General features: G+C 45.9%; 2 protein-coding genes and 1 non-coding gene across 3 annotated transcripts; all 3 read left to right on the top strand.

Moving 5' to 3' along the window:
• The first annotated feature begins 80,596 nt into the window (after positions 1-80,596).
• COL27A1 (collagen type XXVII alpha 1 chain) lies at positions 80,597-430,251 on the top strand. Its single transcript, XM_056860156.1, has 60 exons — positions 80,597-80,692; positions 96,043-96,113; positions 109,203-110,698; positions 130,862-130,915; positions 137,285-137,338; positions 150,547-150,600; positions 151,861-151,914; positions 162,317-162,361; positions 165,509-165,562; positions 170,341-170,385; positions 180,134-180,187; positions 183,721-183,765; positions 217,388-217,441; positions 228,184-228,228; positions 232,938-232,991; positions 239,014-239,058; positions 249,710-249,763; positions 250,169-250,222; positions 250,814-250,867; positions 258,560-258,613; positions 258,953-259,006; positions 260,348-260,392; positions 262,763-262,816; positions 265,379-265,423; positions 278,146-278,199; positions 281,091-281,144; positions 282,237-282,290; positions 285,390-285,443; positions 311,427-311,462; positions 312,731-312,784; positions 315,647-315,691; positions 325,450-325,503; positions 332,376-332,429; positions 336,976-337,029; positions 339,238-339,291; positions 342,745-342,852; positions 360,730-360,783; positions 361,995-362,102; positions 365,383-365,436; positions 366,326-366,379; positions 378,189-378,245; positions 381,336-381,389; positions 386,493-386,546; positions 389,638-389,691; positions 390,992-391,045; positions 392,204-392,311; positions 393,178-393,285; positions 398,669-398,776; positions 404,764-404,817; positions 407,812-407,874; positions 411,465-411,518; positions 412,761-412,796; positions 416,262-416,279; positions 417,951-417,986; positions 420,891-420,917; positions 422,680-422,745; positions 423,550-423,718; positions 426,878-426,987; positions 428,649-428,855; positions 429,989-430,251. Exons 1-60 carry the CDS (start codon positions 80,637-80,639, stop codon positions 430,133-430,135), a joined length of 5,223 nt encoding a protein of 1,740 aa, XP_056716134.1. The 5' UTR covers positions 80,597-80,636; the 3' UTR covers positions 430,136-430,251.
• TRNAI-GAU (transfer RNA isoleucine (anticodon GAU)) lies at positions 179,464-179,535 on the top strand. The gene has a single exon. It is a non-coding gene; the product is annotated as a tRNA-Ile (tRNA).
• A 30,544-nt stretch (positions 430,252-460,795) lies between the features above and the next one.
• Positions 460,796-559,965, top strand: MEGF9 (multiple EGF like domains 9). The gene is made up of 6 exons (XM_056860155.1): positions 460,796-461,246; positions 534,165-534,366; positions 551,310-551,449; positions 556,552-556,695; positions 557,297-557,569; positions 559,511-559,965. Exons 1-6 carry the CDS (start codon positions 460,796-460,798, stop codon positions 559,963-559,965), a joined length of 1,665 nt encoding a protein of 554 aa, XP_056716133.1.
• Positions 559,966-560,253: the final 288 nt, after the last annotated feature.

The raw sequence follows: 560,253 nt of genomic DNA, 5'->3' as shown, positions 1-560,253 counted from the left end.
GGGAATGCCCTGTGGATGAATGCCTGGGAAATACCAGTGGCTGTGATGGTTCCGTAGCCGCTCGTATCTTGGGAGACTCTCCTAGCACAGAGCGGCTTCTACTCTCGGGAACTCTGCCTTTACTGGATTTGTCCGCTGCTGCTAGGGATTGGCTGCATGCTCGAGTTCAGATCTGAACTGGTGATGTGACATCTTGTACCCTTTGCCGCCCCCCCCCCCCCCCCCGAGAGTCACTCTGCCTTTGGCAGCACCTCCTTTTCTACCGTTTGTGGCCTGAGAGTATTCAGAATACAGAAATCAATGCAAAGGTTTAACTTGTCTTCGTAATTGTAACCCGGATGTATGAAGAGTGAATTGTAACAAATGATAAACCCTGGATGGTAGGCAGCAGTTTGCTAATAAAAGTTTATTAAAGATGGTTTGCATTCTGAGCGTTGTCTGTGGGCTGCTGGGCTGGGTGTCTGTAGGCCCAGTTCTCTCCACACACACACACAAATACACACACACTTACTGAAATGTTAACTCTAAAGCAGCGGCTCCCAAACTGCACTTTTCAGGAGAGGAATTCGTCACGGAGCACTTATTTTCGCCTAGCACCTGTATACTAAACCAAACGACAGTAGTATTTTTCTTTCCAATGTCTTCACGGAGCACTAGGAGATATTTCGCAGAGCACCAACTGCTCCGTGGAGCACAGTTTGGGAACCGCTGCTCTAAAGTGCTGAGGGTATAGTAAGCAAAAGAGTTTGCGGGTGGTCAAACCCTCTTAAATGTGGACGCCTTGCAGCGACGGGCTCTTGTTGCTGCTGTGACCCCTTCATCCAGTCGAGATGTGTAAATCCCTAACCTGAAGCCCAGCCAACAGCTCTTTGGCTGCCATTCTAGCACTGAAATGGAACTCTTTGAGGAATTCTTGCCGGGGAAGCGAAAAATGTTTCCCAGCCTCTTTCCCATCCAATTTTCTTTTAAACAGTGTCTCTAACCCTATCTCAATTGGGGGTGGGGGGAGTAGGGGATCAAGTTGGTCAATCCAACATTTTAAAAGTTGTAATTTTCCCAAGGCCGCTATCACTAGACCGTGAAACATTTTCCCAGCTTATGTTGCTGTCACATTCCTATTCTGAAGTGCATGTTTGTGTTTTTATCTTACACACTAATAGTGTTTGCAGGGGCTTGAGCGTGCTCTTTATGGCAATAGCCCCTTGCAGCAGTCCTCTTCCAAGAGATTCAGGAATGGGGTAAGACCAAGCAGACACCAAGTAGCAAGCAGTTCCACATTCTCTGGCCAGACCAGCCTATGCAATTCAGGCTGCAATGTGTTGCAAATACTAGTACTTCCTTCAGTAAGAAGCTTGAGATCACTCAAGTAAGCGTGCCCAGGTATAGAGAGCGAAAAGAAGTATTATAAAAGAGCGGATCTGGGATATAGAATTCCAAAATGATATTAACCAAACTGCCAATACTTCTAAAATGTAGTTCAAGAGCTCCCTCTACTGTTGGAAGAATTTCCTGCATTCCAGGAAAACTATCACTGCTCATCCATGAGACCAAATAAAGGATCAAGCTTTGGGACGATGCAGAAGAAGAAGAGTTGGTTTTTATATGCTGACTTTCTCTACCACTTAAGGAAGAACCAAATTGGCTTATAATCACCTTCCCTTCCCCTTCCCACAATAGACACCCTGTGAAGTAGGTGGGGCTGAGAGAGTGTGACTAGCCCAAAGTCACCCAGCTGGCTTCATGTGTAGGAATGGGGAAACATATCCAGTTCACCAGAGTAGCCTCCGCCACTCATGTGGAGGAGTGGGGAATCAAGCCTGGTTCTCCAGATCAGAGTACACCGCTCCAAACCACTGCTCTTAACCACTACACCATGCTGGTCCATGCATGAAAGAGAATTAGGTGCTAGAATGGATTGTGCCACTTCAGACTGCAGGTGGACGGCCACATGTTGGAATGCTCCCCTATGTTCAATAATCCTTGGAAAGTGGTACAGCCAGCAAGAGAGAGGAGATAACATAGATTGCTTTATGAGGGCCTTTAATAAATAATTACATTGCTAAATGAGAATCAACTCCTTATCAATATTATTTATGATATGGGGGTGAAGGGTGTTTATCCCAGATATGGAGTAGATCATACTTTGGCTGGCTCTCATTTCTTATTGTATTGCTTTTATTCCTTTTTTAAAAACTAAGCACAAACTGCCCTCGGCATCTTTTCCAGCATGGAAGGGCAGTATATAAATATTCTTAGCACTTAGAGAGGGTAGGTGGGAGAGAGAAACAGAAGCCTCTCCTGTCTTACATCTGTATGGCTGTTCACCAAAAGTTCCCGCTCTGAATGAGCAGAGAGCAGTGCTCGGAAGGGGTGGGTTCAGCTTCCCTTTAAATGTTAATGTTATCCCTGGGGTGGAATTCTTGCTCAAGAATTCTTACTCAAGAGTTCCACCCCAGCCAATGATATGAAGCCCCAACCAATGATCTGAGGCCAACATTATCAATTTTCTGTAATCCAGACAAATAGAATGTGCCTCAAGAGCTAGAAATATTTGCAGAGCCAATAACTCACTAGTTGATTGATTAGTATGTGTGTGTATGTATATTGGCGCACTGCCAAAAAACCAAATCAGTGGGTTATAGATCAAATCAAGCCAGAACTGACCCTAAAAGCTAAAATGACTAAACTAAGGCTATCGTATTTTGGTCACATTATGAGAAGGCAAGAGTCACTAGAAAAGACAATCATGCTAGGAAAAGCTGAAGGCAGCAGGAAAAGATGGACCCAACAAGAGATGGATTGACTCTATAAAGGAATCCAAAGCCTTCAATTTGCAAGACCTGAGCAAGGCTGTTCAGGATAGGACATTTTGGAGGACACTGATTCCTAGGGTCGCCATGAGTCGGAAGCGACTTGACGGCACTTAACACACACACATGTATTGGTAACGTGATTAAAAATAATCCGAGCTCTCGTTTTCTAAATCTATTTTCATTATCCAAGGATTAGGTAGTAGGTGATGTGACAGGACCTTCACCTGAGACCCTGGAGAGCCGATGCCAGGCAGAGAAGACTGTACTGACCTTGATGGGCTAAGGGCCTGATTCAGTATAAGGCAGCTTCATGCGTTGAAAGTGAAAGATCAGGAGGGTGGTAGAGTAGGTAACACGTAGCTGGCTCTTATCACCTGCCACATTTTTTATCCTGCCTTTTAAAAGGACCACACAGCAGTGTATATTGTTCTCCCCTTCCACCATTTTATTCTCTCAACAACCAGTTTAGGCTGAGAGTGATTAACTGGCCCCAAGGTTGCCCAATGCACTTCTTGTTTGTGTGAGAAATACAGTCTGGACTCTTCTCAGTCTAGGGTTGCCAGGTCCCTCTTCGCCACTGGTGGGAGGTTTTTGGGGAGGAGCCTGAGGAGGGTGGGGTTTGTTGGAGGGGAGGGACTTCAATGCCATAGAGCCCAATGGCCAAAGTGGCCATTTTCTCCAGGTGGACTGATCTCTATCTGCTGGAGATCAGTTGTAATAGCGGGAGATCTCCAGCTAGTACCTGCAGGTTGGCAATCCTATCTCAGTCCTAGCCCAAGACTAACCACTATACTACACTATACTACATTAAAATGAGGATCCGAGGCCTCACGGACACTTAATATCCAATGCCTCTTGCAGCACACTCCAGTTTATCAAGTACAGTCCCTGTTTTCTGGATCCTGTTCCTGGTAAATCACTGTCCCTATTTGGTCTTTATTCGTGCCCTTTCTGGACGCTGTGCTAAATATATTGCTCGGGTGAGTGGCTCATGTGTTTGTTGTCCAGCTCTCTCCTAGGGGTCCTCTGGAAGTGAAATCTCTGAGTAGAAATAGTTGCATCTTGTCGCTAGCGCATGAACATCTGTCGAGAGTATGAACCCTAAGGGTGCTCCACTGTGCGCAGACTGCTGTTTCACACCCTGCAATTGTTGAGACATAATGTCAAGTATAAATAACAGTTTGTAAATCAGTCATGTTTTTATAATAGATCTTCAACTTAAACACCTTTTAACTTAATTTTTTTTTTATTAATCTCTGCAGGCTCAGCAGAGATTAATAAATCTAAGTAAGTGCATGCCAGAAGCTTTTACTGAGAATTTATTTCTGGTTTGTAGATTACCTAGAGAACCCAGATTTCCACACTGCAAAGCCATCTAAATATTTTTTTATTGATCTCCAACCATTTTAGAACTTCATTATTAAGGTGAATACTTTTTTTATATTTTCTGCTTTCATGGTTATTATTGGATATACCTGTTTTGGTTAATTATTCATACTTTGTTTATTGAAGAGCCAAAAGCAATGTAAAAAATACAAAAGCTAATACAAAGACTGTACAGAATTTAAAAGTACAAAACCCAAACAAGCCCTGAACCATAAAACTTTATGATAAAAGAACACTAACATTTGAATTTCCTTTCCAGAAAATGAGTTAAACCACAACAATGATTGCTCAGAATGGAATAACTAACTTTTTTACCATTGTTATTTGAACTTCTGCCTTCAGAGTTGTTTTGCGGTGTTGTTTTAAAATGAAGGCCATATTCACACAGGGATTTTCCCCACTTGGGCAATGGAAATCCCCTGGAGTAAAAGGCCTTTTATGCATGGGTTGGATCTCCCTGGTTGGACCTGGGTTCATTGCACATTAATGTAACCGATTTGGGGGAAACTGTATGCATTGCCTTGAATGATCAGGGACGAAACTGTGTGCTAATCAAGCCATGAATACAGAAAAGCAGTCTCCCAAGTTCAAGTCCCACCCCTTTAAATGCTGCACTGTAATTGGCTTACTTTGCAGTGCTCACTGAGAGAAGATTTCCTCCCCCCCAAACCCAACTGCCACATAAAAAAGCATTTTAAGAACAAAAAACGAAAAACTGAGCAATCTGAAAGAACGGGGGGGGGGGAGGGGAATCCAAGCCTTGTTTTCAAAAAGCCTTTCTTTTGCCCAGAAAGAGCTCCAAGGTAGCAGGAAGCAGGAATCACTTGAATCCCTGCCTCTTTACACCCTGCTTCATGATTGGCTGTGAGAGAAGCCAATCATCTGTGTCTCCCCCTGATTAGTCATCTGCACGCTGCTTTGAGCCAGGCTGAAATCAGGGGAGAGGGAAAAGACGGATTAACAGAGGAACAGGAAGACCCGGGTTGGTTTTGCATTGAAACAGCGTCGAGCCACCCAGGAATGGGATATTGTGCATACTGAAAAGTTAGATCCTGGCTGAAACGGGGAATAAAGGAGGTTACAGCGACCATGCATAAATGGCCAAAGGGAGCTTTTCGGGAAACGTCCTGCCCCATGCGGGCGTGATTTGTCTGGCTCCTGTTTTCTTTCATCTTTGAGACGGAGAAAATACAAACCTATTTTTTTCCTACTTAAAGGAGAAACTGTGGGGTGCCTGTGGGCAGAACCTACAGCCACTAAGCTCTGCTTTCAAAATGGCACAGGGCAGCTTGCTGTGACGCTCCTGTTCCCCCGCCCCCAGCCCTTCAAAGGGCCTTTCCCTTTCCCCGCTGAACCATAAGAACATAAGAAAAGCCCTGCTGGATCAGACCAAGGCCCATCAAGTCCATCAGTCTGTTCACACAGTGGCCAACCAGGTGGTTCTAGGAAGCCCACAAGGAAGACGACTGCAGCAGCATTATCCTGTCTGTGTTTCGCAGCTCCTAATATAACAGGCATGATCCTCTGATCCTGGGGAGAATACATATACATCATAACTAGTATTCATTTTCACTAGTAGCCATGGATAACCCTCTTCTCCATAAACATGTCCACTCCCCTCTTAAGGCCTTCCATGTTGGCAGCCATCACCACATCCTGGGGCAGTGAGTTCCACAATTTAAGAAGAAGAGTTGGCTTTTATATGCTGACTTTCTCTACCACTTAAGGAAGACTCAAACCGGCTTACAATCACCTTCCCTTCCCCTCCCCACAACAGAGGTAGGTGGGGCTGAGAGAGCTCTAAGAGAGCTGTGACTAGCCCAAGGACACCCAGCAGGCTTTGAGTGGAGGAGGGGAGAAACCAACCCAGTTCACCAAATTATTGTCCGCCGCTCATGTGTGGGAGTAGGGAATCAAACCCGGTTCTCCAGATTAGAGTCCACTGCTCTAAACCACTGCTCTTAACCACTACACCATCCTGGCTCTCTATGTGTTGTGTGAAGAAATAGTTCCTTTTATCTATTACAATGCTGTCTATCCTTATAGTATGGCTCATTAGGGAGACAGTGAGAAAAAAGGGGGACTGTTCTGGGCTGGGGGGTGGGGTGGCTCCTACTGAAAATGCCCCTACACCTGTGCTTTCATGCAAATAGGGTTGCCACTCTCCAGGCGGAGCCTGGCGAGCTTCTGGAATTATGACTGATTTCCAGACTACAGAGATCAGTTCCCCTGGAAAAAATGGCTGCTTGGGAGGCTGGACTCTATGGCATTTGGTTGTAAACCGTGTAAGTGTGGCCTTAGAGAACGTTAGCCCTATCTCAATCAGTGAAGACTCTGGAATATATATATTTTTGCAGAAGGTTCCTTATATCTGTTCCTTATACTCTCGCGAGATTACCTCCTCTCCCCAGATCTTGACTTCTCCAGGCTCTGCCCCCAAATCTCCTGGAATTTTCCATCCAGGAGTTGGACACTAGTGCATGTTGTGCACTAGTACATGTTGTGGGTTTTGCAGAATGGCATGAGAACAGGGCTGTCATAAGCATATCCCGATTTCCTTTAGGGGAATGTCAGAAGGTTTGAGAGGGCATCGCCCTGCCCCAGGCTAGCCTGATCTCGTCAGATCTCAGAAGCTAAGCAGGGTCAGCCGTGGCTAGTATTTGGATGGGAGACTTCCAAGGAATGCCAGGGTTGTGACGCAGAAGCAGGCAATGGCTTATGGCAAACCACCTCTGATAGTCTCTCTCCTTAACCCTACAGGGTCACCATAAGTCAGCTGTGACTTAACGGCAAAAGAGAGAGAGAGGAGGCATTGATATGCTTGGTCCAGAAGAGGGAGTCCCTTGCACAGATATGAGCTGCCGCAACGGTCCCTTTCACAAGCAAGATGGGACTGCAATGGGTTGTTAACTTGAGCAAAGAGGGAAAGATTGCCTAAGGGAATTGCTGCATTGCCATCTTTATGAGCTCAGAAATTAGGAGCTGATCCTATAAAACAAGACAATCCTGGCAGCGGCTGAGCTTGGCTGGGACTGTATCCTCACGCTTTGCGACTCCCTCTCCGGGGAACTGTCCACTTGTAGAAAGACAGTCCACGAACCTTACACCTGGAGAAAATGGCAGCATGTTTCATCCAGTTCTTGCGTATAATTTCCGCCCTTCCTCCAAAGATTACAGGGTGGCAAACAAAGATGGAAGGGCGCGCAGAGAGCTTCGTGACCTGAACAGTGATTCAAACTCGGGTCCCCCTGGTACCAGGCCAACTCACTGTTTCTCAGTAGGGTTGCCAGGTCCCTCTGGGCCACCGGCGGGAGGTTTTTGGGGCGGAGCCTGAGGAAGGGAGGGGAAGGACTTCAATGGCATAGAGTCCAATAGCCAAAGCGGCCATTTTCTCCAGGTGAACTGATCTCTATCGGCTGGAGGTCAGTTGAAATAGCAGGAGATCTCCAGCTAGTACCTGGAGGTTGGCAACCCTGTTGCTCAGGGACTGCTGTGATAGCAAAGTTTCTGCTTTGAATTTGGTACAAGTCTCTGATCTCAGCCAGTGTGGCAAAACAGCATGGGCAGGAAAAGCAAGATGGCCAGAGGTGCTTTGTGGGAGAAAAGACCTGAAGGTGTCAGCCTGCTTGTGCCCTATTGGCGCCATGAGGATGGGGTGTGGAATTCCCTGGAACGTGGGAAGCAGTCGCAGAGTGTGTGGTGGACTTGAACCCAATCGAAGAAAGAAACTCTGTTGGGTATAATAATGAGGCTAGGGAACCTTAAAGACAACCTTACTCAAATCAAGTCAGCGCAGGCCCATATACTTCCGCCTAAATTAAGGGCACCTACCCTTTCTGCTAAAGTTGAGCACCAACCAAATTCCAAACACATGGTTGATATAACTCCTTACTTAGTAAAGAAGCTGACTCAAGGCTCTGCCTTACCTCAATCCCTCTGGAACCAACTATAATAGTGCTTCCCCCTGCAGCAAATTCTAACTTGCTTATGGAGACGACTCCTACAGCTCTTCCTGAAACTCTGCAGTGGTTAAGAGCGGTGGTTTGGAGCAGTGTGCTCTGAACTGGAAAACAGGGTTTGATTTCCCACTCCTCCACGTGAGTGGTGGTGGAGGCTAATCTGGTGAACTGGATTTGTTTCCCCACTCCTCCACGTGAAGCCAGCTGGGTGACCTTGGGCTAGTCACACTTTCTCAGCCCCAGCTACCTCACAGGGTGTCTGTTGTGGGGAGGGTAAGAGAAGGTGATTGTAAGCCGGTTTGATTCTTCCTTAAGTGGTGGATAAGGTTGCCAGGTCCCTGTTTGCCATCGGCGGGAGGTTTTTGGGGTGGAGCCTAAGGAGGGCGGGGTTTGGGGAGGGACTTCAATGCTGTAGAATCCAATTGCCAAAGTGGCCATTTTCTCCAGGTGAACAGATCTCTATTGGCTGGAGATCAGTTGTAATAGCAGGAGATCTCCAGCTAGTACCTGGAGGTTGGCAACCCTAGTGGGGGTATAAAAACCAACTCTTATGATGATGATGACGATTTATAACAACGAGGACTAGAAACTTGTTTTAAACCCCCACATCTAAGCCTCTTTGGGTACCCGCCTTTGGAGTCTGATACTAGATACGGTGCAATTCTGAGCACGCCAGAATCACAGAAGGTGATCTGTTTCACCGGTTACTTTCCTGCTAGTATGGAGCAGCTTGTGTGCAAATATTTGGCTCCGAGGAGCATAGATTTCCCTTAGGTGAACTTCTTATGAAAGGACTTCAGTGTGCTTAAAATTGGGGGGCAGGGAAAAGAGTGGCAGGCACTGAAATTTGGCCAAAGCGCGAAGGTCCCACCTAAGAGACTGGAGGGGGGCAACAGACAGACCTCAGTGGAAGCAAAAGCACACAGAGGCCAGCGCTGTGCTTCTGAATAGCAGGCTGTGTACGTTTACCAACCCTGCAAGGAAGCTCCAGCAGAGTCTTACGGTGGCCACAAGCGACGCCTGAGCGCAGAACGCCAGTTGCTGATGCCTGTGCGACCTTGGTTGTGCGTCTAACTCCAGATCGTATGGAGAGCCAGCATGGTGTAGTGGTTAAGAGCGGTGGTTTGGAGCGGCGGACTCTGATCTGGAGAACCGGGTTTGATTCCCCATTCCTCCAGATGAGCGTTGGACTCTAATCTGGAGAACCGGGTTGGTTTCCCCGCTCCTACACACGAAGCCGGCTGGGTGACCTCGGGCTAGTCACAGCTCTCTTAGAGCTCTCTCGGCCCCACCTACCTCACAGGGTGTCTGTTGTGGGGAGGGGAAGGGAAGGAGGTTTGTAAGCTGGTTTGATTCTTCCTTAAGTGGTAGAGAAAGTCGGCATATAAAAACCAACTTCTTCTTCTTTGGGGGGGAGCAAAGATCTAGAACGGTCACAACCTAAGGGACATTGTTTAACCACCGAGGGAGTTGTGTTGTAAGAACAGCATAACAGAACAACATCATTTTTAAGCTGAGCTAGGAACTGCTCATTTAAGTGTTGGGAAGAACCAGGGCAAAATTTAGAGTAGTGCAACCAAATAACCAAAAAGTGTTTATCTCAGCTGTGCCTTTGGGCTGAACTCATTTCCTATATCCGTGAGATGATTGAAGCAGCTCTGGGTTGGCTAATTCCTCAGCGCAATTTGTTTCTTGTATCATTCTATAAAACTGCTGTTAAGCCACCATAAAGCACATTTCCGGAAAATGCTCCCTCTGAGAGCCAGCGTGGTGTAGTGGTTAAGAGCGGAGGACTCTAATCTGGAGAACCAGGTTGGTTTCCCCACTCCTTCACATTGAGTGGTGGGCCCTAATGCGGTGAACCAGGTTGGTTTCCCCATTCCTATACATGAAGCCCGCTGGGCAACCTTGGGCTAATCACAGTTCTCTCTGAACTCTCTCAGCCTCATCTACCTCACAAGGTGTCTGTTGTGGGAAGAGGACGGGAAGGCGATTGTAAGCTGGTTTGATTCTCCTTTTAAAAAGGTAGAGAAAATTGGGGTATAAAAACTGAGATAGTACAGGAATTACCTGGCTACTCTTAATGAATTCAAGTCTCCAGGTCCGGACGAACTGCATCCGAGGGTGTTAAAAGAACCGGCTGAAGTGATTTCAGAACCACTGGCAATAATCTTTGAGAATTCATGGAGAACAATAGAAGTTCCAGCAGACTGGAGGAGGGCAAATGGGGTCCCCATCTTTAAAAGGGGGGGGGGGAGAAATCCCAAACAATTATCGCCCAGTCAGCCTGACATCAATACCAGGTAAAATACTAGAGCAGATAATTAAACAGACGGTCTGTAAGCACTTAGAAAGAAATGCCGTGCTCACTGACAGTCAACATGGGTTTCTCAAAAACAGGTCATGCCAAACTAATCTCATATCTTTTTTTGAAAGAGTGACAAGTGTGGTAGATGAAGGGAATGCTGTAGATGTAGTGTACCTTGATTTCAGTAAAGCCTTTGATAAAGTCCCCCATGATCTTCTTGAAACAAAGCTAGTAAAATGTGGGCTGGACACTGCTACTGTTAGGTGGATTGGTAATCGGTTGACCAACCAAACCCAAAGGATGATCATTAATGGCACAACTTCATCCTGGAGAGGAGTGACCAGTGGGGTTCCACAGGGGTCTGTCTTGGGACCAGTACTATCTGATATTTTTAATTCACAGTGGGTAGCCGTGTTAGTCTGTTTGCAGTAGTCAAAAAGGGCAAGAGTCCAGTAGCACCTTAAAGACTAACAAAAATATTTTCTGGTAGGGTATGAGCTTTCGTGAGCCACAGCTCACTTCTTCAGAAAGCTCATACCCTACCAGAAAATATTTTTGTTAGTCTTTAAGGTGCTACTGGACCCTTGCCCTTTTTGACTAATATTTTTAAAAATGACTTGGATGATGGAATAGAGAGCATGCTAATCAAATTTGCAGATGACACCAAGTTAGGAGCTGTAGTTAATACCCCGGAGGGTAGGGTCAGAGTTCAGAATGACCTCGATAGACTGGAGAGCTGGGCCATAAGCAATAAAATGGATTTCAATAGGGAGAAGTGTAAAGTAATATAGGGAGAAGTGTAAAGTACTAGGCAGAAACAACATAAGGCACAGGTACAGGATGGGAGATAGTTGGCTTGACAACAGTACATGTGAAAGAGATCTGGGAGTCTTAGTGGACCACACGAGTCAACAGTGTGATATGGCGACTAAGAAGGCCAATGCAATTCTGGGCTGCATCAATAGGAGTATTGTGTCTAGATCAAGGGAAGTAATACTACCACTGTATTCTGCATTGGTCAGACCTCACTTGGAATACTGGGTCCAGTTTTGGGCTACACAATTAAAGAAGGATGTTGACAAGTTGGAGCATATCCAGAGGAGGGTGACCAGAATGATCAGAGGTCTGGAATCCATGCCTTATGAGGAGAGACTTAAGGAGTTGGGTTTGTTTAGTTTGGAGAAGAGAAGGTTGAGAGGAGACATGATAGCCATGTTTAAATATTTGAAGGGATGTCATGTTGATGAGGGAACTAGCTTGTTCTCTGTTGCTCCAGAGACTAGGACACGGAGTAATGGATTTAAACTAATAGAAAAGCGATTCCACCTAAACATTAGGAAGAACTTTCTGACAGTGAGGGCTGTTCGACGGTGGAATGTGCTGCCTCGGAGGGTGGTGGAGTCCCCGTCTTTGGAGGTCTTTAAGCAGAGGCTAGATGGCCATCTGTCGGGAGTGCTTTGATTGTGGGATCCTGCATGGCGGAGGGAGGGTTGGGGTCACTGGGGATGTGGGGGTAGGTAGTTGTTAATTTCCTGCATTGTGCAGGGGGTTGGACTAGATGACTCTGGTGGTCCCTTCCAACTCTATGATTCTATGATTCTAACCAACTCTTCCTCTTCTTGTCTATGACTGTTTGTGGCAGGGCCAGCCCTTTGCATAGCCAGGAGCCCACTGGAACTGGAGAACAGGGGCAGGTGGAGGCAGGTGGAGAGAAGAAGGGGATCGGCCATAGTGAGATTCTGGCCATGCACTGAGCATCTCTGGTGCAGGTGGCTTGCCTTGGGAGTACCCCCAGGTGTGGTAGAAAACAACCTTGGCTGAAGGGCATGGCTTCAGTGGGGAGCAGGAGCAGTGGAGGTGTGTACAAGGGACCCAAGTATGACTGTGTGAGACCTAAAAAGGGTCAGTCATCATGAGCTAGGGCAGGGTGTGTGAGGCAGATTCCTCAGGGTGTGGGCCTAAGGGAGTGGGGCAACTCTAGGGTTGTCAGGTCCCTCTTTGCCCCCAGCGGGAGGTTTTTGGGGTGGAGCCTGAGGAGGGCGGGGTTTGGGGAGGGGGGACTTCACTGCCATAGAGTCCAATTGCCAAAGAGGCCATTTTCTGCAGGGGACCTGATCTCTATTGGCTGGAGATGAGCTGTAATAGCAGGAGCTCTCCAGCCAGTACCTGGAGGTTGGCAACCCTTGGCAACTTCCTTGGGGCGCAGGTTTAAGGGCTACATTGTGTATGTCCTGACCCGGATGGCCCAGGCTAGCCCAATCTCGTCAGATGTCGGAAATTAAGCAGGATCAGCCCTCATTACATCTTGAATGGGAGACCAACAAGGTATTCCAGGGTTGCTACGCAGAGGCAGCCAATGGCAAACCACCTCTGATTGCTTCTTGCCTTGAAAACCCTATGGGGGTCACCATAAATTGGCTGCGACTTGACGGCACTTTCTGCCATATTAGGTTTCTGGTCCTGAGCACCAGCAGGGAACTCCAGGGCCCCTTCTGTTAACAAGCTCTGCACCTCATCCACATTTATGCCAGTCCTTGACTTCTAAGTCCCGCATCCCTGCCTGTTCCATCTACATTAGCTAATAATCTGAGCAAAAACCCAGCAAGTTTGGCATTCTGTACTTAGCTTATGGCAACATCATTCACGGGCCATACAGAATTATCAACTTAAAAATTAGCCGACCGAGCCCCAAGCAGGCAGCTGCCCCAGATGCCCCCCCCCCCGGGTGGGCAAGCAGGCAGGCATCCAACCAGTGGCACACTCGCCCACCTGGTGGCACAGGGTTGCACCAGCCAGCCGTAGCAGTCCAGCCTAGGGTTGCCAGGTGCCTGCTGGTGGCGGGCAAACCCCCGGTAAAGTGTCCCTCTGCCCGCCGACCACCTGAGGGTTGGTGGGCAATCGTGCACGCGCATGGCCCGCTCACCAGCCAGGAAGCCTCTATTCTCCCTCCCTCCCCGGGGCGAGCGGGTCGCTGCTGTAGCCGCGTGCACCAGCAGGAACCTCCCCTTGCCCTCCCCGGGGCGAGCGGCTGCCTGCTGCCGCCATGTGCGGCAGCCAGGAACCTCCCCTCACCCTCCCCAGGGCAAGCGGGCAGCCAGTTGCAGCAGCCGCACGCGGCAGCCAGGAACCTTCCCTCTCCCTCCCTGGGGCGAGCGGGCAGCCAGCTGCAGCCACGCGTGCCAGGCGACCCGGTTTACAACCGGAAGTGGTGTGCCTCCCCCCGGAACCTCCCGCCGAAGGTAAGAGGGGACCTGGCAACCCTAGTCCAACCACATGCTGGAGTTGCTCCTGCTCTGCATGGTCAGGGCCAGATTCTACAGCCAGCTCCTGCTACCTCCGCCTGCAGGGTTGAAATGAGGACACACTGGCTAAGAACTACTCCCCCCCCCCGCATATTCTGGCCCTGCCTCCTTATAGTACAGAGGGAATACGTTTCTCCATGGCCCAGGTGAAAAAGGGTTAACACAGTTTCTTGGGCAGTCTTAGCAGCTCCATAGCTAATGACCCTTCTGCAAGTGGGGGAAAAGGTTCCTTTTCTTGGCAAAACAAACTCACATCTGCCATGAATATAGTCTATTCCTGTCTGCGGGAGGGGGCGGATCACCAGTTTTAGATCCTTCTGAGCTAGAGATCTGCTAGGACCCACGAAGGGCCAGACCAAATGATTTCACGGGCTTTAAACGGCCCCCGGGCCTGATGTTCCCCACTCCAGGCTTATGGGATCCACCACCGGATGTGGTGATAGCCACTATTTTTGATTAAACAAATTCATGGAGGCTAAGTCCACCAATGGCCATTAGCCATGATGGCTAAATATTATCTTCAAGCTCAGTGGCTGTCAGCCTCTGAATACCAATATTGGGGGCAATAATAGGAGAGGCCTTGGCCAACATGTCTTGCTTGTAGACTTTCCAGGGCCTCTGGTTGACCTTTGTGTAGACTAGCATGCTGGACTAACTGGACCATTGGTTTGATCCAGCAGGGCTGCTTTTAGGATCTTAAGGACTCCCTTGACATCCATTTTGCGCAACCTAGCTTTTTATTTTTTACTGGAATCCCTAGGATACAGACCAATGTGTGTTAAATTTACAAAGCCAAAGTGTGTCCCCTCCAACATTTCAGAGCCACAAACAGGGACACCCTTGCGTAACATCTGAATTCTCAGCTTCAGACAGTAACTTCTGGTTAGCACCAATAATTTTGTCCCTTTATAAATTTTGCTTTCCCCCAGTCTATACCTCAGACATTAACAGCACTGCTAGGATAACATTTCTGTTTGTGAATAAAATAATCTAGTGACCTAATTTCCTTTCAATTTCACCCTTCCTCTGGATCACATTATTTATTAGCTGTGACATCAATCTCTGCAGTGCTAGAAGAAAGGGGCTTCATGCTTTTGAATTGCTACTATTTTTGTTTCTGGAAGATCCAGATTTCTGGCGCTATTAATCACCCTGCAGATGGTTTAAAGCCACCAGTGTCTTTAAAAATGGAAATAAACAAAGCATTGCATGAACAAATTATAATGTCCTAGTGAGCTGATGACAAGAGACACAATTCATCACACTTGCCCACATGAGTCCCTTAACAACAGTGTGACAATCAATTCAAGTTCCAGGAACATCAATGCTTTTTCTTGGCAACCTCTGCTCTTACCATAGTCTTTTAAGTTGTACATAAGAGATGCATCCCATTCACATAGATTCCCTTCCCCCTCCTCCAGTGTGCCAGTTCAGTTTCCAAAATGTATGTAAGCTCTTCAGAATGTTGTGCGAGTTATTTAAAAGTTATCTTTTTTCAATTATAGAAAAGGTTTTCTTCCTAATGTGAACGAGGCGGAACATTTTCGGACCAAGCAAGAAGTCGAAGGGCCAAGATATGTGATTTGCCAGATGGCGTCCCCACATAATCTTGGTACCTAACCAAGGCTGTGCCCCGACCTGGATGGCCCAGGCTACCCTGATCTCGTCAGTTTTTGGAAGCTAAGCTGGGGCGGTCCCCTAATATTTGATAGGATTTCAAGGAGACAGCAGCCGCAGTAGCGCGTTGAGATTTTTTGAAAGAGTTCTGAAGTATTGGCAGATGAAGCCACCTTTGTGGTGGAAGCGTGATTATTAATCCGGAGAACGTTCCATATTATCATGCCTTATTTGATGAAGATAAGGTTTGCCATTATGATTTGATTCATGAAGAAACCTGTGAAAAGAATAGAAACAAAGAGCTGACATAAGTTTAAGAAATTATTGAAATATCTGCTGAAATGAACTTACCTAGACTTAGCTCTGAATAAATTTTTGTTTGTTTGTATGTTTCACTTCATTGTTGTTGAACATTGTTGTTTTTGTGGTTCCCATACAGTGTTGGTTCATTGTCAAATGACATGAATGCCACTAAACAAGAATGTAAATAGTAAATCACTTTGTTACATTTTCACTTATACTGTTTGAATTGCTCCTTACATTATACCTGAGCCTAATACTGGTATTTTTGTTGGCGTACTGTACAGTACTGGTAAATTTCTTTTGATTGAACCTCCAGGTACTAGCTGGAGATCTCCTGCTATTACAACAACTGATCTTCAGCCAATAGAGATCAGTTCTCCTGAATGTCACCAAGAATTTTTGCCAGTCATATTAAAAACAATCCTGACTTTGATAAACCCATGAGTTTTACTGCTTCATGTGTTCTTTGTGGAATAAAATGAGGCAGGGGAGTGAGAGTGTAGTTTGTCACGTGGCCATTAGGTTGCCAACCTCCAAGTGGTAGCTGGAGATCTCCCACTATTACAACTGATCTCCAGGCGACAGAGATCAGTTCACCTGGAGAAAATGGCCACTTTGGCAATTGAACTCTACGACATTGAAGTCCTCACCTCTCTAAATCCCCCCCAAATATCCAGGTATTTCCCAACCCGAGTTGGCAACCCTACCTGGCCAGCTGTTTCCATGAGCTTCTTTAGCAAAGCACACAGAGAGGGAGCATTGCTCTAGTCTTAAGTCATTTATGCACGGTTGCTTCAACCTCCTTTATTCCCAGTTTCAGCCAGGATCAAAGTAACCCGGGTTGGGGGAAACTATGCATTGGCTGGAATGATCAGGGGTGAAACTGTGTGCTAATGGAGGAATGAATACAGAAAAGCAGTCTCCCAAGTTCAAATCAAGTCCCACCCCTTTAAATGCTGCTCTGTAATTGGCTGACTTGTAGTACTCACCCTGAGAGAAGATTTCCTTCCCCCAGACCCAACTGCCGCATAAAAAAGCATTTTAAGAACAAAAAACAAAACAACGGAGCAATCTGAAAGAAGGTGGGGGGGATCCAAGCCTCGATTTTAAAAGCCTTTCTTTTGCTCAGAAAGAGGTCCGAGGTAGCAGGAAGGAAGCACTTGAATCCCTGCCTCTTTACACACTGCTTCGTGATTGGCTGTGAGAGAAGCCAATCTTCTGTGCTTCCCCTGTTTGGCTATCTACATGCTGCCTTGAAGAGGGGTTTGGAAAAGGGTGGGGGGAAGCTCAACCCGAGAACAGAGTATGCACGCTCTGTGACTCCGGAGTGAGCCTGGATGAACGGTTTAATTCGGACCAGAAGAGGAATGGGAAAAGCCGGGTTCGTTTTGCTTTGAAACAGCGTTGAGCTTCCAAGGAATGAGGTAATGTGCATACTGAAAAATTAGATCCTGGCTGAAACAGGGAATAAAGGAGGGTAAAGTGACCATGCATAAATGACTAAGGAGGTAGGCTGTTGCATGAGAAGAGATAAGTGTTCAGAAATAGAAGCCCACCCCTTCCTTCTTCAAGCTTACTGTCCTCCCAGTGGGGGACATGCTTCCAACCAAAGTATAGATAATATGAACCTTGACAGAACAGAGGATGCACTCTGAATAAGGCTGCTTCAGCATGGTTGCTGTATATAGTTAACACCCTCTGGGTGGCAGCTGGAGATCTCCCAGAATTACAGCTCTAAACTACAGAGATCAGCTCCCCCGGAGAAAATGGCTGCTTTGGAGGGAGGATTTTTTGGCATATCCCTGCTGAGGAGGTAGCCAGGTCCCTCTTCACCATCAGCGGGAGGTTTTGGGGGTGGAATCTGAGGAGGGAGGGGTTTAGAGAGGGGAGGGACTATCGTGGAGTACAGCGGGTTTATCAGTGGGTCCAAAACACTCCACCAGACTTCAGCTACTATTAAAGTGCTTAGTTTATTTACAGTGTATAAAATATCCAGCATACACTTCCATTCAGTATATTCTCCAGCATAGCCTCTGGCTTAGTTCTCAGCATAACACCCCAACACTGAGCCCTAGAGGCTACTTATTTTAAATATATATCTACATCCAGATATCTATCAGGCCACCTGCTGTTACACCCACAGCGTTACATCATGCTTCTGGCCATAACTGGTTTATCCCAGTTTACACTGCTGCTTCCAGGCTATTGCCACCTGTTGCATCAGCTCAGATCCTACTGATCTGACAGGTCCTTGACAGCTCTTACTGACCAGCTGTCTGTCACAATATTATGACATGCTTGTATTTCTGACAGGGACTTCAACACAAAGTGGCCATTTTCTCCAGGTGAACTGATCTCTATCCCCACTCCTCCACATGAAGCCTGCTGGGTGACCTTGGGCTAGTCTAGGGTTGCCAGGTCCCTCTTTGCCACCAGCAGGACGTTTTTGGGGCAGAGCCTGAGGAGGGCAGGGGTTTGGGAAGGGGAGGGACTTCATTGCCATAGAGTTCAATTGCCAAAGGGGCCATTTTCTCCAGGTGAACTGGAGATCAGTTGTAATAGCAGGAGATCTCCAGCTATTACCTGGAGGTTGGCAACCCTAGCTGAGGTCCCTCCCCAAACTTCATCCTCTCCATGCTGCATCCCCAAATCTTCTGGAATGTCCCAACTAGGAGTTGGCACCCCTATAAAATTCCATGTGATACTTTTGCAAAGTGAGAAGGGAGGTATTGCATATGGCAGCCAGTTTGGCTTTGGTTCTGCCTCCTGTTCCAGCTGTTTCGGAGTGGTGCTCACCGCCCCTGGTCAAAATTCCAGAGGTGCCCACAGGCTCAAAAAGTTTGGGGGACTCCTAAATCATCAATCCAAAGTGTGGTTTCTTAGGGTCACATGGATGCATGAATGTTTTCTCCTGCCTCCACAGCAAGCAGTCTGTTCGACTGAGGACTGTTTTCCATTCTCACTTGGAAGGACTGGCTGACTATTCTTCATAAATCCAATCTGGAGTAAATCAGCAAGTGCTAAATCCATGAAAATACCACACGCTATGGGGTATTTTTTTTTTTAACTATGGGACTAGGGCCTCCTCACAGGCCCAGTTGGGATGGTTGTTCGCAGGACCATTTTCCATTCCAGCTGCCCCTACTCCCCCAGGTCTGCCAGATGAGATTCCAAAAAGTTCATCTCAGGAACAGAAAAATAAACCTCCAGTCTCAAATATATGGCAATGGTGGGGTTTCCTGAACCTCTGAAGCATATGGAAATAAATTCTCCTTCCCAAAAGCCTTTTTTCCCTTCCAGACAGCCTCATAGCATCGCCTTAAAAAAAAATCATATTTTCACACACTCGCCTGGCCTCAAGGGAGAATAAAAAAGCAACTGGTCTGCTTCAGATGGCTGGCTGTCTTTACCTAGACTGGAACCAATCCTGAACGTAGACAATTAGCACTCTTGCTAACCTCAAAACTCCAGACGGAGCAGATCATGACCCTGCAGGTAAATAAGCGTGCAGGAGGCGCTATTAATTGCGTCCACATGGCCGAGAGAGCCGCAGAGGAGCACCGTTCTGCTCCTCAAAGGCTTGCAAGCCAAAGGGCTACATGTCATGGCAAATTTCTCTGCAATGACGGGGGAGTGGGTGGGAACACTTTAAATACTGCTGGAGCGTTTCTGAGAAAGAAACAAAGCACCCAAGAGAACTATTAGACTCCTTTCGAGTAGGGTTGCCAACCTCCAGGTACTAGCTGGCGATCTCCCGTTATTACAACTGATCTCCAGCCGATAGAGATCGTTTCACCTGGAGAAAATGGCCGTCTTGGCCATTGGACTCTATGGCATTGAACCCCTCCCCTCCCCAAGCCCCACCCTCCTCAGGCTCCGCCTCAAAACCTTCCGCTGGTGGTGAAGAGGGACCTGGCAACCCTGCTTTTGAGGGGGAGGACACAGACGTTTGCTCATCTGTCTGAAGGTCTATGTTGGAATCAGTGGCCATGTACCTTTCCTTGTATCAAAATTAATTAGCTTTGTAATACCTCAAAGATCGAAGCTTTACACTTTATCCCCTCCCCAAATCACTACTATCCATTGCTGAAGATCCTTCCTGTCTGCTGCTTGCTTCTTTTTATTAGCATGTCATGCGTGGCCTTCCGAAGCCAGGACTTTCTGTCTGAATAGCCAGTTATGAAAGATAGAGGAGGAGACACGTTGCACTGGAGTTGTGTCCTCTGCTGAAGTTCAAGTATATTCAAGTTTAGTAGCACATAGGTCACACACTATATATAATTAAAAATCACAGTAAAGCAGATGTTTGCCATGTCAACCATGTAGAAGCTGCTCAGAAGTAATCTTAATTTTTTAATATCTGCGGTGGCTGAGTACTTGAGTAGCCGTTTTCTGAGAAATCTCTCTAGCAGTTGCATGCTTTGGGCAGTGTGGCTCAAATGTCACAAACAAGCCAGAGTTGGTTGGGGGTGGGGAGGGCTTCTTCCTCTGTAAGGAGCTGGGATTGGAAACTTCTCAAAGCAAGAAGACTTGAATCTAACTGCAATTTGTTACGACGTCCAAATGTGTCTTAACAAACTGGAGTTTGTTTCTCTCCCAGTTTGTTAAGACGCTTTTGGATGTCGTAACAAATTGCAGTTAGATTCAAGTCTTCTTGCTTTGAGAAGTTTCCAGTCCCAGGTTTAAACTGTAGCTTAGAACCCCAGTTTACTGGGAAGGACTGCCCCCCCCCCCATCAGGTTTCAGTTCTTGCATTTTCCTGCATTCATTTATTTGCTTTATTTAGTGACTTTATTTATTTAAATTTATACCCTGCTTTTCTCCCCGATAGGGACCTAAAGTGGTTTACATCGTTCTCCTCTCCTCCATTTTGTCCTCACCACAACCCTGTGAGGTAGGTAAGGATATGAGTGTGTAACTGGTCCAAGATCACCGAGCAAGATTCCATGGCAGAGTGGGGGGTTCCTAGTCCAGATCCTAGTCCAACACTCTAACCACTAAATCACACTGGCTGTAATTAAACACAGTTTTAATGCTGGTCTTTTGATAATGCTGGCCTTTACAGGTTGTATTATAACGTTGTAACCTGCCCATTTTGTGGCAGAAGGGTGGGATATAAACAGTACCTCAATAAACATGCATGTCCCATTGAACTTGAGAGGTAAAGCCCTATATTCTCAAGCAGCTCAGGGGTGGGGCTTTTTTGGGGGAAATGGTAGGGGGGGAAGCCCTTCTTTCCACCCCATGCCATGTCCAGTCTTTGAACAAGCAGCCCTAGAGGATGTATTTGGAAAAGAAAATGATTTTTACAAACAATCTTGAGACTATATCTGTAGTGTCACCCTGAATGTTACAAAAAGGGGTGTTTGCAAAACAAGCATCTTATACAGTACTACTAGTTAAAATGAATACTAGTCATGATGCATGCCTATTCTCTACAGTGTCCAAGGAGCAGGCCTATTATATTAGGTGCGGTGGAACACAGGCAGGAGGAGGATGCTGCAGTTGTCTTGCTTATGGGCTTCCTAGAGGCACCTGGTCAGCCACTGTGTGAACAGACTGCTAGGCTTGATGGACCTTGGTCTGATCCAGCAGGGCTTTCCTTATGTTCTTATGGAGGATGGGGCTATCCATGGCTACTAGTTAAAATGGATACTGGTCATGATGCAGACCTGTTCTCTCCAGGATCAGAGGAGCATGCCGAATATATCAGGTGCTGGGGAACACAGGCAGGATGGTGCTGCTGCAGTCGTCTTGTTTGTGGCCTTCCTAGAGGCACCTGGTTGGCCACTGTGTGAACAGACTGCTGGACCTGATGGGCCTTGGTCTGATCCAGCAGGGCCTTTCTTATGTTCTTATCAGGGAGCCAAGACTGGCTGTCCCTCCCTTTTGAGTCTACACTCAATAATAAACTCAGGTTTGTTGCTGAGAGCCAGTATGGTGTAGTAGTTAAGAGCAGTGGACCCTAATCTGGAGAACCAGGTTGGTTCCCCCACTCCTCCTCATTAAGCCTGCTGGGTGACCTTGGGCTAGTCACAGTTCTCTCTGAATTCTCTCAGCCCCACCTACTTCACAGGGTGTCTGTTGTGGGGAGAAGAAGGCAATTGTAAGCTGCTTTGGGACTCCTTAAAAGTAGAGAAAAGTGGGGTATAAAGGCCAACTCTTCTTCTTCTTAGTGAATGCAACGGCCCTGAGTCAGAGCTCACCTGGCCTTAGTTATGAAACCTGATTGGTAATCTTGTGAGATTACAGGAGAAAGGGGGGGGAGTTGCTTTTATTTATTTATTTACAACATGTATTCCCCACCTTACTGCCCTAATCTGGGCTACCAAGGCGGCCAACAGATAAAAAACATACATAATAAAAACACATCATTAATAAACCAAGTCAAGTTACTCATACACAAACATAAAAACAACAATTAAAACTTGGGGCAAGAAGGAGAGATAACTGAGGGCCAAACTTAGGGTTGCCAGCTCCAGGTTGGGAAATACCTGGAGATTTTGGGGGTGGAGCCTGAGGAGCGTGAGGTTTGGAGCGGGGAAGAACTTCAATGCCATAGAGTCCAATAGCCAAAGCGGCCATTTTCTCCAGGGGAACCGATTTCTATCACTTGGAAATAGTTGTAATAGCGGGAGATCTCCAGCCACCACCTGGAGGTTGGCAACCCTAGCCAAACTAAATGTGGCAGCATCCATGGATAGGACATGTGGCTATGCAGGAAAACATGCTGGCAATTCACAAATTGGATGCTATGCCAGACCCGTGAAATCCTGACCCTGAGCCTGTTGTTAATTAATTATTCATGATTAAGTTAGGATATTTTATGTTCTGCCTTTCTATTGTGTCCACAGCAATTAGGAAGTTTTTACATCCAATAAAATCAACCAATAAGGAAAAAATAATCACAATACCACATTATAGCAATGAAATAATAACCAGCAGCTTGGAAGTATTAAAATAGCTATAAACAGCACAATACTTAAAAGAGACTCAATTAACCCAAAAGGATTACCCATCCCCAAAGTCATCTGAAATTAAAAAAAAAACATCTTAAGTCTATGAAATGAGAGAAGTGAAGGAGTCCAGATGGACCTCTTGGGTTGGTGTGCAAGGAAGAGGAACTCACAGTTTGAGTACAATGACTGAGAAGACCTTGTGCCACCCCCTGCCGAAAGTCCTAGGGTCAAACCCTGGCATCTTTGATGAAAGGCTCTTGAGTAGCAGGTGGTGGGAAAGACCTTGCTTTGCTTGGGATCTTGGAGAGCTGCTGCCAATCAAAGATAATCCTCAGCTAAGGGCCAAACTAGATGCTACTGTATCCAGCGGTCAGACCAATGAACACCACTGTCATTTTAGAGAAGAATTTGGCCATTTAATCAGGCCCACGGCAGGACCAGGCCATTTTGTCCCCCTCCCCAACGCGCCTTTTCAAGTCCCGAAAATCTAATCAGGATCAGGCCCTCATGTAGGGTTGCCAGCTCCATGTTGGGAAATACCTGGAGATTTTGGGGGTGGAGCCTGAGGAGGGCAGGGTTTGGAGAGGGGAAGGACTTCAGTGCCATAGAATCCAGTTGCCAAAGGGGCCATTTTCTCCATGATCCCTGTCACCTGGAGATTAGTGGAAGATTTCCAGCCACCACCTGGAGGTTGGCAACCCTACCCTCATGCCATTTTTAAATGGCAAAGTTCTTCTCTAAAATGGCATGTAGTTATGTCTAGTTTGGCCCTGCGATGAATCATGGTCTGGCATGGTAGTGCTTCATATTTTCACAATGTCAGGTAAGTCTTTGGACCCATCTTACAGTCCCTTTGTATAAATTGGTGGAAATCCTCACTGCGTGGTCCTAAGCCGTCTAGTGGGATGGCTTTCCAGAATTTATTAGGAAGACATTCATTCCATTAACATGTTGAAAACTGTGCTTAACAGAGTTGTTTAAGGTTTTATGGATGGTAGGTCCACCTGATTTGGATACTGTTGATTGCTGGTTTAATGGATATAGATGAGTTGTTTTTAGATATGTCCTGCCCTCTACATGTATACAGCCATGATTCAAGCCCATGGACAAAAGGGAATCTTTTAGTCTGTTGTATACTCATTCAGTTTGGCACAATATATCTCAATTAAAGTAAAGATGGAAGGCAGACAAGCACTTAACAAGCACATAGTTAGTGACTATGTTAACTCCAACTAAGATACAGACTATAAAATGAGGAATCAGTATAGAAAAACAAAAGAGCAAACAGTTATATCACAAAAAACACACAATAACAATATATCACTTTGCACAAACCTAATGTGTAGCTGTGAAACGTTGAGTAGGATACCTAATTCAATTTATCCTTACTCCAAATTATTCCCCTCCCACTTAGGTAGTCCAGAGCAAATCAATTTAGAGAAAAGGAATGGGTGATGGGTTGCCCAAACTGGAACAAAAAGTTGTGGTAGAATATATGGAAATGGAACTTAGGGCAGAAGGGAGGGAGTTCCCAACCAGGATACAAAATGGAAGGTCTAGCTGACAGTAAGGAAATCCAGTCGTGGACGGGGAATGGAGAAGTTGAGGTAAATGGGTAAAGGGTTAATCTCAGGAAGGGAAAGAGAATAGGAATGAAGAAATTGTACTATCTTGAAGAAGAGAGGTCCAGTGATTTTGTGCCCATGATGATGGACGATGGTTCTGGACGGGAGCCAACTACAAAAAATGAACACTTGAGATGCCCTTCTTATGCATCTGAATTTACTTGGGTGCCGGTGGAGAAGATCTGCTGTTGGCCTATTTTGGTGCAGAACTAGGATTCATGTTGGTATTAGACCAAAACGTTGAAACTTAGCTGCCCAGTGGTGAACTTTGAGTTGTGCTCTGATGGGTGCATCTTTGGACCTGTGACCCGATTGGTGCAAATTCAGGATGTGAGTTGTGATAGATTATTGTACTCCTTCTATAACATAAGGGGCACTTGAATATTTATAGGAAATAGGGTTGTGTCAGCAAGGGCTTCCATTCGGGCCCCGGATAAGCAAGCTCTGTTCTCTTCCCCCTTCCCCCCACATGCTCATTCTTTCTCTCGCTTGGCATTAGCGTTTCAATAGACAACCGCTGTGAGCTAGCAGGAGCCACAGGACTATGCCTGGGAGCCCATGAGATCGCCCGGTCGTTTACTAGTCATTTTCACCAGTATGTCTCGTAATGGGTAATCACTGGCAAATACTTCCTTATTGTAAACTTGTATCCTTTCCCATTCTGGACAGCTCTGCTGCATCTCATCCTTTTGTGTTCCGCCATTACGTGTAATCAATTCTATTGTATGTTCCCTATAAAGATGACCAGTATTTCCCCCATCTGTATTCTGACCTTAAGTTTGTATGGACTTACTGAACTCGTTTTGCTTTCTTAATAAAACTTTTAACTCGCTGCACCGTCTGGAGTGAAGTTTACTGTTACTGATATGCAACGAGGTACTGAAGCCCTGACAGGTTGCCAGGTCCCTCTTCGCCACCGGCAGGCGGTTTTTCGGGTGGAGCCTGAGGAGGGCAGGGTTTGGGGAGGGATAGGGTTGCCAGGTCCCTCTTCGCCACTGTTGGGAGATTTTTGGGGCAGAGCCTGAAGAAGGTGGGGTTTGGGGTGGGAGGGGCTTCAATGCCATAGAGTCCAATTGCCATAGAGTCCAATTTTCTCCAGCCGAACTGATCTCTATCGGCTGGAGATCAGTTGTAATAGCAGGAGAGCTTCTGCTATTACCTGGAGGTTGGGCACACACAAATTACAAGCTGTAAGTTAGCAAGGCCATTCTGGTGTTCTTATTTTAGAAATTAAGTACTGGGCCACCTCTCCAAGGTCAACAGCATTCACAAGCTGCCATCCAAAAAAATGCCATTTCTTCTGCCCAGGCAAATCTGAAAATAGGAGACAAGGCTCGATGCTTAGCAAAGCTATGTATCCAAATGTGTTTCAGCTTTTAGAGGGGTATTTATTCTGCTCGCATTCCAAACCATCGACTCTTTTATTGTATCCTTGGCTGTAAAGACCTAACCTTTTTGGGTCTTTAGGACTTCTCTAAACTGGGCTCTTTTATACTTCTTTGGGACACAGGCCTCCTGCTTAAAAAGAATGTCCGGGGAGTTGTAATCAGTCATGAAATCTGGATAGACAAAGCAAAACTTTGTGATGCCATAGAGTCTGAAGCCATTTCCTCCAGGGGAAGAGATCTCTGTAGATCAGTTGTAATTCTAGGAGGTGGAATAAGACCAGTTGCAATTACAGGAGAACTCCATGTTCCACCTGGAGGTTGGTAACCCTAGCTTCAGAGTAAAGGAAACTTAAGCCAAAGTCCTCTTAGTGAGGGTTTTTATCTGTGGGAATTGGTGGCTTTCTCTTCTTCGAAGTCCTCTTTTCACCCCTCTCTGGAAACCAACCCTCTCCCCTTTCATTACCAGATCAAAGTTCGGCTTCTATAGCGCATGCCAAGTGATCGTTCCACTAAGCCTAGGGGAAGGTGACAGAGACGCCCTGTTTGCTCGAGAGATGTAGCAGACCTGTGTAAATCCTGCCTAGGACTTCTGCTGTGTCACACAGGCGTTGTGTGGACAAATAAAAGAAGGATTTATTTCCACTGCCAAATAACATCAATGGGTGGCTAGGCCTTGGGAGTCCCACACCCCAAGCAAATGGGGAGGGTCGCCTCTCTCCAAGCTAGGATTTTTTTTCAGAACACAAAATGGCCTTTCACAGTCCTTCAACCTTTTGCTGCTTTAGTTGACTTGTATATGAAGAAACTTCCCTCTCCTGGAAAAAATAAGCACTGCTGATAAGGGATAGCCTTATCGCTGCTTTTCCCCACAGGAACTGGGATTGTGTGTGTGTGTGAATGTGTGTGAGAGGAGATCCAGGCCTAAGTTCTGAAAAATGCACTACAGAAACTACAGACAAATGCCCTACAGAAATTTAGTCAGTACTGTTATTCAGTGCCATCCTAAGTAGAGTCACACACCATTGCAAGCGGGTTTAGAAGGAAGTACTTGCTTCGGACTGTGCTGTTAATTATGCTCCAACTGTTCCTGTTTTCCAGGCTGTGTCCCTGGCAAACTGTTGCAAATGTAAAATGGAAGAAAAGTGATGTGCGGCATCAAAAGGCAGAGGGGAAAATGGAAGAGGAGGTCCCCTTAACAGCTGCTAAGGAATTAGTACGTATATTCTGTTAATCTTAATTCATTGGGGCGTGTAGCGCGCTTCGGGGGCAGCTGTCAACATGAAAGTTGAAGCAAGAATTCAGAAACACAAACTTAAAAACGGTATACCTTTAAAATATAAGTATTTGGTACCATGCTTGTACATAATGTAATACCGCTAAATAAATCTCTAACATTAATCCTAAGTAGTGTTTAGAGCAAGGGTGTTGAACTCAATTGTTGCAAGGGCCGGATATGACATATATGTCACGTGGCCGGGCCATGCCTTGGCAGCCCAGGTCGAGATAAGGGGTGGGGTGGCTGCCTCAGCTGGTTCGCAGGCCAGATAAGAGTTCTCAAGGGGCCGGATCCAGCCCATGGGTCATATATTTGACACCTCTGGTTTAGAGTGTCAGGCTAGGATCTGGGGAACCCAGGTTTGAATCCCAACTCTCCCATGGAAGATCTCTGGGTGATCTTGGGCTAGACACACATGCTTAAGCTAGCCTCCCTCACAGAATTGTTGTGAGGATAAAATGAAGGAGAGGAAAACAACGTAAGCTGCTTTGGGTGCCCTTTGAGGAGAAAGGCAGAGTACAAATGAAGTAAATAAATACAATTCATTACTTTTGTCCTCACCTCGTATTGTTGGTGCCCCAGAACCTCTTGAAAAATGTTGAAATAGTTATGAACTCTGATCCATTTGCCAGCTACGTGTGCATGTATGTACAGTGCCATCAAGTGGCAGCTGGCTTATGGTGACCACAGCAAGGGTCTTTCAAGGTAAGTGAGAACAAAGGTGGTTTTGCCATTGCCTTCTTCTGCAGAGTCTTCCTTGGTGGTCTTCCTTCCATGTACAGACCCGGCTTAGCTTCCGAGATCTGACAAAATTGGGCAATATACCATGCTGCTTTTCCTCCCATCAACTACTTAGAATGGGGAATATATGGGATGCAAATCCTGAAGCATGCAGAAAAGAAGAAGAAGAAGAAGAAGAAGAAGAAGAAGAAGAAGAAGAAGAAGAAGAAGAAGAAGAAGAAGAGGAGGCGTTGGTTTTTATATGCCTACTTTCTCTACCACTTAAGGGAGACTCAAACCGGCTTAACAATCACCTTCCCTTCCCCTTCCCACAACAGATGCCCTGTGAGGTGGGTGAGGCTGAGAGAGTGTGACTAGCCCAAGGTCACCCAGCTGGCTTCATGTGGAGGAGTGGGGGAACTAATCCAGCTCACCAGATTAGCCTCCGCCACTCATGTGGAGGAGTGGGGAATCAAACCCGGCTCTCCAGATCAGAGTCCACCGCTCCAAACCACCGCTCTTAACCACTACACCACTCTGGTACAAATGCACCCTCTGAAAAACCATGTTAACTTCTGTTATCTTTGAAAATTTAAGAGCCAATTTCCTGTGGACCCGACTTCTCCCTATAAAATAGGTTCAGGGGGCTTCAGCACGTTCCACTGCTCAGATCATCTGAGCTTTTGTAGCTCAGTTGGTAGAGCAGATGCTTTGCGAAAGGTCCTAGGTTCAGTCCTCGGCATCTCCAACTAAAAGGTTCTCAAGAATCGAATCTCTCCTTGAGACCTTGGACCGCCAGTGCCAGCCAGAATAGACAACATTCGTTCAGGTGAACGAGGCAAGCTTCGTGAAAATGGAAACCACGTAAAACTGACAAGACGCTTCAGATCCCTGACCTCTCTGAGTGAGAATCTTGGAGCTATGCATCCCATCCCTTTTTCTCTCGCTCTGTCTTCTTCCAACTCTTTTCCTCTTTGATGAATGGAGGACTTCATCCATCTGAAGGCCAAAAAGGCAACGCTGTCTCTCACACACAACCACCGCCACAAGGCCCTCGGTGACATTTTTGCTGTTTTGGGGAGGGTAGTGGGAGGGGGAGGAGGAGTAAATATGCTTTTCTGTGTGGAGAATCTGTTTGGATTTGGACAGGAAGCTGTGGAGAGAAGGCGTATAGGTAGAAATATTAATGAAGGGTTCCCCCCCCCCACTTTCCTTTTATAAAGGGTTCTATTCAAAAGATTTCAAAGGAGAAAATATGACTCTTCAGGGACCCAGAGTTTATCTGCCAAGTCTAAAAATCTGGTATGAATTTTGACTATATATTTAAAGGGTCTGTACTAGAAAATGAGATGGCAGAGATTTTGAACTGAAATCTGAAACTGGAGGATGCTGAGCTGAATAGTATTTTTTAAAAATATTTTTTTTAAAGCAAGGCTGTTGGCTGCGATGGGTATGTGAATGAAATGGTTTCTCCTAGGCCTTACAAGACTTAAGATATAGGCCTTTAGAAGCCTGTTTGGAACTAGGGTTGCCAGCCTCCAGGTAGCAGCTGGAAATCTCCTGCTATTACAACTCCGCTTCATGCCACTGGTCTTACACTTGGAGTGCATCCAGACCCTGGACAATTGCACACATTTTATCCAAGAGTTAATTTAAGGATTTCATCTCTATATTTCACATCTGACTGAGAGCCTCTGGCTATATGAACTAGCCCATGATCAAAGGTTGTCTTCTGATGCCTTGTTCTGCATGCCCACCTGCAGTGGCCCTTGGTGGGTCCTGGAAGAGAATGCTTTTTTAGTTGTTGTATACTAGGGTTGCCAACCTCCATGTACTAGGTGGAGATCTCCTGCTATTACAACTGATCTCCAGGCGATAGAGATCAGAACACCTGGAGAAAATGGCCACTTTGGCAATTGGAGTCTATGGCATTGAAGTCCCTCCCCTCCCCAAACCCTGCCTTCCTCAGGCTCTGCCCAAAAAATCTCCAGGTACTTCCCAACCCGGAGCTGCAACCCTATTTGGAAGTGTCCATGGGTACAGAATGCTGTGACCAGGCAGGTTACTGATCAGCTTAAGTCAGAAGGAATACATCTTGTTATTTTTAACAGAACTGTGCAGGCTGCCCTGGTTCTTACCTTTAAAGTCCTAAATTGTCTTGGAACAAGGTGCCGAAAGGACTTGAACCTTTCTTTGGCTGGTTTGCCATTTCTAAAGAGAGCAGATCTGACCATGGCTAAATGTCTTGGTAACATCCAGGGTAGACCACTGTAATGCTTTCTATGAGGGGCTAACTCTGAAAAACATCTAAAAACAACCATTGGCACAGATTGTGGCACTGAGGAAGTCGAGAGAAGGAAGTCGAGAGAAGGAGGAGGTCTGGCTTGAGAATGCAACAGGCCTTAGAAGGGAAGAATGGAAGGGAAGGGTCTGAGAAGGATCAGCACCGGTGGTATTGAGACTGGGCCCTCGATCAGGTGTGGTTGAGCACAGCTCAGGTGCACATACTGATTGGAAACAGTGCTTGAAGTCACCCTGCTTCCTTTAATAAGAATGTACTGTCAAGTCACAACAACCAAAATATTCTGAAATACAGAAAGATCCCAAATAGGGGCCACTTCTGGTCCCAAGCGTTCCAGATATGGGATACTCAACCTGTAGTGAAAAAGGGAGGAGGGGTACATTTTGACCACCCCAAAAGACTATGTTGGGATCTGCACATAGACAAAAACCATGTGGGGCAGGGGCTACGGTAAAGAGGGTAGATGGGCAAGACTGAGTGAAAAGGCTGGGTGGATCCAACTCCTTAGTACATTCTTGGCAGGTAGTAGAAACCAGCAGCTGGATGAGTGTAGGGGATCCAGCAAAGAGTGGCTAGAGAGAACAGTAATACCAGGAAAAAGGATCACCTGGACATGGTCTTGCAGTACCATGGATAGCTCCAAAGCAGACAAGTTGCTCCGACAACAGCCAGGGCTGAGCAAGCTCTTGTCTACTGGTACTGTCTTTGATGTCTGAACCAAACGTTTAGGAACTACAGTGCTAAAAAATAGCCAAGTAGCAAATGAACAAAAGAAAATTTACAAAGGCTGTTTGGGCATGGGGACGGCTTACTATTGTGCACTTGTTGTCACTGCCATGGCGGAGGCCACAACCAAGCTTCTACATGAGTGGGGGAGTCTCCCTACAAGTGTACCTCGGGGGTATTGTGGGTTCGGTTCCAAACCACAGCAATAAAGCAAATACCACAATAAAGCTAGTCACACAATTTTTTTGGTTTCCTGGTGCATATAAAAGTTACGTTTACACGATGTGTGCAATAGCATTATGTGTAAAATAGCATTATGTCTTAAAATGTACTATAATAATAATGAAAACGTTTGAGATATTGTGAGAATTAACAAAATGTGACAGAGACACGAAGTGAGCACATGCTGTTGGAAAATGGCGTCATTAGAGTTGCTCGAAAACACAATATCTGCGAAACAAAGCAAAGCGAAGTGCAATAAAATAAGGTATGCCTGTATTTCCCTTAGTATCCTCTCATGCCTGCCAGTCCTCCACCCATGCTTCCAGAGGGCTTTGGGCTGGCTTTAATTTTTTTTAAGGTCTATAGTTAAAACACTATGATGATATGTCTGACTACATTATGTGCCATCAAATTGTTTCCAACTAATGGCAACCTCCAGAATGTCCTATCATTAACAGCCTTGCTCAGGTCTTGCAAACTGAAAGCCGTGGCTTCCTTGATGTTAGTCAATCCGTTTCACATGGGGCCTTCCTCTTTTTCTGCTGCCTTTAACTTTTCCTAGCATGATCGGCTTTTCCAGTGACTCTTGTCTTCTCATAATGTAACCAAAGTACAACAGCCTCAGTTTAATCGTTTTAGCTTCTAGGGTTCAGGCTTGATTTGATCTAGAACCCACTTATTGGTCTTTTTGGTGGTCCATGGCTACCACCCATAAAAAAGCCAGCACAAAGCCTGCCAGTGGCCAGAGGTGTGGGTAATGGGGGTGGGGACCAAGGGGATACAGAGGGGAAATTGCTCTGATGTGGGCAGGGAGGTCCAAAAATCCACATGGCGATGAAGCCCACTTTGAGTATGATCTTCCTGGAAAGATCATACCCAAGCAGGTTTGGGGAAGAACTCAGCAAGGCAGGGGAAAACCCCCAAAGGGAAATGATTGTACAATGTTGTGTGGAAACTTGTGTGGGGGGGACTCTACAGTTTGGGAGGCAAGGTGGAGTTAAATGTTCACGTAGAACCAGCCAAATTGTGCTCAAGTGAGGTTAAGTCGTTGCTTGGCACCATCCCCCATATTGTGCAATATCTGCATTCATTAATGGTTAACGTATATTAAATTTACTGTAAGATTGTATATAGGGTTACCTTTATACATAAATAAATAACTGCATCCTTCCAGAGCTAGAATTCTGAAGCTGCTTTGGAGGAAGCCATGACAGTTTACAGAGTTTCCATTTAAACAGATGTACATTTGTCCTTAAATTAGCGTGGCCTGGAATTTTGAGTCAGATGCTGGCCACCCTCGGCACACAGTTATTTTTTCCCTTCACTATATCTTTGTTCATTAGGTTGGGGGAAGGATTTGACACCAAACTGCTATGTGCAGAAGGAAAATAACATAAAGGGAAGCTGGATCCTGGTGCTGGCTTTTCCAAGCTGACCCAAAGGATTTGTGCAAAATGCCGGCTGAAAATATCCAATAAAACAAGCAATGGGACAGTTTGTTCTTGAGAGTGAGTTTTAAAAAGACATCTCGGAGAGTTGATTTTGGGAACAGCTAAGATTTCTTTTTGCAGGCTGAAGAGTGGTATATGAAAATGGCCACCCTGTCAAGGGTTTTTTTTTTTTTTTTTTTTTGCTGACTCTGGGATTTGACACACCCAAGAGGAGGTGATTGTTTTGGCCCGTGGAACAAGTGCTTCTTAACATGACTGGCAACTTTTGACACCCTCCTTGAATAAACCTGGAGTTACTCATCCAGCTTTGAATGGAAAGGCTCCCACCAAGCTAGGCAAATACTTTCAATACTAGATTAATGGAAGGGAAGGGTCAGATGGGGACAAACAAGGGATGTGTCACAAGTATAGAGAAACAGGGGCCTTGTCTTGCTAAAGGAAAGATTTCCAGACTGAAGAGGAAGGCAACTCAAAACCAAGCCTTCGGGCAACCAAGCATTTAAAAATAAGTCATTTTGGCATAATTCAGGTCAAGAGTGGGCTGGCCAGGCATGGATGCTCTGCTTTAAAAACAACAGCAACAAACATGGCCAATTAATGGTGTTTTTGCATTGGCAAAGCCAGAGCACCCTAAGCCACTTAGGATCTTGAGACTTTGGGCTAAAGCATAATAAATCTCACCTAACTTATTCAATATATAGCTTCTTGTTTCAGGATGCAGGAGTTTTAGAAATAAGCGAATCCGGGGTTCTTTGTAAGAATCTCTAAAGTGGTCCACCAGAAACTGACCAGTGGTCAAGCAATGAACCCTAGCTGACCTTTTTGCCCATCCCTGATCTAGCCTTTGCCATCTGAGTAACTTATGCTATGAAACGTTAGTCTATTTAAGGAGAAAAGTGTGGGTTAGAGAGAATCAAGGAAATTTCTTTAATGAGGGTAAAGTAATTACAGGAGAATTACTCAATGTTAAGGTTGACAATGAGGAAACTGAAATTATTCAAGACTTTTTATTGCTTGGCTCCATCGTCAACCAAAAGAGATACTGCAGCCAAGAAATCAGAAGGAGGTTGAGACTGGGAAGGGCAGCCATGAAGGAGCTAGAAAAGATTCTTAAGGGTAAGGATGTGTCACTGGCAACCAAGATCAAGTTAATTCATGCCATCATATTCCTAATTACTATGTATGGGTGTGAAAGCTGGACAGTGAAGAAAGCTGATAGGAAGAAAGTAGATTCCTTTGAAATGTGGTGTTGGAGGAGAGGGTTACGGATACCGTGGACTGCCAAAAACAACAACAACAAATCAGTGGGTTCTAGATCAAATCAAGCCTGAACTGACCCTAGAAGCTAAAATGGTTAAACTGAGGCTGTCGTACTTTGGTCACATTATGAGAAGACCACTGGAAAAGACAATCATGCTAGGAAAAGTTGAAGGCAGCAGGAAAAGAGGAAGACCCAACAAGAGATGGATTGATTCTATAAAGGAAGCCACAGCCCTCAGTTTGCAAGACCTGAGCAAGGCTGTTAAGGTTAGGACATTTTGGAGGACATTGATTCACAAGGTCACCATGAGTCGGAAGCGACTTGACAGCACTTAACACACACACACACACAAAGTGGAGTTATTCAGTTAGTCAAATTGGTTTGTTCACTGTGGGTGGGTTGGATCCTACCCCTCCATTCCATTAACAGTGGAGCTTTCAACTGGCATAAGGAAACTTCCACTGGTGAAAGAGCCTCTTCTGTAAATGCAAGGTCCTTGCTTCTCTCTTGGTGGAACAAAGCTGTAGGATCCAACCCCATACATTTGAGGCCCAGAGTGTACAACAGTGCTGCAGCAGGCCGATCATGAGTTGCTATTCTGATTCTGGCAATCCTTACGTTCACCTTTAAAATGAGAAGAAAATATTTAGTTCTAGGGACTGTGATTATCTGACTGAGAAATGCAATAGTAATGTACCTTTCCTTCCATTATCCCAGAGGAACAAAACTTTGGTTTCATTTATTTATACAATGTGCAGATTTTATATTATAATTATCAATTTTTTGTACAATGCTTCATATGTACTAATATTGCAACTGACCTGTAAGGTAAGCCATCACTACTATCCCCATATTGCAGAGGGGCGCTGATACTCAAAGAGAATAACTTGCTTACCAACACCTAGCAAGCTTGTGGCAGAGGCGGGGTTTGAACAGGCAGCTCATTTTCTAAGCCACGATTCTGCACCTGTACCCAAAGTGTTATATATCCTGGCTTCCCTTCTTGAGTAAACCAGTGAGAATACAGGAATCCATGAAACGATTCAGTTGAAACAGTAGTAAAACACAGTAAGCAGCAAATCCCAACCAAGAGTACAGAAATGCAGCGGCTATGGCTTAATGGTGGAGCATCTGCTTGGCATGCAGAAAGTCCCAGTTTAAGCTCTCCAGCTCAAAGGATCAGGTAACAGACAGAGGTCTTTCATATCCCCTAATACCCTGGAAAGTCCTTGCCACTCCCAGGAAACAATACTGACCTTGCGAGACCAAGGGTTTACCTTGGTGTAAGGCAGCTTCCTGGGTTCAACAGGAACAATCTGGCCCAAGGAAACAAATAAAGACCGGTGCAAATAAAGACTGGAGTGTTTGTTTTGCACGAGGGAGAAGCAAAAATGAAGCCAGGAGTTTTAAGTTGAAATGACGAGGCTGTGAAGTTGGGGAGCATCTGAGAAAGAGTGAGAATTTTAGGTGTGCTTTGGAGAGGTTGTGTGTGTGTTAAGTGCCATCAAGTTGCTTCCAACTCATGGCAACCCTATGAATCAATATCCTCCAAAATGTTCTATTGTTAACAGCCTTGCTTAGTTCTTGCAAACTGAGGGCTGTGGCTTCCTTTATAGAGTCAATCCATCTCATGTTGGGCCTTCTTCTTTTACTGCCGCCTTCAACTTTTCCTAGAGAGAGCCAGCGTGGTGTAGTGGTTAAGAGCGGTGGACCGGGTTTGATTCCCCACTCCTCCACATGAGCAGCAGACTCTAATATGGTGAACTGGGTTTGTTTCCCCACTCCTCTGCATGAAACCTGCTGGGTGATCTTGGGCTAGTCACAGTTCTTTCCAAACTCTCTCGGCCCCACCTACCTCACAAGGTGTCTGTTGTGGGGAGAGGAAGGGAAGGTGATTGTAAGCGGGTTTGATTCTTTTTAAAAAGTAGAGAAAAGTGGGGTATAAAAACCAAGTCTTCTTCTTCTAGCATGATTGTCTTTTGGAGAGCGTAACATGCTGCTTTTCATATTATAGGGAGAATGGAAAAGAGCATACAAAAAAAGAAAAGAAAAGACGAACAAGTTTGGGTATAGAGAAGGGAGATTTTTATTTAAAAAGAACACTTCAAAAGTGCTCTGAATTGCACATTGTTTAAAAGTGTTTCAGCTGTGATCCCAGCAGCTTTTCTCTCCTCTTTTTTCTGGAACAAAGGCCTAATGTATGAGATGGGGAAAAACAGTTTCCAAAGAGCATCAAGTTGGCATACAGATGTGTTCAAGGCAGCTCTGTTGGTAGCCCAAGTTCTTTGGTGGACAACCTGTGTCTGGATTGTTACTGCATTAGATTGCAGGTGGGGGTTCACATCACTTGAATGTTCTTCTGTGGAAAAAGAAGAAGAAGAAACATGCAGGCAGCAAACTAACTGTTAAGGAGAAAACTACTGTCAGAATTAGAGGCCTTCTCGCTGACACACTGATTGAAAATCTATGTAAAGGCCAAAGTGCACCCCAAAAACTGTGGAAGAAGAAGAGTTGCTTTTTATATGCTGATTTTCTCTACCTTTTAAGGAGAATCAAACCAGCTTACAGTCTCTTTGCCTTCCTCTCCCCACAACAGACACCCTGTGAGGTAGGTGAGGCTGAGAGAGCTCTAAGAGAACTGTGACTTGCCCAAGGTCACCCAGCAGACTTCATGTATAGGAGCGGGGAAACCAACCTGGTTCTCCAGATTAGAGTCCACCATTCTTAACCACTACACCACGCTGGAAGAGGGGAGGCATTTGGACTGGGGCTGCAGTACTGGAGAAAGGGGGGTTAATGCTTCCCCTTCTCCTGTGCCATTTCTTCAACAGAACCCCCTACCCAGGAGCTGTTAGCCTCATGAGGGGAAATGACAGGTACAAATACAGGTTCCTGTCTTTTTTCCTCTATTGCCATTTATTCCACTGAGAAACAGCACCAAGGAAAAGGGGAAGGGCTATGGCTCAGAGGTAGAGTATCTGCTTAGCATGCAGAAGATCCCAGGTTCAATCACTGGCATCTCCCATTAAAAGGATTGGGTAGCAGGTAATGGGGAAGACTGGTGCCTGAGACCTTGGGTAGCTGCTTCCAGTCACAGTAGACAATACCAAATTTGATGGACCAGTAGTCGGATTCAGTATAAGGCAGCTTCATGTGTACTCCCTCCCCTCTTCAATGCCATGTTTCCATTCCATTCCCACACACAAATAGACACCTGTGGCTGTTTATAAGGCTAAAAAAGGAGAATAGAAGATCTGATCATGGATCTCCCTCTTAATATGTGGTGAATCCTATCTATCTGTCTATAGTCACACACACATCTAGGGCTGTGGCTCAGTGGTAGAGCATATACTTGATATGCAGAAGGCCCCGGTTCAATCCCTAGCATCTCCAGTTAAAGGAACCAAGCAAGTAGGCGATGTGAAAGACCTCTACCTGAGACCCTGGAGAGCCGCTGCCAGTCTGAGTAGACAATATTGACTTTGATGGACCAAAGGTCTGATTCAGTATAAGGCAGCTTCATGTGTTCATGTGACAATGCTATAATGCTACTCCTTGATCCTGCTCTTGACTAGTAGTCCTCTTTTTGTCTTGCAAGCTGTGTACAGAGAGTCTCGGATCCAGTTTTGCAAAGGCCACATAGAGACTCATTCCTTAGAAACCCATTCCTTTCTGACCTACTTTCATCAGCTTGGAGAGAACAATTCCCTAAATGTATCCATTTTGAATCCCCCCCCCCCAAGACGGTTCAGGGGTAGACCACAGCTGGAAAATTAACATGAATTGAAAAGGTGGATGTTTGGACTCCAGATCCATTTGTGCATCTAGACCAAAATTTCTAATCCTCCTGCAGTTCTCTTTCAGACTGTTACGATCCCACTAACTTAGTGGCTCAGGGCCAAGTCAAACTTCTGGGCTTAGCCTGGTTCATTCTCACTGCCGTGCCTTTAAAGAGTCTTGTTTTTTCCCCTGGGCTCTCGCTGGTTTAATGTGTTAATTTGGCACATCAGAGCCAGTGGCCATGATATCCTGTTCCTCAGGAAGGGGACGCCAAGCCGACACACTGTAGACTTACTGTTCCAACCTTGCTCTGACTTTCTTTAATTAAAAAGCTCACTTGTTGAGACCTCCGATTAATTAGGTGAAGCTACACCTATTGAAAGAGAGTGAAAGGATCTACTGTGATGGAGGGAAGGGGAAGGGGAGGGGGTGGATAGCAAAGGATAAAAGAAGAGAGATAATACATGTTCTAGCACCATACTGATGCTGCGGTTCCCATGTGTGAGTCTTATTTTTTTTTTAAGTTTGACATGTGAATAGTTCCTTCCCGATCAGAAATCTGAAGCCTAAGATCTGGTTGATGTTTTTGAATCTATCAAAAATTCAGTCATTTGGGGGTCTAACTTTAAGTGGGTTAGAATCCTGATGTTGGAGTATGTAGTTTTTTTTGGGGGGGGGGTGTTAAAGGGATTTGGACCAGAGAAGGTGTTTTGTGTGTCGGTTCCTACTTTGATTAACCCTTTCCCACCTGCTGAGTCTCTGTTCCAAATCACTACTTGAGTTTTTTCCCCCTTGCAAGCTTCAAAGCACAAACAATTTGAATCTTGTGGTTAAAGAGGAGAGCTGGTCAAGTGGGGGCAACTTGAAACAGAGTGTGTGTGGGGGTGTGTGCTTATCCCATTTCTACCTCTAGCTTCTCTGCTCCAAATCCCCCCTCCAAATTATTTCTCTACCTACAAGCTTCAAACCACAAACATTTTGAATCGTGTGGGAAAATGGGGAGCAGGAGAGCCAGCATGTTGTAGTGGTTAGACTGTTGGACTAGGATCTGGTAGACGCAGGTTTGAATCCCTAATATGGCATAGAAACACACTGGATTACGCACTGGAGAGACACTGTCCTTCAGTGTTATTCCTCTGAAGATGCCGGCCACAGCTGCTGGCGAAACGTCAGGAAAGAAAATACCAAGACCACGGTCACACAGCCCAGATAACCTACAAGAACCAATGCACTGGATTACCTTGACAATGCCCCCCCCCCCCGCCTAACCTACTTCACAGGGATGCTATTAAGATGAAAGCAGGCAGGATGGCTTACAAAAAGAGAATATCAAATAAATGAAAACAATGAACAAAAGAAGGATAAAAATAAGCAAACAACAATAAAATAGCAGGAGTTCAAAACTCACCCAATGGCCCATCCAAATCTTTCTTTAAAACCTGGAACGATTAGAAGCAGCCATACTAACAAATAACAGCATTCATCTACTAAGAAAAAGAGATTATAAAATTTGGCATGTTGCTGAAACTGAAAAATGAATTTTGACAATGATGAGATTACAGAGTTTATGACTACCCAGACATTATGTTTATCTATTACAGACTCTCCGTCATGCATCCCTGCCTGGTATACTATAGCTGGTTAGCATGTAGAACAGGGACTTCTCGGTGGAACAGACTTCCGCTCTGCACTCTCACCGGCCAGCGGCAGGTGAAGACCTTTCTCAAAAACCCCAGCAAGCTTTTAAATAGGAGAACCTCCCATCTGTGATTGTCTCTCCTCCCAGTGCTGATAACTCACAGCTTTCTGGGTTATTTTTTCCCTCCCTGTTTTTATTGTTTGGTTGCTACCGTAATTAGTTGGAGATTGGTTTTGGAGTGGATTTTGGAGATTTGGGGATGGAGCCAATGGAGGGCAGAGGTTGGGGAGGGACCTCAGTGGAGTATGATGCCATAGAGTCCACCCTACAAAGCAGCCATTTTCTTCAGGGAAACTGATCTCTGTAGTCTGGAGATCAGTTGTAATTCCAGATCTCCAGGCCCTACCTGGTGGTTGAATCAATATAAAGTTAGCCTGTTGTTGTGTAGGTGGTAGATATGGAACAACAGAATGGCCAAACAACAAGTAATATGCAAGGGTGAGCGTTGTTATAAATATATCAAGAGAGTACAGCAAAGTGCAAAAACATGTAACAAGACACAGCTTGTATACAAAATACTGTCATATACAAAATACAAAAGTACAAAAATACAAAATGTCCAAGAAATATGGTCCTTTTAATTCACAGTGTGAACCTGGTAAAGGTGCCTTCAAGGCTGTTTGCTGTATAGCATGAGTTCTTGGACATAAAGAGCTGCTGTAGAGTTCCCTTGACCTGTATCAAGAGTGTAGGAATACAGGGATCCGGTAATCTTCCTGTTTCAATGATTAATCTTCCTCAGAATTGGACGTGGACTGCTCAGTGGCTAGTTCACACGTCAGAATGAGAGAAGTTTTTGCACTTTGCTGCACTTTCTTGATATATTTATGACAACGCTCACCCTTGCATATTACTTGTTGTTTGGCCATTCTATGGTTTTTTATCTACTACCTACCTGGAGGTTGGCAGCCCTATCTGTATACAATAGGGTTGCCAGGTCCCTCTTTGCCACCGGCAAGAGGTTTTTGGGGCAGAGCCTGAGGAGGGCGGGGTTTGGGGCAGGACTTCAACGCCATAGACTGCAATTGACAAAGTGGCCATTTTCTCCAGGTAAACTGATCTTTATCGGCTGAAGATCAGTTGTAATAGCAGAAGATCTCCACCTAGTGCATGGAGGTTGGCAACCCTAGTATACAACAACTAAAAAAATCTTTCTCTTCCAGTACCCACCCAGGGCCACTGCAGGTGGGCATGCAGAACAAGGCATCAGAAGACAATCCTATATCATGGGCTAGTTGATATAGCCAGAGGTTCTCCGTCAGATGTGAAATATAGAGGTGAAATCCTTAAATTAACTGTTGGATAAAATGTGTGCAATTGTCCAGAGTCTGGATGTACTCCAAGTATAAGACCAGTGGCATGAAGCGGAGTTGAGGCCAGACCAAGGGTCAGAAGTAGTCCCAAGTGTAAGGGTAAATGGTCAAAGCTCAAAGTCAGTCCAAATTGAAGGGAATCCAGGACAGGCAAAGACAGGTTCCAGGAAGATGGACTGAGCTGGGCAAAGAGAAGCTCTAGGCTTAGTCTGGGACAAGACCTCACAAGTTGACCAGACTGAGGAATCAGCTTGCAGGACCAGGCTTTATAAGGCCTGGGATCATGTGACCGGCTCCTTGGATCATGTGTTAGGATCTCACCAGCTGATCCCACACCTGGAGAGTAATTGTGTTAGGACCTCACCAGCTGATCCCACACCTGGAGGTGCTGTAGTTACACAAGTGGCTGTGGCTCTATAGTGAAACCTGTAAGGCTGTGGGAAAGGTGTTCCAGAGCCAAGGCACCACCACTGAGAAGGTCCTGCTTCTAATGACCATATACCTCATCTCCAAAGATGGAGTATCCAAAGCAGGATCTCTGCTCATGGTTTTAACTGCAGGTGCTAATTCTTGTCCAAGAGCCTGAATAGCATGGTGTAGTAGTTAGAGCTTTGAACTAGAATTCAGGAGACCTGGGTTCAAGTTCTCACTCTGTCATGGGGCTTGCTCGGTGATACCAGGCTGGTGATTCTCTTAGCTAGGCCTCCCTCATTGGGTTGTTTAGGGAGAATTGGGGAGAATGGTACTCTACTGTTAATTCTGTGGCAAAAGGGCAGGATTAAGATGTAATAATTAATCGGTAGACGAGCAGTATTTTACGAATAATTCAAAAGAACTGAAAAATTATTGGAAAATCAAAAGACGAAATATATTACGTGCGCTTACAAATTATGAGTAGTGATAATAAATTACACTCACTTTGCTGATCCTAGATAGCTACAAAATACAGTGTTCTGTTGTGAGTCCCTTCATGGTTTGCATGGTTAATGATGGAACAAATTCTTTGTGTGGTGTACGTGGCTTACTGTACACAACGTTCTGTGGCAACGCCACTGGCAAATGTTGGCTGTTGAGAACTGAGCTAGATTCTGTGATTCGTGAAAGTATCTTTCATTAGGAGCCAGGGTTGGGTGACTGGTTGACACCAAAAGAGACCTGGGGTTAGGTTAGCTCCACCTGAGGTTCTCTTTTAACATATGGAACTTGTTTCTCTCAAGCCAACAGTGTCCATGAGGAGGTTGTTCCTGGATTTTATTTGAGTGAATAAAATTATAGGGTAACCGGTTTACTTTGCCTCTGTCCCTTCCCAAGTTTGGTTTTTTAGCCCTGCATAATTTAGGAAGTGATGCTAAGACCATCAAGGAATTCCAACCTAATTTTTGAAGTATATGTAGATATGCAACTGCTGTTCCGTGCTAGGCCCTAGAAATGTGTCTATTATATTTGAATCACCTGGTAGATGAGCATTTTTAGGTTACTGTGGAAGAGTTCACTCCACATGGAAACATGAAGCCATATATTGAGTCAGACCCTGGGTCTATCAATGTCAATATCATCTACTCTGACTGGCAGCAGCTCTCCAGGTTACTCAGGCAGAGAGGTCTTTTACATCACCTACTACCTGGTCCTTTTAACAAGAGATGCCAGGGATTTAACCCAGGACCTTCTGTTTTGTTTGTTTTTCTTTTCTTTTTTAAAAAATGTATACGTTTAAAACAGTTTTCACAACAACATGTACCACATATCGGAGATAAATCTGGGCTTAATACAAATGACATTGGTCTTTTATGCATGGCTGTTTCCCTTGCCGTCACCCCTCTGATGACTTCAGGTCTTTGTTTTGATTATGTGTGTGATTTCAGACTGACAGAGGTTGCCTCGCTCTCCCCCTGCATTTCCCTGCATTTTTCCACATTTTAAAATTTGAGATAAAATAGGTTCCTGAAAACGTGGGAAAATGCGGGAAAGGCAGAGGGAGAGCGAGGCGACCTCTGATGGTTGGAAATGGCATGCATAATCAAAACAAAGACCGGAAGTTGTCGTCAGAGTGACAGCGAGGGAATCAGCCATGCATAAAAGACCATACTTTTCCTAATAATCTACAGATACCTTTAATAACTTCATATGGATAATTAATTAGGCTAAAATGCACTATAATATTTATATTAATAATATTCAGGAACGGTATCCTTAGTTACATCACAAAATACGTTATGTACCAAAGAAACAAGACTTGCAAGTAGATGTATTAAACATAACTAATTTTCAGCAGTTCTACTCTTAATAGCCTTCCCCTTTTTGGGGGGGATGGAGGTGGGGCGTGGGAGGAGGGAAGTGAGGAAAGGAAAGTAGTACCCCAATCTTCAAAAAGATAAAAGCAGAATCAGTATATCATATACACCGAAGTCTGTATTATAAAGGCTATAAACAGAAAAGGAAGAGGCACTAGAGATCATATTGCAAATATACGCTGGTTACTGGAGCATACGAGAGAGTTTCAGAAGAAAATCAGCTTGTGTTTCATAGATTACAGTAAAGCTTTTGACTGTGTGGATCATGAAAAGCTGTGGCTGGTTTTAAAGGAAATGGGTGTGCCACTACATCTGATCATTTTGATGCGCAACCTGTACTCTGGACAAGAGGCTACAGTTAGAACAGAATATGGAGAAACGGAATGGTTTCCAATTGGCAAAGGTGTCAGACAAGGATGTATTTTATCTCCCTATCTCTTCAATCTACATGCAGAACATATAATTAGGAAAGATGGATTAGATTTAGATGAAGGTGGAGTGAAAATTGGAGGGAGGAACATTAATAATTTGAGATATGCTGATGACACTACATTATTGGCAGAAAATAGTGAAGATTTGAAACGACTACTGCTGAAAGTAAAAAGAGAAAGTGCCAAAGCAGGACTACAGCTGAACATCAAGAAAACAAAAGTAATGACTACAGGAGAATCACACAACTTTAAGGTTGACAATGAGGAAATTGAAATTGTTCAAGACTTTCTATTCCTTGGCTTCACCATCAACTAAAAGGGAGACTGCAGCCAGGAAATCAGAAGGAGATTGAGACTGGGAAGGGCAGCCATGAAGGAGCTAGAAAATATTTTGAAGTGTAAGGATGTGTCACTGGCCACCAAGACTAGATTAATTCATGCCATCGTATTCCCTATTACTTTGTATGGGTGTGAAAGCTGGACAGTGAAGAAAGCTGATAGGAAGAAAATAGATTCCTTTGAAATGTGGTGTTGGAGGAGAGTGTTACGGATTCCGTGGACTGCCAAAAAAACAAATCAGTGGGTTCTAGATCAAATCAAGCCTGAACTGACCCTAGAAGCTAAAATGACTAAACTGAGGCTATCGTACTTTGGTCATGTCATGAGACGACAAGAGTCACTGGAAAAGAGAGTCATGCTAGGAAAAGTTGAGGGCAGCAGGAAAATAGGAAGAGCCAACAAGAGATGGATTGACTCAATAAAGGAAGGCACAGCCTTCAATTTGCAAGATCTGAGCAAGGCTGTCAAAGATAGGACATTTTGGAGGACTTTCATTCATAGGGTCGCCATGAGTCGGAAGCGACTTGATGGCACTTAACACACACACACACATAAACATTGGCTGCGCACACTGAGAAGCTGCATCCCTGCACTTTCACACTGCACTAAAGTAATCACATGATTTGCATTGCCTATCTCTTGGTCCACTCTCTGGCTCTCCTAACCCAGGACCTTCTGCACGCAGATGCTGTACCTATGATCCATGGCCCCTTCCCCTTTATGTAAAAAAAAAACAGGTCTGGGTCTAAGGAAGAATTCTACTGTGTTGTGGGAACAGCAGACAACTTCATTGATAACTAGGATTGTCAGCTTTGGGTTGGAAAATTCCTGGAGATTTGGGGATGGAGCCAATGGAGGGCAGAGTCTGGGGAGTGGGGGGACCTCAGGAGCATATAGTGCTGTACAGTCTATCCTCCAAGGCAGCCATTTTCTTCAGGGCAGTTGATCTCTGACATCTGGAGATTAGTTGTATTTCTAGGAGATCTCCAGGCTCCACCTGAAAATTGTCAACTCTGTAACTGATAACCTTTTTGTGTTTCATTAGCCAGATTGATTTCGAGAAGATTAGGTGGGATAGAAATATTTTAAACAAACAACTTAAATTAGGAATGATTTATTTACAAGAACGATTTGAAAGTTCCAGGGTAAAACTTGGGCTGGTACAACCACCAAGAAAACACTACTGTTTTTTGGGACTAGCTGATTCCTGAATGAAAGCATGGGCATACCGCTGCAAAATACAACATATTAATAAAACAACTTCCCAGTGAGTGTCAGTTGACGAAAGGGATCTTAGTAGAACTGCCCACTCTCTGCCCTTCTTTTTGTACTGTACCTGAAGCCTATAGCCATAGGCTGAGAAACTGTGCAGGTCTCGGAGGTCTTAAAGGTCAAACATGCAAATCAGATTTTTTGAAGCTATGCCAAGGCAATTTAGCTCAGTATTGTCTAACTTGAGGCTCTGCAAGGTCTCAGTCTGAGTAAGGTCTTTCCAAGAGCTGCTACCTGACATACTTTAAGTGAAGATGGCCAAGACAGAACCTGGGACATTCTGCGTGCTATACAAACATACAAATACAAAAGCAGAGAGAGTCCAACTAAATTGCCACTACCTCCTTTTATTTTTGAGAGATACTTTAATTCTACAATATTTATGGAGTTGCATTATGTAGAATGTATGATATCTACTTTTATCAAGACTTGCTACCACACTGACTTACTTTTCCATATGCACTATCAAAATGCATCACGGTTTAAATTATTGCAGTGAGGAATATATTTTAGAAGATCTCTCAAGGCAGAATTTCCAGTTAAAGGGGATTACGGTACAAATGTTGCAAGAAATAATCCTAGATGATGGTCAAAGCATATGATGTCAATTATATATAAAATATTACTCAGGCATCAGTACAAATTAACTCATGTGTGATATAGAAAGTTCCATCTCATAAGAGCATAAGAACATAAGAAAGGCCATGCTAGATCAGACCAAGGTCCATCAAGTCCAGTAGTCTGTTCACACATTGGCCAACCAGGTATCATTTGATATATCTCATTTGATATATATGGTAGTATATCTAGAAAAAAATACCAGAAAACTGCCAGGACCTTTTTATTGTGTCCAAATTGTAGACAATTGCAAAATGATGACATAGTGGTTTGCAGTGCATAAAATAACAAGAATCTAAGTGGGAACCTGCAATGCATTGTGGGTGTGGTTGTGACAACTGGGATATTTTACCCCTCAATTCCCCAACTCCACTATTCTCTAAACTCTAGGGAGGCATGTCTTGAATAGGATTATCCCCTCCCTTTTCTTGGAATGGACACACTGTGCCAGTCTCAACATCCCATCCCTTTCAAGGCATATTTAGTCCTCAATATTCCATTTTTTTTGTTATTCTGTTTATGAAGGTACCTGTACCTTCTGTGTACCTTTTGTGTGGCTGGACAGTTTACTGTTAGAAATAGTGATATGGTTCAGGATGTTAGAAGTAGCAAGTAGAGAAGCTGGCACATTTCCCCATATGCGTCCATCATGCCTAGATGCAGCTCCAGCTGGCATCTGGCTTCTGACTGAAACCATGGGCCCCCCAGCTCCACTGGAGTGTCTTTTCCCCAGTGACTATAATTTGTATTGGACTTTAGTTGTAATTTCAGTTAGAGGTCAATCCCTGGGAGCCCTTTTTGGCTGAAACATAGGATAACAATATAATAAATAACCTTTTAAGCTGCAGTGGCTAATAGCCATTGATGCACCTCTCCCTCCATTAATTTTTCTAGGCCTTTTAAGAAAGCTATATAAGTTGTATGTTGTAGTAATTAACTCTGTGAGTATATTGGGCTCTTTTGCCATTGCCCATTGGGAACATATGGTCAGAGGGGCCCTCACTGACCAAACGTTCATCCCGTTGTGCTGGATAGATAGGCAGAAGGCTCAGAATCAGCTCAGCTCTTGGTGTGTGTGGCCTACAAGTGAAGATACATCGCTATCTCATTCAGTGGGGGAAGGCCATTTATTTGCTTATTTTATTTAGAAAAAAATTACGCTGCCTCTTCAGGAACCTGCCCAAGACAGCTTACAAAATAAAAATAATAAAAACCAAAAAAATTAAAAGGTATTAATTAAAATCCACCAAAAACAGCTCAGCACAAAATCATAGACCATAAAAACAGACACACCCCTTTAAAAGGCACACAGAAAGTGCTGTTCGCTTTTTCCTTAAAGCAGTGTTTGGTGGTGGTGGTAGTAATGGTAGTGAGTTTCTGATTGGGGAAACTGTGGGAGGAATGGTAACTCCCCTCCTTCCCTGGTGGTACAGCCCCAGTCTGTGTCAAGACATCCCGTGGCTCCAGCATGGTGTAGTGGTTAAGAGTGGTGGTTAGGAGCGGTGGACTCTAATCTGGAGAACCGGATTCCCCGCTCCACATGAGCTGCAGGCTCTAATCTGGTGAACTGGGTTCGTTTCCCCACTCCTACACATGAAGCCAGCTGGGTGACGTTGGGCTAGTCACAGTTCTCTTAGAGCTCTCTCAGCCCCACCTACCTCACAGGATGTCTGTTGTGGGGAGGGGAAGGGAAGGTGATTGTAACCCAGTTTGATTCTTCCTTAAGTGGTAGAGAGAGTTGGCATATAAAAACCAACTCTTCTTCTTCTTCTTTGACCAAAAAGAATATCATATGAACATCTGAAGCTGCTTTATATGGAGTCAGATCCTTAAACTATCAAGGTCAGTGTTGTCTACTTTGACCTGCAGTGGCTCTCCAGAGTGTCAGACTTTTCATATCACCAGCTACCTAATCCCTGCAACTGGAGATGATGGGGATTGAACCCAGGATCTTCTACATGCCAAGCAGATGCTCTTCCACTGAGCCACAGCCCCATCTTGTGTTTAGTGTTCCAATCACAAAACGTTAGCATTATGTTTAATACAGCCCTTTGCACTAGACCTAAGATAGAGAAAGCCTGTCACTCATCTCTCGAATTTCATCTCTGCTCAATATTTCCAACTTCTTTATTCCCAGCTGGTCCCAAGAATAAAAAGAATTTGGTTTTCGGTAGCAGCAAAAGTGGCTGTTTTAATAACAAGCTCTGACTTCTGTCCTAGAAATAGCACACTGTGATTAATCTATTCCTGGCTTTGTTCTTTTCATGACAAGGAGAGTTTGTCTCTGGAGCTATTTGTTTCCTGCTTTGGAAGAAGCTACTGCAGCCAGGAAAACAAAAGCCGCACAAAGAGCTCCAAGGATGGCGAAATGGACCCCGGTTGAGTGTCTTGCCTAATTGATATGCAAAGAGCACTCGGTTCCAAGGATGTGTGCTGAGCGCCTTCCGCCCTGCTCCAAAACACCTGAGCCAAACGTTTGCAAAAAGCTTTGTCTTCATTCCCTGTCCTGTCACAGATCTGCTTCATTTAGCAGAGAACGAAAGAGTTGATGCAAGAGTGGAGATCACAGGCTTTGTTTGCTCCCTTCCCCTCCTGTTTACATGATCAAACGGGATTGACTCCAGTTGAGGTGGTTGGTCATGGCACTGGCCACATTGCATTGCACAGTTGCCTACGGTTGGCTGAACATAGGGTTGCCAGGTCCCTCTTTGCCACAGGTGGGAAGTTTTTGAGGCAGAGCCTGAGGAGGGTGGGGTTTGGGGAGGGGAGGGACTTCAATGCCATAGAGTCCAATTGCCAAAGCAGCCATTTTCTCCAGGGGAATTGATCTTTATTGGCTGGAGATCAGTTGTAATAGCAGGAGATCTCCAGCTAGTACCTGGAGGTTGGCAACTGTGAGTGGACAGGTCTGCTGGCAGTAGATCCAGAACTGACAAAAGGAAGCCCTTCTTCTCAGTGTAGGCCTGATCCAGTCTTCCTGTGGCATGCGTGGAGTAGAGATGTGGCCGAGAAAAAAAAACTGGAAATTGGGGGGGGGAGCCCTCTGTTTTTTTCTGAGGACTTTTAAAAACTTTTCCGACAGAAAAATTGGAAATTTTGAGAAGTACTCAAAAAAGCTCCTATGAAATATTTTCTCTTTTTAAATGAGTTAAATGCGTTTAAGGACAATGCTGTAGATATATACAGCTCTTAAATCCGAGATGCATTTCTGCACCTAGAAGGATATTCAGACTTCATCAGGGGAACATGCAAGGCTTTCATTGCTTCTCAACAGTTGCATGCCTTCTGTTGTCCTTTTGACCTGATGTAGACCTCTCCCTCAAACCACTGTGACACATTTATCCACAGACTGGGTAAAAAGGAGCTTATTGCCCTACCTTGCAGAGGGGAGAAAAAAGATCAGAAGGAGATAGGGCTGAAACTGCACAAAAGCCTCAGAGGAAAACTGAAATGTTCATAAAGAACGTAGCTCTCTCTAACCAGATAGCAAAAAGTAAGATAGTGTAGGGCGCATCAGTTTGCAGTTTTCTCTCAAATATTGGGTATATTTGTAATTTTGCTTGTACAAAACTAAGGCATTTATAACTTTCTCGAAAACATTCGGGTCCAATAAACCCGAATCCGAAAAATACCAGAAAAAAAATATGGTGCACACCCCTACTCTTCATAGTTTACTGAAACTTTCTGTTGTCTTAAACCAGGGGTGGGGAACCTTTTTCCTGCCAAGGGCCATTTGCACATTTATGACATCATTCAGGGGCCATACCAGGTATAGATCTCCTGGTGGGGGGAGAGGCTAGGGTTGCCAGGTCTCCAGCCACCACCTGGAGGTTGGCAACCCCAGGGGAGGCCACACAGAGACATCCTGCAGGGCGCCCCAGCTCCCCCCTTCCAGGTGGGAGGGCAGCCAGTGGTGGGCCCAAGCAAACGAGGCGCCAGGGGGGTGCAGCCCACAGACGATCGGCAAGGGAGGAATGGAGGAAGGAAAACAGAGAAAGAGGAAAAGGGAGGGAGGGAGAAAGAGGGAGGGAGGGAGAAAGAAATAGAGAGGGGGGAGAAAGAAAATGATGGAGGGAAAGAAAGAAAAGGACGGAGGGAGACAAAGAAAGAGACAGAAAAAGAGGGAGAGAAAGAAGAAAGAGGAAGAAAAGAGAGAAAAGCCTTCCCCACACACACACACACCCGCCGGCCCCGGGTGACCAGGCCCCAGCCTCCACCCCCCCCATACACAGCAGCGCACGGAACCCCGTGCGACCGGGCCCCAGTCTCCCTACCCTCTCCCCCCAGAGTCCACAAAAGCCCCCCCGAAGCCCAATCGGTTCCCACATGCATGCTCTGCCGCCAGGAGCCGCCGGCCTCTTTCTCCCCCCCTCGCTGCTCAACAGCCGACAGAGCCGACAGGCAGCGAGAGGGGCTTACAATGTGCCGCAGCGTTCCTGCATGCCGCAGCTGTAGGGGGCAACCTTGGGGGAAGCATCCCTCCCCTCTCCTCTCGCCGACCAACAGCCGACAGTCAGCGAGAGGAGGTCCAAAGGGTGCCGCAGCACCCCTGTAAGCCACAACCCCAGGAACACCCTTGGGGAGGGCTGCCCTGCGCCCCGCCTCTGCGGCAGGGCCCCGGAGCTCCCGAGGGCCACAAAAAATGTCCTCGGGGGCCACATATGGCCCCCGGGCCTGAGGTTCCCCATCCCTGACTTAAACAATTGCAAAAGAGAGAGAGAGAAATAAGCAACGTGTAAAAGTTGCAATTTAGAACAGCAAATCCATCGTGTGCATGGGGTGGTGTACCGGTAATAGGATCCTGATGCTCTTAATAATTAAACAATATCCTTGTCAATTGTCATTTGATCTCTCGGAACCCAACATCTGGTCTTCTCTCTTCACTCTGATAAGAAATACATTGGTCTTGAAGTTAATGAAGGAATAAATTATTTCCATTTGGAGTGGTAGGCTGGTCTGGGCTGAAATCAAGGTGATTTTATTCTCTCTCTCTCTCTCTCTTTCTCTCTCTGTATGTACTGTAAGGTCAAACTCGTTTTCTTAAAAGCAGCGTTAAAAGCCAGGTCTGCAAAGAGACGGCTGCTTGTCTCTCCTGTGCATCGTGCCGTGGGCGGGCTGGGAGGAGCTTCCCGCCCCGATATTTAATGAGCAGCTCCTCCTTCGGGCTTGTTTAATGTGGGGGTTTGTTTCGCCACCTTTGCTTTGCGTGGTTATTTCTGGCAGGAGTGAGACTAAACCTTCCATGAGTGTTTGGCATGTCAATTACTATAATCAAGCTTTCTGTGGTTCCTTGGAAGTTTGGCAAGGTATAATTTTCAGCCAGCTTCCCCCCTCCCACCTTTGCCACTCCCCAAGGCCTAGAGGGTGGCCAGGTTGCAAAAAATCGATTTATAGATGGAAAGTAACTTAAAGCGATCAGACAGAATAGTGATGGGTGTGGTCTGCTCTGGGTGACACGGGGTGTCCAAGTCACCCAGCTGCATCGTTGAACACTGAAATGGGTTGTTTTCTCCCTTCCTCCCCTGGTGACTTTCCGTTATTAAAGAAGTCAGGCTGAAGCCATGAGAGGGCGCCTAGAGGGTGGCAAGAAGAAGACGAGGAAGAGGAGTTGGTTTTTATTTGCCGACTTTCTCTACCACTTAAGGAAGAATCAACCTGGCTTACAATCACCTTCCTTTCCCCTCCCCACAACAGACACCCTGGGAGGTAGGGCTGAGAGAGTTTGGAGAGAACTGTGACCAGCCCAAGGTCACCCAGCAGGCTTCATGTGGAGGAGTGGGGAAACCACCCCGGTTCACCAGATTTGCGTCTGCCGCTCATGTGGAGGAGTGGGGAATCAAACCCGGTTTTCCAGATTAGAGTCCACTGCTCCAAACCACCGCTCTTAACCGCTGCACCACGCTGGCTGGCATTTATAGATGGAAAGCAACTTAAAGAAAGCGATCAGACAGAATAGTGATGGATATAAAGGGTTATGAATTGATCTAATTCAAAATGTTAAGAGTAATTAAATTACCATAGTTATAAAAATTATTGTAGGTTTGATAGATTTGGTTTGTTATAATGAATTAGAACTGAATACAAGGAGAGGAACATGGATATTAAATGGACTGAGGAGGGGAGAGGGGAAGTTAAATATATATACTTGTTTAGAGATAAGTTAGAAATCTTTTATATTATGTTTTTTGTGAATTGAAAAATAATTAAGATTGTAAACTGATTTGAAAAATAATAAAAAATTCTTTTTTAAAAAAAGACAGAATAGTGACGGGAGTGGTCTGCTCTGAGCGACACGCGGTGTCCAAGTCACACCGCTGCAAAGTTAAACGCTGAAATGGGCTGTTTTCTCCCTTCCTCCCCCTGGTGACTTTCCGTCATTAAAGAAGTCGGGCTGAAGCCATGAGAGGGAGGCCTAGACAAGCAGCGTGTTATTTTCTTCAGAGGTTCTCTACACAAGCACAATATCTGGGATGGGCTTGTTGGTATTTGCATTCCACATGGTGGAGCGTTTTTACAGCACACATAACCACCCTTGGAAATTTACAGAGACTGGTGGGTGCTTAGAAGAAAAAAAGAGCTAGGCGTTTGGGGACAGCAAGGCATGACCCATCCCACCAACCCCCTAAAACAATCCCTGTTTCAAATCCCTGGAAGATGAGAAGTTTCCATAAAGATGAGAGTCTCATTAAGCATCCGTGGTAGGGCTACCAGGTCCCTCTTCACCACCTGCAGGTTTTGGGGCAGAGCCGGAGCAGGGCAGGGTTTGGGGAGGGGAGGGACTTCAATGCCATAGAGTCCAATTGCCGAGTGCCCATTTTCTCCATGTGAACTGATCTCTATCAGTTGGAGATCAGTTGTAATAGCAGGAGATCTCCAGGTAGCACCTGGAGGTTGGCAACCCTATTGATGTACCATCAAGTATCTCAATTACTGTTTATTTTTTTTAAAACCCTCAAAAGCCCCCTGGTGGTGCAGGAGTCTGTGGCCACTGTCAGGACTGGGGTAGGGGGAAATTGTGCCGTGTGGACAGGACCTGGAAACTCTGGACTGTCACACCCACATGGGAGCCATCCCAGCTTTGCTGCGACCTTTCCAAAAAACGTTGCAAAGCAGGGTTGGGAAAGGGGAGTGGCTGTGACTCAGTAGAAGAGCCTCTGCTTGGCATGCGGAAGGTCCCAGGTTCAGTCCCCGGCATCTCCAGTTAAAGGGACCAGGCAAGTAGGTGATGTGAAAGACCCCCTGCCTGAGACCCTGGAGAGACACTGCCAATCTGAATAGACAATGCAATATAAGGCAGTTTCATGTCTGTGTTCATGTGAAAAGTCGCAGGAAAGATGGGGGGAACCCAGAACATAAGAATATAAGAAAAGCCATGCTGGATCAGACCAAGTCCAGCAGTCTGTTCACACCGTGGCCAACCAGGTGCCTCTAGGAAGCCCACAAACAAGACGACTGCGGCAGCATTGTCCTGCCTGTCTTCCACAGCACCTAATATAACAGGCATGCTCCTCTGATCCTGGAGAGGATAGGTGTGCATCATGACTAGTATCCATTTTTACTAGTAGCCATGAATACCCCTCTCTTCCATGAACATGTCCACTCCCCTCTTACAGCCTTCCAAGTTGGCAGCCATCACCATGTCCTGGGGCAGGGAGTTCCACACTTGAACTATGCATTGCGAGAAGAAATACCCCCTTTTATTTGTTTTGAATCTCTCACCAGGAGGTGCACGAAAGCACCATGACGGTATGGGGAAGCAGGAGAAAAGGCTTTCCTTCCTAGTAGCATCCATGCTGGGGCAAAGAAACTCTGGGCCAGTGATCTGGTCCCAGCTCCACTTGAGAACCCCCTTCTTCCATCTTCTGTCTGCTGTTGATAAGGCTGCCGGAGGGGAAGCAAGAAGCAGTGAGACATCCCCATGGGAGCCAGAGCCTCAAATCTCCTGGCCTGGCCCTTCCCCAGTGGAGAAAAATAACTGTACAGTTCTATTGAGGGGTGAGTTGAAGTAAACCGTACATCTTTTAGCCCAAGCAAATAAACAACTAAGGAAAGAATGACAATGAAGCAGTGTAAGAAACCAAAACATTTTCCTGGATGAATTTAAAGCAGGGATGGGGAACCTCAGGCCCGGGGGCCGCATACATTTTTTGTGGCCCTCGGGAGCTCCAGGGCGCGGCACAGGGCGGCCCTCCCTGAGGGTGTTCTTTGTCTCCCTCCGTCCTTTTCTTTCTCCCCCTCTTTCCATTTCTTTCTCCCTCTCTCACTTTTCCTCTTTCTCTGTTTTCCTTCCTTCCACCCTTGCTGATCGACCTGCGGGCTGCATCCCCCTGGCGCCTTGTTTGCTTGGGCCCACCGCTGGCTGCCCTCCCGCCTTCTGGAGTGGGGGCGCCCTCCAGGTCTTCTCTGTGTGGCCTCCCCTGGGGTTGCCAACCTCCAGGTGGTGGCCGGAGACCTGGCAGCCCTAGCCTCTCCCCCCACACCGGGAGATCTACACCTGGTTATGGCCCCCGAATGATGTTATAAATGTGCAAATGGCCCTTGGCAGGAAAAAGGTTCCCCACCCTTGATTTAAAGCCACAGTTCACAAGCAACACCTGCCCCTATTTAGAAGTTTCTGGTCGCTGTTCCTGAAAAATCTCTCTTCCTGTTGACTGTTTGGAGATGCCTTAAGCATCACTGTGAGTTGCTAGCTCCCTCCTCATATTCTCAAGCCATTAATTTGTGTTGGGGGTGGATGCATATTGACCCTGGTGCACATGTGCCTATTAAGGTTGCCAACCTCCAGGTACGAAGCAAAAATACAGCACAGATACCAACAGCAAACTGTGGAGAAACAAAGGTATCAAGCTCACAATAGTAAAGCAAAAAGTGCTCTGTTATTTACAAGTGCAAAGCGTCAAAAATATCATGAACATATACAAACATAACACAATGTCATTTGTTTCTCCACAACCTCCAGGTACTAGCTGAATATCTCCTGCTATTACAACTGATCGCCAGCCAATAGTGATCTGTTCCCTTGGAGAAAATGGCCACTTTGGCCATTGGACTCTAAGTCCCTCCCCTCCCCAAACCCCACCCTCCTCAGGCTCTGCCCCCAAAATCTCCCGCTGGTGGCGAAGAGGGACCTGGCAACCCTAGCCTTGGTTAGTATGTGGATGGGAGACCATCAAGGAATTCCAGGGTGCCGTCGCAGAGGCAGGCAATGGCAAATCACCTCTGAACACCTCTTGCCTTGAAAACCTTATGGGGTCTCCATACGTTTGCTGCAACTTGACGGCACTTTCCCACCACGTTAGGTTTCTGATCCTTCCTGTGGGGGGGAAGCTCGATTTGCCCCCATTCGATTTAAGTGGCATTTTGCATTGCAGTGAGTGCCCCGATGCTTTCCCTGCAAGAACTTTCAACAATTCTAGCTCCATTACCCTAACTCCAAAATATTCTGACAATGCTTCGTTCACAAAGAAGATGCTGTTGCCTCACTATGACTGGTTCTTTCTCTTAAGCCAGTACAGCGAAACCGTTTCTTACCCCGGAGAGCTATAAATGCTTGTTCATTCATGGCACCTCTAGCTGTGAGGTCACTTCCTCAACTATGACTGTGCGGCTATATTATTACGTTGAGGGTCCGCGTTTTATATATATAGTTTCTTTAATGTCTCCTTCAATCGGTTTTTATTTTTATTTCAGTTTCCTCCTGGGAGAAACAGTTTCCTTCTCTGTTGCATATCCAAATATTGACTTAACGTTTGCCATTAAAGGAACAGTGAGAGAGAGAGAAAACCCTTCCCAGCCTCTTGTTTCCAGTGCAGACCTCAATGAACGTGCTTCCCACCCCGATACCTTTAAGGGCAGTGGTGGCCCTGATTCAAATCTTGACGCAGAAATGTCACACACTCCCCACTTCCCTGAGCATGGCAAAGGTCCAGAGATGAAGCTGCCTTTAAATCTGGCAAGTCGCTCTCCAGGGTCACAGGCAGGGAAAGGTCTTTCTCCTCACTTGCTGCTGGAGGTTATTTTGAGCAAAGGCATCAGGAGGGATGGTGCTGCTGCAGTCGTCTTGTTTGTGGCTTCCTAGAGGTCCCCCCCCCCCCCGGTGCCACCCTGGACACGGACTGCTTTAAACTTTGGCCAGGATAGTATATTTGACTGCAAGGGAAATGCAATCTCCTGCGCATAGGGTTGCCAACCTCCAGGTGGTGGCTGGAGATTTCCTGCTATTACAACTGATCTCCAGGCAATAGGAATCAGTTCCCCTGGAGAAAATGGCCGCTTTGGCAATTGGACTCTATGCCATTGAAGTCCCTCCCCTCCCCAAACCCTGCTCTCCTCAGACTTCACCCTAGGGTTGCCAGGTCCCTCTTCACCACCGGTGGGAGGTTTTTGGGTGGAGCCTGAGGAGGGCGGGGTTTGGGGAGGGGAGGGACTTCAATGCCATAGAGCCCAATTGCCAAAGCGACCATTTTCTCCAGGTGAACTGATCTCTATCAGCTGGAGAACAGTTGTAATAGCAGGCGATCTCCAGCTATTACCTGAGGTTGGCAACCCTACTCCACCCCCAAAATTTCCAGGTATTTCCCAGCCCAGAGCTGGCAACCCTACCTGTGCATAATGTGTCCCTGGGAGGGCAAGATGCCCTCCTCCATGATAGCCTAGCCTACTGTGCTGCATCCCAGTTTGAAGCCAGCTGGTGCCTCTGCCCAAAAAGCAACAGGAGATGGCCATGCCCATCATGTCCCACTTGGCAGCTCCCAGAAACCTCTTGGCCAACTGCCTGGGGAAGGCAGGATGTAGGACTCAATGGGCCTTTCTACATGAAATCCTCCTTGCTGCTTCAGTTGGCAACGATCCTGTTACAGATGCCGGCTGGCCTCCCTTTCAGTCGGGTACTGGCTGGCAGCAGCTAATAGTCTGGGGTGATTAGCTGACGTTTCATCAGTGGGAGCTCCGGACAGATGATAGCTCCATCTCTAGTGTTTGGAGTGAGATCTCCTTTGGAAGTCGAAGAAAGATGACACTCTCCCCAGCTGAGTTCGTAGAAAGCTGCAGGCTATAGTGAAACACACACACAGAGGGCTGGTTTAGATGGCTTTTAAAGGGAGCTGAGTCTCTTAATGCCGGAGAGGTCCAACAATAACTTTCAGCCTGGAGGGCTAAAATGGAGCCTTCTTCTAGGTAGGGTTGCCAGGTCCCTCTTTGCCACCAGCAGGAGGTTTGGGGGGCAGAACCTGAGGAGGGCAGGGTTTGGGGAGGGGAGGGACTTCAATGCCATAGAGTCCAATGGCCAAAGCGGCCATATTCTCCAGGGGCACAGATCTCTATTGGCTGGAGATTAGTTGTAATAGAAAGAGATTTCCAGCTAGTACCTGGAGGTTGTGCAAAGGGATAGTAACAAGCTCTTGCAATATATGCAAAATAGTGATGTTATTCAAAAAGTGCAAAAACATTCAAAGTTACAATGATATGACGAACTCACACTTATATACATAAATCTTCCAAAAGGAAGTCAATCTTGATAGGCACAAGCTTTACAAGGTAAGTACAAAAACTTATTTCTCTTAACATTTGTTCTTTTTGCAGGTAGAAATGTTGAAGCGCTGTGGAGGCTGAAACGGACCGGGAGCATCCTTCCGGATGAAATCAACGCTTTCGCTGTTACACGACAGCTTCTTCAGCCAAGAGCCTCACTCATACACTTGTCTTCATCCAGCAGTAATTTTTCACAGCTTATTCAGTCCCAGGCTGTAATATTTCACAGCTTATCCAGTCTCATTCTCCTCTGCGCCCAGTAGGCTGCTTGAGAACGTCTAGGATTGCCAGCCTCCAGGTGGGGCCTGGCGATCTCCTGCTATCATAACTGATCTCCAGACAATAGAGGCCAGTTCCCTCGGACAAAATGGCTGGTTTGGAGGGTGGAGTCTATGGCATCATATCCCTGCCGAGGTACCTCCCCAAACTCCGTCCTCCCCAGACTCCACCTCTAAAATCTCTGGGTATAGCTTAACCCAGAGTTGGCAACTCTATCTAAGACCTTCTGGCCTGCCCTTTGCATATCTGCATCGAGGTGAGGCTGGTTTTTTTCAGCCATGACTCCTAGGCTTTGGAATCTCTTGGCCCAGGAGCTCTGATCAGCTCCCCTTTCTGGTTTTCTGGAGGTTTGTGAAGACATGTGCTTTCCCCCAAAGGCCTTTTGACGGGACTGAACCCAGCGGCTGTCCGTCTGAATGCCAGGCCTTCTAGCCGTGGCGCTGCCTTGAGCCTTGGCTCCTTCATGTCATCTAATTTTGGCTCAGAGTCCTTTCATTTGTTTGGTTTTTACCGCTGTGTTAGATTTTACGAGGCTGGGGTTTAGATTCTTAATCCTGCTGCTAATGTAAAAATGTATTTTTATTATGTCGAAGGGGTTGACTCCGCGTTAAATTTATTTATTTATTTGAGAAATTTATACCTTGCTTTTCTTCCCAATCAAGACCAAAAGCAGCTTATCACATTCTTCTTCTTTCCTTTATTTTGCTCTCACAATTACAACCCTGTGAGGTAGGTTAGGATGTGAGAGAACGGCCGGCCCACGGTCACTCAGTGAACTTCCATGGCAGAGTGGGGTGGCAAACCAGGTACCTCCTCTGGCTACGCCCCAAAAACCTCCCGCCAGTGGCCAAGAGGGGCCTGGCAACCCTACTCTTCTATGTCTATTTATTTCCAGAGTGAAAAGATATGCAGCAGGGGCAACACATGAACACATGAAGCTGCCTTCTACTGAATCAGACCCTTGGTCCATCAAAGTCAGTATTGTCTACTCAGACCGGCAGTGGCTCTCCAGGGTCTTAACCTGAGGTCTTTCCCCTCACCTACTTGCCTAGTCCCTTTAACTGATTGAACCTGGAACCTTCTGCATGCCAAACAGATGCTCTACCACTGAGCCATGGCCCCTCCCCAAACCTCTGGTACCAAACTCCCATTGCATTAACCCTTCTGACATCATGAGCCTTTGCACAGTGCTTTCTAGAGATGTTCTTGCCCCCTAGAAAGAATGACTTGAGGCTGTTGTTCCTGGGCAATTGATCTCTGTCACAGGACTCTCTTCAATGCCTGCTCCCCATTCATAAGCAGTTGGGCCAACACCAACCACAAGTAGCTTTTGGTTAGAACAGGACACACAACAGCTCTGCAGGACCTATTCAACAGGTAGAGCCATCAAACGCTCTAAAAGCACTTACCTTCTTCAGCTCCTGACCAGCCCCAGATGGTTCCTGGTTCCCCAAATAGGTCTCGGAGAGCCGAACTGCCTCCGCGCTGCTGCTCGGCTCCTCGGCTCTCAACAATTAATCTGGGCTTTTCCGAGGCTAAGAAGGGGGGAGTCCTTGCTAGATCCATCTGCCGCTCAATGTCCCTCACCCTTTGTTTCATCATTTTCTTTGTCGGAAAAGAATTCGGCCACGCTGAAGAGGCCGTAGACCGCCCAGTAGGTCAGCCACGTGGCGTCGTCATCCTTGGGGGAACCCTCGATGGCTTTGATGGAAGCGTACTCTGGATAGACAAAGCCAATGAGATTGCAGTGAAGCCCCGTATCCAAACATCAAGTAGAGCCCCACAAAAGCAAAAGAGCCTGTGGCCAGGTAATAACGTTTCACACCGCTTTTGGCTTCCAGGTAGGGTTGCTAATCTCCAGGTACTAGCTGGAGATCTCGTGCTATTACAACTGATCTCCAGCCGATGAAGATTAGTTCACCTGGAGAACATGGCCGCTTTGGCAGTTGGGCTCTATGGCATTGTAGTCCCTCCCCAAATCCCGCCCTCCTCAAGCTCCGCCCCCAAAAACCTCCCACCGGTGGCAAAGAGGGACCTGGCAACCCTACTTCTAGGTGAGTCAGGAGATCGCCCAGCAAGCCTGGCCGGTTGAGAAACTCCTCGAAGCGCTGCTGCGTGGTGACCATCGTGGCTCCTGCGGTCACCAAAACTCCATTTTCTTAGTCTGATCAGCCCCCAAATCCAGTAGCAAATAGGGAGAAAAACCCATCTGTTCCAGCCTACCTCTAACTGCTCCACTACCAAACCATACTGCAATTGCTCGGCACAGAAGACCAGGCTTGGGAGTAGGAGCGGCCCCGTGTGCAGAAACAGCCATAGGCTGTCTCAAAGGAGGTAAAAACTCTTGACATTTCAACCCCAAGACTCCTTGTGGTGGCGAAATCTACCTAACTGGACCTCAGCTCTCATTGAGGAGAGGGGAGGTTGCAGTTTTATCTGCGATTGCCTGAAGGTAGCCCGCACCCAGATCTGGGGCTTGCATCCTAAATAAAACCAAGATGCTGCTGATGACATCAGCAGGGAGCTGTTTTGTACACAGTGTTTTCCAGCCGGCCGCCAGACACCACGGTCCTGGCTTGCTATTACAGAATAAAATAAAACTTATATCAGCAAAATCTTGGGTTCATGCTAAATTAAGCAATCGCCTTTTATGGCTTCTGGTATCTTAATGCTACCCTTGCCAACAACATGAATCAAAACAGTGACAGTTTCATTGCCTCCACTTTGGGCTTTTAGTGGAGTGTAAAGCTCCAGATTGGGAAGATTTATTGAGCTCATTGTTTTCAAGTACTTTTGGAATCTATGTAAAAAAAGAGGGGGGGGGAGCCGTTTAATTCCAAAATGAAATGTGAACTAAAGGAAGTGGCACCCATGTTTCCCACCTGTTCATATCTCATATCTGAGGCTTTGAGAACCAGAACCTCAAAATTGATCTATATGTCACTCTGCAAAATGAGCTAACGAATGGAACCGAGTTCTTTCTGTGTTCTGCCTTGAGGTCTAGAAACCTGGAACCATGTTACACCTTCAAAATGAGCTAACGGACAGAACCAAGCTCACCATGCCTGTATTCCAGAGATCATAACCGATCGGGGACCTGTTCTAGCATTCGTGAGTGTCTGTAATGGTTCCCTTAACTCTTTCTTGTTGCCGGCTCTGCTCACGTGGCTAGAGGCTGCTTCCAGGTGGCTACAGAACTATTTCTTCACCTTCCCATCCCCACCGACACAGCAACTGAGAAGCAAGAAAGCAAGCAATGGTACCACCCCTCCAACTGGGCCAAATTCCATCCATCTGACCTACATAGCTCTGCCCACCCAAGATTCCCCAGATTCAGGATGGATTTTTCAAGGTTGTACCCTGAGGGAGGGAGAACCCTTTTGCTACTGTGCCAGTGTGATATAGTCTTTGAACATGGAGTCAGGAGGCCTGAATTCAAACCATGCTCTTTCATGGAAGATTGCCGATTGGCCTTGGGCCAGTCACGAACTGTCAGCCTTACCTACCTCACTGTTGGAAGGATAACATGGAGGAAGGAAGAATGATGTTGTAAAGCTGCTTTGAGTCCCCAATGGGGTGGAAAATGGGGTAAAAATATTATTTATGTAGATAGAAGTACTACTAAAACTTCTTTTTTGTAATGGCATTCCCCTTTCATTCTCACACTGGAAGGGATGCCTCTTCTTGGACTTTGCTTGCGTTGATATGCATGCACCATCTGAAAACATTGAGCTTTTCCCCTTTTAAGTTATTGCTTATTCATAAGTGAATTTATACAGACTTAACTGGTTGCTGAAGTGCATTTGAGAATCTAGCTACTTTGCTGAGAGATCATTGATCAGAGCTCCCCTGCATTTTATAAAGTCCAGTTGCAGCCCTGTGGGAGGGGGATTTTTAACCCTTCTTCCTCTGTGCAACCAATCCAGCTCCCTCCCTGGCTGTTATTAGTCCCGGGAAGGAAAAAGACAGGCACCCTCTCTTTACGTGTCTCTCCCCACCCCTTTCTAGGGCTAATAATGAGTGGGTCTGTTTTGATTCGTGAAAACGCAGGAGGGTTCCTACACCATAGCCCTTAAATCAGTCCATCAACAGCCAAGGTTGCTAACCTCCAGGCGGGGCCTGGGGATCTCCTAGAATTACAATTGATCTCCAGACAATAGAGATCAGTTCCCCTGGAGAAAATGGCTGTTTTGGAGGGTGAACTCTATGGCCATTTATGCAGGGCTGTTTCCCTCCTCGCGGTCACCCTGCCGACTGCTTCGGGGCTTCCTTTTGATTATGCATGTCTTTCCTGACCGTCAGAGGTTGCCTGGCTCTCCCTGCGCATTTTGCCCATGCTTTCTGGATGCTGTTTTAGCCAGAACCCGGAAAATGCAGGCAAAATGCATGGAGATGCACAGGTGACCTCTGACGGTCGGGATAGCCATGCATAATCAAAAGGAAGCCCGGAAGCAGTCGGCAGGGGTGACCGCGGGGAAACAGCCTTGCATAAATGGCCTATTGCATTACATCCTTGCAGAAGTTTCTCTCCCCTCCCCAAGCCCCGCCCTCCCCAGGTTCTACCCTTAACTCCAGGGATTTCCTATCCCAGGGTAAGGAACCCTACCCACAGCTGTTCCTTGAAAACCGCAGAGATGTGGTTTGGGGGAGGGGCCGTGGCTCAGTGGTAAAGCCTCTGCTTGGCATGCAGAAGGGCCCAGGTTCAATGCCCGGCATCTCCAGTTAAAGGGACTAGGCAAGTAGGTGATGTGAAAGACCCCTGCCTGAGACCCTGGAGAGCCGCTGCCGGTCTGAGTAGACAATACTGACTTTGATGGACCGAGGGTCTGATTCAGTATAAGGCAGCTTCATGTGTTCACATGAGATGATCCAATGTAATTTTAGGCCCTAAGACGCCTTTAACCAATAGTCCTACTTCTAGGATTGTTATTAGCAACATTATTAAGAGGCGGAGGTCCAGATTAATAATTAACTGTGCCTCTAGATTCCTCAGACAAGGCATGCGCTCCATGCGGATGGCATGGAAGCATCGGCACAGGAGTCTGTCGGCAAACCTGCCTTTGCCAGCCGTGGCGCCTCCTGCAGAGGTGGTCAAGGAACAATGATCCCCACTGTTCCGGCAAAAGAATGTGAAACATTTGACATCAGACGGTGGCAAGAGTTCAAACATGTCACCGCTGGGAAAGCTGAAAATGGGGTGTAATTTGTCAAAAGCCTGTTGAAAGTTTTGAGGGCTGGGGACAGAGGCAGGGGGTTGGAAGCGCTGGAGAAGCCAATGCCGGTTAGCTCCCTGATCCATCCTTGCGTGTTTCTTTTTTCCCTTTTCTGTCCACTCTCTGTGTACTTTGCCATACAGATTTGTATACTTGGAAGATGTGAACTCTGCAGAAATCTGGGGAGCTTCCAGTTTCAAATGCAGCTTTGAGCAGGAATTACAAGTTGTGTGTGTATATTTATAAAAGTATGCCCAGGCAGAAAGGCATCCAAGGCAGTTTTACGACTCATGGAAAACCAGGCATTTCGGGGGGAGGTGGTGCCCTCGAAGGTGCCGAGTCCCCCGGGGCCATGGCACCCGGAAGCAATTGGCCCCCTGATTGGCTGGGAGCCATGCATGGAAACTCTTCCAGGTCAGGCTTCCATGTCAGGCTTGACCCCATTCCAGAACATTCTTCGGTCTTTTATGTGTGGCTGTTTCACTCGCCATCACCCAACAACTTCATGTCTTTGTGTGGATTATGCATGCCGTTTCCCACCGTCAGGGGGTGCCTCACTCTCCCCTGCCTTTCCCCGCGTTTTGCATTCATTTTCAAATTTGAGATAAAACAGGTCTCTGAAAACCCGGGCAAAACTTGGGGAAAGGCAGGGGGAGAGCGAGGTGACCTCTGACGGTCAGAAACGGCATTCATAATCAACACAAAGACCCGAAGTCGTCGGAGGGGTGACCGCGAGGGAAACAGCCGTGCATAAAAGACCTATGAGTTCTCCAACAATCCACATAGGAAAATACAGCCACCAAAGGCTGGACATATAGGGTTGCCAGGTCCCTCTTTGCCACCAGAGGGAGGTTTTTGGGGTGGAGCCTGAGGAGGGCAGAGTTTGGAGAGGGGAGGGACTTCAATGCCATAGAGTCCAATTGCCAAAGCAGCCATTTTCTCCAGGTGAACTGATCTCTATTGGCTGGAGATCAGTTGTAATAGCAGGACGTCTCCAGCTAGTACCTGGAGGTTACAACCAAAGAACAACTCAATTTACACTGTTAAATAGTACTGGCAAGAAGAAAACAGTGCAGGCAATTATATCACAAGTGCGAAAAAAAAGTGCAAAACAAAAAAAAAGTGCAAAACATCAAAAAAGTGCAAAACATCAAATAACAACAACAGTGCTTATACAAAAAGATGATCACAGAAATACAACTATATACAAGGCCATTCACAATGTGAAAAGCAATATTTCAATGAAGCCCACTGGCTATCTTCCAATGTGACAAGTCCCAAAAACAAGTCCAAAATCAAAATTCAAGAGTCAATGACTGCTGGAACACCTCTTGCTGCTCCAAAAAAGGTGACAGAGGGAACGCTATCCCGGATATTTGTAGCGCTTTCACCAATTATTTGGCTTCGTCAGCCTGAAATGTTATTATAAAAATGTGTTACGTATTACCATGCCGACTTAACTCGCAAAAAACAGGATACAAGATACACAGTAAGTTTCTATAGCTAGTCATTCTTACCTCAGCAATAAGGTTTAAGCCCACTAGTATATATTCCTTATAGGAGATTGTTCAGGTTGAATTCAACAGTCCTTCCACTTATTCCATTTTTATTTTTATTGTTATATTTTCTTGTTGGCTCCCAACGAAATGGGCTGCTAATGTTTAAGGGCTACTTCATGGAAGTATATGTGCTTAACGCCATGAAGTAGCCCTTAAACATTAGCAGCCCATTTCGTTGGGAGCCAACAAGAAAATATAACAATAAAAATGGAATAAGTTGAAGAACTGTTGAATTCAACCTGAACAATCTCCTATAAGGAATATATACTTATTGCTGAGGTAAGAATGACTAGCTATAGAAACTAGCTCATTGACTCTTGAATTTTGATTTTGGACTTGTTTTTGGGACTTGTCACGTTGGAAGATAGCCACTGGGCTTTATTGAAATATTGCTTTTCACATTGTGAATGGCCTTGTATATAGTTGTATTTCTGTGATCATCTTTTTGTATAAGCACTGTTGTTGTTATTTGATGTTTTGCACTTTTTCATTAATATATGTTTTCTGATATAATTGCCTGCACTGTTTTCTTCTTGCCAGTACCTGGAGGTTGGCAACCCTATTGCAGGTACAGGTGCAATTTACCTTCTACAGGCTGATCCGTGATCTTGCCTGCTCCCCAAATGACAAGGACTTGCATATGGCCCTTGACACCTAAGAGGTTCATTTCCCTGGGCGGGATTTGGAATGAATCCATAGGGTTGGCAACCCTATGGACATTGGGGAGATAAATTTACTCACAAGTAGCTCGAGGTGCCAGCACGAGCACCTACTTCTTGGCCTTTTTCGGGCCTGGGTGGGATAAAAGGCAGAATAAATAAGCTTTGACCTTTAAAAAAAACCTGAATCCTATGAATTGGTCCTCAGAAAGGCAGGAGAAAGCATGAGCAGAGGGTTCTGTAACCGAGAGGTAATGCTGGGCTGAGCTGTTGGGCGTTGGGTCAATCTCTGTGCTAGAGGGTGTTTGTTGATTCCCCCACCCCCTCCGGTGCACTTTTATATAAGGCCACCAGAGCCCTGAAAACAAGGCAACAGCTGAAGTCTTTGATTGACGTGGGCTGGTTTTGAAGCCTCACCCAAGAGGCCATGAAAGGTTCCTTCAGAGCATCCTGCCTCCTTCTGTGGTCACAGCTCAGGCCACAGGCTTTTCCTGAGCCGCAGGTTTCAAGGCTGCCTGTTCCTTGAGTTGCAGTTCAAAATATGAATGGAACACTTATCCCAATTAGAGCAAACTGTGTCCATGATCACCCTTCTCTCTCTTTTTGGCGCAGTGAAAGGGAGCCGTTGAGCAAACAGCTGGCTTGGGTCATCTTCCACATCTTGTTCTCGGGATGACTGGGGTTTTCTTAAGACCAATCCAAAGCAGGGCAGGGCAGGCTTAGATTCTCACATCTTGATTTTGCCTTGTGCCACTGAGACTGGCATGTGAATACGTCAGAGGAAGGAAACGTCTTCTCCTTTTCTTCTGGCATCTCTTGCCACTTCTTCTGAGAGAATCAAGTGAGGGCACCATTCTTTCTCAGCTCCCTTCCATGCTAGCTAACATCCTGAGCAGGTAAGTCCTTTTCCTATCATGTATCATGAAATGTCATTAGATTTGGATGGCCTAGACCATCCTGATCGTGTTAGATCTCAGAAGCTAAGAAGGGTTGGCCCTGGTCAGTATTTGGATGGAAGTCCAGGGTTCTTATTCAGAGACAGGCAATGGCAAACCATTTCTGTTTGTCTCTTGCCTTGAAAACTCTATGGGGTTGCCATAAGTCAGCTGTGACTTGGTGACACTTTCCACCACCAGATCTGCATACCCAACCTTGGGCTTGCTTCATTTTCTCAAGGAATGCTGTCAAGCTGAGCACCCTGTTTGTTTTGCTCGGTGCGGAAGAAGGACCTTGCAAGAATAATCTTGCAGTCTTTTTGCCAAAGATCTTTTGCAAGAAGGATCTTGCAGGAAAATTAAAATTTTTATTTCCTTAAGGAGCAAAGCACAAACTAGTCTGGAGTTGTCCGCCACCACCCAATGGGCCAACCATTGTTGGGAATCTGGAACTATCCCATGAAGAGGGGAGGGACCATAGCTCAGCGGTAAAGCATTTGCCCCTAGTTCAATCTTTGGCATGTCCAGTTAACAGGGACTGCATGATGTGAAAGACCCGAAACCCTGGAGAGCCACTGCCAATCAGAAAGCAGAATATAGATCTTGATAGACCAAGGGTCTGATTCAGTATCAGGCAGCTTCATGTGTTCATCAGCAACATCCTGGGAACTGTCACATGCTTGCCTTTAGCACTAAATTTGAGCAGAATGTATTCTGCAGAAAGCTTTATATTCTTTGAACAGTTAATGGACGACAGAAGTCTCTTACAAAAGACAGCTATTTTTTTAAAACCCAGTCCATAGTTTTGGATCAGTTAAAAACAACAACAACCTTGCAGCCTATTGTAGTAGAAGAAGAAGAGTTGGTTTTTATATGCTGACTTTCTCTACCTTTTAAGGACAATCAAGCCGGTTTACAGTCTTCTTCCCTTCCTCTCCCCACAACGGACACCTTGTGAGGTTGGTGGGGCTGAGAGTGCTCGAGGAGAACTGTGACTAGCCCAAGGTCACCCAGCTGGCTGGATGTGGAGGAGCAGGGAAACCAGCCCAGCTCACCAGATTAGAGTCCGCCGCTCATGTGGAGGAGTGGGGAATCAAACCTGGTTCTCCAGATTACAGTCCACTGCTCTTTACCACTATACCACGTTCTGCTCACATCTATTGCAGAGATATGCCAGCACCATGGCTCCAGGTCAGCACCCTTAGAGACCTGAGAAATCCCAGAGGGGTAGCTGTGTTAGCCCAAAGATGAAAACATTAATTCCGGCATCACTTTTTGTGAGCCCGAATGTACTTTGCCAGATGCGTGGAGTGTTTGTTCCCTTGGGTCAACAGGCAGATAGAAAAGCTGTGCGCATTGGATGCGTTCACCTGCAGTTCTCCAGCCCCTTTGGTGGAAATCATGACGGTGAAACTTGTTTCAAGACAGTTTAAATTTGGAGGGCAGATTAGACAATATCGCCTTTTCAAAGAGTTCTGAGCTATCTCTTCCTGCTTCTTGCTCTTGTGAGTAGTGAGCTGTTTGGATTGGGTGATCTGATTTTAAAATGTGGACTAGGTATCTGTAAGAACACAATCCTGGGTGAATCCTGGCTGAAACAGGGAATAAAGGAGGCTAAAGCGACCATGTGTTTTCGCCCTTAAAGCTGCCGTAAGATGCCAAGAACAAACCTCTGTTTCTTTGCGACAGGCATGAACACGGCTTGTTGTTCTGCGTGAGCTCCTTTTGCACAGAGCAGGATGTTTTGGGATGCCTTGGATCAAACTCCAGTTTACTGTGATCACAGATGATGAGGGGCCGTGGCTCAGTGGTAGAGCATCTGCTTGGCATGCAGAAGGACCCAGGTTCAATCCCCGGCATCTTCAGTTAAAGGGATTAGACAAGATGTGAAAGACCTCTTCCTGAGACCCTGGAGAGCCAGTCTGAGTGGACAATACTGACTTTGATGGACCAAGGGTCTGATTCAGTATAAGGCAGCTTCATGTGTGTTCATGATTCACTAAGACCCTATGTTACATCAGCCCACAGGGTTGGATATCTCATAGCCATCACTAATATTGTGGCAGTATTGAAAAAAGAGGGTGAAAGGAACATTTTTTTTTGGGGGGGGGAGTTGGAAATACTTGTGAGTTTTACAAGATAAGAACACAAGAAAGGCCCTGCTGGATCAGACCAAGGCCCATCAAGTCCAGCAGTCTGTTCAGACAGTGGCCAGCCAGGTGCCTCTAGGAAGCCACAAATAAGACGACTTCAGCAGCACCATCCTGCCTGTGTTCCACAGCACCCAAAATAATAGGCATGCTCCTCTGATACTAGAGAGAATAGGTATGCAGCATGACTAGTATCCATTCTAACTAATAGCCATGAATACCCCTCTCCTCCATGAATATATCCACTCCCCTCTTAAAGCCTTCCAAGTTGGCAGCCATCACCACATCCCGGGGCAGGGAGTTCCACAATTTAACTATGCATTGATTGTGTGAAAAAATACTTCATCTGTTTTGAATCTCTCACCCTCCAGCTTTAGCAGATGACCCCGTGTTCTAGTATTATGGGAGAGGGAGAAAAACTTCTCCCTGTCCACTCTCTCCAAACCATGCATAATTTTATAGACCTCTATCATGTCTCTCCTTAGCTGCCTTCTTTCCAAGCTAAACAGCCCTAAATGTATTAACTGCTCCCTATAGGACAGTTGCTCTAGTCCCCTAATCATTTTGGTTGCTCTTTTCTGCACCTGAGGGACAACAGCCCAGGGAGGAGGGAGAGGTAGTCATGGACACTTAAGCAGGTTTAAAAGGGGGGGGGAGGAGCCCAGATGATAACAGACAAGGAGCAAAGGAGGATAACTGCTAGGATAAACAGATTGCAAAATATATCTTCAGATGGGCAACAAAATGAGGAATCCAAAACTGCCTTGCAGGAGTCGAACAAAGGTCCATCTAGACCAGCATTCTGTCTCCAGCCTTTGGCCAGCCAATCGGGACCAAGTTTCCTGGGGAAAAGGTGGTGTTTATAAATGCTTTTAAATAAAGAAATGCTCCTGGGGCGCTCATAAGCAAGACATTGTGAAGATAGCCATTCCATGGCACTAGTCCTCACAGAGCCGGTTCCAAGCAGGCTTGTCATACCCCCACTGGGAGAAGGGAGCACCCATCCCCAACAGTAGGGTTGCCAACCTCCAGGTGGTGGCTGGAGATCTCCTGCTATTATAACTGATCTCCAGCCGATAGAGATCAGTTCACCTGGAGAAAATGGCTGCTTTGGCAATTGGACTCTATGGCATTGAAGTCCCTCCCCTCTCTGAACCCTACCCTCCTCAGGCTCCGCCCCAAAAATCTCCAGGTATTTCCCAATCCAGAGCTGGCAATCCTACCCAGCAGGCACTTTCTACAACTACTCAATTGGCCAGCAGGGGGAGAAGTGACAGCAAAAGGGGGAATGCTAGCAGCACTCGGAAGTGATGTCGGCGTGTTGCTGGGCATGCGCTGGCATTCGGGCAAAACTCTATGGTTAAACCATAGAGTTCTGCCGAAATGCCAGAGTGCCCCTGGCATCACCCAGACCATGCTGATGACGCTTCTAGGTGCACAGGGAGTGATGTCCTGGAGATGTAATTATGTTGTCAGCAAGGCCCTCCTGCCACCAGTGAACCCACAGCTGGTTGCCATGCCCTGCAACCCTAGCAGGTTTTGGGGAACCCCAAACGTAATGCCTGGGCTAGGGTTGCTAAATTCCAAGTGGAGTCTGGAGATCTCCAAGAATTACAACTGATCTCCTGGTTACAGAGATCAGTGCCCCTGGAGAAAATGGGTGCTTCGGAGAGGGGGGGCTGTATGGCATTATATCCTGCTAAAGGCCCTTCCCTTCCCAAACCCTGCCCTCCCCAGGCTCCATCCCTCAGATCTCCAAGAATTTCCCAACCAGGTGTTGGTAATCCTAGCCGTGGCCCTATCCCCCACATGTGCATCCTTTCTCATTTGCTTGCTTGCTGGCAAGACCTCCCATTGCCTGTGCTCCCAGCCACACTGCACCACACACACACACACACACACACACCCTTCCCATAGGGTTGCCAACCTCCAGGTGGTGGCTGGAGATCTCCTGCCATTACAACTGATCTCCAGCTGATAGAGATCAGTTCCCTTGGAGGTCATGGCCGCTTTGGCTATTGGGCTCTATGGCATTGAAGTCCCTCCCCGAACCCGCCCTCCTTAGGCTCCACCCCAAAAACCTCCCGCCAGTGGCGAAAAGGGACCTGGCAACCCTACCTTCCCTTAGCACAGGAGTACAGGTGGTAGGAGAGCTCATGTGAGAGCCAGCGTGGTGTAGTGGTTAAGAGCGGTGGTTTGGAGCAGTGGACTCTAATCTGGAGAACCGGGTTTGATTCCCCACTCCTCCACATGAGTGGTGGGCACTAATCTGGTGAGCCGGGTTGGTTTCCCCACTCCTACACATAAAGCCAGCTGGGTGACCTTGGGCCAGTCACAGCTCTCTTAGAGCTCTCTCAGCCTCACCTACCTCACAAAGTGTCAGTTGTGGGGAGGGGAAAGGAAGGTGATTGTAAGCCCGTTTGATTCTTCCTTAAGCAATAGAGAAAGTCGGCATAGAAAAACCAACTCTTCTTCATATGTGGGCAAATGGCAGGGGGGTGCAGGAGATTGTAGCAGGGGTCCCCGCCAGAAGCCCTGGGAGCTTTCAGTAGGTTGTCAGTCCTGAGTTGTCAGCCTCTTGGATTAAGACATGCCTCCTCTGAACATGAAGGTTGAATTGAGCTGTCAGGACTTGTACATATCACTTTGATCTATCTAGTACATATCGCTTTGATCTATTGACTATGAATTTAGTCTGTCTGCTCTAAATGTTGGAGAAGGGGCCGTGGCTCAGCTTTGCATGCAGAAGGTTTGATATTCAGTTCTGGGCATTTCTTAGGGTTGCCAACCTCCAGGTACTACCTGGAGATCTCCTGCTATTACAACTATCTCCAGCCGATCAAAATCAGTTCGCGTGGAGAAAATGGCCGCTTTGGCAATTGGACTCTATGGCATTGAAGTCCCTCCCCTCCCCAGGCTCTGCCCCGAAAACCTCCTGCCGGTAGTGAAGAGGGACCTGGCAACCCTAGCATCTCCCATTAAAAGATTGCAGGTTCCTCCCGAGATTCTGCGACTATTGAATCTGTGGCTAAATTTTTTGATGAAATTGTTAAGAGGCGGAGGTTAAATGATATTTAGAGGGTTGGTTTTATTTGATTGACTGCTTGATGGTATGCCATCAATTGAAATTGAAAAAGATTGCAGGCAACGATCTGCTGGGGTACCCCTGCAGGGCTGCTACCAGTGCAAACAAACAAAACAGAAGTAGGTAGGATCAGTGGTATGAAGTAGTTTCACATGTTCAGTGTGTTTCTTTCTAATCTTTTTTCAAGATTTTTTCTTAAAGAGAAGCCATTTAAGGGCCAATTCATACATTATCCCCAAGCGGTGTTGCTGCTAGGGAGCTGCATCATATTGATGTCCAATATCAAGGGCAGCAGTCTTGCAGGAAGAGCAGTCCACGTGATTAGGGTTGCCAAGCTCCACGTACTAGCCGAAGATCTCCTGCTAGTACAACTGATCTCCTGCCGATAGAGATCAATTCACCTGGAGAAAATGGCCGCTTTGGCAATTGGACTCTATGACATTGAAGTCACTCCCCTCCACAAACCCCTCCACAAAAACTTCCTGCCAGTGGCAACGAGGGACCTGGCATTGGCAATCCTATTGACAGTAACCGTACCAGGAACCTTGACAATAGTGCACAGTTTGGCATGGTTGCTGTTTAGGGTTGCCAGGTCCCTGTTCACTACCATTGGGAGGTTTTGGTGACGGAGCCTGAGGAAGGTGGGGTTTGGAGAGGGGAGGGACTTCAATGCCATAGAGTCCAATTGCCAAAGTGGCCATTTTCTCCAGGTGAACTGATCTCTATCGGCTGGAGATCAGTAGTAATAGTGGGCGATCTCCAGCCAGTACCTGGGGGTTGGCAACCCTATTGCTGTTAGATTGAACCATATGGTTGGCCCTCTATACAGACTGCTTCAGTGATGGATCTCCAGTGTGGCTTGGCCCTTACAGTGGAAGTTTATCTGACAATTTCCAAAGGTACCAGTTGAGCAGATGGGAAACAAGCATCTAAACAAGCATCTAATCTACTACTGCAATGCAGGCAGTAGTAGATCCATAGGCACAATCCAGCAGCCTGATACTATAAAAGCTGCTTCTCTTCGATAGAACCCTTTCGTTAAGCAACCTTTTCCACCAAGCTCCAAACTTAAATTGAGTAGTTTTCTTCTTTTGGTGTCTGAGCCACCCCACCCACTCACCCACCTACCCAGGGAGGAAGGGTGGACCCAAATTCCAGTGGCTTGGAGCAGCCACAAGTCATCAAAGGCCATTGATCAGGGCCCTGTTTTGCCCCGCCAACTCCTGGCCATGCAAATTCTAGACAGAGAAGGCCATTTTGAATAATCTGTGCTTAGCTCCCCACGTAGATGGTTATTACAAATGAAAGATGGGCAGGGGACATGTTGCTAGAAATGCTCCAGTCGTTCTTTCGATGGGAGAAAACTAATCCATATCTAGATTCTGGTTCACGCCATCCAGTCTTTGCATTAAGTGCTGTTCTAAGTTCATGCTCCATATGCCCAGCTGGAATAGATTTCCCTGAGGATAACCACAGTGAGATTTCATGGATGGGGCTGCATGGATGCTCGACAGCAAGGCGCTCACTTTCATGTGGAAAGGGCTGTCTTTATCCCCTGGCATCTCCACAGATAAGGACAGGGCTGGCCTCAGTGGTGGGCACTGTTGGGCAGTTGCTGAGTCCCTCCCTGAGAGCCAGCGTGGTGTAGTGGTTAAGAGCAGTGGTTTGGAACGGTGGACTGTGATCTGGAGAACAGGGTTTGATTCCCCACTCCTTCCTCCACATGAGCGGCGGATGCTAATCTGGTGAACTGGATTGGTTTCCCCCCTCCTCCACATGAAGCCAGCTGGATGACCTTGGGCTAGTCACAGCTCTCTCAGCCCTCCCCAAACCCCGCCCTCCTCGGGCTCCGCCCCCCAAATCTCCTGCCAATGGCAAAGGGGGTCCTGGCAACCCTACTGCAAGGCCCCATAATGCCATTCCCATCGGGCTCAATCTCCTACGCATCTTCCAATGTGATATATGCCGCAATCTGTTAACAGTGCCCTTCTGAGGTCTTCAAAAGACTAACAGGCCATTCTCGGAACAAAGGAATCAATGGATGCAAACTTAACATAAAAGATGGCACCATTCAGAAACCAGAGTGAAAATATTTCAATATACTGGTAGCTGCTGCCTAAAAGTCACCATGCCTCCAAAAAGGAAACTCCAACAAGAAATGGCTGACTGACAATTTGTCCATGGTCGTTTATGCATGGGTACTTTCACTCACGTTTGCCCCGGTCTGTCTTGGTTGTTTGTTGGAGTTATGCATGAGTTTTCCCTCCATTAGAGATGACTTCACTGCCAGCCCTCACAAATCCCAGAACTTCCTGTCACTCTATTAGCCCGAATCTTCCCTCTCCCCTGAGCTTAGCCTGGGTGAAATCCCCATGCATAAGGCAAAGCGCAAGACACAGAAGTTTGGTTTCTCTCACAGCCAGTTACAAAGCCACATGTAAATAGGCGGGGATTCAAATGCTTCCTGCTTCCCCAGAACACTTTCTGAGCAGAAGAAATGCTTTTTAAAACCGAGGCTTGGATTTCTCCCCCACCCTTTCAGATTGCTCCGTTTTTTGTTTCTAAAATGTTTTTTTATGCAGCAATAGGGTTTGGGGGGATTTTCTCTCACAGTAAGCTCTACAAAGTAAGCCAATTACAAAGCAGCATTTAAAGGGGAGGGACTTGATTTGAGAATGCTGGTGCATAGATTCCCAACAGGAAAGTGTGGGTCCAGTGAGCAACAAATCTCAGGTAAAACTCCCATGCATAAACAACTCATATATTTAATTGTATCAGCCGGGAGGTAATCAGAGTAGACAACTTTCTTAACCACAACCGGTGCTAAAACTGCTGAGCCAAACTTACCCCCATTACAGTGGTTGCGAATGGTTACTGTGCTTCCCTCGCACGCTTTTAGATTTTGCATAGGAACATCATGATGACACGTCTTGCATTTCATGCCCCTTTAATCCATTTGTCTAGATTCCCCCTCCCCTTACTCTGCGTACCCAGCCTGCTGATGGAGATTCACTTCATGTATCCGGCAGTTCATACCATAGTATTCCCCATGGCTATGTATGGGTGTGAAAGTTGTGCAGTGAGGAAAGCTGACAGGAAGAAAGTTGATTCATTTGAAACGTAGTGTTGGAGGAGAGTTTTATGGATACTGTGGACTGCCCAAAAGACAAACAAATGAGTTCTAGATCAAATCAAGCCTGAACTCCCCCCTAAAAGCTAAAACGACCAAACTGAGGCCACAGTATTTTGGTCACATTGACCAGATGCAAGATGGCGCCATGGTAGTGAACTCCTAGATACTTCTAATTTTTTGGCCGCTGAGCTCACCTGGAGAAAATGGCCGCTTTGGCAACTGGACTCTATGGCATTGAAATCCCTCCCCTCCCCAAACCCCACCCTCCTCAGGCTCTGCCCCAAAAACCTCCCGCTGGTGAAGAGGGACTTGGCAAGGCGGTTACCAGGAGACCAAAATAAGTTCCCCTGGAGAAAATGGCAGCTTGGCAATTGGAGTCTATGGCATTGAAGTCCCTCCCCTCCCCAAACCCCGTCCTCCTCAAGCTCCACCCCAAAACCTCCCGCTAGTGGCAAAGAGGGACCTGGCAACCCTACCAGGAGACCAAGATCAGTTCCCCTGGTGAAAATGGCTGCTTTGACAATTGGACTCTACGGCATTGAAGTCCCTCCCCTCCCCAAACCCCACCCTCCTCAGGCTCCGCCCCCAAAACCTCCTGCTGGTGATGAAGAGGGACCTGGGAACCCTAAGTGTCCTGTGCTGCTTGCCCTACCTCATCAGTTGTGGGGCATCCTGGCCAGGGGTTTTCTAGGGCTGGGGGCTGTGATTGGGCACTGGGGACGGGGCTTGTCTTCCACAGGAGAGGAGGCAATTGGTTGTGCCAATAGTTGCAGTCCTAAACTACACTCTGGCCCTTATGGCCATGACAGTGGGGAGGGGGCACTTGATTTTTTCATATAACTGGTGCCTATGGGCTGCGCTGTGTTTTTTCTTGGCGTAACTTTGCACCTCTGGTGGGACATTCCTAGGCTGAAAGGGCTTAGGGAGCTGACTAACTCCGGCCAAGACCCCAGAATCACCCATAACCACATATGCCTCAGGTGCGCCGACAGCCAGTCCTTATAACAGTGTATCTGAGAGATATGCTGGTGTAAAGGTCACTCAGTTTCCTGAGTCCATTCCCCGCCCTAGGATGGCACTGTGAATCAGCTGCTTCCTTGTTAAAAAAAGGTACCCTGTGCAAGCACCGGGTCATTCCTGACCCATGGGGTGACGTCACATCCCGACGTTTCCTAGGCAGACTTTGTTTGCGGGGTGGTTTGCCAGTGCCTTCCCCAGTCATCTTCCCTTTACCCCCAACCCGCTGGGTACTCATTTCACCGACCTCGGAAGGATGGAAGGCTGAGTCAACCTTGAGCCGGCTATCTGAAACCGGCTTCCGTCGGGATCGAACTCAGGTCGTGAGCACAGCTTGGACTGCAGTACTGCAGCTTAACACTCTGCGCCACGGGGCTCTTACTTCCTTGTTAACCATGGTGAAACGTAAAATCTGGCCACCTTGAAGATGGTCTCATTAGAACAATCCACGGGGGGGGGGGGGGAAATATAAAATTCATCAGGTCTGCCTAGAACATACGAACATAAGAAAAGCCTTGCTGGATCAGACCAAGGCCCATCAAGTCCAGCAGTGTGTTCACACAGTGGCCAACCAGGGGCCTGTAGGAAGCCCACAAACACGGTGACTGCAGCAGCGTTATCCTGCCTATGTTCCACAGCACCCAATATAATAGGCATGCTCATAAGAACATAAGAAAAGCCCTGCTGGATCAGACCCAGGCCCATCAAGTCCAGCAGTCTTTTCCCACAATGGCCAACCAGGGGCCTCTAGGAAGCCCACAAACACGATGACTGCAGCAGCGTTATCCTGCCTGGGTTCAACAGCACCTAATATCATAGGCATGCTCATAAGAACAGACCAAGGCCCATCAAGTCCAGCAGTCTGTTCAAACAGAGGCCAACCAGGTGCCTCTAGGAAGCCCACAGACAAGACGACTGCAGCAGCATTGTCCTGCTTGTGTTCCACAGCACCTAATATAATAGGCATGCTCCTGTGATCCTGGAGAGTATAGGTATGCATCATGACTAGTATCCATCTTTACTGGTAGCCATGAATATGTCCATGAATATGTCCATGCCCCTCTTAAAGCCTTCCAAGTTGGCAGCCATCACCACATCCTGGGGCAGGGAGTTCCACAATTTAACTATGCACCGTGCGAAGAAATACTTCCTTTCATCTGTTTTGAATTTGGGATAAGGGTAGAGATATGTATACAGACTGAATAGAAGGGCAGTACAGTAACACATGGTCAGCTGTTTCAACCGTATCCATTTGGCAGGAGCAAACATGTTGAGGATGAAGGGAGACATGCAAATCTCCCTTCCAAAAGAGCTGGTGGTAAAGCATTGAAGCAGGCCAAGGTGTCCTGGCTTTCCTACATCCCCGTATTCCTTCTCTGCCTCTGGAGCCTCTGCTCTGCCCTCTTCTTTTGCTGCAGAGGGGGAAGGTTGGCAGAACTCAAGGCGAGGAGAAGTCCCCTGCCTTCTTTCCAGTGGTTGTCCGGCTAATTTACTAGCTCCTTGGTCATTCTCCGGCGCTGGCTGCGGACCCTACCCTCTGGAGGCCATACCCCTCGCTCCCATTAGCTAAATGCTTGCTGAAACCGGACACCTGCCTCACCGGAGCCAAAAAGCAAAGCCCTGGCAGCTATTTAAAGGGACAAGGACCGCCTTGTCAGGGACACCTCTCTGCAGCATCCGTTCCTGCCCCCCCCCACCTCACTCTCCATACCCTTGCAAGCATCCCCATCTCCTAATCCATTCTCCCCTCTGGACTGACCCGCTGGGGCAATATTGAAGCCTCAGGCGCCACCTGCACAGATCTAGGGAACAAGGACTATCCTGGGATGGCGGGAAAGATGCCAGTGCCACCGCTGTGAGAGGAGATGTGGGATTTCTCGGCCTTCCGCGGCTCAGGGGTTTAATTGTCAGTGTGGAAAAGAAACAGCCTTACCATCACCAGAGATCCTATTGTTTTGAAAGCACCTCTTGGGATGTTTTCACCTGGCTGCGGAGTAAGTGACTGACTGCTACCAAAATGGAGGGGTAGGGGTTGGGAGGGGTGGGTGTGCATGTATATTTGGTTACTGCAAACTGGACTTTGATCGATGGAGTGCAAAGCAGAACCCAAATGTCTTTTCAATGGCTGAAATTCCCTTGAAACTGCAGAGAGGTGGGTTTTTAAATCTAACTACTTGAGTGTGTGGGGGGTGGGATTCCCCTTGGGCAGTTCCTGCATTTCTATTGTGCTCCTTCCCAAAGCATCTCTGCTTTTGTGAGTGCCTTGTGCTGAAAGGAGTTTAACAGGTGTGGTCACCTGGGGGGAGAGAAATTTTTAGCAGCAAGTGAGTTCTTTCCATATTCCTCTCTGCAGGATTGTAATCTCAATAAGAACCCACTCAAGTAGTCTCACCTAGCTGCTTGGGGTTGACTCTCAAGTAAACGGGCAGAGGATTGCAGGCTTTTCCAGCGATCAGTGGATTATCCTGTTCTGCTACACGGATGAATTGCAAATGCCTTCTCCAGTTTCATCTGTGAGTGGCAAAAGATCAAGCAATCTACAGAAGTCACCCAGGCTTTTCTCCAGATGGCTGGTGGAGAATTCCTTTACTGTTCTTCACCTGTTCTGGACGTTGCATGTACTGGGAAAGAAAGACAAAAGAGGACAGACTGATCATGGGGGGTGGGGGGAGAGAACTCTGCATTCTCCTTCCTCTTTCCCCTTTTCCCTAACTGCATCCTTACACAATGCAAAGTGTTTCTTCAAAGGTTGAAGGAAAGTCCAGCTTTTCTCTCCACCCTGATAATTACCTGTAGGAATCCCATCAGGAAGCCTGTACCTTCCGCAAGCTGTTTCCCCAAACTGCTCCTCTAAATCCATTTATAAAACAATAGAAAAGCCCTAACAAAACAATAACTGCAGAGCAAAAATTAAAGTAACTATTTCCACTGATATTTCAGCAGTAGAAAAGAGCAAGAGTCCAGTAGCACCTTAAAGACTAACAAAACTTCTGGCAGGGTGTGAGCTTTTGTGAGCCACAGCAAAAATTAAAGTAACTATTTCCACTGATATATGAGCAGTAGAAAAGAGCAAGAGTCCAGTAGCACCTTAAAGACTAACAAAATTTCTGGCAGGGTGTGAGCTTTTGTGAGCCACAGCTCACGAAAGCTCATACCCTGCCAGAAATTTTGTTAATCTTTAAGGTGCTACTGGACTCTTGCTCTTTTCTGTTACATGTGGCAGACTAACAAGGGTACCCATTGTGATCTATCTCCACTGATATATGGTTAATGTTGACCATTTCAGATAGGTAGCCACATTCACCTGAAACAGTAAATGAAAAGGTGAGTCCAGTGACACCTTAAAGACTGTGAGTGTTAAGTGTCGTCAAGTCGCTTCCGACTCATGGCGACCCTATGAAAGTCCTCCAAAATGTCCTGTCTTTGACAGCCTTGCTCAGATCTTGCAAACTGAGGGCTGTGGCTTCCTTTATTGAGTCCTTTATTTTACCTTGAACACATGAACACATGAAGCTGCCTTATACCAAATCAGATCCTTGGTCTATCAAAGTCAGTATTGTCTACTCAGACTGGCAGCGGCTCTCCAGGGTCTCAGACTGAGGTCTTTCACATCACCTACTTGCCTAGTCCTTTTAACTGGAGATGCCAGGGATTGAACCCAGGACCTGCATGCCAAGCTGATGCTCTACCACCGAGCCATGATCCCTCCCCACCTTAAAGACTAGCAACACTTATTCAGTTTAATTTATATTGGAATAATGGCTGTTAGATTTTAAAGGGCTGCTGGACCATCCTTAATGTTAATTCTTTGCGTTCTGGGGGCAGGGCAATTCCAACCCCCCCTTTTTTAAACTGCAGTTTTACAACAGAGCTAGCCCTAAAACAAAATGAACACATTGGTTCTTGTAGGTTATCCGGGCTGTGTGACCGTGGTCTTGGTATTTTCTTTCCTGACTTTCGCCAGCAGCTGTGGCCGGCGTCTTCAGAGGAGTAACACTGAAGGACAGTGTCTCTCAGTGTCAAGTGTGTAGGAAGAGTAATATATAGTCGGAAAGGGGTTGGGTTTGAGCTGAATCATTGTCCTGCAAAAAGTATCAAAGGTAATGTGCTAATCATTTGATACTTTTTGCAGGACAATGATTCAGCTCAAACCCAACCCCTTTCTGACTATATTCATTTCATTTCATTAACCTTTATTGGCATACCAAAAGACAGAGATAAAAAACAACAACAATATACCTCCAAAGGGCAATACATATAAGTTACAAGTCAGGTTAATAAAACTTTTCTTGTTCTTTAAGAACTCCTGTAAGAAATTCAGCCACGGTAGCCGTAATTTTAGGATCATGATCACTTAAAAGAAATTTGCATGTCACTTCATTACTCCTGTAACTCTTGTACTGGAGCAAAGTAAATAGCAGTTTATCCCGCAAAGCTTTCTGACTATATATGACTCTTCCTACACACTTGACGCTGAGAGACACTGTCCTTCAGTGTTACTCCTCTGAAGATGCCTGCCACAGCTGCTGGCGAAACGTCAGGAAAGAAAAAACCAAGACCACGGTCACACAGCCCGGATAACCTACAAGAACCAATGAAACTGTATGAATTTATTCAAACCAAAAAATAACAATAATTTTTTTTCTTTTCTTCTTTTTTTATTTAGACGGTATGAAAATGAAGGAGAGGACAAAGTATAACATGTTAAAAAAAACGTTGACTATTTGAATCCTGTTAAGGGGGTAAAAATAGGCATTTTCTTTTTGTTAATAATTTCCCTTACCCTTTTTCCTCCCTGTATCCCCATTTAATATCAGAAATATATATCTATATATCTATATCTATCTACCTATCTATCTATCTCTATCTATCTACCTATCTATCTATCTATCTATCTATCTATCTATCTATCTATCTATCTATCTATCTATCTATCTATCTATCTATCTATATCTATATCTATATCTATATCTATATAAAACCAATGAACTCTGACCGTGAAAGCCTTCGACAATATTTTAAAATGAACACAACCCCCCTTATCTCCCCCCACCCCCATTCCTTGATTCTTGTCTTCTTTTTCAACCAGGCGCTTCGCCCCTATTGAACAGGAGGGGGCGGCCAAGAGCAACAGCCAGCAGCCCCTTGACTTTTGCTGCTTCTTTTTTCTAACTTTCCAAATCTTCCTTTTTTCCCCCCTCTTTCAAAGTCCAGAGCGGAGTTTCTGGGGAAGAACAAGCATCTGTATTTGCGAACAGGGGACTCTTTTTGCAAAAAGTCGGGCTCTCCGCTCCGATGCAATGCTAGGAAAGGAACTGCCTTCGGATTGAAGGGGGGGGGGGGGACCAGATCCTGCCTTTTCTGCTGCTTTAAACATCGCTGACCGTCTATTCCATTTGCAAGCGGACGGGCTTTTGGGGAGGGGGTGGCTGGGGGTCGCGATCCGAGCAGCAGCCCCCGCGACCATGCGGGAGCGCCGCTTCCCAACGCGCTCTTTCTCTCCCCCCCCTTCCTCTCCCCCCCAAGGCATTCGCCAGCTGAGACTTAAATGGGATTAAAGAGCCCTCCTGGCCAGCGGGGGGAAAGGGGTCTCCGGAGCCCCTGACGCCCACCGGGGGTGGGTGGGGACGAGGTCGCACGGGAAGGATGCCCCCCCGGGCCTGCCGCCCGCCTCCGGCTTTCTGATGGACCCCGGCGAAACCATGCAGTGAACGTGATGAAGCCGGAATTGGGACCGCTCCCCAGACTCAACGCGGTGGTCTCCAGCAGAGGGTGAGTGCGGGGGTCCCTTGGGGGGGGGTTCGTGCAAAGGGGGGTGGGGGATCTGAGCTGGGAGCAAGAGGAGGCGCAGGACCCGGAGGTGGGGAGGGTTTCTGGAAGGAGGCTGGGGAGGCTTGGCTTGGCTTGGGCACAAGGGGACTTTTCAGGTAGGGCTGGAGGAGAGGGGGGGGGGCTTGGGTTTGCCACTCTCTCAATGCCCATTGCCCCCAGCCAGATTCTCAGAGCTCAAAAAGAAGCCCCCGGAGTTTTGAGAATGCAGATGGGGGAAATGTGCATCTGGAGCAGCGGTTCCCAACCTTTTCCCCCCAGTTGCATACCCCTTGGCAGCTCATTTCTATAAATTGTACCCTCCTCAATACCAAAATGTTTGTAATGGATATAGTTGCTGTGATTTCAAATTTAGATTTCCGCCATATTATTTTTTTCCTGCCTACCCCTGGTTCGTACCCCTGGGGGTACATGTGCCCCAGGTTGGGAATCACTGATCTAGAGAGTGGCAGACCCAAGGCAAAACCTCCCGTGCGTTTTCTTGTGTGTGTGTGGGAGGGGGGAGCAGAGCTCATATGGGGGGAGGTACTTTTTAAAACTGGGGAAATCTGGATTTGGGATGTGGAAATCTTCCTCCGGGGACAAGAGAGGAAGGAAGGAATCCTGTCCGGTTTCCAGAGATGACTCTCTGTGTGGATGTGAGGAATTGAGCCCCCCCCCCAGTTTATATGGGGGGGTAGAGTTGGAAAAGTTTTTCTCCCTCTCTCCAGGATGTTAAAAAAAAAAAAATCAGCGTGGAAACAGTTCTGAATGCATTTCAGAAACGCTCTTGGTTCTATTTTATTTTTTAAAAGCAGGCACACAGACTCTTTTGCTACATGTAAAGTTTCCTTCCCGCTCACCCTCTCCCTCCTTAGGAAAAAGGCAGCAAAGGGTTGACCCGGCTGGCTGAGTTATTGGCGATGACAGTGATTTGTGGAGGCTCCCTTGATTGACACCCGGTTTGGGGATTCATTTTGGTGGGGGGGGGAAGCCTCAGGCACCGAGGCTGCTGTCCTAAGCATGCGTCCGGCTGAGTCAACGTGGTCGGGGCCGGCCTGCAAAGTCTGCTGTGTCTTCAGGGAAGAGCCCTGCTGGAGGAGAAGGAGATGGATCAAGCGTGCAGAAAGACTACTGCCCAAACTAGCCGTCTGGAGCATCCCCCGGTGGCAGGGCACATGCCAGCTACGGCTATTCTCTGTGTAGCCAGTACAGTACCCTCATCTCTGATGGTAGCTCAGTGGTAGAGCGCACGTTTCCTTACGCAGAAGCTCCCAGATCTGGGCCGAGAGGGGCTGACCGTGCTGAGCACCCACAGTAGATGGCAGCTCCGTACGTTCAATATTTTGCCCCCGTGGCTTCATCGCTCCGCTTTGAACTGCTTTTTTTTGCAAAAAGAACCACTTGCTGCGGCTCCCCTCTGCAGAAAGGTACCCGTGTGTGAGACCCTGTTACCCCCCCCCCTGCAAGTGTGGAAACATTTCAGTTTTGCCCAGACTTGGCTTCAACCTGTCTAGAAGCCTCGATAATGATGGACGCACCTTCTGCCTGGGCCTTCCTTCTTGAGCAGGGTGTTGCCTTGGCAAGGGAAACACCTGCCCGGCTTGAACGGCAGCTGTCAGAAAGAGAGGTGGGAGGAGATTGAGAACAGGAAAGGGCCTCCAAGATCTAGGGAAGTGGGGGGGGGAGAGAACAGACAGCCACTGTCCTTCTCTGTTTATTATCTGAGCTTTCCCCCTTTGCTCATTTAACCCATGAACGCATGGATCTGCCTTATACTGAACAAGACCCTTAGTCCATCAAGGTCAGTATCATCTGGCAGCGGCTCTCCAGGGTCTCAGGCAGAGGTCTTTCACATCACCTACTTGCCTAGTCCCTTTAACTGGAGATGCCGGGGATTGAATCTGGGACCTTCTGCATGCCAACCCGATACTCTACCACTGAGCCACAGCCCCTCCCTTAAGCTCTCCAGGGTCTCAGGTTGAGGTCTTTCACATCACCTGCTGCCTGATTCTTTTAACTGGAGATGCTGGGGATTGAACCTGGGACCTTCTGCATGCCAAGCAGATGCTCTACCACTGAGCCACGCCCCCTCCCCAAATATCAAATATCCCCAGTAAGGTTTCCCTGCATCGTAACACAGCTTCTTTGATCCTACTACCTGATCCTGTTAGTTGGAGGTTCCAGGGATTGAACCTGGGTCCTTCTGACTATGGGACAGGTCCTCCTTGGGTGGGGAGCACCTTTTCAGGCCAGACTCCAGGATCCTGAAGGAGGTTCTGCCTTCCTCCCTTGCCAGCCCAAGACCTGGGTGGGATGAAAGCCCGTGGCCGAAGGACCTGGTTGATCCCCCATGGATTGGGTGAGGTGGGATCACCCATGCTCCCTGGCCACCCCAATGTGGTTTTGTATCCTTGAAAGAGAGCTGCTTTGTTCTTGCAATGTTCTTTTCTGCACGGTTTTAGAAAGGAACTGGAGAGAACCTATGCAACTCCCCTGCTCGCTCCATTTCTGAGATTGTGGCCCTGATCTGCACATTATTGCTCACAGCGGTTGCAAGTGCATGACTGCATCCAAGGTTCATCTGTGGAACGGATGATATGCAGGACTGGGGAATGCCAAAAGGTAGTGTGAGTTTAGCGGGGAAGGACAGAGGAGCCAAGTGGAGGGAGATTTAGAAACCCAGATCAGAAAGAGGCCGGCAAAACTCCCGCCTTTAATAAATGCGCGAAACAATTTTGAGCAGATGGAGCTGGGAGGAGGCTGTGGTCGAAATTCCCACAGCTGTTTGGGGGCTGTGCTAGCCCCCTTTGCTTCCACGTGCTCAAAGTCCTTTTAAGGATGATAGAGAAATGGCTGTGTACAAGTTCCTTGAAATGTCACAAGTGCTGTCATTATGGCTTCTCCTGAAGTATTTCCTTACTGTGGATTACTGTAAGTTAAATATGAGCAGGCAGTGTGATGCAGCAACAAAAAAAGCTAATGCAATCTTGGGGTGCACCAACAGAGGCATAACATCCAAATCGCAAGATGTCATAGCTCCGCTGTACACTGCATTGGTCAGGCCGCACCTGGAGTACTGTGTGCAGTTCTGGAGGCCTCACTTCAAAAAGGATGTGGACAGAATGGAGTGGGTGCAGAGGAGAGCGACAAGGATGATCCGGGGCCTGGAGACCAAGCTTTACGTGGAAAGGTTGAGGGAGCTGGGAATGTTTAGTCTGGAGAAGAGGAGGTTGAGGGGGGACATGATTGCTCTGTTTAAGTATCTAAAGGGCTGTCACTTATGGGAGGGCAGGGAGCTGTTCCTGTTGGCAACAGAGGACAGGACTCACAATAATGGGTTTAAATTGTGGGAGGAAAGCTGGATATTAGGGGAAAATTTTACAGTAAGAGTTGTTTGACAGTGGAATCGGCTACCTAGGGAGGTGGTGAGCTCCCCCTCACTTGCAGTCTTTAAGCAGAGGCTGGACAAGCACTTACCAGGGATGCTCTGGGCTGATCCTGCATTGATCAGGGGGTTGGACTAGATGGCCTGCATGGCCCCTTCCAACTCTATGATTCCCCTTCCTTGCTTGGGAGGGTCTACAGATGGGTGGTGGAGTACCTGCTTCACAGGCAGAGGGTCCCGGGCATCTCCACTGAAGGGGTCTCAGGGTTTAGGGAAGGCTTCTCTTTCTTAAGCCCTGCCTAACTGCAGCGAGGTCAGAGTAGACCAAGGGAAGGCAGCTTTTCTTTTTGGCCGAAGTGCCTTTTTGGCCCAAGTGCCTGCGCAGATGAGGGTGTGCCAGCAAACCGAATGGCAGATGGGAAGAGAGGAGGGTTGTGCTTGGCCAGACATGCTCAGAGCGAGCCAGGTCACACGTGAGAACACATGTAGCTGCCTTATACAGAATCAGACCATCGGTCCATCAAAGACAGTATTGTCTAATCAGACCAGCTCTCCATGGTCTCAGGTAGAGGTCTTTCACATCACCTACTTGCCTAGTCCCTTTAACTGGAGATGCCGGGGATTGAACCTTGGACCTTTTGCATGCCAAGCAGATACTCTACCACTAAGCCACAGCCCCTCCCCTCCCAGCAGTGCTTCCAGCATCTTGGGGACTCGCCTTGGATTCGGATAGTGGCTGCGTGGGGCTGGGAGATGATGGCGGGCACGTTCCAGGTTTGTTGCCTTTGCCCACACTACTGACTCCAGCAGTGCTGCCAGTGCGTCGTGTTGCTTGGGTGGAGATTTGGCCCTGGGTGCCAAGCAAAACAGTCCAATGTGCTGCTGTCGGTTCATGTGCTGGGGGCTCCCTGCCCCTGGAGTAGACAGTACAGAGCTAGACAGACTAGGGTTGCCAGCTCCGGGTTGGGAAATGCCAGGAGATTTGGAGGTGGAGCCTGAGGAGGGCGGGGTTTGGAGTGGGGAGGGACTTCAATGCCATAGAGTCTGATCCATTTCCTCCAGGGGAACAGATCTCTGTCGCCTGGAGGTCAGTTGTAATAGTGGGAGAGCTACAGCCACCACCTGGAGGTTGGCAACCTTAAGATGGACCCATGGTTTGCTCCAGTAATTCAGCCTGAAACGGTGCTTCTTGCCCAAGGAGAGCCTGCCCCCCAGTCAGAGAGCCAAGCCGTACTATGTGGCCATCTAAGGAAGGGAAGGAGGGGGGTTGACAACCTTCCATCATGCCTTAATTCAGCTCCCAGTTACCATTAATGGGACCACCTGAAGTAGAAAGCAGTCACCTGAACACATGAAGCTGCCTTATACTGAATCAAACCCTCGGTCCATCGAAGTCAGTATTGGCTACTCAGACCGGCAGCAGCTCTCCAGGGTCTCAGGCAGGGGTCTTTCACATCACCTACTTGCCTAGTCCCTTTAACTGGAGATGCCGGGGATTGAACCTGGGACCTTCTGCATGCTAAGCAGATGCTCTACCACTGAGCCACGGCCCCTTCCCAAATATCAAATATCCCCCGTCAGGTTTCCCTGCATTGTAACACTGCTTCTTTGATTGGAAAGGGGCGACAGCTCAGTGGTAGAGTGCTGGTTTCACACGCTGAAGCTCCCAGCTTCCCCAGTTAAAGGGTCCCAGGTAACAGGTCTTTCCTCGGAAAGCAGTTTCTCTGCCTGAGTCCCTGAAGAAACATGGCTCGAGTGAAGCCACAGAGAGAAGTCCCACATCCAGACTTCCCACATCCAGAAGTCCCACCCCATGGCCCACTTTCACTGATGTCTAAAAGACAATCCCTTGCTCTGGTCTTCGCACCCTTTTTTATTTTTGTTTTGTTTTAAAGTGGGTGGGCCTTTTTACTAGTCCAAAAAGATGCGTGGTTCATCGACCAGTCATAAATTGGTCAAGTTTTTTTTAAAAAAAACATTCACTTTATTACAATTGGAGGAAGGATTATTTTAATTTGTAGGTTTGATATTTCTGCTAATTGCAAAAGTAAATCGTTAACTGTCGTGCAACAATGAAATGAACCTTTTAGAAAATTGTAATGTAGCATTTAACAATGGTAGGTAAGGATTTCTGTAAAGGTAAAGGTCGTCCCCTGTGCAGGCACCGAGTTATTACTGATGCATGGGGTGACATCACATCCCGACGTTTACTACAGAGACTATGTTTATGGGGTGGTTTGCCATTGCCTTCCCCAGTCGTCTACTAGATGACATTAAGTAAGTTTTTTTGTTTGTTTGTTTGTTTGTTTGGCTTTTATCCTGGTCAGTCTACAGTTACAAAACGTTTTAAAAAATGAGATTAAAAACAGAAATACAGCAAAGTAACGGGAACTGTTCAAACACCAAAGTAGCAATTCTCCCAGGCAGTTCTACTAGGTTGGAAGTAGGTGAACTAGAACTGCCCCAGAGTAGGGGGCAAGTAGCCCTCCCTCGTGTTCCTGTGAACAGATCTCTTAGTTCAGCACATTTTCATCCTGTCCTTCCTCCACAGAGCTCACATCAGTCTCCCTTCCTCCATTTTAGCCGCACAACGACCCTGCGAGGTAGGTTAAGCTGAGAGAGAATGACTTGGCCAAGGTCACCTAGCAAGCTTCTTGGGAGAGTAGGAATTTGAACCTGGGCCTTCCAGATTCTATTCGGATACTTTAACCGCTACATGGGTCACAAATGACGCTGGAGTAGGGAAACTACCGCCTGCATAGTGGCATTCTTGGATCCAGGGAATATGTGGCAATATTTTATGGTGGTCAGTTGGGCAGTTGATATGGTGGCCAGCTCTGGGTTGGGAAATACCTGGAGATTTTTGAGGCAGAGCCTGAGGAGGCCGGGGCTCAGGGAGGGACTTCAATGCCATAGAGTCCAGTTGCCCAAGTGACCATTTTCTCCCGGTGAACTGATCTCTATCGGCTGGAGATCAGTTGTATTAGCAGGAGCTAGTACCTGGAGGTTGGCAACCCTAGCAGTTGACAATATTTGATGGCTCATATGGCTGCCATGTCAACTTTATCTGTCCTTGCTACTGATCAGCAACGTTTTTATCCCACCCTTACTTCAAGAACGTCAGAGAGGTATAGGTGGTTACACCTGCATTTTAGACTAATAACCATGTGAGGTACAGAAGGCTGAGAGAAATAACTGGCCCAAGGTCCCCCCTTGATAACTGGCCCAAGGTCCCCCCTTGAGCTTCATAGCTGAAGGGGGGGATCTGAAACCCAGGTGTCCTTGCTTCTGCCCTCTCATCTAGGCCATCCAGGAAATGGGAGACACCCCAGAGCTTCCTTCAGTGTCTAAAACCTCACAGGATTCTTAGAGAAGAATAAGAAGAAGAGTTGGTTTTTATACCCCGATTTTCTCTCCCGAAAGGAGTCTCAAACCGGCTTACAATCACCTTCCCTTCCTCTTCCCCCAACAGACACCTTATGATGTAGGTGGGGCTGAGAGAGTTCAGAGAGAACTGTGACTAGCACAAAGTCACTCCGCAGGCTGCATGTATAGGAGTGGGGAAACCAAGCCGGTTCACCAGATTAGAGTCCGCTGCTCATGCGGAAGAGTGGGGAATCAAACCCGGCTCTCCAGATTATAGTCCACTGCCCATAGCCACTACACCAGTGGTTCCCAAACTTTTCGGGCCACCGCCCCCTTGGTTCCACAAACTCCACCCCATAGCCCCCTACCCTATCCAATTTGAAGGGGCCCACCTCTAGCACCCCCCACTGCCCTCTTTTCTCTTAGTCCCCCCCTAGGTAATCCCACCGCTCCCCGGGGGGTGGTACTGCCCACTTTGGGAACCACTGCACTGCACCATGCTGGTGATTGGCCTTGCCAAAATGGGGACTTCAGGCTCCTTTAAGGACTATGTACCACCACACACATGCTTGACCCCTGCTGTTTCTGGGCAGTTTTGAAATGAAGGGGGCAAATAAGCAGGTTACCGGGAGATCTGGCTGGGGCTAGCCCCCAAGCGGTTGGATTTAGGAGCCCGGGGCTAGCCGGCTGTCCGTTTGACAAACCAGAAGCAGCTGGTGCCGTCCAGGGCAGGCAAGGGTCCCATGCCGTGAGCCTCAACCGAAGATCAGGAGCGAGCAACATGGGCCAAAACGGCCAGGAGGTCGAGTTCCAGAAGCAGCAGCTGAAACGATAAAGGGCCAGAAGCAAAAAGAGCGATCTGGGGGCTGGCCATTTATGCCGGATTCGTCAGTGGACATTTTGTGCACGAGAACGGATGGTTGGGAGATGGTCTCCTGACCGATGGTGGACCCTCTCTGGGCTTTTGAGTCAGATGACCATCACTCGAGGGAGACAGCAAAACCCACCACATAAGGGGAGAGCAGGTAGGGTGCATGCGCGAGAGAGGGAGGAAGAGTGAACCCTCCTTGCTGGCCTTCTTGTCTGCTTAGGGTTGCTGGCTCCAGGTTGAGAAATACCTGGAGATTTTTGGGGTGGAGCCTGAGGAGGGCGGGGTTTGGGGAGGGGAGGGGACTTCAGTGCCATAGAACCCAATTGCCCAAGCGGTCATTTTCTCCAGGGGAACTGATCTCTATCTGTTGAGTTCTGGAACTGACTCGTTCATCTGCTACCGATTTCAGAGGGATAGGATCGTTGGTTATGGCTTATTGGAAGTAAGGATGAGTCACGCACACACACAAAAGAGACAAAGGGCGAAAACGCATGGTCGCTTTATCCCCCTTTAATCCCTGTTTCAGCCAGGATTCAGCCAGGATCGAACACATGGGTTTCACTTAATGTGCGTTCGATCCTGGCTAAAACAGGAATTAAAGGAGGATAAAGCGACCATGCGTTTTCGCCCAAAGTCGTAGTACGTGACTAACAATCACGATTCCAATGGTTACTCTGCTGACCATTTGCTAATTAACACATTACACCATTTCCTTGAACTGGTCAGCATCTATACATTCAATCCTTGACTGTCTGACATGTAACAAAGCTCGCCACTTAATGTCCAACACTATTGGCTGGAGATTAGTTGTAATAGCAGGAGATCTCTAGCCACCATCTAATTATTAGGGCTGCCAGCTCTGGCTTGGGAAATACCTGGAGATTTTGGGGGCGGGGCCTGAGTGGTTTTCTCACTTACATGGGAAAAAGACCCTGAGGTGTATATGTAGTTTTGCTCAGCAACAGCTTGTGAGAAAGAAAAGGCCAAACACTCTCCTCCACTGCTCCTCGGATCAAATTCAGAATCTCCCCATCCCATGATTTTATGAATGGAGCCGCTATGTAGGCAGTAGGGTTGCCCGCTCTGGGTTGGGAAACACCTGGAGATTTTGGGGGTGGAGTAGGGTTGCCCGCTCTGGGTTGGGAAACCCCTGGAGATTTTGGGGGTGGAGTAGGGTTGCCCGCTCTGGGTTGGGAAACCCCTGGAGATTTTGGGGGTGGAGTAGGGTTGCCCGCTCTGGGTTGGGAAACCCCTGGAGATTTTGGGGGTGAAGTAGGGTTGCCCGCTCTGGGTTGGGAAACACCTGGAGATTTTGGGGGTGGAGTAGGGTTGCCCACTCTGGGTTGGGAAACACCTGGAGATTTTGGGGGTGGAGTAGGGTTGCCTGCTCTGGGTTGGGAAACACCTGGAGATTTTGGGGGTGGAGCCTGAGGAGGGTGGGGTTTGGAGAGGGGAGGGACTTCAATGCCATAGAGTCCGATTGACAAGGTGGCCATTTTCTCCAGGGGAACTGATCTCTGTCGCCTGGAGATCAGTTGTAATAGTGGGAAGTCTCCATTCACCATCTGGAGGCTGGCAACCCTACTTGGCAGGAAGCAGCAAGACGTCTCTCCATCATGCCTGGCGCCAGCACCAGGTGACAATCCTCCGCCCTCCAGCGGGGCTACGAGCGAGAGGGCAGGAAGTAGCGAGGCCTTCCTCTATCACGCCTGTTATCCAGCTCAGCTGAGGTTCTACTCCCCGAGGAACATTTTTGTATTGAGTTTTAATTCCCGTTTGTATTGTCTCTCGGTTCACTTTGGGAGGCAATTTTTGGCTTAAAAGCAGAACACAAGTACAATCAAGCGCCAAATATTAAAACAAAACCAAATACCGTCCGGAGATTACGCCTTACGTTCCCCCCATCTTGCATGTCCTTTGGCCGTCCGACAGGGCGACTGCTGAAACTCACGGTGTAGCAGCTCTGATTGCGTGGAGAGCTGGACAGCCTCCAGCCACATGGCGTAGAGCATGAAATTACTCAGAGTTGTAACTGGAAGGAAGCATGGGAGGGGGGAGAGAGAGAAACCGTGCAATTCTTAGAAAGATTAAAAAAAAAAAAAACGCGCACACAACATTAACCATTCGCCTCTGTCGGCTGTAGATCTGATATTTGGAAGTGGTGTTTGCTTTTTTCCATGAAAATAGTATATTTTTTGCCGGTCTGTGTTCGTTCTCCTTTTTCCCTTCTTCTAAAGTTTTGGCTTGGATCCCTGTTTGAGCCTTGTACAGTATTGGCTGTCTACAAAAGTGAAACCTGGTGCCAGTTGGAACCCGTTCTGCATCTCCCGTTCTAACTGCCTGATTCATTTCTGCAGAAAGTTCCCCGAAGTTCTGTTGGCTAGAAAGGAATTTGGGAAGCAGGCCATTCTGAGTCATTGTCGCCCCCAGCCCGTTGCACTGACACACACACACACACACACACATTTTGTATCGGCTGTGGCTTAGTTCATTGTGGGAAATCTGGATAGGGGTTGTGATATAGCTTTGTAGACCACATGGAATCACGGGTTGAGCACTCTTGTGGACCAGCGTGCATAACAGGGCACAAAAAGCCATGCTCAGTCAGCAAGGCCCATGTTATCTTCAACAGGGAAGTACGTCACTTTAGGGCTGGCGAATGGTCTTGGAGCCCCTGAAGACGTGGGCCGTTTAGATCTTTGGATTGGAGACAGCTGGAAGCTCCTTGGTAGGTAGTGGTGGGGGACGCTGCCCCATCGTTTGCCTTGATTTCATGTTCAGTTGTGAGGTGAGCTTTTCTTGTGAGTGCTTGCAAAGAAAGCTAGCAAAAATTGCATGCACGTCATGACCCCGACCCCTTGTGGCCCACTCTTTTCCTTCTCCCCTTCTTACCTGGTGGCAGGGGAGGGTCAGCAGTGACGGCCGAGTCTCCCCAATAATAGTCCCTTTTACCTGTAGGTCAGGATTAGGGTACTCAAGCTCCTGCTCTCAGGTTCATACAGCAGAGCCAAGTGTGCTCAAAATAATACACATTTACAGGTAGAGTATCCCTTATCCGGACACCCCATATCAGAAAACCGGACCCTTCAAGCTGGCGTGCAGACAGATCCGTGCTGCCTGCTTTCAATGTTTCCTCTCACCTAAAAAAATAAAAGACAGTGTACAATGCAACATAGGTGGAGACTGAAGGCCTGCCATTCTTTGTGGTTTGTTGTTGCTCTTGTTTAACAGCTGATACAGGTATTCTGGCGAGGCGGTTACCCCTTTGCTTTCTGATGGTTCAGTGTACTCAAAATTATTAAAAATATTGTTTAAAATTACATTCAGGCTATGTGGATAAAGTGTGTATGAAACATAAATGAATTGGGGTCCCATCCCCAAGATAGCTCATTATGTATATGCAAAAATTCCAAAATATACCAATATATGGAAAGATTTGAAATACGGGCCATTTCTGGTCCCAAGCAGTCTGGATAAGGGATACTCAACCTGTATTAACAAGGAGACACAAGGATATGAGCAAATGGTTTCAAGACCAAAGGAACTCATGCATTCTGTACATCTGTCCAACAAACAAAACTAACTAAGCAGGGACTCCACTCCATGACACAAAAACCAACTCGCACAAATCTCAGGGGGGAAGGGGACTGCTTCACTGTAATGTATAGAGTAAATTTACCAGCATAGTGTAGTGGTTAGAGTGACAGATTAGGATCTGGGAGAACCAGGTTCGAATCCCCAGTCTGCCATGGAAGCTCGCTGGTTGACCTTGGGTCAGTCACACACTCAGCCTAATGTTCCTCACTGGGTTGTGGGGATAAAATGGAGAGACGAGAATTGTGTAAGCCACCTTGGGCCCCCATTGGGGAGAAAGATGGAGTATAAACAGAGCAGCTTTTCAGGGTCTCAGGGAGAGACCGGTCTTTCCCAAGATCCTTTGAGTGGAAATGCCAGGGATTGAACCTGGGAACTTCTGTTTGCAAAGCTTGTGATGCACCACTGAATATGGCTCCTTTTTCCATGGCTCACCAGTGTGTATCCATATGCATGCAGATAGTTTGCAGTTAGCACCAGTGTGCATTTTGCATAGTTGATCATGGGGTCAAAACTTAGACCAGGGAATGTCAGTCGTGGGTTGGCAACCAGGATGATCTCAAGTTGCTTCTGTTTGCTCTTTCGAGTCAAAAATCCCCATCTTGTGCAATAAAACCCGTGAGTCTTTATTGCTGTCCTTTTTTGCGTGTTTCCTTGCACAGAATTCTCCCCATGCAAGCTGTACCATTTTAAAAGCTATTTTTTGCACCAGCTGCCTATAAATGGCATTAAAATAGAGTAAAAATGGTGTTACGGTCACTTCATCAGAGAACAGCCGCAACAAAAATGGGTGAAATGGAAAGGGTCACACATACAAAATACAACAATTGGTGAAAATGGGCACACTTGCACATCCATAGTATTTTGGGCTTGGCTCTGATGTATTTACAACTAACGTAATAAAACATATTCACACAGTGCATTAAAAGAACAAGCCAGGGCATAAAAACAGGGGAGGGGCTGTGGCTCAGTGGTAGAGCATCTGCTTGGCATGCAGAAGGTCCCAGGTTCAATCCCCAGCATCTCCAGTTAAAGGGCCTAGGCAAGCAGTTGATGTGAAATACCCCTGCCTGAGACCCTGGAGAGCTGCTGCTGGTCTGAGTAGACAATACTGACTTTGATGGACCAAGGGTCTGGTTCAGAATAAGGCAGCTTCATGTGTTTATAATGCATGAAAAATATCATACAAACATACAGAAGTTAGGCATACTTGGAGTTAGTTGTTTGGAGTCAATTCGGCTTAAAGTGCTGATTCGCACACATCACACCCATGTTTGTTTATTAAATTACATCTGCTGAATGTGACATCTGCCTTCATTGGGGGGGGGGAAAGCATTGTGGTTGAGCTGATATCGAAGCTCTGACTGATATATGGTGCAAGTCATCATTTGCTGTTGTAGTCACTGATGAACATACACAACACTGTTTGGTCTTGGTTTATGCAGTAAAATAGACTGATAGATTGCGCAGAGCTTGTGTGCAATTTCCTGCAAAGGAGTCAGCTGAGTTCATATACACTGACTCAGATCATTTGCCCTGCAAGCTTGGTAACATTTACTGGCAACAGCTCTTATAGCATTTAGGCAGATGTCCCAGCTTTGCTCGTTCCTGAGAATTCGTTTATTACCTGGAGATAGTGATGCCAACCTCCAGGTGGGGCCTGGGGAATCCCCCGGAATTACAGCTCATCTTCAGGCTTCAGAGATCAGTTTCCCTGGAGTACATGGATGCTTTGGAGGGTGGACTCTGAGGCATTGTACCCCACTGAAGTCCCCTGTCCTCCCCAGGCTCCATCCCTAAATCTTCAGGAATTCCCCAACCTGGATCTGGCAACCCTCCCCTCCCATATCCCACTGGTGGCAAGGGGGGACCTGGCAACCCTACCTGGAGATGCTAGAGTTCCTTGTGCAAAACATGTGTTCTGTCACAAAGCTATGGCCCCACTCTGAAACCCCTGAAATAAGAGCCCTATTCACAAGTTACAGTGAAAGGACATACATCCTGCAACTGTATGCTTACATCAGTTTGTAAGAAAGAGCTAATGCCATTCACTGGATGTATACATGCCTGAACGTATGCAGAGTTTAAATCACATGTTCAGTTGTACATGCCTTGAATGTCCCATGAGAATTACTGAATGCATGTGTAAAGAAAAATCTAGTGTACGCTATTCATATGATTGTACATGCGTTCACTGTAACTTTTGGGACTACAGGGCTAGGGTGAAGATGAAAACCTATCCTGTGTACTAGGGGTGCCAGGTCCCTCTTCGCCACCAGTGGGAGGTTTTTGGGGCAGAGCTTGAGGAGGGCGGGGTTTGGGAAGGTGAGGGACTTCAATGCCATAGAGTCCAATTGCCAAAGCGGCCATTTTCTCCATTGGCTGGAGAGCAGTTATAATAGCAGGAGATCTCCAAATAGTACCTGGAGGTTGGAAACCCTGCTGTGTAGTCTTTGCTAGTCCACAATAGCCATGCAGATTAGCTTTGGATTTCACACATTAACAGATCACTTCAGGATACAATGGTTCCATATTAACATACCACACCCTATTAGCACATTATCTTGATACTTACAGGACAATGATTAGCATATTACCTTTGATACTTTTTGCAGGACAATGATTCAGCTCAAACCCAACCCCTTTCTGACTATATATTACTCTTCCTACACACTTGACACATAGGGCGAAAATGCATGGTCGCTTTATCCTCCTTTAATCCCTGCTTTAGCCAGGATCGAACGCACATTAGGCAAAACGCATGCTTTCGATCCAGGCTGAATCCTGGCTGAAACAGGGATTAAAGGAGGATAAAGCGACCATGCGTTTTCGCTCTGAGAGACACTGTCCTTCAGTGTTACTCCTCTGAAGACGCCTGCCACAGCTACTGGCGAAGCATCAGGAAAGAAAATACCAAGACCACGGTCACACAGCCCGGATAACCTACAAGAACCAATGAACTCTGACCGTGAAAGCCTTCGACAATATTTCGGATGGGTTTGTTTCGTATAGGACCTCCCTGCATACTCTGGCGGCAAAGAAAATAAGGTCCAATATGGTTGCTAAGAGAGCTGATCCTTCAAGTTGATTTTAATGGTTGCTTTTAATGGTTGCTAGGTCTCATTGGCCGATTGGGACTCCGATGCAACGTTTAGTCATTATTGCTCTGTGTGCATCAATTTAGCCTCGTTTTATTATGTATATTTATTATTAATATATCATTTTATTAGCCTAGTATTTTTCCTTTTATTATATATTTGTGGCATTGTTGATATGTTTGTAATGGCCAGGCTGTATGCAAATAAACCATTCATTCAGTAAAAAAAAAGAAAAGAAAACCAACGGGACAAAATAGGAGAAATGATTTACCAGGGGCTGTCGGAGCAAACGGGGAAATCACAGGTGGGATGTGTGCATGCCGCTCCTCTCTCCACTCTCCCTCACTTATGCGGTACTTTAAACCCCTGCACTGTGACACATTTTTAGGGATTTGGCAGCAGACTCTTGATTCTGAACACTAAGCCTCCATGTAGAGCATGGTCTGCCATTTCCATCCTTTGCAGCTGGGGAGGTTGATTTGGATCCACCAGTAATGTAATATAAGATGACTGTTTCTCCTCGTATATATATTTAACCCAAAGAACAGACACCTTTTGGGCTTTTAATTCGCTGCCAGAAAGGCTATTCTGAAGTAACTGAGTACAGCCAAGCAGCAACGAGCCTTGAACAATCTGTAAGGGTGTAGAGGGTTGGACTTGCCTTCATGAGTGATCCTTCATATGGGATTTCCCTCCCACCCCCAAGTATGTTCCTATTTCCATCTGTGAAATGTTGGAGGGTGTGTCGTTTATAATAAACATGGGCTCAGGTTCTTCATGCCTTGTTTCTGAGCCTGGAGTCTGAACTCAGTGCAAAGCACAGTGAGGCTACAAACCTTTCATTTCTCCGCTAGCAAGCTGGGGAATGACTTAATGTGGTGTGGCAACGAATCTTTCATCAAGATCATTGCAGTGGTCTGTCCTCACATATTTCTGTTGCATGCAGATCCTTCCAAACCGAATGCACTAATTTTATTTTTTTTCTCCCTCTTTTTAGGGTGCCCCCTTTTCTCTGGTCTGTTTTCTATTTTACCTGTTTCTTAGGCTTCACCCAGGCAAGTTCAGAAGGTAAATTTCATTTATCTGTTTTTCACCCCTTTTGGTTGGTGGTGGCGGGGGTCACTGGGGGATGCCTGTAACTGTCTGCCATTTCTTTGTCGAAACCTGTCGATTGCCTTTCTGCTGAGGCGACGGGCAAATGTTTAAAATGAGCTGCACACTAAAAGAAGCAGTTCCATACCAACCAGAAAGCAACAACGCTGATTAAAGGCGAATTATTTTTAAAAATTAGAACAGCTAGATTTGAATCTAGCGGCATCTTAGAGACCAACCAGATTTGGGGGAAAATCTGAGGTGTTACCGGGCTCAAATCTAGCTGTTCTACTGCGGAACAACACAACCACCCTCTGAAACTATTTTAAAATGTTTTACTCTGCATCTGAATCGATGGTAGATGTTTTGGTGTGCCTCCCAGGGAAGTTGATTTCGAAGATTACACAACCACTAAGGGGAAAGGCCCACCATGGTTTCATTTTTGTCGAGGAGGAACAGAGCGAGGCCTCTCCAATGGATCTCAAAGAATGGGGAGATTCATATGGGATGGAGACCTTGCCGCAGAAACACGTGGGTGATGAAGTAAATAACTAACCGGTTACAACCTTGAACCAGGCAAGGTTGGCATGAGGGGTCAGCATCACCTGGCAGCTACCAAGAGACTTGAGATGCTCAGAAAGGACCACTCTTGACCTCTGACATGCTGAGGCGTAGTAGCAGCAACCGATGTTGCCCGGTCTTTCGAGCAGTGTGGCAGGGGTAGCAGGATCTTGTCCCTTCCAAGGTTGCTTGGGAGAATGACAGGAGCCATGAGGAGAAATTGTAGCTGCTGCCACTTGCTTGGGGGCTCCTGCTGTCTGTGTGGTGGTGGTGGCTAATGCCCCTAGGAGCTGCTGCCACTTGCTTGCAGGTCAAACCAGAGGCAATAGTGGCAACAAGTTCTGAATTGCCAGAAGCAGGGAGGATGTCAAGTTCCAAAGGAACTAGTGTTCGTGAAGAGTGTTGATGTTTTGCTTGGCAGGGGTCCTCTTCCAGGAAGACCTTAACTTTTGAGTTTTGTTTGGCCGGGGTCCTCTTCCAGGAAGACCTTAACTTTTGAGTTTTGTAGGACCTAGTAAAGTTGCGTTGGACATTGGGGTCATCTGACTGAATGCTCAATAGAGTTGCCAGGTCCATCCTGGCAACTGGCGAAAAGGCTTAGGGAGGCAGGTTCAGGAGTGGCGATCGGCATCACCTACGCGATGATGTCACTTTCAGTTTATGCAGAAGTAAGTGCTGGCATCCCACCTTGGGACACTCTAGGACTCGTGAAAAAAAACTCTATGGTTTCCATAGTTTTTGGGGAGAGTGCTAGAGCTCTTCTCCCCATGCGATGCTGGCACTTCCGCATAAACCAGAAGTGACATCATCACGCAGGGGCACCAATTACTCTCCCTTCCCCCAGCCTGCTTCCACCTGTCGACCAGCTGAGTGTTGGCGGGCAGAAGAACCAATTGGCGGGGGACTGGCTGCCATTACCGGGCAATTGGAAACCCAAATGACCAGTCGGGTGGTAGGGCTGGTTCTGCAGCCATGGTGGTACCCTTGAGGACCGTTGGTAAGGCTTGGTGCAGAAACTTGAATGCAGGAAATAATGTACCACAGCCTGGCTGCTGAGATGTCTAGCTTGAACCTCTGCCTGGCGCCTTAACAGTTAGCTAGTTCTCATCCTCATTGAGGTGGTTTCATCATTCAGCAAACCCATTCCATATGGCACAACCCTACAGAAACATGCTCTGTACCATGTTCTTCTGTGCACCTGCTGCGTGGATGCTTGCTGGCCTATGCTTCCTTTATGATGATGGCATACTCAGCTTTCCACTTGGCCCACAGCCCAGCAATACTATAATGGATTTCGTATGTTGCTGGCATTTCCCTCAGGGGCTTTTTTGCTGGAGAATAGTTGGCTCTGCTGTCTCTCAAAAGGTCATTCATGGGCCTAGTTTAAAAACAACAAAACACTACATTGACACCACTTTTATTGGCTCTTATGTATTCTTCTCTCTCCCACCCCAGTATCTGGAAAAAAACTATCAAAGAGTGTTGGAGGATGTGGGACTTGGACTGGGGCCGTCTGCTGCCCAAGCCTGAGAGCCAGACCAACTCAAGAATGGCAGCCATTCAGAGCCCTCCTGAGATAATGCCATAGAGTCCAATTCCCAAAGCAGCCATTTTCTCCAGGTGAACTGATCTCTATCGGCTGGAGATCAGTTATAATAGCAGGAGATCTCCAGCTATTACCTGGAAGTTGAGCAAAACAAAAACAAGGGCACCTCCGTGCCTATACCTTCAAGGTTTGGAAATTAGCACGGGTAAATGGTACACAAATGCACAGAGCCAAGTTATAACAAACAAGTATATAATAAGTAATGAAGCCAAAGGACAAACAATGTGTAGCAAGTAAACCTAACCATTGTGTGACTAATATTTACATTAAAGCACAAAGGATCACAATGTAATTTCACAGGCAAAAAAGTCCTCTTCTTAATGTTTCAAAGATGATCAATTCCATAGGATATCCATTAGGTATAAATCCAAAAGATGGGGGACGGCCGTTTCACCTTGGTTTCTTCAGCCCCACATTATATCATCTATTCCATAGTAATTCCAAAATATAACAAAGTCAACTAGGGTTCAATATTAATCCACAGCAATGTCAACAAGTTCCCTTGCTACACATTGTTTGTCCTTTGGCTTCATTACTTATTATATACTTGTTTGTTATAACTTGGCTCTGTGCATTTGTGTACCATTTACCCGTGCTAATTTTCAGTACCTGGAAGTTGGCAACCCGATATGCAAGGACATGGACGTGTAGAAAATTGTGAGCCTGTTTAAAACACTCCATTTTTTAAAAAGCCCATCTTCTATTCACACCTCCCAGTTATGATCCAAGCTGTGGAGGTTTGCCCAATGACTGTCACCAATTGAACTACATGAATGCGCACATTACTCGGATTACTCAGGCTCACAGCTGAATGAGTGATGAAAGATTTGACCATGGTACTGAGCCCATGATGGCTCCTTCGCAAGTGTGAAGCAGTGCTTTATGTTGTCGTGTGAGCAGCGTGCCTATGTGAAATCTGTGGGCTGTTCCAGACCGCTGCGATGTTTTCTTTTGGGAGCCCCAATGTTGCTGCAGCTGCCAATGTGGTGCAATGCCAACGGGGCTTCCAGATGGTGGGTTTTCCTGCATTTTCTCTCCTGTAGTCCCCATGGCAGCCATTCTCCTCCCACCACCAGCTGTCTGCTTTTTTGAGGATTTAAGAAACCACAATTGGTAACTGGCGTAGCAGTATGCCACTGGAGTGGTACATTGTTATGTCCATTTCCAATGTGGGGGGAAAAAACTACAGAAAGTCAGATCATTGGCCCTTCTAGCCCGGCAAAGTTTCCTGGCAACAGCTCTTGTAGAATTTAGGCAGATGTCCCAGCTTTGCTTCGTGCCTGAGAATCCTTTTACTACTTGGAGATAGGGATGCCAACCTCCAGGTGGGACCTGGGGATCCCCCGGAATTACAGCTCATCTTCAGACTGCAGAGGTCAGTTCCCCTGGAGAAAGTGAATGCTCTGGAGGGCGGGCTGTACATGATTGAACCTCACTGAGGTCCCCCTCCTCCTCAGTCTCTACTCTAGGGTTGCCAGGTCCCTCTTCGCTACCGGTGGGAGGTTTTGGGGGCAGAGCCTGAGGAGGGCAGGGTTTGGGGAGGGAAGTAGGGTTGCCAGGTGCCCGGTGGTGGCAGGCAAACCCCTGGCAATTTGCCCCTCTGCCTGCCGACCACCTGAGGTCCACTTTACCACTCAAACTAAAAGGAAAAGGCCCCTCTCGAGGCAGGACTTCTGGTTGTAAACCGGAAGTGCCGTGCAATTGCACCCACCGCCCCATAGCCTCCCACTGGAGCAGAGGAGGGACCTGGTAAGCCTAGAGGGGAGGGACTTCAGTGCCATAGAGTCCAATTGCCAAAGGGGCCATTTTCTCCAGGTGAACTGATCTCTATCGGCTGGAGATCGGTTGTAATAGCAGGAGATCTCCAGCTAGTACCTGGAAGTTGGCAACCCTACTCTACCCCCAAATCCCAACCTGGAGCTGGGAACCCTACCCCCCCCCCCAGCCCCTATCAGTGGCCATGGAGGACCTAGAAACCCTACCCAGTGGCTGGTGGGGGAAAATGACCACCTCAGGAACTGAGGCTGGGGAAATGGCTGCTGTGTGAGTGGGCCCACCCACATGGCACCCATCCATGCATTGCTGCTATCTTTCCCAAAATTTGGCAGCAAAGCTGGGGGAAACCTAGAATACACTACGGTGGGCAAATCGGGGGGGGGGGGGGAAACGCGTCCCGACAGTACTCATCTAGGGACAAATAACCAGTGAGGAAAAGATTTATAATAATGGATCATGTAGCTCTGATGCCTCAACTCCCATGGGTAGCTACGGGCCTTTCAGCAGCTCTCGAGAGGTTTCCTGTTTAAGGAGGACAAAAAGGAATGTCTCTGCGGCCACAACTGCATGCAAGGAACGAAACATCTGTTTGTTGGCCAGCCACCTCTTCGTTCCTAAAATAGCAAAACTTCCTTCCCTGGATTTACTCAGGGTCCTGACTAGATTTGAATAACTTCCCCCTGATCAGCAAGCAACGAGAGTTTTTAGATTCTTGTGCTTTAGGCCGCTTATGTCTCCGAAAGAGTCCTGGGCGATGTAAGGCATGCAGTCTGGTTCTGGTCCCCCGGCTCTTTGTGTCCCCTGGGGAAAGTTATGAATGTCCATCCCTTTTCTTCTTCTTTGAGGGAATGGCTAAGGCCTGCCAAAGCCCATTAAAAGTGGAGCTGAGGATGCCTGAGTTAGTACATCTGCACTCCTCTCTTCTTTCTGGCTTCAGAGTCTCGTGATGGAGTTGGCACCGCTTCCTCTAGCCGCTTGCAGCCAGCCAACCACCCTACGGAGCTTACTTGTATCTGAGATGCACTTCTGTGTATGAAGAAGTGCTGGTAGAGTGAAAGCCTTTGTGTGCTTTGCCAAACGCAGGAGGAGTAGAAGAAATAAATGGTAAAGGATGATGTTGGAGGAAACTGTTTGTGAACGTGTGGGGAGACTGAGGGCAGAAAAAGGACGAACTGATAGTTGTTCAAAGAAAAGCCTTCAGGATGGGGAAAGAGAAAAAGGGGGTGAGATGGGGTTGGAGAAGGAATTTTTATGATGCGGAGGAGAGAGAGTACAAAATGAGGCATAGAGGAAAAGGGGGTGGCAGATGTAGAAGAAGTTGAGGTAGTACTAGGTAGGGTTGTCAGGTCCCTCTTCGTCACCGTCAGGAGGTTTTAGGAACGGAGCCTGAGGAAGGCAGGGTTTGGGAAGGGGAGGGACTTCAGTGCCATAGACTCCAATTGCCAAAGTGGCTATTTTCTCCAGGTGAACTGATCTCTATCGGCTGGGGATCAGAAGATCTCCAGCTAGTACCTGAAGGTGGGCAACCCTAGGTAGTACACATGGGATATTGCTGGATGCAGAGTAAAAAAGAGGAGGTAATGAATCTGTTACCTATGGGAATAGATCTGAGGGTGGGAAAATGAAAAGAAACCCCAGAGAGGTAAAGAAGGAGAATGCAGCCCTGTGGTGGTGTAGTGAGAGAAGAATATGTGTTTGAGGAGCAGATAACAGAAGCAGAAGAGGTTACTTAATGAGAGGGGTTGATAGAGAACGATAGTGGCACAGAGAGAGAGAGAGAGAGAGATGACTTCGGTGTGCACAAGGAAAGGGGGGTTAATGGACAGTGCTGTTTAGCGTGATGCTTTTAAAGTTAATAACAATAAAAAATGGCCTACAGAATGACTGGCATTGTGTCCTGCTACTCAAAATAAAAATATGAAAAAGTGAGGGGACAGGATGGGACACACTGAAAGTGAGAGCTTCTTGGAGCAGATCCTGCAAATCAGTCTTTGAAGCACATCAATAAAAAGAAAAGAGAATACTAGAATCCATGCCATTAGCAAAAAATTTAAAAAATGTCGTTTTCCTTCCCCTACCTTGTTCAATGTATTACTTCCTCACATAAGAGTGAACATCTGGTGGAATCACTTAAGCAAACATTTTTCAATCTGATTATATGTTAACTTTGTGGGGGGAAAGGACAAATATTTAGCTTGCTTTTGGCAATGAAAATGTTAAATGTGGAGTCATTTTCATTTTCCCAGTGGAGCCAGAAGAACTGTTTAAACGTTTGGCCACTTGAAGCAGATGCTGCACAGTGAATGCTCTAACCATCCATCGTCCCATGAATTAAAAAAATAAGCGTAGAGTGTTTCTGTTGGTATATTATTCACTTTTTGCCTTGTCTTCACAAATAGAATAATATTCAGAGCTTGTTGCTGCAGGATTAAGGGAAGGATCTGAACCCTTTGCAGGGTTTGATTTTTGATAACTGAGCAGGAGGGCTGGTGGTATTACCCATGCAAAGTGACAGGTTGAGGTGTCTGGTTGAGGGATGAGAAAGGATCGTAGGCCCTGGTTGTTTCTGTGAAAGTAGGGTTGCCAACCTCCAGGTACTGTTACAAGTAAAGACAAAACCTGTGCCAGAATTAAGTAACTTAAGAGAATGGCGGCACGGGGGCTCATAAATAATAAAGCATGACTTGCAAAATGGATTTGTTAGACATTCATTTCATGCTAACATGTGTCAGCATGAAATGAATGTCTAACAAATCCATTTTGCAAGTCATGCTTTATTATTTATGAGCCCCTGTGCCGCCAACCTCCAAGTACTAGCTGGAGATCTCCTGCTATTACAACTGGTCTCCAGCCGATAGAGATGAGTTCACCTGGAGAAAATGGCCACTTTGGCAATAAGACTCTATGGCAGGGGTGTCAAACATAAGGCCAGTGGGCCGGATTTGGCCCCTTGAGAGCTCTTATGCAGGCCACAAACCAGCCGAGGCAGCCCCCCACCACACATACTCTCAATCTGGGCTGGCAAGGCATGGCCCAGCCTGATCAAGTGACATTGACCTCATATCCGGCACTCATACCAATTGAGTTCGACATCCCTGCTCTATGGCATTGAAGTCCCTCCCCTCCCCAAACTTCCCAAAATCTCCAGGTATTTCTCAACCTGGAGCCAGCAACCCTATGTGAAAGCAGTCCAGTTGGTCCACATGCATACCCTCCAACAACAGTTTCCAGCCATTAGCCATTAGTTTGACATTTTGTTGTTTAAGCCCTGCGAGGCAAACTGTGTGAATTTTGAACACATTATCAGTAGAGTATTGAGTATTTTGTTTTGGGTAAACCTATAAATAACCACTGGACTCGATATAATTTTGTCTCATTTTATTGAGCCACGCGCTGACACTTTCCATAGTTTCTACTATATTCAGCGCAGGTTGCATATTTCCTGAATTAGCTGGCACCCGGCAGGAGTTGGGGTGAGGAAAAGGGGAGGTGCCATTGGTGCAATAGTCTTATGTTTCTTCCGTGGAAAACCTGGAAGTGAAGCCAGTCCACTTTAGGAATTGGCACAAACTCTGTGGTTTTCCCTGGAAGTAGTATAACCATGGTGTCAATGGTGATTTCTATTTTTTCCCTTCCTGCTGGCTGCCAGAGCAGTAAACAGGGACAGTTGGAGCATACATGGGACTCATGTAGTGTTGCCAACCTCCGGGTACTGTTGGAGAAGGCAGCACGTGGCTCAATAGTAAAAATAAAGTAAACCCAATTTGGGTTTACTTTAGTTTTCCTATTGAGCCACGTGCTGCCTTCTCCAACAACCTCCAGGTACTGACAAAAAAATCACCAATGCTGTATAGTATGCGTTAGAAGAAAATACCAGCACTAGACTCAATATTCACAATCACAACTACTAGTAGAAATTCATACAGTTTATCAATATAGAATGAAACATACATAAAACATACAAGAATACAAATTTACAGAATATAATAAACAATAAATATTCAATAGAAGATGTGATTGGGAACTGCAGAAAACTAGTGTTCATCTGAATGGATCCTATGTATGTATAATTTATACCTGTGCAAGGTCAGAGAGGGCTAAATGCATGCCAGCGGGTCTAACGTTCTATTCACATACCCCATACAATAGAGTTGCCAACCTCCAGGTGGTCGTCAAAATTCGGCTGCCAGTGCTACTCGGGAGTTTAGAATTCAAGGTGCAAGCACCAGCAAAAGTAAACCTAAAATAAGGTAACTACAATACAAAATTGCTCTTTACACAAAGATAAATATAGGCAAAAGTGCTCAATGCTTGAATTTTGCAATCTACATGCATGGACTTGAAATTATGATATGCATTGAGCACTTTTGCCTATATTTATCTTTGTGTAAAGCTTGTATGCTGTTATATTGAATTCACTTTGAACCTTTTGTAAATTTCCTGTTTGCTCAACCAAGATTGTGCCTGTTAGTAATGACCTTTAATATACATTTTAAGAGCAATTTTGTATTGTAGTTATCTTATTTTAGGTTTACTTTTGCTGGTGCTTGCACCTTGAATTCTAACCTCCAGGTGGTGGCTGGAGATCTCCCACTATTACAACTGACCTCGGGCGACAGAGATCCATTCGCCTGGAGAAAACGGTAGCTTTGGAAGGTGGGCTTTATGGCATTATACCCCCCACTGAAGTCCCTCCCTCCTCGAACCCCGCCCTCCTCAGGCTCTACCCCCCCCCAAATCTCCAGGTGTTCCGCAACCCAGCGCTGGCAACCCTACCATACAAAGATACATACAGGGCTAAACCAGAGGTATTTCAGTACAAAGGCAGAGGCCCAATTTTCACTCTCTTGCCATAGCAACGTGGAAGCTGCTTCCTGCTATGCTGTAATATCAAGAGCTAGAGGAGGACCCACATCATTTGACTATGGAGGGATGGACCAAGGCGAATAGCTGGTAGAGGAGGACCCACATCATTTGACTATGGAGGGATAGACCAAGGCGAATAGCTGGTGGAGGAGGACCCACATCATTTGACTATGGAGGGATGGACCAAGGCGAATAGCTGGTGGAAGTGTTTGAAGGGGGCATCTTTTTTCAAATAAAAGACCCATGGCTGAGGGAACCCCAGCCAGCATCTCAAGAAAACCCCTGGTTCCAGGCCTTCTGAGGCTGGCAGTCCCGACTAGAAGAAAAGATTCTGTGACGGAAAATGTAACTTCCAGGTCAACCTGGGGTAGGGTTGCCAGGCGGCCGCTGGCGGCGGGCAAACCCCCGGCAATCGACCCCTCTGCCCGCCGACCACCTGAGGGTCGGCGGGCAAACGTGCACGGGAGCGTGCATACCGCGCGCAACGCTTCCGGTTTAGAACTGGATGTTCCGCCTCGCGAGGGGCCTTATACCTCTTAGTTTGGGCGAAAACGCATGGTTGCTTTATCCTCCTTTAATCCCTGTTTCAGCCAGAATTCAGCCAGGATCGAACGCATGCTCGGCGAAAATGCGTGCGTTCGATCCTGGCTGAATCCTGGCTGAATCCTGGCTGAAACAGGGAATAAAGGAGGCTAAAGCGACCATGGGTGAAAACGCATGGTCACTTTATCCTCTTTTAATCCCTGTTTCAGCCAGGATTCAGCCAGGATCGAACGCATGCGTTTCACCTAATGTGCGTTCGATCCTGGCTAAAACAGGGATTAAAGGAGGATAAAGCGACCGTGCGTTTTCGCCCTTTGAGTGGTAAAGGTTCTAAACCGGAGGTGATGCGTGTGCGTCGGCGGGCGCATGCGCACACACGCTTACACACGCTTATACACAAAAGCCTCCGCCGGAGGAGAAGAGGAACCTGGCAACCCTAACCTGGGGCCTCAGAATCTCTTCTTTCTAGAAATCAGGCACAGATTTGACTCAAAACTGGCATGTGCGAAGGTTTTTTTTGCTTTTGTTCTGTTTTTTTGTTTTCCACATGATACACAATTGGTCTGTGGACCTCAGAACTATGTGAAGTTATGACATGATTAAAAAAAAATAGGTCTGGTTCATCATACTCTCCAATTGTCCCCGTTTTCAAGAGGCAGTTTCTATTTGGGTCCTTGGGTCTTTGGATGCCCAGGAGAATGAAGAGTATTTAACTATTTTAAATAAATACTTTCTGATGCACTTTCTGGAAAAAAACATGTTCCTGTTTGACCTTTCACAGAGAAGTTGGCAGATGTCTCTCTCTCTCTTTTTTTAATTGCTAGTGAGTTAAGCCCTGACCAGGATGGCCCAGGCTAGCCCCATCTTGTCAGATCTCGGAAGTTAAGCAGGATCGGCCCTGGTTAGTACTTGGATGGCAGACTACCAAGAAACTCCAGGGTTGCTATGCAGAGGCAGGCAATGGCAAACCACCTCTGTTCGTCTTTGCCTTTGGAAACCCTATGGCAGTGGTTCCCAACTTTTGTTCCCTAGCGTTCCCCTTGGCAGCCCATTTCTATCAATTGTACCCCTTATATTACAAAAATGTTTGATATTAATATAGTTGCTGTTATTTCAAATGCCCTTCCCTACCATTATTCATTTGAGGACATTAGTAATTAAGGGGAATTTTGAATAATGCAACCCCTTACAATCCAAAGTGGCACATTCCATTCTACCACCTCAGGACTCTGCTACCTCAGTGCTTCCTCATTCGGCTGCATAGGTAGACCAGGCCCTTCTCACAGAAGTTAACTGTGGCTTGATGCCTTCATTGCAAATCTTCCTCTAACAATCCGTGCAATGCTATCCTATTGCTGTGAAGTTGAAGAGGACATTTTAATGCAAGTGTTCATAGCATTAAAGCCTAACCCTACAACTACCAGATGCTGGGGATATAAGAAGATATGAATATCGCTGTCATGATATTCTGGTGGGAGCTTTACAGAGGCAGGTACAGAGGGCGGTGCCCTACGTCCCTGTGCGATGTGCTAGGGGGGCGCAGTAGCACTTGCCCCTACAAAAACTCAGTGGTTGACATAGAGTTTTTGGGGAAGTGCTAGAGCGTCCCTCTGGTGTGATGCTGGTGCTTCCGCATAGCGCTGGAAATAATGTCATTGCGCAGGGGACAAGGGTTGCTGCCCCCTCTTTCCGCCAGCCTGCTTCCACCTGCCAGCAGCTGAGAGTCGGTGGGCAGCTGCAGGAATTGGCAGGCGATTGCCCACCATCAGCGGGCAGTTGTTAACCCTACTGTCATAGGATCTACAATGTACCTCCCTGGGGCATATTCCCTGGCTGCTGTCTGTAGGCAAGTGACTGAGCAGGTGGACCTTGGGTATGATCCAGCACAGTTGCTGTTATGCACTTTTTGATTCTACTCAAGTCGACAAAATCTTAAAGAGTTCTAAGTAAGAAGAAGTTCTCAAGTGGAGGCTCGTTTTGTCTAGGAGCAAGCCCAAGTATTAATAAATCGTGTAGGCGGTAGCCATCTATCATATCCTCTTCAGCAGAGAAGTAATGGAGTGAACATTTCCTTGCTTCTTCCACTTGACCCCGAAATGTATCTGCAGGTTTTTTTTGCTGTGGAGTCTGTATTTTTGCTGGAAGGAATGCAAACACCAACTGTTCCTCTTTTGAGGTCAGGATGGCGGTGGGGAGGGGGGCAATATCCAACTCGTTTGATTGCCTTTCAGGGATTTAAAATTAAAATGGGGAGGATTTGCCAAAACTGAAGAATGATGCTGGTTCCCCCCTTATTTTCCTGGCCTGATGAAAAGCTGACCATCAGCCTGCCTGAAGCTGGCACCTATTCCAGTCTGTCCTTGCAGATAGCTTTGCCAGCTCCAGAAATATGGAGGACTGACTGGAATAAAAGAGAAAAGGGGTTGGATGTTACAAATCATCTTGGATGATGTCCAGTCTTTCAATAGCAGTTAGCTACAACGGCCAGAAATAAAAAATCTATCTTGAGAGAATGCAGCAGCAGTATACCTTGGAGTAGCTGTGCCTGGGGATAATCTCCATCATGCTCTGCTTGCGGCCTTTCCAGGGACAACTGTCTGGATGCTATTCAAGATGTAATGCTATTTTGTCTGATTCAGCAAAGCAACTCTTCTCGTCCACTGTTGCGGTGGACATTTAGTTGTTTTACGCATGGGGTGTGGGTGGGTATTTAGGTGTACTGTATGTTAAAGTGATTTGTTCACATGAATTAAATGTTAGTGATCTCACCTTATACTGAATGAAACCATTCGTCCATCTAGTCCTGCATTGTGTACTCTGATTGGCAGGGCTTCTCTAGGGTCTTAGGTCTGAGATCTTCCCTCGTGTTTCTTTTGGAGACTTTTTAAACTGGGGATCTTCTTCATGCAGAGCATATGCTCTCCTACAAAGATGCACTCACCATAACCCCTGGGCAGTTGTTGTCCAGGATATGAATCTGGAACCGCCCTGAGCCTGGCCTGGCTGGGGATAGAGAGAGGGGTAGAAATAGGATTGGCAGCTCTGGGTTGGGAAATACCTGGAGAATTTTGGGGCGGAGCCTGATGAGGGCAGGGTTTGGGGAGGGGAGGGACTTCAATGCCATGGAGTCCAATTGCCAGTGGCCATTTTCTCCAGGTGAACTGATCTCTATCAGTTGGAGATCAGTTGTAATAGTGGGAAATCTCCAGCTACTACCAGGAGGTTGGCAACCCTAGGCAGAAAGCAAATAATAAACAAACCAACAAACCACTCACACAGTAGGCAAGAATTCACCCTAATACTGAAAAGCTAGTCTTGTTTTAAGCCTAAAGTGATGGCACAGGAAAGAAACCAGAATGAATATTTGCATTTTGTTGTGTAAAGAAGGAACTGATGACTATAGTAAAAGTGGTGTTGTGTAGCAGTTACTGTGTTAGACAAGCAACTAGAAGATCCAGGTTCAAATCCCCACACTGTCATGAAGCTTCATGGGTGTCCTTGGGTCAATCACTGTCCCTCAGCCTGACCTGCCACACATGATGGTTGTGAGGATAAAACGGGAAGGGAGAACTGTGTATGCCATCCTGAATGGAAGAATAAAAATGTACCAAATAAGTTATATGTAGGACTTGACCCACTCTGGTCTGCCCCAGTGATTGAGCAAACTCCCTAAGTTGCCTGATTGAACACATTTTTCTTGTATCTGTTTTCAGATGTGGACGTTCTTCAAAGATTGGGCCTGGTGGGGCCAAAGCCATTGGGTGCGGGGTCATCTTCTCGCCCTGTTCCTCAGGGTGTCATCCCATTCAAGTCGGGGGTCATCTTCACCCAAAGAGCACGTATCGAAGTGCCTGTTGGCAGAATTATTCCTGCCACCTTTGGTACGGACTTGGCTCTAGTGTTGAGTTTGTGCTCTCATCGAGTCAACAGCGCTTTTTTGTTCACCATCAAGAGCAGAAAGAAGAAATTACAGCTGGGTGTGCAGTTCATTCCAGGGAAGATCATAGTTTATGTAGGCCACAAGCACTCCGTATATTTTGATTACAATGTTCATGATGGTCAATGGCACAATCTGGCCATCGACATCCGAGGCCAGGTGGTCACTCTGTTTACCTCTTGTGGGAAGCAAAGAGTACATGCGGATTTGCATCTTAAAAAAGATGAGTTGTTGGACCCGGAAGGGTCTTTCCTTTTAGGCAAACTGAATCAACACTCAGTACAGTTTGAAGGTGCCCTTTGCCAGTTTGATATTTATCCTTCCGCCAAGGCAGCTCATAATTACTGTAAGTTTCTGAAAAAACAATGCAGGCAAGCGGATACTTACCGGCCGATTCTTCCACCTCTTGTCCCACTTCTGCCCAAAGACCTAAGAACTTCTGAAAGGACCCCACCACAATCAGACCTTTCCCTTCTGGGCTTGAAGAATCTGACCACTGTGATTCCCCCATTATCACTCTTCAAGGCCACCACTCCTCAGAGGAACAGCAGATTGGTTGCAGCATCCACCACCATTGTACCATCTAAACCACCAGCTCTGCCACCAACCAGCAAAGCTGCAAAGAGCATTGTGGCCTCACCTCCCGTCCTGCCAAACACTGAAGTTCAGCTGCCTGCCCAAACTCTCCATCGGACTACCACAGTAGGCCTTCAGGCTTTCACAGTAGCTCATCGGACTGCCACCGTAGCTCTTGGAGCATCTCGCTCTACTTCCAGTGCAAGCTTGGAGAAGCCTCGTCTGCCCACCACCAAAAATGTTCCTTCTGCCTTCCCCAGCTCAACCACAAGTTCCACTGCGGTCATTGACAAGAAGGAGTTGGAGAAAAAGACCAAAAAGATGATCAACCAAAGCCAAACTATCAAGCCTTTCCAAATGGCTAGCACCGCAAAGCCTGTGATGAAAAAGGCTGAAAACACATCCAGGAGTCTTCCAGTGACCATAAAACACAAGCTGGAGAACACAACCAAGGATCCTATACCAAAGAAGTTATTATCTTTGCCAGCACTGAAAAAAGCAGATTCTACCATAATTGCTGTTCCATATATCAAGCCAACTCTTGGAGCTTATCCTGTCATCAGAATGAATGTGCAAAGCATCAACTTAACAACTCCGGCTGCTACTGACGGGTATCAGCTGTTTGATCCCATTGGGCCTACTCTCTTTCCATTCGTTATGGGGCTTCCTGGACCTAAAGGTGACCGAGGTCCTCCGGTAAGTCAATGTTTTCATCATGATTTCAGCTTAGGGAATGGGTATGGTGCAACTGTGTTGCTACTGGCCCTTTGGTCATTTCCATCTTCTAAATGGGTATATTTTAGAGTTTGGGTTGTCCTGCATAAACATCATGTGATAAAACTGTGGTTGGACTATTGGTAGGGTTGCCACGTGCCCCTCGTTATTGGCTGGAGTTTCGTTGTGGTGGGGCTGGGGGGAGGGTGATCCACGTGCGTGCCGCGATACAGGGATGCTCTAGCACGTTTCTCAAAAACACTCTATGGAAACCATGGAGTTTTTGGAGGAATGTGCTAGAGCATCCCCATCACTTCTGCGGTAAACCCAGAAGTGATGTTATCACGACATCCCCATCACTTCCACGGTAAACCTGGAAGTGACGTTATTGCCCCCCCCGAGCACACAGATTGCCCCCCCATCAGCTGGCCTGTTTCTGCCCGCCGGCTAGCTCAGGAGTAACGGGCAGCCCCGTTAACTGGTGGGCAATTGCCTGCCATTACCGGGCATCTGGGAACCCAAACTATTGGAAAAGAAATACCTGCTCATAGAAAATGAACATATCAGGAAGGAGGGTATGAGGCGAAGCTAGACCTTTCCCCCCAGATTGGCTGGATGATAAGAAGACGACTCCCTCCTCTACATGTGCTGGGGAACAAGGGAATGCTTATCTACTATAACCTTGCCCAAGTGTGTGGATGCTGCCTCTGCGACCAACATTTGCATAGATAGTTACAGATATTGGGATCAATTCTTAAAAAAAATATTGGGGTGGGGGGGAATTGACCATGCCATCTGTAGGTTCGCGTGTTGGATTCAGCAATTAACAGTTCATTCCTAAGGAGAGTTACTCCACTGTAAACCCATTCATTTCAATGGGCTTAGTCTGGAGTAACTCTCTTTAGGAATGCACTGTAAATCTCCCTATGGATGTTTGGAGGCTGGGCAGTAGTCCTAAACAGGAGGGTGAGTAAGTGCTTACTACACATAGAAGAATGGGCTGTTGTTGTTTTTTAATCCTCTTTGTGTAGAGAGATGTTTCATATGGGGAACATTCAAACATGCATCTCCCTATCTCCAGCTACAGTTTGAGGTTGAATGGCCCAGGACCAGTTTTGCCACTTGACCTGCTGTTTTTGTAGCCTTTTGACATGTGCATCCCAAACAGTGTTATGTATTTTGAGGCTTTGGTCTTTTGAGGAACACCTGAGCTGCAGAACTGAATTGTAAACTTCCTTGTATTCATATTACATCCATAACCTGCTATTACGCAGCTTACCCCAATATGATTGCGGTCATTGTCTTAATAGTCTGTTTAGATTATAAAGTAGGAACAGAATAGTAAACAAACAATATTCTTTTTTATCTGGTTGTCCTCTGAATGTCCAGATTATCCAAATGTCACAGAAGGGGATTGACTTAAAAACCACTGTTCCAACTGGTTAATAGGTTACAATCAGCTTGGTTGTTCACTGTATTCCAGCTAGCTGTGAAATGAATTTACAGCTGTGACCGTAAATCTTGCAGTTTTGGAGAGTTTCCCTCTGCAGATTTAAATATTTGCTGTTGACATTTTCATTTTGATTCTCTGTCTAGCCCAGAGCTCTTTCTTTTCATACTTCTCTTTGAGGTATCTCCTCAGTCTTCCCTTAAGTCTGTTTCCACTTCTGCTCATCTTTCGCCTTGAAAACCCAATGGGGGGGGGTCACCATAAGTCAGATACAATTTGATGGCACTTAATTATTATTTCAACACTAACTGAAGTGAGAAGTAAAAGACTATCATGTGATTTCTACAGTGAACGATACGGCAGAGAGATGGGTCAGTGGGTAGGGCATATGCTTTGCATGCAGAAGGTCCCAAGTTCAGCCAGTCATCTTCCCCTGTAAAGGGATCTTTGGTAGAAGAAGAAGAAAAGTTGGTTTTTATATGCCGACTTTCTCTATCACTTAAGGAAGAATCAAACCAGCTTACAATCACCTTCCTCTCCCCAGAACAGACACCCTGTGAGGTAGGTAGGGCTGAGAGTGCTCTAAGAGAGCTGTGACTAGCCCAAGGTCACCCAGCAGGCTTCGTGTGTAGGAGTGGGGAATCAACCCAGTTCACCAGATTAGCGTCCACTGCTCACCTGGAGGAGTGGGGAATCAAACCTGGTTCTCCAGATTACAGTCCACAACTCCAAACCACCGCTTTTAACCACTACACCACGCTGATAGAAAGAATGGGAAAAGCTGTACACTCTGCTCAGTGCAAGGGACACATGTTTCAAGAAACGAGATAAAGGTCTATTTTGTGGCAACACAATATTACACCTTTCTATTACACACAGTAAGTAAGGTAAAGGTCTCCTGTGCAAGCACCAGATCATTCCTGACCCATGGGGTGACGTCCAATCCCGACGTTTACTAGGCAGACTTTATTTATGGGGTGGTTTGCCAGTGCCTTCCCCAGTCATCTTCCCTTTACTCCCAGCAAGATGGGTCCTCATTTTACCAACCTCGGAAGGATAGAAGGCTGAGTCAACCTTGAGCCGGCTACCTGAGACCAACTTCTGTTGGGATCGAAATCAGGTCGAGGGCAGAGCTTGGACTGTAGTACTGCAGCTTACCACACTGCACCTCAGGGCTCCTATTAAACACAATATCTATGGGATATTGCTGCCATGGCTAGCTAGGGAAAACAACAGCCCCCCCCCCACCAAGGCCCTTCTGTCTGGAAACTCTTGCCCAGGAGTATTTATTATGCTCTGTCACGTTTGTGTTATACTCCAGTGCACACTGGCCAACTGGTCCCCATTTAATGACGTGAGTTCACCTGTCCCTAAAGCGTCATGTACATAAAACGTGTTCTGTAAACGGTTAATCTTCCTTTTGCCAGAGAGCGATCTCAGAGATCACCGTGCCTTCACACCGCATTATTTCATCTTCCACAGAAATGCATTTCCCATGTGTTCTGTTTTGGGCTTAGCTAAATGAATCATGCTTCTGTTTCACTGTCTGACAACTTATAAAATCCTCCTTAAAACAACTGAGTTCTGGGGGAGTTTCGTGGCATCCCCAGCTGTACTGCAGCCGAATGAATTGCTTAGCCAAGACTTTCCCTTGTCTGTTGCACCGCCAGTACTGAGATTCCATCAAGGAGAGGCTGCAGTATCAATGGGATGGAATGAGTACAGTCAGATGCCGCAGTCAAACCTGACTTCCCCCAAAGAAAGAGGATCTTATCCCTATAGCTGGGGGAGGAGGAGGAGAACCCTGGATGTTGCCCTGGGCTCCGTGGAGGGAGCGTGGGACTACAAAAGGAATAACAGATTCTTAAGAGCACAGATAACAGGCAGGTGTGTGGGCAGGGTGGCTAGAATAATGAGGAGGGCTCAGGGATGGTTTTAGGGGTTGGTCCCCTAGGGCCCACTACTCCTGGGGAAATCCCTCTTCGTCCCTGATTGCTTCTCAGAGGGCCCGCTGCAGGGTTGCCGGCTCTGGGTTGGGAAATACCTGGAGATTTTGGGGGTGGAGCCTGGGGAGGACAGAGTTTGGGGAGGAGAAGGACCTCGGCAGGGTACAACGCCATAGCATCCACCCTTTAAAGCAGCCCCTTTCCCCAGAGGAACTGATCTCTGTAGTCTGGAGATCAGTTGTAATAGTGGGAGATCTCCAGGGCCCACCTGGAGGTTGGCAGCCTTACGGCCCAGTAGATGAGTGCCTGGCAAGGCCATTAAGTGAGCTTTGTACATTAGCCACAATTAGCCCTTAAACACTATAAATAGGGTCTAGAAATATTTAATAAGAATGTTTCTGGCTGCTACAGCAAACAACGCTGAACTGTATTAAGTAAATGTATTTGTATCTCGGAAGCTAAGCAGGGTTAGTACTTAGATGGGAGACCGCCAAGGAAGGCTTTCCAGTGGAAGGCATTGGCAAACCACCTCTGCTTCTCACTTGCGTTAAAAGCCTTGTCCCGGGGTTGCCATAATTCTGTCGCAACTTGACCGCATGTACATAAAGTTTTTGTCTAATGACAGAGCATAAATCTTGGCATAAATACATCGATCTAACCCAGTGTAGTGTACTCAGACTCATAGTGTAATTCAGTGCTTGCTGACTTGCTGCTGGAAGTGTGCTGTGGATCTGCTAATAATCCGGTACAGGACAGTACTGTTTCTTGAGTATATCTTTAATCCAAAGGGCTGTTACTTCAATGTAGGACAGGCTATTCCAGGCTAAATGAATATAGCTTGGAAGTGAAGAGCATTCAGCAATGTGTAGTAGCCAAAGAGGTGTGTGCCTCTTGCAGCGGTGAGTGATACTTCTCATGGGAACAGGTGTTTTCTAAGGATATCCCTTTTTTATGTTCGGAAATTCAGAGGGGAAACAAAGGAGATCCAGGGAGCATGTGCAAAAAACTTTGAAGCCCCCCACCTCATTTCTGCTGACTCCATTGATGATCCTGCTGTGTTCCAGTGAATTATGGGTAGTAGTGATGATGTGCTATATCAGTTCTGAACCTGTTGGCATCATCTCATGACACCGTGTAGAGCACTGGTTCCCAACCGGGGGTCCGTGGACCCCCAGGGGTCCGTGAGAACTAAATTAAGGTCCGCGAAACGAAGTTATAAACCCATAATAAATCAATATTTTCAATTAAAAGTTCACTATTATAAAAATATATTCAAATATTATTCTAAGTTTAATGTTTAACTAACAGTTATGATTAAAGTTTATTTTCAAATTGTCAGAATTTTTAGTTTGAACCTTGGGGTCCCTGCACCGAACAAAAAAGTCCTAGTGGTTCCTGGTCAAAAAAAGGTTGGGAACCACTGGTGTAGAGGCTGGGTGATAAAGTCATGTAATGCTATGTAAGAGCCACTGAACCTTTCCAAAATGATATTACTAACACTAAGCTTTTATATCATACCTAGGGTTGCCAACCTCCAGGTGGTGGCTGGAGATTCCCCACTATTACAACTGATCTCCAGGTGGCAGAGATCAGTTCACTTGGAGAAAATGGCCACTTTGGCAATTGGACTCTATGGCATTGAAGTCCCTCCCCTCACCAAACCCCACAGGCTCCGCCCCAAAATCTCCAGGTATTTTCCAAGTTGGAGCTGGCAAACCTAATCATACCTTCCATCATTTCCACTAGGAAAAATAGGGGTATCCTAGTATACTTAGAATGCTCTTATATTTCGTATGAAGGAGCACCGCGCAAGATCCTACTCTGTACATGATTAGACATGGCTGAAGGCAATAGGATCAAGGCGTGTGTCAGAATGAGGTGGTAGAACCCTGAGGTGGAACAAATGGATTCACCACTTTATTTATTTTATTTATGTTGGGAATTTATGTGTCGCCCCTCCAGAATCCTACCCGTGGAGGCTCACAGGTGAAAACATTATTGTAAAATCCCAAACACATAATAAATTCTCAACATAAAAACAAAGCAAGCCATTGAAACTTGCCAGGGGCATAGGGTTGCCAGGTCCCTCTTCACCACCGGTGGGAGATTTTTGGTGTGGACCCTAAGGAGGGCGGGGTTTGGGGAGGGGAGGGACTTCAATGCCATAGAGTCCAATTGTCAAAGCAGCCATTCTCTCCAGGTGAACTGATCTCTATCGGCTGGAGATCAGTTGTAATAGCAGGAGATCTCCAGCTAGTACCTGGGGATTAGAAAAACAGTACAGGAAACTGTATATACACAAAGTGCAAATATTTATAAGCTACTGAGGTGAAACATAGACCATATACGTGACATATATACAACACAATTATATACAATATGTACAGTTCACACAAAAAATGTAGAGAAATTTCCAAAGGTCTCAGCTGAGTACCACAAATATATAGAGGAAGTTCCAAAGGTCTCAACTGAGTACCAAATGAATGCTAATATTGTAATCCTTGTGTAAAGTTCATATAGAGCCACAATCATCGATGGATACGGCCGTTTCAGATCCACAGCAGTGGAAATCTTTCTTCAGTCCTTCTAAAAATTAATATATTACCATCAGTATATAAATATATAAAGATTATGACTATTAAAAATTGAGTCAATACAATATACTTACAATACAAAAGTGCTGTTACATAGTCATCATTCCTTCCCACACAGGGTAAGTATGAGCAATCAGAAGTCAGTAAAGTACATCACATAGTGCAGCTAATAAACTAGAACAGAGTCTTAATCAGATACATAGGAAAACCCAGGTGTTGCTGATGATGCATCCCCGAAGTGGGTTAGAATTCTTTAAAGTGACAATGTATATTTTAGCAGCATTTTAACATCAGCTTTACCCTATAGGAAGTAAGAAATCTCCAGGCCCCACCTGGAGCTTGGCAACCTTAGAACTGACAGTCCTAGTATAATACCATATAGTCCACCATTTAAGGGTAAAGAGTAATGCTTCAGGTCACAAACTGGCAACCCCAATAATGCAATTTGTGGTGGGTAGTTGGTTGGAATTCTTAAAGTGACAGTGTATATTTTAGCAGCATTTTAACATTGGCTTTACCCTATAGAAAGCAAGAAAAATCATTATCCAGGTTTAATCCATTTGGAGACATCGTGTTCAAAAGGTGAATGAAGAAAGCCTCCTTCTGCCTTAACAATCTTTCGTTGTCACCTATATTGAAACGTTTCCTCTGCAGTCGCCAGATTACAAAGTAGCGAAGCTCATTTTCATTATGGTGCATCTCGAGAAAATGTTCTACAACCGGGGCAGATACTATCTTGGCCCGTATCCTGGATTTATGCTCCAATATGCGCATTTTAATTGGTCTAATTGATGAGCCTATGTAAAATTTGCCACACGGGCAGCGCAAACAGTAAACACAGAAACGTGTGTCACAGTTGGTAAAGGACTGCAATTTGAATACAAAATCACTATCAGTTCTCCTAAATTCTTTGACTTCAAGACATAGATCACATGCCATGCATTTATGGCACTTATAGTGTCCCACAATAGATTTGCCTGAAACATCCCTGTATATATCTGAATGCACTATCTTATCTTTGATAGACTGCGTTTTGCGGAAGCCTATACGGGGCGGAGCCCCGCATCCTGGAATCTCCCTCAAAAGGTGCCAATGTTTTTTCACGATGCTTGCAATATGTCCAGATAAGTGGGTGTATTGAAAAGCAAAAGTAATTGGCTGTACTTCGTTCCTGATTCTTGGTTCCCTATACAATAAATCTTGCCTATCTACTCCATTAATCCTGGATTGGGCATTGTTAATAACTTTAGGAGGGTAACCCCTACTGGCCAAAGCTTTTGATAAATCCCCCACTGTCTGTAAATAATCCCTAGTTTCAGTGGTGTTTCTTTTAGCTCTTACAAATTGCCCATAAGGCAAATTATGTCTAAGATGTTTCGGGTGATGGGAGGAGAAATGCAATAATGCATTCCTGTCAGTGGGTTTACGATATAGTTGGACGGCCAATTTGCCCTCACTACCATGATAGACCAAAGTGTCCAAATAGGGAATTCTCTGGGAATGTATGCTCCCTGTAAATTTGATGGAAGAGCAGGAATTGAGCCATTCCATAAACATATCAAAATTGATCTCAGGGGAAAAAATGAAAAACAAATCATCAATGTACCTCTTAAAGCCCAGTATACAGTTATTAAAAGGGTGGTTGTGATGGAGAAATTGACGTTCAAAATTTACCATAAATATATTGGCAATGGTAGGAGCCACGGCAGAGCCCATTGCTATTCCATTAACTTGCAAGTATAGTTGGTCATTAAAACGAAAAAAGTTGTTCCTGAAAACCAGCTCCACCAGTTTGATCAAGAACGTGGAAGAGGGAACAGGATCTATTCTGGACTCAAGCAAGGTTTGTATCACTGTTAAAGTATGATCTAATGGCACATTAGTATACAGTGATACTACGTCTACTGCAGCCAGCAAGCAATCGTGGGGCACCTCTACATTTTCAATATATCGGATAAAGTCCCCAGTATCCAACAAGAAAGATTCTGTGTCTACCGCAAATTGGCGCAGATGAAAATCCAAATACTTAGAAATTGGCTCCAACAAGCTCTGTGTGGCAGAGACTATGGGTCTCCCTGGGGGAATCACCCCCGGTTTATGTATTTTGGGCAAGGTGTATAGCACAGGAATACGGGGAAATTTATTCACAAGGAATTCAGCTGTATCTCCATTAATGTCACCACTGGCATATGCCTCTGAAATGATAGTATTAACTAGCCTGGCTATTCTGTCAGTAGGATCCTTGGATAATTTCAAGTAGTGTTCTGGACAGTTGAGCTGACGTTCAATTTCTGCTATGTAATCATTTTTATTCTGAAGGACAATCGCCCCTCCTTTATCAGCTGCATGAATAATTAATTGAGGGTCCGAAGCTAAATTCTCCAGTGCTATTCTTTCTTCTTTGGTCATGTTGGATTGTTTAGCAATCCTAGAGTTCTCAATCAGTTTCACATCTCTATTCACTGCATTCTGAAATGCTAATATCATAGGATTAAGGCTGGATGGGTTAAACTTGGATTTGGGACGGAAAGGATTACCCGGAGCAGTTGGTGTCTTAAAGTGATCCTTCAATTTAATCAGACGATATAGTTTAAATAAGTCTACACGAGTTTGAAAGGATGAGTACATAGGGGTGGGGACAAAACCAAGACCCAAGTTCAACACTTTTTCTTCAATCGGGCTTAAAGTTCTAGAGGATAAGTTAACCACTAGGTTTTGTTCCTCCGATTGTATGGGCGTTTCTCGGAAAAAGGTTTTCTCTGTTCCCGAGGGCGGAGTCCGTAGCTTCTATTGGGAACCAAGAATCAGTATAGGGAACCAAGAATCAGGAACGAAGTACAGCCAATTACTTTTGCTTTTCAATACACCCACTTATCTGGACATATTGCAAGCATCGTGAAAAAACATTGGCACCTTTTGAGGGAGATTCCAGGATGCGGGGCTCCGCCCTGTATAGGCTTCCGCAAAACGCAGTCTATCAAAGATAAGATAGTGCATTCAGATATATACAGGGATGTTTCAGGCAAATCTATTGTGGGACACTATAAGTGCCATAAATGCATGGCATGTGATCTATGTCTTGAAGTCAAAGAATTTAGGAGAACTGATAGTGATTTTGTATTCAAATTGCAGTCCTTTACCAACTGTGACACACGTTTCTGTGTTTACTGTTTGCGCTGCCCGTGTGGCAAATTTTACATAGGCTCATCAATTAGACCAATTAAAATGCGCATATTGGAGCATAAATCCAGGATACGGGCCAAGATAGTATCTGCCCCGGTTGTAGAACATTTTCTCGAGATGCACCATAATGAAAATGAGCTTCGCTACTTTGTAATCTGGCGACTGCAGAGGAAACGTTTCAATATAGGTGACAACGAAAGATTGTTAAGGCAGAAGGAGGCTTTCTTCATTCACCTTTTGAACACGATGTCTCCAAATGGATTAAACCTGGATAATGATTTTTCTTGCTTTCTATAGGGTAAAGCCAATGTTAAAATGCTGCTAAAATATACACTGTCACTTTAAGAATTCCAACCAACTACCCACCACAAATTGCATTATTGGGGTTGCCAGTTTGTGACCTGAAGCATTACTCTTTACCCTTAAATGGTGGACTATATGGTATTATACTAGGACTGTCAGTTCTAAGGTTGCCAAGCTCCAGGTGGGGCCTGGAGATTTCTTACTTCCTATAGGGTAAAGCTGATGTTAAAATGCTGCTAAAATATACATTGTCACTTTAAAGAATTCTAACCCACTTCGGGGATGCATCATCAGCAACACCTGGGTTTTCCTATGTATCTGATTAAGACTCTGTTCTAGTTTATTAGCTGCACTATGTGATGTACTTTACTGACTTCTGATTGCTCATACTTACCCTGTGTGGGAAGGAATGATGACTATGTAACAGCACTTTTGTATTGTAAGTATATTGTATTGACTCAATTTTTAATAGTCATAATCTTTATATATTTATATACTGATGGTAATATATTAATTTTTAGAAGGACTGAAGAAAGATTTCCACTGCTGTGGATCTGAAACGGCCGTATCCATCGATGATTGTGGCTCTATATGAACTTTACACAAGGATTACAATATTAGCATTCATTTGGTACTCAGTTGAGACCTTTGGAACTTCCTCTATATATTTGTGGTACTCAGCTGAGACCTTTGGAAATTTCTCTACATTTTTTGTGTGAACTGTACATATTGTATATAATTGTGTTGTATATATGTCACGTATATGGTCTATGTTTCACCTCAGTAGCTTATAAATATTTGCACTTTGTGTATATACAGTTTCCTGTACTGTTTTTCTAAACCTTTTGGTACAAGTACAGAGGTGCCGTTTTTCTCCCCAGTACCTGGGGATTGGCAACCCTACCTGGAACCCTAAAAGGGCATAAAAAACAGCATAAAACAACCACTGAGCACTTTAAAGCGTCCGTAAAGAAGACAGACCAGAAGCAGAGCATGTTTTGTGATGTAGAATGGTAGGTGCCAGGCAACTCTCAAGGGAAATGACATTGAAAAGGCGAGATGCCACCACTGAAAATGCCCTGTCTCGCTTAAGCCATTGTGGCCATAAACATTTCACTCAATCAGCTTCGCCCGTCTTCAATCACATGCCTCCTCATTTTGTAGATTATTGTTGTAAGCTTGATTTAAATGTCACAATACTGTTTCACTTAAAAGATGTTTGCTCTACCTTTCCACTGTATAAGGTTTTCAAGGTATCTGTAAGAACAGCAGACAGTAAATTACTTTTTATTTTAAAAAAGCGCTCTGGCAGCCAGAACATGTCAGTTCCTGGCAGCGAAGGCAGGCCATTTTCCAACATGAACCATCTCTGATAAGTGTAGGGAGTTCTAGTGCTTGGCCCGCAGTTAATGAGATCTAAGTAAGATGGGCAGGCTGAGATAAGAGACAGGGGGTCCAGAGGACTGATCTCATCTGAAATGCCTGCCCGCTTGTGTGGGGGCGATGCCGGAGCAGTTACTCAACCCACGTGCCCTTTATTATCTGTATTCTGGGGGAAAAAAGGCGTTTGTGCAGCTGCCTAAATGTTAAAAAGTTAAATTTCTCAAGATGGTCATTCTAGCTCTCCGTTCTGGACACTTCCAACATAGTACTAAAGACAATGCGATCCCGCAGAATGAGTCACTGCAGAGGAAAACCAGCTCAAACAGAGTTCTCTCCTTTCCCTCTCCTTTGTGCTCAGTTTATAGCTAGGAAATCAGAGAGGTCGAAGCTAAGTGGGGCTTTCTGCATTGATTCTCTTTGCCCAAGATCCAGGGCGTGAACTTTTCTCAAATCTCCATCATACATTCCCCAAATCCCATATAAATGAGTCATAGGCCAAGGGTCATTTTTTTCACAGTCGCCTATTCACTCCTTGAGCAGGCTCAGGTGCTCCTAAATTCATCTCTTTGTCTGAAATTCCTGATTGCAGCAGTAACCAGAAGCAGTTTTCTCCCAAGGGGGAAGGCGGTCCAAAATAGGCTACTATTTACGGTGCATTTGTCTTAGACTCCCCCAAACCACCACTGAGTTTTGGAAAATGTTTTGCAGTTTTCTGCTGCACTGCAGGACTGAGCCACAAAGCAAGAAGTCCCCAGTTCAGATGTCTCCTCTGATGTGAACTTACTTGGTTGTAGGGTTGCCAACTGCCAGGTAGTAGCAGGAAATCTCCTGCTAATTCAACTGATCTCCAGCTGATAGAGATCAGATCACCTGGAGAAAAATGGCATTGAACTCTATGGCATTGAAGTCCCTCCCCAAACCCCGCCCTCTTCAGGCTCTGCCCCCAAAATCCGCCAGTTGAGAAGAGGGACCTGGCAATCCTACTTGGTGGCCTTAGGCAAGATCCTGTGTCTGGGATTGGGGAATAATAATGCTTCCCTCCCTTGCATCGTTGTTGTAAGGATTATAGTAAGATAACACATATAAACCCACTTTGAACACTAAAGCACTATGTCACAGAACTTCCAGTTGTCCCTGTTTTCTTGTATTTGTCCAGTTGCCTTTAGTGGAGATGCTGGGTTTTGTTTTTGATTCAGCAAGGCACTTCTGATCTCTGCCAGTTAATGGACATTAACTCTAAACTGCTGCTCTAGGCTGTTGGCTCTTCAGGCGAGCCTTGTAGGGTTTGATGTCCTTTCCCATCAAATTGCTTGGCGGTACCTTTTCTCACACAATTATATAACAGCCTCTGCATTAAAAAAAAATAAAACCAATTATGTGACTATTTGTGCTGTTTTATAATCGCATTATGTGCAGGGTTGTGGCTTAACATAATGGCAGGTTAAACTAATGGGTGTATTTTTCTTAGGCAGTGAGCACCAGCTGTTCCACTCAGGGGTTGTATATAAAGGTAGAAGCAATGCTGTTTTTTGCTGAATAACAAGCAGTTCTCCTTTTAGAGGGTCCCCCTGTTATACTTGGGTGACCTTGGGCTAGTCACAGTTCTCTTCGAGGTCTCTCAGCCCTACCTATCTCACAGGATGTCTGTTGTGGGGAGAGGAAGGGAAGGAGATTGTAAGGTGGTTTGATTCTCCTTAAAAGGTAGAGAAAATCAGCATATAAAAACCAACTCTTCTACTACTTCATCATTTGCCCACATGCCAAAGCTGACTGTCAGGTGTCTACTGATTAGGCAGCGAACTGTAGGGTTGCCAGCTCCAGGTTGGGAAATACTGAGGGTGAGATGAATGGCTTCCTGCTTTCCTAGCCCTGAATCTTACCAGTCAGTCCTATAGGTTAATTGCTTGTCATCAAAAAGATCCTTGTCTAATGGTCTCATGCTATTGTGCTATGCTGGGGGAGAGAATTAAGGAAAGCTGGCCATCACTCAATGGTAGAGTATCTGCTTAGCGTGCAGAAGGCCCTGGGTTCAGTCCCTGGCATCTCCAGTAAAAAGAATCAAGTAATAGGAGACATGATAGACCTTCACTGGAGAACACAGAGAGCTATTTACCCCTCTGTATAGACAGTACTGACCGTGATGGACTGAGGGTCTGATTTAATATAAGGCAGTTTCATGTGTTCAGTTGAGTTTTTCCCCTCCCCTTCCCCAGCTCTTCTTTCCGAGCTGTTCACTTGTGGCTATCTAGTCTTTTGTTCAAATGAAAGAATTAATAATGGAGGTTTGATCATAGTTTCATTAAAAAAAGGAATTCATAAAATGCAGATTTATACTTCCAGCCTCAAAAAAGCATTTAGAGCATAATGTACTAAAATTCAAAACAACCAACAGATCTTTGCTGATAGAGAATAGGATTGTTTCCTGTACATGATGAGTCCTTTGCAATTAGGAATGCTTTCTGGGATGTATCAGAGCACCTAATGGGTAGTGTCTGTGATGTCATTCTTGGTGGATGACATCTGGGCTTAGCATGCAAAAAGAGGAACTTTCCCAAGGGGTGCAACTGAACAGTCAAAGAAGAAAGTATACAGAAGGGCCCGTATTAGTGTTGCCCTTTTCTGTCCTTCCCCCTTTACAGTCACCAGACTTTACTTCGAGCTAGTTTCAACTCCTCAGTGAGTCCCCTCTTTTACACTGAAGCATTCAGCCTTTTTTTAAAAAAAACTATGTGTGTATAAAGTATTATCAAGTCACAGCTGACTTATTGATCTGCTAGGGTTTTCAAGGCAAGAAACTTACAGAGGGGGTTTGCCATTACCTTCCTCTGCATAGTGACCCTGGAATTCCTCGGTGGTCTCCCATCCAAGTACTAGCCAGGGCCGACTCTGCTTAGTTTCCTCCCACCCCCAAAACCTCCCACCGGTGGCAACCCTTTTCTAGCTCTCATGGTTATGGAAATATTTTTTAATGATGCAGGCAGCATTTACAAAAAAATATTATGGCTGTTTTTCTTGGATTGTATCTAATGTAGCCAGTAGTAAGAGGCTACGCTGTGTGGCTGGCACTTCCTACGTCTTCTGCTACTCTAGATCAAGCCTGTAATGATAGGCTCTAAGGCTGCCAACAGGCATGAAGAAAAATGTCCTTTAAAAGAGGTTAAATGTGTGAAAATGAAGCTTTTCATGGCATGGAGGTAAATAATACCACCTGGCAAATAACATCTCTTTTTAAAAGGAGGGGACAGTTTTTCTCCAGGCAACCCTGCTCTTCGCTGATTGTGGGATTCCAGTTAAAGAAGTGGAGTCTCTGTGTTTTCTAATTCAGTTGGTGGAGCTCACCAGTATGTCTCAGGCACATCTTACATTGGGACCACTGGATCCCATACTGGGTTCAGTGACAGGAAAAAATCTTCACCCTGTACTGTGACCAATATGGGTGGCATAAAACACTTGGCTGAGACAGCCATGGGTTCAGCCATAACAGTAATTTCTATATGTTGCTTCACGAGTGTCACTTAAGTAGCTGCCTCTATGTTAGCGGATGGCCAGGATCCATACACATTTGCCCGTATGGGGAACTCTTAGGTTTGGATGACTAAACTGGCCCAATGGTACTGATTATCCTGAAGTCTGATCCCACCCATTTAATATGAATCGGGTTGTTTTTAAAGAAAGCTCTTCCGGTGTCCCTGTACAGTTCTGGAAATAAGAAAGCAAGAAGAATGATTTGTGTAGATCTTTGGGTTGTGCCGGAAGCATCAAACGGCCAGCAAGTGGGATGCTTTCTTTGAGGCCATTTATTCATGGAAGGTTTTGCATTGGATTCGCCACTCTATAGATGCATATTTTCCCCATCCGAATTTTCAAGACTCTGCATGGGGGCTTATTGTTGAGTTTTGAGAATATGGATAGGGAGAAAGTGCATCTAAAGAGTGGCAAATCCAAGGCAAAACCTCCCATGCATAAATGGCACCAGTTTCTTCCCCCCCCTGCTCAGATGTTACCACTGAGTGGCCTTTTGAGGAGGGAACCTCCAAGGTTTACCTCTGTTCTAAACAGTGCACTTGGGTTTACATTCCAATGATCTGCACTAGGAATGTTTAAGCTCTACAGTTTGTTCTTAAGCACGTTGTTACTATAAAGATCAGCAGTATATACTCTGGATGCTGCTTCTTGCCATACCATCTCCATGGAAGAGCTGATTTTTCGACTTCAACCGAGTTTGCATGGTTAGGAAATGGGGCAGTGGGGACACTAGAAACGAAGGGGCAAACTGGCGCTCTTGTGCTTTATTGTGGGTGGTGCATAGCATGGTTATGAACATAGGAATAATACCCATTGGTTCACTTAGCCCACTGCCAATGTAGCATATGTTGTACTGGTGTCTACTTCGACTGGCAACAGCTCTACGGAGTTGCAGGCAGAGGAAGGTATTTCCCAACATTTCATGACTAAAATCCTTCAACTGAAGATGCCAGGTTTTCAGCCTGGGGCCTACCACATGCAAAGCAGGTGCTCAGCCACCAGTCCGCAGTCAGTTTTAAACCCGAACAAAGGTGTAAATCCTTCCATCCTCTGCCTCACTGGTAGGGTTCCCAAATGCCTGGTGGTGGCGGGCAAATACCTGCCAACTCACTGGATTGCCTGCTGCCCCTCAGCTGGCCAGAGGGCGGAAATAGGCCAGCTGGGGGTGGTGGGGGTGACAATCCGCGCCGTCATTTCCAGGTTTATCCCGGAGGTGCCGGTGACACTCTAGCACTTCCCCAAAACTCTATGGTTTCCATAGTTTTTAGAGGAATGCACTAGAGCGTCCCACATCATGCCGGTGCTTCCCGGGTAAACCTAGAAGTTACATCATTGTGCTGCACATGGATCTTCACCCCCCAGTCCTAACCCAATAAAGCTCCCGCCGGTGGGCTCAGGTGACCTCCTGCCGGTGGTATCAGGTGACCTGGCAACCCTACTCACTGGATTTCTAGCTTCCTGACCCTTTTGTTGCAGAACCTAATGCATTGCAGAGGATTCTGTGGTGTGTTTTAATGCAGACGAATTCTGGGCAGACAGAAATAAATCCTTTGCGCAGTACACAGATAATGGCATTTGTGGCCTATAAGGCATGATGACCTTTGGTTTTAGGTGGTTTGAGAAGAGGATTAGATAAATTCACAGAGGCTAATGACTATTAGCCACGACAATTAAGTGGAATCTGAATTCTTCAAGGTAGTATATACCTGCATAGCTAGTGGGCTGAAGGCGGGGATATGGTATGGTTTAAAAACACACCCAGATGTGATCTATGTAGCTCTAGGAATCTCTGGGAGCACTATGGTAAAACCATAGAGTTTCCAGTGATTCCTAGAAGTACCTTATATAATTTCTTTCTCTCTCTTTTTTTAAACTGCAAGTAACATGATGCTATAGCCAGCACTGCAGGGGTTTTAAATTTTTTCTCCTGTCACTGCTCTGAGCAGCAGCAGGCAATGGGAGCAGGGGTTTCCCCACCATGACCGAGGACTTGGCAGCCCTATGCATACCTGTTCCTTGAGAATCACCAGTTATTTGGGTCTGCCCAGTGAGCTTGATGGACAGTTGATTTGGGACAAAAGGAAAATACTTCTTCCCACAAATCTTAATTAACTTGTGGATGGATGCAGTTGCCTCTGTTAATTTGCCAATAATAGTTCCTGTGGAAAAGTAGATATCCAGACTGTAGTTAGAGCTGATTGCCCATCAACTGGTTGAAAAATCGTTGAGTTTAATTGGAAATCAGTAGGAACATGCCGCCACCCAGCACTGATGGTGAGACAGCTGGTGTGGGGTTTAGCCCATGGAAATAGTTTTCAATGCAGGGGAGGTGAGGGAGTGTGGGAGCTGGAGGCAAGGGTCGAAGAGGTCTTGCTGTGTTCGATATAAACCAGAGGGATGAAAAATGCAGAAAGCGCAAGCTGTATTTGGAAGTCAGAGTTGCTTCACACGATTTGTTTAAGGTAAACTGCGGGAAAAATATAATGTGCAAACTCAACAAGAGCCAGTGATGTATAGTGGTTAAAGTGTCGGACTAGGATCTAGTAGATCCAAGTTTGAATCCACACTCTGGCATGGATGCCATGGGCCAGCCTTACATGTTCAGCCTAACTTATCTCACAGGGTTGTTGTGACGATAAAATGGAGGAGAGGAGAACAAAAAAAGCCTCTGTGGATCCTCATTGTGGAGAAGGGGAGGGTATAAATAAAGTAAATTAATAAATGTGTTTGCAAATACATATATTATTAGTGTACTTGCATTAGAGGCAGCCTTGTATGGAGCATCTTGATGTGTGTGCTTGATAGGGTTGCCAGGTCCCTCTTTGCAACCGGCGGGAGGTTTTTGGAGCAGAGCCTGAGGAGGGCGGGGTTTGGGGAGGGGAGGGACTTCAATTCCATAGAGTCCAATTGCCAAAGAGGCCATTTTCTCCAGGTGAGCTGATCTCTATCAGCTGGAGATCAGTTGTAATAGCAGGAGAACTCCAGCTAGTACCAGGTGGTATGCAACCCTAATGCTGGATAGCTCAGGCTAGCCTGATCTCGTGAGATCTCAGAAGGTAAGCAGGGTCAGCCCTGGTTAGTATTTGGATGGGAGACCACCAAGGAATACCAGGGTTGCTGTGCAGAGGAAGGCACTGGCAAACCACCTCTGTTAGTCTCTTGCCATGAAAACCCCAAAAAGGGGTTGCCATAAGTTGGCTGCGACTTGACGGCACTTTACACACACACACAAGCAGGGTTGGCCCTGGCTGGTATTTGGATGGGAGACCTCAAAGGAATACCAGGTCATGACACAGAGGCAATGGCAAGCCACCTGTGAAAGTCTGTTGCCTAGAAAATCCTACAGGTTGCCATAAGTCAGCTATGACTTGACGGCTCTTTACACACATGCTTGATGGCAAACTCATGTAATGTAAAAATCAGTCTTAAGACCCATTCATTTCATTGGTGCTTGCTTCTGAATTTGTTTACATACACTCCAACTGTCCCTATTTTACCAGAGGGAGTCATGTTTCTGGCACCTGTCCCTGTTTTACTTTTGGGTAAGATGTTGCAGATCCCCTTCCGACAGGGTTGCCAGCTCCGGGTTGGGAAATACCTGGAGATTTTGGGGGTGGAGTCTGAGGAGGGTGGAGTTTGGAGAGGGAAGGGACTTCAATACCGTAGAGTCCAATTGCCAAAGCGCCTATGATCTCCAGGGGAACTGATTTATATCGCCTGGAGATCAGTTGTCATAGCGGGAGATCTCCAGCCGCCACCTGGAGGTTGCCAACCCTACCCCCTGAAAATGTTAGTATGCGCACTTTTTTCGGATTTCTCCCTCCTCCCTCCGTCTCTAGAAGCTGAATCCCTTAAAAAAGGGGGGGGTGCATCTTGATTGCAGCACCCATGCAGGTGCACTCAAAATGTTCAGTTTATTGCTTCCAGATGCTAATACAGTATATGCTAATTCAGAGCAAAAGGAGAGATGAGCCTTCAGTTACATGTAGGGTTGCCAGGTCCCTCTTCACCACTGGTGGGAGGTTTTTGGGGGCAGAGCCTGAAGAGGGCGGGGTTTGGGGAGGGGAGGGACTTTAATGCCATAGAGTCCAATTGCTACCTGGAGGTTGGCAACCTTAGTTATATGAAAAAGTGGTGGCAGCAGTTTCCCCTGTTTTCCTATACGGTGCATGGTGTAAGCACAGAGTGTGTGTTCTTGACGGGCTGCTGGGTTTGATCTGAGACATTCCTACCCCACAGCCATCAGTGGTTAGTCAGCTTCTGTGGGTTGATCACATGGAAACAGTCCTTAGTGTGGGGAAAGGTCAGGGAGGACGAGAGCCGTAGGCAAGGGTCAAATAGATCTTGGCAATCGGGAGAGAGCATCTAGAGTTGCAGTTAGTGTGTGGCCAGATGAATGTTGGGGAGTTTCCTAGAGGCAGGGAGTCTATGTAGGGCTCCCAGTCAATCAGCAGCCAAGAATAGGAGCTAATCAAGGCCTATGGGGAATAGGTGCCTGAGGCCTGGTGCAGAGATTCCCCATTCACTCTATGATGGATGAGTAACAAATGTTTCCACCCCAGGAACTGAAGAACCCAAGTTTTTGTCCCATGAGAGAATGAGCTTTCTTTTCCCGGGAAGAAAATGGCAATAGCTACTTGGAAGCTGAATTATGGGATGCTTGGCGATCTACCCAACTATGCCCTGCTGTTAATTTTGGCCCTGTCTGCACCTGCTGTCTTACAGTGGCTGCAACTCCTTTGAGCATTGAGGTCTACTTTTGGTAAAAGCTGTACTGTCTCCAGAGCTCTTGAGAAGTTAGGGCCGGCTTCCAAGCATTCTTGAGTCTTCTGGCCTCTCTCTTTCTCTGTCTCTCTCATCCCCCCTCTTCTCATACAAAGGAAAAAATCCATCATTCATAACAAGCTACTTGAACATAAATCCTGAAGAAGACACCTTGCTTTATTCATAGCGTTGATGCTGCCAAAAGAGAGAGAAAAATGCAAGGATAATTAAGAGCTCCAGCAGTGTTCTGGGGATTTGGGATTCTTTGGTCCAGCTGGAATGCTAGAGAGTAAATAATTTAACAGTTTTATCTTCAGCACCCTTCAGCCCTTGCAAGTGTAAATTTTAAAGCTACCATTGACTGTCCAAAACCATCAAATAGGGGGAAGATCATTTGTTTTTGACACAGATTGATCTCTGACAATACAGCCCACAAAGAGTCAGTTCTGTCATTGCTTTTTCCTGTTTGCTCATTGTGTTTGTGGACTTGGAGACATGACCCTTAATAATGTTAAGACTAATCACTAGGGTTGCCAGCTCCGAGTTGGGAAATACCTAGAGAGTTTGGAGGTGGAGCCTGAGGAAGGCAGGGTTTGGGAAGGGGAGGGGCTTCAAAGGGCTATAATGCCATAACCTTCCATTTTCTCCAGGTGAACTGATCTCTGTTGGCTGGAGATCAGTTGTGATCCCGGGAGATCTCCAGCCACCACTAGGAAGTTGGCAACCCTAATGATCACCCATGAGAGTAATGCATGCATTTGGAGAACACCAGTTTTGTGTATTGGAATTGAACCTTTCTCTTGTACCAAGGGAGAGACATGGCCACTTACATGCTCTGTGATGCTTATATAAGGATAAGCGCTGCGTTTAGATGTAATTATACTTGGTTTGTTGTTCACTACCAGGTTTGCATCCATCTTGCCTAAGCATCTAGAGGGCTTCTGCTTGCTGCTGTATTTAACTACTAACTGAATATTCATTCATTTTCTCTTCGTAGGGCCCTGCAGGTCTGCCTGGGTTACCTGGACCACCTGGCAAGAGAGGCCCACGGGTAAGTAAAGGGTCTATGGGAGGGTGGGATAATTCTCCAAGACCAAGGGACTCTGAATATTGTAGCAGTGCAATTGAACTTCCACTGATAAATATTATACAGAGTCAGAAAAGGGCAGGGGAGATTTTGGAAGATAGGGGATTCTGCTCTCCTTTCCCGCAGTATGGCTCTAATTCACACTGCCGTTCCCCCCGCCCCATCCCTGGCAGCTGCTCTTTAATATTAAAAAACATGTCTGGAGATCTGATCATGAATATCACATGCAATGCGTTGCTTGACTCTGAGGAAAGTGGAGCCAATCCTATCCTGATAGTCCTATCCTACCTATCTGATAGACTTTATTCACAGTCATAGACCATCAAGTCTCCAAACAAATAAAAGTTAGATACATACATACATAATTAGGGAATAATTATCCTAGCGCTCCTTTTGTCAGATACAGTACCAAATTTATCTGTTAGTATGGCCAGATTTGCCTGGCTGGCAACTAAAATAAGACCAAACGTGCTTAAGGCTCTGGAATAATCAGTCTGTGGTTAGAATCTGTACTGTTTTATGTGTATTTTGGAGGATTTTATTCAGATAGTCAAGGTTCAGAGGCTGGGTGGAGATCCCCACTCTGTTCTCACGACGTAACCACCCTGGTGTGCAAGATCAAGGTGCACATGGATGGTGACATTGTATACTTGGGTTGGATTCAGGTGTGCAAAAGACACATGTAGTTGTGTGGGGACTGCTTTACACATCTGCATACTATTTTCACTTGTAAAATACTCTGAAATGTGGGCACACTCAAATCCCCGTCTGTGCTTGTGTGTCTTTTAAAGGGAAAAAGCTCTGGGTTCAATGTTTGGTTTTGAGAGAGAAGCTTTGGAGATGCCCACTTCTCTCCCCCCCCCCCCACAAATATCCCACCTTTGGGTTGAGAAGCTGCGGTATGCAGACTGAAGCCTGCTGCATGACATCAGCCATCTCCTGCATGCAAACTGGGAAGGCCCTTGTAGGGGAGGGGAAGAAAAAAGAAAAGTGTTTAAAGCAACAGTTCTGTTTGGCTTGCCTTCAAATATGTTGCTCCTTCTTCAGTAAGCCAAAGGTCAGGGTGGAATCCATAGGTCAGGAGGAGAAAAGCTGCTATTCTTTCCCATCTCTCCCCCCCAACCCCACCGCCTAGCCCTCAAATCCCCAAACATGAGTTGTAAATAAGCATCTGGACCTATCTTGACAGACTGGGAGAGGGATAAAAAACACACGCTCTTCTTGTTGGTGTACGAAGCCTTTGAACCAGTAGACTACTAGAAAAGAAGATGCTTCTAAGGAAGGGTTCCTGTTGCTACTAGTGTTGGGAAGATTTGCTGGCTGGCGTTCTCTCTCAGTTTCCCAAAGAGATGGCTTTTTTCCTACTTCTTCACGTGAATGACATTCCATCCAGATTATGAGCCCCGCCACCTTTTGGGAATTGTCCTCCTGACCCCTTTTTTAGAGAACACATTGAAGGATTGTTCGAGGAGTCTTTTCCCCTCTTCTGCTGTTGGCCTACTGGTGGCTCTTGAAGAAAAGAGTGACTTACAATAAAACCTCCTGTGAATTTTGTGTTTCCGGTGCTGAGGTTGAGGGACCTTCAGTGTGAAGCTGTACTCTGGCTTGGTTTGTTTCGGTTAGGCAATTCAGACATATGCAAGATCACGCCCTGATATTCTTCCCCAGGAGAGCCAGCCTGATATTCTTCCCCAGGAGAGCCAGCGTAGCGTAATGGTTAAGAGCAGTGGTTTGGAGCAGTGGACTCTAATCTGGAGACCTGGGTTTGATTCTCCGCTCCTCCACATGAGTGGCGGAGGCTAATCTGGTGAACTGGATTTGTTTTCCCACTCCTACACACAAAGCCAGCTGGGTGACCTTGGGCAAGTCACAGCTCTGTCAGAGCTCTCTCAGCCCCACCTGCCTCAAAGGGTGTTTGTTGTGGGGAGGGGAAGGGAAGGTGATTGTAAGCTGGTTTGAGTCTCCCTTAAGTGGTAGAGAAAGTCGGCATATAAAAACCAGCTCTTCTTCTTCCTCCACATTCATTACTCTTAAATAACTCCTGTCTATGCTCAGGGGAAGTATGCCTCTGAATACCAGTTGCTGGGGGAGGCGTGGGGCATACTGCTGTTTTCCTGCTCTGCTTGTGGGCTTCCTGGGGCATTTGGTGGGCCACCATGGGTAACAGTTTAATAGACTAGATGGGTCTTTGATCTGATCCTGAAAGCAATCCTGATGTAGTATAAAAGCATTGCCCTGACCTGGATGGCCCAGGCTAGCCTGATCTCGTCAGATCTCAGAAGCTAAGCAGGGTCAGCCCTGGTTAGTATTTGGATGGGAGGCCACCAAGGAAGTCCAGGGTTGCTATACAGAGGAAGGCACTGGCAAACCACCTCTGTTAGTCTTTTGCCTTGAAAACCCCATAAGGGGTCACCATAAGTTGGCTGCGACTTGACAGCACTTTACACACACACATAAAAGCATTAGATAAACTTGTGGTCTGTCTACAGTTCTTAACCATGATTGCTAGGAATGAAACTTCCATGGTCAGATGCAATGTATTCTTGAATATCCAATGCTGGGGAACCAACAGCAGGGAAAGGCTTCCCAGAAACATCTGGCCGGCCATTGCTAGACTAGGTGTACTCTGGGGCTGACATGGCAGGTAAGGTTGCCAGTTCTGGCTCGGAAAATTCCTGGAGATTTGGAAGCGGTACCTGGGGAACAACAACTGTTTCTCCTAGTTCGTATGGAATACTGTAGAATATATGGAATTCTGACACAGTATAATGGGAGTAGCTACAAAATAGTTGCCACAGGAAGTGGAGCCAGCCACAAAGTGGTGCCGTAGCTTACCTTGAGTCACACAGTTATGATCCTTGTGCTGTGGTGGCAGATGCTGCTAAAGCACATTCTTAAAATTCTGCACAGCCAACCAAGTCTCCAGTGGCCAATCAGAAGCCTTGCTCAACAAATGCCCACCTGGCTCAACCCACTTTCTAAAAATATTTGGTGGGCACCAGGAAAGGTATCAGCAGGCACCATGGCGGCCATAGGCACAATGCTGGGGACCCCTGTATAGAGTCTGCCCTCCTAAGCTGCTATTTTATCCAAGGAGGAAGAAGGAGAAGAGTTGGTTTTTATATGCTGACTTTCTCTACCACTTAAGGAAGAATCAAACCAGCTTACAATCACCTTCCCTTCCTCTCCTCACCACAGACACCCTGTGAGGGAGGTGGGGCTGAGAGAACCTAAGAGAGCTGTGACTAGCCCAAGGTCACCCAGCTGGCTTTCTGTGGAGGAGGGGGGAAACCAACCCAGTTCACCAGATTAGCGTCCGCCACTCATGTGGAGGAGCGGGGAACCAAACCCGGTTCTCCAGATCAGAGTCCACCACTCCAAACCACTGCTCTTAACCACTCCAAACCACGCTGGAAAATGACCTCTTTTGTCTGGAGATCAGTTGTAATTCTAGGAGAACTCAAGGCCCAACCTGGAGGTTGGCACCCAACCAGCGTGGCTTGTCTTAGGCCCCACCTTCCCATGTTGGGTACGATTACCAATGCGGATTAGACTTTCCGCTTGCCCTGCCCCCCCACATCTCTGCATGGCACATTGAGAAAACCACACTTGACCCATTCTGACCACAAGTACAACAGGGTGCTAAGGGAAAATGGAAATACCTTTAAATCAGCGGTGAGCCAGTGTCAATCTCGCATGGCCTACTTACCCCAATCCCCATGCAGGTATGTGTTAAATTTACAAAGCCAGAATGGAAATTTGGGATATCTGAACAGGTAACTAATCTGTGTTAGGTCATCATGAATGCGTTCTGGCTCAGCATTCCTTGCAAGAATCCCTGCCACTATTAGGCACAGAAACTTGCCAATGGTCCACTAGTACAGTGACTGTCGCGCCTGGATCCAGCTCCAGCTGAGGGACCCCCTTCCTCCAGCTGCCATTGCTGAGACTGTCAGAGAGGAAGCCGCAAGGTCTATCCAGTTTTTACCTTTTAAAAATGTAAACCACTTTTAAACATATTTGAAGCGAAAAGCAGGCGCAGAGCTAAAATAAACAAACAGTGTCTGTCTTCTCTTCATCCCTTCATTAAAGTGGTTTTGTGTATTTTTGTGAAGAGACATGAATAATGTGTGCTTGTGTCTAGACCTCCTTTGGGGATTAGTTAAAAGCCTGCGTGGCAATTTAGACAGAGTGTTTAGCTTTGAAGTGGGAGATTCATCCCAAATCCCACCCAGGGAAAGGGACCTCTTAGGTGTCAAGGGCCATATACAAGACCTTGTCATTTGGGACGCAGGCAGGATCATGGATCAGGCGGTAGAAGGTAAATTGCACCTGCACTAGGATTGCCAACCTCCAGGTACTGGCAAAAAAATGACACCTCTGTGTATAAAACGCAGTTACACAAAGTCTTAACACAGAAAGGCCCCCCAATCAATACAACTACACAAAAATTCTATATTAGCAACTTGTACAAAACATGTGCATCAAGAATGACTATTGGTATGTACAGTCATGACAAAAAGAATCCAATTCCAATGAAGTTTTGCTCTAGATACATTGTCTATAGAGTAATCTTCTTATTCTTAACCCCAGGTAAGGATTACAGGTAAGTAGGCTTATCCATAGGTTTACCAGGTCCCTCTTCTCCTTCGGCGGGAGGTTTTTGGAGTGGAGGTGGGGGGTTCGCGCATGCCCAGAAGTGCTGCATCACTTCCAGTTTACACCTGGAAGTGCTGCATTGCAGGGGGCCTTTATCACTCAAACTGAATTTGAGTGGTAAAGGCCCCTTGCGATGCAGCACTCTCAGGTGCGTGCGAAACCCCCCCCACCTCCACTCCAAAAACCTCCACTCCAAAAACCCCACTCCAAAGAGTTTGAGTGGTAAAGGCCCCTCGTGATGCAACACCTCCGGGTGTAAACCGGAAGTGATGTGTTGCTGAGGGCAGGCGCGCATGCACACGTTGCCCTCCGACCCTCAGCTGGTCAGCGGGCAGCTAGGTGGATTGGCGGGGGTTTGCCTGCCACCACCTGGCACTTGGCAACCCTACTTATCCAGATGTAGGAAGATCAAATGGTTGCTTTGGCAATTGGACTGTATGGCATTGAAGTCCCTCCCCAAACCCCGCCCTCCTCTGGCTCCACCCCAAAAATCTCCAGGTATTTCCCAACCTGGAGCTGGCAATCCTAGCCTGCACTTTGTATCAGGGCCACTTGGCAGGAAAGCTGATCTCTGGGGCTAGATGAGGGTTAATCCTAAATGCAGCAGTCTCATGCTATAGCAGACTGGTCCTCTAGCAGGAGTGGACTGGGAGGTGCAAATAGCCCTGGGGCTGGCCAAACTGAGCAGCCCCAGTGGCATCACAAGCCAGTGCTTCAAGGGCCACTTGGCTGAGGAGCACCAAAAATGGGCATTAGTGCTTCTTCCTCAAAATGGCAGCAGTGTGGGTAGGTGGCAATTTCTGAACTGCTTCCAACAGCCATTGTTGATTAAAAGTCTAAGCCAAGTGGCCCCTGAGGTACCACTTGCTCTGCTTGTTCCAGGCCACCAGTGGTCCCCTAACAAAGAGGGCCACTGGGACGTTTACCTATAAGTTAAATAGACAGCCTGCTTTCTAGTGCTGGTTAAGAACATAAGAAAGGCCATGCTGGATCAGACCAAGGCCCATCAAGTCCAGCAGTCTGTTCACACAGTGGCCAACCAGGTTCTTCTAGGAAGCCCACAAGCAAGACAACTGCATTAGCATTATCCTGCCTGTGTTCCACAGCACCTAATATAATAGGCATGCTCCTCTGATCCTGGAGAGGATAGATATGCACCATGACTAGTATCCATTTTTATTAGTAGCCATGAATAGCCCTCTCCTCCATGAACATGTCCACTCCTCTCTTAAAGCCTTCCAAGTTGGCAGCCGTCACCACATCCTGGGGCAGGGAGTTCCACAATTTAACTATACATTGTGTGAAGAAACACTTCCTTTTATCTGTGTTGAATCTCTCACCCTCCATCTTCAGCAGATGGTTGCAGAAAGACACTCGCTTGTCCTTGAACTTGAGTGGCATGGATGTAGATCTCCAAAGTGCTCTTGCAGGGGGAAAGTATGTGTTTAACTTGGGACACTATTACAGTAATCTAGGTTTAGCTCAGCATTTTTTGAATGATCAGGTGTTTGGTGGGTAGCACTGTGGAATTGTGGGTGTCCAAATCCCAATAAAGGTCACAAACTGGAAAGAAAAAAGGCAGCTGCCCAGGTAAAGAAGGGTCAACAGGGGAAAGGGTACAGGGCAAATTTTTAATCATTCAGATTTTAGTCTTGCTTTCCTTCTTTTTTTCAGGGACCTCCTGGCCCTCATGGGAATCCTGGCCGGCCTGGTCCACCTGGCCTTAAGGTAAGTGAAATTCGGGGGTTAGGCCTACGGGTGTTGACATTAGAGCTGCCAGGTCTCCTGCCCAGAAGATTTCATTCTTGACCTCTGCTTAGTATGGTGGTGGGAGAAAACTGGTGTCACTTCGACACCGCAATGTCACTCCTCATTTGAACCCAGAACTGATGCTGTCACATTGGAGTGACACTCTAGGATTCCATCAACAGTCTATGGTAAAACCATAGTGTTTCAGGAAATACAACAACAGTTCCCTGACGTGATGATGTCACTTCCGGGTTTGTGCCGGAAGTGATGTTGCGGCATCGGAGTGATGCCAATTTATATGTCCCTGCCCCCCAAAAGCTCCTGCCGGTTGCCCTCACTGGGCTGGCAACCCTAGCTGATATTAGAAAAGCAGCCTCCAGAGATCTGATGCTGGGAATTAACAGCCAGGGAGGAATATTGGCCTTGTCTTCCTGGCTGCCACCAGAAAATAGGTTTTGTTAGGTGGACCGCTGACCTTAGGCTGAAATCGCATGTGCATCCTAAAGCTCCAGGAAGATTGCAATATGATCATAAATGCACCTTCTTTGAGCGGCTGTCGGATAGCTCAGGAAATGCAGACCAACCACATTCAAAACGGCTTTCTGTTCACACGTGCAGACCAACCACGGAAGAACTGAAAAGCACTTTAAAGGGCAATATTGAACAGAATTTTAGCCAGCGTTGCAATTGTGTTCATTCTTAGGTTTAGGCTGCTTCTTGCATGTGCAAGATTAGGGAAGGTGTTTATAAAAGGATATCTCTGGGTCGAAAACAGTAGATTTAGAAGTTCATGGCCAGTTCAAGGAAAACTCATTTCTTTTTCTTTTTCCTTCCTTGTTCTCCCCCCCCCCTTTCCTCCCTTCGTCAGCTAGTGTGCTCTAATACACTCTTGATGATCTGGAAAAAGATTTCCACTAAACTGGCCAGTTGCCTCTGTCTGATTGAGAATTAGGCACTGGAGATGTGTTGGCGGGCAGCAGCTGTTCTGAATTTAAAGGCCCTGTTATATAGTCAGAAAAAGGGAGGCTGTTAAAAAAAGAACAAAAACCTACTACATTGTAGCCTGTCTTATTTATGGTTCTTCTCAATTACTTCCAGATCATACTACTTAGTGTAATTGAAAAAATAAAAATAAAAATCCTATTTTATAAGTCAGAATGAACAGCTATCATCTTTGCTGCTGGCTGTGCAAAGCCAAGCAGAGATCTACCCCAGACAAGGTGTTCTTGTGTGCTACCTTCTCAGTTTCCAGCATTTAGGGGCTTAGCATCATACTACTTAGTGTAATCATGCTACTTAGTGTAATTTTAAGAACAAATCCTATTTTATAAGTCAGAATCAAAAGCTATCATCTTTGCTGCTGACTGTGCAAAGCCAAGCAATCTCCCCCAGTCAAGGTGTTCTTGTGTGCTACCTGCTCAATTTCCAACATTATGGGGCTTAGCGTGAAAAATCTTCCTCTCTTCTAAGAATGGTATCGTAATTTTTGCAGCCGCAGCGGTGACTGGGTGCTGGACCAGTAACTGAGACCACACTATGACTGGGTTGGATTGGATTAGAGCAATGAATGGATCCATGGCACTGAGCAACCTTCCTGCCTCCCGATGGACAAAACCCATCCCAGTCTGCCCACTGAAGGAAAAACACCTGGGATGGCAGCTATATTGGAACACTTGGCCGCAGGCCCCCATGTGATCCCCCTGCCACCTGGGGGCGAGGAGATGCCAGCAGCCCACAAGCTGGGCATGCCTCGTTAAACAATGCCCCCAAGACCCCTTAATGGGGACCCCAACTGGGATGATGGGCACACAAGCCCAATCTTCACCCCAAAGGATCCAGCCCAATGCTAAAACCACCTAGCTAGTGCTGACAGTAGCAAAAAAGGAACAGAACAATTAACAGCCACAGCATAAACCACAGACCCTCTCAAATGAGAACCGGTAAAATGCAGGTAACTGAGGCAGCCACCTGATTGGCCGGCTGGCAGGGAATGCTGCAGGGGCTCGTGCAAGTTGCAAGGGGCCTGAAAACGCTGGCCAAGATGGTGCCTGGTCCCCGCAAGCCGACAACCCCCGCAGGGTGCAAATGGGGTCCCTGATAAGTCTGATCTGGAGAACCGGGTTTGATTCCCCGCTCCTCCACATGAGTGGAGGACGCTAATCTGGTGAACTGGATTTGTTTCCCCACTCCTCCACATGAAGCCAGCTGGGTGACCTTAGGCTAGTCACAGTTCTCTTAGAGCTCTCTCAGCCCCACCTACCTCACAGGGTGTCTGTTGGAGGGGAAGGGAAGGTGATTGTAAGCTGGTTTGATTCTTCCTTAAGTGGTAGAGAAAGTCGGCATATAAAAACCAACTCTAGGTATGTTGGCTAAATGGATCCTCCCATGTTCAGAGGCAATATACCTATAAATATTGGTTACTGTGGGGCAAAAGTAGATGAGAACCACTGCTTTCATTCTGCTATTCAGAGCTTCTTGGAAGCATCTGCTTGGCTATCACTGAAAAGAGGATGCGGGACTACTTGGATTTTATGATATAAAATACATTTGGAGTGTAAGAGTAAAATGCAATCCTCCATTGAAAATGCCTTCCCAAACCTGTTTGCTTGGAAAAGGAAGTATGCTGTGTAAACTCGTTTTTTCACTTTTGTGGGTGGATGGGCAGGTGAAGAGAAATTTGACTATAATCTGGTGAATTAACAAGGTTTTGATGTAGCAGGATGCTTCGTTGCATAGATGAAAATTTGTGCTTAATTAGTTTGGACAGATAGCGAAAGGGGTGCGGCTGCTGCCTGTTTCCTTCCAAGTAAAAATTCTCCCTAACGCGAAGTATCAGTTAGGATTGTGCTTTAACACAGTGCATTTTCTGGCTGCACCCTTACATGCGTCAAAAGAAATGCTTACAGCTTACTTGTGTGGCAGTGGTCTATATTTTGGTCTCATTTTCCCGATTAAAAAAAAATCAGACTCTTTACAAGGACAGAGAAGTTGACCATCCGTTTTGGCTCAGCTGCCAGGTTGTCAGTGTCTCCACCGCTGCCTTACTGCTCGGCGTCTCCTTTGTTCCTGACAGCAGCCGCGGGTGACTTTGTGTGTTTAGTTGGTGAAGCTTCTGATAGTGTCAGAGAATCTCTGGTTTGACAGGAACATCTGTTAGCGCTGGAGATGAGCTTCCTGCCTCATTAGCTGGCGAGGAAAAGGGAAAGCGCTGCTTCCTGATGACCCGGTGGAGCACTCAAGGGGCATTCTGGGGCTGGCTTGGGTGGGTGGCTGGAGGGCTTTCAGATGCTTTTGGAAGAAGCCGTTGCAGGAGTAACACTTACAGCTCTCCTGTGAGCTGACATGCTTGAATGTTTCCTGCAGTTCGGGGTTGGCCTGCTTTTCCCATAATGATAGAGCGAGGCTGTGCTTCCGTTGGGAGCGTGGCCTTGGCAGCTGGGAGCTTTGATGTATTAAACATTGCTTGCAGTTGGGAGTACGAGGAGATCTGTTTCTAATTGCAGAGGTTATAAGTTTTGCAGGTTTTCATGTGGGCAAGAGGCAAGTGCAGTATGTTGTAGAGCAGAGTCGCTCAATTCACTTTTGGGACTGGCCAGACTTCCACTTGACCTGCTCCCCCAGGGGCCAACACTCAGGTATTGTCAATCTACGGCTACTGTGGCTACTGGCACATCAGCCTCCATTGCCGTGTTTCCTTTGGATATCATATCCCCACCCCATTCTATATAGCGGTGTGTGTTGGGGGAGTGGCTTTTGAAGAATGATTTTTTGCAGGAAAATTGCAGGAGTGGAAAAGGAAGTCCCTCCAACTGTACCAGTTTGCCACTGCAGATTATGATCTGTGTGTGTGTGTGTGTGTGTGTGTGTGTGTGTGTGTGTGTGTAAAGGGCCGTCAAGTCGCACCCGACTCATGGCGACCCCTTATGGGGTTTTCATGGCAAGAGACTATCAGAGGTGGTTTGCCAGTGCCTTCCTCTGCACAGCAATCTGGACTTCCTTGGTGGTCTCCCATCCAAATACTAACCAGGGCTGACCTTGCTTAGCTTCTGAGATCTGACGAGATCAGGCTAGCCTGGGCCATCCAGGTCAGGGCTATGATCTCTACACTTAATAAAATATGACACTGGAGGGGGAAAATCACATGTAACTTGTGCATTGACCATTGCTTGGCTCTCATTGTGCTAGGCTTGGGCAGTATAAAAGTTAGTGCCTCCATACAGAAGTACTAACCTTTCTGCAGATGGCATAGACAAATGGCTCCCAATGTCACTGTCTCGTTCATTGACCTGCGTCTTTTCTATAAGCATTGAAGAAATATTTATTTGAATATTTATTTTATTTGCCTCATTTTTAGCCCGCCCTTCTCAGTGGGACTCAAGGCAGATTACTTACAAAATGTAATATAATTAACATAGCCACATGTCTACCACAGATAGGGAGGGGTGGGGAAAGTCCTAATCTTGCAAAACCTCTTCTGCTTGGCTGTGTCACAAATCTCCCCACCCCCCTGCGCCTTTTGCACGTCTTTGAAGTTAGTGCTGTATGTACGGGTCATGAGTGGGACTGTTCATATTCAGCATTGTATTTAAAATAAAGTGCACCATTACAAGAAAGGGAAGAAGGAGGGACACATGAAGCTGCCTTCTACTGAATCAGACCCTTGGTCCATCAAAGTCAGTATTGTCAGACCTGCAGCGGCTCTCCAGGGTCTCAGGCAGAAGTCTTTCACATCACCTACTTGCCTGGTCCCTTTAACTGGAGATTCTGGGGATTGAACCTGGGACCGTCTGCATGCCAAGCAGATGCTCTGCCACTGAGCCACAGCCCCTCCCAATGAGGAAAATGCAAACTACCTTGATGACAAAGGATAAATGCAACCCCTTTAAGGTGTGCATCAAGTTCCAGGCTTCTCCAAACGATGGGTGTTGTAATGGGCACTGGAACTGTGCCAGTCCCTTTGCTGTGATGGATGGTGGTCTAAATGAGCTGGCAGACCCTACAGAGGTGGCATAGCACATTTGGTACAAAACAAACAACGATAGCACCAAACTGTGGTGCTAGGTTAGACTACTGCAACATGTTGCATGTAGGGCTGCTCTTGAAGACTATTTGGATGCTTCAGCTTTTTCAGAATACAGCAGCCAGGACTTGCTAGTCTGAAAATATTTTGCCAATATTCAAAGATGCCACTGAGGATGCTTCCAAATTTCAAAGCTCTGCTGTTTTTACTAAAATAAATAAATATTTGTTTTGCTTTTCCCTTGTATGAATCAAACTCTGTTCCCTTATATTGAATTTTCCCCATTGCGCTTTTTTGCATCAGTATTATGTGAGTGTGTGTATGTGTGTGTATAAGGAACACAAGCAACAAAAATCGATGAAATTAAAAGATTCTCAGTAAGAACAGCCAAAAGCAAAAAGAAATGAAAAGGGCCATTTTCATACATCCCTAATCTAAGAGCCTCTGCTTTGCATGCAGAAGATCCCAAGTTCAATACCTGGCATCTCCAGAGGGAAAGATCAGGTAGTAGGTGATGTGAAAGACCTTTGCCTGAGACCCTGGACAGCCACTGCTAGACTGAGTAGACAATACTGACCTCAAATAATTAAATGATGGACTATGCTAAACTACACTTGACCAATGGTCTGGCTCAATATAAGACAGCTTATGAAAGAACAGCACCTGAGACTCCGGAGAGCTGCTGCAAGTCTTGAGTAGACAATACTGACTTTGATGGACAGATTTTCTGATTCAGTGTAAGGCAGCTTCACATGTGTGTTCATGTGTGTGGATTCCATTTAGGTTTCAGGCACAATTAATAATGGAGGGTTGAATATATGAACACATGAAGCTGCCTTAAACTGAGTCAGACCCTTGGTCTGTCAAAGTCAATATTATCCACTCAGGTAGGCAGCAGGTCTCCACGGTCCCAGACAGAGCCTTTCATATTGCCTAATACTTAATCCTTTCTTGTGGAGGCGCTGGGATTTGAACCTGGGACTTTTGGCATGCAAAGGAGATGAGCTGTCACTGAGCCCCAGCAGCTCCCCATGATTCGATCTGTGAAACTCTAAACAGTTTGGGGACCAAGGTGTCTGCTCTTATTGTGCTTTGGAGGTCCGGCTCCAGGTACCTTAGGTGGGTGATGACTTCAGGTATGGCCTTCTCTCAGGTGATGCCAGTTTACCACCTTCTCCCTGGGAGAAATTTAGCTGGGTGCTAACTCTATTGTCCCTTGAGCAATAAGTCAAGACAGTTTTATCCTCCCGTGAATTTGGGGGACTGACAGCTCGCTGTAGCTTTTTCTTTCTATTTTAGTTTCAGTTCGTTTTGTTTTGATATTGTGGTGGCTACTATAATGTTTGGGAAGGCAGCATGGTATAGCCCAAACTCGTCGGCTCTTGGAAGCTAAGCAGGGTCAGTACTTGTAAGGGAGACCACCAGGGAAGTCTCTGTAGGGGACGGCAATGGCAAACCACCTCTGCTTCTCACTTACTTTGAAAGCTTCTTGCTGGGGGTTGCCCTAACTCGGCTATGACTTGACAGCACTTTACACACAGTCACTCAATCACTCAATCAATCAATCAATCAATCAATCAGGGTTTTTTCAATGAGATGATTCCTCCCAACTTCCTTTTCAGGTTTCCTTTTCTGAGGAAAAAGTCCTAGGCTCCAGATGTCTCTATTTTCCAGGAACTGTTTCTATTTTCTGGTCCCTGGTATATCAGGGTCCCAGATTTGCCCTTATTTTTGTGTTTGCTGGATGTGTTGTGACAATGCTGGTAGTGTGGGTTTCTTGTGTTTTTGTTCTTAGCAGTGCAGGACTTTCCCATGCTCTCCATGTGTTTATTTAGTAAATTTACATACTACCTTTTTTGCTTCAAAAGAAGCACCCAAGACAGCCAACCGTCAATGAAAACAACACCATATAAATAGTTTCAGATGGGGAGCCAGGTTGATCTGCCGTAGAAGAGCCAGATTCAAGTCCAGTGGCACCTTAAAGACCAACAAGTTCTCCAAAGCATACACCTTGGAGAGTCAAAGCTCCCTTTATTAGACACATGTAGGAATTGAATAGAATCATAGAGATGGAAGGGGCCGTACAGGCCATCTAGTCCACCCCTCTGCTCAATGCAGGATCAACCTAAAGCATCCTTGACAAGTATAGAAGAGATCCCTGAGTCTCTTATATAATACACCCCTCCTAGGTTCTGACTGAGATATAAAAGTTCAGGATATCCTTGTATCTGATGAAGGGAACTTTGACTCTCAAAAGCTTATACTCTGGAAATCTGTTTTGGTCTTCAAGGGGCTACTGAACTCGAATCCAGCCCCATATAAACACAGAAATATCTGTGAAATAATTGACAGCATTAAGTTCTCAAGGCTGTTACTGATTTCATTCAAAGTCCTGTGTGAATAGAAACTTTTTCAAGTTTTCCTTGAAGTTTATGCGGATTGTTCCATAAGTTCTACATATTAGGGACAGCAAGCAAAGAGTCCTCCTATGTGAGTCTACCAATCAAGTCTCAGGTAACATGGCTGTCACCTGGCTTCAGTGGCTGACCGTGAAACCTGGGCAATTTCTTATGGGTGGAGAAATTGGCGAGTGGATGCACTTTTACTCTGGTGTAGGGTTGCCAACCTCCAGGTACTAGCTGGTGATCTCCTGTTATAACAACTGATCTCCAGCCGATAGAGATCAGTTCACCTGGAGAAAACGGCCTCTTTGGCAATTGGACTCTATGGCATTGAAGTCCCTCCCTTCCGCTAATCCCACCCTCCTCAGGTTCCTGCCCCAAAAACTTCTTGCCGGGGGCAAAGAGGGACCTGGCAACCCTACGGGAACTTAGTGTTCATGTGTATATATTTATGAGCACACATACCAATGTGTGCTCATAAATATATACACATGAACACTAAGGTCCCGTGCGGTGTATAGCCTGCCATATCATCTTCTTCAATGGGGAGGTTGATTTTCGTTTGCCAGTGATGTAATATAGGATGATTCTGTTTCTTAAATATATTTCTTTACCCCAAACAACAAACCTCCTCCTCATGGGCTTTTAATCCAGTGCAGGGCAAGTGAATGAATTCAGCCAGGCAGTCTTTTATAATGTGTAACCGGAAGGAGTTGAACTTGCTGAAACGAATGAGACCTCATTTGCAAATAGGCTCCCCCCACCCCATGTGTCCCTATTTCCATCTGTGAAATGCTAGAAGTTCTGGAAACAGCTGCCTGTAAGTGTTTTAGTGTTACTTGTGAATGCAGCTGTAATCTTTGGGAAACGTTTTCTGATCCTTTGATTTTTGGGTGCAACACAGAGTGACAAATGTTCCCGGTCTTTAAATAAATGTTGTAAAAGGGAAAGAGAAATTAATGGATACATATACGAGCTGCTTACGCAAGATAAGGATTTTCCCTCTCCCTCTTCTCCCCCCCCCCCACACACTTTGAGGACGTTTCCTTGCCACTCCCTATACGAGCAAAGCCCACAATTTGCTCCAAGGCCTGTATTGAGGATGCTACAGAAAAGGAACTCCAGCTATGATAACAGCTGCATGCAAAGTGGAATTATCTGCATGACTTCATTTACCGCTTGGCAAAGCTGTAGGTCTTCATTCAGAATTTGGGCAGCTACATCTGTACTGAATCAGCAGTGCTCTCTGCAGTCTGTTTTTCAAAAAAGTCCCCCAATAATATATCTCCACTTGGATCGGTTTGTGGTGTATTTTGTGTGTGTTAGGGTGGGGGTGGGGAGGCACTGAGAAACAAGTGGATGATTTGCGGGAATTGGAAGGAAGTGTGAGACCAGGCTGATGCTGCCCAGAGATGATTAGGAATCCCTTCTCATCCAGCTGTTTTTCCATGACTGGGAAAATATTGGTAAATATTTTTTTTTTTGGTAACATGAAAACCCTTTTTACAAAATTTATACAATAGCGATTTTCTGATGAGAATCTCCAAAGCACTTTGCAACCATTTTAATTTCCCGACATGATTAGGCAGTTAAGGATAAAATTTCCACTTTACAGACGGGCCAGAGGTGAAGTTGAGTAACACCAAATGCTCTAGACAATTCAATATTGTGGAAAAACTGAGGGCTGCCAAGCATTTCTAAGCGTGCTTAGTTGATTCAAGCAGTAATTTTGATCCCAGGGCATGGGCTGCGGACCATGGCAAAAAATATACTAACCTAAAACCCTGCTTCATAAAACCATCCACAAGATTACAAATGGCCACATAATAGAAGGCAAGATTTCAGTACCCACAAGATCATCCTGGGCATTCGGTGGCTGGAGCTCCCAAATAATTTTATTTTGCCAATAGAAGCTGTGCGGAAGTCCGATTCAGATCGGGACTGTGGTATAGGGGCAGGTAGCTTTAATCATGCACTTCCCTGCACCATCTTCCTCACTGAAACAACTATGGGGCAAAGATACAGGTAGTCCTATGGGGCAAAGAGCAGCTCTACAGGTCCAGATCAGATGGTGGTGGAAAGTGCCATGAAGTCACAGCTGACATATGGCGACCCTGTAGGGTTTTCAAGGCAAGAGAGGCTCGGAGGTGGTTTGCCATTGCCTGCCTCTGAGAGGACTGTGACTGGTCCATGGTCACCCAGCAGGCTTCATGTGGAGGAGTGGGGAATTGAACCCAGTTCTCCAGATTAGAGTCCGCTGCACTTAACCACTACACCACGTTGGCTTTCTCCATATTAGGTAGGGAAAACGATATAGGAAAAAGGAAGGCGTTAACTACCCCCTCTCTGGGCACTGTGGACCCAGTCTGCAGAGGGCCCCTGTGTGGTTTCTTTGTACAGTGGAGAAATGTTTAGGATCTCTGATCGTGGAACTCCTAGCATACGCGCACACAAAATCAAATAGATCTGAAAATCATGTAACCCTCAATATATTTGGGAATCCAAAACATGCACATGTGTAGGGTTGCCAACCTCCAGGTGGTAGCTGGAGAGCTGCAACTTGGCAATTGGACTCTGTGGCATCCAAACCCTGCCTTCCTTAGGCTCTGCTCCCAAAAATCTCCAGGTATTTCCCAACCTGGAGCTGAAAACCCTGCACATGTACTTAGCCATAAGCCACAAGTGCCAATGGGCAAGTAGCAGGGCAAGTAGCACTCCCTGAGGCCGTACCAGAAAATTGTGTGTGTGTGTGGGAAGGCTTAACCCACCCCCCCCGTACCCCGTGGTCCCGATCTGAATCTTCCTGCACATGCTTGGGAATGTTGTTCTGTGCAAAAAACATTCAACACATGCATCTGATCGCCAGGATGCAGGGAAAACGTAGTAAGTAGTTAGGCCCTTAATGAACCATTGACCGGGAGCTAGGGTTGCCAGCTCCGGGTTGGGAAACACCTGGAGATTTTTGGGGCGGAGCCTGGGGAGGGCAGGGTTTGGGAAGGGGAGGGACTTCAATGCCATAGAGTCCAATTGCCGAAGCTGCCATTTTCTCCAGGTGGACTGATCTCTCTTGGCTGGAGATCAGTTTTAATAGCAGGAGATCTCCAGCTACTACTTGGAGGCTGGCAACCCTACTGGGAGCTTGAATTTGAGGAAGACCAGAGGCAGCCCACAGGAATGCCACTGCATCTGCAAGGAGGTGCTTAGGCCAGTAGTTTACTCACTTGCTGAGCATAGCATGAAAACACTGACTTTGGTAGGGACTAACCATGCATTCCTGAGAGGAATGCCTGCACCGGGTTTAGGAGGCAACACAGCGGCACTGCCTCCTAAGGAGGTTTTGGCCCTGCCAAAATCCGTGTAACCCTAAAAGGTGGCGTATCTTGGCTCCCCAAAAAGGGGGCGTTCCTGAGCCGTGATGGCTTAGGAGGCCACCTAACGATGGCCCTGCTCCCAGGCCGGTGCCGTGACATCCCGGGAACGCCTCCTGGGATGCCGGGACACCCCGGGAACGCCTCCCGGGACGCCGCGGCGGCCTTTGCCAGCGACTGGTGTCCGGGCCGTCATGCCAGCGTTGGAGCTACAAACGCCGGTGTATGCTGCCTGGACACCAGTGCTGGGGGCCCTTGCGCCGGTGCAGGCCTTCGCCGGCCTCCAGAGGACTTTCGTCCTGGCTCAGGAATGCACGGTTAATATTGCAAATTGCCATTTTTTCCAGCTATAACTCAGATCATGAAAGGGAGCAGGAAATCATGCATAAATTTGCAGACCCGTCTTTATGCATCACACAAGAGTTGGCTGCTTGTGTGAGAAGTTACCTGTGGAGACGGCAGCCGACTTGTTCATTGGAAATTACTCACAGGATAATAGGTTAAATTACAGATACATCTTCCTATATAAAAGCCTTTCAGTATTGTGGAAATGTCAGCAAAACTTTGACGCTTAACAGATTGATTGTGGCAGAAGAGTCTGTACCTTTAGGTAAATGATATTGTATATATTAACATTTTCCTTGATATTGTATATATTAACATTCATTATGCTTTCAGTGAGGCAGTGCATTTTTAAAAATCTTTTATTTCCACTGTATGGTAGGTTAATATTTATTCCCAATTTGTAAAAGAGAAACTGAGGCACCCAACTGAAGGAAGGTTGCATTAGGAAAGGACAGCTTCGTACAGTTTTTTTCCAGACATGGGGAAGGGAGGAATTATTCGAACCCTAAGTAAGTACTCCCTGGCAGTAGGAGGAGCTGCAGAGAGGAATTTGGAATTAGGTCCCAGTACGCAGCGAGACCATTCCCGCTCTGTGTACTTGAATAGCCAGTGATCTGTAAAGCTTTGGGCCCATAAAATATGATTTACAGCTACAGATGTTCTAAAACCCAATCTTAGCAGCCAGCCCCTTCGGAGAAATTCAGATGTGCATTTGGTAACAGTGGCCTCTTCGTTGTGTGGACTGGTTCCAAAGTACAGGGGGACAATTCCCCCCTTCCCCAGTCTTTTATATTCACTAATTCCCTTCGAGTCCCCCATCTGGGCAGGGGAAGCTGTACGTCATTTCTGTGCTTTAAGGCTACAAGCTGTTTGGTGGAATGGATGTCAGGGCTTACCCGAGGTGATGAGCTCATAGCGTACTCTTCCCATGGCTTAGCGTTTCCAGATAACATGGTGGCTAGTTCTTACGGGCCCACCTTTTTCAAATGGCTGGAAGATGGTGAACCATCTGGCTAGGGTTACCAACTGCAAGCTAGCGTGAGTTGGGCTTGCAAATCCACCCTTTGCAAGCAAATCCACCCTTGGCAAGCCCAATTGCCAAAGAGGCCATTTTCTCCAGGTGAACTGATCTCTATCGGCTGGAGATCAGTTGTAATAGCAGGAGATCTCCACCTAGTACCTGGAGGTTGACAACCCTAGTCTAGTTTGGTCCTGAATCACTATACTCCACAGGCTAGCCTAGATTTATATTGGTGGTCTAGAACAGGGTCCCAGGCAACCAGTACCGTGGGAGCTACTTTTAAATTTTTACTGTATGTATCTCCTTTCTCTTTCTCTCTCTCTGTCTACCCTGCTGCTACTTTTACCTTTTCTTCCCATCTCTGTTTGTTTCTAGAAAAACAGCAATCTCTAAATAAAAAAAAAATGGTATTCATGCTATTTTTGTCAGCAGTAACAAGAAGGGACAGCACCAAAAGCGGAAGATGGTACTCAGGTGTATGTGTGGGAATGTTTCTGCATACTTAGTATGCAGGAAAATATAGCTTGGCTTTAGTCCGTGTATCTTGTTTTATCTGGCCAAGGGCTGCAAATAAACTTTATCTATCTGTCTGTCTATCTGTCCAAATTAACCAAAGACCCTCCTCCCTTCCCCCACAAAGACTCTGACCAGGTGTGGACCGAGTATGCACCATGAGGTAAAGCAGCTGAGAGTTGGTTAAAAGAAAAAGCAGCGGAGAAACCGTCCTGCTAAATCCTCTAATAATTTATGGAGGAGTGCTTGAATTCCCAACCCCCCACCATCTTACCGTATGATTCCTCCCACGCTCCCATTTTGTATTTGTATTACATATTACAATAAATTACCCATTGGAACATCAGTTGATGTTTTGCCTGTATGTTTTAACTTTAGGATGGGGCATGACCCATGTGGGTTTCTACGCACCACCTGAAAATCGGTGTTGTAGAGAATTTCTCTTTTTGGGTTTGTGTCTGTGCTGGAAACCACGAGAGTCCTTCTGAGATTGTGTTAAGCTTTACTCTGTCTTTCAGGGCCAGAAAGGAGATCCTGGATGGTCCCCTGGAAAAGCGCGGAATGGTCCAAAGGTAAACCTTCATTCATTAAAGCAATCAGGGATGATGGATGGCTTGGCTTTGCAATTTGAGTTGAACTTTGTATGTAGAAATTGTCACTTGATACTACGGCCATCACATTTTCAAATTTATTTTCCCTACCAAGTTTTTTTTTTTTTTAAGGAGACCCTGGCTAAGGCTGCTTTCAGACTCCGGTGCAAAAATGTGCCCCTGCCACATCAGCAGCAGCAGCAAGTGATCCAGGAGCATCTGGGAATGGCATCCACCCCCACCCCATTTATACCCCATTGCTGCTCCCACCACCCCCACTCCTCCCCCTTTCCCCTGGTTGTGACTTTGTGAAAGCACAGATGCTACAGCAATTGTGCCAGGCCATACTGGGACCTGGGAACCCTTCACCCCCACCTTCCCTTTGTTTTGTCTTTCCCTGCTGAGCCATTCTGTAATCTTGCAAGGGAGCCAGGGAATGGAAAACAGGCCTCTGACAGTGCATTCCTAAGGAGAGTTACTCCAGTCTAAGCCCATTCATTTCAATGGGCTTAGACTGGAGTAACTCCTCTTAGGAATGCACTGTAAAGGGCTAAAAGGGGAGGGAGTGGCGCACGGTAGCAACCTGCCCTGTGCCATTTTGTAAGTGGAGCTTAGCTCCCCCCCCCATGGCAGCTATGTATGGGATGTCCAGATAAGATGTTCCATGAGCAGTCACTACCTTGAAGTTCCTCCTTTAAACCAGAGAAAATCCAGTTTTGCTTTTTACCAGATTAAAGGGAGGAATGCCTTAAAAGGAGGAATGTCCCCGGAATGCCTTGAGTCATGCTCAGAACAAGCACAACATCATGCGGATGTTCCCCTTAAATCTGGGTTCTTCCTGTGTTCTGTGTGGTGAAAAATCCCCTTCTGGAGGCACCCTTAGGTCTTTTATGCATGGCTGTTTCACTCGCGGTAACCCCTCCGGCGACTTCGGGGCTTTGTGTTGATTATGCATGCCGTTTCCGACCATCAGAGGTAGCCTCACTCTCCCCCTGCTTTCCCCCGCGTGTTGCCCACGTTTTCAGAGAGCTGTTTTATCTCGAATTTGAAAATGCAAAACATGGGGAAAGGCAGGGGGAGAGCGAGGCAACCTCTGACGGTTGGAAACGGCATGTATAATCAACACAAAGCCCCGAAGTCGTCGGAGGGATGACAGCGAGTGAAACAGCCATGCATAAAAGACCTAAAACTTCTGAGGCCAGACCAAACAAACAAACAACCCACCTATATATCTGTTTGCAGGGAGATGTTGGATTAGCTGGATTGACTGGTCTTCCTGGACCACCTGGTAGAAAGGTAAGAGCGCTTTATGTTTGACACAATCCATTGGGCGGTGGAGCCTCTGAATTCTGCAGGGGGGAAGGTGTTTTTTGGTTGTATGTGTGCATGATTTGGAATGGATAAATGCCTGAGCGTGGGTGGGATAAGAACCCCTTCCCTTTCAGTTCCCTGCTCCAAAGCACCTCCTCTCCTAAGTGGCTTTTCCTGTTGTTGTTTTAAGAAGGGCTGTTGAGCTACTGGTACACTGTTTGTGTGTATCATGTAGTTTGGCTGAAACTCCTGGATTCTTGTCAGGCAGGACAAGTGTTTCCAGCAGAAGAACAGCCTGTATTGTGCACACTCCCCCCCCCCCACACACCTTAAAAGTCAGACCCCAGAATTTAGGCAAAAGTCAGTGCAGGGATTTAAAAAGGAGTATGTGTGTGTTACCTGGCAGATGCTTTTAATGGAGGCTATATTTTATTAGCCTCCTAAATTAAAAAAAATAGAGCGAAGGCTGTTGGAAAAATATTGGGAAGAAGAAATAACGCTCTAGATCCTCTGTTGGCATAGCCCCATTGCAAACACCTTGGGCTGCAGACAAGCAATGTTGTTCGCCTGCACACTTTCAGGAATGCTGCCAATATCCTGGAAGCTGGCGCAAATGAAATAAAAGAAGCAAATAAGGTTCTTTTGTAAAAGGGGAAAGGATGAACGGCCCATAGAGAAGGTTGGAGATCATTGGTACGAGGTAGAAATGTGCAGAAAAGTGTAATTTCACTCTTGATGGCTGGCTTGGCCATGCTGCTGGCTGTTCTTGCTGTTCTGGCAAAGCAGTCCTGCCAAAGGCCCTTAGGATGAACAGTGGATGAGCAGGAAGGGGGAGCTCGTGTGCGGGTGTCATTTGCTTGGGGATTGGATATTTGAGTTGCCCCAGTGAACAATGCAACTCCAGCATCTTAACTGCCTACCACTTGCTTTGCATCTGCTCCCAAAAGCTGCCTGAAGAATTTGGGGAAAGATCAGAGAAAGCATCTTTCGATCTGGCCATTTTGCTGAGGCCAGGTTATGCCTGTGCTTTCTTCTCAAAGCTTGTTCTGCAGAGAGATAGTGAATGTGTTAAGTCATAACAGTGTCAGTCTTTATTACGACCCACAAATCATACTGAAGCAGAAAAAATACCTTCGTTGAGTTCGATCCCAAGGGAAGTCGGTTTCAGGTAGCTGGCTCAAGGTTGACTCCACCTTCCATCCTTCCGAGGTCAGTAAAATGAATACCCAGCTTGCTGGGGGTAAAGTGTAGAAGACTGGTGAAGGCAATGGCAAACCGCCCTGTAAACATAGTCTGCTTAGTAAACGTTGTGATGTGACTTCACTCCATGGGTCAGTAATGACCTGGTACTTGCACCTTTACCTTTTCACCTATAAAACCTCTACATACTTCACTCAAGCTAGCATATTTAACAGTTTAAGGGGTTAGAATCTGAGTCTATTATACACAGGATGTTATTTTGGCCCATATTTTCCTTTCAGAAAACAGAAACTTAGCTACCGATACAGTAGTTCTTTGGTTGCCAGTAAAATTTCAAAAGTCTTCAGAAAACAGTTTTTTTAAATCAACCAATACAGGTTCCAATAAATCCAAGTATGCCTGCACATAAAATTTGCAAGGTCATAGCTGTGGCTTCCTTCATTGGCTAGAGCAATAGAAGGTAGGAGTAAGTTTGTTTCTTACCAAATGATTGGGTAGAATACTCCCAGCATGTTTTGCCTTATATCTCAGGGCCTACAAGGGTGACAGGCTTGCTTTGGTTTGAAATGGGAGCCAGTCTAGCTTAGGGGCTAAGAGAGTGAGCTGTGATTTGGGCAGTCACCTGTTTGAATCTCATCACTTCAAGTTCTCTAGAGAACCTTTATGCATGGGTATTTTCACTCACGTTCGCCCCCGGTCTGAATCGGTTGTTCTTTGGAGTTATGCATGAGTTTTCTGTCCATTAGAGATGACCTCATGCTCAGCCCTCGCAATGTCCGGGTCTTCCCATTCCTCTGTTAACCCGACTCTTCCATCTTCCCTGCGCAAAGCCCTGGTGAAATCCCCATGCAGAAGGCAAAGTGCGGGACACGCAAGCTTGGTTTCTCTCACTGCCAATTACAAAGCAGCATGTCCAGAGGCAGGGATTCGAATAATTCCTGCTTCCTCGGAGCTCTACCTGAGCAGAAGAAAAACCTTTTAAAATTGAGGCTTGGCTTTCTCCCCCCCCCCTTCCTTTCAGATTGGGTTTGGGGGGGATTTTTTCCTCACATTAAGCACTACAATTACAAAGCCAATTACAAAGCAGCATTTAAAGGGGCGGGAACTTGATTGGAGCTTGGAGACTGCTGGTGCAGAGATTCCCAACACACAAACGACCTAGGTGGCCCTAGGCAAGTCATTCTTTCTCAGCCTTCACTCCCTCATCTTGCAGTAGGGTGGTGAGCGTACTGACCTACCTTACAGTGCAGTTGAAAGGATTGAGTGTGTAGCCCTTAAAGCGGTGGGGGTGGTAAGGATTCAAGCTGGGAATCTGAGTCAGCGAACGGCAAAAAATGGGCACCAGATGGCCAAATTCAGTCACAACTGACAACTTGACCATAAGCTCTCTGGCAAAGGGAGCTCTGGAAAGCTTATACCCCCCCAAAATCGTGTTGGTTTCTAAGGTGCTACTGGACTCGAATCTAGTGGGACCATATGGCAACCCTAGTTGGGTGGCACCGTGAGGTAAGTGTATTTCCAGAAAACCAGTGGCGTAGGAGCATTTGTGCAGAAGGCATCCAGCCTGCGTAAGCCCTTCATAGCATTGCATTCTTCTGGCTTGTCCTTTCACCGCAAAGACATTTTTTCCTTTTGTGAATAGAGTGTATCTGGATCCGCTCTTCTTTTTTCCAAATCCAAGTCACTTTTTCTGTGCCATAGTTCACACCAAAAAAAATGGCATGCCTGCCCTTTCAGGGCAGCCGTTCCAGTGGCGGTTTGGCTGTTCCCACTCTGGGTTACCCACAGTGCTCCTGTTCAGTTACGAGGTATATGAAACAGCTGACCAAACACGCAGGAGACGTTTTTGGCTGGGGAGGAAGGGCTGCTTTTTCTGAATAGCACTTCTTGATAGGGTGGCACATGTGGTTTTTTCCATAACGTTCTTCCCTTGTGGTGTTATTAGCCCATAAATTTGGTGTTATTATTTTTTTTATTGGCTCCTTATTCAGCGTACGAATATCCTGGGAACGTTTTGAAGGGAAGGAGTGCGGCCGTTTCTTCTGATCCAGATTGTACTGCTACTGTTGGCACTTCAGCAGGTTGCTTGTTCGGGGCAGCGTGGTGCAGCTGGCACTTGCCATTGGCACTGGATCAGGGCTTAGCAGTAGTTGTTTCTGTGTGACTGACTCGAGGACTAAAAAGCAGCCAGGTTTCCAGATTCTTTTGCTGGCATCTATTGAGCAAATGTGGATATTTGCATATACATACACAGGTTGGTTTCTTACAAAAAACAACCGTATATGGTTCTTCCATTTGATTTCTTTTTTTTTCCTTTATGGGGAAGATCTTTATGCAAATTTTATTGAAATTTCATTGTAAAGACTTTTTTTTGGATGGACTACAAAAGGTTTTTTTGGGAGGGGGAAAGAGAAATCAGATGACTATTTTTATTACAAGTGAATTAACCCGATCTGGCATTCCGCCTGCAAGGTTGACCTAGATCCACAATCTGTCCTTTGCATTTTCTTATTTCTCTAATTTGATAGGTTTTTTTCTACTGATGTCACCTAAACGAAAATGTTAGCTGGGTGGGGAAGCCTGGCTGTGTGATCTTTTAACCATTTTCATTAGATTTCTAACATAAGACTGTAAGAGCATCCATGCTGAATCAGACTAAAGGGCAATTGGGAAGCCTACCTTTGAGTGATCTGATATCAGTTCTGATACAAATGTCTGTTAAAAAAGCTTTGCGTTCCACCACAACCATCACCAAATTTTATCCTTTGGGGCCTTTGCTTTCTCAGTTAGAGATCATCTAATCCACCAGGGTTTATTCTGAGTTTTCCCTCACATTACGCAAACCATCTGGGTAGCATCTCTTCCCCCCATCCTTGAGCACACACAACACCAAATTTTCTAAACATCTTCTGGCAATGGAGTAGGGGTCACTGGGTGTGTGTAGGGGAGGTAGTTGTGAATTTCCTGCATTGTGCAGGGGGTTGGATTAGATTACCCTGGTGGTCCCTTCCAACTCTATGATTCTATGATTCTATTCTGTGATTCCAAAAGATGCAAAAAAGAAGTGAAAATGATACAGGAAAGAAAAATGGTTGAACGGGTATGGAAGGGCAAATGTCAGAGAAAAAAAGCATATTTATTTTCTATTTCTTACCCCCCCATCTTATTCATTTTAAGAGGCAGTCTCCCTGTGCCCAACTGCAGAAAATGTTAATTCCCATTGCACAGTGTTATCACAAAATGTGTCTAATTGCACGTTATAATAAACCCTACAGCATATGGCAAAAGCTTGACATAATATTAATGTTATTGCAATTATAATGCACATTTCACAAATACACAGTTACTTCAAATATCATAGGGAGTCTTACAGTAGCCCTGTAAGGAAGGCCAGAATTATAATATAGTTAGACAGGACACTGAGGTTGATCAATAGTGATTTACTCAAAGCATAAGACCATAAGAAGGGTCCCTCTGGACTGGACCAAAGGCCTATCTAGTTCAGCATCCTGTTTCCAACAGTGGCTAGCCAGATGTTTTTAGGAATCCCTAAAAGCGGGGCAAGAAGGCAAGAGCCCTCCCCTGTTATTTTCTTTTGTGAACTGGCATTCATGCGTTACCATTTTTTATTTTTATTACAACTAGGTCCCTCAAAAGCTGAAAGTGGGCTGGGCCTCTCTCGATCTTGGAGAAAGCCTGCTCCTAAGTGATGTTCTTAACCCTTGCATTTGGTGGTGGAGACTTGCTAAATGTCTGAATATGGTATAGGGCAGTGACATTCACTCAGTGGCTTGGGAGTCTTGTGTGGCTCTTTGACATGCCACTTGTGGCTATTTTGAGCACTGTTCCCCAATGTAGTACCCGCCCTGTGTTTCATAAAGGTTGGCAAGACCCTTGTCTTGCAGGGCATGTGGCAGGTTGTTTCCACCTTGAAATAGCTGCTGCTGGAGGAATGGGTAAGCTTGTGAGTCTCACTGAGATGCAGGCCCCGTGCCAGGGGTGGCAGTAAATGTGACTATTTTGGCTGATAGATAATTGTGAATGTAGCTCTCCATGAGGAACGGAATCAGTACCACTGATCCAGGGTCATCAGCTGAGCTGCGGTCAGTTCAGGTTGAACTTCCTTGATCTTCACAGCAGTTAAGGCCGATCAATGCGGAGAGGACTGAGAAAGGCATGGCTTTTGGGCTCCATAAAGTTTATGGAAGGCACAATGTTGGCAAACCAGAAATAACTTTGAAGGGACGGTCAAAGAGAGATGGTTCCTGGATGACAGAATGTTTCAAGCTACTAGCCCTGAAATCTGAGGTCCCTCTGAATATTAGATGACCAAACGGAACCTCCATGTCCAGAGGCAATATACCTCTGAGTGCCAGCTCTTGGGGAGCAGCAACAGGGGGAGGCTTGGGTATCTTTTCTTGTCCTGGGACATCTGGTTGGCTACTCTGGAAATAGTATGCTGGACTGGTTAGACCAGGGATGTCGAACTCAATTGTTATGAGGACCGGATATGATATAAATAGGGTTTCCAGGTCCCTCTTCGCCACCGGCGGGAGGTTTTGTGGGCCGAGCCTGAAGAGGGCGGGGTTTAGGAAGGGGAGGGACTTCGATGCCATAGAGTCCAACTGCCAAAGTGGCCATTTTCTCCAGGTGAACTGATCTCTATTGGCTGGAGATCAGTTGTAATAGCAGGAGATCTCCAGCTAGTATCTGGTGGATGGCAACCTTAGACATAAATGACATAAATGTCACTTGGTTGGGCTATACCTTCGCCAGCCCAGATTGAGAGAGAGAGTGTGTGTGTAGAGAGGTGGTGGTGGCTGCCTTGGCTGGCTCACGGGCCAGATAAGAGCTCTCAAGGGGCCAGATATGGCCCTCGGGCCTTATGTTTGACACCCCAGGATGGACTATGGATTGATCCAGAAGGGCTGTTCTTAATTGAAGAACTCAGCTTGGTTTCTTAGGGTTGCTGATACCTGATATTCCCTTCCATAGCATAGGGCTTTTTTCGGGACTTAGCCAGTAATCCCTATGTGTTGTCAGAAACGTAAAGTACTTTTTTGGATGTCGAACAGCAGCTGGAAGGTTTTCAGCTCCCCATTAAACAAGCAGTGCATCGGGTAGCGTCTTCTGTGCTCTGCTGGTAAACAGAATTCACCGCCTCTGCTTTCAGTGTCTTCCCCATCCGTTGGCGTTTTACCCTGCAGGCAAAGCCAACCTGTCACGTTGGCTCTTTTGGGATGGATTGGGAATGTTGCTGTGGATGAGGGAGCCTTCCTATCAAGAGCCACAAGGTTTCCTCTTCCAACTGTGGCCCCATTGTGATGGATTGCTCCAAATTAATCCGGAAGCATCTGGATAGGAGAGCAAACACAGACACGACTTTTCCTCCTGTCATTCCAGTTCTGTTTGAAGAGGCTCACAGCAGGGGGACACTTGCAAAGATCTTCTGGCCTCCGTCAAGGCCTCTTTCTCTCCTCCCCATCTCTGAAAGCAGCAGCAGTAATTGCTGGTTAATATGAAATATTGCCTGAAGGTACATGATGCAGCAAAGCTAAGTAGCGCTGGATCTAATTGGTGGTTTTATGGATGACGCTCAGAGAACCTTATGTGTACCGCCTTGAGCTTGCGGAAGGAAGGGAAGGCTATAACTCTAGTGAATTGTGCATTGGAAAATCCGGCAGATCATACAGCCAATATGCAGAAAGTCATGGGGAGAAATAAAGACACTTTGTAAATAAAGGTGATTAAGTTCTAAGAGTTATTACTGTTTTCCACTCAAGAGCATTCGGGGGAAAGGGGGTTCTTAGGGTTACCATATGCCTGCTGGAAACAGGCTCTTCCCATGGCTGGTCAGCCGGGAGTAGGTTTGCCAACCTCCAGGTACTAGCTGGAGATTTGCTATTACAATCTATTTCCAGCTGATAGAGATCAGTTCACCCGGAGAAAATGGCTATTTTGGCAATTGGACTGTATGGCATTGAAGTCCCCTCCCCAAACCCCACCCTCCTCAGGCTCCGTCCCAAAAATCTCCCACTGGTGGCAAAGGGGACCTGGGAACCCTATCCAGGAGATGGGAGAAAATTGGGGGGGGATAGCAAGTGACAGCATCCTAACGTACTGACATCACTTCTAGCACAACTAGATGTGACATCAGCGGGTTTCCAGTGATGCTCTAGCGAATGTCAGCTACGTCATTACATTACATTACAGGCCCCACTTCGGGAGGTGAGCCTGCCACTGGTTACCAGCCTTATGCTGGTAGCCCTAGGGGTTCTGCTAAGGTAAAATCATACTATACATTTGGAGGCAGGGTTAGCAGATTCCACATTGCTTGAATATGTCCCAGGAAGTGTGTTCTGAGGTCCTACAGTGAGGGGAAAAAAGTATTTGATCCCCTGCTAAATTTGGCCGTTTGCCCTCTGACGAAGAAAGGACCAGTCCATAATTTTAATGGCAGGTTTATTGTAGCTGTGAGAGACAGAATAACAACAGGAAAACCCCCAGAAACCCAGAAGACAAAAGTCAGAGATTGATGTGCATTATAATGAGTGAAATAAGTATTTTATCCCCTATCAACCAGCCAGATTAGGGTTAGGGTTAGGGTTCTGCTGTCAACAGAAGCAATCAATCCATCAGATTCCAAACTAGCCACCATGACCAAGACCAAAGAGCTGTCCAAGGATGTCAGGGACAAGATTGTAGACCTGCACAAGACTGGACTGGGCTACAAGACTATTGCCAAGCAGCTTGGTGAGAAGGTGACAACCCTAACCCTAACTGTCAACCTCCCTCGGTCTGGGGCTCCATGCAAGATCTCATCTCGTGGAGTTGCAATGATCATGAGAACAGTGATGAAGCAGCCCAGAACTACACGGGGGGAACTTGTCACTGACCTCAGGGCAGCTGGGACCATAGTCACCATGAAAACAGTTGGTAACACACTATGCCGTGAAGGACTGAGATCTTGCAGAGCCCGCAAGGTCCCCTTGCTCAAGACAGCACATGTACAGGCCCTTCTGCAGTTTGCCAATGCACATCTGAATGACCCAGAGGAGAACTGGGTGAAAGTGTTGTGGTCAGATGAGACCAAAATCGAGCTCTTTGGCCTCAACTCAACTCGCCGTGTTTGGAGGAGGAGGAATGCTGCCTACGACCCCAAGAACACCATCCCCACTATCAAACATGGAGGGGGACATACTATGCTTTGGGGGTGTTTTTCTGCTAAGGGGACAGGACACCTTCACCGCATCGAAGGGACGATGGACGGGACCATGTATCGTCAAATCTTGGGTGAGCACCTCCTTCCCTCAGCCAGGGCATTGAAAATGGGTCGAGGATGGGTATTCCAGCATGACAATGACCCAAAACACATGGCCAAGGCCACAAAGGAGTGTCTCAAGAAGCAGCACATTAAGGTCCTGGAGTGGCCTAGCCAGTCTCCAGACCTTAATCCCATCGAAAATCTGTGGAGGGAGCTGAAGGTTCGAGTAGCTACACATCAGCCTCGAAATCTTACTGACTTGGAGAAGATCTGCAAAGAGGAGTGGGACAAAATACCTCCTGAGATGTGTGCAAACCTGGTTCCACCTACAAGAAACGTCTGACCTCTGTAATTGCCAACAAGGGTTTTGCCACCAAGTACTAAGTCATCTTTTGCAAAGGGATCAAATACTTATTTCACTCATTATAATGCACATCAGTCTCTGACTTTTGTTTCTGGGTTTCTGGGGGTTTTCCTGTTGTTATTCTGTCTCTCACAGCTACAATAAACCTACCATTAAAATTATGGACTGGTCATTTCTTCATCAGAGGACAAAGGGGCAAATTCAGCAGGGGATCAAATACTTTTCCCCCTCACTGTATATGATATACTGATTCTACTCTTTGCTTTTATCTTTTTGAAGATTGGGTTACTACTTTCCTCTCCCCATTTCCCTTTTCCCGCCCCCCACCTCCACCCCCCAAAAGGTAAATGCTATTAAGAGCAGAACTTTGTAGCTGTAAATTAGTTACGTTTAATATGCTTACTTTCAAGTCTTGTTTCTTTGGTATAAAGGTAATAGTAGTCTCCTGTGCACATCCTGACGTTTACTAGGCAGACTATGTTTATGGGGTGGTTTGCCATTGCCTTCCCCAGTCATCTACACTTTACGCCAGCAATCTGGGTACTCATTTTACCAACCCCGGAAGGATGGAAGGCTGAGTCAACCTTGAGCCGGCTACCTGAAACCGACTTCCGTTGGGATCGAACTCAGGTCGTGAGCAGAGCTTTCAACTACAGTACTGCCGCTTACCACTCTGCAGCACGGGACTCCTTTGGTATACTAAAATGCATTTTGTGATGTAACTAAGGATACTGTTTCTGAAGTCCAAATATTATAGTGCATTTCTGCTTAATTCATTATCTGTATGAAGGTACGTATTTGGATGGGAGACTACCAAGGAATACCAGGGTTGCTATGCCAAGGAAGGCAATGGTAAATAACCTTTGTCAGTCTCTTGCCTTGAAAATCCTACTGGGTTGCCATAAGTTGGCTGCAACTTGATGGCACTTTACACACACACACACACACACACACAGGTTTTGATGGCTATTGCTTCAGATTCTACTTGTAGCACAAAATAGGAAAGGCCATGGTATATAACAGGTTTGTATATCTCAATAGTCAAAGCTGGCCAGGTAAGGAGGGAAGCAGAAAGTAGAAGGTTGTTGTGACATCCTGAAGTCTTGCCCATTTATTATGACACAACTTTCCATGAACCAGAGCCCATTATGCCATCCTGCTGTTGAGTGCAACAGGCTGTTGGTTCCTCTCCCCCTCCCCCCCCCCTGCCCCGGTTGGCTGGTTCTGCAGCTGGATTGATACACTCTGCCTATGGTGGCCCGAGACTGTTCTCTTGATTCAGGTCAAAATCTGCTGTTGAGCAGTGGCCTACTTGGGACTAAAGCTAAGAGAGCCACAGAACTGTTGTAGCTGGGGAGCCTCATATACAGGGGAGAGGAAGGAGCTCCAGAACGATCTATGGTCAGAGAGGGAGCCAGGAGAAGGAACTAAGTGACAGCGGTCCTCTTTCCTCTGGCTGGGGCAAACAGAGTTTAGGTCATCCCAACTCCCTTCCTTGTGCATGATAACTCTGTTAACATTGGTTAAAAAGCACATCTATGTTCATTCTTTTTGCGCAGGGACAGAAAGGCTACCCAGGCCCACCAGGTCATCCTGGAGACCAGGTGAGTGAATTTTAATCTGCTTTTTCACCTTAAAATTTAAGGCTAATTCTAACAGTCTCATCCTTGCAAAATCCTTTTGCCTCTCCCTAGTGTTAAATGAATCTGACTTTATTTTCACTCATTTTTCCTGTGTCCTCATATTAGATTTTCTCATGAATGTATATACGTTTGCCAGTTGAAAAATCAGCGTAGTATAGAAATCATACAACATGGGTATACAATGCAAACAATAAAAAATAAAAAATAAAATAAGTAGATACAAAACCAACAAAAACGGTTGACAAAAATAAAAATAAATATAAAAAGAAGCAAAGTCAGCCCCACTCCGTTTTGGCCTTGTAGAAACTTGTGAAGTTCGTTTTATCCTTAACTACATTTGTATTTTTATTTCAGTGTCAGCCTAAGCAGAGTTGCACCTTTCTTAAACCCATTAACTTCAATGGACTTCGAACAGTGTAGCCCTTCTCATTATTCAGCCTCTTCTGGAATTGCCTATTCGGCTTCAGCTTTCTCCCCAGGTTTGTGCATTCGGTAAACCTGAACTGGAAATTTACCAAAATGGCTAATTTCGGGTTTATTTTCGGTTCGGGTTTATCGATATGTACACACCTAGGTGGAACCTGGGGAGGGGCAGGGTTTGGGGGGAGAAGGGACCTCAGCAGTGTATATTACCATAGGATCTACCCTCCAAAGATGCCATTTTCTCCAGGGGAACTAAACTAAATGTGGTTGTCTGGAGATCACTCGTAATGGCTGGAGATAGCCAGGAAGTTGGCAACCCTACTGGTTTAGGATTTCAGAATGATTTAACTAAAATTCATGTTGTAAACTGCCTCCCTGCCATTTCTTTGGCAGGGTAGAATTCTTTTAAACAACTCAGTAATTTGAAACATTGGCACCTCCAATCCAGCATTTTGCACTAGTAGCCCCAGTATGTACAGTTTTTGCTTACAGTTTATACTGTGATGAATTCTGTCTTTACGGTGTCAATACACTCCTCTTTTATTGTACTGTGTGCAAGAAAACTCCTTGTCCCTCAGCAGAGAAGGGCCCCTCAGTGCCAAAGCAGCTGTGACACAAAGATCTGTGATGAGGATCTTCTTTGGTTTTTTTAAAAGCTAATTAGAAGCTGGAGGGGAGGCTGCTTTGAAGATTAGGGAAGAGAGGCTGGGTGAATGGGTGTTTAACCCTTTCATCTCATGGGTGTCCCATGAACACCCCTCTGAAGCTGCAATTAACATTGCCTGTGGGGATAGACGGGTCCCCCCCAGCACTCAGCACCCGTGCTAGGGGAATTGCAGCTTAGGAGAGATTTTTTTTTACATCATGAAGGAAGCGTGGGAAGAAAAGGGTTAAGCGACCGCTTCCCCCCAGGAGCTCTTCCCTGATCTTCAGAGCAGCTGCCTAGGGTTGCCAGTTAGCTTTTCAGAACCCCCTGATGATCCTAATCACAGAGATCTTTTGTGTCAGGAATGTTTTTGGCCCTTAGCAAGTGAATCTCTTTGTGCATTTTAAGCTGCCCACTGCCCTGACCTGGATAGCCCCAGGCTAGCCTGATCTCATCAGATCTCAGAAGCTAAGCAGGGTCGGCCCTGGCTAGTACTTGGATGGGAGACCTCCAAGGAAGTCCAGGGTTGCTCTACAGAGGCAAGCAATGGCAAACCACCTCTATTAGTCTCTTGCGTTGAAAACCCTACCGGGTAGCCATAAGTTGATTGCAGCTTGACGGCACTTTACACACACACACACACGGTTGAATTGGTTGCAGAAGTTGTGTTATGTGTTATGTGAATTGGAGTGTACTTGAAGCTCTGGATCTGGACACAGTTCATGCAATCAATATGCTCTTTCAGGCTTTGGCTGGCTTCTGACTTTGTTTATACTATGCTAATTTAGTCTCATGTGGCTGCTGATCCACCATAGGTGAAAGGGAGGGGGGACAACTTGAGTTCAGCTTCTAAACATTTTAAATTTTATGTTAAGGAAATATTTGTGTGTTTATATTAACTTCTGCATTCCAACAGCGCATTAATATCTCAGCTGGGATTGCACTGAATCGGTTCTTCAGGAGTCAGGCTGTAATATAATTTTCTCCTGTACTCACCTCACCCCTTTTCTGTTTGGATTTTTAAAAAAGCCCCAATGAATGGCAGACCCTGTTAAGAAGACCAGTGGAAAGAATATTATGCATTTAATTCATTCAGGGTGAAATCTACTGAGCGCTAATACAGGGAAATCGAATGGCATTGAGCGTTTGAAGTTCCTTTATATCAGAGTCAGGCCGCTGCTCCATTTCTGCTCTGACTGGCAGCAACTCTTCAGGGTCTCGGGCAGAGAAGGGCCCTTTCCCAAAGCCTCCTGCCTTGATGCTGGGGAATTGAACCTGAGATGCTGGTAGGGTTGCCAACCTCCAGGTACTAGCAGGAGATCTGCTATTACAACTGATCTCCAGTCGACAGAGATCAGTTTCCTTGGAGAAAATGGCTGCTTTGGCCATTGGACTCTAGGGCCTTGAAATCCCTCCTCTCCACAAGCCCCTTCTCAGGCTCCACCCCAAAAAGCCCCAGGTATTTCCCACCCTGGAGCTGGCATCCTTAGATGCTGGGGATTGAACCTGAGATCTTCTGCATGCCAAGCAGGTCTTCTGTCACTGAGCCACAACCCCTTTCTGAAAAAGACTCCAGTGGGACATATGAAGCTACTGGCTCTCCCAGTCTTCCATCCCTATCACCATGGCAACTACCATCCCATCATTTCAAGAAAGACAATAGACAGTATTATTAAAAATGGACATCGTGAAACTGAATGTAATTCTTTCTTTCTTTCTTTCTTTCTTTCTTTCTTTCTTTCTTTCTTTCTTTCTTTCTTTCTTTCTTTCTTTCTTTCTTTCTTTCTTTCTTTCTCTCTCTCTCTCTCTCTCTCTCTCTCTCTCTCTCTCTCTCTCTTTCTTTTTCTTTCTTTCTTTCTTTCTTTCTTTCTTTCTTTCTTTCTTTCTTTCTTTCTCTCTCTCTCTCTCTCTCTCTCTCTCTCTCTCTTTCTCTTTCTTTCTTTCTTTCTTTCTTTCTTTCTTTCTTTCTTTCTTTCTTTCTTTCTTTCTTTCTTTCTTTCTTTCTTTCTTTCTTTCTTTCTTTCTTTCTTTTTTCACAGGGTGAACGAGGACCCGATGGGAACCCAGGTGCCAAAGGTTATCCTGGCAGGCAGGTGCAGTAAATCTTACCGTGCTGTGCACAGCATAGGGCTTGGGGGGATTTAGGTAGATAGAGAACAGTGTCTCACCATTAGCACAAGATTCAGATCTGGTCCCAGTGGGGTTGTGCCAGGATCCTTTGGCCCTCCTCTTGGTTTTCCCTGTGTCTGTACTGTACCATTTCAGACTCCGGAGGGTGGGGGCTCACATGACTTGAATCCTCCTTCATACAGCAAAAGTTCTCTGCAGGTAGGAAACTAGCACACCAGGGAGAAGGCTAGGCTAGTTTTCTGTCTGCAGTGACTCTTCTGGAAAGGGGTTGAAAGACTCTTGTCATATGAACCCCCACCAGGAGTGCAGCAATGCCCAGACAGTTTTCCCACTTAAGTGAGAACATAGACAGATATTCTGAGTTCTCTTATGGGCAGAGGAGTTCTGGAATGTGCAAGCAAAGCTCTTCTGCCCGGCCCTTTCGTTTCAACGGAGGAGGCCGATTTGCCTATGGGCTTCTTTGCATGCATGGTCGCTTTATTCCAGGGAGTGTGGCAGTCCATAGGTGTACTGGAGTGCATGCAGCAGTCTGGACTTTGGACCCTGTTTGCATTTTCGCACCATATGTAGCACTTAACTGCTGGGTACAATATATTAGGCTGGCTGGGTTATGTATGGGGCAATTATTTGCTTTTACCGAAAGGAGACTTTATGCAGAAATATTTTTCCTTCCCACAAGAATAGGAGAAGCTGCAAATCTCAGAGTTCTCCCTGGGAGGCAACAGTGACAAGGGGCACAAGAGGTTGGCCCTGTGTTGGATACCAGCAGCATGCTGGCCTGTGTGGCCCAAAAGAATATCCAAGCTTTTATGTTGCCCAACCTATGCTTTATCACAAAGCATGGAAAGAAGATCTTGAGCTGATGCAAAGACATATTTTTTGGCATGATGAAGTTTCTCAAAGTCGACTCCTTGGGTGTGGAGTTTGGCACATGGAAGCATCTTGCTGATGCTCCAGGGGATCCCAAGATGGCAGCTCATCTCCTCCGGACTCAACCTACTTTTTCAAACACTTTCCCAGGGCACAAAATTCTCTTTCTACCCCCTGCTTTTGGCCACAACTACAAATACAAAAAATAACATTTTCAAATGGTAGACACCATTAATCAGAACCAAGAGGAACAGATGTCAAATCTAACAAAACAGGAACAAAAGGCAATCTAAAATGCTTTATACCGCTGCTGGGAACTCAGATGAAGAATTGCCAAATATCTGCTGAAAGGGTCTTTACTATATATCTAAACACCAAGAATGGGGGGGGGGGGAGGGAAACAAATTGGCCACCTTAGCCAGGGATTTCTGGAGTCTCAGTGCTGCCACTGAAAGTGTCCTGTCCAGTGGACTCCCCACCCCCACCTTGTACTTCTGATAGTGGGCAGACACAAAGCAGGAGATTCACAAAAGTGTGAGGTTAATACTGTATCAGTGTCTTCTCCGTGGTGGCTCCAGTGTTGGCATGACCTCCCCTGTGAAGTTTGCTCGAGTTCCATCTATTCAGGTGTTCTGGAGTGGTTCATGTTTGAAAAACATTCCCACTTATGTCGGCCTCCTTATATTTATTGGTTTGGTTTCTTGCCCTGCTCTGATGTTCTGAAGCTTGTCCCCCCCCCCCCAAATTATTATTTTTTAAAGTGGGGTCATGTTTTAATTATTTATTAATGTTTATGGTGTTCTTTTTTTAAAAAAGATGTGCTTTTTTGAAAGGCAATGGTATAAGTAAATAAAAACATAGACGAAGGCAGCCCTTGAGATGCAATCTTGGCATAACAGAGCCACTTGCAAGGTGCCTTTCCTCTTGGCAAACACCTGCCTTGGTTGCTGCCTTTCTGATTTGGTTCCGTGTAACTCAAAGGCTTGTGTCCTTTTTCATAAGCAGAAATTGATTCAGGGAAAGGGGGGATGATTTCTGTTTCTCTTCTCCTTTGGGACCAATAATTGCACAGCTCTCTATACCAAACGTCTTCAGTCTTGGGTATGTTTGCTTTCATGGCTTTTTTTTTTTTTTTACTATGTGTAACTTCTCTTGGCTGGTGTTGGCTTTGCAGCGCTATGGAAAAGGAGGAGGTGTTAACTTCTCTTCAGTTCACGCATTGTGGGCAAACTTGTTAACTTTGGCCTGATGAGGGCAGAAAAAGAAGAAGGGAAAATAACTTTGGACAATGATGCTTGATGTTAGAACTTGGTGTTGGGCTCCTCAGTTGCTTTTGCAAAACTTCCAGAAGGAAGCAAACAAACAAACCATTCCATTTAATTTCTAAAGCCAACAAATCCTATCTGGCAAGGAAGAAATAAACACAGAAGTCTACTATGTGTTTTTTTTTAATAAGGAAGGATAACTTAAAGGCTGCCAAATTCATAGCCAGCCTCTGAGCCTCATTCATCTTTTCAGTTGCTTTTCATTCGTCCCAAACAAATCTGGATAAAAAGTGGCTGAGATCCTCATACGTCTCTAGTCCTTATGGGTTTTGCCAGTGGTAAATTGTTAAATTGATGCTTGAGCCTGTCTGGATTCCCTTAAACTTACACCTTCAGTAGAAGTTGGTTTTGAGGAAAGGTTCTCCGTGTGATTTGAGACATACTTTTCTACTTTCTCTGACGTCCACCACATATTCCAGCACTTCCCACATCATATCTTGGTACCATTATCTCAAAATTTATTTATCCTCCTCCTGCCAAGCCTTCAGGGACAACTTGCAAATAAAATCCAAATAAAACTGCACGTTGAAATAGTTCTATGAGTTAAACAGTTATTAAAAAAACAATAAGACATCCAATGTGCTCAATATCCAGGAACAAAGCCAAAATAGAAGCACAGAGAAAAATTATCCAAAAAAACTGAGTGAACAGAAAAGTCTTAGTTTGGTGCCAAACAATGGGAAAACTCCCAGACAGGTGAATATGCTCGGGGAGGGAGTTCCATAGTTGGTAGGCTTGCCATACAATTTAAAATTCAAAAAGACAAAACAGTCAAGAGTAAAATTTTCTCAGGTCATTGATCGTCTTCTCAGGAGTTGACATTATGAGCTCCCTGGCTTGGATCACTTGTCTTCTCTATAAGGCTACAGGCCTTGACGTCACTTCAGGGATTTGCAGGAGGGCCTGCCTCAGCTGGTTTCTCTTAGGTCCCTAGTGGTCTCTTTAGGTTCTGGTGGCATCAGCTCCTTGACCTGCCTTCAACTCACGGCACCAGTGTAACAGATTTAGAATGCCTGTGGACCAGGAGCATACCCTGAAAGAGCAGGAGCAGCAGTCCAGCCTCTTTGAGCACTGCCCAGTCACAACTTGGAGATCTCTCCCACAGTCCCCACCTTTGCATTCCTAGCTGATTAGGGTACAGAGGCAGCTGTGGCTTCTCCCGCCAACTGCCTGCACCCACCTAGGGTTTCCAACCTCTGGGTGGTATCTGGAGATCTCCAACTGATCTGCAGGTGACAGAGATCAGGTCACCTGGAGAAAATGGCTGCTTTGGAAGGTGGACTCTGGCATTATACACCACTGAAGTCCTTCTCCTTCCCAAACCCTGCCTTCCTCAGGCTCCACCCCCAAAATTTCCAGGTATTTCCCAGCTCGGAGCCGGCAACCCTATACCCACCGCAGTCCATCAGCATCTCTAATATTGGGGAGATCTGAATCCAGATCTCCATTAATTGTTGGATGATCTTGGACCAGCCACATTCTCTTGGCCTAACCTCCCTCACAACATTGCTGTGAGGATAAAACGGAGGAGGGGACAGCCATGTTCTTGAGCTCCTTGGAGGAAGGGAGGGAACAAAGATGAAAATATATAGAGGAAGGCAACAGCTCTCTCTTTTGTTTGCCTCCCCAGTAGGGTTGCCAACTTCTAGGTACAACTGATCAGTACAACTGATCTCCAGCCAATAGTAATCAGTTCCTCTGGAGAAAATGGCCACTTTGGCAATTGGACTCTTTGGCATTGAAGTCCCTCCCCAAACTCCACCCTCCTCAGGTTCCGCCCCCAAAACCTCCCACCCATGGCAAAGAGGGACCTGGCAACCCTACTTCCCAGACCCCGGCAGCTAGTATTTAGAGATATACTACATTCCCACCCGGATGTTCAGTGGAGCTCTGGTAGCTAATACTCACAGATAGCTCTGAACTTCGTTAATTGCCATTTGGCCGGGTGTCAGATGTGAGTGACTCAGCATATTCTTGAATAGTCTGTGCAGGCTCCACGAAGGAGGGTTCAGGGGTACAGTTGCTACCTGCCTCTCATCCCTGTCAGCAGGGGATCCCTCTAATTGAAATCAGGGGGCCTTTCCCATCAGCCCAGGCATGGGGTGCACCTAATGTAAGTATAGCTTCCAGTTACCTGGCGATAAGTGCAACCATTGTCCTCTCATCAATAAGAGCCAAGGGTTTAAAATGTAATGTATGTGTGAGTGGCTTATTTTGCTATCTGATGTTGGCATTCCTTCTGCCTTTTCATATCCAACATGATCCGCGGTTGTAGTTCGGCTGCTTTGGAATGAAACTGGAATGAACGCCTGGGTCTATTTAAATATGATTTCTGCAGAGTCATCTCCCTGTAACAATTGGGTTATTTGTTTTCATGCGGGTGATGATGATTTTTTTTTAAAAATTCCTTTGTAGCTATCTCTTGGATTAGCTCCCAAATCACAGAGGAGCCTCTTATCTGGCACTGTTTGTCAGAGTTAAAAGTTGTAACATCTCCACATTTATCTGTCTTTGTTTTTGTTTTTCCCCCCTCTCTTGTGTTTCAGGGTTTACCTGGACCTATAGGGGAGCCTGGTCCAAAAGGCAGCCGGGTAAGTAAGAGACAACTCTTTCTACATCTGCATTCCACTGGCCACGAAGACCAAACTGCACATTACACCCAAAGGCGTGGAGTCCTGATGGCCATTGTTTGTTTGCTTTTTAAGTTGAAAAAGAGTTTTGGAAGGGATGGGGCAGATTGAGCAGGGGCATGGGGAGGGTGGGAGGGGAAAGGTGTCTAACCCTTGCCCAACCAGCCATTTAGTATCTGGAACCCAGCAAGGGGGAATGCAGCTGGTGTGGGTGTCCACTTGGAGCAAAGAAGCAACTAGCCGTGAAAGCCCTTTGAATTCCCTCCCCTCTGCTTTGTTTCATGTATTTGCACATAACATGTAGTTTGCCCTTTAGTCCTAGGGTTGTCAGGTCCCTCTTCTCAATCAGTGGGAGATTTTGGGGGTGGAGCCTGAAAAGGGAGGGATTTGGGGAGGGACTTCAATGCCATAGAGTCCAATTGCCAAAGCGGCCATTTTCTCCAGGTGAACTGATCTCTATCGGCTGGAGATCAGTTTTAATAGCAGGAGATCTCTAGCTAGTACCTGGAGGTTGGCCACCCTTTTTAGTCCTCTTATGCTTATTAGAATGTCTGAATATGTAATACGGAGCTGTTAGAAGACACTGCTGTATGCAGTAGGATGCACCAGTCAAATATTAGGGCTCGTTCTGGAGTTCAAAGGATATGTGAGAATCCCAGCTTTCATATGAAAAGAAGAGCAAGTTGCCAGTTCTCATGGTGGCAGAGATAAATGTTAACAGGCTGCCCTTCCTCAATGGGTGTGGCCTGCTTTCTTCTTTTGCTTTCAATTCTTGGTGGGCTTGTTTGCCTTGGGGCATCTGGAACCCATTCTGCATTAGAGTTGGTGTCTCACCAGACCTGCTAGCCTTTCAGGACTTCTCTTCCCATCTTCCCTGCTTCTGCAAATGCCACTAGAATGGCTGGTGGGGCTTGGAGAGGACACAGTGTACCAGTGACTCCCATGGGAGGTGTAGGAAGGAGAGTTGTTGCAGCCTCTTCCCCTCTTCTTCCTAAAGGACTCCTCTGTGGCAAAGCAGACATTTCTTTCTTCCCTAGGCAAACTGACCTTCAGATTTCACTGAAGAATAATTTGCAAAGCAACTAGGGCTGCTACCTCTTGGAAGAAAAGTTGGCCAATCATAGTTGCGAGCAATTAAAGACAACCATTAACTCTGCATACATTTGCAGATATATTTACTTCATTTAGAGTCCACATTTCTCCCTGAGACTCTAGGGCCATTATGCATGGCTGTTTCCTCATGGTCATCCTGCCAACTACTTTGGGGCTTTGCTTTGATTATGCATGCAGTTTCCGACCGTCAGGAGGTCACCTTGCTCTCCCTCTGCGTTTCCCCGCGTTTTCTGGATTTGTGTTTAACCAGCATCCAGAAAACGCTGGCAAAATGCAAGGAAACGGGGGAGAGCGAGGCAACCTCTGAGCCGTATTCTGCTCTGAATGCAGAGGCAGAAAGGCAGTATATAAATGTATCCAATAAATAACGTGCTTCCAATCATGAGGGCTGCCAACTTGTTCTTTGGCCCCCTAAAACCGGCATTCTCATGCGTCTGGTGACGAACGATTGGCTTTTTGGACAACAAAGTCCAGTGGCACCTTAAAGGCTACCAACATTTATTTCTCTGTGAGCTTTTGTAACTTATGAAAGCTGATGTCGAAATAAATGTTGGTAGGCTTTAAGGTGCCACTGGACTTTTGTTTGGTTTTGCTACAATAGACTTCTATGGCTACCCCTTTGCAATGACTGTGAATGCCTGGCCCATGATGGTTGTGGGCTGAGGGGTTTATGTAGCATATCTCCAGTGTCTCTCCAGATCTGGCTGGACATGAATGCAGTTGGGGAAAGGTCTTTCTTTCTGGCTCCTGGCTTCATGGCCTGGCTATCCTACCGGGCCACTGTTATTGTTTGCTTGGGCAGGGCATGCATATCTAGGAAGGAGTGGAAGGCTTTTGCGGAGACAATGCTTACAGGTGAATACTAGGGGGCAGAGGATTGAGTGCATTTATATAGCTCTACAGAGCCCCGTAGCTCAGAGTGGTAAACTGCAGTACTGCAGGCAAAGCTCTGCTCACGATCTGAGTTCGATCCCAACAGAAGTTGGAATCAGGTAGCCGGCTCAAGGTTGACTCAGCCTTCCATCCTTCTGAGGTCGGTAGAATGGGTACCCAGATTGCTGGGGGTTAAGTGTAGACGACTGGGGAAGGCAATGGCAAACCACCCCATTAAACATAGTCTGCTTAGTAAACGTCAGGATGTGACTTCACCCCATGGGTCAGTAATGACCCAGTGCTTGCACAGCTACCTTTACTTTTACAGACCCCTCACCTTCTCCATGACTCAGGGAGATGAACACATGAAGCTGCCTTATACTGAAGCAGACCCTTGGTCCATCAAAGTCAGTATTTACTCAGACCGGCAGTGGCTCTTCAGGGTCTCAGGCGGAGGTCTTTCACATCACCTACCTGCCTTGTCCCTTTAAGTGGAGATGCTAGGATTGAACCTCCCCACCTTTCTCCTTGACCTGTCCTCCCCCTGCCTAAGGCAGTGGAAGAACAGGGGATTGAACAGGGGATTGTGTGATATCTTTAAAACACCGATCAATTTTATGGTGGGGGGATCCATACTGAGAGAGGTTGGGACCAACAGATGTTCCTGCTAGGAAAATTTGTGGCAGGTGGGTGGGTAGTGGGAACAGTGAAATTTAGTACCATGGGAGTGGGTGGTAGTGGAACAGGGATTATGGTTTGGGAGCTACACTCTGTAGTTATCCTGAAACATAAAGTAGTGGTTCTCCAGAACAGCTGAATCTGCTAAGTCAGTGTCACAGGGTCTCCAAGATTTGTTCCAGGATCCCTGCTGGGACCCTGCTAACTAGGTTTGGGCTCTGGCCTCAGAGCCCTCTGCAGGTACAGGAAGGAACTAGGAGTGTACAGTGTTGCCCCCTGTAATTGGTAGGTAGTAGGAGCCTTTTCCTGACCTGGATGGCCCAGGCTAGCCTGATCTCGTCAGATCTCAGAAGCTAAGCAGGGTCAGTCCTGGTTAGTATTTGGATGGGAGACCACCAAGGAATACCAGGGTTGCTGTGCAGAGGAAGGCATTGGCAAACCACCTCTGTTAGTCTCTTGCCATGAAAACCCCCAAAGGGGTCGCCATAAGTCGACTGCGACTTGACGGCACTTCACACACACAGGAAGCCTTTTGGATTGGCCAGGCCCATCTGCAAGGGACTCTGTGGGCATCACTCTTGCTTGGAAGGATGGCTTTGTATTTGCAAGTCATATTTGCTCTGCAGGCTGCATCCCCTCCATCCCGCACAGCATGGCTTTTTATGCAGGGACGTTTCCCGGTGGTCACCCCTGCCGTTTGCTTCGGGGCTTCCTTTTGATTATGCATGCCTTTTCTGCCCGTCAGAGGTCGCCTCGCTCCCCCCACGCGTTTTGCCCGTGTTTTCCAGATTCTGGCTAAAACAGCATCTGGAAACCACGGGCAAAAGGCGCGGGGAGAGCGAGGTGACCTCTGATGGGTGGAAAAGGCATGCATAATCAAAAGGAAGCCCCAAAGCAGTTGGCAGGGGTGACCGTGGGGAAACGTCCCTGCATAAAGGGCCCATGTACCTACTGTAAGGAATTTGATGTGGTGATGGGTTAGATGACTTTAAAAGGGATTTATATCGACAGCTATTAGACATGCTTGCCCCTGGGTTTGGAGGCAATTTGCCTTTGAATCTGAGTTGCCTGCAGGGCACTGTGGGCAAGCATTGTTGCTTCTGTGTCCCACTCGTGGACTTCTTGGAAGCATTTGTCCAGCCACTGCTGGAAATAGATTACTGTGGCAGAGCAGCCTTTGGTTTTACCATGCACGGCAAGATATAAAAGATTAGATAAGTCTGTGCTCTGTCTGTTGCTCTTAACCATGATAGCTAAGAATGGAACCTCTATATCCAGAGGCAGTCTACCACTGAATACCAATATGAACAACAAGGGAAGGCAGTGTCCCCCACTTGGGGCCTTCTCAAAAGCATCTGGCTGGCCAATGTTGGAAACAGGATGCTGAACCAGCGGGACCTTGACTCTGATCCAGCAAGGCTTTTCTTCTGTCCATAGGACAGTCCTGATGAACTTTCAGAACTGATTTTTACATTCCTGTTTGAGGCGACAAACCAACATCTAGCATCCACATGCAAAAGAAACTATTTGGCTCTTGCCTAGCTGATGCTGAGGTTTTCCATTGAGAAGCAAGGCTCCTCCCCCCCTTTGAAAGACGTAGATCTCCGGTTAACCACCTCCTGCTCTCCAGTTGCAACTATAAATCATTACGGTACTCTGCACCCATGAAGACGCCTCCCTCTCTGTCATGTGCTTCTCTCCCGATGAGCAGTAAATGCTACCAGCTGGCTCCCTTCACCAGGAAAATTGCAAGCGATAAACAAAAGTTGACCCCGTAGGCCATTTTCATTCTTTTCGGGAGGGAAGGAGGTGGGGGGAAGGGGCTGATCAGCCGTTTGATATCCTGTAATGATGAGCCGCTCTGGAATGAGCCTGCTTCTGCCTCGCATGGAGAAACTAAGCACGTTTCAGCACATAATGACTGGGGAGAAGTGGTTGTTTCCGAGGTAAATTTCTAAAATGAGACGTGCCGGCGCTGGACTCCAGCGCTGGAGGACTTGCCGGGACAGAAGCTGAGATGCGTGTCCTGACCCTTAATCCCTGAAGCTAGGGGGGAAACGACGATCACTCAGTAGTGACTGAAGGGCACTCTGTATATTCTCAGAAGCACTCGTGCCTTTTTCATTTTGCAACTTCTGGAGCCTAGCCCTGGCTGTGAAAAGAGCTTTCAGGTTGGAATCCTTGGCTCATATGGTGTCAAGCTCCAAAGGAAGCTATTGGAATTTTCCCTGGAGTGTGGAGATTCTGAATGGTTTACCTGAAGGTGGTATGAGTCAGAGGTCAGGTTAAAGGGATGCTCAAAAGAAATCCACTGCATTGCTTGCAAATCTGGAGGAAAACAAATTCCCTGTCTAGTGACAATCTGTTACCCAGTGTCGTGAGCAGCAGGGATCTAGATACTGAACAGACACAGATCCCGGCTGAGTTGGTAACAGAGGCAGAGGCGGGGGCCTCTGTCTCCTCTGAAGTTGGCAGTTTGCCTCCGTCGGAGTCAGAAGTTCCCACTCCTCTCATGATTAACGATGAGGAGAGTCAGCCGGCAAGGATAGAAGATTCACCCCCTCGGATAGATAGGCTTCGGGAAAGATTACGCAAAGACTTAGCTACCCGTCACAAGCAGGCACGGGAGTATAGACGGACACAAAGCCCTGAATACTGAGAGGAGCCAGGCTAGGTAATTGATGGGGCTAATGAGCGCACTACCGGAGGGTCATATAATCCCAGGCTGTTGAAAGGTTTCTCCGTGGAAGCAACGATTCAGTTTCCGGCTGCTTCGCATCCACTTCGGCTCCTGACCCTCTCTCTGACCGGCTTGAATTCCTGGCACTCTGACCCTCGGCTTGATTGATGACTCTTCTTCTGGACGCATTTGGACTCCTGTTTTGATCTCCACTAACTCGACCTTGGACTACCCAGCCTCCTAGCCCTGCCCGGGACCTGACAGATTGCTTCCACCACCTACAACTCCCACTCTCCTTCCTTATTGCAACCGGCTGACTGCAAAGATTGGAAGCTGCAGCCGGGCCCACGATGTCTGACCTGCTGCAACAGGTGCAGCAACTGACCCAGGCCGTCGCTCATCTGCAGCAATAACAACTGCACCAACAAGCTGCAGCCGTTCCTCAGCCCAGATGCCCGGTGAGTCCCCCAGAAAAATTTGGAGGCAATGTAGAGGAATTTGCTGCTTTCTTGGCTCAGTGCAAGCTCTATATTGAGTTACGGGCACAGGATTTCCCCTCAGATAAAACCAAGGTTTGCTTTATCATCAGTCTCTTAAAGGGGCAGGCGGCCAAATGGGCAACTCCGTTATTGGTTGGCTCTTCTCCTTTACTCACCAAATTCCAGGGGTTTCTAGACTATTTTTCTGCTGCTTTTGCAAACCCCCAACAAGCAGCCTCAGCCAACCGGAAGATAAGAGCTCTGAAACAAGGGAAGGAGGCAGTGGCTCCCTACACCACAGAGTTTTGGCTCTTAGCTCAATATTTGAACTGGAATGAAGTGGCCTTGATGGATCAATATGTGGAAGGGTTGGCCGATGAAGTACTCGATGAATTGGCCCGGGTAGACCGCCTCTCCATCCTACAAGACCTTATCGCCTTATGCCTCCGTATTGATGGCCGGTTGCAAGGCCGTCGCCAAGCCCGTGCTGGCCGTAGACCTCCAGGAGCATCCCGAGTTACAGCATTCCTGCCGTGCTCAGCGCCGGCTAGCAGCAGAGGAGACGAAGTGGAACCAATGAAGCTGGGAGCAACACGGCCCCGGCTCACCCCCGAGGAAAAAGCGTGACGCCGGGCTCTGAACCTCTGCTTGTACTGTGGTCAGGCCGGGCATTTCTCGTCTACGTGCCTGGTCAAACGCCCCAGTCCAAGGGCCACAGGGGCCCTGGTCTCAACACCTCCGCCAAAAGCCTCGCCCCAAGTCTGAGTGGGGCTCCTGACTTGGGGCTTGCTCCTGATTCCCCTGAGCCCTTCACTCTGAACCAAGGTCCGTTCCTGATCCCCGTCAAGCTCCACCTGCTGGATGGACGCTGGCTCTGTGTACATGCCATGCTGGACTCTGGAGCAGCTCGGTGTTTCATCGATGCTGACTTTACCAAGCAGCACCAAATCCCCCTTCAAACTAAAGAAACTCTAGTTCTGGTGGAAGCCATTGACGGACGGCTCCTACGGTCAGGACCTGTAACCCAAGAAACCTGTGCAGTCACTCTTCAGGTGCATCAGCACACGGAGAAAATCCGGTTTGATGTGGCTCACATGCCAAGGTTCCCCCTAGTGCTGGGACTCTCCTGGCTCAATACTCACAACCCCCTCATAAACTGGAAGGAACAAGAGCTCCAATTTCAGAAGCCTTGCCCGCACCACATATCTCCGTTACTCCTGTCAGCTACCACCTCCACCATGACACCACTGCTGCCGTCCAAGTATGTCGACTATGCTGATGTTTTCGAGGAGAAAGGAGCGGATAAACTGCCCCCGCACCGGCCCTATGATTGCGTCATAGTCCTAATTCCAGGAGCCCCCCTACCAGTTGGGCGCTTGTATCCGATGTCTGAACCTGAATTGGAAGCACTACGGGGCTTTCTCTCCAAAAATCAAACCTGAGGCTTCATTCGGTCCTCAACCTCTCCACTTTCGGCACCAATCCTTTTCGTAAAAAAGAAGGGAGGGGAACTGCGGCCCTGTAATGATTATCGAGCTCTGAACAAAATCACCGTACGGGATACGGTACCCCCTCCCACTGATTCCTGAGCTGTTAAACCGGCTAAAGGGAGCCCAGGTATACACCAAGCTAGATCTTCAGGGTGCCTACATCCTGGTTAGGATTCGCGAAGGTGATGAGTGGAAGACCGCATTTGGCACCCGGTACGGGCAGTACGAATACCTGGTGATGCCGTTTGGGTTGACTAACACCCCCCCCGCAGTCTTTCAGAGACTGATGAATGACGTCTTCCGAGACTTATTGGACCGTTGCGTCATCATTTACTTAGATGATATACCGGTCTATTCTCAGAAACCTACCACCTCGAAGGGGCACAGCACCCAGTTCAGATGCTGACCGATCACTGTAATTTGGAACACCTCCAGACTACTCGGTGTTTGAACCAGTGTCAGATCCGGTGGTCTCTATTCTTTTCCCGTTTTGACTTCCGAATCTCATACATCCCTCACCACCAAAACAGTAAAGCAGACGCGTTGTCTCGAAAACCAGAATACACTCCATCACCCACTCAAGATCGGCCTATCGGTACCATTCTGCCACCGTCGGTCTTCGCTGCTACAGATCACCTCGACTTGAAAGAAAATATTCGGACCCACCAGGCCAATGATCCATGGGCTCAACAACGCCTTTGGGAGCTCCAAGAGAAACCCTTCCCAGACTTCACCACTCAGGCAGGACTGCTACTACACCAGGGGCGCCTCTACATACCAGCTGGGCCCCTACAAATCCAGGTCCTTCGACTATCCCACGACGCTTGCCCCGCAGGACATTTTGGGCAACATAAAACCCGGCACCTGTTAACCCGTGAATTCTGGTGGCCCCGGGTTCGTGCGGACGTAGCCCTAGCCCGTTACATCAGCTCTTGTGATACGTGTCGGCTGGCTAAACATATTCCGGGGAAACCCACCGGGCTGCTGCAGCCCCTACCAGTACCTGCTGGTCCATGGGACACCATCTCCATGGACTTTATTACCGAATTACCCCGATCTCTGGGATATACCTGTACAATGGTGGTCGTGGATCTCCTCACCAAGATGGCCCATTTCATTCCTTGTCTAAAGCTTCCATCAGCCCAGCAAACGGCTCACCTATATATCCAGCACATTTTCCGGTTACATGGGCTCCCAGCACTGGCACTCTGACCCTCGGCTTGATTGATGACTCTTCTTCTGGACGTGTTTGGTCTTCTGTTTTGATCTCCACTAACTCGACCTTGGACTGCACGACTATCCAACCTCCAACCCCCTCCCAGGACCTGACACCCAGTAGGATTGTAAATAAGATAGCTTACTGAAAGGGTCACAGGCAGGGCGGTGTAAAAATTGAGCCTGTAGTAGGGGGCAAGGGAAGGGGGAGGAATCGGGGATAGGGCGAAAGGGTCTGTAGATTCTCAGGGTTTTCTGTGCGTTTGTAAATGACGATGTCTTAGGGAGTGATAAAACAATGCATGGCGCAGAGAAAGTAGAAGAAAAGATTTTCTGATGACCATTGATTGAGAGGGCCTTGAAGGAGGTTCAGGTGAATTCTGCAAGTTTTGGTGGGGAAAAATAAGGGCGGGCTGCTGCTTTCATGCCCTGCTGGAAGTATCTGGCTGGTTGGTGTGGGAAACAGGATGGCAAATAGATGGACCATTTCACAGACCTGGTGGAGGCTGGAGGGGCTGTGGCTCAGTGGTAGAGCATCTGCTCGATATGCAGAAGGTCCCAGGTTCAATCCCTGGCATCTCCAGTTAAAGGAACCAGGCAAATAGGTGATGTGAAAGACCTCTGCCTGAGATTCTGGAGAGCTGCTGCCGGTCTGAGTAGACAACACTGACTTTGATGGGCCGAGGGTCTGATTCAGTATAAGACAGCTTCATGTGTGTGTACTTATGTGGGATAAGCACTCCCCTCTGCAGGGCTGAAAGGGCCTGGCTTCAGACCCCAGAGCCACTTGTCCTTGGCTCCTAAAGCCCTTAGAGATGGATACCACGGATGTGTTTGTCAGTGATGCCCGCCTAACTTTACCTTTGCTAACCTGGATCCTAGCTCCGTTTCTCTCAGGTGCACTCGGGAACCAGCCCAGGGGAGGCCCCTTCTGGCTGGCGACTTCCTTCCCCGGAGTCCTCATGATCCCTGGTGTGAGGGTATGTGCCCTTGGACTACATCGTGGAAGCCAGCACCATGCAGTCCATGGGCATATACACTTGCCTCAAGGTTTATTTCATCACGGCTGCCCTGGACCCCAGCGCTGGAGGACGTGCCGCTTATTTCCAAGGGACGGGACTCGGCCCCTTCAGAGGGGAGGAAATGCCTTTAACTGCTTGTTTCCCTTTCCCCCCCTACAGGGGTACATTGGTCCACCAGGATTGTTTGGGTTGCCAGGTGCTGATGGAGAACGAGTGAGTATTTCTGTAGGGGAAAGTTTTGTGGTGTCCCCCTTCATGCCGAAAAGCACCATGTGTTCTCACCACCGCCATCCTTGGGGTCTTGTTTGTCCTCTCATGTGGTGTTCTCCCGGCTTTCCTCTCTCGGTGGAGTCAAGTTCTTCCTCTCTTTAATGTTCCTGCTGTTTTTTGACATCGTCTTTGCTTGTGGTCCTCTGAACACCCGGTCCGCTACGCTCCTTTTCTTGTGTATCTCATCCTCTATTTTCTCTGCTATGAAAAGAGCAGGCCTTTTCCAAATTTTTTCTGAATACAGCGTCACATACTCTCACTCTCCCCTCGTTTTGGATCCTTCATCTTTTCAGATGCTAAGAGAACAAGCAAGAGAGCTGTGCATTCCGTGAAGAATTGCTCCAATTTGCTAGATTCTAGTAGAGTCCAGTAGCACCTTAGAGGCCAACAAGATTTTTGTGGTATAAGCTTTCAAGAGTCCAATTCAGGCACAGTGGAGGAGGAGGAGAAGAGTTTGTTTTTATATGCTGACTTTCTCTACCACTAAAGGAAGAATCAAACTGGCTTACAATCACCTTTCCTTCCCCTCCCCACAAATGACACCCTGTGAGGTAGGTGGGGCTGAGAGAGCTCTAGAGCTGTGACTAGCCCAAGGTCACCCAGCTGGCTTCATGTGTAGGAGTGGGGAAGCCAATCTGGTTCACCAGATTAGCGTCCATCACTCATGTGGAGGAGTGGGGAATCAAACCCAGCTCTCCAGATTAGAGAAGAGTTGGTTTTTATACCCCGCTTTCCTCTACCTTTAAGGAGTCTCAAAGCGGCTTACAATCACCTTCCCTTCCCCTCCCCACAACAGACACCTTGTGAGGTAGGTGGGGCTGAGAGAGTTCGGAGAGAACTGGGACAAGCCCAAGGTCACCCTGCAGGCTTCATGTGGAGGAGCGGGGAATCAAGCCCGGTTCTCCAGATTGGAGTCCGCTGCTCTTAACCACGACACCACGCTGGCGCATATGGTATCTGATGAAGGGAGCTTTGACTCTCAGAAGCTTATACCCCCCCCCCCAACCACCAAATCTTGGTCTCTAAGGTGTTACTGGGTTTGAATCTGACTGTTCTACTGCAGACCAATGCAGCCACCCTCTGAAACAGCATCTGATTTGTTCCCCTTTTTGATTTGTTTAATTTCATCTTACGCCAGTTTTCATGTTTGTGCTCTCTCCTGTGGTCTCATTAGATTCTTAAATGCTGTTAATATCAATGGGATTGAAGGGTCCTTGACAGGCAATATCTTGTGGGTTTCTAGCCTGATCTCATCAGATCTCAGAACCTAAGCAGGGTCAGCCCTGGTTAGTATTTGGATGGGAGACCACCAAGGAATACCAGGGTTGCTGTGCAGAGGAAGGCACTGGCAAACCACCTCTGTTAGTCTCTTGCCATGAAAACCCCAAAAAGGGGTCGCCATAAGTTGGCTGCGATTTGAGGGCACTTTACACCCACAAAGTGAGAGGCAGCTGAAAGCTCTCATGTCCCTACATGTTTACTGTTCAGCCCACAAACACGTCGCAAAGAACTGTGATTGCCTCAGCTCCCCACAGCATTTTTCATCATGATCCTGTGATGAAAAGGACACACGTAGCCCCTTTACGCATGGTAGCCACAATGTGTACACTGCGAAAGCACATGGTAAGCGCATGGTGGGCTTGTGTGAAGCCACACCCCGTAGGCACGCTGAGCTTCTTGCTGTATTTCATGTTGTATCTCTTCCCCTGTCAGGGAGCTGGAACATTTTAAAAGCTCAGGTTATGTCTGCCTCTGAACATCGGTTCCTGGAGAACGAGCAGCAGGGAAAGGCCTTCGCTACTGGCTGTTTAGCTTCCAGGAGGCCTCTGGCTGGTCACTGTTGGATACAGAATGCTGGACCAACTGGTCCTTTGGTCAAAGGGTGTTGTTATGTTCTAGAAAGTTTGACATAAGTGATACAGAACACGTCAGGGTGTAATGACTTAGGTCATCTTTGCACATGACACTGAAATCATGTCTTGTGATTTCCAAGTCTATAAAATTGAAGGAGAACGCATCGGCCAGAATGTGCATTTGTTCTAAAAATACATATATTACTCTTTCCATTTCCTGTTCTGTGTAGTGAGCATTACAGAAGCGACCCGGTTCAAACCAAAAGGCATGTTTATCATCTTTTGGGGAGATGCTCTTTACTGAAGTTGTGCCTGACAAGAATTGGTGAAGTCAAAAAGGGCAAGAGTCCAGTAGCACCTTAAAGACTAACAAAAATATTTTCTGGTAGGGTATGAGCTTTCGTGTGGCTCACGAAAGCTCATACCCTACCAGAAAATATTTTTGTTCGTCTTTAAGGTGCTACTGGACTCTTGCCCTTTTTGACTACTGCAAACAGACTAACACGTCTACCCACTAAGAATTGGTGAAGTTAGGGTCAAAACTGATGAGGTGCCAGAAGATCCCGGATTGGATCTTTCTAGTGATTTGGTAAATAGCACTTTCAACCGTGTAAGGCCTTCATTTGGGTCAGGGCTACAGGACAGGGGCAGAAGAGGTTTAACAGTTCTATCCCCACATGGTGTGTCACCAGTCAAAACCAATTCTCCACACTGTTGGCTGCTTGAAGAGGAAAAAGATGGGCCCTCCTCTTTTGCCTGTCTTTTTAAATGATACGCAGTGATGGACTATCACGCAGTGTGAGTAAAATAAGCAAAAAAGGATTAAGCCTTGGTCCTCAAAAGGTTATGACCTGACTTGGGGCTGAAAGCAACTGCAGTTGACTTTTTTAAAGCACTGAGAAGATCCAGTCATGAATTTCCCAATGTCTCGTTGGACCCTGAGCAAATGGTGCACTTGATAGTTGAATTCTCAATGAACTAGTGAAGAGAGATGGGACTGAAACGTAAGCTCTCAGCTGAGAATCTTGGCTGTGTCTCAACAAGAGGCGACCAGAGGGCAGGCAAAGATCAGCACGGCAGAGAAATGGGACGGGTGAGAGGTCCTCGGGGCAATTTGCCTCGAGGACAAGGTCCTTCTGTGTGAAATCTGTTCCCCTCAGTGTCACTGACAAACAAGAGACCTCAGCAAGAAGTCGGGTCTCTGGGGACGGGAGGAATTGGCTAGTCCTTCGGAGCTGCTGCTTTAATGCTTGAGTCACCAAATAAGAAACACAAACAGAGGTTCTCTAGCAAGCGCCTGAGCTTGGCCTTGGTTTGGTTCCAGACCAGTAGCTTAATTATTCCTTCTGCAAAGCTCGGTCTCCACGTTTGGCCCTGGGTGGGTACAGGCTGCGCACTCCAGCCGAGGGATCATGACCCCTCATGGGCGAAACTTAGCTCTTTCTTTCCCCTTCCACTTGTTCTTGCAGCTGGAGTATTTGACATTTTGGCCCGTAACAATCTTGCCATAATTAGATGCTTAAAAAAAAAAAAACTTCCTTTGTTTTGGTTTAGATTTTGTTGTTTCTTTCCAGCCTCCATCAGACTTTTAACGATTTTTCCCTCTGTCTCTTTGATTTACAGGGGATCCCCGGAGTTCCTGGGAAGAGGGGCAAGATGGGTAGGCCGGTAAAGTTTTTCTTCGTCTATTATGTAGACTAAAGATGGTACTTGGGGTGGAGGGTGGGGACTTGTAGAGGGGGATTTTAAATCGTGTGTAGTTCTTTTTGTGTGGATGTGTTTTTTCCCCCTTTTTGTTCCTTGTTGGTGATATTTGGTTTAGCATCCAGGCCAAGAACTATGTTTCCGTAAAAGGGTACATCCGGACTAAAGATCTAAACCATTAAGGCTCTTAAGAATTCTCAGCGAGCTTATGAAACCAACGCTGTCATAGTTTTTTGGGGGAGGCTATGGTGGTCAAATGGGTTCTGAAGAAGCCGACTGTTTTAAGTGCAGACATCACCAAAGTGAGCAAAACTGGGCATCCGAGTTCCTCAAAAATCCGTCAGTTCATCCCAAAAGTGTACTTTTGTGGGTGATTTTTGACATGAGCAGCCCTCTAAATTCCCCAAATTGGCATGTCCTGGTTCAACCCCACTTCTGGCAGGCTTTTGGAGACTGAGAGGTCTGTTATCCAGCATGGTATGGTTGCTGTTGGGGCCCAAGCATAACCTCTGTGGGCTTAATCCAAAATTGTGACACTGCAGGTATATTGATTGTTTCCCACACATGCAGTCTTGAGAGTTGTGGGGAAAACATGTCTTATTAAATAAATAGACCATGGTGTGGGATTAGGGTTTGCAGCCCCGAGGGCAGTCTACCCACCCTTCTGATCCCTATTTGGTCTCTGGTTAATGTTTCCCTTTGCATAGATTTCACACCACTAGGATCCCATGTGAATTCTAGAATCACACTAGCTGCAGGCCCAAAATAAATAAAGGGAGAGGGAACATTTTTAAAATCCCTTCCCCCAAATCTCCCGCATTAGGACGCTAAGCTCCCAGTGGCATCAGCAGATCAATTCCCCCATCTCACATTTTCTCTCTTTAACGGTTTCTCAGCTCCTTTCAGTATAGAATGTCTCCGGGAGAACAAATTTGGTCCTCAGGATGCTGGACTTTTGTGGGGAGGGTGGGGTTAATTTACAAAGTTGTATTTGTGTGCGTGTGTACCCTGGGTTGGATCCTTCCATTAGCTCCAACAGGAAGGCTTTGGACACCCAAAGGGGTCATGCCAGTGATTGGGAGGTCTGAATGGGCAAAAAAGCCACGTGGGACAGGACAGTGATGGGAATTCTTTGAGATCACCTGTCCTCGCTTTTGTGCCAGAGGAAAAGATGGCAGGATGCAGGGGCAGGCTGGGAAGTGAAAGCGGCCTAGAGCAAGCCAAGCTGAGTGGCCCCTGTGGCGCTACAAGCCAGTGCGTCGCCAGCATACCCGGAAGCAATGGCGATAGCTCTAGGATTTGCTGGAAACTCTATGGTAAAACTGGTGATTCCTAGAGCTACTGCCATCACTTCCAGATATTCTTGGGAAGTGATAGCATTGCATGGGGTGATCCTGGTGAGTTTGAATTTTTTTTTAAATCTTTTATTTATTTAAAAGTTTTCCCACCATTTGATGGTGGGGAACAGGAATTTGGGGCAGGGGATGCACCACCCCATTCGGGGGCTTGGCAGCCCTAAATGCTGCACTGTCCCTATTGATGTCTTTATCATTGATGTTTTTATCGTAGGGGGAAAATCTGTTTGTGTTGCCTGAGCCTCTGTCTTCCTTCCCAACACGTATACCTATTTGTGGCTTTCTGAAGCTCAGGAAGCTTCTTGTCTTACAAAACGCCCACACATCGAAAAATGCACCCCTTCTTCCCTGTCTGTTCACCCCCACCCCCGGCCCATGCACACACTGTAGCCCTGTGCTCAGATACGTGCCTTCTTGCATCCCTATGCCAATTTTCTTTTGATCTCTCTCACAATAAATGACACATGAGCGCAACTGCCAATTCCCCATGTGCTTAATATTCTATAAAATAAATGAAAGGCTGGAAGGAGAGGCAGGAGAATGACCACATTGGCCAGGGTTACTGTCCACTGGTTACATCACAGGCATCCAGAGCATATTACTGTAAAGAGTCTGCAGAAACTGTCTGCCTCGAGTAAGCTAAACAAGGCAACAGTTGTTAGGTATGGGGTCTGGTTAGGGTTTCTGATGCGGTTTGCATATAGTGGGCCTGTACGCTCAATGTTTTCCAGCTGTTCTTTTGGCTTTTGCAATCTTCCATTCAGAAACCTCTTTCTTTTCCCCTCCTTTCTTTTTTTCCTGCCTTAGAATAGCAATCATTTTTGTTTATACCAATAGACCGTTTTCTCTGGGGAGTTGTGGGATTCTCTCCCGCAAATAAATCTTCCTGCCAGGGCCGGCTGTATGTTGGACCCCTCTACTGCAGTTCCCTTCTTCCCCAATCCCGATCATGGCTGCAAGCCCCACCCCCAGTTGTGGCCCTGTGTCTCCCCCCTCCCCACACCAATCGCAGGCCCGGCCCCTTGCAATATGACTATGCTGGAGGGACTCTATCACACTCTTTTTGGCTACGTCAGAGCTGGCATGTCTAAGAGTCCCTGACATGCTGCAGAAGCCTCTAGGCTGATTAGAAGACCTAGAGGAGGAGGCAGAAGGCAGTTCTCTTGCTCTGAAGCCCCCTTCACTGCCTCCAAGCACATCTGCCACTGGGGAACTGGAAGACTGAGCCGGCATTTTCAGTTGGGGGAGGAGATTTCTGCAAAGCTGTGGGCAACGGCAGGTGCCTAAACATGCCAGTCTCTGATGCCAACCCTACTTCCGAATCTAGGATTTATTAACCGTTTTTTTAAAAAAAATCCTTTTATAAAAGTAGCATTTTACATTAATCTCAAGTTTGCGTAATCTTCAGACTTCCAACACCCTACCTAGTCTGCAAACGATTTATAGTCAACCATGATGGGCCAAGCATTTTTGTTGTTTGCTTGGACTGGGAGGAGGGAGGCTCAGGTTCAAATTCCCATTCAGGCTTTAAGCTCCTAGGGGACTTTGGGCTAGTTGTACACTCTCAGCCCAGCCTACCTCACAGGGTTGTTTTGAGTATAACAGAGGATGGAAGAATTATGTGGGCTTCTTGGACAAAGGGCAGGACAAAAACTTTATAAACTAAGATTCATGGAGTCATACATTTATTCTAACCCTTTATGGGTTTAAATTTATTTTGGCACCCTAAAAATTATTTTGCTCAGCAGTCATATGTAATGTTTAGAGTTCTTTGTACTTATGGTTTTATTGCTGATCACTGTGTTAGAAAAAGCAGTCTATAAATGTTTAAATAAGTAAACTCTTGCACACTGTCTTGCTGTAATCCTTCTAACAATCTTGTAAGTTAGGCTAATATTGTTATCCTCATACTACAGATGGGGAGAGAGAACAGCTTGACAAAGGCTATCCAGCAAAATCATGGCAAGATTTGAACTGACATCCTCCCAGATCACAGTTCAGTCTTTTAGCCCCTGCACTACAGAGCAGGAATAAATTAATGTACTGAACAACTGCTTTTGTTGCATATTAAAATAAGAATTCAAAAGACGAGCTAAAATGTCAGGGTTTACTAGTAAGTATCTACTTGGCTTCAGTGTAGACTAGGTTTATTTCCATGTTGGAAGGAAATCTTCAGGATTAGCAAGGCCTGTTGTGGCTTTGATTTGGTATGAGAACTTAAACAAAGGAAAATCTCTGTGTGTAAGAAGGAGGGATTTAGAACCTGGAAAAGGTGCTTTCTCTTTTTATCTGCTTTGAGAATCTCAGCTGTTTCCATTACCGTGAGATTCCACATCTTCTATGGAGACAATACTCCCAATGCAGTTGAAAGATTTAGGTTTGAGATTAGTCAGATTTTTCTAACTGGAAAGGGTGGTGAGCCTTAGAACTGGTGAAGGGCCTTTTCCTTGGGCTCCCAGCCCTATTGGGTCAATCTTAGACTTCGTTGTGGCAGCCATTTTGCCATTCTGTACAAGGAGAAGCCCCATGTATGAGGAGAGCCCCGTGGCGCAGAGTGGTAAGCAGCAGTACTGCAGTCCAAGCTCTGCTCACGACCTGAGTTTGATCCCGACGGAAGTTGGTTTCAGGTAGCCGGCTCAAGGTTGACTCAGCCTTCCATCCTTCTGAGGTTGGTGAAATGAGTATCCAGCTTGCTGGAGGTAAAGGGAAGATGACTGGGGAAGGCACTGGCAAACCATCCCACAAACAAAGTCTGCCTAGGAAATGCCGGGATGTGACATCACCCCATGGGTCAGGAATGACCCGGTGCTTGCACAGGGGACCTTTACCTTTTTCCTTTTTACAAGGAGAAGCAGAGACCCTTACCCTCAGCTTTCCTGGCTCAGCCCACATTTAGTCTTTCCTCTCTCTGACACTGTCAGTGCCTTAGCAGAAAAAGAGGGGGGAGTACATTTGGTTTGCCTGGCCTAACTGTCCTGGAGCCTCATGGCGCAGAGTGGTAAGCTGCAGTACTGCAGTCAAAAGCTCTTCTCACGACCTCAGTTCGATCCCGACGGAAGTCAGTTTCAAGGTCGACTCAGCCTTCCATCCTTCTGAGGTCAGTAAAATGAGGACCCAGCTTGCTGGGGAGTCAGTTGTAGACAATTGGGGAAGGCAGTGGCAAACCACTCCGTAAATGTAGTCTGCCTAGTAAACGTCGGGATGTGACGTCACCCCATGGGTCAGTAATGACCTGGTGCTTGCACAGGGATCTACCTTTATCTTTAACTGTCCTAGGACCTCTCTGCCTTGGTCTCCATTTTGCTTGGCCCAACTTCCTCTCACTTCTCCCTCTGTGGCTGGCCTCTTTGCAGAAGAGGGACAGGAAGATAAGCCTTGTTCACAAGTTACAGTGAACGCACATCCAACCCGTGTATCATGTACACTTGATAGTTCTTTGTATGCACGATGAGTGATCCTCATGTTACAGTCAACCCTTGTACAATGTGTGATACAAGCCCCATATTTAACCAGGTTTTATTTGCTAAGTAAGTCAACAGGTGAATACATGTGCAGGCAGGTTGTATGTGCATTCATGGCAACGTGTGAACAGGGCTGTAGTGAGGCCCTTCCATTGGCTTGCTTTGCACCCCTTTGTGTTTGTTTTGTGTTGGATGTCTTGCGTTTCTCTGTTTTAAAGCAGTTTTCTTTATCAATATCGAAAATAAGAAGGCGCTCCAGGGGGATGCCGAGACGGTCTGTTGCAGCCAAAACAATGCGTCTCATGACTCTGTAGAGCTGTAACAAATTTGTTGTGCCTTTTGGGGACGTGAGCCTGCTTTGTCAAACACATAAAGAGGTATCCTCTGTTGGCAGATGTATGTATGCAAACCGGAGGAGAGCGGGGATGCTATTATCAAGTGAGGCCAGAAACAATGCTTGAGAGAGGTGCGTTCCATGACTGCCCAGAGCACAAATTAAAATGAGATCCAGGCAAAAGAATAAATCATCCAGTCCAAACAGGCCAGTGGCAGCTGGCAGTCAATTAGTATATATAAATCTCTAATAAGGGGCAATTGTGTTCTGTACTGAGCCAGCCATTCTCAGTCTTTACTGAGCCCAAGTGATAGTGTTGAATCTGCTCAAGAATTCCAGCTTGGCCCCTTCATTCATAAAAAGGATGCTGTGGAAGATTCATCCTGGAGGCCTTGAATCTCAAGTATATTCGGACCCAGATTAGATTTATTTATTTAATTTGTATGCCCTCCTTCTACCCAATTAGGGCCATCAAAAGGGGAAAAACTATTATCATATAATCAGGTCCTCTTTACTTCGTATCTGGATGAGATATAAACATATTTTGGAACCAGAAACACCGATGTGGATATCGCCTCAAGAAATGCTAACTTTGCGCCCACTTAGACCAGACAAATTTATTACTTATCAAGATCTAATTAACTGGGAAGGAAAGAAATGCTCACTAAAAGACTTTCAACTTCTTAAGGATGATTTACAATGGCTCCAATACTACCAAATCAAATCAGTTTTTATACAAGATGCAAAAAAAGGTTTCTCTAAAGAAAAATCTCCTTTTCAAAGGATTTTACTAGATAATAATACAAAACTGATTTCTAAAATGTATAATCTCCTTTTAACAATATATTGTGAGCAGGATACGATTAAACCAACTATGATCGATTGGGCTCAAAATCTGGGACATGATATTGTTTTAAATAAATGGGAAAGATTATGGTCCAAAGATCTAAAAGGAATAAAAGCACAGTCAGTGCGAGAAAACATTTATAAAATGATGTATAGATGGTATTTAACACCCAAGAAAATTGCAAAGATTTATAAAACGATGTCCCCTACTTGTTGGAAATGTAACAAAGAAATTGGTTCCTTTTATCACATGTGGTGGACCTGTGACAAAGCCAAAGACTTCTGGGACATGATCTATAATGAATTGAGATTAATACTACAAAAGAATATACCCAAAACACCAGAAATGATGCTACTGAGTATGATTCCAGACGACTTAGCAATACAAAGAACTTTTTTGATTTATGCCACAACAGCTGCGAGACTGCTTTATGCAGCGAAATGGAAAGGGCTAGAAACTCCTGAGAAAAAAGACTGGATTGTTAAAATGTTTGAAGTTGCAGAAATGGCAAAACTCACAGCTATTCTAAATGAAGAAAATGACGTTCGGTTTTTGGGGGAATGGGGGGCGTGGATGCATTATTGTGAATATGAGTTAAAAATGGGAAGAATGGAAGAATATTTTCTAATCTGATCCAGAGGATTATTTCTGATCTTTTTTATAATGATTAAGTATAAGTATATTTACTAACAGACTATGATTTTTTTTTCTATATATGGTATTGATAGTTTATTAAGATTAGATTACCTACGACGGTAATTTTATTTTTTTATTAAGAGGCAGATAGAGGTGAAGGGGAAGTCAAAATTTTTTTTCCCATTTTTCTTTTTTCTTTTTTTTTTATTATAAGATATGGAACTATAACAACTCTAAGTTAGAATTGAAATTTGATATTGTTATAGATGTTGTTCAATGTAATGGAAAACTTCTAGTATAAAACCTAATAAAATTTATATAAAAAAAAGGGGAAAAACTATTCAAAAATATTAAAACAAACTTTTAAAAAGAGTACATGTATAAAACTGACAATTTAAAATGAACGAGATGGAGGGTCAGTAAGGGTGTGCCGGACGAAACAGAAAAGTCTTCATTCTCTAGCAGAAGTCTTGGTCTAGGGGGTCTGCCATTGCCTTCCTCTGCATAGCATCCTGAACTTGCTTGGTAGCTCCCATCCAACCACTGATTGGGGTGGACCCTGCTTAGCTTCCAAGATCTGATGAAAGTGAGCTAGCCTAGGCTAGCCCCCCAAAAAGGTTTCGATAGCTGAACTTCAGCACCATCAGATGAAGGGTCCCCATGGACAGCTCCCTGCTTGCCTCTCTCCCCATGGCATAGCCATGCTGGTCTAAGATCCCAAGTAGTCACTACTGAAAAATATTCCTGTGGTTTTATACATTTTCTGAGGAAAGCCACACCCTTTCCGGTAGAGGTAAGCCCAACCTCTTCCTGTGGAGGAAAACCCAGCTACTTCCTGTCCTGGGGAAGGCAGTACCTCACTTTTCCTTCGAGGCCCTGCTGTTCTGTTCCTGCAGAGCTCTTTTTTTTTTTTTTTTTACAGGCAAAACTCTTCCCCCGATTCCATTTTTTACATGTATGCCTTGCCGGAAAACCCTTGGTGATTGCTGGTATCCTAGATGTGGCTGCAGCTGCTCCAGATGGAAAGTTTTCTGATGGAGCTTCTGATCATACTTTCCCCTTGGGATTCGCACCCACCCCCCGCCGTTTTGTATGTCCTCAGCCACACTGAGGAAATGATAGGATTTTGAAGTGTAATTCACATGTGGAGGAGGAGGATTTTAGGATGATTCCTTGATTGTAGCCTCAGATGTTTTTGGATCATTTGCTCTGCCCTAATTTAAATTGTTTGAGGGCCAAACTAGGTGATATGACATGAGTTAGGTCAGAGGTGGTCAGCCTGACTGGCAGTTACGCCTAGCATGGGATAAATAATGTGTCCCAAGCACTCCAAGACCCATTTCAGCCCAGGAGTGCGGCACAGGGGTAGAGGGGGTTCAGCCTTCCCTTTTGCACCATTTCTCCAAGTTGAAACAGCCATGGGTGCTGCAGTCAGTACTCATGGATCCCTACAGTGGGGGCAAACAGGCCATCTGAAGCTGTTTCCGCTTGGGGAAATGGCATGGGAGGGAAGGGTGAAGCCCATCCTCTTCCTGCTCCTAAGTTGAATTGATCTCTAGAGTGCTTGGGGATGTTAGTTCCCTGATATTATGAGTGGGGTCCAAGATCCAATCCATGTCCTGAGTATCATCTAGTTTGGCCCTGAATCACTAGTTCAGAGTGACAGTTAATCAGTGGAGGAACAGGGGCATGGTTCAGTGGTAGAGCATCTGCTTTGTGAGGTGAAGATTCCAGGTTCGATCCCTAGCCTAAGAACATAAGAAAGGCCCTGCTAGATCAGACCAAGGCCCATCAAGTCCAGCAGTCTGTTCACACAGTGGCCAACCAGGTGCCTCTAGGGAGCCACAAACAAGACGACTGCAGCAGCATTATCCTGCCTGTGTTCCACCCCCCCAAAATAATAGGCATGCTCCTCTGATACTAGAGAGAATAGGTATGCAGCATGACTAGTATCCATCCTGACTAGTAGCCATGAATACCCCTCTCCTCCATGAATATGTCTATTCCCCTCTTAAAGCCCTCCAAGCTGGCAGCCATCACCACATCCTGGTGATGCATGTCCTGGTGATGCATGTCCACATCCTGGTGAAAGCATGTCCAGCTAAGAGGTCCATGTAGGATGTGATGTATAAGAACTGAGACCCTGGCAGTCACTCAGAGTAAACACTGCTTCCTATGGAAAGATCTGACTCAGTGTAAGACAAATAGCTTTGTTTTAGGGCTTGGTGGTATGCTTTCTGTTTTGCATTGAAACTAACCCAGATTAATTCCATAGCATCTTCTGCTAAAATAATTTAGTATATGATATGAACCCTGACCTGGCTACCTGAAGCTAGCCAGATATCGTCAGATCGCAGAAGCTAAGCAGGGTCAGTCCTGGTTAGTATTTGGATGGGAGACCACCAAAGATACCAGGGTTGCTACACAGAGGCAGGCAATGGCAAACCACCTCTGAATGTTTGTTGCCTTGAAAACCCTCTGGGGTCACCCTAAGCTGACTGTGACTTGACAGCAAAAAAAAAAAAAGGGATTTGAAAGATATCGGCTTGAAACTTTGGGGAGCTCCTGCCAGTCAAAGTAGACAGTTCTGATCTTGATAGACCAATGAACTGAGTCAGTGTAAGGCTGCTTGGTGTATGCGTTCAATCCATTGCTTCTTTTATGACTATGAATGTCAGTTTAGGACGCTAGCCACAGAACATAGTAATTTACCATACACAGAAAGAAATACATAGCACAAGTGAACACAAACGGCAAACTAGAATAGAATACATATAGAATGCCCACACATAACTCAAAATGATTGAGCATTCATCATTTATTTAATTTTCCTCTCACTCCTCCTCCTCCCTCCCTTGTTGTTTATTTGTTACGGCCAATGGCCAGCATAAAATAAAATAGAAGTCCTCCTCCCTACCTTCCACCCTACAAGACTGTTGCAAGGATTACAAAATAATGTGTAGAAAGTGCTTTGAATACAGAAAGGGCTGTATAAATGCTCGCTATGATTGTTATATAGATTGGGCAATGTGAGGTCCAAACACGAGGCCTTCCCTGGCCTGAACATTACGCTCTTCTGAAGCCGCTGCTTCTGTTCCTTTTTCTTCCTCCCCAGCCGTCTCCCCCTCTCTATAAATGGAACAATGTATACACAAGCAACAGGGAAGGCTCTGAAGACAGATGTTTATATACCCCTGCGCTTGATTGCTGTAAAGCCTCAATAGACGGAGCAGTTGGGAATCTTTGTTTGCTGCGTTGTGTGGGCCTCCTGGAATGATGTAAGAATGTGAAAGATTAAAATAGACGTGCTGGACATGAGTCAGAAGTTGGAAACCTTTCCCGGGGAGTTCAGCTCAGCAGGGATTTGAGAGGAACATGATGACTCTGACTTGGAAAACAGGCTTTTGACGAGGCTCCCCCCACCCCACCCCCCCCGGTTCCGCTCCGCTCTCTTTCCCAATGCAACAGAAATGTAGGAGATAGAAAAACTGTGTGGGCACAAGAACATTCCCGGCAACAGCAGTAGCATTTCAATGGGAATATTGTTTTGCTTGCCCTTTGAGCTGTGGGAAATCCTGGTCATCTGTGCCGTTTCCTTTGGAAGATGGCATTAGACTCTTGCATGCATGTGAATGCAGGGGGTTGTACAATAGTGATGGTTGAAAAATACACACATCCTACTGTTTACAAGCTGATCATGCAGCTTAGGGGCTAAGAGACAAAGCTGTGATCCAGGAGGTTCCCTGGTTCAAATCTCACATCTGCCACAAACTTACTAGGTGGCCCTAGACCATCTCCACTCTCTCACTCGTCATCTTGGTTTCCTTCTCCCCTATCTGTAATATAGGGATAACACTGGCCTACCTTATAGGGGTGTTTTATGTGATGATAATATATGCTTTTGATATTTCTATAAAATCAATTTGCTTGTTCATATAAAATCAACAAAAATTGAATACAACCTGTAATCGACTAAAAAATGAATCAGCCTTTCTAGAATACAAGGAAAACGTCCAGAGGGAAGTTGTTCCATAGCCTCAGGTCCATGACTCTAAAGATCCTGCTTCTAGCAGCAGAACTTCATATTTCAAGTAGGAAGAGTAACTGAAGTAGGACCTGATTTGGTGCATGGAGACAAGAGGATGGGTGCCGGGAAACAACGTTCATATGTAATGAAGAAACCGTAACTTGTTCAAGCCGGGGGTACCCAAAGTTCATACATATGTTCCCCCCATCATGTATGGCTGCCAGGACAGCTAAATCAGAGTAAATGACAAATTGTGGTTCTGTTGTCTGCAAATGAGAATTGATTGTGGTTTGAAATGCTGGATTGTAGACATAAAAACAAACCACAGTTTGTGGTTTTACCAGTTTTTGACATCTTGACAAACTGTAGTTTCTTTTGAAACTGTCAGTATCTGAGCTGCACACAGGCCGAAGGTCTTCAGAGGTCTGGTCTCATCTGAAGGCTCCCAGAGAGAACATACATATAAATAATATATTTGGTTATTAAGGGTTAGTTCAACAGCCAGAAATTGAGAGTCAGATGGTCAGATGTTGCATTGTGAGCCTGGGGTGAGAGGGATTTGTTTATGCCCCTCGACCTCCCCCTTTTCGCTCTGCTATCCTTTCAGTGAGTCATGTCCAGCTGGGCAGAATACCACTTCTATTTATACAAGGGTCTCATGGACACTGATGCCCGTTTGTGGACTGAAAGTGGTGTACATCTGTTTTCACAGTTTCAGTGATGCATGTGTATCTGTGAAAGCAAGGAAAGTGAAAAGAATGTACATGGTATATTCCTGACTTGCACAGGCATGCTGGAGGGTGGTCACTCACACTCTACTGCACCTTGAGGATTTCTATGTCAACAAATCTATGAACTAGCCATTAGCGAGGGCAGTACTAGCATTTGCAGTTGGGTCAGATTACCGCATTGGTGGAAACTGGTGATGATATCCAAGTGATTAAACAAGCAAATTAGCTGCAAAAAGTGAATGAAGAGAAAAACCTTTTCTCTTCACCATCCTTGTACTGTGGACAGACTAGGGGGCTCAAACTGCAGCAACAAACTAAACTGAGTTCCACAGTTAAAAGCCTGAGTTGAGTTGTGGCCTGGAGCGAAAGGAAATTAAAGTGGTCACCAGGAAAGTGTCCGGTGAGGGCTCTCTAGAGGCAAAGGGCTACCCCTGAAAAAGCTCTAACTCTGATTGCCTCCCACCACACCTCTGCAGGCCAGGGCGCAGCAGGACTTGAGAAGAGGATCTCAACTGGCATGCTGGTTGGCATGGGAGGCGGCAGTTGCTACAGATAAATTGTAGCTGTCCAGCAGTGTCCTGCTTAGCTTGCAGGCTAACAGTATCAGTGTTGCTTGCTCCTCTTTCCCTCCTGAGCAACAGCCTTTTAAAGCAAACTTGTGTGGGGTTGGTGCGTATGAATCGATATTGTGCATGACTTGAGACAAGACTCACTGAAAAAGACAGTAATGCTAGGAAAAGTTGAAGGGCAGCAGGAAGAGAGGAAGACCCAACATGAGATGGCTTGACTCCATAAAGGAAGCCATGGCCCTCAGTTTGCAAGATGGAGCAAGGCTGTTAACGATAGGACGTTTTGGAGGTCATTCATTTATAGGGGCGCCATAAGTTGGAAGCGATTTGGGGGCAGTTAATACATACACACAAGCAAGGTTTGCTGCGGCTTTCAATGTGGGGCAACGTTTCCTTGAGCTTTGGGGAGCGCTGCAAACTCCAGCTGTCTCTGGGCCATCCTTGACAGTTCAATTTGACAAAGAGAAAGAGACTTCTGCTCGCAGAAAAAGCAAGTCAAGATAGGTGTGATCAACATAAGCTCTTTTTTGGGGGAGGGGGTTGTTTGTTTATGTTATTCCTTCTCTTTTCTCTCAATTTTTAGAAGTCTCCGGGACTGTATTCCCCTCCCTCTCCCCTTTACAAGTTCTCCTTCCCCTTTCGTTAAAAATTGGTTTGATCTGCAAATTCCACGGCCTTGGGGAGAGTCCGCTGGGCACCGGCTCACCTGCTCAGAGCCAGTTGGCACAGGCGGCCTTTCTCAGACAAGACCAGAGGGCTGAGAAGCAGAACCAACCTGGAGCCAACAGGAAAATAAAAATCCTCTTTTTGGAGAAGGAGCCACAAGGCAGGGCGAGCCTGCCAGGATTGTTGGAGGCATCTGCCAGATAACCCTTCTCACTCTAGTGGAGAAAAGAGCTTTAACCAGAACGGGATGCTTCAGGCTCTTTGAGATGATTGTTTTAGTGGACAGTGATTATCCTCTTGCTTTGTGTGGTGATTTTGTACCGGACACGCATCGTCTGTACTGCGAATTGTGGTCATTCTCACTTCCACCGATCTCAGATTTAAAAAATGTTCTGCACAGAGCCTAGGACAGTGGCTTTTTAGCCATGGCAGCTAAATGGATCCCTCGTGCTCATGACTGCGTAGCTGTGAGGACCAGATGCTGGGAATGGTCGGCAGGAGTGGGCTGTCTCTGTCAGGCAGTGTTTGTGTGAACTTTATCCTGGCCCAGCGAGTACACAGTGCAGGGTCATGCGTCCTGCTTTGGAAATTCAACTTTTGAAGTTATGTTTTTCAAGCAAAGCTAAGCATTTAATTTAAATTCTCAGTTTTTCCTCTCTCCTCCCCCACTCCGTATTTTGAACTGGTGCAGTGTCGCGTAGTGGTTAAGAGCGGTGGTTTGGAGCGGTAGCCTTGAATCCGGAGAACCGGGTTTGATTCCCCACTCCTCCACATGAGTGGCGGATGCTAATCTGGTGAACTGGGTTGGTTTCCCCACTCCTACACATGAATCCAGCTGGGTGACCTTGGGCTAGTCACAGCTGTCTCATCCCCACCTACTTCACAGGGTGTCTGTTGTGGGGAGGGGAAGGGAAGGTGATTGTAAGCCGGTTTGATTCTCCTTAAAAGGTGGAGAAGGTTGGCCTATAAAAACCAACTTTTCTTCTTCTTCTGTTATGTGCTCATCTTGGAACATGGATTTATTTGAAATCTCCCTCCTCTCCAGTCACCAGATAGCATTTTATCATGCAATGTGTCATATGCATGAGCTTTATGAATGAATTTAGGAGAGATTTAAGCATGTGTGTTAAATTTGTTTTAACCTCACACCAGCCTTGCAGGATTTGAATCAGGATTTGAATCTGCCTCCAGCAGATTGCTTGTGAGCTATCAGTAGCTTGCAGGCTGCTGCAGAGTAGCTTGTGCATCCTCTAGTAAACCCAGGAAAAGATCCCCAAAAGATTTGCTGTAGGCTATTTTTTAAAGCAAGTCTTTCTTCCATAGGATTTTTCTCGTGCTGATAGCTTCATTTCTGGTACTCTTCTTAGTTCATGTTCTCTTTCTGGGACAGAACAAAACTTGGTAATGTCCTGGCAGGGAAGCTTAGGATATGGTTCATCACTCAGGAGTAATATTGATTTAAGGAATGGTTGGCGACCACTGCTTTGGAAAGTAACCTGAGAGGCTTATGCATTTCCTGTCTGAATGTCAGTTCTGGAGAACCTGGGGAGAATCAAGGTAATGGCTGGCAGTTTACAGTTTTGTTTTTGTTTTTTTGCAATGAGGATATGTGTCATAGAAACAAGATTATGGATCACCCAACTGAGAGTCAGCTGCTGAGGTGGAGTGGGATGTGGTTGAGAAGGTAGTTGTCAATTCCCAACTTGGCTTTCTTTTTTGAATTGATTTGTAAATGTTCTTAGCATACATTTGAATGACTTCAAGGAACTTCTAATATATGTGTGTGTGTGTGGGTTGCCAATCTCCAGGTGGTGGCTGGAGATCTCCCGCTATTACAAGTGATCTCCAGGCGATAGAAATCAGTTTCCCTGGAGAAAATGGCCGCTTTGGCAATTGGACTCTAAGGCATTGAAGTCCCTCCCGTTTCCAAACCCTGCCTTCTTCAGGCTTCAGGGAGCATTGCTGATTTCTGGCTGGCTTCTTTCTTTGTTCATTTAGCCCTGTATTAATTCTGCCCCGCTTTAACAACTTTTCTCCAGTTCACTTACTTGCTTATAACATTTCTTTAATAAACCGGTTCTTGTTCACTGTGCATGCGTTCTTCACACCTCAAATTCAGCCATATCTCAAGACTAAAGAGGGGGTTGCCTGGGAGCAGGGAGGGTGTTCTGTGCCCTCTCTAGCAAAGCCCTAGAACCAGAGTGGTGACAGCCAGTTAAGGCCTTTGCCTGCTCCAGGTCTGAAGGGAGCAGAGAGAAAGTTGGGTCCATATGGGGTGGGAGAGAACCCTGGAAGGGACATCCCTTCTGTGGTGAACCTGCTTGGCCCCACTCATCCCTACTGTGGCAGGATGTTATGTAGGTACGTTCAGATTTTTTTCAACCTGTCCAGTCTGTGGGGTTCAGATTGCAAGGGGAGGCTTATGCATCTCCCAACTGAGAGTCAGCTGGTGAGGTGGAGTGGGGTAGGGTTGAGGAGGTGGTTGGCAATTCCCAGCTTGGCGTTTTAAAAGAATTGATTTGTAAATGCTCTTAGCATACATTTGAATGACTGTTGTACTTCGGGGAACTTCTAAAATAATGAAGAGACCACAGCTCTAGGTGGATGCTGATCAGCACAACCATGCAGGTTTAAGCCTATTTTCCAATAATGGGGTAAAAAAAGGCCAAAGGAGCTGCAGAAAAGGAGAGTGGAAGCAGGGAAGATCATCTGAAAATGACCAAGATTCTTGATTAGGTAAAGGTAAGGTAAAGGTCCCCTGTGCAAGCACCGGGTCATTCCTGACTCATGGGGTGACATCACATCCCGACGTTTACTAGGCAGACTTTGTTTACGGGGTGGTTTGCCAGTGCCTTCCCCAGTTCTCTACACTTTACCCCCAGCAAGTTGGGTACTCATTTGACCGACCTCGGAAGGATGGAAGGCTGAGCCAACCTTGAGCCGGCTACCTGAAACCAACTTGCATTGGGATTGAACTCAGGTTGTGAGCAGTGCTTTTGACTGCAGTACTGCAGCTTACCACTCTGCGCTACGGGACTCCTTATTTACCAGGATGTCAGCAAGTTAGTGAACAATGGCTGTTTCTCTTACCTTCTGAGGATTGGTAAAGAATTAATACTAGTCATGATGCATACCGGTTTTCTTTCAGTATCAGAGGAGCATGCCTATTATATTAGGTGTTGTGGAATACAGGCAGAATCCTGCTGCAGTCATCTTGTTTTTGGGCTTCCTAGAGGCACTGCTGGACTTGATGGGCCTTGGTCTGATCCAGCACGGCTTCTTCAGATACAGCTAGCTTTTGTGAGCACGGCTTATGTTCTTATGTTTTTTATGTTCTTATTGAGAATCTATGGTACAGTGGATAGCTGTGGACTTAGTTCAGAAAAAATCTGGGTTCCCATTCCTGCTTAGCTTTGCATCTCGCTTAGGTGGCCTCTTCTCTTATGAGGCCACAGTGGGTTAATGCCTTTAACAATGCCCTAAAATGTTAATCCGCCTAGCTGTGATAGTCAGCTGGAGTAGGCTCAGAAAAGAACTGCTGTAATTGAACATATGGTCTAGGACAAGTTTGGTATAATGGTCAGGTCCCACAATAAGGTTTCCAGAAACGTTGTAAGAACATATTAGTTTTCCCTGAATCAATAGACTCCTGAAGTATCTCTCTTCAGCTATCTCCAATGGTGGCTTAAGAGCAGCAGAGAGCAGGCCAGACATTGGTCGTTTATGCATGGGAGTTTTACCTGAGGTTCGTTGCTTGCTGGACCCACACTTTCCTGTTGGGAACCTATGCACCAGCAGTCTCCAAGCTCAAATCAGGAAGTATTTGAATCCCTGCCCCTTGAAATGCTGCTTTGTAATTGGCTGTAGTGAGAGAAAAGTCTCCCCCCCTCAAAAAAAAAAAACAATTGCCGCATAAAAAAGCATTTAAAGAGCATTTTAAGAACAAAAACAAAAACCGGAGCTATTTCAAATGAACTCTGAGGAAGCAGGAAGCATTTGAATCCCTGCCCCTTGAATTGCTGCTTTGTAATTGGCGGTTTGCTTGCTGTGAGAAAAACCAAGCTTCTGTGTCCCTCTCTTTGCCTTACGTATGGGGATTTCAAGCGAGCTGAGCTCAGGGAGAGGGAAGAATCAGGTTAATACAGGTACGGGAAGGTCTGGGATTTGTGAGGGCTGGCAGCAAGGTCATCTGTAATGAAGGGAAAACTCATGCATAACTCCAAGGAACAACCGACAGACGGGGGGCGAACATGAGTGAAAGTACCCATGTATAAATGACCATTGCCTCCCTGCTAGCCACAGTTATCTGACACCCCCCTTCCTAGTTTGTTTCTCTCAGAAGATAAGAAACCTCCCTTCCTGTGCTGCCCTTTTGGGCTTCCCAGATGCCAAATTAGAGCCAAATATGTGATCATCTATCAGGCATGTCTGACTTTGAAGGCCAACAACCAAGTCCCAGCTACTTTGATTGTGTCCTAAGAGAAACATCTTATGCTGTTCGCTTCTCAAGCCCATTCTTCACCAATGGAATGTCTATACATATTTTGAGTGCCTCCCTTCATTAGTAGCTGATCTCAAGTAAACGATTAAGAACTGCTTGTCTCAATAGGGTAGATAATTCTGTTTATAACAAGTCAATTTTCAAGATGATAAAATTATAAAATTATGCATGGTATGGAGAGAGTGGACAGGGAGAAGCTTTTCTCCCTCTCTCATAATGCCAGAATGCAGGGTCCTCTGCTGAAGCCGAAGGGTGAGAGATTCAAAACAGATAAAAGGAAGTATTTCTTTACACAACGCATGGTAAAGTTGTGGAACTCCCTGCCCCAGTATGTGGTGATGGCTGCCAGCTTAGAAGCCTTTAAGAGGGGAGTGGACATGTTCATGGAGGATAGGGCTATCCATGGCTACTAGTTAGGGTTCCCAGGTCCCTCTTCGCAACTGGTGGGAGGTTTGTGGGGCAGGAGCCAGAGGAGGGGAAGGTTTGGAGAGGGGAGGGACTTCAGTGCCATAGAGTCCAATTGTCAAAACAGCCATTTTCTCCAGGTGACCTGATCTGTTTTGGCTGGAGATCAGTTGTAATAGCGGGAGATCTCCAGCTAATACCTGGAGGTTGGCAACTACCAGTCAGAATTAATGCTACCAGTCAAAATTAATACTAGTAATGATGCATGCCTATTCTCTACAGGATCAGAGGAGCATGCTTGTTATATTAGGTGCTGTGGAACACAGGCAGGATAATGCTGCTGCAGTCGTCTTGCTTGTGGGCTTCCTAGAGGCACCTGGTTGACCACTGTGTGAACAGACTGCTGGACTTGATGGGTCTTGGTCTGACCCAGCAGGGCTTTTCTTATGTTCTTATGATTAGCTGTGGACAATACCTCACTTTAAGACCCGTAGCAAATTTCTTCAGCAGTGAGTGGAAGGGTAGTTGCACAGGTCAAATGGTCAGAAATGTGATTGCTTGTTGTTAAACTCAAATTAAGGATACTGCTGGATTAAAGACTGCATTTGTAGCTAAATGCTGTAAATGGCTGCAGTTGGCTGTAGCCTGGACATGTACCGTGACTGATCACATACCCATGAGGTTTCATTGCTGTTGATGTTTGGTTGTTTTTTTAAAAGTCATAATTGATATATTTGATTTTTATTTGCAACCTTGGAATGTATGTTATGGGGCCAAAGCAGATTTGTCAAAGATCACGGGTATCTGTTAGTCTATAAAAGGCAAATTGCAAGTGTACTCGATCCTGGTTTGGATTGGGGTCAAGCAGAGAGTGGCGTCTGGGTTTAACCCTTCAACACCCAGTCGCTTTTGCTGTGGGAAACTGGCATTTCCTCACTGCTAAGAACTTTAAGGGGGAAAAAAGATGGGCCTTGTAGACTCCTTTTGCTATGACGTGGCCAGTACAACATAAACCTAAGCCATGTGTACATGCATTTCTTCTGGCCATGCTCCTTGGCCTTGAATGGGGCAGCTTCAAAAAGCATAGGTCTTTTCCAGTAATGGGTTTTTGAGGCTCTGCCATTTTGGTGTGGCGCCCTCAACTATTCCTGGGTGTTGACCACCTCTGGCCTCAAAATTAGGGAGGAAAGGGGGTTAAAGCTGAATTCTATTCCTCTTCTCTCTTCCAGGGGCAAGCCTCTGTGTAGCTGATATTCCCCAACTGGAATAGCCCTGGATGTTTTTTTTATGTCCTTTGTGAAGAGCTATCCCTCTCTTTTTCTTTTAGACAAAAGGATACCTTTTGAAAATTCTTATAGTTATAATTCTTCAGGGTTCAGCCAACTCTTCTGCCCTTGAACAGTGAAATCTTGAGAGTTGGGGTTTGGGGAGGGGAAGGACTTCAATGCCAAGGAGTCCAATTGCCAAAGCGGCCATTTTCTCCAGGTGAACTGATCTCTATCGCCTGAAGATCAGTTGTAATAGCAGGAGATCTCCAGCTAATACCTGGCGGTTGGCAATACTACTGATTTAGCTGACTTGGTGCCTTACATAGGCGAATTCTCCTTTTAATTATTGCTTTAATTGCTGTTTTATGCTGAATTTCAGGTTAATGAGTATTTTCTTATTTTTGCTTCCAAATTTTGATTTATTATGGGTTGGGTTATAGTTTAACATTTTTATTGCCTTTTATTGTTTGGGATACATCTTGAGAGATTTTAATCAGAAAGTTGGCAACTGAGGCCAGATGCAAATCCATAATAACAGACCTGCCCTTGTTAAAATATATCAATAAACAATTATAGTGTTTCCCCCCTCAAAAGCAGGCAACAGCAAAAAAGTCAGTTAAAATATCCTATCAGTCAATAAAATCCAATGACTAACAAGAGGATCCAGAGTTGGTCACCCTCCCTTTATTCACCCAGCAGCCCTATGAGATAGATCAGGCTGAGAGAGAGAGAGTGAGACCAGCCCCAGATAATCTTGTGAGCTTCATGGCTAAGCAGGGATTTGAACTCAAATCTCCTATATCCCTGTATGGTGCTCTAACAACCACACCACCCTGACTTGCTCCTCACTGTATTCCCATCCTTATCTCCTTCCTTCACATCCCTGAAGCCCAGCTGTCACAGCGGTGCTGAACCTGTCTCTCTTCACATGATTTAAAAGCATATCCCAAATGCATAGAATGCTAACAGGTCAAAAAAGAACTATGCGGTAGACCCACTCCCTGACAGGCTAGTTTTCTATGGGCAGGGAAATGTTTGCAAATGGAGGAGCATTTAGTCACATGAGCCTCTGCCCACAGGCTGAATTGGTTGGCTAATCAGAACGAGGCCTCCCTGAGTCCACAGACAACTGCTTAACTTTTGGCCCCGAGCAGGGTTGCCAGCTCCGGGTTGAGAAATACCTGGAGATTCTGGGGGTGGAGCCTGAGGAGGGCGGGGTTTGGGGAGGGGAGGGACTTCAATGAGGTATAATGCCATAGAGTCCATCTTTCAAAGTGGCCATTTTCTCCAGGGGAACTGATCTATGTCACCTGGAGATCACTTGTAATAGCTGGAGATCTCCGGACACCACCTGGAGGTTCTGGCAACCGTAGCCCCAAGCTCTCTGGGAGTTTTTGCGGGCTCTGTACTCTCATTCTTTCCTTGCTACCTCTCCTTTCTTTGCACCACTCTTTCTATCACTATCTTGGTTTTTCCGAGCATCAGCAGCTCATGCATCATGGACCACTAAACACATGACATTCTTTGCCTATATAGAAATACATGGTTATAGGGGAAATTCATGCCCCCGGTTCAATTTGGGCTCTTGCTTTATGGAACTTCCCAAGCTTGCATACTAATGATACTTTATGATTCTGAAGTTTTAAAATTGTGGTGCAAACAGTGTTACCTGTATCGCACTGGATATGATGTATGCAGGGAAACCCAACTGCCCAGAGTGCCAGCTCTGTTTGTGGTCAAAGCGCTGCCCATGGAGGGGGACCTTTGCAAGACCCCTCTTGCTCTCCCTTCTTATGACTCTTCATTTTTAATTCACCCTAAGCAGCCTGGCTAGCTGGAACAGCCCTTTTCCCCACTGCGGGTCATTCCAGGTGAAGAACTGAGCCTCCGCAGCCTCTTGTGCTGATTTTACTGGACTGAAATAGATCCCAGACATTTCAGAGGACAGACCTCAAAGCAGAGGATGTCCTGGGCACCCTACCTGTTTGCGATGTGTTTTCCCTAGAACTGTGTGGTGCAAACATTGTGTGTGACTAAGGTGACACAGAGAAGGCTGAGTGAAGAAGAAGAAGAGTTGGCTTTTATATGCTGAATTTCTCTACCACGTAAGAATCAAACCGGCTTACAATCACCTTCCCTTCCCCTCCCCGCAACAGACACCCTGTGATGTGGGGCTGAGAGAGCTGTGACTAGCTCGAGGTCACCCAGCAGGCTTCATGTGTAGGAATGGGGAAACGAATCCAGTTCACCAGGTTAGTCTCCGCCACTCAGGTGGAGGAGTGGGGAATCACACCCGGTTCTCCAGATCAGAGTCCACCGCTTCCAAACCACCGCTCTTAACCACTACACCACGCTGGCTCCCTCCTGGATCATACCAGCGGTCGTTCTAATCCCACAGTGGCCAACCAGATGCCTCCGGGAGAGAGGCACCTGGCTAGGCAACCCTTCCCCATCGGTCTCCCCACCCCTAGAAATTGGTATTAGGTGGTATTAAGTGGCATCCTGTAGGGAGGCTCCATTTAGCCATCATGGGTCCTAGCTGCTGTTCCTTGAGTATCCCAAAGCGTAGTCCTTGGTGGCTGCTTCTCTCCCATGCCTCTCTCCTTGTTCCCAGTTGCCTGGTGTTACATTAGATTGCATCCGTGTGGGGGGCTTGTACAATCAGCCTGGACAACCAAGCCAGAGGAGGCAGTGCTCTGTTGGAATTGATGCTGAGTGCTGGGGGCTTTTTTTTTTTTTTACAGGGAGCCACGCAAGAAAGACCAAAGCACCAACAAAGCTGTTTCTTCCCCACCCCAGCTGCTTTGGCTCTTGTAGCACCTTTCAGCTCTCCACCAGCATTATACTTTAGATTTTTCAAGTCCCTAATGCTTTCAGTATACTTGGTATTTGCAGTCCAGGATGTGGGAACTTCCCTCGTGCCCTCTGCCTCCCACCCTCCCCCTTTATGTTTTAAGGAAATCTGAATTGTGTTGGCATCCAGGCGAATTTCTTGGCAGGAGAATTTATCATCGCCTTTGTTACTTTTGGCATGCAAGCTGAGAAACCATGATCGGGCTGGGCAGGGTGAAGGGGAAAATGCTGAAGTATGGATTGGTACCGTCTCTGGCCATATCTCAATTTTAGTTTTGGCAAGTTCATGATTACAAGTAGCGTTGCCAACTTCCAGGTGGGTTACAATACAAAATAGGCACCTCCGTGCCAATACCAATGGTTAGAAAATCTGCAATGGAGTCTCCAGTACAAAAGTAGCAAAAAATTCTTATTGGTGCTTACACATGTAACATTAACAATACAAGAGTGAAAGATACATATAAGAACAATCAAAGTTTTATACAGTATGTACAATCTAAGTAAGGTGCACTCTCAATGCACCAATTGCCATGTTCTTTCAAGTAAATGTTGTATTTTCTTCAAAAAGTCCAATAGTAGGTACTATCCCAAAAGTACACATTTTTTGGGAAAAGGTGGGCGACGGCCATTTCAGATCTTTTCTTCAGCCCCAAACAGTAAACATATCCAAATCGTACTCAATAGTAAAATCTTCCACTCTATTCTCAGTTCTCCGAGGGATACTCTAAAGTGAAGCCGAATACCCGTATGGGTACGATTTGGATATGTTTACTGTTTGGGGCTGAAGAAAAGATTTGAAACGGCTGTCCCCCACCTTTTCCCAAAAAGTGTACTTTTGGGATAGTACCTACTATTGGACTTTTTGAAGAAAATACAACATTTTCTTGAAAGAACATGGCAATTGGTGCATTGAGACTGCACCTTACTTAGATTGTACATACTGTGTATAACTTTGATTGTTCTTATATGTATCTTTCACTCTTGTATTGTTGATGTTACATGTGTAAGCACCAATAAGAATTTTTTGCTACTTTTGTACTGGAGACTCCGTTGCAGAACTTCCAGGTGGGGCCTGGAGATCTCCTAAAAATTACAGCTGATCTCCAGGCAACAGAGATCATGGAGAAGGCTTTAAGAGGGGAGTGGACATGTTCATGGAGGAAAGGGGTATTCATGGCTATTAGTTGGAATGGATGCTGGTCATGCTGCATACCTGTTCTCTCTAGTATCAGAGGAGCATGCCTATTATTTTGGGTGCGGTAATACACAAGCAGGATGGTGCTGCTGCAGTCGTCTTGTTTGCGGGCTTCTTGGAGGCACCTGATTGGCCATTGTGTGAACAGACTGCTGGACTTGATGGGCCTTGGTCTGATCCAGCAGGGCTTTTCTTATGTTCTTATGAGAAAACGGCTGCTTTGGAGGGTGGAATCTGTGGCGTTATACCATGCTGAGGTCCCTCCCCTTTCCAAACCCCACCCTCCCCAGGCTCCACCCCCAAATCGCTCCAAATTTCCCAACCCAGTTGGCAACCTTAATTATAAGTAATGGACCATTTGCAGTTTTGTCCTTGTCTTTTCGCTCTCTGTGAAGTTTTTCTCTACCCATAAATTTTGGCCTTGTTTGTTCAATGCACAAGAGAAATCTTTTCCTCTCCAAAATTTCGTTTCTTGTTTTTTTTTTAAATCTCTCCCTCTCTCTTTTGGAACGGTGGTGATGGTGAATAGGCCCCTCTATGCAGATGCCAGCAAGCTGTTTGTAGGCCTCTCTCCAGCCGCTCGTTGGCCACTGCAGGCTTGGAACCTGCCAGTGCCCAGTTGGGAAGCTGCGCAGCTTTCCTGTTTGTGACGCTGCCCAGAAATCTGAACAGCCGTACATGAAAAGGCAGCATTTGTGTCTTTTCTCTAGCGAAGGTTGCAAGTGGGAGGGTAGAAAAGGAGCTTGGCAATAAGCTTGCGAACCGAGCAGGGCTAACTCCGGGTTTTGGATAGTGTCTGGCAGGCCTCATCCAAAGGCAGGAGAGTGAAGGGCAGGCGATGCTCCCAGTCCCTGTTGCTTCTTGTTAGTCCACCCGGGCAAACGTGCAGCTGCTGCCACGAGGAGCAGCAGCCCACAGTCGCCTGTCCTTTCTCTCTTGAGTGCTAGCTGCTGCTGTTTTTCCTAGCAGCCACTGTGGCTTGGTCAGTAGGGTTGCCAACCTCCAGGTTCTAGCTGGAGACCTCCTGCTATTACAACTGATCTCCAGTCAACAGAGATCTGTGCCCCTGGAGAAAATGGCCGCTTTGGCCATTGGACTCTATGGCATTGAAGTCCCTCCCCTCCCCAAACCCTGCCCTCCTCAGGTTCTGCTCCTGCCAAAAACCAAAAACCTCCTGCCAGTGGCAAAGAAGGACCTGGCAACCCTGTTGGTTAGGCAGGATAGCGAACAGTGACATGTAACAGCCACTGTGGCCTCTTCTTGCCTGTGTCATATGATCACATGAAGCTGCCTTCTACTGAATCAGACCCTTGGTCCATCAAAGTCAGTGTTGTCTACTCAGACTGGCAGAGGCTCTCCAGGGTCTCAGGTAGAGAGGTCTTTCACATCACCTACTTGCCTAGTCCCTTTAACTGGAGATGCTGGGGACTGAACCTGGGACCTTCTGCATGCCAAGCAGATGCTCCACCACTGAGCCACAGCCCCTCCACCATGCATGCCAAGGGAAAGATAGGAGGTATGGAAAGGTCCAGGCTTTGCCCAGCCAGTGCAAGCACTCACAGGGAAGGAGAAGGCTCTGATAACTGCTGCTTCACAGTGGTGGGCCCTCCCAAGGCTCTGGAACCTCAGCTACCGCCTAGCAGTTCTGATCCCTTATGCCATCCCTGAATGTAGGGAATGGATCTGGGATGATGGGGAAGTAAGGCCTTAAGGGTGGGAAAACTTATTTCCTGCATTCAAAAGTTCCACAGCAAGTCATTTCGGTCTGCTCACTCCTCGATCGCATATGGTCTGGGCTTCTCTTGTCCACCTGCATCCACCCCTACCTCTTTATCCACAGCCCACATCCTGTCCTCCCCTTCCTTCTGCCAGCCTTTACAGCCAAGCATTACCTCAACATACCATAAAATCTAAGGTATCTATGTTTGTGGGAATGTGGTAGAGGAAGACGCAAGCCATTCCCCGTTTGACTGCCTCATCAAAGACATTAAGGCATAGATTCTTTTATACTGTTCTTGGAGGATCATTCAAATTGATCAAATTAGTAGAAATAGGAATGGATATTGGCAAACAATAGTTAAGGTATTACCTGTACATGAACATATATGCATGCTGGTGGCTACTGAATGCTGACAAAAACTCATTAATGAGAATTTGGATTATAAATGAGTGACGTGCTGTTTTATTCTGTTTCAACTACTATGGCGTTACTCAGTGAATATGCTGTTGATGAACTCTTTTTTCTTGTAATACCGTAGCTTGTTTTATTTTCAATGTGTTATTGCTAAACAAACATATCCCAATGCTTTGAGGAGGATAGATTGTTCTAGCTTACTATCTCGACAAAGAATTGCAGTATAGCTGGGGTGTGTGTATGTGCGTGTGCGGATGCCTATCCATTTGTTCGCATACTTTGATTTTAGTTTTACTTAATAGATCAATTCAGATTTGCATAATTTTCAGAAATTTTAAAGAGAATGTTTTTTTAAAAAAAAATTGAAGTCTTTTAAAAGGTTTAATCATTTTTAGCAAAGAAAATTATTTTCTTCTGGCTTTTCACCTTTTAATAATTGTGTAGAAGAAGAGGCTGGTTCAGCTTTTCTAAGCCCTGCAGGACAAGCTCACCCTGCCAAAATTCTCTGTTTTGTACCGCTATTTAAAAACACAAGAATTCTCTCTTCCTTTGGCTAGTCTGACCCTTGAGAAGGAAGGCTAGGTTCAGATGTAGTGGGTAAGCTGTGCGTTTTGCCTGTGTTTTCAGAGACTTGTTTTATCTCGAATTCGAAAACGTGGGCAAAACATGGGGAAGCACAGGGGGAAAGCGAGGCGACCTCTGACAGTCGGAAACGGCATGCGTAATCAAAACAAAGACCTGAAGTCATTGGAGGGGTGACCGCGAGGGAAACAGCCAAGCATAAAAGCCCATGGAAGTGGATGAAACCAGCAACCACGTGTCACGTCCCGCTACTACTTGCTGTTTCACCGCCCTGTCTGCTTTGCCTCTATTCGTGGACAAGTCTATGGCCTTGACATCCCACCCACCCCACAGTTTCCTTCCATTTTCCCAGCCAATCTGCACTGGAGCTACAGCACAGCGTGGCTGAGAAAGCAAAAAAAAAAAGGGAGGGGAATAAGTCCTTTAAAGGGCTCAAGTGGACGTGGATCCAGAACTTAGCCCCACCATTTTGAAGGCGGAGCTTAGTTCCCCTGACTTCCTGAATTGGCTGCATGTGGTGCTTCAACATGGATCCTCTACCTGCAGCCATGCTACCTGCAAAGGTGTTTCTTTGATCCGTCTCAAAGTGGAACGCCCTGGGAAGACCACGTGCTCAGAATAAGCATGTGGAAACTCCCTTTAAATATAGGGACACGTTGCTCTGCTTTGCAAGAGGAGAAAACCCCGTGGAAGCAGCCCAGGACAAGGAACGAATGAGCCAGTGTGGTGCAGTGTTTAGGGTGATGGCTGGACTACAATTTAGAAGACCAGGGTTCAAATCCCCATTGGAACAACCACTCTGTTTCAGCCTACTACCTCGCAGGGTTTTTTCAAAGATAAAATGGGGGGGAGGGGTACTGTAAACACTGCCCTGAGCTCCTTGGAGGAAAACCAGGATTTTAAAAAATCAAATAAATGAAATAAAACTTGAGCTGGCAGCTGGAGGCAAAGATTGTGTAACCTTTTGGAAATAATAGCTTCCGCGCACATAGTCATCCCCTGCTCTCAAATCTTTCTGTCTTCCACACTGCATTTATCAAAGTGATTCATGATAGGCTAGTTGCACTGAATTTAATACTACAAATCCTTCATACCTGTAACCAAAAAGGAGGTGGGAAATTTGATTGGCCCTTTGGCAGTGGACTGCCATCTTAGCTTTAAAAAAAAACAAAAACCACTTGGATGAGGAGGTGCCAGCAATTGCCAGACTTTGAGAGTCTATAAATCTCATTAGTAAAATCTCAGCTGGCAGGAATACAAGGATTATTATCCGCATTTATAAGGCTGAATCTAGCCCAACAGTGAGAGAGCCTATCAATTTGACAAACGTTGCGGCCCTATCGGCTTAGTATATGTGAGAGCCTCTGGGTAAAGTAAATATCATTGTCTCTGAGCATCAAGCAGGATTTAAATCAGATGGTTTTTTTTCTGACAATGAATATATCATAGGTTGCGTTTCAGATGTAATGAAGTAAGGTGGTTGGTCTGTTACAAGAATGAGACTTAGCCTCCTGTGCACCTTCCTCTTTCCCGGCATGTGCAGCTTGGCTATTGAAGATGGCCCAGTTCCCCAAAAAACAACACTACAGTTTTTTATAATATTCAAATGAGTCAAAATGACAAACGGTGGTTTGTTCTTTTGTTTCCCAAATCAGGAGGGCCTGATCCTGAACAGGCCCCCTCTGTGGCAGCACCAGGTGATATTGTATTTCTCCCCCCCCCCCCCCGTTTTCAAGCGCCAAAACAGCCCTCCACAGCTGTTATGGCACTTGAAAAGTTACAGAGGGGAACTAAACTGCTCTGTGCCACCTCTGGGGCGGGCCCAGCCCTTGCAGCAATTTTTAACTTGCTTAATTTCCCCCCTAAAATGGTGTCTTGGAGTCCCATGGCACAGAGTGGTAAGCTGCAGTGCTGCAGTCCAAGCTCTGCTCACGACCTGAGTTCGATCCCAACGGAAGTTGGTTTCAGGTAGGCGGCTCAAGGTTGACTCAGCCTTCCATCCTTCTGAGGTCGGTGACATGAGTACCCAGCTTGCTGGGGGTAAAGGGAAGATGACTGGGGAAGGCACTGGCAAACCACGCCGTAAACACAGTCTGCCTTGTAAACGTCGGGATGTGACGTCACCCCATGGGTCAGGAATGACCCGGTGCTTGCACAAGGGACTACCTTTACCATTTAAAATGGTGTCAGCGCTGATGGGTTGGACCTGTGTCTGATGTAACGTGTAGTTTGGCTCTGAGATTCCTTTTAACTGGCGCTGCCACCAGGTGAACCTGCAGCCACTGAGCCACAGACCAAACCCTCCTCATTTGATTGTTGACACTGCACGTTTTTTCTGCTGGTGAATAATATTCATACATGAAAAGTGAGGGGGTAAATAAGGCTGTGCCCTGACCTGGAAGGGCAATGCTTGCCCGATCTCGTCAGATCTCAGAAGCTAAGCAGGGTCAGCCCTGGTTAGTATTTGGATGGGAAGCCACCAAGCAATACCAGGGTTGCTGTGCAGAGGAAGGCACTGGCAAACCACCTCTGTTAGTCTCTTGCCATGAAAACCCCAAAAAGGGGTCGCCATAAGTCGGCTGTGACTTGAAGGCACTTTATACACACACAAATAAGGCTGTGTTTTTCCTTTTTCCGGTTTAATTTTAAAATTAGTGATATTCCTGAGCATAGGAATGAAAAATCACAAATGAAAGCATCCTTACATATTATCCGCTATTGACTTTGAGTTCAACTTAGCGGTTTTGGTCATTGTCCCTGATCTGTCTTTTTAGGTGCTGCTTAACTGATGGTTGACACGAATGGTTGTAAGTGAGAGGGGACAGGCAACATTTTTTGTTTAATCTTTTAGAATGGTTACAAGTTATAGAATTTTAAATAATGGGGTTTTTAAGTATAATATATTTATGGTTGATGTATTGCTTATATTTATTATATTTTCTGCTTGCAAGCCGCCCTGAGCCCAACTTTGGTCAGGAAAGGGCGGAACAGAAATCTAATAATAATAATAATAATAATAATAATAATAATAATACTTTTAAAAGTTCAACTTAAGGATGAAAAGAGAGGTTGCCAGAAATTTGCAAAAGAGCTGTTTCCCAATAACTCCATAAATGGGGATCTTTGGCTGCTGGGGAGGGCTCGTTGAGTACATTGCTTTGAATTTTTGCAAGCCTGTTTTTCTTCCCGTAAAACAGCATCTGTCAGGTCAGAATTTACAAACAGACTGAAGGTTACTTTTGTTCAGTGAGCCAACCTGCATGGTAAAAACTTAACCAAAGATGACGGCCTCCATCGATTCAGCTGCACAATGCGAATAGCTACCACTGTTTTGGATGGACATTTTAGGAACATCCCACATGATTTAAATTTTATATTATTTGCAGTGCAAAAGTGAATGAGCTTTAAAATGCAGCCATTTTCTCCAGGTGAACTGATCTCTATCAGCTGGAGATCAGTTGTAATAGCAGGAGATCTCCAGCTAGTGCCTGGAGGTTGGCAACCCTAGACTCGGGCCTTTTTTTGAGGGACGTTTCCCCGTGGTCACTCCCACCGACTTCTTCGGGGCCTCCTTTTGATTATGCATGCTTTTTCCACCCATCAGAGGTCGTCTCGCCCCCCCCGCGTGTTTTGCCCATGTTTTCCAGAAGCTGTTTTAGCCAGAATCCGGACAATGTGGGCAAAATGCGTGGGGAGAGCGAGGTGACCTCTGACGGTCGGAAAAGGCATGCATAATCAAAAGGAAGCCCCGAAGCAGTCGGCGGGAGTGACCATGGGGAAACAAACCTGCATAAAAGTCTAAGTCTCATTCCACACTACAACAGACCCCTCTTTCCCTGGGATTTTCATGATCCCCAGCCCTGACCCTGTGTTTTGCCTTGTGAGCTTGCCGTATTAAAATGTTGTCAGTGCTTGTTGCTTTGCTTGTCAGGGTTCAGCTTCCCACCCTGTCTCTAAAGTGGAGGTGACAGACACATCTTGGGTTGGAATGAGAGGATTATCCCTTTCCTTTCTGCTTTCATTTGTTGTTATTGTGAACTTTTTTTGGTTCTACCCATTTCTGTTACTGGCATGGTTAATTTGCTTCTTCTATGCATCCCATATGCAGTTTACACATACAGTGTACATTATATATTAAGTCTCAGTGAGAAAGGCAGACTGTAAATCATGTGTGTGTGGCTTACTTATACATAATGTGGGGAAGGTTTTGCCTGAGGAAGCAGAGAATGAAAACTAGTGGCCCGTGTTTGGTTTGCGCGAGAAAGAAGCAAAATCAAAACAAGAATACTTGATTTGAACCGGGGAGCCTGGTAAATTTGATAGCATCCTTAGCCTTGTCTCTAGTGCGCTTGTATGTATGGTATATGCCTGTGTATTGACACTAAGTCATCATGTGTTTTTTAAATATATATTGTTAAAGCCCGTTCCTGGGCTAAGCTGGTAGCTGGAGGTGCCAGTGCCTCCAAAGGAGGATTCAGCCCCCCCCCCAAACACCGAAGTCAAAATGCTACCTTTACCCTCAAGCCCTGTGGAACTGCTCCATAGGGTACCACAGGGATACGCCACCTAAAAAGGTGGTGTACACTCAGGTGAGGGCAAAGGGGGTGTTCCCGACTTGAAAGGGCTTAGGAGGCAGCCTGAAGGTGGCTCCCCCCCCTAACCGCCTCAGGAAGCCCCCTGGGAAGATGGCGCACAGAAGTACACGGTCAGGAGGCTGAGCCGGCGTCCCAGGGCCGTGCTGCCATGGCAGTGCGGGGAGGGCAGCATTAGAGGTAGGGTTGCCAGGTCCCTCTTCGCCACCGGCGGGAAGTTATGGGGCGGAGCCTGAGGAGGGCGGGGTTTGGGGAGGGACTTTGATGCCATAGAGTCCAATTCCAAAATGGCCATTTTCTCCAGGTGAACTGATCTCTATCGGCTGGAGATCAGCAGTAATAGCGGGAGATCTCCAGCTAGTACCTGGAGGTTACAATACAAAATAGGCACCTCCGTGCCAATACCAATGGTTAGAAAATCTGCAACGGAGTCTTCAGTACAAAAGTAGCAAGAAATCTTATTGGTGCTTACACATATGACATCAACGATACAAGAGTGAAAGATACATATAAGAACAGTCAAAGTTATATACAGTATGTACAATCTAACTAGGGTGCAGTCTCAGTGCACCAATTGCCATGTTCTTTCAAGTAAATGTTGTATTTTCTTCAAAAAGTCCAATAGTAGGTACTATCCCAAAAGCACACTTTTTGTATATAACTTTGACTGTTCTTATATGTATCTTTCACTCTTGTATCGTTGATGTCATATGTGTAAGCACCAATAAGATTTCTTGCTACTTTTGTACTGAAGACTCCGTTGCAGAGTACCTGGAGGTTGGCAACCCTAATTAGAGGCCCGATGCTGGTGGCCATGCCGGTCTTGCCAGCGCAAGGAGCATGGGTGCTGGCGCAGGCCCCGGCGCTCCTCCCAAGAACTTTCAGCCCTCAAGGTCAGGAATGGGCTGTATACCACCTAAACAAATACCCTTTTTGCTTTTAAGTGAATGCAGGGCAGAGTAAATGAATACAGTGAGTGAAACATCAATGGGCAATTGGTGACCTCGCATAGCGATCCTTCGTATTTAAAAAAACCAGGAGTGTCATGTGCATGTCTCTATTAACTGTGAAAGATGCGAGGATATGCAATCTGTTAAGCGTTCAGAGTCCAGCGAGGTCAAACGAACTCTGCCTGCCTGCAGACTGACATTGCCAAGAGCTGTGACATTCTTCCCTCGGAGCTCGAAGATGCAACATTCTTTGCTGACAGTCTTATGCAAACAGAGGGGGAGCGTTCTTTCCATACCTATCCGTACCGACTTTCCTGAAGAAAAGCTCCCTTGATGAGCAGAAGCAAGCTAGCTTCTTTGCCAGCGGGAACAGAACCAGACTTACAGGAACTGTGGCTGGTCCCGCATATATTCCGTTCCCATAGGAACGGTCCAAAAAATGCAGTTCAGACAGTGTTTGAATTTTAAAAAAAGTTTTAATTGTAACAGAAAAGCGCTTTATTCATTCTCAGAGGCACCGTTGTAATGTTCTATCTTGCATGTTCCAGATCCAACGAAAGGTCTTAAGCCTGAAAGTTTTCTTTCCTTTCCTTTTGTCTTTCTGGGCTTCTGCCAAGTATTGTGTGGGTCATTACTTGGGAGGAGGCAACATACAAAATGGGTGCATCACCCTGTGGCCACTGCGGCTTGGCAAGAGAATACGTCAGTTGTTATGTGGCTATTTAAAATATATTTCTACTCTGCTTTTCAACCACTGGATCTGCAAGGCAGGTTACAAATCAAACAAAATAATATAGTAAAATGTTAAAAGAAAACTCCACCAGTCCACCGCAACAAAAAATCCATTTTACAAGAGTCAGCCCAGGGACAGGCAAAAGTCGATACCCCCCAAATGCTAGGGTGGAGGAAAGCTTTTACCTAAGGTTGCCAGCTCCAGGTTGGGAAATACCTGGAGATTTTGGGGGCGGAGCCTGAGGAGGGCGGGATTTGGAGAGGGGAGGGACTTCAATGCAATAGAGTCCAATTGCCAAAGTGGCCATTTTCTCCAGGGGAACTGATTTCTGTTGCTTGGAGATCAGTTGTAATAGCGGGAGATTGCCAGCCACCACCTGGAGGATGGCAACCCTATTTTTACCTGATGCCCAAAGCCACCAGCTTAGGGTAGAGCTACACAGTACTTACCCTTAAGGAAGACTTGTGCAGGGGAAGAGGGCTGTTTAACCCTTTTTTGTTTCCCACCAAAACCCACCACTTTTAAGCTGCACCAGAGGAAAATACAAGATTTTCTGTACAATATTGGTGTGTGTGTGTCTGTGTGTAGGGAGGAATAACAACTGATTTTGTTAGAAAATGATGCAAGGGGGAAAAGTTAAATCTCTGCCCCAGTGTTGTGGCTCAGTGGTAGAGCATCTGCTTGGCATGTAGAAGGTCCCGGGTTCAATCTCCGGCATCTCCAGTTAAAGGAACTAGGCAAGTCGGTGATGTGAAAGACCCCTGCCTGAGACCCTGGAAAGCCGCTGCTGGTCTGAGCAGACAATACTGACTTTGATGGACCGAGGGTCTAATTCAGTATAAGGCAGCTTCATGTGCTCCCTTTACAACACAGCCTCTGTGGTTGAAATCTGTTAAAAAGACTGAAAAACTTAATCATGGAATTGCATGAAATATGTAATTCTGCCCAGAGGCAAATCAGTCAGGGGAAGGAAATCCACAACTAGGTGGCAGCACAGAGGATGGCCTGCCCCCAGCAAATGCCCATCCGGAAGATGCCCTGAGGTTAGGTCTTGCTTTCAGCCCGGCTGAGCTGCCCTCTGCCATCAGTAGGGTTGCCAGGTCCCTCTTCACCACCGGCGGGAGGTTTTTGGGGCAGAGCCTGAGGAGGGCAAGGTTTGGGGAAGGGAGGCACTTCAATGCCATAGAGTCCAATTGCCTAAGTGGCCATTTTCTCCAGGTGAACTGATCTCTATCGGCTGGAGATCAGTTGTAATAGCAGGAGATCTCCAGCTAGTACCTGGAGGTTGGCAACCCTAGCCATCAGATGTTTACATTTTGTTGTCTGTGGGATTTTCATGATTAGATGAAGCGAATGTGCTTTCTTTCTTTTCGTTTTTGTGTCATGGTCTGCTGGACAAAGTAGAACGGGAGCCAGCGAAGTTTAATAGTTGAAAGTGCTGGATGAGGATTTGGGAGAACCTAGTTTGAATCTTCATTTTGCCACGGAAGCTCACTGGGTGACCTTGGGCTAATTGCTCTGTCTCAGCCTGATCTACCTCACAGGGTTGTTGTGAGGATAAAAAGGAGGAGGGGAGAATGATGTAAGCTGCTTTAAGTCCACATGGGAGAGAAAAGTGGAGTATAAGTATCTAAATAAACAAATTAACTGGCTTTTTAGCAGCTTCTGTTTAGCTCCTGCACAACCATGCCTTGCCCTACTTTGTAACCAAAGTGTTTTTTCCCCCTCCTCTTCTCCCTTTCTTTAGGGCTTCCCTGGTGATTTTGGGGAACGAGGACCACCAGGCATCGATGGCAACCCGGTAAGTTGGCAGAAGGCTTTTCTGATTTTAACGTTTCTTCTGTAGACCTCACTGAAAAACATTCCCTTTGCCGAAGGCTTTCACGGTCAGAGTTCATTGGTTCTTGTAGGTTATCCGGGCTGTGTAACCGTGGTCTTGGAATTTTCTTTCCTGACGTTTCGCCAGCAACTGTGGCAGGCATCTTCAGAGTAGTAACACTGAAGGACAGTGTCTCTCAGTGTCAAGGGTGTAGGAAGAGTAATATATATTACTCTTCCTACACCCTTGACACTGAGAGACACTGTCCTTCAGTGTTACTACTCTGAAGATGCCTGCCACAGTTGCTGGCGAAACGTCAGGAAAGAAAATTCCAAGACCACGGTTACACAGCCCGGATAACCTACAAGAACCAATTCCCTTTGCCGATTGGATTGGCCATTGGAAACAGTCTCTGATCTCTGTGTGGTTTTAAATATCTCTCGTGAATTGGTTCCCATCTTGTAAAATGTGCTAAATCCGTCAGACAAACATCTAGCATATGAAGCACTGGTGTAGCGCAGTCTATTTTTCCCCTCTTCCTTCTTTTCTCTTCAGTTCCCCTGCCATACTGTGTTTGCTTGCTGGGCAAAAATGAGAAAAAGCCAATGATAAAAATAATCTATTAAATATATCTATGTTTTTGTCATGGTATTTAGGGCACTCCCCTGCCCCTTTATGTAAAGGTAAATGATCACAGATAAATTTGTCTTAGACCTACAGAGCATGTTTTCCTCTTTCTGGCCTTCCCAAGCCTTGCTTTTCCGCCTCCACAATTCCAAATTCTCCATTTGAGTTGGTTTTGCTTAGTAATTTTTTAAAAGTAGACAGCTGTATTTTGTGGTGCGTTTGTATGATTTAAGAGCAGTGATAAAATGCCTGATTGGTTTAGAAAGAGGTTTTGGAACATAGCATATGCCTATCACTCTGGCTGCTTGTGGGGAAACGGAAGGACAGATGTTTTGCTCCTTTGCTTTTACTGGCCTCTGCACGTCTCTGCAGCAGTGGAAGTGGAATTAGTCTGTTGCCATCTGGGGAATTGAAGTAGAGTCTACTTCTTGAGCTACCTTGGAACTGTTCCTGGTGGGTTCAGTGCAACCCCTCTCCGGCATGGTCAGTCCGGGTACTGTAATTGTGAGTCTGTCCAGCTCATTCTGAATCAAGTATCATTTCTTCCAGAGAGCCGGTGTGGTGTAATGGTTAAAGAGGTGGACCGTGATGTTGGAGAATCAGGTTCGAATCCCCGCTCTGCCAGGGAACCTCTCTGGGTGACCTTAGGCCAGTCATGTGTGAGGATAAACGGAGGAGGGAAGAAAGTTGTAAGCCCCTTTGCATCTCCATTGTGGACAAAAGTGGGGCATACATGAAATTAATAAATTCTGCAGTCCAGAATGTTGAACACAGTATTTTGCATGTGCCAGCAGGCTTTCCTGCACTCGAGTTACTCCTGATTTTCTTGGGAGTCGATCCATAAGCATTGGAATTCGGTTTGGGCACAGTTCTTCTGTGCGCTGCCCTCTCTGTGCATTTCCACAGTTGCGGAGTCAGTTTATTTTGTTCCGCATGTGGCTTAAATAATGAGTATTTTCGGGTGCGTGTGTGAGTGTGATATTTTCATCATTGTTGTTATCAGTGACATCACAGCCCCCTTTACTTTTTTTTAAAAAAAAGCCCTAAACTTTCAATATATTGCTAAAGCAGTGTAACAATATGTTTAGCAGGTTCTCTGAATTCTCAGCTTTCATTAAAAAAAAGTCTCTAGTGCCTTTTTTTGTGGAGATATAAGGGAAAAGGCATATCTCCATGAGGAAAGTGTGTAGAGACTTTTTTATTTTTAATGAAAGCTGGGAATTCAGAAAACCTGCTTAAAGTATCATTACAACACTACATTGATCTAACAATATTTTAGGGCCTTTAAAAAAAAACCACCCTGAAATAACTCATCTTGGGAGGGGAGGGAGTGGTTTAACAATGACGACAGTCCAATCATTGAAAGGGGGGCTGGAGGTGGGTGAGACAAAGAAAACCGATAGAAACATTAAACACTAGGAAAAAGCTGGCTCAAACTCGGCTTCCAGAAAAAGATTGGCGTAAAAGTGGTCTCAAAAGAATGTTCCCCGGGGAGTGGGAATGAAGTGAAAACTAAAGGCACAAAAAGTCATATGGAGATCAGGTGATAATGGAAGAAAAAAGAAGGGAATAAAACCCAACCTGAAAACAGAAGCTGGGTACCCAAGGTTGGGTGGAAAGGAAAAAAAATGTATATAAATACTAAAAATATAATTTATTAGAAGCGTTAAGTAAAGGTTAAAAATATTTTAAAACATTAAAAAAGCACAATGGCATTTCCTAGGGTTGATCTCTGTAACTACATACCAAACGCGTTTTGGCCTATTGGGCCTTCATCAGTGGTTAATTAAAACACATGTTAAGCCTGCACACATTAACAGAAATAAAAAAAAAATACATATACAAACAGTTCAAACCCAACCAGGCATGTGTATAGGTTGCAAAATCTATTACCAGTTAGTTACTCAAACATCTGGTCAGATTGGTTCTAGTTGTAATACTGGTTAGTATATGTCTCTCATAGACTATGTGAGCAGGTATCAACCTAGTAGATAAAATGGCTCTTTCTCTGCTCTTTCTCTTTGAGCATAAAAGATACAAAACACATAAGCAATACAGTAGTGTGGAGTAAAAACAACCCAAAGTTTATCAAACCACCCAGCACTAAATCACCATTGGAAACAGCAGTAAAAGCTAACCCATCTTAGGAGCATCCATCAGAAATCAGATGGGTAGTAAGAGTAGATTGAGGAACCAAACCCCAACATAGTAAATCTGGAGCCAGTGGAAGTCAGTGAAAGAGACCACCAGAAATCAGCAGAGAACCTGGGACAACAGGAATGTTTTTGTCTGATGCTCAAAACATTTTGGGCTTTGCACCAGGAGAAGTTCCTTTGAGATGTGTATTGCACAGTTGGGGTACCACGACAGCGACGCCCCCATATCTGGTACTTGCTCGCTTTCTGAGGATGGGGGCACAGAAAGCAGGGTCTCTGAAGCTGATCTGAATTGGCAGCTAGCCAATGAACATTTCACATCTTTAATATTAACCCCTGAATTCCTACGAAACTCTAGCTGGCTGCTTTGAAACTGTGTGAACTTTTAAAACAGGCGTGCAATTTATAAAACAATATTGTTTTTGGATGAACAAATCTCCACAAAAATGTCTGAGCCATTCACTTGGTACCAAACCCCAATAGTAGTTCTTGGGGGTAATATGATAACGCTCCTGGGCACCTCTGGCATACGCGTACCAATGTTATGAGCTGAGAGACCTCTTGGAAAACAAAGGAGGTTTTTATGAACGCTTGCCAAGAAAGCTTGTAAATACTGATCTGATCCCAGATCTAGCTAAAAGGAGCTTGCCAGACTCTACTCCTGAACTACCGGAGCAACGAAGTGCAAGTAAAAAAGGTGTTTCGCCCCCAGACCGGCTGTATCTGGGCCGACAGACAAAAGCTGTGTCCTAGGTCGGGATGACCCATCCTGACATTGATTGCAAGGATGAGACCGATGGCCAAGTAATAGAACAAGTATGACTAGCAGCCTAAGAAACAAAAGATGAAAACAATGGAATAAATGATGGAGAGCGGGAAGGTTCTGTTGATTTCCAGGCTTTTCATGGATGGCCAAACGAGAGAAAGCCAAGTGCGGTGGTAGTTTCCCTCTCAGTCACCAGATGACACTCAGGTGGCTTTTGACCTGTCCTGAATCTCGCCATACCACCCAGAGGCTTATGATTGATCCGCTTGGAAGTATCAAGGCATTTGCCACGGTGCTCTTACGAATTTCCCCATGGCATATTCTCTCCTACAGAATCCTCCCTTTATTTTATGTATTTATTTCATTTGTGGATTAGAATTTTATCCAAGTCTTTCTCCAAGGATAGGTTAGGCCTGTCCTTGATATCCCATTTCCTAGCTGGTGACATGATATCTGGCAAAAATAGTTTCCATGAGTGTTGGGCATGGTAAATGATATGCATCGCACTGTGTACAGATTTTTTTTTTTAAGTTTCCATCTCAGTGTGTCACCCCATGTTCTTTCTCATGGAGTAATTATCTAAAGCAAGTTGTAGAAGCTGCTACTTTGAAGGCGAACTATAGACACACAGATGGCTAGACCGTCTCCGTTGTTTCAGCTGGCTACAAATTGGGACTCTATGACCAACAGATACTAAAATCCTCTTTCGTGGGAGCACAGTGCAAATCCATAATTGCCACAGGCCTAAAAAGATCACATCAAATTATTGTGGAATTCTTGAGCTGGATTCCTGAGGCGGCAAGCTTGCAACTCAACACACCAAATGTATGTAGTGATCTTTCTAACTGTGCATTCTTAAGGAGAGTTACTCCAGTCTAAGCCCATTGAAATGAATGGGCTTAGACTGGAGTAACTCTCCTTAGGAATGCACTGTAAATGAACAGAGGTCAAGACCTTCACTTGCCCAGCCTTGACTTGGAAGGAAGCCTTCTCAGAGGAAGACTCCTTATAGACTGAGGAGCCCCCTGTAGTCCCCGCTATGTCTGATTCTCCCTGCAACCTGGATTTTGAGAGAAAGATCCCTTGCTCTCTGAGCAACAGCACCTACAATGAAACAAGCGGAGCAGGAAGTCTCCATGTTAGATTAGTAAAAAGGCTGTGGCAGTGGCTGGAGTTCTGAGGGAGACTCTGAAGATGCTGGATGTGACGTCTAGATTGGATTCTAGTTGTTGAACTATTGAACATGCATGTGTGAACTTGCCTTGAAGTTCCCTTGGGTTCTGATCTTACTTTAATGGATTTTGAAAGTACCAAATGTGACAGCACTCCACTAAGGTGCTACATTCAACTTTAGGCTGCTCCAGCCGGTTTGGAATGTCTAAGCTTGAAGAGCAGTCCTCTTGTTTTATACGATTCTGCTCTTTCATTGCTTGCAATGCATCATTGGCTTAGTTACAGTTATTAATAAGAACACAAAGGAGCCCTGCTGGATCCATCTAGTCCAGCATCCTTTGTTCTCGCAGTGGCCAACCAAGAAGCTTCAGGGCATGAGGGCAAAAGCCTACATCTGGAGTCTGTCCTGCTGCAACTGTGGTTCAGAGGCCCACAGCCTCTGAACTTGGAGGTTCAAGTCCAACTGTTAACAGCTGTGGATTTAATGGGATTTTTATCTACTGTTTTATAAGAAGATTAGCATTGTTCTGCAGGATAAATTAATATTGGAAAACTATGCTCCACTGCCCTCCCCCCCCAACCAGCAGTCAGCAACTCTGGTCATTTATGCATGGAAGTCTTACCCGAAGTTCGTTGCTCTCTGGACCCACACTTTCCTGTTGGGAATATGCACCAGCAATCTCCAAGCTCAAATCAAGCCCCCCCCCTTTAACTGCTGCGTTGTAATCGGCTCACTTATATTGCTTACTGTGGGAGAACCCCCCCCCATTGCCACATAAAAAAACATTTTAAGAACAACAGCGACAAAAACAGAGCAATCTGGAAGGGGGTGGGAGAAATCCAAGTCTCGGTTTTAAAAAGTTTTTCTTCTGCTCAAAACGAGCTCTGAGGAAGCAGGAAACATTTGAATCCCTGCCTCTTTACATGCTGCTTTGTGATTGGCTGTGAGAGATGCCAAGCTTCTATGTCCAGTGCTTTGACTTCTGCACAGAGATTTCACCCGGGCTGAGCTAGGGGTGAGGGAAGAGTTGGGTTAACAAAGGAATGGGAAGACCCGGACATTGCAAGGGTTGTCAGCGAGTTCACCTCTAATGGACAGAAAACTCATGCCGAACTCCAGGGAACAACCAATTCAGGCCGGGAGTGAACGTGAGTGAAAGTACCCATGCATAAACGACCTCTCTGTCTGAGCTTTGAGGTTAATAGCCATTTATAGGACTGTCATTTATAGGAACATACGTAGTCACCTTAGTGGACCATCTGTCTTGACAGGGACTCTCAAAGATCTCAGGCTGAGATCTTTCCAAGCCTTAGTACTTTGAGAACATTTTAACTGGAAATGCCAGAGATAGACCTAGAGACTTTCTACATGCAAAACACGTGCTCTGCTGCTGAGCCAAGTCCTTCTTTCCATGAATCCAGCATGGTGCTCCACTTCTTGTCTAGGGTGCGGGAGTCTCCAACGTCCTGTAACATTAATTTCCCAGCAGAATCGATGGTTTACTTAATGAGCAGAACGAAAGCAGAAAGCCACAGCTTGTTTGAAGCGACGAGGTTTGGTGAAGTCAAGAAAGGAGTCGTAGACGGAGAAAATTCCTGCAAGGGATGTTCATGGAACAGATCCTCAGTCTGCTATGTACCAGAACCACAGTCCCGGCTTCCAAGTTTCTGTCCCATCACCTTCCAGAATTCAATATGCACTCTGGGATAGTAAGCGTTTCTTCCTCTGCCACAGAAATGTAGAGGTTTGTGCTGTTTGTCCATGCCAGATTTGCTTGTGGCAAAAGCAAGCAACCTAGTGCCATCTGCTTGCTTTTTGCCAACATACATTGCTCTGAAATTGGACTTCGGTCACCTACCCTGACAGTGCTTTTTGTTTATCTTTTTAAAAAAATTAACCTGCCTTTCAGACCAATTATTGGCTCTCCATGACAACTTGATACAAATGTTCTTTGAAGCTGGACCTGGATCCAGGCGCAGTAGAATGTGTGGTTGGCTGCTTTCTGCCCTTCCTCTGATAGTTTCAACAGTTGTAGCGGAAAGCTAGGGGCTGTCAGCTGGAACATTATCTCCTACCCTTCTTTTTTATTCATGCAGTTAGTTCTGATGCTTTTATCCTGTGTTCTAGCAATATATTGGCTCCCAAAGGGTCTTACAAGAATCAAAAGACAATACACATGGCAACTGAAAAAAAAATACAGCCTTTTGAGATTGGTGGCCAACATTGGTGGTTTGGAAGAGAGGGGACATAGTACTAGAACACGGGGTCATCTGCTGAAGCTGGAGGGTGAGAGATTCAAAACTGATAAAAGGAAGTGTTTCTTCACACAACGCATAGTTAAATTGTGGAACTCCCTGCCCAAGGATGTGCTGTTGGCTGCCAACTTGGAAGGCTTTAAGAGGGGAATGGACATGTTCATGGAGGAGAGGGGTATCCATGGCTACTAGTTAAAATGAATACTAGTCATGATGCATACCTATTCTCTACAGTGTCCGAGGAGCATGCCTATCATCATAGATGCTGTGGAACACAGGCAGGATGGTGCTGCTGCAGTTGTCTTGTTTATGGGCTTCCTAGAGGCACCTGGTTGGCCACTGTGTGAACAGACTGCTGGGCTTGATGGACTTTAGTCTGACCCAGCATGCCCTTTCTTATGTTCTTATGCCTATTATATTAGGTGCTGTGGAACACCGGCAGGATGGTGCTGCTGCAGTTGTCTTGTTTGGGGGCTTCCTAGAGGCACCTGGTTGGCCACTGTGTGAACAGACTGCTGGACTTGATGGACCTTGGTCTGATCCAGCAGGGCTTTTCTTATGTTCTTATGTCCTGAAATCCTCCCCACTCCCTTGTTGTGTGTGTGTGTGTGTGTGTGTAGGGGTTAAAATCCAGCCTGATGAACGATTTTGGGGAACTCGAAAGCTTGTGTTCACTATTTTGTGATAGTTTGGTTGGTCACAGAGTGGTAAGCTGCAGTACTGTAGTCCAAGCTCTGCTCACGACCTGAGTTTTGATCCCGAAGGAAGTTGGTTTCAGGTAGCCGGCTCAAGGTTGACTCAGCCTTCCATCCTTCCGAGGTCGGTCAAATGAGGACCCAGCTTGCTGGGGGTAAAGGGAAGATGACTGGGGAAGGCACTGGCAAACAAAAGTCTGCCTAGTAAACGTCGGGATGTGACGTCACCCCATGGGTCAGGAATGACCCGGTGCTTGCACAGGGGACCTTTACCTTTACTTAATAAAAATTACCGTGCTGCTATTCTTTCTGAACGTTGCCATCGATTGACCCAGCTCCCTGCAATTTTTGACAAGTTCAATAAATATTCTTTGCTAAATGGATTCTCAGTGGCCAGCTTTCTGCCTTCCTTCCACTGGTCACCTCAGCTGCAGTTATAAGATGGAGTGAACTGGGGCATTGGTTCTTTTTTTAAAATCAGGAAAGCAAGTCCCAGCACTTTGTCATGGAAGAGAGCATCTCTTGCTGAATGGACTTCTGCACGAAAAGCCCCAAGGGTTCACGGAAAATCCATACCTTGTGGTCACTGTGTGGCTGTCTCTTTTGGGGAAGTTACCCCATCTATGTTTTGTTTATGATTCGACATGTGCTGTGGCCATACTGTGTGTACGTTGCCATTCGCAAGTTGGTACATGTTATTGTGGTTCACTTGCATATTGCTGCTTTAGAGTACATGGACTTCAAAGTCCAATGGACCCTTCCTAAACCTCACCTAACCATTTATTGTTTTTTATTCTGCCCAGAGTTTTGGGTAAAAGATTACCTTGCCCTTGACTGTTTCATCTTCCATTCTAATTCTTACGCACACTTGGTACTACTTGCCTAGCTGGGACATCTCTGCCCTTGATTTTTAAGTCAAGAGAACTGGGCGGGGGCCATACCTCAGTGGTAGATAGGGTTGCCAGCTCTGGGTTGGGAAATAACTGGAGATTTTGGGGCGGAGTCTGAGGAGGGCAGGGTTTGGGGAGGAGAGGGACTTCAATGCCATAGAGTCCAATTGCCAAAGTGGCCATTTTCTCCAGGTGAACTGATTTCTATCGGCTGGAGATCAGTTGTAAAACAGGAGATCTCCAGCTAATACCTAGAGGTTGGCGTTGGCAACCTTAATGGTGGAGCATCTGCTTAGCATGCAAGGAAGTCCAGGCTTGCTACACAGAGGCAGGCAGTGGCAAGCCACCTCTGTTCCTCTCTAGCCTTGAAATACCTATGGGGTCGCCATAAGTCGGCTGCGACTTGACGGCACTTTCCACCACCACCGTGAACGTTTGCAGCCTCTATGTGGAGCCATAGATTGTCCTGCCTGTCAGCAGACTCATCTCTGTGTGTACATACACTGGCACAAACTGAAGCTTAGAAGTCCATAATGTCTACTAAACTGAGCTTTGCTTATTTCTATGCTGTATCACTAGGGTCATTTATGCACGGTCGCTTTAACCTCCTTCTCAAAGTAACCCGGGTTGGGGGAAACTGTATGCATTGGCTGGAATGATCAGGGGTGAAACTGTGTGCTAATGGAGGAATGAATACAGAAAAGCAGTCTCCCAAGTTCAAATCAAGTTCCACCCCTTTAAATGCTGCTCTGTAATTGGCTGACTTGCAGTACTCATTCGAGAGAAGATTTCCTTCCCCCCAGACCCAACTGCCGCATAAAAAAGCATTTTAAGAACAAAAAACGGAGCAATCTGAAAGAAGGGGGGGGGGGGAAGAAATCCAAGCCTCGTTTTAAAAAAGACTTTCTTTTGCTCAGAAACACCTCCGAGGAAGCAGGAAGCCCTTGAATCCCTTCCTCTTTACACACTGCTTCGTGATTGGCTGTGAGAGAAGCCAATCTTCTGTGCTTCCCCTGTTTGGCTATCTGCATGCTGCCTTGAAGAGGGGTTTGGAAAAGGGTGGGGCGAAGCTCAACCCGAGAACTGAGTATGCACGCTCTGTGACTCCGGAGTGAGCCTGGATGAACGGTTTAATTCGGGCCAGAAGAGGAATGGGAAAAGCTGGGTTCGTTTTGCTTTGAAACAGCGTTGAGCTTCCAAGACGTGCATACTAAAAAATTAGATCCTGGCTGAAACAGGGAATAAAGGAGGGTAAAGCAACCATGCATAAATGACCTAGGTGTCATTTGCTGCGGCCCCAGCAAGACACTCAGATAAGCGACTTTCAGTATGTAAACATCGAGAAAAATGCCTGACAGATGTTTTCCACTTTTTGTGTTTGAAGTCTTCTTTCTTTCTTTCTTTCTTTCTTTCTTTCTTTCTTTCTTTCTTTCTTTCTTTCTTTCTTTCTTTCTTTCTTTCTTTCTTTCTTTCTCTCTTTCTTTCTCTCTTTCTTTCTCTCTTTCTTTCTCTCTTTCTTTCTCTCTTTCTTTCTCTCTTTCTCTCTTTCTTTCTCTCTTTCTCTCTTTCTCTCTTTCTCTCTTTCTCTCTTTCTTTCTCTCTTTCTCTCTTTCTCTCTTTCTTTCTTTCTCTCTTTCTTTCTTTCTTTCTTTCTTTCTTTCTTTCTTTCTCTCTTTCTTTCTTTCTTTCTTTCTTTCTTTCTTTCTTTCTTTCTTTCTCTCTTTCTTTCTCTCTTTCTCTCTTTCTCTCTTTCTTTCTCTCTTTCTCTCTTTCTCTCTTTCTTTCTTTCTTTCTTTCTTTCTTTCTTTCTTTCTTTCTTTCTTTCTTTCTTTCTTTCTTTCTTTCTTTCTTTCTTCCTCTCCCTCCCACCCACTTTTACTTCCCCTCTGAAAGGCACACTGCCGTCCTTCTCTCCTCTCTGTTCCTGCAAGGGGAAGCCAGTCTGCTTTGCAGTTTTAACTTCGGGAGAAGAACAAGTGGCCCTGTGTCTGAAAGGCCCCTGCCCTCTTCATTAACAAGCTAGTTGAAGATGGAAGTGCTAGATTGCCTGGCGAGGGCGGGGGTGGGCCTCTCCTTCCAGCCTTTGCAAGACTGAGGCACTTTTGAGTCTCCGCTTGTCGACAAAGAGGCCATAACCGTGTTGATCTTTCTTTCCTTTTAGGGAGACGTGGGAGCCCTGGGCCCTCCTGGAGTTCATGGACTCATTGTAAGTAAAGGGAAATGCAGGAGAGCTTTTACATTTGGGGCTTTCCAGTTTGAGGCTTTCAGGTTTCTTTCAAAGCCCATTAACCACCACACAAATGCATGTGCTCATTTGCTCTTTGTGTTTGGGAGGGAGCATAACAAGGACAAAAAGAATATGCACGGTGCAATGTTATGGTGGCAGTGAGAACAACAGGATTGCCCCTCTTGGGCTATGGTGGGTAGCAAGATTCTAAATGTGTGTTTTTTTAAGTTAATGGTGATGGGTTGATGAATCCATATTAGGTCCAAAGTCCTCTGCATTAGGGCCAAGTCTCTGAAGCCCTGGGTCTCACTGTGAATAAATGAATGGTTTTATTTGCATTTAGCCACAGGGCCATTATAAACATGTCAAGAATACCGCAGATACATAATAAAAGGAAATGCAAGGTTAATAAAATGCTGGATTGATAATAAACATACATAATAAAAACTATGCTAAATTGATGCATACGGAGAAATAATAACTAAAAATTGCGGTGGTGTCCCAATCGGCCAATGAGATCTAGCAACCATTAAAATTAGCTCGAAGGATCAGCTCACTGTATCTGGGTTGTACCACTTTAAACTGCAGATATAATGTAGAAAAACGGTGTTGCATCAGTAGAAAACAATGCAACAACAACAGGGTAATATATGCTGCTAACTGACAATAGGTCCTAAACACAGTGGTACAGTCCTCAGTCCCTTTCCCTTTATAAAATCCCTCCCTGAACAATTATTTTATAGCATAGCCCTATTGCCTTTATAGAAAAGCTCTTCTGAATAACTCTATTTTACGTAGTTTTGTGGGATGATGGAAGCGTGGGAGCCCTCTTGACCTTCTCAGGCAGACCGTTCCACAAGGTGGGAGCCACAAAAATGCAAATATGCATAATTAATATAGGTTGGAGAATCCAGCTTTTGTGCAGTGGAGAAAGGAATTGTGACTATAAAAAAATAAAGTGTAGATCAGCACTGATCTGCTGAGAATGCAAACTTTTTGTAGACGTGGTCAACCTGTGTCTGGATTCTACTACTGCTTCTTCCATTTCAGGCTGCAGCTGGGGGCTCACGTGATGGAACGTTCCTCCATGCAGAAACCATGCCTTCCACACAGAAAACTAACACGTCAGTAAGGAGGGTTCCAACCTTGACTTTCCCCTGACAGGCTAGTTTTCTGTGCACGAGGGTTGCTTCTGCGTGATCGCAAAAGCCATAAAACCAGACGACCCACAGACAAGGCATGGGATTCCACGTAACTGGAGAACTCGCCAGATAGCTAGAAAAACACGATTTCATAAATAAGCTGAAAGAAAAAGGGAAAAAATCCCTTCAAAAATTACCTGATGAGGCCATGAAAAATGGCCTCTCCCTGCGCAGCATGGTCTTGACCCCAATTGGGCCAGCACAGACCTGGGAAACACAGAACTCTCCATGCACGTGTGATCTAAAGTTCTCATGGAAGAGATGAGTCTTGGAGGGAGAGGTTTTGTGAGATGAAGAGGGGTTTTCAAATTGTTCCTCCCACCATTACTCTTAGGCTCCCAGGTTGTATGAGCAGTTCTCCACTCTGCCTATTTGAAAACAGCCAGTGGTTTTTCAAAGTGTTACACAGAAACACATTGGTCAGGGGGAGGGGGGGCGTTGTCTGGACCCTTCTCTGCTTTGGCTGTAAAATGGCCATTCAGTTCAGATCAAATTAAAGAATCAAACTGCGGGGCTGGCAGGGGCTGGTGACATATTTCAAAAAAATACACTACAGCCAATTACAAAGCAACGTTTTCCGGGGGGAGGGACTCAAGCATGGTTCAGAAGCTCCACATTTTTGCTGGGGATGCATAATCGATCACAAGGTACTCCTAGAATTGCTTTGGGGCAAAAAGCCCCTGTGCATAGTGTTTTGAGAATTCGACTGCAAATACTGTGCAGTTAGAGAGCAGCAGATCCAGCGGAAACAGACCATTCGTAAAAGGCCACAGGCGGATCAATTCTCCATGACTTTTCTATAATTTTTTTTTAATGACTCTTATGCTGTTGCCCCTCCTTATACCCTTTAGCCACCTTTGCCCATTCCCTCCTCTTGATTCTGGGTATCCCGAGGATCCACTTATCTCTTTCCATGCTGCCATTCAGATCAGCTTTGTAGATGGCCCGAGTGAATGGTGAGAGGTAACCGGAGCCACCTCCCTTCCCGGCTCAGTTTTATACGGGCCAGCTCAATGAAGCGAACCCTTTCTTTTGAGAAGCCTCTCTGCACTGCGAGGCATGAAAAAGGGATCTGTTCTGCGAAGCCTTTGCTCAACATTCACGGGGCGCCTGCTAAGGAAATAGGCCTCTAGCTTCAGCAGCTGCTGCCCTGCTTGTTTATAAATGGCAGAGGAGGACTCCAGGCACAGGAGTTCCCTGGCTCCCTTCATGGAGGGGAAAAGCATCAGGGAGACTGCTTGAATACTGGTCTGTTTTAAAGACCTTTAGGGGTCCCGGAGGCTTCAAGCAACCCTAGGGCATACTGTTTAGACCTGGGCAGATGTTTCTCATGTGTCATGTGATCATCTTCATTTATTTGGTTTCATATTTAAGCTGAAGGCTTGAGACAGAAAATAGATTCTCAGGTGTGGTTGTTGTATGTTTATTTTTCCGGTGGGAGGAGCCTTTGATCACGTGCCGTTTGGGGGGAACCCACGTGCTCGAACCTAATTGGAAAAGCGCAGCCCTCTTTTAAAGCGCTTTCCCACCAGGGACCATTGGCAAACTCCTACTTGGGGGTGTCCGAGCTTCTCCCTGCCCCGCTCTGGCTGTCCTGCATTTTTCGCTTCTCTCGAAAGGCCCCGCAATCCAACACAGCCCCCCCACCCATCCCTCCCTTTCGCACGCAGGTGAGAGGGAAATGAAAGCCGTGTGCCCATGCAGGTGTATATATCAAAATAGATTCTAAATTTAAAGCCAGTACCTGTCTTGCTGGGGGTAAAGTGTAGACGACTAGGGAAGGCAATGGTAAACCACCCCGTAAACATTGTCTTCCTAGTAAATGTTGGGATGTGACATCACCACATGGGTCAGTAATGACCTGGTGCTTGCACAGGAGACTACCGTTACCTTATAAAAAATTGTTAAATCTGATCCAACAAGAGGAATCAAGGCTGTGTGTGTGTTATGGTTGCTTCAGTAGATAACTTTGTATGGGGCTCAGAACCAAGCTCCCTGAACATCTCTGTTAGTTGGTGGGCATGGTAGCTAAATAGACCCTCCAGGTTCAGAGGTACCAGTTATCTGAATACCAGTTACAAGGCACTAACACGTGTGTGTGTGTGTGTGTGTGTGTGTGTGTGTGTGTGTGTGTGTAGCTGCAGGAACCATGCCCTGTCTGTAGGGTTTCCCACTCCTGGTTGGGAAATACATGGAGATTTTGGGGTGGAGCCTGAAGAGGGTGGGATTTGGGGAGGGGAGGGACTTGAATGCCATAGAGTCCAATTGCCAAAGCGGCCATTTTCTCCAGGTGAACTGATCTCTATCGGCTGGAGATCAGTTGTAATAGCAGGAGATTTCCAGGTTTTTTGATATAATTTTTGATATTTTTGTTTAATTTTCGTTTGGTCATTAGTGCTGTTTGTTTGACTAACTTGTATTGGTCAGCACGAGTTTTTTTGGTTTTGTCTAACTATTAGTACCTGGAAGTTGGCAACCCTACCTGTCTGTGAGCTTCCCAGTGTTATCTGGCCATCCATGGTGGAAGGGTGCTGGGATAGATTAACATTTTGTTCTGATCCAGCAAGGCTGTTTTTATATGCTCATTCAGATTGATACATGGAGGATAGGTCTGTGAGCTGCTGTTGGCTGTGCAAACTCAGTAGAAGTTCTAGATTCCAGTGCAATGTATCACTGAATTACCAATTGCTGGTGACAAGCCATGAGTGAATGCTGTTACTTTCCTGACCTGCCTGTGGGCTCTTCAGAAGCATCTGTTTGGCTGTGGTGTGATACAAGACGTTGGACTATTTGTTCAAGCAAGACTGATGTGCTTAGGGGTGCTGTCTGGTGAAATTGCCCAAAAAATGCGCTACAAGGACTTGGTGATGGTTTTTGCACTCTGTGTTGTAGTTGACAGAAGCAGAGTATTATGCAAAATTATCCAATATTGATGAAATATACGCTATTTCTTCATTTTTTTTTAAAAAAAGGGGGTTTGCTTGTTTTGCAGTGTGATTTTGCAGGAAAGTTCCTTTTTTATCACAATTTTTTGTCCACCTTTCTAAACCTATGATTGCCCAAAGCAAGAATTATCAAAGGGCTGGAGCTCGAGAAATGTGGACTGAGTTGAGCACCAGCCTAATTTTTTCTTTTAAAACTTCTAATCTTCGTGATGGGATGTGGAGTGGTGTAGTTTAGCCCCCTCTTGACAGATCTCGGAAGCCAAGCAGGGTCGGCACTTGGATGGGAGATGGCCAAGGAAGACTTTGCGGAGGAAAGCAATGCCAAACCACCTCTGCTTCTTAGTTGCCTTGAAAAGCCTATGGAGTTTTCATAAGTTGGCTGACTCTTGACGGCACTGAACACAAAATCCTTATGGCGATACTTATTGCACCTCTTTTTGCTTAGCAGCAAAAGTTAAGAGAGCCTTCAGAGAGGGTCTGGGGCTTCAAGTTGCTCCTTCTTAAAACCGACTTGTCTTTTTTTCTGTCTCTCGTATACTAGGGTGATATGGGTGCTGTTGGACCAATAGGCTTTCCAGGACCGAAAGGATTAAAGGTGAGTGTGATAGATTTCCTGGGGGCTAGATACTACCTCACAGAATTTCCCCTCCCTCTCACAATTTCCTGCCTACCTGAGTGCACTGGGGTTCTGAGCAGGAAAGCCGCGAGAAAAGTTTGAGGCGATAGAATCTGGGCCTGGGTATGAAAATCCCATGCAAGTCTGGATTGGATGAGGCAAACCGACAGGGACAAGATAGTTTGCTTTTTTAAAAAACAGAACAAGAATGAAGTTTAATCAACCGCCGCTGCCAGAATTTTATATGCAACCTATTGGAAAGGCACTGGCAAACCACCCCGCAAACAAAGTCTGCATTGGAAACGTTGGGATGTGACGTCACCCCATGGGTCAGGAATGACCCGGTGCTTGCACAGGGGACCTTTACCTTTTTATATTGGAAATCCAGTACGATTCCAGACATTTCTGAGTAGATTAATAAATTATTTGATTTTGCTTTGATGTCCAGATTAACACATTTGATGAAAATGAATCTAATAGATGATTTTAAGATAAAATGGCAGCTACTATATGATCATTACTCACGCGCTCTATTCTGTTTGTTAGTGTGTAAATATGAAGATTGTTAAATCAGTAATTAGCATTAGAAACCTGCAGTCTTAGTTTAATTGACGAAGAAATGTGTATATATTGTACGGAAGCTCGGACACAGAAATTGATTTTTTTTTTACTTTCCCTTACCCTCCTTTTTTTCTTTCTGTATCCCGTAATATAATAATAATGTTAAAAAAGAACGAAGTTTAATCAGAAAACACAAACACACACAAACTGTGGTAAATATGAACACTTAACTAAGAGTTGTGGGATGTTAGGTTTCAGATTGTACATGCCCAAGGAAGGCCTTCTCTCAGGCAGGTTTGTAACCTCTTAAAATACAGCACTCTGCTGCAAATTAGTTTCTTACCAGACCCAGCAAACCCTGCTGGTCTACTGTAAGACCTCAGCTCCCCAGACAGGGATACCTTCACAGATCTTTAATTCACATGCCTAGTAAACAAACCTGTCAGGTTTCTGTACCTGTCATGGTGAGTGATTTCTGATAGGAGTCATAATCAGCCTTGTGTCTCAACAAAGAGGTAAAAAAAGGTAAACGTCCCCTGTGCAAGCACCGGGTCATTCCTGACCCATGGGGTGACGTCACATCCCAACGTTTCCTAGGCAGACTTTGTTTACGGGGTGGTTTGCCATTTCCTCCCCCAGTCATCTTCCCTTTACCCCCAGCAAGTTGGGTACTCATTTGACCGACCTCGGAAGGATGGAAGGCGGAGTCAACCTTGTGCCGGCTACCTGAAACCAACTTCCGTCAGTATCGAACTCAGGTCATGAGCAGAGCTTGGACTGCAGTACTGCAGCTTACCACTCTGCGCCATGGGGCTCTTCTCAACAAAGAGAGGCATGCAAAAATAAAGTAAACTAAGAAATAGTCCAGCGGCAGCCACATACACTTTGCATATGGGGTCTGTAGCATTTCTTCCAGTTAAATGATCTCAGGTGGGCGGTGTTGGGAAAGACTTTATTTTTTCTGTCTGAGACCCTGGAGAGCTGCTGCCGGTAAGAGTAGACAGCACTGGGCTTGGTGGACCTGGGATAAGGCAGCTTCACATGTTAGTTATAGATTAGTTAGTTATAGGTACAGAAAGGTTCCGTAGCAGGGCATTTGCTTCGTATGCAGGAAGGGCCAGTCTGAGGGTGGGGGAGCGAACATGGCCTGGGCCTTCACCCCGAAGGGGGCGGGGCGGACATTTTGGCACCTGATAAGTGTTAAGGCCCAGATTCACAGGGTTGCCAACCTCCAGATACTAGCTGGAGATCTGCTATTACAACTGATCTCCAGACGATAGAAATCAGTTCACCTGCAGATAGGGTTGCCAACCTCCAGGTACTAGTTGGAGATTTCCTGCTATTACAACTGATCTCCAGCCGAGAGTTCACCTGGAGAAAATGGCCGCTTTGGCAATTGGACTCTATGGCATTGAAGTCCATCCCCTCCCCAAACCCCGCCCTCCTCAGGCTCCACCCCCAAAATCTCCCGCCAGTGGCGAGAAGGGACCTGGCAACCCTACAGATTCAAGGTGGAAGTTTGTGAAAACTTTATTGCACCATGAGTTTTGATAAGGGCACACATTTTGCCATTTTTGGACATTGATATTACATAACGGACCTTGTTTTGTTTTCATGTAGTCTTTAAAAAAAATAATTTTTTTTGGCTTGGGGCCTCAAAAGCTTGAAGTGGCCTGGGCCTCTCTGGACCTCAGACAGGGCTTGTACGCAGAAGGTCCCAGGTTCAATCCCCAGTTAAATGACATTAGGTAGAAGGGCTGGGGAAAAAATCCTTGAGAGCTAAATACTAGGCTGGAGGGACTGGACGCTGTGGCCTCAGAAATTAATTTTGACCACAGGAGGCCAGAGGCGAGGAGGCCAATTCTAGTGTATCCATGGCAGCAGGTAGGGAAATGGAAGAGGTTGGTGAGAAGTGAGAAGGGAAAGGGAGCGTTGAAGTGTCGCTCTGCTTTTCTGAGCAAATATGAGCTAATGAGGAATCGGCAAGGCATGTTTTCCCTTATCGTTGGGGTGTCTTAGGAGACGATGGAACACGAGAGCCCCTGTAGGGAGCCTTTCCTATTAATCACTCCCTTCCTTCAAGACCCAAGAGAAGATTTGAAACCTGGAGAAAGATGGCCTTTACCTCCCACTTTCCCATCATAGCCTCTATCCTGCCCTGTCGACAGCTCCTCACCTGCTGGGAGGGTTTGCTAGTTCCCAGCTGTTAAATTCTAGCTTTTGTAGGCCTGATCTGGTCTGTTGGGAAAAAAACCCCCAAAAAATCTTGCCTGCATCTGGCTCTCTTTTTCTCCTCTGCCATGTGTTTGCCTGATGCCTCCATCATACTTTCCAGTCTCCGTTGGTGGTAAATCCCAGTCGGTATTTTTGCTTTGATAATGTTGTTTAAATTTTGTTCGTGTCTGTTGCTAACGTTGTCATCCTTCAGGGATCAGCCCCCCCCCCTCAAACTCTTGCGGTTAAATCTCTGAGCATGTATACACGTGCATGGGCATCTTGAATCTGTTCACATGCACATAAAAGCGGGCTCGTGAACCCTAGGCCATGTAATGCACATCCTGTTACTTTATCCTCTGCAGCTGAGGAGGATGCTTTTCATCTGCCAGTAACGTAGCACATACCACATTTCTCATGATATGGTCTCTTAAAGGGGTCTCTAACCTTTCTGAGACTGTGGGAAGCTTTGGAAGTCTGACAGCATGGTGGGCACAGCCCCCAAAAATGGCTACCATAAAATAGATGCTGCAGAAGCCAGAGCCAGCCCAAAAAAAATGGCTGCGGCTATTTACACTCAGTGAAGACCCTTGTGTTGTGGTGGCAGCTGCTGCCAAAGCAGCGCTTTTAGAAATCTGTAGAGCGAATCAAATTTCCATTGGCCAATAAGAAGCCCTGTGGGCCCAAATAATGAAAAGCAGCCATACAGAATAAAAACGACAATGCAACCTTAGCCGTTCCTACAAACAGCCACCGCAAAATGGATACTCCCTTTCAGGTGTTTCTTCCTTGGGACCTAAGGCCATTTATTCATGGAAGGTTTTGCATCGGACTGTGGCCATTTATTCATGGAAGGTTTTGCATTGGGCTGTGTTCATGGAAGGTTTTGCATCACTCTCTAGATGCACATTTCCCCCATCTGAATTCTCAAAACTCTGCATGGCGGCTTATTGTTGAGTTTTGAGAATATGGGTGGGGGGAAAGTGCATCTAAAGAGTGGCAAATGAAATGCAAACGCTTCCATGAATAAATGGCCTAAGTTTCTGTTCTGTCCATCGTTTCTGTGACCTGTGGTTTCCCCCACATGCTCTGAGTGCCCCACCTGGCCCTGCCAACCTTCTAAGACATTTAACAGGCCCCAGGAAAAGTGTTGGCAGGCACCATGGTGCCTCATGGGTACCACGTTGGAGACCCCTGGTCCATCGTGATGCCAAACAACAAACCTGGATTTTACAGCAGCACTGGACAAGACTATTCCTGAGTAAATGAATAGTCAGGAAGGGAAGAACCTTTGACACTGCATAATCGCGGAAGGAGTGGAGATTGCAAAGTGATCCTCAGTATGAGAAAAAGGTTTTCCCAGGCATGTCTCTATTTCCATCTGTGAAATGTTTGAGGGCTGGCTATGTTGCTGAGCATCAGGAGATGTTTGGTGAAAACCTTTTTTTTTGTTTACTCAGACTTTTCACTGGGACTTAAGATTGTTTATGCAGCCTTCTGCTGGTTTTAGCTAAACTCTGGCGTATTGTTTTGCTTACTGTACTGTATAGTAATCTGATGTGTTATTTCTTTTTTATTTTTGTAATATTTTAAAAAATATATCTCCTAATTATCTGTTAGTTTATTTAATTTTTGAATTTAATTGTTTGTAAGGCATCTCAAGATTCTTGTTAAGTTAGCTGGCAGGGTAGAAATATTTTAATTGAATAAATAAAACGTTGGTTATTTACTTAAAAAAAAAAGAATTTCATTTTTGTATGGCTTTCCAGAACAAGGATGAAAAACTGCTAGATCACAATATAAAAAATAATGAAAAGCACCAATACAGAATAAAAACAAAATGAAACCCTAGCTGTTCCTACAAACAGCAGCTGCAAAATGGATATTCCCTTTCAGGTGTTTCTTCCTTGGGACCTAATTTTCTGTTCTGTCCATCATTTCTGTGACTGGTGGTTTCCCCACATGTTCCAAGTGCCCCATTTACCAAGCACAGTCCCTATTTTCTTGTTCCTTGGTACACTGCTGCCCCTGTTTTTGCCTTCTGGGAGGAAACGCCTTGCTTGAGAATTTTGCTAATGTGAGTGGCTCAGTTGCTGAGGTTTATCTTGACCTGTTTGGTAACGTATTGCAGGACAAAACCAAAACCTTTTAACTAGTGGAGGTCAGATAATTGCAGAGTAAATAAATACCACATGCAGAACGCAGAGCTTATTTATTGAACAATCGTTCGCCCCAAATATTGGAGACGGTGGCACAGTTTTTAAAGTTTGTTTTAAAAGCCCGCCAAACAGCTAATTAGATGGCAGTATCAACAAACTGTATTTCTTAATGTAACCGCCTTTTAACCATATTATAAAGGGCACCTTGTAACATTTCCATTCCTTTTGTAACCTTTCTTTTTTTTAAAAAAACAATTTTTTATTTTCTTCATTTAGTATATTAGCATAGAAACAACATCTAATACTAAATAGTGATAATAAAGAAAACAAACAAACAAGTAGTATCACTAATTTGACAGTAGAATGACTTCCCCCTCTCCCTCTTCCATCTAAAAATAAATTGTATAAACTTTTGCTAACGGAACTAATCCCGATATTATTTATAACCTGATCTTATCCTATACAATATTATTAAATCAATACCTAATATAAAATTAATACAAAGTACAAATAAGGGATTAGATCAAAGAACATGCTTTAAATGATCCCATTGAAAATTGTTTTTCACAGTAAGTTCTCCAAGCCTCCCATTCCCCCCAAAATTGTACATTATCATTGTGGTTTATCAAAGCTGTAAGCTTCGCCATCTCAGTCATTTCCAGCATCTTTTTTATCCAGTCTTTTTTGTCTGGTATCTCGACTGTCTTCCATTTAGCCGCCTATGTCAATCGTGCCGCCGTGGTGGCATAAATCAAAAAGGCCTTTTGTAACCTTTCGAATTGTGTTTGTATGCCAATAAAGGAATGATGGACCGAGGAAGCAGAGCCGAGCTTGGTGTGCGTGTGTTGGGGGTGGATAATCAGACAGCGATTCATTGTATGGACATCCAGGTGTTCACAGCTTGGTCCCTTGATTTGTCAGTTTTGTTCCTTTGAATTTTAGAGAGCGGCCAGGGCGACGTACGCAGGCCCACGAAGGATCGATGCCCTGCCAGAGCACTGACAACTCGTTAGAGGTGCCGGGCCCCAGTTCACTCTTGTGTCTTTCTCTTCTCTTCTTATTTTTAGGGGCTGATGGGAAATCCCGGAGAGCATGGACTGAAAGGTGATAAGGTGATCTGAATATTCCCTTATTGCACTGTTGTTATTTCTCTGCATGCAGTCCCCCACTCCTGGTTTTTGTTTTCTTTGCACTATGTGACCTGCCCCTCCCCGCTCCCCCATTTTTCCGCCTTATTTATTTTTCCACCTGGGGCACACCCTCCTTCCCTTCATGAACTCAACCTTCTTAGTATCCTCTTAGCTCTGCGATCCAGGACATACTAATAACTTCTTCCTCAAGGACTAAATTACCTGAAGAGCAGCCCCTTCTTGTCGTCTTCGAGGTTTACAGTTGGAGGGTGGATCAGTAACATTTCCGTGCAATGTATTCTGAGTTTTTCAGCAGGTTTGGGTGTCAAAAATGAATGCAGATGGCGAGTGTGCGGCTTGTGGTTTACCTGCACAACTAATAACATGGGATAAAACAATCTTGTTTCTGTCAAGTGTTTGCTTTACTTTTGCATATTTGACTATGGTCTATATGGCTAAGAGAGCCAGCATGGTGTAGTGGTTAAGAGCGGTGGACTCTAATCTGGTGAGCCGGGTTGGTTTCCCCACTCCTCCACATGAAGCCTGCTGGGTGACCTTGGGCTAGTCACAGTTCTCTCGGAACTCTCTCAGCCCCACCTACCTCACAAGGTGTCGTGGGGAGAGGAAGGGAAGGTGATTGTAAGCCAGTTTGAGTCTCCTTAAAAAGGTAGAGAAAATTGGGGTATAAAAACCAACTCCTCTTCCTCCTCCTCCTTCTTCTTCCTTGTCCAGCAGTGTGTGGTAGTACTATGTTAAATTCTCACCGGCTCGGGTACATAGTCTTATGGTGAAAATCCCTGTTGGTTTTTGAGCTTGCCCCCTGGTTTGCCTTTTGGAGATGCCTTGTTAAAGTGTTGCTAGTCAGTTCAAGGCTCAGCATCCTTGCCTAGTCTCTGCCATTAAAATCTCACGGTTGGGAAAGGAGATGCTTTGTTGAGATGCACTCGGGTCAATGCTAAGACTTCACGTAGAGCAAAGCCTGCTCGCTCACCCTGTGTAGCTGGGAGATTTATTTGATCTGCTCATAGTATAGTGTAGGAATACCCATTGCTCTAGTGTAATTTCTCCTCTACTGGTTTTTAAAAAAGGGTAGGGCGAGCTATTCCCAAGTGAAAGAATACAGCTTGATGGGGAATATCCTTTACCAGTGTGTAATGGGGTGAGGTGGGGGGCTTCTGATGAGAATAGGATTTTGTTTTTACTACTTGTCCCCTTTTCATCTGAGCAATGTTGCAGGGTGGCATGTTGCACCTCATGAAGAATCTGTTTTCATGCACACACCAAAAAGCTCTTTGTGATCTTTCCCCGTCTTTGTAGGCACTTTGCCCATATAGCGGGAAGGACAGGGCTGTGAATAGCCTCTGTTCTTTCTATCACATATTTATCCCATCGCTTTATCCAGGGAGGACAGTGTAGGAGGTTGTCCAATGGCTCTCATTTTATCCTAACGATTACCCTGCGAGATAGGATGAGAGATAGTGTCTGGGCCAAAGTCACTGAGCGAGCGCCGTGGCTGAGTAGTGATTTGAGCCATATCTCTCCAGTGTTACTCACCATTATACCGCTCCGGTTCTCTGGATCTTTGTCTGAAATCATGAGAGGGAGGGCATCTTGGCCATCATCTGGGCATGGAGTAGGGGGTCACTGGGGGTGTGGAGGGGGGAGGTAGTTGTGAATTTCCTGCATTGTGCAGGGGGTTGGACTAGATGACCCTGGTGGTCCCTTCCAACTCTATGATTCTATGAAATGCCCAAGTTCTTAGATCCAGGTCCTGCTGCAAATCCGAATCATGACACTCTCCCCTTCTCTTCTTTTCCTGCCTCAGTCCCTGTCCCTTCATGTCATTAGGTATGTGGTTCCCAGATTCTGTTAGAAACCTTGTGCTGAGGTTTCTTCCTTAGAGAGAGCTGATAGATTGTCCTTGCCAGACTATTTCCACTGTTTAGAAATCCATAAAGTTAGACGAGCTTTCTTATTGGCGAGATGTAATGCCTTAGACTCAGCCGAGACACAATGGCGATGCAATAAAATTATCGCAGAAGAACACAAATACCCATTTTGTCCAAATCAAGTAGACTCCCTAGCCCACATTGTTTTATCATGTCCACAAAATAATATTGCACGAAATAAATATATCACTCCCTGGATAAAACAGCTAAAGACACTTGCTGAGGAGCGGATACTGTGTCATCTGCTGTCAAGTAGATTGGTCAATTGCGTGAGAGATGTGGCAGCTTTTCTCTTTAAAGCGTCAAGGAAAAATTAAATTTCATTTCCCCCTTTTTAAAAGTGTGAGATGGCAGATGAATACCCAATGGCTGTTAAATCTAGGAAAAGGAATCGGGAGTGAAATGTCAACTTTTGCTGAGCTCCCGAGTTTTCAAAGAGCTAAAAAACAAAACAAAACCCAGATGCAAGATGGCACCTGAATCCCCAAGCGCTCGAGTTTAGGCATGGCAATCTGTCTCCCTCTCTGCTGCCAGGAGCCATCGACCTTTCATAATTATTAATTCAGATCAGATGAATGCGGCCCCAGTGGGCCTAACTCGTTCCATCTGCTCCTTCTTGCTGACTTGCAAAGGTCTGAGGGATGGAATTATTAGTTTTGAGGGCATCCCACATCCTGCTTGGCATGGGGACATGTCTCTCTCTCTCTCTCTCTCTCTCTCTCTCTCTCTCTCTCTCTCCTCGCATCCAAGTAATCAGTGTGTCTGTGTTTAGCTCTGCCAGCTGACTCTCACTTTTCTCCTGGGCACATGATCTATTTGTTCCTACGAGGCTTCTTCAGGAGATAATCTCATTAGATTGTACCTCATGTTTCAAACAGGGTCTTTAAAGCCTCACTTATGAGTAGCCAGAGAGATACTTGGCTTTCACACCTGCAGTGGGAAGCCAATCAGAGCAGATACTGCTTTTGGTCTTGGTCAGTTGCGTAAGAAGTGTGTAACAGAATGATTCAGTGAGCTGACATCTGCTTGTGCGAGCAATGTTGTGCACATTGCACTTACATGCATTTTTTACCCTCTGGTTTCATCCTGAACCCTCTCTCTCCCTATGAAACTTGAGAAAATGTAGGGGGGAAACTGCTGAATGAGAAACTTGCAGAACTCTAGTTAAGCTCCTTGTGCCTGTATTTAAAAAATGCAGACCGTCTCAGGTTCAGTCTCTGGCGTGTTGAGTTAAAAGAGTTTGGAGTGAGTAGGATGAGAAAGATTCTGTCTGGGGCCCTGGAGAGCCACTGCCTAAGCTGACAGTACTTCATCCTACTGGAGATAGGCCCATAAATCGCATGCATTGCACGCAGAAAGTCCCAGGTTCCATTCCTGTCCTTGAAAGATGTCAAGTAACAGGAACCGGGCAGGACTGATGGCTGATTCACACATTACAAAGCCCACGTGGCCCATCGACACGCGTGGCCTGGGAGCTCCCTGCCTGGACCTCTTGATCGCAACCACAGCATGCAGGAAGAATGTGCTTAACCATTTCTCCTTGCACCCTTTCCCTCACCATAAATGCACAAGGGAGCTGCTATTTGCTTCATTGGGGAAACTTCAGTAAATGGACGTTTCCCCAGAAACAGAAAATGTCATCTCCTTTTTTTTTTAAATAAATAAATAAATATATATATATATATATATATATATGAAAACAACAATAACAATAAACAATAACAGCAACTAAAAAAAGCAGAAAAAAGGCAATCTTCATGATTTAAAATACAATATATATACACAATAAAATAACAACAGGATTCCTATGCTACAGCTTATTTTTTTGTCTTCATATTCATTGCTCCGTCCTGACTGAGCACAATGCATTCCCCTTTCTCGGCTTTATTTATAATATTCTCTATTTTATTTATAGTTTGTGACCATAACTCATCTAAACTTATTGTATCTCTATTTTTCTGAAATGTTGTTAGCTTAATTAAAACATATATTTCTTTAACTTTAACCAGCCATTCCTCTACCTTTGGAGTCGATTTTTGTTTCCAGTGTCTGGCAACATGTAAACCTGAGATATTCCTGTTAAATCTGGTACCTAATCTAACTAAAGACCAACTTTGTATGGGGTTACATATGATAACTGCTGCTAGAACAACCTTTGCCAGAAAATGTCATCTCCTTGAGGTCATTTCAGGTCAGGAAAATTGGGAGTGTGTGTGGGCAGGGGGTTAAGCGCTCTCTCTTCACTTACCACAGTCCCAGTCCATATTGTACTAGTGTGCATCTGGGAATTGAGTTCAAAGTGGGATTCTCCCAGTGCCGTATGATTGAAACCCACGACAGCCGCAGGTGGCAGCAGGAGTCCCGACTGGGTGCCTTGGAGTGTTCAGAAGAGGAGATGCCATCATCTGGCAACCTTGTGCATGCGGCCAGCGCACGCACATGCTTCTGGATTGTTTTGAAGAAAGCCAGCGTGGTGTAATGGCTAAAAGTGGTTAGGAGTGGTGGACTCTAATCTGGAGAACTGGGCTTGATTCCCTGCCCCTCCACATGAATGGCAGACGCTAATCTGGTGAACCGGGTTGAGCTAGTTAGGCTAACATTTTGACTTGTAAAAAGGTAATTTCATATGTTCAGACTGTGAGAAGGTTAAAACCACTGACTTACAAGCCACCATAAAAAAGTAAATTCTTTGGAAGGTCTAGCAAAATGAATAGATGGCTGTGGAGAATTCGCCGTAGAATTCATTACAGTAATTCAGCTATTGGGAGAGTACTTTGTACATGAGCAGGTTCCTGATGGCATACTCACAGCTGGCAAAGGGGATGAATCATCTCTCTGCCAACTGCAGAGCATTCCAGCCCTTAGTTATGCAAATAGCTCTGGCTGAAGTAAGAACAAAAGGTTTCATATCCCACACCTTGCTAGAATATCACACCTAAGAGGGACAGAGACCTGGAAAGTCTAAAGGCTAGATAGTAATTTCTTCCTCTTGTGGCAGGAAGATTCTGAATGACCCCAGAGCAGGATGGACTCCCAAGGGGTGATTATGCATTCTTGGGACAGGAGAAGGAAGCTCTTATTCACTTTTCCTTGTTCATCTTCCTTGGATGGGCACCTAGGGACTCCATCTTGACCACATGTCAAGAGACAATGGTCATTTATGCACGGTTGCTTTAACCTCCTTTATTCCCTGTTTCAGCCAGACTCAAAGTAAGCCGGGTTGGGGAAAACTGTATGCATTGGCTGGAACGATCAGGGACGAAACTGTGTGCTAATGGAGGCATGAATACAGAAGAGCAGTCTCCCAAGTTCAAATCAAGTTCCACCCCTTTAAATGCTGCTCTGTAATTGGCTTACCACGCAGAGAAGATTTCCTTCCCCCCAAACCCAACTGCAGCATTAAAAAGCATTTTAAGAACAACAACAACAACGGAGCAAGCTGGAAGGGGGGGGGAGAAATCCCAGCCTCGTTTTTAAAAAGCCTTTCTTTTGCTCAGAAAGCAGGAAGCACTTGAATCCCTGCCTCTTTACACCCTGCTTCGTGATTGGCTGTGAGAGAAGCCAATCTTCTGTGCTTCCCCTATCTGCACGCTGCCTTGAAGAGGGGTTTGGAAAAGGGTGGGGTGAAGCCCAACCCGAAAATGGAGTATGCACGCTCTGTGACTCCGGAATGAGCCAGGATGAACGGTTTAATTCAGGTCAGAAGAGGAATGGGAAAAGCCGGGTTCGTTATGTGTTGAAACAGTTTTAAGCTTCCAAGGAATGAGGTAACATGCATACTGAAAAATGTGATCCTGGCTGAAACAGGGAATAAAGGAGGGTAAAGCGACCATGCATAAATGACCAATGGCAAGAAGTCCCAACTTGCTGCAAGAATTTACTAGCCTATCATAATTAAGCATAGTTTAGTATAAATATGGAGTGTCAAGTAAGAGGACTGCGTATTTTCACCTTTTCTTTGTATCCTCGCACAGCCTGATGCTTGAACAGACCCTGTTTTTTGTTTATTACACTTTCTTAGATCTTGAATGCTTGAAGCCTGATCTCTGTCAACACACCATGCCTATTTGGTCTTGCTATCCAAAGAGCAGTAAAGGGGAGGGACAGCGGATGAGCTTGCCATCACTTGAGCATGACAGCTTGGAATGATGGAGGTGTGATTGATGGTCCCTCCGCTAGCTGGTATGAGCGAAGTGGGTGATGCAGCAAATTGATGGAGCTCTAAACAGCAACACAGATACAGAGGGCTAGATGTACAGATCTGCCTAGCACACTCTTTCAGATTAGTTGGTGGAGATGATTATTATCCAGAGCGAAGTTTGGTGCTAAAAGGGGCAATGTTGCTGGGTGGAGATTTGGGGCAGATACAGGGTTTTTCCTGACTGGCAGGGGACTCAAGGGAACAGGGCATGTGAACCCAGCCCTTCATACATGATGGCAGCGGTGGGATAGAATGCACAGAGATTAGTGAAGAAATAACTTGGCAAAAGTTGTAAAATTTGTTGTGCAAATGCACAAGGGAAGGAATGTGCTTATTTATTTGCAGTCATAGACCATCAAATGTCCTAAAAAATTGAAATTAAATACATACATAAATAGTTATGGACCAATAATACAAAAGGTAAAAATGTAGCGGAGATTAAAAACTGGTATAAAGGGATAGAATCCTCCAAGATATGCATAAAACAGTAGAGATTTTAATCACAGATTGATTACTCCAGAGCCTTAAGTGCATTTTGTCTTATTTTAGTTGCCAACCAGGCAAATCTAGCCATACTAACAGATAAATTTGGTGTTGAATCTGACAAAAGGAGCTCTAAACAGTGTTTTCTGAGAGGTCTGGGACAATCCACTAACAAGGGAATCAGAGGGCCTGAGCGTATCTGATTGTGTAAACGTGCATTCAAAAAGGACGTGTTCAGTGGTTTCTAATCCGTCCTGGTTGCATATACATTTTCGTGCATCCATTGGCCTTTTATTATATATCCCTTCAAGAAACTTAGAAGGGAGAGCATTATATCGAAGGAGCATAAAAGCCCTATGATATTCATGATTTGTGATAACTGACAAATAAGGCATAGTGGTGTTCCTAATAAGCAGGTCCTTTCTAAAGAGGAGATTCTGAATCTCATTCAGATCATGCTCCCTCTCTACCTTGAAAACTCTGGTCTTGTTTATATTTGTGCGCTATGGAGCAGGGTATGGGAGAGCCATCATGGACCCAGCGGAGCTGTTGAGGTTTGTGCAAATGAAGCAGCTAGGGTGAATAGAGGAATGCAAGAGAAGGCAGATAGAAGGCGGGAATTTGTCTGGACGAGCTGAAGATCCTTTCCCGGAATTCCTGTAACTAAGTGGGAGCTCGCACATTCATACCAAGTCTGCTGGTGTCAGGAGCAGCAGCAGCTGAGTGCCTGGACCAGAAGGCAGAGATACAGCTCAGGGAGATCAAGCAATGTGAGCCTGGGCCAGAGAGAAGGAGGCAGAGATCAAACTCCAGAGACTGTGGATGTAGGAACTGGGAAGGATGGAGAAGATGTGGAAGGAGAAAAGGAGGACACTGGAGGAAGAGAGAGATGCAGGAACAGAAACACCAGCAGGACTTGGAGGTCCTGCGCCAGGAAGCTGAGCTGAGCAGAGAAATAAGTGACAGGGAAAGATTTATATCCCAGGAGAGGATCCCTGGGTTTATCTGTCCAGCTTTGAGAGAGCAGCCACAAAACTGAGGGATCAAGGAGGTGGACTAAATGAAGTATCTCTATCATATTGAAGGGGGAATTATCTCCATTATATAAGAGCATGCCCAAGATTGGGGAGGAGGTAAAATATACGGATTTTAAAGGTGCTGTGGTTAAATGGTTCCACATGAGATCCAGTTATTCCTGAAATCAATTCCGATTGCTAGCCCTGAGCAGGGCAAAACCTCTAGTGGAAACTGGTAGGAAATGGGTAAAGAAAGCAGAAACTGTGGAGTATGAGCTGCTCTTTCATCCGTTTGTGCTGGATCAGTTTTACTTATGTTGACTCAAAGAGTTAAAAACTCTGGTAAAAGATGGAATACCAAAAATGGCTGACATCGCTGATCAGCTGACGACGCTGAAATAGGGTAGTTTGAATGGAGGACTCCCCATTTTGGGAGAGAAGGGAAGGGGGGGATTTCATTACAAAAGGGAGTGAGCTTCCGCATCACTGGAGACAGGAAAGCCCCAGGGCTTTCTTCTGGCTCGTGTGGTGACAGCCCCTGAGATATTTAAGGGCCAGTTTGTACAGACCTTGAAATGGCATCCCGAAACAACTCATGCCATCGTCTTAACACAGGGTCTTTTATATCCCTGCCAGCCTACCACTGACAGTAGATGATGGCTTCCCTCTATGTCTGCTGAAACTTACCAACTGGTTTCAAGAGTGATCCAGGCAGAATACATCATAGTGATCAACACTTGATGAGTGATGGAGCCTATGTGGGATGGTGGTGTCCTATAGTTTCCTGCGTGAGAGACTCAGAGATTTGGAAAGCCTGGTGGATGAAAACGGGGCCAACATCTTGGGTCTCAGTGCCATTTTTCAGAAGGACCTCTTGATTATTCCATCACTGTGTTGTGTTCGGACATTGAAGAATACGAAGGGAAACCCTTTTGACATCTGCCATTCAACTGCAGACCTTTCTTCTCTTGGAAACTCACCAAAGCCTGTGCCTCTTTCACAAGTTGGCCTGGTTCATGCACATATGCTTGATTTCTGCTTCCTCGATTTTTCAGCACATGACAGTTTGCACTGAACTGATGGGGTGGATCCTAACTCTATTCTGCATGTCTATTAAGTAGAGTTTTAAACCTTCCTCTAGACACTTAAGTTGGATGAGGTTCCTTGAGAAAGGTTGGCTCCATACTAATATGGAAATTTTATCTGTGTTATTTGATTTGTGACAACCCATTTATACCTGCAATTCACCCTGGACATCTAGGGATGAATGTATATGCGTGAACTGACCTTTTGCTAGGCAGGAGTTTGGCAGACAGAGCTAAGCTTCTGACAGGTGTCAGATTTCAGAGTTTTGTTCAGTGTTGTTTTGTTGGCTTTTTTACAAGAGTATTAAACTATAACCTACCCTGCATTCTAGGGTTGGGATGACCTAGGAAACCCAATATATGTAGCACATTGTCAGCAATTAAGCTATTTTCTTCACCTATTAATATTTTTAAGAACACATAATTTCTCTTGCTTGATTCTTCCTAAATCTCAAAAAGAAAAAAAGAAGGAGAAAAAATCCCTGCTCCCTTTTAGAGGGAAGATATAAATTTACACAGAATAAACTGCTTTTACCAGGACTATGATTAATAGATTAGAATTCATTGCAAGATCTAATCTTGAAACTTTGTTTGGCTTGAATTTCCATACAACAGTGTAATTCTAAGCATCTATATAGTACTCAAGTAAATTCCATTGAGGTTAATGAGACTTATTCCCTAAGAGTCGTATTTAATATTGTATCCTAAAATATCCCGATCTTTTCTTGGGCAGCCCTTCCACTCTGGTTTCTTTTCGTAGTGAGGATAAAGGGCACAATAACCCTGTATTGAGATAGGAATTCTCTAACATGTAATGCTCACGTTGATTACAAGACAGATATTTCTCTGAGAAGTTCTAAATTAGCTTCTATACAAATGTATGATGCTGCCTTATATGGAATCAGAGCATCACAGCCCATTCCTGAGGGGAAGGGCTGAGTTGGTGCCTAGAGGCGCTGCCGTCGTGCCGCCTCCAAAGAAGGATTCAGCCTCCCCCCCACTGAAGCCAAAATGCTGCCCTCACCCTCGAGCCCCATGGAACCGCTCTATAGGGTTCCATGCGGATACGCCACCTAAAAAGGTGGCATACATCAAGGTGAGGGCAAAGGGGGTGTTCCCTACCTGAAAGGCCTTAGGCAGCTGCCTAAAGGCAGCTCCTCCTCTGGACTACCCCGGGAACGCCTCCTGGGAAGACGGCGCGCAGAAGTGTGCTGTTAGGATGCTGCCGGGAGGCTGAGCCTGCTTCCCAGGGCTGCACTGTCACGGCAGCGCAAGGAGGGTGACATAAGAGGCCTGACGCTGGAGTCCATTCCAGTTGGAGCAAGGGGCACAGATGCTGGCACAGGCCCCTGCACTCCTCCTAAGGATTTTCAGCCTTCAAGGTCAGGAATGGGCCGGAAGTCCATCTAATTCAGTGTTGTTGGCTGTGACTGATCATAGAATTTGCAGCAGAAAAAGGTCTTTCCAAACACCTGCATCTAAGCTCCTTGCATCTGGGACCTTCTGCACTCAAAGCAGGTGCTCTGCCACCTTTCCTCTCCTTTCCCCCGCCTCCTCCTCTCTTTTGTCAGCTCCCCCACCATTAAACATTTGAACACAGCCCACTGGGGAGTCTTCCTATACAAGACCCACTGAAATGAATGGGAGGGAGCTGTGCCCTATTGCGGCATTCATTCATTTAATTCACAGGGAGAACTTTGGGGTGGATTGCACTCTTTGTTGGTTGGCTTGCTTTGGGGGGGAAATACCTGTCTGTCTTGGATGTTTTTAATCTTTTCCCCAATTCTGCCTTGAAAGCACCCATTGTATATTAAAACTGATAAATCCCATTGATTGGGGCATAATTGTTGCCCTTGACTTTGATGTCTGTTGTAACTTTCTTTGCTGATGTGTATTCAGGGTGATCAGGGAGTGCCTGGTGTTCCAGGGGATGTCGGATTCCAAGGTGACAAGGTAACTGTACCCTGATTTACTACCCTCTTTACCGTTCGCATAAATATTGATACTGAGCCACTGCCTGGCTTTCTCGGCAAAGATGCTTGTTCTCCAACCCTGCTTTCTTATATTTAATGCTTGATTATGTCTCAAGTTACAAAAAAAAACAACCCTCACCTTCACAATGGAAAACATGTTCCTGAAAATAAATCCCACTTGACAGCACAGCCCAAGGGGGTTTTCCATTTAAAGTGGGCAAGCAAAACACTCTGGGGTTCGGGTGTTAATACTTTTACCTTACATCCCACTAATTCACCCTCTCCTCTTGCACGCGGCACTGCCAACTTGAGTGTCCAACTTGCTGGCTGCAACACTGCCCTCACTCTATATGAAGTTCTCATTGTCTGTTTGTTTCCCCCTCAGGGTAGTCAAGGTTTGCCCGGGACGCCAGGAGCCCGCGGAAAGCCAGGCCCTCCTGTAAGTAACTGCCTCGTTTCTTCTGACCCTGCTGCAAAAGGTGGCCTGGTGAGGCACGCCAGCCAACATCTGTCTTTAGGGCCTCCTCGAGGTAGTCATCCTGTATCAGGGCTGTGCTCTTCCAACTTCAGCAATGAGATGCTGGTCCACACCCAAAATTAATTCCCTTTGTATAGCTAAGTTGCATATTCAGGATGAAAGTTAAGCTTCAGATCCTTTCTCCCTGACATGCTAATTTTGTATGTACTGATTTTGAGTGTGAGGAGTATTGAGTCCAGTGAGCCACCATCAACAGCAGGGGTGTCAAACATAAGGCCTTCAGGCCGGATCAGGTCCCTTGAGAGCTCTTATCTGGCCCACGAGCCAGCCGAGGCAGCCACCTCCCCCCACACCAAATCTGGGCTGGCGAGGCATAGCCCGGTCCGACCAAGTGACATTTATGTCATATCCGGCCCTCGTAACAATTGAGTTCGACACCCCAATCTACAGGTTGAAGAGGTTCATCCCAAACTGAGGCTGGCAACCTTGGTGAGAGAAAGACTTTCGACGGCACACTCATGTTTCCTTTTTGATTTGTTTGGTTCTTTGCAGGGGAAGGTTGGCGACAAAGGTCCAGTTGGAATTCCAGGACCACCTGGCCCTGAGGTATATTCTGGCCTTCATCAGTTCTTTCCTTAAAGCTTTCCTTTCGAAATCCATGCTTTCTTTTCAAAAAACCCTTCTACCCTAAGCTAAATGACAGGAAGTAGAGAGTAAGAATACATGGATAGTTGTCATACTGAAGGGAAGTGGGGTCTCACACACAAAAAATCACACAAAATCACACAAGGTTGGAAGAGACCACAAAGTCCATCAAGTCCAACCCCCTGCCATGGTTCCCTGTTTAGCATGTTAAGAAGGCTCTCCTTCATACATTTGTAATCCTTCCTTATAAGTGGTCTGAAGAGGTCTGTTACCTTCTGTTGAAATACTCTGAGACAACTCAGATGAATAAGTGTACAGAATTCGCTGCCAGTGATGGCCACTAGTGTTGGCTGTTAGTGGCTATTAGTCATGATCGCTATGAGGGGCATTTGTGCTTAGAAGTAGTATTCCTCTGAATACCAGTTTTTTTGTGGGGAGGGGATTCAGGAGTCTTTGGTCTCTTATAGACCTTCCAGAGATATCTGGAGGGTCTCTGTGGAAAACAAAATGCTGGTCTAGGTGGACCATTCAGATGATCCAGCAAAGCTCTTCTTAACTCAGCCCAGTTTGCACCAACCCGGTGCTTTTTTGCTAATATGTTTTGGTGAGCTGAAGCCTATTGTTGTCCATGGACATCTTAATGTAGAGCTGAACATTCCTCCTTTGTCTGACAACCCCTAGCCAGCTGACCTGCTACAAAAGCCCTGGCCAGAGTTTACTGGCATTGTGGCTCGCCTAGCCGGCTGGCCTGTTACTTTCTGTGACATTGCAGTTTGTGACATCAGAGGAGCTAAGCCAATGACAGCAAGATTAGATCAGAGGCCAGGCACCAGCTGAATGGAAATAGCTGATTAAGTTGCATAGTCTCTAGGGAGTTGCTTGGCCGAAGTAAGAGAGGACGAGCTGATGGGAGAAGGGCAGCGGTTATTGTTGGAAGACTGTGATGATGTAATGGCTCATTGTATGGGTTGGTCTTCAGCAAGCTCTTAATATGGTAGTGTCAAGGGCAGCATTTGGCAGATGCTAGAAATCTGTTAGAAGATCAACCCCCGAAAATAGCTGAATATTTAAATTACAGGACTTATCCATAGGGCTAAATGAACATCCTATAAACATATCAGAGACAGGAGGCAGCAAACGGATATGTTTAAAAGAAAAATTGTTTTGACTCAAGCGTCAACGGAATCTCTGCACATAATTCATAGGAGAAAAATTGTTTATCTTATGAATTATATGCAGAGAAATTGTTAATGCTTGAGTCAAAACAAGAACTTTAAAAAACTTGGTGTGAGGCTCTGGGATGAGTTTCAGTTTAGAGCGCAATCTTGAAGGGGGGGGGGTAGATCCACGGCGGCCAGGAGTGGCGGAGCCATGCCGCCTCCTCAGAGGCTTCCTGGCCACTGCGGAGCCTGAACAAGCATTTTAGAAAATAAAATAAAGAAAAAAGGTGGAAAACGCCCCAGTGAAAACAGCGAGGGTGTGCCACCCCAAAAGGTGGTGCAGCCCCGCTGCCACTCAAGGGGGCGTTTCCGGGGTGAAAAAGCTGTGGCCCTGGGAATACCCCTCCATGCTAGCACGGCTGCGCTGACAGCGGGGCCCAGACGCTGGCGAGTTTGCTTCCGCGCCAGGGTAGGTGTGCCGGCACAGGGTCACATCAGCTCCAAAGGAATGGGCTTTCAGGAATGGGCTGCCCCTGTAGTTTTTGGTAGCCACTGTCACATAGGACATGTTGGTTTCCCTTTCTTTTGTTATCTAGGGACATATACAATAGTTGCGCACTGTCTACTATTCCTTTATTGAATAGTCAGAAAAAAACCTCACGGAAATAATTACCATGCCTGCTATGTAAGAGTTAGAATGTTGGACTTGAGTGACCCAGGGTTGAACCCCCCCCCCTCTTCCATGAAAGCTTGCTGGGTGAACATAGGGCCAGTCACACACACTCAGTCTAACCTACCTCACAGGGTTGTTGTGCGGATAAAATGGAGGAGAGGGGAACGATGTAAGCCGCTTTGGGTCCCCACTAGGGAGAGAGGCGCAGCAAACATCAAATAAATAAATAAATAAATACGAGCGCTGTCTCTATTCCAGAGAGAGATTATTCACCCCAGTTAAACGGTGACTTTTGTGGTATGATTGCTGCCCCAGGGGTGGGTTTCTGTGGTGCACCAGTAAGGTTAGGTTTACATGGAGAGCATGTAGCACTTGCTTATCTCCCACAGCAATGGTCCCAAAGGTAACGGAGGGACTCTGGGTCGAGAAGAAGCCATTTAACCTGGGTTACCTCCATGATCATGGTGAACATCTGTTCTGCCAAGGAATGATTCCCCCTTCCAAAGAAGAGATTCAGTCACATGTCCTTAGGGCAGATGAAAACCTTATGAATATCTGAAACTGCCTTCTGCCCAGTCAGACCATTGCCCCCTCTCTCTGAGCATTGTCTAAGTGGCGGCCCCTCTCCAAGGCTTAAGGCACAGATTCCTCCCCAGCCCCTCTACAAGAGAACTGGTAGCTGGACATGTCTGGGATTTTCATAACATCAAAAACTGGGCTTTTCTGGGTTCAAAGTGACCTTTGGCTAGTAGGGTTAAACAGCCATCGCTAGAACTATCTACTCTCCTGAGACCCTTTGATAAACAGGAGGAGAAGGAGAAGGAGAAGAGTTGGTTTTTTATATACCGACTTTCTCTACAGCTTAAGAAAGAATCAAACAGGCTAACAATCTCCTTCCCCTCCCCACAACAGACACCTTGTGAGTTAGGTGGTGCTGAGAGAGTGTGACTAACCCAAGGTTATCCAGCTGGCGTCATGTGGAGGAGTGGGGAAACAAATCCAGTTCACCAGATCAGAGTCCACCGCACCAAACCACTGCTCTTAACCACTATACCATGCTGGGTCCCAACTAGGAACCCATAGCTTCTTGTGGTACAAATCCCACAGGAAAATCAGGTGTTGTGTTGAGAAGTGCTTTGTTTTATTTAAGGGACCCATTCCACCCCAGCCAGACACAGGGTGGCTTTTCTCTGATTCTCCACTGGTCTCTCTCTTCATGCTTTGGTGTATTCTCTTAATAGTAATGTATGAAGTGGGAATAAAACAGATGTATCTATAGTTGGAGAATGGCTTTCAGTATTTGTCTGGCATCTTCTTTTCCCCTCATCAGAGTTCTGGTATTTTGCTGGGTCTGGAACAGCTCTTTTTTGAGTTTAATCGCTTTGTAATCTTCCCCTCTTTGTTAACGTTGGACAGGACGATGGAGTTCTTTGTTTTCTTAGTTGAATTTATTTTCAGGCGGAAAAAGGGTTGGCACTTAATCGTAAGCGGCTCTGGCTAATGAGCATGTCGTCACCTTTCCTTTCTTCACGCCAAGCTCACTTCCCTTTTGTCACTCTTGCGGCGTCGTGATTTGTTACTCCGCACAAATAAGATTAGCTGCGGACTCCAAATTTGTGAAAGGTTGAATGGGCTTGCCTTAGCTGTTAGCAACAAGGAAACATTCTCTGACATAAGCACAAAAGAAAAATGAGGATTGGTGACCAAGAGGATGGCGAAGGGCCACGGCTTAGGGGTAGAGCACATGGTTTGGCTGACAAAAGGTCCCAGGTTCTTGGCACCTCATGTTGAAAATGATCATAGCTAGCAGTTTGAACCTCTGGAAGAGCAGCGTGAACATGAGAAGAGTTCTGCTATATTGGACCAGTGGTCCATCTAGCCCAGCAGCCTTTTTCAGGATCCTGGACACAGAGGATGAGGCTCTCCCCTGATGCTGTTTCATCCAATTTAAAGAGGCCCTTCCAAAGCTATTCATAGGTCTTTTATGCATGGCTGTTTCACTCGCCGTCACTCCTCCAGTGACTTCCGATAGTTATGCGTGCTGTTTCTGACCGTCAGATGTCCCCTCACTCTCTTCCTGCCTTTCCCCGCATTTTGCCCATGTTTTCAAATTCGAGATGAAAAAGGTCTCTGAAAACACGAGCCAAAACGTGGGGAAACGGAGGGGGGGAGAGCGAGGCGACCTCTGAAAGCCAGAAACAGCATCCATGATCAGCACAAAGACCTGAAGTTGACAGAGGGGTGACGGCGAATGAAACAGTCATGCATAAAAGACCATAATCTGCCTTGGGTTTCCATTATCCTAAATGGTTTGGTATCATTTGCAAACTTGACCATTACACTGCTCACAACCAAAATACATAATGTTACATAATACAAAATAAATAGCACAGGTGCCAGCGCTGATCCTGGCGGGACTCCACTGCTTCCTTCCTTCCATTATGAGAACTCTGCATTCATTCCTATGCTTTGGGGGGCCATGGTAGGGCAAGTGGTTTGCACATGGTGGGTCCTAGGCTCAGCAACTTACACCTACAGTTAAAATGAACTTTGGAGGCAGCTAAGAAAGTCCTTAGTCTGAAGCAATCACATGAACACATGAAGCTGCCTTATACTGAATCAGACCCTCGGTCCATCAAGGTCAGTATTGTTTACTCTGATAGATAGATAGATAGATAGATAGATAGATAGATAGATAGATAGATAGATAGATAGATAGATAGTTTATTTGCGGCCCTTGGCCAGATCAAACAAGATACATGGACTAAAATGGTCGTACCGACAAAGGTTTACAGTCCGAGTCTTAAGTCACTTAATAAATAAATAAATAATAAAATAAATAACATCCAAGTTACATCTGCCATTTGGACTAAGACTGTGGCAACAAATTTTCATTGCAGCCATACAAAATTTTGCTACCTGAGAGGTGATTGAGGGATTATCTCCTTGTAGGAGCTTTTCTATTTTTTCTCTTTCCCTGTCGGGTCCCATTCTCAGTATGAGAGGCTCAATAAACTTAGAACGGGGTATAGTGTAAAAGTTACAGTTCAGGAGAACATGTTCAGTGGTTTCTAAATCCCTGGATTTGCAGGGGCATAGTCTCTCTGCCCTGGGTATCTTCTTGAATTTCCCCTCTAACATAGCAGAGGGTAAGGCAGCGTACCTAGCCAAGGTAAAAGCCCTCCTAAATAACGGATATAGGCTGTCGGTGCAAGGATAAATTTGGAGTGTGGGGGGAGCCATAAATAGGGGCACTCTTGCTAGATCTACTTGTCGCTTGATATCTTTAACCCTTTGGTTTATAGTTGACTTAGCTTGATCCCACCCTAACTGAAGTAGTGCTAGGGGGTTTACTCTGACTGGCAGTGGCTCTCCAGGGTCTCAGGCAGAGGTCTTTCACATCACCTACTGCCTGGTCCTTTCAACAGGAGATGCCAGGGATTGAACCTGGGACCTTCTGCATGCCAAGCAGATGCTCTGCCTCTGAGCCCTCCCCATCCTGGTTAGACAAGATAAACAGGAAGCTGCAGTTGGAAGGGACCATAGCATTCCAGTTCTGTTTTACCTGCACTGGCTTCCAGTTTGCTTCTAGGCCCAATTGAAGGTGCTCCTACTGAACTTTAAAGCCCTGCAAATCTTGGGATTTGCATATTTTAAGGACTGCCTACTCCCATATGAACCTGCCCACCCATTACAGTCATCTTCAGGGTCCCTGCTTCAGGGAGGGGCCGTGGCTCAGTGGTAGAGCATTTGCTTGGCATGCAGAAGGACATAAGAAAAGCCATGCTGGATCAGACCAAGGTCCATCAAGTCCAACAGTCTGTTAACACAGTGGCCAACCAAGTGCTTCTAGGAAGCCCACAAACAAGACAACTGCAGCAGCACCATCCTGCCTCAGGTCCAGTCCCCGGCATCTCCAGTTAAAGGGACTAAGCAAGTAGGTGATGTGAAAGAACTCTACCTGAGACCCTGGAGAGCTGCTGCCAGTCTGAGTAGATAATACTGACTTTGATGGACCAAGGGTCTGATTCAGTATAAGGCAGCTTCATGTGTTCATGTGTATCCCCGTAATCTGAGACTACATCAGTGATAACACGAGAAAGGGCGGTCTCAGTTGTGGCACCAAAACTATGGAATTCCTACCCAGGGAGATTCGTCTGTTCCCTTCTATCATTGTCTTCCACCAGCGGGTGACGCCTTTTCTGTTTTGCTTGCCGTTCGTTCACTGACTCTCCTTCCTGTTTAAGTGTTTTGTTTAATGTTGCTTTTGTTTTAAGTGTATATATTTTTAAAGCCAGTTTTAATGCTTTTGGTTGTTGGCTGCCTTGGGGACCCTACCTTGCATGGAAAGGTGGCATGAAATGTTATAAATTAATAAGCAGTCTGGCAGTATAAAACAACTACGTATGTTAGGTGTCAGGATACTTAAGGATGTTCTCCTATTTAATAACGACAGTAATCTTTGTAATTTCGAAAAGTGCCTGCACAATCAGATGAGGCACTATGCAGTAATGAAATTAAAAAGACCACCACCACCCCATGGCCTTGCTAGGATTTTGGGAGTGTGCAGAGCAACTTGTGGCCCTTGCTCTGCAGCGAAGGACCTCATTGAATGTAAAAATCTAGCACACCAGGGAGAAAGATTTGAGCAGGTCTCTTTTCTACATCCTGGAACATTAATACATGTGACCTCCTGTCTGCAGTCTGAAGCAGTGTCCTCTGAAGTAGTGTCGGTTTGAAGTAGTGTCCTCTGCTGCCTCACTCCTTTGTGTGTGAAGCCAAGCTTGGAAGAGAAATACTATGGGCTAAACCCTGGTATTACCCTGCTACTTTTAAAAATCAGAACTGCTTTTGGATCTCTGCCAGAATTCCAGAACACACCAATAGGGTTAGTTGCGGCCCTTTCCAGACTATGGTTGCCAACTCCAAGTTTAGAAATACCTGGAGATTTTTGGGGTGGAGCCTGAGGAGGGCGGGTTTGGGGAGGAGAGGGGCGTCAATGCCATAGAGTCCACTTGCCAAAGCGGCCATTTTCTCCAGGTGAATTGATCTCTATCAGCTGGAATAGAATCATAGAGTTGGAAGGGACCACCAGGGTCATCTAGTGCAACCCCTGCACAATGCAGGAAATTCACAACTACCTCCCCCCACACCCCCAGTGACCCCTACTTCATGCCCAGAAGATGACCAAGATGCCAAGATCAGTTGTAATAGCAGATCTCCAGCTAGTCCCTGAGGTTGGCAACCCTACTCCATCCCCTTGTAACCAGGCTACCTGTGGGGCCTGGATCGTTGCTCCCTCCCCATCAAACCTGGCTGTTGTTTTCCTCACTTTCCCCCCACATCATGGCCGTCACTCCCTCCTCGCCATGGCTGCGCTGGAGGAAATGGAGTGTGACTTTCTCGCATTCCTCATTGGCGCCACCAGGACTAAAAGGAGCACAAAAGAATTACTGTTCTGCTCCTGCCAGAAAATGGGGTGGGGGGAATCACCCAAGAAGCCCCTGCAATGTTGCAAGGGCCTTTGCGCCGATTGGGATGGGTGCTTGGAGAAAGTAGCCAAGTGCGCTTCTCTTGTGCCCTGTCTCCACCAGAGTTGCCAGACGTTCACCCATTGGATTGGGAAATGGGAGATGGATGTAACATTTCTCTTTTGGGCTGGGCACTCTTCCAGGGAGTGGGCTTTGGTAGTACTCAACCATGCCACCCCCGGTGCTGGCCCCATACTGCTGGCTGATTCTTCAAAAGTCTGGCATTGTGAAGTTTCTGCTGCATGGCCTTGTCACTCAAGTGTCCTCCTTTCTGTCCAATGTTCTTTAGGGCTTCCCAGGCGACATTGGCCCACCAGGACAAAACGGACCTGAAGGCATTAAGGTGAGCAGTGCGGAGAAACCAGACGTTGCGTCGAGTGGGCCAGAGCCAATGAAAACACAGGAACCAAGAAAGGAGGCTTGGAGGGAGGCAGTCGAGAGGAGAGAAAAACCCCTGGAGATCCCTGTGGATACTTCTGGCCAAATTTCTGGTTTTAAGGATTTGTTTGTATTGAGATGCCTCCAAGCGCCGGAGTGGGGTTTTTTTTTCTGCATCAGAGTTGACGTTGGACAGCGTCCCATGGCAGCACGCGCTGGCAAGCGATCGTTTCTCCGTGCTTCAATGGGCCCTCAATAGCTTGTGCATTTCTCTTGTTTCTGAACTTCTTCTCATCTGTCGTAGGGGAAGCCTGGCGCACGGGGATTACCTGGCCCAAGGGGACAAGTTGGCCAAGAGGTGAGAAGTTAGCAGAAAATACTAAAGCTGCATCTTCCTGGGCTGCTTCAAGATGCCCGCCCTACGTGCCTTAGATTGAGTCTGTATGTAAGAACACAAGCAGAGCCCTGCTGGATCAAACCAATGTTTCATCTAGTCCAGGATCCTGCTTTCCACAGTGGCAAAAGAGATGCCTCCAGGGAAGCCTGTCCTGGCACTCAAAGGGCAAAACCTTCCTGTTTTCGCATGCCAGCAGCTGTTATTCAGAGGTAAAGCGCTATTGAACTTCGATTCACAGACAAGAGGTCTCTCGATGGTTATTAGCTGTGATGGCTAAAGAGAATAACCATTGAGAGACCTCTTGTCTGTGCATTTGTGTAGTCCCCTTTTAAAACTGTCTGAGCCAGTGGCCACTGCCATGTCTTTTTGCGGTGAATTTCATTTTGCATACTGTGAAGAAGTACTTTTTGTCTGTCCTGTATCCTACCACTCATCAATTTATTTGGGTGATCCTGAATTCTAGTTTTTTGAGAGGGGAAACACTCTTTCTATTCATTCCGAATTTATAAACCTCCTTCATCTTCCCTCCTTCTCATGCCTTTTTGCTAACCAAAAAACCCCAGACTCTTTAGCCTTTCCTGAAAAGGAAGGTGATCCAACTCATTGTTTTGATCCAGTGCCAATTGAAAATTTTAAAGTGGAAAATCTTTAATATTTTCTGTTGCAGTGTCTCTCTAGAATCTCAGACAAAGCTTTTCCAAGTTGTGCCAACTGAGTATTTTAAATTGGAAAATCTTCAACTCAGACAGGCCTCCACAGTATTTTGCAGAGTCAGGGGTTTATGTATTCTTTGTCTGTGGTCCTATTAAGAATGCATAGAATCTGATTTCTTGGTACAAGATATGATAATTAGGTATTTCAGCCTCTTTTTTCTTTTACTTTTTGGAGGAGGAGTAGTAGTTGGTTTTTATATGCCGACTTTCTCTACCACTTAAGGAAGACTCAAACTGGCTTACAGTCACCTTCCCTTCCCCTCTCCACAACAGACACCCTGTGAGGTAGGTGGGGCTGAGAGAGCTGTGACTAGCACAAGGTGGCTTCATGCGTAGGAGTGGGGAAACTAACCCGGTTCACCAGTTTAGCCTCCACTGCTCTTGTGGAGGAGTGGGGAATCAAACCCAGTTCTCCAGTTCAGAGTCCACCGCTCCAAACCATTGCTCTTAACCACTACACCACGCTGGCAAGTTTCTAGCCTTTATGGCCAGTTTGAGTCTTCCTTAAGTGGTAGAGAAAGTCTGTACTTGTCTATATCTAGTAGTCTCTGCAGCTCACTCTAACATCCAGGTTCTGTGTGCTCCTCAGGGTGATGAAGGGCCTGTAGGACCACCTGGAATTCCAGGGCTGGAGGTAAGATACGTGCGTGCGTGCACTGCAGCTTTTGGGGATGGTGCATTTGGGAATGCACAGTGATCCAAACTCCCCTCCTTCTTTTGGTTGCTGCTGACTCTGACGAGTGTCTTTAGTGCTCAGATTTAGTTCTGATAACTTCTCCTCTCGCCCCACTCCCAGCTCTTCAGATGTCACAACAAGCCAAATCAAAATTTTATCTCTGAAACAGTGAGAGACCTGTCTGATTCCCTTGTCTACAAGGTCTTGTCTAGAGATTTGTGAAGTTGTGAAATTCAACTGGCTGTCAGGAATGTGTTGCTGAGCTGACTTTAAAAAAAATCTGTCTTTTATTACTTTTAATAGAAAATGCCAACCAGCAAAAAGCTTGAAACAGCTGTTCAGGATTTTGGATCTGGATTATGGATCCTTTAGACATTTTAGGAACAGGCTTCCATCCATTCATGCCTCTATAACCCTACAAAAGAAAATGGAGTGGTTCTCCAATGTAGACTTGGGTTCTTGCAAGCTGGCATGCTGACTTCATATTTGGAAAGAGTTTCCATTTGATTTTCTATGTGTTAATTAACATCTTGACGTGGAACATCTGGAAGATGGCTGCTTCCATCAGCAGAAAACCAAAACGCATCTTGTCATTCTCTGGGATAGGATAGGGTTCGGTAGCAGAGCATGTGATGTGGGTGTAGAAGGCCCCAGTTAAAAGGACTGCAGGAAGCAGACCTTTCTCTGAGGACGGCTGTCAGTCAAAGTAAACCGTACTGAGCTAGGATGGATCAGTGGACTCGGTATAAGGCAGCTTCATATATTCACATTTTCCTTGTCACAGAAGTAAGTGCAAACTTATGAAGACTGTCAGTAATTCTGCTTTTTTAAGTTGTTATTGTCATTGTTTCCCCCCCAATAAATTTTTTTTTAAAAGATGTAAGTGCAAACATCAGCATATACAGCTAAATAAATATAAACATGCTGGAGAACATCCAGGCAATGGCTACCAATAATAATGATATTACTAATATCTCATAACATATGCTCAGACACATGAAAGTACCTTGTGAAATAACAAATGCAGGTCAATGGGGTGTGCCAAGTAAACCATGTACTCTAATATTCTATGTTACACATAGTTAAATGCATTCCAATGGCAATATGGACTAGGAAAACAATTAAACGTTGGTAATGTAAAAGTCATAGTCCATATAGTAGAGAAACAAGTTCAAAAGAAGGCAGCAACATCACTGGAGTCACATGAAGAGGTAGGTGTAATTCCAGTGTTAACGTAGAGAAAAGGGATTCACTCTGTCTCTTTTCTCCTGTTCTTAGACCAAGGTCTTGAACAATAAAACCTTAAAACTTAAATAAGACCCATCTCTAAAAACACCTCCCTTCATCTCTTCTCTGCCGCCTCCAAAAAACGAGCAACAAAATAAGTATGCTGAGGGTCGGAGTCCTCTAAGAGCATAGAGAAAAGGAATGGGATATCTAGATCATTCTGCCGTTCATGTACGAATTTCATCAGCCTTTCCTTTAACCAATGTTGCAATAGTAGGGAGACATGTAGCTACAATCTTCCCAACAGGTATACAATAGAGAATTGGACCAGTGTGTTTGTATTTATTTAGCCATTTGTGCTGATGTATTACCTTGGTTATACTCAGCATAGATCCTTTTTTATATTTGTTTCGCAATAGAAGTAAGTGCTATAGACTTTTGTGTGTGTCCATATCAGACATTGTATTGCTCAGATGAGTAGCCATGAAAAAGGTAAAAGTAGTCCTCTGTGCAAGCACCGGGTCATTCCTGACCCATGGGGTGACATCACATCCCGATGTTTACTAGGCAGATGTTTACGGGGTGGCTTGCCAGTGCCTTCCCCAGTCATCTACACGTTACCCCCAGCAAGCTGGGTGCTCGTTTCACCAACCTCAGAATGATGTAAGGCTGAGTCAACCTTGAGTCAACCTTGAAACTGACTTCCATCGGGATTGAACTCAGGTTGTGAGCAGAGCTTTTGACTGCAGTACTGCAGTTTACCACTCTGCGCCATGGGACTCGTGGGTAGCAATTAGTGGCAGGCAATTAGCTGACTGTAGAAAAGCGTAGACGTTTTCTGCACCCAGCTCATTGCCTTCAACTGATGGATCACACGTATTGTCTACATATGAGAGTGGACATTGGCAGGGGCCTCCTTAGGCTCATTTTGACCACCTCAGTTTTCCACTGACGCCACCATCTTGAATTGTCTTGCACAACCTGAGGCAGCTGCAGAGATTGACATCCTCTGTAATGATTTCTGTACATTTTTTCCCCCTTGGCCTTAATTTGGTCGGCCGCTTATTAGATTTTCTTCCTTTGTGTTTGTGACTTTTTCAGGGTCCACTTGGCAGGAAGGGCTTTCCAGGAAAACCGGGTCCTGATGGCTTAAAGGTAAAAAGAAGAGGTCAGGTTTAACCTGAAAGACAAGCTTGGGGGGGGGGGGAGAAATGGGATGTTAAAATTCTGTCGCTTCGGTTAACATGCCATGGGATCTGAAGCCGTTGCTTCCACCAACAATTTTTGCTCTCCTTTCTGCTTTTTTGCTCTGGAAATTCCGTCTCAGTGCGGTTTCTGTGGTAGAAAGAATGATGGCACATATTTTTTGAAACCACAGAGTTTTATTATTAACCAGCATGATCCTCTTTTGAAATCTCCACTCCCCCCTTTTTTCCATGAACCTCTCTCTGAGTTTCTGTCCCAAAACAGCAACAGCCACCCATCTCTCCCTGCTGTCTAATTGGATGCAGAATAGTTCCAGGGCATGTTTCCCTCCCTCCCCATTCTTCCCAGAGATAAAAATGCAATTCTTAAAATCCACAAAGGACAAGTCAGTCCTAACAGACCATCTGTAATCATGCTATGCAGCATCTGAGAGAACACAGCTGTTGTTGCTCCAAGACCCCCCTCCACCAGACATCCTGTGTTAATGCTGTGCTAATTGGATGCTCTGCTTAGCCCCCATCTCCCATGTCCTTTGCCCCTCATGCTTGCTTGCTTGCAGCTAGCTTGCATTTCTTCTGCTCTTCAACAGGTCAGGCAGTAATGCGTAGAGTGCTAGGAGCTGTACAAAGTATAAAAGTGATGTTTCTTCTGCCCCAGAAGGCCAATAATTTACTAAGGCTTATAGCTGTCAGACCATGGTGTCGGAAATAGCAAACCATGGCTTGCAGCTGGCCAGCGAAGCAGAATCGGGAACCGTGGTTTGAAGCAATTTGCTATTGCTTGGAGATGGTTACTGAATTAACCAAATTATGTTTTGGCTGGCAAACGACAATCAGGAATCACATTAATTGGAAAAAACATGGATTATATAAACTATGGTTTGATAGGATGTCTGAATTGACAACCATAATTTTATCCCTTGTTCTGCCTCTGGAGGCCACTGCAAACAGAAAAAGAAAAGCCGGCATGCATCTCTAAACCAGGATTAGCTTGTAAATTTTAAACTGACTGCTTTATTTAGGTTATAATCCATTCAAAGCATTATTTTCCATGATGGATTTGGTTGAGCTGTTACCAATGTATATATTGTATGTCTTGTGATAAGCACTATAATATTTGAAGAGGAGATCTTGAACCCATGGCGCTATATGTGGCATTCACGAGTGGCTGCAGCTCCCTAGAAAATATCCACCAGAGGTTTGCAAATGCACATACCATGTGGACATACAGTAAACATGGAGGAAATTGATCTGCTTTGTGAAGTGGCCCCAGGGTGACACTGGTTGTGTAGAAAAGCGGATCCCTTTGCAAACAATATCCCCAGGAAGAGCTCCTCTGCCATTGAAGCAAAACGACTTACTGGAACTTACTGTTTAGGGAAGAGGATGAGGTTAACCCTTTAATTGACATATATGAAATGTCATTGACCCATTATCCTTTCATAAAGGTAAAGGTAGTCCCCTGTGCATTACTGACCTATGGGGTGACGTCACATCCTGACATACTAGGCAGACTGTGTTTATTGGGTGGTTTGCCATTGCCTTCCTCAGTCATCTACACTTTACCCCTAGCAAGGGTACTCATTTTACCAACCTCGGAAGGATGGAAGGCTGAGTCAACCATGAGTTGGCTACCTGAAACCTATTTCCATCAGGATCAAACTCAGGTCATGAGCAGAGCTTGAACTGCAGTACTGCAGCTTATCACTCTGCGCTACTGGGCTCCTTTCATAGAGAGTATTCAAACCTTGGGAATAAGGAATTTAGCTTTGAACTTGATCGGACCAGTCCTGTGATGCCATGGACAAGTCATGTGTGAAACAGGAATAATCCAGACTTAAACATAAGAACATAAGAAAACCCATGTTGGATCAGACCAAGACCCATTAAGTCCAGCCATCTGTTCACACAGTGGCCAACCAGGTGCCTCTGGAAGCCCACAAACAAGACAACTGCAGCGGCATTATCCTGCCTGTGTTCCACAGCACCTAGTATAATAGGCATGCTCCTCTGATTCTAGAGAGAAAAGGTATGCATCATGACTAGTATACATTTTACTGGTAGCCATGAATATCCCTCTCCTCCATGAACATGACCACTTCCCTCTTCCTTCACACGTTTATTTTGAGTGCAGAAACAAAGTGGTACAATCCTGAGGAATCTGCTGTATAAATGGCAAAGTTGTAGAATACTGAGGAATCTGCTGTATAAATAGCTAACACTAGTCAGGAACTTGTAGAGGATCGCTGGACGGGGAGCAATTTGCAAATCGACCCTCCAAAATTTTCCCTTTCAGGATGGTGTAAGCTCCTGGGATCATATTCAGTCTGCACCAAAGCATTATTTGCATTTTGTTTTGTTTTGAATAATCTACAAAGTCATATTTTCTCTTGTGCCTGAGCCTCTTGTCTGTGGGTGGTCTGGTTTTGCTGATTTCATGATCAGATTAGGAGGCACTCTCTTTACTAATGGACATAGTGATGTTCTGTTATAATTCTCCATCTCCATTCAGGGTGAACCAGGGAATCCAGGCCGGCCAGGAAAAGTTGGTGAGCAGGTAAATAACTTTGGTTTCATTTGGTCAGTTCTATGTCTCTTCTTAGTCTGGTTATTTTCCAGCAGTGGGCTGTGTTTTGTGCCAAAAATTGCTTTATGTGTCCCTAGTTGTCAATGGATTTTAAAATACTGTCGTTATTTTACTTATTATTCTAATGTATTTGATTGAAAAAGTCAACTTCCTGCCTTTCTTTCTTGGCTAGCAAAGCACTGATCAATAAAGCCAAAGCCCAATAAAACAGCATTGTCTAAACTACTCATCCTTCAAATCACAATAAATGACAATTTGCAACAACCTAGTAAAAACATCTTAGTGCTCAAACCCTGGCCGCTTTAGCACTCAAACTGAAACCACCACCTGCTATATTCCATTTGAAGCCATGTCTCTTGCGTTGTTTTAGACTATCAAGAACCGCCCTGGAGATCACTGGTAAAAAAGTGAATACATCTTTAAAGATTTTTTAAAAAGATTATGTCCCTTTTGGGTTTACCCCCAGAAGTGCTGCATTGCCACGGCCGGTGTAGCACTCAAACTGAAACACTGGAGGCAATGGGGGATCCCCCCCTTTTTTTCTTTTTTTAACTTTTTTTTTTTTGCCTCTGCGGCGGCCAGAAAACCTCTGAGGAGGTGGCGTAGTTGCGCCATTCTCGGCCGCTGCGGATCTGGCCCCCCTTCAGGATTGGGCTGCCCGTATCAATGGTATTTGACTTGGCAGAGATTTTACTTGGGAGGGGTTGTGGCTCAGTGGTAGAGCATCTGCTTGGCATGCAGAAGGTCCCAGGTTCAATCACTGGCATCTCCAGTTAAAGGGGTTAGGCAAGTAGGTGATGGGAAAGACCTCAGCCTGAGTCCCTGGAGAGCTGCTGCCTGTCTGAGTAGACAATACTGACTTTGATGGACCAGGGGTCTGATTCAGTATAAGGCAGCTTCACGTGTTCATGTGTTCAAATATGATGCTAAATACACATATTCATATATGTTGAAAAAGTTGGATGAGATGTGTAGTGTCTGAATACATGTGGTGAAACTGCGAGGAGGCTAGATTCTAGTCCAATAGCACCTTTGGGACCAACAAGATTATCGGAGTATGAACTTATGAGAGTCAAAGCTCCCTTCTTCAGATACAAGTGGGAATGGAGATCTCTGAGCCCTTATATCCCAGTCAGAAGATGGGAGAGGTGCTGCAGAGAATGGAGTCAGAGTGCAAAGGTAGAATGCAAAATGTGATCAGCTTGATTAGAGCAGGGCGGAAATGCTTTGGGGCAGAAAATTAACATCTGTAGTGTGATAAGAATCCTTTGTCCCTATTCATCTGGGCAGAGGGTCCGTTCTTCTGAATTTGTGAATGAACTCTAAATTCGGCAGACTCGGATTGTAATCTACCCTTGAAATATCTGTTTGAGGACTGCCACTCTTGGGTCAGTAATGGAATGTCCTGGAAGATTAAAATGTTCTCCCAGTGGGTTTTGATTGTTGTGTTTATTTTAATGTCAGATCTACATCAGTTTATTCTTTTGTGTAGGGACTGACCTGTTTGTCCAATGTATAGAGTGGAAGGGCATTACTGACACTTTATATTGGAAGATGAGAGGCATAATCTTATTTAATGAAAGGCATAATCTAATCACGTTGTTCATGCCATAAGTGTGTGTGCGTGTGTGTGTGTAAAGGGCCGTCAAGTCGCAGCCAACTTACGGCGACCCCTTTTGGGGTTTTCATGGCAAGAGACTAACAGAGGTGGTTTGCCAGTGCCTTCCTCTGCACAGAACCCTGGTATTCCTTGGTGGTCTCCCATCCAAATACTAACCAGGGCTGACCCTGCTTAGCTTCTGAGATCTGACGAGATCAGGCTAGCCTGGGCCATCCAGGTCAGGGCCATAACATAAGGCAGGGAGCAAATTCAGTTTGGTATAGTTATTTTTTATTTTAAATGGCAAACTGTCAGCTGGAAAGTAGGCTTTTAATGCTGAATATACTGATTGCAGCAAAGTTTGCCTGGGCTTGGCTTTGGAAGAAGGTTGCTTCTCCTTCTCAGTCAAAGTGGTTACTAAAAATTCTGGATTGATAGCAATGCATTTAATGGAGACCTTCACAGAGGGCTTCTCAGTGGCTTCCCCTAAACTCTGGAATTCCTTCATCCAGGATGTTTTGTGGGGCTGGGGCTCTAGCTCAGTGGTAGAGCATCTGCTTTGTATGCAAAAAGTCCCACACTCAAGCACCAGGATCTCCAGTGAAAAGGATCAGGTAGCAGGTGATGTGAAGGACCTGTATCGGAGACCCTGGCTTGCTGCTCTCCACCACAGCAGACAATACTGAACTCGATAGGCCAGAGGTCTGATTCAGTATAAGGCGGCTTTCATGTGTTCATGTGACTTGCATTTAGCCCCCTCTTTACAGTCTTTTGACGTCAAGTTATTATTATTATTTTTAAAGTGTGGATAGTGGTGAATACGCCTGAGTCTAGATGAAAATGGGCTACAGCCTTCTTGTCAGATGAAGCTGGCAAAGTTTGCTCCCCTGCGTTAAGAAATCCCAGCAGTGGTGTTGCACTGAACATAGGATAGGCCATAGTTGAATGGCAGAACATCTGCTTTGCATGTTGGAGGTTCCAGATTCAGCCCTTTAATGTCCAGTTAAAGGATCTTGGGTAGTACATGTTGGGGAAGACCCTGGATGGACTCACTCATGAAAGCACTGAGCTAAGGCCACTTCATATGTCCATAACAAAATGGCCAGATATATGAACATCTGGATCAGAGGGGATTCATTTTAGTGGACATAGGTTCTGTGACATCAGATGATCCTGGCACCTCCTTTTAAAAGTATAGAGGATAGCACAAGCTGGTGTCATATGTTTATAAACTCTCTTTGAATTTCCCTCCTTGAACTAAAAGCCTGCATCAAGCCTCGTGCAATGACATGTCCCCATGATCCACTATGGGAAATGTCAAAAAATGAATAAATCAAACTCAGTAAGTGTGATTTTTAAAAATCTCTTTGAAATAAAGGACCTTTCAGATTCAGTCATGGTGCAGCTCTTATTCCCCCCCAGGAAATCAAATGCCCATGTGCAAAGCTCCCATGATAATTGCCTTATGGGAGTCATTGGGACAAACTCTACTGGACTGTAATATTGGACAATTCTGTGGTGGAGAAATGCAGAGGGCAGGAGGAAGGCATTCTTCCCTGTTGGCCTGAGGTGGAACCACAGACAGAACATGAAACAAGCACACGTCCTCTTCATGCTCGCTTGCAACTGTTAAATCCCTCGAGCATTTTTCAGCTTTGAAGCCTGGGAAACATTTTCCTTATTCCCACATGACCACATGGAGCAAATTGAGGTGTTTATGGCAAGACGGACTGAGACCGACTCAGCTTTTGGCCGAGGGCTCTATATTCTGTCCAGGGAGGTTACTGTGTGCTTGGTGATGGAGTTCTGTCTGGTTAGTTTTTGCTTTAAATCTGCTTTTCTTCTTCTTCTGTAGTTCTGTAGTCTCTTCTTCTTATACTACATCCCTCTCTGGAGATTGTTTCTCTCATGCCAGCCAAAGACATCCAAAGTACAGTTGAGCGAGGGTTTCCTTGTCAGCCTGAGAATTGTGCTTGGCTTCGATTGCAAGATCTTTTTTTTTTTTGTACTCATGCCTATTTTTTCTGCTATGACAGGAACAGTATTTCTAATCACATCAGTCATTTGCTAAGAACTGGAGACCAGTCTCATATCTTTACGGTTTAAATCAGAGGTCCTCCAGCAGAGGTAGGGTTGCCAGGTCTTGGTTGGGTTGCCAACTCCAGGTTAGGAAACTCTGCAGATTTGGGGATGGAGCCTAGGCAGGACAGGGACCTCAGTAGGGTACAATGCCATAAGGACCACCCTCCAAAGCATCCATTTTCTAAGGGAGAACTGATTCTGTAATCTGGAGATGAACTGTAATTCTGCGGGATCCCCAGGTCCCACCTGGAGGCTGGCACGCTTCAGCAGAGCCTTTGCTTTGCATGCAGAAGTCTCAGTCCCTGATCTCCAGCTAAAAGGAGCTGAGGAAGCAGGTTTTTCTTTCCATGATACCCCGGAGAATTACTGCCTGTCTAAGAAAACACTGCTGAGCTACTGTACTTTCTCAAAAGAAAGATGACCCTGAATTTAAGATGGTCTCTGTTAAAAAATGTATTCACAAAAAGGTATTACGTGCTTGTAATTTGTATGTGGATGTAAGATGACTCCCCCTTCTTTTTCTTGATGGTACTTGGGGGGGGGGGGAAACCTAGTCTTCCTTTCAGGTCTTCCTTTTTTGTTTTTTGGCATTCCCTCCGTCATACCTCCTTCCTGACCAATGTTTTAATTGGTGCTTTTATGCCTTTGAATGTTTCTATTTTTAATTTGTTTTAATTATGTGTGTTTGGGGGTGAGTTTAATGGTTTTTAAAGTGGATTTTATCATGTCTGTTTTGCAATGTTGGCCACCTTGGTGGACCTTATGGGAGCAGAAAGGTGTGATATAAATTTTGTTAATAAATAAATGCGGTAGTTGCTCCAGTGGTTTGAGTCAGTATAAGTTAGCTTCATATGTCAAAGGAGATGCTGTAGTTAGGTGGGGCCAGGAAGTCTCCCTGAGATACAACGGGAGAAAACGGCTCCTTTGAAGGGTGGACTTTATGGCATCCAACCCCCCACTCCCCAGACTCCAACCCCAAATCTCCAGGAATTTCCCAACCCAGAGTTTGTAAACCTAGGTGTAGTTCAGTGGTAGAGCTCATTCTCGAAATGCAGATGATCCCTGGGTGAATGAGTGGCATGGCCAATCAAAGATTCTTAGCAGCTGTTGGGAATGACCTCCATGTTGCCTGAATTCCTGGAGAGCTGCTGCCAGTGTAATATTTCTGGGCGCACAGAAAAAGGAACAGGAATTGTTTGAACAAGGAATGGTTTGAAACCACTTTAACATGAAGAACTTTAACATGAAGAACAACTAATACATCTTGTAAAGTCCTTTAAGTCCTGTTGTAGAACAACCAAAGGTCATGTGATCTTAGGCCAAGGTCACAAATGACCAATTCCTTCACATTGTAAAATGTGAGATAATGTCTCTAAATTGTAAATTCTATCAGAACAGTACTCTGCCCAATGGTCTGATTTGGTATAAGGCCGTTTCATATGTTCCAGTGTACATTTGGGTACGAGAAGACATTGGCCTTTTATGCAGGAACTTTTCCCCATGGTTACCCCTGCTGACTGCTTCGGGGCTTCCTTTTGATTATGCATACCCTTTCCGCCCATCAGAAGTCGCCTCGCTCTTCCCGTGTGTTTTGCCCACGTGCTCCAGATTCTGGCTAAAACCACCTGGAAAACACAGGCAAAACGTGCAGGGAGAGCGAGGCAACCTCTGATGGCCAGAAAAGGCATGCATAATCAAAAGGAAGCCCCGATTGCTGGGGGTGACCACAAGGAAACATCCCTGCATAAAAGGCCAATATTAGGGGAGGTGCAGTCCCATCATCAATAGACGTTAACCCTCGAGTTGTAGTTGTGCTAAAAATAAGAACAGGTAGACAACACGCTATTTGAACTTTTGGGGAAAGATGAAATACCATTTGTCACTGTTGATCTTCAGATCCACTCCAGGCATTCCCTGAGTAAGAAATGTAAGAAAAGAAAACACAGCTGGTCTCCGCTGACTGCCACCAGTCCGAGGCTATGAAAGCCAAGCACTATTATTTTTTAGTCAATTAGTTTCTGTCTAGAAATATCACACTGGAAAATTTCTATTTCCTTACCAATTATGTCATTAGAAGAAGAATGTTGCACTGTTTTGCAATCAAAATGTGTTTCCTTTCTCTTTTCCTTGCAACTGCAGCTTTGTTGGTGAGAACTATGGTTGTCTGGCTCATTTTGCTGGGAGTTTTTGGAGATGGGCAATCTCCGGGTCCAAGGAAAACACGTTCCTGGGAATCAGTGATCATTGCAGGATTAACAATGTGGCTTTTAAGTGCTGATTCAAAGGAGCAGTTAACATGATAGTCTTATGTGGTGGCTCCACCACACGTGGTTAGGGGCATCTGTCTACCCTTGAACGCTTCCTGATGTCCACCCAGTGTCTCCCACACACACCCTACTGAAATATTTCCTTTTCATGTTGACGTCTGGATGAGGAATGCCACTCACGTGGGGAGGTGCAGTTCTGCTTTCTGGTAACATGTGGGGACTGGGCCAACTGGAGGGACAACCAGGAGGGCTGGGGTTGCCAGCTCCAGGTTGGGAAATACCTAGAGATTTGGAGGGCAGAGTCTGAGGAAGGCTGGGTTGGGGGAGGGGAGGGACTTCAATGCCCTAGAGTCCAATGGCCAAAGCGGCCATTTTCTCCAGGGGAACTGATTTATGTCGCCTGGAAATCAGTTGTAATAGTGGGAGATCAGCCACTACCTGGAGGTTGGCAACCCTAAGAAGGGCCCTTTGTAGGGTTGCCAACATCCAGGTACTAGCTGGAGATCTCCCAGTATTACAACTGATCTCCAGCCTATAGAGATCAGTTCACCTGGAGAAAATGGCCACTTTGGCAATTGGACTGAATGGCATTGAAGTCCCTCTCCAAACCCCTCTCTCCTCAGGCTCCACCCCAAAAACCTCCCGCCGGTGGTGAAGAGGGACCTGGCAACCCTAGTCCTTTGGCCTGAGCCTCAAGCTTGACGGGAGCCTCAAATTTAAAAACTTGTAAATTTGTTGGCATTTGGTAAGTTTTATCACTTCTCTTGATGTGCAACATATTTTTATTATGGCTAGGTACCTCAAAAGCTGGAAGCGGCATTGAGCCTTTCTGGTCTTATGAGAGGACCTGCTTAGGGAGAGTAATTATGCAGGCATAGACAGCAAAATTCCCCTTTGCACAGTTAGTTTCCAGTTTTCCATCGGAACCTATGAAGTTGCCTTAAACCAAGTCAGACCGTTGGTCCACCAAGCTCATTATTTAGTTTACTCTGCCTGGCAGCAGCAAGGCTGAACTACAGCCTGGAGAAAAGTATCCTTTCCCTTTAAGAGAGTTCTAAAGAGAGTCTCAGCTATTTACCAGATGATATAATTTCGCTCCATGTCATGAAAAGCTTCACCTGCCCATTTCCACACATGAAGCCTCTGCTATAAAGGGACAAAGCCCTGACCCGGATAGCCCAGGCTAGCCTGATCTTGTCAGATCTCAGAAGCTAAGCAGGGTCGACCCTGGCAAGTATTTGGATGGGAGACCTTCAAGGAATGCCAAAGGTGTGATGTGGAGGCAGGCAATGGACAACCACCCGTAAGTCAGATGTGACTTGATGACCGAAAAGAGGGGGCAGGACATTTTCAGTGCAATCCTAAGGGGGAGGTTGAAAGGGCTTTGGAGGCTGCGTGGCCTTGGCGCTGGCGTAAATGCCACTTGCACCATCCAAATGGGCATTTACACCAGCACCGGGCCACTTACGCCGGCACCAGGGAACAGCGCAGCAGTGTCATGCATGGGCGTCAGCACAGCTGCTGCGGAAGCATACCTCCAGTGTAGGGGCTCTCGCCAGTGCCAAAGGTGGTGTTCCCAGGGGCAGGGCTGACATAGCTCCTAAGCCCTTTCGCCCCAGGAACTCCCCCTTTGGGTGGCATGAACGGTATTGGGGTATTTTCCTGGTCGGGTTGCTGGCCGCAGCACAGCAAACCACAGGAGGCGGCTGGCTGTGCTGTGACTGCACCGTCCCTGGCCAAGGCGCAGCTACCCTCTCCCCCAGGGTTGCATTGCCTGTCTGTACGTTGTTGGCAACCCTAGCAGCAGCTTTGCAGGATCTTAAGTGGGAAAAGGTCTTTTCCCAGCATGTGAGGCCCTTTAAGTGGAGATGCCTGGGACTAGACCTGGGATTTCTGTCATGCAAGCCACCTGCTCTGCCACTGAGCCATAGTTAAGAACATAAGAAAAGCCCTGCTGGATCAGACCAAGGCCCATCAAGTCCAGCAGTCTGCTCACACAGTGGCCAACCAGGTGCCTTCCTCAGAAAAATAAGTTTATGCTGGGCTGTATATATTCTACATTCCTACAGCAGTATGCAATTCATCGCTGGGCACAGAATTCTGCATTCTGAGAATTTTTCATCTTTAATTTTGCTCATCTTTAATTCTTCGTCTTTAATTTAGCAGATTCTTCATGTACTTTTGGAAATTCTTCTTTTATTGGGGAAACAATCTTGTAAAGTATGTGAATATCTCAGAAGTATTGTTTGAGTGAAGTAGAGGCAGGCTCAGTGCCATTTTAGTTGGCAAGGTGGTAGGGTTTTAGTATCCTGTTGTGTCTGGCACAATAAAATAAGCATATATCCGTGATTTGCGTAGAGTTGGAAGGGGCCATACAGGCCATCTAGTCCAACCCCCTGCTCAGTGCAGGATCAGCCTAGAGCAGGGGTCTCAAAACTGCGGCTCCAGAGCCGCATGTGGCTCTTTGGCCCGTTGAGTGCGGCTCTCCGAACTTGGTTCGGAGCCCCTGCACTTGCGCCTGCTCGCGCCAGCAGCCGGGCTGCGGAGCCGGCGCGCCTGAGAGAGAGAGAGAGCGGTCAAGTGGGTGCACTGTCTCTCCCCCTCCCCACCATAGAGAATGGCTGGGTCGCCCTTTCCCTTGCCCTAAATGGTTGGGAGGCTAAAGCCTCCCCTCCCCTCTAGCTGCGTGATTGCTGGGCGGGCGGCTCGGTGGTTCCTGGCCCCCCCGCCTATCAGCTGTTGGGCAGGGCGGGCTTCCTTTGGTAGACCTGGCCTCTGGCTGAGTCCCATTGGGAGGCCATGTCTACCCACTGGCTTGCTTGGCGGTAGACCTGGACTCCGAGGAGGGGAAAAAGTCCCCCTTCAGAGGCCAGGTCTACCAATTGGCTTCTATGGGCCTCCGGAGGCCAGGTCTACTGCCAAGAAAGCCAATGGGTAGACCTGGCCTCCCAATGGGACTCAGCCGGAGGCCAGGTCTACCAATAGGCTTTTATGGCGGTAGACCAGGCCTCCAGACGAGGACTCCGGACGGGGAGGGGGAAATGGCAGGGACTTACAATTTAATTATCAAGTTTTATTCAGTGTACCTATAGTTTAATTAAGACTTAAAACTTTAATTAAAGTTTATTCAGTTAATAAACAGTGTACCTACCTATATAGTTTAAGTTTGAGAAATATAGCTCTCAAAAGAAATCTCAATCTTTGTACTGTTGATATTTGGCTCTTTTGACTAATGAGTTTGCCGACCCCTGGCCTAGAGCATCCCTGACAAGTGCTTGTCCAGCCTCTGCCTAAAGAATGCCAGTGAGGGGGAGCTCCCCACCTCCCTAGGTAGCTGATTCCACTGTTGAACAACTCTTACTGTAAAAAACCTTTTTCCTAATATGCAGCTGGTACCTTTCCGCCTGTATGTATATAAAACCTGTATAGAGTTATATGTTGTAAAATCCTCTAGTATACATTTTTTCTTAACTAAAGGGTTGACGAAATATTTCATATTGCATGTTAATTTATAACAGTTCTAATTTCAACATGCAAAATGTCCCTGGGGAGGATTAGTGCCTGGTAAAACTCTTTGATGACTAACACATTTATGAGTGTTACTGTGGACTAGATGTTCCCTCAGATACTTAGTTCTCCTAAAATCTTTCATGAGTTTCTTGTCACATAAGGGAATATTCTCTAGCAAATACTAATTTATAAAAATACTTCTTTTAGACCCTCACATTATTAGAAGACTACATATAATCCTGTCACATTCATGTTTCCCCTTGTTCATGAGTAATTTCTTCCTGCTGAAGCCAAGGCTTTTAAATAAGCAGACTGTAGCTTGCAATTTGGATAGTCTCTGCTAGCTAAATTGGGTTTAAGAATGGAAGCTTCCCTTTTGAAATCAGTAATATTTGAGTAATCTAAGATGTAAGAACTGGCTGAATGGTAAACTATTCCTAATATGTTTGTGGTGGTGACAATCATATCTCAAAAGGGTGTTTTTATCTGTGTGTTTTTTAAAATAAAGACTCATATAGAGTTTATCCTTTTCCCTTAAGACCATGACACCTAAAAAATTTTCTCGTTATCTACACAGGTCAAATTTAATATTTTCATCCTGTACATCTAACCCAGGGATGGGGAACCACCAATCATGAAATTTTAACAAACGTCTATGGTCACAATATTGTCGAAGGCTTTCACGGTCAAAGTTAATTGGTTCTTGTAGGTTATCCGGGTTGTGTGACGGTGGTCTTGGTATTTTCTTTCCTGACGTTTCGCCAGCAGCTGTGGCCGGCATCTTCAGAGGAGTAACGCTGAAGGACGTCAGGAAAGAAAATACCAAGACCACGGTTACACAGCCCAGATAACCTACAAGAACCAATTCTATGGTCACCTTTCCATAATAAAAAGACATCATCGAGGTATCCTTTAATGATACAACTATGGAAAGGGTTATTAGCAGAATAAATAAATTTATCTTTAAAATTGCACACATATAAATTGGCAACTTCTGGGACCACTGATGAGCCTATTGTAATGCCTTTAACTTTCAAATATAACATGTTAAATGAGAAGTTGTTTGTGAGCACTATTTAAAGTAAAGATAACAAGAAATGAGTTGGAGGATTCCTGTTATTTCTCCTGTATAAGGTTTCTTCTGTAATACATACTGCTTCTCTCTGGGGAACATTTGGGTAAAGTGATACTACATCTTGTGTGACCAAAAGTATTCCCGTGTTTATATTAGATATACTGTCCAGTGTGTTAATAAAATCAGTAGTCTCTTATTGGAAGTTAAGAGGCAATTCGATAATCCATCAATAATCGGTGGCGTCACTTTCAGGTTTTAGCGGGAAGCGACTTGGATAGCTACGTGGCGTCTTTTCCCCCCATGGACCACAAAACAGGGAAAAATACCCTGCCAACCCCCCCCCCCCAAAACACAGTAAACCAAAAAGACTGAGAACACACACATGTACATACACACAAACCAGAAAAAGAAGTATGCAATACATGAATAAATATATATAAATATGCAATATATAAATGTATGTTCTATTCTTCATGACATGAATTAGATATGACTGTGCTAATTATGGTTGTAAGCCACTGATGAAGGCTTTGTGCTAGAAGGCCTTTGGCATTCTGCTTTATTTTATTTGGCATTGTGTGTTATCTTATTGTATGTGCGCATTTGTTTCCTGTTTTAGATTAGTTTACATATTAAATTACCGGTGTTATGTTTTGTGCACATAATTGTTCATTGATATATTGCCGCATTCTACTTTTTTCTGGGTCTGTTTTTGTGTGTGTGTTCTCAACTTTGTTCCCCATGCCCTGTCCCCAAAATCTTCTGGGAATTGTAGGCAACCCTAAGTAATCCAACACCACACAGTCTGACCATAAGAAGAAGAGTTGGTTTTTATGTGCCAACTTTCTCTACTTTTTAAGGAGAATCAAATCGGTTTACAATCTCCTTCCCTTCCTCTCTCCACAACAGACACCTTGTGAGGTAGGTGGGACTGAGAGAGTTCAGAGGGAACTGTGACTGGCCCAAGGTCACCCTACTGGCTTCATGTGTAGGACTGGGGAAACCAACCTAGTTCACCGGATTAGTGTCTGCCGCTCATGTAGAGGAGTGGAGAATCAAACCCAGTTCTCCAGATTAGAGTCCACCACTCACATGGAGTGGGGAAACCAACCCAGTTCACCAGATTAGAGTCTACCACTCATATAGAGGAATGGGGAATCAAACCCAGTTCACCAGATTATAGTCCGTCACTCACGTGTAGGAGAGGGGAATCAAACCCGGTTCTCTAGATTAGAGTCCACCTCTGTTAACCACTACACCACGCTGGCTATAATATAAGTTTTAGCCCCGCTGGCTATAATATAAATTTTAGCCTGGGGAGTGTTTCAAACACGCAGAATCACGGTTCACTGCATTTCTGCATGGCTCAAAGTGTAACACCTATATTCCCGGAGTATCTAATGCTGGTTCCCTCTTGTTCTCATAAGCATAGCCTGTTTGAGACCAGCTTAGCATTCTGCACCATTCATTGGCTGATCTGATATCATATCTCTCAGTTTAGACCAGTGGTTCCCAACCTTTTTTTGACCAGGGACCACTAGGACTTTTTTGTTCAGTGCAGGGACCCCAAGGTTCAAAATTAAAATTCGGAGAATTTGAAAATAAACTTTAATCATAACTGTTAGTTAAACATTAAACTTAGAATAATATTTGAATATATATTTTTATAATAGAGAACTTTTAATTGAAAATATTAATTTATTATGGGTTTATAACTTCGTTTCGCGGACCTTAATTTAGTTCTCGTGGACCCCTGGGGGTCCATGGACCCCTGGTTGGGAACCAGTGGTTTAAAAGAAAGATGTAGCAAAAGCAAGAGTGTAAACACAGCCTGGTCTGGCCTATGGTCTTGAAATGCCTGCAATTTGTTCCCGGTCTGGTGTGCGTTGTGGCTCTCTCAGGCACCGAGCACAAAAGGCCCAAGTGTGGTTTTAAAGCAGGACCAGCTGGCTGCATAGGGGGAGGCCTTTGCCCGGGAGCAATTGTGTCTTCGCTGGTAGCCAATCTGGAGCTTTGGGCAGCGTGAAAAGGTTGCTGGGCTAATTCATCCAGCCAGGAGAAGTCAGGAGATGAGTGGAGGGGATTGTTCCCCCACCACCGCTGTGAGCAAATAAAGCAGAAAATCAATTTTGCCTTCTTTCCTTTGTTTTCTTTTCAGGGTCTGATGGGCTTCATTGGTCCGGTAGGGGAACCCGGAATAATCGGGGAGAAGGTAAGAATGAATTGCAAATGAACCAGCTACGCTACCTTCAGGGAGTAAGGGGAATGCTTTGGACAGAGTGTATCAGGCAGTGAATTCTCCGCACTAGAATAACATAAAAATTATTCCACCCACATTATTCAGGCTTTGGGGGCTCTCTGGGCAAGAGGCCCTCAGTGGGGGGAACTTAGGGTTGCCAACCCCCAGGTACTAGCTGGAGATCACCTGCTATTACAACCGATTGCCAGCCGATAGAGATCAGTTCCCCTGGAGAAAATGGCCGCTTTGGCAATTGGACTCTATGGCATTGAAGTCCCTCCCTTCCCCAAACCCCACCCTCCTCAGGCTCCACCCCAAAACCTCCCACCGGTGGCGAAGTGGGACCTGGCAACCCTGGTGAATCTCCTCCCCATCCCTTGCTTCCCAGTGGCTGCTTCTATTCATCCTCTTTGCTGTTGCCGTTAACTTGCCCGCTCTGGACCAGAGGGAGCAAACAGATGAGCAAATGGGTGGTGATAGCAAAGGAGTCCAGGGCTCTGCTCAGTGGTGGCCCCCTACCAGGTTATGGAGTCAACCAGCGTCTAACTGCTCGGGTTGCCAACCTCCAGGTGGTTAGAAAATCTGCAACGGAGTCTCCAGTACAAAAGTAGCAAAAAATTCTTATTGGCGCTTGCACATATGACATCAACAATACAAGAGTGAAAGATACATATAAGAACAATCAAAGTTATATAAAGTATGTACAATCTAAGTAAGGTGCGGTCTCAGTGCGATTGCCATGTTCTTTCAAGTAAATGTTGTATTTTCTTCAAAAAGTCCAATAGTAGGTACTATCCCAAAAGCACCTTACTTAGATTGTACATACTGTATATAACTTTGATTGTTCTTATATGTATCTTTCACTCTTGTATTGTTGATGTCATATGTGTAAGCACCAATAAGATTTTTTGCTACTTTTGTACTGGAGACTCCATTGCAGATTTTCTAACCATTGGTATTGGCACAGAGGTGCCTGTTTTGTATTGTCACCTCCAGGTGGTGGCTGGAGATCTCCCACTATTACAACTGATCTCCAGGCAATAGAAATCAGTTTCCATGGAGAAAATAGCCGCTTTGGCAATTGGACTCTGTGGCATTGAAGTCCCTCCCCTCTCCAAATCCTGCCCTCCCCAGACTCCACCCCCAAATCTCCAGGTATTTCCCAACCCAGAACTGACAACCCTTCTAACTGCGTAGGCCCTTGGAAAGCTAAATATCTATGTCCTGTAAGAGGTTATATGAAGTCAAGTATATTAGTTAATAATTTCCTCTACTGTTGTCAGTTATTGGGTGGGGACACTGTGATAACCAACGGGTTAGTCTTCTCTTCAGGAGAGATACCTGGCCGTTGGAGGTGGGGTTAAAGCATTATTAATAGGGTTGCCAGGTCCCTCTTCGCCACCGGCGGGAGGTTTTTGGGGCAGAGCCTGAGGACGGGGTTTGGGAAGGGGAGGGACTTCAATGCCATAAGAGTCCAATTGCAAAAGCGGCTATTTTCTCCAGGTGAACTGATCTCTGTCTGCTGGAGATCAGTTGTAGTAGCAGGAGATCTCCAGCTAGTACCTGTAGGCTGGCAATGCTAATTATTAAACTTGCTTCCTACCAAAAGGCTATGACTAGTCTTTTCTCTTGAAAGATAGGCACAGCTTACAGTAGATGGCGGAGGAGGCATACAAGGAAATGGAGCAGCCACTGTGCTGTTGACCTCTGGAAATTGGGGGATTGCTTACTTTTCAGGCTTTTGAGATTTTACCAGCATTGCTCATTCAGTGTGAAGTCTTTTAGAAGAATAGGAAATAAAAAATGTGTGTGTTTTTTAAAAAGGCCTGAGAGGATGTTAAATTCTTTGCTCAGTTTCCACAGGGTAGGTTTTTAAGTGTCCCTCTAAGTTACATGTTATGTTGGGGATCTATAACTGGCCTGCCAAGCTGTGCTGTAACCCTAAAAGGTGGCTACACAGACCTTGATTTGGGTGAGGGCTAGAGCCCTGGGATTGGGGGCTCCAATTCTCCTCCCTTATCCTAGATAGAAATTGCCCCTCCCCCATAGGAGGGGGGAGGAAGAACAGGTAACTGTATTGTACACACACACCCTGTCTAATAGCAGCTGGAAGTGAGACAATTTCAGCTAGGAAACTGACATAGTGGGAAAGGGTTAAATCCTCCTCTCCCAGAGCCATAGGATAAACACACATCAGGAAATCCAATTACAGATCCCAATGTAATGAGAAGTGCGATCCTAAACTTAAGAATATAAGAAAGGCTATGCTGGATCAGACCAAGGCCCATCAAGTCCAGCAGTCTGTTCACATAGTGGCCAACCAGGTGCCTCTAGGAAGCCCACAAACAAGACGACTGCAGCAGCATTGTCCTGCCTGTGTTCCACAGCACCTAATATTGAAATCAATAGGATGAAAATGTGCTTAATGTTGACTTGGATTGTGCTCAGTATATGTTCATTTGCATGGCCCTCATCTATGACCAGAACTGTTTCCTGAAACAAATTCTAGAGTACAACAGGTCTGAAAGTTGGCAAGATCCAAGCATTGCTGTGATTGCTTTTTTTTTAATGGTATGCCAATTTGTGAGAGATTCTTCCCATGTCTGCAACACCCCCTCAACTCCCCCCAACCTATTAATCTATTTATTTATACCTTTCCTTGTTGTCTAATCTAGATTCTGTGGGCAGTTCATGAAATGAAATGTATACATGGACGAAAGTGGAGTTAACACAAAATCACTCAGGCATCTCGTAATATTAAAATAACGTAATTGTCCACTCCATATCTTTTCCCTCTGTTAGCAAATGTGTTGCTTGTTGACAGGACAGTTTACACTGCTTTTATGTGCCATTGCCTCCCATAGGGAGATAGGGGTACTGTCGGACCGCCAGGACCACCAGGCGTCAAGGGGTCGATGGTAAGGAGTAAGTCTGCATTCTCTCGCTCCTTCTCTGCCTGACAAGTGATAGTCCTTCCCCTTCCCACCGCTCGCATGGCCCATTCCCTGACTGACCGTCTTCAGCTGCTCGTTCTTCATGTTCCCCATGAGAGATCAAGGAGGGTACTTCGCTTGTGCCAAATGATAATATGTGACCACTCATGTGCCCAAGCAGGATTAAGTGTGCTGACCACCCAGTCCCTCCGCCTTCTCAAATCACTTGATCCTTAAAAGCCTGGGAAAACTGTTACCCTAATTTGCCCAGATAGCAAGCATGACATGGTAGGGTCACGGAAGGATGTTAACCATGCAGGGTCTGAGAGGCCCAAAGGAGATCGTGTCTAAGGCCTCATTCTCTCTGTGGTAGTAAACCTCTGCCTGGGCTGTATCTACTGCAGGTGGAGCAAGTAAGATAGAATATGTCCCCCATGAAAATTTGCATGCGAAGGTGATAGCAAGGCTACAATCTTCTCCTAATAAGCTAGTTTTCTACATGCAGGTAATGAGTTTTTTTGTATGCAGGATCATTTGGTCATGTGAGCGCCTACCTGCTGTTTGAATGAGAACGAGAACTAGACCAAACATTTTCAGATCTTTTAAAAAATAAAAGTGTTAGTGGTATTAATAAGACACACTGTAGCATTTTTGACTGAATAAGCAATCGTCTCAACAAAACATCCAGGGCCATTTTTAGGTGAGCCAAGGCTGATGCTTGCAGTGTTGGCTTCTTACACCAGACCATAACTGGTCTTTTCTGGTGCTTTCATCAGAAGGGGCTTCTTTCCATGTTATATTTATTGCAGGTACGTGGTTTTCGATTCTGTCTTTAGATATATAACATATGCAATGGAAAAAGCCAACAGCACTTGACTGTGAACTTCCTTATCACATGAGTACAAGCAACAGGGGTTAGCAACTTGACTGTCACACTCTGCCACATGCATGGACAGTGGCCAGCACACATTTGCCATTGCGTACGGGTAAAGAAGCCCTGATATGGGTGGATTTCAATGAATGAGAAAACAGGTTAATTTCCCAAGATGACATATGCCTATTTTTTTTGCTCTCTAGGGTCATCCTGGGATACCAGGAGGAGTCGGGGCCCCGGGACCTCCTGGGCCACCAGTAAGTAAAATCTGATTGTCTTTCTGCCAGCAGTCAACATTCATAGAGTAAAGAGATGATTGGGAATGGGTGGGTTTGGAAAGAAACTCAGTTCAGAAAGCCATGAGCCGAGCTCAATTTCACTTACAAATTTCAGCTCAGCCTGTAATGGTGCAGTGTCAGTACTCTGATCTACCAGTTTCTCTCCTCTCCCGCTTCTCATCTAACTTTTACATTTTGTCCCATCCTGCTTCCAAGAAGCTTAGAACAGCATGCCTTTTCTTCTCCCCATCTTCGTTTTATTCTCACAACCCTGTGGGATAAGTTTGTGTGTTTGTGTGTTAAGTGCCATCAAGTTGGTCTGATTTATGATGACCCTATGAACTAATGACCACCAAAACATCCAATCGTTAACAGCCTTGCTCAGGCCTTGCAAACTGAGGGGCATGGCTTCCTTTATTAAGTCAATCCATCTCACACTGGATCTCCCTCTTTTCCTGCTGCCTTCAACTTTTCCCAGTATTGTTATCTTTTCCAGTGAGTCTTGTCTTCTTATAACGTGAGCAAAGTCATTTTAGCTTCTAGGGAGGGTTTAGGCTTGATTTGACCCACTTATTTGTCTTTTTGGTAGTCCGTGGTATCCATAAAACTCTCCTCCTAACACTACATTTCAAATGAATCAACTTTCTTCCTGTCAGCTTTCTTCATTATCCAACTTTCACATCCATACATAGTAATGGGGAGCACAATGGTATGAATTATCCCGATCTTGGTCACCAGCAACACGTCCTTACACTTTTCTAGCTCCTTCATGGCTGCCCTTCCCAGTCTCAATCTCCTCCTGATTTCTTAGTTGCAGTCTCTCTTTTGGTTGATGATTGAGCCAAGGAACAGAATATCTTGAACAATTTCAATATCTTCATCATCAACCTTAAAGTTGTGTAACTCCCTGGGTTCGGTTAGGCTGAGAAGGAATTACTGGCAGAGGTTACCCAATGAGCATTGTGACTGAGTGGGGGTTGGAACCCAAGATTCTCTGGTTGTGGTCCAAAACTCTAGCCTCTTCGCCATGCTGGCTTTCTCATGCTTTGTTAATATTACCATGTTGTAAGATTGGGGGGGGGGAGGGGAAACATTACACAAGAGGGTCTAAGCTGTTCCTTACTTTGTAGTGAAGATTTCTGTGCATGCATGGAGCTTGAATTGCTAACTGGTTTTTATTGTAGACCAAAAAAAAAGAGCTCTGGATTTTTTCAAACTTCATAGAAGTCAGGGCCAAACTACACAGTAAGTTTTTGGGCATAATCAGGTTCTGGGTTCCCCAGCCTCGACTCACTTTCCCCGTAAGCACACAGCAGGTGGAGGTGGGGACAACATCATTTTAAAAATCAGCAGCAGTTCTAAACTGGGGAAGATAATTCCCTGCCCCCAGGCTCTTTCACCTCAAGAAAATGAGGTGGGGTCCCCCCCCCTGCAGTTCTGAACTGAATTGAGGTTCCGCTGATTTTTAAAACGATGTTCTCATTAACTGCTGTGAGGCTGTGGGGAGATTAAGCCTTCGCCTTTTCTCCCCCAAAATCCCCTCCAAAGGTTCAGAAAAAGAGCTAGCCCATTCTGAGCTGAGAAAAGTGGTTTTTTTCACCCATCATGACTTACATCTCTCTCGGTGTTAGTCAAAGACATGATCTTCCCATTACCGCTGGATTTGAATTGCAGTTTGTTGATGCTGTGACTTGGTTATCTTGGGTTCAGTTGATCAGATCAAATGTACGCCAAAGCATGGTGATGCTAAAAATGCAGCCTCAAGGGAATCTCTAGTACTATATTTCGGAAGGGAAATGATGTTAACAAATTCTGCAGGATGTTGCCAGTAATGATCTTACCATTTGCTAAGCACATCAGCTTCATCAACTGCACTTTACCTGGCCTTAAACAAGTTGCGGGCAGCTTGGATTATTTAGGCAGACCTAGTGGATAAATGGGGGGTCCTAAGTGCTTGGAAAGCTTGTACATTTCCAAATATTGACCAACTGTGAGATCTTCAAAATTCCCTCCAAATTGGCTTATGAGCCAGCATGACCTTTGCACCAGCATTAGTGCCACTTGCGGTATGAAAATGGATACTAGCGCTGGTGCAGGGATACTTACGTTGGCAAGCCTCACGATAGCATGAGGCAGGAGCTCCTGCAGAGCCTCGCCGGCAGCATTTCTCTGGTGCAGGGGCTTGCGCCAGTGCCAAAGGGGGCATTCCCAGGGATGGAGCTGATGTGAGCCCTTTTGCCCCGGGAATGCCCCCCTTTTGCTGGCACGAACTTGCGCTGACAAAAGAGATGGCCCCATGAAACTCTATGGAGCAGTTTCATGGGGCTTGGGGAAAATCTAGTTTTTAACGCAGCCACACCGCTGAAGAGGCTGCACAGCTGCGCCATGCCCGGGTGCCCCTTCAGGATTGGGCTGCCCATCTCTAAAGAATAAATGACGTATAAGCAACAAAGTTTCTTCGTTAACCTTAATGCTGTATGGAATCTCTTCTTTTAGAATATTTCGATTGCAGTTATCGTGACCTTCCCCTTTTTTTGCCGTCAAGTCACAACTGACTTACAGCAATCCTGTAGGGTTTTCACGGCAAGAGACATTCAGAAGTGATTTGCCATTGCCTGCCTCTGCCTAGCGGTCATGGACTTCCTTGGTGGTCTCCCAAACAAATTCTAACCAGGGCCAAACCTGCTTAGCTTGCAAGATATGATGAGATCGGGCTGACCTGGGCTATCTAGGCCAGGACCTCATGATCAAAGGAACCTCAGTTTTCTCCCTTTCACTCCTCCTTTGTTTTAAAGTTTGCCCCGTTTATTTTTTTCTGTTCTTTAAATAACTTTCCTGTTGGATGTTTTATACATATATATTTACACTCCACACAGACATGCGCACACCCTCAGTAATTATTTCCGTTTTTTAAAATATGAAAAACACCACAATTTTACTTTATTGCGAGTTTCACCACGTCAGAGATGCTAATGTAAATCAGGTCTCTCATTTTTTTAAATTAATGGCAAGCATCTTGGGATGCAAATGACAGTCCCAGGCCAAGTAAGTTACTCTCGTGCTCTTCTGCTCTTCCAGGGCCCAGCTGGAGTTCGTGGTTCTCAAGGCATGCGAGGCCCAAAAGGTCGTCGGGTAAGTGGTTGCTAAACTTGTAAAGTGTCCCACTCAGAATGCTTCCCAAGAAAGTTTCATGGAATAAATACAAATACAGTATTTAGTCAAATGCAAGACTAGGGTTTTTTTTCAGGTTTGAATCTTGCTCTGATTGGGTCTATCGTTGCTCCCAACATCTGCTCACTCGCTTCACAGAGCTGCTGGGTAAATATCCCCCATAATGTCATTTTTGGGCCTTACTGATCTTTCAATCCCTGGTTAGGATGTGCCTGTTTCCAGAGCATTTGTTCATTGTTTTGTTTTTATTTCTGGTATGGTTATCAGGCTGTTTCCCCCCCCAAAAAAACAACAACACAAGTTTACTTCCTTGTTTCTTGTATCGTTTTCTACTTAATGTTAGTTTATTGTTGCTGACGCTTTTAAGTGTTCTAGCTTTTATTATTGTTGCTGGTCTTGCTTGACTTTCAATTCAGGGTTACCTTTTCCCTGAGTGTTTTTATTGTTGATTTTCTAAGTTAGATTATTGGCAATTTCCTCGGGTGTTTTTACTGAGAATGCAACGAATAACTACATTAAACAAATAAAATATGCAGGCAGTGATCACTTAAGTAAGAGGTCCAAAGTCAAATGTTCATAGCACAAATAACTGGAGGTTATCTGGTCATATCAAGCGGTTAGCCATTCATGGTACAGGTCATGCCTGGTGTTCTTTATACAAGACTCAGGTTTAGGATTGCCATCACTGAAACAGAACTCAAACCTGGCTCGATTTCCTTTATTTCCTTTATTTCTTGTTCTTTATGCTCGCTGCCCGACAGGTCATGAACAAAACAAATTCAATAAGTTCAATAATACAGAAATAACCAAACATACAGAAATACAAAATCTAAGGAATACAGTAAAAAGGAAGTATCATGAAAATCCATGGATAAAAATTTTGCCACAGCGAGGGTTACATTTGGATCAATCTCAGCCAATAGCTTTGCAAATATCTATGGCTTTAGGGCAAATCCCCCACTTCTGGCAAGATGATATGTTTTACAATCAATAAAAAAAATGTCAAACCATGTCCAAATTCCATGATTTACAATCACAAAATCGTTCAGAAAAGGGGATCCCTGAAAACCTGCCTGCTAATTCCCCCAATGGTAGTGCATATAATCTGGCCTTGGAAAAAAATATTCTATATTCGGGGACAGTTAAAAATTTACAATAAGCAGGTAGGATCCCTGGGATGGGGAGGCTCGATTTTTGGTGGGCAGGCTGTATAGGTTCAGGATTGCCAGGACCTGCTGCAGTGTGATGGGGTGGAACATTTCTTTGCGGTGTGGAAGTAGTGGATGTAAAGGGTACGGAAGATCTCAATCTCACATCAAAATGGCAATGTGTGTGTGTGTGTGTGGGGGGGGAGTCACTGCTTGGAACACCTTAGCTCCTCTGCCATTAGTGCATGCCTTGCAACAGGCCACCTGCAAATTAAAGCTGTCAACCAATGGAAGTTGTATTGTGTCCCTGGAAGTTGTATTGTGTCCCTATACTATCCAGGCCTCAATTTTTCCAAGGCAGCATACTTAGGTTGGGGCTGCTGGCTGATTTATCGGTACACTGGCTGTCCCTGTTTACAAGGAACGGTGACTGCTTTTTGGTCTCCCTCCGTGTTCTTCCCTTTTGAGGGTGCCTACTTATAATTTGTAGGTACTTACTTTTACTGTCTTTATCTCTCTTTATAAGTCCACAAAAAGAGGCATATATCAATTTAAAAACTAATACAAATATCAATGAAAACATGCTCCTTCTGGACTCGAATCTTGCTCTTCTACTGCAGACCCACATGGCTACCCACGTGAAACAATTAAAATGTGATTTTACTTAGATCTTCATCCAGGCACAATCGAATGATACCTGTCTGCTTCCTCTTCCCTCTCTGGCTTCACTGATGGAGTTAGAATTCTCCAGGGTTCCGCTTCCTTCCCAGTGTCTGTAGAAGTTGAATCTTGGAGAGAGAACCAAATGATTGATTGATTTAGTTTAATACGGTCCAAGACCAACAATAAAAACTTTTACATAATAAAAGAATAATAGCTATATACAACAATAAATACTTGTCAAACATAATCACACACTCATAAGAGAACCATTAAAAACTAAGTTTAAACAAAACACAGTTACAGTCCATATACAAATGTAAAAATATACAAATATAAAAAAACACTCATCCATTAGGTTCGACCCATGCTCGCCTAGTCTTCATAACTCGCCATCCAAATTTGGACATTTTAAAGGTTAGCTCAGTGTCCTTATATGAGAGCATGTTAGAAAGACGAGTCGCTCTAGTTCTCCCTGGGTAACCAGCTATTACAATGTACATCACTAATGTGCAGGCATGGATATAAATGCTGATGTAACACTCAGCAGCCACTGAAGTATAGGTATTGATAACCTATTGGAGGACAATTCTGTTTTTCTAGCATACCTTTAGGCAAAAGTGCAGATAACGATTGAGTTTAGTGGAAGACAGGTGACAACAGAGCAAATAAATATAGCTCACAAAGGATAGAGGAGAGCCTTCAGCAATGTTCTTTTATGGATGGCTGTTTCACTCATGGTCACCCCTCCGATGACTTCAGGTCTTTGTTTGGATTTTGCTTGCTGTTTCCGACCATCAGAGGTTGCCTGGCTCTCCCCTTGCATTTCCCGGCCTTTTTACCCACGTTTTCAAATTTGAGATAAAACAGGTCCCTGAAAACATGGGCAAAATGCAAGGAGATGCAGGGAGAGAGCTAGGCGACCTCTGACGGTTGGAAGCGGCATGCATAATCCAAACAAAGATCCGAAGTCATCAGAGGGGTGACGGTGAGTGCATAAAAGACCAATATGTAACAGTAGGTGTGGGGGAGGGACTTTCAGGTGAGGGGTAGGAGCATTAGGGTATCACAAGCATGTCTCTGTTTCAGAGCTCTGAAAGATCAAAAGGCATGTTCATTACCTGGCTTCTGATCATTGTGTTCAGCTATTGACACCTTAAATGCATGTACTTATCCGGCGGGCTGGCTTGCAGAAAATGTCAAAGGGTAGCACATTTTTTTTCAGGCTCTCAATAATTCAGTTTTGGGAAACTGGAATAGAAAACTGTTCCATAATGCATTAGCGTACCAGATCCAACACTGCTTGAGAAAGGAGCAAGTTCAAACCACCTCCAGATTGCAAAGGATACAGATTGGAAGCCTTTTGGGTTGCTTGTGGTTCTTGTTGCTAAAAAGAAAGCCGCAACGGTTTCACCCTACAGAGCAAAATAGCTGTTAGTTTTGGATACCAATTGGAAGGAAAACTCATCTTTAGGTTTCCTTTTCATCAGATGTGGCAGAGGCAAGGAGGAGGTGTGTGTGTGTGCACGCACATACACATGCACAAACTACACAGCAGTAGGGACTTCATTCTCAACCTCATCATTAAATCCACAATTGTAGTTTCATGGACAAATCTGTTGCATTTAAATAGATTCAGACTTGCTGCCAACAAAGATTAGAATTTAGAAACCAGAAATTATATAAATAGCTCCTCAGATTTAAAACATGGCACTGTGAGGCATGCTCATGCTTTTGCTTTTTTGCATATTTTCAGGAGTCCAATTGGATCAAATCTTTAAAAAATATTCTGGTTTTCTTTAGCCTAGATCCAGATGTTGATAGAGAAGCAGGAGAGTATTTGAGATCCAGGGTGAGGTGAGGGAGAGGGAGAGAAGAACCAAAATCTTCCCATGAGTAGTTTCAAGTCAGGTACAGGAATCTCGGGAACCTTTAGTAACAGCAGAAACCGCAGCTGATGGTGGATTGTGTGGACAAGAGGTCATGGCATTAACTGCAAGATGGGGTAGCGCAACAGCTTAGGAGGATGAGTGGTTATTTGAATGGCCCCTACTTCAGATCCTACCTCCACCAGACATTCCCTAGATTGCCTTTAGGCAAGCTCCTCTCTCTGTGAGCCACATCTCCTCTCACAATATCTGCCTTACGAGGCTGTTGAAGGATTGCAGGTAGATAATGTGTATGAAGTGCTTTAATCTCTGAAAGCACTCTTTTATGGACCATTATTGTTGTTGCCTTGAGAGTAATCAGTAGCAATAGTTGAATGCCATTATTAAGACAAACCTAAAAGCCTCCACGAATTGAGCAGGTTTCTGAGTTCATCAGAACTCTTTGTCAGGTGTGATTTTAAGCCCAGAGACTAAAAAGGGGGAGGAAAAGGATGTCACAGAGCACCATGACAAAGCGGCAGTTTGCAAATATATGAGCACCATTAAAGCAGACATAAGGGGTTACCGCACTTTTTATTCCCAGCGATGTATTAAGAGTTTGAAAATGTTATTAAAAACATCGCTTTAAAAGGGTTTTTGGATACCACAGCTTATAAATGGTTGGAAGACATCTTCACAGCTAAAGGGGCCAAACAAAGTGCAAACAGTATTTTTTATAACGTTTTCAAACTCTTAATACATCGGTGGGAATACATAGAAAGTGCGAACAGTATTTTTTATAACATTTTCAAACTCTTAATACATCGCTGAGAATACAAGTGCGGTAACCCCCACAGTAAAAGCAAAGATGGAATGCAGAAGAGATTACGGAGACAGGTTAGTTTCTCATTGGTGCCTCATTGGTCTCACAGCTTGGCAGTTGAGTCCAAGCCTACAGGGACATAGAAGAGACAGAGCTGCTCTCCCTTTGACAATATAAAAGCCAGCAGTTGTTTGGTTCTCCCTCTGTCTACAAAAATGTATATATCACCTTTCTCTCCAAAGAGGCATTTGAAGTGGCTAATAATGCAGTCATCTCAATATATGTAATTCACAACATGGCCAAATCTGTGGATACTTAAATCCAGAGATTGGGGCCGATTATAGGCAAGGCAGAACTTTTTACAAACCTGAGAAAAGCCCCAAACCTACAAACCCCCGCAAAATATGAAATCTAAAAGACAATATATTGGGGGGGGGGGCGCCAAAACAATAGATGCAGGGCCTGTAGCCTAAAGAAATGAATGCCTTCAGTGGTGGTTACTAGGCAGCCACAACAGTATTGTTGGCCTTCCCTCTTGGTTTCTGTCTGCAAAAGGCAGAGGGATGGAGTACCTTGATACCCCATGGTAGGTTGGTGGTTGGGAAGGAGAGAAGGAACCAGAGAAAGGTGATATGAGGGCTTCCAAGGAGAGGAAAATAGGAAATAACGGGGATACAGGGAAAAGTGAAGCACCCTCCATAAGTCCTTGTAGTTTCCCCACTATGTAACTGAGCTTGTCTCAGCAGCCAACTGGTCAGCCAATCAGGAACAAAGGGAATGGGATAAGTTAATGGGTTGTCAGGGGACTGTACCCTAGGGTTGCCAGGTCCCTCTTCGCCACTGGCAGGAGGCTTTTGGGGTGGAGCCTGAGGAGGGCAGGGTTTGGGAAGGGGAGGGACTTTAATGCCATAGAGTCCAATTGCCAAAGCAGTCATTTTCTCCAGGGGAACTGATCTCTATCAGCGGGAGATCAGTTGTAATAGCAGGAGATCTCCAGATAGTACCTGGAGATTGGCAACCCTACCTAGGAAGCCAGCCTCATTTGTTGCACACACTGGTTGCGTTTGTTGCAGCAGAAAGTTGCAGGGCATCTTGTGATATCTGAAAGACCACTAACGTATTAATTGTGGCAGAAGCATTTGTGGTCTAGTAGCTTCTTCAAGACACTCTTCCTTCATAGGAAAGATGGATGCCTTTAAGCCTGTCTGCTGTGGGGTTGCGCCCCCCACCCCACCCCAGCAGACCCACGATTAGAGAGCTTCTCCCCTCCTCCAACATTTTAGGAGGCTGGAAAGACCTAAACATGAGTGACACAAAGAAATCTGGCCTGTAGAGTGGAGATGAGCTTGGAGCAGCCTCCTGCATTTTCTGCAGGGCCAGAACTAATCTCCATTCACTGGCATGCAAATCTTTTGTGCTCTCTGCCACACAGGAGCAGTGAAGCCAAGGAGGAAGCATCTCCCCGGCTCTTCGGCATCCCGTTCTGGAACGGCAGCCCCTGGGCTTCTTTCCGGAGCCAAGCCTGTGATAGTATCTGCCAGCTTTCTGCAACTGTGGTATTTTGCCTATTCCTTTGCCAAAGTTTCCGGCTTGCGCAGGGTTCCCTCGTTCGTCTTCCATTCCAGCTAAGCCTGGGTTGAAGCAGGCCACTGGAGGGAAATGGCGCCGGTGGCGCAGTCTTCCGGCTGCCCTTGTTCCTGAAGCTGTCAGAGCCACTTAATTGCGGAAAGCCTCTCTCCAAAATGCTCTTTTAATGAGGTGGAAATAAGGCAGTTAAAGACTTTAGAAAGATCAGCGGGAGTTTTCACTTCTGCATGGCGAGAAGCTGGATCCTAAATGAGCCCAGCTCTTTCCATCATCTGGGTGGTCAGATCCGCTTTGGTTTGGAGCTGATGGAGCCCCTCCTTAGGCTTTGCAATTAAAAGAGTGTCAGTGTGGATCAGTCCCTTAATGGAAACCAGGGCAGGTCTTTGCAATCAGCAATCTCTCAGCTAACTGGGCAGCAATTCAGATATATGCAGATGAACTTACTTTCCATTGGCATGTTCATTTGTATGGTTTATACTAAGCTATGATTTCTTGGTGAGTAGAGTGTTATTCATGGGATTGGAAAGAATCGAATCCAGAATAAATTAGAAGAAGAGTTGCTTCTTATACCCCGCTTTTTCTCTAAGGAGTCTCAAAATGGCTTACAATCGCCTACCCCTCCCCACAGCAGGCACCTCTTGAAGTAGGTGGGGCTGAGAGAGTTTTGAGAGAACTGTGACTGGCCCAAGGTCACCCAGCTGGCTTCACGTGTAGGAGTGGGGAAACCAACCTGGTTCACCAGATTAGAGTCTGCTGCTCATGTGGAGGAGTGGGCAATCAAACCCCGTTCTCCAGTCCGCCGCTCTTGTCCGCTACACCATGCTGGCGCTCTTAGGGCCGTATGACTGCTGCCATGAATAGGATTGCCAGCTCCGGGCTGGGAAATACCTGGAGATTTTTGGGGCAGAGCCTGAGGAGGGTGGGGTTTGGGGAGGGGCGGGACTTCAATGCCATAGAGTCCAATTGCCAAAGCGGCCATTTTCTCCAGGTGAACTGATCTCTATCGGCTGGAGACCAGTTGTGATAGCAGAGATCTCCAGCTAGTACCTGGAGGTTGGCAACTGTAGCCATGAAGCTAGCATCTGTACACTCAGCAGCCCCCCTGAGATTCTTTCGGACCTCAGGAGGCAATTATATACCTGCTGTGATACAGGTGCTTAGGGCTAAGGTAGCTCCATTATTATTTGGTTTACCTTTGGTGATTGGCAAAGTTAATGAAAAGTATGATTCCTTTTTTATGTTCCATGCCCAACTTGCCAACATGTATTTCCAGTCCAGTAATTCATTTGGAATTTGCAGAACCATCTTTAGAAGCGAAAGCTTGGGTTGCAACTTCCATCTTTAGAGTAATTCTTCAGAGGGGTGCTTTCGCAGTTCATGGCAAAAAATAGTTAAAGGTGGCTTTTGCAGTTCATGGCCAAAATTAGTCGCTGATAAATTGCAGAGACGGAGTTTGTCGTTTGAGGTTTTAAAGCAAATGGAATATCCCTCTGCATGTAAATTGGTTAGATCTAGGGTGTCGCACCTTGACAAATGGAGCACTGGCTGTAGAGCGTGTACGGTATGCTCCTTGTACTATCTGGGCTTCCCTGTTCCAAGGATCCTTCCTGCTTATTGTAAATTTTTAACTATCCCAAATATAGAATACTTTTTCTAAGGCCAGATTAAATGCACTGCCATTGGGGGAGTTAGCAGGCAGGTTTTCAGGGATCCTTTTTTTGAACGATTTTGTGATTGTAAATCAGGTAACTTGGACTGTTTGTCATTTTTAAAATTGATTGTTCAGTTCTTTGTTATTACAGTCCACGACCAGTAAATTGATTATAAAAAGTATGATCTTGCCAGAGATAAATGGATCACAGTATACATCCAGAAGTGGGGACTTGCCCTAAAGCAAGAGATAGTTGCAAAACTATTGGCTGACACTGATCCAAATGTAGCCCTCGCCGTGGCAACATTTTTATCTTTGGCTTTTAATTAAACTTTTTGCTAGCCGTATACCTTAGATTTTGTATTTTTGTATGTTTGTTTACTTTTGTATTACTGAACTTATTGATTTGTTTTGCTCATGACCTGATGGTCAGCCAGCATAAAGAACAGAAATAAAGGAAAGGCCAAATTAAACAGCAATAACTCAGAACTTCCCCAATTACATTGTAAGCAGGAGATGAGGCACCCATAGGGTTGCCAGGTCCCTCTTCGCCACCGGTGAGAGGTTTGGGGGGTGGAGCCTGAGGAGGACGGGGTTTGGGGAGGGGAGGGACTTGAATGCCATAGAGTCCAATTGCCAAAGCCGCCATTTTCTCCAGGGGAACTGATCTCTATCAGCGGGAGATCTCCAGATAGTACCTGGAGATTGGCAACCTTACCTTGGAAGCCAGCCTCATTTGTTGCACACGCTGATGAGGTAGTTGCGTTTGTTGCAGCAGAAAGTTGCAGGGCATCTTGTGACATCTGAAAGACCACTAACGTATTAATTGTGGCAGAAGCATTTGTGGTCTAGTAGCTTCTTTAAGACACTCTTCCTTCATAGGAAAGATGGATGCCTTTAAGCCTGTCTGCTGTGGGGTTGCGCCCCCCACCCCACCCCATCAGACCCACGATTAGAGAGCTTCTCCCCTCCTCTAACATTTTAGGAGGCTGGAAAGACCTAAACATGAGTGACACAAAGAAATCTGGCCCGTAGAGTGGAGATGAGCTTGGAGCAGCCTCCTGCATTTTCTGCAGGGCCAGAACTAATCTCCATTCACTGGCATGCAAATCTTTTGTGCTCTCTGCCACACAGGAGCAGTGAAGCCAAGGAGGAAGCATCTCCCCGCTCTTCGGCATCCCGTTCTGGAACGGCAGCCCCTGGGCTTCTTTCCGGAGCCAAGCCTGTGATTGTAGCCGCCAGCAATTGCCGAAGCGGCTATTTTCTCCAGGTGAACTGATCTCTATCGGCTGGTGATCATTTGTAATAGCAGGAGATCTCCAGCTAGTATCTGCAGGTTGGCAACCCTAGGCCCCCAATACTGAAACCAAAATGGGCACTTGGGAAATGGAGCCTGTGGCTTCCCCCTCCAGTGGATGCTCCTTACTCCAAATATTTTTCTCTCACTACATATAATTTCTGGTACCATAGCCCCAACTATGAGACAGTGCCAGGAGAGATGGATGATGGTGGTAAGGAACTAAGCTGTGGATAGTTGAAGTGGGTTCTGCACTCCACATCTTCATGCCTCGTTTGCTTATAAAAATTATCCCCCCATCTCTTTCTAGGTCAGTGGGGCAAGTTAAAGCATGCTCAACTGATACTGCTGTATCTACTCTGGCTGGCTCTTGCGGCTTTGTCGTCGTTTTTGAGCAGTAGACCTAAAGGGCAGCCATTCCCTGGAGAAGAGGGCGGCCTTTCTTAATAGTTGAAATTACGCTGCTCCCTTGTCAACAGGGAGATGGTTCTGGTGCAAGCAAGATGTCTTGAACACCCAAGGAGCTCCTCTCCTGCCCGCCCACCCCTTTTCTAATTTCTCATGTGAACTAGCCCTTAATGTTATTGTTGGTTCATTTCTTTTGTTTTGTTAAGTTTCTGAAGAATGGAAATGAGCCCCCAGCTGTAACTTCAGATCCCCGTCATTCTCTGTATGCCCTCCGTTTCTGATCCCACATCCAAGAACTTAATTCAGATCAGAACGGAAACACTTGAATGAATGTGAATTCTGTCGAGCCACATTTAGATGCTTTGTTAGTGCTTTCAGTTTTGGAGGCAAACTAATGGCAAATCTGGTTTTAGTTGAGAGGAACAATAAGAACTTTATGAGGTCTCCATTTAAATGATTGTATACTTGGGCCGAGAAGCCCCACTGTGAGCCAGCAAGAGACTGTGGCTCAGTGGCAAAGCACCTGCTTTGCGTGCAGAAGGTCCCAGCTTCTAAGTTTTCATTTTCTGAGAGCTGCTAGCAGCCTATTTAGACAATGGTCCTTTATGCATGGGTACTTTCACTCATGTTCACCCCCGCTCTGAATCAGTTGTTCCTTGGAGTTATGCAGACGTTTTCCGTCCATTAGAGATGACCTCGTGCCCAGCCCTCGCAGTGTCTGGGTCTTCCCATTCCTCTGTTAACCCAGCTCTTCCATCTTCCCTGAGCAAAGCCTGGGTGAAATCCCCGTGCATAAGGCAAGGTCCGGGACATGCAAGCTTGGTTTCGCTCACAGCCAGTTACAAAGCTACGTGTAAAGAGGCGGTGATTCAAATACTTCCTGCTTCCTCTGAGCTGTTTCTGAGCAGCAGAAAATCTTTTTAAAACCAAGCCTTGGATTTCCCCCCCTTTCAGATTGCTCCATTTTTTGTTGTTGTTCTTAAAATGCTTTTTATGCAGCAATTAGGTTGGGGGGGATTTTCTCTCACAGAAAAGCAATACAAGTAAGCCAGTTACAAAGCAGCATTTCAAGGGGCGGGGACTTGATTTGAGCTTGGAGCCTGCTGGTGCATAGATTCCCAACAGGAAAGTGTGGGTCCAGCGAGCAACGAATCTCAGGTAAAACGCCCATGCATAAATGACCAACGTTGATTTAGATTAACCAATGTTCTGACTCAGGAGAAGGCCATATACGCCCAGAGGGGCATTGGCTCAGGTCTTTCAGCTGGGATGTTTCTCCGCGGTCACCCCCACCGACTGCTTCGGGGCTTCGGGGCTTGCCTGTGTTTTCCAGATGCTGTTTTAGCCAGAATCTGGAAAATGTGGGCAAAACATGCGGGGAGAGCGAGGCAACCTCTGACGGTCAGAAAAGGCATGCATAATCAAAAAGAAGCCCTGAAACTGTTGGTGGGGGTGACCACGGGGAAACGTTCCTGCTTTAAAGGCCTCAGTGACAGGGTACCTACGTTGCAGGCAGAAAGTCCCAGGTTTGGTCATGGCATCTCCGGGGGAATTGTCTCAAGAAGCAGGTGCTGGCAGAAATCTTCCTTTTCCTTAGACAATGGAGAGCTGCTGGCCAGAGCAAGCAGTGCTGAGCTAGATGGACAAGTGTCTTGACTAGAGAGAAGGCAGCTTCGTATTTTCCCAAGCGTTAAGCTCCGAAAACTGGCAAATGAGTATATAAATATTTGTCCTTTTACAAGAATGGGAACATTGTCCCCGTTCATTTGAGCTTCTCTGCTCCCTGTCCTCTATGTTTTTGAACTGCCGTAGGAAGGATGTTTTGTGTGTGTCTCTGTGTGTTTTGTTCCATTCTTTGCATGAATTCTGGGTTTTAGTGCAGTAAATTGCTCCACTCCATTAATATTAAACACATGCCAAAATCTGCTTGTGCTCGGCAGAGGCCATTGCACATCTTCACAAAGACAATATTTTAATGAGTGCCAGATTTTTGCGTGATTAATACGGCGTATTAATTTTAAGCACATTCCAAAGGCTGCTCGTATTCAGCAGTGTCTTCTACACACGCATCCAGCTCACTGCAGTGAGATTAAGTTAATGTGATTGCAAAATGTCACAAGCCATACCAAAGACAGAAGGATCAGGTTGCCTACTTTGGAGGTAAATCTGAACATATTTGGGATTGAAGCAATGCCATTGGATGGGGATTGAACTGGCAGTGCTGCGGGTCATTCCAAGGAACTCAAATGAAGATGACTTTACTGTGTCCAGGTAGTTCTCAAGAGTCCCAAAGACAGGTGCTATAGCTGGAAAGACTGCCCTAATTAGACAGGTGGCATAGCACAATGGTAAGAGAATCAGTTACAATACTGGAAGTCACTGGTTCAAATCTCATTGCAACCACACACTGATCAGATGCTTTTAGGCATGCCTCTTTCTCTCTCGCTTTCTTTCACATACACAAACACACAGTACTCATCTGCGATATGGGAATGATGCCATGTACTTTATAAGTAGGATTGCCAGCTCTGGGTTAGGAACGACCTGGAGATTTTGGGGGTGGAGCCTGAGGAAAGCGAGTTTTGGGGAGGGGAGGGACTTCAATGGGGTATAATGCCATAGAGTCCACCTTCCAAAGTGGCCATTTTCTCCAGGTGAACTGATCCCTGTTGCCTGGAGATCAGTTGTAATAGCAAGAGATCTCTAGCCACCACATGGAGGTTGGAGTAAGAAAGACTCACTAAAACTGTAAAGCTAAGCTGTATCAAAAAACAGTAGTAGGCTCTAAATGCAAGATGACACTGTATAATAAGAATTAGAACAAACAGTGAAGGACAATATATATACAAAAGCAGTCAATGAAATTGACAAAAAAATAGCAAGTCTCAAACAAGCAACAAGGTGTGCCCCAAATGTTAAACCAAAATAATACAAAGTACTTCAAACTTGCAAACTATGCTACACAGCAGAAAACAGGTCATGCGTGCTCAACAAAGTTCCTTCTGAGTGGAACATCTCACTCAAAAAAGCCCTGCACAGCACGATGTTCTAGCAATCTCTGTCGAAACTCTATGGTTTTAATAGAGTTTCGGTAGAGGTTGCTAGAGCGTCCGCAGCGCATCACGCGGGTCGTACGCACGCATGACGCGTGCCTCCCCCTCCTTCGGCTGTGTTTTGCCTGCTGACCCTCAGCTGCTCGACGAGCAGCCCAGTGGATTGGCAGGCTTTACCTGCCTCCACCGGGCAATTGGCAAGCCTATTGGCAGCCCTATTTATAAGGCTGTTGTAAAGGTTATTGTAACAGCATATGAAGTGTTGAACTTGTCGTGGGAAGCTTTTAACAAGCGCTACGTAAACAGACATTGTAGACTGGCTTGTAAAAGATGGTTCTCTCCTTAGTTTGCTACGAGCGGGAGACGCTGTCCTCCACTATTTCCTTTTCCCCTTCCCTGAAAGTGCCCATAGCCTCACCCCTTTCCCTGCTTTCTTCTCTCCTTTCCACCCAGTAGCCAGCCTACCTCTTTTCTGCCCTCCATCTTCAGCTATCTTTACTATTTATATACTTCTTTTTACCTCACCTTTCTCCACAGTGGGAGCTCCAAGCAACTTACCTCGTTCTCCTCTCTTCCATTTTATCCTCCCAACAAGCCTCTGGGGTGGGTTACACTTAGAACATGTTTGGTCCAAGGTCACCCTGTAAGCTTCCATGGCAGGATGGATTAAACCTGGGTCTCCTAGATCCTAGTCTGAAACTCTACCCACTATACCACACTGGCTTTTGTGTGGTAACCACTGTTGAATCGTACTGAGCAACTGGGCCTAGGTGAGTCATGCAAGTCATGTGGTATCAAGTCACCCAGTGGTTTCTGCCAGGCCTGACCTAGATACGTCTTCCCTCAAAGGCCAAAATAACCCTAGAAAGGGCCCTGCTCCCCCCACCTGCATTTTACTGACAGAAAGGAAGCGAGGTAATATGATTGTGGTTGTCTAGCAATTGCCACTGAGGGAATTCGTTTCTTAAAGCTACAGGCACTGATTCTGGGTTTTTAACCCCCACGTGCATTCTTTTTTAGATTTTAGATTTTTCTGCAAACCTGGGCCTTTTCCAGGTTTGTAGAAAGATCTGTCTTGTCTGCTCATTTGAATATCCACAAATTTGGCATTGCTGAGAATTAGATATGTTGATGGCTGGTGGTAACCAAATGGAACCTTCATATTTGGAGGAATTGTTATATTATCTTTATACCTCAGAATTTCATTTACTGGATGGAGGAAGAGAGCAACAGTAGGGAAGAGTTTGTGGTCTTCCCAGTCATGGAACCTCCGTGTTTGGAGGCATTATGCCAGTTTCTGAAATGGGGTGGCCAAGAACAACAGTGTGTGTGTGTAGAGGAGGAGGGCTGTAGCTTTTGTGAACTGCTGGCTGGCTTCCCTGAAAGTATCTGGCTGGCCAATGTGGGACATTGAGTGCTGGACTACAGAGGAGGAGGAGGAGGAGGAGGAGGAGGAGGAGGAGGAGGAGGAGGAGGAGGAGGAGGAGAAGAAGAAGAAGAAGAAGAAGAAGAAGAAGAAGAAGAAGAAGAAGAAGAAGAAGAAGAAGAAGAAGAAGAAGAAGAAGTAGTAGTAGTAGTAGTAGTAGTAGTAGTGGTTTTTAATACCCCGCTTTTCTCAACCTTTAAGGAGTCTCAAAGCGGTTTACAATCGCCTTTCCTTCCCCTCCCCACAACAGGCACCTTGTGAGGTAGGTGGGGCTGAGATTGTTCATACAAAACTGTGACTAGCCCAAGGTCACCCAGCAGGCTTCATGTGAAATAGTGGGGAAACCAACCCGGTTCTTTAGATTAGAATCCACTGCTCTTAACCACTACACCAACCCAGTGGGGCTGTTCTTAACCGTAGGGAGGCTAGTAGAGGGGGCTGGGAGTAAAAGCCTTTCCAGAGAAGAGGATAGGGGAGCAATACACATGGACATGTGTTGCCTAAGCAAAGGATAGAACAAAATGGCTCAGCATTAAGCAGGGTGAAATGTTCAACAGACCCAAGAGCCCCCCAGATATACCAGTGTTTCCATGAGCAACAGTGGAAAGATTTCAGAGCCAGAAGGACTTGGATTTTATTCCTCTTCCTGCTGTCTGAGCCAGATTCAAGTTTAAGCAAAGTTTGTTCAGTAATAGACTCCAAGAGCTCTGTGTCTGGCTGCTCCAGTGGCACATGTACCCCACCCACACCTGGCTGATTTTGGAAATAAGGCTGTCCGATGTCTCACTGAGAGATATTTCTGATGGTACCAAAATAAGGGGTTGACAAGGTTAGGCTGAAAACAGATGCTCCCTTTATTGATTTATATATTTATGCCCACTATGCCTCAGTGGGGCTCAAAATGGCATATTTCGGATTGGCATCTGAACACTGACCTGTCCCAGGCCGGCTCAGCAGCACTTCTTGGCACCAGCCAAGTTGGCACCAGCACTTCTTTAGGCATGCAGCTGTTTGGCAGATCACATGAACGCAGAAAGCTGTTTTATATCAAGTCAAACCACCAGTTTCAGTATTGTCTAATCTGACCCGCAGAAGATCTTCAGAGACCCAGGCGGGGAAAGTCTGTGCCAACAGCTGTTGCCTAATGTCCTTCAATGGGAGATGCTGGTGAGAGCCAGCGTGGTGCAGTGGACTCTAAGAGCGGTGGACTCTAATCTGGAGAACCAGGTTTTATTCCCCACTCTTCCACATGAGCAGCGGACTCCAATCTGGTGAACTGGGTTGGTTTCCCCACTCCTACACATGAAGCCTGCTGGGTGACCTTGGGCTAGACACAGTTCAAACTCTCTCAGCCCCACCTATCTCGCAAGGTGTCTGTTGTGGGGAGAGGAAGGGAAGGAGATTATAAGCCAGTTTGCTTCTCCTTAAAAGGTAGAGAAAACCGGCACATAAAAACCATCTCTTCCTCTTCTTCCTGATTGAACCCAGGACATTCTCTGTGCAAAGCCTATACTCTACTGCTGAACCACAGCTCCTCCCCAAATCTCATCCCCCCTCTGTGCTTCCACAGAAGTAATAGTTTGACAGCAGCAATGAGAAGTCGTGTCCCTGCCCAGTCTCATACCATATATTTTGTTGGATGCTCTTCTAGGCAAATGCCAGGAAACTTCCTCCTCTCCTCTCCTCTCCTCTCCTCCTCTCCTCTCAAGGATGACCTTTTTGCTCCTCCTTCCCAGAAACAGCTCTTCAGTTTTCCAGTGTTGTTTAATTGTGACAGAATGGTTGTGTAAGAGACTGTTGGCACAATGTTCTCTTGGAGGCCCAGCATCTTAAACAGATATTTGAAAGGAGAGCATTGCTGGTTTGGACCAAAGAATCATCCAGTCCAAAATCCCGTTTCCCACAACAGCCAGACAGATGTCCCTGGAAGTCATGCAAGCAGTGCAAAGAAACCGAAAGACTTTGTTGTCGCCTTTCATCAAACTGGGATTCAGAAGTATACTGGCTCTGAACAGGGAGGTTCCATTTAGTCATCACAATTTATAGCCATTGATAGACCTATCCTGCATGAATTTGCCTCACCTAAAGTCATCTGAGGTGGTAGCCACTACTGTATGTTTAGGTAGCATGGCATAGTGGTTAAGAGCAGTAGTTTGGAGTGGTGGACTCTAATCTGGAGAACCGGGTTTGATTCCCCACTCCTCCACGTGAGTGGCGGACTCTAATCTGATGAACTGGGTTTGTTTCCCCACTCTTCCACATGAAGCCACCTGGGTGACCTTGGGCTAGTCACAGCTCTCTTAGAGTTCTCTAAGCCCCACCTACCTGACAGGGTATCTATTGTGGGAGGGGAAGGGAAGGTGATTGTAAGCTGGCTTGATACTTCCTTAAGTGGTAGAGAAAGTCGGTATATAAAAACCAACTCTTCTTCTTCTTTGTTTGATGGGTTATCTGGATCTCTGGATCTGCAAAGATTTTGCCACTTGCAACTATTGGTCAATGTTTGAATAATATCTCTCCAAGGATCATGGCATAACCCTGTTTTTGATTCCTAGAAGTCAACGCACTCTTTAGCAACCTCCTACATTCTTCCTGCTCCTGCTATAGACATTTCCTGGCGTATGGCCAGGATTTCCCTCATTCCCTCATTCATCTGCCACAGGCATTGTCGGCTAACCGGAGTCAAACAGCTTGGACTTAATTGGCTCAATGTAGCCTCTCCCGTCGAGGTGAATTAATGAAAACTCTTCATCTGGATAGTTTGTGGCCTTGGAGATGAGAACACGTAGAACTCTGCGGTGGCCCAAACTTTGGCACAAGCACGGCGGGGTCCTCATCTTTAGATCAGGTGTTGACGAGGTGCCCTGTGATGGGATTAGCTAGGTTGATGCTGTGAGGGCGGGCAGAAGCCCCACTGGGCAGCTGATGGCTGAACACTGCCGGATAGGAGTTACGATGTTCAAAAGGCCGCTGCAGTCGAGTTGGCACTGGTCCAGGGTATTTGATGTTTGTGTCCCGCCGAGTTACCAGCGTGGTGTTCCCCCAGTCACCAATTCTTCAGAGTTGTCAGTATTGGAATAGGTGTATTGGTATTAACTGAATTAGTTGCACTGACCCTTTTGGAGAATGAGATTCCTGAAACAGGGAAAACGAAGCTCTCTCAGTCTCTGAGGAGGCTGTGGCTCAGTGGTAGAGCATTTGCTTGACATTCAGAAGGTCCCAGGTTCAATCCCTGGCATCTCCAGTTAAAAGGACTAGGCAGGTAGGTGATGTGAAAGACCCCTGCCTGAGACCCTGGAGAGCCGCTGCCAGTCTGAGTAGACAATACTGACTTTGATGGACCAAGGGTCTGATTCAGTATATAGCAGTTGTTTGCTTGTTTATTTCTATATCCCCTAAATGTTGCACGTAAAATACACTGGCCTTGTCCTCAGGCATGGAATCTAGAACATTCCTCAGGCATGGAATCTAGAACACAAGGGAAGGGAGAGGCAGCATGGTATAGTGGTTGGACTGGAGATTCCTGCTTTTAAATCCTCAGGCAAGACAGATTGGTGGGTGACCTTGGGATAGTCATTCTCAGCCTCCCAGGTTGCTGGGAGAATAAAATGGAAGAGAGAAGAAGAAGAGTTGGTTTTTATACCCCGTTTTTCTCTATCGAAAGGAGTCTCAAAGTGGCTTACAATCACCTTCCCTTCCTCTCCCCACAACAGACCCTTTGTTAGGTAGGTGAGGCTGAGAGAGTTCGGAGAGAACTGTGACTAACCCAAGGTCACTCAGCAGGCTTCACATGGAGGAGTGGGGAATCTAACCCAGTTCTCCAGGTGAGAGTCCGCCACTCTTAACCACTACACCATGCTGGCTCTCAAGAAAAGAACCTTGAATGCTACCTTGAGTACACTGGGGGAAGACTGGGATAAAAATGTGACAGATGCACAGATAGAGTGGAGGGACAATGGCAGAGGAGGGAGATCAGTTTGACAATGTGAGTTGTTAACAGGTATTTACATCCATGCAGGATGAGGCTAATTTTCCCTTGCTGGGAGGGAGGTGGTGCTAATGTGAGTTGAGATAGTGGGAGGAGACAGTAGACAATAGACATCCCAGCCAGCCAGGGATCATAAGAACATAAGAAAGGCCATGCTGGATCAGACCAAGGCCCATCAAGTCCAGCAGTCTGTTCACACAGTGGCCAACCAGGTGTCTCTAGGAAGCCCATAAACAAGACAACTGCAACAGCATTATCCTGCCTGTGTTTCACAGTACCTAATATAATAGGCAAAGGAGCCCTGTGGCGCAGAGTGGTAAGCTGCAGTGCTGCAGTCCAAGCTCTGCTCACGACCTGAGTTCAATCCCGACGGAAGTTGGTTTCAGGTAGCCGGCTCCAGGTTGACTCAGCCTTCCATCCTTCCGAGGTCGGTAAAATGAGTACCCAGCTTGCTAGGGGTAAAAGGAAGATGACTGGGGAAGGCACTGGCAAACCACCCCGTAAACAAAGTCTGCCTAGAAAACGTCGGGATGTGACGTCACCCCATGGGTCAGGAATGACCCGGTGCTTGCACAGGGGACCTTTACCTTACCTTTAATATAATAGGCATGCTCCTCTGATCCTGGAGAGAATAGGTATGCAACGTGACTAGTATCCATTTTTACTAGTAGCTATTAATACCCCTATCCTCCATGAACATGTCCACTCCCCTCTTAAAGCCTTCCAAGTTGGCAGCCATCACCACATCTTGGGGCAGGCAGTTCCACAATTTAACTATGCGTCATCAGGTGAGATTCCAGCACGATGTCATCACAGCATCAGGTAGCAAGTGAGTTCAAAAGTGCAGTATAATGTGCCTATAGTATCTATTCTACAACTCCCCCCAAAATATCTTAATTTTTTGGAAGCTTAGGTCTTGGGAAATGTTTGAAAAACCACAACACCATCAACCGGCAGTTTGATTAATCATCCTTGCCCCAATGATGCCCCAGGTAATGAACCTCATTTCTTCCCCAAGTACATTTGTCTAGCTTGATAGGTAAATTAGATGTTTCTATATCATCCAAGATGGGCAATATCTTGCTAGCAGCGGATGAGTAAGATCTGGACTGAGTGTGTTTCTTCTCTGTTTGCAGATATGTAGCCTCAGTGTGGCCAAATGGGTAAACCTTTTGGTACAAACCAAAGGGCAAAAACCAAAGGGGCATTAGCCTTTGGCTCTTAGCCTGTGGTTTGCAGCCTGATGCTTTGGTGTGAGCTGGGCCAGTGGGGTCCATGACCCACCCAGATAAGATTCTAACAATAAGTTACACTAATAAGGGGTCAGCCCTGGTTAGTAATTGGATGGGAGACCACCAAGGAATGTCAGGGCAGTTGTGCAGAGGAAAGCAATGGGTTGGTCTCTTGCCTTGAAAGCCCTACAGGGTTGCCTTACATCAGCTGCGACTTGACGGCACTGTACATACACAATGGGGGGGGGGGAGTAGCCATGATTATAGCAGGCACCAATGACTTAAACATCTGCAGGTCCACCTCCTGCCTGTATTGTTTCTCTCTTCTTATCTTCTGTCGTTAGCAGCTGATCTTAACGGGAGTTGGGAAGAGAAGGAACTGGGGCAATTAGCTGCTGTGAGATAAAATATACATGAAAAGCAATAGATCAAGAGAGGCGACTAGTGGTTCCATTGTCCCAGCCACTCAGGGATCACAGAATCAGGTGAATGAAAGTGGGGATGGAGTTCCAGAGCTGTGGCACAGAAGTCCCTGCCTCTTGCGGCTTCAGAAGTTGGAGGCACACTCTAAACTAGTGGTTCCCAACGTGGGGCACACGCCCCACAGGGGGGCAATTTGATTTTTAAGGGGGGCAATTCGAGAATGAGTTATTAACAGTGAATTTTTTGCATTTCTTATGGTACTAGGGGCCTCATATACAGTATATAAATATATATTGCTACGTACATATTTTTAAAATTAAGATCAGAATGTACACGGCGGTAAGAATTATATGTCACAGGGGGGGCATCAGGATTTTAGAGATGCTTAGGTGGGGCACGGCCAAGAAAAGGTTGGGAACCACTGCTCTAAACTCTAAAGATGACTCCAACCAATGAACGGAGCGGTAAGGGAGCAGGCATTCCTTTAATTAACCATATCCTCTGCTGATGGATCACTTCGACTTGATGTGTAAAACTGCCTCGGAGACTCCTTTCTCCTCTGTTCCACCAGAACTGGAAGGGCACATAAAGAGGAGTGTTCTCCGTAGCTGAACCCCGGTAGAGTTAACTCCCTTCCTCTGGAAATTTGCCAGTGTCCAGGATTTTGTGGAAATGCTAAAAGGGTTTCTTGTTAAAGGTACTTGCACTTGACCAGTCTTGATCCATTTATATAATTGTTCATTCACTATTTTGTTTTTTTCCTGTGCCTTTAAGAAAAAATAGGCAAGTTTGCACTGTTGTCAGTACTGGAAGGAACTGCACTGTGATGGTTTTGCTGCCAATGTTGCTATTTCACTATTTGATTGCTTTGGAGTGATTATTTAACACCCTTGTGCCAGCGTGGCGTAGTGGTTAAGAGCGGTGGTTTGGAGTGGTGGACTCTGATCTGGACAACCGGGTTTGATTCCCCACTCCTCCACATGAGCGGCATAGGCCAATCTAGTGAACCAGATTTGTTCCCCACTCCTACACACAAAGCCAGCTGGGTGACCTTGGACTAGCCACAGCTCTCTCAGCCCTAACTACCTCCCAGGGTGTCTGCTATGGGGAAGGGAAGGGGATCGCAAGCCGGTTTGAGTCTCCCTTAAGTGGTAGAGAAGGTCGGCATATAAAAACCAACTCTTCTTCTTCTTGTGCTCATCTCATTGCTCATTTTCATAACAGGTTGCGAGTTGCACCTAGAATGTGAGATGTGATAGAAATATTTGAAATAAACAAGGGGGTGTGTGCCTTGAATGAAACAGGATATCCGAAGAAGCGAGCTGTGACTTATGAAAACTCATACCCCCGCCAGAAATTTTGTTAGTCTTAAGGAGCTACTGGACTCTTGCTCTTCTTTACTGCTAGTGACAGACTAACACGGCTCCCCATCGTGATCCATCTTGAATGAAACTGTTCAAGACATCCTCCTTTCTCCCCCTGGGCTGAGGAGATGACTATGGTTTTTGCAATACAAAAGTATGCTGTTTGGTTCTGAGGTCACTCCTCAAACCATTCCAAAGGTGCTGGCTGCCTGTTGAAATAAATCAGTAACAGAAGGACCCTCTGCTTTTGGAATGGGCCTCTTGCCCATCAGGACGGAGCCTGCAAGCTTTCAGCTGTTTTGGCTCCCGCTGTGATCTTTCACCGCTGGTTGGCCAAGCATAGCACCCGGTCCCGCCTTAACGTTGATGGGCTTTGCTTGCTTAAGCAATTTGGCTGCCTTTCCCCACGCACCTCTCAAGCAATTACACTGCTGCTCTGTATGTGAGCGTGCGTGAGATTCCCTTGCACCTCAGTCGCTTTGGTAAAATATTGGCTTCCTCTCTTTGGTTGGCTCTCAGCATGCATCTTGATCGGCTTTGGCTCCAATTTGTTTTTCTCCATTTCCTTGCTGGCGTGGTCTCTCCTGCCGCCCCCCTTCCAGCCCAGCTGATTTATATGATACAATCAGTCATTTATTTGTCTATTCAACTGATCATGTTTATGCAAGGATAAAATTAGGAAACGGAATTTGATGTACAGCCTCATGAGCTCCATGGAGGAAGGGCAAGGATATGAATGTAGTACTGGAGACAGATAGAAACGGCTGTATGGCTCAGTGCAGGGTGGAAGCAGCATGGTATAGCCCGATCTTGTCAGATCTTGGAAGCTAAGCAGGGTTGGTACTTGGAATGAAGACCGCCAAGAAAGTCTCTGCAGAGGAATGCAATGGCAAACCGCCTCTGCTTTGCAGCTGCCTTAAAAAGCTCCTTGCTGGGATCACAATAAGTTAGTTGCAACTTGACAGCGCTTTACCTACACACACCCGGCTCTGAGCTTGGTTGGTTCTGGTTTCTATGGCAGAGTAGTGCTATTTTGTTCAACCTGCTCCCCATCTTCGGAGAGCTTATATGCTAGCCCGTTTTAATGTTCTCCCTTCTGCCATTCTGTTTGGGAGATACAAGAAAATTCCATACTCGGCTAGAGTGTGTAACTGTGTTATGGGGGAGATAGAAAGTATTGACCATATTCTTTTGTACTGTCCATTTTATTGCGAAATTCGTGCTGCCCTTTTAGATCCTTTTCTATCAAACTATGCTAATCAAATCGACGATAGTAAGGTTAACTTGTTGTTATCCTCCCGAAGTTCTGAGATTATTGAATCTGTAGCCAAATTTCTTGGTGATGTAATTAAGAGGCGAGGTAAAATGATGTATAGTGGCTAGGTTTACTCTTTTTGGTTGTCCTTGGTATGCCAATAAAGGTACTGAAACTGACTCTTGTTCAACATTATTTTAACCTACTGAGAGCCAACGTGGTGTAGTGGTTAAGAGTGGTGGTTTGGAGCAGTGGACTCTGATCTGGAGAACCGGGTTTGATTCCCCACTCCTCCACATGAGTGGCGGAGGCTGATCTGGTGAACTGGATTTGTTTCCCCCACTCCTACACACGAAGCCTGCTGGGTGACCTTGGGTTTGGGGAGAGATGGGACCTCAGTAGGGTATAATGCTATAGAGTCCACTCTCCAAAGCAGCCATTTTCTCCAGGGGAAACTGTTCTCTTTTGTCTGGAGATGAGTTGTAATGCTGGGAGATTTCCAGGGTCCACCTGGAGGTTGGCAATCCTAGGGAAATTATTCATTTACTGCCTAATCTGATTGTATCAAAGTATATTTGAGTAAGTCATATGTTCATCTTCGGTCTTCTGTGCAGTCCCACATTGGGACTGCACATGAGCAGGCCTGCTCTGGAGAGATTCTTTTCCTAGGTTAAATTTCCCTCTAGGGAAATCCTAAACCCTCTCTCAGAGCCTCTGAGACCATTTTTCGCCCAGTCACATGGCCCAAGTAAAGAGCATCACTCCCCTCAGCTCCTTCTTCGCCGCAAGTGGAGTAGTTTCTTCCTAATGTCTCTCCAGCGTGCATTCGAATTCTTCAGAGTACACCTTGGCTTACCTTTTTCCTCATCTTCAGCTGTTAGAGAAATGCGAGAATAAATCTTTCTTGGATCCCACTGTGTTTTGATCACTCTAAACGCCATTTTTTTGTGGGGGGAACCTCAATATGTGAGGTGGCTGGCTGGTAGTGAGCCACTTGATGGCCCAGAAAGGCCTTTTCAAGAAATGCTCCCAATCTGGAGCTAAAATGACCCAAGCAAGATGATTTCTACTAAGTCGGCTCCAACGAGTCCGAGGTTGGATCCACAACAAACTTGGACTCAGTCCTGCTCTCCGAGGAGCTCATTGGAGCCGACAACAAAAACCCCTAAATTTAAAACAAAGCATAAAGATCACTCAAAGTCAAACCCAAAGCACGGACCCCACTTGGTTCCAGCAACAGATCCTGAACTTGAGGAAACCATTCCACCCCTGAGGACACCATCCATTTGTTCTCCACCTCATTCATTTGCTGAGAGCAAAATTGACACGGATCCGACACAACCACCGGAACCAATCTAACCACCGGATCTGAATCAAGGGCTTACTGAGAGAGATTGGTCCAGCTGCTTGTTGGCCACCACCGATGCATGTGCCTTGGCAGCCCTATCCTTATTTTATGTCATGGCTTATCTACAGGACTGGAGTGGCTACATTCGCTCGGTTCCGAGAACGGATCCATTTCCTTCTCAGCTCTCCCGTCACAGACGACCTTCAGCTTCAACAACATTATCAGCACTTCCTGCAGCATCCTATGTGGAATCGGTTTTCAAATCCAATGTGGAGGGTCCAGAAGAAAGTACCCTGGGCTCAGAGGCCAGCTCTGAATCTCCATTGGATCCCTCCACTGACAAAAGGGAGGGTACACTTCTTTGGTGTCCCCTTTGGAAGACTTATGTGGAGCAAATGCTACGTATGGCTCACTCACTGGACACAGATGTTACTACAACCCTTGGCGTCACCTCCTGTGTGCTCCATCAGCATACAGAGATCTTCTTTTCGTCAGTCTTGGCATACCTGTCAAAGGGAATGGAGACCCTCTACACCTATGTGCCCAGAGTATTCTACTCACAGATCACCTTCTTCCCAACAGCAATTTAGCCACAGAAGATCCACACCTAGACTTAAGGGCAGTCACCAGGCACTAGCAGAAGGAGTCACTCCCACAAAACCTTGTTTTAGGAGTAGATTAACTCCCTTTTTGTTCAAGTGGCTGGCTATTACGAATGACAAACAAGTGCTTTCTATTACAGAAGAGAGTTTGTTTGACTTCTTCAGAGTACACCTTGGCTTACCTTTTTTTTTAGGGGAGGGGCCATGGCTCAGTGGTAGAGCATCTGCTTGGCATACAGAAGGTCCCAGGTTCAATCCCCGGCATCTCCAGTTAAAGGGACTAGGGAAGTAGCTGATGTGAAAGACCTCTGCCTGAGACCCTGGAGAGCCGCTGCCGATCTGAGTAGACAATACTGATTGATGGACCAAAGGTCTGATTCAGTATAAGGCAGCTTCATGTGTTCATGTACCATATACTGGAAGTTATTTTGTTACCTCCCTCTGAACGCGTAGTTGCAGCTGTTAATAACCAGCTGCCCCAACTTCAACTTGAAATGGAAACTTTGCTGCCGAAGGTTTCTATAGATGAGATATTGAACCCTGATTCCCGTGCAGGTTTCTACTCATGGTTCTTCCTAGTGCAAAAGAAGAGTGACAGTAACAGACCCATTTTGGACTGAAGAAATTTAAATTAAAAGTTTCTAAATTCCTCATGGTTTCATTCGTTTCAGCGTTACGACTATTAAAGATTTGTGGTTTGCAGTGCTTGACTTGCTAGATGCTTATTTTCACATTTCAATTCACAGGGATTATAGAAGGTTCCTCTGCTTCAGATTTGCCAGAAGAGTTTTCCAGTATACAGCCTCCCATCTGGGTGGCAACAACACCATGAGTTTTCATGAAATGTATGGCACCAGTCTTTGCCTCCTTCAGACTAAGGGGCTGTACAATATACCCTTACCTAGATGACTGATTCATAGCAGCCTCTGCTAGAGAACTGTTATCAGGGAACCTAGGAACCATCCTCCAAGTTTGCAAGGAATTGGGTTTAGTAGTTAATTGGGAAAAAAAATCTAGGCTTGACCTTTCTCAGTCCATTAAGTTCATAGAAGTGGTTGTACGTTCTGCTACTGGTAGAGTTTTTCTCCCACCCCAAAGGGGATCCTCGATTTGCAGTCTGGTTGGATGATTCATGACCAGTCATTTTTAGAGTGCTGGGACCATTCAACACTTGCTCGGTATCATGGTCTCCACAACAGCTGTGCTCCCACTAACCAGGCTGCTTTTCATGTGGCCACTTCGATTATAGTTTGTAAACCATTTTAAACTGGGAAGAAGAAGAGTTGGTTTTTATATGGTGACTTTCTCTTCCACTTAAGGAAGAATCAAACCGGCTTACAATCACCTTCCCGTCCCCGCCCCACAACAGACACCCTGTGAGGTAGGTGGGGCTGAGAGAGCTCTAAGAGAGCTGTGACTAGTCCAAGGTCACCCAGCTGGCCTTATTTGTGGGAGTGGGGAAACCAACCCGGTTCACCAGATTAGTGTCTGCCTCTCATGTGGAGGAGTGGGGAATCAAACCTGGTTCTCCCGATTAGAGTCCACTGCTCCAAACCACCGCTCTTAACCACTACGCCACGCTGGCTCTCACTGGACCCACTCCCCATGCAGGAGATTCGCTGTCCCAAAACAGGTCCTCAGGTCACTTAACTGTTGATATAACAGGGGCATCCTAATATATGTTCTTCCTTTTTATATGCCAATAAAGGATTGTGTTGTGTGTGATATAACAGGGGGGGACCTGTTTATGGAAACCCCTTTTGGGATACTTTCACGTGACATTGTGGGCACCCCTGATGCCTCCACTGTAGGCCGGGGGGCTCATCGGCAAGGTTTTTCCATACAGGGTACGTGGTTGCCATCTGATGCTAAATTACATATTAACATTCTGGAATTTAAGAGTGTATTTACACTTCATGATTTAGGAAATCAGTTCATTATGATAAAGCTGGAAATAAACCAGAATTGAGATTGATGTGTGCACTTGGAAGCTATGTTTGGAAGCTATGGTTAGCCCAAACCATGGTTTGGCGTGATCTTATATCAAATAGTTGCCATGGTGATTGATTGTATGCAGTTGTAGCTGTTTTTTCCCCCCGCAGCTGTAGCCTTTGCTGTTTTGTAAGTTATGTGATGTATGCTACCAGTGTTCCGCTGGTGGAAGCAAAACCTTTACCCGTTTTTCCCAGCAGCCTTCTGTGACCCCTGATTGAGGAAGGGGTACCGTCGCAGACAGAGAGCCCCTTGGCTCTTGGGAGGGGAACCCTGCAGTAAAAAAGGAGAACTGGGCAATTAGCAGGCTAGCAGTAATATACAACCTGATGTATTGTTTTGGCAACTGGACAGCCACAAATGGGTTTTATCTGAAAATGGGGAGGGGCTGTTGCTCAGTGGTAGAGCATCTGCTTTGCATGCAGAAGGGCCCAGGTTCAATCCCTGGTATCTCCAGGTAGGTGATGTGAAAGGCTGCTAGCTGAGACACTGGGTTGGATGTGCCCTGCAGATCATAATTTGCCTGCCTCTGATCTTGACTCTATTGTGCATGTGTGTCAGTTCACGCACACGAACACTAAGGTGGCATGCAATGCTCAGGCTGCTGTTGCAAAGCCCACAGCTGCCAAAGCTTGCTTTGAACTGCTGCTAATCTGTTGTAGGACAATTACATTGCCCTTCCATCTGCATGCCTTTACCTGAGATCGAAATGGTAGTATCTTTAATCAAAATTAATCAAGAACAAACAGCTTCTTGACTTGTAAAGCCGTGCAGGTCAGAGTAAATGAATACATTGTGCGGCTGGTGGGGAAGAGCCTCCAGTTATATGTAGTAGCGAGGTTGTGTGGCTTGCAAAGTGATCCTTGATATGAGAATAAGGCTGTAGCAAGCATATTTCTCTTTTCATTGGTGAAGTAGTAGAAGTTCTCAGGTTCTTGCAAAAGATGCTTCGAACCCCCTTAGCATTGTTCTCTTTCAGAATGCTAGATCCTTGGATTAAATTGTGGCCATCATTTGCAGCGTTAGGGAGACACCTGCTGTTTTGCTTGCATAATTTTATCCTCTGTCCCTCTTTCTTGACAATGTTATGAATTAATGTATGTGCTTTTTTTTCTCCTTTCAGGGTGCCCGAGGCCCAGACGGACCAGTAGGCGAGCTGGGGTCCCAAGGTGCCAAGGTGAGTTCTCCCCATCACCCACAAGAGTGGGATTGCTCTTGTGTGTGATTTGAAATTGTTCATAATGTGTTGGGAAAACAGGGACCTGGCATCTTTCAACCATTCATTCATTCATTCATTCATTCGGCTGAGAGAAGGTTTATGTCCTTCTCTCAGCCCAAAAGGTTTCCAACACAGATAATGCTAATAACTTGAATTAAAACAGGTCAGTAAAAAAACACACACACCAAAAGCATCTGCAAGAATCCTCACCAGAACAACCGAACATCCCATCAGTAAAGATAACCAAATACAGAGGAAAATCTTTTTGGTCTTTAAGATGCTACTGAACTCAAATCTTGCTCCTATACAACCTAGTTGCTATCATAGAAAGTAGCCGTCATGTGGCACCCTTTGGAAGGTTTGATATACTGTATGTATGGTCTTATGTTTATTGTCGTGTTTAGAGTGTTATTGTATGTCTTTTTGTTATATAAATAAAGTATTTATTAAAAAGCTTGCTCCTATACAGAGGGGAAAGGGTGAGAAAAAAACCCAGTGCCTAGGTGTACAGAGATGTTTGATCCTGACACTTCAACCTCAACAAGCTGGATGTCAGGCAGATAGGAAGGCCCTGACACCTACAGAGGTGTATTAGTTGCTTACTTCAAAAAGTGGAGCCATTCAGAGTGCAGCTTCTGAAGAAGATCAACAGTTCCCACACAGGTCCGTATGTTCTGCAAGGAAGAAAGGTGGCTAATAAATGTTTTAAATCACTAAAATAAATGTGGAAGCAAGAGGTCCTAGCCCTGGAAGACCAGCATTTAAAACCAGTTTGGGTTGGATTTATGGGAAAGGCCAAGATTAAATTCCAAATTGTGGGCGGGACTGGTACCAGACGTTAAACACAATCAAAAGCCCTGCCTGCTGTTGTCTTCTGTTTCTTGCTGGTGGTCAAAATGGATAGTTCAAATGTTCTTGAAAGTACTCTCTGCTTTATATGGCTTCAAGAGGAAGGAGCAGCACCTCTGCAGGGGATATCGAAATGGTAGTATCATTAATCAAAATATTTTGTGCTAGGGCGACATCGTTGAGTTAATTCATCAATGAGAATCATTTTGATCAATTAAAGCAAAGCCCTAGATTGATTGTGCTGCAGATTTTAAAAAAAAAATTATACACATACTTATTCAAATTACAATTCTCTGCATTCCTCTACCCCTTTACAAAAAGGGCCTGGAGAATCAGGATTGCTGCAGCATTTTAATGCATTGACCCCTTTCAGATAAAGTTGTTTCATTTGATTATCAACAGATCATCAGAATCCATCCATTGACATTAGCATCAGAACAAATAGCTAGATCAGGCAAGAAGTGGTGGAAAGAGGGAGGGTCATGGTGTGGGAGAGAAACAAACAAAGGTCTGGAAGTAATCCTGAAGAACTGGAGGTTTATATTGCTTCGGGTTGGATTTCCCCTCTCCTCCAGGTCTCATGCACTTCTCACTGTTCCCTGTTTCCAAGAATGCTTGGCAATATTTAGAAAGATTTCAGGGCTCCTGTTCACCTCTTGGACTGGACAGTGGTAAATTCATTCCAGATGAAGGAATATTCCTCAGTTTGTAGATAGGGCTGAAGGCTATGGCTGCAATCCTAAGAACACTTTCCTGGGAATGAGCCTCATTAACTAAAATGGGACTTCTGGGTAGGCCTACCTAGGTCTACTCCAGAGAAGGTAGGGTTACCAGCTCCGGGTGGGGAAATACCTGGAGATTTTGGGGGTGGAGCCTGAGGAGGGCAGGGTTTGGAGAGGGAAAGGACTTCAGTGCCATAGTCCAATTGCCAAAGGGGCCATTTTCTCCAGGTGAGCTGATCTCTATCAGCTGGAGATCAGTTGTAATAGCAGGAGATCTCTAGCCACCACCTGGAGATTGGCAACCCTAAGAGAAGGGTTATGGGATCTGTGAAACAGAGTGACTCAGCAGGAAAATCTGTTTCTGGAAATTACCTTTCAGATTGTGGGCGAGGGCTCATGTGACAAATAGATAGATAGATAGATAGATAGATAGATAGATAGATAGATAGATAGATAGATAGATAGATAGATAATGTTTATTACGGTCAATGACCAGCACATTCATGAGACTGAAATCTCCTGCATCACAAAAATAATTTCTCTGTCTATTAAAGAAAAAGAAGGATACCAGAGACAAGGTGTTTTGCTTAGCTGTGCACAGTGCCAATTGGTCACTTCCCCCTGCCATATCCCAAGTAGTTTTTTCCAAGTTTAAAACCACTGAATTTTTTAAAAAAACAAAACAATAAAAACACGTAAGCAACCAACATCACTTCAAAAAAGCAGTAAAGATATAAAGCAAAAGTCAAAACCGGCAGTCTGTAATAAAATCTATATATATCAAAAGAACATCATGGAACTGAAAACACCAGCTGCCCTCCACAATAAAATTGCTTGCAGTTGTTTCTGCAAATTCAAAAGGGAGGGAGCCTGATGGACGCCCTGAGGCAAGGAAGTCCGTAGTTATGACTAGTGAGATATTAACACGGAGGAGGAACTTTGCTAGCTTGGCAAGTAACTTGGCAAATAACTTGGTCAGTAATTATTTTGGAAAATAATTCCGAGTTACACATGCCTTACGTGTTTGTATATCCCTGCTGGTATATAATTAGGTGTCAGGGAGAGACATGCTGTTTTTCATTGTGCCGAGAATGTTTGTAAATGGGATTGCGTTCAGCTTTGTGAGCGGCCAGGTTGCCCATTTCATTTGTTGTTTGTGAGAACTAAAACTCAGAAGAGCCTTTGGGGGCATTCGTAGAAGTATGTTGGCAAGCTGAATTCACTTTATTTTTGCTCTTTTTACGAACAGGGCCAAACAGGGCACCCGGGCAAGTCGGGACCAGATGGGCAGCAGGTATGTTGCTTGTCTTTGGGGGTGCTTTGAAAAGGATGTACGAATTGGTATCACCAGAAAATTTGGGAAACCGGATTGTTGCTGTCATTGTAAAACCACTGCATCACTCTGGTTCGGTGGCTTATTCTGGCTCATTCTGGCTCGTTGGGATGTTCTCAGTTACGCCTTTAAATTTACCTTTGAAAATCCATCCTTGTCCCATCCCTTCCCGGAAGATCTGTGACTGTAAATAAGAGGGTACTTTTTGCGCCATATTTAGGCAATAGTACAGTTGGGAGCCATGCATGGTAATGCTAATTGGTATCATTAAATTTAAGCACTCTTTGAGCATACCTATTCATAATCAGAAGGGTCAACCCACCGTGGATCTACCCTTACACACACATACACATCCGGTCACATATTCAGTCTTCCATAAGCTTAGAAATGTCCAATACTGCTTGTTTCCAGCCAAAGCCAGCTGTGCACAGTGTTGATTGGCTAGTCCTTGTGACATCACAAATCCACTTCTTCCCCCACCTCCCCGTAATTCTTAAAAGTTTTAAACAATTAATAGGATTTAGAATAAAAGCAACGAAGCTAAATAAAACATTTAATTGGATAAACTTGTATGGAGCGTTGTCAGACAGGATATGCAGAAATCTTTTTGGACTTTACAGTGCTACTGAATCTTGCTCCTATACAGAGGGGAAATAATCTGGGATGAATTCAGATAAAAGTACATATCTTCTTTGGGGAGTGGAGGTGGGGGGGTGAAGTTGAGCCAACAGACCTTTATGTGTGAACTATAGGATCCCCCTTAGCTCTGTTCCATGTAGGATTCCATCCTTTTCCGTTCCCTAGGGATTCGATTTTAAGATTGATCTCTCAGACTTCATGAACTTTGAGAAGCTGAATACCAGCAAGAGAGAGAGAACAGTCCTCCCTTCACTAACTAAAAGAAAATTAACCATAGACAGTGGATTCGGGGAGGGGGGAGGGGGAGTGCCATGGTCCATGATGCTATAATTTTGGGATTGTGGCAGAAGTGCACCCATAATTCTTCAAGGCTCCCCTGTGTCTGCCAGGCATGGACATGAAAATTCCAAGGTCCCTTGGAACACCTATGCAAAATTTAATGAATCTAGATTTACGAGATCTCCCATTCAGATTCTCTCATGTGGCTTATACGTGGGTGGGTCATCCTATATACACAATGAAACAGGAGAGGGTTGACAGTTGCATACATAAACCTTTATTGGCATAATAACAGCATTTTGGGTTGACTGTTACTGTCTGTGTGTTTCATACTGGCGGGTTTTTTTACCTTTCCAAAACCTATCCTAAGCCTGGGTCCTTTATACAGGATTCTTTCTGTCCCCCTTCAGCAATCTTCTGGAATTTCACATGAAATGTCCCTGGGACAAGCCTGTCTTTATGCATTCTTGGGCAAATTCTGTGAAACAGCAGAATTTTTGAACTGTAGAAAGCTTGCATGATCTTCCTTAATGGATTTCCTAACAGCTTCTTGAGTTGGACTTCCAGCAGGTTTTGAACTCATGACTGAAACTGTATTTTCAGGGAAAGATAGGAGAGATGGGAGAGATGGGACCCCGCGGCTTCCCCGTAAGTTCTTGGTTCTAGTTCTGTATCACCTGGATAGTCCTTTATCAAGAATTGTTTTACAATTAAAATCTTATTCCACAACTGGAATATTAGCATAGATTCTGTGACACAATATATACAGACAATGACTGATTAGTATGACAAATTAACTGGTCTGTCATCTTTGAAAACTGAATACGTTTGCTTTCTCACCCTTCAATGAAAGAAGGGGGCGGGGCCTTGGCTCAGGTGGTGGAGCACATGCTTTGCCTGCAGAAGGTCCCAGGCTCAGTCTCTGGCATATCCAGTTCAAGGTAGCAAGGCTGGAGAAGATCTTTCTCTGCCGGAGATCCTGGAGAGCTGCTGTTGGTCAGGATAGTTGAAGCCGAGCTGTGTGGACCAATGGCATGGCTTGGCGTAAGGCTTCCTATGTTTGCTCGGCTGTGGCTCAGTGATAGAGCACATTCTCTGCATGCATAAAGTTCTACTTTTAATCCCTGGGAGATTTATTAAATACAGTCATTCACCAGCATAACAATTTTTAAAACCCCAATCACAATAGTACACAATCGTACAATAATATAATTAGCAAGCTGTTTCACATTGCAACATCGATCTCCGTATTCTGGTAGCAATACAGCAAAACTTTGCCACTGTATGTGAAAATTCACCATTAAAACACTATCATGACTGGAGTGGCTGCTAGTGTATCCAGGGAACCTCGACAGCAGAGGCAATATTAGGTGATTTATGAGATCCCTATAGAATTCACAGTTCAGTAAAATATGAACAGTTGACTGGCTCATGTTTGATTTTAATCTCTGGTACATCCAGTGGAAAGATCTCAGACAGCAGGTGTTGGAAAGTTCACTAGGTGGGCCAAAGATATGATGCTATATAAGTTGACATGTGTACAGATTAGTGGGTAAGCAGGGCTGTGAAAGATCTTTGCCTGAGACTTTGGAGAGGCTGAGTTGGTGGTGCTGAACTAGATAGAATTAAGTACCCTAAGGTCAAAAAACTACATACAAGTTCACAAGGTTGGAAGAGACCACAAGGGCCATCCAACCCCCTGCCATGCAGGATCCCACAATCAAAGCACATACAAAAGGGCCAAAATGAATACTAAGTATGAATGATCTTATGAAAATGTATCTAATATATTTATTACAATAAAAATCCACTGCTTGTCTAAGGCCCTAATGTAGCCTCTATATTTCTATTGGACATATGAATATATAACACAAATGGACACAAAAATAACAACCAAACATTTAAACCAAAGGTTTGGCCATACGCTTCTTGGCCGTGGGGCCTTTTTTAGTGGTTTACATACATTAAAAAAAAATAATGAAGAGCCCCGTGGCGCAGAGTGGTAAGCTGCAGTACTGCAGTCCAAGCTCTGCTCACGACCTGAGTTCGATCCCAACAGAAATTGGTTTCAGGTAGCCGGCTCAAAGTTGACTCAGCCTTCCATCCTTCCGAGGTTGGTAAAATGAGTACCCACCTTGCTGGGGGTAAAGGGAAGATGATTGGGGAAGGCACTGGCAAACCACTCCTCAAACAAAGTCTGCCTAGTAAACGTCAGGTTGTGACGTCACCCCATGGGTCAGGAATGACCCGGTGCTTGCTCAGGGGACCTTTACTTATACATACATAAAATACAGAATTCAATTACATGAAAAATATATGTCAGTATACCAGCCTTTATGATTGAGTCTAAAATGGTGTTCTGAAAGATAAATGGAAGAGAAATGTGGATTTTTATTGTAATAAATCAATACATTTTCATAAGATCATTATTTGTATTCATTTTGGCCCTTTTGTATGCGGTTTCTTGACCTTAGGGTACTTAATTCTTCAGTTTTTAGGGTTAAGCCCCCCCCTTTTTGTTGTGGGCTGAACTAGATAGACAATTGGCTTGTGTCAGTAGAAGGCAGCCAGATTGGAGGGCATATATGAAAATAAGAAGCTTTGTTACAACCTCAGGCCACAAGTCATCTAGCACAGTCTTTCTCTGACCAACAGCCACTTTCCAGAGCATCAGTCTATCCCGCTTCTTGAGGGCCAGGCTTTTTCAACAGAACCTGGACCAGATTCATTAAAAAAACCTCTCAGGTTGTTTGGCCCTGAGATTCTCTTACCTGGTGATATCAGGGACTGAATTTGGGGTCTTTGGCACAAAGGAAGGCAATTCCTTCTTTCTAGCTTTCCTATCATGGTGGCGTTCCATACCACCTTACTTATGTCGGTATGTTTGTCGGTCTTCTTTTATGTAAAACAAAATCCCTTTTGGCAATAAAATTTGAAGAGATTATGAGCCACTGCTGAGCACGGACTCCCCAAGAGGAGGAGGGGGTAGCCAGGCCAGAAGACTGGCAACATTGCATGATGCTTCCACCCTTGCAGTGTTTCCTCTTTTTTGTAACGTATTCTGAAATAAGGTAATTTAGATATCGCAGCGTGCCTGTATATTTTATTTTGCCATTCAGGGATGGAAGGAGCTGCTGCAACTTTCAAATGCTCTGCATAACACATTTTTGCAGTCATAGTCAGATATTGTTTTTTGATATTGAACAGGTATATCCTTAGTATATCACTTTAAAATGTAATTATTCCTGTTGGGTTTTCCCCTGATGGGTGCATTCCCCCTCCCAGTACTTTTTAGCTGTGTGGCTTTTTATCTAAAGTATTTACGAGATGCCAGTGATACGGCAGGGAGGGATGAGAAGTCACATGCCCTCTGGCCCTCTGACTCACTGTTGTCTCATCTCACGCAGGGTATCCAAGGACATTCTGGACCCCAAGGAGCAAAAGGTCCTCCAGGAGACCCGGCAAGTACCTCACACAGCCTTCTCCATCCCCCTGCCCCGGTCTTAATCCAGCGTGGTGTAGTGGTCAAGAGTGGTGGTTTGGAGCAGTGGACTCTAATCTGGAGAACCGGGTTTGATTCCCCACTCCACATGAACAGATGCCAATCTGGTGAATGGGGTTGGTTTCCCCACTCCTACACATGAAGCCAGCTGGGTGACCTTGGGCTAGTCACAGCTCTCTTAGAGCTCTCTCAGCCCCACCTACCTCGCAGGGTGTCTGTTGTGGGGAGAGGAAGGGAAGGAAATTTTAAGCCAGTTTGATTCTTCCTTAAGTGGTAGATAAAGTCAGAATATAAAAACCAACTCCTCCTTCTTCTCCTCCTCCTCCTCCTTCTTTTCCTTCTTTTTTTTCCTTCTCCTTCTCCTCCTCCTCCTTCGTCTTCCCAGTACTAAATTTTCTTTCTTTTCCGAACAGCTCACATTCAAGGAAGTCCCATTCCTGCCATTTAGTACTTTGAGGATGTAGGTTGATTGCCCTCCAAGTGAAACCAGGGCAGTATCAAAGATGTTCTGTGAATATCCTGGTCCTCCCATAGAGCTGCTGGAGGCGGAGTTACTCTGGTGTTTATTTCACGTGTGCATCATGTGTAGGAATGAGAAGAGTTTCCTTGTGCCATTCTTTTATTGTTCTGGAATTCAATGCTTCCTTCCATTTCCCTTGAATTCCATTTCCCTTAATTCTTACTTAATTGGGAGCATATCTGAAATTAATTCTGCAGCTGGAGCATGCACAGTTGCTTGTAGGTTTCAGCATCTTCATTTAATTTGCATCTTTCACTGATTGATAAAATGCTGCCAAACAAAGCAGCCTTGATAGACATACAAATGGATAATTCTATCAAGATTGTTTTTCTGTAGTGTGTTAGTGGTTGTGCTCATGAGCATTGGTAAAACACTGTACAAAAAGAATTTTGAGCTAGTTCGTACAGTGGCTCCAAGATTGCTTTGGGGCAGTGTTTTGCACATTGGCAACATAGGAAAATAAGAGACTGTATGGACTGGAAGCTGGGGCAACCTGTGCATAATATGCTGCAGAATTTGAAAATGAAAAACAGAACAAAAAGGGGGAAAAGTAATGTATTAGTTCCAGTTTGTTAGTGTGTTGGTGGTTGTGCTCATGTGCATTGGTAAAACACTGTACAAAAAGAATTTTGAGCTAGTTGTTCATACAGTGGCTCCCAGATTGCTTTGGGGCAGTGTTTTGCACATTGGCAGCATAGGAAAATAAGAGACTGTATGGACTGAAAACTGGGGCAACCTGTGCATAATGTGCGGCAGAATTTGAAAATGAAAAACAGAACAAAAAGGGGAAAAAGTAATGTATTAGTTCCAGTTTGGAAAGAAGATCAGGTTATTTGGAGTGCCAGAATCCTGGGGGGGAAATTCCAGATGTTATACATTATGGAAGCATCTCTAATCATATCCCAATTTCCTTTTACAAGAACATCACAAAGAAACAAACAGTTTTTTTTAAAGTGAAATGCTGATAACATTCATTAATGGGAAGATCCAAATGGTTAGAATATTCCACATGATCGGGAGAGCTGAAATTTATTCTACACATAGTCCCCAACACTTTGGTTAATACTGAAGGCTGAAGATAGCACATTTTTCTTCTTAGAACTTGAGACTTGACCTGTTGATAGCATCAATGAGAGGGCAAGCCAAGCCACACAAGCTCCAGACTGAGATATACCTGGAGATTTTGGGGGTGGAGTCTGAGGGTAGGGTTTGGGGAGGGGGAGGGACTTCAGTGGGGTATAATGCCGTAGAGTTCACCTTTCAAAGCAGCCATTTTCTCCATGCAAACTGATCAGTTGTAATCTGCAGGCGACACAGATCAGTTTGTATCAGTTGTAATAGCAGGAGATCTCCAGCCACTACCAGGAGGTTGGCAACCCTATCTGAGCTCCTTCAAGAAAGAGAGAAATAAAAAAATAAGTAGGTAGGAATGCCTGGGAGTTGATCCCTCTCACTTAGTTGACCTGGAAAGAAGAGAAATTTGCAGTGCCAATCGGGAAGATGACCATAGAGCTACCCACGCTTACAATTTCTAAGCAGCAGTGTGTGTGAACAGGATCTTGGGGTATGCTTGGACCGTTAAGTTAAATATGAGCAGCCAGTGTGATGCAGCGACAGAAAAAGCTAATGAGATCTTGGGGTGCAACAACAGAGCCATAACATCCAAATCACAAGATGTCATAGTCCACTGTACACTGCATTGGTCAGGCCACACCTGGAGTGGTGTGTGCAGTTCTGGAGGCCCCACTTCAAAAAGGATGTGGACAGAATGGAGCAGGTGCAGAGGAGAGCGACAAGGATCATCAGGGGCCTGTAGACCAAGCCCTGTGAGGAAAGGGTGATAGAGTTGGGAATGTTTAGTCTGGAGAATAGCATGTTGAGGGGGGACATGGTTGCTCTCTTTAAGTATTTGAAGGGTTGTCACTTTGAGGAGGGCAGGGAGCTGTTCCTGTTGCCAGCAGAGGATAGGACTCGCAATAATGGGTTTAAAGTGTGGGAGGAAAGTTAAAAAGGTAAAGGTCCCCTGTGCAAGCACTGGGTCATTCCTGACCCATGGGGTGACGTCACATCCTGACGTTTCCTAGGCAGACTTTTTTATGGGGTGGTTTGCCAGTGCCTTCCCCAGTCATCTTCCCTTTACCCCCAGCAAGCTGGGTACTCATTTTACCAACCTCAGAAGGATGGAAGGCAGAGCCAACCTTGAGCCAGCTACCTGAAACCAACTTCCGTAGGGATCGAACTCAGGTCGTGAGCAGAGCTTGGACTGCAGTACTGCAGCTTACCACTCTGCGCCATGGGGAGGAAAGTTACCAGCTGAATATTAGGATTTTTTTTTTTTACAATAAGAGTTGTTCGACAGTAAGAGTTGTTCAAAATCAGCAACCTAGGGAGGTGGTGAGCTCCCCCTCACTGGCACCCTTTAAGCAGAGGCTGGACAAGTACATGTCAGGGATGCTCTAGGCCGATCCTGCATTGAGCAGGGGGTTGGACTAGATGGCCTGCATGGACCCTTCCAACTCTATGATTTTACAACAGACTGGAGGATTTGGGAGTACCCCCTTCGCTCAATAAAAGATTCCTTGGATTGATTGAAAGGGGAGTTCCACCGGCAGCTGCTTGAACAATAGAAGTTGTGTTTGTGTGTCTGCATGTGGTAGAATTGTATAAAAACATGACATAAAAACAAAAACGATTGCAGTACCAGGAGTACCATGAAATACACCACCAGGCCCAATAAAATCATCAGCTCGCTGCGAGCTTAGTTCAGCGGAAGTCTGTCCAAGAACACAAAAGTCTGAAGCTTCTTCCTAAAGGGTGATGACAGGCTCTGGCAGGTCTGGTTTGGGAAGGAAAGCAGCAGAGCCAGGAACAATACAGGGCTTTAGAAGCCTTTCATAGCTGGGGCTTGGGAGATTTAGGAGATGGCCTTGAACACATGAAGCTGCCTTATATTGATGGTCCATCAAAGTCAGTATTGTCTCCTCAGACCGGCAGCGGCTCTCCAGGGTCTCAGGCAGGGGTCTTTCACATCACCTACTTGCCTAGTCACTTTAACTGGAGATGCTGGGGATTAAACCTATGGGGTGGGGGTAAAGTCTGATCTAGAAGGCTTACATGCACACCCTTTGAGGAAGGGGCGGGGGCCGTGGATCAGTAGTAGCGCATCTGCTTGGCATGCAGAAGGGCCCCAGGTTCAGTCCCCGGCATCTCCAGTTAAAGGGACTAGGCCGGTAGGTGATAAGAAAGACCTCCGCCTGAGACCCTGGAGAGCTGCTGCCAGTCTGAGTGGACAATACTGACTTTGATGGACCAAGGGTCTGATTCAGTATAAGGCAACTTCATGTGTTCACCTTCTGCATGCCAAGCAGATGCTCTACCACTGAGCCACAGCCTTCTCCCATATATTCCTCTCCTCCGCCTGGAGATTGTTTGCTGGTAGTTCCACCTGTGATCTGACTGGTGGCCGCTTTCATACTGTCTACGATGACCTCCAGTCTGCGACGCCCAGTTTACCTCCTGGGATTTGGAACCTGGCTGTTTTGAAATGGGTCTTAAATATGCCCCTGTGTATTCGTGCCGTTGGTGATGGAAGGACCATGAAGCTAAGATGCTGTGTGTGTGTGTTACGTGCTGTCAAGTCGCTTCCGAGTCATGGCGACCCTATGAATGAAAGTCCTCCAAAATGTCCTGTCTTTGACAGCCTTGCTCAGATCTTGCAAATTGAAGACTGTGGCTTCCTTTATTGGGTCAATCCATATCTTGTTGGGTCTTCCTCTTTTCCTGCTGCCCTCAGCTTTTTCTAGCATGACTGTCTTTTCCAGTGATGCTGGGGGATCTTTTTTTTCCTTTCAAGGATAACAACAGTACGTATCTGGGAGTGGGGGGAAGAGAAATTTGAATGCGTGAAACTGTGTAGGGTTTGGTTAAACCCTTCCTTCTTCCCCCGTGGAGTCCTGATCTGATCTGATCTGGGGCTTCACACAGCTGCAGTTTAATTTCTACAACGCTGGGAAGATCTGGACATATATCTTCCAGTCTTGTCTACTTTAACTCTGTAGTACTCATTGCTTGTAGATAATGGTTTGCTGGTCAGGTATGGTTTTACCTTCCATCTTCTGTTTATATTGGTGATTTTATTCATATATTTTTAGAACCTCCACTTTTTGGGAATGTTGTTGAAAAATGCATCAGAAATCGTCTAACTAAATAGAAACTGCCTCTCACACAATGAGTACAAGTTTGTGGATAAAGTCCATACAAGTGTGAGGTATTCCCTGAAGGCGTAGCTAGAAATTTCACAAGATATTCGTAGAAGACCCCAAACTGCATTTTTTTTTAACAAAGAAAAAGCAGCTTTGGAAAGTTGCTACTTGGAGTAGAGAAGTAGTGGAGGGACAGGATGCTTAACCCTTTCCCCACATGCTTTTTCTCCTCTCTCAATCTCATTCTTCACTCTCTGTCTGCAGAAGTCCTGTAGAAAGAAACCACAAAACACAGAATTAAATTACACTTCTAGTCAAAAGATGTGCTGATTTAAAAAGAGGGCTAGACAAATTCACAGACAATAAGTCTGTGAACCACAATAGCTAACCGGTGACTCTATGGTGAGGGGCAGTGTAACTCTAAATATCAGTTGCTGGCTTTCATGCCCTTGTTGAGGACTTCCTTGGAAGTAGCTACTGGCCAGTTTTAGAAGAAGGATGGCCTGCCTAGGTGGACCTTTGGCCTTATCCAGCAAGACCCTTCTCATGTTCTGTACTTTGTGTGTCTGTCTTTCAGGGGCCTCAGGGAGCTCGAGGTCCAGCCGGGCCTCTGGGAGAAATTGGACATAAGGTAGAGTATGACTTTTTTCTCTTTGTGTCATCTTTGCGATGCTCCAGTTTTATCTGTTGCTTACATTTTTATCCCATACATGGATCTTTCCTCCTCCATATTGTGTTAACTAGGCATCCCTCTGGCGATTGCAGGAAGCAGCAAGGCAGTTCTCCTAACTGTGGTGATTTCCAGCATTACATTTTTAGACAGTGGGAGCTAGTGAAGAAGGTGAATCATGAGCCAGGAAATACCCAGTCTGAAATCTCAGCTTGGCAATAAGTTCCCTTGGGTGGCTTTTGGCAAGCCTTGTGCAATGTTGCAATAGTCTTGGCTCACCACGCTGAGCCAGTGTGGTGTAGTGGTTAAGAGTGGTGGACTCTAATCTGAAGAACTGGGTTTGATTCCCCACTTCTCCACATGAGCGATGGACTCTAATCTGGTGAACCGGGTTGGTTTCCCCACTCCTACACATGAAGCCTGCTGGGTGACCTTGGGCTAGTCACAGTTCTCTTCGAGTTCTCTCAGCCTCACCTACCGCACAAGGTGTCTGTTGTGGGGCGAAGGGAAGGAGATGGTGCCCGTGTGCGTCACTTCTGGGTTTACACGGAAGCAATGCAGACGCTCTGGCAATCTCGGCTAAACTCTATAGTTTCAGCCAGGATCACTAGAGCGTCCGTGTCGCTTCCGGGTAGACCCAGAAGTGACATAGGTGCATTGCGTGGGGTGCGTGCGCGTGCTGCGCCAGGCCGCCGCGGCCCCGCAAAGCTCCTGCCAGTTGAGCTGCGGGGCCTGGCAAGCTTACCCATCGTGCTTCATGGCAGACTGGGGATTTGAATCCAGGTCTGCCCAGTCCTGGGCCGATCACGATACCACACTGCCAATGATGGTGCGAGGAAAGGAGAAACAAAGGCAGAAACCCCCTTGTATAGGACCCCAGCAGAATTTGACACCACAGCTACCTGTTCCCTCCTTAGTACTCAGGAATTCTGGGGAATGTAGGCAGCTTCCCTCGGTCTGGGACTCGCCGGTCCGTTGTGCAGGCACTTTAGTCACCTCGTTGTGAACCGCCGTGACCGCTGCTAATTTGCTGCTTCCGTCTTCGTGCAGCTCTCTCCAGATAGTGACGCCCAAAGATCGCTGCGCAGGCCAAAAAGAAGGGAAAAAAATCCCCTCACAGGAAATACCTTTACTGAGGAATGCATTTCCTTCCATGTTGCCCATGGCTATAATGCAAGATAGCAGACCGCAGCAGCCCAGCAGGAATGCCTGCTGGGTTCTCAGCTATCAAGACAGAGGAGGAGGAGATTTAGTATTCAGAAGTTCCGTCATTTAGGCATTTTTAAAAACCATAGGCCACTTTTTGTTGCTGTTAGTTTATTTGGAGAACTTTATACTCCATCTTTCTGTTTGAAGAAAGTGGGGAGCCTGAACTTAAAAACAAGTCACCTGCTTGGCTTTTAATACTCTGCAGGACAAGCTAAGGTAGAGTTGAGGGATAAACATTAACAGAGTAGAGTAATAATGATAATGATGATAATAATAATAAATTTTATTTATATTATATTTTTATTTTGTTTATTTATATTTTATTTATATCCTGGCTTATACCGGCAGTACCAGGCTCAGGGTGGTTAACATCAAGTATACATTGCAAACATATAAACAATGATAATAAGATACATAATAATTTTAAAACATTTGAATAAAACAATGCTGCATATAATAATATAGAAGAAGAAGAGTTGGTTTTTATATGCCAACTTTCTCTACCACTTAAGGGAGACTCAAACCGGCTTACAATTACCTTCCCTTCCCCTCCCCACAACAGACACCCTGTGAGGTAGGTGCAGCTGAATGTGACTTGCTCAAGGTCACCCAGCTGGCTTCGTGTGTAGGAGTGGGGAAACAAATCCAGTTCACCTGATTAGCCTCCGCCGCTCATGTGGAGGAGTGGAGAATCAAACCCGGTTCTCCAGATCAGACTCCACCACTCCAAACCACCGCTCTTAACCACTACACCACGCTATCTGAATGGCGCCTTATCTATCTGAATGGCACCATATAAATTCCTACTGGAGTGATGTTCCTTTGGTGGCTGGTCAACCATCTCTAGATGTCATACCTCAGGAGGCAGGAGGTGGAACAGGGAAGGGGCAGAAAATGGGAATAGGAAAAGGGAAGAAACAGGGAGGGAGAGGGGAGGCCAGCTTCAGATGGTAACTGTTGCTGCCCTCAACCATAAGTGTGGCAGAACATCTCCATCTTACATGCCTTGCAGAACTGAGCTAAATCCCACAGGGCACGGGTCTCATTCAACCGTGTGTTTGTGGGGTGGGGGGGAGGTATTGGTCAGTGATCCTTGCCATTAGAATTTGGTTGGATATACAGGATCATGTGAAGCTTTCTTCTGAGTCAGACCATTGGATTGTTAGGTCAGTGTTGTCTACTCAGATTGGGAGTGTCTCTCAAGGGTCTCAGGTAGAGGTCTTTCACATCCCCTTCTTCCTGTGCCTTTGACCTAGAGGATTGCAGGGATTCAACCTGGGACCTTTTGCATGCCAAGCAGGTGATCTACCACTGACCTATGGACCTTGTACCCTTATGTATGCCCCAGTGCTACAGGTGCGGGCCTATTTTCTTCTGTAAAATGTTGGAGGGCACCTTGAGCAGAGCTTCCAAAAACAACACAAGACACATGGAATGTGGTGAGCCTTGGGCTACCTTGTCCCCAGAGGGTTTTTTTATACCGTCCTTCCTCCGAGGAGCTAAGGTTGGCATATACAGTTCTCCCCTTTATCCTCACAAAACAGGCGAGTCACCCAGTGAATTACATGTATGAGTAGAAATTTGCACCCAGGTTTTCTAGACCTAGTCTGACATACTAATCACCACACAGGGAGTTGGTCTTAAAATTCTAATACAGTACAGAAGAAGAAGAGTTGGTTTTTATATGCCGACTTTCTCTACCACTTAAGGAAGAATCAAACTGGCCTACAATCCCCTTCCCTTCCCCACAACAGACGCCCTGTGAGGTAGGTGGGGCTGAGAGAGTGTGACTAACTCAAGATCACTCAGCTGGCTTCATGTGGAGGAATGGGGAAACAAACCCAATTCACCAGATCAAAGTACACCCTTAACCACTACACCCAGCTGGCTCTCTAGCCTTATACCCCTCCCCTCTCCAATATTTGGCTGAGTCACTTCTGATATGATTGGTTTCTCATTTTTGTGTGTGCTGATCCCATTAAAAGGCTGCATTTTACTGGGGACATTTTAGGCCTATGGTGTGGTTGGGAAGGCACATGATGCTGCAAAATTACTGGTCTGGGTCTGATCGGTGCTGGATGGAAACCCCTTGGGAATCCTCAGCATTCTGCCTTGAGTTTCCTGGTGGAAGAAAGGAGGTATCCATATAGTGAATGGGTGTTTTATCCTGCAAATGAAGTTTTGGTGGTGGTGTTCTTGTGTAAACACCCTCGGGGAACAGCAGGCTGAGAGAAGAGATCTGCAAATATTTTAAAGAAAGAAAACTGCAGATGGGCCATGTGGTTCTGGTGCGCAGATGTTCTTCCCATTTAGAGTGGTACATACAAATGAGACTTTAAAAATGTTTCTCCCCAGTCCCCACCATATGGCACATCTCTGCCAGAGGAAAGTCTTTTGGGCAGCAGCCACGGACAAAGAAGAACACTTTGGTCAGCTGTTGAACATTATAAAAAGCAGGATCTCCTCCCACTCCACCCCCAATGATAGCCACAATGTGTAGGATTTCCAATTTCCAGGTGGTGGCTGGAGATCTGCCGCTTTACAACTGTTTTCCAGGCAACAGAGATCAGTTCACCTAGAGAAAATGGCTGCCTTGGAAGATGGGCTTTATGGCATTATATCTTGCTAAGGTCCCTCCCCTCCCCAAACCCCACCCTTTTCAGGTTTCACCCCCAAAATCTCCAGATATTTTCCAACTCGGAGCTGGCAACAATAACAATGTGCAATACATCTTTTCTCCCCAGCGATGGAGTAACCTCTCCTTGCCTAAAGTAAGGCCTGCTAGGTAAAGGCAAAGGTAGTCCCCTATGCAAGCACCTGGTCATTATTGACCCATGGGGTGACATGACATCACGACATTTACTAGGCAGACTATGTTTTATGGGGTGGTTTGCCATTGGCTACCCCAGCCATCTAGACTTTACCCCCAGCAAGCTGGGTACTCATTTTACCGACCTTGGAAGGATGGAAGGCTGAGTCAATCTTGAGCCGGCTACTTGAAACCGACTTCTGTCGGGATCGAACTCAGGTCGTGAGCAGAGCCTTGGACTTTTATGCACGGCTGTTTCACTCACCGTCACCCCTCCGACGACTTTGGGTCTTTGTGTTGATTATGCATGCCGTTTCCGACTGTCAGAGGTTGCCTCGCTCTCCCCCTGCGTTTCCTTGAGTTTTGCCCTCATTTTCAGAGATCTGTTTTATTTCAAATTTGAAAATGTGGAAATAATGCGGGGAAATGCAGGGGGACAGCGAGGGGACCTCTGACAGTCGGAAACGGCATGCATAATCAACTCAAAGCCTGAATTTTCAAATTTGAGATATCTCCTCTCTATCTCTGCTCCCCTTTCGCCCCTCCCCTTATATGGCAACCTGCCCCCTCTCTCTTTTGCCTCCCACACCATCTCCATCAATCTCCCCCTCCCTTTCTCTGTCAGCGTACCCCAGTCCTCTCTAATTTTCCCTCTCTTTCTCTGACAGCCTGCTTTCTTTCTACCCCCTCCCCTTCTTGTCAATATTCCCCCCATCTCTCTCTCTCGTTACCTTAGTGGTAGGGTTGCCAACCTAGATAGATAGATAGATAGATAGATAGATAGATAGATAGATAGATAGATAGATAGATAGATAGATAGATAGATAGATAGATAGTGTGTGTGTGTGTGTGTAAAGTGCTGTCAAGTCGCAGCTGACTTATGGCGACTTGGGGTTTTCATGGCGACTTATGGGGTTTTCATGGCAGGAGACTAACAGAGGTGGTTTGCCAGTGCCTTCCTCTGCACAGCAACCCTGGACTTCCTTGGTGGTCTCCCATCCAAATACTAACCAGGGTTGACCCTGCTTAGCTTCCGAGATCTGATGAGATCGGGCTGTACCATGCTGCCTTCCCTCCATATAAAGATCTAGAAGAATATAAAATATATATGAAAATAACCAAATGTGTTACAGTGCTTCTGAAAGGTTTTGAAAGGTGAAAGAGCTTGCCAAATGATCTGTGGAGACAGGGTTTAAAAAAAATCACGGATGTTATTTTTGATCCATGCTTTAGTGCTGTGGGGGAAAGAAGAGATGTAAGAACTTGCTGGAGGTGGAAAGGGGATCCCACTTCCCTAACGGTAAAAGGTAGTGGTTTATTGCTAGGAACAATGCAGCTTCCTTGCAAAAGAAGAAGAGTTGGTTTTTATATGCTGATTTAAGGAAGAATAACTTAAGGAAGAATCAAACGGGCTTACAATCTCCTTCCCTTCCCCTCCCCACAACAGACACCCTGTGAGGTAGGTGGGCATGAGAGAGCTCTAAGAGAACTGTGACTAGCCCAAGGTCACCCAGCTGGCTTCATGTGTAGGAGTGGGGAAACCAACTCGGTTTGCCGGATTAGCATCCGCTGCTCACGTGGAGGAGTGGGGAAACAAACCTGGTTCTCCAGATTAGAGTCCACCGCTCCAAACTACCGCTCTTAACCACTGCACCACGCTGGTTCTCTAAGGCTCTAAGTCCATGGGAAATAATTTGGATACCCTCCCCCTAGCTGTGTTCAAAAAATCAGTCATCTGAAAAGGCCCTGGATGTTTTCAGCATGGCTATCAAGATGTAGTTGCAGCTGATATTAAATAATATTGATGGAGGAGAGGGCGGAGCTTGAGAAGCCTCACGTTAATTTTGCCATGGCCCTTTCCTTTCGTTCTTTACAGAATGCTTATTTGGCTTTACAGAATGCTTATTCTTCACTCTTGTGTTCTTTTGCTTGTACCAAGTAGGTCTGTTGGGGGCCTTTGTTTGTACCCTGTTGAATCATTGGGAAAGATAGCACTTTGTTTGCATCCTACGCCTAGCTGGGGTGAGAGGGAGGTTGCATGAATTCATCACACAAGGCATTATCAATCTGGGTTCTGATCAGCTTCAGGCAAGCTAATTCTGTTTTGGCCCATGGATCAAACTATATATGACCAAGGTCTGCTCCTGCCCAAAGTTCGGCTCCTGACAAATGCCTGGAGTTAGTAGGGTTGCCAGCTCCGGGTTGGGAATTACCTAGAGATTTTGGGGGTGGATCCTGAGGAGGGTGGGATTTGGAGAGGAGAGGGACCCATGCCATAGCGTCCAATGGCCAAAGTGGCCATTTTTCCAGGGGAACTGATCTCTGTCACCTGGAGATGTAAGTTGTAATAGCAGGAGATCTCCAAACACCACCTGGAAGTTGGCAACCCTAGGAGTTAGTGTTAGTCTGACAATTGAGTCATGTGGCTAACTAGACAAGAGATGGGTGGTAATGGAAATGCAGATAAGGTTCAGGTTAGTGTGGTTCAGGAAAAGGTCTGTTGAAGGAATCAGACAGGGGTTACAGGAGAGGCAGGATGCTGGCGAAGGGAGAGAGGCTGTGGCAGGCCTGGGGAACAAAAAGCATGGGAAAATGGAGTGAGGAGGAGTTGAAAGGGATAGCAAGTGCAGAGGAGAGCGGACAGGAAGGCGCGTAATGGAGAAGAAAGATGGGCTCTTTGCTTATCGTAAAACCCAGCCAGGGAAATAATTATACCATCACTCCTCTCTCCCCTAACTGCTTTGCTATGCAAACTCCAGCTTTGATCTTGGTCTCTGTTTAGCTAACAATGCTCTTAATTTCACCCCCTCTCCAGGGACCTCCTGGCTCTGCAGGGCAACGTGGCCTTCCAGGTGAACCAGGGATGAAGGTAAAAGATGCAAACAACTCCACCCCACACCCCCAGGCCATTCCTATGGCAGACCAGGGAGAGAATGGTGGCTTTTGTTTCCATACAGCCTCCAGCTGTGTTTGACTGAGGGTGGAGGGAAGGCATGGAGCATTATTAGGCAGTTTGGATCGGTTTCCAGAGTTCGATAATTCTGGGTGCAGGCTCACACCCACACAGGATTGCCAACCTCCAGATACTAGCTGGAGATCTCCCGCTATGACAACTGATCTCCAGCCAGTAGAGATCAGTTCCCCTGGAGAAAATGGCCGCTTTGGCAATTGGACTCTATGGCATTGAAGTCCCTCCCCTCCCCAAACCCCGCCCTCCTCAGACTGGCAGCGGCTCTCCAGGGTCTCAGGTAGAGGTCTTTCACATCACCTACTTTCCTAGTCCCTTTAACTGGAGATGCCGGGGATTGAACCTGGGACCTTCTGCATGCCAAGCAGATGCTCTACCACTGAGCCAGGGCCCCTCCCCAACGTTTGATGAACCTTGAGAATTTTTGTGGCTGGATATATCTCCTCCCCTCCTGAAGTCTTAAAAGAAGGGTTGGTTTTTTTTCTCTTTCTCATTGGCTCAGCAGGCTGTTGGCACTTGTCTCCAAAGGGCTGCTACAGAGCGTATGTCAGAGAACTTATTTGGGGATTAAATTCTGTTTCCTCTTTGACTGCCCCCCCTTCTTACCCCATGGCTCTGTTAGCCTTGGCAAACCTTCTGACACATTGTCGGAGCTACTGTATTTTTGGACCCTTGGTACCCCTCTAAGATTTCAGCTCCAGTGTATCCGCCAGCCGGCTGGCAACCTAGTTAATCTTCTCCAGGAACAAAACCCTACTGATTCGCCTAGATCTGCCACTATTCCCATCAGCGGGACTCACAGGGAGCATGCTCCTGTCGCGAGCAGGAAAACGGATGGTTGTGTTCACTGGAAGGCCTTCCTCCGTCAATCGGGTTCGCTCAAGGAATGCTAATTTATCACAAATGTGTTGTTATTCCTAGTCTTCTGCAAGGAAGCTTGTGTCACTTGAGAGAACATCCCAGCAATGAAATATCAAACTGGGAATATTGGGGCTATTAGTGGAAAGTTCACTGCATTCGTTTGTAATTAGCTTGGTTTTATCTACTTGTCTTTGAGAACTCTCAGGGGGAAAAAGGCTCAGGCATTTAGAAGACTTGGAATATTGGCCCACCATTGGGAGCTTCCCATTGGGCCTTCCAGCCAGTATGCTTCCCTCTCTCCAGTCCCCAGATTTACTCTTGCAACAGCAGAGACTGGGGAGAGCTGTGAGGAGATCAGCAAGGAAAACCGTCTGGCAAGAGCAGAGACCTTGTAGATCTGGATTCTTTTGCCTCTTGGATGTGTGGGAACAAGCCTGTTACAGGTTGAATCCAAACTTAACTGAAGTTGTGGGCTCAGATCATAATGCAATTGAGAGAAGCACAACTTTAAGTTTCTCTATTAGCAGTAGGGTTGCCAACCTCCAGGTGTTGGCTGGAGATCTCCCACTATTACAACTGTTCTCGAGGCGATAAGAAATAAGTTCCCCTGGAGAAAATGGCCACTTTGGCAACTGGACTCTATGGCATTGAAGCCCTTCCCCTGTCCAAACACCGCCCTCCTCAGACTCCACCCCCAAAATCTCCAGGTATTTCCCAACCCAGAGCTGGCAACCCTAATTAGCAGTGGTCCCTTTCCGAACTTTGGATACATCACTACTTGTGTGTGCATAAACCAGTTGTCCTACTACTTTTACCCAGATAGACTAGGTTTGACAGCCCTGAAAGGAAATGCCTGAAGGTATTCCGTAGCTTATACTGAGACTGAATACAGGAAGGCTCTCACAGCAATGAGTCTGTGGGTCATCAGTTTTCTGAATCAGGATGGCTGGTTGTTCCACTTCTGAATATTTGGAAAGATTGAGTCTGTAGTCTGATTTTTGTTTGTCCAGATGCAGTAGCAGGATGGGTTATTTTCATGCCAAGACAGAAACCGTCGTGAATCCCACAATAGGAAGTACCTGTTTTAGGTGGCAGCATCTGGCATAAAGTTGCTAACAGCATGGGGGAGGGATGTCCTGCTGCTTTCGTAGAGGCTTACTGTGATGTTATTTAGCAGATAATGTTGTGTCATGAAAAGCTTCTGCTGTCCATTTCCACACATTAAACCTCTTTTAAGGGGGCAGTATCTGTCTGTCCCCCAGGTTGTTGGCAATCCTAGCCTGGCACCACAGAACCTAAGCAGGAAGTCCCAAAACAAGGATGTTACCAAATTTCACAGCTGTACTGTTTTGATTCCGAAATCTTCATTTCATTTTTGTTGCCTTTGCCTTGTGTAAATTGAACCGCTGCTTCTTTTTTGTGTGCACTGAATTTTTATCATCTTTACACAGTTTTTAATGTTATTTAGAGCTGCCATCTCTAGGATGGGAAATTCCTGGAGATCTGGGGGTAGAGCCTAGGAAAGAAGATCAGCAGGGATGTGATGCCATAAGGTCTACCTCCAAAGCTGCTATTTTCTCCAGGGGAACTGATCTCAGTAGTCTGGAGATCAGTTGTAATTCTGGGAGGTCTCCAGATCCCACCTGGAGGTTGGCAACCCTATTGTTATTGCATAATTTCATATAAATGGCATACAATGGTGTTTAAAAAACTCAAATGAATCAGGAGCACCAGCAAATGAAAATGAGTGAAATAAAAAAGTCCACAATGACAACATACAAAAAAATGAAATTAAAAAGGATCATATTTGTACATCTTTATACCAGAGGTCAGGCGCTGATTCCCTGTAACACTGGTTAAGGCAGGGAAGTGTAAAGGTAAAGGTCCCCTGTGTAAGCACCGGGTCATTCCTGACCCATGGGGTGACGTCACATCCTGACGTTTCCTAGGCAGACTTTGTTTACGGGGTGGTTTGCCAGTGCCTTCCCCAGTCATCTTCCCTACTCCCAGCAAGCTGGGTACTCATTTTACCGACCTCGCAAGGATGGAAGGCAGAGTCAACTTTGAGCCGGCTACCTGAAACCAACTTCCGTTGGGATCGAACTCAGGTCGTGAACAGAGGTAGGACTGCAGTACTGCAGCTTACCACTCTATGCCACAGGGCTACATGGGAAAGTGTAGGAAGTAAAAAAAAAAAGAAGTTCAGCTAGTGCTGGGGATAGGGTTGCCAGGTCCCTCTTTGCCACTGGTGGGAGGTTTTTTGGGGCAGTGCCTGAGGAGGGCAGGGTTTGGAGAGGGGAGGAACTTCAATGCCATAGAGTCCAACTGCCAAAGCGGCCATTTTTTCCAGGTGAATTGATCTCTATCGGCTGAAGATCAGTCATAATAGCAGGAGATCTCCAGCTTCTACCTGGGTCATTCTTATGAACTGCAAAATTGCAGTCAGAAATAATTGCACAGTCTGATGAAGCAAGTTGAACTTCAACGCGAAATAAGGAAAAAACAACCGGGAACTTGTTACTATCTTCATGTGCTTTCATGCATTAAAATTAACGCATAGCTGTGTATAGCTAGCGTTTGCAGCATCAGCTTGTTCAGCAGTAACGGGATTTGGATGTCTGGATTGGTCAGCGCACAATCAGCTGACCGCGACATCGAGCGCTTTCAACTAGTACAGTTTGGCTTTCAGCGGCTCTTAGTGCATCCTCATGGACTTTTACTGCCGCTCTATGAATTATTCCCTAAGGGTTCTGATGTTCTAAAACAAAATGTTGTATTAATTTTGTTATACTATATTGTGAAGCCTCACATTACCAACGTACTTAGGCTTTCTGTTGTTCAGGACTTATAATTGAAGATAGTGTTACGCATATTGATGTTTCATACTGTATTATAACTAAACAGTTGCGTATATTTAAAACGCTTTGTGGCTGTGTACTGACATTGATTTCCTTAGGGATTTCACTACCCGGAGGTTGGCAACCCTAGCTGGGGATCAGATGATCCTAAAGAGCCAATCTGTGTGTTGCTACTTGCAATAAGGATCTAAGATCTACAGCGCTTGAGTCTAGGCCAGAGCTTCTTAAACTTTTTCCACTCTCAACCCCTTTTCGCCCAAGAAATTTTTATGCGACACCAGGTATATAGGTATATAAAGTAGGTATACAAATCAAACATTTCTTGATAATAAATCATAAAGAAACATTTTACTGTTGCCAAATTTTTCACGACCTCCACATTCAGTTACACGACCCCATGTGGGGTCGCGACCCACAGATTAAGAAGCTTTGGTCTCTAGGCAACTTATTGGGGCTCCTTTCTAGACCGCCTGTGTGCGTTCCAGGGTGGAGAAAATATGCTTTGGAAATGTTGGGCTAAAATGAGTAAAGTCCATCAAGCTCTGCCCCAGTATGTTAGATTCCATCCGTTATCTCTAAAGCTCCTCTAATAGAGTCATGAAGTGTCAGCCTTGATAGATCAGACAACCCTATTTCATACAGTTGCTCATTTCTTTAACCTTTTAACATTTCTTCTCTGTTCAAAAGCTGCCGAAAAAAAATCACATCTCTTTCTGTGTTTTTGATAGGGTGATCTTGGACCACTCGGGGTCCCTGGAGAACAAGGCCTCATTGGTCAAAGGGTAAGCAAAAATGCCGTTTCCTCAATTGCGTAAACTTCAAAAGGCCATTTATAGTCCAGGTAAAGTCTCCAAAATGTATTGAGTGAATGAAGTGGAATCTGTGATGGAAGCAGCCACTTTTTCATTGTTTACAACTGTATTGAGTGAATGAAGTGGAATCTGTGATTGAAGTAAACAATGAAAAAGTGGCTGCAACTTTTAGGAAACTCTTTTTCATGTGTTGTTCTGTGACTGAAAGAAAAATGTGGCATACTTAGACACTTCGGTTATTAACAATTGAAGTCTGTCCCAAGCAGAATTTATCCTAATGCTCCCAGCCTAGTGATGCCTGGCGTGCAATTGCAGAAGAATGAGGTAGTAGTATCCTGAACTACAGAGAGGACTATGTCACTAAAGAGGACTATATCACTTCAGGCCACAGGTGTTTAGAATGCTCCCCTCAGCACACGCTGCTCCTGTGATCAAAAGTCTATCGAGGATCTATCCCACGTCCCGTTCCAATGTCCAAGATATGAGGCTGAATGTCATAGATTTTTTGCGGACCACAATATCCCGCTTCCCGGGAAGGTCAGATCAGGATAAATTAGTTACCATATTTTTCCGTGTATAAGACGACCTTTTTTCTTTAAGAAATAGCCCCCAAATTAGGGGGGGTCATCTTATACACGGAAGGTGGCTGTTAGGCGGAGAAAGAGAGCGAGGGGAAGAGCGTCAGGCATTTAAACCAGCCGGTTTAAATGCCCGACGCTGGCCGGCCAAGGGACAAGCTCTTCCCCTCTCTCTCTTTCTCCGCCTAACAGCTGTTACGTGGAGAAAGAGAGAGAGGGGAAGAGTCTTGTCCCCTGGCCACTGGCGTCGGGCGTTCAAACCGGTTGGCGCCGCCCCCCTCGGGGGGTGGCGACCGGGTTGAACGCCGGATGCCATCTTGCAAGGGGACAAGACTCTTTGGCTACTAGCTCTCTTTCTCTGCCTGTCAGCAGACAGGCAGAGAAAGAGAGCTTAAGACACCCCCATGTATAAGACGACCCCTTTTTTCCCTTCAGTTTACCTTTAAAAAATAGGGGTCATCTTATACATGGGGGCGTCTTATAGATGGAAAAATATGGTATATTACTGAAAGACTGAGGCAAATTCATTACTTTCCAAATTGCAAGATTTGCTGCCGCCATCATGAAGGATTAAAAGACGATGGGGCATGCTGACCATAGTATGTCTGACCTGTGACTGCTCCACTCTGGTTCACTTGTCATCTTTTGTTTGTCTCTGGATTGTATGGTATTTCTTTCCTGTTATTAGATATATATTTCAATGGTGAATTTGTATTTTAACACTCTCTGGAAAGTGTGTAATTCTTTAAATTATTTCACTATTTTAAATTTTATTTTGGTGGAATTTCCACCTTATTCTGTATTGTTGCTATGGCCTTTGTGTGTGTGCGAATGCAATAAAGATGAGGAAGTAGCTCATTAGGGAGAAGGGAAGCAGGAATAGCTGCAACGGACGTGCTAGCATTCTGCTTGAAGGGAGTTGTTTTGCAAAGGGGAGCATTAAATACAACAACCCTGTGATTTCCCCACCTGTCATCTGAAGTGATATAGTTGGATCTACTATTACATTGCTGCCTTGCAGGGCAGGAGGTTCTAGCTGAGCCCGTTGGGAGTTGGAAAGAGGAGGTCATGCGCCTTACCTACATTTTCAGATTCATCCTAATGAAGGACACCCTCCCCCTCCCCCCAATTTTGCTAATGGTACTGTAATTCTTTTAATATCCCTTGAAATTCCTATGACTGTTGTGCCTCACCAAAACACTGTGTTTCGGCAGAAGCACAACAGACACTATTGTGCACTACCATGAACTATTTACAAATAGATTATCTGCATGATGCTGGGGTGTATGGAAGTAACAGGGAAACTTACAAACGTGTAAAGAGATGGCACACCCTTATCTTTTGCCATCTTGGTTGGCCTAGCTCATTTTTTAGGCCTTCAGATGACTGTAGCAAAACTGGCAGCAACTGTCAACTTCTTGGAAGTTGCTATGAGCCAAAGACTGGAAATGTAGCTTCGTTTTAGCTGCTCACATTGACAACTTCTTCTCCTTTGCTTGCTAAGTGTCTGAGAGCCAGCCTAGGAAGACCTGGGACTCCCGTTCAAGTCCTGCTGCAGGTAATGGAGGTTTTAACAACCCGTCTGTGTGTGTTTTTGTAGGGGGAGCCAGGCCTGGAAGGTGACAGCGGCCCACTTGGACCAGATGGACTTAAGGTAAGCTGCAGCAGTTTTCATAATTTTACAGGAAACAGCTCCATCTCACTTCCTACGGATCTTCTTTCTCTGGGAGGAGCTTAAAATAGAAATCATGTACTGAGTTAGACCTTGGGTCCATCTAGCTCAGAAACTGTCCACTGATCTTTGACAGCTCTTCAGAGATTCAGGTAAAGCTTCCCAACATGTGTTGCTTGAGATCCTTCAAGTTACCCTGCGATCTTCTGCATGCAAATCATGTGCTCAGCCCCAAGCTATGGATATACTCCCTCCAGTGACATGAAGGTGCTGTATACCAGATCAAACATTTTGTCCATCCAGTATGGTCTACTCTGGCAGCAGTTCTCCAGGGTCTCAAGCAGGGAAAGTCAAGAACGTAAGAAAAGCCCTGCTGGATCAGACCAAGGCCCATCATGTCCAGCAGTCTGTTCGCACAGTAGCCAACCAGGTGCCTTTAGGGAGCCCATAAAAAAGACAACCACAGCAGCATCCTGCTTGTGTTCCACAGCACCTAATATGATAGGCATGCTCTGATACTAGAGAGAATCCTAAGAACTGCTACTTGTGAAACCCTTTAACTGGAGATACCAGAGACTGAACCTGGGCCCTTCCAAAACAGATTCTCTAATGCTGAGTTCTGGCCCATTATAAGGGTGCAGTGACATCTAACAAAGAATTTACCTTGTACCATTGGTCCTTCCAGAAGGGTATTATTGTCAGTGGCTTTCAGAAAGAGAAATTACTTCCTTAGTATTGGCAACAACCCGGAAACAAGAAGAAATTCCAGAAGTGGAGAAATGGCAAGATAAAATGGCAGAATATGCAGGGATGGCCAAACTTTCCAACTTGGTGAATGGCAGAACGATAGAAGAATTCCAGAAGAAATGGGAATTTTATTTTGATTATATAAAGTAGAAACTAGAATTTAGTAAAGAAAGGGTAAAGGCAGAGTAATAAAGAATATTAATACTAAGGCAGCAGAGATACTGTGTACATGAAATAGTTAAGCTTGGAACAGCATATGAATAAAAGTGAAGTATAGAATGGGGGAATATGAATTGTTTTAAGTATTAAATATTAACTATTTCTTTGATAGCTTGTAAAGTAGTGGAAACTTAAATAAAGGATTCAGGTAGATAATCGATTAAATAAATGTCCAGGATGATATGAGTAATCAATTCAAAACGAACTCCCTGAAAGATTGTTCACACTGTATGTATTTGAACAATTGAGATTGTTATGTTTTGTCGAAGGCTTTCACGGTCAGAGTTCATTGGTTCTTGTAGGTTATCCGGGCTGTGTAATCGTGGTCTTGGTATTTTTCCTGACGTTTCGCCAGCAGCTGTGGCCGGCATCTTCAGAGGAGTAACACTGAAGGACAGTGTCTCTCAGTGTCAAGTGTGTAGGAAGAGTAATATATAGTCAGAAAGGGGTTGGGTTGAGCTGAATCATTGTCCTGCTTTTTGCAGGACAATGATTCAGCTCAACCCAACCCCCTTCTGACTATATATTACTCTTCCTACACACTTGACACTGAGAGACACTGTCCTTCAGTGTTACTCCTCTGAAGATGCCGGCCACAGCTGCTGGCGAAATGTCAGGAAAGAAAATACCAAGACCACGGTTACACAGCCCGGATAACCTATAAGAACCATTGTTATGTTTGTTTTTGAAAATATTAAATTAAAAAAAGAAAGGAAGAGGAATGTCTTTCCCAACACATGCTACCTGAGATCCTTTCAGCAACCCTGGGATGTCCAGCATGCAGGTGTTCAGCCTTGGAGGCAAGGTCAAATTGCTAGTTTGAGCCAAGTAGCACCCTCTGGGATCCACCCTTTCTTCATGTCATTTCTAAGCATCCTAGAGGAGGAGATTTGTGCTGGGAGAAAAATTCCCAATCATGTACCCTCCTCCCCCTCTCTGTGATTCCCGGCAGGCTCTCATATCATCTCTTTTCAAACCTCTCTAAACCAGAGACCATCACCACACCTAGATGCAGTGAGTTCCCCTAATAATGCACCATTGAAGAAGACCTTTTGGTTCTCTGCCCTGACCCTACTGCCAATCCCTTTTGTTGGGTGACCCAGAGTTATGACAGCAAGAGGGAAAAGTCTCTTTGTGTGCTTTCTTTACTTCATCCATCATTATATAAACCTCTGCTCCTTTCGCACCTTTGTCATCTAATGGTCCTACTTCCTCCCTGGAGAGTTTCATCCTTCGGATGCATTTAAATAAGGCTTTACTGGTTTTGTTTATATCTTCAGCCGTTTGCTTTTCCAGTTCCTCCTTTGTTTTGCCTTGTTGCCAGAATATGTTTATGTTGCTGGACTGTGCTCCCTTTTTTGTTTTCTGCCTTGCAAGCAAAATGTTCTTTTCTTCAAGAAAGCTTTTGTGCTCCTTATAGACTCTTTTAAGCTTAGCCATGCCGGTATCTTTTGGAGCTTGTCTGTAACTTTCTAGTTCTGTGGTATGCATTTTATCTGAGCCTCTTACGGTGTTCTTAAATAACCTGTCAGTTTACAGAAGGGGCCTGATCCTCCTGACTGTCTCCTTCAGTATGGAGATGTGCCCCACCTTAGGAGAACGGAGGAGGCTGCATAGACCCCTTTCCCCGCCCAGGAGCCTCACCGTCACCAGATGAGACCTTTCTGTTTGTGCAATCAAAACCGCCTTCCGCTGCCACCCATGACAACTTGTTCACAACAAGGCTTCAGCCCCCCCCCCCCCACTTTCCAACCTGGCTAAACTAGAGTGCCAGTGTGGTATAGTGGTTAGTGTGGGAAAACCTGGATCACATCCCAGCTCTGCCATAAGGCTCACTGGATGACCTTGAGCCAGTCACTCTCTCTTAACCTACCTCACACTGTTGTTGTGAGGATAACATGGACCAGAGGAGAACTAGATATATGACCCTGAGTGGAAGAAGAAAGATAAAATATCATAGATAGCGAATAGAGCTGTTTATGCATGAGTACTTTCACTCACGTTTCGCTCACAGTCTGAATCAGTTGTTATGCATGGAGTTATGCATGAGTTTTCCGTGCATTAGAGATGACCTCGTGCCCAGCCCTTGCAATGTCCGGGTCTTCCCATTCCTCCGTTCACCCAACTCTTCCATCTTCCCTGAGCAAAGTCTGGGTGAAATCCCTGTGCAGAAGGCAAAGTGCGGGGCACGCAAGCTTGGTTTCGCTCACAGCCAATTACAAAGCACTGTGTAAAGAGGCAGGGATTCAAATACTTCTGGCTTCCTCATTCTGAGCAGAAGAAAAGCTTTTTAAAACCAAGGCTTGGATTTCTCCCCCCCTTTCAGATTGCTCCATTGTTGTTTTTGTTGTTCTTAAAATACTTTTTTATGCAGCAATTGTAGCATTAATATTTCTTTCAAGTGACCTGTTGATTGTATGGCTTTTGCGGGAGAACAGAAAAAGCAGTTCAACCATTTTGCTTTTCCAGGGAGACAAAGGAGAACCAGGACCAGAAGGGGAAAACGGAGAGAAGGGTCAAGAAGGCATTAAAGGAAAAGAAGGACCTCTCGGATATCCCGGAGCCTCAGGTGTCCGAGTAAGTTGACAGAATCGCTTGCTTTTTCCTCTGCACTTTTTGGTCTTTGCGTTCTTGTGTGTGCAATAAATGAAGCTCCTTTTACATCCCCTCCACTAAATAGGTACAGTTTTTCCTGATAAGGAACTCAATATGACCGGGCTGAAGGGCTGCTCTCCGATTGTGAGGTGGTCAAAGTACTGAGGTGGTAGAATGGGCTGGACCAATTCAGATTACAAGTTACAGATTACCTGTTCAGATTACCATTCTTAAAGGCAACAACACCTGCAAGTAGAAAACCAGCAGAACAGGAAGGATAGACTCAAGGATAGACTGGATTTGTAGTGATAGTAGTGTGAGTTCTTACCTATGATTAACAAAAGTTAACAAATTATGTAAAATGGTGTGGGGATGCACATTTTTGCTTCCTCAGTGCTGAACCTAGTTCCCTGTGGGAAGATAGAGTTAGAGTTACCTTGATGCAGAATTTGCGTTTTTTCAAAAATGCCTTTGTTAAGGGCAGAAGGTTCTCTCTTGAGAACAGGAATTCATATGAATAGTTTAAATAGCCTTTCTGTGATCAATCTGGTTGTCGGGAAGTGTGCCCAGCCCTCCTCTTCCATGCCCAGGCCAGCCAAGTGGCACGCTGCCCCAGAGAGGAATGTCACCCTGCATGCAGAAGGATGTAGCCGTTTCTCAAGGGCCAGTGTAAGCCATACTGTAGAACACTCATACAAGCCGTATTGAGTTATACAGCTCCAATCAATTGGCTAGACTAGGTTCTGTCTCCTCTCTCTGCCAAGTTGGATCCCAGAACTGTGTGCCTTTTTGTTCTTCCTCCTCTTTCAGTTTCGTTTTTAAAGCACACAATGGAGCCAGTACATTTCTGCCTGCTTGTAATCACTTTCCTCCCATCAATCTTTACGGTGGTGTCATGGTGCAATTTCATAACCAATAGGACGCATAATAGCAGGTGGGGAAAGGAATAGTATTTTCCCTTGCAAACAATATTTTGAAACTCACCCATCTGCTTCAGCAACACATCACCGACGTATCCCCCCCCCACACACACACATGTACTCCTGTTCCCCTTTCCCTCCTGCTCTGGCCCCTTCCTTTCCATCTTTTTGGCCAAGCGCTGCGATTTTTATGATGTGCCGTTTTTATATAGCTCTCCAATATCAGTGGTATTTATTGATTTACAACATTGTATATGCTGCTTTTCCCCTCTTCTCTACTTTCATAGTGGTCTACAATATTTTAAAGATGCAATAAGATAAAATGATAAAACATCAAATGGTAACTGTGAAAACAGGCCGAAAACTACTAAATCGACTGAGCGCCTGTTGAAATAAAGAAGCCCTTGTGGGAAGCAGCCAGAGATGGGCTCTTCCTGACATCTAGAGAACCAGTGTGGTATAGTGTTTGAAGTGTTTTGAAGTTAAGAGCAACCACGTTGGATCAAATCACCTTGTCCAACATCTTGTGTTGTGCTTCAGGCAGAGAGCAAGAGCCAGAAGCTGGAAGAGTAGTCTGGGAAGCAGTCCTAGGTCATTTAGGCAGAGTCCAAGATACCAATACAGACACAACACGTGAGTCAGGTTCAGTCCAAGAAGTCAGGATACCAGGGAAGGGCCATTACTCAGTGGTAGAGCATCTGCTTGGCATGCAGAAGGTCCCAGGTTCAATGCCCGGCATCTCCACTTAAAGGGACTAAGCAAATAGGTGATGTGGAAGACCTCAGCATGAGACCCTGGAGAGCTACTGCAGGTCTGAGTAGACAATACTGACTTGGATGGACCTAGGGTCTGATTCAGTATAAGGCAGTTTCATGTGTGTTCATGTGTTCAGTCCGAAGTGTAGTAGGGAGACAAAGCCGATACACAGGGAGGTTGGTGACAAGTTGCTTGCACAACAACCAAGCCTAGCTGATGGCTTAAATCCCTTCTCCTGCTGCTGTAGTAGAGCCAGCTGTTGCCAATTAGGCTGATCTCGCAGGTGGTGCTTCAGCCCTGCTCTTCCTCCTCACTGCTGCCAAGGAGGCCTCTGCGTTGGGCCTTCAATCTCGCACTTTGCTGTCGCTGCTGCGTTGCCAACCCGTCTCCTTCTCTAATCCAGTGGCCTTGGCAAGGCCTCTGGCATCACTGCTTGTTGCGAGGTGTCGGACCCAGCTGGAGTCCTTGAGCTGGCAGGTGGCAGGCATGGTGAGTCGTCTCCTGACTTTGACAGTTCCTCTGTTCAAGCAGGCTGCAGACACTGTGAGCCGTCTTCCGACTATGGTTGTGTGACTTCCGCTTGCGGATGTCCCTCTGTTCTGGCTTCGATTTCTTCTTCGTCAGAAAAGGTCTCCGCAGGCTGACTCATGACATGTTTCTCACTGTGGCCAACCAGATGCCCCAGAGCAGTGTACAAGCAGGGCACAGAGGCCAAAGGCTCCCCCTGTTGTTGCTCCCTAGCGCTGGTGAAAGAGGGCTGCTGTCTCTGCCCATGAAGGTTCCATTGAGCTACCGATGGCCCTCTCCTCCGTGAATATATCTAGTCCTATTTTAAAGCCAACTAAGCTACGGGCCATCACCAGATCCTGTGAAAGCAAATTCTTCAAGTCAAACACTTTTTTGAATGAAGAAGTATTTCTTTTTGTCTATCGTTCTGCCCATCAGGTTCATCGGGCGTTGGACTAGGACAGGGAAGACCCAAGTTCAAATCCCCACTCTGCTGTGAAGCTCATTGGCTGCTCTTTGACCAGTTACACCATCTCAGGCTAACCTTGATGTAACCTGGAACTGTCATATATAGGAATGTAAAAACGTCTGAGCTTCTCACAGGGTCCCCAGGCTAAGAGCCCTTGGTTGGTTTTTATATGCTGACTTTCTCTACCACTTAAGGGAGACTCAAACCAGCTTACAATCACCTTCCCTCCCCACAACAGACACCCTGTGAGTTAGGTGAGGCTGAGAGAGTTCAGCAAGAACTGTGAGTAGCCCAAGGTCACCCAGCTGGCTTTGTGTGTAGGAGTGGGGAAACAAATCCAGTTCACCAGATTAGCCTCCGCTGCTCATGTGGAGAATCGAACCCGGTTCTCCAGATCAGACTCCACCACTCCAAACCACCACCCTTAACCACTACACCACGCTGGTTCTCGGATGGTATGCTACTTGTAGCACTGCTTTTGAAACAGGCGTGCAGACTTCCTATTTGTTTCTGGGCTCAGGTCACGGTGTTGTGTGTGTGTAAAGTGCCGTCAAGTTCCAGCTGACTTATGGAGACCCCTTATGGGGTTTTCAAGGCAAGAGACTAACAGAGGTGGTTTGCCATCGCCTTCCTCTGCATAGCAACTGGTCTCCCAGTTGACCCTGCTTAGCTTCCAAGATCTGACGAGATCAGGCCAGCCTGGGCCATCCAGGTCAGGGCTACTAGGTTTGACTTATAAAGTCTTTCACTGTCTTGGACCCACATACTTGAAGGTCCACCCTCAGGGCCACCTCTCCCAAAATGTGCCTGCACGTCAATTTCTGTCATCACAGCACCTTTTGTTAAAGGTCCTCTCCTGTTGGGAGATTAATTAAACAGGAGTCAAATAATACTTAAAAAAAACTTTATTACATTCTAAATAACAGTACATTTCAATACAAATAATACTTTAAAGACTGAACACATGAAGCTGCCTTATACTGAATCAGACCCTTGGTCCATCCAAGTCAGTATTGTGTACTCAGACCGGCAGCGGCTCTCCAGGGTCTCAGGCAGGGATCTTTAACATCACCTACCTGCCTAGTCCCTTTAACTGGAGATCCCAGGGGTTGAATCTGGGACCTTCTGCATGCCAAGCAGATGCTCTACCACTGAGCCACAGCCTATCCCCTTTGACCAGTCTCCCCATCCCTATGCAGGGCCTCATGGCTTCTGTTAAAAGATATCCTCCCCTTCCTTGCTCTCATGATAGACTCTCCTTTAATTTTGCTACTACAGGCTAACATGGCTATATGTCTGGAATTATTATCCTGTTGGGAGGTTTACCTAACCTCTGTGCGAGGCAGCAGACCCTTCTTTGTAGTAACCCTAACTAAGGTTGCCAACCTCTAGGTGGTGAAGAAAAAGGCACCTCTATACTAATACCAATTAGGTTAGGAAAACAGTACAGGGGCAACAGTCATGTACAAAAAAGTGCAATTTATATAAGCTACTGAAGTGAAAACATGTACAATATTGTACTCAACAAGGTAACCACACAACAAACTAACAATCAATATGTACAATATATATAGCAAGGAGCCACAATGATTTCCCAAAAGTCTCAGCGGATTGTACATGTTTTCACTTCAGTAGCTTATATAAATTGCACTTTTTTGTACATGACTGTTGCCCCTGTACTGTTTTCCTAACCTCCAGGTGGTGGCTGGAGATCTGCTATAACAACTGATCTCCAGGTAACAGAGATCAATTCCCCTGGAGAAAATGGTTGCTTTGGAAGGTAGACTGTATGGCAGGGGTGGGGAACCTTTTTCCTGCCAAGGGCCATTTGCCCATTTATAACATCATTCAGGGGCCATACCAGGTGTAGATCTCCTGGCGGGTGGGGGGGGGGAAGGCTAAAGGTTGCTAGGTCTCCAGCCACCACCTGGAGGTTGACAACTCTAGGAGAGGCTATGCAGAGGAGGGAAGGAAGGCAGGCTAGGGTTGCCAGGTCTCCAGCAACCACCTGGAGGGTGGTGGAGTCCCCTTCTTTGGAGATCTTTAAGCAGAGGCTGGATGGCCATCTGTCGGGAGTGCTTTGATTGTGGGATCCCGCATGGCAGGGGGAGGGTTGGGGTCACTGGGGATGTGGGGGGAGGTAGTTGTGAATTTCCTGCATTGTGCAGGGAGTTGGACTAGATGACCCTGGTGATCCCTTCCAACTCTATGATTCTGTGAACCCTAGGAGAGGCTAGGCAGAGGAGGGAGAGAGGGAAGGAAGGAAAGGGAGGGAGGCTTCCCACACACACACACATGAACACATACAATTGGGAGAAGCCTTCCTGGCTTCTGTCCCCTCCCCACTTTCACACATGCACTCCCACATCCTTCCCCCCTCCCCACTTTCACACACAAACACACCATTGGGGGGAGCCTTCTCAGCTTCTCCCCCCTCTCCACTTTCACACACGCTTCCCACCCCTTCCCCACTTTCAAACACACACACACACAATTGGGGGAAGCTTTTCGGCTCCCCTCCCCCTTCCATACTTTCACACATGCACTCACCGGGCCATGCTAGTGGCCCGACGATCGGGGGAATGCCCCATTTCCACACACACATCTACAGGGGTGAGCGAGGAGAGGGAGAAGCCAACGGTAGCCAGGCAAGGGGGAGATAGTGACACAAGCTCCAGGCGCCCAAGCAGTTTCAAGCTGGAGAGCGAAGGGAGGGCATGGAGTGGCACGCCACCCACTCACCTGGAAACAGCCGGGGAGAGAAAGGGGAGGGGGGCTTCCGGCCAGGCGCATGTTTTGGGTGGAAGTTGTGTGTCTCTCCAGGAGCAGGAAGTGGAGAGAGTTGGGAGAAACGGCCCAACAATGACCCAATCAGCATCAATTTTACACACGTGCCTGCCTGCCATCAATGCCCGAAGTGCCGAGGGGAGAGCCTAAATAGGGAGGGCTTGAGTGGCAGGGCCCTGGAGCTCCCAGAACCAGCTGAAGGGCCAGGGGAAATGGTCTCGCGGGCCGGATCCGGCCCCCGGGCCTGAGGTTCCCCATCCCTGCTGTATGGCATTATACCCTATTGAAGTCCCTCCCCTCCCCAAACCTCAGCCTCCTTAGGCTCCACCCCCAAAATCTCCAGATATTTCCCAACTAAGGGAGCTGGCACCCTTAGCCCTAAACCTATGTAATGGGATGCCAGAGGCATGTAATAGGTGCTTTGTTAGGAAGACATGTACTGTGACCGTGTTCCTTTGGGCCTTTGGGGGATTGATTTCTGGTTGTAGAACTTTATGACCTGGAAGTTTCTGTTTTTCTAGATGTTGTCTAGTACTACTTCTTTGTCTACTACTTCTTCGTCTACTACTACTACTACTACTACTACTGCTACTACTATAATAGAAATAGGGACTTTCCCCTTTTCTTCCTCCATGGTTTAACCAGTGAGCCAGCGGCTGCACAAAGAAATGTGCCAACTGGCAGAAACAGGCCATTGAATGTCGATTGTTCTTTGTTGCCGAGTGCTTGCGGTTTGCATAATGTGTTTCTCTTTGTGCAAAGTGAATATCAAATGGCAGAAGTTTTACAGTTCCAGGAAAGTAATTGTGGAGCTCATAGGTAATGAAATACAACATGCCCTGCAAACAAGAAAATCCCTATTTTTACAGCAAGTCAAGGAGCTTCAGTTCTCCGTTCTTAAGATTACTTTTGTCTTGTTAAATAACGTAAAACCACTTCCACTTCCTGATTGCCACAACATGTGAGAACAATCATTCTATGGGCTTGATCCCTCTCTCTTTTGTAAAACATTCACTGAATCATGACTAAACTCTTGCCACATGTGAATCTCTCTAATAGTAATGTGGGTGGCTCTTGTCAATCTTGAAAGCCGTAAACCCAAGCCATTCTCAGGCAAGGTAGGAATATCTACATACTGGTAATACGGGATTTCCAGATATGCTGAAAAATCAAGAGTGTTCCAGCGGGGCCCTGCAAGGGAACTCGCAGTGAGGGGGAAATCCCACCCCACTGGTTGCTGCTTCTTCCAACAGCTTTCTGACCCCATCTTCCCCCCACTTCTGCCACCACTACCTGATTTGCTCATGCCCTGTCCTCCCTTGCTGCCTCTACTGCCAGTTGCCTGCCTGCTCAGCTGCTTTCTTCACCCTCCCTGGCACTGCTTCCTCCTTCCTTTCCTGCTGCCTCAGTCATCCCTATGCAACCAGCCACTCCACTGAGCATAGTGTGTTCTTTAAGTTCAGACAACGCTTCTCCATTTTTTAAAAAACCTTCTCCCCTTTTTTAAATGTTTGGGATTTTTATACGAACCACAATGTCCCCCCAAGTTTGCAGAAAAATCTCTCTTCTGTGTATGTGGCCCTAATCTGTAGATTTAATGATTCGCATTTTTGGCCATGTTCAGAATTAGATATAACAAGTTTGCAGAAAAATCTCTCTTCTATGTATGTGGCCCTAATCTGTAGATTTAATGATTCACATTTTTGGCCATATTCAGAATTAGATATAACAAGTAGGGGACCCACAAGGACTTGTAGGGGGATCTCAGTTCCCCTTCCCCACAATTTCATTTTTTTCTTCCCTGAACTCTCTCATAGCCCCTCCCCTTGTCCTGCTTCCTTCTCTCCTTCCCATTCACCAGCCAACCTTCCTTTATCTGCATCTCATAATCAGCTTTCCATACTTCACTACCCCGGTAGCCTCTATCTGGGAAAACTATGGCTGAGTGGCACAGTGCTGGCCACCAGGAAAACTGCAAGTATTTGTAGGGGGTACCTCATTTTCCCTGTAGTGCCCTCCCCACACAATTTCCTCTTTTCCTCCTCTTGTCAGCTCCCATATCCTCACCTTACCCCTTTTGCTTCTCTCCTTCCCATCAACCAATCTACAGCTTATCTGCCCCCTGTCTTCAGCAATATTTATTATTGATTTTCTTCATTTATACCCCACCTTTTTCCACGATGGGGACCCAAACCAGCTTACATCATTCTTCTATCCTCCATATTATTCTCCAAGCAACTCCATAAGACAGGTTAGGCTGAGAATGTGTCACTCAGTGAACTTTCGCAGCAGACTGTGGATTCAAACCTGGATCTCCAGATCCTAGTCTGGAGCTCTAACCACTGGCTTTTTGGAGTAGTTGCTGTTGAACCATAGCAAGTAGCCCAGTGGTTGCTGTTAGTTCTGGCCTTGATGAATCCTCCTTCAGAAGCCGTTGTGACAGTCTCCTTTTGCCCTAGCTAGCTGTCCAGAGTTCTCATTGGCTGGCCATTGAGCCAGTGTGGTGTAGTGGTTAAGAGCTGGAGAACCGGGTTTGATTCCCCATGACTCCACATGAGCGGCGGACTTTAATCTGGTGAACCGGGGTTGGTTTCCCCACTCCTACACATGAAGCCAGCTGGGTGACCTTGGGCTAGTCACAGTTCTCTTTGAGCTCTCTCAGCCTCACCTACCTCACAAGGTGTCTGTTGTGGGGAGAGGAAGGGAAGGAGCTGGTTTGAGTCTCCTTAAAAGGTAGAGAAAATCAGCATATAAAAACCACCTCCTCCTTTTCCTCTTCCTCCAGAGATCAGTTCCCTTTAAGAAAATGGCAGCTTTGGAGGGTGGACTCTATAACATTATATCCCACTGAAGTCCCTTCCCTCCCCAAACTCTGCTCTCCACAGGTTCCTGCCCCTAAATCTCCAAGAATGTCCCAACCCAGAGCTGGCAATGTAGGAGGCATACAGGCTTGGAAAGCAGATCTTATCTGCAGTGGAAACATCCTTCACCCTCCACAAACTAATTGGCTTCATTAGACATTCCTCTGTAATCAATTCTCCACTTTGTGGCCTTATCACAGCTCATTAAATTGGAATGTCACCAAGGGCTTAGGCGATGGATTGAAATGGAATGCTTTATGGACAAGCTAGTACAGCGTCACAAACTATGAAATATGTAGAAAAGGCGATGGTACTAGTTAAATACAAATGGAGGAATCATTTCACAGTGGAACAGAGCAAGACAAAAAAACATATTCAGAATAGCTGGAATGCAGTAAATTTGCCCATTCTAACTTCACACAACAACAAATGACTTTGCTTGACTAGATACTTTGCTTTAATTGGGAGTTTAAAGAAATGAGGACACTCTGGGTGGCTCCCTACATTTAAACTTGCTAATCTGGAAAAGGAACAGAGAAGGCACCTGATTCAGTGGATATTCCCAACTGATCTTGAATGAAGACCTAAGAGCCACAGGCATAGATGGCTTTAAAAGGGGATTAGACAGATTCATGGAAGATGGAGGCTATTAGCAATGGTGACTAAAGGGAACATCCCCATCCAGAGGCAGTCAACCTCTGAATATCAGTGCCAGGAGGCAACATCAGGGTAAGACCTCTACTCCTTGTTGTTGGCCCTCCAGGCAACTGATTGGGCTAATCTCTTACAGCGGAATACCTTCCTCAAAAACATTGCCAAAAAACCAACTGAATAGCTTCTTTTCTCAAAAACATTGCCAAAAAACCAAACAGACTCAGCCTGTTTGGTCCATCAAGTTCCTCTGAATTGAGCCTTTACTTTCCTCCCCTGGCCCATACCCCAGCTGTGCTGCAGTTCTCTAGGGAATGCTCCAAAAGATTACTACAGAATGTACTCCAGGGAATTTAACATTGGTTCTGTGAATCCAAAATGGGGGGAAAGTCTCCCTTCTGTGACATGCTGGAGAGAAGAAGATAAGCTTCATTCTTTGAATGAATTGGCTGAGCCTTCATTCTAGGAGAGGAAAGCTGTTCCCAGCTGGTATTTGTTTGGAGTTCGTAGGAGCTGAAATGAGCCACAATCTGAAATGAATCCTTCTTTCTTGGCATGTTCTCTCTTTTGACTCAGACAGCTCAATCTTTCCCTGTCCACCTCCAGAGGGAGTGAATTCCTTGGGATTCTCCAGAGTAACACCAAATTTGTTGCGGTTAGGGTAGAGAAAGTAGTTAATACCCTTCACTGGACCTGTTTGTTTATAAGGGGCAATGATTTGACTTCCATTTAAAAAAATCCCCCCTACCCTGATCTTTCCAGCTCTATAGAGATATGTCCAGTCTTCTCTTGGTGGGGAGTTTGATTGAATACGTGACGGCAGAACAACCCCAGAATTTCTTGGTGGAACCTTTTGTGACCTCTTTCTAACTGAGCTTTGAGATTGGGTGACATCAATATGCTGGTGATATGAAGCTCCGTGTCTCTTCAGTTGGGAACAGCCCTCACAGTTGTGAACTGGCAGTCGTGTGAAAGAGTGTTAAGTGGATTCCAGATGAGGTGGAAAAGATTCAGGTTTGGAAGCCAGAGATTCTGAGAGCATGAACCCTGCCCACGATCAGTGATGTACGTGTTGCTTTAACAACAGGGTATGGAGCTTGGCTATCCTTCTGGTTCTGCCACCACTTTTGGCTACATAGGCAGTAGCGGTGACGGGAATGCTTTTCATTGGTCATATCTGCTATACCAGTTGTATTCTTTTATTTTCATTTATGTATGTGTTCAACAGATTTCTGCCCTGTCTTCCAAACTGCTCTTTATTAAAATAGAGAACCAAGACTTCACAAGTAAGTTGTCTGTGTTGGCTACAAGGACAGGCTACAGTAATGTGCTCTATGTGAGATTGCTCTTAAAGACAACTTGGAAGCTGAACGTAAGGCAAAATCCTGCAGCCTGCCTGTCTCTTCAAAGCCCTTAATGGACTGGGACAACCAAGTTTCAGAAAGCGTTTCTTCTCAAATGCACCCACCCCACTAGTTCCAAAGGGCTTTTGCTGGAGGTGCTTCCTTTTGGGGGGAGCACAGATTTCTTTGTGGACACCCTGAATGTATGGAAAGGACTCTCTCTCCAGATGTTTCATCAGTGTTCCTTTCTATTTTTAAAAATACCTCTGTAAGACCAATCTATTTGGAAGGTCTTAGTTAGACAGAGGGAGAGATGTACTTTGGCTCTGATACTATTGTTTTAGCTTTTAATTATTATGGATTGAGTTTCGGTTGAGTTTTATGGAATGAAACCGTTTATTTAATCCTGAGTGATTGCAAAAAAAAAAACCCAAAACACCAAACCCCAGGGCACAAGCATTTTAATACAAACAAGGGGAACCACATCTGGGATGGGATGTAAACCCTTCCATTGGTGGCCCCAGCAAGCCTTTGCCTATCTGCATACCCTGGCACATATTCCTTCATCTGCATAACTCTATGTGATGGAAGGGTGACCCCAGCCATTGAAAAGCAAGACTACGCCTATCTGCGTAGCCACACCCCTTCATCTACATAGCCACACCCTAGATTCTGATTTTGGAACAGAATGTTTGCAACACAGGCTGATTGCAGTTCCCATGCATGGCAGTCTGAACTGCGGTTTTTATCCCATAAACTGCAGTACTGCCGTCAAAAGCTCTGCTCACAACCTGAATTTGATCCCGATAGAAGTCGGTTTCAAGTAGCCGGCTCAAGGTTGACTCAGCCTTCCATCCTGCCAAGGTTGATAAAATGAGTACCCAGTTTGCTGGGGGTAAAGTGTAGATGACTGGGGAAGGCAATGGCAAACCACCCCGTAAACACAGTCCGCCTAGTACACGTCAGGATGTGACGTCACCCCATGGGTCATTAATGACCCGGTGCTTGCACAGGGGACTACCTTTACCTTTTACTCAATGGTTCCATCTATTTTTGTTTGCTGGGGGGTGTTCCTGACATCACTTTATTTAATGGCATTTTGACATCACTTTCCAAGGCCATTTGTAGATTACTCCCCCCCCCATTTGTACACAATTGACACAACAATAAAGGTAAAACTTTAAATAGATTTAAGAGGCAGCAACTTTGGTGTGAGGAAGTGGCACCAATGAAGAGTCGGCGGTTTGATTTGCACAAGGGAGAGTTGAATATTAAATGGGGTGGGAGTGAACTGAACAGCGCACCAGCGACATTCATTAGCCCCGCTCGTAGTGGTGTGAAGGAAAGAGCATTGGTTGGAAGACTTCACAGCCCATTCCTGACCTCAAAGGACAAAAGTCCTTTGGAGGTCACGAAGGGGCTGCACTGGCGTTCGGGCCCCTTGTGCTGGCGTCCGCGTTACTTACGCCTCCCAGGACGGCCCGGACGCCGGCGGGGAGGCCTGGACACCGTCGTCCCGGCGCTGCCGCGGCAGTGCCACTCAGGGATGCTGACTGGGCCTTCCGCTGGCGTCCCAGTAGGCATCTTCCTGTCCCCTTTCAGCCCGGCATACCAGCAAGGAGAACAGCGTTGCTGCACCTGCTTTTTTGCTGCACCTTTCTTTCTGATGAGACCAGGGCCCTGCAGGACCTTACCGAATTCCGCAGGGCCTGTAAAACAGAACTGTTCCACCAGGCTTATGGCTGAGGCCAGCAGCGGTTTGTACTATAAATGCTGGCCTCTCTACCTTCCCAACCGCTGCCAAACTGCCTGCAGGCCATACTGTGGCCCTTACATTGCAACCCTCTGCGCCATTAGAAATTGGAATTAGAATTTATTTTAATCTGTTTAGGGCTGCTTTAATGTATTGTTTTATGTGATTTTTATCGTTTTATTGTAGGTCTGTAGCTTGTGTGAACCACTCTGGGCCCGGCTTGCTGGGGTAGAGTGGGTTATAAGATTGATAAAACAAACAAACTCATATTCTGCCTCCGGAAAAGCACCACATTTTGACGCTTCTTCAGCAGCCCTGGCCAAAGCAGCCCTTTTTGGGTGCAGCCACGGTCTTTCCTCTTTCTCTGGCTGTCCCCGCATGGTTCTTTGCGATCTTCTGCTAGAGACAGAGAGAGAGAGAGCCTATGAAATGTGTTTCTGATAAGTCTGGAGCATCTATGTTTTCAAGGGCCTGGCCCTAATAATCCTTCTAATTTCCTGAATCCTTGCAGGCTGTCCTTCGTGGGACAAAGATTTCTCTTGATCAGTGTTTATTAAGAGGAAAGTCTCATAAGAAATGCTGAAGAACAATAGGAAATGACTGGGTGTTGGGTGGGTCATCACCCCCCCCTCCATATTTCTTCATATGATCTGCCTGCATAGCAACAATATAGGCAAGGTCAAGGGGGTTGGTTTCAATGTATTTATTCGCTGGGTTTACATCAACCTTTTACATGAGAAGAAGAGAAGACTGAGAGGTGATGTGTTTACCATCTTCAAGTACTTGAAGGGCTGTCATATAGAGGATGGTGCCGAGTTGTTTTCTGTTGCCCCAGAAGGTCGGACCAGCACCAGCAGGTTGAAATTAAATCAAAGGAGTTTCCGTCTAGACATTAAGAAGAATCTTCTAACAGTTAGAGTGGTTCCTCAGTGGAACAGGCTTCCTCGGGAGTTGATGAGCTCTCCTTCCCTGGAGGTTTTTAAGCAGAGGCTAGATGGCCATGTGTCAGCAATGCTGATTCTATGACCTTAAGCAGATCATGAGCGGGAGGGCACCGTGGCCATCTTCTGGGCATGGAGTAGGGGCCACTGAGGTGTGTAAGGAGGCGTTAGTTGTGAATTTCCTGCATTGTGCAGGGGTTTGGACTAGATGACCCTGGTGATCCCTTCCAACTCTGATTCTATGATTCTATACGTTCTAGATACTATTTTTGTCCTCCACCATGTATCGGGGCCCCTCTCTCTTTTTAAAATTTTGATCTATTTTGACTGGCTTCCCGACGTATTGTGTCAGGTTAAGCACAGTGAGGAATGACGCGTGTGGGTTTGTTTTTTGCCGCCAAGTCACAGCTTGCTTATGGTGGCCACATAGGGTTTTCAAGGCAAGAGACATTCGGAGGTGGTTTGCCATTGCCTGCTTCTGTGCGACACCCCTGGTATTCCTTGGAGGTCTCCCCTCCAGATACTTACCAGGGTCAAGGCTGAGAGTGTATGATTGGCCCAAGGTCACCCAGCAAGTTTCCATGGCAGAGTGGGGATTCGAACCGCGGTTTCCCAGATGCTAGTCCTACGCTTTAACCACTACACCACACTGGCTCTCATATGTGTGTGTGTGTAGCTGGGCTCTGCCAAATGCTCTTTTAACATAAGAACGGCCATGCTGAATCAGACCCTCTAGAAAGCCCACAAACAAGACGACTGCAGCAGCATTGTCCTGTCTGTGTTTCACAGCACCTAATATAATGGGCATGCTGATGCTCCTCTGATCCTGGAGAGAATAGGCATGCATCATGACTAGTATCCATTTTGACTAGTAGCCATAAATAGCCCTCTCCTCCATGAACATGTCCACTCCCCTCTTCAAGCCTTCCAAGTTGGCAGCCATCACCACATCCTGGGGCAGGGAGTTCCACAACTGAGAAATTGAGAAATCAAGCTCTACTTCCATCCAGTTTTGCTGCCCAGGCGCTGCCTACAGCCACCTGGTGGTGGTAGGGCCAGCCCCAAAGACTGACTGACACCTTGAGTTTTTGGAGAACGTTGCTCTCCAAATGGCTCAAGGCCCAAAGCAGGCCTGCTGTTGTGTTTGAGCCGCCGACCCGCTGTGCGTATCTGTATTACTGGTGGGTTTGACCCCATTTGAGGGAGGAAGTTTGGAAGAGAAGCTGTTTGCTCAACCACTATGGATCATTTAAAGCGCACACCAAGAACACATACAAGGCTACTCAAAGAAAGAGAGGCAGCGGTTAACGCAAAGCTGCAACAGTTTCCTTCTGCTGGCCAGCTGTTCTGAATCCAACAAAAATGAACTTGGAGGTCAGTTATTCCCATGCAAAGAATGTCCTTAATGGTAGAGTTTTACTGAAGAGAGCAGGAGCTAAAACAACTCAAAGCAAAGGATACCAAGGGGTGTTGGGATACACTAGACCCTACTGTTTTACACACTGCTCTGGCCTTATTCTTCCGCCTGCCCTCTAATTAATTTCTAAGCTCTAGAAAGTTTAGCAAACTCTTGTTTGTAGGGCATAATCTCAGCGCTGATTCACACAATACCAAGTCCCCATGGCTGTCACGAGCACTTTGTTTCAGACACACAACAGGTGTTCTGCGCCTCCTGAAGGCACATGGGGCCCATTCCGGTTATGACTGTGCCACAGCATAGAAGCAGCTTCCTGGTATTGAGAGGTATTCAGCCTCTGAAATAGAGGCCCTATTTAGCCCTCATAGTTAATAACCATTGCAGGAACTCTCCTCCGTGATCTGCATTTTGTTATTATGTTGAATTGATAGCCCCCTTAGAGCTATGAGAAAAGAAAATGGGATATAATTATTTTTACTACTAACCAACTACATTGAAATCCTTATGGGTAGCCATGTTAGTCTGTCAATAGCAATAGAAAATAACAAGAGTCCAATAGCGCCTTAAAGACTAACAAAATGTCTGGCAGGGTATGAGCTTTCTGAAGAAGCGAACTGTGGCTCGTGAAAGCTCATACCCTGCCAGAAATTTTGTTAGTCTTTAAGGTGCTACTGGACTCTTGCTCTTTTCTATTAAAATCCCTGTGTGATTGCTTGATCAGAACATTTTATCTTGACTTTCTCACCAAGAATGGTGACTCAAATGGAGTTACAAGGCAACAGCCAAAGCTAGTGACAAGATGCTGAAATGAAAATCTTCACAGATTTTAAAACATTAGCAGCTCCTGTGGTCCACCCCAGACATAATCCAACACCTAGCCTTATGCCCTTTCAAGTCCTGCCAGGAAATAACAGTCTTGCGTTGCATGTGGGATTGGGCTAGAGTAGGCGCCATCCTCGCTTCCTCTGACAAACCTAACAATGAGCCGGAGCCACTGCCGTCAAGGATCAAGCACACGGTGGGGACTGGACGAATAGTTGTGCTAGTACAGGGGTGTCAAACATAAGGCCCGAGGGCCGGATGCAGCCCCTTGAGAGCTCTCATCCAGCCCACGAGCCAGCCGGGGCAGCCATCTCCCCCCTCTCTCGATCTGGGCTGGCGAGGTATGGCCCGGCCCAACCAAGTGACATTTATGTCATATCCGGCCCTTGTAACAATTTAGTTCGACACCCCTGTGGTAGTGGGTTCCCTTAGGAGGAGACTCGGAGGATCTGTGGTGGTGCACAGGTTCATATCAGGAGGGGCACTCCTTCAGGTAGGCTGGTTCCAGGTAGTATCGGCTTTACAGGTGACTACTGCACCATGGAAGAGCCCCGTGGTGCAGAGTGGTAAGCCGCAGTACTCCAGTCAAAAGCTCTGCTCACGACCCGAGTTCGATCCCAACGGAAGTTGGTTTCAGGTAGCCGGCTCAAGGTTGGCTCTGCCTTCCCTCCTTCCGAGGTCGGTGAAATGAGTACCCAGCTTGCTGGGGGTAAAGGGAAGATGACTGGGGAAGGCACTGGCAAACCACCCTGTAAACAAAGTCTGCCTAGTAAATGTTGGGATTTGACATCACCCGGTGAGTCAGTAATGACCCCATGCTTGCACAGGGGACCTTTACCTACTTTGGCCCAGGTGGGCAATAGCCAGGATCTTTGTTGTAACTTTCAAAATAAGCCCCTTAAATTCGACTCAGAAGCAAAATTGGTAACCAGCGAAGCTGTTCCAGGATGGGAATAATGTTATCCCACATCCAAGCTGTATGGTGCTCATTTTGGATCCTAAATCAGAAGGCTGGGGGAGAGATGCATTTAATCTGCAAGCAGGTTTCCTTGTCATCGATATCATCTGCTTTAAAGTTAGTTTTGAGGGAGCGACAGGCGAACAGAAGCCAGACTTAATACAGGATGAAGGAGTGGTAAAGACAGTCCTGCTGAAAACTTCATCTCCTTGTTGCCAAAATATTATATAATCTCATTCTTTCATCTCTGCTCCAGCAGCTGTTCAGTTCTGTCCTGCCGATCTCATGGCCAGCAGCCAGCGGGCTGCATAAAACAGAGTCCCTTGGCTTCTGTGTTCCAAGTGCTGAAATGGAGATGAGTCATCCCATCTCCCTGAGAAAATACCTAACAGCCCCCATTTTCCTCACCTTTGCTTCATGCAAGTCATGAACAGAGACATCCAGGGGTCATTCATTCATCCAGGGGTCAGTGCAGGAAGTCAGGTGATCTTGGCACTGATCCCGTAAACCTCCGACATTTCACTGAAGGATAGACAGCCTTGCTAGGAAACTCCCTGTCTGTTCTTGTGAGAAGGGTCACTTTATTCCTGCAATCTCCACCCTCACCATTCTTGTGCATTGCTGAATACCCTTCACTTCCTTGTTATATTCACATGCTCTGGAATTTCTTGTCCTCCCCAGGAGCCAGTTTTGGTTTGGGAGGTTAAAGTATAGTACAGCAACAGAACTATACTACACTATAATTGGGCGCAGATCAGCCTCCCTAGTTGCAAAGGATGAACTGACAGGCTGTGCTCTGCATGGGTGCACAGCGTGGTGTAGTGGTTAAGAGCGGTGGACTCTGATCTGGAGAACCGGGTTTGATTCCCCACTCCTCCACATGAGGGGCGAACTCTAATCTGGTGAACTGAATTTGTTTCCCCACTCCTCCAGATGAAGCCTGCTAGGTGACATTGGGCTAGACATAGTTCTCTCCAAACTCTCTCAGCCCCACCTAGTGTGGGGGAGAGGAAGAGAAGGTGATTGTAAGCCACTTTGAGACTCCATAATGGTAGAGAAAAGCGGGGTATAAAAACTAACCCCTTTTTCTTCTTCCTACTTCTTTCTTAATCTTCTTTCTTCTTCATGTTCATGCACATATATGTATGTGCAGGTGCAGTGAAGTCACTATGCCCCCTTCTTCTGACTCAGAGATTTAACGTCCAGAGACCGGGGGAGGGAGCTGAGCCCTGAAAAATCACAGGCATTAAAAGGGTCACGATGCAGGTAACTTGCTTAAATTAAGCAGGTTTGCTCAGCGGAAGGCTGGGAGACCTCCTGGAAACCCTGTGGTGTTATATATGAGACTGAGATTTCACAACAAGGAACCCAGAGATACTAAGCAAATCTAAGTATTCAACTCTGAGGGTTGTCTCCAACCAGCTTTACATTCCTGCAGAAAGCGAAGGCCTGAAACAGCTATGCAGGGAATCACGGGACCTGCAGGGACAAAAATCATATAGGACAGGAACTCCAGTAAGGAAGGGAATTAGGTTTAGGTGAGGTTGATTGAAACATTTGGATGGATCCAGTCCAGGGCGTTGCACGGTCAAGGGCCAGTATGACTACATCTTCCTCAGGTATGTTTTGGTGATACAGAATAATGATGAAGATTTCCCCCTCCGCTCTCCTCAGGGACCAGAAGGAAAACCAGGCCAGCAAGGGGAAAAGGGCAAGATTGGCCCAAAGGTAGGGATGCTTCTGCTGCTCCTGTTCTCTTATTGACGTTTGTGTCAATCTGTACCCATTTGCATTCTGTTTTGGCTTAGTTCTTCACTAAGGTCATTTATGCATGGGTACTTGGATTCACGTTCATCCCCGGTCTGACTCGGTTGTTCCTTGGAGTTCTGCATGAGTTTTCCGTCCATTAGAGATGACCTCGCTGCCAGCCCTCGCAATGTCCAGGTTTTCCCATTCCTCTGTTAACTTGATTCTTCCCTCTCCCCTGAGCTCAGCCCAGCTGAAATCTCCATGCAGAAAGCAAAGCATGGGTCACAGAAGCTTGGTTTCTCTCACAGCCAATCACAAAGCAGTGTATAAAGAGGCGGGGATTCAAATGCTTCCTGCTTCTTCGGGGCTCTTTCTGAGCAAATGAAAGGCTTTTTTAAACTGAGGCTCGGATTCCCCCCCTTTCAGATTGCTCTGTTTTTTGTTCTTTGTTCTTAAAATGCTTTTTTATGTGGCAGTTGGGTTTGGGGGGGGGTTCTCTCACAGTGAACACTGTGAAGTAAGCCAATTACAGAGCAGCATTTAAAGGGGTGGGACTTGATTTGAGCTTGGAGGCTGCTGGTGCAGAGATTCCCAACTGGAAAATGTGGGTCCAGAGAGGACAAACCTCAGATTAAACTCCCGTGCATAAATGACCTGAGATGATCCACCTGTATTTAGGCTGTACCCCTTGAGACATCCAGGGAGGGAATTCACCTGATTGCTCTTCATTTTTTTTCAAAAAATCCCTACACATAGAAATTTTTTTGATGATGCATGCATTTTCTGACTGTCAGTGGTTGCCTTGCTCACCCCGCGCATTTCTGCGTGTTTTCCACAACATGGCTGCACACAAATACAGAAAATGCTGGCAAAACGCGAGGAAACACGGGGGGTGGGGGAGAGAGAGCGAGGCAACCTGTAACGGTCGGAAAATGCAAGCATAATCAAAGCACAGCCCTAAAGATGTCGGCAGGGTGACGGCGAGGAAACAGCCATGCGTAAATGTCCCAGGAGAAAGGCTGTAGCCTAACCTTTTCACTCAGTCGTTTTCTAGGTGCGGGTTGGGACATTTTCTGGGAGAACATTCAACTGAACCCCTACGTGCACTCAGGTTGGCCAGCCCAAACACTGGTTGAGTGCCCGTGAGATGTCATTCTGTCCCGACCACTAACATTTATGCTTGTTTTCAGGGCAGCAAAGGCCATCAGGGGCAACTTGGAGAAACTGGCCCGCCTGGGAAGATGGGACCAATGGGGACTCAAGGCCCGAAAGGATCCAGAGGTACCCTGGGAGCTATGGTGAGAACGTAGCGTCAGCTCTGAATGCGCTTCTGGGTCAGTGTTCCAGCCTCGAACGGGGAGGAATGTGTCTTTTGGTTGGGAGGGCACAGCAGCCTGAAGGAGGGTCTTGTCGGTGGTGGCTCCCACACTCTGGAACTAAGTTCTGCCACAAGTTGACTGTCCTCTGAAGACAACGAAATACCTATTTGATTTGGCAAGCGTTTAACAGTTAGAGAGGGTCGTGCAAGGATTCAGGGCAGAAGGAGCCATGGTGTGGGAGATCCATAGTCAGATCTCCTAATGTTTTTCTATAAACTTAAAAGGAGATGAGGGGGTCTGATTTTAATTGGGGCAGTGATGTTAGTTGTGGGGGAGGGGAGAGAGGCTTAACTCTTTCCACCCAGGCTGTTTTCCTAATCTAAACCCCCCACCCCACAGAGAGGAAAAGGCAGGTACCGGCAATATGCTTTTACATATTGCCTCTGGGGCGGGGGTGGAGGGTTGTGTTGCACCGTTGCTCTACCTGGGCTTCCTTATTACAGCACTGTTTTGATGAGCATCCACATGATAGGGTCCACTATTCAGTTCTTTGTTTCTCCCTGCTTTCTATGATCTTTCCCGACACCAACCACAAAGGGGGAAAAACTTAACCCTAAACACCAGAATTAAGTGCTCAAAAGGTCAAGAAAATATAAACAAAAGTAAAAATCCAAGGCCCAAGGTTATACACTCTAAATATTAGGTAAGTACAACATATGTATACCTTTATTTCAGGGTAAAATCTAATACCGCATATAACGCATACAGGGCATTGCAATAGCCTACTAAATTGACATACTCATATAACACAGTAAGACATAAAATAACAGTAACAAAAAACAAGGAGAACCTGTGCTGAAAGATAATGAACCCAAAAACAAAGAACCAGCACGATGGCCAATGTAACTAAATAGGCGATGTAATGTGCAAACAAACCAATTCAAAATGATAAATGCATCAATCCTTTAGGAAAGCTTAAACATATCAAACACCTGACAGGCTAGTGAAGTGCAAAAAAACATGAAAAGTTCCTAAACATCACTCAATTGTCAAGAACAAAATATCATATAATAAACAACCTCATGTGTACATCGATCAAAATATCAATGCCTCAGTACAACACTATGAGGTCAGTAACAAGCAGGTCTTAAATGATGAAAAACAAATTCTTATGCAAGTGAAATAGAGGAGCTTAGAATCTACAGCAAGTAGCTAAATAGCTAAGTTTATAGCCATGGTTTCATGGTTTTTACACTGGCCATTGTGCTGGTTATTTGTTTTTGGATAAAATAACACAGTTCAGAGTATAATTGTGTTCATTTATGTCTTTCTGTGTTATATGAGTATGCCCATGTGGTAGGCTATCACAATGCCCTGTATGTGTTATATGTGGTCTTAGATTTTATCCTGAAATAAATGTATACATATTTTGTACTTACATAATTTTTAGGGTATGTAACCTTGGGCCTTGGATTTTTACTTTTATTTATATTTTTGTGATCTTTCCTGAATCTGATTTGATACAATCTTTTTGGAACGATCTCAAAGCACCTTTGGATGCTGTGTGGACAGGAAGGGTTGCATTTTTGCAGGTTCTGATCACATCAGCCCCATTTTCCACACTGCAGTCTCTGTGGAGGCCATTCCACCCCCGCCAACATACACACCAAAGGGCTTTTAAACAATTGGCAATTGCTGTAGCTATTTCTTTTGTACAATTCTTCTTCAAACTCTGCAGCCAAATGTTCTAGAGGCCACTGGTTGGCTGCTGTGTAAAACAGTGTGCTGGACTAGGAAGACCATTGGTCTATCCAGCAAATCGTGAACATTTGGCACTGGTCCCATAACCTCCAACATTTCACTGATAGATAGATAGACTTGCTTGGAAACCCCCTGTCTGTTCTCATGAGAACTGTCACTTATTGCTACGAACTCCACCGTCACCATTCTTGTGCATTGCTGAATGCCCTTCACTTCCTTGTTATATTCACATGCTCTGGAATTGCTTGTCCTCCCCTGAATTAAAAACCAGGAGTCAGTTTGGGTTTGGGAGGTTAAAGTATAGTATAGCAACAGAACTATACTACACTATATTGGGTGGAGATCAACCACCTTAGTTGCAAAGGATGAACTGACAGGCTGTGCGCTACGTGGGTTCTTAGTATTCATGCACTTCTTATGTTCTTGTAACATTATAGCATTATAATATAATGATATGTTGCAATAAGGTACTAGCTTTCATTTTAAAAAAGTAAAACTCGAGCCCTTTTGGTTGTGGAGTTATAAGGGGGAAAGTACTAGCTGTTCCTTTCTCCTTAAATCTCTGCAGCCAAAAGGGCTAGAAATATAGTGCAACATAGTTGCGCTATATCATTATAACATTGCAATGCTGTAGTGCTATTACCATTTTTTTAAAGCCTGGAAGCCTCCCCCCAGTGACGGGGCAGGGAATCGTGTCCATAGAGGACGGAGGCAAGGAAACTGCTAGAAAAACGTCTGTGCAGATGCTCCGTTGCTACTTCAGATGCCTCTGCTCTCACAGCAACAATGAGAGTTACCCAGAGAATTGTCTCTGTGTGCCAGCAACACAGCTTTCAGTATGAACAAGGAAACTGGGTTGGGGCAGAGGCCATAATGTGGCTTTCTCCAAAGCACCTGCTCCAGTCAAAACACACATACCCCAGCCCCTTTTTTTTGTTTATTCTGACAATCTTGTCACAATTGATATCTGTTCCAGCCCAGATTTTAGAAGAGTATTTTAACGTTTTTAGATATCTGTGTATGTTAAAATGCAGTCAAGTCGCTTCCAACTCATGATGACCCTATGAATCAATGTCCTCCAAAACGTCCTATCCCTAACAGCCTTGCTCAGGTCTTGCAAATTGAGGGCTGTGGCTTCCTTTATAGAGTAAATCCATCTCTTGTTGGGTCTTCCTCTTTTCCTGCTGCCTTCAACTTTTCCTATGACCTGATGAGGAGCGTGGACATCTAAACCACGTTTGTTCAGAAGGCAAAACTGCCGAAGGAAGGGCATTCATCCTTGCCGAAGTTAAAGCTCTTCTGAGTTTTGATGTTGACAGGCTATATTGTTTTGGTTTTGTCAGGCTACCCAACTAGAACTCTCACAGCAAAATCTAGCAAAAAACTATGTAGATATCAAATGACCAAAGAGAGAGGGAAAGTAGTGGCTAGAACATTAGAAGAAAGACCAAGCAAGAAATCAGCTGAGCACAAAGTTGACATTCTCTTGTTCCTCCAGGGTGCCCCAGGCAGAATGGGTGTCCAAGGGGAGCCTGGTTTAAAGGGCTATCAGGTAAGCTGCTGTTTTGGAATCCCTATGTCACGAATCTGCTTTGCTGCACTTGGTGGAGGTGGAAAGTGCCGTCAAGTCACAGCTGACTTATGGTGACCCCGTAGAGTTTTCAAGGCAAGAGAGGTTCAGAGGTGGCTTGCCATGGCCTGCCTCCACATGGACTGAGAGAGCCATGAGAGAACTGTGACTGGCCCAAGATCACCCAGCTGGCTTCACGCGGAGGCGTGGGGAATCTAACCTGGTTCTCCAGATTAGAGTCCGCTGCCCCTAACCAGTACACCGCGCTGGCTCTCACTTAAGGTTGACATATGGCCCCATTGTTCAGATTGTGGGCATGCCTTCCCGATGCTTGTTTGGATCATTTGCTGTCTTGGACTGCCATCTTGTTTCCCAAAGTGGCTAACCAGATGATCCCAGGATGCCCACAAGCAGGGAAAGAAAACAACCCTTCTCAATTAGGCCCTTCTTCCACTGCTTTCTAGGATCAGAAACCCAGTGGGAGATCCAGTCACATTTCTCCAACGTAATGTGGGTGTCACAGAACAGCAAGAAAAGAACAGTGCACTGGGGATTGCGCCGGCCTTGGGCTTGGTTTAATGGACCCTCACACAACCTTTGATCCACGGCTCATTGGGTGGGGTGTATGGCCCTGAAGTTAATGCTGCCCTTGTTAATCAGTGACATCACACCTAGTGAGTGACATCATACCACAAAAAATGCCCATCCAAAGCCTTCCTCCAGCATTAGTGTGTGCAGAGCACTCTTGTATAGCCAGGAGGTAGGCCCTCCCTGTGCTTTCCCCCCTGGGTCAGCCCCATCTCGGGCTGCTTATCGCGGAACTGCCAACCAGCCTCTTAGAAACTTTTTCTTTCTTGTTTCTTTCCCACAGGGCCATGCAGGATCCCCTGGCCCAATCGGACCACCTGGATCAAAAGGTGAAAAGGTAAATTGGTAGAATCTGTGCACTGTAACTCAGCTCGCCAAAAGGAAGCAATATCACTGCTGCGTAGGAGCCTTAGGACAGATCTCTCTTAATCCATAAACATTGTGTGCCAAGCAAAGTGAAGATTCTGCAGCCTGAATAAATTGTGCTTCAGGTTTATTGCAAATGGCCAAAGGCCGTTACAAGAACTGATAAAAAGAATAAATTGTAATCGTTTGCATGCATTTTGCATAACCTCTCTTCCTTCTGCAAGCAATGTGATGGTGGTGCAAGAGATTCAGAGCACAAAGCTCTCGCCTAATCTTGAACTGATCAAAGTCCATCTAGTCCCACGTCCTGCTTCCTGCTGTGGTTAGCCAGATACCCCCAGTAAGCCCATAAGATGCCTTCAGGGCAGATATGGGAAAATCTCCTTCTCCGAAAGAACTTGCCCGTGTAATGGTGAGGAAATTGAGACCCGTGAGCATGCCTTACTGTATTGTCCTCTCCATCATGAGATAAGAGTAAAGACTATCCAGGAAATTTTAAAAAACAATATGGGTCTGTCTGATTAAATTCGTACTCAACGACTTTTGGAAGATAGTAACCCATTAATCTCGAGATGTGTGGCTGAACTTTGTGCCGCTATATATAAGGCACGGAAAGATGTAAATCATAAATAGTAAATGCTATTAGATAAACCTTTTAGAAATTAGAATATGGTCCATTTCAGAAATGGGATTTTATTGGGATAATTTTTATCTATGGATTTGTTGAGCAATTAATGTTGTTTTATGGTGATTGTATGTTATCAGGAATCATATGAGGGCAAGATCCTTTTCGGTTGGTTGTCCACCAACTACTGGTATTCAAAGGCACACCACTAATGAACATGGAGATTCCCTCTAGCCATCCTGACTTTTGTTGGACTTGTTCTCCATGAATTTATCTAATCCCCTTTAAAGCTGTCTGTGCTAACGGCCATCACAATGTCCTGTGGTAGTAAATCCCACAAGTTAATTAGGAATTGTGTGATGGAACCTTTTCCTTCTGACCTATCCACATTTTTCTTGTACTATCAACACCTGCCGTATCCACTTGAGACACCGCATGCTGCGGATGCAGAGATTTCCCTGGGGCTTGACCATGTCCTTAAGGCATGGAAATATTAAAAACAAAAGGCAGAACTCAAACTGCAATCCAGTGTGCTGTTTTTTGAGAGTAAGCTCCTTTGACCTTGTGGTTTTCTCCGAAGCCTGTTGAAGACCCATGGAAAGTTTGTATAAGGAGAGCTGGGAATCTTTTGGGGCACTGATTTGTCTTTCTGCACATTGGCCCTTGTACCGTTGTGCATTGCATAGGCTTCTGGGATCTGGCCTAGGGAGCTGTGTCAAAATGGAGCTGCCAGTCATTTTGGTTGGTTTATGAAAATATCCACATCCTGCCTTTTGGGGAGGGGAGAATTTTTCATGGTGATTACCAGGATTAATAAAAAAACGCACGACTTAATTACATCAAATAGCAACAGGCTAGAAATAAAAGCAAAGCCTATCAAAGCAGAAGAGCAACATCAGCAAGTTGTCTGTTACAAATTAAAAGAGTCACGATGTCAGAACTACTGTGTTGAAGTAGCCACTGGATGCAACCCTTAATGGGGAAGGGCTTATCCCTTATAACAAATATACTTACACTCACCCACCCAACAAGGTTAACTGTCTAGAGCACTGGTTCCCAACCAGGGGTCCGTGGACCCCCAGGGGTCCGCGAGAACTAAATTAAGGTCAGCTAAACAAAGTTATAAACCCATAATAAATTAATATTTTCAATTAAAAGTTCTCTATTATAAAAATATATATTCAAATATTATTCTAAGTTTAATGATTAACTGTTATGATTAAAGTTTATTTTCAAATTCTCAGAATTTTTATTTTGAACCTTGAGGTCCCTGCACCGAACAAAAAAGTCCTAGTGGTCCCTGGTCAAAAAAAGGTTGGGAACCACTGGTCTAGAGAAAGGGACATTCAACTGCTTCCTGGAGGATTTTGAGCTAGGCTACGCTGAGCCACCAGTAAAGAGCCCATCTAGTAACTTAAAATTTCCAGCTCAAGTGCCCTTACTCAAAAATGGGTGCATATTAACAGATACCAACAAGGACCTGGATGGTATTGTGAGGATAGGTTGACAATTTCATGTGCTGTCATGGAGTCCTATGGGCCGGGGGAAGAAATTCCATGACCCAGATTTTTTTTCTGTTTTTGCAAAAAAATTACACTCTTTGTTTGCAAGAAACGTGATCTGCAGAATCTAACCCCCCAACACTCTAGGGGTATTTTGCCTTTGCTGTTCCAGCGGTCGCTAGAGAGTGTCTGAAGGCTGATTTGACCAGGTGTGCAGACAAGCCAGAAAAAAGCAAACGAAGTACTCCCGTCAAGTACATTATCATAGGAGTGACTCATTTATAATTTCATATCCTTAAAATCTGACTATAAGAAGCTCTTAAAGCAGAAGGAGCTAGCATTTTCTAAAATCCAGTGGCAAGGGCTAGCAGTATGGGAAAGAAAAGAATCATAGTTCTGGGGTTTAGTTTCTACTGTCCAGGGTAAAGCATCACCATTAGCGGAATTTCAGCAGATTTCAGCAAGACTGGCACTTCCATTACAGTCAGCTGTTTGGGTCCTTGTCTACCTTGGCCCAGGTGGGCAATAGCCAGGATCTTCGTTCTAACCTTCAAAATCAGCCCCAATGGCCTTCAGTTGCAGTTCCTGTGATAAAAGGCCTCATTTCCACTCTTGCATCAGGCAGAGCTCCCGGGGAAGACACGATTCCCCCAGAGTTATTTAAATACTCGTGGGCACCAATTCTTGCCAAATTGTTTACCCAGCTCCACTCAATGGGAATTTTCCCGGCAGGCTGGAAACCAAGCATAGTTGTCCCCATCTTTAAAAAAGCCCCATGTGCTTTCAAAACATGCAATCTGCCATGTTAACAGGACGCTACTCATGCAAACCGGTAGCTCAGCGTATTTGTGTCTGTGGAATGGCTCTTCCTCACTACATGCTGCATTGTCCTCTATATTGGGAACCCAGATATAAATTTCTAGGGGCCATCTTAGCCAATCTAACTGCATGCACAGCTGAGGAAAAAATAATATTCCTTCTTGCAGATGTAGACTTTTATGTTACATACCTGGCAGCCCTATACCCTCAGGCTGGCAAGAAAATATGTGCAAAAGTGGTGTGTGAAACTTAAAATCTGTAGTTTTGTAACTTCTTTTAATTATGTGGTACCTTATCTTGATTATTGTTTTTATTCTTCACGTGTTTTATCTATCTTGTATTCAGACCAACTTTGTAATGGCCTTTGGCCACATACAATAAGCATTTACTGCTTCTACACTGTGCTGTAGCAATTAGAGTTTTGGACTAGTATTTGGGAATCCTCTCAGTCGTCGAACCTCACTGGGTGACTTTGGGGTAGCAGCTTTCACTTAGCCTAACATACAAACTGTGGAAGCCACCCTGACTTCATGGGAGGAAGAGCAGGATCAAAATGTGAGAGAAAAACAGAAAGATCCCCAAAGCTCATTAAAAAAAAAACCAGGTCTCCATTGTCCTAGTGACTAGCAGGGACAGAAGCCACTGCAGAAAAGGCTATGTTCTGTGTAGCTGCTCTTCCTCAGACAACGAGGGCAGGTTTAGCACAGCCCCTTCCCAGGAGGATCTAAATGTGTGGAGAGGGTTCATGTAAGAATTGGTGTTCTTAAGGAATTTGGGACCCAGGTTGTTGAAGGCTTTGAGGATCCAGCACTTTGAGTGTCAATGGAATTGTATAATGGGTGCCCTGGGTTTCGGCGTTCTTCTCTACTGAACAGCCGGGCAGCTGCCTTCTGAACAAACGTGGTTCAGATATCCACACTCCTCATCAGGTCGTGCAATCCAGTTTTGGCAACCTCCTGCCCAAGCTGGTTTACTTCAACTCATCGGGTACTGGGAATTATAGAGTACAGAGATGAATTAGTCTGCAAGAGTGACTGGCCCAATGTCCGCTTAACGCCTGAGTGGGGATTTGTACCCAGGGCTCCTTGGTCGTAGTTCCTCACATCAGTTAAGAGGGGAGGGGCTGTGGCTCAGTGGTGGAGCATCTGCTTGGCATGCAGAAGGTCCCAGGTCAATCCTCTGCATCTCCAGTTAAAGGGACATGGCAAGGAGGTGATGTGAGAGACCTCTACCTCAGACCCTGGAGAGCCGCTGCTGGTCTGAGCAGACAATACTGACTTTGATGGGTCAAGGGTCTGATTCAGTATAAGGCAGCTTCATGTGTTCATGAGATGGAAGCCCCTGCAATCAGACTTAGAAATGTAAAAGACAAGCGAGACAAGGGTAAGGGGAACAGGAGGAAAAGGCAAACAGAGATCAGGATGTAGTCACCTTTATATCCAGATAAGGCCAAACTGATGTTCTTAAGGGGAAGGGAGGATGCAATCCCCCAGTGGCCCTTGGACCTCTTACTGATAACAAATCCTTTCCTCTTGCTTCTGCGGTCTCTGGGCACCTCATAGTTAGAGCAATTTTGGGCAGAGAGAGGGGAGAAAAACAAGCTCTCTGCAGCTGCTTAGTTGTGGGCTGATTCTCAGTTGCTATCTCATGTTCTGGTATGTATGGTAGATCAGTGAACAGATTATCCGTCATATTAGATCTTGTTTTAAACTGGCCTCCCTTTGTAATCCCCCAACAATTTCTTGTGAATATAAAGGCATCATCCTTTCCTTTAATGATACGGCTTTATTAGCCAAAGCCTTAAGTGGTACCAGCCTAATGGATAGAGTCTCTACTGCATCTGATGGAGTGACCTGACTCACAAAGCCGTATGCTGGAATAAATGTCATTACATCTTTAGGGTACCATTAGACTCCAATTTTTACAATTTGGTACGCATACCCCACTACAAAGCGCACACTCCTTAACTGAGAATAATGCTTATGCGCTGAAATTGCTGCTTTTCAGGCCTCTCCTTCTGTCGTTTTCACTCAGGAAGTGACTTTTTAAATGTGCCCTTCTCAACCGGCACAAGCCTCATGTCTGTTGTGCTTGGGTATCCATTGTGGACTATGGAGAAGTCACGTGAGAAGTGGCTCTGATCTGTCCTTTGACAGACTTCCTCCCTCTTTAGGCTTTCTTCTTAAAACTTGCCTAGATCCCTGAGCATCCTTCTAACGCACCTCTGAATCCTTTCCTAGAGAGCTAATGTCGAAACAGGCGGTTTTGAGCTGGATAATGCTTGGCATGCCTTTTGTTGCTGAATAAATCTCCTGTCGAAAAGAGATTTCCATTGCGTTTGACCCCATGTCGCCTCTTCCTACCGCTCCTCCTACGAACCATCCCACCTGCAGCCGCAGTGACTCAGGTGTTATTCCGCTGCTGCTGCCTTTTCTTCCTACCCCCGCCCCAGTCAAAATCGTTTGCTTAGTCAGCTTAATTGTAACTAGTTCAGGCTGGAGAAGTGACTCACTGATTTTTTTTTAATGGTTTCCTGTTAGTTCGGTTTTTTGCTGTTCAGGGCCCAGGGAACATTTCCCAGCTGCCTTTGGTTGCACTCGTGTTGTTGGCAGAGCCGGTCACGGGTGTGTGAACAGCTGGATCATCAGGCTTGCTTTGCCCTGTTCCCAGGAAGGGAAAGAGTGAACTTCGGGTAGAATTCAGTTGAATGAGCCATTAAATTTGGGACCCCATCGAAAGAAGAGTGGACAGCTTGTCTCCTCTCACCGATCTTCTGCGGTGTGCCGCCCCATCGTAGCATTGGGAGCACCAGTCATGCTCCAGATAGGGTTGCCAGCTCCGGGTTGAGACATACCTGGAGATTTTGGGGGTGGAGCCTGGGGAGGACGGGGTTTGCAGAGGGGAGGGACTTCAATGCCATAGTCCAATTATCAAAGTGGCCATTTTCTCCAGGGGAACTTACTTTTATCGCCCAGAGAACAGTTGTAATAGTGGGAGATCTCCAGCCACCACCTGGAGGTTGGCAACCTCCTCTTCTGTCTCTGTCCTGGGACACTTGCCCAACTAAAGCAACCCTGGAGGGTAGGGTTGCCAACCTCCAGGTAGCGGCAGAAGATCTCCTGCTATTACAACTGATCTCCAGCCGCTAGAGATCAGTTCCCCTGGATAAAATGGCCACTTTGGCAATTGGACTCTATGGCTTTCTAAGTCCCTCCCCTCCCCAAACTCCACCCTCCTCAGGCTCCACCCCAAAAAACCTCCCGCTGGTGGCGAAGAGGGACCTGGTAACCCTACTGGAGGGCGAGACAGCCTCGGACTCAGAGCCGACCCCAGTGAAATTAGGCAGTCATTTTTGGTTTCACTTATCTTCCATTATTAAGATTAGTATGGATGTAATTCCTGAGCAGAAAATATTGGAACCAGGGTGGATTTGGTTTAAATTAAATCGATTTAAATCACAATTGACATCATGATCTAAATCACCAGTCAGTAAGAGCTGATTTAATCCACGGCTTTCCACAGAAAGACTCATTCTTGCTGGTATAAACTTCATGTTTGCAACCAGATGAAGGTTTAATTTTTAGACCACTGGTATGATATGGTATAAAGCGGATTCATAGATCAAACTCCTGGTGGGCAACCCTCAGTCCGTCCGTCCCCCCCCCCCCCATGTTCGTTTTCTTGGGCTAAAGTTAAAAATAAAAGTTAGAGTAAAAAAAGCCAAAAAGCTGCAACCAGAAACAGAAAATGCCACGGCCGAGGGAAGGCCCCTTGTAATTGGCAGCCGTCCCAGGGAAGGAAGCATCAGTTTGTAATTTCGAAAAAAAGAGAGGGCCAGCTCAGCAAGGCCCCTTTGAGGAGCTGTCAATATACTCAGTGGGGAGAGACAATTGACTGCGATGCGCCATGGAACTCCACGCCAACACCATGGAGAGCCTTTTGACTCAGAAGGGCTCAGGGGAGAGCCAAGCCTCCTCCAGCACTCAACCCCCGTGGTGACATTCGCTCAACGGAAGTGCCGGCGCTCTTAAAACAGCAACGGGCTGTTCTCTTTGCGGTCTGCTGCAAAAATTCCTCAGGAGAGCCAGCGTGGCTCAGCAGACAGCATGTTTGCCTCGGAACAGACCTGGGTTCAAATCCCCCCTCAACCCCAGAGGTTCACTGGGTGACCGTGGACTAGCAACTGATTCTCAACCTAACCTACTTCTCAGGGTAAGTGGAACAGGCATGTGTTTATTTGCACATTGGCCTAAAGTTTCTTGGCAGAACAGCAAGATACAAATTTACATAAGAACAATGTTTTGGCGTTCAAAGCGCTCTGTACACTTTACCTGGTTGTGAGTCTTGTAAGTTCCTGTACAGTAGACCAGGATCCCTGCACAGTAGTTAGGGGGCTGAGCCTCAACCCACACGTTCTGGCCAGGTGCTACACCCAAGGGAAGGTGCAAGGCGGAGTTGTTTTCTGTAGCCCCAGAAGGTCAGACTAGAACCAATGGGTTGAAATTAAATCCAAAGAGTTTTTGGCTAAACATTAGGAAGAACTTTCTGACAGTTACAGCGGTTACTCAGTGGAACAGGCTTCCTCGGGAGGTGGTGGGCTCTCCTTTGGAGGCTTTTAAGCCAAGGCTAGATGGCCATTTGTCAGCAATGGTGATTCTGTGAACTTAGGCAGATCATGAGAGGTAGGCCAGGAAGGGTTGCGTCAGTGCTTGGATCTCTTGGCCTTTTTTTACATGCCAAGGTAATGCCGATTGCCACTTTGGGGTCAGGAAGCAATTTTCCTCTAGGCCAGATTGGCCAGGGATCCTGGAGGGGTTTTTGTTGCCATCTTCTGGGCCTGGAGTACGGGTCACTGGGGGTGAGAGGGAGAATAATTGTGAAATTCCTCCATTGTGCAAGGGGTTGGACTAGATGACCCTGGTGGTCCCTTCCAACTCTATGGTTCTAAGGCACCAATGACCCCAGAGAGCAATCAGTGGGGTGGCTACTCCTAGTGGCTACTACCATTCCATCCCTTACTGCCCAGGCGAAGGAGCATATGATAATCATGGCAGGCCGCTGTTGCTGTCTCCTTACTCAGCATCTTTTGGTGAGGGGAGTGGAGAGTAAAGGGAAGGACGGAAGTAACTGCTCCCGGATATGGGCTCCAGCTGCACTGCCCAAGCTGTTTCCGGAATGGACAGCAGACGCTGTCACTGAGAGTAGCCACTCTGCCACTCCCTCACCAGTGCCTCATGCCTGGCCTTGGAAAGGAGCTGGACCCGTCTCCTGGCACTCCCAAGGTTTCAACGATTGCCTCGTATTGCAGAAGGTTCTGGGTGGGGTACTAGAACACACTCTCCATTTATGCTAGGTGAGGCCTGGGGCACTTGGGTCTACTTATGCCCCTGTGTTCATCTGGAGCTAGGGTTGGCAACCTCCAGGTGGTGGATTGAGATCTCCCCCTATTACAACTGATCTCCAGGCAACAGAGTTCAGTTCCCCTGGAGAAAATGGCTGCTTTGGCAATTGGATTTGGATTAAATTGGATTTACTCTTGCAACAGCAGAGACTGGGGAGAACTGCAAGGAGATCAGTAAGGAGAACTGGCTGGCAAGAGCAGAGACCTTGTAGACCTGGATGCTTTGCCTCTTGGATGTGTGGGAACAAGCCTGTTACAAGTTGAATCCAAACTTCAGTGAAGTTGTGGACTCAGCTCATTTTGCAATTGAGAGAAGCAAGACTTTAAGTTTCTCCATTAGCAGTAGGGTTTCTCTTCACCCAGTTTCTACACTCTGCTCTGCTCTGCCAATTGCCTATTCCCGTCTGCCAGGGAATGGGCCTGGCTCTTCCTCCCTAGCCGCTTCTGGGCGCACCTGTTAAATACTTCCCCAAGGGAGGGCCAACCCTGGGCTCAGCCAATCCTCCCTTCCCAACCCAGTCCCAGAGAGTGACAGGCCCCTGGACCAATTGACCCTTGCCTTGGATCAGTAGGGTTGCCAGGTCCCTCTTCACCACCGGCGGGAGGATTTTGGCGTGGAGCCTGAGGAGGGTGGCGTTTGGGGGGGACTTCAATGCCATAGAGTCCAATTGCAAAAGCGGCCATTTTATCCAGGTGAACTCATCTCTGCCGGCTGGAGATCAGTTGTAATAGCAGGAGATCTCCAGCTAGTACCTGGAGGTTGGAAAGAAAAAAGGCACCACTGTGCGTATGCCTAAAGGTTTGGAAATCAGCACAGGAGCAAATGAGTATAACAAAGTGTAAATGTTTATATTGCTACAACATATAACATAGGGTCACAACTATACACTTAGAACAAACAACCTAAATAATCTATCCTACTATGTACAATATATATTACAACAATCAAGTGGGAACAACCAGACCTCAATTTTTGGCATCATCTCATGGTAACGTCAGAAACATCATTCAAACTTGAAGAGGAACCCAGGACTTTCTTGTGAATATAACCTAAGGACTATACCTATACTTTGAATTTTCAAGTCTGGTTGTTCCCACTTGATTGTTGTAAGTAGGATAGATTATTTAGGTTGTTTGTTCTAAGTGTATAGTAGTACCTGGAGGTTGGCATCCCTATGGATTGGTGAGCTCACTGACCCTTCCCCCTGGACTTCTTTTAAAAGCTGGCTGCCCCACCCAACCTCCTTTAAGAAGTTCAGAGCTGCCTGTTCCCCCTACCCCTTTGTCAGCGCTCCCTTGGGTCTAAGTGCCAGGGTCATCTCTGGTAGAAACTGGGGTGGGTTGGCTTCTGCTGCAGAGCCATCTGGGCTCTTTCAAGTTGGCTGACTCCCAGGTAGACTCTGTCCAGGCCATGCCCTGCTGTGACCCAACAGACAGACTCCCCCAGCCTTGGGGCTTGCTGGCACAACATGCCTTCGGTGGGGCTTGTGGTTCCCTGGGGGAAGTGCGGGGTTGGAGGAGTCAACCCCGGACTATGACTAAGGTTGCCAGCCTCCAGGTACTAGTGGAGATCTCCTGCTATTACAACTGATCTCCAGCCAATATAGATCAGTTCCCCTGGAGAAAATGGCCACTTTGGGAATTGGACTCTATGGCATTGAAGTCCCTCCCCTCCCCAAACCTGGCCTCCTCAGGCTTCGCCCCCAAAACCTCCCGCCAGTGGCGGAGATGGACCTGGCAACCCTAACTACGACTTACGCCAAAAACCAGCATTTGATTGAAAAGTACATTTTCAAAAATGCGTGCTTTATAGAGTGTTTAGGTAACTGCTTTATGAGAAGGCAAAACCAGTTGTTAAATGTAAATGTTGTAGTTTTTATTTGGAGGAAAACATTTGTTAAAAGACCAGCATATTCCCCATGTGTTAATCTGCACAAAATCTGTTATGCATTACTGTTGCCTTATACCACATTATATTAGTAACATTTATAATGCCGCTGCTGGAGATGCGTCCAAGGGAAAACAGCTTTCCACAATTGTAGCGGGAGTGCTCTGCCATTCAAGAATACTGGGGAAGGAAGTTGCCATAACTGAAACTGACCACCATTTCCTGTTTGATTTACTAAATTCTGTCCTTGGTCCTGCTGGGCGTACGTCTTTTCTCTGATTTGGAACCTTCTTACAGCGACAAAAATACTTTTTGCTAAACGGTGACAGCAACCAACTGTTAATTTTTTCTTTAATGGTTGGGTATGGATGAGGTTGAACATTACATCGACGATGTGATCACCCCAGGGGCTTCCAGAAGAACACCTACTGCAAGGAACTCAATATTCAAGGGCTGCAGAGCCCTGATTTGGATTGGGACCATGGTGTGGGGGTAGGAGAGGCCCGAAGGAGAATTGTATGCCCACTGGGGAAGGGGCTGCATGTGCCGTTGCTTCTGAAATGAGTTTCCACAAGAAACTCGCAGTTGGCATCCTTTTCGTCCCGGTGACAATCATGTGGTGTATGTGAAGTGAAGTTTGAACCTAAGTCTGAGACCTCAGCTGCAATGGCCAAGCTTACTGATTTAATTCATTCATGAAGTCGCATGGAGTATGTAGAACCAGACCAAAACAATGTGAGCTCACTTCCACAGGGAAACCACTCTTGATTTTTTTTGGGTCCTTCTGTACGCAGACTTTAAAGCTGCTGTGGTTGGATAGGGGAATATTTTAGACAGTTGTTTATTGAATCTGAGAGCTGTTGTGATGTAACGTTTAAAGTGTTGGATGGAGGAGGTCTGGGTACAACTCTCCACTCTTACCATGTATGTTAATTATAAATGTTACTAATCTGACTTACATCTGTAGATCCTTGTGGGTAAGAAGGGAACCATGTCTACCACCCTGAGTTCATTGGAGGGAGGTCTAGATAAAAAAATATCATGTGGGTCCTATTTTGGGCCTCTGTACATGTTTTCTACAGTTGTGTACTCCGGACTTGACAAGGCAAGAACTGAATGTCTCAAAACTTAGTCAGCATTTTAACACACTGACCGCATTTGGGGGGGTGAGTGGGGCTGTCATAATATACCTGCAATCGATCAGTCATCTCTTAGTCATCAGTGGAGGATTACAGGTCCCATGAGTAATGGCGGGGGGGGGGGGCATGCTGGTGTTTTTCTTTTTCTTTTTTCCCCCTGAATGTAAGATTAATTTTTCCCCAGTCATAATTCCTTTCCAACAACATGGATTTCAAATGTTGTGTTTGGTTTTTCCCAGTGACTTGGTCTGTGTCAAACCATGGTGGAACTGGAAAAATCGAACTAGCTCTGTGTGTGTGTGTGTGTGTGTGCGCGCGTGCATTAGAGGGGCTGCATTTTGCTCTCACCAAAGTTTTGTGCTTTGTATGGCATGGCTTGTTTTAATACTAGTGCTTCCATTTGCAGGGAGAACAGGGCGATGATGGGAAGACAGAGGGGCCTCCTGGACCACCTGGAGACAGAGTAAGCCCCCCCTGGGTTAATTGACTGAATGATGAAAAGCTCCCAGAATCAAGCCTAACCCTGGACCTTATTGCAGATGTGTGGGACGTTATCTGTGGTTCTTTAGAGATGAGAAATAATCACTCTGTACAAGTTCAGACACACTCCTAGGGTTGCCAGCTCCAGGTTGGGAAATTCCTGGAGATTTTAGGGGCGGAGCCTGAGGAGAGTGGGGTTTGGGGAAGGGGAGGGACTTCAATGCCACAGAGTCCAATTGCCAATGCGGCCATTTTCTCCAGGGGAACTGATCTCTATCGGCTGGAGATCAGTTGTAATAGAGGGATATCTCCAGCTACTACCTGGAGGTTGGCAACCCTACATACCCCACTTTTAAAAAAAATATTTTTATTAACATTTTCAGAAAAATATAACAAACAAACATATACATATACTTCCGTCCACACAGTTTACACTTCTGGGGTCAACATGTATCTTAAACATTAGATGATGATGATTATGGCATTCTCTTAATATTCTCAATCTATGATAATTAACCAGTATTCTACTTCAAATTAACAGTTGTTGCTTTTATCTATGTTTATATTCTAAATTTATCTTAATCTATATCTTATTCCAAGCATCCTATTCTGTCTTTGTTATAAATCAGTCTAAACTTTCCAGTTAGCATATTCAAAGTAATTTTCCCATTTCTTCTGTATATCTTCAAACAGTCTTCCTTTCAACATATTAGTTAGTCTATCCATCACCGCAAATTCCTCCATTTTTTGTTGCCACTTTTCTAATTCTGGAATAGTCTCTTGCTTCCATGATGTTGCCAATACTATTCTTGCTGCAGTCGTCAAATAACCAAATAGTTCTCTGTGATTACTTTGCAAGTTTGCTGGTGCTATCCCCAATAGCATGGTTTCTGGATTCATTGGGAATTTTATTTTTAAAACCTTTTGCATCTCTTGATGAATCTGTGCCCAATTTTTTTTAACATATTTAAAAGTCCACCACATATGGAAATAAGTTCCATCTTTGTCTTTACCTTTCCAGCAACGACAATCGTACGATTCATCCATCTTTTTAATGTCCATTGGCGTGATATACCATCTGAAAAATTGTACCAATACCCCACTCTTCAAGCAGTTGCTAGTGCAGAGAAAAAAGCGCCTTACTCAATTAGTATGATGGAAGGGTTTTGTAGGGGTAGTGAGACACAGCCTTAAAATGTGGAATATTTGTGTGGCATGAATGGCTAACCATGATGCTAGCCAGCAAAATCAATTATAGTAATAGGAATATTCCCCCCAGTTTCTAGTTTTGTATCAGTGTGGTGTGTTTGGTAAAGCTTACCATTTCCCCCTGCGAGTTCCAGTAAAATTGCTTTGTCACTCTTGGGGTAATTTGGAGGGCTTCAATATGCACTTCCACTATGATTATACTGTAAAACATTTTTGGAAAAGGGAAAGAGAGACTACATTTCCCATCAAGCATTGCTCTTTTAAAAAGAAAGTTCACTATGATATTATGGGGCTATATTTGGTTTCTCTCAGGGCCAAACCAGAGGGGCCATTATCTCTGTGTATATATGTGCCCGTTGATCATGTGCGCTTTGTGTGTTACACACAAGCAATGAAATATCTCGGAGAATCTGTATTTCCATGTTCCCTATCAACTACCTAATCACACATCTTACACTGAGTGCTTGCATGGAACTGTTAATTCCCAGATGTTATCCCATGATTCTGGGCATTCGGAGCATGCATCCTCACTTGGCCACAGTACAGTGTCTCTTGCCCCAGAAGCAGCACCTACTATGAGTCTGTGCCTTTTCTCCTAAAAGGTTATTGTGATATTTCAGAGGCTTGTTCATTCAAAGAAAAAGCCGACGTTGTGGCTAACAGAGAGAGTGTATAGCTAAAATATGGAGGAAATAAGGCACACACAAACTGGAAAAAATTACACCTGAGAAGAAATTGCAGTTTTGTTCAAGCACCAGGCCACACTCCAGTGCAGAGTTAGTTGCAGGTCACCACATTAATCTAAGCAGGTTTAAGCATGTTTGACTTTAGCCAGAGAGATTAACCTCAAAAGGCTGTGCATACTTGGTTGGACTTTGTTTTGACTTGATGCTCACAGAAACCACCATGATCAAGCAGTGCTGTGTGTGGTCATGAAAGAACAGGGCAGGAGAGCCATTGCTCCCTGGAGTTTTCAACATTTTTATATATGAAGCGTTTAGTATATTGAGAGGGGCTTTAGGGTGGAAATGGCAGGATCTCTCTCTGAGTCTCTGTCTCTGTCTCTCTGTCTCTCTCTGCCTCTGTCATCTCTATCACCTCTGTCTCTATCTCTAAGCATGTCTATGTCTATGTCTATATCTCTGTCCGTCCATCTATCTATCTGTCTGTCTGTCTATCCTGCCATTTCCACCCGAAAGCCCCTCTCAATATACTAAATGCTTCAAGAACAACCTTAAGACAATAGCAAACTGATGTGGTATAAAAACAGAGTGGACTTTCCCCTGAAAGAAGTACAGAGCCAGTGTGTTTATCTTATCTATTCATTTATTATATTGAGACTCTGCTGTTCTGCCAGTTTGGATCTAAAAGTGGCCGACAAGTCAAACCCCAAACCATACACAATTCGATATCCCAGCAAGAATCTTTGCCCGGACTCAAATTGGATGGTAGAGTTTTGCTTTTGGAGAGCAGAGAACCCTTGCCTCTGCGGGAGAGATAACATCCTTCATTGGTGCCGTGTTGAAAATGGAGAAACAGATGGTTAACGGTCATTTCAAACCTGAACTGTTTGGTTTTGCTCTTCTCCCTCACCCACCTACTGCAGCTAACACTTACCTCCCATTCCCACCAAAAGCTCTCTGGAAAATGAGTTTCACTCATTTTCAGAAGGAGGGCTAGAGCTAGCTGGGCCTCTTTGTGATAGGGGTTTCTTAAAAGGGACAAAATGGTGGTCACGAATGAAATAGCAGTGTTTCTGGTGACAGCTTACCTGACCTCCAAAGGAAGCAGAACGTACAGCAGACCTTTGAGCGATGAGAGTGTGTTTTCTGACTATCTCACCTTTCTTGTGCCTTCTTGCTAGGGTCCAGCTGGCGACAGAGGTGATCGTGGGGAGCCGGGAGACCCTGGTTATCCTGTGAGTCCTACTCCAAATGCCTGGTTAGGAAATTAACCATCTTGGGAACAGTTCTTTCCTCTCTGTAATGTTCCATGACCCTGGGCTGGTAGGCGTTCTGTCCCAAAATCACAGGTCACATGATGCATTTGCCAGGCTCCCCCTGGAATTTTGGGGCCACATGGGTTGGGTGAGCGGGAACAATCCCAGAGATACCGTTATTACTGTGGCCAGATAGGCATGAGTTGTAATTGTAATTTATTTATTTAAAACATTTTAATGCAGCCTTTCCCCCCGATCAGGGTCCCCAAGGTGGTGCACATAAAAACATTTGAACAATTAAACACATTTAAAATTATACAATAATTCAGTAAAAACACATAAGCAAACAATACCAGAACCAGGGTGGAGGGCCAGTAATGGTTACTGGGAGCATGCCAAGCACAACAAAAAAAGTCTTCACCCGCTGGTGGAAGATACTGAAAGAGGGAGACAGACAAATCTCTGTGGGGAGGGAGTTTCAAAGTTTTGGTGCCACTACTGAGAAGGCCCTTTCTTGGGTTATCTGTCTAGCCTCAGATGGCGGGGGCAACCAAAGCAGGGCTTCCAAGGATGACTGGAATGAACAGGTAGCTTTACATGAGAGAATTAGGTCCTTAAGGTATGTTGGTCCCAGGCCGTACAGGGCTTTAAAGGTCAGTACCAGCACCTTGACTTGATCCTGGAAGCAAATTGGAAGCCTGTGTAGAAGGACAAGACAGGCATATAAGGACACAAATCTAGGCAATATGTGAATGATTCAGTGAGGCAGGAGATGAAAAAGCGGGAGGAGCAAGGAGTAGAAGGTAGAAAACCAGAAATCTTGGGGGCAGCAGCAGAGGGGGTGTGCCTTGACCTCTGTGCCCTGCTTGTAGACTTCCTGGTCATCTGGTCAGCCACTGTGGTCATCAAAACAGAAACAAGTCCAAGTTATATTTAAGACTTTATTTTCCAGGATTGATATGGTTAACAGGGTCCTGTAGTGCATCAGGTAAACTGAGCTTGTCGAACATTTGGACAGATCCAACAGGGCCACTCTTTATGTTTCATGACTTCTTGCAAACAAACCCATGGAAGTTCAGTGATGGAAGAATGTCTAGGACTAACCTCGCCTGGGGGTTTTATCGAGTGCTTCTGACCATTTAAAGCCAGGAGGCCCAGGAAGAGGTTGGGTCTTCATCAACTGCTCTGCCTGCCTGCGGGTCCAACACAATGTGCTGTTTTTGTCTTATAAAGAATTATTAAGGGTGGGCTCAGCCTAAAATTCAAAATTTTTATTTTATTGTAACATATTTATAATTCCTACTGCCAACCTGTGGGGACCCAAAGCTGCCAGCAATGCACAGAGAAAAAACAAACCAGACAAGAAAGGGAGGGGTGCATATCAATATACCCCAACCGAAAATAAACCCGAAATTACCTGTTTCAACAATATTTGGGTTTTGGGTAGACTGAATAACAAAACCTGGGGATCTTCCCAAAGCCGAATAGGCGATTCCCGAAAAAGCCATAACCATCTATTGAAACCATTTATGCAGGGCTGTTTCCCTCACGGTCACCCCGCCATCTGCTCCGGTGCTTCGTTTTGATTATGCATGCCTTTCCTGACCATAGGAGGTCGCCTCGCTCTCCCTGTGTGTTTCCGCACGGTTTGCCCGCATTTTCTGGATGCTGTTTTAGCAAGAATTCGGAAAACGCTGACAAAACGTGCGGAAACGTGCAGGGAGAGCGAGGCGACCTCTGACGGTCGGGAAAGGCATGCATAATCAAAACGAAGCACTGGAGCAGTTGGCGGGGGTGACCGCAGGGAAACAGCCCTGCATAAATGGCCTGAGTTTTTCATCCCATCAGCTGACCCATTTCGGCCAACCACCCAAAAAGGGATGTGTGTTAGACACCTAACAGTGGTCAGCTCAGTGGATTCAAGATGCATAATTTGCCCCCGGCTCTTCAAAGAGCTATTTTAATTCCCGGTACTCGAAAATGGCACCATTCACCAGTCAGTTCGTTGCCTAGTGCCTTTCATCTGGTGCCAGGGTACAGGAGAACTAAATGCAGCATTTGTGTTTTCCAAATGCATATCAAAGAAAGGAGGCGAGACTTGGAAGGCTGTGCAAGCAGAGGGGAACAGGGTGGATGGGACCAACCTGAGTTGTTTAGAAGGGGAAAGAAGGAAGACGTTATTTTCTGAGATCAGAAAATATGGGAAAGTGTGATTAAGTTCAGCATTTTTAAAATACTGGGTGTGCTGAAGCGGGTCAATGCTTTTTAGTGCCTATGCTCTTAGAATGGACCCCTTCCTGAGAAGTATGTTATCTTATTCAGTTAGACACCTACTAAGCAGGACTCAATGCTTCTTACCAAAGTAAGTTTTCTCTTGAGGTGCTCCAATGAATTATGAAAAGGATGTGAATCTATATACAGTTTATTTTGCATATTATATATGCATGTAAATGGTTACAGAATTCTAAAACATGTTATACAGTTCAGACATTATGAGTCTTGAACATGTTCATGTATGCAAGCAATCTCTATACCTTAAACCAGTAATAATATTTCATTCAGGAAATAAAGCAGTTACAGAAATCTTGTAAAAAATGGTTAGTGCAATGAATAAGATCTGATTTACTTAAAAGCATCTTAATTCAAAGTACCTAGAACATCATAGAACATAAGACATACTTCACCTAGTCATGTCATTTGCAAACCTCCCCAGCACGGCAGAGCCTAGAGAGATCTGAAAAGTTCCTAATTCATGTTAAGGATATTTGAACCTTTTTGGTCCTCTATGTGTTATTTTAGTATTTAAATGTCTTTGGTGTATGCAATGGTTAGAGAAATCTCTGGTTCCATGAGTTCATGTAAGAGCTGAAGTCATGAGCTCTTAAAGTATATTTTCAGTCCATGCCAGGACTAAGTTCATGAAACCCTAGAGAAATCTCTAAGTGTTTTTAGCCTATGAAAGGCCTCTGATCTATGTTAAGATCAGGGAGATCTATATGTATGTGCATGCCATCTTTAGCTGTGTCAGAACTAGAAAGCTATGCAAAACTTAAAGCCATGTGAATGTCAGAGTTCTGTGTAAGAACTGAGTGCAGAGATTTCCCTGTCAGCTAGAGAAACCTCTGACTCATGCTCAGAGAATGTTCAGATTTCTCTCTGTTACCTAGAGAAACGTCTGACACATGCTCAGAGAACAAGCTCCTGTTGTCTTCAACTCTTTGAAGGGTTGAAGAGACCTGTATGAAGGAAGCTATAGGTTTTACAATCTCCATGTCTGTCAGGACTGGGAGGCCTATACAAGGCTAGATAGATCTTAGTGAGAACTCATCAATTCTTGCTAGAACAAATGAGTTCTCAGTGTTTCCATATTAAATATGGCAAGATCTAAACTCTTAGACTCCACACAAAGGTTGATGGATTCTAAGAGTCTCCATCGTATTCATAAGATGGAGAAGTCTGCAGGCATTCAGTTCCGACATCCAGTCCTAGCAAGGGCTGGCTATCTTGAAAAGAACCCCCCTTTTAGGGAGTTCTCCAGTCTCACAGGAAGACTTGTAAATGTTGGAGAAATCAGTAAGTATTCAGTCCACACAAGGACTGAACACTTAGAGAGACCTCTTTAGGCAAAAAAGTCTTAACCCATATGGAAAGTCTGAGAGCCTCAATCCATGCAAGAATCAAGGTTCAAAGTCTTTTACATCCCAGGTAAGGGATGGAGAGATCCATTTAAGCCAATGGGTATCAACCTGTTAGGAACTCTAACTCTTGGCTAGGAAGTTCCTCCTTATATACCTTTCAGGATCAGTATCCTTCCCTATCCTTGACGGTGCTTGGTAGGATCTGATCTTGAAATTGTTCCAGTGCATCAGCACTTTTGGAACTTCGAGCAGCAGCGTTGTTGCTCTCACCTTGTAAGGATTACCTGTTAGGTCATTTGCTGACCTGGCCATGTACTAAACAGTCAGTTTATGGCTTTTTGATATTTCTTTAAATATAACTTTTCCCAGCATTCTCTTCGTGTTAAGAATACGGTTAATTTGACTCTTTTCTTACCTCTGAAAGACCTTCTTAACTTTAAAAGGACTTAAAACTTCACATAAAATCACATTGTGACATTTCATTACATCATTGCTCTCAGTCAGCAAATGTTATCAGAGTACAGAGCAAAAGTCAGAAACACCTTGATGCTTCTTGCGTTTCAGTGGAGAACATCCTGGAAGCTTCCTCGCTGGCTTCAAGGTCACTCTGAATATCCTCAGAAACAAGCGCCTTTCTAAAAGGGCAATCAGTCAAGGACGGAACTGCTGCTCCTTGACTAAAAACATTTAAGCTGAGTCATTTCCTTTGAGAGTCAGGCTTCTGAAAAACCCGTTTTCTCCTTACATATGAAGTCTATATGGATTTCAAATGGGAAAATTCTATATTCTTCCTTCATTTGTGCATTTGCTCATGACACTGCGTCCAAACCCTGAGTACAATTTTTTAAGGTTTTTTTTGGCAAGGGGGGGTAGGATTACTGTGGCTATTTCATCCGTAGATGAGGTGCTTTGTAAAATCTCATCTTAAAACAAGCAGACTAGGTTCTAACTGCTTAAGACTGCCAAGATAGGTCGGTATCTATCATATCTTATAAATCTTTCTATCTTCCCTTCAAATTACTCAGCTGGTTCAAGCATTTGTGAGGTTTTTATTTAATTGGCGAGAGCTTGCATTGCATTGATAATATAATATCCAACTTACTACTAACTGATTCAGACTCGCAGCTGTTTACTCTTCTTTGCCCCTGGACGGAAAGCCAGTGTGATGGCAGTGGTCATAGTAATGGACCAGGGGGTCCTCTGGATTCAAATCCCCTCTCAGCCATGAATAGAGCTTGCTGGGAGATCTTGGGCCAGTCATCATCTCTCCATCTAACATATCTCTCACTACTGTTGTGAGGATAACACGGGGGGCGGGGCGGGGGGGCGACAGCCATGTATGCTGCTTGAGGTCCTTGGAGGGAGAGCAACATAAAAATACAATTGATGAAATAAAAGTTTCTCAAGATAAAAACTGTGCTCCTTCCTCTCTTCTTTTTTTTAGGGCCAAGAAGGTCTCGATGGAGAAAGAGGAAAGCCTGGACAGCAAGGGTTACCTGTAAGAAACATTGTCCCCTCCTGTTTGAAATATTTTTTTCTTGTTTGGGTAGAGGTGTGTGAGCGCATGTGCTGAAATAGATGATTGAACCAGGTTGCAAAGAATTCTTCTTGTTGCAGTTGCGACTATTTGTACATCCGTACGCGTAGCAAGATGGAGGTGATGTTGGGAGATCAGTGATCACATCTTCTGGTGTGTTTTTAAAATAAGAAAACAGAAGCCGTGTGTGGCCCTGGTTTAGACTGGTAGCATGGTGTGAAAAGAGAGGGGGGCTAACTCTGCTCCCCATTTGCAGTTTCGCCCACAGAAGCCACCCATCCTAGCCTGTTGTTAACCCTGGACAAGGAAAAAAAGACACCCCTTTTTGCCTAACCTTAGTTTCCCTTCCAGGAGTCCATCTTTTTAACTGAGGACTGTTTTATGGACATCATTTTAAGCTGCTGAATGTTGTTTTAGGCGGTTTTATGCTCCGGCTTGTTATAGGGGCCAGAAATGGTTCATGCTACTGGGGAGGCTCGCACACAAAAATATCCACAGGACGTGGCGGGGGTACAACAGAGACACACACAGCCAGCAAGAGATCCCCACCCACAAATGTTCTAGAGAAGTTACCTCTCATGCTCCTGTTGGGGTGGGGGGAAGAGTCATGCCTGCCACACAAACGCCACACATTTTATGGTGATTGTTGCTTTGTAAGCCACCTTGAGCTAGTCTCTGGAAAGGCAGCATATACACTTTCTAAAAGATCAGTCACAACTGTTGGGGGTGTCTGATTTAAGAACATAAGAAAGGCCCTGCTGGATCAGACCAAGGCCCATCAAGTCCAGCAGTCTGTTCACACAGTGGCCAACCAGGTGCCTCTAGGAAGCCACAAACAAGGTGAGTGCAGCAGCACCATCCTCCCTGTGTTCCACCGCACCCAAAATAATAGGCATGCTCCTCTGATACTAGAGAGAATAGGTATGCAGCATGACTAGTATCCATTCTAACTAACAGCCATGAATACCCCTCTCCTCCATGAATATGTCCACTCCCCTCTTAAAGGCCTCCAAGCTGGCAGCCATCACCACATCCTGGGGCAGGGAGTTCCACAATTTAACTATGCATTGTGTGAAAAAATACTTCCTTTTATCTGTTTTGAATCTCTCACCCTCCAGCTTTAGCAGATGACCCCGTGTTCTAGTATTATGAGAGAGGGAGAAAAACCTCTCCCTGTCCACTCTCTCCAAACCATGCATAATTTTATAGACCTCTCTCATGTCTCCCCTCAGCCACCTTCTTTCCAAGCTAAACAGCCCTAAGCGTCTTAACCGCTCTCCATAGGACATTTGCTCTAGTCCCCTAATCATCTTGGTTGCTCTTTTCTGCACCTTCTCAAGCTCTGTAATATCCTTTTTTAGGTGTGGTGACCAGAACTGTACACAGTATTCCAAGTGTGGTCTCACCATAGATTTGTACAAGGGCAGTATGATATCAGCAGTTTTATTCTCTGTTCCTTGTCTAATTATGGCCAGCATGCAATTTGCCTTTTTTACAGCAGGCACACACTGGGTTGACATCTTCATTGAGCTATCCACTACCACCCCAAGATCCCTTTCTTGGTCTGTTGCTGCCAGCACAGATCCCATCAGTGTATATGTGAAGTTGGGATTTTTTGCCCCAATATGCATCACTTTACACTTACTCACATTGAATCTCATTTATGATTATGCATGCCATGATTATGCATGCCATTTCCAACCGTCAGAGGTCGCCTCGCTCTCCCCCTGCATTTCCACGCATTTTGCCCATGTTTTCGGGGACCTGTTTTATCTCGAATTTGAAAATGCAGGGAAACGCAGGAGGAGAACAAGGCAACCTCTGATGGTTGGAAACGGCATTCTTAATCAAAACAAAGACCCAAAGCCATTGGAGGGGTGACAGCGAGGGAAACAGCCATGCATAAAAGGCCTTAGTTTCACAGACTTCGGTTTAGTCTTGATCATGTCCCTCAACGCATCAGGTGGCATTTTTAACTGTGTTAAACTGAATGTAAGGTTTTGGTTTCTGAACCTTCCACAAGAGCTGCTCTGCACTTCCCAACATTTATGCCAAGGGTTAGAAATTTGGTTTCTTTAAGCAAAGACTGATGTTCCACAGCAAACTAAATACTCAGTGCAAAATGTCTTTACACAAAGATGTGGTCCAACGAGGTCACAATAATTGGGGTGGGAACTGCAGCACCTGATTCCAGTCTCATTTCTAAGGCCTTTTATGCATGGCTGGTTCCCTCATGGTCACCTTTCCGACAACTTCGGGTCTCTGTTTTGATTATGCATGCCGTTTCTGACCGTCAGAGGTTGCCTCACTCTCCCCCTGCGTTTCCACGCGTTTTGCCCGCGCTTTCAAATTGGTGATAAAACATGTCCCTGAAAATATGGGCAAAACGTGTGAAAAAGTCAGGGCGACCTGAGGTGTGTGAGGTGACCTCTGATGGTCGGAAACGGCATGCATAATTAACACAAAGACCTAAAGTCGTCAGAGGGGTGACCACGAGGGAAACAGCCATGCATAAAAGGTCTATATCTCAGCTGAGTCAGGGTCTATTAAACTTTGGCTAGTGCACAGATCTGGACCCATGCTCCAGTTGCCTCTCCTGGAGAATGTAAGGAGTGGTGCTATCACCTTGAAATCTGCCTCAATAATTCAGGAAGTACAAAGATAGTCTTTTTCTTTCTCTTTACATGTTGCCCAGCATGAGGTTTTCTGTTTTGCCCATTTTGTTGCATTCTCACTTTGTTCCTTTATTCCTTTTTTAAACATTTCTGTAACATTTTGGTTCACACATTGGAGAAATAAAATTTAAAATGGGGGGGGGGATTTTTGAGTCTAAATGGTAGGGCCACAAAATTCAGTAACTTCCCTATCTGGGATTTATCCAGTGCTCTTTCATCTCCTGCTTGGGCTCCTGAGCCAAAGCACCTCCCTGGTTAAAGCAGTTCCATACAGCTGATGCTATCAGATGCATAATAAAGGGTTCTTTGTCCTGTGTGAAAGAGATCTGCCAGCAGGGTATTCAAACAGATGGTTTCTGCCTCTTCTCTTCTCTTAGGGACACCCAGGACCACCAGGCCGACCAGGGCCAAAAGGAGCCAAAGGCCAGCAGGTAAGCAGGGATGGTTGACCAAACTCTCCTGGTTGCAGCAGCCACTTGTAGTGCTGTGACTCTTTGAGACTCCTAAAAATAGGAGTTTAGGGTTGTTTAAAATGAAGATCTGTCCCATGATCTCTTTTTTGAATGGTCTGTTTCTAATAAAGCTACAGATGAGGGTTGCCAAACTCCAGGTAATAGCTGGAGATCTTCTATTACAACTGATCTCCAGCCGATGGACATCAGTTCACCTGGAGAAAACAGCCGCCTTGGCCATTGGACTCTGTGGCATTGAAGTCCCTCCCTTCCCCAAACCCCGCCCTCCTCAGGCTCCGCCCCAAAAACCTCCCGCTGGTGGCAAAGAGGGACCTTGCAACCCTACTACAGAGGCTTCCTGACGTTGGGATTGGCTCATTCAGGTGATGGGCCAGCAAAGGCTTGGCAAGTGTAAAAGGCCCAGGCCTGCCAAACACCTTCTGCCGTGGGATCGTCAATGCGGGTCAAATCATTTGCAGCATTCTTAAGTTGTACGAAGTTCGTGATATCCTTTACAGCATTGGGTGTCTTTGGAGGTTAAACGCCAGGACTGGCACGAAGAACCAGCTTCATGGACCTTCTGGCAAGGCCCACAGCTGACGCTTGGCCCATTCTATCCCAACAGACCCTTGCAATGTTTCCGGGTCCTCTGGGGCACCTAGATGGAGGAGAGCCCAAGTCTTTCGTGCTCCTTTCAGCTTGGCTGGCACTGATGGGGCTTAAAGGACCATAGGATCATGGGTTGAGAGCCAGCGTGGTGTAGCGGTTAAGAGTGGGGGACTCTAATCTGGAGAACAAGGTTTGATTCCCCACTCCTCCACATGAAGCCAGATGGGTGACCTTGGGCTAGTTCTCTCCAAACTCTCTCAGCCCCACCTGCCTCAAAAGGTGTATGTTGTGGGGAGAGGAAGGGAAGTGACTGTAAAAGCAGGATATAAATTATCTAAATAAACAAACATCACAGGTCACAAACAACACTGGCTTAGAAGAGTGCCAGATACACAGAACAGAGCTAAATGGCTGCGGAACGGGGAAGGGTGGGTGGGGATCAGGACTATAGAAAGAAAATCCAGAACAAATTTTAGGACAACTACAATCCAAGAAGACAGGCATAGCATTTGATGTCATTGCAGAAAACACACAGCTGAACCTCTATTAAGAAATAGTTGTAGGGTTAGGCTTGATGATCTTGGAATGTCCCTCCCTCCCCAGCTAAGGGTGACACTGCCATGCTGGCAGTTCCTTGAGCTATCGTGATCTGTTTTTTTTTCCTTTGAAGGGTCAGAAAGGAAAGCCAGGGCTGCGGGGCACCTCGGGCAGCAGAGGCTCACCGGTAGGTGATAAATTGATTGTTGCTTTTCTCCTTTAAGCTCTTCATGACTTAGTTCTGTGGTGTTGATCTTGGCTGAAATGCATGGCCAGCAGTCAGCTTGGGGGGGGGGTGTTAATCTGTAGCGCTCTGTGCCCTTTTTTGCTTTTAGCCAACAGATATTCTCTGCAGAGGGGAAAGACCCTCATGGACTTTACTGTGCAGAACTGGTGAGCCTCAATATTAGTCCCAGCTGTAATTAATTATTTAAGTCTATGGTGACAGCAGCAAGAGAACGTGGAAAGCGGAAGACTACCCGGATGTAACTGAATGGACAAATAAAATAGCAGAATATGCAACTATGGTTAACATCATTTGTAAATAATAGATCAACCTCTGATTTTTACAAAAAATGGAAAGTATTTTTGAGTATATAGCTCTTAAGTAATAAAAATAACAGAATGTAAGAATGTAAGTAAGTATATTTGCAAATATGCAAACATAATATTAAAAGAAGGTATAATAGAATAGAAGTTATAAAGTAAGTTCCATTATAATGTAAGAATTTGATGTGTATGCTTGTATGTTTGCATGTTAGTTTTGTTTTATTTCTTTAAAAAAAATACATGAACACACAAAGCTACCTTATACTGAATCAGACCCTGGTCCATCAAAGTCAGTATTGTCTACTCAGACTGGCAGTGGCTCTCCAGGCCACAGCCACTCCCCTAAGCTCTCCAGGATCTCAGGCGGAGGTCTTTCACATCACCTACTTGCCTAGACCCTTTTAACCGGAGATGCCGGGAATTGAACCTGGGACCTCCTGCATGCCAAGCAGATGCTCTACCACTGAGCCACAGCGCCTCCTCGAAGCTCTCCAGGGTCTCAGGCAGGGGTCTTTCACACCACCTGCTTGCCTAGTCCCTTTAATTGGAGATGCCGGGGATTAAACCTGGGACCTTCTGCATGCCAAGCAGATGCTCTACAAACTGAGCCGCAACCCTTCCCCAAAGTCCTGGCCAGTCGGTGCTTGTAACTCCCACAGGGCTCCTTTTGCCTTGCTGTGGCCCACTTGGGAAGCAGCTGTGTGTGCAGCTGGCCACCCAATGGACTTGGCTAAGCCTCCTTTCACGTCTCCTGTGCTCAGGATCTTCAGTCACACGAGCGCCTTTGTGTTCTCAGGGTCTCGTTGGGTTACCGGGTCCCAGAGGAGTGGTTGGAAGGCAAGGTCAAGAGGGTGCCCCTGGCATTGACGGGATGCCTGGGAAAGATGGCAGCGCTGGGCTGAAGGTAAGCATGCAAGTTGTAGTGTAACCTTTCTAAGACCTCTGCCTTCTCTGGGAGGAAGGTGAGATACCCCAATATTAGTACTATTAGTGGTGGTGCTACTAGTGCTAGTAGAGCTACTAGCAATTGTAAGTACTACTATTCTTAGCAACACTGCTAGCAGTATTCCTCGTAGTAGTAGTAGGAGTAGTGGTACTCCTGCTGCTGCTATTAATAGTAGTACTACTACAGCCACTAGTAGTGCTATCTACTAAACATTTGAGGGCCCTGCACTCCCTTTAGTGATATATGTTTTAAATATTATTTTTAAAAATGGTAGTAATTGTTCACCTGGAGAAAATGGCCGCTTTGGCAATTGGACTCTATAGCATTGAAGTCCCTCCCCTCTCCAAACCCCACCTTCTTCAGACTCCACCCCCCCAAATCTCCAGGTGACTGTAACCTGTGCAAATGCGCCCTAGTCTAGCTCCACCCTTAGACTTCTGTTGCCTCTTTCCTCGCCATGGTTTATAAGGCCAGCAGCTGGGAAGGGAGCTTAGCAAGAAATCCGGTGCAAGAAATTAAAAATAAAATTGTCTGTTTTGCTTTAGTGCTAAGCAAAGTCGTAAATTCTGTCCTGTGGTTAAGGTCAGCCGTCAGAATTCTAGGGAGAAGGGATCAGGGACCACTGGAAGAAAGTCTACAGGTTGGATCAGGCATTCACCAGAGGTAATAGTTCCATTTGCAGGTATAACTGGGCACTTTCACATTTCAGGGCGCATTTGCAGCAATTACAGTCACATGTTGCTATAAAACTGTATTTCCAGGATGTTTTAAAAAGTCCTAATCAGCGAATGAAATGTTTTCCCACTTTCTCTCTTTGCCATTAGGGAGAACAAGGCGACGACGGGGAAGAAGGCACGCCAGGAATGTCTGGGAAAAGAGGGACTCCGGGTGTGCTTGGTCTCCCGGGAGCTCAGGGCCCCCCAGGATTCAAGGTCAGTCTCTCCCCCCGCATGCTATAATGCAAGCCTTGTCAAGTACCAGGATCTGGAATGGTACCAGAGTCCCATTGAGCACGCAAGGGCATCTCCGCTGGATGTGCTTGAATCGCAGCCTGTGTTGTTTTTGGAAAGGTTGCTTAATTGGAAGCGCAGCAGGCAGGGCTGTGGTCCAGATCACAAGAGAAAACACACACACATGCACACAAACAATTATTGTGCAAGCTTCACCTTCTAATTTCCCCCCCAGTTCATCATCAACAGTTCACACCTCATATTCAATCCAGGCAATTTAAGAAATAGTAATGATATACACAATCCTAATGAATATTAACCCTGTTGAGTAATTTACAGTGCAATCCTAAGCAGGTCTACTTGGAATCCTACTGAAGCACGTTCAGTGGGGCTTACTCCAAAGAAAATGTTCTTAGGATTGCACTGAGTTCCTTAGTTTTTCCATCCACTATATTTTTTTATCCCACCCTTTCTCCAAGGAGCTCAGAGAGGCACCCATAGAATCATAGAGTTGGAAGGGACTACCAGGGCCATCCAGCCCAACCCCCTGTGCAACACAGGAAATTCACAACTACCTCCCCCACACACACACCCAGTCACACCTACTCCATGCCCAGAAGATGGCCAAGATGCCCTCCCTCTCATGATCTGCCTAAGGTCAAAGAATCAGCATTTCTGACAGATGGCCATATAGCCTCTGCTTAAAAACCTCCAGGGAAGGAGAGCTCACCACCTCCCGAGGAAGCCTGTTCCACTGAGGAACCGCTCTGTTAGAAAATTCTTCCTAATGTCTAGACGGAAACTCTTTTGATTTAATTTCAGCCCGTTGGTTCTGGTCCGACCTTCTGGGGCAACAGAAAACAACTTGGCACCCTCCTCTATATGACAGCCCTTCAAGTACTTGAACATGGTTATCATATCACCTCTCAGTCTTCTCCACTCCAGGCTAAACATACCCAGCTCCTTCAACTTTTCCTCATAGGACTTGGTCTCCAGACCCCTCACCATCTTTGTTGCCCTTCTCTGGACACGTTCCAGTTTGTCTGCACCCTTCTTAAATTGCGGTGGCCGAAACTGAACACAGTACTCTAGGTGAGGTCTAACCAGAGCAGAGTAAAGCGATACCATCACTTGGCGTGATCTGGACACTATACTTCTGTTCTTGGTTCTTGGTTTTATCCTCGCAGCAGCCCTGCGAGGTGGGTGAGGCTGCCAGAGTGACTGGCCAAAGGTCACCCAATGAGCTTTGTGGCTGAGTCGAGATTCGAACCCAAGTGTGCCCACCCCTAGTCTGACACTCTCATCATTAAACCACATTAGCTCTGAGCATCAGCAAAATTGCAGAAGGTAGCTGGTAAGATAAAACCTCTAATCAAAAGCCTGGGTGAAAAAAGATGTGTTTTGGTCTAGCACCAAAAACAAAGTAAAGTAGGTGTCAGGTGAGCCTCAAGGGGAAGGTTGTTCCTGAAGCGTGGTGCCATCACAGAAAAAGCCCTGTCTCTAGTTGCCACCCACCTCACCAGCGGTGTCAATTGTGGGGAGAGGAAGGGAAGGAGATTGTAAGCCAGTTTGATTCTCCTTAAAAGGTAGAGAAAATCGGCATATAAAAACCAACTCCTCTTCTTCTTCTCCTTCTTCTTGTTTCTCTTTGGTTGTAATGCATGGCCTTTGCCTGATTGAATCTTGATTTTATCACACGCTCCATTGTAGACTTCTTGAAAAGTAGAAAAGCCAACTGTAAAATGTTCCAAATAAGTAAGGTTGGGGGGTGGGGGAAGGAAGCCTGGCTGTGAATGGTGCTCCCCACCAGGAGAAAGACTCAATGAAAGCATCTCTCTGCAGGCAGGCAGGCGTGCTCCAGCTCAGCAGTCCTACTCAGTGGTCTGCTCTGGGGCCCAAAGTGGTGCTAGCCCTGGGACCGAGCGGGTGGTTCTTTCCTAGCTGTGCCTCTGCAACTTTGTCCCCATCCACGTTACTCTCCTTGGATCTTTTTGTTAATTTGTTTGGATGGTTGGGTTGGTTTTTGTTTTTATTTTTGGTCTGTGAATCTTGGATTTAGTTGAACAGATTTGGACTGTCCAGTTGCTGGCAGTTAAAATCTTGAAATTTAAAAAAGCCTCTCTTGCTGCATGACTGGGGTTTGCCTGAGCCTCTGCAATTCTGGCTCATTCAGTGTGTCAGCCAGGAGAGGAGCAGTGTGTTTGTGGGGCAAACTCAGCAGAGGAGTTTGTGGGGCAAACTCAGCAGAGGAGTTCTTTGACCTCTGCCACCAGCAAGGCAGCCTGGAGCAGTTTCCCCTTTCACAGCCTCAGCTGTCTACTGAAGGGTCTATATAGCAGCAGACGGCACACAGCCTGCCTCCCGCTGCAGTAGGGTTGCCAACCTCCAGGTACCAGCTGGAGATCTCCTGCTATTACAACTGATCCCCAGCCAATAGAGATCAGTTCACCTGGAGAAAATGGCTGCTTTGGCAGTTGGACTCTATGGCATTGAAGCCCACCCCTCCCCAACCCCTCTCCTCAGGCTCCGTCCCAAAAACCTCCCGCCGGTGGGAAGAGGGATCTGGCAACCCTACACTGCAGGCTTCATTTAAACATTATGCTGGTAGGCAAGAGCTTCCCTTGGTCATCTTGCACATGGGAAGAGGCTTGTGGAACCTGGACTCTGCATGTTCCTTTGCATGTTCCAGCTTGTGAATGCCAGAGAATCTAGAGCAGTGGTTCCCAACCTTTTTTTGACCAGGGACCACTAGGACATTTTTGTTCGGTGCAGGGGCCCCAAGGTTCAAAATAAAAATTCAGAGAATTTGAAAATAAACTTTAATCATAACTGTTAGTTAAACATTAAACTTAGAATAATATTTGAATATATATTTTTATAATAGAGAATGTTTAATTGAAAATATTAATTTATTATGGGTTTATAACTTTGTTTCGCGGACCTTAATTTAGTTCTCGCGGACCCCTGGGGGTCCACGGACCCCCGGTTGGGAACCAGCGATCTAGAGCCTGCATAGGCAGCGCACCGAAGGTCTTATGTTGCATGCCTGCCTGGTTGAAACGAGATGTTGCTGTGCGCAGTTGCACAACTAAGTTCTTGCAGCCCGCCAGCACTGTGGTTTAATCATGTCAAAATGTCCCCTGTTAATGGTGAGGCTGGCACTGAGGGGGCCTGGGGCGAAGGGGAGCGCCCCCCATCCCAAGGCATTCGACCCCTTTCCCTCCTCCCACCAGGTATCTTCAGTTTTGGAGAGGTCGTGTCCTGAAAGTTAGTCGTTTGAAAGCTTGCAGCCCGAATGCAGGCTCGGTAATAAATAGGCTGCATGTGTTTGTTTGTTTGTTTGCTTGCTTTTGAACTCTGTAGAGAAATAGTGAGATTCCAAATAGGCCAGGCAACTACTCCAAGGGCTGGCTGAGTGTGGATTCAATTATCTTTCCACTAATGCGGGACTCTTCGGTTGTCGGTCGCTGCCCCCTACTGATTGTGCTTAGAACAGCAGCTTGACAATCAAGAGCCTTTAAATGTTTTTTTGGCACGAGTGTATGCTCCACCTGTACCTCTTTTCTTGTCCCTGTCCCCAGTAAATCGCTTTATTTCAAAACTTAAGAGAGTGGCAGCTTTCCACCAATGGTTCCTGGGGCACTTTGCAGAGCAAAGTTGCGATGAAGAACAAAACACCAATGCAATAAAAGCAGCATTACAAAAATACAACAACAGAAGGAAAAGAAAATGAAAAGAGAGACAGCAGTCTTAACAAAAAGATTTCCCAAAGGCCAGCAGACTAATAAACCGAGTCTGAAATAGCACCCAATTTCAGATTTTAAAGAACTGCTGTTAGCGGGAGTTGCTCAGGTAAAGGTTTCTGTCCTCTCCATTATATCTCTGTCAGTTAAACCTCTCAGCCGTATTGGCTAAGAGCAGAGCCGTGATCTGCAATCTCCCCGGTTCACCTCTCGCCTCTGCTACAAACTCATTAGAGAACCTCAGGCAACCCGCTCCCTGGAAGTTAGGGTTGCCAGGTCCTTCTTTGACACCGACACTGGCAGGAGATTTTTGGGGCGGAGCCTGAGGTAGGTGGGGTTTGGGGAGGGGAGGGACTTCAATGCCATAGAGTCCAATGGTCAAAGCGGCCATTTTCTCCAGGTGAACTGATCTCTATCGGCAGAAGATCAGTTGTAATAGCAGATCTCCAGCTAGTACCTGGAGGTTGGCAACCCTTCTGGAAGCCCCCCCCCCCAACATAGCTAATATTGGCCTATCTGAGCATTTGGAGGCTTTCCTAGCTTGGCTGTCAGAACAGGGAGGGAAGAGAAGGCACAAACTCGTCCCTACCTTGATCTGTTCAGCAGAAATAGAGTAGCAATAATAATAATAATAATAAATTTTAATTATTTGTACCCCTCCCTCCCCTCGGCAGATCTAGGCTCAGGGCATCTAACATCACATATGATTGTTCTCTACAGTATCAGAGGAGCATGCCCTGCTGTGAAATTATATTAGGTGCTGGGAAACACAGGCAGGATGCTGCTGCAGTCATCTTGTTTGTGGGCTTCCTAGTTGGCCACTGTTTGAACAGACTGCTGGACTTGACGGGCCTTGGTCTGATCCAGCAGGGCTTTTCTTATGTCCTTATGATCTTACACAATACAGCATTTAAAGTACAATTTTAAATTCAAAGCTAAATTCAGTGCATTTAAGAACAGATGGCGCCATCTTACCTGGGGGAGGATGTTGAACAAGGCGGCCGTAGCCCAAGAGAATAGTAAAAAGGCCAACAACCCAGACTGATGTTGTTCCCTCAAGGGGGTGGAGACAGGGGACACTGAGACAAGGAAAACATAAGGGGGAAAGGAATGTAGGGAAAGGAGGGAAAGACAAGGGAGAGGGGAAGGAAAGGGGAAAAGAGAGGGAGGAGGGGGATCGGAAAGAAAGAGAAAGAGGAAAGGGGAAAGGAGGGGATGTAATGCAGGTTCACACTTCTACAAAGCATGGGAAGGAGAGCTGGGACTGAGGCTCGCTTCCTAGGTGGGCAGACCCCAGGTAAACCTTTAGAGCAGGAGATTTCCTGCTATTATAACAGTTCTACAGCAGATAGAGATTGGTTCACCTAGAGAAAATGGCCACTTTGGCCATTGGACTCTATGGCATTGAAGTCCCTCCCCTCTCCAAACCCTGCCCTCCTCAAGCTCCATCCCCATATCTCCAGGTCTTTCCCAACCTGCAGCTGGCAACTCTAAAGTGCCTCCTTCAAGCAGGCTCATGGCTGCTGCATCACCAGAACAGAGCCCAGCTTCAGTGGTAATGGAGAAAGCAGGTTCCATTGCATTTTTTAAAAATTATGCTGATGCTGTTTTGTTTCTTTTAGGGAGAAAGTGGATTACCTGGGCAAGCAGGCCTGTTGGGGAAGCGAGGACCACCAGGTGGAATGGGGCTCCCCGGAAACCCCGGAGAGCCAGGCCCAAAGGGGCAGCCGGTAAGTAGATGGGTCTTTTTAAAGTATTTTTTGTTTTAATTCCATCGTTTCTCCAAGGAGGTCATCTCCAGTTAAAGGATCTCGGGTATTAGATAATAGGAAATTTGCTGGTTTTATTGTTTATTTACAGAATTTATATTCTGTCTTTATGCCCTCATTGGGACCATCAAGGCAGCAAACAGATTAAAAACATATATAATAAAAATGTATCTTAAAACCATTAAAATCAAACAAAAATACCTAATTCAAAACAATTAAAGTTAAAATACATATGGGTAAAAGGTAAAGGTCCCCTGTGCAAGCACCGGGTCATTCCTGACCCATGGGCTGACGTCACATCCCGACGTTTATTAGGCAGACTTTTGTTTTACGGGGTGGTTTTCCAGTGCCTTCCCCAGTCATCTTCCCTTTACCCCCAGCAAGCTGGGTAGTCATTTTACCGACCTTGGAAGGATGGAACTCTGAGTCAACCTTGAGCCGGCTACCTGAAACCAACTTCCGTTGGGATCGAACTCAGGTCGTGAGCAGAGCTTGGACTGCAGTACTGCAGCTTACCACTCTGCACCACGGGGCTCCTTATATATATGCAGTACAGTAAAATATACATACATGAAACAACAATTAGAAACAGGGCAGTATGGAGGGATCGCTGAGGGAACACCAGACAAAACAGAAAGTCTTCACTTGCTGGCAGAAGACAGTAGCAGGAGACAGGCAAGTCTCTCTGGGAAAGGAAAGACCTTTCTCTTCCTGGAGAGCCATTACTAGTCGGGATAGACTTTCAGAGCCACTTGGACCAATGGTCTGACTCTCTTTGAGGCATCCACAGATGAACAATAGTTGGTGAACAAGCCGAGATATTGATGACTGCCAGACAGATGGAATTCATTACAAAAACCAGAGCATTTGCATTTAGTTGTGGAGGAAAGACAGTTTTTGTGTATAAGAAAGGAATAATTGATCTTTGGTTCTTGTAGGTTATCCGGGCTGTGTAACCGTGGTCTTGGTATTTTCTTTCCTGACGTTTCACCAGCAGCTGTGGCAGGCATCTTCAGAGGAGTAACACTGAAGGACAGTGTCTCTCAGTGTCAAGTGTGTAGGAAGAGTGATATATAGTCAGAAAGGGGTTGGGTTGAGCTGAGTCATTGTCCTGCAAAAAGTATCAAAGGTAATGTGCTAATCATTGTCCTGTAATAATCAAGATAATGTGCTAATGAGGTGTGGTATGTTAATATGGAACCATTGTATCCATATTAACATACCACACCCTCATTAGCACATTATCTTGATACTTACAGGACAATGATTAGCACATTACCTTTGATACTTTTTGCAGGACAATGATTCAGCTCAGCTCAACCCCTTTCTGACTATATATCACTTCCTACACACTTGACACTGAGAGACACTGTCCTTCAGTGTTACTCCTCTGAAGATGCCTGCCACAGCTGCTGGCGAAACGTCAGGAAAGAAAATACCAAGACCACGGTTACACAGCCCGGATAACCTACAAGAACCAATGAACTCTGACCGTGAAAGCCTTCGACAATAATTGATCTGTTACTTCTACTAGGATGCTGCTGGGTCCAGTAAGTGGAACCAAGAATAGCCACTTTTGTAAGATGTAATAGCTATTTAACATTTGAGACTTTGTGTTCATGGAGAAACTGTCATCTTAGTTAGGGGTAGCACAAGGATAATGCAGTAGGAATAAGCATTCTAGCGTAGCCACCTTGACACACCAGTTCAATCATGTAAAAAGTTCAACCATTAGCGTTGCCAGGTCCTCCCTCCTGATCAGCAGGAGGTTTTAGGGGGCAGGGCTGGGGAGTCCACGGGTGCGCACAGGCGCGCGCATGCAATACTGCACTTCCAGTTTTACTTCCAGAAGCGCTGTGGCAGATTTAACACTCAAACCTAGGGTTGACAACCTCCAGGTGGTGGCTGGAGATCTCCTGCTATGACAACTGATCTCCAACCAATAGAGATCAGTTCACCTGAAGAAAATGGCCGCTTTGGCAATTGGACTCTATGGTATTGAAGTCCCTCCCCAAATCCTGCCCTCCTTAGGCTCCACCCCAAAAATCTCCTGCCGTTGGCAAAGAGGGACCTGGCAACTCTACTCATTTGGGGGGTTAAAGCAGCTGCGGCAATGTGGCACTTCCAGAAGTAAAAAATGGAAGTGCTGTCATCACGTGCACACATGGCCGCCTCTATGGAGTGGCTGAGTGGATTGGTGGGCAATAGCCCACCAATACTACCCATCTGGCAACCCCATCGACCATGCATTTCTACCATCTGTATTCAGCCCAGGAAGGACTGTGCCATATGATAGTTTGCTTCTAAAGAGAGAGTCTTGCAGAGTCAGTAGGAGATTGGCACATGCAAGTAGGGCTGTTGATTCGGTTCAGGCCGAACCGAAAAACAGCCGAATTTCCCCCGATTCGGCTGTTTTTCGGTTCAGACGAACCGAACTCAAAATGGCGGGAAACGGGGGAGCCGAATTTGGCGACTTCGGGGGTTCGGCGAATAAATTCGGCAGATTTGCCCCCTCGCGCCTTCACGGGGCTTCCATGAAGGTGCGGGGAGGGGGGCCTTTAAACAGGTCTGCGCCTCCCAGCTGGGAGGTGCAGATCTGTTTAAAGGGCCCCTCGCGCAGAGAGCGCAGAGGGGCTTGACAACCCCCCGCCAGCCTTGCCGGGAGTCCCGGCAGGGCTGGGGGGAGTCTGGAAACCCTCTGCGCTCTCTGCACAGAGAGCGCAGAGGGGCTTGACAACCCCCGGCCAGCCTTGCCGGGAGTCCCGGCAGGGCTGGGTGTGTGTCTGGAAACCCTCTGCGCTCTCTGCGCAGAGAGCGCAGAGGGGCTTGACAACCCCCGCCAGCCTTGCCGGGAGTCCCGGCAGGGCTGGGGAATCCCCCTGAAGGCGCGGGGGGGCGAATTTTCCCCCTATCTCCGGATCTCCCCCGAATTTTGGGGATCCAAAGCGAGGGAGTTCGGACTTCGGCACAGCCTGAATAAAAACGGGCCAAATTTTTGCCGAAGCCGAACTATACCGAATTTTTTTTTCAACAGCCCTACATACAAGTGCCCCTTGTGTGGGGTCTGGGAGATTGACTTGGGAAAACATTAACATTTTTTTAATTAAAATTTATTGGATAATAGCAATAACATTAAACAATAACAGCAACTGAAAGAAGCAGAAAAGAAAGAAAGACAATCTTCATGATTTAAAATACAGTATATCTATATACACGATAAGATAACAACAGGATTCCTATGTTACAGCTTATTTCTTTGTCTTCATATTCATCGTTCCGTCCTGACTGAGCAAAATGCATTTCCCTTTCTCGCCCTTATTTATAAAATTCTCTATTTTATTTATAGTTTGTGACCATAACTCATCTAAACTTATTGTATGTTTATTTTTCTGATATGCTCTTAGCTTAATTAAAACATAAATTCCTTTAACTTTAACCAGCCATTCTTCTATCTTTGGAATCGATTTTTGCTTCCAATGTTTGGCAAAGTTCTTTCTAGGGAAAACATTAACATTAACTATTCTAAGTGCTAAGTAATGGAGGTTAAACTTTGCAAATTTATTTTGCACTCAGCCTGTTTTAGGTTCATGCTGCTTTGAGCATCCCTGTGTGGAAGGGAACTTGAAATATAAATAAATCAGAACAAAATTGACCCGGGGGCATTGTGCAAGCCACCTAGTGTTTGATACACTTCCCCCATTTTGAAGTTTGTAGCCCCCTTCCTTTCCAGGAGCCTTTAAAGAGGCTCCTTTCAAAATGCTTTTTTTGGTCTTTGTTATTGGCACGGCTTTCATTTTCACATTTATGGATCCTTGGAAAGCTGCTCCCACTTTTTAGATTCTAAACAAGTCCTGCCTTGCCAGAAGATGTCTCATGAGCACTGCAGGAAAAGTTTCCCCAGTGCCAAAGGATGTTAGGGCTTTTTGCAACAGAAGTGGTGGAAACCCCATCGTTCAAGTCATTTATAGCTAGACTGAACAAGCCCCTTTGGAATACAGCACAGCTGAGGCTGAGGCAGCCCTGGCCGTAAATACTTTGTTTCCCCACATCAGTGATATTTCTGTGACTCATCGAGGGGTCGCTTTGGTCTTTTCCTCAAATGTTCCAGCAGCCTTTCCCATTTCTTGTGCAAAGGTCGAGAGATGGGAAAGTGAGTCCTGTGGCCATAGAAATCAGGATATGTTTCCACTTGGAATTCTTTGTCATGACCATCCTTAAGTCATCAGTTACCCTTTGCAAGCACATCTGTTCAAGGCACAGGGTGAATTAAGAAGAAGAAGAAGAGGAGAAAGAGGAGGAGAGGAGTTGGTTTTTATATGCCAACTTTCTCTACCACTTAAGGAAGAGTCAAACCGGCTTACAATCCCCTCCCCCTCCCCACAACAGACACCCTGTGAGGCAGGTGGGGCTGAGAGAGTGTGACCAGCCCAAGGTCACCCAGATGGCTTCATATGGAGGAGCAGGGAAACCAACCGGTTCACCAGATTAGCCTCTGCCGCTCATGTGGAGGAGTGGGGAATCAAACCCAGTTCTCCAGATCAGAGTCCACTGCTCTTAACCACTACACCATGCAGGCTCTCTAGAAACAAGAGGGGTTCTTGCTTCCTCTGGGTACTGATTTTGTTACCACTATGTTGATGGAAAGATAGTCCAGTGGGGATGAGGTCATCTGGTAGGGGCCCAGGGTATATGGCAGCATGATCCAGGTTTTCGCAGCTTGTTCTGTGACCATTTTCTTCCTCCCCTCCCCCGCCCACCCCCAAACCCCAAGAGCATCCAACAAAGCCCATGGGGAAATAGATTCAGGACAGAAATAAGAAATATCTTCTTCATGCAGTGCATAAACAACTTGTGTATGTAGTGATGGTCACTCGTGTAGGGCCATACTGCACGTTACAGCGTATGCAAGTCTGCCACGGGGACTCGCAGCTGTACTGCAGCTGGGAATTTCTGGTTGTGGGTCCCCACAGCTCACTTAAATGGAGTTTCCACTGGAACTGCAATACGGCTGCCAGGCCTTGTGGCAGAGTTGCGCATGTTGTAATGTATAGTTTGGCCCTTAGATGACTTTAAGAGGGAGAAACTTTGGCCTCTGTGCCCTGCTTGCAGGATGTATGGGGATATCTGGTTAGCCAGCATTGGAAATAGGATGCTGGACTAGATGTCCCATTGTTCTGATGCAGTGGAACTGTTCATATGTGATGCCTTAAGGGACTCCTTCAGAGGTCCGGTCTTTTACCACATTATGCCCATCGCACAGCGGCTGCAAATAACAATGCATGTCAGAGGGGAAACAAACTTGATCTAAAAGTACTACCCCATGAAAATTTTATGTAGTATGTACTGTGGGGAAATTGTATACTTAGACATGAAAGCCAGCATGGTGTAGTGGTTAAGAGCAGTGGACTCTAATCTGGAGAACCAGGTTTGATTCCCCACTCCTCCCCATGAGCAGCGGACTCTAATCTGGTGAACTGGGTTGGTTTCCCCGCTCTTCCACATGAAGTCAACTGGGTGACCTTGGGCTAGTCACAGTTTTCTTAGAGCTCTCTCAGTCCCACCTACCTCACAAGGTGTCTGTTGTGGGGAGAGGAAGGGAAGGAGATTGTAAACTGCTTTGATTCTCCTTAAAAAGGTAGAGAAAATCGGCATATAAAAACCAACTCTTCTTCTTCTTCATACTCTGCTCCCACCCCTGCCTGCCCCCAAATGCCTCTCTGGCCCAGGGTATGCCCAATTAATCCTTAATGCGATCTTTCCTGTCTGCATTTTGCCAAGTTTGCTGTTGGGCCAAAAAGCGAAAGGATTGAAGCTCTCGTTCCACAATCTCTCCCGCCCTGTTAAACTTAGTTTGGCTCACAGGTAGTCTGGCTTTGCCATTTAAACTCATGAGCTGTGACATGCTTTGGTCGCTGGTTTAAACTAAACTCTTTTTTTTTAACTTCCAGGGAGACTTTGGTGAATCAGGATTTCCAGGGATCGCGGGACTGTTTGGGCCAAAGGTGAGGTCACTGTGTGTATAAATATCGTGTCAGTCAAGCCAGCACATTAATCGAGGGAACCTTTAAAGTTCCTTGTTACCCTGAGCTGCATGGAAGCTCTTTTTACAAGCGGCTCCTGTGTAGCTGGAAGAGCGCTTAAAGGATCCAATTGCAGAGGCCGATTACAACGATCTTTCCCCTGGAACTGGCACATGCACCCTTGTTGGTGAGGAGTCAGCGGAACCAACGAGAAGGGGAAAAAGAGGGGGGGAATTCAGCCAGAACTAAACTAAGACCCTTAAATGTTGAGCTAAAACTATAACAAGATTATAATATTTATTATACGGTGTACACAGAAATAAAAACAATTGGCCTTATATAAAGCTTAAACATTAAAAAGAATAGATACGTATAGTTACTAACTTTCAAACATTGTTGATGATAAAAACCATTGTTAATGACCAATAATTAACCAGATGTGTTTTAGCCTGTATGGCCTTCTTCAGTGGTCATATGTACAATTGCAAATGTTATAAAGACGCATCCAGAAATACATATAAAAGGTGTGCTATAAAGCAATAACCTTATATATCATGTTGCCCATTGTCATTTTTTGTTGTATACAGTGGATATTTCACCACTGGAATTGGCTCACCCAGAAATCTTGTAATGTAATTCTAATGTTGTACAGATGTGTATACCATCAACCAGTGATAAAGCGTATTGGCAACAACATTCAGATTAGTTGAGCTACAACGATCTTTCCCCTGAAATTGGCACATGCACCCTTGTTGGTGAGGAGTCAGCTCCATGGTTGGGATCTGCCCCCCCTCCCTTTGTGGTTGGGCATTTTAAGAATACCACAGCTGTGCAGGAGTCATTTGTGGAAAAGCAGGTCTTCTGTGACTAGAATAGTAAGTATTTCAAGGGCCCCCAAAGCAAGCAAGTTTCTGGGAACGGGGAAGGCTGTTTTATGCTCTTGGAAGAGCAATAGCAGAATGCAAACAATCCCCTTTGGAAATTCTTAGACAGAGACAGACGCCAGAAAAGACCCGCTAGTTGTGGCTAGAGGACATAATAGTATGTAGCACCCAAGGTGCACTACCTAAGAAGCTCCACTAATACTTTCTAAGTTTGGCTGCGTCCCACAACTGCTAACTCAGATGTTCTTAAAGAGAGAGGTAATCGCCGTGGGCCTCTCACATGAATGGGACCACATCCATCTTGACAAACAGCCGTATTTCAGTCTTTGAAAGGACCAGATCCTTTTCCTTCCATGGCAATGCATTTGATCTGTGTCATTTTAGTACCATGGATTTTTGCTGTGCTCCATCTGGGGGCCCATTGACTTCAATGGAGGGATCTGCTCCTTTTGTCCTCTTGGCTTTGCATGGAGCCAACCTTACCGCCGCTTCTCCGACCCCCCCACCCAACACCCCTGACCGACCCATAGCTTAGCTGACAATCTGGCTGTAGAGCAGGGTGATAGAGTCAGCAAACAGCAGCCAGGAAAACTTACTGGCTCAGCAAAAGTTTCCGGTAGTTGAAGAAATGCTTTTAGGCAGTTGCCAACTTTTTCCAGAACGCACTAACCTGAGGTCCGCAAATCACTAAAAGTGGAAGGGTCCCATTTGCAAGTGAACATAGTAGTATTTTCTTCTTTCTGTTTTCGGGACACATTGCTATATTATAATTCTTGACACCCGACACAGATTTATTAAAAGATTGTATGTATATCTGTTTTGCCCATGAGAACAAAATGATATTGACATGGTGCAGTGAGAAGGGAAGAGGGTTTCCAATGAACACCCCTGGACCTCTTAGAACAGGGGTGTCAAACATACGGCCTGCAGGCCAGATCCAGCCCCTTGAGAGCTCTTATCCGACCCACGAACCAGACAAGGCAGCTGCTCCCCATTCTCAATCTGGATTGGCAAGGCGTAGCCCGGCCCAACCCAGTGACATTTATGTCATATCCGGCCCTCGTAACAAATGAGTTTGACACCCCTGTCTTAGAATCTTAATAGCAGCCTGGGCTTGTTTCGTGTTTATATTTCTTGCCGTGCAAGGCCAAAGCCAGCAGGTAGAAAAATCAGGATAACCCCATCAAACCTCCACATCAGATCTGAATGCCTACCGGCATCACTGCAGCCGATTCCCCTTCCCAATTTTTTTTTACAGCTTTTCTGAAAGAGATCCAGTCGTCCTGACTGACTCATAGAACCACCCACTTGAAGTGGGCCCCTGTTGGGAAATGTGTTTGGTCTTTCATGGGAGGGAAACTGCATGGCCCTGTGGGTGTTACCCAGAACGCTTCTCTTGGCTTGGGCTTCTGCCATTCTTGAAAGTATTTCTCAAGGGTCTCTCATAGAGGGTTCTTCTCTGAACAGTGGGATCTGATTGGTCCAGGGGGGTAAAGCAGAGATTTTGGGGAGGGAAGAGATTTCCTCATTCTTATACACTTTCAGCCCATTCCTGAAGGGTGGGTAGTTAGTCGATGGCCGGGAGCGGCATACCTGCACCTCCTCGGAGGTTTCTCGGATGGGAAAAAAAGAATTTAAAATGCCTTTTCACGAAAACCCTGTGAAACTCTCCCATTGAGTTTCACGGGGCTACGCCAGCTATTTTACTGGCGTAGCAACGCTGCAGCATAGAGGGGTGTTCCCAGGCCAAAAGGGTCAGCTCCACCCCTGGGAAAGCCCCGGGAATGCGCCCCAACGCCGGCACTTGCTTCCAGGATGTTGATGCCTCAGCTGCGCCAGCGGCCAAGGCCTGTGCTGCTGCGTCGCTCCCTAGCGCTGGCGTAAGTGACCTCCGGGCCAGCGTCCATGCCACTTATCATGGTGCAAAGAGCCATGGATGCCGGTGCGGGGTCACTTTAGCTCCTATGGCACTTCGGGGGGGCCTTCAGGATTGCACAGTTAATAGTTCAGTATCACTAGTGCAGCAAAGCTATGTGCTTTGTGAGTGGGTGGGATTCTTTCTGGGATTGACCTCTGAAGTTTATATCCATAGGGACCCCCTGGTGATCTCGGGTTCAAGGGAATCCAAGGCCCGAAAGGTCCACAAGGACTCATGGTGAGTTTTTTTTTTTTTAACTGGTTCCAATCCTAACGGTTGCCTTGTTTCTGTTTTGGGGCTGGGTTCTTCCGCACGATAACAGCTGGAATTGACATTAGTGCCAGCACAGGAATAACTGAAGCCAAGGAAGCTGTGAAGCAGAAACCTGGCCAAACGAGAGACTTCCTCCATAGCGGCTTTATCTGAGAATTTCCCCATGGGAAGAATATTCCTGATCTACTCTTTGGCATCAGGTTGTTTTCAAACTCCCTGCAGCTCAAAAGAGAACAGCGGCTTTGTGCTCCCAAGGCTGGTGACTCCCCTTAAGGGGGCAGGAGAATGCCCACTGTTCACACCATGTTGCTTGGGGGACTGTCTCCTTGGCCGATATTAGTGGTTCAGTCACATTTACAGAATTAAGTAGCCCAGCTGTACACACATGAACTCATGAAGCTGCCTTATACTGAATCAGACCCTTGGTCCATCCAAGTCAGTATTGTCTACTCAGACCGGCAGCGGCTCTCCAGGGTCTCAGGCAGAGATCTTTCACATCACCTACTTGCCTTGTCCCTTTAACTGGAGATGATGGGGATTGAATCTTGGACCTTCTGCATTCCAAGCAGATGCTCTACCACTGAGGAAAGGGGTATTTATGGCTATTAGTTAAAATGGATACTAGTCATGCTGCATACCTATTATCTCTAGTATCAGAGGAGCATGCCTATTATATTAGGTGCTGTGGAACACAGGCAGGATGGTGCTGCTGCAGCCGTTTGTGGCTTCCTGGAGGCACCTGGTTGGCCACTGTGTGAACAGACTGCTGGACTTGATGGGCCTTGGTCTGATCCAGCAGGGCCTTTCTTATGTTCTTATGAGCCAAAGCCCCTCCCCTAAAGTTTCCTAGTGGAAGGATGGTAAAGTCAGAGCCTCCTTATATATGGCACCACCCCAACTCCAGCCACAATCAACCTGTTGGGGCTGAAATTGAAGGATTTCAAGATATTCTCCCCCACCCCCCAAATCCTGAACTGCATTGCTCAGAGTGAATCTGCATGTTCTGTAAACCTATTAACCAATTATTTATTTTATATAGTGATTGATCTTAAAATGCCACTTTTTCTTCCATGGATTTTCCTGAATCAAACTGGGATATACTATAAAGAACCAGAAAAGGGGACGGGAGACTAGGTTGAGATCTCCATTAATCTGAATAAGCTCCGTGGGTGACCAGTTATGCGTGCTCAGCCTGACCTACCTCTCAGTGAGGGGCTGTGGCTCAGTGGTAGAGCACCTGATTGGCATGCAGAAGGTTCCAAGTTCAATCCCCGGCATCTCCAGTTAAAGGAACCAGGCAAGTAGGTGATGTGAAAGACCTCAGCCTGAGACCCTGGAGAGCTGCTGCTGGTCTGAGTGGACAATACTGACTTTGATGGACCAAGGGTCTGAGTCAGTATAAGGCAGTATCATGTGTGTTCATGTGTGTTTCAAGTCTCAAGTGAAGGAGGAAAAATCCATGTATATCTTGAGCTTCTTGAGGCAAGGCAGAATGAAAACATGAACGATTGGCAGCCGTAGGGTAGTAGGCAAAGGTGGGAGAATCCATAACAGGTGGGAAGCAACATGAGATGCTGAATGGAAGAAATTTGGTTGGTAAATGCTTGAACCAAGACTTAGTAAAGGGCATGACAGAACATTAAGGCTAGATCAGGGTGTTTTGAATATGAATTATTACAGAAGTGAAACTGTTTACCATGAGAGACTGCTTGAGGGAAAAGAAGAGAACACAGCGGAAAGGGAGAAGGAGGTTTGTGCCAAACTTCCACCGAGGCCTAAGTGCAAAGTTGTAAATAGCTGCTAGATGAGTTTAGCCAAGGCTGAGACAAGAGTTCAAGAAAGCCTGGGCCAAATGATCCAAAGAGTGCCCACAGGAGAGTAGAAGCTGACTCAAATCCAGAGAACTAGAGAAGGAAACTCAGGGTAGGAGTGCAGTGAGAACAGAAGGCCTGGATGTCAGGTGATTTGGTGGTGTCCAGAAAGAGGAAGAGGCGGAGTGATTAGGTATGGGATCCAGGGGATGGGCCACAGTGTAGAAAACTATTTCACAGGTAAGTTCAAGATATTGGTCACCCAGCTAGTAGGAAGAGAAAAATGTCGTAGGAATGGCCAAACTGACACATCTGATGAACAAAAGACCAATGGAAGAATGGCAAAGAAAGAGGAAAGTTTACCATGACAATGCAAAATTGTAATTTTTAACTTTAGCAAATAATTCAGTAGTCTATTAATAATCTACTGTGATATCATAACCATAATAATTAAACTATATTCAAATTAAGAATGTTCTGACTTGCAATTTAAAATTATGCAAATAACTATAGTAGTATAAAAATATAAGTAAGATATAACCAAGATTTTTCTTTCTCGTGTACTTCAATGTAGGTGATATTTTGAAAGACTCTTAGTTACCAATAAGTACATTTATAAAAAAACAAATCTGTACTGAAGATAACTTAGAATAATTTTCAATGGACAGTAGATTTAAAGCTGAACGAGGCGCACTTGATTTTATGTTAGAACTTATGTTAGATTTCATGTTAGATTTTGCATGTATGTAATATGTTTTGTTAATGTTATGTAAGTATAAATAAAACATTTATATATAAAAAAGGATGTCATAGGTGAGAAGTGTTGGCCACTGGCAGGCTGTTTGGGTCACTGACAACTCTCTTCCTGCTGCTTCACCTGGCCTGTTTCCTTCCCAAGGCTATGAAGGGTGCCGGTTTCTTCTGTACAATTATCAGTTGTGTGATTTATGACCCTGAATGGGGCACAGAGCTATCATTCAGCAGAGGGGCCCGTGACTGGCTGGGGTGGTCTGTTGCTTCCCATCTGCCGTTGCTACAGCAGTTCATTTATCTGTAACGTCCAGATTTTAAAGCTGGCTGGGCACGGTGATACCCCCCCACACACACACACACACATTGGCATACTTGCAACACTCAATTTGGCCCTGCCCAACAGCAGCAACTCCATTTACACTCTCTCGATACTACTTTGGTCTCAGATCAAACCAACTAACTTCAAGTTAGAGCATTTCTTCAGTGAAACAGGCTTCCTTAGGAGGTGGTAAGCACTCTTTCCCTGGAGGTTTTTAAGCAGAGGCTAGATGGCCATCAGTCAGCAATGCTGATTATGACCTTAGGCAGATCATAAGAGGGAGGGCATCTTGGCCATCTTCTGGGCGTGGAGTAGGGGTCACTGGGGGAGTGGTGGGGGAGGTAGTTGTGAATTTCCTGCATTGTGCAGGGGGTTGGACTAGATGATCCTGGTGGACCTTTCCAACTCTGTGATTCTATTGTATGATTCTAATACAACTTCTGCTACTTCCTAGATGGATTTGGCATTGTGTGAATCAGCATGGTTGTGAGTGTTGTTGATATCCCGCCTCTTGCCGCTTAGTCTCATCCTATCTGTCTGTAAAATGGGAATAAAAGGGGCTACTTTGGGAGGGATGTTGTGCGAAAGGAAGAATGAGAGAATAAAACGTAGCTTTGGCAAGTGGACGTGCTGGGAACTCGTACACTCACTGACATTTCTGTTCCCTGCAGGGGAAGGAAGGTGTTATTGGACCACTTGGAATTCTGGGTCCAACAGGAAGCCCTGTAAGTTTTCTCTCTGGTTCATTCTGACTTAAGCAGTGGAGAATACATGCAGCAACACCCCATCAATTCTGGGGACAAAGCACTTCCATGGTTCCCTCCCTTGCTTCTCAGGGGTGAATTTTTCCTGGCTGCAAGTGCCCCTATGAGGGAGATGCTGTGGGTATCTGGGCCCTTATCATCATCGGGTTGACGCTTAGGTCTGCTTAGCTTGGAAAGAAGGCAGTTAAGGGGAGACATGATAGAGGTCTATAAAATTATGCATGGTGTGGAGAGAGCGGACAGGGAAAATATTTTCTCCCTCATAATACTAGAACGCGGGATCATCTGCTGAAGCTGGAGGGGGAGAGATTCAGAACAGATAAAAGGAAGTCTTTCTTCACAAAGAACATAGTTAAATTGTGGAACTCTCTGCCCCAGGTTGTAATGATGGCTGCCAACTTGGAAGGCTTTAAGAGGGGAGTAGACATGTTCATGGAAGAGAGGGCTATCCATGGCTACTAGTCAAAATGAATACTAGTCATGATGCATATTTATTCTCTCTAGTATCAAAGGGCCATGCCCATTATATTAGGTGCTGTGGAACACAGGCAGGACAATGCTGCTGCAGTCGTCTTGTCTGTGGGCTTCCTAGAGGAGCCTGTTTGGCCACTGTGTGAACAGACTGCTAGACTTGATGGACCTTGGTCCGATCCAGCATGGCCTTTCTTACATAATAGATCAACTTGTGAATTTACTGAAAATTGGAATATGTTTTTAATTATATAGTTAAGAAACAAGTCAAACTCACTAATGCTCAAGAACAGTAAATGTATATTATAAGAAACGAAAATATAATGATGATACAGAGAAGTCAAAGAATTTAATAACTGAAGGATAATTTAAAGTAAGTTCTAATACAATGTAATGATCTCACTGAATATGCTTTTATGTTTATGTTTAATGTTAGTATTTGTAATGTTGGAAAAAATGTAAAAAAAACCTAACTTTTGGGAGAAAGGCAAGCCTAGGCTAGAACCTTGCTCCCTGACATGCCAACTCTCGACAGGCAGGGAGCTTTACAGATGAAGGAGCATTCATCAGTGCATTCTGTTGCTTGAATTTTGAAGCATTGTAACTCTTTTACTCTCTTAGACCCATGCCACAATTTCTAAACAGATAAATGTATCCAAAAATGTGTAGGATTTTGGGGTATGATTATAGTAAATATATATGTGTTGTTGTTGGGGGTTTTTATTCACGCAGGGCCCCAAAGGAGACAAAGGCAGTCGTGGCGAAACGGTGAGTAGTCCTTCACTTTTTTAGGATTGATTCACACATGGGTGAAAGTAGTTCACCTGTTGCCTTATCTTATGGCAATTGGCAAGTGACCAATAAAAGTGATGCATGGAACAGCCATCTAAGTGTTTACAAACATATGAAATCACCTCTCTTTTACCAAGTCAGACCTTCCGGCCCTCGAGTGTTGTGTACTGTCTGTTTGGACTGACAGAGGTTCACCTTTTTTTGCTTGTTATCGAAGATCTTCTAACTGGAGAATGAACCCGGAACCTTGTGCAGATGCTCTGGCATTGAGCTCCAGGCACTGGCTCACCTATGACTGTTTTGTTATACATTGACATCATGAATTGATGCTGTAGCCAACCAGAAACTGAATGGATGTGTATGTGCTCACCCCCTAGTACTGACCCTACCATTGTGGTGTAGTGATAGAGTGTTGGAATAAAAACTGGGAGAGTTCGGTTCAAATCCGGACCCAGCTGTGAAGCTGTTTGAGTGACTTTGGGTCAATTGTTCTCTCTCGATCTACCCTTCTTTAAAGGGTTGTTGTGAGGATAAAACGGATGAGGGGAGAACATGTATGCCACTCCAGACTCCTTAGTGGAAGAGGGGAGATAAAAAATATGGTAGAATATTTGTCCTTAGAAGCTAAAATGACTAAACCGAGGCTATTGTACTTTGGTCACATGAGAAGACAAGAGTCACTGGAAAAGACCATAATGCTAGGAAAAGTTGAAGGCAGCTGGAAAAGAGATGGATGGATGGACTCTATAAAGGAAGCCACAGCCCTCAGTTTGCAAGACCTGAGCAAGGCTGTTAACAATAGGACGTTTTGGAGGTCATTGATTCATAGGGTCGCCATGAGACGGAATTGACTTGATGGCACTTAACACACAGAGAGAGAGAATATTTGTGGCTTTTCTTCACAGAGATTATCTATGGAATGTTGAACATGAGCTTTGAAGATTGCTGGTCAAACTCTTACCTTTTAGGACTTAACCTGTGTAACGAAAGCTAAGATGAATTTGGATCAGGGAGTGGAGTTGAGTGTTGGTTCAAACTTACAAAGATTTATTGCTCCACTAATTGGATTTTCTTTCCTGGCAGTTCCCAGTTGTGGATGCTGTTGGATTTACAGGGCTTTAGAGTGTGTGTGCGTGTGTAAATATTGCATTTGGCAAGTTGATAGTTTCAACATTACTCGCTGCCCTGTTCCAGCCAAGCTGGGAAAGTGATCTGGAGCAAAAGAGCAGCGGGGAGCAGATAACAGAGAGAGTCAGTTATGGACTGACTCAATCAGTCTTGGGTGCCTCAGGACCTGGGAGAGCTCCTGGGGATAGCAGGGGTTGACTGAGCCAAGTTCAATGCTCAACAGACCCTTTATATCCATCCTTAAGTGGAGCCGGAGGCCCTTCAGCCAGAGTGCTGTGCTGCCCTTCAAGGAAATCTTCAGGACATTTAAGTGGGGTGAACAGATGAAGCCTTGTACTAAGCTGGTAATGTTGCCTCTAATGGGAAATGGCTCCGCAAGGTCTCAAGCAGCTCTCATTCCTGGTCTTGCTGCTTGGAGTGACAGGGATTGGGGAGAGAGCTTCAAAAGTTGAGCTGCAAACTATAAACTAACAAAATATTTGCATTTATTGCAAGGTGTACACTATAAAAGTGTTAAAAACACAGGGCCTGGAATGCAGGCAACATATCAAAATGTCAGTTACAAAATTCTTATACAGGTTGAGTATCCCTTATCCGGACTGCTTGGGATCAGAAGTGGTCCGTATTTCGGATCTTTCCGTATTTTGGAATATTTGCATATACATAATGAGATATCTTGGGGATGGGACCCAAGTCTAAACACGCAATTCATTTATGTTTTATATACACTTTATACGCATAGCCTGAATGTAATTTTAAACAATATTTTAAATAATGTTGTGTACATTGAACCATCAGAAAGCAAATTGGTGCACTACTGAGGGCCTGTGAGTAATGCCTGCATGCCGGCTCAAAAAGTCTGGTTTTCGGGTCAGTTGGGATATCGAATGTCCATATAAGGAATACTCATACTCAACCTGTACACAGTTGATATACAGTCAGTATAAATGACCAATGCTAGACAAGACATGTTTCGGCCTGAATAGGCCTTCCTCAGTGGTCATAAATACAGAAAATTATAAAAAAACACATCCGGAAATGAACTATATGAGATATTTTAACCTGAAAATAGAAAACCATAAGAAAAGGGAGACATAAAAGGAAAGCCAAATTAATTTTACTTATCTCATAACTATAACTAGACATTTTAAAAAAATCATTGACTATAAGAGAAGAAGAGTTGGTTTTTATACCCCAATTTTCTTTACCTTTTTTAAGGAGAGTCAAACCGGTTTACAAACTCCTTCTCTTCCTCTCCCCACAACAGGCACCTTGTGAGGTAGGTGGGGCAGAGAGAGTTCGGAGAGAACTGTGACCCAGCTGGCTTCATGCGGAGGAGTGGGGAAACCAACCCAGTTCTCCAAATTAGAGTCTGCCACTCTTAACCATTACACCACGCTGGCCATTGGGCCATATAATACCTAATATTTTGTGTGGCTTGATGTAAACCCGTGTCTTGCCACATGGACAGTTCACACAATCAAGATGACAAGGATCGGGACCTGGGACATTATGCAGGCAAAAGAGGGCTCTGTGCCTCTTGGAAGGTCTGAGTTACCTCTCCCAGGCTGAGGGCTGGATAATTCATCTCCCCCTGCAGAGAGGTCTGTTAGGGGAGTTCCCCCTTCTGAATCCATGTCCGGCAGATCCCAGGGCTATGATATCTCTTGGGCATCAGATCCCCAGGTCATGTTCAGAGGACTCTGGGGGCTGGGTGACAGATGTCTCAGAAGCCCTTATTTTGCAAGGATAAACCACCCTAAGCAAACAGAGATGGCAGCATTCGTGAATAAAGGGACCCCAGCATGTTTTGAGCCACAAAGAGCTTGTCATCAGGGGAACAATGTACCATATTGTGAGAGTATAAAATCCGAGTTGGAAACAGACTATTCACATGTTTAACTTTTCCTCCCGAGAGCTGAAGGCAAGTTATATATGGGGTTCCCCTCATTTTGCAGTGTCCCAAGGTCGCACAGCAAGTTTCACAGCTGAGTGAGGATTAGAACTCAGGTCTCCTGGATTTAAGCCCAACACTTCCTTCATTGCAGGATGCTGGCTTGATGGAGCACTGTCACACTACACAACATATATGTATACATAAGTTTTTTATGTTACAATCAGTGTCAGAAGTTTGGGGACTAGAGAAGTAAACCTTAGAAAATTCTGACTAACGAATCTCAAGGCCAACTGAATGGCCTCAGTAAATGATCTCATTTCAGCATAATTATTTTTGTCATTCGCTAGTACACCTAAAAAACCCCCCACCAAGTGCTCTCAACGAATGACCCATTTTCATTTTCTTCTTTCTTCCAGGGATTGCAAGGCCCAAAGGTAAGGATGCCAGGCCCTTTGCTAATAAAAATTGCAGAAGCAAAACCAAATCCTTGGGAAGCTGAGAGGAGCAGAGAAATGGGCTGTCGACTTAAATACCCTTTTTTGTTTTTTTTAAAAGCCCTAGCAAAAGGTCTGGGTGCCAAGCATCCATGTAAGAACACACATCTGACCAATATCTAGGGTTGCCAGGTCCCTCTTCTCAATTTGGGGGGCGGAGTCTGAGGAGGGTGGGGTTTGGGGAGGGGAGGGGCTTCAATGCCATAGAGTTCAATTGCCAAAGCGGCCATTTTTCTCCAGGTGATCTGGGATCTATATCGTCTGGATATCAGTTGAATTAGCAGGAGATCTCCTGCTACTACCTGGCAGTTGGCAACCCTATCAATATCAGATGACATAAAAAGGCCACCAAACAAAGAACAGGGACAAGCTCGGCAAAGAATGAACCCCATGAAACAGAACAATGGCAGAATTAGAGTCGAGCCAAGATCATATCAGCAGCAGGCAGAGGCCTGGCTCAGGATGAATGAGAATAGCGGGGGACTCCCAACCAAGGGGATTATTTGGAAATGGTCTTTAGGCTATCTTCCTGTCAGTCAGATTGTTCCTCCGTAGGCTCCAAACTCCTACATGCCATTTATATTGTTTTGAGTATTGTAAAGCAGACCCCCCCCCCCGCAATATTTTGGTTTCTCTGTGTGGTTAATATAGTTTTCGTGTTCCCTAATATTTTCATATATGAATATTACGTGCTGGAGCCCCATGGTGCAGAGTGGTAAGCTCTCTGCCCATGACCTGAGTTCGATCCTGATGGAAGTCAATTTCAGGTAGCTGGCTCAAGGTTGACGCCTTCCATCCTTCCAAGTTTGATAAAATGAGTACCGGGCTTGCTGGGGGTAAAGTGTAGATGACTGGGGAAGGCACTGGCAAACCACCCCGTAAACACAGTCTGCCTAGTAAACGTCGGGATGTGACATCACCCCATGGGTCAGTAATGACCCAGTGCTTGCAAAGGGGACACCCTTTAGTTGTCTTTTAATTGTACATAAGTTTGCATACATGCATAAATGAATTTCACTTATGTATGAATTTCATATATAATGTACAGAAGTTATGATGGCTTTATTCTTGCAGTTGGGATGAACCCTTCCCCCAAAAAACACACACACACACGCTTGTGAAGGAATTAGAACTCAACTGTGTTCTTTGGTCTCTTGACACAGAGGAGTTGTTCTCCCCCACCCCACCCATTCCACACTGTTGCCTCCCCTCTGCTCAGTCCTACACTGGACTGCCCGAGCCTTGAAAGGGGGCATATGTGATAGAATTTATGCCAGGCATATGTGATAGAATTTAAAAATTTCCCCAGCCTCACCCTCTGACAGGAAAGATGTGACCCATTTCTCATAGGCTGCATTTATATTCGCTGCTGGAATCCAGGCATTATGGCAAAACACAGGGGAGGAAGTTGAACTGTGGGTCAGTGTGATGTCTGCGTTTGTAGAAGCCTGGCCACCAAAAGCCAGCCCAACTATTTAGTCCTTGCAGGGCTTCTCAAAGTGCCCAGGTGGGTGATCAGCAAGGCTTCTATACGTGCTCTGGCTGTTTGGACTTGGCGGGATAATTCAGGGGGCACCTCTGAGTTAATCTCTCTGATCTTTGACTTCCTAGGGTCCCCCAGGCCCTCGAGGACCCCCCGGACCGCCGGTATGTATTTTTGAATAAGGCCATTTCGAGGATGGATGGGTATTTTTGTTCTCACAGAGGTGGTCAAGCTGTGTCTGAATGTACCACTTTAATGTACCACTGTACTGAATGTACAATACTGTTCGCACTTTGTTTGGCCCCTTTAGCTGTGAAGACGTCTTCCAACCATTTATAAGCTGTGGTATCCAAAAAACCTTTTAAACCGATGTTTTTTACAACATTTTCAAACTCTTAATACGTCGCTGGGAATACAAAGTGCGGTAACCCCCTGAGAGGTGATATGATAAACCTTCTTCAAGTACTTGAAGGGCTGTCATATAGAGGATGGTGCCGAGTTTTTTTCTGTTGCCCCAGAAGGTTGGACCAGAACCAGTGGGTTGAAATTAAATCAAAAGAGTTTCCATCTAGACATTAGGAAGAACTTTCTAACTGTTAGAGCTGTTCCTCAGTGGGCTTCCTCGGGAGGTCGGGAGCTCTCCTTCCCTGGACGTTTTTAAGCAGAGGCTAGATGGCCATCTGTCAGCAATGCTGATTCTATGACCTTAGACAGATGATGAGAGGGAGAGCATCTTGGCCATCTTCTGGGCATCACTGGGGTGTGTGGGGGGGAGGTAGTTGTGAATTTCCTTCATTATGCAGGGGGTTGGACTAGATGACCCTGGTTGTCCCTTCCAACTCTATGATTCTAAAAAGTGGAGATTTATTCAGACTGCAGTCTGAACGCCAGTTGCCAGTCTCCCTGAGAACTAGGCCTATATTTGTGCTGTTTAAAGATATTTCTCTTTTGCAAGTCGACCAGTAAAACTGGGAGATAAAACCGATTTCCTGTGCTGAGCAGAAAGTTGTCATTTAACTAGGGCTCAGTGGGTTCTAAGACTTTTTGTATTGGTGGGGATTCGTATCATCACCTTTCCCCTTTATTTATTTATATTTATTTGTTTTTTGTTTATTATATTTCTAGCCTGCCCTCCCTGGCCAAAACCAGGCTCAGGGCGGGGAACAACGATAAAATCACAAACTTGCATAATAATACCAGTTAAAATACCAATGAAAACATCCAGTAATCAATACAACTCACAAATTATTAACCAATTATTAAAATAGATGGTGCACAACTTACTGTAGTACCCGCTGTAGCAAAAGGTGTCATCGGCAAGCGGGCAGGCCACCCCCCTATAAATGGCAATTATATAAGGAAAAAAGGGGGGGTAGGGAGGCCAGCATTGATCATCCACCTGTGGCTGCCCTCACTTATAGGCCTGGTGGAAGAGGTCTATCTTACAGGCCCTGTGGAACTCTTTCAAGTGGGGTGGGGGAAACCTCCAACGTTAGCAGCGATGTTATGTTTCCATGCAGAACCTGGAACTGCTGAGAAAGCACAGCTTTGTTTCTAGTCCACATGGCAGAGCCAGCGTGGCGTAGTGGTTAAGAGCGGTGGTTTGGAGCGGTGAACTCTGATCTGGAGAACCGGGTTTGATTCCCCACTCCTCCACATGAGCGGCGGACTCTAATCTGGTGAACTGGATTTGTTTCCCCACTCCTACACATGAAGCCAGCTGGGCGACCTTGGGCTAGTCACACTTTCTCAGCCCCACCTACCTCACAGGGTGTCTCTTGTGGGGGTGGGGGAGGTGATTGTAAGCTGGCTTGATTCTCCCTTAAGTGGTAGAGAAAGTCGACATATAAAAAGCAATTCTTCTTCTTCTACATTCAGCTTGCAAGTCGTGTCTGCATGCTGATGCTTCCAGGATGCAAAAACCAGGCACTGTGTGCTGACAAGCTGACAAGGCCCTCCCTCCTGTGAGCTTGCCTTTGCTAAAAAAAAAATCCTAAATGGGGCTTTCATTTAAGCAAGCCAAAAAGTGTGTAGAATTCATTGCAGACTTGAAGGCAGCGTCTGCTTGGCAATGCTCAGCCAGCCCTACTGCTCTACTGAGTGCGCTGGCTGGTCCCCTGAACACTGAAGTGATGCCATGTTGACTCATGATTTCCATTAATTGGAGAAGACAGAAGTGGAGGACTTCTGGGACTGCGAGAGGAATATAGTAGGATGGAATAGGTAGAAATGGCTGGCAAGGGAGGTGCAAATTGAAGTGACATGAAGGAGGAGAGGGGAAAGCAGCTGCGGGAGCAGCATGCAGAAGCGATGACAGGAGTTGGGCTGTTCCCTCTTATGTTTTGTATTATATCATTCTATCTAATTTTAAACTGGACTGTAGAGTGCGGATCAAAAAAGGCACACAATGGAGCCAGGGACATCTGGAGGGGGTATCTACAAACCTAAGAGAAGCCCCAGGTTTGCAGAAATATCTGAAAGCTTTTTAAAAAACAAAAAAAAACAAATGAGAGGGTTAAAAAACTCAAAACAATAGAAGCAGTGTCTGTAGTTTTAAAAAATGAATGTGCCATTTTTTTCTGTGACCTTGATGTTTTTTTCTGTGTAGTTTCCAACCATCGGAGGTCGCCTCTCTCTCCCCCTGTGTTTGCCTGCATTTTGTCCATATTTTCAGAGACCTGTTTTATCTCAAATTTGAAAACGCGGGCAAAATGTGAGGAAATGCAGGAGGAGAGAGAGGTAACCTCTGACAGTCAGAAACGGCATGCATAATAAATACAAAGACCCAAAGTCATCGGAGGGGTGATAGTGAGGGAAACAGTCATGCATAAAAAACCAAAGGGGCTTCTGATTTCAGAATCTGAGTATTCCTGGTGCAGCAATTTTTTTTGGGAGGGGGTGTTCTGCACAGTGTAGCAACTACAGAAAAGCGGAAGATATAGCTCAGTTGTCCACTGTAAAGAATATTTGGAATATCTTGACTCAAAAGAATAGCTGTGGCCAAAAGAACAGATTATCATCTTGTTTGGGATATAACTCATAATTTTCTTGTGTCTCTGTTTTTGTAGGGTCTGCCAGGAATCCCGGATACATTTGTAAGTTGTCTGGAATTGTTTTCTATTTGTATGTTTGTGAGCATTATTGAAAGCTAATGTGCAGACGGTGGAGCCTAACTAGATGATACACTGGGAATTCCATTTGGGAGCTCCTGGTGGTTTTTAAAAGTCTCTTACTGGATTACGGGGGCCTCATTCAGATTGGGACCATGGCATGAGCAGAGAGGTGGTTTAAGTTTTCCCCTGAACAGTTTTCTTATCTAAAATAGCTTATAGGCGTGAGGAATGCTTAAATTTCTCCCACACCAGGTAAGAGACTTTTTACTTACTTTAACGATCCTGTTCATATGGTTAATTCAGCCCTGAACAGTGTCACACTAAAATCAAAATTAAAGAAAAGAGCTATATCTGTATATAAACAGATATCTAGATAACCAATAAGAAAATTAGTATTTTTTTATCTTAATTGACTGGGGGGGGGGGGAGACTGGGCAACTGCCAATGTAGTATTAACATCCGCCCCTGCTAAAAGAACCCTCAAATTATCCAGTTCACAGACAGATTCCCAGATAAAAGGCTTTATCCGTCTCTAGCTTTGTTGAGCATAAGAATCTTTTTAAAAAAAGATGGAAACTCCAGACATAGAACTGCCAGCTCAGGGTATCATCCTGGCCTCGGGGAGGCTACGTAGGGTACATCAAGGGCTGCTTTATTTTTATTTAATTTTAAATGGGACCCTATGAAGCCGCCTTGTGCTGAGCCAGACCAGTGGTCCATCAAGCTCAGTATCATCTGCTCTGCCTGATTCTTCAGGCTTTCAGGCAGGGGAAGGTCTTTCCCAAGCTTGTTTAACTGGAGACGCCGCCGATTGAGCCTGGGCCCTTTGGCAAACACCGCACGGGCTCTCCTACTGGGTTACGGAGAACTGCCTTATACGGAATCAAACCAGTGGTCCACCTTGGACGATACCCCTGTGATGCCAGCTTTCAAAATGCAGCTACATGTACTATGTATTGTCTTTTTATCCTACCCACCTCCTGAGGAGCTTACGCCAGCGTATTGCTCTTGCCTGCGTCATTTCATCATCGCAGCAGGCTTGGGGGGTAGGCCAGGCCGAGAGGGGGCCTGGTCCAGAGTCGCCTAGTGAATTGCTCAGCTAACTGGGGTTTGGATCTGGATCTCCCCAGTCCGATGCTCTAACTCAGCGTTTCCCAACCAGGGTTCCCCAGAACCCTAGGGTTCCGTGAGAAATAGTGATGAATAGGCTAATCATATGTAAATCATCATATGTAGGGGTTCCCTGAGACATGAATATTATTTCAGGGGTTCCGCAAGGGTAAAAAGGTTGAGAAACGCTGCTCTAACCACTATCCCACACTGGCTGTCATGAAGTTCTGAGATGGTTTTCCCCGGGGGAGGTCTCTCTTAGCAGTTCCAGCAGCTGCAGTTAGCTTCAGGTCGAGAGGAGGGAGACCAGCAGGAAGTGGGGGCCAAACAATTCACTCACCCCAGCTCCTTTTCTCCCTAAGAGGTAAAATGCAGAGCCCTGCATCTTATGCTTTTGGGGTCCAAAGGGGAGGAGGGTAATTCAGAGCAGACAAACAGCTGGAAGAGAAAGGGCTTAAAAGACCATATTTCCTCTCCCGCCCCCCTGCTTGGTACTTCTCCCAATGAAAGAATGTCCATGAGGAAAAGCGTTACAGGGCAACACATAGCATGTAGCATGTGTCCACGGGCAGAGGTTTGATCCACCTTTCTCCATTCAAATCTATCTTTTTTCCCCTCTCCTCTCCCGAACCAGCAACAAGATAGCTTTGGTGCAGCTTTCCAAGCAGCGATGAACACCGGCACTGCATTCAAGACTGAGGTACGTTCTGGGCAGCTTGCAGATGCTGTGCTCAAGGCTCGCTGGGACATTTTCCTATGCAGATGCCACCCAAATAACTGGACCCTCTGGGATGGTCTGTCTGTGACTTGCATGGGGGTGACCTTGGGCTAGTCACAGCTCTCTCAGCCTCACCGACCTCACAAAGTGTCTGTTGTGAGGAGAAGGTGATTGTAAGCCAGCGCAGAAGGGAGCCAGCGTGGTGTAGTGGTTAAGAGCGGTGGTTTGGAGCGGTGGAGTCTGATCTGGAGAACTGGGTTTGATTCCCCACTCCTCTACATGAGTGGCGGAGGCTAATCTGGTGAACTGGATTGGTTTCCCCACTCCTACACACGAAGCCAGCTGGCTGACCTTGAGCAAGTCACATTCTCTCCGCTTCACCTACCTCACAGGGTGTCTGTTGTGAGAAGGGAAAGCGATTGTAAGCCGGTTTGAGTCTCCCTGAAGTGGTAGAGAAAGTCGGCATATAAAAACCAACTCTTCTTCTTCTTCTTCTAAGCCAGTTTGAGACTCCTTAAAGGTAGAGAAAAGTGAGGTATAAAAATTCACTCTTCTTTGTTTCTCTACTCCTCCACATGAAATCTGCTGGGTGACCATGGGCTTGTCACAATTCTCTCTGAACTCTCTCAGCCCCATCCTACCTCATAAGGAGTCTGTTGTGGGGAGGGGAAGAAAAGGTGATTATAAGCCGCTTTGAGACTCCTTAAAGGTAGAGAAAAGGAGGGTATAAAAACCAACTCTTCTCCTTTTTAACGTGCTCCCCCCCCCCCGTTTCTGTTTGAGCAGGGCTATCAATATCCAGACCTTCCAATGCTGGACCAAGGAGGGGAGATCTTTAAGACTCTGCACTACCTCAGCACCCTCATCCAGAGCATCAAGAGACCCCTTGGAACAAAGGGCAACCCTGCCCGCATCTGTAGAGACCTCATGAACTGTGAACAGAAGATGCAAGATGGTAGGCAGGAAAATTGGTCCTGGGAACATCGTCGGCTTTGGTGCATCGTGGGCTGAGTGCAGAAACTTATTGTGGCTCAGAGTTCCTCAGGGATCCAGTGTGGTGTAGTGGTTAAGAATGGTAGACCCTAATCTAGAGAACCGGGTTTGATTCTCCATTCCTCCACATGAGCGGTGGATGCTAATCTGGTGAACCGTGTTGGTTTCCCCACTCCTACACATGAAGCCTGCTGGGTAGGGTTGCCAACCTCTAGGTACTAGCTGGAGATCTTTTGCTATTACAACTGATCTCCAGCCTATAGAGATCAGTTCACATGGAGAAAATGGCTGCTTCGGAAATTGAACTCTATGGCATTAAAGTTCCTCTCCTCCCCAAACCCCACCCTCCTCAGGCTCCACCCCAAAAACCTCCCACTGGTGGTGAAGAGGAACCTGGCAACCCTTCTGCTGGGTGACCTTGAGCTAGTCGCAGTTCTCTCCCAGCCCCACCTATCTCACGTGGTGTCTGTTGTGGGGAGAGGAAGGGAAGGCTATTGTAAGCCAGATTGATTCTCCTTAAAAGGTAGTGGTGTTGCACTCTGCACTGGAGACACACACACACATCGTGAATATAGTCTCTTTCCTCCTTGCGTTGATACACAGGGTTGATAAAATCCAAAGGGGTTCTTGATGGTAACATTGTGGGAAAGTTTCTAGCACTCGCAATAGAAGAAGGAGAACATTGAATGTGTTCCATTTTTGAAAAGTTAAATAGTTGCAGCAGTGGCATCTAGTTTGTTTTATATTTGCTGGACTGGATCCAGTACCTACCTTCTCTAAATGCAAGATTCCTCACTTAGCAGAAAGTAGCTTGTTTAAGAATCAAGGATCAAGTAGACTCGCTAGCCCACATTGTTTTATCATTGTTTTTAACACTGCACGAAATAAATTTATCACTCCCTGGATAAAACCAGCTAAAGACACTTTCTGGGAAGCAGTACTGAATAATTTTATTTGCATATTGCCTTAGGCCATTACAAGCATGTCAACAATACCACAAATACATAATAAAAGGAAAATACTAGGTTAATAAATGCTAGATTGATAATAAATATGCATAATAAAACTATGCTAAATTGATGCCACCAGAGCATACAGAGAGGTCCTATAAGAAACAAACCCATCAGAGTCTTTTAATAAAAATGCTAATTTCTCAGCACTAGGACAAGTGTTTAGGCTAGAAACCAACCCAGCAATAGAGGGCATTCAAATAAGTAGTGGTATAAGTCCTCCATAGCAGACATTCCACAGATGCAAAAACAGTGATCTTTTGAAATTTGGCAATAACGCCCGATCAATGCAGCCATTGGCATTGTTTGAAACCTTAGGGACATAAAGGCTTCTCTAAGCTTTGAGTTTGGTATGTTGGCTAAATAAGAAGCTCTAAGATGGTCGGTTTTGAAAAGTTTAAACCAAGGAGCAGTTCCCGATTTCAGAATCTGTGTCCCGTCTATCAGGGCATCGACACTTTCTGAGAAGCGGATACTGCGTAATCTGCTGTCAAGAAGACTGGTCAATTGTGTGAAAGCTGTGGCAACTTTTCTCTTTATAGTGTCAAGGAAAAATTAAATTTCATTTCCACCTTTTTTTAAAGTGTGAAAAGGTAGATGAATAGCCAATGGCTGATTCATCTAGGGGGGAAAGGAGATAAAGGATTACTATAGTGTACTTTGAGGATCTGTTCTCGGGATCAGAAAGTGGATTATAAATGTTTCATGCATAAGAACAACAAACAGGATTTAATTTGACCCAGACTGTGTCCAGAATTGTTGAGTTTTGGGGATATTTGAAGGAGGGTTGTCATTAAATTCCACGTGGGATTTTAATGGGAGGTTCCAATAATGCTGCACTGTGCCCCTGAATTACAAACAGACTGTCCAAAATCTGCAGGGCTCTTTCTTTCTTCTTCACTTTCACCCAAATAGCACTTTGTCATTTATTTATTTACTCCTTTGAAAAGATTTCCAAGGTACAAGCTTTTGAGAGTCAAAGCTCCCTTTGTCAGATACAAGTAGGAATGGAGATCCCTAGACCCTTATATCCCAGTTAGGAGGTGGAAGGGGTGTTATATAAGGGCTCGGGGATCTCCATTCCTATTTGTATCTGATGAAGGGAACTTTGACTCTTGAAAGCCTATAACCTGGAAATCTTGTGGTCTTTAAGGTGCTACTGGACTCTCATCTTGCTCTTCTATTGCAGACCAACTCAGCTGCCCAATTGAAACACAATAATCAATTATTTAAAAAAAAACATAACTCCCCCCCCAATGAAGTGGGAAAGGAACACACAGAAATAAGACTACAAAGACCATAATGGGGGGAAATCATCAAAAGTCTCTCATAAAAACGACTGTTTTGCAAGTCTTCCTGAAGGCTGGAGGAAGGAACCTTTGTCACTCTCTCGGGGAATCCATTCCGTGATGAGGAAGAAGGGTCTGGGTGGAGTTGTGCCAGGCAGGACAGCTGCAATGAAGACTCTGCCAAAAGCAACTGCTTAGCTCACTTGGCTTATCAGGAGGAGGCAGACAGACTGGCACAGGCTTAATAATGCAGGCCCCATGATGCAGTGTAACTTAGAGAGAAATACCTGTGCACAAAAAGTACTTTTCATGCAATCTTAACTATGAAGCCAATGAAACAAAGCCAAAATGAGCAAAGTGGTCCTGTAATCAAAATACCGATGCTAATGTTAGGACTGGGGAAAGGCTTTGTGACAGAATTCTTCCTCGGACTGTTGCAAATCCCTTATTGGAAGTATTTATCAAAAGGTGTACCCTGCAGCTTTTAGCCTGAGCTTCCAAGGGGACATCCATGAGGATGATAAGACAAGTTAAGGAGCTATATACAAGACATAAGAAAGCAATTAAAATAATTATTGTAACAAGCTAGCACATCCCATAATTAAAATGGACACAAGACGATGCTTTGCCTTAATTCTCCCATCATGCTGCTTGAGAAGCGCTGGACGGTGCGTTGGGCCTTGTGACTTTTTTGTGCGCGCTTGTTGACCCATACGCGTGCTGGTGTGAAGAACAGGGCAAGTCTTGTCGGCAGAACGTTGCGGGTGGAATTGCTCTCATGTTGGGGCCCTTCTCTAATGCCGGGGTCCTTCTTTTCTTCAGGCCCCTACTGGATTGACCCAAATCTTGGCTGTTCCTCAGATAGCATTCAGGTCACCTGCAACTTCACCCAAGGAGGACAGACCTGTGTCAGCCCCATCACTGCCTCAAAGGTATGTAGAAATCTTGAGCCATCTCATCCACAGGCTGGGGCCACCACCTGAACGCCACTGTCAGTCAGGGGCAGTTCACCAAATTTTTAGTCTTGAAAAGAGGAGGCTGAGAGGAGACAGAATTGCTCTGTTTCACTATTTGAAGGGCTGTCACTTAGAGGAGAGCAGGGAGCTGTTCCTGTTGGCAGCAGAGGACAGGGCTCGCAATAATGGGTTTAAATTGCGAGCAGATAGGTAGAACAACAAGATTTATTATTACGGTCCTTGGACCAAACATAAAATGTTTGCAGTTATATTGCCTTACCCAGACCGGCACTATAAAACAATACATTTTGGTTAAAACACTGTACAAAATATTACTCTTTTTAAAATGGTTAAAAGCTGGTCTGCAATATATATTTAAACAATTAATCCCATCTACAACTTTTCATTCTCCAGGATCAGAGGAGCATGCCTATTATATTAGGCACTGTGAAACACAGGCAGGATGCTGCTGCAGTCATCTTGTTTGTGGGCTTCCTAGAGGCACCTGGTTGGCCACTGTGTGAACAGACTGCTGGACTTGATGGACCTTGGTCTGATCCAGCAGGGCTTTTCTTATGTTCTTATTTCTGTTTAGATTTCTGAAAATTAAATACTATTCTACAAAACTTGCCCACCAACTTTGTTACCTGAGAAAATTCATCCTTAAAAAGGATGTTAACTCTAACAGATTCAGGATAATCAGTGCTCTTTCTTAAAAGGGGGCCAAGAATCTTCTCCCTATCCTCCTTATAGTAACTTCACCTTAGGAGGACATGTTCTAGTGTTTCCGGTTCACCACTGTTGCAGGGACATAGCCTTTGTGAGAGGGTAGTTTTTTTTAAATTTTCCAGAAAGGTACTGGCTGGATATTAGGAAAAAGGTTTTTTATAGTAAGAGTTGTTCAACAGTGGAATCAGCTACCTAGGGAGGTGTTGAGCTCCCCTCAATGGCAGTCTTTAAGCAGAGGCTAGACCAACACTTGTCAAGGATGCTTTTGGCTGATCCTACATTAAGCAGGGGATTGCAGTAGATGGCCTGTGTGGACCTTTCCAACTCTATGATTCTATACTTAGAAGGGCACATGTAACGCTGCCACATCCTAACTGGGAAAAGCAGGGCTTTTCTCATGTTCTTATGCCTATTATATTAGGTGCTGTGAAACACAGGCAGGAGAGTGTTTCTGCGGTTGTCTTGTTTGTGGTCTTCCTAGTGGCACCTGGTTGGCCACTATATGAACAGACTGCTGGACCTGATGGGCCTTGGTCTGATCCAGCAGGGCTTTTCTTATGTTCTTATGCCTATTATATTAGGTGCTGTGGTACACAGGCAGAACAATGCTGCTGCAGTTGTCTTGTTTGTGGGCTTTCTAGAGGCACCTGGTTGGCCACTGTGTGAACAGACTGCTGGACTTGATGGACCTTGGTCTGATCCAGCATGGCCTATCTTATGTTCTTATATTACCAGCAGAAGAAGGTCTGGGTGGGTAAGGGACCTGGTCGTGGTTTGAAGCTTTGTGTACACTGAAGACGTGCTGCTCTGACATGGGCTCTGCGTGGCAGCGATCTAGCCCAATGACCCCCGCCTGCCCTGGAGGCTGGGTGCCCTCTCCCCTCTCACTCCCTTCTCTCCTAAACCAGCTGGATTTTGACATTGGAAGAGTACAAATGAATTTCCTTCACCTCCTGAGCTCCGAGGTCGTTCAGAACATCACCTTCCACTGCCTCAACACTCCCGTGTGGCAGGAAGAGCCCTCGGAGAAAGGGGTGCAGTTTAAGGCCTGGAACGGGCAGATGTTTGAAGCAGGAGGGCAGCTGAGACCCGACGTGGTGGCAAACAATTGCAAGGTAGGCTGGAGGGGTAGGCAGAGGGGGGTGGGTTTACATCCACTGGCAGGGCTGGGTTATTTTACAGGTTTACTCCTACTGTAGTTGGTCGTTCTGATTTTAGTGGCTCTTTCTTGTTGTAAATGTTGCCCCCCCCCCTTTTTTTTCTGGATGTCTTCTTTCTAACCAGAATTGAATACAGTGCAGGTTCCTTAAAGCAACAGTGCCACCTTCTGCCAGTTTGAGCATACTGCACTAATGTTTCAATTAACAGTAAGGGAAGACATTGAGGATGTTGTGGTTGGGTAGAGAATGACGTGTTATATGTTGTCCGGGCAGGGATGTTACACACAAGAGCTATAACGTGATCAGTATTCTCACTGTATCTTTCTCTCCAGGGAGCCAGCGTGGTGTAGTGGCTAAGAATGGTGGCTTGGAGTGGTGGACTCTGATCTGGAGAACCGGGTTTGATTCCCCACTCCTCCACATGAGCTGCGGATGCTAATCTGGTGAACCGGAGCTCAGGGCGGTTCACAATCAATAATATCAATACAATCCAATTATCAACAAGCTAGGAGCTCCGTGGCGCAGAGTGGTAAGCTGCAGTACTACAGTCGAAGCTCTGCTCACGACCTGAGTTCGATCCCAGCGGAAGCTGGTTTCAGGTAGCCGGCTCAAGGTTGACTCAGCCTTCCATCCTTCCAAGGTTGGTAAAATGAGTACCCAGCTCGCTGGGGGTAAAGGGAAGATGACTGGGGAAGACACTGGCAAACCACCCCGCAAAAACAAAGTCTGCATAGAAAACGTTGGGATGTGACGTCGCCCCATGGGTCAGGAATGACCCGGTGCTTGCACAGGGGACCTTTATCAACAAGCTAACAACAATAATTAACCATTTAGAGCATCTGCTTGGCATGCAGAAGGTCCCAGGTTCAATCCCCCCGGCATCTCCAGTTAAAGGGACGAGGCAAGTAGGTGATGTGAAAGACCTCTGCCTGAGACACTGGAGAGCTGCTGCCAGTCAGAGTAGACAATCCTGACTTTGATGGACCAAGGGTCTGATTCAGTATAAGGCAGCTTCAAGTGTTCAATAATCACAATCAGTCAAAAAAATTAGATTGGACTCTTTATTTAATTCTTCTGTTTTCATTCAGATTCAAGATGGACAGTGGCATCAGACTCTTTTAATGTTCCGGACACAAGACCTCCACCAGCTACCAATCACCAATATCTACAACCTTCCACCATCCGAGCCAGGGAAACAGTATCTCCTTGAAGTCGGGCCAGTGTGTTTCCTCTAAGCGGCGGCCTCTGCATTGCTTCAAACTTTGGACTTCTTTCCTTTTGGGGATGCTGCATCTTTGAGCAGGGCTCATTCCCCCACCCACACCTTTACAAGATTCAGGCCTGGGCCTACGGAGCTCGGACCACGTAAAAATTTCAATGAGCCCTCAGTCTGTCAGACTCTGGCTCTCCACTGTGGGGAGGAGAGAGCTGCAGGAGAAGACAGGATTCAATCGACGGGGCTTAGGAAGCTGAAATAGAGGCCGGTCATCCCGAAAAATTCCACACCCAAACTGTTCGCTTGTCCCCCCTCAGCCAAAGAAAAGTTAGACACGATCTTTTCAGAGAAAGCCGGAATAGCCTGCTCAGTCTTCACGTTACCAAATGTGGCTTTCCTGAACTGTGACGTCAACAGGCAGGGCTTTGTGGAACTGTTAACAGGCAGGGCTTTGCGGTATGCCCTAGGAAGGAGACTCGGAAAGACGAATTTGCAAACTGTTTTCAGCTGCTTGTTGTTCTGGAACAGGAAGCATTTTGATGTGCAATATTAGCGAAAGAGAGAGAGAAAATATATTTTATTTAAGGCAAAAAATAATAATAAAAATGAAACCAAGTGAGATCCTTCTTCCATTTGGGAGAGAAGATGTCCCTTTTCGCCCGGGTGAGAAGGGAAGGCCCAAAGCAGGGAAGAGGTGAGAAGAATTGGTGCTAAAAACACACACACACAAAGAGAGAGGGGGGGGAAATGGGCTTGATTAATTTGATTCTACCTCTCACTGTGAAATATCTGGTGCTCTTTTTATTTTTTAAGGGGGGAAAAAGTGTTATTTTATATATGACAAACTATTTAAGGTTCTAAGAGGTGCTATGATGTCGCATCGCAGGCCCACCAAACCATCACCCCAGTGCGTGTTCTCTTAGAAATGAGAACAAGGAAAATGGGGGAGAGGCTGTGTGTGGCTGTCAGCAAAATAACTACAAATTGACTTTTAACTTAACGTGCATATGAGGTTTTATATTTTCTTTTGGAATCCAGTTTTCGTAACGGTAATTTGTCACGGATGCTTTAACAGAACGTGTACCTAAGGAAATGGGTTTTTTTTTTAAAAAAGCAAACATTGAGCTTATAAAAACACATTTCTCCGCTTTTATATATATATATATAGATGTGTGTGTTGTCTCTGTGTGTCTATGTGTGTTTGTGTTTGTGCAGCTTATCCACCAAAACATGACACTGCAAGAGAGAGAGAAAAGGCTAATCTGCATTGGCTTTTGTTCTATCCAGAGTTAGGCGAGATTTCTGTGCTGACTCTGGGTATATTGTCCATGCTGGTTCATCTCTCGACAGCGATTCCTGGCTTTGAAGAACACCCATGTCTCTGTTTAAACGACAGAAATAAAAGATGACCCGCTTCTTTGGGCCTGTCTGTCGAGACCGACGTTTTGAGGTTCTGTTTCTCACCACCCAGTCTTCCAAGTTGTTGTTGTTTTTTCTCATTTTTGTTCAGTTTTGTAGAAATCTAGACTCTGTATGTAAATTTGGAGTTTAAGAAGGAAAAAAAAAGAGGAGATTAATATTATGGTAACCGTTTTATTCTATATAAGGAATGTAATATTAATGTAATCGGGGGCCGTACTGTATTTGAACACCTTGGTGCCTTGGAATTTCCATGTTTCGTAAAATATATGTCAGTCTTAATCTATGTGTACTCGTTTTGAAAAACTGTCTTCAGATTTGCTTCCGGCTGACCTAAAGCAGAACAAGATTCCACCCACCCCACCCCAAATACCTCACTGCTTCCCTTCTGATCTTGGTGCTTTCCCCAGAATACCTCAGCCTGGCCAAAGCAGGGCCCTGTCACTCTAACCATCTGTCCATACTGTTTCCCTATTCCAAGTGCTTTTTTTCTGTGCAGCAATCGCAGTCCCGTCTTTTGTTTGGCTCTCTTCCTTCATGCCGGCTCATCCTTGATCCTTCCTCACTGACTTCTGTCTCCTTGTCCATGGAATCTTGGGTTTTTACAAAGGTTAGGCTTCCTTTCATTCACATTTTGATGGCCTTTTTCTTGTCTCTCTCTCTCTCTCTTTTTTTTTTTTAGGGAGGGTGACTTTAAAATAAAATATTTAAAGCTGAGGCAGTGAAACAGAACTATTGTGTTTCTTTCGTAACAAACGAGAAGTTAAGGAAAATCCATTTAAAAGTTTCCTAGGATTAAGACAAGGATTTAAGACAAGGACCCCCCCCCCCCAGTTCTGTTGTGTTCTCCTGTTTAATGTCAGGGTTTCAACTCTGGGGGAGCGTGAAGCAAAACTAATGGAGAGTGTCTCTGAACATGGGTAGAGTGCATTTCTTTTACCACCACAAAGCTAAGCATAGCCAAATTGCCATTGGACTAGGTCTCAAACAACAAGCTGGTTGACTTATTTGGGGGATGTTACGGCAGGGCTAGAAATTTTGTGCAAAACATTTGTCTGCTATGAAATAGGCACACGTGCAGTCACGCGTTTCAGTTCAGAGGGTCTGCAGAATGGGGCAAAAATATCCAGCCGCTCCGAGCAACAGCAAGAATCATTGTCCCTACTATAATTTGATTTTGTGATGTCATCACAGAGCCGTATCCAATTGGTCCCACACAGCCATGACATCATCAGCCTATGTGTTTGATTGGCTGGATTATGACATCCACGAGAACTCCTGTTCCTGTTCAGAAATTCGAGGGCCTATGTGCCAAAGCTCGTGCACAAATAAAAAAACAAGTCCCAAATTATTAAATATTTTTTAAAAATGCAACCCTCAGGTTTAGATGATACATACAAGCTCCTAATTTTAAGAACAGAAATAATAAATTTAACTACACAGTATAACTCCTTTATCGCTACCAGCCAAGAGAAATAAAAGGTGAAAGTCGTGCAAGCAGACGGTAAGGTCCTTTTTCTTTAAAAATGGTATTAGAGCAGCCCACAGGAGAGCGCTAGTGCAAAAAAAACAAAAAAAAACCCCGAAGGTAATAGCCCCATTTTTTGTTGTTGTTGCTGAAACTGTTCATCCACAAAAAGCTGCCTTAGCACTACCCAAAACAACCACAAAACAAAGGCTGCCCCTTCTCAGGCTCAAGGAACGATACACTCTGTTACCTGCATGGGCTGTTACAGGATTTCTCCTGGCCAATTTAACTCCTAGAAAAAAACTGGTGCTGAACCTGGGGAGATGAGGACCTACCCATTGTTAGGGTCGCTAGTAGGGTTGCCAGGTCCCTCTTTGCCACCAGCGGGAAGTTTTTGAGGTGGAGCCTGAGGAGGGTGAAGTTTGGGGAGGGGCTTCAGTGCCATAGAGTCCAATTGCCAAAGCGGCCATTTTCTCCAGGGAAACTGACCTCTATCAGCTGGAGATCAATTGTAATAGCAGGTGATCTCCAGCTAGTTCCTGGAGGTTTATTTAAATATGATAGTTGTTGGCTATCACAAGGACCTTGTGCTAAATAAAATAAAGAAAGTATGAAATAAAGTCTTGTTTCAACATTATTTTTAGTTTTAAGGTTGTAGTTATTTTGTTGTTTTGTCCTTGTGATAGCCAACAACTGTCATATTTAAATATACTTCCTTACTACAGTTGTATTTTACTTTGTTTGAGTTCCTGGAGGTTGGCAACCCTAGTTGCTAGGTCCTTCTTCATCACCGGCGGGAGGTTTTTGGGGCAGAGCCTGAGGAGGCGGGGTTTGGAGAGGGGAGGGACTTCAATGCCATAGAGTCTAATTGCCAAAGCGGCCATTTTCTGATCTCTGTCGGCTGGAGGTCAATTGTGAACTGATCTCTGTCGGCTGGAGGTCAGTTGTAATAGCAGATCTCCAGCTAGTACCTGGAGGTTATAGAAACTATAGTACTAGCTCAAAAGTAATAATACACAATAATAATACACAAGCAACTATGCAAAATTCTCTTTGGTCGTTTATACATGGTTGTTTATATATGGGTACTTTCACTCACATTCACCCCTGGTCTGTCTCGGTTGTTCCTTGGAGGTATGCATGAGTTTTCCATCCATTAGAGGTGACCTCAAGGCAGCCCCTCACAATGTCGTCTTTCCATTTCTTTAAAAATACATATTTTATTGAAAAATTATGTATTACATAAAATCAAAACACACATACTGACTCATACATACAGCATATTCTGACTTCCAAGTGTATCGGTATATATATTGTGTTCTAATTCAATCTACTGATGTTTAAGTAAAGGTTTGTTTAATCGATAATCTATTCTGAGCCCATCGCTGATATCTCCCTATAGTCTAAGAAGAAGAAGAAGAGTTGGTTTTTATATGTTGACTTTCTCCACCACTTAAGGAAGACTCAAACCGGCTTACAATCACCTTCTGTTCCCCTCCCCACAACAGACACCCTGTGAGGTAGGTGGGGCTGAGAAAGAATGACTAGCCCAAGGTTAGTATTTGGATGGGAGACCACCAAGGAATACCAAGGTTGTTACACAAAAGCAGGCAATGGCAAACCACCTCTGAACGTCTCTTGTTTTGAAAACCCCTATGGGGTCGCCATAAGTTGGCTGTGACTTGATGGCACTTTCCACCACCACCACCATAATGTTTCTGCCAGGGGAGGAGCCGTGGCTCAGTGGTAGCGCATCTGCTTGGCATGCAGAAGGTCCTAGGTTCAAGCCCCGGCATCTCCAGTTAACTAGGCAGGTAGGTGATGTGAAGGACCTCTACCTGAGACCCTGGAGAGCCACTACCAGTCTGAGTAGTCAACACTGACTTTGATGGACCAAGGGTCTGATTCAGTAGAAGGCAGCTTCATGTGTTCATAATCTGAAACCCTGAACTGGACCTTACTTAGTTTGTGTATAAATCCAGCTCTGACTACCATTTGGTGTGATACCACCAAGCTATGCCACATGACACCCTCAGACCTTGTCCCAATGAGCCTCAGGGTGTAAGACCTGATCTCCCCCTCACATATAAACAGTCCCAGGGGATGACCCAAGAATGTAGAATACAGCAATATTCTTGAAGCTAAGCAGGTCTAGGTGTGGTCAGTGCCTGGACTGGAGATCTCCAGAGAATCCCAAGGAAGAAGAAGAAGAGTTGGTTTTTATATGCCGACTTTTTCTACCACTTAAGAGAGAATCAAACCAGCTTACACTCACCTTCCCTTCCCCTCCCCTCAACAGACACCCTGTGAGGTAGGTGAGGCTGAGAGAGTGTGACTTGCCCAAGGTCACCCAGCTGGCTTCGTGTGTAGGAGTGGGGAAACAGATCCAGTTCACCAGATTAGCCTCTGCTGCTCATGTGGAGGAGTGGGGAATCAAACCTGGTTCTCCAGATCAGACTCCACCACTCCAAACCACTGCTCTTAACCACTACACCACACTAGACTTATATTTAATCATTTCCCTCATTTATAAAGAATAATCACTGTTTTATTGTCTTACTTATCTTTCAAATTTGTCTATGCTTTATATCTCCTACTATTTTCCTTACTAGTCTATTTATTATAATCATTTCATCTATTACATACATACTGCTATTCTAATCAAAAAGGTATTATCCATTTATCCTGCATGGGTACTTGGACTCATGTTCTGACTCGGTTGTTCCTTTGAGTTCTGCTCAAGTTTTCTGTCCATTAGAAATGACCTCACTGCCAGGCCTTGCAATATCCAGGTCTTCCCATTCCTGTTAACCTGACTCATCCCTCTCCCCTGAACAAAGCCCTGGTGAAATCCCCATGCATAAGGCAAAGTGTGGGGCATGCAAGCTTGGTTTTGCTCACAGCCAATTACAAAGCAGCATGTCCAGAGGCGGGGATTGACATACTTCCTGCTTCTGCTTTCTGAGCAGAAGAAAATCTTTAAAAGTGAGGCTTGGGTTTCTCCCCGCCCCAACCTTTCAGATTGCTCCGTTTTTTATGTCGTTGTTCTTAAAATGCTTTTTTATGCAACAATTGGGTTGGGGGGGATTTTCTCTTACAGTAAGCGCTACAAGTAAGCCAATTACAAAGCAGCATTTAAAGAAGCGGGACTTGATTTGAGCTTGGAGACTGCTGGTGCAGAGATTCCCAACAGGAAGGTGTGGGCCCAGTGAGCAACGAACCTCAGGTAAAATTCCCGTGCATAAATGACCTTTGTTAAAAGCTGGCCTTATGACAACCTCCCAAGAGTCTACATACAGAAAGACCACAAGAGGGTGCCAAATACCTACTGAGCCAGGCCCCTCACCTGTATGCTGGCAAGTCATTCCAAAGGCCGGCAGAAAGTGGAAAACCCTGGGCTCTGGGACAATCCTGCTGCCCCCCCCCCCAGGTCCCTTGGATGTATCACCCCAGTCTTGGCATGCTGTGGACATCTCTGTCTCCATCCAGGACTGACAGCTGGGCTTTCTGCTGCCTGAGGGTCATCTCTGCTTCTTTCTCCATCAGTAGGGTTGCCAACCTCCAGGTAGTAGCTAGAGATCTCCTGCTATTACAACTGATCTCCAGCTGATAGAGAGCAGTTCCCCTGCAGAAAATGACCGCTTTGGCAATTGGACTCTATGGCATTGAAGTCCCTCCCCTCCCCAAACCCCGCCCTCCTCAGGCTCCGCCCCAAAAATCTCCCACCAGTGGCAAAGAGGGACCTGGCAACCCTATCCATCATCAACAGAGAAATCCAGGGGAGACTTGGCAGGAGTTGGCGGGGCGCCCACCCTTTTATGGCTCCTGCCATCAGGCCTCCTCAACAGTTTGGGCTGCCAGCTCCACCCCCACACCATCGCCATTGTGAGAAGCTTGTCGCCCATCCCTGATGTGGGCAGGTTGCCAGTGGAATGCTGCTAGGGTTGCCAACCTCCAGGTGGTGGCTGAAGATCTCCCGCTATTACAACTGATCTCCAGCTGATAGAGATCAGTTCCCCTGGAGAAAATGGCCGCTTTGGCAATTGGACTCTATGGGATTGAAGTCCCTCCCCTCTGCAAACCCCACCCTCCTCAGGCTCTGGCAACCCTAGGTCTGGGGAGGGCAGGGACCTTTGCAGGGCACAATGCCATAGAGTCTACCCTCCAAAGCAGCCATTTTCTCCTAGGAAATTGATCTCCCCAGGCTTCACCCCCTAAATATCCCGGTATTTCCTAACTCAGAGCTGGCAACCCTACGTGCTGCTGAGACTGCCACTGTGACCCCCCCCCCTTGCTCCTGGGCCCTGTTTGCACAGGAGAGAGGGATGAAGGACCTTTGGAGCAGCCAGGCCCCAAGGGAAATCATGGGGGAGTGAGTGCATGAGTGATTACCCTTCCTCTAAGATTCGGGCCCTAATGAGGAATGGGCACATCGTGGAGAGCCCAAGGCACTCCCAGCACATATTTTGGGGGGTACAGGTACAAGTTGTCATGGAGCCTTGTTATTGCTCAATAGAGAACCCCAAAGGAGGAATACGTACTTCCTCTCTAAGCCACGAGGCAAAAATTAGGGATGAGCAAATGGGCTCCGTTTCACTTATTTTATGTTTGTTTATATTTTTGTTGACTGTTTCAGTTTTTCGCTGTTGGTTTTACAGATTCGGTTGTGTGATGTGCACAACACGTATGGTATATTTTTTTTACAATTTGTAGCGCTGATTTATCAGCACTCTGCATTTAAAATGCATACCATTTACGGGAGAAATCTGGCACAAAGGAAAGAGAACACAGCATTAATGTGCAAATCAAACCTGTGATACTTTACAAGGAAAAGACACATTCAGAACATGGATTGTCAGGTTGAAAGAGCAGGGATGAGAAATTCAAAGCCATCCCTGATAAAAATCCTCACTGTTCTGCTTACCCGTCTAGATGTTATCATCCAGTCATTGTTTGGCAATGTAACTGCAAAGCTTGCTTTTAAATATTGAAACCTCCTTAGGGCCTCTTTATAATGGAGCAACATATGGCATGAATTCTCAGAGTGGTGAACATACAGTAACAGCTGATTTCCATTGACAAAAATCAAATGCACACCCAGAACCTTGCATGCTTGTGCCAAACACTATGCTGCTTGTTCCCGCAGCGAACACCAGCACAATGGGTGGCATTTCCCTTAATATTAGGACTGGATTTTTCCCTCTAGCTGGTGATCAAAGGGCAGGGAGTGACTGAGACCTCAGCAACTTCTATGGCACTAGACCACTGGAAATAATTGGATCAGGGTCTGTTCTGTAGAGCATAAATGCAAAGCATGATGTACTTGGGCAGCGCAATCCAGAGGTGGGGGGGAGAGCTGCTCCACGGCTGGGGACAGCACAGCCACGGCACAGCTGAGGTGGCTCGCTGTACCATGGCCAGCAGACCGACAAGGACGCTCCCCAAATCCCCTGTGGAACTGCTGTATGCAGCTCAACGGGCTGCGCCAAAGATTTTGCTGGCGTAAGTTCACTCCGTCCTAAGGGATGTCTTCACGCTAGCACAAACCTCTCATCCAAGCTGAAGGAGAAAAATTCCTTAGGGTAGCACTGTTCCAAAGTGTATGCCCGCATCTGTTACATATAGGGTTTCCAACCTCCAGGTACTGGAATGCCAATGAAAAAAATGCCAATGGATCATTGTAACTTTAGCTATGGTTTCTTGACACATGATTCCTATCAGTTCCTTTTCTTAATTGGCTTTTATTCTAGAAGAGGACTTCTTAAACTTTTCCCACTCACAACCCCTTTTTGCCCGAGAAATGTTTATGTGACCCGGGGTATGCGTGTATAAAGTGCCGTCAAGTTGCAGCCGACTTATGGCAACCCTTTTTGGGGTTTTCATGGCAAGAGACTAACAGAGGTGGTTTGCCAGTGCCTTCCTCTGCACAGCAACCCTGGACTTCCTTGGTGGTCTCCCATCCAAATACTAACCAGGGCTGACCCTGCTTAGCTTCTGAGATCTGACGAGATCAGGCTAGCCTGGGCCGGTATATAGGTATATAAAATAGATATACAAATCAAACCTTTACTGATAAAAAATCATAAAGAAAATTATTTTAACACAATTCTTTGGTATACATATAATTTTACCCAATTTTTTTGCGACCCCCACATTCAGTTACGCGACCCATATGGGGTTCTGATGCAGTTTAAGAAGCTTTGTTCTAGAATGTACAAGATCAGCCATGTGTGTGTGTTTTTAAGCAACCCCACTCCCAAAGAAATAAAACTATGCAACTGTGAGGCACTCAATGTAGCTAACAACCCATAAACACTACGCCATACATTGAAACTATATATTTTAAAGAAACAAATCCTTTAAAAGCAGCCAAGGGACAAGCAATAAATAACTGCTGTGCCAATAATTCAAAGGCCTTCTGGAATTAAAGGAGTATGTAATCTGCTTTGGGATGCCTGAAAAGACAGTACCCAATCTCAACTCATGGTTGACAGGCTGGGGAATCTGCACAAAAGACCCTGCTGCAAGTCCCTGCCAGTGCCAACCTAACTCCAAATAATGTTGGGTTCCCATAGGAGGTTTTCCCACAGGAATCACCAGCAAAGTGTCTAGTCTTTACTCCCTTTTACTACAAAATGCATATGTGGGGCTGTAATTGGGGCCAATCCGAGGTAGGTTTGGCAATCTGCAGGTGAGGCCTAGAGGTTTTCCAGGACCCTATGGGATCAAATCACTGCTGAGCTTCCTCCCCACCCCAAAATGTGATGTACATATGTGTGTATCCCATTAAGTGAGACAAACTAGTTTCCATTCCCCCTCCCCTAAGGCCCGTATGGGAGGGGCCTCAATCCTAGCTCTGTATCTGTACTTGTAGTTCCAGGTGGGGGTGTTAACCTACTGGAAGCAATAGGGACGCCTGTTGTTGAAGCTGCCACAGGGTGGAAACGCATGGTCGCTTTAGCCTCCTTTATTCCCTGTTTCAGCCAGGATTCAGCCAGGATCGAACGCATGCGTTTCACCGAAGGTGCGTTCGATCCTGGCTGAAACAGGGAATAAAGGAGGCTAAAGTGACCATGCCTTTTCGCCCACAGTCTCCGGTGTGTTATCTGGATAGGGAAGCTTGCTCCTTAGGGTTGCCAGTGTTGGCCACAAGGGGGCGCTTCTCCTTGCACCGATTTCAACACAAGGAGGAGACAACTCGGAGACTGAGAGAGCAAAGAGGTTTTATTCCATAAGCCGGCGGGAGACACAGGAGCATCAGCGCTCAAAGCAGTTCTCCAACAATCAGTTGTTCCAGACACCTTTTTATGCACATCTATGGTTCTGCATAAGGAGCCCCGCGGCGCAGAGTGTTAAGCTGCAGTACTGCAGTCCAAACTCTGCTCACGACCTGAGTTCAATCCCAACGGAAGTCGGTTTCGGGTAGCCGGCTCAAGGTTGACTCAGCCTTCCATCCTTCCTAGGTTGGTAAAATGAGTACCCAGGTTGCTGGGAGTAAAGGGAAGATGTCTGGGGAAGGCAGTGGCAAACCACCCTGCAAACAAAGTCTGCCTAGGAAATGTCGGGATGTGACGTCACCCCATGGGTCAGGAATGACCCAGTGCTTGCACAGGGGACCTTTACCTTTATGGTTCCGCATAAGAGCATGACACCTACCTTACACCGCAATTATTTCTCAATTTACTGATTCCTAGCTCCCTTAAGCTTAGCTGGGCCCCTTATTGACTCATCCTTGCTACCTGCATGTGGTTTGCCCGATGTTCCTTTATACTTGTCCAATGTTTGTTCCAAAATGTAGCAGACTAGCACATTCATACACTTTAGGAAACTCTAATTTGCTGGAAGCCAGGATACAGTGTTGCACACATTAACAGTAAGAAAAACCACAAGTAGATTTCGCAGGTGTTTTCTTAACAAAACCACTAACCATCCTTTACTCTGCCTGAGGTGTTCCTGATTGAATTAACTCTTGCTTGCTGTGCATTTATATATTAACACAGCATTAATGAATCCCCCCTTATGCCTTAATAAAGCCCTCTATAATACACATATATTTCCTAATATTTCCTACATGGCCCTCACCAGGTCCCTCTTCGCCACTGGCGGGAGGTTTTTGGGGTGGAGCCTGAGGAGGTTGGGGTTAGGGAAGGGGAGGGACTTCAACGCCATAGAGTCCAATTGCCAAAGTGTCTGTTTTCTTCAGATGAACTGATCTCTATCGGCTGGAGATCAGTTGTAATAGCAGATCTCCAGCTATTACCTGGAGGGTGGCAACCCTATTACTCCTACACATCAGACCTTAGAGGATAAGACACAAAGCCTTCAACCCCGCCCCCCCCCCCAGGCTCTGCCCCTAAATCTCCATGAATTTCCCAACCCAGAATTGGTAACCCTTGGCCCAGATTCAAGGCAAAAATTTGTGAAGGCAGCCTTGTATTGTGAGATTTGTGAGGGTACACGTTGGACATTTTGGGACATTATATTAAATTGCAGGTCTTTGTTTATTTTCATGTCTCATTTAAAAATAATAAATTATTAGGGCGGAGCCTCAAAGGCTGAAAGGGACCCACCCCATGCACAATTGCAGAGTTTGCAATTACTGAATTTCCATGTTGGGAGGAGTGTTTGTAGCTAGTTTGCTCACGGTGGTGGAGCATGAGGGGTGGTCATTTTTCAAATGTGTGTGTGTGGGGGGGGCTTTCTTAGAAGCTGGTGCTTCAGGTACATCCTCTTTCCTGCTCTGGGATTTTTCACGATCGTGGCTCAGAGTGGGAGCAGATGTGTTCCTTGAGTCATTGTCATGTAGGGAAGCAGTTCTAGGGAACACCAGGAAAAAACAGAAACCTCTTGCTAATGACAACCGCGTTTAATCAGTGTTATATATAGCATGCTACTCTTATAACACTAGGGTTGCCAACCTCCAGGTACTTAGAATTCAAGGTGCAAGCACCAGCAAAAGTAAACCTAAAATAAGGTAACTACAATACAAAATTGCTCTTAAAATGTATATTAAAGGTAATTACTAACAGGCACAACCTTGGTTGAGCAAACAGGAAATTTACAAAAGGTTCAAAGTGAATTCAATATACCAGCATACAAGCTTTACACAAAGGTAAATATAGGCAAAAGTGCTCAATGCATATCATAATTTCAAGTCCATGCATGTAGATTGCAAAATTCAAGCAATGGAGACAAGACGTGGTGCAATGGAAATCTGGTATAATTCCATTTCATATGAAACTTTTTCAAGCTCTTAGTCCTTCCGTACTAAGTTCATTCACTATATGAAGGAGTGTGCCTTCCTTGTATACATGGACGGCAAAGATCTCCAGCCAATAGAGATCAGTTCACCTGGAGGAAATGGCCACTTTGGCAATTGGACTCTATGGCATTGAAGTCCCTTCCCTTCCCAAACCACGCCCTCCTCAGACTCCATCCCCCACATCTCCAGGTATTTCGCAACCCGGAGCTGGCAACCCTAGCCAGTAGTATTATCTTCATTTTGCAAATAGGGAACTGAGTAGGGTTGCCACCCTCCAGGTACTAGCTGGAGATCTCCTGCTATTACAGCTGATCTTCAGCCGATAGAGATCAGTTCACCTGGAGAAAATGGCCGCTTTGGCAATTGGACTCTCGGGCATTGAAGTCCCTCCCCTCCCCAAACCCCACCGTCCTCAGGCTCTGCCCCAAAAACCTCCCACCGGTGGCAAAGAGGGACCTGGCAACCCTACTCTCTGCGTTATTTGCTCTTGCATCTTGTAGACTTTCCCTTTCTCATTGTTGCTTCTGTCGGTTGCAAATCGAACCTGTGAGTCCTTTTTGCATCAACCTCCCCCACCTCCATTTCATTACTTTTTGGCAATTTTAATATTATTTTTGCATCAGCTGCATCTTAATGGCGTGCAGGTGCTGTGAAACTACATCAGAAACACCAGCCACAAAAGCAGATGAAACAAAATGCTCGTAGTAGCAACACACCAAAGGAAAGGAAATTCAAGCATCTGTATTGAATTGGTGTGGGATACTGTTGGGTGGAACATGAGGACCACCCCCCCCCACACACACACACACCAGTTTGGTTTTTCTTGTGGCACTGGGTTCTGGAGCAAGTAGCTAACCCTAAAGTTTTCTACCTGTACTGTTTCTGCCTCCTCCAAAGCTCATTGTGATATAAGAGACAGTCTCTTTCCTTCCCTCAAATTATTTGGCATGTGCAGAAGATGTTGAGGAGCAGAGGGGTCGACAGAAGCCACAACTGACTCGAGCAACCATTTTGTGGCCCTGCGTGCACTCGATAACTAGGGTTGCCAGCTCCAGGTTGCAAAATACCTGGAGGTGTTTGGGGCGGAGCCTGAGGGGGGAGGGATTTGGGGAGGAGAGGGACGTCTAGGCCATAGAGTCCAATTGCCAAAGCAGCCATTTCATAGAATCATAGAGTTGGAAGAGACCACCAGGGTCATCTAGTCCAACCCCCTGCACAATGCAGGAAATTCCAAACTACCCCCCCCACACCCCCATGCCCAGAAGATGACCAAGGTGCCCTCCCTCTCATGATCTGCCTAAGGACACAGAATCAGCGTTGCTGACAGATGGCCATCTAGCCTTTTTTTAAAAACCTCCAGATGAACTGATCTCTATAGGCTGGAGATCAATTGTAATAGCAGGAGATCTCCAGCTAGTACCTGGAGGTTGGCAACCCAATCGACAATCGTTGTGATTCCGTAAAGCCACCCATCTGGTTTTTCCCCCCTCACTAGCACCAGCAAGTGACCATAATTTAATTTCCTATAATGTGCCAGCCTTAAAGGTAATAACGAACATGGGCTGCAGGTAGGGTTGCCAGGTCCCTCTTTGCCACAGGCGGGAGGTTTTTGGGGTGGAGCCTGAGGAGGGCGGGGTTTAGGGAGGGGAGGGGCTTCAATTCCATAGAGTCCAATTGCCAAAGCAGCCATTTTCTCCAGGGGAACTGATCTCTGTCGGCTGGAGATCAGTTGTAATAGCAGGAGATCTCGAGCTAGTACCTGGAGGTTGGCAACCCTAGCTGCAGGAAGGAAAGTCTGAGTAGGCGGTAGGTTGCTGACCTGTGCGGAATCAGCATTTTTTAGCCAGGGGGCGAGATGCTCGGTTGAAAAATTGCGCCTTTCAGTGGGAGCATTTTTTATCAGGTGGAAATGGTTATGCTGGAAAATGGTCTTCCTCTGCCTTCTGGGGGAGGGGGGGGCTCTTTCTGTCAGCTGCAATGGATACCAGATGGAGGGTGTCTGGGGTGGGCTTGTGGGATAATGTCTGAAGAGCTGCATCGCCCCAGGCGTGGGGCTGGAGAACAACTTGTGCCTTGTCTTTTTCCTCCCAGTCGCTCCAGTCCTTCTGCCGGCTTGGTTCTTCTCCTCCTGTACCGGTGGCATCTCACCAGGTGGCAGTAAAAGCTGGGAAATCCTCCCATATGTTTCATGGGCTCTTGGAGTCTGAAAATGATGTTATTTTAACCCTTGAGGAGCTCTCAGCACAATGCAGGGGTCTCTTTCCCCCAAAAAAAACAATCCTGAGAAGTCGGTTAGGGCGAAAACGCACGGTCGCTTTATCCTCCTTTAATCCCTGTTTCAGCCAGGATTCAGCCAGGATCGAACCCATGCGTTTCGCCTAATGTGCGTTCGATCCTGGCTAAAACAGGGATTCAAGGAGGATAAAGCGACTGTGCCCTTAGACTGAGAAATAGTGACTAAATTTAGGATTTGAACCCAGGTCTCCCTGGTTGAAGTCCAATTCTCTCAAGTACCAATTATCTCAATTCCCCCCCCCCCAATAAACTTCTTCCAGCATCCAACAGCTTCAGCTTTATGACCCCAGGATTAGCACTGGTAAATCTAATTGGAGCTGCAGGTTTTTCAAAATACTCATAGAGGTAGTGTGGTGTATGGGTTAGAGTGTCAAGCTAGCATTATGTATTCATTTGTTTTATTTACTTTATTTATACCCTGTCTTTCTCCCCAATGGGGACCTAAAACATCTTAGAGTGCTCTTCCCTCCGTTTTATCCTCACAACAACCCTGTGAGGTAGGATAGACTTAGAGAGAACGACTGGCCTGAGGTCCCCCAGGGACCTTCCATGGCAGAGTGGGGGATTTGAACCTGGGTCTCCCAGATCTTGGTCTGATATTCTAACCACCACATCGCACTGGCTTTCGCCGTTTGGGAGACTTGCCGTGCAGTCCTGAGCGAAGCCACACCCTTTAAATCCCATTTAGTTCAAGGGACGTAGAGGGGAGGGAGGAAACCAGGTCTGTCGCTCTGACTTGGAGGAAGGGAGAGATAAAAACATAAAAGAGATTAAGAAGAGATTAATTGCCTTGATAGTCAGGCCAAAATGCCGTACAGCTGGTATACTCACAGGCTGTCCATATCAAGACAGCAACTATAGCGGTCAGAGTGTCAGACCAAAAACGGTGGAGACCTGGTTTAAAGGTGAGCCAGAGTAATGTAGTGGTTAGTTTCAGACTCAGCCCTGGGAGACCCAGGTTCAGATCCCCACTTTGCCGTGGAAGGTTGCTGGCTGGCCTTGGGCTAGTCTCATCTTCTCAGCCTGACCTACCTCACAGGGCCGTTGAGAAGATAAGATGGAAGAGAAGGCAGACTATACATGAAATAAATTTACACTGAACCACAACGGGAGCGCTTGTGGAGATAAAATGGAAGAAGAATGCACCTGAGCTCCTTAGAGGAAACGGCAGGGTAAAAACGTACCAAATAAATAAATCTGATCTATTTAGATTTGCGAACTGGTCCAAGAAAATGCAACCTGCTTCCTGCCCAAATTTTTAATATAGGTTTGAAGTGCAGGAATGAGCAGGCGATCCTGTTTCGCTTCATCTGCCTATCGCTGCAGAACAAAAGGCTGTTGAAAGGACCACAGAGTGGGCCAGCTGAGAAGGTAGGGTTGCCAGGTCCCTCTTCGCCACCAGTTTTGGGGGAGGTTTTTGGGGCGGAGCCTGAGGAGGGCGGGGTTTGGGGAAGGGAGGGACTTCAATGCCACAGAGTCCAATTGCCAAAGCGGCCATTTTCTCCAGGGGAACTGATCTCTTTCGGCTGGAGATTAGTTGGTACAGCAGGAGATCTCCAGCTACTATCTGGAGGTTGGCAACCCTATCAGAAGGCAAGCCCCAGAACACGGAAGTTGCATTTATCTGTTTTATCTATTAGCCAACCATTAACGTTCCCGCTGGACTTTGTCTGATCCCTTTTTAAATGCGTCTGAGATGTTGCCTGCCTGCCTACTTTGCGGCAATGAATTCCATTATGTTAATTCTTCATTATATGGAGAAGGACTTCCTTTTAGCTGCCCTGAATCGACTGCCCATCAATTTCATTAGGAATTCCCATGCATAATTTTATAAATCTTCCCTCTCCCCCTCTGCCTTAAGTCATCTTCTGTTCCATAAGAATATATATTTCCTTTTTGTACCCCTCAAAATATTAATAAATTTTTTTTAAAAAGAATATATATTCCAGGTACCCCATGTTTCATGGTGTTGTTCCGGATTATGGAACTGTAGCTGCTTACTTTTCTCATTTGGAATCACCTGATGTCTGCAGAGCACTTAGGCTTGCCAGGTTTGATATTCTCCCATCAGCCATTTCATATGGTAGATAGAAGAGAATTCCTCTCAGCGGCAGGTGTTGTCCATGCATGGTTGGGGTACCTGAACACCTAATTCGTGTGTTACTGCACTGTAAGTTTTACTTGAGGCTGAGGAATGTTTATATCAGACATTTGTTGTCGGGTGCTCAGAGTTTCTCAGACCAGCAGTTGGTGGTGTATCTTTTAACAGACAGAAATTATTTTATTAGAAGAAGAAGAAGAAGAAGAAGAAGAAGAAGAAGAAGAAGAAGAAGAAGAAGAAGAAGAAGAAGAAGAGTTGGTTTTAATATGCCGACTTTCTCTACCACTTAAGGAAGAATCAAACCACCTTACAATCTCCTTCCCTTCCCCTCCCCACAACAGACACCTTGTGAGGTAGGTGAGGCTGAGAGAGCTCTGAGAGCTGTGACTAGCCCAGGTTCACCCAGCTGGCTTCATGTGTAGGAGTGGGGAAACCAACCCGGTTCACCAGATTAGAGTCCACTGCTCCAAACCACTGTTCTTAACCACTACACCACGCTACTCAACAAGTAGATTCTGGGTAGCTGTATCAAGGATACGCGAACTGCTCGTACGTGCTCCTAGATAATGTTACTAACAATGTTGTTTTAATGCTTCCATAGACTATTTGGTTTTTGAAATCTTGTTTCATAACTATGGTGTGGTAAATGCCTAATAAAGGTGATGACGATGATATTCCGGGCGCGGTCCCTATTAGCTGCTTGCATTCCAATTAGTTCTCCTTGGAGGTTCCCAATCCAGCGCTTGGGGGCCTTTCCTCACCAGCAACATAGTAGGTTAGGCTGATAGAGTACACATGAAGCTGTCTTATACTGAATCAGACTCTTGGTCCATCAAAGTCAGTATTGTCTACTCAGATGGGCAGCGGCTCTCCAGGGTCTCAGGTAGGGGTCTTTCACATCACCTACTTGCCTAGTCTCTTTCACTGGAAATGCCAGGGATTGAACCTGGGACCTTCTGCATGCCAAGCAGATGCTCTTCCACTGAGCCACAGCCCCTCCCCAAAGTAAGTGGTCCAAGGTTATCCAGTGAGCCGCATGGCTAAGTGGGGATTTGGTCCAAGATTTCTCCAGTCCTGCCTTGAAACCCTAACCAATACACATGGTTGCCAGCCTCCAGGTGGGGCTGAAGTACAACTGATCTCCAGACTACAGAGATCAGATCCACTGCAGAACATGGCTGCTTTGGAGGGGAGGCTGTATGGAATCACACCCCATTGTGCTCTTTCCCCAGATTCTGCCCACCTCAGGCACCACCCCCAAATCTTCAGGAATTTTCCAGCCCAGAGCTGGCAACCCTATCACTTGTCCATACCTGACTGACTCAGGAAGCCAAGCTAACCACTGAATGTATGGCAGCTTCATTTTCATTATACATAGGGTTGCCAGGTCCCTCTTCACCACCGGCGGGAGGTTTTTGGGGCGGAGTCTGAGGAGGGTGGGGTTTGGGGAGGGGAGGGGTTTCAATGCGATAGAGTCCAATGGCCAAAGCGGCCGTTTTCTCCAGGGGAACTGATCTCTGTCGGCTGGAGATCAGTTGTAATAGAAGGCGATCTCCAGCTACTACCTGGAGGTTGGCGACCCTAATTATGTATGGGGATTGCTAATGAACTTGGTAGCCAGGACAGGACTGCAGGTCCTCCCTACTTAATGATTAAAGATGACGCTTTATAAATCGACTCAAAGGATTTGTGACATTTTTGAGGAGGGAAAACTTTCCAAAGTGATGTGATGGAGACAAATAGAAGTGGTTGAGTTATATGGGTTAAAAAACACACGAACAAAAGGATTCCTGTGTCTTTTAACTAGAAAACCTCTGGCTTTCGCTTTCTGGTTATGTAATGTCTGTGTTAGCAGAGCCAGAGGAAGGCTCGCTGTCAGTGGGTTTCATTCTGCTTGGTTTTCCATGTTAGTTTTTCTGTAGAAAAAAAGTCGTCTGAAGCCTCTCTGTTATTTATTGTGTGATTCCCTCCATAGCAGCGTCTCACCCAAAGGAGAATGTTAGGCTTCTTGCATACTCTTCCAAGATTTCAACAGGATGTGGTTGAAGTGCCCCCCCCCCTCAATTCTCCTATCGAGGGCCTGCGGCCGGAGCCGATCCCTGACCTCTCCAACTGTTACACACCGGTCAAGGCTCTGTGCCGTTTGCTGTGTCCATTGGGCACTGCTGCCCTCCAAGGGTTTTAAAGCTAAACGGGGCTGATTCTTTAAGTGAGAGAGATATAAGGGGGGAGAAAAACATAATGATCATCACAAATATTATGATAAAATGGTTTAATGTATGCCTTGGCAGCTGCAGTGTGTAAAGTGGCTAGATGTGCTTGGCATGGGGCCTTGGTGGTCAGGCACATGTATTTACATGGATATGTAGTAATGATAAGATGTTCAGACTGATGTTTAATTTCTCATCCCTGTTGTCTTGATCTGGAAATCTGTGTTTCAATTTTGCTTCTCCCTGGTGCAAATGGGCCTTGAGGTTCTGCAAACATTTTTTACCAGTTTCCATTTTTTTGCACAAAAACACTTTCCAGTGGAGTCTGCATTTTCCAAGATTATTTAAAAGAAGAAGAAGAAGAACAGTTGGTTTTTATACCCCAATTTTCTCTACCTTTTAAAGGAGACTCAACCCGGCTTACCATTGCCTTCCCTTCCTCTCTCCACAACAGACACCTTGTGAGGTAGGTGAGGCTGAGAGAGTTCAGAGAGAACTGTGACTAGCCCAGGGTCACCCGGCAGGCTTCATGTGTAGGAGTGGAGAAACCAACCCAGTTCACCAGATTAGAGTCTGTCACTCATGTGGAGGAGTAGGGAATCAAACCCGGTTCTCCAGAGTCCTCCGCTCTTAACCACTACACCATGCTGTCAATATTGTGCATACAACTGTAAATGATACAAGTCTAAATGCCATATGAATAGCATATAAAAACCATGAGTCACACAGGTACAAGACAAACAAATCTGTAAAACCAGCAGCAAACGCTAGGACAAAAATGTAAAAAGGAAACTGACAACATTCGCTAAAAAACATTTGGCAGCCTAAAAGGATACCCATCAAACAACTTACAAAGAAGGAGAAGGAGGAGAAGGAGGAGTTGGTTTTTATATGTCGACTTTCTCTACCACTTAAGGAAGAATCAAACCGGCTTACAATAACCTTCCCTCCCCCTCCCCACAACAGACACCTTGTGAGGTAGGTGGGGCTGAGAGTGTGTGACTTGCCCAAGGTCACCCAGCTGGCTTCATGTGGAGAAGTGGGGAAACAAATCCAGTTCACCAGATTAGCCTCCGCCGCTCAGGTGGAGGAGAGGGGAATCAAACCCGGTTGTCCAGATCAGAGTCCACTTCTCCAAACCACTGGCCTTAACCTAGGGTAGCCAGGTCCCTCTTCACCACCGGCGGGAGGTTTTTGGGGCGGAGCCTGAAGAGGGCGGGGTATGGGGAGGGGAGGGACTTCAATGCTATAGAGTCCAATTGCCAATGCTGCCATTTTCTCCAGGTGAACTGATCTCTAACGGCTGGAGATCAGTTGTAATAGCAGGAGATTTCCAGTTGTTATCTGGAGGTTGGCAACCCTGTCTTAACCACTACACCATGCTGGCGCTCAGTGAAAACCCTGGTGTCTACAGGAAAGCAAAATAGATGCCAGCCTCAGTGGGAGTACTCCCAGGGCAAAGCATCACCAACGAAATCTAGGGCTGCCAACCCCAGCTAGGGAAATGCCTGCAGATGTGGGGGCGAAGCGAGGAGAGGGGGAGATTGGGGAGGGGAGGGATCTCAGCAGGGATGTAATGCAGTGTAGTCCATGCTGCAAAGATGCCATTTCCTCCAGGAAAATTGATCTGTTGTAATTCCAGGTGATCTCCAGGACCTACCTGGAGGTAGGTAATCCTACTGGTCACTACCCCCTTACCCTTACGCAGGGACAGGCACAGAGAGCAGGGCTTGGGAAGAGGGTCTTAATGGGTGAGCGGGACAGCAGAGAGGATAAAAAACACATTTATTTCAGACCGGTATCAGCGTTACTTAGGGTTGCCAACCTCCAGGAACTAGCTGGAGATCTCCTGCTATTACAACTGATCTCCAGCCGACAGAGATCAGTTCCCCTGGAGAAAATGGCCACTTTGGCAATCGGACTCTATGGCCTTGAAGTCCCCTCCCCTCCCCAAACCCCACCCTCCTCAGGCTCCGCCCCCAAAACCTCCCGCCAGTGGCGAAGAGGGACCTGGCAACCCTAGTGGTACTGGTTTCGTTAATTGGGATTTTTGTTCACCCAGGGTTTTATTGTTTGTTTGTTTTGCTGGTTACTGCTGCTATTGTTTTATGCAAAGCTTTAATGATCTGTATAATAATTTCTTAAGAAACAGTTAAAATGTTATCTTCTGTTTACAGCTTCGAGTTGCTTATGAAAAGCAGTATAATATCTGGTCAATAAATAACTCCTCTGGAGATGGGGAAGGGAACGTTGATGGGTTGGTCACCCCATGGGCAACAATAATTCAGAGAGATCTTTTGATGTAAGCTTGCCGAAGGGCTCTATTCCTCTCTCTGCTGGGGTGAGAAAATGACTTGTCTGAATCAAGCATGATGAGCATGCTTCCAGATCAGCCCCGCCACTATTATATTCCATTTTGTACGCTCCCCTTAATTCTGCCCCTGCAGGAACCATGTCGCTGGGGAAATGGTTCTCAAATGTTGCCCTGGACTCCTAAATGGTAATTTACATTTGTCAATAATGGGAGTTGGCGGGCTCAGCTGTTGCTCTCTTCCCTCCTGCTTGGGTTTCTGTTCTCCTTATGAGGGCGGCTGGTTGCCACAAAACTCTATATTTAGGTCTTCCTGGTTAGCTGTCTTCAGCTCCTCTGCAAGGATCTGCAGAGAAGCAGCACAGAATGGTCTTGCCAGTTTAGCAGAGGGTTTTGTGTGTGTGCAAACTGGCCATGTTTAGTTTTCAGAGTAGGGTTGCCAGGTCCCTCTTCGCCACTGGCGGGAGGTTTTTGGGGCGGAGCCAGAGGAGGGCGGGGTTTGGGGAGGGGAGGGACTTCAATGCCATAGAGTCCAATTGCCAAAGCGGCCATTGTCTCCAGGTGAACTGATCTCTGTCGGCTGGAGATCAGTTGTAATAGCAGGAGATCTCTAGCTACTACCTGGAGGTTGGCAACCCTAGCCCAGCCACAGGACCTCTGTGTACTCAGCGTACCGATGGCAACCCAGCTCGAAACTCCGGACCAGCTGGGCGAAGGGGTGCATATTGATGTTAAACAACATTGGGGAGAGGATTGCCCCGAGGGACTCCGCATGCCAACGGGTTGCCATCCCCCAGGTGGGGCCTGTGGCTCTCCGAGAATTACAACTGATTTCCATACTACCGAGATCAGTTCCTCTGGAGGAAATGGCTGCTTTGGAGGATGGCATTATACCCCCCGTCGTCCCTCCCCTCCCCAGGCTCCACCCCCAAATCTCCAGAAATTTCATAAGAGTTGGCAACTCTACAGTGGCCCAGGAATGTGCATGCTTCTTCTGTTGCTGGAAGCTGTATACACTTATCAGTGGCATGGGGTGCCAAGTCCTGTGCCCTTGAGCAGCCTTTCCCTTGGCTGTCCCAACGTAGGCCTCCACCTGTGGGCTGGAGTTACCATAGCACGGGGAACAGTTTCTTGTTTTCATTGCAAACAGCTCCTTCTTCTCGTCTGTTACCTTTGGCCTTATGCGACTGGCACCGCCTTTGCGCTGGGGCACCTCGCCACACCTCTTTCTGACTTTTATGTCCTGCTCACGCAAGTTGTCAAGTCTCTTTCTCACTTGAAATCGGTCCAGGTTCCTCCCCCCCCTTGTATCTAGACAGCACAAAGTAACTTGGGCGCACCCTGGGACTAGCCGTGTGCCTCTGTGCTTATCACGGCAATGCTTCCCTTATTACAAAGGAGAGGGCGTCTCCTTCAAGCTTTGCCGCTGACCTCGAAAAGCCACCAATGAAAAAGACTGCAGGGAGGGAGCTTGAGCATGAAATTGCTGAGCTAGAATTGATCAGCAAATTTGATCTGACTCACTTTGGGAATAGTCAGGCCAGCGGGTTTTCTTTTGCACCTCAGGTGCTGAGTTATCACAGCTAGAAAAAGCAGTGTTTTGAATTGGTCACTGTTTTATTTTGGATGCCTTTGGGGTCTACAGACCTCATGCTGCTTCTTATACGGCATGGGTTTTTAGCCCTTCTGTTCCCATTTATTTTTCTGTGTCTGTAGTAGAGATAACACCTCCCGCATCTGATGAAGCAGGTTTCCCCCTATGAATCTCACAGTAAATCTGTTATTCTTTAAGGTAGCACAAGACTCTTTTTTTCATTTCTGCAATGGCTTAATGTGGCTGCCCCTCTGGAATCCGTAAATCATTGTGCCTTGTTTTAACATCCCGTTTTTCTAGAGGGTGAACATTCAGTGGGGATCAAATAAGGCCGGAGGCAGATATATTATGAAGCAGGAGAAGCCAGCAGATTTCCCCTGATTTATAAAACAAACAATTTTTTAATTTAAAATGAACATTTTTTCAAACCATTTTTCAAAGTCAAATACACAGGGCCGAATTTTTTCTTTTTTCTTTTAAAAAAAAGCATATGTACAACCCCGCCTTTCACCTGAGCATCTACTGTAGCCAGAGTGGTGTAGTGGTTAAGGTGTCAGATTAGGATGTGGGAAACCCAGGTTCGAATCCCCACTCTGCCATGGAAACTTGCTGGGGGTGCCCTTGGGCCAGTCACACTCAGCCCGGACCCTGGCTAGTATTTGGATGGAAAACCTCCAAGGAATACCAGGATCACAATGCGGAGGCAGGCAATGGCAAACCACCTCTGAATGTCTCTTGTCTTGAAAACCTTACAGGGTTGCCATAAGTTAGCTGTGACCTGATGGCTGTTGTGTCCCTTGGCCAGAGGCGGATGAGCATGGTCAGGAGCGGTCCAAGGTCAAAGCTCGGTAATCTATATAGTCCAGGTCAAAGTAACAAAATGTAGTCCAATAGAAGAGTCAGGTATCAGTCTAGAGTCAGAGGCACGCAGGGTTCAGAAACAGGTAAAGTCACAGTGGGCACAGAGTGGTAACACACGTTGTTCCCACACGTTGCCTGGATGCAAGCACCTGCTTAAATAAGTCTAGGAGGAACCAGTAACAGTTCAGACTCAGCACTCCTTGTCAGAGGAGGCTTATTATCCTCATTTCTGTCAGCCAGCAGTACTCTTTGTTGTGCTTGTAACCTAGCACTCCTCCTACGCTCGAGTAGGAATGATGGCCTATAGTGAGGTTGACAAAATCTGGTGTAGCTGTGAATGAAGCAAGTTAGGGATTAAAGTTAAGTAAAGCACCACTTGGACATGCATTTAAAAATAACACAAATACATAAGGTTGCCAAGTCCCTCTTCAACACCAGCGGGAGGTTTTTGAGGCAGAGCCTGAGGAAGGCAGGGTTTGGGGAGGGGAGGGACTTCAATGCCATAGAGTCCAATGGCCAAAGCGGCCATTTTCTCCAGGGGAACTGATCTTTATCAGCAGGAGATCAGTTGTAATATCAGGAGATTTCCAGCTAGTACCTGGAGTTTGGCAACCCTACAGATAAACCACAGAATTAATCAAGGGGCTGGTGTTACCATTAAGCTCAGGCTGGTGGCTTACAACCAGAAAAATACATAAATAGGATACAAAGAATACATCTTAAACATAAAATATACATTGTAAATGTAGTAGTGTAGTGGTTAAGAGAGGAGGGTTGGAGCGGTGGACTCTGATCTGGAGAACCAGGTTTGATTCCCCGCTCCTCCACATGAGCGGTGGAGGCTGATCTGGTGAACTGGATTTGTTTCCCCCACTCCTACACACGAAGCCTGCTGGGCGACCTTGGGCTAGTGACAGCTCACTCATTCCCACCTACCTCACAGAGCATCTGTTGTGGGGAGGGGAAGGGATGGTGATTGTAAGCCGGTTTGATTCTCCCTTAAGTGGTAGAGAAAGTCAGCATATAAAAAAACCCTCTTCTTCTTCTAAATTCCCATTATTTAAAATTTTAAAATTGAACAATTCTTTCATATTGATAACATTCACAGGGTCACCAGTCGTGGAGAGGGAAAAGAGAGGGACAAAGAGTAGGGAAGAAGAAGTAGAAGAGGAAGAGGAGTTGGTTTTTATATGCCGACTTTCTCTACCATTTAAGGGAGACTCAAACTGGCTTACAGTCACCTTCCCTCCCCACAACGGACACCCTGTGAGGTAGGTGGGGCTGAGAGAGCTCTAAGAGAGCTGTAACTTGCCCAAGGTCCCAGATCATCTAGGGCTTTAAAGGTCAGCACCAAAACCTTGAACCGGTGTTCAGCCTGGAGCCAGTGCAGCTGGCAGACACCAGTTCGATATGCGCTCTCCCTGGGGTCCCTCGCCGCTGCATTCTGGACCAGCTGAAGTTTCTGGAGCAGCCGCAAGGGTAGCCCTACTTAGAGCGAGTTACAGTAATCCAGCCTAGAGGTGACTGTTGCCTGGTTCACTGTGGCTAGGTCAGGCCGAGGCAAGTAAGGCATCAGCTGTCTAGCCTGGTGGAGGTGGAAAAATGCTATTCTGGATGCATTTGTGACCTCCATTGAGAGGGAGGCACCCAGAGTCACACCCAGGCTCCTGACGGTTGGAGCAGGTATTAATTGCACACCATCAAGAGTCGGGAGCAGACGTGCCCCAGCCGAGTCTCCCCGGCCCAGCCACAGACACCTGCTCTTTCCCAGCAGATTTCAGTTTCATAGGGCCTTAATTCCCCATGAATTTTGCTCCTTCCCTCCGCCCAGCAGCACTGGGTGCTGCTTCTCCTGTAGTGGTTAGGAATGGTGGTCTCTAATCTGGAGAACCGGGTTTGATTCCCCACTCCTTCACATGAAGCCAGCTGGGTGACCTTGGGCTAGTCACAGTTCTCTCTGAACTCTCTCAGTCTGACCTACCTCACAAGGTGATTGTTGTGGGGAGAAGAACGAAAGGAGATTGTAAGCTGGTTTGATTCTCCTTTAAAGGTAGAGAAAATCGGCATATAAAAATCAGCTCTAATTATTATTATTATTATTATTATTATAAACATTTATTAGCTGCCTTTCTTCCTTCTGGAGCTCAAAGCGGTTTACATTATAAATAAAACATATAGATTGCAAAAACAACAACAACACATAAACCAAAATTTAAAATCACAATATAGGACTGCTTTAATCAAATGCAGTCCTAAATAAAACCATCTTCAGCTGCCTCCAAAAGATTGAAAGTGAGGGGGCCAGGCTCACCTCCCTGGGGAGGTTGTTCCATAATTGTGGGGCTGGCACTGAAAAGGCCCTCTCTCATATACCTATTAAATGAGCTTCTTTGATAGACAGGACAATGTGGGGGGAGGCTCCCCCCATGATCTTAATTCCCCGGCAGGAACATATGGAGAAGACTTTACTGCTTCCAATGGCACAGGTTTGATTGCAGGATTACATCTCTGTATGTTGAATGCCGCTTTTTGAACATCAGCATGACGGGGAGAATGATTCTGTCATCAATGGCCTTTTATGGAGGGGTGTTTCCCCACAGTCACCCCCGCTGACTGCTTCGGGGCGTCCTTTTGATTATGCATGCCTTATCTGCCCATCAGAGGTCGCCTCGCTCTCCCCGCGCATTTTGCCTGTGTTTTCCAGATTCGGGCTAAAACAGCATCTGGAAAACATGGGCAAAACACATGACCTATGACAGGTGGAAAAGGCAAGCATTATCAAAAGGAAACCCAGAAGCTGTCAGAGGGGGTAACCACAGGGAAACATCCCTGCATTAAAGGCCTTTGTTTGCTGCTGTTGGCTTTCAATTTGCAGGGCTTTAAAAATAAAAACATAGGGATGAATTTCAGAATGTGGTCTTCCACCTGTGGTCTAAAGTGGTGCAGTCAGTTCTACCATCTTAGCATTCTTTTGCATGTGTGAACCAGGCCTTTGAATTCTTGGGTAGGGTTTGGAATGCAGCTTTTGAAGGCTTACTCACGCCTCTGCAGAGTGGGAAGTATTTGTGACATATTTCTGGCTCCCACGTGCCTGGGTATGTTGTAATTTCTTTAGCCGAGTAATTTTCACCCCCAGATTTGAACTTGCTGCTCACACCAGTGCTGCATGCCTGTTTTCACCCATCAGGATGCATTGCAAAAGAATACACCTGGGATGAGCAACTCTTGTTTGGAACACAAAAACAATGACACAGAATCCCCATTGGTTGTGCTTATCAGATGGTATAATGCCTAGTGTAGTATGGAAATACTACTCTCAGGGCCAGATTGAGGTCCTAAGCTAACTCAAATTTAAAAGAAGAAGAAGAGTCGGTTTTTATATGCCGACTTTCTCTACCACTTAGGGGAGACTCAAACAGGCTTACAATCATCTTCCCTTCTCCTCCCCACAACAGACACTCTGTGAAGTAGGTGGGGCTGAGAGAGCTCTTAATAGAACTGTAACTTGCCCAAGGTCACCCAGCTGGCTTCGTGTATAGGAGTGGGGAAACTAATCCAGTTCACCAGATTAGCCTCCGACACCCATGTGGAGGAGTGGGGAATCAAACCCGGTTCTCCAGATCAGACTCCACCGCTCCAAATCACCGCTCTAAACCACCACACCAAAACTCCATAGCATTACCAAAGGGGAGGGGTAATTTAGTAATTTTATTAGTTTTTAAATTTGTTCAGGAGGTCCTCGTAATGTGAGCCCTGACCTGGATGGCCCATGGTAGCCCAATCTTAATAGATCTCGGAAGCAGAGCAGGGTTGGCTTTGGTTGGTATTTGGATGGGAGACCACCAAGGAATACCAGGGTTGTTACACAAAAGCAGATAATGGCAAACCACCTCTGAACGTCTCTTGTTTTGAAAACCCCTACGGGGTCGCCATAAGTTGGCTGTGACTTGATGGCACTTTCCACCACCACCATTACAATGTTTCTGCCAAGGGAGGAGCCATGGTTCAGTGGTAGCGCATCTGCTTGGCATGCAGAAGGTCCCAGGTTCAAGCCCCGGCATCTCCAGTTAAAGGGACTAGGCAGGTAGGTGATCTGAAGGACCTCTACCTGAGACCCTGGAGAGCCACTACCAGTCTGAGTAGACAACACTGACTTTGATGGACCAAGGGTCTGATTCAGTAGAAGGCAGCTTCAAGTGTTCATAATCTGAAACCCTGAACTGGACCTTACTTAGTTTGTGTACAAATGCAGCTCTGACTACCATTTGGTGCGATACCACCAACCTATGCCACATGACACCCTCAGACCTTGTCCCAATGAGCCTCAGGGTGTGAGACCTGAAGACCTGATCTCCCCCTCACATATAAACAGTCCCAGGGGATGACCCAAGAATGTATAATACAGCAATATTCTTGAAGCTAAGCAGGTCTAGGTGTGGTCAGTGCCTGGATTGGAGATCTCCAGAGAATCCCAAGGAAGAAGAAGAAGAGTTGGTTTTTATATGCCGACTTTCTCTACCACTTAAGGGAGAATCAAACCAGCTTACACTCACCTTCCCTTCCCCTCAACAGACACCCTGTGAGGTAGGTGAGGCTGAGAGAGTGTGACTTGCCCAAGGTGACCCAGCTGGCTTCATTTGTAGGAGTGGGGAAACAAATCAATTTCACCACATTAGCCTCCGCCGCTCATATGGGGGAGTGGGGAATCAAACCCAGTTATCCAGATCAGACTCCACCACTCCGAACCACTGCTCTTAACCACTACACCACACTGGCTACACCATTAATGCAATGAAGAAACCCGGTTTGTTCCTACCCTATTTCTGGGTATGACTGGGATGGTTAAGTATGTTAAGAGAATTAATTTACCATAAATTTCTCTTATCCTGTTCAGAAATATGGAAAGTTTACACTAGGAGAAATAACACAACGTTCTAAATAGAGTTCAATCGGTGCAGGTTCCCAGCTGAAATTTGTGCTCAGCCACTGATCTCACAGAGCTGGTGTAGAGCTAAAACACTGCTAACAACTGTACCTCAAACCTCGGAGTAAGGGGGTAAGGCAAAAGTGTCGGGCAAATGATAATCCAAATTGATTCATTTCACTACATGCAAATTTTCCATTTGAACCAGTTTTGGAATTCGTTCGAATGCTGAGTAGCTTTGCCAACCTCCAGGTGGGGCCTGGAGTTCTCCCAGAATTACAGGTTCGGGTTTAGTGCGCATGGCCAAAAGCTGTTACAAAAATTAATCTAAAAACACAATAAGTCCAGAGAGCAAGCATTAATAATAATAGGGAAAAACATGTTTCTCAGAACCACCAACACTTGTAAAATACTATGCATAAGACATTGTTACAAGTTAAACATTCAGAATTATCTAGAATCTGTCCCAGAATCGCAACTGATCTCCAGACTACAGAGATCATCTCACCTGGCAGTGGTGGAATCTATGGCATCACCTCCCCAAGCTCCACCTTTTCCAGGCTCCGGCTCTAAATCTCCAGGAATTTCCCAGCCCAGCATGGGCAACCCTAATATTGAGGTTCTGTCCTGTAATATTTAAAGCAGCACTGAGAAAGAGGGTGCTTCTGAACATGTGCTGATTTCCTGGTATGGAGTGAAGAAAAATTTGCCAACCAATTTTATAATTGATCACACGAACACATGAAGCTGCCTTCTATTGAATCAGACCCCTTGGTTCATCAAAGTCAGTATTGTCTACTCAGACCCGCAGCGGCTCTCCAGGGTCTCAGGCAGGGGTCTTTCACATCACCTACTTGCCTAGTCCCTTTAACTAGAGATGCTGGGGGATTGAACTTGGGACCTTCTGCATGCCAAGCAGATGCTCTACCACTTTGTTGTATGTTTCAATATGTATAGGCTTGCAATAGATCCTGGAATTGGAACAAAACCACAAAAAAATACATCCCAGAGATGAAAACGGCAAGAGTCCAGTAGCACCTTAAAGACTAACAAAAATATTTTCTGGTAGGGTATGAGCTTTCGTGAGCCACAGCTCACTTCTTCAGATATAGCTAGAAAGCTCATACAAACTACAAACTGTTTGTAGGCTCACGAAAGCTCATACCCTACCAGAAAATATTTTTGTTAGTCTTTAAGGTGCTACTGGACTCTCGCCCTTTTCTACTACTGCACAGACTAACACGGCTACCCACTGTGAATTATCCCAGAGATGAGTCAATGTCAAAAGTAAAACCACCACCCACTTATGTTAATACACGGTTACCGGATGTCTGTTTGGCAGTAGAACGGGTGGGTGCAAAGAAAGCCACAGTATATCTGAGCATGTGCAGAGTTGCAAATGAAGCCTTTGGAGAGCAGAGCTGGATGGTTCTCCAACGAAGCTATATTTACGCCCCCCCCCTCCGTTTATGGATGTGATTTTTAAAAGTGCTCAATGCAGGGAGAAGGAAGCGAAGCGCCCCTCCAGCGTCTTCCTTTGTTCCCTTGCAGCCGAGTAGACGCATCGCCCCCCCCCCCGTCACTTCGGAAACACAATGCAGACACCTTTCTTCCTCTCTCTCTCCCCCCCCCCCCCGGGGAAGGCCGAGCTCGGTCTCTCCGCTCTCCACCCCGATTGGCCGGCCGGTGCACAAAGGGGAGCAAATTTGGCTCGGACACGTGCCCGCGCTCGGCTTCCCATTGGGTCCGGCGCACGCCTGTTTGTAGTCCTCCCCCCCCACTTTTTTTTCTCTCCCCCCCCCCTTTTTGCTGGCTCTCCTCCTTTGCACTTGCGGGGCTGCTGATGAGAGCGAGGGGGAAGGAGCGGAGCCGGTAGACCAGAGCGGGGGGAACGGAGGGAATCGTTCTGCCTCCCGCGAACGGAGGGAATCGTTCGCGAACGGAGGGAATCGTTCTCTCTCCCGCGAGCGAACGGAGGGAATCGTTCTCTCTCCCGCGAGCGAACGGAGGGAATCGTTCTCTCTCCCGCGAGCGAACGGAGGGAATCGTTCTCTCTCCCCTTGCCCATGGGGAGAGGATGATGCGCTGGTGGTGTCTCCCCCGCCGCCCTTCTCCGCCGGCCGGTGCTTCTGCAGAAGGGACCCGGGAAGGGGGCCGCGGGCATCCATGGCAGGCGGAGCCCCTCGCCCGGCTGAATGACTAGATGGGCGGCGGGCGGACCCGGGCGCCGCGCCATGGGGACCGCGCTCCGGCTCGCCCTGCTGGTCTCCCTGGCGTGCGCGCGGGCCGCCCTCGACCCGGAGCCGCCGGGGGGCTCCGGCGCCGCCCCGGCGGCCGGGGGAGCGGGTCCCTCGGGCGGAGGGGGGTGGCCGCCTTCCCCGCCGCCCCCGTCCCCACCTCCCTGGGGGCGAGGAGAGGAGGAGGAGGATGCCAACGAGCTCAGCTCCTGGGCGGCGGCCAACGCCACCGGGGTCCAGCCCACCTTGCCCCCCCGGGCCGACCCCGCCGCCGGGGGGACTGCGGGGAGCCCGACCCCCGCCCCCCCTTCGCCGCCCCCCTCTCCCCCTCCGCCGCCTCCCTCCCCGACAGCCCGAGAAGGAGCGACCCGCAGCATCCCCGGCAGCATCAGCACCACGGCGACGCCTCCCGAGGATGAGGACGATCTGGTGGGCCACAGCGGCACAGGTGAGTGGCGGGGGGGTTTGTAGGCACCGAGGGTCCCTGGGCCATTGATGCGCGGGAGGTTTTCAGAGGCACGTTTTCCCCTATCTGAATTCACAAAACTCAACAATGAGCACCTGTGCGGAGTTTGGAGAATCTGGATGGGGGAAATTGTGGAGCGCCCTGCCCCAGGATGTGGTGAGGGCTGCCAGCTGGGAAGGCTTGAAGAGGGGAGTGGACATGTTCGTGGAGATGTTCGTGGAGGAGAGGGCTACCCATGGCTACTAGTCAAAATGGATACTAGTCATGATGCAGGCCTATTCTCTCCAGGATCGGAGGAGCGTGCCCATCATATTAGGTGCCGTGATGGGGGCATGCTGGCCATAATATCTCTGACCCATAGTTGCTCTACTCTGGGTCACTTGTCATCTTTTGTTTGTCTCTGGGTTGTATGATCTTCCCTTCCTATTAATAGATATATCTTTTAATGATGGATTTGTATTTGCATTTTAATATTTTATGGGAAATGTTTAATTCTTTAACTTAAGTTAAATTATTTTACTTTTTTAATGCTGTTGATTTTATTTTGGCGGCATTTCCACCACATTCTGTATTATTGCTATGCTTTTGTTTTTGCTAATGCAATGAAGACTTGATGATGATATTAGGTGCTGTGGAACACAGGCAGGAGGGTGCTGCTGCAGTTGTCTTGTTTGGGGGCTTCCTAGAGGCACTTGGTTGGCCACTGTGTGAACAGACTGCTGGGCTTGATGGGTCTTGGTCTGATCCAGCATGGCCTTTCTTACGTTCTTATGTAAAAATGTGCATCTAGAGAGCTGCAAAACCTCCCATGCATAAATGGCCAAAAATAAGCCCCCATACAGAGTTTTGACAATTCGGATGGGGAAAATGTACATCTAGAGAGAAGTAAATCCCAGGCAAAACCTCCCATGTATAAATGGCCCATGGATTTTGGTCTCAAGGCCCTTTATTGGAAGATTTGTCTAGATGCGTATATGGGCAGCCAGGTGGTGGGTGGACTCTCACCTGTGCTTATTCACCAGGGTATAATCAGTAGTAATTGCCTGTGTCATAGGGTGGGATTTGCGTGTTATTACCCGCCCTAAGCCTCGGAGGTAAGGCTGGTACAGGCCGAAACAGTGTAGGGCGTGCATTTATGCCTGGCATTTCTTCTCCATGGGGACCCAGAACAGCTTACAGCCTTGTTCTCCCTTCCTTGTTTTAATCCTGGCTACAACAATCTTGTGAGGTGGATTAGATGGTGAGAGCGCCAGGGGACCCAGGGTCACTCAGTGAGCTTCCATGGCCGAGTGAGGATTTGAACCTGGGTTTTCCAGAGTCTAGTTTGACACTCTAACCACTACACCATGCTCTGCTATGGGTACTTCGCTCTCTGGATGTTGTTGGCAGATTTCTCTGCAGGTGAGCTTTTCAAAAAGGGGATGGAGGTCTTGCTAAAGGACTGCGATGTTGTATTCGTGATGGTGTCACTCTTATTATTAATATTATTATTAGCCCTGTTTATTAAAGTTATTGTTGTGGTTACTGTAGGTGTGTTATACCCACAAACTCATAGGCTACTTATAGGCTATTATTATACTGAACAGTCTGTCTTTGAAAGAAATCTCACAAATAGTAGATCTTTTGGTGGAGTGATGGAAAGATGCCTGTATGGCCAAGGCAGTAATAACTCTAAAAGTGATAAAAAATAATAAAATTGGTTTGGAGTGCAACTGTCTTTTTTTTTCCTTTTTTTTTGGTGGAGTACCTCTGATGGTTATCCCTCCTCCTTTCCTTTTATGTCTTCATTTGGCAGTTGTGGTTTTAAGCCCCCCCCTTTCCCTGGGGTCCAGATACTTCTAAAATACTGTTTTGCATTTCCTGGATGTCTTGCTAAATTGCTATGGCCTAATAGAGAGGTTGTTGCTTAATTGCCTGTTACTCTCCATGAGTCTTCAGAAAGGTAATATTTACAGAAATAAAATTTCCTTCAGACATGGACTATTTTAAATAGGTGTAGGAGGTTGAAAAGTCTCCTCCCCCTTAGGGAACAGTTTTTAAAGTATAGCTATATATTAAAAAAAAACATTTATTTTCACAAACCAACATAAAAATGTTTATATACATCATATTACAGTTTATATGGAGCTTACTTTTTTAAAATTACATTTTTAATAATTAATTTCTTTGATATACAACGCTCTGTATTCTCAGTATAGCTTCATATCTGATAATATATTATAAAAACATATGTTACCTAAATCATTTTTATTCTGTTTGATTTAATTCTATTCTTAATTGTTAGGTGTATAATTAAATAAAACATTCCATTTTTTCCCTGAAATTCTTAAATTAGTCTATTGTATATAAAAGTTGTTAGAATATGCAATGATGTAAAAACTATTAACTTGTGTGTGTGTTAAGTGCCGTCAAGTCGCTTCCGACTCATGGCGACCCTATGAATGAAAGTCCTCCAAAATGTCCTATCTTTGACAGCCTTGCTCAGATCTTGCAAATTGAGGGCTGTGGCTTCCTTTATGGAGTCAGTCCATCTCTTGTTGGGTCTTCCTCTTTCCCTGCTGCCCTCAACTTTTCCTAGCATGACTGTCTTTTCCAGTGACTCTGGTCGTCTCATGACATGACCAAAATACGACAGCCTCAGTTTAGTCATTTTAGATTCTATTAACTTCATTTTAGTCATTTTAGATTCTATTCTATTAACTTATATATAGCTATATCAACATTATTTCCAAAGTTATAAGTACTGCAAATGGCAGGCTTTTCTTTGAAGAGGCCTTCTCCCTTATCTGTCACATAGCGGGAGTTTTTTCCTTTGCATACACTTTCTTATAAGAGGCATTCCCCCTCATGAGCAAGTGGAAATCTCTTCTCACAGGGGGCAGACACCACCTTCTTAGAGGCATTCCCCCTTTTTCTTGCCTGCAGAAAAGTATGCCTCCTCTAAGGTAGTAACTAGGTTGACTTGTGCATGCCTCATCTATAAAAGGTTGGTTTTTCCTTCCATTTATGTGTGAATTCATACAAACTGAATCGTTTAAAACGCACATGATTAAGCAAGGAAGATTTCCTTTTAAATGAAAAACCAGCCAGGGCTGAAACCAAATTACAACCACCCATTCTTAGGATGGATTCCCTGCCTAATAAATACATTTGGATCTTAGGCTATAATGACTGAAAGTACCTCAATTTTTAAAAATATATTCTTCTACCCTCTTTTACAGCTGTTTTTTAAAAATCCTCTCTATTATGGTGATGATTGGTAGGTCTCCTTGGATTAACCGGGCTCTTTCTATGCTTATCAATAATAACCACCATCAAAGTAATGAAACATTAGCTTTAAAAATGCATTTGAAATATGGGAAGTGATGGCTCTTTGATCTTCTGAAGCTTTAGAGAATAATGAGTATGAACGCTAGCACAAATGACTGGCCCTTTATTCTCACCCCCCCCCCACCACACATTCCCCCTGCCACAATCCTTTGGTGATTTCTGCTGAGGTGGGCATTTGAAGCAAAGAATTGTATTTCATATATGAGATGTCCAGACAGTGTCAACCTAGGTCTGAGTGGACCTGGGTTCAAATCCAAACTTGGTCAGGAAACTGCCTAGGTGCTTTTGGGCCAATCACGTCCTAACCTACTTTGCAGTGTCGTTGTGTGGAGAAGAACCATTTACACTACTGTGAGCTCCTTGGGGAAAGGGCATATAAAAATGTGATAGATGTAGTGGTGTAGTGTAGTGATTAAGTGTGGTGTGGTGGTTTGGAGTGGTGGATTTGATTCCCCACTCCCCCACGTAAGCGGCAGATGCTAATCTGGTGAACTGGGTTTGTTTCCCCACTCCTGCATGTGAAGGCGCCCTGACCTGGATGGCCCAGGCTAGCCTGATCTCGTCAGATCTCAGAAGCTAAGCAGGGTCGGTCCTGGTTAGTACTTGGATGGGAGACCACCAAGGAAGTCCAGGGTTGCTGTGCAGAGGAAGGCGCTGGCAAACCACCTCTGTTAGTCTCTTGCCATGAAAACCCCAAAAAGGGGTCGCCATAAGTTGGCTGCGACTTGACGGCACTTTACTTACACACACACACACACACGAAGGCAGCTGGGTGATCTTGGGCTAGTCACAGTTCTCTCAGCCCCACTTACCTCGCAGGGTTGTTGTGGGGAGGGGAAGGAAAGGCGATTGTAAGCTGGTTTGATTTTATCTTAAGTGGTAGAGAAAGTTGGCATATAAAAATCAACTCTTCTTAGGAACCATGGAAACCTCTCCCTTCTTTTTTAATGGTGTTTTGGCACTTCTGGCTTATTGGTTGATTTTGGTAACCTGGGTTATTATTTTTTGTCTAAAAGCCTTTGCACTATGTAGACAATCCTGAAACTGAAGAGGAGTAACTTAATTATCATAGATATATTCTTTCTGATATATTCTTCTTGGTTCTTATTTCAGGAGAGTGGGAGAGGGAGTATGGAAAAGGCTATGGGAAATAGATGTGGGGGAGATGGATTTCACCTGCCATAAGCCTTTTCAGAAGTACTGGCCCACTTGCAAGAGGCCAGATGGGTGGGGGAACATTTTACATTTGATCAGAAGCCTAGGAAACGGCAGGTTATATATAGGGCTAGGGCCAGATTGCGGTGGGTGTCTCTAGGAGAGGAGAGAAGGAAGATTCCAGCTCAGTTTGAAGTATAATCGTATCTGGTCTCCTCCCTTCCCTCTGCACACCATGCATCCAAAAAACCCCAAACAAAGCACCTTCTGACCTGCCACAGGCTGGGTCTTCACAGTTCAACCTGTGTCATGCGCCACATAACGGAGAGCCACTGAAAGGAGGCATGCGGGAAGGGTAGACTAGTAGGTTAGACAACAGATTTTCCCTTCCAGTAGAACGACTGAAAGCTAAAAGGAATAGTACTTGGAAAGCAAGCTGTAAACGATTACAAAACAAGATCTTAAATGAGGATTGGCCTTTAGTGTTTACGGACACAAATCGTAAATGTTCACCTCGCTTCTTCCGGATACCCTTCAACAGAACTTTCTCCTTGCCAGACTGTTTCCCCTGGTTAGACATTCATAAGTTCAGAAGAGCTTTCTTATTGGCAAGACGTAATGCCCTAGACTCAGCCGAGACACAAGGGCAATACAATAAAATTACTACAGAAGAATGAAAATGCCCATTTTGTCCGGATCACATAGATTCCCTAACCCACATTGTTTTAGCATGTCCACAAAATAATAATGCACAAAATCACTCCCTGGATAACACAGCTAAAGACACTTTCTGAGAAGCGGATACTGCATTATCTGCTGTTGAATAGATCAGTCAATTGCGTGAGAGATGTGGCAACTTTTCTCTTTATAGTGTCAAGGAAAAATTAGAGTTCATTTCCCCTTTTTAAAGTGTGAAGTGGTTGATGGATAGCCTGTGGCTGTTAAATCTAGAGACAGGAAAAAGACTTAAAAAGGGGTTGGACAGATTCATGGAGGAGAAGTTCATCACTGGCTATTAGCTTTAGTGACACAAAGGAACCTCCATATGCAGAGGCAGTCATCCTCTGAATACCAGTGGTAGGAGGCAACCTCACAGGAAGGCCTTGGCCTCGACCCATCGTGCTTCCAAATGCTTCATGTAACTTATTTGGTGGTATGCAAACAACAACCCTGTAAGATAGGTGAGCATTATTATCTGTGTATCGTGGGGAGGGGGGTTAAGAGAGATTGGTTCAGCTTAGTGTATCTGGTGAATTTGTGTCAGGGATGAGATTCGAACCAGAGACTTGCTGGTTTCTAGTTGAGCCTGTGAATATGATGAAAATCTGAAAGTGGATCCCATGTTTGGCAGTTGATGGCCTTGTCAGGGCAGAAAGGTGGGGTGCAAATTTTGTAAATAAATGAAAAGTCCGTACATTCCGATTTATCTGTTTGTTTATACCCCACCCCAAAGTGGTGGGTCAGTCGGTAGGGGTGACGGTTGCAGAGACATCCTGGCCCTGAATCTAACAACAGGTCAAACTGAGCAGGGACGATTCTTCCCAAAGGTGTGTTGGGAAAAGGGATGCAACAGAGCTGAACTCACTGAAGATGCACGGAGGAAGGGATCCTGTCCAGTGCTGAGTCTTTGACCCCCTGCAGTTCTATGACTCATCAAGCTAGGCCTATTAATTATGCCTGACTTCTGCACAAATAATACAGGAAGAAGAGCTTTCCTCTCTGTTGTCTCTGGTCATCCCATTCACCCCAGGCATCATCATCTTTGTAGCGGCCAGCAGTGACTCCTGTTCCGAAGGGGATGGGTTAGAGCAGAGTTTCCCAAACTTTGAGACATGGAGCACTTTTCAGAAGAGAAATTCATCACGGAGCACTAATTTTCACCTGTGTGTGTTAAGTGCTGTCAAGTCGCTTCCGACTTGTGGCAACCCTATGAATCAGTGTCCTCCAAAATGTCCTATCCGTAACAGCCTTGCTCAGGTCTTGCAAGTCGAGGGCTGTGGCTTCCTTTATAGAGTCAATCCATCTCTTGTTGGGTCTTTTCCTGCTCCCCTCAACTTTTCCTAGCATGACTGTCTTATTCAGTGACTCTTGCGTTCTCATAATGTGACCAAAATACGATAGCCTCCGTTTAGTCATTTTAGCTTCTAGGGTCAGTCCAGGCTTGATTTGATCTATAACCCACTGATTTGTTTTTTTGGCAGTCCACGGTATCCGTAACACTCTCCTCCAACACCACATTTCAAAGGAACCTACTTTCTTTCTATCAGCTTTTCACAGTATTTTTCTTTCCAATCTCTTCATGGAGCACTAGGAGATGTTTCGTGGAGCACCAAGTGCTCCTTGGAGCACAGTTTGGGAACCTCGGGGTTAGAGAACACTTCTTTGGTCTGCAGTTGTAAAAATAGAGGCTTTGGAGGAGGGGGAGGAGGTGCGCCTAAGCGGCAAGTTAAGCAAAGTGCAGTCCTTCCTGAACAATGTTGTTAGTCAAATAAAGCCAAGACGCTTGTAATATTAAATTTCATAAATATATCAAAACAGTGCTATTTTAATGTGCCAAAATGGAAGCTCCAACTGTCTTCCTGTTTTCCAGAGCCAGACCCTGATATTTGGTCCCTCTCCATCCCAATTTTTGCCTTAAATGTGGTTAGCATGAGTTGTTAGCATTGCTGCTAGCAATTGTGACTTGTTAGTATTACTGTTCTTCAAGGCTGGTCGTCTCCAGGGCTGAGTGTCTGTGAGAAAGTTGGAATATAGACAAAAATAAATAAATCTGAGTGGATGTGTCTTGCAACCATGCTGCATAAATGCATGCACACGAATGCATCATGATGCGGAACCTGCCCTTTTGCGTACTGCTGTTGCTCACCTGGAGTTTGAATTGTCGTACAATTACATTTTCTGTTATAACTTTCGCCCGGGAACAAACACTTCCTTGGCTTTCGAATCAGTAAAGGACTCAGGCTATTTCAGAGTGATTTAATGTGGTATGCAAGAGACAGAGTGGAACAGGGGTATCGAACATACGGCCCACAGGCCAGATACGGCCCCTTGAAAGCTCTCATGCGGCCCGTGGGCCAGCCATGACAGCCACTCCACCCCCGATCTGTGCTGACGAGGCATGGCCCGGCCTTACCAAGTGACATTTATACAAATTGTTGTTATAATTTATTATAGAGTGTACACACATTAAATTACTAAATATCCAACAGTGTTGATGATCTGTAATAAATGCAAATTACCAATATAAACCTGATGTGTTTCAGCCTGTTTGGCCTTCTTCAGTGGTCATACATACATTCATATATATTTTCATTTTTCCCTTTTCGGTTTTTCCCCCTTTTAGTTTTTTCAAGTGACATTTATGTCATATCTGGCCCTCGTAACAAGTAAATTCGACACCCCTAGAGTAGAACCCTTCAGCATGATGTCGCAGTAGCTGGAGGACAGCCTTGGGGTGGGATTCTGGGTATGAGGACTGGGATGTCCCTCTTTTACCTGTGAGATAGTGGAATGTTTGACAACATTTCTATACCTTATATATTTTATGCCACTTTTACTGTGCAGTCCTAAGCAGAATTACACCCTTCTGAGTCCACTGAAGTCCTTGGGGCTTAGAGGAGTGTAGCTCTGTTTAGGATTGTGTTGTCAATTTAGCAAAGTTAGTTCTGGTCTGATATGAAAAGAAGTACTGCAGATCTTCCAATTTCATCTAAAATGTCCAAACCTATTCTCCGCCCTCTCCCCGCTTCAATAATGAAATTAAGCTACTTTTTTTTTTTAAGCTGTAGAAGTTCAAACCGGCTGTAGAAATTCAATAATGAATTAAGAAAGGGGAAAAGATGGCATCCGACATACAGATTAGTAGATTAGCTAAATTTTACTCTTTTCAGCTTGTCTGTTGGATAAAAAGACTCATTTGTGGCTATTAAGGAACTTTAAAGGAACTGGCAGGCGAAAAGCTAACCCTCTAAGAGCTTGCCGCAACTTTCTGCATATTTTTAAAAGGAAGGAGATATTACATCTCCCTTTGAGGATGTTTCCTTTCCTTTTATTGAATATATAAGGTCATGAAAGGAAGATTTGCTGTGAAAGTAAGCTTGGAATTGCCATGGTAGTATAAATGGGGATTTTCACATCCTATACATTTTGTTATGCATTAGTTGATTGCATGAGCCTACTCCAATGATTTTTGTATAGTTATATGTATATGAGGTTGTTCATGAAATAGGTTCATTGAATTTTTTTAATAAAAATTTTTAAATGGAAGTTTAAAATAATAATAATGAATTGACCAAAAATTGAGTGCCAGTCCCATCCGGCCAAAAGTATTTTTTTTATTATATAGCAGTATTTCCCAGCGTGACGCCCATGGGTGCTATGGCACCCACCAAGCATTTTATATAGTGGGTGGGGCCATAAGAATGGCCATGCTGGATCAGACCGAGGGCCGTCAAGTCCAGCAGTCTGTCCACACAGTGGCCAACCAGGTGCCTCTAAGAAGCCCACAAGCAAGACGACTGCAGCAGCACCATCCTGCCTGTGTTTCACAGCACCTAATATAACACAGATGACCCCACGTTCTAGTATTATGAGAGAGGGAAGAAAGCTTCTCCCTGTCCACTCTCTCCATGTGTGTGTGTGTAAAGTGCTGTCAAGTCGCAGCCGACTTATGGCGACCCCTTATGGGGTTTTCAAGGCAAGAGACTAACAGAGGTGGTTTGCCAGTGCCTTCCTCTGCACAGCAACCCTGGTATTCCTTGGTGGTCTCCCATCCAAATACTAACCAGGGCTGACCCTGCTTAGCTTCTGAGATCTGACGAGATCAGGCTAGCCTGGGCCATCCAGGTCAGGGCAACTCTCTCCATACCACGCATAATTTTATTGACCGCTATCATGTCTCCCCTTAACCGCCTTCTTTCGAAGCTAAACAACCCTAAGCGTTTGTAAGGCAAGGCTTGTGATTGTCTGTCCTCATTCAAATGAAGGGTTTTCCACGTCTGGAATAGAAGCACCTGGTCTGCTGGTTCCATTCCCCTCCAGGCTTTCCTTCTTTTTATTCCCTCTTTCTCCCTTCCCCGGATCTTTCATCCTTTTCTTGTAATTTTCCTTCTGTGACGCTTTTGCAAAATGAAGGAGATACCGTGTTTGACTCCTCTTCCTACGCCAGCTGTTCTGGGTTGGCGCCCATCACCCCCTTCTCTGAATTCCAAGGGTGCCCTCGGGCTCAAAAAGGTTGGGAACCCCTGATATAGCATGTAATAAAATAAATATCCCTGCTGCCCAAAGGATTTGACCATCTTTGAAGCCATGTGTTATTTATACAAGGGGTTATACATCTAGGCAGCCTTGGAACTTTTTCCATTGCAGTGATGCCTCCACCTCTGATTGTCTTGACGGCCCTGGGTATATTGCTTCACCCTCTTCCTGTTGCAGTTTCCACACCCCTTTATCCCAGGTTTCCGTATCTGTTTGCCTCCGTTTTTATTTTTGGACGCTTTCCTTGTCAAAGATCCTGACGCGCCCTGAAGTTTGGAAAATGCTAATTATCATGATTAACGCCCACAGCGGGGTGATCGTTCTGAGCTCTGCTGCTTTTCGAAGTCTAAGTGATGGGATGAGAATGCGACGTTGTTCGGGTAGCTGGCTTCTAATATTCTGTAGCGCCTCCCCCCCCCCCCGAAAGAGGTCAGGCTTGCTAGATGGAACTGCCCAGATTCTCGCTACCCTTTCCCACAACCTAAAAATAGGTGATCTATTTCCAGAGCTTGCTTTATACCAGTTTTCAACCTTGGAATCTGTTGTAAGACCATAAGAAATCCTTGCTGGATCACACGAAAGGACGATTTAGTCCAGGATGGGCTTCCAGCAGTGGCAGATTAGGTGCTCCTGGAAAAATCCATGAGTAGGGCGAAGAAAATAGTAGCGTCCCCCCCGCAGCCTGTCTCCCAGAAACCAGTATTCAAAGATACTCTGCCTCTGAACATGGAAGATCACGATTTGGGTCCAGCTGCACCTTAAAGACCAACAAAATTTTCAGGGTATAAGCTTTCGAGAGTCAAAGCTCCTTTCATTGACAAAGGGGAGCTTTGACTTTCCAAAGGTTATACCCTTGAAATCGTGTTGCTCTTTAAGGTGCTGGTGGACTCAAATCTTGCTCTTCTATCACAGACCAATATGGCTACCAATTAGGGTTGCCAACCTTCAGGTGGTGGCTGGCGATCACCTTCTGTTACAACTGATCTCCAGCTGCTAGAGATCAGTTTCCCTGGAGAAAATGGCTGCTTTGGTAATTGGACTCTATGGCATTCAAGTCCCTCCCCTCCCCAAACTCCGCCCTCCTCAGGCTCTGCCCCAAAAACCTCCCGCTGGTGGCGAAGAGGGGCCTGGCAACCCTACTACCATTTAAAGCTATCTTAAGTGAAATTTAGCCATTGTGGTTAATAACCATTGAGCGATGCATGGCCTCCGCCTTGGATGTGTCTGATCTCCTTATAGAAATGCTACAACACCGTTGGTCCACCTAGTCCTGGGCTGTCTTCTCTGATGGGCAGCGGCTCACTGAAGCCTCAATTGATGGCTTTTCCCTGCTCTGCTACCTGAGAGCCTTTAACTGAAGGTGGTGTGGATTCAGTCTGGGACCTTATACGTGCCTTGACAATGATAGAGGGTTTCAGAGCAGAGGTCTAGCTGTGAAACATAAGAAGCAATAGTTACGGTGCAAGTTCCTGTGACTGAACTGAGCCTCCCAGAGCTGGCCCTGCCGATTAGTCCACTAAGGCAGCATTAGAAGGTAGCAACATGTCAGAGAATGGCCGCCTTGGCAATTGGATTCTATGGCATTGAAGTCCCTCCCCAAACCCTGCCCTCCTCAGGCTCCACCCCAAAAACCTCTTGCCGGTGGCAAAGAGGGACCTGGCAACCTTAGTTTGTGTCCTCCTCTCTTTCTATGGAAAATGGCGAGGTGCTTTGGAAGTATGTGTTGTTCCTACAAAGATTAAGTTTGGTTAAACAGAAGTCCGATGGGACTTCCGAAGGCTGACCAGGGGTTACCGCGTTATGTATTCCCAGCGATGTATTAAGAGTTTGAAAATGTTGTAAAAAACATCACTTTAAAAGGGTTTTTGGATGCCACGGCTAAAAAATGGTTGGAAGACGTCTTCACAGCTAAAGGGGCCAGACAAAGTGCGAACAGTATTTTTTATAACAGTTTCAAACTCTTAATACATCGGTGGGAATACATAGAAAGTGCGAACGGTATTTTTTATAACAGTTTCAAACTCTTAATACATCAGTGGGAATACATAATGCGGTAACCCCCCATGTTTATTCCAACATAAGCTTTCATGAGTCGGGCCTCACTTCTTCAGCTGTCTTGGAGTGCAAAATTATGTGCATTTGAAGAAGCGAGGTCTGGCTCTCCAAAACCTATGCCAAAGAAACTTTGGTCATTCTTTAAGGTACCAGTGGACTTCTGTCCTTATTTTGCTGCAGTAGACTAACATAGCTACCTGTCTGGAATTATACATTTTGGAAAGTGGAGGAAGAAGAGAACTGGGAGCTCATGTGTCTAATATGATCTGATTCTCAGGTGAGCCCGGGGCTTCCATCTTCTCACCAAGGGTCGGAGATCCCCCACCCCCTAGCACTGGTGGAAGAAAAATAAGCAACAACAAAATTGCTGACAGCGTGATGCTCCTACTGTGGAAAGCCCAGAAGTTACATCACAATTCTCTGGGAATTGCCAGAAACGGTATGGCAAAACAACGTTTTACCATACAGTTTCTGGACATTCCTAGAGTGACGTGACATCTCTTCTGGGGTTCCTCCAGAAGTGACTTCATGCTGTCAGCAGCGGCGTCTCCCACACTCCCCCCCAATTTCTGCTAGTGGGTAGGTCGCTCCTTGCAACTCTAGGTAAGCCGGACTTTGGCTACTAGTTTGGCTCACTTCGTACGAATGGCGTTGCCATTCTCAGCAGCAGCCCCTGTATCGCTTCCCATGTGTCGTTCCATTCGGAGCCGTCCTGGATAGCACAGTTGCAACCCCCACTGGGTTCTGAATTCTGATTCCTGTGCTGGTTAGAAGAGTGTCTCTCTTACTCATTCCTCTTGGTTGTCATCCCGAGACGAGGGGTACCTTCCAAATCACGGGTGAGGTGTCAGTCTGGGACGTGTTCAGTCCTTCTCTGTTACTGCCTGGTTGCGTTGTGATACTTTTTAAACTGAGTCTTCTGCCTCAGTTGGCTTGTGCAAGTTGTGGAATGCAGCCGGCTTGGCTTACGTTGCGGGTGTTGTCTCTGTCCTGGGGCTGTGCTGTTCCAGGAGCATGGGCCTGTTTTCAGGGTCGCTGGGTTACGATCCGGAGGTGTTTCTCAGCTGGGCAGAGAGGTATCAGTCTGTGAAGAAATGTATTTTCCTTTGGAGGTTTGAACTGAGCAAAACCTTCACTTTGAGTTTTAAGACGTTCTCTTATCTTGGCAGAGAACAGCCGGGGGAGTGGGGGGATTGCTTTGCAGCCTTACCTCGGCCACCCTTTTAGAAACGCTAATAGATTTAGCTAGAGACAATGGGATGGTTCAGTGCATCCGTCCCCCCCCACCCAATCTAGCAGGGGTGATCCTCAAGCAGGGTGATATCTAGCAGGAAATAGAGATTTGGAGGAATTAAAGGCTAGAAGGGTTTCAGGAAATGGTTATTTGAACACACATGAACACATGAAGAAGCTGCCTTATACCGTATGATACCCTCGGTCCATCAAAGTCAGTATTGTCTATTTAGATCAGCAGAGGCTCTCCGGGGTCTCAGGCAGAGGACTTTCACATCACCTATTAGCCTAGTCCCTTAACTGGAGATCCCGGGGGTTGAACCTGGGACCTTCTGCATGCCAAGCAGATGCTCTACTACTGAGCCGTGCCTCCTTCAGTGGGAGGAGAAAGAGATGATTAAACTCCTGTGAGCAAGGAAGAGGTTCTTTTGGTGCTGATTCCATCGAGGCAGACAGAAGTCTTGCCTGAGGTCTGTGGGGGGTAGCCAATGCCATGTGTTGGTTTGCACATCTGAGCAGAGGCTGCAAGGTAATGGAACCCCTGAAGGACGTCTGTAACTTTCTAAGGAGATTGCCTTATATTTAACATCTGCTTGGGCATGTATAGAGGGAGGGATCGAGGAATTGCCATTTAGAAGAAGAAGAGTTGGTTTTTATATGCCTTCTAATACCTTTCTCTTACCACTTAAGGAAGAAGCAAACGGGCTTACAATCACTTTCCCCTCCCAACAACAGACACCCCGTGAGGTAGGTGGGGCTGAGAGAGCTCTAAGAGAGCTGTGACTAGCCCAAGGTCACCTAGCTGGCTTCATGTGTAACAGTGGGGAAACCAACCCGGTTCACCAGATTAGCGTCTGCCGCTCATGGGAGGAGTGGGGAATCAAACCCGGTTCTTCAGTCCACCGCTCCAAACCACCGCTCTTCACCACTACACCACGCTGGCTCTCTTTCCTTTTGAATCCCTTGCTCAGTCTGGTGCTGTGCAGAGGGTATGCTTGTGGATATTTTATTTTTAATAAACGCTTTATAACTTTTGATGCTGGTAGTGGTTCTCTGTACCACATAGACCTCCACCGTCTTGGACATGCTGTTTTGAGGGTCCATTTCTGTTCACTTACTGGGGTTTTCTCCAGGGCTTTCAGGCTTCAGAGCACTTCATGCACATTATCTTGTTGTAAAAGCATCTTCAACGGCTAGATTTTGCAGCTGTGAGGCTGGATATTACAGCTAATGTCAGGCTCAGCCTTGGTCTTTTGTGGCTCTTTGTCTCAAGCAAGTGGCTGTGATCTGTTGACCTGATTGTATTTTTTCCCCCTCGGGGAAGCATGGGATGTGATATTTAAACTATTACTGTTGTGTTGTTCTAATCTTCCAGGTCATTTCATTACTGACCTAAGAGTAGCAGTCCTGAAACAAAGAAACTTCAAGGGGAAATTAAAACGCAGAATTGCTGAACTGGAGTTCATTCACAAGTTCAGAACCCTGGACCCCCCAGGGCTGAATAGGGACATAGGATTCTTATCTACTGACACATGCTAATTTTCTACCCCCAGCCATTTCCCCTCTGCTCTAATCAAATTACAATTTTTGATTACAATAGACATGGTGCATTTGCTTCCCTTTCAAGCATCCTTTACAACATCCCTCCCACCTTCTGTCTTGGATAAAAAGGCTCAAATCTCCCGTTCCTACTGGTGTCTGACGAAGGGAGCTTTGACACTCAAAAGCTTATACCCTGAAAATCTTGTTGGTCTCCAAGGGGCTGCGGCTCAGTGGCAGAGCACCTGCTTGGTATGCAGAAGGTCCCAAGCTCAATCCCCCAGCATCTCTAGTTAAAGGGACTAGGCAAGTAGGTGATGTGAAAGTCCCCTGCCTGAGACCCTGGAGAGCCGCTGCCTGTCTGGGTAGACAATATTGACTTTGATGGACCAAGGGTCTGATTCAGTAGAAGGCAGCTTCATGTGTTCTAGTTATTCTGTGGCAGACCAGCATGGCTGACCTCTGAGACTGTGTTGTGTGTTTTATTACTGTTTCTGTGTTCTTGGTGGTAAGCTGCTTCAGGCGAGAGTCAGGATGTCCCGTGACTATTTTATACTGTTTTGAACTCGGTGTTAGTAGCTGCCCTGGGAAGTCGTTTAGGCTAAAATTACAGGGCAGTGTACCTGTTAAATAACAAATGGCATGAAACACCCCTGTAAAGAAGGCCAGTTTCGCTACTCCCTTGTTGCAGAGGGTGTGCATGGCAGAATAGCATGCCTAAGCAGCCTAGTGAGTTTGCGGTAGAGGTTGAGTTAGAACCAAGGACCTCCTGGATCGCTGCTCATTCTTTTAGCCACTGGGCCACATCTGCTTTGGCTGTATAGATCTGCAAAAGGGAGCGGTAGACATCTGGGCTGTTCATAAGAGGTGCTCAGTGTGCCCCCCCCCCCCCGACAAAACAGGCCTGGCTTGGGTCTTCCCCATAACTATCTGTGCATCCCTAAGCTTGCTTTGTGACGGTCTATGCAAGACCGACAATGTCTAGATGGAAATCAACAATACTACAGGGCGAGGTAACTAAGTTTCCAGTGCTTCTAGGAACTTCCCCAAAGCATCTGCATAAGGACCTTATTAGACCCTTGAGTCAAAAAACTGGTTTAAGTAGCTGTGGGACCAACTCATAAGGGACTAACTGATGCAGTTTAGCTGGGGGACACGTGGAGTTTGAAGCATTTCATGCAGTATGTACAGTATCCCTTTTGGAGCATATGTACATCTTGCATGGAGACCCTACCAGTGTACTGCAATACTCAAATAGCACTTGGAAATCTCTGCATTATTTGATATTTGTTGCATTTGACATTTATTTATTTTATTATGTTTCTTCCCCTCCCTCCCCAGCAAAAGCTGGGCTCAGACATGTATCGCTAAGGCTTTATTCCCAGTCTTGCGTGATTTTTATTCCAGAAGATGCTTTTTTTTAAAAAAAAGTGCAGTTTTGTGGTTCAACTTGAAAAGAAAACCCCCAAAGCTCATCTGGATGGTGGAAAGTGGTTAGGCTGGTTTAATATTGGCAATGTTATTTTATTTACTTGGTTGATACTTACCCTCCCTTTCTGCTAAAAATAGCCTTCAAAATGGTGTACCGAAGAAAGATTTAAAACAAATATAATGCAGAGTACTAACTATGATCAGCGGCAAACAGCAAATAATAGCACAACAGCAGCTAGTATTAAAAATTGGCAGTGAAAACCACCATAGATACTGATAAATTAATGGAAGCAAATGAAATCAGCAGGAGAAAAGGTCAATCAGCCCCATGTCAGGAAATCAATGCAGTTCTTCTGCCTCCAAATGCCCTCCAGATTAAAATAGCTGTAACAGATCTGCAGAAGGCCAGAAATGAGGGGACAATATACATTTCTTGAGGCAGGGAGTTCCAGAGTCTGGGATCCAGGGCCAAAAAAGCCATTTTACGTGCTCTCACCAATCTCAGGCCAAAGTCAGGGGCAAGTTCATATGAGTGGAAGTGGTCCCTTGATTACTGTGGTTCCTAAGCTGAATAGGCCTTTGCTGGTCAATATTGGAATATTGCCAGATTTGGATTGGGAAGACCTGGGTTCCAATTCCCACTCTGCCATGAAGCTTATTGGGTGGCCTTGTGCCAGTTGCTATCTCACAGACTAGCTTAATTTACAAGATTGTTGTTGGGACAAAAAGGAAGAGGAGGGAACCATTTATGAGAAGAAGTGCAGGCTAAAAATATAACAGATGCTCACCAAAATCTTGGCTGTCAGCATCCCTGGAGTAGATGGCGTTGAGCTTTTTTCCGTGGAAAAATTACCTCCATCCAAGATTTGAAAAGGATTCCTCTGATTAAAATGGCTCGATTTGCTGCTTCAGGGGTTTTGCTGTTACACAGTTTCTCATATTGATGGTAAAGCAGAGAAGCCCCCTTGGGTCCCACAAATCTTGAGCAGGAGTGTTGCAGAAATGATGGTGTGGTGCTGAAAAGCAATGTACATAAGCGAAGCAAGTCTTCCTGAGTGGGAATGTTTAATTTACAGCATGCATCAATGACTAGGTGTAACTGTTAAAATGTATGGGTGCTTTAACAACACACACACCAACTGTTGGAGGGGCTGTGGCTCAATGGTAGGGCATCTGCTTGGCATGCAGAAGGTCCCAGGTTCAATTCCTGGCATCTCCAGTTAAAGACACTAGGCAAGTAGGTGATGTGAAAGACCTCAGCCTGAGACCCTGGAAATCACTGAAACAAACGACCGAATAAGAGCAACTGGAAAATTAACATTGCACGTAGACAGACATCTCCGCCAAAGTGAACGGCAGACTTCTCCATAAGCTCTCTGAAAAAGAAGTGCATCATTGTTGGGATTTGAATGATTTATGTCCTGCCTTGTCACCAATAGTTTCCAGGATAGCTTACACAGAAAATGTAATTAGGACGAGAGCAACATGATTAAATAGCAACAGTAGTTGCAGCGTCTGCATTAATCACTGGTAAAAAAAAAGGTGTTGTGGAAGATCTCTACATTTTGGGTAGAAAATAGGCCTGTCATGTTTGGGTGGAATGGTTGAATGGCAAACTCCACTACACAGAGAAGAGCAAAACACGTAAACATCCCAGATTTTGGGGGGCAGGGGAGAACAGCATACAGATGTCACAACCCAAGGGTTAAAGGGACTAGGCAGGTAGGCGATGTGAAAGACCCCTGCCTGAGACCCTGGAGAGCTGCTGCCTGTCTGAGCAGACAATATTGACTTTGATGGACCAGGGGTCTGATTCAGTATAAGGCAGCTTCATGTGTTCATGTGAGATCTGACGAGATCAGGCTAGCCTGGGGCTATGCAGGCCACTATGCATACAGACACATAAAATAACATGAAAACTAAGAAGTGAAACTACAAAATGACAAAACAGAACCCTGTTTCTTGCTATCTATGGCAGAAAACTCCAGACATCCGCCTCCTTGGTGATGGATCCACTTTCCCCCAGCAAGCATCGGCTTTAACAATCCAAGGTAGAGAAAAGCAGGGTATAAATACCAGCTCCTCCTCTTCTTTGTCCACTCCCCACCCTTTTTTGGTTTTAAATCTATTCTCCTTACTAGGGCTGGGATCCAAAAGAGTGTATGGGAAGTTATTTGAAAGCTCCCTTTACAAAATGCACAACTTTTGACACCCCACCCCCCCAAATAACATGATGCCTGGTAAGCAGCCCCAAATCTTAGGGTGAGATTTTGTCAGCATCCCACTATATAGGGAGCTGCAGCTGGGGAGAAAAGCAGATCCCTGACACTTCCCCCTCCCAAAGTAATTAGCCATTGATTCTTGTGTATGCCTCGTCAGGTTTAATAGCATGGGAACCTCTGTAAGGTCATGCAGCGGAAAAGGAATGTAGCCATGAAATCACCTCCGCCGCTTTGGTGATATCAAAATAGCCCCGAAAGCATTCATGCGCCATCATGATGCTTGGAAGAGCTGTTCTTTAGTGACACTATGTATTCTGCGATCAGGAAATCAGGACAGCCATTTCTCGCTTTCTCTATTTCACGTGTTTTGTTTTTTTTAATTACTTTTTATTTTTTCCATAACCACACAATCCATCTTATTCGGTATTTCATAAAGCTTATCATTCCATATGTTAGTAAGTAGCAATATATAGCTTACTGTATATCTTCAACATTAAATAGATCTAATAGTTTGGACTTCCCCCCCAGCTTCCTCTAACCTATTCATAATCTAGTCCCTCCTTTATATTGAATATTATCTATTCTTACTAGACTAGTATATAATTATTTATAATTTTCTATTTATTCCTAATGTCCATTATATACCCTTTGTCTTCTATAACCTAATTACCAATATTATCAATTAAAATCTAAAAAATTTAAAATGCTAATAGGTTACATAATAATTCCCCCAAAAAGGATAGATCTATAAATTCTTTACATTAATAAGGAGATTAAAAACTTATTGTTATTTCCCCACACCTCCCCTCTCTCCCATCATTTCAATACCCTCCAACCCTTTAACCCTTCTTCTTGAACGATTTTTTCTCTCTATTTCACGTGTTTTGGCAGAATTGGTGGGGCTGGTGATTGGGAACATTACCCGTTCTGCCGCTTCGACTAAATTTTTATTTTTGGGTTTTCCTTTGTGTGCGTGGAACCTGTGGTTTATCTCTGTAACCGTGTCTGTTTCCTCACGCTGAATTTCCCCACGTGAAACTTTCTTACTTTTTAATTTTGTTTCTGTCCGTCGTGCTGAAGTGGCACAAAATTGCCATTAACAAAGAAGCTGTCCAAAACCTGACACAGAAGGAAAGGTATGTTCAGACAGTTGCAACCAATTGCAAAACTATATTAAACAACGTGAAACAATCATATGGTATCCTGACTGGAACCTTTGCAAGATGCCTTAAGAAAGGACTTTAACTTGTAGACCATCCTATAAAAGGAATTTACATGGTTAAAATGTACAGGATAAAAACAGATACAAATAGATTTGCTATTAAAACGGTTAAGTAGTTAAAATGGTTAAAAATGGCAAGATTATCAAAGTGCATAGCTAATTAATATCCAAATGAATACTAAATATGAATAAAATTAGAGTGCATGAGAATAACCTAAAATTACAGAGACTAAAACTAGGAAGATAAATAAATATGCATTCAATCTGTGTAGTATTCGTTCTCTATTTCGTAACTTGTAACAAGAAATACAAAATGGATATGAAGAGGGACTGATGAAGCACTGGAAACGGCCGCCTTCCTCTTCCTCCTTGAACACGGAGATACCTTGAACATACCAGAATATACTTACTTGAGTACCCTGGATCTGCACCTGCAAAACAACAATAATTCAGAAGTGTGCCAGATGTGGGACTGTACAAAGGATTGACTTTTTGTATATAGTTTCGATACGATTGTTTCACATTATTTAATATAGTTTTGTAATTTGTTTCAACTGTCTGGACATACCTTTCCTTCTGTGTCAGGTTTTGGACAACGTACTTATATACACAGAGGTGTCTTTTTGCATACTATTAACAAAGAAGCAGCAACCGAAACGGCTGTAACAAAAAAAGGCTTGCGCTGGTGACTTAAAGTGCAACAAGAAACGAAAATGAGCATTGGCATTACCACATTAGTACATGGAAGTCACAGAGATGGTTTATATATTTACTCCGTTCATTTTCAGTCTCCCTGTCTCTGTTTTACCCTGACAACAGCCTTGTGAAGTAGGTTAGGCAGCGAGTCTCCATGTGAGGGTGGGGATTTGAACCTATGTCTCCCAGATCCTAGTCTGGGGGTCCCCAACGTGATGCCCGAGGTCGCCATGGTGACTTTCCTGGCATCCGCCGAGTATTTTTGGAAAGTGGGTGGGTCTGTGTGGGGCCATGTGGAGCTTTTTCCTATCAGGGCTTTAGATTGCCCACCGGAGATCCGTTTGGCTGTGCAGCTTAAAACAACGTTCTTTCAGCAGGAGCCACCACTGCAGCGTTGGTCTTATACTCTCGCTCTGCTCTTTCCCAACGTATTTTAAAATTACCCGTCTTCTCCCCTGCATTTGGGTTTCCTCTGTGTGGTTGCACCCCGCCTCCTGGCGCAGCCATTTTGTAGTAGCGCCCACCACCCTGTGTCCGAATGCCAAAGGTGCCCACTGGCTGGAAAAGGACGGGGACGCCCCTTCTAGTCCAACCCTTTAACCACTATAGGTAAAAGGTAAAGGTCCCCTGTGCAAGCACCGGGTCATTCCTGACCCATGGGGTGACGTCACATCCCGACGTTTCCTAGGCAGACTTTGTTTACGGGGTGGTTTGCCAGTCCCTTCTCCAGTCATCTTCCCTTTACCCCCAGCAAGCTGGATACTCATTTGACCGACCTTGCAAGGATGGAAGGCAGAGTCCACCTTGAGCCAGCGACCTGAAACTGACTTCCGTTGGGATCGAGCTCAGGTCGTGAGCAGAGCTGGGACTGCAGTACTGCAGCTTACCACTCTGCGCCATGGGGCTCCTACTATACCAAGCCAATATATAGTGTGATACCTTTACTGTGTGGTTTGTTTTATGGATGCTTTATGTCAATAAAATAAGCCTACCCGTTTGTTTTTCCCCACTACGTGCACAGGGCAGATGTGGCCGTTTGTGGCTTTCCATTGTGTGTTCACGTCATAGAGGATTGTTGCATGCATTTATCTACAGAAAGGCTTTCTCCCAGTAGCATGATAATGTATGAAGCCTCCTGTGTAGTCAGACCTTTGGTCCATCTAGCTCAAGTTTGTCAGCTCTGACTGGCGGCAGCTGTCCAATGTCCAAGAAGCATAGTTAAAATGTGGAACTCCCTGCCCCAGGATGTGGTGATGGCTGCCAACTTGGAAGGCTTTAAGAGTAGAGTGGACATGTTCATGGAGGAGAGGGCTATTTATGGCTACTAGTAAAAATGGATACTAGTCATGATGCGTACCTGTTCTCTCCAGGATCAGAGGAGCATGCCTATTATATTAGGTGCTGTGAAACACAGGCAGGATAATGCTGCCACAGTCGTCTTGTTTGTGGGCTTCCTAGAGGCACCTGGTCAGCCGCTGTGTGAACAGACTGCTGGACTTGATGGGCCTGGGTCTGATCAAGCATGGCTTTTCTTATGCTCTTATGAAAGGCGGTTTGTATGATCAGAATATCAGTGTCAGAAATGCTCCATGTGGAAGGATTTGTGATGGAACTGGACTGGGGCATGATGGAGAGATGTCTGGCTGCTTCTTTCCCTCTGTCTGATACCTGTGTTGATTGCAGGGCTGGTTTACTACTCAAATGGCTGTGTGTGCGTGGGGTGTCAATCTGACTTGTGGCGCTATCAGGAGAGGTGAAGTGGTGTGGCTGTCCGGGTCTCCGGAGTTTGTCTTTCTTCTATGCCTGCTGGACAGGCATAGCAAAGTCCTGCCACCTAATGGACCTGCTCCATCCACCCAGGTCCAAAATGAGGGTGGGGCTCAGATTAACTCTGGTGGATGCTCACTTTGGGCAGCAGAGTACCTTGAGGCACCTGTGATTGGTGAAAGATGGAGAAGGGGGACTCTAAGCTGGATGTGAAAGAGAAGTCCCATGATGAAACGAAAAGGACTTCTCCCTCATGTCTGGTTTGGTCCTTAAGTTGATGGCTGAGGGGAGATTTGAACTAGAGACTGGCTGTTTTTTGTTATTTTTTAAACTAGCAGCAACATCTACTGACTCATGCTCGAGCAAGTCTGGGTGTAACTCCATGTTACCAAACTTGCTGTTTCTAGCTGTTGTCCCTAATGCCCTAGAAGAAGAATAGTGTGTTTGTGTGTTTGTGCACATGTGCTTCTGCACGTTGGTAAAACATCACACACACAAAATCTAGAATCAATTGTATTTACAGTCAAGTCCAGATTGTGGTTTTTTTTTGCAGTATTTTATAAATGTGCATGTCAGTAAACTAAGAGTTGAAGAATTGCATCAGAAATGATTGAAGCAGTTCTCACCTTGGGCGATTTCATTTCCTGTGAGGCAAGGGTTCTGTGCATCCCCCATGAATACCTTGTCCTTAAATCAGCTTATTATAGGCCTGTGTAATTTTGCATCCTATGCCAGTACCACACCTGTGAACGAACGTCAGAAATATACATCATGATGGAAAGTGCTGTTTGGGGGGGGGGGGAAGTTACTCGAAACAGTTTTGAATCAAGCAGCTGTCTATGTTCTCTTTTCAAAAAAGTCATGTATAGATTTGAAAATGTTCATGCTTTGATCTGAAGAAATTCTCCCATCCTCCCTCACATTTAATGCAGGAGTCTCAGAGATCAGCCTCTTCTTTTGGGGGGGGGGGATTCTTCCAGTTCCATCTTCTGTTTTATCAGTCAGCTGTGGGTAACTACTACCTGCTTGACTGGGTAACTTCTACCGGCCTCTCCACCCCACCCTCCCTCCACCACATCCAGTTCAGGCAGATTTTCCCCGGGTGTCTGTGCTTTGCTGCTTGCCTGATATTAATTGATAACACTGCTGAGGCTGTGTGTGGTGTGTGTGTGTGTGTGTGTGTGTTGGTCCTGTATTATTTATGGAACCGAGGCTTGTCTTGCTGCATTGCTGATTAATGCCACATGCATTTTTAATGGCCCTCTTTTCGAGATCTGTGATCACAGCTAAATAGAGACGCTGTCTTTTGCCGTCATTGATGGTTTCTGTTTTGTTTTACGCCCCGCCTTTTAATGTACTTCTTTGTTCTCTCCTCCCTCCCATCTGTAAGCCATTTTCCCACTTCCTTCCCGATTGTAGCATCCCTTTTCGTTTCAGCTGCTTGTATCCCTTTTCGTTTTAGCTGCTTTTGGTATCGGAGCAGGCGGCTGTTTCTACATTTCCCGTAGTAACAAGGACTTTCTTGATAACGTTAAAGGGCCATGATTTTATAAAAGGGATTTATAAAAGCCTCGTAATCTTGCTGACCGTTCAGTTCGGTATATACATTTGCCAATTTCTGTATTGATTTCTCCTGCTTGGACTGTAAACCGGGGTTTTGTGCATGCACAGTCCGAGTTCGGCCCAGGAAGCCCCCATAGCAAAACGGATGAAGCGCTGGTTTGTAATCTGGATTTAGGGGCAAGAGAACAAACCAGTTTGTCACTTCATCTAATTCAGTTGCCAGAAGCTGCAGTTTTTTTTAATGAACTAGGAGACCTTCAGTATTTGAGCCGTGCATGAGGAGAGGAGGGAATGCATGAACCCAAGAACGTCTGAGTGAACCAAGGTTTGTTATGTTAGACCGTAGGTTGAGTATAGTATCAGTTTTGAGCTGATTCAGTCATGGTAATGTGGCATTAACGTCATGTTGTGAACTGCCTGAACTCCCAACAGCAAATCCATCATTGCTTCCCAGAGTTATCACTGAATATACTTTCAAGCAATTCTGTTAGTTCAGCATCACAGTGGATTGGCAGCCTTTAACACCATGACTTTGTTTTATATAAATTTATGTGTTTACATGTCGCTTCCCTGTTTGAGCTCTAGGCTTGTATCCTGCCAATAAAGAGGCACACCCAGAACCCAGATTCATGCAGAAACATGAGGATCGGCTCCTCTGACGATGACTAAATCTTTCAGTCACTATTTTGAATGTGGGAGTGTGTTTAATTCAACTTTGAACACATGAAGCTGCCTTAAACTGAATCAGACCACCAGTCAGTCAAGGTCAGTATTGCAAACTCAGACTGGCAGCGTCTCCCCAAGGTCTCAGGCAGAGGTCTTTCACATCACCTACCACATGGTCCTTTCAACTGGAGATGCCAGGGATTGAACTTAGGACCTTTTGCATGCAAATCAGATGCTCTACCACTGAGCCATACGCCTCCCCAACTTTAATAGAGAAAATAAACGTGAGTTGGCTAGAAAAAGTTAGGGGAAATGCTGTGCTGAGCAGCCCTCTTGCTCATAACCGCTCACCATTGTCTGGTCTACATTGCGGGATCCTCCAAATAGTCATGTACATTGCATGCTTTAGCATGGATGTGTGTATGTCCATCTTGGAAGTGGCCTTTTATCTCTCCTGTCACAGTTGGAAGTTCTGCTGTGACCGAGGCTGGTCTGAACAGACTTTTTGGCTGAAGGACATCCGTGTGGAGCAGCGAAAACGGAGAAATAACTCCTCCCCCAGTACTGTTTCTGCATGGGAAAATTGCAGCTCCCCCCAAACTGGATCTGGGATACCCACCTTAGGCCAGGGCTATTTTGATTCATCACAAGAAAAACAGTGACATAAAGTGTATGGGCCCTCCAGTGAGTTCTGGATTTGGTAGGTGTTCTGTCTTGGAGGCAAAAGAAGAACGCTTAAATTCTCAAAGGCAAAAAGAATTGCTTTATGAAAAGATCTCATGGAAGATAGTAAATACAGTTTCTCACTCTCTACACTCAAAAGATAAATATGCCTCCTGGTATAGGGTTGCCAACCGTGGAAGAAAAAGGGGAATAAAACCCAACCTAAAAACAGAAGCTGGGTCCCCAAGGTTGGGTGAAAAGAAAATATATATAGGTCTATGTGTAAATACTGAAAGTATAATTTATTAGAAGCGCTATTAAAATTTAAAATTATTTAAAAGCATTAAAATAGCACAATGGCATATCCTGAGGTTGATGACTGTAACCACATACCAAACACGTTTCGGCCTATGGGGCCTTCATCAGTGGTTAATTAAAACCCTTTCTTAAGCCTGCACACATACACAGAAATACAATAATGAATACAAATACAAACAGTTCAAACCTAACCAGGCATGTGTATATGTTGTAATTTCTATTCCCAATTACTCTAACATCTGGTATAATAGGTTCTTGTTGTAATACTGGTTAGTATAAGTCTCTAATATATTCTGTGTGCAGGTATCAACCTAGTAAAGCAGTGGTATAAATTATACTTTCAATATTTACACATAGACCTATATATATATATATATATATATATATATATATATATATATATATATATATATACACACACACTTTTCACCCAACCTTGGGTACCAAGATAGGGTTGCCAACCTCCAGGTGATGTCTGGAGATCTTCTGGAATTATAGCTGATCTCCAGCCTTCAGAGATTAGTTCCCCTGCAGAAAATGGCTGCTTTGGAGGGTGGACTCTATGGCATTATACCCTGCTGAGGTCCCTCCCTAGGCTCTGCCCCCAAATCTCCAGGAATTTCCCACCTTGGAGTTGACAACCCTACTCCTGGAGCACATTCAAGCTCCTTCGTATTGGCTAGCATGGGTAAATGCTACTTGCTTAGTTTGTTGCCACATGGCCTCAGTAAGCTAAGATGCTTCATACAGTCAGAGGTCAGCTAGCTACAGACTTGGATGAGCGATTTACTCTTCAGGCTGATGTTTTAACAAGAATTTGCATGCGATGGCCAAGGGTCTCCTCACAGCTTGTGTGGATTCTGGATGTTAAGCAGGATCTCAGGATCAGGTGAACAAGTAAATAAATTGGTGGCATCTTTTCTTACAGACCCCTTTGAAGCAAGGCTCTTTGAAAGACTTGGTGGTTAGCTAAAACTCTGGACATTTTTAAATGGATGGGTTCATTTTTAGATTGATGGGTTTAGGCAAGCATCAAGGGAAGGCTTTTATGGGGGTTTGGCTTGTAGGCGTTTATTGGAGTTTGGCTCTGGGTTGTACTAGGTGCCCTGATGAGTTTCACGTTGCAAAGACGCCCAGCAATTGTCTATTTTGCATCTGTTGAGTGTTGACAATTGGCCGTATAATTTTAAGTTTTATTAGTCTAATTAAATTGCCCTTCAATTTCCCTATGTATAAAAACTTTTAAAAATATTGTTACTAGAGTCATCTGTTTAGTAAATAATGACTGGGAGTTCATTGTTATTTGTTTCATAATTATTGGTGTGGTTTTATTGGCATTGGGTAATCTTTCATTGATGTTGCTTGTTAAGGCTATCTGTGTATTTAAAACATGCCTGTTTTGCTTCTCCACAATGAATTTTCAAGGTGACTTTTGTAATTGGTTGAAGCAATAAAAATGCAATAAAACAACACATGCGCAAATACATGCGCTACAGGTTCCACTGCATTTTGCACTGCAGCCTCCACCCAACATGAAGAGTCCGGCTTTGATTTTGATTCTACCATGGGTCAGTCAGACGTTGGAGGATAAATAGTGTAAAAATGGCATGAAATTCCATCATAACACAAAAAAGTCAAAAATAAATGAAAAAGGGCACACTCATACATTCTTCATGTACATGCAGAGCTAGCTGCATCAATGCAATTGATCGGTGTCAGGACCCAAAACAATCGTAAAATTAGAATCACCAGATAAAATCCGATCAGTTAAAAACAGTCATAATAAAAGCAGAACACTTTATTTATTTGGGTTGGGGTTTTTTTGGTCAACCTTTCCCAAAACCAAAGGCAGCCCCTGTGTTAGGAAAAATCTGCTGAAATTTCACTAAACTGTTTAGTGGATGAATGCTTGGGAAAACAGAACTGTATTTATTTATTTTAAAAAATTATTAGCCCCCCTTTCTACCTTACAGGAACTCAACCTGGCTTACATATGTAAATAATAATAAAATACATGGAAACTATTACTTAAAACTGCTGGTAGGGAGAACTATTCCGATGCTGTCATGAATAAATGGTTGCTTCCTAAAGATAGAGAGTAAAAGGGCCATGTGCACCTGTCTGGGGAGGTTGTTCCATAAGTAGGGTTGCCCGGTCCCTCTTCGCCAATGGTGGGAGGTTTCCGTGGCAGAGCCTGAGGAGGATGGGGTTTGGGAGGGGAGGGACTTCAGTGTCATAGAGTCCAATTGTCAAGGCGGCCATTTTCTCCAGGTGAATAGATCTTTATCTGCTGGAGATCAGTTGTAATAGCAGGGGAAGGAGTTCCACATTTTAGGGGAGGGGCCGTGGCTCAGTGGTAGAGCCTCTGCTTGGCATGCAGAAGGTCCCAGGTTCAATCCCTGGCATCTCCTGTTAAAGGGACTAGGCAAGTAGGTGATGTGAAAGACCTTTGCCTGAGATCCTGGAGAGCCGCTGCCAGTCAGAGTAGACAATACTGACTTTGATGGACCAAGGGTCTGATTCAGTATAAGGCAGCTTCATGTGTGCTAATTTTGGTGGCCCAATAGAAAAATATTTGGCACTCCCCCAATTTGCTACGGCCAACGAGAGCACACAGAGCAGAGCTACAGATAATAAAGATTTATTTGCTATAATAAAGAGAGTCATGCTAGGAAAAGTTGAGGGCAGCAGGAAAAGAGGAAGACCCAACAAGAGGTGGATTGACTCAATAAAGGAAGCCACAGCCCTCAATTTGCAAGATCTGAGCAAGGCTGTCAAAGATAGGACATTTTGGAGGACACTGATTCATAGGGTCGCCATAAGTCGGAAGCGACTTGACGGCACTTAACACACACACAATACAGTATGATTGCAAAAGACATGTTCTCGCAGCATAATACTACAAATGTATTCTTAAGGTAACAGGAAAATCAATGTTCCACGTGTTTCCCTGTGGATAACACAATAGCTCTTTTCTGGTCCCTACTGCTGGGAAATGGCTGACTTAATTTTGTTCTACTTTTTGCCTTTGGGGGTGTGTGTTTTGTTTGTGAGAGGAGCTGGTGTCATTCTTTGAGGATCAGCTCCCTTCCTAGGTGCTGTAGCAGTTTAATTGCTGAGCAAAGAAGACTTATCTTGAATGTAGCACGCAGGTGCATGAACTTTAAGACTCTACTTAAGTCCACTTAGTCTGCATCGGCCTGTCAGTTTACCCTCTGTGGCTAGGGATCCTGGTTTTTGATGAGCTAGTCATACAGCTTAAGGCAATTCTGTTTTTCTAGTACAGCGGTTCCCAAACTGTGATCCACGGAGCACTTGGCGTGCCCGAAACATCTCCTAGTGCTCTGTGAAGAGACTGGAAAGAAAAATACTGCTGTCATTTGCTTTAGTCTATAGGTGCTAGGTGAAAATTAGTGGTCCATGACGAATTTCACTCCTGAAAAGTGCTCCAGGGCTCAAAAAGTTTGGGAACTGCTGCTCTAGTATATCTTCAGCCCCAAAGAACAAACACTATTTGAGTCTGTATTTTGGGGTAAGTCAGTCTATTCCAGGGAAAGTGAATATAGCCAAGCCGTGAGGAGCCTTGAACAATGCGCAAGAATGAAGTGGTGGTTCTTGCAGCGATAAATGATCATTCCTATATGAACGGGATTTTTCCAAATGTATTCCTGTTTCCATCTGTGAAGCGGTGGAGGGTACAAAAGCACAACAGAGCTGTGGTTAGACATGAGAGCAGACAGGAAATAAAACCCAGCTCTGCCATATCTTGAAACTACTTTATCATGACGAATGGCAAGCCACTGCTAAGAAAATGTGAACTCTCTAGAGTGAGAGGTTGGATCCAACAACTCTTTTCTGTTAAATTAGAGGCCTTCCTCTGAACGAGCATGGCTATTTACTTTCGAGGAAGACTCCTTACTTAGCAGTAATGGGATGAAACCCAGAGCAGAAATGTAAAATCTCTCGAAATGTTGAAGCCACTGGGGGGCATTCCCCCCATTATTTGGGAAAAATGGAAAATTGAGGGGCAAAGTTTAAACATAACTAAGTTATAAATGATGGGTTTCATCATATGAAGTTGTATTAACTGGCATTTTTATAGAGTTAATAGCATAACCGTATATAATGTTAATAGTATAAATAGTAAAGTATAAATTTGGAATAATAAAACAAGAGAGAGCCACAAATTGCTGCACCCTATCTTAGCACGTTTGATCCATTCAATAATAATAGTAATAGTAATAGTAATAATAATAAATTGTAGAAGCTTTTTGCAGAGCTCCCTAAAAAGTCCTAATTTTTCCAATGGAAATATTAAATGCAGTTCATTTTTACAGATTAAAACATTGACTTAAAAAGCATTTTATTTCAAAAGAAAGATTGTAGGAGGTTTTTCCCAATGCTGCCCCAAATTTCTCAGGTTTTCTAGCTGAAAAGTTGGGAAAGGTATTGGTGTGTTTGTGTGTGTGTGTGTGTGTATAAAAATCCCTCCTTCCAGTGTTTCCAGGCCTTCAAGTCTCAAGGTAATTTGCAAAAATAACAAGTAGAAAGTGCTATGCAAACGTACATCTACCTGCCATTTTCTTATTTCTTTAGAGTGTGCCTATTCTGCCCCTTGACAAATTTATGAGGTGGTAAACTAATTACAGTCTTTAAAAAACCAATAAAAGGTAGTAAAAATGAAACATCATAAAATAAGAAATGAACACTATGGATAAAAGATTCAAACCATCAGTGAGATACATCATGGCAGCATTTAAACAATAAGATATAAACACCTGTATCTAAAACAAACAGATCAGAGCATCCCAAATCCACAGGAAGGTCTGGGTAAAGAGAAAACTCCTTATTTAATGCCAAAATAATCAGGTTCAGTGCCAGGTGGATGGTGAGGAAGAGGTTGTCCCGTGTGGAAGGTGCCACAGGAGAAGAGGGTAGGGTTGCCAACCTCCAGGTACTAGCTGGAGATCTCCCGCTGTTACAACTGATCTCCAGCCGATAGAGATCAGTTCACCTGGAGAAAATGGCCGCTTTGGAAGGTGGACTCTATGCCATTTAAGTCCCTCCCCAAACCCCATCCTGCTAAGGCTCCGTCCCAAAAACCTACCACCCGTGGCAAAGAGGGACCTAGCAACCCTAGAGGAGGCCCTCAACCATCTCACCTCCAAAGGCAGTGGAATCTGGAACAAAGAGCCTGATCCCAAACTTAATTGTCAGACTCCTGCAGGAGTGTTATAGGAACAGTTGACACTTCAGATTCCCTAGCCCCAGATTATTTTAGGGCTTCAGAGATAAGACCTAACAGAGTGGTTCCTCAGTGGAACAGGCTTCCTCGGGAGGTGGTGGGCTCTTCTTCCCTGGAGGTTTTAAAGCAGAGGCTAGATGGCCATCTGTCAGCAGTGCTGATTCTATGACTTTAGGCAGATCATGAGAAGGAGGGCGGGAAGGTTTGCATCAGTGTTTGGCTCTCATGGCATGCCCAGGGTAGTGCTGATCGCCACTTTGTGGTCAGGAAGCAATTTTCCTCCAGGCCAGATTGGCCAGGGATCCTGGAGGTGTGTGTTTTTTGCCATCTTCTGTTTGTGGAGTAGGGGTCACTGGGGGTGTGGGGGGGGGGAGGTAGGTGTGAATTTCCTGCATTGTGAAGGGGGTTGGACTAGATGACCCTTTTGGCCCCTTCCAACTCTGTGATTAGCTGCTGATTCCTTCACCAGTAGTAAGATGTATATAATCCCTCTAATCACTGCCAGCTATCAGCCTCCTTGCTGCACTTCGAACTACTTGGTAGTTTCCGTGCCACCTTTTAAAGCCGGCCCCGTGTTACGCATTGAAATGCCTCACATAGTTTTTGAGTACACAGCTCTCTGTTCGTCCAAGAGTGTCATTTTATATGGGCATTCCCGCTACTCTGGCCGGCTGTTTTGTGGGCAGGAGGCTAGGCACTGGGTCATGGATGGGTAGCGCAAAACAGGAAACGGGGCTTTCTTCTGATGAGCATTTAACAAGTATTTGTGCTTCCATCCCTTAGGGCTAGGCTGAGTCAGAATTTGTGTTGGTGTTGCATACAAAGGAATTCATTTTGGCCTTCCAAGAATTTGAATGGTTAAACCAGACAAGTTGATGATTAGGGGGGTTGGGGTGGATAATGGCTGTGAATGAAGGAATATTAGGGAATTGAGCTGTCAACTAGCTGTCATATCAGCTCGGTGGAGGACTGAGCATCTATAAAGTGGCCTTGATCCTGGTTGGTTGGTTGGTTGGCTGGATAGCTGGCTGCCACCCTTCTGTCTTCTTGTTTCCCATAGCAGTAGCCAACACTTGGTTCAGTAAAAAACTATAACCCCCCCCCCAAAAAGTTGGTGTTTGTGTTGGATATTATACATTACAATTAGCAGAGTAAATAATAACGGATACTAATGTTAGCTTAAAGATTTATTCCTTAACTAACAAGCTAAGTATAAGTCCTACACTATGGAAAAGCTAAATCAACTACTACAACAACTGAACCTAGATATAGCACAACATCAGTTAAACTCCCTCTTTTAGATTCAGCTCCTTTACTGGAGGCCCTATTGGCCACATACTAACACAGAAGCAGTTAACTCTCATGACTGGTTGCTGAGACTTGCATATCCCAACAGTTTGCTTCCTTCCCTCTGCATCCCAAAGCAGGTAGAGGAGGAGCTACAACATGCACACACACACCTCTCGGTGTGCACACATGTGTGTGTTAAGGGAAGGGGAGTTCACTCCAGCGTGGTGCAGTGGTTAAGAGCGGTGGTCTCTAATTTGGAGAACCGGGTATGTTTCCCCGCTCCTCCGCATGAACGGTGGTCTCTAATCTGGGGAACCAAGCTGGTTTCCCCACTCCTATATATGAAGCCTGCTGGGTGACCTTGGGCTAGTCACAGTTCTCTCTGAACTCTCTCAGCTTCACCTTCCTCACAAGGTGTCTGTTATGGGAGAGGAAGGGAAGGAGATTGTAAGCCAGTTTGGGACTCCTTTCGGTAAAAAAAAAAACAGAGTATAAAAACCAACTCTTCTTTTTCTTCCTTGATATGTACATGCTTTTAAAAAATTGAGCTGGTAGAATATGCATGACATCTCGGTCAGTCTCTAGGGCTGGGTTCATTTCCGTGTACAGGGCTCTTAGAGCCAGTAGCTAAGGAAGTGTCAAATACAGGAGCCTGTGTTTGCTTTTTGTTGAGTCTCTCTGATTTTCTGGGAACCACTCCACAACCCCCCCCCCCTCAAATCTCTGTGTATTCTGTGCTTTGATGCCTCATTTCTCTCTCGGGAGAACAATAAGCATGCTAACCCTTTACCAGAAGCTGGCTTTAGCTTGGCAAATAGATAGAAAATTAGCAGAGAAGTTCGTGCTTATCCTCTTGCGGAGCAGGATTGGCTTTTCTGTGCAGCCATGCCTTTTTCTGCCTGAGTTGAATTCAGCTGTCGCTTGTGAATTCAGGCAGGCAGGCCCCTTAGCTGGGCGGCCCAAATGCTCCCTTCCAACCCTGTCTTCTCAGGTTTTGCATTTTGAAAATTATTTCACAAATGACGGCAAAACTTATATAATGTTCTCTTTAATTGTAGAGAAAACCCAAATCTTGCATAAAAGATGGGGGTTGGGGTGTTTTTACCCCCCCCCCCACTCTTGGGGATTAAACCTGGGACTTTTTAGCATCCACTTTTTAGCTGAGTGATTGCCCCACCAGATACAAAAGACCCAACTAGACATTAGAACCTCCCTTTGTTGATAATGTTAAAGGACCATGCTTTTATAAAAGGGATCTTGCAGATCATTCAGTTTGGTATGTACATTTGTCAGTTTCGATGTTGATTTCTGCTGCTTGGATTATAAACCAAGGTTTTGTGCCTGCGCAGTCAGCGTTCGGCCCAGCAAGCTCCCATTGCAAAACGGATGAAGCACTGGTGTGTAATCTGGATTTAGGGGCAAGAGAACAAACCACAGTTTGTCACTTCATCTAATTCAGTTGCCAGAACTAGCTGCAGTTTTTTTTAATGAACTAGGAGACCTTCAGTATTTGAGCCGTGCATGAGGAGAGGAGGCAACGCATGAACCCAAGAACTTCTCCCTGAGGTGAAGGGCATCGTGCTGATAGACGGGTGTTTGCGTTCCTGGGTTCATAGATAGGCAGGAAGTACACAAAAATCGAACTCACTTCCTGTCCCTTGACCGGAAATCCTGCCTCTCTTAGATAGGCAGCTCCTCTGGTTGCTCCGTCTGCAACCAGCGGCATCGATTTTATTTTCTCCAGGCTTCCAAGCCACTCGTTTCTTTTTTGCCTTTCGGGCATCCAGGGCTTCCCCGAAGCATTGAGGATGTCTTCGCAGCCCGGCCCCAGCGCGGATGGGTTCCTCCGGCCGGAGGACCACGTGGCCGGTCTCCTGCCGAAGACCAGGTAGGTGACCCTGGACGCCCGAGCTCCCGCGGATGCGGTCGAGCCGAGCAACAGCAAAGCGGCCAGCAGGGCTTCCGCAGAGGCGGCACAGCCCACGACCAGCAACACCGGCCGGCTCCCCGCGGCGGAGTCCAGCGACGGCATGGCACCCGGCAGGCTCCTGTAACCTCCAAGCCAGCTGGCAAACGGAAGCACAAGACGGCGGCAGCCGGGACTGGCTCCGGAGGCAGCAGGCGCAAAAGAAAACGGGCGGAGGAGAAGGAGGAGAAGCCCCGCCAGCGCAGTCCTCCGGTGCCCAAGGTCCGCTCGGCCCGAGTAGCCGACGAGGACCCGCGAAGGGAGCAGCGCTCACCGGAACGGCGGCGTCACGAAACGGCTCCTCGCGAGGAATCCATTTCAGGCCGCGCTTCCAGCAGGAGTCCACGCCAGGACTTGCAAGACGTGGCTACCTCCATGCACCCCCCAACGGACCCTTCGGCAGCAGGGTGAGCTACAGGGGCCCTTTTTGTTGGAGGGGGGGGCAGAGGGCGGAAAGCCTAATGGCCCTTATGCGGCAGGTTCTCCAGGAGGAGTTCCCTTTTTTACAGGCCGTCTCTTTAGGAAAAGGCTGGACCAGATCCTCGTCGAGACGAAGGACAAAAAGAAAGCGCTGCCACACAACTTCAGGAAGGACAACAGAGGACGACCCTCCTTTTCTTACCCCTCCTTTCGGTCCTTTCATTCCCTGCCACGCCCAAGACCCGAGGTGGAGCGCCCAGCGTGGGCTAGTAACCGGGGCGCAGCAAGGGGGGGCAGCAGGCCCAGCAAAGGTTTCCAGGCCTACAGAGGCGACAGGCCGGGTCGCTTCAACAAACCAAAATGACAGTGACTCTGGGACCGCCCCAGTGGGGGGAAGGCTGAGCCTCTTCAGCCACCAGTGGGCTCAGGCCCTTCCCGACCGCTGGATGGAGCAGATAATCCGCAAGGGTTATCTGATCGAATTACTTCTCCCTCCCGACCGGTTCCTTCAGTCACCGAGGTCCTCCAACCACGACAAGCACATGAGGACCTGGGCGGCCATCAATCACCTGCTACACATCGAGGCCATCGAAACCGTACCGATGCTAGAGAGATCCTCCGGAGTCTATTCTATCTTTTTCACCGTCCCCAAAAGGAACGGAGACTGGCAAGCCATTCTGGATTTAAAACATGTAAACAGATTCATCCGAGCAAAACGCTTCCGGATGGAAACCCTCCGCTCCATCATGGAGGCACTCCGGCCAGACGACTTCATGTCCTCCATAGATCTGACGGAAGCGTACCTACACATCCCCATTTGCGACGACCATCACTGCTTCCTATGCTTCAATTACATGGACCGCCACTTCCAATTCAAGGCGCTCCCCTTTGGCCTCTCCTCCGCCCCCAGGGTGTTCACCAAGGTACTGGTCACCCTCGTAGCCCTGCTCCGGAAGGAGGGAATACACGTCTACCCCTATCTAGACAACCTGCTCATCGTCGCTCCATCAAAGCATCGGGCCACCCAGCATACGCAGAGAGTGGTGCAGACTCTAGAAAACCATGGCTTTCTCATCAACTTCAACAAGAGTCACATATCCCCAACTCGGCGTCTACAACATCTGGGGGTAGTCATAGATACCACCTGCAGCACTCTTTTCCTCCCGAAGGACAAGGCCAACAAGATATCTTCCTTGGCCCGGGGAGCGTTCACCTCGAGAACAACTGACCTGTCCTTGCTGGCCCGGCTGCAGGGTCACATGATAGCATGCATGGACTCTGTCACTTGGGCTCGCTTCCACGCTCGTCCTCTCCAATGGTTCTTCAAGCCATACCAGCAACTCATCCTGAAGAAGAGGAACATTCGCCTGACCCTGCCACAAGAGGTAAAGCACAGCCTCCGCTGGTGGCTGAACCCTACCAACCTACAGAAGGGTCATCAGTATTGGCACCAGACGACTAAACAGCTCTTTACCGACGCCAGCCTAGAGGGCTGGGGCGCCACGGTGAACCAACAGATGGCACAGGGCACCTGGACGGAGAAGGAGCGATCCCTGCACATCAATCAGCTCGAGCTCCGAGCCATCTACCAAGCCCTCCACTCCTTCCAACCAACAATATCCTCACACCAGGTCCTCGTCCGGATGGACAACATGGCTGCAAAGACCCACCTAAACAAACAAGGGGGCTCCAGATCATCAACCCTCCACTGGGAAGCCAGCAGGTTCCTATGGTGGGCAGAGAGACACCTACGGTCCCTCAAGGCAGAACACATCTGGGGCGAGCTGAACACCCAAGCAGACTGGTTGAGCAGGAAAAAGGTAGACGAGGGGGAGTGGTCACTGCAGCCCCGAGTATTCCGCACGCTCTCCATTCGCTTCAGCCGACCGACAGTGGACCTCTTCGCGTCCCCGTCAGACAGTCAGCTACCTTGATTCTTTTCGCAATACTCACATCCTCAAGCAGAACAGACAGATGCCCTACTGGCCCCCTGGCCACAGGGCCTACTCTACGCCTTCCCTCCGCTTCCAATCATCCCAAAAGCTCTGCGGAAGCTGCGTCAAGAGAGGGCAACTGTCTTGTTCGTGGCTCCAGACTGGCCACGCAGGCCCTGGTATCCTACCCTCCAGGAGCTGTCCATTCAGCCACTGTGGAGGATACCAGTTTCCAAGGACTTGTTACGCCAGGGGCCAATTCTGCATCCGGATCCAGATTGGCTTTGCTTGACCGTCTGGGTATTGAGAGGCACAGGCTCCTTGGTCTAGGCTACACCTCTGATGTGGTCAACACTATGCTGGCAGCCAGGCGACCTTCCACCCAGTGCATTTACAACTCCGCATGGAAGGCGTTTGTTCGCTGGTGTAGACGTAAGGGATTCGACCTGCTGGAACCTTCCACGGCCGCCCTACTGGCCTTCCTGCAGGAGGGGGCGCAACAGGGACTGCGACCCGCCACTCTACGTAAACAACTGGCAGCCATCACCACCATAGTCCCCTGCCTGGGAGACTACATCACCTCCAGGCACCTGCATGTTATCACCTTCCTGAGAGGCCTTTCACTGCTTTCGTTTCCAGTCGTCCATAGATTTCCAACCTGCCGACTACACATGGTACTCACAGCACTCACCCGCTCGCCCTTCGAGCCCCTTGCCGAAGCACCCTTGAAGGCCCTTCTCATGAAAACTCTCTTCCTCACAACCGTAACTTCAGCCTGTCGGGTCTCTGAGCTCGCTGCCCTGTCCTCCCGGCCAGGTCTCTGCGTGTTTCACAAGGACAAGGTAGTCCTAAGGCCGGACCCCACCTTTATCCCAAAAGTCAACACGGTCTTCCACAGACAGCAGGAAATTCACCTTCCCTCCTTCGCGCCACGCCCGCAACATCCACGGGAAAAAGAATGGCACACCCTCGACCTGCGGCGAGCCCTACACATATACATCACTCGCACCGCACCATTCCGACAGACCGACGCGCTGTACATCTCGGTGGCCGCTCCCAACAAGGGTAGACCGCTTTCCAAGCAAGTCTGCCCTCAGCAGAGCATTTCATAAGTGCATTGAAGAAGCATACAGGCTCAGCGACAGGCCTATTCTGCCCGGCATCACTGCACACTCAATCCGCAGCACAGCCACCTCGGCGGCTTTCGACAACAGGGCGTCAGTCGAGGAGATCTGCAAGGCAGCCACCTGGTCATCAGTATCGACCTTCGTGCGTCACTACCAACTGAACCAGTTTTCCTTGGCGGACGCTGCCTTCGGATGTCGGGTGCTCCAGCCCGTCCTTTCAGCTGGCGACTTCCACCCTTCGACGGATTAGCTCTTGGACATCCCGTCTATCAGCAAGATGCCCTTCACCTCAGGGAGAACGGGACCTTGGTTACTTACCGAGAAGGTTCCTTCTCCTCTGAGGTACGAAGGGCATCTTGGCCCCACCCTAGGGCAGAGACTGGAGCACTACATTCCTTGTCCTTTCATTGGTCATAGTTGGGGAGAGAGCGGGCCTCCTCCCACTCATACACCTTTGACGCTTCCTGTTCGACAAGTTGCACGTAGAATACGTGAATACAAAAAAAAAAAAGTTTGTGTATGATACCGGACCCAAGTTCAGTGTACCCCAGTTTATTCCTCATTAAAGTTCCAACACCCAAGCGCCTGAAATTTGGCCCTGTGTTGTCCTTCATTACTTACCCTTACAGATTCCTGTCCGGCTCTGGAAGTTTCAAGTGGAGACGAAGGGGCGTTTCCGGTCAGGGGACAGGAGGTGAGGTCGATTTTTGTGTACTTCCTGCTTATCTATGAACCCAGGAATGGAAACACCCGTCTATCAGCAAGATGCCCTTCGTACCTCAGAGGAGAAGGAACCTTCTCGGTAAGTAACCAAGGTCCCGTTCTGAGGCCTGTTCTCATAACAAGGGAACCAGGGTTTGTTATGTTAGACCACTGGTTCCCAACCGGGGGTCCATGGACCCCCAGGAGTCCGCGAGAACTAAATTAAGGTCCGCGAAACAAAGTTATAAACCCATAATAAATTAATCTTCTCAATTAAAAGTTTTCTATTATTAAAAAACATATTCAAATATTATTCTAAGTTTAATGTTTAACTAACAGTTATGATTAAAATTTATTTTCAAATTCTCGGAATTTTTATTTTGAACCTTGGGGTCCCTGCACCGAACAAAAAAGTCCTAGTGGTCCCTGGTCAAAAAAAGGTTGGGAACCACTGTGTTAGACCGTAGGTTGGGGATCGTATCAGTTTTGAGCCAGTCATGGCATTGTGGCATTAATGTCATGTTGTGAACTGCATCAACTCCAGCAGCAAATCCATCATGGCTTCCCAGAGTTATCTCTGAAGATATACTTTCAAGCAATTCTTTTAGTTTAGCATCACAGTGGATCGACAGCCTCTAGCAGACCATTGGATCACACTGCCTGCTTTGACTGGCAGCAGCTTTCCAGGGGATTCAGGCAGGGAGAGGTTTCTCCCAGCACTTGCTACTTGAGAGTCGTTTTTACTGGAAGTGCCAGGGACTGGACTTTGGACTGTCTGTTTGCAGATCCTGCGCTGTACCACTGAGCCTACTTACTATTAACATCTGAAAATAAACAAGGTTGCATGGTTTGAAGTCTTAATATCTTTCCAAGCTTCCGCTGTGTACACCTATGAGCTGCTGGTTCATATGTCCCGTAGGTCCCTGAAACGGAGTTGCATTCCAGATCCATCATGTGGAGCTTGGAGATGTCATGGGTAGCGAAGTAATTGTGTCACACAGAATAGTAGTACTAACAGTCACACTTCCACAGACCACGAGGCATTTTACTACACCCTAGTGAATGTCTGAAAGTCACTATCATATGGCTTTGAAGAGGGGGACTCCTTACTAGCCAGCGTGGTGTAGTGGTTAGGAGAGGTGGACTCTAATCTGGAGAACCGGCTTTGATTCCCCACTCTTCCACATGAGCAGCAGACTCTAATCTGGTGAACCGGGTTGGTTTCCCCACTCCCCAACATGAGGCCAGCTGGGTGACCTTGGGCTAGTCACGGTTCTCTCTAAACTCAGCCTCACCTACCTCACAGGTGTCTGTTGTGGGGAGAGGAAGGGAAGGCAATTGTAAGCTGGTTTGTTTCTCCTTAAAAAGGTAGAGAAAGTCAGCATATAAACACTAACACTTATTATTATTATTTTGTTTGTTTAAAACTTTTTATTAGCTGCCTTTCTTCCTTTACCTGGAATGTTGAGGTGCTATAAATGCAGGGGATCTCATGAGATCCATTTGACGTTTAAGGCAACTTACAACACACGTACAATAAAATACATTAAAAACATAAAACCCAAAATTTAAAGTCACAACTCAGGATTGCTAGTAGACTTAACAAAAAGTGAACCTAAATGAAACCCATCTTCTCACTTATCAGATGCACGTGCAATTTTTTAAGAACCCCTGTGTACGAGGCTTAAGATGTAATTGAACTGTTATTTCCTCCTGACTCTAGTTACCATGGACAAGTGTGCATAGAAGCCATCAAGCATGTGGGCCTCATGACAGCCCAGAGAATTCAATGTGCTGTCCTGAGAACGAGTCCCCAAGCCTGAGTCTCGGGGAGAAATCTCATGACCTGGCAATCCTAAACATAGATTTGGGGAAATGGCACTCCTTGATACAAAGGTACATCCCCGGAGCTACCATGATCTGAAGGCAGAGACCTTCGTGCATTCCCACCGCCATGGAAAAAAACCTGAACCAAGTGTATGACTGAACTACCGAGAAAGGCAGTTGCTATAAATAGAAGGAGAGACTCCAGGGAAGAAACAGAAGACATTAGAACAAAGACAGAAAGAAACCAGAACTGACAAGAGCCAACAGGTCTGTTCTCTTTGATTAATTTGGAGAACTTTGTTTACAAAGGCAATGAAACGTGGATCATTTCTCCGTCCCCAAATTATACGTCTCATTTTCTTTAAGCCTAGCCTCTTGGAAAGAAATCTGGGGGCAAAAAAAAGGGGGTGAGGAGGGGGTTATGTATTCTCTTGTCTCATTCTCATTTTGCTGTGTGTTTTTGCGACACACTTTTGGTCTGTTTCTTAAAGCGGTGTGTGTGTGTGTGTGTGTGAGGAAGCCAGGCGTTGAGGCGAAAATAAAGGTGGAGGTGGAAGGATTCATTCCGTGAATGGATGAATCAAGAGCATGCAGCTCTTGGGGAAAAACACCCGTCCCAAAGGGTACCAGTCTTTTGCAATCTTAAAAAAAGAAAGATAAGATATTTTGTCTGTATCTGTAGAGGGTGTTTAATTTGTCAAAGGGAAGGGAATTTGCCTGAAAGCTACACCCCGTGAAACAGGACTGCAAATGTGTCTTACGAGGCAGATGCTGGCACCTCTTCAGCTGTGAAGGGGCGAAAACGCTTGGCGTAACACTGAGAGGTGGTGTCAGAGAAATAGCTTCTCAGGTATTTTGGGAGAATTAGTTGAATTTCAGCATGAGGAGCAGGGGCTAGAGTCAGCGGGACAGATGATTGCATGCAATGATGAGTGAAAGCTTTCTTGCTCGGCCGAAAACCGCACGCGCTTTTCTGAGCATTCCTGTCGCACACTTGAAAATGCGTGTTGGCTTTGCAGATGTATATGTTTCCATGTTTTAAGCAGCTGTGGGCATTGTGGAAAGGTGGGATATAAATGCTTTAAAGTAAATAATGGTAATAAATGCTGTTTAAGAAAGTACTGACAAATTGTGTGAGAATGCACATGAATGCATATGCACACACAGACCTGTCTTTCTCCTGCCAGTCTGACCCCCCCCCAGCCACAAACTCACCTTTCCAAAGGGGAGGGTGGGAGTAACCAGTGTGGTGTAGTGGCTAAGAGCAGTGGACTCTAATCTGGAGAACCAGGTTTGATTCCCCATGCCGCCACATGAGCGGCAGAGGCTAATCTGGTGAACAGGGTTGGTTTCCCCACTCCTACACACGAAGCCAGCTGGGTGACCTTGGGCTAGTCACAGCGCTCTCAGAGCTCTCTCAGCCCCACCTACCTCACAGGGTGTCTGTTGTGGGGAGGGAAGGGAAGGTGACTGTAAGCCGGTTTGATTCTTCCTTAAGGGGTAGAGAAAGATGGTATATAAAAAACAACACTTCTCCTTCTCCTCCTCCTTTCCTGCTGTGGATAGCTGTTTAAACAGAGAAAGGGCCTTGTAAAGGCTAGTCCATATGTTATAAAGTCCTCCTGTTGCTTGAGAGGCAAGGATTTCATACCAGACATGTGGCTTTGTTCCTCTGTGTGGCACGCCAGCCTCTTTTGCTTGTGACTACAGTGTGCTGGGAGAAGTGGTCTCAGCCTCCTTTGCTCCGTCGCAACGTTTTCATGTTCTCGAACCACCCCAGGGAGCCACTATATGCTCCACGGAGAAATCACATTACTTATATTGCAATAACTAATGTTTGCAGTGGAGCCAATAGAGTCTCTACGGGGCACTTTGAGGACATCAAAACTGTGTGTGTGTGGGATGGGGAGGGCTGAAGTCGCACGGAAGAGCTGGCATGTGCGTGGGAGGCACAAAACGCCACTTGTCTGGCAGGGCCCTCATCTTGTCCCTGTCTGGTAGGGTCCTCATCTTGTCCCCCCGGCAACAAGAGGCCTTTGTAGCATGTCGAATTGGCCCCGAGTTACCCTACAATTCCCATCAGCCACGGCAGTACGTTTCGAGCAACACTTGTACTGTTGAACTCTGTGATGTGGTTGCAGTGCACTCTATAGATGTTTTAAAATTGCAAATACCTCTGTGATCTGAGAATCAAGAGAACAAAGACACTGCAAGCAGGGTAAGTTCAACTTTTTGAGCCTACTGTTTGCGAGGATTGTAGTTTCATTATTTCTTTCGTGGTTCGATGAGAACTTTCTTGCTTGCTCCCTCCCATCATGTGTACACTAGACTCCAACCTGACCCAAGAGGTGCCACAAAGCTGTACCCACGTTGGTCCCGCTGCTGATCAATGAGGCATTGTCCCGTAGGTGACAGTTCTGTTTCCTGAGTTTCAGGACAAGACTGTTCTAAGGATCCTGCTTTGAGTTCCAGCTGAATTGATTGTTTATCAGATTTATTTATAAGAATGGGCTGTATTGCTGTGACAAAGTTAAAAATCATAAAAATGGGTCTGTACAGATGCCAACTGGGGGAAGACAAGAGTCACTGGAAAAGACAGTCATGCTAGGAAAAGTTGAAGGCAGCAGGAAAAGAGGAAGACCCAACAAGAGATGGAGTGACTATAAAGGAAGCTATGGCCCTCAATTTGCAGGACCTGAGCAAGGCTGCAAAGGATAGGACGTTTTGGAGGACATTGATTAATAGGGTAGCCATGAGTTGGAAGCAACTTGACGGCACTTAACATACACACACACAGGTGAAAATTAATGCTCCATGATGAATTTCTCTCCTGAAAAGTGCTCCATGACTCAAAAAGTTTGGGAAACTGCTCAAACCCATCCCCAAAACTGCCCACCTTCGGAACAGGAGTTACTGCTGGCTGCTACAAAGAAGATGATGGCTAGGGTGGATGGGATAACCAGAGAATAGAGGGGAAAGCTCTTCCTATATTATTTGTGCTGAAGTCAGGCATAATTAATAGGCCCAGCTTGATGAGTCATAGAACTGCAGGGGTCAATAGGGTTATGAGAAGACACGAGTCACTGGAAAAGACAATCATGCTAGGAAAACCTGAAGGCAGCAGGAAAAGAGGAAGACCCAACAAGAGATGGAGTGACTCTATAAAAGAAGCTACGGCCCTCAATTTGCAGGACCTGAGCAAGGCTGCTAAGGATAGGACATTTTGGAGGACATTGATTCATAAGGTCGCCATGAGTTGGAAGCAACTTGACGGCACTTAAAACACACACACACACACACACGTGCCGATGCCTATAAAACTAGAAATGTAATTAAACATTTCACTATTAGCAGCAACATTGGTGAGAAAGCCTTACTATTAAAACCAGAAATTGTTTTGTTTCTTGCGGAAAAGGAGTGTGGAAAGGGAATCACTGCTATTTTTTAAGGAAGAAGTTTCACAGGACAGGATGCCCCTGTTGTTGTAGTGGCCTTGTGGAACCTGAGGAGGGGAGGGGTTTGGAGAGAGGAGGGACTTCAATGCCGTAGAGTCCAATTGCCAAAGTGGCCATTTTCTCCAGGGGAACTGATCACTGTCACCTGGAGATCAGTTGTAATAGCGGGAGATCTCAGCCACCACTTGGAGGTTGGCAACCCTAACTAATGGTTGTCATCAATAAATTAGTAAATGTGGCCTCATTTTGTGGCCCCAAGGAATGGGGAAATACAAGCTGGAGGAAGTTCCCTAAAATAGGGAACGAAGTCAAAGGAATGGATGCTTACAAAATTCTATCTAAATTTATCTCCAGATGTTTTTTTTTTTGTTCTGCATTTCTTGAACTTGTATACACACCGGCAATGATGCTGTGATGATCGATCGTTCTTTTGTTTTGCTGATTTCCTGACTAGCTTCAGAAGTCCAGGCATGCGCACTTCGTGTCCCCCTCCCCCCACCGGTTAGCAATGTACACACACTCATGCCTGCCATATGGGTTTAAAACATCACGCCGCAGAACCAGATGCAACCTCAAGATTCCTTTGTGCATGGTGTATTGAGTAATGCTCATGTGGGCTTGTGCACATTCCTAACCTCTGGGGAATAACATAGGATATGAACAGGAAATTACAACAAACTTTGCATGTGTCAGATTTAAAAAGAATAGTGCTAGAATTTCTCCAAGATAAACTGAATGGCAGACAGAAAGGGGGATGTGAGGCGTAATCAGCTCATTGAACAACAGCGAAACAGCATGAAGGAACATCTGCTTATCCCTACTCAAAACCATCTTGTTCAGTGGATCTTTGGGGAGTCAACTGAACTGGCTTACTTATGCAGAAGGTAGAATATGCACTTTATTGAAATGATCTGCTTTTAAAATGTTTGGGTTTAATTTGGATTGGTTTATTGCAGCCTCACTGTTGCTTTTGTAAGCTGCTTGGAGGGCTCCTTGGGGGTGAAAGTTGGCCAACCAGGAGCCTCTAGGAAACCCACAAACAAGACGACTGACGCAGCATTGTGCTGCGTGTGTCCCACAGCACCTAATATAATAGGCGTGCTCCTCTGATCATGCAGAAAATAGGTATGCTTCCTGACTAGTATCAATTTTTACTAGTAACCACGGATAGACCTATCCTCCATGAACATGTCCACTCTCTTCTTAAAGCTTTCACTCCCCTCTTAAAGTCGGCATATAAAAACCAACTCTTCTTCTTCTTTTTACATTGTAATTCTAGAGGGAAGATCTTAGTTGGCTACAGTGGCTGCCAATTTAATTCTGGGCTCAATTCCACTTGCTGGTTCTTACATAAGGATCACTAGTTTCCCAGTGATCTAAGATTGTTGAGAGAGGCCTGGTTCTGCATGCTGTGCTCTATGCTGAGAGATAGTAACTGGCTTCCAGTTACATCACACCACGTATGTTTCTATTGTCCTTATTTTCTGGTCCTTGTTCCTATTTCTGTTCCCCTCCACCATTTTGTCAGTGCCTAGTTAAGCATTATTAGTGTGAGTTGCTAGTGTTGCTATTCTTCAGAGGTCATCTTCCCCTTCCCCAGGGTCTTTGGAAGTGAAATTTCGGAGTGGAGAGTGGCTGTAATCCTTGTCTCTAGTGCATGTGTGCAGAAATGCATGCCCCTGAATATCAAGCGCACAGCCTGCTGAGGCTATTTTGAACTCTTGTGAACAGAATGTAGGATAGTGTAGAAGGATAGTGACATCTCCCCACCAGCATATCTTTAACCCAAACGCACCGTGTCATTCCAGACCCATGGGTTGACGTCACACCCCAACATTTACTAGGCAGACTTAGTTTACGGGGTGGTTTGCCAGTGCCTTCCCCAGTCATCTTTCCCTTTACCCCCAGCAAGCTGGGTACTCATTTTACCAACGTCAGAAGGATGGAAGGCTGAGTCAACCTAGAGCCGGCTACCTGACACCGACTTCCGTTGGGATCGAACTCAGGGCGTGAGCAGAGCTTGGACTGCAGTACTGCAGCTTACCAGTCTGTGCCACTCTTGTGAACAGAATGTAGGATAGTGTTGTAGGATAGTGACATTCCCCCCCCCCCCAGCATATCTTTAACCCAAACGCCCTCTTGGCTTTGAAATCAGGGCAGAGCAATTGCTTCCCCCACTTCTGCTCCTGGTTCCTGTTTTAATCTGTGAATGGTTAGAGCGTAGGGTTGCCAACTCCGGGTTGTGAAATACATTCCCAGCTGCAGTCAAACTAACCCCCCCCCCCGGATTGTGCTGCCCTTTAGCCTTATTGCCCTCTGTGTTTTATTTATTTACTATTTAACAAGATTTTTACCCCGCCGTTCTGCCCTCAAAGTGCTGGCCTTTAAAGCCAACACAGAGATACATCTTTAAAACCATTTTTGAACATGGTTAGACAAGTCCCTACAATATATTACCATGGCACAATTAACAGAATACATGAAAGATAATACATGAGAACAGAATCATGAGAGATGGAAATCCCTTTATGAATATATTAAAAGCACCAGACAAAAGATCTAGTGAAATCAAATTACTATTATGTTAAGAAAATATGGAAGACGGTATTATAAAGAGGGGTAGAGATTGTTAGATACCAACAAAATGATATGTAAATAATATTATTTTCCCTTTCCCTATTTTTCCCCTCTGTATATCTACTTATTAATGAAAAAAAATGCAATAAAAAAAAAACCATTTTTGAAAAGAACAGTTAAAACGTTGAGGAAAGAAGGAAGGATCGCTGAGGGAACATGTGTTTCAGCCTTACGGCATCTGTCAACCTTTTTAAAATTTCGCCTCCCCCTTTTCCTTCTTTAACCTTAACTGATTCAGATTTAATACTTCTGAATTATGATTATTATTATTATTTTACACAGGTTCATGCGTTCAATCTGAGTTTATAAGCCACTTTTGAGCAATTTTTTTTGGGGAGGGGAAGTGCCCGCAGACGAGAACAAAGCGCTCCACTCTGACACCGTGGTCAGCCTCCCAGAGGGGGGGGGGGAAATATTTAAACAAGCCCCCAAAGGAGCTGCAGGCCAGTGACTTCAGAAAAGCCAAGGCCGGCTATTCAGAACAAACTTTGCTTGTGCCTGCCGGCAGCTGCCTGCCTTCAAGGACAAGCTGGACACATTTGCTGTAATATGCATCATTATCGAGGGAGTATTGTCGAAGGCTTTCACGGTCAGAGTTCATCGGTTCTTGCAGGTTATCCGGGCTGTGTAACCGTGGTCTTGGTATCTTCTTTCCTGACGTTTCGCCAGCATCTGTGGCAGGCATCTTCAGAGGAGTCACACTGAAGGACAGGGTCTCTCAGTGTCAAGGGTGTAGGAAGAGTAATATATAGTCAGAAAGGGGTTGGGTTTGAGCTGAGTCATTGTCCTGATTAGCTGTCATGGCCCAGGCTTCAACAGGCGAAACTTCATCAGAGGAAGAGCCCGAGCAGGGAGAAATAACGGGCATTGCACCCCAGACAGCGGAGAATGCAGGGCAGGGCGAAGGGCAACAGGTAGGAGTACACACCAGCCCCGCTGAGGAGTTGGAAGTCAACACAGAATCACCTCCTTCGGCACAACCAGATGCAGCTGTAACTCCACAGAAGCAGGACCCACCCAGCTCACCTGAAGCCACTCAACAACAGCACAGGCAAAAAGGAAGAATGGAGTTGCAAAGTAAAAGGAGACGTGCGCGTCTACAGGCACTAAGGAGACGGCTCCAAGACTGTGAGTTGTCTGAGGATGAGAACTAAGGCAAAGAGAAACAGCTTAAACCCAGGCTTGGAACAGACTGACGTTGCGAAAGCAATTGTTGCAAAAGGATCCCTGGCTTTTGTTGCTGACGCTCCTGGGCTTTGATAAACGGACTTCTGACCTTTGGACCGGACTTCTGACTTCCCCTCTGCACGCCGACTTTATTTTGGTTTCCAGCTCCCGGCGGGACTCCCCCGGATTCCTGCATTCCTGAGATAACAGCCTGCTCTCAAGACCAGTAGCCGGCAGTAACCCGAGACGACCTGGCCTAGCACATAAGCACATTTCCTTTGTTACTTTTTGCAGGACAATGATTCAGCTCAAACCCAACCCCTTTCTGACTATATATTACTCTTCCTACACACTTGACACTGAGAGACACTGTCCGTCAGTGTTACTCCTCTGAAGATGCCTGCCACAGCTGCTGGCGAAACGTCAGGAAAGAAAATACCAAGCCCACGGTCACACAGCCCGGATAACCTACAAGAACCAATTATCGAGGGACTTTGGCTCACAAGAGTAATCTGAGACTAAGTCCTGATAAATGAATGGCCAAATTTTCCCCTGGAGTTTGGCTGTGTTGCTCCAGTAACTTCCCCAGTCCTGACGTCCTGGAAATTTACTACTTGTTTAACAACAAAGTGCGTTTTGACACATGGGAATTATTTTCTTCTTTCTCCTCGCAGCTATTCCCTTTCAAGAGGCCTGTATGAACCAATAGAATATTCCAGAATAAAGATAATTCTGAAGAAGTGAGCTGTGGCTCATGAAAGCTCATACCCTGCCAGAAAATATTTCTGTTAGTCTTTAAGGTGCTACTGGACTCTTGCTCTTTTCTACTACTCCAGAATAAAGAGGCAGTCAAAGCTATTCTAGGGAGATGTCCGGGATGGTCGTTGACAAATGATGCCTCTCCCTGGTTTTGTCAGGCTTAACAAAGCCGCTTTGGGTCACCGTTGGGGTGAAAAGTATTTAAATGAATAAAGTAATTTTTTATCATAGCTTTTGTTTTTCTGCCATGTTACAAAAGGGGAAAATCTCCAATACGAGAGTTCTTTATTTGGACATTGCAACAATGACATACAAGAGCATCAACAGGTCCTCTTTTGTGACATGCCGTGTGTATAATGTCGCCACATTAACTTCTGGGCACAATGCCAAGTGGAGGCGTCTTTTTAAAAAGTCATCAATATAATTAGCTAATCAATAATGTAATGTAATTAATAATAATATCAATAATAATGAGGGATGTGATCTGATTAAAAATCTTAGTTGTATGCATTTTACTTGAACTGATCTGCATACATTGACCTATGAGAAAAAGTAGTTGTGTAGTTTTTAAGAAGTATACTTTGTTCTTATGTGCTTCATGTATGTGTAGCAGCTCTAGGACGATGCCTCTTTGGTGCCCCTCCGCTAGTTCCTAGGGTTTAGGTGTTGGATTCCCAGAAACTAATCAGCACTCTTTCTAGCTAATTCTCTGAGGAGATGTAGACGCTAGGTTGTTATCCTAAGTATGTGGTCTCCTTGAGAGTTGGGGGAATTAACTTGGAGACTGAGCGAGAGATTGTGAGAGGGGGTTACAGAGACCGAAAGTCCAACATTTACAGGTATTGTCCCGGTGAAACGCTAAATAAATCAGGCTGATATTCTACCGAAAGCAAAGGAACTTTATTGGAAAGAAAGATGGGCAGAGTGGCAAACACTCATAAATGCATACCAGATCTAAGTAAGGTCGTAAGAAAGAGGGGAAATAGCTTCAGGAGATGGGGTGATATTTACCAATCCTGAAGATGACATCCACGAAAGCAGAGTTGAAGAGAGAAACAACCCACGTGTCTGGAAGCGACGGGAAGCCCATGGAACAGAGTGGGGGTGTAGGATGGATCCAAGAACACACACACACATAATGGGGCCAAACGAACTGTATTTATACCCTTAAATGGGTCCTAAGGTTGTATATAAGAGCCCCGTGGCGCAGAATGGTAAGCTGCAGTACTGCAGTCAAAAGCTCTGCTCACCTGAGTTCGATCCCAACGGAAGTCAGTTTCAGGTAGCCGGTGTAAGGTCGACTCTGCCTTCCATCCTTCCGAGGTCGGTCAAATGAGTACCCAGCTTGCTGGGGGTAAAGGGAAGATGACTGGGGAAGGCACTGGCAAACCACCCCGTAAACAAAAGTCTGCCTAGTAAACGTCGGGATGTGACGTCACCCCATGGGTCAGGAATGACCCGGTGCTTGCACAGGGGACCTTTACCTTTTAAGGTTGTATGAGGTATTCTGGCCGAAAAGCAAGAAAACAAAAAAATTGATTGCTTTTCCGGGGTTTTGACAAAAAGGAAAGAAGAAGCTTAATGGGTTGCTAACCGTTCAGCTGATAGGGTGTGGTCCCAAGAGAATGCCTGGACCTATTTCCTTAAGTGCTGATTGCTTACAGGGATGAGTGCAGGTAGGGTGAGTACCGGTCTGCTCAGAGCGCTGATGAAATCACCTTAAGGTGATACAGGAGGGTCTAGTTGGTCCCATCATTAAGCCAGGCACTCCTCTAGGCTTGGGGTGGGGGGAAGGTAATCTGCTAACCCCTTCCTTCCCAGGCTTGGAACAAAATGCAGTGTTGTATGGGGTGGGGGGGACCAATGTGGCTTGGCAGTGGGGAATCTGGAGAGTGACAGAGATTGAGGAATGGAAGCTCAGGTGAAGAATTAGTGCCTGGACCAGAGAGAGATGGTCTTGAGGGATAGGGACAGAAGGAGAGGAGATCGTGGGCACTTGGAGAACATGGCATTTGGGTACATGGTATGAGACTAGTGGGTGGAACTATTTTTTAATTACATGTTTGGAAATCCTACTTTTTCTCCAAGGAACTAAAAGTTCTTCTCCAACCCTGCATTTTATCCTTGCAGCAGTCCTTTGAGATAAATCAAATCGAGAGAGAGGGTGTCACCCCAGGGTCACCCAAGTGGGTAGCCAAGTTAAGTCTGTAGCAGTAAAATATAACAGTTCAGAGACCACCGCTCTTAACAACTGCACCACGCTGGCAATCCTGGTGGAAGAGGCAAAGAGGGCATGCAGGCAAGTGAACAGTGGTGGCCCTTTCTAGTCTCTGTTATTGTTGATCACTCCCCTAGCAAAAGAGCAGCCGCCACTGGGAATGGTTGGCGCTGCTCGGAGGTTAGCCCTCTCTTTCTGTTTGGCTGCTGCTCAGAGCAGTCATTACTGCTGTCTTTGTAGGAGAGTGAACAATGGACAATGGTATCTCTCTGATACCTGACAGAGAAGGAAGGAGGCCCTGCCTTTGCCCGTGGGGGCGGCATGCCTGCCAAGGGAGGAGGAGGCGTCTGCTGGCCTAGCCCTTCTGGTGGGGCCCAATACCACCACTGCCACCACCTAGGGAGAGAGGCTGCAGCCAAAGCCACTGCTGTACAGAGCTGGGCTCTCCCAAAACCACAGGGCTTCAGCAGCTGCCTGACCGTGCCTACACCATGTCTACTCCAGCATGGTGTAGTGGTTAAGAGTGGTGGTTTGGAGTGGTGGACTCTGATCTAGAGAACCGGGGTTGATTCTCTGCTCCTCCACATGAGCAGTGGAGGCTAATCTGGTGAACTGGATTTGTTTCCCCGCTTCTCCACATGAAGCCAGCTGGGTGACTTTGGGCTAGTCACACTCTCTCAGCCCCACCTACCTCACAGGGAAGGTGATTGTAAGCCTGGTTGATGCTTTCTTAAGTGGTAGAGAAAGTCGGCTTATAAAAACCAACTCTTCTCCTCCTCCTCACACTGGAACCTGAGACCAAAAGCAAAAATCTGAGAAACCCCACAGAGAAAGGCAGCTTCTCCCAGTGGATAAGAACATAAGAGCACTGGTGGTTCGGACCAGTAGTCCCCTAAGCATCCTTTGTCACACAGTGGCCAACCACGGGAAGGCCAAGTAACAGGATAGAGGACAAGGCCTTCCCCTGATCTTGCCTCGTAGTGCTAATATTCAGAGGGTTGCCGCCTTTGACTAAGGAAGTTCTCTTTAATCACTGTGGCTAGTAGCCATTGATGAACCTCTCCTCCATGAATCTGTCTAACCCCCTTTTAAGGCCATCCCTTGTGTCCATCGTTGAGTCCAAACGACTGTGGGCATCTCTACGTCCAAATGCTGAATATGTAGATTCAACAGATAGGAAGAGAACAGAGCTTGGGGGAAGAGTCCATCTGGAGTGGTGGGTCATCCAAGCTGGCGATAAACAGAATGGGAACACTGTGCAGGGTGCTGTTCGACGTTCCAGTCGGTTGCTTAGAAAAACAAATAAGGTCAGGGAATGTGGCTACCTGCTCTGAGCCTCAGGGGCAAGCCAGGCAGGGTAGCAAGGTAGCAATTATCCTTGCCCTTCTGGCTCAGTGGAGCCACCCGGTCCTATGGCAGGTGCGAAAAAAAGAGAGTGTTGACATGAAGGAGAGAGAGGAAAGGGCTTCAGGGCAAGGCTGTCTAGCTGGTGATGCCGTGTGCATCGCTGAATCGGCGTGCTGGAGGGCTTGCAAAGTGAGCCCTTTTTCCTTCTGCCTGATAGAGATACAAGCCTCAGTCTGGGCTGGGCTGCACGATGCAGCCTTGGAGTTGTCGGGTCACCCCCACGCTAGTAAATAGTGGCTTCTCTTATTTTATGCGGCTTTGCCCTGTCTGGTTCCAACGTTTATTTTATTTATCTATTTTTTAGATTTATAGTCCGCCCTCATTCCCAGCCAGGCTGGGCTCAGGGCTGGTAACAACGTCTAAAACCACATAAACCCCTAAAACTTCAGCATTAAAAACAGCAATCATAACAACTAAAAAAATATCAAGATGGCACTCGCATGAAAGACAGTGGAAGCCACTGTAGGACCGGTCGATTAGCTGAACCCCAACAGGTAGCAGAAGGTGGGGGGAGATGGAGAGGCCAGCACCAATGTAAACTTTGCAGCTGCCCTTACACCGCATTCCTCACATGTGCCAGTGGCCCGCACCAAAGGCATTTGGAGGCCGGCAAGGGCCCACAGCGCCGGCATCTGGGTGGCGCACGCCAGCGCTTGTGGCCTCAGTGCCGGCGTTGCCATGGCAGTGCTGGGCCCGAATGCTGCCGGAGCTTGCCACTGGTGTCTGGACACCGGCAAAGGCTGTGGCGGCATCCCAGGAGGCATTCCTGGGGTATCCCGGTGTTCCGGGAGGGCATCACAGCGCCGGTTGGGGATGGGGCCTCCATTAGGTGGCCTCCTGAGCCGTTATGGCTTGGGAACGTCCCCTTTCCCCCCGGCCAAGGGGTGGCATATCTCCGGATTGCACAGATTTTTGGCACCAGGCGGAGGTATCGCCGCTGCATTGCCTCCTAAGCCCGGCGCAGACTAGTTGTAGGCCTGGTAGAATCGTTCCATTTTCTGGCCCCGCGAAACTCTTTAGGGTCCCGCGGGGCCCTGCTGTGACTATTCCACCAGGCCAGGGCCAGATTCCTCGGGGACCACCAGTAGATTGTTATTCGTAGAGCATAAGGCTCTCTGGGGGGTATACCAGAAAAGGCAGTCCCATAGGTACGATAGTCCCAGACCAAAGTTCCAGACCAAAGTGTTTGTGTCAATCACATCAGAGAAGGGTTCATTAGCTTAGCTGAGTTTTTAAAAGACAATTACTGAACGGCTGTTGGCCACCATGAAACCTCCATGATGGGGAGAAACGACAAACCAGAGGTTCGCTTTCTGGGCTGTGCTTGTGGGCTTTCCAGGGGCATCTGGTTGAACATGGTGTGGAACAGTGGAGTGGACGCTGTGCTAACAAAAATGTGACGAGGTATCCTCGAAAGCAAAAACCGAAGCATTGAAATCCTGCAAAGACCCAGGGACACGGTTTTAGCCAGTGTGAGGTTATGAAAACAGAGATAGTTGGAGCATTCAATGAGCTGGTGGCCCAAACTGATGGACCGTCTCATGCAAGAAAGAGAAAGATACTTTGCATTAGGTATACCTCTGAGTCTGTGTATCTTTCTTCCCTATGCTGTGCATGCAAAGCATAGATTTTACTACTGACAGCATTTAGAAGCCTGAGAACCTTGTCTTTAAAAAGCTGGGCTGAATTGAGCCAATCTGCATCATTTATACATGCTGTATAATACGGTGGTTCTTGGCGTGGAATTTGAATTGCTGGCACAGAATTTATGTTTTCTAAAGCTCAGGGTACACGCCAGCCTGGCTGTGCAGGATCCTGACTCATTTAGGGCTTAGTTCTTCTTCTTTTTTAAAGAAACACTGCTTTCAATTTGCTCTCTTGAGTGAAAGAGGCAGCCGGTGGGGTCTCCACGGCTTCCGCTTGCATTTCCTCCTGAAAGTTGTGAGTGTGAGCGATCGAGGGGAGGAGAGCTGTTCCCGGAGACTTTCCTCTCCTCCTTGCCAAGCGATCAGAGTCCTTGCACAAAACGGTGATGACATTTCTTGGCACCGGCCTCTTGCTACAGCAATGACACGGCACAAAAGAGTGCAATGCAGCAAAAAAAAGAAAAGAAAAAAAATCAGAGCGGCGTCAGTCACCAGGCCAACAGCTGACATTCAAAGGGCAGGGCGGAGCACATTGCGGCTTGTTAGATGCCTCATAAAGCTCCATGTGCTGCTCCCCGAGTGTGCAAGTTGATTGTCATAAGCTCTATTGAATGGATGGGAAATCAAAAGATCTTACTTGGCTTTGAGTAGCAACAAGCTGACCAATTTTCCTGCAGAAAGATTCAGCCTGGCTCCTGAATATTGAAAAGCCGGGCGAACAGCTGTGAGGGGGAGTGTTCTATCGAGGTGCCACCGCAGAAAAGACCCTCTCGTGGCTAGCCACCCACCTCATCTCTGATGGTGGGGATATTCCATGCAGGGGCTCCAGATATATGTTCTCTGTCTTCATAGGAGAGCAGGCAGCCTTCTATGTATTCTGTTCCCCAGATGCTTAAGACTTTTAAGGCGGTAGCCTTCGCTTGGAATTGTGCCCAGAAGTTAATGTGGCGACATTATACACACGGCATGTCACACAAGAGGACCTGTTGATGCTCTTGTATGTCAGTGTTGCGATGTCCAAATCAAGAACTCTCGGATTGGAGATTTCCCACTTTTGTAACATGGCAGAAAAACAGAAGTTATGGGAAATAATTACTTTATTCATTTATATACTTTGCTCTCCAATGGGGACCCAAAGCGGCGTATGTTGCTTTCCTCTCATCCATTTTATCCTCGCAACAGCTCTGTGAGGATGAGTGTGTGTGACTGGCCCGAGGTCAAGCAACAAGAGTCCATGGCAGAGTGGAGATTTGAACCTGGGTCTCCCGGATCCTAGTCTGGGCTCAGGGTAACATAGATAGCCCCTCTGCCCCATTTTAACTTTATATTAAACCTGTATGGTAAGTTAGGCTTGAGAGAGAGTGACTAGTCTAAGGTCACATACAGTGCCTTCCTAGGCACAGTCACGGGAAGGGCTGTGGCTCAGTTTGCAGAGCATCTGCTTGGCATGCAGAAGGTCCCCTGTTCAATCCCTGGCATATCCAATTAAAGGGATCAGACAAGTAGGTGATGTGAAAGACCTTGGCCTGAGACCATGGAGAGCCACCGCCAGTCTGAGAAGACAATACTGACTGTGATGGACCAAGGGTCTGATTCAGTAGAAGGCAGCTTCGTGTGTTCATGTGTACTAAGACCATTGAAACCCATGGGCTTAGTAGGATGTAACTCTGTTTAGGATTGCACTGTCAGCGGACTTTGCAAAATAGAATTTGAATTCATGTCTCCCTGGTTTTAGCCTGACTTTTTAGCCGCTTCACTGTGAGGACTCTTGTCTGCAATTGTTTGCTGCATATTCATATCCAAAGCTGCTTTCTGGTATCCTGCCTGATGCTATTGACTGGGGATCATTCCTCTAATAGTTTTGCTCAACCCAGTCCCTTATCAGCTCGCATTGTAAGTACCAACTCCCTTATCTTGCTTCAGCCTTGACATGGCTGGATTCTCCGTGCTCAGCTTAACTGCTCTGGAGCTCATTTCATCTGCAGGAGAATGATGTGCTTTAAAGCCCGCGGTTGATTTATTTCAGAGAGATTCAGCTTTATCGCTGTCCAGGCTTTCCTTTTGAAATGTGCATCTTGGGAGTGAAAATGGCAGCCCTTAGGTTTACCAAATTCCACACCGGGTTGGCTGTGCCCGTTCTCTGCATGCAGCGTCGAAGAAGAGTTGGTTTTTATACCCCGTTTTTTCTCTACCTTTAAGATATCTCTGAGTCCCGTGGCGCAGAGTGGTAAACTGCAGTACTGTAGTCAAAAGCGCTGCTCACGATTTGAGTTTAATCCCGACGGAAGTCGGTTTCAGGTAGCCGGCTCAAGGGTGACTCAGCCTCTTTCCGAGGTCAGTAATATGAGTACCCAGCTTGCTGGGGGTAAAGTGCAGATGACTGGGGAAGGCAGTGGCAAACTACCCCATAAATATAATCTGCCTAGTAAACATTGGGATGTGACGTCACCCCATGGATCAGTAATGACCCGGTGCGGCTTATAATCACCTTCCCTTCCCCACGACAGACACCCTGTGAAGTAGGTGGGGCTGAGAGAGTTCTGAGAGAACTGTGACTGGCCCAAGGTCACCCAGCAGGCTTCATGTGGAGGAGTGGGGAAACAAATCGTCTCCGCCGCTCATGTGGAGGAGTGGGGAATCAAACCCGGTTCTCATTTTTTACCCAGCCCAAACCAGTATCCGTGGCACAGGTATCCTTGAATGCATTTCAGCTGCTGGGCAAATCCCTGATTGGCAGAGCGATGGGAGGTGGTTTACCAACGCACATCCATTGTGGGTGGGTCAGATAATCCTTTTAAGACGCAGGAAGCAGGCGGGCGGCTCGAGGCTGGCTGCGTCCTTCAGGCATTTGTCCTTGTGTAAAAGGTTAGCACCTGGCTCCGAGCCGGCTTCCCACGCAGGTGCTCACAAAAGTCAGAGGGACATTTCACAAGAGCGAACAACGCAGGGAGGTTCCTGACCTCAGTTCATTGAGAGCCATCAGGAGGGAAGCCGAGGGGCCCAGTGTGCTGGGCAGGGTGTCAGCATGAAGGAGATGGGTAGCAGTGTTCTGATCTGTGTGTATGTGTGTGTGTAAAGTGCTGTCAAGTTGCAGCCGACTTATGGCGACCCATTATGGGGTTTTCATGGCAAGAGACTAACAGAGGAGGTTTGCCAGTGCCTTTCTCTGCACAGCAACCCTGGTATTCCTTGGTGGTCTCCCATCCAAGTACTAACCAGGGCTGACCCTGCTTAGCTTCTGAGATCTGACTAGATCAGGCTAGCCTGGGCCATCCAGGTCTAGGCTGTTCTGATCTACCTTGTGCATTTTTATCATGCCCTGTTGCCTCTACACAGCTCAAAGTGGTGGTTTTCCCTTCCCCAAGCTTGCCGAGGAGACTCTGACATAACATGAAATGTTGGGAGGTTCCAAGCTAAGGGTGCTCCCACTTCCAGTGGGTGGAGCAAAAATTGGGGAAACCCGACAAAGTTTGTGATATCACATCTGGTTGCCTACCTGGAAGTGACATTACAGTGTCATGTGACACTCTGGGAATGTCCCAAATTTCTATGGTAAAAACACATAACACCAGTTTGCAGAGACTTCAGTGTTCCCTTGGGGTTTGCCAACGAAGGCAACAATATATTGTCGAAGGCTTTCACGGTCAGAGTTCATTGGTTCTTGTAGGTTATCTGGGCTGTGTGACCGTGGTCTTGGCATTTTCTTTCCTGACGTTTCGCCAGCAGCTGTGGCCGGCATCTTCAGAGGAGTAACACTGAAGGACAGTGTCTCTCAGTGTCAAGTGTGTAGGAAGAGTAATATATATTCAGAAAGGGGTTGGGTTTGAGCTGAGTCATTGTCCTGCAAAAAGTATCAAAGGTAATGTGCTAAATTAGCACCACCCCAAACTCCAGCCACAATCAACCAGTTGGGGCTGAAATTGAAGGATTTCAAGATATTCTCCCCCACCCCCCAAATCCTGAACTGCATTGCTCAGAGTGAATCTGCATGTTCTGTAAACCTATTAACCAATTATTTATTTTATATAAATAGTGATTGATCTTAAAATGCCACCTTTTCTTCCATGGATTTTCCTGAATCAAATTGGGATATACTGTAAAGAACCAGAAAAGGGGACGGGAGACTAGGTTGAGATCTCCATTAATCTGAGTAAGCTCCGTGGGTGACCAGTTATGCGTGCTCAGCCTGACCTACCTCTCAGTGAGGGGCTGTGGCTCAGTGGTAGAACATCTGATTGGCATGCAGAAGGTCCCAGGTTCAATCCCCGGCATCTCCAGTTAAAGGAACCAGGCAAGTAGGTGATGTGAAAGACCTCTGCCTGAGACCCTGGAGAACCGCTGCTGGTCTGAGTGGACAATACTGAATTTGATGGACCAAGGGTCTGAGTCAGTATAAGGCAGCTTCATGTGTGTTCATGTGGGTTTCAAGTCTCAAGTGAAGGAGGAAAAATCCATGTATACCTTGAGCTTCTTGAGGCAAGGCTGTTTTCACCCTCCGCCCACCTCTCCTGCGCTGTCTGTTGTCCTACGGCTTTATTTTGACCTCAGGGCAAGGCTTGTTTGCCAGCACAGAGGGCTGCTGCCGGATTCTGGTTTCGCCAGCAGCTGTGGCAGGCATCTTCAGAGGAGTAACACTGAAGGACACTGAAGTAACACTGTCCTTCAGTGTTACTCCTCTGAAGACGCCGGCCTGCCACAGCTGCTGGCGAAACGTCAGGAAAGAAAATACCAAGACCACGGTCACACAGCCCGGATAACCTACAAGAACCAATGAAGGCAACAATATTCCAAGGCAAGCATCTGCGTATTTGGGAGGCATTTTTTCCCCAAATGGATACTCCATGCAGACACAAAACGGATGCCTATTGACCGTTTCTGAATCTCCTCCTGCTCTAAAGAGCCAGCGTGCTGTAGTGGTTAGGAGTGGTGGACTCTAATCTGGAGAGCCGGGTTTGATTCCCCACTCCTCCACAGACTCTAATCTGGTGAACCAGGTTGGTTTCCCCACTCCTCCCCATAAAACCTGCTGGGTGACCTTGGGCTAGTCACAGTTCTCTCCGAACTCTCTCAGCCCCACCTACCTCACAATGTGCCTGTTGTGGGGAGAAGAAGGGAAGGAGATTGGAAGCTCCTTTGATTCTCCTTAAAAGGTAGAGAAAGTTGGCATATAAAAACCAACTCTTCTTCTTCTAAAGGGAGGGGAAGCCCAGGATTGGCTTTTGGCTTTGCGTAAGAAGGAAGTGATTACCAGGAAGCACGTTGGTGGCCAATGTTGTGCCCATGGGTACCTACACTACAGTGGATGTCAGTGTCTTGTGCTGTGCCCTTTGGCAGGTGTGTGCATCTTGGGTTTGGGTTGGGGGGGGAGAGGGTGCCCACCTGTGCATTGATTTACCCATCAACACAAACCTTCCCACTTCAACCAAGTTCTGTTGTTAGAAGTGGATCTAAACAATGCATGTTTCCTGTCCCCTTCCCCCCGACTTATGCATGTTGTTAATTTATCTCTTTAAATAAATTAAGCCACCAGAGTTAAATATGTTAAACATGGCTTTATGGAAAGGGGGGGGGGAGATTGGCAGTAATTGACAGCCGCCCCCAAATCTCTCCCAAGGAACATTGTGTAGCTTGCCAGTTGCCAACTCAAGTGTGCCTATCTCCTCTCTTCCTTGCCAAAGACAGATGACAGATGTTTCAAGAAGAGAAGGGGAGATGGGGAGGGGGGGAAGAGAGAAGGACAAGCGGGCAGAATAAGGAATAAGTATGGGAGAGGAGGAAGCCCTGGAAGAAGAAGAAGAGTTGGGTTTTATATGCCGACTTTCTCTACCACTTAAGGCAGAATCAAACCGGCTAACAATCTCCTTCCCCTCCCCACAACAGACACCCTGTGAGGTAGGTGGGGCTGAGAGAGCTCTTAATAGAACTGTGGCTAGCCCAAGGTCACCCAGCTGGCTTCGTGTCTAGGAGTGGGGAAACAAATCCAGTTCACCAGATTAGCCTCCGCCACTCATGTGGAGGAGCGGGGAATCAAACCCAGTTCTCCAGATCAGAGTCCACCACTCCTAACCTCCACTCTTAACTCCTACACCACGGGTGTAAAGTAAGCAGTGAATGAGGTGGTAGTGATGGGGGGCCAGCCGTGTGTGCACATGTCCTCCCAGGGGTCGCCTCTTGAGAAGGTGCAGAAAAGAGCAACCAAAATGATTAGGGGACTAGAACAATTGTCCTATGGGGAGCGGTTGGGACGCTTAGGGCTGTTTAGCTTGGAAAGAAGGCGGCTAAGAGGAGACATGATAGAGGTCTATAAAATTATGCATGGTTTGGAGAGAGTGGACCGGGAGAAGTTTTTCTCCCTCTCCCATAATACTAGAACAAGGGGTCATCTGCTAAAGCTGAAGGGTGAGAGATTCAAAACAGATAAAAGGAAGTATTTTTTCACACAACGCATAGTTAAATTGTGGAACTCCCTGCCCCAGGATGTGGTGATGGCTGCCAGCTTGGAGGGCTTTAAGAGGGGAGTGGACATATTCATGGAGGAGAGGGGTATTCATGGCTGTTAGTTAGAATGGATACTAGTTATGCTGCATACCTATTCTTTCCAGGATCAGAGGAGCATGCCTGTTATATTGGGTGCTGTGGAATACAGGCAGGATGGTGCTGCTGCAGTCGTCTTGTTTGTGGCTTCCTGGAGGCACCTGGTTGGCCACTGTGTGAACAGACTGCTGGACCTGAGGGACCTCGGTCTGATCCAGCAGGGCTTTTCTTATGTTCTTATGACCCGTGGAAAGGGAGCTTGCTATGGGCAGAGCTACGGCTCAGAGTAGTAGAGCGCATGCTGCCCAAGGTTCAATCCTTGACATTTCCAGGGAAGAGATCTCTCGTATTTTAAGTATTCGAAGGGCTGTCACTTAGAGGAGGGCAGGGAGCTTCTCCTGTTGGCAGCAGAGGATAGAGCTCCCAATGATGGGTTTAAATTGCGGGCGGAAAAGAACCGGCTGGATATTAGGGGGAAAAACTTCTACAGTAAGAGTTGTTCTACAGGGGAATCGGCTACATAGGGAGGTGGTGAGCTCCCCCTCACTGGCTGTCTTTAAGCAGAGGCCGGACAAGCAATTGTCAGGGATGCTCTAGGCCATAGTTTCCCAAACTTTTTTGAGTCATGGAGCACTTTTCAGGAGATAAATTCATCACGGAGCACTAATTTTCACCTAGCACTTAAATACTAAACTGAATGACAGCAGTATTTTTCTTTCTGATCTCTTCGCAGAGCACTACGAGATGTTTTGCGGAGCACCATGTGCTCCCTGGACCACAGTTTGGGAACCTCTGCAGGCTGATCCTGCATTGGGAAGGAGGTTGGGCTAGATAGCCTGTATGGCCCCTTCCAACTCTGTGATTCTATGAAAATGGGGCTTAGAGGGGGAACTTGGCCAGGGTCCTAGGACTGTGGTAGATGGAGTGGGGGCATTGTCTAATTCTGTGTAAGAGGGATCCATATATTCATATAACAAAGCTGTTGAAAGAGCTCGAATCTCTAGTATGTAGGGGGGAAGGGTGGGGTAGAATTAGTTTTAAGCACGGATCATAAAATAAATCTGGCCTCTGCCACAAGCCCGCTTCTTCACCAAGTGACTCCTAGCAATACAGAGTCGCTACTGACCTACCTTATTGGGTTGTTGTGAGTGTTGCAAGGTAACTGTCAAGAAGTAATATAAAAACTGCTGATCGTGCAAACTGTCTGTGCCAGACATACTGAGTCGCTTTAAATTTAGCAATATTACGCCAAGAAAATTAAAACACGCTGCAAGAGGATTAAATTGGACATCTGCTTCACAGACTTTTGTGGAAACCTGCTTGCTTTGCATAAGTATTCTTAATGTGTATGCTTTCTGCTGAACTTGCAACTTCAGGGGAATAGTATATTAAAAATATTTTGCAAAAAAAATGATGGCAGAAGCGGATATATGGAGATTATATTGGATTAGCATATCTGAGTATGGGAAGGGTACGCTTCTTTCACCTCCTCCTGCACCTTAGATTTGAGGGTTCCAGGGCAGAGGCTGTGGCTTCCAGGAAGACTTTTGCTCTGGCACATTTGACTTGTTTTAAGGCTACACAATCATTTGTTACCACACATGTCTATTTTTTCCAAGTTACAATGTATCATGGATTTCATAACATTAATTGTATTGCAAATGAACATCAATATTTTTGTCATGTCCCAAGAACGAGAAATATACCACACTAAACTCAGAAAACTCTGACCTCCTGTGGTCTTGCCTTCTCTTGCTCTTGGGGAAGGGCTGTAGAGCATCTGCTTGGCATGCAGAAGGTCCCAGGTTCAATCCCTGGCATCTCCAGTTAAAGGGGCTAGGCAAGTAGGTGACGTGAAAGACCTCTATCTGAGACCCTGGACCGAGGGTCTGATTCAGTATAGGGCAGCTTCATGTATGTTCATGTGTTCATATGCCCACTCAGCTTGGGCATACTATGGAAATCTCTGTGTCTGTAACCCTCCTGTGCACACTCAGTTGGGAAGAACCACTGTGATTTGCTTGTTGAGTTAGCAGGTTTATGACTCCTTTTTGGTACAAACATTCTCAATCATACTGCCACGTGAAAACAGAAAAATTGGTCAAAAGCCAAATGAGGTGAAGCAAATAAATTGCAGTGGTGGAACACACTGTCAGGTTGCAGCCAACTTGTGGTGACCCTGTAGAGTTTTCAAGGCAATAGATGTTCAGAGGTGGTTCACCATTGCCTGCCTCTCCATAGTGACCCTGGACTTCTTTGGTGGTCTCCCATACAAATACTGACCATGGCCAACCCTGTTTAGCTTTCGAGATCTGATGAGATTGGGCTAGGCTGGGCCTTCCAGTTCAGGGCAACCAAACAAATACTGCAGCCCGTTGACTACAACTAGATCACATTAACCTCTGAAAGCCAATGCAAATAGGTAAGTGGCGGACTCTAATCTGGTGAACCAGGATGGTTTCCCCACTCCTTCACATGAAGCCTGCTGAGTGACCTTGCGCTAGTCACAGTTCTCTCCGAACTCTTTCAGCCCCACGTACCTCACAAGGTGCCTGTTTTGGGGAGAGGAAGGGAAGGCAATTATAAGCTGGTTTGAGACTCCTTTCGGTAGAGAATCTGGGTATAAAAACCAACTCTTATTCATCTCCATCTTCGCCTTAAGGGTTGCGATCCTGACACTTGACACACCATGACTAGTTCTGTAATTTGGGGGCCACCACCAAGAATCCCCATTCAGCAGTGGCCACTAATCTGAAAGGTAATGGTTAGAGTATTGAACTAGGATTGGGGAGACTTGGGTTCAGACGCCTCACCCAGCTCACTGGTGGACCTTGGGTATTACTTTAGGGGAGGGGCTGTGGCTCAGTGGAGGAGCATCTGCTTGGCATGCAGAAGGTCCCAAGTTCAATCCCTGGCATCTCCAGTTATAGGGACTTGGCAAGTAGGAGATGTGAAAGACCCCTGCCTAAGACACTGGAGAGCTGCTGCCAGTCTGAGTAGACAATACTGACTGTGATGGACCAAGGGTCTGATTCAGTATAAGGCAGCTTCATTTGTGTACCTTTTCTCCTCCCAACCTACCTTGAAGGGTTGTTATAAAATGGAAGAGAAAAACTGTATAAGCCTCTGTATGAACTCCTTGGAGAAAGAGCAGGATACAAATGTAATGGGTAATAACAGATAAAAGATTCTCTGTCTGGATCTTATAGAGCAGAAACTATGTAAAAGGCTAAAAATAAGCAACCCCAGCATGACTTAAGTCCAGATGCAAAATGGCCATCAGCAGTGACCACTCCAATAAAATTGGTGTATGTATGTTCCTATGGCTAACACCAATCTGGCCGCCACAGTTCTGGACCAATGGCACATTCCAGGCACCCTTCAAGGGGTGGCCCCATACACGGTGAATTGCAGTAGTCAAGTAGGGAAGCTGCCAAGGCAGACATCATGAGGGCACTCTTGGAAAGGACTGGAATGTTGATTTGGCAGAAATCTAAGAATTGAAAAAAAATTATATTCTCTTTGCCTTTGAGAATTTAGGGAACTTCCTGGAGTGTGTATGCTACCAAGATGATTCTTTTACATCTCGAAGACTTCCCTTTGATCAGCATTTACAGAGCAGCTTGTTCACTAGTACCAAGACAGGTTGCTGTCTTGTAAAGCATAAAGGGGGAAAGAGTCGCTTTTATTTGTGTAAACAGGAGCCGGGGAGGTTGATGACAATATTGATGATGCTTGGAAGAGTGCGTTGCTATACCTGGGCATCAAAATTACCCCTGCTCTTTTAAAATCTTTTACAAATCAAATTGCAATTTTACTTAGTGAACATAGTCCATGAATGTGTGTGTGTGTGTGGGGGGGGAGGGAATCACGGGTTGAAATGATATGTCACCTCAGGAATCTGTGTAAAAGTTTATAATCTTGCCCTGGTGAATGTTGAATTTACACTCTGTGAATGCTCAGAGGCCAAACTAAAATTACAGGTAGGTAAAAAGGGATGAAGAACAAGTTTCCCCCCTCAAGCTTCCAGTCTGCAAAAGCTGGCAGGGTGCCAATTCATACGTTGACTGAGCTAATTTTAGATGATTCATGGTTTTAGAAATCTCATTCGTACCTTTATGACTCCCTTTCAATCACGTATTGTCTTATCTGCGGCTTGTTTTAAATAGTAAACTCCTTAAGGGCAGGGATTTGCTTTCCCCCCCACCACCAAAGTGTGTGTTCTGCCAAGTCCCCTAAAGATCAGAACAAGAACTCGTTTCTTAGAAATAAAAGCAAAGCTGTTCATAATTAATCCCTACATAATTAGGCACTGTAATAGTTTCCTTAATGGCAGGTAATAAAAATGAAGTTATTCTGGAAGTTGCGGCTTGCTTCCTGCAGCAGCCCGTGTGAGACTGTCAAGGGGTGTAGCTCAGACTTGAAGACCCTTCCCACCTTTTTCAGAGGTTTCAGAACCTTTCCCTGCTGAACAGCTCCATCGAAGGACTCTGATCTAATCCTTGGCCAGACCAAAAGCTTCAGTCAAACCACTGGCTGTTACTTGTTTATGCTGCCATTCCTCCCGGGAGCTTGGGGCAAAGGTGCTCCCTTGGGCCATTTTATTCTCACAACAGCCCTGTGAGGTGGTAGTAGAAGAAGAAAAGTTGGTTTTTATACCCCGATTTTCTCTACCTTTTTAAGGAGACTCAAACCGGCTTACAATCGCCTTCCCTTCCTCTCCCCACAACAGTCACCTTGTGAGGTAGGTGAGGCTGAGAGAGTTTGGAGCGAACAGTGACTAGCCCAAGGTCACCCAGCTGGCTTCATGTCGAGCAGTGAGGAAGCCATCCTGGTTCACCAGATTAGAATCTGCCGCTCTCGTGGAGGAGTGGGGAATCAAACCCGGCTCTCCAGATTAGAGTCCACCGCTCTTAACCACTATACCACGCTGGCTCTCAGCATGGTGTAGGTAGGTTAGCGTGGTATAGGTAGGTTAGCCCAAGTAGGAATGACTGGCTTGAGGTCACCCAGCCAGCTTCCATGGCAGAGTGAGGATTTGCCAAAGTTAACAGAGGGAGTTGCAGCCCATTCCTGAGCTGGCGGCGTGCGGAGATGGCGGGGAAGAGGCACAGCCGCGCCGCCTCCTAAGCCATTTCGCGCATGCCGCAAGAACGATAAAAGCCTTGAGAAGGCTTTTTTTGTTTTCAATGGGAACCGCCGTTCCCGGCACCAGCATAACAGGCTGAATGGGGATAGGAAGCCGCCTAACTGGCGGCTCCTCCCCCCGGCCTGAGAATGCCCCCTTGCACCAGCGTGGCCATTCTACCCCATGGCCTGCACCATGGAGAGGCCGCACCGGTGGGGGGGGGGCGGTGCAGCTCCGCGGTGCTTGGGCGCTGGTGGAACTGCCCTCCCCGCCAGCATAAGTGTGTGTAATCACGTGATTACATGCACTTATGCTGGCGGCGAGGTCACGCCGCCTCCACTCATGCCCCCCCCCTCAGGAATGGGCTGTTAGAGTAGTACGTAGCATTGTGTTAAATCAGTCAGTGCCAGAAACTTGAAATGATTGATTTACTTCTCTTAGGCGTGTCTGTGGTTTGACTAATAATAAAAATGGGGAAAAAATTGTAACGTTTGCATTGCTGGCATTAAAAAAAAAAAGATTAAACCGCATCACACAAGGAAAATAGAAAAGATCAATGCACGATGCAAGAGACATTAGAAGCCTTCATTGACAAGGTGGAGGGAGGGGAACGGCACACAATTACAAAGTAATTGTAAATATTTATTTGTAGGTAGCCAAAGGCCTTTACAAAGTAAATTAAACAATTAAACAAGAAAATTGTACAATATAGATAAAATGGAAGATGCCATATAAATTTTGATACAATACTGTATAATTGGAGTATATCCTAGCTGGCTATCAGGTCTAGCTGGCTGCATTCTTTGGCACCAGTTTAGCTCTTATCTTTTTCAACCAATGCAAACTGCAATATTGGATGGCCGATATAATAAAGTACCAATAGCACAATGTATTTGCCTATGTGGCTCTGCTATAGAGGATTTACCCCATTATATTTTAGCGTGTCCTCTTTACGCAATCACAAAGAAGTTTAAATGTTCATCTACCAGATACTCAGACAGCTTGATTAGCCTCATTGAATGTTATCTAGTGGGGTGTTTGGTCAGATTGGGCAAACACAATAGTAACACTTGAAAGAGGAGACCTGAGCTATAAGTGTGAAGTGGGATGTTTGCTTTGGGGCAGAGCCTAATTCAGGTTAGAGAGGGGATCTAGCATTCTAATACACTACAGCACAGTAAATATCTAAACACGATTCGGCTCCCTTCACTGGTTGTATTGACAATAGTGACTTCTCTTCCCCACAACAATTTTTTTTTAGAATGTCCCTTTATCATAGTAGCTGAAAGACTGAGGGCCAAACGACGTGCTAAACTGTGGATCTGTGACCACATCCCCAATGTGCAGATTTATCTTAAAGGGAGTGGGCAATTTGGATTGGGGCCTTGGTGTAGAAGAAGGTCTTTCTTTAAAATCTGTTCTGATTCCATGATGGAAACGATACCTGTCCCTCTATCCAGCCGCTATTAGCCTTTATTTATTTATTTATTTATTTATTTATTTTATTGCATTTTAACCCCGCCCTCCCCAACCCAAAGGGTGGGCTCAGAGCTTTATAGGTGTATGGCACCCTAGTTTTGCCAGTCTTTTTCCCTACCCGGTACTTAGACCACTGTAACCCAAGAACTGAGATTGTCTGTAGTTGCCTCCACTGCTGGAGCAAAAATGGGTCATTCCAGAGGAGGGTTACTCCAGTCTAAGCCCATTGAAATAAATGGTTTTAGACTGGAGTAACTCTCCTTAGGAATGCACTGTAAAAGGAGGCAGTTTCTCCCTATTTTCTCCTCCCTAGAGCTGTTTATCCAGCGCCCAATCTTTCCAGTTTCTGATTCTAGGGAAAGTTTTCTGTTTACCCTAATCTTTGGTTGATTTTCATCTCTTGTAGCGAGCTTGCTTTTTTTTGTCGTGGTTCGGATACACATCGTGCATCGATTCTGGTTTGCGGTTTAGTGAGTTGGGGTTTTGTCGGGTTGCGATTTTGGGTCTTTAATCCAGGAGCTGCCCATGGCAGAGAGGTGGACGATCAGCCTTGTAAATAAATGAATGAAAGGCCTGTGGAACCCCTAGTTCTTGAAGGTTATTTTGTCACGTGAGATTAGTCCTTATCAAAAAGGGGTTTGTTTTACTAGTGCTGTAGCATATCTTTCAAACCAACCAACACAGGTGCTTGTCTTTTTTTGGGGGGGGGAGTGGGGGCCTAATTATGAAGAGAGAAGAGGCTTTTCAGATGTTGCAATCGCTAGCTTTTGCAGTTGGCCTGGCTTCGTCATCAGGTGTGCCCCTGCGTCAACCGGGCCACACAAAAATACCTTTTATCATTTTCCTCTGCTGGCCTTTCTCTGCAAGCTGCTTCTCAGTGCCTTCTGTAGTGCCTTTTCCTTCCCCTTCTGTTTTTCTGACTTGCAAATTTGGAGGAAGCGTCCTGTGGTGCGATTGCAGGTACGAGCCTATGATTCCTTTCCTTCCTTAAAAATGAGTACTTGTCCACCAGTGGGGAGCTTCGAGGGGGGCGCTTCCAATCGATTTGGAAAAGAAACGTGCCAAGCTGCTTTTTCAGGCTATTACAGGATTTTCTAAATTGAAGTGATGGAGTCTCAGATTCTTGGAGCTGCTCTGACCTATGGATTTTTTAAAAAAGTGTTGCCTTGATAGCTACCTGTGTTTTCTCCTGAGAACAAAGGTGGTGCAGTGGTTACAGTATCAGAGTAGAAGTAGGGAGATCCGAGTTCAAGTTCCCACTTGACTAGGTTGCTCCGTTGGAGGTGGCCTTGGGGCAGTTGTAGTCTTTTTAAAAAGGTTAAGGTCCCCTGTGCAAGCACTGGGTCATTCCTGACCCCTGGGTTGACGTCACATCCCGACGTTTTCTAGGCAGACTTTGTTTTTGCTGGGTGGTTTGCCAGTGCCTTCCCCAGTCATCTTCCCTTTACTCCCAGCAAGCTGGGTACTCATTTTGTCAACCTCGGAAGGATGGAAGGCTGAGTCAACCTTGAGCCGGCTACCTGAAACCAACTTCCGTCAGGACCAAACTCAGGTCGTGAGCAGAGTTTGGACTGTAGTACTGCAGCTTATCACTCTGCGCCACGGGGCTCTTTGTAGTCTTTTAGGCTGACCTATAAAATGAGGTCATAAACATGTAACAGATTCTTGATATAATGGAATTTTGGGTTTTCCCTTCTGTCTAGTATACAAGTCCTTCTTGTCTGATAGGTTAGGAAAGTTATTGTAGGGAACGATAAATTTGCGGTTTGGAAGTTATCCTGTAGTGTTCCTCAGGGCCTAGGGTTATCGTCCATGCTTTTAATATCTATGCAACGCTTTTTGGTATGTGAGATTGTCTGTAGCTTTGAAGTTGGGTGTGGTCAATATCGGTGTTGATACTCAGCTGTGTTTTTCTTTGAAGAAGCCTCCAGGTGTTTCTGTCTCTGTCCTGGGCAGCTGTGGTCAAGCGACTGAGCAGATACAATAGAATCAAAATAAGATGAAGGTGATGCTGGTACTAAGGATGGTGTTCTGCAAGGCTTTCCCCACTTCATGTAGTCCTTCCATTATGAAATCTGCCAATCCAGCTATGTTGAGTAACTGTGAGGCTAGACTGTTGTAACATACTTTACCTGGGGCTGCCCTTGAAGACAACACAGAACCTTCAGTAAGGACAAAGTGCTGCCATTATCTAGAACTATCTGCTTTTCCTCTGTCGCTTCACTTTGGGCACTGGCTCCCTGGGCTCAGTTCATGGTGCCCTTTACAACTTGGGACCCACATTTCTGGAGGACCACCAGTCCTTCTGGGTACTCGCAAGGCAGCTCTGATTGTCCCAACAGTGTGTTCTCAGACCAGCAAGTCAAAAGGGTTATGGGTTATGGCTGCATCTCGGGCCTCTGCTCTATGGTACCGGGAAGCTTTTAACCGTGCATGGCAAACAAGCTGTGTTAGTACCCATCAGAAACAAACCGGCTTTGTGCAGGCATTCTGAGCATTTGTGGTGTGGAGAGTCAGAAAGATTGTGTGTGAACTGCCCCCCCCCCCAAGGGACTTGTATCTTGCCATGCTGAGAGGATTCTGGATGCTGGTTCTGATTCGGTATGCTTGCTCTTTGCCTGGAGTTAGTGTTTCTATTAGGTTAGGTAGCAGCATCTGCCAGGATGGAACAACTCCAGTGGTTGGACTGAACTGCCCCGCTGAGTGAGAAGAAAAAACCCGACCTCTACATAGTAGTGGCTCTCCCTGCAGGGGTGTCTGGGTGCATAAAAAACAACTTGGCATTCTGCTGTGAGTTTGTCCCTCTGGATAGCTGACTGTGCTGTTTTAGGGCCCATGTTGCCTTTTGAAGCATCTGGTCCTTGCTGATGGAAAACAGTAATCTGTCCTCTCTTAAGGAGGACTCTTTGTATTGCAGTTCTCTTACAAAGGGATTGCGAAGGGAGATTAGAAAGAGAGACTGCTGAATTACAACTAATTCAGCGTGGTATAGGAGCCAGCGTGGTATAGTGGTTAAGAGCGGTGGACTCTAATCTGGAGCTGGGTTTGATTCCCCACTCCTCCACATAAGTGGCAGATGCTACTCTGGTGAACTGGGTTGGTTTCCCCATTCCTGCACTTGAAGCCAGCTGGGTGACCTTGGGCTAGTCACAGCTCTCTTAGAGCTGTCTCAGGCCCACCTACCTCCCAGGGTGTCATGGGGAGGGGAAGGGAAGGTGATTGTAAGCCAGTTTGATTCTCCCTTAAGTGGTAGAGAAAGTTGGCATATAAAAACCAACTCTTCTTCTAATAATAATGAAGCTCAAGACTATGCATTCTCTGGGAGTTAATAAAGATCTGGGATTCCTGTCTCATTACCAATGCTGATTTCCCCAAGCCTACTACCCCTCTGCATATCACACCTAATCCAATCACTCCTGCTAATGTCATTTATTTGCTTTTTAAACTTACATTGCCACTGTGTGTTTAATTCACTCATCTCTGCTTAAGGATAGATGGAATCACATTCTAGCTGTACCCGAAGAAGGGAGCTGTGGCTCACGAAAGCTCATACCCTGCCAGAAATTTTTGTTAGTCTTTAAGGTGCTACTGGACTTTCTACTTTTCTACTGCTAACTACAAGCTAACACGGCTACCCATCGTGATCTGTTTGTATTGCAGTTCTTTCTAACGACCTCAGGCCAGAGGACGGGCAGGTGGATTAGGAATTGGCCGCCTTCCTTCTGCTTGGAATGCAACCAGTTTAATTTGAAAACTGCCTGCCAGTCTGATTAATTAGAGTTAAGTAGAAAAAAAACACAATTAACTATCTTCCCCGCCCTTTTCCAGTGAGTTTCCATTGCAGAATTGGCCTGGGCGGCAGCCATACCCAACAACTCTCTTATCAGCGGTAGCTGCACGCAGTGATTTTAAGTGGAATAAAGAGTTGTTGGAATGGCTTAGTAACGTCCTTGTTTGCTGTTGAGGAAGCCTTAAAAGCCTTTGTTGATCTGCAATCAAAAGCTCTGCTCACGACTTGAGTTTGATCCTGACGGAAGTTGGTTTCAGGTAGCCGGCTCAAGGTTGACTCAGCCTTCCATCCTTCCGAGGTCAGAAAAATGAGTACCCAGCTTGCTGGGGGTAAAGGGAAGATGACTGGGGGAGGAAATGGCAAACCGCCCCATAAACAGAATCTGCCTAGTAAAAGTTGGGATGTGACGTCACCCCATGGGTCAGTAATGACCTGGTGCTTGCACAGGGGACTACCTTTACCTTTTACCTAAAGAACTGTTGGAATGGCTTAGTAACATACATGTTTGCTGTTGAGGAAGCGTTAACGGTTGTTCTAGCATTAATTGCTAGAGAGCAAAGGGTTAAAGTCCAGCCTAGCCCTCAGATGCTGGGGAATGAGGCAGCAGTGGCCTGAGATGGTAGAACATCACCATCATGGTGTAGTGGTTAAGAGCAGTGGTTTGGAGGGGTGGACTCTGATCTGGAGGTTTGATTCCCCACTCCTCCACATGAGTGGCGGAAGCTAATCTGGTGAACTGGATTTGTTTCCCCACTCCTACACATGAAGCCAGCTGGGTGACCTTGGGCTAGTCACTGCTCTCTTAGAGCTCTCTCAGCCTCACCTACCTCACAAGGTGTCTGTTGTGGGGAGGGGAAGGGAAGGTGATTGTAAGCCGGTGTGATTCTCCCTTAAGTGGTAGAGACAGTAAGTGTAAAGGGGACGTAGAAGTTTTGAATGCTTCCCTCCCTAAATGACTTCTTGCAAGTAGACATCTAGCACAGCAGGCGATATGTTAGCTTTTCACTTGCAGGGAGCTTTTTTTCATTTTGGTGCAAGGATCCTTCCAAAAAGGGTACCCTGCGCCTACTGTCTGCAGTGGTACAGTTCACTCTACTACATTTGGGCTCTACCTCCTCATAGCTGGATACATTCATGAGATTTGGGGTGGGTGGGATAATGCATGGTTTCGGTTGGCATGGCGGGGGGATTGGACAAGAACTTCATAAGAAACAAATGAGGTCTGGCCTACTGAGAATGCAGGAATGAGAATGAGTCGAATCCTGCCATGGCAACATAGAAATATACTTTTTTAAAACTGCAGCTGAAGAACAAAACTTCACTCAAGTAAAGTTTCAGGATCCCACCCCCCACATGTGTGAGCATGCTTTGTGCCTTCCTTCAGATGCTTTCACTGAAGGAGGTGCAGGGCAGGGGGAAACTCTTGTCCGAAGCTGGATCCAGAACCCCAGAGACCCGGGTTCAAATTCCCATTCAGACCTGAAGCTACCTTGGAACAGTGATCTTCTCTGAGCTCTACCTACCTCTCAGGGTTGATGTGACAATAAGATGGGATAGGTAGAGGAGAACCCCATGGCTCTGGGCTGGTCTTCATTGAATAGAGGGGAGTGATAATTGTGGAAGATTTTCATTAGCTAAATATGAGTCTGATCTTAGTTGGCAGCCATCACCACATCCTGGGGCAGGGAGTTCCACAATTTAACTATGCGTTGTGTGATGAAATACTTCCTTTTATCCGTTTTGAATCTCTCCCCCTTCAGCTTCAGCAGATGAGCCTGTCCGTGTTTGGTATTATGAGAGAGGGAGAAAAGCTTCTCCCTGTCTACTCTCTCCATACTATGCATGTAGGTTCTTTCTGCGAGAGGGCATTTACAATTGTAATACTCCCATTCACAACCCCTGCAAGGACTACAGGGTGTACTGCTTCTGCACCTTGAAATCAGTTCTTGTGTGCACATGTAATTAGTAGATTTGAGTCCGGTAGCACCCTAAAGACAAACAAGATATAATCTTTCGAGAGCCAATGTAATTGGTGTTCTTTTACAAAGATCTTCCCCTTTCCTTTCTTCTCCACTCATAGTTTGGTCTTCAGCTGGTGGGTTCTGACCCCCAGCTGAGTTGTGACATGACCCCGGGTAGGCCAGACCCAGCAAGGACGGTAGCCAAAATGTTAGACTTGAACAGGAGGGAGTTACAAGTTCCCATTCAGCCAGAGACTTCCCTGGGTGACCTTCAGTCAATCCTCTGTCACCCTAACCTCCTTCACAGGGAGGGTTGCCAGGTCTCCCCTCTCCATCAGTGGGAGGTTTTAGAGGATGGGGCTGGGGTGATTGCACCGCTGCGCCCAACATGATTATGCATTGCCGCAGCCACTTTAGCAGTCAAACCGCCCAAGGGGGGGTTGAGTGCTAAAACAGCCGCGGCGATGCGGCGCTTCTGGGGATGAACCCAGAAGTGACGTAATCGCATTGCGTGCATCTGTGCGTGCGCGCGATCCCCACTTCGGAGCAGCTGGGTGGATTGGCGGGCAATCGCCCACCGAAACCACCCCCCTGGCAACCATACTGACAGGGTTCTGATGAAGGTGAATGGAGGAGTGGAAGAATCAGTGTGCTGCTCGGGGCCTCTTGGAGGAAACATGGGATTAAAGTATAGTAGATAGTAAGTTGTGTAGCAAAATATGAACACACGAAGCTGCCTTATACTGAATCAGACCCTCGGTCCATCAAAGTCGGTATTGTCTACTCAGACTGGCAGCAGCTCTCCAGGGTCTCAGGCAGAGAGACCCTCCTTGCCTTGTCCCTTTAACTGGAGATGCCGGAGAATTGAACCTGGGACTTTCTGCGTGCCAAGCAGATGCTCTACCACTGAGCTGTGGCCCCTCTCCTCCAGGATCAGGCACAGTGAGAGATTACTGTCCCAGAGAGAAGAACAAACCCCTGCCAGGACGAGCGTTCATCTTCTGCAGATCCCTGAGAATAATTGTAATACGAGACTGCGGTTTGTTGGAGTGTCCCACTCTAATGCTGAGCTTCCTTTTGTTCCTCTTGCAGACTTTTTCTGTAACTGCAGTTTGGTCGGGAGCACGGGCCTGAACGACTGCAACGCGACGACCGGGCAGTGCGGGTGCCACAAGGGCTACGCCGGCCAGCGGTGCGACAGGTGTGAGGCCGGCTACTATCCCGAGACGAGCAGCGGGCGCTGTCTCGCCTGTGGCTGCCATCCCGCGGGCGCGGTCTCCTCTTCCTGTGACAAGTAAGGAACGGGCTGTTTTCACCCTCCGCCCACCTCTCCTGCGCTGTCTGTTGTCCTACGGCTTTATTTTGACCTCAGGGCGAGGCTGGTTTGCCAGCACAGAGGGCTGCTGCCGGATTCTGGTTTTAACCAAATAACAGAAACGGAGCCCGGCGTGGGGACGTTCAGAAGGGGTGTTTTCTATTTGTCCTTCCAACGTCAAATAATCCACATTTTGCAAAACCCCAATAACATCTATCAAAGCACACTTCTCTGGTTTCCTGGATTTGATGGGCTTTACGGTAATCTTACTTATTTCCTTCATTTCTAGCTTGCCTTCCTTGCTAAGACTCGAGGCAGATTCCACAAGTAAAAACAGTGCTGTAGAAGCCCTATAATTCATATTACAAACAACACCTCTGATTTACAAAATTAGAAAATACAATAAAAAGCTGTGTTGGACAACCAAATCGAAAGACGGGGAGGGGCCGTGGCCCAGTGGTAGAGCATCTGCTTGGCATGCAGAAGGTCCCAGGTTCAAGCCCCGGCATCTCCAGTTAAAGGGACTAGGCAAGTAGGTGATGTGAAAGACCTCTGCCTGAGACCCTGGAGAGCCGTTGCCAGTCTGAGTAGACAATACTGACTTTGATGGACCAAGGGTCTGATTCAGTAGAAGGCAGCTTCATGAGTTCATGTGTGTTCAAAACTGTAAAATATGTAACATGGACAATGAAGTGAAGACTGGCTAGAATGTCACATACATTAACTACAACCATGTTCCCTTTATAAAAATGGCCTGCTGAACAGTTCTGCCAGTGTGGTGTAATGGTTAAAAGCGGTGGACTCTAATCTGGAGAACCGGGTTTGATTCACCACTCCTCCACATGACCAGCAGACTCTGATCTGGAGAACTGGGTTCAGTCCCCCACTCCACATGAATCCAGCTGGGTGTTCTTGGGCTAGTCACAGTTCTCTCAGAACTCTTTCAGACCCACCTACCTCACAAGGTGTCTGATGTGGGGAGAGGAAGGGAAGGAGATTGCAAACCAGTTTGATTCTCCTTAAAAAGGTAGAGAAAGTCGGCATATAAAAACCAACTCTTTTTCTTTACACATTGTAAAATGTGTAATCTGTTTCCAGATTGTAAAGGGGACAAAAAGATCAGTGACCCTTTTCAATGTCAGGCCAGGGCTGGCTCTGAGTTTGGGGAGCCCCTGGGCAAGATGACCTTCTAAGCATGCTGCCACTTTGCTGTTGCGCACATGAATCCCTCCCGGCCAGTTTGGACAGGGATCCTGGAGGGTTTTTTTGCCATGTTCTGGGCATGGAGCAGGGGTCATTGGGGGTGTGGGGGGGGGTAGTTGTGAATTTCCAGCATTGAACTAGGTGACCCTGGAGGTCCCTTCCAACTCTATGATTCTATGTTTCTATGTCTCTGTATGCATTCTTGTATTTTACAAGTGCACAACACTCCCACTGGCACAGAAAGGAACAGCGCATGATTCTGTCATGCTCATTTAAACTCTGCTGGTGCCAGCAAGGCTAAAAGGAACACGAAAGAGCTTCACGTTGCTGCTTCTCGTGCTCCTCCCACAGGAAATAGGAGATCACTCCGTAGGCCTCTGTCCTGGATATGAAAGTTAAATGAATCAATCGGTGGTAGAAGAACCTCTCACACCCATTTCATAAAGCAGGTTCGCCCGTATACTTAAACTTATAAAGCTGCCTTCTGCTGACTCGGGACATTGGTCCCTCTCTTTCTGTGTTGTCATAAGAAGAGCCCTGCTGGATCAGACCCGTAGTCTGTTGAGTTCAGCATCCTGTCTCACACACAGCATCCAACCGGTTGTCCTAGAGGGCCAGCAAAGAGGACAGAGAGTCTTCCCTGATGTTTCTTCCTAGCATTGGTAGTCAGAGGTTTACAGCCTGTGAATGTGGAGGCACCTTTTAGCCCCCATAGCTAGTAACCATGCTGGCCATAATTAGGCAAGGAATAGAGACTAAAACTAGTCACAGCTCTCTCAGCCTCACCTACCTCACAGGGTGTCTGTTGTGGGGAGGGGAAGGGAAGGTGATGGTAAGCTGCTTTGAGACACCTTAAAGGTAGAGAAAAGCGGGATATAAAAACTAACTCTTCTTCTTCTTCTTCTTCTTCACTTGTGGCAAGATAATTAGTGGCTCCTCTTGCATCCCAGTTTGCAAGTTCGGATGAACATTTGATTATTTACGTGGTTCACATAAAATTTGGTTCACGTGAAGCTGCCTTATACTGAATCAGATCCTTGGTCTATCAAAGTCAGTATTGTCTACTCAGACCAGCAGTGGCTCTCCAGGGACTCCGGAAGAGGTTTTCACATCATCTATATGCCTAGTCTCTTTAACTGGAGATGCCAGGGATTGAACCTTGGACCTTCTACATGCAAAGCAGATGCTCTACCCCTGAGCCACAACCCCTCCCCCTGTTGTAAGTGGGGGAGCGTCCTAAAACAGGATCACCCAGCAGCCTGAATGGTCCTATCCACTCTACCCCATCAAGCTGTACATGTTTGTATGTTGTGGATGCCAAACAGGCGTCATTTTCAACAACAATGATGCTATCAAATTTGTTAGTGTGGTCATGGGAGGGGCTGGGGTAGAGCCATGGCTCTACCATGGCTGTGGTCATGGGAGGGGCTGGGGTAGAGCATCTGCTTGGCACGCAGAAGGTCCCAGGTTCAATCCCCGGCATCTCCAGTTGCGGGACTAGGCAAGTAGGTGATATGAAAGACCTGTGCCTGAGACCCTGGAGAGCCGCTGCCGGTCTGAGCAGACAATACTGACTTTGATGCACCGAGGGTCTGATTCAGTATAAGGCCGCTTCATGTGTCCATGAGGCAAAAAGACAACTGCAGTTTCTTTCCAAGCTGGGAGAACAACTGTCAGAAACTGGGGTTTTCCAAGTGAAACGCTGGGCTTCCGAAATTCGGTCACATCCCTAGCGTTGACGCAGCTGCGAACTGTGTTGAGCATAGGAGCTTCCCCCCCCCCGGCGCTTCAGGAGTTTCGGTGCATATTGCCTTAGAAAATATATTTTAAAAAAAAATTCTGCCACCCGCCCGCCATCAACCAAAGAGTCTGCCACACACACCCGCCCAGTGGGCTAATTATTAATGAAGTCTCTGGTGGGGAACGTGGAGGGTAGAAAATAGGATTCCTTCCTGCAGCATCGGGCTGATCTCTGAAATGAACATTGACCTGACAAGCTGTCGCTATGAATGGGCTCTGCTGCTGACATAATCAAAGGCCGTTAAAGAAACAAAAATGGGATTGTCGAAAGAGGGTGGGGTGTGGTATGTGTGTGTGTATCTCCTTTGGGGCGGGACATCACTTTTGTGTTGTATCTTAAACAGTGGTATGGTTCAATGCTTTTTTCTCATCTCGGCTATTTTTGCCTTGTCTTTCCAGCATTTGCAGAAAGACACCCACACAGTCCTCTTCAAAGGCCAAATTTGTGTCTCTTTTTTCAAAGCAACCATGGAACAGCCAGTTTCTTTTAAAGCCGACAACTGAACCAGTGTTACAAGTGTGGGTCAGAACCCCCTTTTATTTTATTTTTCAAAGGTTATCTTCCTAGCCCCCAGATCTTCTTTTCCTTTTTCAGAGACTTTCCCCAGGTGTATAATGCTTCGTCAAAGGTTCTCTGCTCCTGTTTCTTTTCCTGAAAGCCCAGAGTCCTAACAGGTTTGCAGACCCTCTGACATTTCACAGATTAAAATAGGCACAAATTTGTACAAGCCCCATCTCATTGGGTGATCGCAGTCTGAGTGCCGCCCCTCCATCCCGTCTCGCGTTGCTCAAGGCTCTGTTCCATCTTGTGTCCGGCTGCATTTGTTTCTTCTACAGTAGCTTGCGGTTGTAAAAAAAACCACTGGAGTGTGTGTTTGTAGTTTAAGTTAAAGATATGCTGGGGCAGGGAAACGGATCCCTGGCTGGGGGTCCTGTGGGGAGCTGTCCGAGGGATCTGGGACGCTGGAAAGAGCTACCACTAGATCAGCTGTGGAGCTGTCCAAGCAGAAAACTAGCGTGGGACACAGAGCAATATACCTGTCAACCTCTGGCTGCCACCGAGGAGCCTTTAGAGATAGAGGGCGAAAACGCACGGTCGCTTTATCCTCCTTTAATCCCTGTTTTAGCCAGGATCGAACGCACATTAGGCGAAACGCATGCATTCAATCCTGGCTGAATCTTGGCTGAAACAGGGATTAAAGGAGGATAAAGTGACCATGCATTTTTGCCCAGAGACTCGTTGCCCCATCCTTCCTGTTGACTTGGTTAGAGCCCTGAGCTCAGATCCCTTCTGCTGAGTAGAACCTTGGTGATGGGATGCTCTGGGCCAGTGTGATGTAGTGGTTGAGAGCAGTGGTTTGGAGTGGTGGACTATGATCTGGAGAACCGGGTTTGATTCCCCACTCCTCCCCATGAAGACAGCTGGGTGACTTTGGGCTAATCACAGCTCTCTCAGTCCCACCTACCTCCCAGGGTGTCTGTTGTGGGGAGGGGAAGGGAAGGCGTTTGTAAGCCGGTTTGATTCTGCCTTAAGTGGTGGAGAAAGTTGGCATACCAAAACCAACTCCTCTTCTTCTTCTGGGCTGCCCAGATGCACAGCACATCTGACCAGGCCTTGTGCTCAGATTTGTAACCTTCTTTGTTCTTCAGGTTGTGGAAATGGATTGATTTGGTCAGGGTGCTCTGGATTCCCCATCTCCATCAGCTCTCTGAATAGAACCTCCTCATGGCTCAGGGCAGGGGTGTCAAACATATGGCCCGGGGGCTGGATTTGGCCTCTTGAGAGCTCTTATCTGGCCCGCGAGCCAGCTGAGGCAGCCACCCTCCCTAGTCCCCATCTGGGCTGGCGAGGCATGGCCCGGCCCAACCAAGTGGCATTTATGTCACATCTGGTTCTCATAACAAATGAGTTCGACACCCCTGGCTTAGGGCTTTCCCCTGGGGGGGATTTCCTGACTTGGCTTGGTCCTTGGGGTGTCAGGGACTTCCTCTGAAGATTCAATTCCACTTTGACTCTGGACTAGAGCAGTCCCTGACACATTTAGAGTCGTAAGCGAATACTGTCCTTGGATTGAAGTCTTGGTTGCTTGGCCAAAAGGGGATAGCTGTGTTGGTTTGTTGTAGCAAAACAAAAGCCCAGAGGCCCCTTAAAGACGAACAAGATCTCTTTTAATGTGAGCATAAGTCACAACCCAATAATATTGTTAGTCTTTAAGCGTCACTAGACATATGTTTAATTTTGCTTGACTGAAGACATTTGCAAGTTGCAATGTGGGCAATTGTACTGTTGACTGCTACTCCAAGTGTAGTGAATGGTGGATCTTTATCTGCATTCTTCTGATAATTGTCATACCCAGGAAGTTTGTTTATTCATCAGCCTTTGTGGCACATTCCTAAATGTCACGTAGAACTGGCGGGATGCTTTAAGTTGTCCCTAGGAGGGCCAAGTCAAGGGGATTTAATTCTCCCAGGAAAGAAAGACCCTTTTATAGAAATGATTTAAATCATGATTCCAACTTTGTAGGTCATATTTTCCCAATGTGTTGTGATAACAGCACAGATAGAAGAAGAAGAGTTGGTTTTTATACCCCGATTTTCTATACGAAAAGGAGTCTCAAACTGGCTTACAATCACTTTCCCTTCTTCTCCCCACAACAGACCCCTTGTGAGGTAGGTGGGACTGAGAGAGCTCTGAGAGAACTGTGACTAGCCCAAGGTCACCCAGCAGGCTTCATGTGGAGGAATGGGGAAACCAACCTGGTTCGCCAGATTAGAGTCTGGGGCTCATGTGGAGGAGTGGGGAACCAAACCCGGTTCTCCAGATTAGAGTCCACCACTCCTGACCACTACACCACGCTGGCTCTCTGCTTGCTTTTATTTACTGTAGTTTATTTATTTTATGTATTTGCTTTGTGTATATCCCACCTTTCTCCCCAGGGGGGACCTGAAAAGGCTTACATCATTCTCGTTTCCTCTGTTTTATCCTCACAACGACCCTGTGAGGTAGGTTAGGCTGAGAGTGTGTAATTAGCCCCAGGTCACCCAGCAAGTTTCCATGGCAGAGTGGAGATTAGAACTTGGGTTCCCCATTTCCTAGTCTGACACTTTAACTACTACACCATGCGGGCTCTCTGAATTAAATAATTTCCCTTCGAAAGAGCGAAGGGAAAGCTTAGAACGTGCAGTGAAACAACAACCCCTCCCCCCTATTTATTTCCATATTTTTTTTGAGCCTGCTGCACTCCCGAGTCCTTGAGATATAACAGCCACTGGCTACTGTCCGAAAAGTGGCACTTCTGAATAGCATTGCTCCATAACTGCTGTAAAATACAGCAAGATATAATATTTTCGGTAAAGGGCTATATATGAATAAACGTGTCCTTGTGTGACTATATGGCTCACCTTTTAACCGCAGTAGGAAAATGGTCCAATACCTTCTTCATCATATGGATCACGTGTTTTTTGCACGACACCCTTAACAGGGGCTTCACCACAAGGAAAGCAGTTGCGAATGGAAGGTTTCCGTTTTGGTTTCCGTGGTACATCAGTGGCCAGACAGAAGGGAGGGCAGAGAATAAAGCTCCCTTAGAGCCTTCTGCCAGCTCCTTCTATGCCCAGCAGCATCCACAAGGAAAAAATGGTTCATCTCCAGGCTATTTTTTTAAAAAGAGACAGTTCACATAACTGATTTTACTCCAATTTAATTTTTTTAAAATAATTGATTTTGTTGTTGATGTTCAGCCTGTTTTCCCCAGAGGCTGAATCAATGCTTGCTGTCTCAAATAAGCAGACATACACACATAGGTCATTGAACTTAAAAAAAAAAAAGCCCATCTTTTTCAATCCGGAACCCCTATCCTATTTTGAACGCTCAGGGTGCACGACTGTTGCTGTAACTATGCTTTTTAATTGTTTTTATCATTTTGATTCTGTCTTCCTAATCAAGAGACCCATGTACAATACAGCAGGTGCCATGAATTGCATTGTCATCGGATAAAATCTTCTGCCTTGCTCAGGGCCATTGATCTGGGGATGCAGCCAGTGTACCCAAACTAGGTCCGTGAAAGGGACCCCAAACCATTTCCACCATTTCTTTAAACAGGTGACTACCGAGCTTTCGTCACTGTGACAATTAGTGAACGAACTGATCAGATCTGAAGAAGGCAGTTGTTCCCCCCAAAATGCATACGTTTGTTCTTTTTGGAGAGCCAGCGTGGCGTAGTGGTGAAGAGCGGCGGACTCTAATCTGGAGAACCGGGTTTGATTCCTCACTCTTCCGCGTGAATTGCGGACTCTAATCTGGTGAACCGGGTTAGTTTCCCCACTCCTACACATGAAGCTTGCTTGGTGATCTTGGGCTAGTCACAGTTCTCTCAGAACTCTCTCAGTCCCACTGACCTCACGAGATACCTGTTGTGGGGAGAGGAAGGGAAGGAGATTGTAAGCCGCTTTGAGACTCCTGTCAGTAGAGAAAAGTGGGGTATAAAAACTAACTCTTCTTCCTCCTCCTCGTCTTCCTCGCATGCATGTGTCACAGTTGATTTTAGAAAAAGTGTTCCTCCCCCCCACCCCCAGTGAGTGATAGAAGGGGGAATTTCTCATGCTATAAATTTTGAGTGTGAAAACCTTGTCTGAAGAAGCATTTTACTTATTCTAAAAGAGAAAATAGGGGTTTCTTTAGTGCTCCCCCAAATCTTCCTTTCTAAAAGTTGAAAAAAAAAGTTCTCAACACAGAAGAAATCTGCCCACCCCAGATTTTCCCATATTTTTTCCCAAGCCTCTGAATACTCCCATCTTTAGAGGTTATGCAGGTTGCAACTGGTGGTAGGGCCTTCTTGGTGGTGGCGCTCAACTTCTGATATCTTCCTAGATGTTGCCCAGTTCCAGTTTTCTCTCAGGTACAGTGTTAAGACTTTTTAAATCTCCCAGGTATTAGGGTGTTTGAGGTTAATGTTACTTGTTTCTCTGATCAAGTCCTCCTGTTGCTGCTTTTTTTTCTTTTTAGCATTGCGTTTATAGTGGTGAGAGAACAGCACACTAGAAAGAAGTTTTTGTGCTATATTAAAAGCGATTTGTAACGGGTGAAAATCTGACTGTGCAAAGAATTATCTGTTTCCAACCTTTCCCTTTTCGGTCCTGTCTCCTACTGGGTCCTTTAGACGAATCAGCAACTGGCTAGTGCCTGAAAGCCGGGCATCACTTGCTGTATCCCGATGCTGCAAAACTGTAGTAAAGATACAATGAAAGACACTGCTAAACATGTGGGACAAGGCCACATTTTCTTTTTCTTTTTATTATATATATTTTTATTTTACATAATGGGATACAAAAAAAAAGATTAAAAAGGAAGAAGAAAAACACATGTCTTTGTCCACGCGTTAACAAAGTAATACATTCATACACCAGCTTCAATCTCACCCTTAGAATTCTAGAAATATGTCTTAATTGTATGTAAAGTGTCGTCAAGTCGCAGCCGACTTATGGCGACCCCCTTTTGGGGTTTTCATGGCAAGAGACTAACAGAGGTGGTTTGCCAGTGCCTTCCTCTGCACAGCAACCCTGGTATTCCTTGGTGGCCTCCCATCCAAATACTAACCAGGGCTGACCCTGCTTAGCTTCAGAGATCTGACGAGATCAGGCTAGCCGTGTCTTAATAGTGCCCTATAATATACTGCCATTCCCTTATGGAGTACTATGGATAACATGATATTTAAAACTACTTGGTAGATAATAATTAATCAACCACACTCTGATACCACAATATGAATTTGTAGCCTTGAATCTAACCTTTGGCTGACGTTATCATTTCCTGATACTAAATACCAGCTAATCTGTATCCTACATCTAGCAATAATATTTGGCACAGATAGATATTTATCATATATTAGTTGCAACATTTTCTTATGCTAGTTCTGTTGTTCATTTTCGTGTTTGTTCTGTCTTTTGTAAGCTGCCTGTTTTCTAAAGAAGGGAAATGGCAGGATCCAAAGACTTTGAAATAAAGCAAACACCCTATAATCCACATTGCCATTTCAGGATAGCCTGCCTTTTGGCTCAGGGGCCTGGAATTGTCCGAGCTGGTAGGTTGATGCGGCGGAGGCCGTAATGCCGGCCAGACGCCCGTGCCTTTTGACATTTTACAAAACGCCTCTTCAAAGTCCTCGAGCGTTTCAGCTCCTTCGACTGATTTTGTACAGCTGGATTCCATTCGCAGGCATAAAGCTGGGAATGTTTCATGCACAATGCCCGAGTGTTTTCTGGGAATAAAGCTGCCCTTCTTCCCTTCTCCTTGCCCCCCCCCCTGCTACAAAAGGGGCTTTGCTGGGATTGCATAATGTTGGGGCTTGGAGGGGGGGTCTTCCTCAGAACACGTCGGGGGGTTATGAAATTCAGATGGTTTCAAATGGCCAAGATGGGCCCAGGGAGCAAAGTGATGAAATTGAACCATTTTGCTAATAGGCATTTCTGCCGCTTGGTTTCCGTGTCTCCTAATGTCCGGATTAATTGCCCTGAAAATCAACATATAGGTTATGATGTTTCCATTAAAGCTCAATTGAATCTTGGTGAATATAGACGGCGATATTTCCCTATGGAGTCGTCTGGTACAATAAGTTCTCTGTGGGCTTGTTGAACCGTCCTGTGTGAGGCCAAGGGGAGGCAAAAATGAATTCGGTTTCAGACATTAGTCTTAGTGAGTGGTTTTGAAAATCCTTTTTTTTGGGGGGGGGGGGAAATATCTTTTTCTTTCTCAGTACAGCCAGGCGACAACATACCCTTTGAAATATATTATTAAATCTTTCAGAGTATTGAGTTACAACTTCCCTACCTCCAATAAGAACTAAAATTATAGAACTGAAAACAAAGAGGCTATCCAGTGGGTTCTATGGACTATTACCGTTCATTTATGACGAGTTGCAGTTTAAAGTAGTAATGATTCAATGGGAAATATCTATCAGTAGGTGTTCCTGTTTCTTAACAAATAAAAGAGTGGTAGTTACTGAAAGAGTTGGTGGGTTTATACTAAAGCTCAGACGAGTTTAGTTGGATTGTTGATGACCCTAATTTTCTTCCAGTATGGAAGAATTTAAGATAGTCCCCATAAGGAGGTTTTCCATCCAGACACTAACTTCCTTCGCTTCACCAAGATATTACGCCATGTGCCCTTCAACCATGTCCTGGAGACTAGTGGTATCTGACAGGCCAGTTTCCCTCTTGGGGCAAACAGAGGGTTCCTTCTAATTCCTGTGGAACACCTGAACAGCTTTGGCTCCTCAAAGTCTACGGCCAGTGTGGCGTAGTGGTTCAAATGTGGGACTTGGACCTGGAAAACCCAGGTTTGAATTCCCACTTTGCCATGGAAGCTCACTGGGTGACTTTGGGTCAGCCTAACCTTCCCCACAGGGTTGTCGTGAGGATAAAATGGAAGAGAAGAGAACAATGTAAGCCGCTTTGGGCCCCCATTGGGGAGAAAGGTGGGATATAAATAAAAGTGAATAAATATGGCTTAGATCCAAAATTGTTTTTCCACTTACACTTGCCTAAGCAGAAATGCCTAGCTAGGGTTGCCAGCTCTTGGTTGGGAAATTCCTGGAGATTTTTGGGGTGGAGCCTGGGTAGGGTTGCCAGGTCCCTCTTTGCCACTGGTGGGAGGTTTTTGGGACGGAGCCTGAGGAGGGTGGGGTTTGGGGAGGAGAGGGACTTAGAATGCCATAGAGTCCATTTGCCAAAGCGGCCATTTTCTCCGAGGGAACTGATCTCTGCTGGAGATCAGCTGTAATAGCGGGAGATCTCCAGCTAGTACCTGGAAGTTGGCAACTCTAAGCCTGGGGAGGGCTGGGTTTGGGGAGGGAAGGAACCTCAGTGGGGTATAATGCCATAGAGTCCACCTTCCAAAGCAGCCATTTTCTCCAGGGCAACTGATCTTTGTAACCTGGAGACCAGTTGTCATTCTGGGAGATCTCCAGCTACCATCTGGAGACTGGCAATTATTCCGTTCATATCCTGCCTTGGGGCTCTCTTGCTTGTATGCTCTGAAGCCCTGCATCTCTGCTTCCCGCCTGGGAGTTGTCGAGTGCAGTCCTAGAGTTGAACCCTTCAAAGCCCATTAATTTCAATGGAAGGGTACAATTCTGCTTAGGAGTGCACTGGTGATTTCCTGCCCCTGTGAAGCTGCCATGCAACTAAAATGCTGCATGCTCTTTTAAGGGTTGTAGACTTGACCAGCCTAGCAAACCTTGTCACTTGCAGAAGCCGATACCACTGCTTGTCCCTAAGATCGGAACAAGCAACTTGTTGGTGGCTGAAGGCTTGGACATGGACTGGCAGTCTGCAAAGCGGATTTTGAGTTTTCTGGAAGGAGCAGGGATAGGGAGTCTTTAATAATAGTGAGCCAGCATGGTGTAGTGGTTAAGAGCGGTGGTTTGGAGCAGTGGACTCTGATCTGGAGAACCGGGTTTGATTCCCCACTCCTCCACATGAGCAGTGGCTAATCTGGTGAACCGGGTTGGTCTCACCACTCCTCCACATGAAGCCAGCTGGGTGACCTTGGGCTAGTCACAGCTCTCGTAGAGCTCTCTCAGCCTCACCTACCTCACAAGGTGTCTGTTGTGGGGAGGGGAAGGGAAGGAGATTGTAAGCTGGTTTGATTCTTCCTTAAGTGGTAGAGAAAGTCGGCATATAAAAACCAATGCTGCTTTTTCTTCTTCCTCCATATACAATTGGGGAAGGAAGGCAATCTTTAAAAAATGAAAGGCAGTTGCTGGCTCTCGCTTGCCATGAAAGAACAGTTCATTTTGCAACCATGAATCTCCTCAGACTTTTTCTTTGGGGGCGTTTTTTAAAAAAAAGCCATAATCAGCCTTTTAACAGGACTGTGAGTGTGCATGCGTGGTTTGCGCACATTTAGATTGCTGACCTTTTCCTGGCAAAGTGTTCAACAGTCTTGGTTATATGGGAGCTATGAAAGAGGATGTTGTAAAGAGCTTTATTCTATAAATGCATTGACCACAGGCAAAAAGCAAAACAAAAACAAAAAAAAAAACCTCTCGCTGAAAGATTTAATTCTTGTGTACACCCAGGCCATGGCTTTGAGCCATCTGTGTCCAGTTGGACATCCTGCCAGAGAAGCATTATGTTCGAACTTTCCAGCACTCAAATCCCCCTTGTAAAACGTTACATCGCTTCCTTTCCCACTATCTCTTGGCTGGGAAATTTAAAAGCAAGAGGTGCAACCCAGTGAGAATTAAGTGTTAAAAATACAGGGAACTGCAGCACAAAGTTTAATATTTAAACCCCACTGACTTCATCGGCTGCTTTGAAGGTCCCTTACGGATGGAAAAACAGAATAAAAATGTTTTATATTTACATCCTTTTTTCTAAAGAAACACCTTATTGAATGGAAGGTTTAACTTAATATAATTGAATGTTCAAAAACAGACAAAAAACAAAAGGGGGAAGGAAAGACCCAACCTCAAACATTAAAAGTTATATTAAAAGAAAGCGCAAATGTCAACTAATACAGGTTGATAAACTAAAACCACAATCCAAACGTGTTTCGGCCGGGGGGGGGGTTAGTTTTAGTTTATCAACCTGTGCTTTCTTTTAATATAATTTTTAATGTTTTTAATATAGATACCAGTGCTTTAAAATAAATATATTTCTATACATAATTGAGTCTTTTTCCACCCTAAACTTTGGGTACCCAGCTATAATTGAAGGTTTACATAATCATTCTAGATTTTTCTTCTGGTTGGTGTTACATTGTGTATGCGATTAATAGGGTTGCCAGCTCCCTCTTCGCCACCAGCGGGAGGTTTACGGGGTGGAGCCTGAGGAGGGCGGGGTTTGGGGAAGGGAGGGACCTCAATGCCCTAGAGTCCAATTGGCAAAGTGTACGTTTTCTCCAGGTGAACTGTTCTCTATTAGCTGGAGATCAGTTGTAATAGCAGGAGATCTCTAGCTACTACCTGGAGGTTGGCAACCCTAGCGATTAAGGGTTTTCAAACAATGCCTGACTTGATCCAGTTCTGCTGCCATGGCATTATCATAAGGAATAGTCAGCAGGGGGCCTTGGGCAGACCTACTGGTGGTCCCTGGCCCCAAAAGTGTCCAACTGTCCTTGACCAGAGCCTTTTCGTCTCTGGCTCCAGCCTGGTAGAACTCAAGTGCAAGACGGAGATATTCAGCCAGGCCTATGGTTGAGGACAGCGACGGTTCCACTCTGGCCGGCCTCCCTGCCCTTCCCCTCCCTTTCCCGCGTTCTTCCCTTCCTTCCCTCTTCCTCTTCCCTTTCTTTTCTTCCCCCTCCCTTGATTATTTCTCCCTGCTATTATTAGGGTTATTATTATAGGGGCGCCACCTGGAATGTAATTTTAATGAAGATTTTAAATGTTTTAATCTTGTAGGCTTGCACGGTATCTAATTTAATTGTATGTTATTTTATCTCTTGTTAGCCGCCCTGAACCTGACTTCGGTCGGGAAAGCGCAGAGTAAAAAATCAAATCAATCAATCAATAAGAAGGTGCATGGATTTATAGCAGCCGAGTTGTTCTAGCCCTGGTGTCATGTCATTACACTGCCTTGCACCCATTAACTTACTTTCCTTTCCTTTCAAGCTCCCATGACCACAGGTCTTCAGCAGTTAACTGGGAGGGTTTCCCCCCCCCCCTATTTCTTTAAGGAAAATATGTTGGAGAGATACTTGGCCACTGCCACTGTTATACTTGGATCTCTAAAAAGGTAAAGGTCCCCTGTGCAAGCACCAGGTCATTCCTGACCCATGGGGTGACGTCACATCCTGACGTTTCCTAGGCAGACTTTGTTTATGGGGTGGTTTGCCAGTGCCTTCCCCAGTCATCTTCCCTTTACCCCCAGCAAGATGGGTCCTCATTTGACCGACCTCGGAAGGATGGAAGGCTGAGTCAACCTTGTGCCGGCTACCTGAAACCAACTTCCGTTGGGATCGAACTCAGGTCGTGAGCAGAGCTTGGACTGCAGTCCTGCAGCTTACCACTCTGCGCCACGGGGCTCTTAGTACTTGGATCTCTCTCTGTGTGTAAAGTGCCTTCAAGTCGCAGCCGACTTATGGTGATCCCTTTTGGGGTTTTCATGGCAGGAGACTAACAGAGGTGGTTTGCCAGTGCCTTCCTCTGCACAGCAACCCTGGTATTCCTTGGTGGTCTCCCATCCAAATACTAACCAGGGCCGACCCTGCTTAGCTTCTGAGATCAGCAAAAAGGGGACTGTTTTATCACCAGTTACGGTGGCAGGTAGTTTCGTTAAAATAGGAGTGATCCATTGGTCACGTTGTGCTTTAAAATGGGGGCGCTCCAGCATCATGTGGGAGAGCGTATCGATTTTCTTCATATTACATGAGCAAAGTCTTGCTTGGTGGGTAAATTTTGATATCTTCCACTCAGCACTGCTGCTTCTTCAGACAAGCATGCATAAAGGCTCTTCGGAAACCCGGGACTGTTTAATTACTGAAATATGGTGGAGTTTGCAGAGGAAGAAGGATACCTAAGAATTGAGTAGAGCGTACTGGTTGAGCACGCATTGCTCCCATTAACAAACAAGCAGCTGTGTTTTTCGTACCAGTTGAAGCTTCCAGAGTGTTGTCTTCAGGGGCAGCCTCTGCATGCATAAGAATATTAAACAATAGTTTTAAATTAAAAGGCACTCTTTGTATTTAGATGATGCTCCCAGATGTTGCAGCAGGCATCACAGAAGAATTCTAGAGGGGCTCTATGTTAGTTTGTTCCAGCAAAAGAATCTTGTAGCACTGACACACACATACTTTTGTGTACGGCATGCATCTGAGGTTGACTTAGATCACAATAAATCCATTCGTCTTCCTACAAGGTTCCCTTTGTTGTTTCATTCGAGAAGAGGCATTCTCTCCTGTGTGTGAGAAAGGCAGCTGCCTCTTCTCAGATAGATTGTCGTGCAGGTAAAAACTGTAACTCAACAGGTATCAGTGAGACAGTTGATGCTGTCAATTAGGTAAGTATTCACAAGGTCAATACAATTCCTTTGACTTGTATCAGGTAGGGGGGCACAGTTTTTAGCCAAGGGTTTTTTAAACTGATTATTCTAAATGATCGACTAAATGTCATAATCCTAGCAAATATGCTATATGTAGTGATCAGAATCTTTTCGTTTTTTTTTAAAAAAATCTATTTTATATAAGAAGGGTACAGAAAGGGGAAATATATGTCATCCTCCAAGCTTCCACATAGATTAAATTTAAAAGGAAAGAGATCTCAAGATTCTTTAAAGTAAACAAAATTATGTTTCAACCGCTGAACCTCCACAACAACTAAATGTCTTAAACATATCTTCTATTATCAACGAAACGTCTTAAACATATCTTCTATTAAACGTCTTAAACATATGTATACTTTATATACCTCTATAAATTCTCTTTTAAGTTTCATTCAGCCTTATTGAATAATTTATTTATCACTTAAATAATAATCATAGAAAGTCTGCCATCTCATCTCGAATTCATCTGTTGATTTCATATTAACCAGTTGTGTTAGTTTGGCCTTACCACTAGATTTGATCTAGTAACTGGTAAAAGTACATTTGCTTAAGCAGTCAGAGTTCTGCTGCTTCGTATCTGCATTGTATACAGAAAGATCCTATGTTCAGTCCCCAGCATCCAAAAGGTTGGGTGAAATAAAACAATTAAATATATTTATTATAAAGTGCCTAAATAAAACAATGAAATATATTTATTATAAAGTGGTTATGCATATATTAAAAACAAGCCCACGTGGCAACCAACACAGGGTTGATGATCTAAAATCACATGCAAAACACGTTTCAGCCCTCAGGCTTTCTTCAGTGGTCTAATACAACATATTTTGCACATGTGAAATTTCAAGTACAAATGTAATCATTTGTATCTGTATAGTGTCAGCCAGAGTATATATTATAAGATGTAATCTAAGTGAGTGTTGCAAAACTGTATTTGGTAAACTATCTCTTTTGGTTGATGAGGAGGCGCATACTCTGAATGTAATGCCAGCCTGGTCTAGAAAGAATTATTTTAACTACACTCCTTGGATGCGTGCTTATACATAAATATAGTTTAGCAACACTCACTTGAATTACAAAAGTTTTCGCCCAAGCTTTTGGATACCCAACTTGGTTTTTAGGTTGGGTCTTTCCCCCCTCTGTTTTGTCCAGTCCCCAGCATCTCCAGTTAAAAGGGTAGTAGGGGGATGTGAAAGATCATACAGATCCACTGCAGTTAGAGCAAACAGTACTGCTCTTGATAGACCAAGGGTCTGATGGAGTATAAGGCAGCTTCATGTGTTTGGGGAGGGGCTGTGGCTCAGTGGTAGAACATCTGCTTGGCATGCAGAAAGTCCCAGGTTCAATTCCCCGGCATCTCCAGTTAAAGGGTCTAGGCAAGTACAGTAGGTGATGTGAAAGACCTCTACCTGAGACCCTGGAGAGCCACTGCCAGTCTGAGTAGACAATATTGACTTAGATGGACCTTGATGGTCTGATTCAGTATAAGGCAGCTTCATGTGTTCATGTGTGTTTCTATATAGCATGCAGTGCATACAAGCTAAAAACTCCATCCCTGGATCTCCGACAATACTACGAGGAATCCTGGGCTACACCAATTTGATCTTGCGTTAAAAGAGGGCCTACTGTCCTCTCCCCTGAGACCTTAAAGAGCCAGTACTGGTCCAGTGTGGGTCAGAGTAGACAATGGAGGCCTAGACCGGACAACAACTCTATATAAGGCAGCTTTGTGTGTTCCTGGGAAGGCAAAATTCCTTGCGCTGCCCGTGCTTGCTCCCGATCCCTTCCTGCAGCTGCCCCCTCATTCCACCAGACTGCTCCAGAGAGGCTAATGTGTTCACAATCCATCTTTCCACCTCTTCTTACCTCTCCCTATACAGCTCTGGAAGATGTCTGTGCAAAGCTGGCGCAACGGGTCCGAAATGTGTCGAATGTCAAGCAGGGTATTCCAAGTTCAACAAAAGCATTTGCGAACCATGTTGGTGCAATAACCATTCCAAGAACTGCAATCGCGAGACAGGTAAATCCAGGGCTGGTGGGGCAGAGGGAATAAGGCAACGGAAGGGTAGGGAAGGGGGTTTCTCCTCTCCTGCAAGTCTTCATGGGTCATTATTTTTTTAGTCAGCACGTGATAAAAATGTACGCACAAATTGACCAGCTTGACCTGGGTAGCCTAGCCCGACCTCGTCAGATCTTGGAAGTTAAGCAGGGTCGGCCCTTGTCAGTACTTGGATGGGAGACCACCAAGGAATACCAGGTCACTATGCAGAGGCAGGCCATGGCAAACCATCCATGAATGTCTCTTGCCTTGACAGCCCTATGGAGTCGCCGCAAGTCTGCTGTAACTTGACAGCAGAAAAAGAAAAGGGAGTGGCAGAATGGACCCAATCTAAATCATCTGTACATTCTTGGCTCAGGCAAGACTCACTAGTTTGGTCAGGACTCAGGCATAGCTGACGCACGGAAGGCTGCTAGGAGGTGTCTTCGTTTAAATGATTGGGACATTAAGTGCCAAAGAAGATTTCGATTAGAATACCAATGGAGAACTGAGAGCCACTGAAGTTGGTCAATTTCATTAAAGCAGGGACTGACATGCAACTGAAGAAAGCTTTTTGAAAAGGGACTGATACCAGACCCCCCTTTTTACAGTTCCAACAAGTGCTGAAATTGATCATTACTGACTTATTGTGTGTATCATTCATCAGATGTTGGTGGTATTCATTGTATTATGTTATTTCATGCCTTTGAGATCTGGTTATTCCTTATGAGTGACTGTATCTATGTATATGTGGTTAATTACATTATGTTTAATATTTGAGTCCTTAAGAGTCTTCATGTTAGTACTATAGACGATTTATATATTATCTAGAATTTGGTTTGGCCACAGTGCGGTTGTTGTTTTTGCATAGCCAAAGACTCACTAGCTAGCATATCCGAGAGCCACTACAGGTTGAGTATCCTTAATCCAGACATCCGATAGCCAGTCTTCTCCAAAAACCGGACCTTTTGAGCCAGCGTGCAGGGATTACTCGCAGGCCCTCAGCAGGGCCGCCAGATCAGTGGAATCAACCTTGGCGATCGATGGGGTGACAGATGTCACAGCCAGATCGCCCTCACATCCCTTAGCAGTGGCATCGATGGTTCAATGCACACAAGCTTATTTAAAATATTGTTTAAAATTACATTCAGGCTACGTGCGTAAAGTATATATAAAACATAAATGAATTTCGTGTTTAGACTCGGGTCCCATCCCCAAGAGATCTCATTGTGTATATGCAAAAATTCAAAAATATTCCGAAATCCGGAAAGATCCGAAATAAGGACTGCTTCTGGTCCCAAGCAGTTCAGACAAGGGATACTCAACCTGTACTGGTGACTTGCTACAAAACCAGCGGAGTGCCTACAGTTTATGCAGAGAGAGAAGCACATCCGGTAACACTGAAAGCAAGTATACCTGGCCTGCGTGCGTCACTTCTTTCATGACTGGTGTTATTTGCACACAGTAAAATAAATAGGAAATATAAATATTTATCTGCATGTTGTATGCTTGGGCAGTAGGAACATTATTTAATACATGTGTTTTGAGCGCCCTCTAGTGGCTTCCTGGAGTATCAATGGTATTTTCTCTGGGGGATATGTAAAAGGAAACTTGCCTTTTGGTGGTTTCTGCCTTCCAGCGTGGACGCCTTGGTTACCTATACAACCATCTGAATCTCCATGGAGGGAGAAATCATCCTTGTGCATGTGTGTGGATATAGTCTTCTATAAAGGTGGTGATTGGAAGTGCAAGGACCTGTTGGCTTAATGTTGCATCATTCTCCCCACCCCGAAGCTCATTCCTAACTGATGAAAATCCCATTAGGAGAATGGATGCATGCCATGACCTGCAGCCACATTGCTGCAGAGGGACCAAGCTTGGTAGCAGAGTCTTGGACTCCATCCATGGCCAGCCATTCTGCAGCTAAGCGGGAAGGAGGGAGGACGGTGACAGGGAGAGACTCTTCATCAGCCAGCCTCAGTAGCTGCCATCCAGTCCCTCCTTTACCAGGCTGCCAGTTGGCAGGAAAATGAGGAAGGGAAAGCTACCTCTGTTCCCTAGGTTTGCTTCCACCCATTTATTTGTTTGTTTTTATTTTATTAAATTTGTATCCCGCCCTTCCCAGCAAAAGCCAGGCTCAGGGCAGCTCACAATAGGCTTAAAACACAAATGCCCTTGACCCACTGTGGCCATTTATGCCTGGGAGGTTTTGCCTTCGGTTTGCCGCTGTCTAGATGCACATTTTCCCCATCCAGATTCTCAAAACTCTGCATGGGGCCTTATGGTTTAGTTTTGAGAATTTGGATGGGGAAAATGTGCATCAAGAGAGCGGCAAACCAAAGGCAAAACCGCCCAGGCATAAATGGCCAATAAGTCATCTTAAAACAATGCTCATAAATAAAAAACCCTGACCTGGATGGCCCAGGCTAAACTGATCTTGTCACATCTCAGAAGCTAAGCAGGGTCAGCCCTGGTTAATATTTGGATGCGGGGACCACCAAGGAATACCAGGGTTGCTGTGCAGAGGAAGGCACTGGCAAACCACCTCTGCTAGTCTCTTGGCATGAAAACCCCAAAAAGGGGTCGCCATAAGTCGGCTGCGACCTGAAGGCATTTTACACACACACATAAATAAAACCAACCCCATAAAACCAGAAATATCAAACATTTGGCTCGCTTATTGCAGCATAAGAAGCCACAGCAAGCCTGTGGGCAGCCATAGGCCCCCCACCATATAATTCAGATGACAGCAGCAAAAAAAGGGGGGGTTGGGAGGCCAGCATTGATGGAGAAAACCGTAGCTGGCCTCAACCATAGGCCTGGTGGAATAGCTCCGTCTTACAGGCCCTGCGGAATTCCCTAAGATCCCGCATGGTCCTGGTCTCATTAGAGAGACTATTCCACTAGAGGCCAGACAGACATCTTTGGGCCGGGATCGACCAGGGGATTATCATTTGCTTAATGAAGTTTATGTCTGAGATTCCCTTTCTTATTTACCTTGAGTTTTGCTCTTATAAAATAACCATGGGCTGATGAGACTCACTGGAAAAGATAATAATTCTAGGAATAGTTTAAGGTAGTAGGAAAAGAGAAAGACCCAACATGAGATGGATTGACTCTATAGAGGAAGCCATGGCCCTCAGGTTGCAAGACCGGAGCAAAGTTGTTAATGATAGGACGTTTTGGAGGTCATTAATTCATAGGGTTGCCATCAGTTGAAAGCAACTTGATACATGCAATCGATACGATAAGAAAAAAATTGTTTCACTTGCAGGAGGTTCCAAGTTCATTCCCCCTCTTAAAAGGATCTCAGATATCAGGGCTGCGAAAGAACCCCCTCGATGTCTTGGAGAGCAGCTGCTAGTCCCGGTTTGGGATTTCAGGGCTTGACGGGAGAGACAGTGGTCTCCCCATAAGACAGCTTTGTATGGTCACCTTCCCCATCAGGAAGTATCCGATTTATGACTTGAAACCAGGACTGTGCGGGGCACGCACTCGTTCTGTCCAGTTGCACCGGAGATTGTCCCTCCAGTCAATGCTTTTTTCTAACCCTGCTAAAAAAAAAGGGGAAGAATATTCTTGAACCTGCTGCACATCCAAGGTACTTTTTACAAAGTAGGCATGTGGGTGTTCACAGGTATTCATACAAAAACAGAGTTGCACTTACCTGTAACTGTTGTTCATCGTGTGTTCTTCTGTGTAGGCACACATGGGACTGCACAGAAAACACGAAGATAAACCCTAGTTTTTTATTAATCACACATGATAACCCAGGGTCTTGCTCTTACTCTTCGAGTAGGGCCTTTGATGCCTCTAGTTTACATATGGGTGTCTGGTATGGAGTTTCTGTGGGCACCGGCACTGCTCTGTATTTAGGTGCCTTTCTCTGGGTGAGGGGGCTTCCTAAAGCCCTCTCTACTAGTACAGGTTGTTAAGTAGGCTGGTTCTGTTCTTGCCACATTCTGCTGTGCTGTGGCAGTGGTAGCTTCCTCTTCCTCCTGCTGTTTTTGGCCAGTCCCTTGCGGATCTCCTGCTGATTAGCCTCACCTTCTGGCATCTCTTCTCCTTTTATGTCGTCAAAGGGGCTCCACCCTCTGGAGTAAAAAGCTTCAGGTCACTTTGACTTGCTTCTTGAGAGACAGCGTGGTGTAGTGGTTAAGAGCGGTGGACTCTGACCTGGAGAACCGGGTTTGATTCCCCACTCCTCCACATGAGCGGTGGAGGCTAATCTGGTGAACCGGGTTGGTTTCCCCACTCCTACACATGAAGCCAACTGGATGGCCTTGGGCTAGTCACAGTTCTCTTAGAGCTCTCTCAGCCCCACCTACCTCACAGGTTGTCTGTTGTGGGGAGGGGAAGGTGATTGTAAGCCATTTTGAATCTCCCTTAAGTGGCAGAGAAAGTCAACATATAAAAACCAACTCTTCTTCTTACAAACTTGTTCAGCATCTCTCAATCTCTCAGTGACTCAAGACCAGTTTTTCTCAGCTGCTGAGAATTTGTTAGGCTAGGATAGATGTGTGGGATCGGTATCAGAAAACCACAACTGTTTCAGAACATGACAGCCAGTTCATTAACTTCGGGATCCACCATGTTTATCATATCTCAGTAAGGATGGAACAGCTTCATGGGTTTCTGGGTGCAATTCAGAGTACTGGTTTTGACCTCTCAGTGGCTTTGGGACCAGGGCATGAAGATCCGTCTTCTCATGTAGGAGCTGACCTGCATGTTAAGATGGTCAATAGAGGCCCTGCTTCAGGTACCTCTGCCTTCAGTGGCTAGGTGGGTGCCTATCAGGGTCAGCGCATTTTGTTTACCACACATTTCTGGAGTTTTAATTGATGCATTTCCCCCAAAATTCTATTGCTTTGGCATTTTGGATCAAATGTTGCATCGGTTCGAAATTTTCAGTAAGCTACTTTGGACCTTAACCTAATGAAAATAAATGCATTTGGTTACCTGTTTTGGAAGAAATTGCCCCTCTCTTGGTCTCTTTGGTGAGGGGGAGAACCAACCACACTTGCAATCTAAATCAGAAGCACCTTTATTTCACCAGCTTCTACATTTCTGATTTTGTTTTGTAGGCACTTGTCTGGACTGTCAAGGAAACACTGAAGGTGCTTATTGTGAAAAATGCAAAGACCAGACCTACCAAAATATCTCACATCGCCATGAGTGTCTCCGGTGTCCCTGCTCCACAGTGTTTTCCACTGGCAGCTGTCGAATAAGTAAGGCTGTTATCTACAAATTTACCTTTGATCGAGACATCTGTGCTAGTGGACAGTTGAACACACTGAACCTTTGCCTGGCTGTGCGCACAAACACATTTGATATTGTTGTTGGGCTCCACCAGCTTTATTGACCCACGCAGAGTATTGTGATGGTCAATAGCACAAACAGACATAGAAAGGATTACAGGCGTCGGAGAGAAATTATGCTGCTAATCTGGGGAACCGGGTTGGTTTCCCCACTCCTGTACATGAAGCCAGCTGGGTGACCTTGGGCTAGTCACAGCTCTCTTAGAGCTCTCTCAGCCCTACCTACCTCACAGGGTGTCTGTTGTGGGGAGGGGAAGGGAAGGTGATTGTAAGCCAGTTTGATTCTTCCTTAAGTGGTAGAGAAAGTCGTCGTATAAAAACCAACTCTTCTTCTGCCTCAGAAATACTTCTTTCGTGGAATGTGCAAGATAAAAATTTTTGGGGGATAAATGAATGGATGGATCAGTGCTTTGACTCTGTGTACAGCAGGCTCATATGTTCCATTTGGCAACCAAGGAATGGTGGCAGTGTGCCAGATTTTGCCAATGGGGTGTTTTTTTTCTTCCTCCAGAGTCTGGTCACCACATCCCAACCTGTGACAAGTGTAAACCTGGCTACACGGGTGCCCTCTGCACCCAGTGTGACAATGGCTACTACAACTCTGACAGCATCTGCATAAAATGTCAGTGTAATGGGAACGTTGACCCAGCCCGATCACCGCGAGTCTGCAAGCCAGACACGGGAGAATGCGTCGGCTGCCTTTACCACACGGCTGGGTTTCATTGTGAAACGTGTCGGGAGGGTTACGTGAGGAATCCCGAGGGAGGAAACTGCACCAAGAAAGGTAACGTTGTCTCCTGTCGTTCGTGTTTAGAGTACTCTTGACATATTCCCCTTTCTTGACCTTATTTATACAATTCTCTATTTTATTTATAGTTTGTGACCATACCTCATCTAAACTTATTGTGTCTCTATTTTTCTGAAATGTTGTTAGCTTAATTAAAACTTATATTTCTTTAACTTTAACCAGCCATTCCTGGCTGGTTAAAATGCATTGTGCTCAGTCAGGCCGGAATGATGAATATGAAGACAAAGAAATAAGCTGTAGCATAGGAATCCTGTTGTTATTTTATTGTGTATACAGATATATTGTATTTTAAATAATGAAGATTGCCTTTTTTCCCTGCTTCTTTTAGTTGCTGTTATTGTTATTGTTGTTTCCCAATTAAAAAAAAAGAATACCCTTGACAAGAGCAGAAAATGTGTGGGATAGGAGAGATCTGTGCCTGGATCATCTAATGAGTCTGTTAAAATCAGTCGGGTGGGGGGACAAACCGATTTTCATTAAACAGGGCTGTGCTGAGAGGGTTTAACCTTTTCTCTATGGCTTTTTTTGTGGTTAGACTGGAACCTGTGCAATGCTACTATTAGCCCCATGGAGGAGAAAAGACAGGCATTAGTTTCACATCTGTCCATTGATCCCTCTACAGTGGTCAGTCAAAGCTTGGAAGAACATTAGACTGAGAAAACAGTGCGGGACCAAAGGTTATACTCCTTTGAGATACATTTGAGATCCATTTCCTTTGAGACACATTATTCCATTGAATTCAGTAGGCCCTGTGTCTCCTTTTGAATAAGTGTGAGGACCTCAAGAGATCTGTCAGGGATAAACCATGTAAAGTGTGGCTTTGCCCCTTGGTATCCCCTGATTATTGGTGCTAGCTCCCGCACTGCTGATTCAACACCAAGGTGATATATGCCCTAGAAAAGTTTGGAATGTAAAGGAGTCCACTTTATAATCCAAATCATATGAGCAGGAGTATTTCCAAACAATTGTTTGGAATGGTGCATAAATCACAATATTTAACATAGGGTGCTGACTGTTGTCCCCACATGAGCTGTTCCTCCATTGGTGGTCACTGTCAAAATCAGGTATAGGTAGGGCTCGAAGTCTTCACTGATCAGTTTGGCCAAGTAAAGCTATAGTCATTGATTAGAAGAAGAGCCCGATTTTATAGCCCGATTTTCTCTACCTTTAAGGAATCTCAAAGTGGCTTACAATCGCCTTCCCTTCCTCTCCCCACAACAGACACCCTGTGAAGTAGGTGGGGCTTACAGAGTTTGGAGAGAACTGTGACTAGCCCAAGGTCATCCAGCAGGCTTCATGTGTAGGCGTGGTTCACTAGATTAGAGTCCACTGCTCATGTGGAGGAGTGGGGGAATCATACCCGGTTCTCCAGATGAGAGTCCTCCACTCTTAACCACTACACACTGTCTCTCAAATTACAATTTGCCTTTTACCAGTTAATCTGTACGATGCCAACGAGCAAGAGCTCTGCAGGCCACACAAATGTCTCCAGATAGCAAATTTGATGCAAAAGAAAATCTGTATCCAAACCTGGCAGAAACAAGACCAATGTTCCTGAAACCATAGTGAATGGCAACTGCAAGTTCATGTGCAAAAATGTCCCCTTTAAGACAACAAAGTTCATTATGCAGGGCAAGTGAGAAAAAGGTGTGATTTTTACCTAAGGGCCGGTCATTAGTGAGAGTTTTTCTTAACTAGCAGCAGTACCAGAACAAGCCAATGTCAAAAGTTTGGAAGTATTTGCTATAGGCATCCAGGAAAACAAATTTCACTATTGAATTCCTATTTGGGGTTTGCAGTTCCTGGCTTTCTGTTGTTGTTCGAGGTTGTGACGAAAGACTGGGAAGAAATTGGTCTCTTAGGTCTATTGATATCAAATCCACTTGCCATTTTCTTTTTTTTAAAAAAACCTTGTAGAACCCATTTCTGGTCCAGAAGGCAGAGGACTCGTCCCTCCGTCTCCAAACATCAGCGTGGCTACAGCTTTCCCAACGATAGCCATCAACACCACGTTAATCCAGACAACGGTACTGTCCGTTTTCCCCATCGGCTCCTCCGACAACAGCACCTCGACTTTGGCCGACGTCTCGTGGACCCAGTTCAACATCATCATTCTTACGGTCATCATAATTTTGGTGGTTCTGCTGATGGGCTTTGTGGGTGCCGTCTACACGTACCGCGAATATCAGAACCGGAAACTGAACGCTCCCTTCTGGACCATTGAGCTCAAGGAAGACAATATCAGCTTTAGCAGCTACCATGACAGCATTCCCAATGCAGACGTCTCAGGCTTGTTGGAGGATGATGGGAATGAGGTGGCGCCCAACGGTCAGCTGACGTTAACCACGCCCATGCATAACTACAAAGCGTAACAGAAACAGAAACAGAATAATTTACTTCAAAGCCTCTAAGTGGAGCAAATTAGTACAGTGTTCATTGGGGGAAGTACCACTCGATGATGCTGCTGTTCCGGACAAAGAAAATGGAGGTACTTCCCCTGCGTTGGCATGGCAAGGCTTTGTTGACAGCAACTGAGGGTTGGGCAGCGGAGATGCTAGAGGAGTTTCAGGTAAAGATTGTATTGGGTTCATAATTTCCCATCAAAATGGCATTATGGACGTTAACTTGTATTTAAAAGGGGGGGGTGCTTTGAAATATAT

Source organism: Euleptes europaea, chromosome 14, assembly GCF_029931775.1.
Source record: "Euleptes europaea isolate rEulEur1 chromosome 14, rEulEur1.hap1, whole genome shotgun sequence".
In the NCBI taxonomy this organism is placed as follows: Eukaryota; Metazoa; Chordata; class Lepidosauria; order Squamata; family Sphaerodactylidae; genus Euleptes; species Euleptes europaea.
Note: the sequence above shows the minus strand (reverse complement) of the source record. Positions and strands in the feature narration are given on the sequence as shown.

What these genes read in the sequence shown, in the direction of transcription:
- MEGF9 (XM_056860155.1), top strand. Translation starts at nt 460,796, where the DNA reads ATGGGGACCGCGCTCCGGCTCGCCCTGCTGGTCTCCCTGGCGTGCGCG. An exon ending in GTCTCCTCTTCCTGTGACAA is followed by an intron (nt 534,367 to 551,309) that starts GTAAGGAACGGG and finishes CTCCCTATACAG; the next exon opens with CTCTGGAAGATGTCTGTGCA. An exon ending in CACTGGCAGCTGTCGAATAA is followed by an intron (nt 556,696 to 557,296) that starts GTAAGGCTGTTA and finishes TTCTTCCTCCAG; the next exon opens with AGTCTGGTCACCACATCCCA.
- COL27A1 (XM_056860156.1), top strand. Translation starts at nt 80,637, where the DNA reads ATGAAGCCGGAATTGGGACCGCTCCCCAGACTCAACGCGGTGGTCTCC. An exon ending in GCGGTGGTCTCCAGCAGAGG is followed by an intron (nt 80,693 to 96,042) that starts GTGAGTGCGGGG and finishes CCCTCTTTTTAG; the next exon opens with GGTGCCCCCTTTTCTCTGGT. An exon ending in AAGGTTATCCTGGCAGGCAG is followed by an intron (nt 165,563 to 170,340) that starts GTGCAGTAAATC and finishes CTTGTGTTTCAG; the next exon opens with GGTTTACCTGGACCTATAGG.